Source organism: Sorex fumeus, unplaced genomic scaffold (assembly GCF_029834395.1).
Source record: "Sorex fumeus unplaced genomic scaffold, SorFum_2.1 ptg000131l, whole genome shotgun sequence".
Classification (NCBI taxonomy): domain Eukaryota; kingdom Metazoa; phylum Chordata; class Mammalia; order Eulipotyphla; family Soricidae; genus Sorex; species Sorex fumeus.
Window position 1 is genome coordinate 38,981,495 of NW_026606188.1, and position 496,780 is coordinate 39,478,274.

Here is a 496,780-nt window from a genome sequence, read left to right on the forward strand (position 1 = left end):
GAGGAAGAAGGAAGGAAGGAAGGAAGGAAGGAAGGAAGGAAGGAAGGAAGGAAGGAAGGAAGGAAGGAGGAGAGGGAGGAGAGGGAGGGAGAAGAGGGAGGGAGGGCAGGCCGGCAAGCGGGTAAAGTGAGAAGAATGAATAGTAACAGGGAAATGCAGGAATCTATAGCTGGAAGCTCTGAGCCAGCTGAGAACTGGGGAAGGAAGATTCCGGGACCAAAGGGAGCTTCTCAGCATCATTTTCCCTTCCTCCTAAATTACGGATTCTGAGGAGACATGAAATTGAATCTTCTTTTGATCTCTCTTCTTTTACAGGATACCACACACACACACACACACACACACACACGTAAATATTCAACATTTTAATTTATTTTATACCAACATACACTGTCTGTCCAAACAAACACTGTCCTCCCGTTGTTCATTGATCTTCTCGAGCGGGCCCAGTAACGTCTCCATTGGAGACTTTGTTGTTACTGTGTCTGGCATATCGAACACTCTCGGTAGCTTGCCGGGCTCTCCGAGAGGGGCGGAGGAATCGAACTCGGGTCGGCCATGTTGGCTGCGTGCAAGGCAAACGCCCTACCGCTGTGCTATCGCTCTAGCTCATACCAACATAAAAATATAAAAATTATACGTTTTAAGAAAATCACAGAAATTAAGAGAGATAGTATGGGGTAATGCACATGTCCGACCCTATTTCTATCCCCAATATGACGTATAGTTGCCTAGCATGTTTATATACATGTACACACCCATCACATTTGCTTATTTTTAGGCATAGGAGTGATCTCTGAGCACAGAACCACAGTCAGCCCTTGGCCCCACTGTCCTCGTAATTCATCACTGATAGAGCAATTATATGTTCACATGATTATATGCAAAAAAGAACCTTCAACAAAATCATCATCTTCTTAGCATGTAAACTTAGCAATTTAGGAAGAATTAATCTTCGATCTGAGACAAAGCAATAGCTAGTATCATAAAAATACTATTCAAGGGGCTGGAGCGATAGCACAGCGGGTAAGGCGTTTTGTTTGCCTTGCACACAGCCAACATGGCGGACACAGGTTCGATTCCCAGCATCCCATATGGTCCCCCGAGCACCGCCAGGAGCAATTCCTGAGTGCACAAGCCAGGAGTAACCCCTGAGCATCGCTGGGTGTGCCGCAAAAAATAATAAGTAATAATAATAATATTCAAGCAGTAATTTAAGAAAAAGGAATACCAAGGTAGAATTAAAATTTCCAAGCTCCATAAACGGCTCCGGCTAACATACTGGGCAAAGTAACCTGGCATTTTGAAGTGATTCAATTAAGACCTGGGATCCAAAGTTAATATAACAATTCCTTTCCTTCACAATACTGTTTGAAAATTTTGGAATACTCTTCCTATATATTCTAGTATTGTATATAATTTTGTTTATAAACCTATCATATTTGTTTACTTTTTTATTTGTTTGTATATGATTATTTGTTTGTATTTATTTTGTATTTATAGAATATACTATTTTTATATATAAAATATAATTATTTCTATATATAGAAAAGATTTCCTTTTGCTTACTAAGATAGAAATAGTTATCACTGCTTGGGCTGATCTCACAGCTAGTTATCACTATCATAACTAGATAGGTATCACTCAGGGCTGCTGTCATCCTGATGGTGAAATAGATGATGACCACCTCCATTACCGACAGTCTTATGGCACCCATTGCTTGAGTGATCACTGCTGTTTTCTCAAAATCAGAATACAGGGCATGAAGCTGCAACAACTCCTAAAACACAGACTTCCAGAGGACAGGAGTTCCCGTAGCGTAGTGGTTTTCACGTTCACTTCACACAGACTTCCAGAGGATAGCAATCTTTTTGCTACTATTGGATACTCTTGGCAGTACTTGAGTGCTGCTCTGGGAACAGAGTCCTGTCCTGAAGGTACTTGGGGCCCAGGCAGTACAGATATTGACTCATGTTCCAAATGCAAAGCCTGTGCATCAGAGTCTTCAGCTATCTATGGTCTGGCATTTTATAGGGGCACAGTCATTATTCCTCTCAGGAGCTGATTTTGATGCAACAAATATTTTCATTTCCTGGTTTCGTGAAAATTGTTTGTATCTCCATCCCGTGCCTTGGGAAATTTGTTGCTAATTATCATGCAAACAGAAGTTCTTCCTTTATCTCTTTTTTCCTCTTTTGGGTATCCTTGTGATTCCGAGATTGTTTCTCTTGCAATTATTTACTACTAAATATCTTGCAATTTTTCAGTTTGTTTTTTTTTTAAAAAATCACCTTTCTATTGCTTCTTCTTTTATTATTGACTCTCTGTGTACTGTCTCCAAGCCTGCTGATTTGGTATTCAGTTTCCTCGGTTTTGCTCCCAGTACCTCACTAGTAAGTTCTTAGTTTGACTGCTGTATTCACTATAATTCCTTAGTTCCTTCAGTTCTAACTGAATGAATTCCTCAATGTTTCACACCAATTTCCCTTCAAGCTGAGCAACTCTCTCATTCAATTATTTCATTTCAGTTACCACTGAGGAGACGACAGTCCTAGAGTCACCCTCAGGCAGTGTCCAGAATTTTGATAAACCTGAGGACTTAGCCAGTCTCTGTCCCCACCTGCTAAAGCCACTGAATTGCTTTGTTTTCTCATTATTTTTAGTGGTTTGTGGGCACTAGAGATGGAACTTCAAATTCCAGGTGGCCTGAGTAATGATGCAGTGTGCTGGTCACTAAATCAAACTATAATTATGTGCCTCTGTTGATTTCTGGCCTTGTGAGGTGTTTTTTTTTCCTCTTGCTGTTTTTTTTGGGGGGTGGGGAGGTGATTTGGGGTGGTTTTTATTTCATTGTATCTTTTTGGGGGGGAAGGGGGGAAGGTGGAAGTTAGTTGCAACATCTCCTGGTGTAGTTTTGTTGGTGGAAGATAAGTTTACATCTGATAGATTCATGACAGGAGATTGAGGTGTGTGAGGTAGATGGGAAAAAATGGTCTGGCTGCCACAGAAGGAGTGCGGGTCTGGGGTCTGGATGTGGGCAAGGAGGAAAGAGAAAGGGAAGGGCATCACTACCAGTGCTGAGAAGTCCCCGGGAGTGTCAGCAGGGAGACTCTTCTGGAGAATGAAGGAGCACTCAGAGGCTCTGGTGTCTGTGTGGGCCCACAGAGATGGCAGGGCTCAGACAGGGAAGCTCTTACAGGAATTTTTCATAAAAACGAAGAGTATCCCAGCTTGGAAGAGTATGAATCTTGAGAGCTTGTTTGGAGTTGATAGAATGGGGGGCGGGGAGCACAGCCACTCACATACCTCGAACAATAGTCCCATTGGGGAGGCCATCCTTGCAGCTCATGGGGTATTGAAGGAGGAAAGGGACCGCTGGCCTAGCCCTCTAGATCAGTCTAATCAATGTTAACAGTCGGTAGAGTGACAGATGTGACAACCAGATGATCCTCACATCAAGCTGTGTAAATCTTTCACTTAGTGGGGTTCCGCCTTTTCTCTTCTCTCTCTCTCTCTCTCTCTCTCTCTCTCTCTCTCTCTCTCTCTCTCTCTCTCTCTCTCTCTGTCTCTCTCTCTCTCTCTCTCTCTCTCCCCCCTTAAATTCAGCTGTTTTACTTCACTGGGGAAAAAAAGGAAGGAAGTAATCAGAGAGGAAGCAGGGGTGGCTAAAAAAGAAAATATTTGTTAATCAAAAGCCCAACAAGGGACACAAATAAGAAGAAAAACTGAAAATAGTCAGTACTCCTTCCATGAAATTTCACAATACACTGGGCTTGGTAATGGGAATGTGAGAAATATGTGCATTGCAGCCATGACAGTTCATGCAGATAACGAGTAGAAATGGTGGAGTTCTGTCAAATGATCTAGAGTGTTGTAGATCATTATTAGGAAAATATCAGGAAGTAGGAAAAATGGAAGGAGTTACAAATACGATCCCAAGTCGTGCAGCAGTAAAGAATAAATGATATTTTACAGGACACTAAAATTGAATAAAAATCAGCCTCAGAGGGTTTTTAAAAATTAAACATAAGGTTACCATATAACCTTTGTGGTCACTGTCCTATTCAATATATAATGAAGTATGTAAGAGTATACTTACACTGATCATATATTATTTACCAGTGTTAAGATGGCTATATGGCCACAAAACTATGCTATGTATTAGATACTTTGACTATAATTAGAAGCATTAAAGAAATACCTCCAAAATCAACACAAGAGAAATGAAAACATAAAACCAAAGATTTTTTTTTATGTAGGAGTACTGCCATTTATTCAGCCACTGATTAGCTGATTGAATTGGCCATGAACTCCATCTTTTTTTTTCAGTTTTATTTATTTTTCGTCTTATATTTATTTATTGAATCACTGTGGGAAAAGTTACTAAGTTTTCAGGTTTAAGTCTCGGTCATACTATGATCAAACACCTTTCCCTTCACCAGTACTCACTTTTCACCACTAAGAACCCCAATATACACCCCCTCCCACCCCACCCAATGCCCGTGAGGCAGATGATTTCTACTTAACTCTTCTTTACATTGATTACATTCATCATTTCGACAAAAGATGTACCATTATTGTTTAGAATTTTCCCCCCCCCCAACAATCAGAATTGCTGAAAAGGCATTGTGAAATACTTTGTTTTCTATAACTGGTTATGAGAATCATATAATGTTGCGCGGCCGCTGTTGTGGCCACACAATTTTGGATTTCTGCAAAGAGCCAGATAATTTAGAGATTGGTTTCTGTGTGGCTGGTGTTATGGTTGTGCCAGAGAGCTGCTCATTGGGGGTAACTCAGGACCTCGGTAGGGCATGAAGGACGAGCCGGTATCATCCCCTTCCCATGAGACTGCAGTTGCCCTGTCACTGCTGGCTAATACCTGGCTTTCCTATAAGCTCTGAGGCAGCGGCCACCTTGCTGCCAGGGGGTGGGGCGGGGGGGGGGGGGGAGAAAGGCAGAAGGGAGCAACATCTTTTCCCTCCCAGTGAGACATAGTGCCATAGTTTAAGGCATGGTCCATTCACTTTTCTGCTGCAAGCTTTCGGGCTCTAGATTAAGTCCTTTTGCCTCTGGAGCCATGGCCGTGTATGCGGTCCAGATACATTTCTGCCAAAAGCCGCTGGGTTTTGATATTTGTTTCTGAGTCTCTGGGATCATGGCCATCAGTCAGCTTGATCAGGAGCCAGAGAGGCCGTTTGTAGGCGGCATTGTTCGAGAATAGTCCCAAACTGTATATAATCCAAATATCTCTCTGTTAGCAAACATATAAAGAATTATTTTTTTAACAATAAAATAGGTGCTGACATGTACTCCAAGGTGGATGAATCTCAAAGGCTAAGTGAAAAAAAGTGAAATAGAAAAGATTTTTACATTACGCGGTTCTCTTTACATAACTTACCTAAAACAGGAAATCCGTTAAGCCAATTAGTGATCCCTGAGGCTGGGATGCCGAACAAGAACTGGGTGCAATTAGGAACGAGGACTCTTTTCTCAGGTTAGAGAAAGAGGATGTGAGAACCACAAGTTTGAAGAGACTAAAGAAGATGTGGAGTAGTTGTTGTGGAAAGAGATAATGCTACAAGAGATAATGATTTAAAATTTGAACCAATTATGAAGCTGCAGGAAATTGTGAATGTGGATGCACCAGATAACCCAGAACTGGCCACACCAATCTCAGATAGTTGTAATGGGCCCAACTCGTTACATCAGTGCCTTAGGTCAGCTTGTCTATTTTCCCTAATTTTTATAAATTTATTATTTCTCTATTCTTAAAAAATTTTATTGAATCACTATGAATTACAGAGTTACAAAGTTATTATGATTGAGTTTTAGAGGTACAGTGTTCCAACACCAATCCCTTCATGAGTCACCACTTCCCTCCAACAATGTCCTCAGTTTTACCCTCCCGCCCACCCCGGCCTGTTACTTTCCCTATAGCACAGAGGGAAGGGCATTTGCCTTGTATGCAGCCAACCTTGGTTTGATTCTTCCGCCCCTCTCGGACAGCCTGGCAAGCTACCGAAAGTATCCCGCCCGCACCGTAAAGCCTGGCAAGCTACCCATGACGTATTTGATATGCCAAAAACAGTAACAAGTCTCACAATTTGTTGTAAGATGTTACTGGTGCCCGCTCGAGCAAATCGATGAACAACGGAAGGACAGTGCTACAGGGCTATTTATTTTAGTATATGCAGCTTGTGCACAATGGAGCGATAAGATAGAAACAGCCAGGATTTTTTATGACAATGGAGAATTTATGTCAGTCCCTGAACTAATCCTGTTTTTGTGAAAAGTATATAAACTCAGACCTTTATAACTATTAATTTTGATCTTTCACCCCCCCCAGAGGATGCTAATTCCAACTAGTAAAATTACTAATTTCAACTAATAAAAAATTCTCAATTAATAACATGTAACTAATTGATCAAAAGAAAAAGTAATAAAAAAAATCGACAGGTTAAATTACAGTCAAAATGGCTATAGACATAGGGTTGAAACTGTTAAGCTGAATTGGAGTTAAAATAACTTTAGCATTTAATATAAAATCAACATGTTGGAAATATGTGTTTAAGCTTATAAAATCTATATAGTAATGGAATTTTAAAATCAAGGCATTTCTAAAATAATGAACTATTATGGAATAATCATGTAAGACCTTAAACATTTAATTTATATAATATTTTAAGTGTTTGTTTAGTGTGTTTAGTGTCTATATATGCATAATATAATAAATACACATATATATATATGTACTGCACTGCCAAGTAATAGCTGAGTACTAGGGATATGAACATAAAACAAGTCTTTAATTTCCTTTTATCAGCTCACAGATCAATGCGAAAGAAACAAACATAATTTTTCTATACTAATACTCATTATTTTTTAAAGTTATGAGCATATTTTGTAGATTTACTTAACATGATCAAAAATGTCTTGAGCAAAGAAATTCACTTTGGATAGAGAAAGGCTACATGTAATTTATCTGCTGATCAGCAGAGGGGGCTAGAACACCAGAATGACAACATAAGTGTGTCTTTTTAGACTATGTTGAGACTACCTTCAAGAAATAGAATTCCTGTGATTAAAACTTTCCCCAAACTCATTGTCCTGCATACCTATTAATATTAAAAGTATGTAAAAATACATTATGATCAAAACTATATTTGTTATTTTGGAAAAATACAGTGGAAAATAATACTTTTCACTTCATACTGTTTGAGTTTTCATCCTTTTTAATATCTTTTTTCCTCTGTCGTACAATATCATGAAAAATATATCAAGCCAGAAAATACTGTTGCATAGTGTTCTTGGCAAAAATATGCAAAGTATAATGTAAATACTTTTTTTCTAACCAGTATCTTTCCAATAATGGTCAGCTTGCATGACTTTATGTAGTGGGCACACCTGAGATAGTTGTGGGTGTTGGTAGAAGATAAAGGACAAAACCTTCATTTTATCAATGGATGGCGTTTATGCCACTTGGCCTATTCCAAGGTATTTAGATCTGGAGCAATAGCACAGCAGTAGGGCGTTTGCCTTGCATGCGGCCGACTGGCTGGCCGAGCCAGGTTCGATTCCTCCAACCCTCTCGGAGAGCCCGGCAAGCTACCGAGAGTATCTCGCCCATAGAGCAAAGTCTGGCAAGCTACCCGTGGCGTATTCTATATGCCAAACACAGTAACAACGAGTCTCGCAATGGATACGTTACTGGGCCCGCTCGAGCAAATTGATGAACAACGGGAGGACAGTGCTACAGTGCTACAGGTGAGAATCACATCAAGGGCGAGGCCATAGCACTGGACTAGGGGGCTAACGGGTAGGACAGGGAAACCCCAGGAAAGAAACAAGGTTGGAAAGGCGCCAAGGTCAGAAAACAGAAACACTATTTACAGTACTACAGAATTGTAAGGCCATAGGTTGACAGCTCTAGATATGTATAGACTACCACACCGAGTTTCAGTGACAGTGCCTCCAAGAAGACTCTTCAACCCATTCCTCCTACCCACTGTCCTTTTAGAGTCTCTCAGTTTTTTTTCTTTGTACCAGCTCATTCACTTTAGTTATTTATATTCCACATGAGTCAAGCCATTGTGTAATTGTCTTTCACTTTCTTATCTCTTCCACATGCATAATCACTTCGTTCCATCCAGTTTACCCAAAATGGCACTATTTCACCTTTTAAAACTTTTTAAAAATTCTGTTCAAGAACCGTTATCTAGAACCTTATTTATAGCTGAGTTTTAGACATATAGCGTTCTATCAGAGGGACCAGAGAGATAGTATAGTGGTTAGGGCACTTGTCTAGCACACATCTGACCTGGGTTCTATCCCCAGCAATGCATATGGTCCCATGGGCTCAATAGGAATGATCCTGGGGTGTAGAGTCAGGAGTAAGCCCTGAGCACAGACAAGTGTAACACCCTAACAACACAAAAAAAAAACAAAAATAATGTTCTAGGAGAGTGATACTTCTTTGAGTATAAATACCACAGCTTCTCAATCCAGTCATCTACTGACACGTAGGTGGAGTCAATGTTTTCACTGCAGTGCACAGTGCTGCTGTGAACACAGGGGTGCAGTTATCTTTTCTACTAGTGCTTATATATCCTTCAGTTAAATATCTTGGAGTGGTAATGCTGGATGATATGGAATTCCCAATTGTAGATTTTTAAGAAGCTCCAGACCAATTTTCATTTTAAAAAATTTACTTTTCCACAACAGTCTAATGGAGATGCTTTTACTAAACAACTTCACCAACATTTATTGTGTTCTATCTTTTTTATAAATGCCATTGTCCTGGTTGTGAGGGAATATCTCATTTTGGATTTTGGTTCTGATTTGAATTTTCTTAATATTCAGTCACGTTGAGCTTTTATTCATGTCTGTGAATCATCAGTATGTCTTGTTTGAAGACATATGTACTAAGATCTTTTTGCCCAATTTTTTCAACTGGGTTGTTTGTTTTTCCTGTTGTCATTGTTAAGCTGTGTGAATTATCCTCATAGTTAGGATACTATCTCTTAGAAAACTGTGATGTGCAACTAACTTCTCCTAGTTCCTGTGTTTCTTTTAACTTTTGTAGCTGTTTCTTGTGCACTGTAAAAGCTTTCTAATTTGATGTATTCCCGTTTTTTGACTCATGCTCTTTTGCCATTGACAACAGAATTGAGTCACAGTACAATTTTTTATGTTGAAGCCTGCAGTGTTCTGACTATATTTTCTTTCTTTGTATTTTGTAATTTAAGGTATAATTCAAAGTCTTTAATCCATTTGGAGAACATTTTGGAGTATGGTGTTAAATTGTGATCAAACTTTTCCCTTTATGTTTGTTTACCTCTTGATTCCAATTTTCCCAGCACCACTGTTTTAGTTTGTTTATTGGAGACAATTCCACAAAACAGTACTCAGAGGGTCTATGGGTTGCCCTTAGAGATAATTGGTCAAGCAGACCAGACAGTTCAATGAAAGGTCTGGGCCATGTGCCACTGCTCTTGTTGAGAAGTGTTGGGGACCACTAAGGCAAGTAGGGCCACCCTGGCAGTTTGGGGGCATGGTTTTCAATATTACTTTTAGCAGTACACCGGGGTGGGTCACCAGCATACTCGGTAGTACACAGAAGGCCATGAAGTACTAAAAATCATACTGGTTTCTGTTCATCAAGTTATGTTCCCTGGCCCCTGAAGGATCTCCCTAGCACCAGAGCATCACTGTTGAAGAGGTAGATCAGATGGTCACAGTTATGTGGGTATATTTCTGGGCTCTTACCTTAATCCACTGGACTCAGTGTTAATTTTTGTTCTAATACCATATGATTTTAACATTATTATTTTTGAAATTTAGTTTGAAGTCAGGGCATGTGATGTCACTGTCCTTTCAGAACTGGTTTGACTTTGGTATCTTTTGTGTTTCCATAGAAATTTTAGATTTGTTTTTTTCTATTTCCCTAAAGTATGCTTTTGTTATTTTGAAAGGGAATGTCTTGATTCTGTGGAATGGTTTAGGTAAGATGACCATTTTAATAATGTTTATTATTTAATCCATGAACAGAGAATATCTTTCTATTTTTTATCTTCTGTCTATTTTAATAATTTTTATACTTTGGTTTATATAGATATTTCTCATCCATTGTTTTGTTTACTCTCAAGTAAACTAAACTTTTATCTTTTTTAATTTTTATTTTCTTTTATCTTTTTGATGCAATTTTTTGTTACTTAAAAACTTCTTATTTTACTTTTATATATATATCCCCCCCTAAATTGGTTCCCTTCTACCTCAAACCCCGTCAAATGTAGTGTGGTACTCCTGGAATATGAGTGTTGTGAGATATGAGATGTCCAGGAATAGATTCACTCATGGGTGAGTCCCTTCTGAGTGTGTGGATATGGCCATGAGCATGACGGCGGTTGAGTTCTGGAGTTTTTCAGCAGCCGGTGCTGGGTCCTAGAGGTGGGGAGGGGCCTCATCCGCTCCCCCTCTGGGTTGCCCCAAATGAAACAGCCTGGCACAGGATTTGGAAGCATGGCTATGGCGTCTCATTTTGTGCTCTCTTTCAAGAATATTTATACTGAGTCTCTGGATCATGGTCGTTGATGAAATTATATGGTGCCAGAGGCAGCTTGTGGGTGTGACTGCCGAACTACTGGAAAAGAAGGGAGATGGGGGGAGGACACCCATTTCCAGTTCCATTGAGCCTGGAGTTTTTGTTTGTTTGTTTTATTGAATCACTGTGAGAACAGTTACAAAGCTTTCAGGTTTGTCTCGGTCATGCAATGATCAAACACTCATCCCTTCACCAGTGCACATTTTCCACAGCATGCCCCGCCAACCCTCCCCCTGCCTGTGTGGCAGATGATTTTCCCTATACTCTCTCTTTACTTTGATTACATTCAATTTTTCAACAGAAGACCCACTATTATTATTTGGAAGTTTCCCCCAACTATCAGACCTGTCGAAAAGGCATCATTAGACAATTTGCTTTCTGTTGCTGCTAATGAAGAGCATATGATGTGCGATTTTGGATTTTTGATATTTTAGTAACCAAGTCTGGAGCGATAGCACAGCGGGTAGGGCGTTCGCCTTACAAGCGGCCAACATGGCCGACCCGAGTTCGATTCCTCCGCCCCTCTCGGAGAGCCCGGCAAGCTACCGAGAGTATTCGATATGCCAGACACAGTAACAACAAAGTCTCCAATGGAGACGTTACTGGGCCCGCTCGAGCAAATCGACGATCAACGGGAGGGCCTTTACCTTTACCTTTTAGTAACCAAGTCCAGAGGGATCTCTGCCAGAAGCTGCTGGGTTCCGATATTGGCTTGTGTGCCTCTGGGATCATGGCCTATCAGAAGCGGAGGAGCCGTTCGTGGGCGGCAACTCAGGGTCTCGTCCAGGTGGGGGCAAGAGCCGGTTCCGCGCCCCCCATCCTGAGAGGCCCCTTGTGCCCTGTCACTGCAAGCCAGTACCTCTCTGTCCAATAGACCCTGAAAAAAGGTGGTACCATGCTGTCACTGAGGGGGAATAGGCGGAGCCTTGAGTTTTTTTTAAGCAATTTTAAATGGGGTTTTTTTCCTTAACTTTCCTCTTAAAATGCAACAGACTTCTGAGTGCTAATTTTTTTATTCTGCCAACATATTAAATTTATTCGTTATTATCTATTAACTTTTGAACACTGTCATTAAGGTTTTCTACATATATCATCATGTCATCTGCAAATGACAATAGTTTTACTTCTTTTCCAATCTGGATTGCTTTTTTCCCAGCTGCTCTGATTTAGACCTTCAAAATTATGTTTAAAAATGGTAGCAATGGAGGGGCAGGAGCAATAGTACAGCAGGAAGGGCGTTTGCCTTGCAAGCGGCTAACCTGGGTTCACTCCCCGGCGTCCCATATGGTCCCCCAAGCACTGCAAGGAGTAACTCCTGAGTGTAGAGCCAGGAGTAACCCCTGAGCATCGCTGGGTGTGACCCCAAAAAAGCAAAAAAAAAAGTGGTAGCAATGTTCTGGGTCAGAAGGGGAAAAATACTCAGTTTTTCAACATTTTTAATGTTAGTTGTGGGTTTGTAATCTAAAGCCTTTAGTATCTTGAGGTATATTCTTTTTATTTCCAATTTAAAGAACAATAGAGAGGCTGAAAGATATAACAGGAATTAAACCACTTGCCTTGTCTGTGGCTGACCTGGATTCTATTATGGGAACCGTGTTCCCCAGGCACTTTAGGAGTGATCCCTGGACACAGAGCCTGAAGGAAGGTCTGAGTACCACCAGTGGAGGCCCTCAAACAAAAAGAAATAAAATAAACTACGATTAAAGCAAAAATAAATTCTACTGAATGAGAGTATTTGCATACAATAAAGCTGACAAGTTATCTGCTAGTACCCAAGATATGAAAGGAACTCAGAAAATTCAGCCAGAAAACAAACCACATCAAAATGGGAAAACAGGCACTTCCTCAAAGAAGACGCACAGATGGCCAACAGGCACATGATAATGTTCCTATTTTGACTTATTGTCAAGGAAAGTTAAATCAAAATGATGGTGAGCTATTATGTCATGCCTGTGATACCTGAAATACCCATGTTAAAAAAAAAAAGGCTAAAACATGTGCTCCCACTCCCACTGTTAGTAAGGATATATATTGATCCAGCATTTGTGCAAAACTATTGGTATTTTTCAAAATACTAAAAACCAGAACTGTATGACATTTTCACTTCTTCCTATTTATCCAAAAAAGCACTTACTCAAAAAGAATATATGCACCTTTAAACTCAATTTTAGATGTTTATCACTATTTACAATAGCCAAGATATGGAAATAATCCAAGGTTCCAATGACAGATGAGCGGATAAAGGGAAAAAAAAACACCCAAGGGAGCAGACAAAGCCAAAAGAAAACAAACCCAGGGTCAGAGGTGGGGCGCTTGCCTGACATATAGCCAAGCGGGGTTCAATCCCAAGCCCCACCACATTCGGTAGGTACCCTGAGCCCTACCAGGTGTGAGCCCTGAGCACAGCTGGGTGACACCCCTTCTCTCCACACCACCCCCCAAAAGAGAGAAGAACACTTGGAAAGTGACCACAGAGCTCAAGCTACACAAGAATGAGGGTGGAGAAAGACTGAAAGAATAAAGGTGACACAATGGACCGTGATAAGTGACACTGGAATGTAGGTGGAGGGCTGGTGAGGTGATATGTATTTTGAAGGGGAGGATGGTGGGAGGCCTTTTCTCAGGAGTAAGCCCTGAGTGCTGCTGGGTATAGTCCAGAACACACACACACCAAAAAGCAAACAAACAAATAAACAACAACAAAAAAAACCCCAAAAAGTCTTTTCTATGCCTCCCTACTTTCTGGACCTAATGGTGATCTTTTAGCCCAATGTTACATGACTAAAAAAATCCTATAAAATACCTGATCTTGTTACTGTACTGTTAAAAAAAAACCTTTAAAAATTAGTCTTTCAGCTAGATTGTATTTTATTTTCTCTTTTTTACAAAGTCTACATGTCTTTTAAAATAAAACTTGGTTGATATATCATGATTTATAATGGTATTAATATGTATATATTACTGTTAATTTATAGATTACAGAATATCCTGTTAGTATTAATAGCTTCTACTGCACCACATCTACCACCAGAGTATAATCTAATTTGTCTTTGTTTAGAAGAGTGAAAAATAGACCAACTATTGCAAAACATCTGTCATACACCGAATGAGAAATGATAGCAAAAGAGTCTTTCTGTGGCACTTTCCCCTGCAGCAGATACTGTTCCCTGGAGTGAGTTGTAACTAGTACGGACCAGAAGCCTAGAGTCAGTTGAAATCTATCTGAATTCACATTCCCTTTATCTCAGTTTTAAAACAGAATAGGAACGGGTGGAGAGATAGTACAGTGGGTACTTGACTTGACCATCGCCAGCACCCCCTAGGGTTCCCCTAGCATCACGAGTTATCCCTGAGCTCAGAGCCAGGAGTATTCCCTGAGCACAGCCAAGTGTGGCCCCAAACCAAAAATCAAATCAAAACAAAAAAAAATAATAAAAAAGAATAGAAAGACCAGAGAGTGCTAAAATACAGAAGATAAAGGGAAATACAAAGGAGGAAATGCATCACTGGAGAACCCACAGGGGGGAGGGGGAGAGATTTCTTTGTAGCAATGTGTTGTTTTAAAAATGACTCACCAGTGATGAAGGGAGAAGATAAGGTTCTTTAAAAATTCCAAAAGCAATTGCAATAACAGGAAAGGCTGCTTCTTGTCAATCGCTTTGTCCAAGTGGAAGCCATAATACAAAACATAATTCACCTAAGTGAGTTTGGGAAGGACTAAGCACAATACCCATAATTGTCCCAGCTTCTATCGAAGCTAGGAGCAAAGTAACTGAAAGAGTAAAGAGACAAAATATTCTTCCCCAGTATGGCACCTTGCTTTTTAGTGCATACAGCATGGTGGTAGACTTTACCAGTTTATTTGCACTGATGATAAACCTGCGAACGAATAATCTGAGCTGCTAGATCTATGCATAATTTTAAAATAAGTGAGGAGACAGTAAAGTAACATTTATTAAAATACATGTAACCAAAAAAATTAATAAAATAAAATAAAAAATACATGTAACTCTGGACAAATAATTGAATGTTTTCTTCTAGAAAACTCCGGATTTTCCTCATAGAACAGTATACTGGGGATTTTTAAGTTCAGTATAATAAACCGTAAACACAAACAAAGGATGGGAGGTGGGCGGGGGATGGTGGGGGTGGTCTTTTCTCAGGAGTAAGCCTTGAGCACTGCTGGGTATAGTCCAAAACACACACACACACACACACACACACACACACACACACACACACAGAGTCTTTTCTATGCCTCCCTACTTTCTGAGACCTACTGGTAAACAGAACAAAATACAGACTGGTAAAAATAACAAACGAATTGCCAATGGATGAGATCAAAACATGTATACCAGAGATGAAAAAAAGACTGGAAACATAGAGTTAGGTGAGGCAGTACAAGCAGTGCAGAAAATGCAAAGATTTCCTTGTGGAAGAGAAGTCTCCATAGCCAAATGCTGAAAAAAACCTTCCAAAGGAGCAGACAGGGGCCGTGGGAGTGCAGAAAAACCAGGGGGATTCATGCAGAGGGTTGAACTGCAAGCTTATCTCACATCAGATGCTTTGACTGCATTTTCTCCCATTTCAAAATACATAGACTGCCAGCTCAGTATGACTCCTGACACCACCACCCCCACCCCAGAAGTTTCTTGTCCTGAAATTTGTAACAAATGGACAGAAGAGAATGAGGAATGCTTCTAAGGCTGGATGCCAGTGTCCCAAATACAACTCTTCATTTTTGCCTTTTGCAATGTCAAATATCCTCTCAGGAAAACACAAAGATGTAGAATTCTTAAACTAAAATGAAAGCAACCATGCTCATGGCTTGTTATTAAAGCACTACTTGACTGTGCAACAGAAAGTTGTGCCATTTGATCCTTAGTTGATGCTGTTCTGGGCAGTGGCTGTCCTGCCAAGGACTTCACGTTGCAGCCTCTCTAGTACCCAACGGCAGTTGTGTTGGAATCATGAAGGTGCAATTTCGCTGCTGCTCACTAGATAAGATACACAATGACTGGTTGAGAAAGAAACTTGTGGAAAACAAGCAGATAAGTTGAAAAATGGCAGACTTATATCCTCCAGGCTGAATGACCACAAGAAGGGACTTTTATAGGAGAAGAGAACGTGGAAGCACATTTCTAGGAAGGGTGGGTTACAGACTGGTGTGTTAAGGGGGATCCATAGAATCACTCAGAAACAGATACCGTAAGTGATTTCACTTTCAATGTAACTGCAAATAGGGATTTCTGACTGACATTTCTATCCTTCGCTCCCTCAGGAAAATTAAAGGTGGCACATTCGCCACATCTTCAGCCATGCTTAACCAGATGTTCTTTCTTTCTGATTTCTAATATTAAATTTGACGCCTAGCTTCTTTAGGTTGATTTCAATTCCCTCTGTCAGTTTTTGTTTTGTTTTGTTTTGGGGGCACACCTGGAGATGCTCAAGGGTTACTCCTGGCTCTGTGCTCAGGAATTACTACTGGTGGTAGTTGGGGGACCCTACAGGATGCTGGGGATCAAATCTAGGCTGGAGATTTGTGGTATAAATTTACTTTCATGGGATAGTATGGAAATGTGTGGAAGGCAAATGCCCTACCCACTGTATTATGGCGCTGGCCTCTTCCTGCCATTTCTATGGAAGCTGGAGTGTTGAATCAAATATGACTGATTTCCTGATAAACTAGTCTTTGCTCTCTTTTCCTGGATATTCTAGCATAAGAGGCGACTATTTAGCATGCCACTTTACTAGTTCCCACTGTTCATTTTAGAAATGGGGTGTCCACTTAGAGCTGGCCATTTCCTGCTGAGTGAAGTCATCATACAGTGTTAGGGATGGGATGATATAGAACAAACTGGCCTTGTGGGGGAAATATCCTCACAACAATAAACAACACTGTGCATTTAATATCTTTCCCATGAAAGTAAATTTATACCCAAACATATTTTAGGGTGACCGAATTTTATTTCTTTACTCTCCCACCTATAATCCCCCAAAACCTTCCCCCTTTAACCCTCCCCTTTATCCTCCCCTATAACCATCCCCTAGGGTTACAGGGGAGGGTTACAGGGAGGGTTACAGGGGAGGATTGCAGGGGAGGGTTATGGGGGGGTTGTCGGGGGTTATAGGGATTGGTTTGTGGGGGAGGGCTATAGGGGGAAAGTTTGGGGGGGAAGGTTACAGGGGAGGGTTATGGGGGAAGGCAAAAAGGAGGGTTACAGGGGAGGGACTGGAGCAATAGCAGAGCAGGTAGGGCGTTTGCCTTGCAGACGGCCAACCCGGGTTCAATTCCTCTGTTCCTCTTAGAGAGCCCGGCAAGCTACTGAGAGTATCCCGCCTACACGGAAGAGCCTGGCAAGCTCCCCGTGGTGTATTCGAATGCCCAAATAGTAACAAGTTTCACAATGGAGACGTTACTGGTGCCCGCTCAGACAAATCGATGAACAATGGGACAACAGTGCTACAGTGCTACTCTCCCACCTGTGGAATGTCTTACGTTTCATAATTCAGAAGTTATTCTGCTTCATTATTTCATAGAACCAGCCCCTTATTCCTAGAGATAGGTCAGTTCATTTAAATAATGGCGTCTAAATCCTTGACAAAAGAGGGAGAAAAAAAGTTGAAATGGAAGTAATCTAGAAATCAAGGCAGAGCACCAATAACTGCAGGTTCTACCTCTCAGTCAAAGCATCTTCCTGTTTAAGCTCATTAACTGACCATGATCCCCAGACTCGCAAATAAATCTTGAATGAGATCAACAAGCTGCAGAGATGCCTCCAGACTCCGTGCCAGGCTGAGTTTCATATCCAGGATGCCCTGGAAGGAGGGGAGTGAGTCCACCATCTGCCCAAACAGAGCACCAACAGCCAAAAACTTGCAGAACCCAATCACTGCCATGCTCATAGCTGATCTCCACAGGCTTGGTATGAGCCTTATCCATGAACACATCTGCTGAAAAACAAAGGTATGCGGGTTTTGTCAACAAAATCTCCAGGGTCTCAAGGAGTCAGGGGTGGACAACCTTCCCCCATCTCCCTGGTCTTCCGGGAGCCTGGCAGTCATGCCCACAAGCTGCCTCTGGCACCATATAAGCTCATTAACTGGACCTGATCTAGAGACTCACAAATAAATCTTGGAAGAGACCAACAAACTGCAAAGATGCATCTGGCCCCCAAAGTCACTATCCACTTAAAAACTTAACTCCAGCTATATCAACCCATCAAACTTTTAGAATTCCTGGAGCACATGGACAGCTCATATTCTACACCACTGATATACCAGAAGTAGCACACCACATTGGATGGGATGTAAAGAAGAAGGCAGCCAATCTCGATTAAAAAAATATTAGCACACAAGGCTCAATCAATAACAACATGTTAGTAAACTCTCGTACAAGGGCTTGGGGCTGGAGTGATAGCATAGCTGGTAAGGCGTTTGCCTTGCATGAGGCCGACCCGAGTTTGATTCCCAGCATCCCATATGGTCCCCTGAGAACCACCAGGAGTAATTCCTGAGAGCAAAGCCAGGAGTAACCCCTGTGCATGCCCAGGTGTGGCCTAAAAAGAAAAAAAAAGTGTTTAATGGCTCCAGAGTGAGATACAACAATCATCACACACTTTCTTCTAAGAAAACTTTTTTTGATCATTTTTAGCGGATTCACTGTCACTGTCACTGTCCTCCCATTGTTCATTGATTCTCTCGAGCAGGCCCAGTAATGTCTCCGTTGTGAGACTTTGTTGTTACTGTGTTTGGCATATCAAATACGTCACAGGTAGCTTGCCAGGCTCTGCCATGCGGGCGAGATACTCTCGGTAGCTTGCCGGGCTCTCCAAGAGGGGTGGGGGACTTGAACTCGGGTTGGCCATGTTGGCTGCGTGCAAGGCAAACGCCCTACGTGCTGTGCTATCACTCCAGCCCTTTTAGCAGATTATTCATAAAAATCAATACAAAACAAATTATTTAGGGCCTTCTATTGGGGTAGGCTTAGGTGGAGGTTGGAAAATTTAAAATAATGATGGTGGGAAGGTGTAATGGTGGTGGAATTGGTGTTGTTATATTGAATGTAGTTAGTTATTGTGAACAAGTTTATAAAAATAAAATATTTTTTGTTTGTTTTTTGGATCACACCCGGCTATACACAGGGGTTACTCCTGGCTCTGCACTCAGGAATTACTCCTGGCGGTGCTCAGGAGACCATATAGGATGCTGGGAATTGAACCCGGGTCAGCCGCGCGCAAGGCAATCACCCTACCCGCTGTGTTATCGTTCCAGCCCCAAAATAAAATAATTTTTTTATTAGTGAAACGCCATGAGGTACAGTTGTAGACTTACAAATTTTTGTGCTTGGGTTTCAGTTATACAATAATCAAGTACCCATCCCTCCACCAGTGCCCATTCTCCACCCCCACCAATCCCAGTGTCCCTCCCACCCCCACCCCATCTCTCCATCCCACCCTCCCTCTGTGGCAGGGCACTCCCTTTTGTTCTCTCTCTCCTTTTGGGTGCTGTGGTTTGCAAAAGAGACATTGGGTGGCAATTATGTCCGGCCTATAGTCTACTTTCAGCAAGCATCTCCCATCCTGGGCGGATCTTCCCAACACCCTTTATTTGGTGCTCCCTTCTCTATCTGAGCTGCCTTTGCCCCTAGAGTGTGCGGCTGGCCTCCAAGCCATGGAGTGAACCTCCTGGTATTTATCACCGCTATTCTTGGGTATTAGTCTCCTATTTTGTTCCTTTATGTTCTCCAGATGAACACAATCTTTCTAGGTCTGTCCCTCTCTTTCTGGCTCATTTCGCTTAGCATGATATTTTCCATGAAGTACCACTTGTATGTAAATTTCATGACTTCACAAAATAAAATAATTTTTAAAAATTCACATTCAGGGACTGGAGCAATAGCACACAGGTAGGGCATTTACCTTGCACAGCTGACCTGGGTTCAATTTCCAGCATCCCATATGGTCCCCTGAGCACCACTAGGAGTAATTCCTGAGTGCAGAACCAGGAGTAATCCCTAAGCATCGCCGGGTGTGACGCACAAAAAGAAAAAAAAAGAAAAAAAACTCATCTTCAGATGACAGGTGTTCCTGTTCTGCAGAATCTCTGATATCCCTGGGCCTTTGAAAAAGCAGCACAATCACTGTTGATCTCTGCTGACCATATCAAGTTATCCATCTCCAGCTTGGAGATGGTCTTTAGAAGATCGTCCAAATTGGATTTTTGGGTTTTTTTCTTTTTTTTTGTTTGATTTGGGGACCAGATACACAGTACTCATGGGTTACTTCTAGGTCTGTGCTTGGGGACCACACCTGGTGGTACTCAGAACTATGTGTTGCTGGAATTACACCTGAGCCTTCTGTATGCCAAGCATGCAGTCAGCCTGTTGAGCTATCTCTCTGACTCCGTGAATTGTTAATCAATGAAGTCAGTTGGAGAAAGAAATTGAAACTTGAAACACTTTTACAGAACATTTTAAAAAATCTGGATTCATTTAAATTTACAAGTGAAAATATTTTCATTTTTCTTTTTTTAATTTCCAATTTCCACAAAAGGGCATATTATTGAAATACATTTTTCTCTCTACCTTCACCACTAATCTATCAAATAATTTCAAGAACAGATAAAGTTTCCTTCTAATAAATGTGGCCAGTTCTCTCTCTGGAAGAATAGATTACTGAAATAGATTCTCTTTAACCTGCAACTTTAGGTTTGGTTTAAATGACCTTTCTGGAATCAGGAGAGATGTCACTTTCGTTTCTCAGCAGTCAATCTCCACTGCCAAGACAGGAGTCTAGAGTATTTATTATTAGCATGCAGCAAACAAATTAAACCAAGGTGGCATCTCTGAAGGAGACTGTCGTCTTTTTCAAACTATAGACATTAGACCATTTTTTTAGTTCATTTAGCCTTAGAGACTCCTTACAGGTTTTGGAGAAGAGAGGACTACCATTTCCTCTGTACTTCTTACTATCTTGGGGTCTCCCGTGTCATAGCAAGAGGGGCAGAGCAATCTGCCACAGATCCATACAGGCTCACAGTGAAATTCATATCTGAGTGTTGAGGAGTAAAGTAACATTCTAGGGCAACTGAGTGCCTGGATTAGGCTAACATGGCAGGTGTTCACGATGTTACAGGAAAATGTGATTTGCCAGCAGGCTCCACTGGCAACAATTATATTTAGGGCTTAATTACTGAAGCACTGATGTCCCAATGTGTCCAAGGGGCTATTTTTCACTCAGCTAGCAGAGTGTAACCACTTCCTCTTTGTTGATGTGAGTCTTAAATTAAAATTAAAGTAGGGGGGCTGGAGCAATAGTAGGGCAGGTAGTGTGTTTGCCTTACAAGTGAACAACCCAAGATTCTATCCTTTACATTCCATATGGTCCCCTGGGGTTTCTAGGAATAATCCCTTGGCAGAGAGCCAGGAGTAAGCCCTGAGGACCACCAGTTGTGACACCACCCAAGAAAAAACTCTAAAGTAGTACTGTCTCTGATATTCCTGGCAAAGCCTCATAATAGAACCAGTTCCAAAATTATCTATTACATGAGAAAGTATGTCCTTTTGTAGTTGTGTATAAATGTTGTCATCAAATATTTTTAAAATACTAAAGATGTCAAGGAGAGAGCAAAGTGGTTGTTTTAGTTATATTTACAATTTACCAACCAGGTTTCTGTATGTAAAATGATATTACTTTTCAATAACCCATTCATCCCCATGCAGAAAATCTCAATCTACTGAAATTTTTGTGCCCTGTTTTTCCATAAGCCCTGTAATTTTTTTCTTCAGTTCTACCAAGGTCTTTTTCCCCCACAGACTATTCTGAACAAGCTCTACAAAAGATGAAAGTGAAATATCAAAAGTAAAAATAAAAAATGCAATATTATAACACAGTTGTCTAGGAAGTTTGCTCATTGTGACAATTAAATTTCTGATAGTCTCAGAATTAACCAGAACATATCAGAGCCTTCAGAATTTCTAACTAATTAGAAATAAAAACATTTCCAATTCACAGGTAAATAGGATAAAAACATTATTATCCATATATATGTTAAGAAGGTTAAACGTTTCTTATTCTGTGGCAATGTTTCTCATGAACACTCAATAGAGCATTTACATTTAATCCATATGTATTTTTCTCTTTCCATAAGGTGAGAAAGTAATTATTATGTGACATTCTAGAGCACTTGTAAAACCTTCCATATTTACATATTACCCAAGATTTTTCTTAGAATTTTGATATCTAGAAAGTTTTGTCTCACGGGTATTAAAATGTTTAAAAACAAATAACTGTGACATAATATTCAATTACCTATTCAAACACAGTAGAAAAAATCTTAAAACAGTTTTCCTAAAAGTAAGACTACGTCTACGTAAAGACCTAATGAGAAAATTGATGTGAAATATAAAGTCCTGAGTGGTTCTACTGAGTGAAGTTTGTGTGAGAAGTGTGGAGAGAGGGAGAGGGCTGCGCTTTCTTCATCCACCTCAGGTCCCCAGGGAAGTGTCTGGAAGAGGACTGGGACTGGTGAAGTCTGTATGCCCTGTTGCTCCATCCTACCAGCTCCACAAGGCAGCCATTAGATTGCACCTGAGTTCACTTGGTCTGCAAAGCTCAAGACTAGATCCTCACCACTGAGTTCTCAGGGAGTCATGCCCTCAGGATGGAGGAGGAATTGATCTTTGTAAGAAAAGGAAAGTCGGTCCTGACCTCCACCCATGCTCCCCAGGTTCATTGTCTACCTGCAGAAAAGAATTTCAGGAGCAGATGAATAAGGGATATGGGGAGAAAGAGAGAGAGAGAGATTGAGAGAGAGAGAGAGAGAGAGAGAGAGAGAAAGAAGGAATTACACATCCCAAATTGAGATGTGGCTGGCCCCCAAAAGGGGGGAAGTGATCCCCTTCTATAAAATTGGTTGTATAGAGTTTCTCACAAAATCCCTACACTTGGGGCTTTCCATGTTAAGTCTATAGCTGAGGTGTGTCAAGGGAAAGAATTGAGTCTTGTCAGCTTATTTCATGTGCTTGTCAGCTTTTTGTTCCTACTGAAGCTTCTCTCTTGAGGGAGTCTAACCTCTGGGCCCGTACAGGCACCAGTAAGAATCTTATCAGCCTCAGTTCCTGTTGCCACAAAAACTTACATGCTTTTGGGGGCTTCTTCAAGACTGGTGACATAATAATTTCTTTAAGTGACATCTTGGTCTTTTTGGTTTCATTATTTCTTAAGAAACGGACACTCATAAACCTATTTCCAAGTGCTTCCTGTCAACCCTGACTGGCTAACTCCAAGGTTAAGGAAAGAGAAGTGTGTTTCTAACAGAGCAGTAACAGGTAAGAGTGCCAAACAAAATGATCATCTATAGACACATAACGTGGTAACATTTTAGAACATCAAATATTAAGAGAAGATTTTATTTCATTAATCTGGTTATGTGGTGAGATCACACAACATGAGCTCTACCTTCTCAACAAGATTTTTAATGCACAGTTCAATATTTTTTCTTTTATTTTCTAATTGAATCCTGGTGAGAGACACAGTTGCAAAGTTGCTAATAACCGAGTTCCAGTCATACAATGTTCCAACACCCTCCCTTCACCAGTGTACATTTCCCACACCACCAGTGTCCCCAGTTTCCCTCTGGCCTCCGCCTTCTCCCACCCCCCTCTATGGCAGGCACTTTTCTTGGACATTATGATTTGCAATACAGATACTAAAAAGTTATAATGTATATCCCTTTATCTACTTTCAACATTCAGTTATTATCCAGAGTGATCATTTCCAACTATTATTGTCATAGCACCATTCAATATTATTATTAAGTATAGGCATCATGTTGTATAGCAGAGCTCTAGAGCCTATTTATCTTTCGTGGTGCTGCCAGGAGGACAACCTGTACCTGTGGGCTGGGTGCATCAGCAGCCTGGTGGTGCCTTCAGACTTCCAGATACCCCCAAATTGTTGCTGTGCCTTTAGCCAGACCTCAACAACTTGGGACCAAATTTACCAAGAAATTAAATGGCCAAAAGTTAGGTATGTGGGAAACACACCCACAAATCATCTCCGGCTCAGCTATATAAGCTCATTTATTGACCTTATGTCAGAGGGCCTTTGTCCCTCTCAGAGAGCCTGGCAAGCTACCAAGAGTATCCTGCCCGCATGGCAGAGCCTGGCAAGCTACGTATGGCATATTCGATATGCCAAAAACAGTAACAATAATGGGTCTCATTCCCCTGACCCTGAAAGAGCCTCCAATACGGCAGCATTGGGAAGGGCAAGTAAGGAGAGGCTGCTAGAATCTCAGGGCTGAGATGAATGGAGATGTTACTGGCACCTGCTCAAGCCCAACATCTGCAGCTAGAACCCTGTCACTTTTATCTCACCTTGCTGGTGTTTGCTGCTCTGTAACCTGTCATTAGCATCTCTAGGATGGTACCCCCAGTCTTCTCGGTTTTCTTTAGTCTCCAACCACAGCCCACAGCCACGTGTGTGTGTGGTGGGGGGGGGGGGGGGGGGCGGGGTGGTGAAATTCCTGCTCTCCTGCCATCTACCTGGATATAGGTGAGTTTACAAAGAGAGAGTGTTGGCTGGGTGCAAACCCCCTTTCATCTCCTGCTATCTTCCATCACCAGCCACTCCATTACCTATTTTAACTAAAGATCTTTTCCGTGGGTGAGGTTTAAAATTATCAATTATATTAATTGGTTCACCTGGAGCTCCACCTTTCCACTGCATTGTATCACCTGATACTGTATATGGTCCCCCAAGGCTCATCAGAAGTGATCCCTGAGAACAGTCAGAAATAAGCCCTGAGCATAGCCGAGTGGAACCCAACGTCCACTCCTGCAATCTCTTTTAATTCAGTCCTTAGGGGCCAAAGTGATGGTACAGCAGATAGAGTATTCACCATGCACATGGCCGGCCTGAGTTCAATCCATGACATCCCTGCACCCGCCTGGAGTGATCCCCGAGCACAGAGGCAAGAGTAAGCCCTGAGTCCGTAAGCCCCCAAACCAAAATAATAATAATAATAAAATACAAATTAAGTCCTTAGAGAGGGAGACTGAGAATAAAAGTTATTTACCAGGAAACAGTGAACTAACACCAAGCTTCTTAATGTTAATTCTCTGTGCAAGAAGATAGTGGAACAATACTATCACAGTTTTAAGGCAGAATGTGTTTGTTTATTATAGTCAGTCTGTGGACTGTCAAACTGTATAATGATATGAAATCTTGGTGTGGGTGGGAGAATCACTCCACCAGAAAGAGTAGTTTCCCCAGATGGCATATGTGAAGGAAGGCGGTGGGGGTGGCTTAGAGAAGGGGAGTCTACTGCTCCCCTCTCTCCCCATCTCTCTCAGTGAAGTGTCTGAGAAATCCAGGACTAACGAGAGTCTGTGATGAGAACCTTCTCGGTATAGTCTCACCAGATGCCCAAGAAGTCCCCAAACCATACCTTGTTCTGCCCATCATGGGGCTGATCCCACCCCCCAATCTCTTGGAAAGCTGTTGGAAACCCCACGGGACTGAAGAATTTCTCTTTGCAGGAAAAGCATGTCAGTCCTAAATCTGACCCAGGGGCTTGCCAGGTCTGCAACTTTCTCTCACAGAAAAGAATTTCAGGAGGAGACAACTAGTGAAGTAAAAAGAGTCTATCTGGGAAATTAGGGGAAGGAAAAGGAGATAGATACATGCTCAAGAGAGACCATTGGGTTTTCCAAAGTGGGGGGCAGGGGGGGAACAAGTACACCAAAGAGGGATATAGGCCGTTAGCCCAGAGCAGGAAAATGTGGGCAGGAGGAAGAAAGGACACACCCCAGGGAGAGACATAGGCAAACATGCCGTAGGGTAAGAAAGAAAGTTCACACCACAGACAAGGATGCCAGCCATTTCCCCCAGATGGAGAAAGGTGCACCTTTTCCTCCTCCAAGTTTATGTCATTTTCCCAAACTTCCCCCCAGCCTGTTGTTAGAGTAGCAGCCATGGGGAAGAGCTTGGAGTTGTTGATGATCTTCTTCTGATATTTTTTTAATGGATCATCTTGAGGTACAGTTGTAGACTTACAAACTTTTGTGCTTACCTTTTAGTTATACAATGTTCAAGTACTCATCCCTCCACCAGTGCCCATTTTCCACCACCACTGATCCCAGTATCCCCCCGCCTCCCCCATCGCCCTCTGCCTCTCTGGCAGACACGGGAAAGGCAGCTCAGATAGAGAAGGGAGCACTAAGTAAAGGATGCTTGGAGGGCTCGCTTGGGATGGGAGGTGGGTGCTGAAAGTAGACTGTAGACTGAACATGATGCCCACTTAATACCTGTATTGCAAACCATAACACCCAAAGGGAAAGAGAGTAAAAGGATCTCCTTTTGATATCCTTAATATAGCCTTTATTTCTGCAGTGGACTCTTTCCTGCCAAAGGGGTCCAGTCAGGCTCTGGGCCTAGAATTCTGCATCTGGGTGTATTTCTAAACTCCTCAGATGAGTCCTGTGTCTCAAAAGTCTTCATGCCCTTGAGCTCTTTAGGCTCCTGTAATCCCCCCCCACCTCCCTCCCCAACATCCCCACCACCCCATCTCTGACTGCAACTCTCTAAAGACATTTTCAGATATACGACTGCTCAGAAATTTCATCCATCATCTGTTTTTCTGATGAAGATTTTTTGGATATATTCCAGAGAAATTAGGTCCAAGCCAACAAAAAGGAAGATTTGAAATATAAGTAAGAACAGAATTAACTCAGGAATCTAATGAAAAACAATTCCAGGGCAAGACTATGCAGAAGACTTACACCACAGTCTAAAGCAATAGGAAGTAAATGGGTCCCCAGTGCAAGGTCATTAGGAAGAAAATGAAATTTGGTCTTGGCAAAAGATAGGAATGACTGTGGAAAGGGTTGACATTAGAAAGATAACTGGATAAAGGAAATAAAACTGGAAATTCTAGAAGAGACAAACAAGAATTATATTTTTAAATTGTGATATAAATATAATTCGAGCTTAACTGTGCATAATTTAAAGCAATTTCTGAAAGTATGATATTAGATTAATTTAAGTTGGACATCAAAGGAATATCCTCAGAACAAAAGAGTCCAGAGGTCATGACTTTGAACTTATAAAATATAAAAATGCAATTTTTATTTCTCTATGCAATAAGATAGCTTAAATAATCTAAATTGGGGGAAGGCAGTTTGGTTGACATTTAAGTTTCAAATCAACCTACACAAAAGACACGGAAAGATGAGTTACAATGAAAAATAAAATTGACCTTAACCTTGAAAAAATCAAAAGTTTAGTTGAGAGCATATAGTAAACAGAACATAAGGCAGAATAAAAACAAAAACCAAGAGTCTCAAGAAAGTTTATGCAAAAAATAGATACTTCTCACCAACTCCATGAGTATTCCTGTTCACAACTACCGTCATCATTGTTGAAGCTACTGCGACAGCCTCACAAGTATCCACCTTGCTTCTACCAATATCTTCCCTCCACTTACTTACTCTTGACATGAACGTTATGCAAATCCTTCACAGTCAACTCAGATCTCATCACTTCTTGCAATGCTTTGCACCCAAGCCAGAGTAAAAACTAAGAGGTTCTTATGGTGGTCCGATGACTTATGTCTTCTCACCCTCTCATCTCTCTGCCCTCGCTGCCGACCGTACAGCCCTTGCTCACTCCCTTCCAGCCATGATCGCCAATCCTTTGAAGTATAGCACAACTGCTGTGTGAGCCCTTATTGGTCCCACAGTCTGAAATTCTCTTCTCTAAAATACCTACAGAGTCACTCATTCCCTGCCTTGATATCACTTCTCAATGAAGTCAAATATGATCATCTAGTTGAAAATTATTACTCCCATGAGGTCAGAGAGATAGTTCATGTGCATGTTCCATGTGGCCTGCCTTGTTTGATCCCCCCAAGGAATCCCCAGCACTGCAGGACCCAGCAGCACCACATAATCAGATCCTTACATTGAATTACTATTCACTAAATATCAAGAAATAACATATAAGTTGATGAGACAAAAATATAGAGACTCAAGTATATTATATAGAAATATATAAGCAACCTAGAATAAAACTTTTTTAAGTTATTCAAGAATCAAAAACTAAGAAAATATAGTAGTGGAATCCTTATTCTTATTTTAGGCTGTAATAGATAATAGATCATTTTATTTTTCTTTTTTTAATTGAATAGCTGTGATACAGTTACAGAGCTTTCATGATTGAGTTTCAGTCTTACAACAATCAAACATCCATCCCTTCACCAGTGTACAATTCCCGCCAGCAATGTTCCCAGTATGCTTCCTGCCACCACCCCCCACCCCATCCCCCCACTGCCTTTATGGCAGGCACTTTTCTTTTTACTCTCTCCATTTGGGGGCAATATAGTTTGCAATACAGATACTGAGAGGTCATCATGTTTTGTCCTTTTTCTACTTTCAGCACACATCTCCCCACAGAGTGATTCCCTCCAACTGTCATTGACTTTGTGGTCCCTTCTCCATCCCAGCCGCCTTCTCCCCCAGCACATGAGGTAGGCTTCCAAAATGCAGAGTGATCCTCCTGGCCCTTATCACTACTATCCTTGGGTATTAGTCTGATATTATGTTATTTTATATTCTACAAATGAGAGCAGTCATTCTATGTATATCCCTCCCTTTCCCATTCATTTCACTTAGCAAGATCATGTATTTTAAATTTTGAGATGAAGAAATGGAAACAGCAGCATGTAATTAAAAGTTTAGAAGTAATTACTGGAATAAAGAAGAGAAAAAATTATTTAAAAGAGGCCATTACCATTATATGCATGCATATTGTCATAAACACAGAAAAAGCATCTTGAAGTATAAATACCTAAGTCCTTTCTATTACAACTCTTCAGAAAAAGCTTAAAAGGGCTGGAACAATAGTACAGCAGGTAGGTCATTTGTTTTGCTTGTGGCCAACCTGGGTTTGATCCCCAGCATCCTATAGGGTCCCTGGAATATCACCAGGAGTAATTCCTGAATCCCAGAGTAATTCCTGAGTCCCATAGTAACTCCCAGGTGTAACAAAAAAAACACATGAAAAAAATAAAGAGAAATAAAAGACTTAAAGTAATAAAAGAATAAAATCAGTAATTATTCTAAAAATGAATGTAATCTATTTACCAAATAAAAACAGGTGTTTGCTTCTGGAAAATAAGACTTAGAAGTAGACCAGAGAGCAAAGTTTTTTTTGTATAAATTCTTCAGTGCTATTTTATTTTTACCACGCACATGTATTACTTTTGGTGAATGTTAAAAACAGAAAATACAACTGAGAAAAGGAAAAGAACAAACAGCTCTAGGTTCTAGCACATACCGATATTCAGTAGATCCCCTAAAGCATCCTGTCATCATGGCCAAAATGATCCTGACTGTGGAAATTTCCCGTGGGTGTTACCAGTTATCACCATGGCAACAATAAGCAAGATAAGGTGAAATAGCTAAACATTTGGTTCAAAACACTGTACCTTCCTGATGCATACTTGTATAGATTTCAAAATGTTCCTCTGTTATCTAAAATAGCCTCTGTGACAGCCATGGATTCCTCTCCAGTCCACCTGGCAGCTGTTAGAAAATCTGTCCAGTATTTTAGCTTTTGACCTTGTTTTCTCCTTTCTGGATCCTGTGGGCTGCCTTGGCCTTTTTATGAGTTAGCCAAATGCAGAAGGAACATGCCAAGCCAAACATCTGTTATTAAACAGTGTGAGATTTATGCTTTATCTTAAAAGAATGTTGGTTGCAGCATGAATACTCATCATTAAAGCCAGCTGAGGCCCCAGTTATTGTTGGGTGGTGCAACTACACACCCCCAAGGTCTCCCCAAGAGGGGAACAACCTACTTCTTCCACTTCACACAGTTCCCTGCAGGACTTACCCTTGCCTTGTGGATTGCTGTCAAGAAAGGGAAAAGGGAGGAAAGTTTTGGTAGAATGAAATAGGCTACATAAAGTTCTCTGAGGCTTTCTTATAGTTTGCACAAAAGTCAAGGATTGAAACTAAAAATGTTGCTTAGACTTGCTCATGGATCAGACCTAGCACCTTCCCAACCCTAGCAACCTGAAAAGGGTAATGCAGAGTGCTTTTGGAAAGACCTCCGGGAAAAGAGAAATTCTTATTGATTGTGTCAGAGGCCAGACAGAAAATAGAGTGAATACCAGAGCACAAAGGACTCATTTCTCTCCACAGTGGATCTCTAGGGTTGTGCTGTTACCTCAGTTACAAGGATCAACTCTCTACTCCAAAGGGAAATTGACCCATTCAGTGCATTTAAACCATTAAGTGATAAATTTTATCACTGGTTGTATATGCTTGTGTGCGTGCATGTGTGCGTGGGTGTGTTGGTGTAGCAGCCCTCAGTGGGTACATTTATTATGTACAGATTTTTAAGTTTATTAAATATCTGACAATGAAACATTAGAGGGCACCAATCAAAGATGACAATGCTAGTTTTAGAATCATTAATATTTTAATTTTTTAATTATTAACGGGTAGCTTGCCAGGCGTGCGGGCGAGATACTCTCGGTAGCTTGCCGGGCTCTAGCACAGCGGTAGGGCATTTGCCTTGCACGCAGCCAACATGGCCAACCCGAGTTCGATTCCCCCACCCCTCTCGGAGAGCCCGGCAAGCTACCGAGAGTATCTCGCCCATACGGCAAAGCCAGGCAAGCTACCCGTGACGTATTCGATATTCGATATGCCAAACACAGTAATAACAAAGTCTCCAATAGAGACGTTACTGGGCCCGCTCAAGCAAATCGATGAACAACGGGAGGGCCTTTACCTTTACCTTTTTTTAATTATTAACATTTTCTGAAAATGTTTGTTTTATAAGGTTGAATTATCCATTGAAACCATTCCTGGTTCTTGGATAGAAAAAAATTTTTTTTCTTACTCCCCATTTTCAAAAATAGTGGGACAATAGGTCATAGGGTAACTGTTCAGAGCACTTAAAAAAGCAAAATCCCAATAAATGCTAATGTTTTTAAAGGGCTAGTAACCAGAAAGCCAGGTCTTGTCCTCCTCAGTCTATATAATCTCAATTCCATCCAGATATCCAAGCCAGTAACCTGGAAGCAATTCTTGTTCTCTTCCTCTGTTTCACTCTCCACACCCAGTAATCCCTTACAAAACTCTGTTGACTAGAATTTATCATGAGCCTTTCTAGGCTCTCTGAGTTGCTACATTATTTTGAGCTGCTGCAATCATTTTTAAAGCAAAACTAATAAACACTTCATAATGCTTACTTTGGGTCACGCAGTTCTCAAAATACTAGACTTAAATCACTCCATCTTTCCCTTAAACAGCAGCATCACAGGCTGCTGGCTGGTAGCAGTGCAGTTCCAGGAATGAAATCGTCATGTTCTGTAATTACTATAGAAAATACACAAAGATATAAAACAGGAAAAAGCAACCATTAATCTTGATAGCTCAAAAGAGCACATGAATAACATGCTTCTGATGATTTAGCATCAATCCCATTCTACAAATCATACTGATCTCTGGATATTAAAGTAAGCCATTCTTTTTTCTTATTCTAGGGGCACCCCCAGAAGACAATCAAAGAGATGGAGACAAGCAGGCAAGATACATATTCAAGGCTGGAAGAGTCATCAGCAGTTCTTTCTATCTATTTCCAAATTTTTGTGGATAGATGGCAATTAGCCCTAATGGTTTTTAAAAACAGACACTTGATTATACACTTGATTATACACTTTTCCATCAGACAGCACATTGTTTATTCAATAGCTTCTTTCCAGTTAGGAGGTAGAGTGTACTAAAAGGTTTTCTTCCTTCTTTCCTTCCCTCCCTTCCTTCCTTCCTTCCTTCCTTCCTTCCTTCCTTCCTTCCTTCCGTCCATCTGTCCATCTTTCTTTCTTTCCTTCTTTCTTTCTATCGTTCTTTCTTCCTTTCTTTCTCTTTCGTTCTATTTTTCTTTTTTAGTTAAGCAAATGGAATAGTCTTTAGTGCTCTATGCTGCTTAAAATTAGAAGATCCTTATGCTCCCATTTGGTGCTCTTTTTCCTTGTCTTTTTTTATAGTAATGTTAGGGTAGAGCTGGGAATCATCACTTCCTTATTATTTCTATCAGGCAGGCAGACTGGATTTCTCTTTCCAAAACACTATGTAGTGTGTTCAATAAAAGACCTCTAATTTTATAAACATATGCATTATCAAAGTTGTGGAAAATAAGCTTTCTCTAATATTATTTTGAAGAATACTGATGCTCTCAAAAAGACTGAGAACCACTTTTAAGAATTCAAACCAGAACAACTTTAAATTCTTTCTCTGAGCAGATCTTAACTTGTTGATTTAGATCAATGGGCCCAGAGATATAAACAGTACAGTAGATAGGGCCGTTGCCTTGCATATGGCCAATTGCGTTTGATCCTCGGCACTCCATATGGTCCCCCACCCCCCCCAGGAGTGATCCCTGAGCGCAGTGTCTGGAGTGGGCCCTGAGCATCGCTTTCCCCCCTTTTGAATTGACTTTAATTGAGAGCAAGTGAAAAATGCAGGTTACATTTTTTTTTTCAGTGCATTGTAAGATCAACACCAAAACAGTGATGCCTCTAACCTTTATATATTTCCTAATTTTAGTTTGCTCAAGGAGAAAATCATTACCAGATATATATTTACATAACAATTTACATAACAATTACATAACAAAGCAACAGTAAATAATAATAAATAACACCCAAACAACCTTAGGTCTGCAAATCTATGTGGGGAAAAAAAAAAGATTAGTGGGAGGAAATCCATTGTTTAAAGGTGATTGGGTGTGTTTTTTTTTTCTTAAAAGGGGGAGTTTTTATTATTTAATAATCTTAACAGTGGAGATCCTGAACCAGTCCCTATTTTTTTTAAAGAGTCACTTTAATTTTTACAACTTGAAATCACATAAATAAGTAGTTCTGTATACCCGGGGATACCCCAGGTATAAATTCCTCTTTCTCTGTGTTAAGAGCCATGTACATTTCTGAACATGAAGAGGATCACAACTCAACAAAAACTCAATAAATAAATAAATAAATCCAAGTAATGTTTATATACTAGTAGACAGAAGAGGAATGCTTTAAAGAAACCAAAACAAACAAAAAAAAACAATGATTAAACAGAATATGGTCTATGAGGCCTAATTAAATTGGCACAAGTCCAGAATATTTTGTTCAGCTAGTTACCTGGAAATCATCTTTAAAATTAATATTATTTTCTTCTTTCATTCCAGAGGCAGAACTTCCACATACTTTTTTGTTTTACTGGTGATATGCTTTGTTCATAAAATTTAAAAATGGATCAATTATAATACAAAAATAAAATAGCTTCTATGGAAATCAATAGACAAAGACCAAGCTGCCCATAATATTACTGGCTCACAAACGACAGGAAAACTGAAATGAATGAGAGTTATGAGAACAAAAATGAACATTAATTTAGAAGTTTCAAGTTTCTAATTCTAGTTTTTCTTTTGATGGTTTGCTTTTAGATCAAGTGACAACCTCCCTTAGCTGATTTTGTTATGCGAAATGAGGGAAATTGGTGACCAGTATTATCATTACTAAATACTTAAGATGTGGCTTGTGTGACAGATGAATTCAACTACATTTTTAATTTAATTTTAATTGATTTATTTTGAGTCCTCAATTATATTTGGCTATACCAAATAGTGCTCAGGAATTGCTTCTAGCTCAGAGATGCTTGGGGACCATGGGGTGCTGGGGATCCAACCCACAGCTCCTTCCTGTGAAGCATGTCCTCGTGTCCTTGAGTCATCTCCTTGGCCACAAGTACTAACTAAACTAAGCAGTCATATGGGGCTACTGACTACCCTATTGGACAGCAAGCAGAAGCCTCTTACTCACATATATACAGGTGCTGAGTGCTTGTGCTGAACCAGGCATCAGACTAATTGAAGGAGGTGGGCTATCACAATCTTCTTTATTTTTTTCATTTTTTAAAAAAAATTTTATTAGTGAGACATCATGAGGTACAGTTGTAGATTTACAAATTTTTGTATCACAATCTTCTTAACACCATCAAGGAATTAACATGAAAAAAAGTTCAATAAATAATTGCTAATTTATGTGTTTCAATAAGCACAAGTAAAAATCACTGCACATAGGAGGGAGAAACTGCCAACTGAATGACTTCTGAGATTTTTCTGCAGCTTTGAATTTGTATAAATTCGCCAAATACTTAGAGCACCAATTTATTGTCCATCTCGTTTTCAGTTCTTAGTACATCATTATAATTCAGAGATAACATTTGATAAATATTATCAGTATTCTTATTCAGTAGGTTGATTCATTCCAGTTTCAAATTCAACTTTGCTAGCAATGTGATGTATGGAAAAAAAAATAAACTTGATGTCTTAAAGGTGATCGCAAAAATTGATGGTAAGTCTAAAATAGATTTTGATTTTGTCTTCAGGAAATAAATTTCCAGTTGATGGGCTTGGTCAGATAGGATTAACAGTATTTCAAATGTAATTTTGACTATCTAGATCCAAATCAGTAATTCTGACTAATATAAATAATTTAAAATGGCAACAGAAAAATTAGACTTATTTGTCTTTTAAAAATTACTCATGAAGGCTGGAGAGATAGTTCACATGTCTGGCCTCCCAAGTCTATCAGGAATGCAGAATCAGGAATAAGTCCTGAACACAGCTTGAGTAGCCCAAAAACAAATACAAAAAGAAAACAAAACAAACTAGCAAACAAAACTACTCATGCACGTACAATAGAATTTTTCAGTTAGAAAAAAAATACTTTGAAGAGATTTTCTTAGAAAATACCTTTCTATGTCTCTAGAAATAAATATTTTTCCTTCTCAATGTTTTTAATTGGTATTTATCTACATTATTTTTACACTATTGCAAGAATAGTATATTTCAGTACTGTGCACTATTTTTCTGTGTATTAGCTCATACCTTCTTTTACATTAAAGTCTTACTTGCCTTCATTATTTATTTGGATACATTCTTGTTTATTCTTCTGCTCTTATTTATTGAATTGCTTACAGTTAAATGAGGGAACAAGCAAACAAGTTGGATCTTGTCAAGAAGGTGAGGGCAGGAAAAATTAAAACATGTAAGAAAACCAAGATGTATTTATTGAACTGCTAAAGTTCTTCAAAGGAGAAAGAAATTGCTTCTGTGGAAATACTAAGGCACTGTGGAGAATCTGGCTTTGAGTTAAACCTTGATCCCTGAAGGAAATGAAGAATCTGTGAATGCAGTGAAGGAAGGAAAAGCTATTTCTGACTTGAGCCAAAGAAGAGAGGCCTGAAAGTATGAGTTAGGAAGGGGAAAAGATTTTCTGAGTTGAAACAAAGCCAAGCATTTCTGAGTTGAAACTTTGAAAAGTAGAGAAAACCATGTTGAAAATAGATTGTGGCCAGAGATGAGTCTTAAAATCTAGTTTGGCAATCTTAGAGGGAAATATTTTCTTTATAGACTTATAGAAGGGCTTAATGGCCCCTGGGTGAAATACAACAATCTTCACACTCTTTCCTCTAAGGATACTTTTTTGTAGGGTTTTTAGTGGTATTTTATAACAAACAATACGAAATATATTATTTCTTTTCTGCTATGGGGCAGGGATTGGGGTTCAGGAAGGGAACATTCAAAATATGGTGGTGGGATTGGTGTTTGAATATTAAATGTAATCGAATATTGTGAACTACTCTATAAAATATAAATAAAAAAAAGCTGGTTGGGTGTCTCAACTTTATTTTGTATACTATGAGACATCTGAGGAAGGTAATGAAAAGCCAGAGTTTTCCATTAAAAGCATTAATCTGACAAGGGCATTTGAGATATAGTAGCCTGGGGAGGGGATGTCTGCAGGGGCCAGTTAGAAGGCTGGTTATTACAGCTGTGTAGTCAACAGGACGTGAGGCTCTGAATTAGGAGACTGGCAGGTATCAAAGAGGAAATGACTCTGGAGAGGTCACTGTAAAAAAACAAATCAATAGGTCCTGGAAACCTTTTGCATATGGCAATGATATGGAGGAAGAATTTTTAAAAAATTATCCCAATATTATAAACCTCAATGACAACGAGCAAATTTCCCTTCAGTGGAGAATGCTGGAGGAGAAATAAATTGAGATTGATAGAGATTTGTGCTCATGTAAGAAAGACACACTATATCTATATATGAATATGTTAAGGTTATTTTAACTTATACCAGTGATAAAAGTGTGAAATATATTGGGGAATGTCTCAGATTCTGTAGTAAGAAAGTAATAAGATAATAATAAGTATCTAAGTTGCTTGTATTTAATATTTTTCCCTTTGTAACTTAAATATATTTATGAACTTAGATGGATGAGTTGGAGAAATGCCTCTTTTAACCTTAGCCTGACCTTCTTGGTTAGCCAAGTGTCTGTGGTATATAGATTTTTAAACTGCATTCAAAATTTTTAGCCAAGAAGTTTCTTAAAATAGCACAAAAAATCTTCAATAACAACACGCAAAAAAAGGGACTTATCCATAGATGGACTTCATTTAAGATTTTAGCTTACATAATTGAAAACTTAAACTCAAGGAATTTCTAGATAATATCTAACACATTTAATGTATTTTTAATAAATAGCCATTGACACTATCATTATTGGCATTAATATTATTAAATATAATCTAATAATTGGAAAGCATAATCTTTATTCAAACAATCTTAAGAAGGAATATTCAGGTTTCCGTAGAATATTTTAAGACAAAGAAATGTGGAGTTTACCAGGGAGGAAAGGGTGCTGTCCCTCCGCCTGCTCCCCCTTAGCAGCTCAGTGGCCATCATCCTCCAGAGGCCATTGGAGAGTCAGGTTTGGGCCCGCAGTGACGAGATACATGGGGACTCACGGATGGGGGTGGAGACGGCCCTTTCCTCCCTGCCCCAAAGAGACCCTGAGCCCTGTCCACGAATCAGCCTCTCTGACTCCTGATCAAGCTGCTTAACAGCCATGATATAAGAGATTCAGGAACAAATCTCGAAACCCAGTGGCTTTTGGCAGAAATCCCTCCAGATTTAATTGTTAAAATTTCAGAATTTCGAAATCACACGGCCACTACTGCAGCCGCGCAACATCATATGTTATTCATAACCAGCAATAGAAAACAAATTGTCTACTGTTGCCTTCTTGGCAGATCTAAGTGTTGGGGTAAAATCCCAAATAATAATGGTGGGTCTGGTGTCGAAATATTGAATGTAATCAAAATAGAGAGAGAGTAATGTGGAAATCATCTGCCCCACAGGTAGGGGGAGGGTGGGGGTTGGGGGTATACTGAGGATTTTGGTGGTGGAGAATGGGCACTGGTGAAGGGACGGGTGTTTCATTGTATGACCGAGACTTAAACCTGAAAGCTTTGTAACTGCTCTCACAGTGATTCAATAAATAAAATTATAAAAAAAGGAGGGAAAAGTGGGGTTTAACAATTATTCTATTAGTACTTTCTAATAGATGGAGAGAATATCGATTATTGAAAATTAGTCCATTTGTAACAGAAAAAGTTTTAAGCAGTACTCTATTTTATATCTTTCAATTCTAATTTTTTTCAATCTGAAAAAGAATTACAATAGTAATATTAGTTTATTTAGTAGACAATTTCGTCTGATTGATTTAGTGACATCTTCAACTTTATTCATGTGATTAATTTTTTTGTGGGGAGATACATCTGGCATGTCTAGGAACTATGTGGTAATAGTGAAAAATCTAAGAGAAGTGAGTGCAAAGCATTTGCTTCAGACCTTTGAGTCATCTCTCCAGACCTGGACTTGGTTTTCTTTGCAATCCTTTATTCTTGCCTCAGTCATAATAATACACAAACCAATTAAATGTATGTCAGTATTTAGATATCAGTAGTGTCACTGTGTAAAACCTCAGGACTAAAGAAGGAAGGTGTGCTTTTGTAGCAATATTTCCTTTAATGGGAAATTTTTTAAGTTCTGCTTTCCAGGGAATTTTAGTTTTCAAACTACTGTATCACTCTTTTATAACCATTCTTCAAGAACTGTCAACTCATTTGATTTCATGTAATACAAAATTAAGGTAATTATTTAATTTAAAATTTTTAGAATATGCCTTTCAAATACTAATTACTGTAATATTTTCTGAATGTATATTTAAACTTATTTAGATCCACTTTATATAGCTATAAAACAATTTATATCTACAAATCAAATTCAATGTGTCTTAAACAAATGTTTCAAATTAATGACAATGCTTGAGTATTATTTCATATGGCAAATATTTTTGAGAATCTACTCTGTTCCAGCTTTATAGTATAAAAACTCTTCTTTGGCACAACATATACATTTCAAGTTTCAGTGGCTTTAAAAATTTAATGCGTAAGAGAAATAAATTATACACAAAAAGGCCAAATCTCTGTCATTCATTTAAATGAGGTACCTAGAGTACTAATGGGAACAGAATTTTATTTTATTTTATTTTTTTATTTATTTGTTTATTTTTTTATTAGTGAGACACCATGAGGTACAGTTGTAGACTTACAAATTTTGTGCTTGGGTTTCAATTATACGATGATCAAATACCCATCCCTTCACCAGGGCCCATTTCCCACCACCACAGATCCCAGAATCCCTCTCACCCCCCATTCCCCACATCCCACCCTGCCTCTGTGGCAGGGCATTCCCCTCTGTTCTCTCTCTCCTTTTGGGTGTTGTGGTTTACGAACGAGGCATTGAGTGGCAATCATGTTTGGTCTATAGTTTGGTCTATGCTTCTCCCATCCTGGGAGGATCCTCCCAACACCCTTTATTTGGTGGTCCCTTCTCTATCTGAGCTGCCTTTTCCCCAAGCATGTGTGGTTGGCCTCAAAGCCATGGAGCAAAATTCCTGGTACTAATTTCGGCCATTCTTGGGTGTTAGTCTCCTATTTTGTTACTTTATGTTCCCCAGATGAATGCAATCTTTCTATGTCTATCCCTCTCTTTCTGGTTCATTTGCTTAACATGATACTTTCCATGTAGTACCACTTGTATGTAAATTTCATGACTTCATCTTTTCTAACAGCTACATAGTACTCCATTGTGTAGATGTACCAAAGTTTCTTTAACCAGTCATCTGTTCTTGGGCATTCAGGTTTCTTCCAGTTTCTGGCTATTGTAAAGAGTGCTGCAATGAACAAACAAGTGCAGATGTCACTTCGACTATACATTTTTGCCTCTCTGGGATATATTCGCAGGAGTGGTATTGCTGGGTCAAATGGGAGCTCAATTTCTAATTTTTTGAGAATCGTCCATACTGTTTTCCAAAAGGGCTGAATCAGTTGGGATTCCCACCAGCAGTGAAGGAGGGTCCCTTTCTCCCCACATCCGCGCCAGCACCAGTTGCTTTTGTTCTTGTGGATGTGGGCCAGTCTCTGTGATATGAAATGATATCTCATTGTGGTTTTGATCTGCATCTCCCTGGTGATTAATGATGTGAAGCATTTTCTCATGTGGGAAAGAGAATTTTAATTTGGGTTGATATACAAGTTCTGTACATGGATGGTGATGATTTTGCATAACAATGTATACTTAATGCCCAAAACCGTACACTTACAAAGAGTTAAGGTGGTAAATTTTACATTGTATATATTTTACTATATTTTTGTACAAATAAATTTTAGGGCTAGAAATGTATCTCAGAGATGAAGTAGATCCTTAGCATCACAAAGATAAAAATATTTGAGAAAAACAAACAAACAAACAAACACTAACACCTGATACTATTGCTTACTTACTTCACAGACCAGTCTCCCAGTCAAGGCTTGGCAAGCGAATGAGGAGCTTTTTGATAAGATGTCAATGGCAGACCCTCTTTTTTTTTTTTTTTTTTTTTTTTTTTTTTTGCTTTTTGGGTCACACCCGGTGATGCACAGGGGTTACTCCTGGCTCTGCACTCAGGAATTACTCCTGGCAGTGCTCAGGGGACATATGGGATGCTGGGAATCAAACCTGGATTGGTCGTGTACAAGGCAAACGCCCTACCCACTGTGCTATCCGTCCATCCCTCCCTCGAGTGGCAAACTCTCTTATCCAAAACATGCTTATCAAATTGTCTTGATAGCAACTAACTATCCATTAACAGAAGAGGGAAAAGTGAAAGGATCACTTGTCAGTGGTTTGTATGGGCCAGAACTGAAAGTCACACACATCACAGCCACTGAAATTCAGTCTTGCAGTAATTTCTATTCTCAAGGGAGGCTGGAAAGTAGAAATGGTAGACTCAGGAAGAGAAGAAACACAGTGTGTTGATGACCTAGTTCTCCATGCCAAGGTGCTTCCCCCGGGTCATCCCCCACCCATTTCACCCGTCCCCCAGCTGGTGAGGTGCTCACTCAGTCCCCAAGCCACAAAAACCTCACCCAGACACTTTATCACATACTGTGAACAGGTTCCCCAAGTAAATATTAGACTCTATCACGCATGAATATAGATCTACATGCTCCTCTGGCATGGCTATTCCAGAATGATTTTTTTCCCTCCAGGAAACATTAGGTAGTGTCTGGAGACGTTATTGATTTTCAGTGGCAATTGGAGAGAAGGGAATGCTTACTGGCATCTAGGGAGGTGAAGCCAGGGTTGCTGCTACACCATGTGCAATGCCCAGGACAGCGCTCCACAACTAAAAATGATTTGCTTCAAGTGCGCAGTGCCAAGAGAGAGAAGATCACCTATGAATTAATTAGGTATCTTTCCAGATCATACCCAGTGTACGATGAAGGAACAAATGCATTCCAGTTAAATATAAGCAGGAAGGGAGCAAAGGCATGTTTGGGGGGGAGACACTGCCTCTATGCCAGTGAAAAAAGTTTTTTGACTTGAGGCTTTTGATGGCCCCAGATTGTCAGAGAGGGAAATTCCTAGGCTGCTGCCTACTTCCATTCTCTGAAAGAAATCCACTGTGTTCTGTGGTCACTGACCCTGCCCTCTCAAACTGTACGTGAAGTAGGTGCTGGGAACTGTCTCTTGTGGACAGGACAGCTTTCATACAGGTTCTTTGGAACTACAGTTGCTCACAACTGAAAGACTCCAAAGTTCTTTCCTAAATGGAGAAATAGAGACAATTCTCTATTCTAATTTGTTTCTTTACCTTTTCACCTCTATGCCTCTCTTCCTTTTGATATAGGAACATTGGAATGATAGTGAAAGCCACACCTTAATTCTCATCTGTGCTAATGGATCTTCTTTGCTCAAAGCTATTTCAATCTTATTTCCTATTCTTCAGAATATACCACAGTTTGCCCAGGATCCCAGGGCTCCATGTTCCTGATTCTGTATTTTTAAATTTATGCTTGCTAACCTGCTTATTATCACATGAATTCAATTCATTTTTCTAGTATCTTGCAAGAGGCAGGCTGTAATGTTTAACTTCCTAGCATTCCATTTTCCAATCTCATTGGGGTCCATGGGCTTGTAGCTACATTATTTGCATTCCAAATTATCCCAGGCCATTCTATTATCAAGTGTTTTGCCATTGGTTTCCATTTTCCAGTCTCTAACAATCTTTCTCTGGGTACCAATTGCCTGATTATAGCATCCAGTGACAGTATTAGAGTTGTATGATAGCCCCCAGTGACAGGTTCTGTATTACCTGAGATAAAGTTAGTTATTGTGATGAGCATACCTCAAAAAATCACAGTAAAAGTTTACTTCTAACCTACATGTCAGTTCAATGTAGTATTTCTATTCAGGAGAGGAAGGGTGAGAGACCCTTTGTCACATAGTCACCTTTGGGAATCAGGCTTACAAAGGCTTCTGTGTCTTCCAACATTTTCCTTGTTATCAAAATCCAACCAGCAGATGTCAGAAGAGAGGCAAGATTGTGTAGGGGATGCTTCTCTTTTTTTGGGGGGGGGGTCACACCCAGTGATCACAGGGGTTACTCCTGGGGTTACTCCTGGCTCTGCACTCAGGAATTACTCCTGGCGGTGCTCGGGGGACCATATAAAATCTGGGACTCGAACCCGGGTTGGCTGCATGTTAGGCAAACACCCTATCTGCTATGGTATCACAAGTGCTGTGACTTTGAATTCAGCAGTTTGTTAACTACTACTCTTCCAGCATTTTGAAGAGCTTCAGAAATACTCAATTACCTGATTGATAGCTCTTCATGTGGGTAGCCGGGGAGGGGATAGCTAGAGTGATTTTATGTCCCCACAATGACTTTTACTATGAAGCTGAGTAAGATGAGAGCATTTGGAAGCTTTCTGTTCCCTCCATCCACTCTCCACGCTCTGTGGCCCGAAGAGGCCATCCTCTCTGAACTGCATATTCCAATCACCTTTGCCCCCTTGGCTTTGGTTTAGTTTGGGATCATGCAAGAGTTGAACTCAAATAAAAAGCAATCAGTTATTTCACCAACAGAACTGGCTTATCAGAAATAACCACAGAGTAAGTATATGCTTGGTCACCCCAAGTACCCAGCGAAGTATTTCATGTTTTCAATGACACTTCCTTTTCAGCTCCCACTTACCGAACCTTGAAGGAGACCATATTCCCACAAGTGCCCCACGAACTCGGAACCTGTAGCTTTGCGACAGGGGCTTTGAGCTGTCTCTAAAGTACCCAGTGGCATGTCCCTTAACAGAACACCACCAAGCTCAAGAATGCTATTTTGCTGCATGAAAAGAAAAAGAAGCATCATCAATTACCTTGTGTGTACAATGAAAGCCTCACCCATAGCTGATGTACTCTCCTAAGCCTCAGCTTCTACCCTTCAATCTCCCTGGACTGACTATTCGGGTAGGCGGTATTTTGAGAAATATCTCCTATCCCAAGTCAGGAAGCATTCACATTCAGTGAAAAAGCAGTTTGGTAGTGCAGTGTCATGCTGAAACTCAAATACACGTTCTCTGATTAAGGGCCCCCTTATGTATCCTGAAGGGAAACTCTTGGGTGCTGGAGCCTTCTTCCCTCTGCTGGGGCAAGGGTCCAACATCTCTTGCTTTGGGAGATGCAGGGCACTGTTGGGTCTTGGAGTCTGCTGATCACATACGCCCGGCCACTCTCTTCTGCTCTTCCAAACTCATTTAAATAGAGTTTCTGTATATTCATTTGCTCTGTAGGTGCCAGCAGAATATCAGAGTGCAGGGGATGAAAACTATGAAGATATCTATCTCCTCTCCTTTCAACTCTGTACCAGGTGGTGCCTAACTTTGCTCGTTTAAACACTCTCAGTACACCGTCTGCTTCATGCCTGGACCTTGACTCATGCAGGGGGTGGGGGTTAATAATTGAACTTGGGTCTAAAAGAGTCCTGGACTCTCTCCCTTTCTCTGGTTTTACTACAGCTTGAAATCCTTATGAACACACAAATCTGAATATATCATTGCTCTGCTTTCAAAATTTAGTGTCAGAGGAAGGACAGTGGTTAAGGCACTTGCCTGGCATGCAGTGGGCTTGGGACCAATCCCCAGCAGTGCCTGTGGTCCCCCAAAATCCACTAGGAGCACAGCAAGGTGGCAGTTCCTAAGGTGGACCCCTTACCTCAAAGAAAGAAATATAGGACTAGTGGGGGCCGGGGGGAAACTGGGGACACTGGGAAGTGTACACTGGTGGAGGGACGGGTGTTGGAACACCTTATGATTGAAATCTAATCATGAACAGTTTTGTAAGGGTCTATCTCACAACGATTCAATTAAAAAATTTTTTAAAAGAAAAGAAAAGAAATGCAGGCCTAGAGAGCTAGTACGGCAGGTAGGGCATATTATCTTGCACGTGCCTCACCCCGATTCATTCCTTGGCACCCCCTGAGCCTCACCAGGAGTAAGTTAGATAAAGCCCTCCAAAAAATAAATCAAAATAAAGCTTCAGTCGCCCCCTATCATACCCAGCGTCACTCCCCAGGCTAAGCTGCAGCCAGAGTGAACTGCTTTCACTTCCTCCTCTACATGCTCTCTTCCTCCAAGCCTCTGCACAGAGGGCGCCTTCTTCCTGGAAAGGCCTCCCCGCTCCCAGTCTCATTATCAGACATCATCTCGAGTGTCAGTCACCGCAGACAGTCTTCCAGAAACTGACTCCTATTGCTTAGAAACAATTGCGTGTGGCCAGCTGCTTTGAGTCATCATCGTAAGTAAATGGCACGCAACACTCCATCCTACTACTGCTGTGTGCTTTCTTAGCTCTGTCCTCAGCAGGGAGTAGATATCAGGTAGGTCCTTAATAAACTGGGCAGTTCCTAAATGTTATTGAAAAAGCTTCTGGAACCGGTCGGGATGGGAGATGTGTGCTGAAAGTAAAGGACCAGACATGATAACCTCTCAGTGTCTGTATTGCAAACCATAATGCCCAAAAGTAGAGAGAGAGAGAGAGAGTATGGGGAATATTGTCTGCTATGGAGGCAGGAGGAGGGTGGGAAAGGGGGGATATACTGGGGATATTGGTGGTGGGTAATGTGCACTGGTGGAAGGATGGGTGTTTGATCATTGTGTGATTGTAGCCCAAACATGGAAGCTTGTAATTATCTCACGATGATTCAATAAAATTTAAAAAAAAAAAGCTTGATTCCAACTCCTTCCTTAGCCTCTGTTCTTTCTCTTTTAATTAATGACAAAAATCGGGGACTTTTTTTATTTTTACTCACCCACTCTTATGACTCCCTTCGGATTTTTCTTCCCAGACCATTTGGATCTTATTTCATTCTTGGCCAAAGGTCTCTCTCTCTCTCTCTCTCTCTCTCTCTCTCTCTCTCTCTTTCTCTCTCTCCCCTTCTCCTCTTGTATGCCCATTAGATGTTCTTCAGATTAATTCATTTTCATCATTGTTTAAATTCAATCATAAGCTGTCACTGTTGTCACTGTCTCTGTCATCCCATTGTTTGTCGATTTACTAAAGCAGGCGCCAGTAAAGCCTCTATTCATCCCAGCTCTGAGATTTTAACAACTTCTTCTTACTCATCTTTCCCAACGATTGGAGGCTCTTTCAGGGTCAGGGAAATGAGACCTGTTAAAGTTACTGGTTTTGGCATATTGAATACGCCACGGGGAGCTTGCCAGGCTCTGCCCATGTGGGCAGGATACTCTCGATAGCTTGTCGGGCTCTCTGAGAGGCATATAGATATATAGATATATATATGAAAATATAAGCAATCATAAGCAAATCTCTAAATCCCAAACATTGTCCCTTGTAACATTTCACCCCTTCTTTCTTTGTTTGGCGGCCACACCCATCTACATTCAGGCTCTGTGGGCAGAGCTCATGTGTAGCAGAATCAAATGCAGGTATCAGGGGTTCAAACTGGGACCCATTGGGTGCAAGGCAAGTGTCTGACTCATTGTGCTATCTCTCTGGCCCTCTTTCCTCCTCTCCCTGGATGACTTGCAGACAATTCCTATAAAGATGGTTCATCTCTTTCCTTCCCTGCCCTCCTCCTCACTCCAAAGCTCATCTATCCATGTCATTGTCCATCTTATTAACCTCAAATTCCCCTGAACTCTTCCCACTGCTTTTCCCCTTTGTCCTATTGGGCAACAAGCTTATCTATTGCAAGTCCACCGACCCTATCCCAAACTCCTAAACTCAGACTTCGGGTCTTCATAGTCTTTCCACCTGGAAGACTCTTCCTTCTTCCCGCCCTACCCCCCAACAATCTTACTTATTCTTTAAAATTCAGATCACTGCGTAACTTCAATTAACTTCAATTTTCTCCTAATTAACTCCTTGCTTCGTTTTTGTTTATAAAGACAGACTGTCTCTATATGTCACTCCACGCAGTCATTAGAGTCTTAAAGGTAAGTGTGGCTTTTGTTTTATCAGTGGGTTTAGCCAAGCGACTAACATTTTAGGTAATTAAAAATATTTTAGGCCAGTTGGCCAAGAATCACCAGAAAGATAACCAGGTTTCCTGAGCACCAATTGGGAGTACCCTTCCCCCCCCAAAAAAAAACATATTTTAGGGACACGAGATGGGATAGAGGGCTGAGGCACTGCTTTGTAAACAGGAAACCCCCATTCTGTCCCTAGCATAGCGTGGTCTTTTAACATTTGTAGCCCAGGGGTGCATTGCAGAGTGAGGTCCAAGTTATAAAAAGAAAAGTTCTTCTATGAATATGTATATGAGCATGTGAAATGAGCGAACTGGAAAAAAGAATCTCTTCAACCAAACACCCATCAGTTAGTATTTTAACCTGTCCCGATCTCTTGGAACCTGGATGACGGGGATTAGATGAAGTGCATCAGAAGAGAAGGCGCCCGGCAGGGCAGTCCAGCCAGCCGGGCAGGCCCATGCACACTTCAGACTCTCTCCCGCGCCTACCCGCGCTCTCCTTTGCTAGTTGTAGGTGCGTAGATTTCGAGTACCTGGCAGAAGAAACGTGTTTTCAGGATTGCAACTCAGAAACAGCGTGGAGATTTGGAGGAACCCGATTCACCCAAGACTTTCAAGCCCAAGACTTTCAAACCCAAGGCTCCCAGGCGATCACGGAACGGGAGGAGGAGAAAGGAGGCGGAGAATAAAAAAATTTTAAAAAAATAATAAAAAAAAAAGGACTGCCAGAAAGGCCGGGAGGAAGGAAGCCAGCGCAGCGCCTTTGGGGTCGAAGCGTCTTATTTTAACCCGGGAGGCGTGACGGCCGCGCTGCTGCGCGGGTCGGTTTCTCCGCGCCGCGCCCGCCCTCCGGGTTCCGCCCCGCTGCAGTGCCGGTGGCGGCCGCTGGGGGCGCGCGGAGGCAGCGGCGGCTCGCGGCGGGGCTGCTGCTCCCGGCTCGAGCGGACGCGCGGCGGCGGCGGCAGCGGCGGCGGCTCGCGGGGCCGCGGCGGCGCTGGGCAGCGCGCGGACGCCCCCCGGCCCGGCGAGCTGCGGCGCGAGCGCTCCCCGCGGGCGGCCGGGGGCGGCGCGGCGGCGCCCGCGCGGCGGCGGGAGGCGGCGGCCCCGGCCCCGGGCGGCCCGCGGCGCCCCCCAGCCGCGCCCCCGCGCGCCGCTCGCGGCCCGGGCCATGGGGCTGGGCGGGCCCGGGGTCCGGCCGAGCTGAAGCGGCGGCGCCGGCCCGCGCCCCCGGCTCGCGGGCGTCTGGCCGTCGCGATGATGAAGAAGAAGAAGTTCAAGTTCAAGGTGGACTTCGAGCTCGAGGAGCTCTCCTCGGTGCCCTTCGTCAACGGGGTGCTCTTCTGCAAGATGCGGCTGCTGGACGGCGGCAGCTTCACGGCCGAGTCCCCCAGGTACCGCGCCCGCAGGGACCCGGGGCGACGTGGAGGCGACCCCCCTCCCCGGGGACCCCCATCCCCTGCACGCGATCAGCCCGGAGCTGATTGATTGATTGATCCGGCCCCCGCGCCTGGCAGATGGGTTCCAGCTGGGCCCCCGGGGCTCCCGCCCTCCCCGCGCGCGCGGACGCTTCTCCCGGCAGCATCTGGCGCTTCCCCCCGAAATTCTCCAAGAACGGCCGCCGGGGAGGGGGCTGCTTCTGGTTTCCCTCCGAGGCGTGTCCATGTCCGTCGCATGCAAAATGGAACTTGGGCTGCGGCTGGAAGCACGGACAGAGAGAAGCCCGAGGCGCCCGAGTGCCGAGCGCGGCCGGGGCGCAGGCGGACCCGCGCCTCCTCCCGGCTTGGGGGGCGTGGGGTGGGGGTGGGGGGTTCTGGCCTGCAGGGCCGTGGCCGGGGTCGCCCCTCCAGGCTGGACGTTGGCGAGCCTGCGCCGCGCTGCACGGGAGAGCTGAGCCCCCGGCGCGGCTCACGCCGAATTACTCATCTGGAAGTGGCCGCTGCTGGGTCTCTGTCGGCGGGACGCGGCACCTGGAGCAGAGCCCGGGCCCTGCCCTGGTATTTTTTTTTTTTTTTTTTGAAATGAGCCCCTGGGCTCTCCCAGGCGGGCCCTTGGCAGGCTGCAGAATGAAGTCAGGAGTGCTCGGACTCCTTGAGTAATTTCAGGGTTATTCTTAGGCTGACGGATTTATCTGGTGGTTGTTTTTTTTTTTTTCAATTTAAATTGTATTTTAATTTTATTTGGGGGCTTAGGGATGCCACAGCGGCTAGTGCTCCAGTGTCCCTTGGACCCTGCTGCTTACGGGGAACCGTGGGGTGATCCTAACCGGGTATGCAGCGTGCAAGGCGAACGCCTTCCCACACTGCACTCATACTCCAGCTCCCACTAAGTGCTCTTCAAGAAAATTGAACTATTTTTTGTCGGTTTTAGTTTGGGGTCCACACCCTGTTGTGCAGGCTCCGGGATCACTGCTGGCCGCACTCGGGGCTATATGGGGTGTCAGGATGAACCCTCATTGGGCACTGCAAGCTCCCTGCCCGCAGAATCGGACCAGTCCCCAACCTTTTCTTAAAAAAGGAGAGCTCTCCTAGAGAAATATTAATGATTTGGTGTGAGGTGGGGAGGGCACAGTGTGGTGGTGTTTCTTTTAGAAGGTTGTCTAATTGTACCCCTAAAACATATACCTCCTTGTAGAACAGCATTATGTCAATGTGGTGTATGCTTGCAACCCTAACAGCTTTTCCACGGTAAATAAAGTGGGCTTTAGAAAGCCCCTGAAATCCAGGAGGGAAGGGCTAACAGTTAATGGTGATTTTGCCAACATTTAGGGTTCCTTTTGGGGAGGCCACACCCAGCAGCGCTCAGGGATCTCTCCTGACAGGCCCTGGAGACCCATATGAGGTGTCGGGGATTCGACCCAGGTCACCCCATGGAAATCTAGTACCCTACCTACTGTACTATCTCTCTGCACCCAGTTTTTAACCTGAATTTTTTTCTTTTACCTACCATTCCTATTAATGTAAAGAAAGTCATGTTAAAAGAAGCTGTGGTATTGGGGCTAGAAGTCTGGCTTGGCAGTATTAAAGCAGGGAACCATATATACTTAGCTCAAGCACCATTGAATCTCAGGATTTTTTTTAAATGCACCTTCAAGAATAGTTTTAAAATGTAAATTGAGGGTAGTAGTGCACTCATGTGGATATTGAGCGGATTTGTTATGCAGATTTGTTTTATATTTATTATCCACAAATATAAAATTTGTTGTATTTTTCTTAACTCACCGGTCAGTGGATGATGGCACTGAAAACAGTGCAGCAAATACTGTAGTGGCAGCTGAAAGTAGGTGCTGAAAACTGAAAACCCTTGGATGTCCTGCAGGTTCAAGTGACAGGGTTGCATCGACCCCACTGCATGCAAACCTGCTCTCCTGGGCCAGTGGTGACACCTGCTGGTGGCTTCGCTGCCACCTACCTACTCCCTCTGGTTGTTGGTTTGGCATGCTTCACGCTAAATTACTCAGTGTTTACAGACCAGGTCTTGTAGTTTAGATCCTTTACGTATGTTGGTTAATTTTTCGAGGAAGTCTTGGAAGTCGGGAGTCCCATTTTGTGGGCGAGTAAACTGAGACCCAGAAAAGTATAACCAACTTTCCCAAGATCCCTACACCTGATGAGTGAAGTGCTGAGATTCTTAGATAAGTCTAACTTCAGATGTCAGGTAGAGGAGGAAGTTGTGAACCAAACTCAGTAAGGCACTTTCTAATGTTTTTAACAAGCAAAGGAGAATCATTTTATCTGCGCTCTGCAAGAGTTAGGCAGGAGAATGCAGAGTGATTTGACTTTAGTCAAGGTCACTAGGTTGAATAGTGCTCTTGGGGCCAGAGAGAGAATGCAGAGGTTAAAGTGCTTGCCTTGCACGTGGCTGACCCTGGTTTTATCCCTAGACGCCATGTGGTTCCCTGAGCATTGCTGGTAGTGATCCTTGAGCACAGAGTCAGGAGTAAGTCCACAGCACCGCTGGTTGTAGCCCTAGAATAAAACAGTTTTAAAAAGAAGAGTGCTCTTGAGTATGTACGTGTATGTGTGTATTTGCGCCTAAGGCCTAGCTTTTACCAGTAGTCTAACCTATAGGTCATTGAGTCTCTGAAAAGTTTCATCCACAAACTAGAAGCCATCATTAATATGAAGTTGTTGTTAGAATTTTATTGGTTTGGGGGGAGTTTGTTTTTGACTTGGGGGCTCACCCCGTAGTGCTGAGGAGTAAGTTGGTGGTACTGGGGGAACTCTTATGTGCTGTCAGGATTGAGGCAGTCTCTCCCACCTACAAAGGATGAGTTAGGCCCATTGAGCTCTCTCTGGCCCTGTTGTAATAATGGATTAATAGGATCTTCCCCAAGCACGAAACAAAGCTTTGGCACTCAGTTGCCATTTAAAGAGAAAGCAAGCAACTTATCCAGAGGGATTGTTTCCTTTAGATACTGTCCTTAATTCCTTTATCCAGCCAACTACAAAAGAAATATTTGTTGATTTAAGAAAGGTATCAGGAAAAAGAAAATCTGAGGTGCCTTAAGATGTGAATATGCCATTTTAAAATGACACAAAGTTTCACTTTAGGGTGCAGATATTGTGTCTCTAAATGTTAGGTTTTTGATTTTAGAGATAAACTTTGCGTTTCTTCTGTAGTTAATGTGCTGTAGTATTTCTCCCATTTAAAATACAAAGAGAACTCTACATACAGAAGAGGGTTAAGGTAGCAGGCCATGAGCCTACATAAAGTAGTATTTATTTTGATAGAATAAAGCCTAGAAGTACATAGAAATTATAAATATACATGTCTCTGTACCAAAAATTAAAGAGAGATCATTTTTTACCAAATATTAATTGAATGCTTGGCAGGTATATAAGGACTGCCCGCCAGCTTTGCCAACTCTGCCAAGAGCTATAAGAAGTTAAAAAAAAAAAAAAGGCCCAGAGGGAATGACCTCTGTTTAATGAAATTAGAGGTATAATTGCTTGACAATAAGAGACAGTATGATATAGTGTTTAATCAATGGGTCAGGCAGTATGTCAGTGTTGTTGAAATTCTGCAAGAAAAAAAAGGTTTATTGGGCTGGAGAGATAGCACAGGGGCTAAAGCACTTGTCTTGCACACAGCCAATCCCGTTTCGATCCCTGGCACTTCTTATGGTTCCCCAAGCACTGCCAGGAGTAATCCCTGAGCACAGAGCCAGGAGCAATTGTGAGCACCACCAGGTGTGGGGCACCCTGCCTCCAAAAAAAAAATTACTTACTAATGGTTACTGGAAGCCACATTAGCGTTTTCAGCTGAACTAGCTGGGAGAAGGAATTTGCATTGACAAGAAAGGGAGTGGGAGGAGAGCCTGAGCAAGTCATCCGGAGGACTCGGTGCTCCATCAGCCAGATTGGCTGCAGTTCACACTGAACAGAGCAGCAGATAAAGACTTGAAAGCTTTTGAAGAGAATTTGCTTTCCACTGCTCATAGGATAATAATGCAATCTGAGATTGTTGCACGGTTATTAGATGATTAGAGTGGCAATTAAACTGGCTGGCGGGGTGATGCTATTTGGATTCAAGATATGAGATAAGGAGACAAATTAGGAGGCTATTAAAAATAAGCTGAATGCAGAGGTTTCTCAGGTAAGTGACTGATGAAATGATAATGTCATCGATGGTCTCAGGGACATGACAGAGAGGTAAGTCAAGCTGGGAAGAAACTTTGTTCTGTTGAAGGGCGTGTAGTAGAATGTGGAGAAGAAGAGGTATGTTATGTTTACTATAAGGAGGAGATAGCCTGGTAAGCAGTTGGAAACATTATGGGTGTTGTTTGATGGAAGATTCTAGCCATTTCTAAGTAAACCTGCTTACTAAAAATATTTATCTAAAACGTCTTTACACTGTTCCACTTTGTAAAAATTGTTAGTGAAAATAAATGCTTCTCTTGTTTCTCCTGGAAAGATTTGTTCAGTGAAGGTGTTAGAAGAAAATAATCTAAAAATTAGAAGTAATTAAACTGTTGGAGTAGAAGGTTGGATTTGACATACGAGTCCAATAACCTGAAGTCAGGTTATTGCTGGTAAAATATTTTTGAAGACCTTTCAAAAATAGAAGACTAGAATTATCTAAATCTTTGCTGGGTACTCTTCTCTTTGTGAAAGCATTAAGATGGCTTTTGAGATTTCACATGAACTTGTAGCAAAATGCCATGTGAGTTCAGGGAGTGTCCAGGAAACTAATGAGCACATCTGTATATTGGATCAGTTACTTGGTAAACAAGCCAAAGGGATATTTTTTCTCTTTGGCCAAAGTACACCCTCATGTTTTCAGAATTTTAATTCCCTGCACATTGTGTATTTCTTTTCACTAATATTTTCCTTATTGCAAAAGTAATGTAGATTTCTGTGGAAAACTTAGAAAACAAAAGAAAAACAACTGCACAAAAACTGCATATAAATGAACTTCCTGAAGTTATTACCAATGTAAGTCTTTATTGATCTGTGAACATCTATGCACTCTCCCAGATACTTTCACTTAAATGCTTTTTTAACTAGAAATGAATACTGCACTTACTTTTTTCACTTAACGTATCTCCTCATATTAAATATTCAATAATCAAATTTTTTTAGTAAAAGGATACCATCTCATTGTTCAGTTTTCCATGATTTATTGAACCAAGCCCCTTTTGGGAGTCTTTTTCCTTTCTTTTTTATTAAATGTCCTTTATGGTTTGCTTAGATTTTTGTTTTGTTCTGAGCCACACCCAGTGGTGCTTAGGCTTCACTCCTGGCTCTGCGCTCAGGAATCACTCCTAGCATTGTTTGGAAATCGTATGCAGTGCCGGGGACTAACCCAAATCAATTGTATGAAGGCCAGCGCCCTCTCTACTCTACTTTCTCTCCAGCCCCTTATTAAAACTTTTATAAATAAACTACAGTAATATTCCTTATGGCAAATTTTTGTGCACATCCTGATTGCTTATTTAAAATTAATAGAAATGAAATTGAGTCAAGGAGCAAGTAGAGTTTTGTGGCTTTTGATATTATTATGCATTTGATCTTCAATGAATTAATGTTTTAAGATTTAAAAAATGACGAATGGGTCACAAATATTAAAAAATAACCACTATTAGAAAATGCTATTTTAACATATATCACTTGATTTTTTTGCACCCTGAACAGAAATGAGGCCATTCATTCCAGCGGTTCTTATAGTAATTATATGATAATAACGTAGGTAACTAACCTGTAGTGAGCACTTTCCTCATGTACCAGGAACTTTTCTAAGTCTTTATATTTAATTTTCAAATAATCAAAAGAGGAAGGTACAATTATTACTGCTGCTATTACTCTCATTTTTTTAACCTAAAGAAACGGAAGTACTTGGGGCTGGAGAGATAGCACAGCGGGTAGGGCGTTTACCTTGCATGCGGCCGACCCAGGTTCGATTCCCAGCATCCCATATGGTCCCCTGAGCACTGCCAGGAGTAACTCCTGAGTGCAGAGCCAGGAGTAACCCCTGTGCATTGCCAGGTGTGACCCAAAAAGCAAAAAAAAAAAAAAAAAGAAAAGAAAAGAAAAAGAAACAGAAGTACAAAGAGGTACAGAAAATCCACGGCTAGTAAAGGGCAGAGCTGGAAGGTGCTCTGTCTCCAGGGTATATTCTTTTTTTCTTCTTTAAAAAAAAATGGTTTTGGTGTTCAGGAGGTTCAGGAATGCTTTGGGGATCCCATCTGCAGTTCTTGGCCAACTGGGTCCGTGGGCCAGTGCAAAGGCCCAAGGAATGTGGTGCTTCTCAGCCCCCGTTGTTCTGGAGATGACTTGGGCCTCTGCAGCATTGCGGGGAGGCTGCAGGGCTGCATACTGAGTGCTCAGGAAAGCATGTCAGGGGACCCAGCATCAGACAGGAGTCAGCCTCATGCAAGACAGAGTGTCTCAACCTTTCAACCAGCCTGCCAGGATATGCTCTTACAGCCCTAAATTGCTACTTCTCAGAGCTTACCTTAGAGGTTTTCTCATTTTTATGTTTGAATAAAATAGTTACCATGTATATAGTAAGAACTCTTCTCAAAAAATTAGTTCTGGTAAATGATACCACCAAATAGGTCACTGGATCTGGCCCCGTTCAATTTGCCCCAAGGTTATTATTTTTTTTGAGAATCATTTAATACAGTTTAATAAGAAAAACAAAAAAATTGTTCAGAACAGAGAAGAAGGAAAGGAACAACTAATCCTGGTGGGATTGAGCTGTTGATGAAAGGCTGATTTGGGTCAAACTTTCCAGGTGCCCTCCAGACCATCAGTAGAATCTTCTGTGTCTTATCCTGGGCTGATGTTGACCTACCAGAGATCTCTTAATGCCAGCAGAGCCAGAAAAATGTCCAGTAAATGGAAATAGATTTTTTTCAAAAAAAATTCCTTAGTTAATCTTTTTTTTATTTAAAAAAAAATTTATATTTATTTATTTTTTAATAGTGAGGCACTATGAGGTACAGTTGTAGACTTACACATTTTTGTGCTTGGGTTTCGATTATACAATGATCAAACACCCATCCCTCCACCAGTGCGCATTTCCCACCACCACGGATCCCAGCATCCCCTCCCCCCCCCCCAGCCCTTATCCCACCCTGCCTCTGTGGCAGGGCATTTCCCTCTCTCTCCTTTTGAGTGCCATGGTCGGCAAAAGAGGCATTGAGTGGCAATCATGCTTGGTCGACAGTCTACCCTCAGCATGCTCTCCCATCATGGGCGGATCCTCCCAACACCCTTTATTTGGTGTTCCCTTCTCTTTCTGAGCTCCCCCTTCCCCTAACATGTGTGGTTGTCCTCCGGGTCATTGAGTAAGATTCCTGGTACTAATCTCTGCCATACTTGGGTGTTAGTTTCCTATTTTGTTACTTTATGTTCCCCAGATGAATGCAATCTTTCTATGTCTATCCCTTTCTTTCTGAGTCATTTCGCTTAACATGATACTTTCCGTGTAGTACCACTTGTATGTAAACTTCATGACTTCGTCTTTTCTAACAGCTACATAGTACTCCATTGTGTAAATGTGCCAGAGTTTCTTCAACCAGTCATCTGTTCTCAGGCACTCAGGTTTTTTTTCAGATTCTGGCTATTGTAAAGAGTGCTGCAATAAACAGACAATTGCAGATGTAACTTCGGCTATACTTTTTTGCCTCTCTGGGATATATTCCCAGGAGTGGTATTGCTGGGTCAAATGGGAGCTCAATTTCTAGTTTTTTGAGAATCATCCATACTGTTTTCCAAAATTTTTAAAAATTTTTTTTAAAAATTTTTATTAGTGAAACACCATGAGGTACAGTTGTAGATTTACAAATTTTTGTGCTTGGGTTTCAATTATACAATGATCAAACACCCATCCCTCCACCAGTGCCCATTTTCCACCACCACGGGTCCCAGTATCCCTCCCACCCCACCCTTCCTCAGTGGCAGGGCATTCCCTTTTGTTCTATTCCCAGTAATAACCCCAAAGTTATTACTTAGGTTATTACTGACTAAGGAAAGATGCATCTTTTCTCTTTCTGAAAGTGTAGGTTCCTCAGTCATAAATCTTCGACATGTATTCTGATGATTGGGTAATTGAGCCTTTTTTTTCCTATTTTTAAAACCTGCGCTTATAAAAATACTGCTAATGCCATTTTACACCACTAAGTTAATATTCAGCAAGCTGTTCACAGTAGCCAATTTACAGTTATTGAAGAAACACATATAATTAGAGAAAGGATGTGTTATGGCTTTACTAAGGATGACAATTGTACAGAGCTCTCCAGATTCAGTGTATGAGGAAGTTATGTAGGGAAGTGTATTCTGTTCTTTGTACAAACTGATGATAAAGAAATAATGTTCATTTTGGTGTGTCAGACTTGGAGGGCCATGGTCAAATAGAAATCTAGGCAAGCAAATTGAAATTTTGAGAAATCTTGACTAATAGAGAACCAGGATGACTGTCTAGGGCAAAGATTATTGTCTTTAAGTTAAAAAAAGAATTTGTATATGTATTTTTCTCCTAATTTTATTTAATTGCTACAAAATCCCTCTTTCAGGATATGTTGCCTCCTATTGGATTAGGATATATATCAGATGCCATACCACATAAAAAAAAAACAAGTGACAAACAAATATCTTTCCAGACGTATGGGAATTTCTCTTTGAAATTGTCAGGGACCCTGGCTCTTTTTTAAATTATCTTCTGCCTCTCCTGTGCCCAGGTTCTCAGCCACAAGAACTAATTGTCACTACATCCAGAGTCCAGCCATTAGGAAGGAGAAAAGGGCAAGGGTGTGTGTGTGTGTGGGGGGGGGGTGTCTCTTACATTCACAGCCTGTTGACTAGTACTTAAGCACAGAAGACATCCCTCAGGACAATGAAGAAATGGGATCTTTCTAAGTGTTCATGTGCCCCGAGAAAGACACATGTTAGAAAGAGAACAGTACGACAGAAATCAGAGGAGTGTTAGCCTCAGGGACACGGCTCTTTTAGAGATGAGATATGCAATGCCTTAGAAAAATAGCTTCATTTTATTCCAGATCACATGTCGTGAAATGACACTCTTAAAAGACTGCCCTGGAAAGAGAAAATCAACTTAGGTTCTGTGCATTGGAGTGTAGAATGAGGGCATGCGGGTTCTTTTTTTTAAAGAATCTTTTCTTTGCTTAAGATCCTGTGACTTACAGTGCTGTTCATGATGGTTTTCACACACTTAATTCCAACCTTACACTCATCACCTGTGTGCCCACCTGGTGGAAAGAGACTTTAATAGGTTTCTAGTCAGAATCTTCGAGATAATAATCTCCAAGATTTAGGGCGGTCTAGTTGTGAATAAGCTACCTCAGTGCCAAGTAGGCAGATAACCTGGGCCGTTGTCTTCAGCCACCAGCCACCAGCTGTGGCTGGTCACAGGTCTGCACCTTGGTTCTAGCTGTGGGTCAGCGAACCAGATGCGGAAGAGGTTTGAAAGTGTAAAAAGGTTGAAGAACATCAATGTACATGATTCTTCAGACTTTCTTTAACTCCAAGATTCTGTGATGAAGCTTTTTCATTTTATTCCCCAGTACCACTTTTCCTGAACTGTGTATTTTAGTTAAAATCAATTTGCTTAAATTAGCCAAACATGTCCATGTCTCCCTTTCCTACCCGTTTGTCACCTTTCCGCTAATTCAGATGCCAGCCATTCTTCCTGATCTAGATCAAATACCTCATCAGCTCTGTGTCACACACCTGCCCCGACCTACTATCTGACTGCCAGCTCCCCTTACTCAATCAACGTTGGCTATTTAGTAAATGAGTGAATTCCTGCCTCACTTGCCCTCTGTGATTTCACCTTTTAATAACTCCAGTTCACATTTCTTAAGTCATTTTGCCCATATGTGTTATTTTAATAGGCTTTATGCAAAATGTCCATGCTGTATAAAAATTACATCAGCCAAAATGCAAGCGGAGTAAAGAGGATTGGAGGAGGTGGACAAGGGAAATGTGACAGAAAGAGAATTCCTTGGCAGGATCTTGAATAAAGTTTCAACAGAGAGAAAGTGGGATATTTGGATGGTACACAGTGACAAGGGACAGAAGCAGGTGTGTGTGTTGTGTATGTGTGTGAGAGAGAGAGGGAGAGAGAGAGAGAGAGAGAGAGAGATTTGGATGGTACACAGTGATAGGGAACAGAAGCAGGGGTGTGTGTGTGTGTGTGTGTGTGTGTATGTATGCGGTGCTGGTGGTGCTCCTGGTACAGAGAAGAGAGGAGTTTTAGCTTGCTCTGATGCTGCAGGGTCCAAAGAGTACAGCTCAGGGCAGTAAATACTAAGGTCATCTGAGGGCAGGAGGATTCTGAGCTAGTAATCTTAGTTTTTCCAGGAACATCCAGGACAGTAGAGTGAGGGACACGAGAATCAGACAGAATGTTCGAATACTTTCTGTAAGGAATAGGAAAGGCCTAAAGGCCCAATTTACATTTCAAACATAAATGTGAGTGTGTCAAGGTACATATTTGTGTTTTTTCTCCAGCAGTGCTCATAGGCTGGAGACAGGAATAAATGAATCATGGGGGCTGAGGAGTTTTAGCGTGTTGGTGAGAACAGTAGTGAAGGAATCAGCTATGAGTTCCACAGTTAGAGAGACAGGGAATGCAAACCAGGAAAAGGAATGGTGAGAAGGTGAAGGCCTCTGGCAATTGTGAACTCAGGTACGTATTGAAGGAATGTGGTTGGGACAGATTTGGTGGCGCAGATGACTCAGAGCTGGATGTTAACCCTGAGATTCCCTCAGTGCAGCAGACTAGAACATGGGCCTGTGCTAGGATATGGGTGTCGCCAAAGTAGCATGCAGGGGCTGCAGCTCTTGCACAGCGGGGAGGGCACTTGGCCTGGCATGTATCCGGCCCAGGTTCAGTCCCCAGAATCCCTTATGGTTCCCCAGACACCACCAGGAGTAACTCCTGTGCATCACCGCATATAGCCCCCAAACCTAAATAAAGTCATGTGTAGTCGAGCAGAGGGCAGATAACGCAGGGTCTCAGGTCTCTGACTCGTGTGAAAATGAGCAGTGTTTGCCCGCAAGTGTTAGCGGGAGGAGAGAGATGTAAAACAGGCACTTCAGTTTGGCATGAACTAGGAAAGGAAACGCCTGATGTAGCCAGACACCGTGTGTCTTAGTCTTTTAAATCTCAAGCTTGAACGTAGGATTGCCCCCTGCCAGGGTGACTGGAATGTTGGGTCTGCGTTTTAGGAAGAAAAACCACCTTGCACTGTCCAGGGCTCCGGAAGAGTGTCCTCATGTGAGAGCTGGGCTTTTGTTGGGCAGTGAGTAGTGAGGTAGAGAATGGGAGCATTTGTTCCAACGCAGGACCAGGAGGTACAGGAGGAGGAGTTGGTGAGGATTACACCAGTAGGAAGTCCGAGCAGACTGGAAGTCCAGGGACTGAGGTCAGGTCACCAAGGATAGCATTTCAGCCTTCTGCTGTGGCTTACAGGCCTAAAGAGCCTTAAGATATCTAGTATGGATATAAAGAATTTTGCGTCCAGGATGGGACCTGGTAGCCGGAGCCTGTTTCTCCAGCTGTTCCTTGCTTGAGAATGAGCTCCGGCGAGGTGCTCTGCTCCCCACCTTTCTTTCCTGTTTCTGCGTCTCATACTCTCCTCCTTACATACTTCATCGTGACCCTCACCCGTCAGGTTTTCCTGTGGGGAGACTTTAGTGATTCTCAGGGGTCCTAAGGGGCACTCCCACTCAGCCAGCTGGACTAATAGCCCACTGACCCGGCCAGATCCAGTTCTAGGGTCCGAGGATATGTTGCTGCTCAGGCCCTGTGGTGCTTGGGACCCCCAGCAGTGCACAGGGATTCCTCCCCACCCGTGACACAGGGCCAAGGCGGGGGTGGAGGGGCTAGGATCAAATCCGGGTTGGGCCCTAAACGCTGTGCGATCTCCTTGGCTCCTGGAGAAAAGAATATATTTTTCAATAATAAGTTTCACCATGTCTTTTATTTTAGGGGGCATACTCGGTGGTGCTCAGGGCTGTGTCATTGATGTGGTCTTTAATCTCTGTTGGTCACCGTCTCTACAGCTCTCATTCAGACCTCACGACGGAATAGTCTTCAAGTGTCTCTGAAACAGCCCCCACTCTCTGCTCTAACCTGCACCCCCCCCCAGCCCAACAGAAGCTGCCCCTGTGAGGATCACCCCGCCCCCATCTCTGATTGCATTATGTGGTCTGGATCTTTACCCCTGTGCCTTTCTGCTCGATTGAGAATCACCTATTTCTTGAAACGTGACTCTCAGCTTCTGTGAGCCTTGTCTCCATTGTCCCTCCCACTTCTCTGGGGAAGTTGCACGCAGACTTCTGACTCCACTGAGTTCTCTTCTTGCTCACTCTATTCAATAGACTATTTTTAGAGTATATTTTCTCTCTAAAAATATTTTCTCCAGTTCAGTAGGCTGCCTTTTCTTTGTGTGCGTGGTTTTGTTTGCTGTGTGTGCTTAAGCCATGTAACTTGGTGTCATTTTGTTTGTTTTTGCTTTTGTTGCCTTTGCTTTTGGTGCCGAATCAAAAAAAAAAATTATTGCCACCATGAATGTATATCACAAAGCTTACCACCTATGTTTTCTTTCTTTTTCTGTTTTGGTTTAGGGGTTGTGTGCAGCAGTGTTCTGAGCTTACTTCTGGCTCTTCCCTCAGGGATCACTCCTAGATCTCAGGGGTCTGTATAGGGTGTTGGGGATTAAATTCCGGTCAGCCACATGCTAGGCAAGTACCCTACCTGTTGTACTATCTCTTCATCCCCTACCAGCTAAGTTTTCCTCTAGGAGTTTTATAATTTGGGGTCTTAACATTGCAGTTTTTATTATGTTGAGAGAGAGAAGTTTTTGGTTTTGTTTTTTGTTTTTGGTTTTTGGTTTTTTTTTTTTTTTTGCTTTTTGGGTTACACACGGTGATGCACAGGGGTTACTCCTGGCTCTGCACTCGGGAGTTACTCCTGGCAGTGCTCAGGGGACCATATGGGATGCTGGGAATTGAACCCGGGTCGGCCACGTGCAAGGCAAACGCCCTACCTGCTGTGCTATCTCTCCAGCCCCGAGAGTGAGTTTTAATGTATGATGTAAAATAATGGGCCAGTTTTGGTTTATTTTTTATTTTTTAAATATGGGGGAAGGGCATGTGACTACTCAGTGGTAAACTGAAGATAAAAAGTTTTGTTACAGGGATTGGAGCCAAGTACAGCAGGTAGAGCACTTGCCTTGCATGTGACTAAGCAGGTTCAATCCCCAGCACTTTCTATGGTCCCCCAAGCACTGCCAAGAGTAATTCCTGAGTGCAGAGCCAGGAACAACCCCTGCATCATTGGGTGTGACCCCCAAAACGAAAACAAAAGGTTTTACTAGAGTCTTAGCACAGAAACCAGAAGATTGTGGAATAAACAGGTAGGAAGTAACAAAGGCATGAAGTCTAACTGCTCTTCCCGGAAATTTGTCAATGAGGAAAAGGAGAAGTGAAAGAGGAGAAACAGAAACCAGCAACCATTTTATTTTATGCATTCACTTGTAGGATGGAGTACTTGATAGCGGTCATAAACCTGGGCATTGTCGCACCATAAGAGAAGAGGGATATAAGTATTAAAAACAACCGCTCCTCCCCGCCCTCCCCATTGAAAGTCCATCTTTCTGCCAAGACTCCATCTAAGACTCCATCTTCATGAAATGAAAAACTGCTTACTACTCATAGTCTTGATTTTGGACTTTCCGTGTTGTTTCAGTTCATTTGGGTGAGTCATCCCCCACATGCCACAAGAATAAACTCACTCGAGTGACAGGTTTTTTCCAGTTGAAACATTGTCGATTTCCTTGTTGCTGTCTGCAGCTGCACAGCTGGTTTTAATAGCAGTTTCTGGGAATTCTCTGGTGCTGATCATCTAAACACAAAGCCATTAAGATTTTTATTTCCATTTGTTCTTTTTTTTTTTTTTGAGGATAGCTTAGGGTCCCATAAGTTAATTTTGTTTTTTGTTGTTGTTGTTTTCAGGTCACACCTGGCAGTACTCAGGAGTTACTCCTGACTCTGCACTCAGAAATCACCTCCTGGCGGTGCTCAGGGGACCATATGGGATGCGGGGGATTGAACCTGGGTCAGCCACATGCAAGGCAAACATCCTACCAGCTATACTATTGCTCCAGCCCCCAATTAATTTTTTAAGTAAAACCTCTTCGTATCATACTGAATGTGAGTTCTCACCTATATCCACGTGGTAGAGGAGTGACTTCAGGAAAGCTCCAGGGAATCAGGAAAGCTCTAGGGAACGTCTTACTGTGAGCATCGCCATCTCAGCTGTGCCCAGACAGACACAGTAGGAGAAATAACAGTATCAGAAAAGTAGTTAGAAAAGATTGTTTTGGGGGCCAGGTGTGGCTCCAAAAAACCCCTCCTCCCCCCCCAAAAAGATTCTTCCTAGTCCTTGCAAAGGTAAAGGTAAAGGTAAAGGCCCTCCCGTTGATCGTCGATTTGCTCGAGCGGGCCCAGTAACGTCTCCATTGGAGACTTTGTTGTTACTGTGTCTGGCATATCGAATACTCTCGGTAGCTTGCCGGGCTCTCCAAGAGGGGCGGAGGAATCGAACTCGGGTCGGCCATGTTGGCCGCGTGTAAGGCGAACGCCCTACCCGCTGTGCTATCGCTCCAGCCCTAGTCCTTGCAAAAAAAGAAAATGATAGATTCCAAAATTTTGACTAGTAGGTCAAATTAGTAAAGAATACTTCATAAACAACTGTAAATTATCTATTGATTTATTTTAGTGATTTCTATTAATATAAGAAGACAGTTATTAAGTCAGTAATACAGGTCTTATGCACTTGCAGTCTATTGAGATCATTATTGAGAATTATAACCTTCTCGTACTAATAAAGTGTATGCAACCAGTAATAACTGAAATCTTGGCACCTGCCACTTCCTAACCTGAAAGACAGTAAATTAGTTTCAACTGATAGCAAGTCAAAATGAATCCGAGAGCCAGAAAGACAGCTGGTCTTTTGCCTTGCTTGCCACTAACCCCAGTGCACACATATGGTCCCTAGGTCCTACCAGGAGTAAGCCCTGAGCATAGCCAGGTGTGGGGACCCCCCCCCATGAAAAAAGACCAAAGGAGAAATGAATCGAAGCACTATCTTTGCTGTGGTAACCTATACAAGGCAGGCAATTATAAAATAATTGAGAAGCTGACCTAAAGACTCATTGCAGTTTCTCTAACTCACTTACGCTCACCTCTGGGGTTTCGATCCATGGAAGGAACAGGGGATCAGTCGTGGCAAGCCATTCGCTGTGGTGCATAAAGATGGGGCTTACACTGGCTCTGATGAATGGACCACTGGGCGCACTATCACAGGACTGTCAGCCCAGGCCCTTCCCCTGGGTGTGGGCACGGTTCTTCCACAGACAATCCTGGTGATCTCTGGGGGCTGCCTGTGTCTCTGCCCTAGAGCTCCCTTTGGGGTAGCGCGTGCTAGACTGTTGCAGTGCTTTTGGTTTTCATCAGCATCTTCCTCAGAATTTCTCGGCAGTTTAGCATTTTCGTTATTTTAAGAAGAACCAAGACAACACCCTCACAGTAAAGCTTTAGTATAATTTTTAAGATCTTTGTGCTATTTTGTTGCATTCCAACTGTGGCTTTGGCTCAATTAACCCTGTCTCAAGAATGTAAACATTCTGGAGCCTTCTCTGCAAATAGATCTGTCTGTGGAGGGCCCCCAGCTAGAGCTGAGGATTTCCTCCCCGCGGCATTAACCCCAGCCGTGTGCCTGGTGCGCTCAGGCCCTGCACCGCAGGCTGCTCTGGCTGGTTGGTACCTACCGAGGGCCATGGGGCCAGACCTAGCAATGCTCAGGGAGCCATGCAATGCAAGGCATCAAACTTAGGACCTTGTGTGTGCAAGGTATACGCTCCATCCTTTTGAGGTATCTCCTGGGTTCTTTGGCTTTAGCTGCTTAGTGTCTTCACTGGGGAACTTAACTTTGTTTCTATTGAGTTCGCAGAAGGAGGACTAACACTCAGCAAAACTTCATTAAATTCCTCTTCCCCTTGCTTCTCAGTATCTGTCATTTGTAAGGCAGCTCCAGCTGTACTTACGGATTTCTCACAGGAACATGAGAATAGTTTTACCCAGGGACTCGTGAAATTCATCATAGAAAAAAACTTCTGAGTTGGATTAATAGACCTTATAGTTTTACATAATGATGTATACACACGTACACATATTTAGATGTATAGATAAAAGTTTAATGTACCGAACTTTTTTTTGTTTGGGGGGCCATACCCAGCAATGCTCGGGGATTACTCCTGGCTCTGCACTCAGGAATCACTCCTGGTGGTGGTGCCCACGATAACCATATGGAATGTCCGGGATCAAATCTGGGTTGGCTGCATGCAAGACAAGTGCTCTACCCACTTAAAGTACCAAACTTTGAAGTGAATTTTTAATACATTTGTAGATTCAGGCAACATGTTTATCAGTTCACAACTGTGAAACATTTCATGAAAGAGGAAACACATGTAGAGGGGTTTAATTCAGGTTTAATTTAATTAAGCCTGAATGAAATGAGATTTGAGCCCAGGTCTTCTGGGTCTAATATTGGCTCCCCTCCTTTTTTATGCCACTCAGATGAGGTTGGATGGCAGGAAGGGGGTAAAAAGCATTTGGGGGGGTTTCCCCACAAAAGAGAACAGTGTGGGGGTGTCAGGGGATATGAGACTGGGGAGGGACCAGTGAATAAGGAAATGAAGAGTCAAGTCAGCAGTGGAAAAATATAAAATGGATCTGGGGTGGAGCAATAGGACAGCAGGGAGGGCATTTGTCTTATGCACTGCCAGCCCAGGTTCAGTCCCCAATATCCTATATGATCCCCCAAGCTTGTCAGGTGTGATTCCTCAGTGCAGAGCTAGGAGTAAGCCCTGAACACCACCGGGTATGACCCCAAAGCCAAACATATACGTGGGAACAAATATGGAAGGGTTAAAGGTTTATCATGGGCAGCTGAGTATATAGTTGATGAATTTGGCCTTCAGTCTACAGACCTAAAGGAGCCTATATTTCTTGAGTAAGTAAATTCCCTATTGGAATTCATGATTGAGGAAGCTTTTAATGCCTGTTATTTCGACATGTTTGGGGACTTTTCAGAAAGGATGAAAAATCCTATTCACAAGTAATATTTGAAAGAACATAAAATAGACTGACTTGGTTTCTTGACTTTTCTTGGTTTTTATGATCTAACTTGTTCATTTTTTTGTATTCTCACAAAGTGTTCAGAAATGGTGCCCAGATGATCCTTTTGCAATGCTAGCAGTCTTTCTTTTGCCTTTGTCCAGGGCAGTTTTCTTTGCTGGTGGGATCCCTGGCTCACATCAGCTTCCAAAGTCTGTGAAGTTAGACCCTCTGTTCTTTTGTCCCTTTGTTTCTAAGAAGTGTGAGGACATTTTTATTCCTATATACAAGGCCCAATTTTAATTTCCTTTATTCTTGAAGGACTTTTCTTTTTATATTATAGAAATTGTAAAGTTTATTTCTTTGGATTTTTTTTTTTGGTGGGGGGCATGCGAGTGGGTCACCTGGTCCACTGCTTCAGCTTTGGTTCACCACCAGGGCCTGAGGATGCGAAACTATTTGGGCCCTGCTGTGTCAGGGTCACTGGGCTAGGACGGCAGTGCCGGGACCTTCAGGTGACACTGGCGGTACTGGCAGCCTCTCACACACTGTCAGTGCCAGGGCAGGCTGGGAGGACACACCGAATCGCAGTACTCACACTCTTATCTGTGTTACCACAGAGAGTGAAGCATTTCCCTTGCACGCAACTAACTCTGGTTCTGTCCTTGCCCCCCCCCCCCATATGGTCCCCTGATTACCACCAGGTATGATCCCTGAGCACAAAGCCAGTAGTACACTCTGAGCATTGAGAGTGTGCTCCCTCCAAAAAATTGACCTGTGATCAGAGGAGGGTACTTAAAGAATAAATATCTCTTCGTGACCTGTTTTAAAAAGACCAGAAGGAATATATGTTGGTGAAGGCTTAAAGAAAAAGGAACCCTGGTCCACTGTTGTGGGGATGTGAGTTCTTTCATGATCTGTGTAGAAAATAGTAAGGACATTCCTCGAAATAGTCAAAATAGACCTTTAATATGATCCTGTAATTCCTCTCATAGGTGTTTATCTGGAAAAACATAAAAACATTAATTCCAAAAGAGAAGGGGCCAGCGGGTAGAACAACAGGTAGGGTGGGTGCTCGACATAGACTCAAGTTCAATTCCCGCACCACAGGGTCCCCTGAGCGTTGCTGGGTGCAGCATGGTGGTCCCTACAGCTACTCCCTGTGGTGCTTGACAGAAAAATCTTTGAATTCTGACTGAGAACTGTGGTTCCCAGAGGCAGGGAGCAGGAGGTAGAGGGATCCAGTAGACTGTGGTACTGTTGACACTTCGGTGGTTGAAATGTATGCTGTTTCAAAAGTGTAAACCTGTATTCTTAAAGCGCTCGTGGTGGTGTAAACCGTTTCCTCAAAACACATTCAATGATCAGACTGTTTAAAGGGCATAATTTAGCATACTTTTAGACATTTGAAGTTTCTCACGAGCACAAATGCCAAATCACCAAATGCCAATCTTTCTTATATGAGATGACAGAGATTTTTTAAATATACAACACATTGCTAATAAGCAAATATTTAGCAGACATTATTCAAGGACCTGCCCACACTGTGTTTTATATAAATGAAATTCCCTTCTAGAGCAGTTCTGGGCAATGATGACGTACTTGCCCGCTTTAAATGTACTAAGAGCCACCCTCCAGCCTGGGACCTGGATCCCCTGCCCTTCCCATTCTTAGGGATGGCACCTCCCCATACCTCATTGAAATCCTCTCTGATCTTGGGCTTTTCCTCTTTACTGGTTCTTGCCTCTCAGCACTCTAGCAAGCTCCTACACCTCTTGCATGTTAAGAGGAAATCCTCCTCCTATTCCATGTTCCCATCTGGCTGCTATCCATATTTTCTCCATTACTAAAATGTTTGAAAGCATCTGACTGTGTTTCCTGTCTCTGCTTCCCAGAGTGATCAGCCTCCACTCCCACCTTTTGCTGAAACGACATTTGACAATGTTATCAGTGACCTCATTGTTGCTTCCTTTTCATCTTTATCTGACGTGACCTCTCTGACATGTTTGACATTGTTGAGCAATTTCTTCCTAAAAACAGGTTCCCTTGGTTTTGCATGAGTTCTGCTTCTCTCTCAACCGACTCTAGATGCCTGTGCCTGCTCTCCCTGGTACAATTGATGACATTTCCTTGAGTTCCAGACTTCCGACCCCTCTTCTCTTCCTGTTCCGCACACTTTCCCTGAATGTCTTCCTCCATCTCCAAGGAGCCAGTCACCACTTTGTACATGTTACATTTGCTTTCAGCCCTGTCCTCTCCTTAGACTTCTAGATTTCTGTATTTGTTTGCCCACTGGCAGTTTCCAGAGGAGGGCTGAAGTAATAGACAGCAGGTAGGGCCTTTGCCTTGCATGCGGCCAACCTGGGTTTGATTCCCAGCATCCTATATGGTCCCCTGTGCACCGCCAGAAGTAATTCCTGAGTGCATGAGCCAGGAGTAACCCCTGTGCATCACTGGATGTGACCCAAAATAAGAACAAACAAAACTAGACTATTGTTTTTCCCACTGACCACGTATGGCCCTTGAGCACCTCCAGTATGTGGCCAACCCCTGGCCAGGATCAAACCTGGGCCAGCCACAAATTAGGCAGGTGCCCTACCCACTATACTGTCACTCTGGCCCTATAGATTTTCTTGACCTCTTTTGAAACATAATGTCCATTGCAATACTTTTTAGTCTTGTGCTTATGTATTTCACAATCCACAGCATTATCAATTTATATTAGAAATACTTGGCTTTCCACACTACCAGCACAAATCATATTCTTTTGCTTTGTTTCGTGTAAGTGATTAGGCAACTGTATAAAACTCATAGGAAATTAATGACTCATGTAACGGAAAGCATTTACTAATGTGACTTTTGTCTCAGTTGCCAAGTAGACTGTTTGTTTCTATGGTAACCAGTGAGCCTAACATACTGTCATGAACTAACTTCGCTGCTTTTGTTTGTATGATTTGTTCAGCCTTCGTACAGCTGTGTGCATGTGGATGTGTATAGATGTGTTTACGAACACATTGAAGATCATCAAAAAAATTAAAGATCATAATCAAAAAATGCTCTGAATGCCTTAGATGAACACATTTTTATAGAAAATATGGTGTTGTATTCTAGGGCTATTATTTTTATGTTGTATAATAAAAATATTTCAATTACCATATTTTTCCACCTAACTTTTTGTTTGTTTGATTTTTTTTGCTTTTTGGGTCATACCCAGCAATGCACAGGGGTTACTCCTGGCCCTGCACTCAGTAATTACTCCTGGTGGTACTCAGGGAACCATACGCGATGCTGGAAATTGAACCCGGGTCGGCCGTGTGCAAGGCAACCATCCTACCCACTGTACTATTGCTCCAGCTCCCCACCTAACTTTTTTATTAAGAAAGTTCATGGTGGTCAGTTTTCAATCGGGACCACTCCCAGTAGGGCCTGGAGGCAGGTACCCTGGGCCACCCCAGAGATGCTCAGTCTGGTGATGAGAGCCTGCTGGTTCAGTACTTGGGCCTGGCAGTTCTTATCCTTCAGGGCTACCCCATAGTAGGGTCCACTAGAGCTACATCCCGTGGTACTCAGGGAACCATGCAGTCCTGGGGATTGAACTTGGGACCTTACGCCTACTAGGTATGTACTCTCTACCACTTAAGCTCTCTCTCTCTCTCTCTCTCTCTCTCTCTCTCTCTCTCTCTCTCTCTCTCTCTCTCTCTCTCCAGTCCAGTCAGCAGCTTACTTATTTTAAGCTTACTATCCTTCTTTATCTGTTTTTGTTTGGGACTGTAACAGTGCTCTGTGCTCCTGACTGAACTCAGGGATGACTCTTCTGGTGCCAGCAATCAAATCTGGGTCTGGCAATGGCCCTTCCCCATTTTACTGTCTCTCTGGCCCTAAACTAACCGAATGTAAACAATCGTTTATAATACTGGTTCATTGGAAATACATCTGATCATTCAATCTTCTGGAAGCCAGGCGAGAAATAAATAAAATTATGACTTTTTCTGGGAAAGAGGCTGAGTGACGTGATGGAGAAAATCAACCCAGCCGGTCCTCGCCTTTCTCTGGTGGCATCCTCCTGGGTGTGGAATGGGAGATAGCCGAGGCCGACCGGGTCAGGGGGACAGCCGGCTCTCCACTGACAGCTGAATTGGGAAAAGGTTCCTTCTAGAAGAAGTAGTTAGTGGAAGTTGAAAGAGAAAGTAGATGATTCAAAGAAAAGAAAGTAGCATGATCAGAGGCGCAGCAAAGAGGAAAAGGGGGAAGCACATGGGAAGCTGCAAGCAGAGTGAGACAGCAGCGGGTGAGAGACGAGATTGAAGAGGCAAGGGCCCGCTGCTGGGAGTGCGACCTGCTCACCTACTCCTGCAAGATGCCAGGAAGCAGAGAAGAGTTCGAGCAGAGGAATGGCATCACACTTGTGTTTAAGGAACAGCTCTGGTAGCGAGGAAGAAGGTAGATTTTGAAGAAGGGCCTAAGGCAGCTGAGATATTTCAAGGAAGAACAATTAAGGGATTGAATTAAGATGCTGGTGCTGAACGCAGAGAGGGGGTTGATGTAAGAATAGTCTCAAGGTAACATAAGTCAGACTCTGTAGCTGAGACTATTCATCTGAGGCCCATGCCTCACGTTCAGTCAGCAAATACCCTTGCCATTGTTTGGTTGGCTGGTTTGGGGCCACACCCAGCAATGCTTCGTGGTTACTTGTGGCTCTGCACTCAGGAATTACTCCTGGCGTTGCTCAGGGACTGTGTGGGATGTTCCAACCCACTCTTGCTTTTTTTTATATCTGTACTCAAAATCTCTAGCAAATTTCAAGTATATGGTACAGGATCATTAACTGCAGTGACCAAGCTGTCTGTTAGATCTCCAGAACTTAGTCATCCTCCATAATAGAACGTTTTACCCATTGACCAACATCACCCCAGCTCTCCCCCTTTTTCCCAGCTTGTGGCAGAGCAGGGCCCCTGCTCTGTGCTGCCCTAAGACCGACTGCTGTGCAGGCCACCTGGCAGGGGGCCATGCCATCTCTTCCTGCCTGGTCTGCTTCACTTGGCATGATGCCTTTCAGGGACATCTCTATTGCCACATTCCCTCTCGTCATATGACTGAATGATATTCCACTGTACTTATACCCCACGTTCTTCATCTGTTCATCTGTTAACTTGGTTGTGTATCTTGGACATTGTAAAATTAAGCTACAGTAAACACGGGCATACGAGTATCTCTTCAAAATAGTGTCTTAAGCTTTTGGGGATATATATTCAAAAGTGTGCGTGTTGATTCATATGGTGATTTTGTTTTGTTCATTTTGTAAGAAACCTCCTACTGTTTTTTCTGTGATGGCCATGTCAATTTATATCCCTGCCAGTGGTGTACAGTGTTGCCTTTTCTCCACATTTTCACTAATATTTAATATATTGCATAGTAAGTCAGTCTAACAGGTATGGTATGCTTTGATTTATATTTCCCTAATGACTAGTGATATTGAACTCTTTCACATGTACTTCACTTAAAAAATGGTCCTTGCCTACATCCTAATTGAGTTGCTTAATGTTTGGGTATTTTTTTATGTTTTCTTATAATAATTCTGCTGCTTATTTTTTATATCAAAGTCTTTGGTATATTTTTAGTTGATTTGTCTATGGTGTAAGGTAAGGGTCCAATTTCTTCTTCTACATGGAGACACCAGTTTCTCAGCTCAACTATCCTTTGTCATTTGTGTGTTCTTGGCACCCTTGTCAACAATCTGTAAATGGGAGCATTTATTTCTATTACACTCATCTGTATTTGTTTTTATGCCAGTATCATAGTTTCAATTGCTGTAAGCCCGAGATAAAAGTAAAGGTAAAGGCCCTCCCGTTGATCACCGATTTGCTCAAGCGGGCCCAGTAACGTCTCCATTGGAGACTTTGTTGTTACTGTGTTTGGCATATCGAATACGTCACGGGGAGCTTGCCAGGCTCTGCCGTGCAGGCGAGATACACTCAGTAGCTTGCCGGGCTCTCCGAGAGGGGCAGAGGAATCGAACTCGGGTCGGCATATTGTCTGTGTGTGCAAGGCAAACGCCCTACCCACTGTGCTATTGCTCCAGCTGTAAGCCCTACAGGGTTAGAAATCCTGTTATTCTTGTATTCATATTTTAAATACCTGGTACATACCTAACACACCTAAAGCAATGTGTATTGTGTATTGAATGAATGAATAGTAAAACCTCAGTTCATATTGATTATATTGATAAGTCAATTCACTTTTTTCCAGTTTCCTATAGATAGTAAAAACCAAAGATTTTCATACCGCAATGGTAAGAATTTGTGGAGGCCAGAATGATAGTACAGTGGGTCATGTGTTTGCCTTGCACATGGCCTACCCAGGTTTCATCCTCGGCATCCCATAGGGTCCCCCAAGCATCACAGGAGTCATTCTGAGTGCAGAGCTAGGAGTAACCCTTGAGCATTCCCAGGTGTGACCCAAAAAGCCAAAAGAAAAAGAAAATTTGTGCCTCCTGGTTACCATTTCCATATATTAGTTTTTAGATATCACATTTGCGTTATGGACTCGAGTGAAAGAGCATGTTTTCTTAACATGTCATCAGTAATAGTTAATTAACTGAGTTTTTTAATTTTTCCTTACAGAGAGGTGGTGCAGGCAAACTGTGTTCATTGGAGGAAGAAGTTCTCATTTATGTGCAAAATGAGTGCAAGTGCCACCACAGGCATCCTGGACCCCTGTGTCTACAGAGTATCTGTGAGAAAGGTATAAAAATAGCTGGTGACATCTCTACCTTCGAAAACCAAAATTAGCCCAGTAGTCACTTTGTTTAGCTCTGCATGATCATTAGAGCTGTTACATATAATTCCACTTCTCACATGCACAGCAGTAATTTAACTTGCTATGATAAGTGTATTGAGGAATCTGAAGTTATAAATTAAAGCATTATTCAAGACCCTTCATCTCACTGTCACTGGTAAGTGTTACCCTAACTTGGATTTGTTTGGGGGCTTGTAGAGCTCACTATGCCCTCTTTCATATCATTCCTTTTCTTTGTGAGGTATTGTTTTAGGGATCTTGCATTATTATTATGTATAATAAACTATAAATTTTTCAACCATATTCTTCCAAGAGCTTTCAGGATGGAGTATACAGACATGAACTATAAGTATGGGCAACAAGTTTAATGATAAATATGATGTATATTATATCGGGGAAAAAAGTTATTTTTTCCATTTTCAAGAAAATCAAGGTTCGGAGAGGATTTTCCTTTCCTGTATTCACCTTCATCTAGCTATAGGTGGCAGAGTAGGGAATCAGTCAGATCTTTCTGAATCAGGTATGTTTTCTTTTTTGTTTGTTGGTCTTTGAGCCACACCTGCAGTGCCCAAGGTCTTATTCCTATCTCTGTACTCAGGGTTCACTACCGGTGGACTCGCATCCCGTATGGGATGTGGGGAATTGAACCCATGTTTGGTGCATACAAGGCAAGGGTCCTTTCTGCTATTCACTCTCCAGCCTATGTATTTTTTTTCCTTCTTAAATTTTTATTAGTGAAACACCATGAGGTACAGTTGTAGACTTACAAATTTTTGTGCTTGGGTTTCAGTTATACAATAATCAAGTACCCATCCCTCCACCAATGCCCATTCTCCACCACCACCAGTCCCAGTATCCCACCCTCCCCCCATCCCCCCATCCCACCCTACCTCTGTGGCAGGGCATTTCCTTTTGTTCTCTCTCTCCTTTTGAGTGCTGTGGTTTGCAAAAGAGACATTCAGTGGCAATCTTGTTCGGTCTATAGTCTACTCTCATCACACATTTCCCATCCTGAAAGGAACCTCCCAACACCCTTTATTTGGTGCTTCCTTCTCTATCTGAGATGCCTTTTCCCCTAGCATGTGTGGCTGTCCTCAAAGCCATGGAGTAATCCTCCTGGTACTTATCTCGGCTATTCTAGGGTGTTAGTCTCCTATTTTGTTACTTTATGTTCCCCAGATGAATGCAATCTTTCTATGTCTGTCTCTTTCTTTCTGACTCATTTCGCTTAGCATGATACTTTCTATGTAGTACCACTTGAATATGAATTCCATGACTTCATCTTTTCTAACAGCTGCATGGTACTCCATTGTGTAGATGTACCAAAGTTTCTTTAACCAGTTATCTGTTCTCGGGCATCCAGGTTTTTTCCAGATTCTAGCTATTGTAAAGAGTGCTGCAATGAACAAACAAGTGCAGATGTCACTTCGACTATACTTTTTTGCCTCTCTGGGATATATTCCCAGGAGTGGTATTGCTGGGTCAAATGGGAGCTCAATTTCTAATTTTTTGAGGATCGTCCATACTGTTTTCCAAAAGCAGCCCCTGTATCCCCTGTATTTTAATATATTTTCATATGTTACAGTGAGACATATTACTAAAAACTTAAAAAAGGTAGTTTCAGCTATTCACCTTAATATATATATGCACACATATATGTATATCATCCTACTTTTTTTCCAAATAGAGGAATCCATTAGTTATCACTATTGTGAATTTAAATACTGGCTTTAAAATGCAAACTTTATTCCTCAACTACAATAAAACAACAACAGCAAAAAGAAAAAAACAGGGGTTTGAGAATTGTAGCAGATGAAAATGTTCTGCTTTTTGTTTCGTGTTCTGGATTTTAAGTAAACCGATAGCACTATGAAATGTGTGTTTATGCTTTATATTCCCTTACATTGTTTAACTATCCTGGTAAAATATGACATATATTTTTGTATTTGGTTTGTGTAGGTTATTTTTGGGGGGATGGGGAGATGGAGAAGTGGTGGCCATAACCAGTGGTACTCAGGGCTTACTTTTTGGCTGTGCACTCACGCATCTCTTCTAGCGGGGGCTTGAGGGGATCATCTGTGGTATCAGTGATTGAACCAGGATCTGCTGCATGCAAGGCAGGTACTATGCCCACTTCACCATCTCTCTGGCCACTTTGCATTTTATAGGTTTTTAGTCTTTCAGAAATTTAGACCTATAAAATAGTGCTACTTGGAGTGGGGGAAAAAAATCAAAAAAGCTTCTCTAAAGGAAGTATACTGTAATCAGAGTATACATGGCATTGTGAGTATGTAATGTGTTGTTTACTTGCTGTGAAAAATTGAGCAATTCTGAGTTTTTAAAATATCAGTTTCCTTTTCCAGAGATGATTCTAGTAACTGCTTGCTTGTGGAATTATAAGTGTTAGCTGAGATATAAATGAAGCTTCCTACCTTTTCTTTCTAAATTGCCACTATAGCTCTTACATTGAAACCTTTTTTAAATGGAGTTCTAATCAAAATCTTTGGAAGATGATGTGTTAGCCTTTGAATTTGAAGATAAGGAAAATTTATACCTAGTGTAGAACATAACTAATAATTTAAAGGAATCCAGAGTCTGTTTTATAAAATACTCAAGTTGTTGTGGTACTGCGTTATGTAGCAGACCCCAAGAGCTGTTCTTCTGAGATGAATGGCCTGGCTCGAAACAGAGCACCTCTCTGTCTGAGAACAGAAAATCTAGACCAAATATTTAAAAAGCACTTCTTGAAAGCATCAGAAGCTGCCAACACAGTAAGGCCTTGGGAGACCTCAAACTCTAGGCGAAGGCAGTGTAAAGAGATAAGCTGCCTTTGGGCATGCCAGTACCCACACAGCATTGGCTAGTGTGCAAGCAGCCGTGCGTAAGAGGCTAACTTGAAAGCAGTGACTTAGAGACAAAAAAACTGATTTGATGTTCAACTAATTTTATAAGAGTGAGGAGACAAAAATAGGAATCTGGGGGCCTATCGGCAGACAGGTTTTTGTAAATGTACCAAGTGTTGGGACTGCTTAAATGTTTCAGCCTAGAAGGAAGATAAGATAGAAGAAAGATATAGACTGGCCCATAGACAGACAAAAATTCAACTTACAGTCAGCTCAGTCCTTGTTTGGAGGTAGGTTGTCTGCCTTACTAACTTGCCTGATACAAATGTAAATCTTCAACATTAGCCTGAACCTCAAGTTATTTCTTCAAGTTATCACGCACAACATGACCAAGTATAATAGACATGCTATGACCAGAATCAAATGGCAAATAGCATATAACAATAGAACCATGGACGATCCAAGAAGATCAAAGATAAACTTTTAGAATAATTAAAATAAGTGAACATGGCAATAGCCAAAATCTGGAAACAACTCAAGTGCCCTACAACAGATGACTGGTTAAAGAAACTTTGGTACATCTGCACAGTGGAATACTATGCAGCTGTCAGGAGAGATGAAGTTATGAACTTTGCTTATTAATGGATAGACATGAAGAGTATCATGCTAAGTGAAATGAGTCCAAAAGAGAGGGACAGAGATAGAAGGACTGCACTTATTTGTGGAGTATAAAACAAGATAACATGAGGCTGACACCTAAGGGTAGCAGATACACTGGACAGATAGACTGCCCAATAGCTGGAAGCCTGCCTCATGAGCAAAGGGGAGAAGGCAGATAGAATAGAGAAGGGATCACTAAGAAAATGATAGCTGGAGGAATCAGTCGGGATGGGAGATGTGTGCAGAAAGTAGATAAAGAACCAAACATAATGACCTCTCGGTGTCTGTATTGCAAACCATAATGCCCATAAGTAGGAAAAGATGATGGGGAATCATGTCTGCCATGGAGGCAGGGGGAAGGTGGGAAAGGGGGGGTATACCGGGGATATTGGTGGTGGGGAATGTGCACTGGTGGAGGGATGGGTATTTCATCATTGTGTGATTGTAACCCAAACATGAAAACTTGTTACTATCTCATGGTGATTCAATAAAAATTTTTTAAATTATGATAAAAATAAAAAAAAGAAATAAGTGAACATGCAAGGAATCTCATTAGAGAACTAGAATCTATTTTTCCAAAAGGAAGAAATTGAGTTCCAGAACTTTAAATTACAATAGCTGAAGTTTAAAAATTCAGTAGATAAGAATAGGTCTCAGCTGATGGATTTAGTAACAAGTTTACCACAACTGAAGAGAACTTCGGTAAATTGGGAAATACGATAAAAGAAAAGGAGCCAGGGAGATGGTACGGAGATTAAGGCACATGCCTTGCATACAGCTTGACTCCCATTTAACCCCCAGCACCCTGTGATCCCCAGAGCATCACTGGGCAGCCCTGGAGGCCCTTGAGCCCCACTAGGGTGGCACAGGTGATCCCCAGCACTGCAGAGATCGAGCAGCACTGCATCCTGGAGCTCTTGCTTCGGTTGGCCAAGAATCAACCTGAAGGGCCCAAGATACCCAGACTAAATCACAGGAAGGGAATGGAATATGCAGGAAAGATCACAGGAAGCAGGGAACAGTTTAAAAAGCTAGCATTGATGTAATTGAAACCTTGAAGAAGAGGAGAGAGAATGTGGCTGGGGATCTTCTAAAACTGATGAAAACAGATTTTCAAATATAGGAGCTCCTTTTAGGGAAAGCAGCAAGGTTTGCACATTTAAATGACAGTGGACCCTCTGGGTGGAACGTGGAAAGTTCTTGGTGATGAAGTTGGAGGCAATGAATCAGTTAGGGCCCATTAGGTTACGGTTTGGCGTTTAGGTTTCACTCAAATTATCATTGAAATCTTTTATTGAAATCTATCTGATGATTGTATTGGGGTGGGGCTGTTTGCAGGAGACCACTTCTGGTGATACCTTCATGGTGCTGACCTTACAGTGGTATGCCCCACAGTGTTAGGACCACCATAGACCAAGTCTGTCAAATACTCTTAAGAGATTACTGATAAAGATAGAGCCTTTAATTTCAGCTAAATTGGAGCTGAAATTTGGTAGCATATAAAGAAGTAAAGGAAGGGAATAAACAATAGCCCGTGATAATAGATCCTAAAAGGCTGCATGGGACTGAGTTTGCTACTCAGGGTGGGGGGGTGGGGGACCGAGAGAAAATGGTGAGGCAACGCTGGTGTCCTGGTGGTGGGTGTAGTATAGTGATAACCGTATTCCTGAAATTTTAGTATTAGTCCTATTCTTAATCATAGTCCCTATATTTAAAAAAAATTGAAATGGAGATCTCTGGTAATCATAAAAGCCATTGCAGAGTGAGTGAGGACAAAAGTCCATTACTAGTAGGTTGAGTAGAGAGGGGACTTTGGCAAGTTTAGCTACACACTTTGAGGACTGACTGGTAGGGGAGGAAAAAAATCTAGAAGAGAAGAGAAATTAGCTAGAAGAGAAATGACCAGCTGGAGAAGAGTTCCGTTTTGTTTGTTTGTTCAGTGAAGGTGTTGAACAACAATCAAATTAACAATTTTATATTCAGTCTTCATAAACCAATGACATAACAAAGAAGGAAAATTGTGAGTTCTCCAGGGGCTTCCAAGCCTTCCAGTGGGCAGCAAAGTTGGAAGAGTAATAGGATTTTCCACAGATTGTCTCTTAATTCACTGAAGTTCACTACTTTGAAGATGGGAATGGCAGGTTGTAATTTATATATCTGGTTTATGCACTGTTCAGCAAACACATTTTAAAAAAAGTGGGTGGAAAGAGAGGGATTTGGCCACCATTATAATGGCAAACACATAGAGTATATTGTCTTCTGGGCGTTTTCTGGTCTTGCTCACATAATTCTCCCATCTGTGAGATGTTCAGAATTCAAGGAAATTGTTGAATTAATGTACGGTTATGCATTTTTGTGGAAAATGTTAAGACATCTGAATTTTTTATTATTATTTTTCCACTTCTGCCAGTCTTCATCACATGAAATTAAAAGGGCTTCTGCTATACTAACATGGGATAATTCCTACTATATTGGGGGAAAGATAAAATTTAAAACATTTTGCATAGTATGGTATTGAGTAAAAAGGTAAAATTTATTTCTGTAGCACGGCAGCACTGTCCTGTTGTTCCTCGATTTGCTCGAGCGGGCACCAGTAATGTCTCCATTGTGAGACTTGTTACTGTTTTTTTGGCATATCGAATACACCACAGGGAGCTTGCCAGGCTCTGCCATGCAGGCGGGATACTCTCAGTAGCTTGCCGTGCTTTCTGAGAAGGACAGAGGAATAGAAACCGAGTCAGCCATGTACAAGGCAAGCACCCTACCTACTGTGCTATCGCTCCATAATTTATAAATACTAAGTACATATATATATATGGCCTCCTTAACAATGCCATAAAATTTTATAATAGTGGTGTCCTTGGGGTCAGAGTTTAAATTACTGAAATATTAAAATAGTGTAACAGTGTGCTTCACTTGAGAAGTGAAATAACCTTTCTTTTTTTGACAAGTTTTTTTTCTTAGAAAATAAATATTAGCTGGTCTCCTTACAATTCATTACTTTTAATTTCATTTTAAATAAAAGTTCTGTGGGACATTTGAGTAGTTAGATTCACACTCATTAGAATTTTACTGTCAGTGATGTTTGCCAGCAAGTGAGTATTTACTTCAGAATTATCTGACATTTTCATTTTCAATCCTCAGTCATATGATAGTCTTACAGTGTTTTCTGTCTTTGGCAGGAATTAAAAGGTGGAAAAACTTATGCCAAGGTAAGTAGATATTCTCTAACTGGTTTTGAAACTTGTAATATCACTCCTTACTCTGTATAAACTTAAAATTGGTTTGCATTTCTCACTGCTAAGTTTGGCTCTTGCTAAAGCACTTGAAAATTAAATAGTTGGATTCAGCAACAAAGCTGCTGGTTACTTTTCTAAATACTGATTATGATCTCATTTACCTTTTATTTTAAAATTATAAATTTTTAATTATATAATTATTTTATATATTTATATTATTTTGATATTTTATCATTGTTTTTATATATTAATATTTTATATATTATATATCTGTCACTGTCACTGACCTCCCATTGTTCATCGATTTGCTCGAGCAGGCCCAGTAACATTGTGAGACTTGTTACTGTGTTTGGAATAATGAATACATCACTGGTAGCTTGCCAGGCTTTGCCATGCGGGCGAGATACTCTCAGTAGCTTGCCAGGCTCTCCAAGAGGGGTGGAGAATCGAACTCAGGTCGGCCGTGTCAGCCACATGCAAGGCAAACGCCCTACCCACTGTGCTATCACTCCAGCCCTATATATTATTTCAAAATTATACCTTCCATGCTGTGTATCTGTTAATACAATCACAGGAGTCTCATCTTCTGTTGATGTATTATGAACCACATTAGTTGATTTGCAAATATTGAACCATCCCTGTGATTCCTGGAATAGATTCCATGTGGTTTTGATTCTTGTAATGGTAAATTTGGTTTACTTGGGGCAGAGAGCTAATACAATGGATAAAGGTGCTTGCTGTGATAGAGTTAGGTTCTATCCCCAGCATCAAATACCGTCCCCGACACCAGACAGAAGAGATCCCTGGGTGCAGGGCCCATAGGAAGCCCTGAGCTGAACACATGCAATATGACCCTAAAGTCAGCTTCCCCACCCACCGCCAAATAAAAACTGATTCACATAGATTTTGTGCAGGATCTTTGCATCAGTGTCCACCAGGGATATCAATTTGTAGTTTTTCTTCCTTTGGGGAGTGGAGGAGATGTAACATTGGCCTCATAACAAGTTCTTGGAAGATTTCCTTTTTTACCTTTTGGAAGGTCTTGAGAAGAAAATGTTAACGGGTTATCTTGGGAGGTTTAGTAAAACTCACTAGTAAAATCATCTGGACCAGGGCTTTCTTTTGCTTTTAGTGAGTTTCTTCCTCGTATTGGCCTGTTCAGGTTTTCTGTTTCCCCTTGATGCCATCTTATAGGGTGTGAACTTCTAAATGTGCCAGCTGCATCTGTTTGTGGCATGAAATTGTTCACAGTCATTTCTCATTAGCCTTTGTATTTCTGTGATGTCTGTAAGTTCTCCCCTTCTACTTTGATACTGTTTATTCACATTCTCTCTCTCTCTCCCTCTCTCCCTCTCTCCTTCCTCTTTTCCCCCCTTTCCCCTCTCCCCCTCTCCTTTCTCTCTCCCCCCCTCTCTCTTAACCTTCCTCGCACCCTATCTAAGGGTTTATCATTCTGGTTGACTCATTCTGTGAACCAGCTCTTGGTTCATTGATCTTTTGTATTGCCATATAGGACTTTTTTTGAATGAGAAAACTTTCTAGATGGCCCCTCTCCAGATGGCCCTCTGAGGGTTTCTTGTATCTTTTTTGGAATTCAGAAAGATAGTTTAGCAATAGGAATTGGAGCCCATGGTTAGATTGAGCACAGTTTAACAATGAATTACAGGTGGGGTTTCCTTTCTTAAATGAAAGAGTGGACCCTTGAAGGAAAGTTCTGCCAGCAGGGAATAGCAGGCATGGAATGGTGGATGTTCATGCAACAGGGTCTGCTCTGATGGACAGAGCCCCCTACCCCATCCCCTAGATTTCCTCCTTCTAAAAGGCTTTTGAGCCCCTCCCTTCTCTCTATTCCCATCAACTCCTTAGGTTTTGCCTTCATTTTTTCCTGTCTGAGACGTGTTTGGGCCTCTCATCTTTCGTTAACGCCTGCTTGTGCATCCATCTTACCGCCAGAGTGATAGTTCTAAAATTCAGACTTGACCGTAGAGTTGCCCCAGCGTTAGTGCTGTTACCTATAAAGTAAAAGTAAGTGTTTAAGTCTACCATAGCTAGGTTGTAAATTCTCTTCTATTTCATTTCCTCCGCCAGTTACGGTGTTCTCTCCCTCTACCCCCATCCCTCCCTCCCTTCTGTTCCATCCTTCTGCTTTCTTACACTGCCTGAAGGGGCTGTGCTATTTTAGCTTCTCTGCCTTGTGACTCGGTATTTTCCTTGCCATGCAAGTGCTTTTCCCTCCTCTTGTCCTGCCAACTCCTGTAAAGACTCAGCTTAGTCATCCGTCCCCACTGAAACCTTTCCTTCTTTCTTGCTCTCCTCTTGCTCTTCTCTACTCTACCATACTTTTCCTAATGGAATTTCTTTTCTGGTTTTTCATTGTAAACTAGGCACTTCTTGATAAGAGAAGATAACTTAGTGTCCCAGAGTAAAATTTCCAAGGTCTTAAGAAGGTGCTCAAAAATTTTTACCAAACTGATATATCATCCAACACAGGGTGGGGAAAAAAGCTAGTGTTCTATCTGAATGTCATTTTCAAGAACAGTTAGTGCAGCCAAAGAGAAAACCATAAGGACTTAGGGACTCTGGTAACTCACAAAAATGTAAGATAGTCTCATCTCTCCTGTTCATTACTGTTCTCCAGTGTTGAGAACAGAATCTAGTGCATTAAAAGGTACTCAAGAAATGTGGACCTGGGCTGGAGCAATAGCACAGCGGGTAGGGCATTTGCCTTGCACATGGCCGACCCGTGCTCGATTCCCAGCATCCCATAGAGTCCCCTGAGCACCTCCAGGAGTAATTCCTGAGTGCAGAGCCAGGAGTAACCCCTGTGCATTGCCGGGTGTGACCCAAAAAGAAAAAATAAAATAAATATGGACCTTGCTTATATAGTGACCTTTAGCCTAAAATACCACATTGTTATACCCTATCATTGGATATGCTTCCTTTCCATTTCTTTCATTTACCTTATTGTTTTTTAAAAATTTTGTTACTTTTTTTTTAATTAACTAAGGTGAGATACACAGTTACAAGGTTGTTCATGATTGGGTTTCAGTCATACAGGTTTCAATACCCATCCCTTCACCAGTGTACACTTCTCACCGCCAGTGTCCCCAGTTTTCCTCCTGTCACCCCACACTTGCCCCACCCCACTCCAACCTCTATGGCAGACACTTTTACTTTTCTTCTTTTTCTCGCTCACTCACATAGTAGGACAGTGTTAGTCGGAAATGATAACTCTGGACGAGAACTGAATGCTGCAAGTAGATATAGGGAGATACAGGAACCTCTCAGTACCTATATTGCAAACCATAATTCTCTTCTTTTATGAATTAGGTAAAAGAATTTATAATAATGTAGATGTCTATGCTTTAGGCATATAGTAATACTGCACTACACTCTCCACCAAAGTGCTAATATCCCTTGGTCCCTTGTCCCCTTCCTGCCACCCCTCTGAGATTGGTAACCAGAGTTCTGTTGTCAGAGTTGAGAGCTTGTTTTCGTGGGACATTATCTGTTCTCTTGCTTTGTTTCTTTCTGCCCTGCATGTTAATCAGACCATCCAGGCTTTGCCTTTCTCCCTTGGCCAGGACGCTTTCTGAACGGGGCCTGATCAGATGCTTACATGATGTTTAGTGACACTCCAGTATCAGCATTCCAACCATGCAAAGGCCAGTAGACTGTTTTTTTTAATTTATAACGGACATATACATACAGTTTTGGCACTTGTGGAAGCCATTCTTGGCCATGCTTGAGGTCACGCAAGCAAAAAATGAAGGTGCTCACGGGGTCATGTGGTGCCTGGGTTGAACCCTGGGCCACGCACATACCCACCTCGAGTTCCATCTTGGCTACGCAGCAAAAGTGTTATTAACTTCCTACATGTACCTGGCATTTTTCCTGGGATTTTTCCAAGTGCTGGATATACAACAGTGAATACAGCAAACAAAAACACTTGCATTCTGTGACTTTTATTAAAATGAAGTGTTTAGAAGAGACAGTCAGTAAAACAAATAAGAAATGTGTAGCAGGGGGAATGGACAGAGATGGTGCAGGAAGTAAGCCGCTTGCCTCCATGATTCCCAGAACTGCGTATGGTCCCCTAAGCCCACCAGGAGTAATCCCTGAGCACAAAACCAGGAGTAAACCCTAGACACAGTTGGGTGTGGCCCAAAAGCAAAATTAGAATTTAAAAATGTGTATGTATGTCATACAGTGATAACTGCTAAGGAGAAAAATCAAGCAGGTGAGGAAAGGGAGAGCTCCAGGGAGAAGAGTGAGGAGGAGGGGAGTGTTTTCGAATGCTCTAGAAAGGCACCTTTAGAGGAATGACGAGAGCAAGTCCCTCACCACTTACAAGTTTGCCTTGCATTTTACCTCGGAGCTGAATCTCGCCTTTTCAAACCTATTTCCACGTTTTCCCAGAGCTGTGCCCCACACCAGCTCTCTCTGCGGCTACCCAGAAATACAGCTCAAACTTGTTCCTCCCCCTCATTATTACCCAATTGGGTGCCCATTTTCTGCAGCTACCAAAAATTGCTTTTCTCTGATGTTGCCCGACCTTATTTCTCCTTTACAAGTGGTACAATTAATCCCATTATGTCATTATTTTTTAAAGAAAGTCTATGCAACAGAACTAAGTATATGTAGTCTTTAATTAACAATAAAGAAATGTCTTGAGGTTGTAATTAATTAGCCTCATCTCCCTGAAGACACAATAAGAAGTACTATATCTTTCAAACCTTGCTATTATTTTAAGTTGCCTGCTCTCAGGTTTTAAAAATGCACAGTGGTCACATATGAATGCGTTCAAAATGATTCTAATTGCTGTCTGGAACATTTTAACTTTGAGACTGACACAAAAAACACTGAATAATATATAGATATAGTCAACGTTAGAAAACCCCAATTCCCAAGTGCAATTAAGCCAAGAACATACCGAGCCTCAGGTAATGGCTCCATAATTTGCATTTGGTTACTCTGACCTCACTGCCTCTCTCCTAGGGGTCCAGCAGGCCAGTCAAAACCTGAATGGTCTGAGCATGTGGAAACCAGAATGGCTCTTTGATCATTAGCACACACCTCAGCTCCTGTGTTATCCTTTCTCTTTGAAACCACTCCCCTGCTTTCCTGCTGGCTGCCTCCTTGCTTCTCTGTTCACTCAGAAAACAAAAGCAACCAAAAGAGAACTTAACTCCCACAAGCTCTTAGTGCCAACCTCTTCCCCGTCATAACTGTTACCCGTGCCCTGCACTCACTGTCCCACCAGCTGCATTCGGACCTGATGCCAAACCGTTCTCTACCTTAGTCCACTTCTTCAGGACTTCCTCTCTCTCTCTCTCTGCATTCTGAAATTCCCCTTCTGTTGGCTGATTCCTATCAGTACACAAACAAGCTGGATTTTCCCCCATATTTCTTCCACATTGACACGTAGGAGCAGGTGGTCTCGTGGGTCAGCTGGTATTTCCCAGACGGTTTGAGTACCACCACTAGTACCAATGGTTTGGCCGCCTAATATGCATCATTTTTGCTAGAGCATATTCAAACATGTACAAAAGGAGTTTAGGATTTTCATTTTTGTTGGTTCTTTTTGGCCACATGCAGTGATGCTGAGGGTTGCATTTGCAGCTGTGTGCATGGGGTCACTCTTAGGGTCCCTGTGGTGTGGGGGGTGGAACTGGTATCAGCCATGTGCAAGGACAGGAGGCATTTCACTGTGTACAGAGTGATACATATTTAGCCTTAGAATTTCTGGTTTCAAAGATGGAATCATTGAACACAAGAGTAGAATTGGGGTCAGGGACCTAACTCAGTAGTAGGTAAAGAACATCCTTCACATATGTGAGGTCCTAGGCTCGATTCCTGGAAGGACCAAGAAAGGAGTAATAAATTTCCAAAATAAGTGATGCAATTTAAAAACCACATGTGAAGCAAATAATAGGACAGGTATGAAGGCTGAAAAATGAGAGATGACTGAAGTGTGAGAAGACTAAAGCAAGGGTTGGATGTTTATTTTAAGGAGAATGTGATAGAAGCCTAACAGATATTCTATTAATATAATTCTCTTTCTTTTCATAGCTGGGCTTTGCTGATCTAAACCTGGCCGAGTTTGCTGGATCAAGAAACACCACTCGTCGCTGTTTACTGGAAGGCTATGATACCAAAAATACAAGACAAGATAATTCCATTCTTAAAGTGAGCACATTTCAGGGTTCGCCTATCACCAGCTGAGTTTCTCAGCCTTGAAATAAATATAGGGGAATTCTGTCAAGGGCAAGATGGGATTCAACCCGGAATCATAGGCTGACTACACCACCGAACTGCTCACCTCCTGGAGAGCAAAAAAAGATCCAGATCACAGTAACCAGGATTTACCTTCCTGAGCCTTGGGCGTTTGTCTCTGCTAGTGTGAACATTCAGGGGAAAGGCGCAACCTCCAAGCAGAGTAGGACAGTGAACACCTGAAAATGTATCCAGCCCCCCTGGAGGTGGTTTCCAGAGCAGTTGTGAGGGACACCTAGAAGACAGTACTTTCCACTGGTGAATGGACGGATGTTGGAACTTGGTATGACTGAAACCCAGTCATGAAGAACTTTGTAACTCTGTTGCACCATGTTTCAGTTAAAAAAGGAAGAAAAGTTTCTCTCAGAACCAGAGAAGTGCCAGGTGTCTGTGTGCTTTCTGAATACCCCCCAAGAGTGTGTTGTAGTGCCCGCATAAAATATACATAGACTTCCCAGAGCTGGGGGGAGGCCAGGTGAGGAAATATTTTCAAAATGCCTCTCACCCAGCAAAAACTCACTGGATAAATGCTCCACTACATTTTAGTTAGGTTACTCCATAATGTTAAGTGAAAGAGGGGAAATATCTAGTGGAAAGAAAAAATAATTCTGATTAAAAAGTCAATGGTGAGAAGTTTAACAAAGAATTACCCTATATTTAGACAAGAACTGGGTGCTGAGAGGAGGGAAAGCGATATGCCTGGTAACCCTTCAGTATCAGTATGTCAAACCGCAGTGCCTGAAAGGAAAAAAGCAGGGGAAAAGAGAGAGAGAAGAAAAGTGACTGCCACAGAGGCAGGCTGGGGTGGGGGGTGAGGGGGAGATAAATGGGACATTAGTGGTGGGAAACATAGACTCAATCATGAACAACTTTGTAACTGAATCTCATCATGATTCACTTGAAGAAAAGAATTACTCTATATCTGCATTTCCACATTTTGTTTTCAGTGACATATTTCATTCTAAACAGAATGTGTGAAATGGTTATTATACTAGTTCATCCTTGCACAAATTTAGCATCTTTGAAATAAACAGTGTTGGGGTGAGGTGGAGATAGTACAGCGGGTAAAGCACCCGCCTTGCACACAGCTAACGTGGGTTCAATCCCTGGCACACCATACGGTCCCCTAACCCCTGACAGGAGTGATTCCCTGAGTGGAATCATAAATAAGCCCTGTACACTGTCCAGGTGTGGCCCCAAATCAAACAAAACGAACAGATCATGGAAATATAATGGATAGTAGTAAATATAGTTAAACTCTCTGTCCTCCTGTTGTTTATCGATTTGCTCGAGCGGGCCCAGTAACGTCTCCATTTCTGAGACTTGTTGTTACTGTGTTTGGCATATTGAACACGTCATGGGTAGCTTGCCAGGTTTTGCCGTGCGGGCGAGATACTCTTGGTAGCTTGCCAGGCTCTCCGAGAGGGACGGAGGAATCGAACCTGGCTTGGCTGGGCTGGCTGCATGCAAGGCAAATGCCCTACCGCTGTGCTATCGCTCCAGTCCCTGTATTAATAATACCACATTACATATTTGAAAGTTTTCATCACAAGGGAGAGAATTCAGTGTTTTCCAGAGTGGGTGATACCACCTCACCAAAGGTGCTGGAACAGTGTGGGGATCTTAGTAGCCTGGGACACAGTTACAGGGACACTTAAATAAATTCAGCCCCAGGGAAGCTGAGTGACTAGATTTTTGTTTTTTCGAAAAGGGAGTGATAGGCCAAATAAGTTTAGATATGCCTCACATAACTATGGTACAGGCAGGATTTAAACTAATCACGAAGTTGTTTTCCAGATCTATCTAAAAATTGGTTTCTTATTACATAGTAGAAACTAATCTAATGATACTTGTTCTAACTTTTTTTTTATAAAGTTGATGTAGCAGTTATTCTATATTCCCAAATATATTTATACATAAATTTATTTTTTAAAAATACCTTGATGGGCAAGAGCGATAGCACAGCGGGTAGAGCGTTTGCCTTGCATGTGGCTGACACGAGTTCGATTCCTCTGTCCCTCTTGGAGAGCCCAGCAAGTTACCGAGAGTATCCCACCCGCACAGCTAGCTCCCCGTGGCGTATTTGATATGCCAAAAACAGTAACAAATCTCACAGTGGACATGTTACTGGGGCCCACTCGAGCAAAACGATGAACAACAGGACAACAGTGCTACAGTGCTACCTTGATGTTTAAACTTCAGTTTACAAGTTGGTTTTATGGTTGTGAGGTAGAAAGAGTTCGAGAGAGGAGGCGGCTGCGACACTGAAGCTGAAGTTCAGCTGAGAAATTACGTGTGCCCCAGTCATGGCCCTTCGGGTTGAGTTCAGCCTGAGCATTAGACTCAGCAAAAACAGTCTGCACTCTTCATTTTTTTTTTGGGGGGGGGGGGGGGCAGGGCGGGGGTGTCACATCCGGCAATACTTGGGGCTTACTCCTGACTCTATACTCAGGGATCACCTCTGGCAATGTTCAGGGGACTATATGGAATGGGAGGGATCGAACCCAGGTTGGCCACATGCAAGGCAAGCGTATTAATCATTCCAGCCTCTACGTTCTTTGTTTTTATATCAATCCTAAGAAGCCCTGACCTTCTTGGTTTTCTGTTGTTGTGGTTCTTTTTTTTTTCTGGTGTTATATATAAAATGAAAAATCCTTCTCTGACAGTGTTTTCACTAACAGTAGAAATAACTTCAAATTTCTGACCCCTCCATTCCTCAGGTCATCTCAGGCTTCCCGCTTAGTCGCCCACACTCTCTCTCCCACTTTGACCTAGAAAGCTTCCCATCTTATAGGTCATGCCAATCATCTCTTACTTACACTCTTCCTTCCTTGTTTCTGTGAACACGTGACAGTTGCCTTTCCTCTCCAGCATCACAGCTTTCTCTCTTACTCATTTTGCCGGTGTTTTTTGTGGTGTCCTCACCATCTGCATACAGAGTCTGTTCTTTGTACTGTCTTCTCTGTATCCTTCCCCTCGGCTACTCTTTTGTAATGCTGTTGGAAGCCAGATTGTAGAGTTGTATGAAAGAAAGAAAAGGTGAAAAGGGAACCAGCCCAGTAGGTAGAAGCTGCTATTCATTTGATGAGTTTAGCATTAAAAAAAAAAAAAGAAAAGGAAAAGAGGCATTGTAAAAGGAGGTACAAATGAAAGGAGATTGCCTAAGAATTCCTGTCAGGCCTGGGGAGTAGTTCTAGTGGTAGAGCATGAACTTGGCATGTGCAGGACCCAAGTTTGATCCCCAGCATGGCATGTCCCCAGCTGGGTGTTGCCCCTAGAAGCCACCAAACTCTGCCAGGGTTGGACCTGTCCCCCATATACACTGCCAGATACGGCTTTGTAAGGAAAAATACATATCAGCTATTTGATGCAGGTATATAGGTAGATGGTCATGTTATGTGTGTTATGTGTATCTGTCGTGGTCTTCATTGAGACCATGAGTATTGGTATAGTTTTGCATCACTCACTGGTATTTCAATCAACAAGAGTGGTCTGCGTAGACTATCTCGATGGTTTTCAGGCTTTTTACACCTACAGACCATATCCAGAACTTTGGCCACTAATTGGAAACTACTGGCAGTTAAGCAGAAGTGACTTTTTCACAGACTGGCAGGAAATTTCTTCAGATGGGTGGCTGAAGCTACACATGTAACTGTCGTCACCCCACTTGCAGTTTCACCAGAGGCCCCCATGGAATATTCTGAGGGCCTGGGGTAGGAGCTGTGGCCCCCAGTTGAGAAATGCTGGTCTGTCCGCTTTTGTGTAATTGTGATCTGTTGCATTCGCATAACATAATTGACTTCTCAGAAATCATCTATATCTTTAAGCAACATACTGCTGGGTTTGGGTCTTCCCTCTCAGCCCTTTACTTGCTACCCGATTTTGAGAACACGAGTCTCCTGAGCTCGGAATGAAGTATGCACCACTCACAGAAGTTAATTTCAGTGAAATAGAATAATAAATTCTCAGCACATAGTTCTCAGATCATGATTACCATGAGCTGAGACTCAAACCTGGGTGAGCTGCTTGCCAAGCGTGCACCTGAGCACCTGTACTAGCTCTCTGCCCCTCAGCAGTCATGTTTAATATATTTTGTAAAGTCAAAAAACTGGACAAGATGCTGCCTTAAGAATGCAGGGATTTGCAAACTAGCTTCTCCACTGAGCTCTTCTGTAACCAAGGTGTTTCTTTTTCTTACATTTAGGTTCTGATCAGTATGCAGCTGATGTCTGGTGACCCATGTTTTAAAACGTAAGTTGATGTCCAATATATGAGTCATTTATCTAAAAGTACAAAAGTGATTTACTTAACTATTTGCATTCATATCTTGTGTGGCCTTAGAGGTGGTTTTATCTAAGAGGTTGACCTGACCCACCTAGAAATTACTAAATTCTTATCTGGTGGCCTCACCACACTCTAAATCCTGATCTGTGTACTGAGGCCGGTCCACAGAAATTTCTTGGCAGTTTGGGGAAAATTTATTGTAGCCATAACATGGTCCAAGTGCATAAGTTACCCACAGTTACTTTTCCTCACACCTGGCTTGGGCCTGTGGACCAGTAGTCAGAAACCACTGCCTTTAAATTACTTCAGTTGTTGGGTCTAGAGCCATAGAACTTTCTTTGCATGTCACTGAACCATGTTCAGTTCTCAGTATCACATACGGTCCCCCGAGCCCATCAGGAGTTATCCCTGAGCATAAAGCCAGGAGTAAGCCCTAACCACAGTCGGGTGTGGCCCAGAAAATAAACCAAATTACTGAAACTGTTGATCTTTTGTCATTACTAGGTTCTGGGTGAAACTATATATACTAAAAATAATTTGGGGGAGCCAGAATGATAATACAGCTGGTAGGCTACTTTCCTTACACACAGCTCTCCCAGGTTTGATCCCCAGCATCCCTTCTGGTCCCCAAGCACTGCCAGGCATGATCCCTGAGCACAGAAGTAAGTCCTGATCACCACCAGGTGTGGCCCAAAAAACATAACAATATTTTGTTATGGCAGGAACCAATCCCAGGGCCTCGTAATATTCAGATAGTGCACTCTTAACCCCTGAGCTACATTCCTGATCCTAAAATAAGAAATTGTTCTTTAACCTCAGTGGACTTTTTTTCATTTCACAAAGAAATACCTACTCAGTGTCTTCCTATGTGCTAGGCTGTATTCTAAAGACTAGAAAAACAGCACTGGGAAAATAAATAAATAGGGCCCCTGGTATCTGAGACCTGGAAATGAGAAACAAACCAACAGGCAGTTGTTTGCTTTGAAGATAGTGGTGCATGTCGGGATAAGAAGCAGGACAAATGGGCCACAGCAGGGAGAAGGGTTGATACTCAGCAGGCAGGAGGCAGGAACGTCTGTAAAGATGATATTTGAGCAGAGACCCAAAGAAGGTGGGACACCAGCCATGCGGATATTTGGGGAAAGAGCATTTGAGGTAGAGGAACCAGGACAAAGGGAAAGAGGAACATGCTTGGCATGCGCAAGCGACTGCCAGGAGATGGGCACATCTAGAACAGAGCAAATGAGAGAGGGTAGCAGGAGAGATCAGATGATACAGCGTCTTGTAAGGCACTTAATAATGGAGTGAGATGAAAAAGATGCTCACTATAAGTGGGCACCCTCCAGAAAGCTTTTCTCAAGAAGTGCACCACCACCCACATGTCATGCAACCATGATCCATGATGACAGCTACCATGGGGACGCTGCTGTGGGGTTTGAAGCAGATGAGTCCATTTATCCTACTTACATCCGCTGGGTAGAAAATCAATAGTCTGGGAGCAGTGCAGGAGGCAAGGGCAGAAATTGGGAAGTCCGTTTCAGTGGTCCACGACTTGGAGCTTGAGTAAATAGAACTGCGGTGTTCCTGTTACTTCAGTAACAGTCCATTTATTTACGTGAGCGGCTGTAAGAGGAACAGGTTGGGGGTTTGGGTGATGGACAGGTAATGGTTGAGATTTGATCACCCAAGCCAGGCATGTCAAGGCAGCAGATGGATCTGTCACTGTAGAATTTGGGGGAGGGAAGCACAGGCATGTAGCTTGGTGGAGGAGCACTTGCCTACCACAGACAAAGAGCGAGAATTGACCTTTAGGTCTTGCGGTTCAGATTGAAGCAGATGAGTGACTTCAGCAAGTGCTTCGGTAGAATGCCCCTAGCCTGAAAGTCTTATGAAAGAGAATCTGGGGTGAGGGGGGAACTGGAGGTAACGAGTATACACAATTCTCATGAACAAACTTGCCGCAAAAAGCAGAGTCATAAGAGGGTGTTTATTTTTTTAAGGTAGATCGTTATTATAGGGTATTCGTGTACAGATTCTAAATGTTGCAGAAGAGAGGGAGAAATGTGTCCGAGGAAAGGGACAGCCTCTACATCAGTGTCCTTCAAAGGCCAGGAGAGAGGAGGGCAGAGACTGAGGCTACAGGCGTAGATATGTGAACATCGAGTCTTAAGAAGTTACTTCCACTTGCCTCTGATTACTCGGTGAAATAGGAAATGATTATTGAAGTGAGAAAAGGCAAGTGGAGGTGAGGTTCTCAGGAAAGAAGAGAGCATGTAAACATGCCTCTCAGAGTAAGAGATTGTCTAGTAGCAATTCTAGAGAATATATAATGAAAAGGAAAGTTAATTTGGTATTTTTTAAAAGTCGGAGGGGAAAAATGTAGAGAAGAAAAAAAGGACTGGAAACAATAAGTGCCGTATACACCAATTCAGAGTTCAGATCCTTCTCACATGCTGGTTTGTACTAGTACCGCCAATCCTATGGGAAAACCATTTTTAAGGATATTGGTGTAATCCAAACAGGTGAGGAAACTTAAGAAACAGAGCAATGAAGTGCCATATCTGCTTGCACAGTATCAATTAAGTAACTACTGGAAAGATTAACTGTTTTCTTGCTTTTGTCTGCCTACATTTCTCATAACAATATTTTTTTAACTAACAAGAATATGGCAGTTTCTTAGCGTTCTCAGATTGAAGTTCTCATCTTGATATTTTACAAGCAGATCGATAGAGATTGCATGATTTTTCTGAAACAAATTTTATACTGTGTTGCCAGTGTTTTTGTGTGAGACAGCTGGTAAGTCAGCCGCCACCACCTGCTCTAAACTCCATTTTGTCATTCCCTACACATCAGCAAATATCCACCAACTTTTGTGACAGTCAAACTGACTCAAGGGAAAACTGTCACTGATGCTGACAAAGAAAACGGGTATTTTGAAAGAAAAATTATCTACCATACTAGCATTTGATAATTTGGTTGCAAAGCAGATTTGTGGATGATGCAACTGTCTTCTAAGGCTAGAACTCGGGAGTATTCATGTTCTAGAAGGAAGGAAATTGCCATTTGTCAGCTAGTAAGAAAAAATAGCTATTAATGTGGCCCAGTTTAATTCTTAAAATAGTTCTATGATGTATTATCTATATTTTTCAGAGGAGGCACAGCTGGCAGTGCTAGGGGGCCACCAAAGACCACCAGTGCCACACCTGGTGGTATGTAGGACTCATGTGGTACTGGGAATCCACCCCAGAGTCTGCCACACTCTGGCCATGTGCTCTCCTACTTGAACCACCCTGCCTGATTATCCACGGTTTTAAAATGAAGACATTGAGGCAAACAGCTGGTTTGTTCAACCTCTCTCCTAGGATTCACTCATTCATTTAGTAAATGTGTGTTCATTGCCTCACATGCGCCAGCATTTATCAAACTTACGCCAGCCTCTGCTTTGAAGGATTCACTTTTTATGTGGATGGTATACACACAGCAGTGATGTTATTGAGGCATAGAAAACAGGGACCAGAGCGATAGCACAATGGGTAAAGAGCTTGCCTTGCATGCTGTCGACCTGGGTTCAATCCCCGGCATCCTACATTGTCCTCCAAGTACTGCCAGGAGTAATTCTCAAGTTTGAGCCAGAGTGAGCCCTGAGCATCACCAGTATGGCCCAAAATACAAAGAGAAAAAAGAAGACAACAGGGACCCTAACTGCTTTCATTGAGAAACAGGAGAATCCCGCCCCCCCCCCCCCCCCCCGACAGTGTGACACTGAGCTGCATTTTGAAGGACAAATAGAAAGTTACTGAGCAGAGGAGACTGTATAGCGAGTTTCTAGGTGGAGAGGACAGCTTCCGTGAGTCTCGCATTGTTGTAGGACAGAGACTATTTACTAAATGTTAGTGTCACTTTAGGTCATTTTTCACATAGTTCTTACTTGACTGTGAAATCACAACCCCACCTCTTTTGTTCTATATTGAATTCTTTTAAAAGGTTTCTGATGAGGGATAAAAAAAACGTCTTCAGAGGCTGGAGAGATAGCACAGCGGGTAGGGTGTTTGCCTTGCACGCGGCCGACCCGGGTTCGATTCCCAGCATCCCATATGGTCCCCTGAGCACCGCCAGGAGTAACTCCTGAGTGCAGAGCCAGGCGTAACCCCTCTGCATTGCCAGGTGTGACCCAAAAAGCAAAAAAAAAAAAAGTCTTCAGAGCCAAAGAGGTAATCAAATAGACATGGGCACGCTGTAGGGACTCTGTGATCCTGCAAACAGTGGTGTGGAGTTGGAAGGACGAGGAGAGATGCCACGACCTGGGAGGATTTTAGATTCCACGTTTTTCTTGCTCTCAATCCCTGACAGTTGATCGTGTTTCTGCGTGATGCCCAATTTCCCCCACTTTTTCAGGGTGGAGGTTAGTGCCTGTAATTGAAATCATCACAGATTGAGGTTCTTTTTTTTTCCTGGGTCACACCTGGCAATTCACAGAGGTTACTCCTAGTACATGCACTCAGGAATTACTCTTAGCAGTGCTCAGCAGACCATGTGGGATGCTGGGAATCGAACCTGGGTCGGCCACATGCAAGGCAAATGCCTTGCCCACTGTGCTATCACTTCAGCCCCTGGGTTGAGGTTCTAAAATATTTTTTGAGACTACAATGTGGAAGCTATCTCTGAAGATGCTCTAGGAGGCTGTGAATCAGGCTGGGCAGCAGGGGTGGAGCGAGGAGGAGATGATGGAAGAGAGTGGGCGTCGGGGAAGGGGACCCTCATTCAGTGCTGGTGTAAATGTTGGCGGGCCCAGCCTTTTTGGAAAACAATATGAACATTCCTCAGAAACACCAGGAATTGAGCTTCCATATGACTCAGACATGCCATTTCTAGCAACTAACATGAGGGAAACCCAGAAAAGAATTTTTCACCCCTTCATTCACTGCAAAACTACTCACAGTGGCCAGAATTTAGAAATTGCACAAATGCCCAAAAATAGTTGACTGGATAAAGAAACGGGGATACATATACAGTGGAATATTACCTGGCTGTGAGAAAAGATAAAATTGTTCAGTTTGCCACTAAATGGGTAACTGAAGTTAGCCAGAGGGAGAGAGACAGATACTGAGTGATCTGCTTATATGCAAGATCTAAAACATGGGAAGGAAATAACGGGTACACAAAAGAAATAGGAACAGAGACTCGTTTCCTATAGGAAGCTCAGCACAGAGGAAATGGGACTGGGATAGCGGTGGAGGTTTTGGGGCTTGAATGTTTATGCATAAAACCATACCAGTAACAGGCTGGGTTTTTGGTTAACCATGGTGCTTAAAATGTACAAAAAAAAAAAAACACCAAAAGTCTTTGCTGGGTGTTCTGATAGGTTAGAAAACTGATCCTGGGAGTGAAGCGATTGCACAGCCAAGTAGAGTGCTGGTCTTGCACACAGTAACCGGGGTTCCATCCCCGGCATCCCATATGGCTCCTGAGTGTAGAGCCAGGAGTAAGCCCTGGGTACCTCCAGGTGTGACCCAAAACCAAAAGCAAGAAAACTAAAGAAAACAGGTCCAAAGGGTAGGAGACACTGTAATGAGGCCATCTGAGGGAAAAAAGAGCTGGCATGCAGAAGAACCCGTAGCGGGGATCAAGACTATTCTTCGTGTGTTCCTCTTACGCGTTCGCTTTTCTCAGAGATGGTTGAGTGCAGCTTTTTTCCAGCAGGTGTTTTTTATGTGATTTTAAAATGCAGCCTTTGGTAAGGAAGAGATGTATGTCTAAGCAGGAAGGCAGAGGGCCTTGTGTTGCCATCCTCATGAGTTTGAGCTTTATTCCAACAAGCTGTTGAATTGCTTCAAATCTTAAAGTAACACTTTCACATATATGTTTCAGAAAAACCACAGGGACAGTAACATGGGTAGAGGCGGGGCAGTTAAGCTCAAAGCCCTGCGATTTCCCAGGTAAAGGTCCAAAAGCCAAACTAATTAGTGGAGGCAGAGAAGAGATTGTGGATAGAGAGCACATCAGGAATGTGTGTGTGTGTGTGTGTGTGTGTGGTGGGGGTGGAGGGTTGAAGGGGGAGTGCATAGATAAAACAGCAGGTAGTGGATAGAGCTTTTTCCTTCCTCTGGGCCCAGTGCCCTCTCCCACCTCACCTTTTGTGTCAAAGGCGCCCCACTATGAATTTTACTTAGATCTCATTGGTTTATTTAAGGTGTTTGTGGGACGCCTCCCCTCTCTCTCACCTGTTTTAACTTCTGAAAACAAAAAAGATGTGTGTAGGTTTGTATTGCCTTTCGCCGTAGGCAAAAAAAAAAAGGGAGATGGCATACCCAGCTGCATACCAAATGACCAACCAGTCTGTTACCAGTGTTTCAGACATCCAGATTCACCCACAAATCAAGGTACCAAGTTCTGATTCTTAGAAATCTTCATCGACAGGCCTCCCTCAACGTCCATGTCTTTGCCAATCGCCGGGGAGTCGGAATCGCTGGAAGAAGATAGAAAAGGTGGAGAGACGCTCAAAATCCATCTTGGAATTGGAGGTATGGATGTGTAGCTTCTTATTCTTTTTCTTCTTACCGAAACATGATCTACTTGATATCCTGAAAGATTTCCCGAAAGCCCCTCACAGATAGATACCCTGTTCCGGGGGCATAAGGACTCAGGTGAGACAGTGTTGGCAGAGTCTTATTAGGCACAGTGGGTTGAGCCCAGGCTCACTGGCCCTAAAGGACATGCTCTCTCTGAGGTGAGCCACCAACAGTTATCACACCCTCCCTCACCTTTATAACCCCCACTCCTGGCATCTGGGAGACGCTGCTGCCACCGGGGCTCGCTCAGGCACTGCTTTCCCTTCCTGAATCCCCTCAGCCTTTCCCTGCCTGTCCAGCACAATCCCCACGTGCGCGTTCTTCCCGCCTTTTGGCATGGCAGGTGGTTTTTCGATTTGGTTCATCTGGGCTGGGCACCTGCCCGTGGTGGCATTGGGTTCCTGGCTGCTGCGCTGCTGTGCTCCAGGTCACACCTGAGGCTCGGGCATTTCTCCAGACAAAGTTCTGAAACAGGCAGGGATCTGCCCCAGGAGTTAAAGGGGGAATTGGTAATAAGTCAGTGGAGAACAAAAAGACTAGGGCTTTCTTCTAAGCCTCGTATTATTGAATAGGGCTGTTTCAAAGGACCAAAAAAAGGGGGGGCGGGACCAGGGAAATAATGCAAAGGGCTGAGACACATGCCTTGTGTGTGAGGCCCGGGTCTAACCTCAGCATCAGGGTGCGCAGCCCTTGGTGGCTCCCAGCTCCACTGGGCCTGGGCAGCAGCTAAGCCAGCCCTGAGCAGGAACTGTCAGGCCCGCACAGCAAGGAGTGGCCTCTGGGCCCCTGAGCACCACTGGGGAGCCCCCTCCCCTCTCAGAAACACACACACACACACACACACACACACACACACACGTGAAATGACACAGTGAACATTCTCAAATATAAAAGGCACAGCTTTTTCAAACCTTTAAGACTTGTTTTAGGTAATGAGAACCATAGAAGTTCCTACTTGGGGGGTCATTGACTTATTTGGTTCTATTAACCATTCTCCTTCTCTTCAGTATTTAATCTGAATTCTTTCTCATATGGGAATAAAAATAACTCTCTAGTGCTCCATCCTCCTCTGGACCTGTGGGCTTAAATGCTCTTCCCCAGTCCTCTGTCCCTCAGACTTTTAATTTTTGCCGGGGGGCAGGGGGGAGTGTGTGTGTGTGTGTGTGTGTGTGTCTTTGTGTGTCTGTGTCTGTCCAGGGACTCACATAAGCAAGGCAAAGGCTTTGCCACTGAACCATATCCCTAGCCCCAACTTCATAGCCGAACCTCTAGAAGGAATCTGCTGTCCCACTAATCCTAAACAGTCAGGCTGGCTTTCCTCCTTCTTGCAGGTGTCTCCAATAATACCCTTGTTACTGTAAACATGCTTGTGATCTCATTGCCTAAGCCAGTTGCTCTTCCTTAAGACTTTTTGGTTCCTGCTCTCCCATCTCTTTGCTGCTCCCATTTCCAGTTCCTTTGAATCATCTTCCTCTTTCATCTCCTTAAATCGCTGGGTTCCCTTTACTCATACTCCCTGTCACTTACAGGTGCATTCAAATGTCATACCTATGAAATTTATCTTTTTCTTGGGGCTGGAACAATAATATAGAGGGTAGGAAACATGCTTTGCACATGCCTGACCCAAGTTCGATCCCTGGCACCACATATGTTGCACTGAGCCTGCCAGGAGTGATCCTGGAGCACAGAGCCAGGAGGAAGCCCTGAGATCTGTCAGGTGCGGCTCCCCCAAAAAAACAATTAGTTAAGTAAATAAATAAACCCGATCTTGTGGATATGAGTTCCACACTTTGATTGTACCAACTGGCATTGAAGTCACAACTCCCTCCTGACTCACAGGTACCTCCTGAGTGCTTTCAGAAGGTGACCTTTCATGCCACCTGCTCCACTGACACCTGTGCCTGCCAGTCGCCATTTATGTTCTCATCACAGGCCTTATTTGTAACCGCACATAATGCCAGGCAGCGAGAAGAAATGCAGTGACTAGAAAATGGGTGTGTCCTCAGGTGTCTCAGGTCCCACGGATGCCGCACAGGTCTCCCTGCCTTTCCAGTTTCCTCAGTCTCCCTGAGTTCTGTTGTTTGTGCCTCGGACTCTGTGCTGATGGCAGTCTTCACTTCTGAACCCTGGTGATCTCCCCAAAGTGTCACATCCTTTGTGAAGGCCATTAAATGATTTTCTTCTTTAAACTCATCAAAGGGCTGAAGAGATAGTACAGGAGTTAAAGCACTTACCTCGTATATAGCTGATCCCAGTCTGAGCCCTGGCACCACACACAGCCCCCCCGATCACCCCCAGAAGTGGTCCCTGAGCCCAGAGCCAGAAGTCAGCCCTGAGCACCACGGAGTGTGACCCCCCCCCAAAAAAAGAGAAAACCCTTTGCAGAACAGCCAGGTCCCTGCAGTGGCTTACTTGTTGGCAGCTTTGTTGATGCATCTTCATTGAATATCATTTATAGAACTGCTGCTATAATTGCAGTGTTACTCAGTGGGTCTCCTTTTGCCACTGAGTGAAAAACAGTTCAGGTTTCTAAAATTTCACCCCTGCAAAGGTGGCCGCAGTTCTGCAGGCTGGGGAGGAAATCCTGGTTCATGAAATACTGGGTGGACATCTGGAATGTGCACTTTTATCAGGGAACTACTAGAAAAGGCTTTGGCACTGCCCTTGTTTGGTACATTTACTTTGAAACTGAATACTGTCATCAGTTTCTTAAGAGCTTTTTAATTCTGTGCTGCATCCGTGCTGTGTTGATCTAAATCATAGACATTTGCCCAAATTATAGCCTAGCACGAGCAACACAAGTGTTAAAGCAACAGCCTTTTAGTTTACTGTTGCAAGTTTGAAAGATTTCTTTCTAAATCTGAGTTTTTTGAGAATTCATTTTATTGGAGAAATGCCAACCATAAAAATGGAAGTATGGGGTGGCCGGAGAGATAGTATAGTGAATAAGGCATTAGCTGTGCATGCGGCCAACCTGGGTTCAATCCCTGGTATCCCATATGATCCCTGAGCACCGCCAAGAGTAATTCCTGAGGGCAGGAGTAACCCCTGAACATCGCCAGGTGTGACACCCCCCCCAAAAAAATTCCATAAAAACTGAAATACTTGTGTGGCCCAAAACACCTCCCCCGAGAAAAATTAAATCTTTAAGCTATTATTAAATGTTTTAAAAAATACTATGGTCCTTCATGACAGTTGTATTTCTTATGATATGGTTGGTGGCTGTACAATTGTTTAGATTTAAAGGGATTTATCCGCTTTGTGGCTTGCTTTTCTTGCTATTGAACTTGGCGTTTTATGAAATTCACAGGCTGGTATATAAATTGGCCATGGACTTGTTGGCAGTAATAGTAGCATCATGTTATGCCTCCCTGCAGATCTCTCAGCGAAGAGTGCCTCTGTTCCCGATGAACTCGGTGCCTGTGGACATTCTCGAACATCCAGCTATGCAAGCCAGCAATCCAAAGTATCAGGTAGCAACGCGAAATGAAAGTGAAATCCTGAGACTTGTTGTGTTGCTTTCCCCAGACTTGGCATTGCTGTGGCGTGGGGAAAGGGGGTCTGAGGGCAGCCTGCTCGGGGTCTGTCTCACATCCAGAGTGACTCTCTCCGGCAGGGTATAGCTCGTGCCACTCCCGGTCATCGAGTTTCTCTGAGCTCTGCCACAGGAGAAATACCTCCGTGGGTAGCACCTCAACAGGAGTTGAAAGTATTCTGGAGCCGTGTGATGAAACGGAGCAAAAAATAGCTGAACCAAGTTTGGATACAGCTGACAGAGAAGACGCAGCCTCAGAAACACTTGCCAGGTATCCTCTTGCTCTTCGTTCAAATGGGGGGAGGGGAAGGGGAACAATTTTGTCTCTTAACACAATAAAAAGGAGGTGGGGGGGGATTGCCTCTTATTTTTCAAAGATGCCCAGTGAAGCAAGACTCTGTAGAATCTCAGCTGAAGCGAGTCGATGATACCAGAGTAGATGCGGATGATATTGTGGAGAAAATACTACAAAGTCAGGACTTCAGCCTGGATTCCAGTGCGGAAGGTTGGTTGACAGCCTTTGAAGACCTAGAGATGAATTTAATCCAAGGGTGGGCGATCCATGCATGGGCAGTCCACGCAGTAAGGAAGCAGAACGGGATGATGCTGATTGTAGTCAAATTAGATTTCCTCACCGTAAAAATATGACATTGGGGCTAGAGAGATAGTGCTACAGATAAGGTGCTTGCCTTGCATGCAACCAACCCAGGTTCAATTCCCTTGAGCCTGCCAGGGGTGATTTCTGAGTGCAGAGCCAGGAATTACCCCTGTGCATTGCTGGGGACCCCCCCCCAAAAAATATATATATATACAACATTAACTTTGCAGCTGTTTTGTTCCTTTTATAAAGGGAAAATTCATCAGATCGTTATAAAAGACCTAAATGCTCTTTATTTTTGAAGTTTGTGCCAGTATCTGCTATGTGTATGTATCTAATGATGACCATACACATCTGCTTTGTCACGACTGGACATATGTCCTTCAAAACACTATTAATTTGGAAGGTTTAGCAGTAGTGTGGAAATGATAGAGAAGAGCAGAATTCTTCAGTCTCTCCTTTGCATTTTCACTGAAGCTGAAAATTTACATGCCTCCAATTTGAAAGGTATAATTACTCATGCTGGCATGAATAGAAAGCAGTTAACAATGGATTTAGTTTCATTATGTAGTTTGTTGTAAAGAGAAAAAATAAAAACCTTGTAGAAATTCATGGGGAAAGCTGCCTCCTTGACTCAGTTTTAAGGAAAATGGCTTTAGAAAAGTTGATGAAAAGAGTTTTTTTAATTGCCTGTTTAAAAACGTTTGTAGTTTTGGGTGTTTTTTTTTTAGTTTTTTAATTTTCTTTAAGAAAGCTAAAACGTCAGATGTGAAATGTATAATGTGAATATTATTTGACAATCTAATGGTTATTCCTATAACAAATATCTTAAACGTGTATTTCCAGAGGAAGGACTGAGGTTATTTGTGGGCCCTGGGGGAAGTACGACCTTTGGCAATCACCATCTTCCGAACAGGTATGTGGTTCAAGCCGTAGCTCATTGAAATAAAGAATATTCTGGATTTTTCTTTGTCTTTTTGGTTTGGGGGCCACAAACCCTGGCGGTGCTCAGGGCTTCCTCCTGGCTCCGTTCTCTGGGATCATCCTGATGGGGTTGAGGGGACCATATGGTGCCAGAGATCAAACCCAGGTCGACCCTGTGCGAGGTAAGCACCCTACTTGCTGTACTTTTGCTCTAGCCCTGGATTTCTCTTTTAAGGTTCGTGAGTTAAATATGATGGTTATAATTAAGCAGAGAATAGCAATATATATTGGTGGTTTTATATATATATATATATATATATATATATATATATATATTAGCTGGGCTGGAGCAATAGCACAGCGGTACGGCGTTTGCCTTGCATGTGGCCAGCCCAGCAGAGCTGGGTTCGGTTCCTCCACCCCTCTCGAAGAGCCTGGCAAGCTACCAAGAGTATCTCGCCCACATGGCAAAGCCTGGCAAGCTACCCTTGACGTATTCAATATGCCAAACACGGTAACAGCAGGTCTCACGATGCGAGATTACTGGACCTGCTTGAGCAAATCGATGAACAACAGGAGAACAGTAGTAGTAGTAGTAGTAGTAGTAGTAGTAGTAGCAGTAGTAGTAGTATATATATGTATATATATTAGCTATACTAATATATATACTAGTATAGCTAATATATATACTAACACTGTAGCACTGTCCTCCCATTGTTCGTCGATTTGCTCCAGCGGGCACCAGTAACATCTCCATTTGTGAGACTTGTTGCTACTGTTTTGGGCATATCGAATATGCCACAGGGAGCTTGCCAGGCTCTGCTGTGTGGGCGGGATACTCTCAGTAGCTTGCCAGGCTCTCCGAGAGAGACGGAGGAATCAAACCCAAGTCGGCTGCATGCAAGGCAAACGCCCTACCCACTGTGCTATCACTATATATATTACTGGTTCCATAAGGAGAACTGCAGCTCGTAGCCTAACACTTCATTTTCCTTGCTCGAGCGGGCCCAGTAACGTCTCCATTGGAGATTTTGTTGTTACTGTGTTTGGCATATCGAGTACCTCACGGGGAGCTTGCCAGGCTCTGCCGTGCGGGCGAGATACTCTCGGTAGCTTGCCGGGCTCTCCGAGAGGGGCGGAGGAATCAAACTCGGGCCGGCCATGTTGGCCGCGTGCAAGGCAAATGCCCTTCCGCTGTGCTATCGCTCCAGCCATCCTTCAGGGATGGCTTTCACCATCCTTTGTCCCTCACCATCCTTCTCGCTGTGCTATCAAAATTGCCTGATTACCAGGATAAGACAAGTTTTATTTATTTTCTATAAGCGAAGCGGGATTTGACCTAAATCCCTTCATATTTCCGAGGGGAACTTGCAGTTTGCAAGGAAGTTTAAGAGATGTCATCTCCAATGGGCTAGAGAGATAGTACAGCAAGTGGGTGCTGGCCTTGCACGCGGCCAACCTGGATTCAATCCCTGGCATCCTGGTCTACTGAATACCACCAGGAGTGATTCCTGAGCACCACCGGGTACGGCCCAAAAACCAAAAAAGAGTCATCTCCAAGGACAGCTGTGGAGAGTTTTAAGCACTTTGGCAGTGGTGAAAGTGCAATAAATTTGTACATCAGAAGCATAAACGTTAGCACTGTTGTAACCATACTACCTAAGCTACAATTTATTTTTTAAAATTTTTTAAAAGAAGTCAGTGTGGGGGTTGGAGTGATAGCACAGCAGGTAGGGCATTTGCCTTGCTTGTGGCCAACTGAGTTTGATTCCCAGCATCCCATGTGGTCCCCTGAGCACTGCCAGGAGTATTTCCTGAATTCAAAGCCAGGAATAATCCCTGTACATCACCAGGTGTGACCCAAAAAGAAAAAAAAAATCAATGTGATCTCAGGGCTGGCGACGGGGGTATTACTCAAAAGACTGAACCACATGTTTTACACATTCAATCACCCCTTAAATCCCTAGCCCTTGGCTCAAGCACCAAACCAAGAGTAGCCCCTTGTGGTCTTCTCCAAGTGGCCTCTCCCTGGCTGAAGAAGGGGAGAGTGCTTTAGGGGGATAGCGAACAATCCAAACCAAACTAGTGAAGAAATAAGCTCCTCTTCCAGATCATTTTCCTTTTAAATCTACATTATACAGATATAACTCACAAGACAGACTATGTCAAATGACATCTGGACATGTTCATACTCTGGTCTCATGAAGGGACTTCTCAAGATAGCACAGTTGTGATATGACTGGAAACTGTCCTCCGTTAAGCTCAGGGCAAGACCTGAGCTTCCAGAGTCAGTATTGATACTCTTTGATGAGACTGATCTTAGTATGTATGTATGTCTGGTTTTTGGTTTTGGTTTTTTGGTTGTTTTTTTTTTTTATGGGGGAGGGGAGAATTGTTTTTGTTTTTGCTTTTTGTTTAGTACGTGTGTATATGTGTATGTGGGATGGAAGGGGGTTGTTTGTGCGTTTTGGGGGAGGTTTGGTTGTTTTTGTTTTGGGGGTTTTGGGTTTTTTTTTTTTTTTTTTTTTTTTTTTTGCTTTTTGGACCACATGCAGAAGAGCTCAGATACTGCCTCCAACTCACTGTTGGAGATTGCTCTTGGTGATGGTCAGGAAACAATGTGATACTGGGAATTGAACCCTGACTTCCTTGTAAAGTATGCACTGCAGCCTATCAGTTCTCTCTCTGATCCCTGGTATGTATATGTATACACACTTAACAGATAACTAAGTTATCCAGATAACTTTCATAGCGATAAGCTATGTTGCTATCATATACCCCCTTCTTTGATGTAATGCGGTCCCTAATCTCGGTGATGCTCTTCCCAGAAAATGACAGGGCAGTTAATATGACAATATCAGATAAATCTGAATCGAGAAACATACTATAAGATAACATGCCAGTGCTCTACAAAAGATATCAAGGTTTAGGAAAACAGATTGAGAAACTGTTAACAGATCAAGGAGACATGTTGCCTAAATGTAGTGTCCCAGGAACAAAGAAGATCATTAGTAGAAAGACAGGTGAAATACAGACAAGGCCTTATTTGATTAATCACATTGTGCTAATGTTGATCTCTTAAATTTTGACAAACTTAAGTTTTGATAAACAGGTACCATTGTCTTATGTAAGGTGCTAATATCCAGGGAAGCTGAAACATCTGCAAGAGTTCTATATTGTCTGCAACTTTTCTATCCAAAATTGCAAAGCTTTTGTGGGGGCTAGGGAGTTGGGAGGAGGGGAGGTAAAGGACCCCACAAACAATGGTGCCAGGGACTTGCTTACTCATGGCTCTGTGCTCGGTTGCTTAGGGAACTATATGCTCTGTGGAGGAATCGAACAGGTCAGCTGTGTGTTTAAGGTTAAACACCTTAACCCTTATCCGGTCTGCCCCAACAACTCTTTTTGTTTTGTTTTTAAGTTTGTCTCTGTGTCTTGATAGGGTTTGAATTTTTAAGATTATTAGATTATTGTGAAAATGAGCATGAGAGTACCAGGGACAAATGAGATATATGAACTAGAGATATTTAACACGGAAAGTGTTTCCTGTCCTGTCATCAAGCCTGGTGGTAATCATCTCTATTAGAGATCGAGGGGCCGCAGCCATAGCACAGCGGGTAGGGCATTTGCCTTGCACGTAACCGACCCGAATTCAATCATTCAATCCCTGGCATCCTATATGGTCCCCCAAGCACCGCCAGGAGTAATTCCTGAGTGCAGAGCTTGGAGCATCACTGGGTGTCACCCAAAGAGAGAGAGAGAGAGAGAGAGAGAGAGAGAGAGAGATTAGAGATCATCGAGTGTCTCTGACATGGTTGAGGGGCACGGTCAACTAGAGCGACTTCAAGAGCAACAGCTCAGAATGTTTGTTTTTTCCCCTGCCCTTTCAGAGTGGGGTCTGGAGCTTATGAACAAGTTGTGATTAAACGCTAGGAATCAAGATCATGAGCCAAAGCTTCATTAAGCCATGACAGCTGAGTTCTGGAGGCACATGTTTCGAGCACTTGGGAGACCGTGAACCCTGCACGTCAGGGGGAGCTGACGCTGAGTGATCGGAAGTGCCCCACTCTTCACCTGCGCCCACGTGGAAGAGTGCTGCCATTCAGCCACGTGCTGTGTGCGTGGAAGCTTCCGGAGGCCCTGCATGTGATAAGGAAGACCCTGCTGTTTCTTGTAGAAAGAAAGCGGTGACCCACCCACTGGAGCTCTGATTGTTTACTTTTACATTCAAGAGACAATAAATGGATATCATTTAAACCCTCTAACTTCTGTTCAGATAGTTGTATGCTTCCTCCCAAGGAAACCTTCCATATAATGATACCTACAGTATTCTACTAAGTTTATTAACTCTCTTTGATGCCGTAATTGATATATGGGTAAAGTGTTAATGCTGCAGTTTTAAACACATAAAATGCTTAATAAGTCTACGTGTATCCATTGTAAATCAAGTGACAAGTGTGTTTTAAGTTCGAAATACGTGAGTGGGCACGATGCCAGTACTATACAGCATGTGTCGTGAAGTGTTAATAGTAGATGAGCAGCAGAACTCCCACTAGTGGTCTGTAAGACATTCGAGATACATTTGATATTTGGTGTGTTGGGCTACGTAAGGCGTCCTGGTATCAGAGCTGGTTTAACTACATGAATAACATCAGTCAGTTTCTGGAGTCAGATTTTAGAATAACAGAACTGCGATATGCTCAGAAACAAAGCCTGTTCCCTGGGAGCTAAGACTTACTTGGAACTAAAAATCATTCCAAGGAGTAGGAGGCAGGGACCTGCTACTTGATACGGCCAGTCAGGTGGGTGCTTTTCACTTTCGCTCCCTGTGATCAGATACGACGTTTTCTTAGAAGTTAGTAGTGTTGAGGCAAGAATAGACTATACCATGCATCAACTAGAGCTTTTTTAAGGCTCTCTGATCTGGATCCAGTTTCACAGCACAGCAGATAAACCTTAGAGATTTTCTAGTCTTTCATGACAGTTTGTGTGGAAGCTGTTTTCTTTAAATGAGTTGATAAAAATGTAAATTCTATTTTAAAAAATCAGTAATTCCTACTCCTTTCAAATCCATATCTGAGAAATGTAACGTTAAACTACAGTTGCTTTGGTCTACGTGTTCTCAGGTTGGCAAAATAAAGGAGGAAATATCTTTTTTAAGAAGACATTATTTTAATACCCAAATTTAGAGATTTGGAAAGAAATCTTACCAGTTCATGATTAGGGTTATTTTTTTAATCTTTCAAGAACTAAGCTTTCCAAATGAATTCAGTACTACTTTTCCAGATAGATGCTGAGATTTTTTAAAAGATGGCACTCGTTTAAAAAATACCTTGGTGAGAGGGTTTATGAGTCATTTAGCTATGCTTCTTAAAATTCGTTTTGAAGGAAAAAGTTGGCTTAAACATTTAGTCTCATCAGGGGACATATTAAATCTTAAAGACCTGCTGTCGAACTGGTCCACTCAGTATATATTATGGAAAAACAAAGATTTTAAAAGTGATATGAAGATACTGTTTAAGAGATATTTATTATGTCTTAAAACATATTTTTCTATTTTCCAAATATTATTTGAGGCTCTATTTTTTTGGTGCTTCTGCAAATGGTTTTGCAGCTTTTCAAGAGATAATAAAAATAAGGTTGTATGCAGGGTTTAGTGAGGACATTCTCAGTTACATCGAAGGTCCCTCAGTCAGGACACCACACCTATCTTACAGGTGTTTTTGACCTAATGCCTTTAAACTTTAGCAGCTGCCAGATATATCTTCATTTATGAAAATATAACATGCATTTAAATAAATAGGAACATTGCTTAGGGATCAAAAGGAAAAGATGGCATGTCCTTTGTAGTTCATGGGAGTTTGGATTAATTTTACTGTTTTTTTTTGTATTCCACCAACATACTGGACAATCAGAATTTCATTACAGTCCTTTGAAAATATTTGTGAACGGTTGCCTCAATGTCTACCCTAGTTTCTGCTTTTTATTTTCTTAAAACGTGAACTATTAATATCTTCACCATACTGCTGTTGAAAAAGATAATCTGAGTATTAAAGACCAAGTCTACTTTTGGTCCTCTTTTGAGTTGAGGGAAATAAATTGGAAAAAAGATTCGGTTAGCTGATTTTAAATATTAAAAGTCATATATCAAATTACCCAATCTTGGAAAATTTGCAGGTATATGTTATGTTGATTTCCCTTTTCTAATTCTAGCCTCAAGAAGATTAATGTATTTTCAGGTTATCTTCTTTTGCAAACAGGAATTAATAGGTTGCTTGGGGGAAATCCATAGACTAGTGGAGAGCCCACACTCTGTCCAGTGGAAAGCCCACTTCTGTGACTGAGCCAGTCACTGAGACCAGGAAGGATGTGAAGGATAGTAAGGCACAAAGCCCGAGGTTACCAACTCACACATAGGTGACTGACACCTTCAAAAACCTCTGAATTCAGACCACTGCTTATAACCTGAGAAAGTTCTGATCAGAAATCGAACATCTGCCCTTCCATCTCCCATTCTAGCAAAATACTCTATCCCAGTAACCAGATCCACATTTCTAGATTCTTATATTTGGGTGATTTTTTATTTTGATTTTGGTGGGAGGGTTTGCATGAAAAGTGGGGACCAGAAAGGTCATTTGTTGCTTTTAAAAAGAAGAAAATCCCAACTTGTACCAATCCAAACTTACTCAAATTTGAGTAGCCATAGGTTTCAGTAAATTAAAACATCCAGAAATACTTTAGATGATGTGATTTCCATACTAACTAGATCACTTTGCAAGCTCAAACTGGCTATGTGATTTAAAGTGAGAAAATCCAGTATAATACTCTGAGCAAAAACGGGGCTCTTGTGATGGGGTTTTATTTTATTTTAAACTGGGCAGTTCATAAATTAACCTTAGTCAATTCTCTTAAATGGTACATTATATGAACATAATCAAGTCCTATATATAGTTGAAACTGTGTTATGCCACTATTCATTGGTTGGCTTAGGTACTCTGCTTAATGTTAATAGATGGGATGTTAAAGATATGAAGTCTAAAAATTTAAAGGATGAAAAATATGTGCTTATTAACCATGTAAAGACTGCTCTGGAAATAAAGGCCTTATTAGTCCCTTATATATATGTGACTGTTTATAATATTATAACAGTGTAATTTAAATGTCTGAGTGGTCGCTAGCAATTCCCCATTGTTAAGAAGTTGAAATTTTAATTTACACAGTATACCCTGCACTTGCAGATTTTTGTATTCATCTTGTATATATGAAAGTTTTATGTGTATGTATCTCTTATGTATAACAAAGAAAATTCTCTGATATTTGTTGACCAAATCCTATCTAGAGAAACACATTCAGTTTTCTTTTTTTTAAATACAGTTTTGGGAGGATACCCTTCCTTTCTCATCCTCTGGAAGGTTCATACAATTGTGAGTAACCTTGCAAATGTTTATCAAAAAACTTATTGAAGTGATTCCATCAGTATTCTGTTCTAATGCTTGGGGAATGACCTTCATTTTTGTGTATGTTTTAACTGTAAAACTATAAATCCAAGAAACATTTCCTTTTTTATTTTAAAAAATTTTTATTGTAAAGCATTTGTAATAATGTAATGGTGAATCTTATACACATTCAATAAATCATATCTTAAAGTTTACAATGTTGTACATACCTTAAAATTTTAGTTAAGATTCTTGGCTAAAGGAGCCGAAGGCAATAATGCAGTAATAATGTGTGCTTTACATGTTTGAGACCCTGGTTTGACCCCGGAGACTGTGGGGCTCCTTGAATACCACTGAGAGTTCTGGAGGTTCCCCAGTGTCACTGGGTGAGGCCCCCGTGCCCCTAAGTACTTTTGGGGTGTTCCTGCTGGTCTTTACCACTGTAGGACCCTTAGTCTGGGTTACCACTGAGCTTTATGCATTGAACCCTTCACCTGGAGAGATCCCAGGGCCCCCTAAGACTGCTTGGGAGTTTTCCATCCCTCCCCCAAAAAAATACTGTAAAAATTAATGCCCAGCATAACCTTCTCTAAGGCTTTCATTTTCTTTCTCACTAAGTGGTTGAGCACAGACTCCAGTACCTCTGGTGAAAGACAGTTCTGTGAACTGAGGCAGTCCGTGCAGTGACCTGGTTGCACAGCACACCTAAATCTGAATTCAAACTCCCCTCTGGACGTATTCTAACACAAGATAAAGATGTTTCAGTAAGTGGGCCAGAGCAGTAACACCTTCCACCTAGCCAACCCAGGTTCCATCCCAGATGCCACATGAGTCCCCCCACCCAAGTCTTCTCACATGTGATCCCTGAGTACAGCCAAGGTATGGCCCAAAAACCAAATAATACAATAATAATGTCATCAAGTATTTCAGCTTGTGACAGTTCATGAGATAATACTAGGAAACATGCCATATAGGGGACACTTGGCATTGTTTTGTTTGGGGGTTAGAGTTTTTTTCCGTTATGTTTTTTATTGAGTTAAAACATTACATGACTGTGAATGTTTTATGGGTAGTTTTATGCCTTTTTTGTGATATCTTGAATTCATTTTCTCATCATTCTGGAGGCCAGAGTCTGAAAGAACATCAGTAGTCCATATTCCAGCTTGTAATAGATGCCAGATATTTTTAATACATAATACATTGGCTTATCCATTCACAACATCCTGAAATTTCAGGGTTTTAGCGTTGCACTTATTTTTTCGGTGTTTTTTTGGGGGGTCACACCCTGCAGTGCTAAGACTAACTCCTGGCACTGCACTCAGGGATCACTCCAGGTAGCAGTTGGGGGGGGGGTGCACATGGGATGCCGGGGATTGAACCCAGGTCAGCTTCGTACAAGACAAGTGCCTTAACCGCTGTACTATCTCTTCGGCCCCAAAGCTTTGCACTTTTAGGTGTAATGTCACCCCCAGCAACAAAGTTCCAGTGTCACCACCCCACCAGAAAGCCCCCTTTGCTATTTCTTGCTAGTCCTTTTCCATTTTCATAGTTTTCATCAAGTATAGAAGTAGTTTTTTTCTAACCAGTTAGGAATGTGTAGCTTTTTTTTTTTTTTTTGATTAGGGTTGGTTGGTTGGTTGGTTGGTTGGTTGGTTTTTTCGTTGGTTGGTTGGTTTGGGGCCAGCTCAGTGCTTACTCTTGCTTTTGCCCTCAGGGGTCACTCCTGGTGGGGCCTCAGGGACTATATATGGTGGGCCTGCTCAAGGCTCTGCTAGCCCTGTTTTGTTTTGGTTTTGCCCAGTATGTGTCTAAGGGAGTGCATTTACAAAGTGGGGAAGTCTGCCACCTTGTGGCACTGAGGTTCTGGGATTCTGTTCTGATCTCCCTCTTAAAATACTTGCAAAAAAAGCCTGAGACATTGCATATGCAATGCCATTAAGTAAGGAAAAATTGTTTTACTTGGCTGGGATTAATGTATGACCTATATATTCAGTTCTGTGAGCATTCCTAATGGGGAGTCTGGAAGTCAGAAGAGAAACCAAACAGTAGGGGGAAAAGACAGCCAATAAATGAATCTACTGCTGGTTCATGGATGAGATGTGGAAACGATATCTGGGAAAGATAATGAAAGACCCGATTTCTGCTGAGGTCACAGCAAACAGGATGAACTGGAGCAGATGGAAAGAACTGCCATTCAGGTCAAGAATGCAAACTGAAGAACTGGAGAGATAGCACAGTGGGCAGGGCACCGACCTTGCACACAGCCGACTGGAGTTCAATTCCCAGCATTCCATATGGTCCCCAGAACACTGCCAGGAGTAATTCTGAGTGAAGACCAGGAGTAACCTCAAACCAAAAGAGGCCCAAGTGATAGTACAGCAGGCAAGGTGTTTGCCTTGCACACGTCTGACCCAGGTTCATTCCTTGGCAGCATATACAGTCCCTCAAGTTCCATCAGGAGTAATCTATGAGCATTGCCAGGTGGGGCTCCAAAACTCGAAAAAGAAAAATCAAGTTGATGGGGATATTAAGAGCCCGACAGAGGGGCTGGGAGATAGTTCAGGTGGTAGAGCACACCCAGGATGCGCAAGGCCCTGGGTTTGGTCCCTAATGCCACACTCCCCACCCCAACCTCCAGCACAATTGTGCATCGTGCCCAGAGACCCCCAGCACTGCTGGGCCTGTGAGAGCACTGTTCTGCCAGACCAGGGAGCACAAGGAGTGACGAGCACTGCTGAGAGGCCAGGCTGTCGCCAGGAAGAAGTTAAAATTACACAGGCAGAGGCACTAACAGCTTATTTTGAAATGATGAAAGGTGTGGCGCTCCATGTCTCGAGGCTTCAAAAACTAATTGCAAAGAAATGACTTCAACACTTATTTGTGAGTCCTATCAGCTTGTTTTCTAGGTTCCAGCAATTCTTCCAAGTGCTCCCAATTTCCGGAAATCCTCAGAGATGTACATTAGCTAGGAGTTGGCGAGCCAGCAGCACCGGGCATGCTCTGTTCAAATGCTCGAGGCCCTGGCGACCTGTCAACAACAACAATCTCCTTGGGGTTCTGTCGGCACCTAAACTCAGCAAGATGATTTTGCTTGGGGTTCTTTGAGGATCACTGGCAGAGCTGAGAGCTTGTGTGGCAGTGAGCGAGTTAGGGGTAAGGGGCTAGACTCAGAGGTGTAACATTAGAGGCTACTCCCACCTCTGAACTCTGGGCTTGGTCCTATACTTACTGGGGCGGGGTGGGTGGGTGGGGAAGTCTTTGGGACCAGGGATTAAACCTGGGCTCCAGCATGCAAAGCTTTCTCTGGAGCTCTCTGTCCACTGTCTGAGAGTGAGACTGTCGCCAAGCTGCTTATGGGAAGGTCGGGAGTAAGAGGTAGGGAGAGAGAAGGGCTGCGAGGAGTGAGAACTCTCAGGGAGGAAGGAGGTGGGGCTGTCACTGAGAGATGTTTGTGAATCTTCTGGAAATGTTGCAGGGGCAGCATTTCACACTTTCAGTTGGACAGAAGCTAAGCATAGAGTGTTGGAAAAATGAAGCTTCTTGGAAAAATTCAGAAGGATTTTGAAATCATCCAGACCATGGGAATACAAATCTGGGGCAAATTTTTCTCAGTGGTCACAAGTCAGGGATGTTCCACTTGGTACTCCCAGGTACCTGCAACAGCGATTTCTCACCTACTCCGGTAATGAGAACTTTCTCTCCCCCCCAAAAATTGTGCATGTTGAAACTGACCTCCAACAGAACCCAATTTTTCCTTCCTTTCAGAGCAGTTTAATTTTGGAGAGAAAAAAATAATCTTACACTTTGGTTCTTTAGGACTCTATATTCACAAAACTGTGGCACATCCAGGTAATTATCCTAAAAACCAAAAGGCCACTACTTCTTGCAAAACTAGAATTTACTTATAGCTAACTGGGAAGCAACAGAAAAAAATCCTTAGATACATCTCTAGATAGTAAAATGTGGAGGTTGAGGGAAAGAAGGGACAGAGATGGAGTAAAAAGATAGAAAGAAATATTATTTTCATCCTTAGAATCATCTGAATTGTTCGCATGAACCTGTCCTTCTTTACCTTAACTTCTATTAGATTAAGTGGTAGAACTGGCAAGCATGAGATCCCGGTTTTGATCCCCAATGTCACAAACCCTCACCTCAACTATATTAAGACAAGTGTTCTGTGAAACACATGTGTAATTATAATAAAGTTCTGGGGAGAAAAAAAAAACATGGCAGGGCCAGAGAGACAGAAAGAGAGAGAATACAACAGTTAAGGCACTTGCTTTACCTGTGACCAACCCAGGTTCAGTCCCTGTGCCACATATAATTGTCCACGCATTGTCAGGAGAGATCCAGAACACCATGGCTGTGGCCCAGAAACAAAATAATAAATCATAGAAAATACCGTTTATATAAAATAATACTCAACAATGAACCTTCTAGAAATGGCAGGCAGAGCCACTGTCTCTTCAAGCGCAGCAAAGTAAGGGGAGGCTGAAGCATTCAGAGGGCTGGTCAGTATTTAAAAGTGTGTTTACTTTTAATTCTAGATAGTACTGAAATGTCTTAATTTTTACAACAACTTGCTTTTGTTATTTAAAATGCTTAGGTGGTTGTAGAAAAAGAAACTTGCCATTTGTAAATTGGGAAAGTTGTAGTTTAGGGGAAGATGTGTGAGGGTTGTTGGTTGCTGAAGGGATATATGGGAAGGAGCAAGATTTCAAATATACCTGTGGCCAGAAATACTTTTTTTAAAAAGGCAACGAAAGGACCTGCAAACTCAGGTCAAAATCTGACAGCCCTTTTGGCCAGATGTTTTATCCTATCCTGGTCACAGCTGCTTCTCCACACTGCAGCTCCTGTCACTCCCTAGCCCTAAAAGCAGAGTATTTGTTGGACTCTTGGTTTGCAGCACTAATGAACCGTATAGTACACAAAGAAAAGTCTGTATCAGGTAGACCGTGATGAGCTCACATGATTTGCATTTGGGGGGGAGAGGGGCAGGGCTTGAGGAAAAGCATGCTCCTTCATTGTGATGCAGGATGCTCATTTATGAGTTTCCAGAAGAGAAGTGAAGTGTGTTAGAGAAAGACAGGAGAAAGCACTAGCTAGCCTTGGCTGGAAATCTTGGTTCTACCATAGGAAAGCAACATAGAAGAGGCAGCCCTCGGATAAAAATTGTAAAGAGGCCTGGAAGGCCTGGAAAAATAATGACAGAGCAGGATTGGTTTTTTTTTTTTTTTGCTTTTGCTTTTTTGGGGTTTTTAAAATTTTTTTTTGGCTGGGGAGGTGGGGGTAGGAGATAAGGGAGAATGAAATATATCTTAATCATATGCATTCAGGAGGGGGAAAAGGTCAGTGTGAGACCCAGGCAGATCGGATGAAGCTATCCGATTTTGCGATGAACATTACATTCCTTCCCAGAATCCCTTCTTTTGCACACCACTCTCACGAAATCCACCATCACCCACCTAATTCTTGGCCCTGCAAAGTTTAATTTGATAGTGGGTCACTGGGAGACCTTTCCCAAGCACCTGCTCTGCACACAGCCCAGTCTGTGTGAGGACAATCCTTTTGCGGCACAGACATTCGAGGCAGGGGACCACCCAGAAGTGGGAGCACAACCTGATCCTTTCTAGTAAGGAGGGGCTAGGAGACCCCTGCTGGGCTTCACCAGGAGCTTCAGTGTTGCACAGCGTCTTGCCACCAACAACACCGAACAGCGGGCACACACCCTCCTGTCCCTGCTCTCTCGGCTCTGCTTTAGAACATGCAGGTGGAAATTACAACTCAGACATTTGGCCCCAGAGGTTCTTGCCAAGTACAGCACCACCACAAGATGGGTCTTGGTTCCTTTGTTGGTAGAGGTGCCACACTAGGTCAGCTCTGATTACATCCAGGTCCCACAGAGTTATGTCTCCTGGAGACCAGCTCTGCCACCCCAATTCCAATCAGAAGCTCCTGAGAAAAGGATGAAAAGAAAACAATGCTCAACAAACAGGGCCCTGTTTATGCAAACGGGGACATCTAACTCATTCACCACCTGTGGCCTGCTTTGCATGTCTTTTCAGGCTTAGTATCACAGGTTAGAATGTAACCAACAGAAACAGAAAATTCTAGAAAGAGTGGTGTTGTTTCAGTGTTAGACCCAAAGGCCTTACACAAGAGGCAAGTTCTCAGCCTATGAGCCCCAGCCCCCTAGGAAGACTTCAAAGTAACCCTTCCCCCCCCCTTTGTAAAAGGTTTTAAATTGCTATTTGTGATTCAATTTTCTTTAAAAAAAAAAAGGGGGGGGGATTGGGGTTTTTTTTTTTAGCTTTTTGGGTCACACCCGGCGATGCACAGGGGTGACTTCTGGCTTTGCACTCAGGAATCACTCCTGGCAGTGCTCAGGGGACCATATGGGATGCTGGGAATCGAACCCGGGTCGGCTAGCATGCAAGGCAAACACCCTATCCACTGTGCTATCAGTCCAGCCCCCCAAAAACAGTTGTTTAATGTCACATTCAACATAGTCACATTCAACACATGCTAAAACACAGGAAACACAGTAACCAAACACGTTATGAACAAGTTCTATCTACCATTTCCCCCGCCCCCACCAAAAGCATATTTTTCCAAAACAAAGTAATAACTAAGTTAGGTGAGCAGCTAACCTCAAAATCAAAAGTGACCTGAATGGTGCCTACACAGAAAGTGTCAATTCCTGAATTTCAGGAAGCCAGGGCTGTCAGTAACTCTCCTCCTCATCGAGCAGGTCCACCTTCACGGCAGAGCCGTCACTGTTCAACCCGACTGAGCCAGCCAGGAGCGCTTTCAGCACCTCGATGTTATCGCACAAGCGGTTCACCTTGGGATAAGCAAAGAGTCTTTCCAGAGGCACGTAGAATTTGTTTCCTACGCAGAAAGGTTCAGGGGACTTCTCTATGTTGTTCTTCTCCGCCTCTGTGAAGACCGGTCCCAAGAGCTTGAAGCAGGCACGTGAGAGGCCAGTGTCTTTGGACTTATCACCAAATTCCCCTTCATCCTGCGGTTTCAGGCTTTGGACAAACGTACGTTTCATGCTTTGGACTTCTCGGAACACTTCATTCGTCAACACAAGCTGGCGGAATCGTTTTTGCTGCAAACTTGGGTAGATGGCTGTAAAAACCTGATGGGAGGGCAAACCAAAGAGCTGAAATTATTTCAGATTGGGAGAAATTTCAAGATCATCAGGAGTTTTATCCACATTAAGAATTAACTGGGGGAGGGCCGGAGTGATAGCACAACGGTGAGGGTGTGCTATTGCCTTGCATGTGGCCGATTCCCAGCATCCCATATGGTTCCCCAAGCACCACCAGGAGTAATTCCTGAGTGCATGAGCCAGGAGTAGCCCCTGTGCATCGCCGGGTATGACCCCAAAAGCAAAAAAATAAAATAAAAATAAAAAAGAATTAACTGGGCCCAGGCAGTGGAGAGAGAACTCAACGGGCTAAGCGTACATTCTGGGGGCAGGAGGCAGGGTTCAGTCCTTGGCACCTTCAGGAGCATTGCCAGTTGCAGCCCCTTTCCTCACCACCACCAAAAAAGTCAATTTACTAGGGCAAGGGATGTGGGTCAGCACATGTTTTGCATGGATGAGACCTGGGTTCGATCCTCAGCATTGAAAAAATAATTTTTTAGCTTAAAAAAGAATTGGGGCTGGAGAGACAGAATAGTAGGTAGGGCATCTGCCTTGCATACAGCCAGCCCAGGTTCTATACCCAGCACCCCATCTGGTCTCCTGAGTCCACCAGCAGTGATTCTGAACACAGAGTCAGGTAAAAGTCCTGAAAACAGCCGAGTGTGGCCCCAAAACAGTAAAAACTGGTGAGGAAGGCAGCATAAGGGCCTCAATGGGGAAGGACTCAACCCCAACATGAGCACGCCAACATGAGCACCAGGTATGGTCCCCAACCACCTTCAGATAAAGCATTAACTGTCTGTACCTATGTCAAAACTCTCACCTACGTCAAAATGGCCCCATTTCCATGGGAGTCAAATCACTGCCCACAGACATTTACGATCTGATTTGCTTTCAAAAGTCTAATGATCCAAGTCTCCCAGCCATGCGCCTACCCACGTTATACACCCACATCCCTAAGTTGGCATGAGAGAGTAAATAAAAAAAACAAAGATCACTGAAAGGGAAAGGTTTTTTTTCCTTTCCCTTAAGCCCCCCCACCTCCACCCCACCCTAAGTCAAAAGTCTGAGAAGCTTGGAGGCTCACTTCTGCCAATTAGGGGTAATGGGCTGTGAAGGAACCATGAGTGGTTTTCCTTCCTACTCTCCTGCCCCCAGCTGACGCCAACAGATCACTCCCATGGCACAAGGAGTGCAGTGGCTCCAGCCTCCAGGCTCCCCTTCTTCCTCAGATGCTCTTAGATGCGCTGGCTGGGCCTCAAGAGCCGTGGGAGACCAACTCTGACCATGGTTGGGGGCAAGAAGGCTTCTCAAACCCTCAAATTAATCTCTCCAATGGGGGTTTCTCTCCCTCCCCCCCAATGCAGGCGCCCCTCCTCAGGGGCCACCTCACAAAGGATACTCACAGCTTTATAAGTAAGTTCACCATGCTGCTCAGATTGGCACAGAGTGGTTGACTTGGTGCAGTTTTTCCGGAAGATTCCTATCTGGGTACAGTACCCAACCTCCTCAGCTCCCGCGGGGGGCTCCCCCACACCAGTAAACTCCACCGAGTAATTGTAGAGGTTTGCCACGTCTAAAGCCCTGAAATCCAAAGGAAGAGAGAAATTCTTTTTCTTCCAAACTTAGAACTAATGCAGTGCTAACTAAAACACATCCAGCAACAGAGCAGAATGCACCTGCACGCAACACACACAACACAATGAACTAAACAACTTCTGTTGCAAATTCCCTGACTACCACATCATGCCATAGGATGGCATTTGCTTAGTTCTGTGAGAAGTTTGAAGGCAACAACACTGTTGGCATGAACAGGTAGACAGAGGGCAGAGGGAAGCTATAGAGCAGATGGAGGCAGCAACCCCAGTTCCTGGAGGCTGGAAATGTGTTCAAATCCCGGAGTGGAGAAACGGCAATTAGAATAAAATAATTTCATTAATAATTTTTATTGAATTTCGTTGGCATAAAATAATTTCAGCAATGCCTGGATACTAAAAAAAGTTCTTTGTAGGACTTTTTTTATTGAACATCCATGAGATATACCATTACAAAGCTTTCATGGTTAGGTTTCAGTCATACAGGGATCCAACATCCATCCCTCCACCAGTGCACATTTCTCACACCAATGTCCCCTGTTTCCCTTCCACCAAACCACAACACCAAGCCCCAGCCTGCCTTTATGGCAGGCACTTTTCTTTTTTTTTTATCTTTCCTTTTGTGCATTACAGGGACTAAGATGTCAATGCGTTTGTTCAGGGTGTTCAGTATTTTTATTAGGAATAGCTGAAGTAGCTGTTTTAACTTTGTGCCACATTTGGAGGTGTGGACACGATTGCCAAGGCTTCCAGAAGTAGAGGAAGGTGGGGAGAGGTAGCCCATCCTGACCCCAAAAATGCCTGACGATTTCAGTCACAAAACCCACATACCCAGATTATATCTTGGCGAGGCCCATCCTGAGATGGTGGAGTCTGGCTGGGGGCATGATGGCAATTTTGGACTGTGGGAGCAAGTGGCTGCCAGGGGTTCTTATGAGTGGGTACCAGGCTGACCTGCCCCACCCCTCTGATTTACCCTGGTCTGTTCAGCCTTGTGCAGGTCCGAGATTAACTGCAGCTTTTTTTTGTACATAATGCATGTATTCTGATGTATGCATGCATATACATAAAATGCATATACACGTATATAAATATCTTTTTTTTGCCTTTTTTAAAATTTTTATTAGTGAGAGATCATGTCTGTAGGTCTATAACTGCAGCTTTTGATCTCTTTCAAGATGTATTTATTTATCTCTGAAGCAAAGCCAACAAATGAGTTTGTATAGCTGAGCCAGGAGTGGTTTGTGTGTGTGGCTCCCACAAACCTAATTTTTGGCCGTTTAATTTCTTGGTCCTGAATTGCTGGGGTCTGGCCTGTTGGAGGGAGCCATGCCCTGTTGCAGGATTTTTAATTCCACTGGGTTCCCCTAGAACAAACAAATAAACAAACAAACAAAAAACACTTGTGAACGTACCAGGTCTGAAACTGCATTCTGCTCCACTCAAATTTGTGGTCAGAATCTCTTAGGGTCACTGTCGGAAACAGGGGGTTGAACTCAGAATTGGGTGTGCTGATGACAACCATCGCTGGAGACAGGTACCCAAATACAACTTTGGGAAACCTGGCCAGGTCTCCGGAATCCAAATGTTCTATTCTAAAATGGTTAAGGGAAAGATGTCAGAGGGGCTGACTTCACTTGCAACCTGAATTGATCTGGCAGAGTAATTCCTCTCTCTGCATTCATATGCCCCATCTTTGAATACATAAGAGACCTAAAAACACTTAGAAATTTCACCTACCCCACTAAGATCTTTTGAAGTGCTCTCCAAACCTTACGATCAGTACCGCTAACAAAGTGATAGAGCACATGCCTGCCTTATACAATGCACCCGTACACATGATGCACCAGGATATACGATCAGTGGCAGCATCCACAGTGAGGAAACAGACAAACCCAGAACGAGGGTTATCCTACAAGGCAATTAGCAAATATTCTTCAGAAATACTTAGGGCAAATAAGGGAGCAAAGAACTGAGCAGTCCTGGTCCGGATGAAAGGAAACCAGGCAGAGGGTCCAGGATTAAAGGTCTTTCTTGGATTCTATCTCCGAAACACCCCCTTCTCCCTAACCAACACGACCAGATATGGCCCTGATGGTCCCTAAGCACTGCCAGGTATGTCCCCACAACAGGAGCAAAAATAATAACAGAATAAAAAATTAAGGATATATTACAGCTCAAGGCACCATGTGATGTGGAATCATTTGAAAGGGCATTAAAATTTTTAAATTGCTACGAAAGGACTTAATTGACCAACAGTTGCAGACTGAGGAGAGCTAGGACTAGATGGCAGTATGGATCTGTGCTGTTTCCTGACAGGATTACATGGTGGTTATTATTTTTAATTCATAAATAACGAATTAATAAGTAATCAATGTGATGAATGGTATAGGGCAGAGAAAGATGCTCTGGCAGGAAATATTCCTGAATTTTTCTTTTTGGGGTTTATACTTGACAGTGCCCGGGGTCCATGTGGTGACTGGGGTAAAGGTTGGAGTGCACATGTCCAAAGCAAGTGCTCAAGTCCTGGGCTAAGCATCTCTAGGCAAAGGAAACCCATTGATCAAAATGCTACGATGACGATCTTGAAAGAGAGATAACATAGAATGGTGTAAAAGGCTGGAATGATAGTACAGCAGGTAAGGCACCTGCCTTCATGTTGCCAACCTGGGTTTGATCCTCAGGATCCCATATGGCCCCCTGAGCACCTCCAGAAATAATTCCTGAGTGCAGAGCCAGGAATAACCCCTGAGTATCATGGGGTTGGTTACCCCCCCAAAAAAATCCAGTTAATTCTAATTGACAAGAAATCATCTTTACAAATAAGAACTAAGATCATAGTTAAAATTTATACTCGAGATATAATCTACTATGACTAACTCATTCTGACGTTTCAAATAAATGTATATACTAAATACTTACAATTCAATACATGTTATTAAATCAAATCCAACCAAACGAGAATCTTTCTCTACTGCGGAACCGTGATACAAGGTAATCGTCAAATTCAGATCTCGAGGACTTAGAAAATCCCCCATGAAAGGAGACAACTTACTCCTGCAAAGGAATCATTGAAGAAGAAACACTTTTAACACGATGTTTGTGAGAACTCTCTATCTCCAGAATCCTGACCCTCCAATAATTATCTTCCATTTACTATAGTCAGCTGGACTCTGCCTGTCTTCCATGACTCAGTGCATCAGCTCATACGACCCTGTGTCAGATCAATGAGTAACAAGAAACAAACTTTATCTGATACTATTCTTATTTATAATACATTTGGTCCCCGAGCTCACTTTAGATCTGTGTTTTGCCAACTCTGGTTTGTTGGGGCAGGGGTGAGGGGGAGAGAGTTGTTTGTTTTTGTTTTGGAGGAACACACCAGCAGTGCTTTGGGGAAATCATGCAGTGCCAGGGATTGAACCTAGGGTCTCTACATGCAAAGCCTGAGGCTCAGTCCGTTGAGCCATTTCCCCCTCCCCTCCTATTTGTGTTAGAAGAAATCTTGAAATATACATATAATTGTGGAATTATAATATAACTAGAGACACACAGAAGGACAGACAGACATGAATAAAGAGCTGCTGTGGTTCAAACTGAGAGGCCTGAAGCCTCTACCCCAGTTCTCTGAGCCCCCTGTCAAAAATATAATGGTATCCAGCATTAATTGGGTTCTGCCACCTGAAGTTTAATTTTTTAAGGTGTAGCCATTACAGTTATTTAATTGAGGCCCTATATTTCTACAATGGAAGAAAAATAGGTTTACTGGGGCCAGAGTGATATCACAGTGGGTAATGCACTAGTCTTGTGCAGGACCCACCTGGGCTTGATCCCTGGCACTCCATATGGCAACCTGAGCACAGAGCCATGAATAAGCCCTGAGCACCATTGGGTGTGACTGCTAAACACCCTCCACAAAAAAAGAGGTATTTTATTTACCATGTACACAGACAATCAGGATTATGGCAAATATTTATTTCATGAGCTTGAAGCACTCAATCTTTCAAAAGCTACATAAAAGAATACTTCCAACTGGGATTACTAATGCCACAGGTTTGGGATTAATGCATAACTACTTCAGAAAATAGAAATTACCCTTTCCATTGCAATTTATCTTCATCGATATCTACTCCAACCAGCAGTTCAATGCAACTGTGGAATTTTAGCAGCCATATGAGTGAAGTGTCACCACAGCCCAAGTCAGCAACCTAGCAACGAGATAGAGGTTGGTTATTTCAAAGATATTTATAGCCAGAGAAAACAAGTATGATCAAAACATTTTTTTCTGCACTCAGGGATCACTCCTGGCCAATGTTCAGGGAATTACATGAGATGCCAAGGATGGAACTCAGGTTACCTGCATGCAAGGCAAAAGCCCTACCCTTGGTGCTATCACTGGCCCCCAAAGACAAGTTTCTGTGTTTACCTCCATAAGTTTATCACACAACAGTCATTTGACCAAATTCTAGACCAAATGAAATAAAATATAATACTAAATTCTCAGCTGCCCCCGACCCCCTGCAAAAAAAATCCAAAGCCTAAAACAAACCTCCCCAAAAACTCCATTCTAGATGTTTTCATTGATTGCTGGTGCTTCAAGCCACCAGAGATATAAATAAGTAACTGCAACACTGTAGAGACACAAGTAGCTCTGTGATTAAGAAAACCTTTAACCAAGGTTACCCAAGTCTTGAAAGTCAAGGAGAAAAATCAGCTTTTTGGAAACCCAACTTATCTGCATCCAGACCATCCAACTCACAGTTTTTAGTTGCCAAGCATCTACCACCAGATGTGTATGCATACTGTATGAATTCTATGAACTCACCACTGTCCTCTGAAGCCAGCGTGGTGGGCCACTAACTTCTCATCTAAAAGAAGCACTGTGGGAGGCCAGGGAATAGTACAGAGAGGAGAGCACTTGCCTTGCCAGCAGCTGCCCTGGTTTGATCCCTGGCATTCCATATGGTTTACTGAGCCCACCAGGAGTGATTCCTGAATGCAGAGCCAGAAGCAACCCCAGAGCACTGCCAGAAGTATCCCCCTCTACACACACTCACAAAATAACAAAAACAAAAAAGAACCACTGTAGCCCCAGGCTGGTTCATCTTAAATTCTGATTTACCTCTTTAAAACTGTGGAGAGGATCATCTCCAATGTGAAACACCAAGTTTATCTTCACATCTGAAATTGTTGGTTTGGAATTCTCCCTGAGTGCTACATTCTAGGTGGAGAGGTTAAAGGAACCCACCTACGCTTTGTGTCCCCTGGAAGTTCCTCCACCAGACCCACCATGCCGCCAGGGACTCCCAGACATTGCCTTGAATAACCATTCTAGTTACCAGTTCCAGTCACTGACTGGAACAAAATGCTGGTTAGCCTAACTCTGGGCAGTCTTCCTTCTTGCCCCTGGCCCCCTGTACTCTGGAGTCCTCCACAGGAGGAAAGGAAGCCGACCTTCTTCAAGCATTGGTCCCAGAAAATTGACCATTGACAAGGCAACATTTTCTACTACCTAATCCTACCAACCTCCTCTCTCACTTCCCCTGACCGAGTTCAGTCTAGCCTCAATTAGTCCTCTCTATCAAGAAAAACCCCTTTCTAGGGCCAGGAGAGAGAGAGGGAGAGTAGGTAAGGCACTTGCCTTGCACACAGCCAACCTGGGTTTGATTAGTAGCACTACATAGCCTCCCCAGAGCACCAAGCACCACCAGGAGTGATCCCTGAGGGCAGAGCCAGGTGAAAATCCTGAGTACCACTGGGTGTGGCCCAAAACCAAAGGAAAGGAACAAGAGAAAAACCATTTCTGTGCAACTCTTGGGACATATGTAGATCTTATGGGCAGCAAAATCTCTATTGGAATAATCCTTTTCCTGCTTTCAGAACTCTTTCTCAACAGTCTCTGCTCACCAGATTCTTATTGAGATTTTTTTTGTTTTATCTTTTAATCATTAAACGTTTGGGAAGATACATACCTTCTTGGGTTTATGTTGATTCACTAGATTTTTAACAAAATAGTACCGCTGTCTGTATAATGGAGGTTTAAACTCAATCACCTTCTTGCCAGCGGCTTCTTCTTCAAAATTACAATCGGTCACATTATTACACTGAAAGTTTACAAACAAGAAAAGGTTCTAAATCAAGTAGAGCTTCGGGAAATAAATCATGAAGAACAGCACTCTCTCCCCCTCCACTCTGAAGAACACGGTTGGCCCTTCAAGCCCCACTGCATCCAGTCACTGGGGGTAGGATGAGGATGAGGGAGGAGCACCACATTACCTTCACAGGGCACCTGAGCTTCCCTCACACTGTTTATTAACAGTTTAACAAGATGCCCCCTAAAGCTTAGAGTCAGCTGAGGAAGGATGATTTAGGGATGCATGCGTTTAAAAAAAAACAACGATAAATCGCCAAGCTACAAGAAACCAACCATTCATAGAAGGAACTGCCAAGGCCTGTGGTTTAGCAGGCTGGAAACAAACCATTGACCTTCCCCGCCTTTCAAATCGGTTACACACCTCTACCTGGATCCTGTCCATCTCTGGGCTGCCGCAATCAGTTTTAGCAAGAATTTTACTGTTTAGAAAGAATTCCCCTTTACTTCAAATCCAATTGCTCACTCCTTACCTTTGATATCTGGTTACTCTGACCCACTTTTATCAGGTACTCCCATACCTTGCAGTCTCCACTTTAATACCTTCTCCACTTTAATACCTTCTCATCCTGATTCTGCCCGTATAACACAGACTGCCCCCCAACCCCGAGCTGTTCCTGTTAATTCTAAAAGTAAATCCAATCTTTCCTAGCTGCAATATTCTTCTTTTCTTTTCTTTTTTTCTTTTTGGGTCACAACCAGCAATGCTCAGGGGTTAATCCTGGCTCTGCACTCAAGAATTACTCCTGGGGGCTGGAGTGATAGCACAGCAGGTAGGACGGTTTGCCTTGCACGCGGCCAACCCGGGTTTGATTCCCAGCACCCCATATGGTTCCCTGAGCACCGCCAGAAGTAATTCCTGAGCGCAGAGCCAGGAGTAACCCCTGTGCACCGTCAGGTGTGACCCAAAAACCCCCCAAAAAAATACTCCTGGTGGTGGTTGGGGGACCATATGGGATGCTAGGAATTGAACCCGGGTCAGCTGCATGCAAGGCAAATACCCTACCCACTATGCTGTCGCTCCAGCCCCAACTGCAATACTCTTATTGCAACAGGCCTAGATCTTCCTTTGTAAATTTTATTACCTGTTACCTGTCCTACCGTTGTTCATCGATTTGCTCTAGTGGGCCCAGTAACGTCTCCAATTTGAGACTTCTTGTTACTGTGTTTAGCATAGGGCTGGAGCAATAGCACAGCGGGAAGGGCATTCGCCTTGCAATAGTCAACATGACTGGCCCGAGTTCGATTCCTCCGCCCCTCTCGGAGAGCCCAACAAGTTACTGAGAGTATCTCTCTCGAAGGGCAAAGCCTGGCAAGCTACCCATGATGTAGTCGACATGCCAAACACAATAACAATTGTCACCACGGAGATGTTACTGGGCCCGCTCAAGCAAATCGATGAACAACGGGGAGGACAGTGTTTGGCATATTGAATATTTTATTAATAAAATATTTTTACAAATGTAAGAATTTTTATTTAGACCTCACAGGGGAAAAAAAGGAATATTAGTAATCTGCAATGGCTGTTACTGCTGTTCCTAAAAGCAGTGCTAAAGGTAGAGTCCAGCCCCAATATATTTTAGCCCAAAACAGTGCTATGCAATAGAAATAAAATATATGCCAAACATGCAACTTGTAATTATTGCCTAATTTTAGTGTTTAAGGTGCAATTATTTAATATTTATCCCCACATATCTCAATCTCATCTCCAGATGAAATCTGTATGTATTTGTATTCTTGATTTTCATATTACATGTCTTTTAAATTTCAGTGTATTTTACATTTAAGTCTCTCAATTCCAAATGTTTCATCACAAATACTGGACCTGGACTTAGGTTTCAAATCATTTACATTTGAAAAGTAGATTCACATATTCAAGCTATTCCAAACATAATCAAAACTTTGCTATTAAATTGGGTCTCTGCTTTTAAATGATAATAAAGTGCAAGTTCACTGTCTCTACAGCCCTAGCCCATTTCAAATGTACCGCAGTGACGTGTAATAAGTGGCAAGTGAAGGGTAGCTCAGTCCGAAACTACAACCTAGCTACCACAAATGGGATTTTTAAGCCCAGTCATCTTCCTTCATTAACTTCTGAGCAATGCAGACTCATTGGCCAGATCCCAGCCCTCCTCATACAAAACATTTAGACACAGAAAAATGTCCAGATGGAAAAAAAAAAAACTTTAAAATAGAAAAACAGGGCCAGAGCAATAGCACAACAGATACAGCTTTGCCTTATACGCAGCTGACTCTGGTGCAATATCTGGCACCACATATGGTCCCCTGGGCCCACCAGGAGTGAGTGCTGAGTGCTGAGTGCTGCCAGGTGTAGCCCCACAAACTTAAAAAATAAAACAAAGTTAGAACAACACATTTGAATGTTTTTTAGATTTTACCACTTAAAATATCAATTGGTGATTTAAATATTTTTACTTTATATGCACCAAATGTGGAATTTTATCTATTTATACACTAGCTCAACCAATAGGTGGGAAATGCTAGGGTCTAAATATATTTGACCTGACAGTAAATCTCACAAATTAGCTCTTCAGACGCAGATAGTTTAGAAGAGACTTACCTCTAAGTCGCTTTGTTCCATTTTGTTTCCAGGAGTCGCTGAAACAAAAATGCAGATGTATCCTACTGGCTCTATGAGTAGCACCCACTGGACTGTAAATACAACACATCAATTTTTTAGAAGAGGCGGCTGGACTAAAAACCTGCATGAAATCAGTAAGGACGAGGGCGTGTGAGCTTTCTCCCTTTTCTCTACACGCTCCTTTAACTCACAGAATGAATTCAGTTAAATATTGTTCCACGCGTGGCAAACAAGCTCAGAAGCCCCAAGTTGATTCGTGACCGCGCCAAATGCAATGCACCAATGCACGAATATCCATGAATACCCGTTGTTCTTTCCGTTCAGGGGTTCGTTTTGTTTGATACAAACTAACCAATTTGTACCCACCTAACCAATTCTCTCGGTTGTGACTAGTTCAGCAAAGTCTTTGACGTCACTCAATTTGTTTTCACTTGTCAAAACAAACCAAAAACAGTGGGGGTGGAGGTGAGTGGGCGGGAGGGGCGGAAGTGTCCTAAATAAGTAAGAGAAAGAGGCTTCAGCTCCTGGGCAAATTCCCCGACGGGCTGGGGTGGGAATCTGGGCTTTCTATTGCACACAAACTTGTGGTCAAAAGTACGCAGCGCGTGGCCCGCGCGTACGGCTGCGAGGTCTCGGGCCAGCACGCAGCATCCTTTACCTGCAAATGAGCAGCTCGCCAGAGGGGTACCAGGGGGTTGCGCGCAGCCTCCGCCGCATCTCCCTCGGGTCACCGGCCGCGGCGCCCGCGCCCGCGCAGGCCCGCAGCGTGACGTTACCCGCCCGCGGCCGCACCTGCGCCTCCCGCCGTCGCTCCGGCCCCCAGTCCCGCCCGGCGCCCGGCCCCAGCCCCGGACTCCTCCGGCTCCCAGGCGTCGGTTTTGCTTTGCTTAACGGCCACTGGAGCGCATGCCCCGAAGCCACTTTCCACGTCTCCCGAACCTTGAAGGGGACAGGGGGACCACCCCCAACCTCCGCATCCCCCAACCCGCGCGGCTCGGGTGGCTGTTGGGTTCGGGGCGCGCCCCAGCGAGCAGCAAGATGCTGGAAACGGTCCTGACCCTTGGAAGGCGGAGAGCCGAGCGCCAGGCAGAGGATCAGGGGACCGTCCGCTGGGGCCGTCAGGGCTGGGTAAAGTTGGTGCTGTGACATCTGGACTCTCAGGAAAAAAAAAAAAACGTTTTTAAGCCCCCAAGCTACCAACTGGTTATTTTTGTATGCCAGGGAGTCAACTGATGGCTCAACAAAGCGATTATAACTTATCATTCTTCCCCTGCAGAGTCATGCTGACAATATACATTGTGTGTGTAATGAAAGAGTGTAAGAGAAGAGATCCTGACTTCTTTGGTTAAAGTATTCTAAAGACTCCGAAACTAGTGTTTACTAATAAAAATGCCCCCCCCATAGGAAATAACAGTCCAATAGTATAAATAATACATTAGAACTGTATTTTCAGATAAACTGCCATACAAAAAACATATTGGAGTATCAGAAATGAATTACACAATTTTTGCTTTTGTGACTGAGTCTCAGTAAAACGTAGGTAACTCTGGCCAGAGAGATGGTGCAGGGGTTAAGCCTGGAACAGCCTACTTGGTTCAATCCCCATAACTTCATATGGTTCCCAGGCACGGGAAGGAGTGACCCCTGAGCACAGGGCTAGGAGTGAGCCCTGTGCACCCTTGAGTGTGACCCAGTGAAAGGGAGGGAGATGATGTAACTCAAGTGTGCTTCACAAAGACGGTCCTGTGTTTCTGACTTGTTGACAAAGTATAGTCTTTGAATACAGTCTACAGAATACAAATTTAAACAAAATCTTTTAAACGTCAATAGATGAATTCCACTCTGAATATTACTTAATAAGGAGGTCAATGGACCAGCCTGTATATAAGCAAACCTAAACCCAAACCTGCTGATGCCTCACAGTTAAGAAAGCTAAACCTGGGGCCAGATAGTACAGTGGGTAGGGCGCTTGCCTTGTACTGAGTCAACCAGGGTCAACCCTGGTCCCCCCAGCACAGCAGGAGTAAACCCTGGAGTAAACCCTGAGTACAGCTGGGTATGCCCTTAAACAGAAGAAGAAAACTCTAAAAACCTAGGACCATTATCCTAGATGGCAACCTAAGTTTTCCCAAATAAGACTACTTCAGCGATAGCCAGTCGAATCATTTTGCTCTGCTTGAATATCTTCCCTATAAAACATTTTTTTCTCTAATTCTGGTCAGGGTTAATAGATAATGATAGTCCAGCAAAATGGTACAGTAGGTAGGACAATTGCCTTGGTGCAGCTGACCCAGATTTGATCCCCAGCACCCCATATGGTCCCCCTGAGCACTGCTGGGAGTGATTCCTGAGCACTGCTGGGTGTGCCCCCCACCCCACAGAAAAAAGCTGACAGGTTCAACCCCCGGCACCACATATGGTCCCCAGTCCTACTAGGAATGATGTGACCTAAGCGCCTCTCCCTCAAACCTCCCTCCCAATAACCCTATAAAATTGGTGTTTGCTTAAATTCTTAAAATATCTGATCTAGTTTAGTAACTGTATAATCAAAAGAATTGAAAGCAGAAAACTAGATCGATGGACATCAATGTTCACAACATTATTCAACACAGCTGAAGGTAGATGTAACCCAAATGGCCTTCAATGGACCAAGACCTAAGCTAAAACAACAACAAAAAACCTGCGTATACATATACAGTTGTTACTTGGCCTGTAAGAGGAATGAGCTTGGCGTGCAACTGCATGGAGGACACCAAGTGAAATAAAGAAGCTACAACAGGGCAAATACTACATTGTAAGAAGGGGAAATTTAGTAGCACATTCTCATGAGCTCACACAGACCTCTGCTCGCTATCTGAGGCACACAGGATTCCTGGGTTGAGGTTTCTGTCGCCCCTGCTGTTGGCTTGTTCAAGCTTCATGTCCAGTTAACATCTCCGAATTGGCCCATTTTGCCATTCTCCTGGTCGGCTTTCCTCTCGGAGCCTGAACTTCAGTGGAGGTGCAGTTATTTCCTCCCTCCCCCACTTGGACCCTCCCCAAATCATCCACTCTTCCACCTGTCATTCCCATCTGTTCCTTTACCACTACTTAATTTCCAACCTTCATCGTTTCATTGTCTCATCGTAGCTAATCCTACCTTCCACTGAGATTTAAATCTTTTTTCAGAATTAAAAAAAAATTTTTTTGCAGTGAGGAAGCAAATAATTTTAATGTTTTTTTTTTCTTTACAAATAAGCTGAAGAATTGTGCAGAATGCCAGAATCCGGGGCCCTAAGCCTGCCTCTCCTGGCTGCTGGCCTGTGATAGCACATGATAGCACAACCTCTCATCTCACCTTTTTTTCTTTCTATAACACCTCGTATCACCTTGAAAATAAACAAATATGCCATCTTTTCTCTTTTGACTTTCATTGCCACATAAACCCTGCTGGATACACCTTCTATCCGATCTTTGCTTTATCTATTTTTAACTATTGCTGTGCAACCCCTCCCCACCACTACAACTCAACCAAACAGCAGGAAGTATTTGTCATTGGTCCTTGATCCCCTTTTCAGATATGAGGTACCGATCTAGGATGTCTCTGTTCCCAGATCCTTCCAGGAGACCCAAGAAAATTCTCAGTTTTTCCCTGAAGGTCTCACACCCACCACAGCCTGGCTTCAGTGTCTTAAAAGCCAGGAGACTCAGAAAACCAAAATAAGTTTTAAACCAAAAAAATCTTAGATTATAGTTTGACTACTATTTTCTTTTGCTTTTTTTAATTTTTTAATGAATCACCGTGAGGTACAGTTACAGACCTACAAACTTTTGTGCTTACATTTCAGTCATACAATGATCGAGTATCCATCCCTCCACCAGTACCCATTCTCCACATCCCTTCCACCATACCGATGCCATCTCCCCTCCATCCCCCGCCTCTGTGACTGGCACAGTCCCTTTTACTCTCTCTTCCTTTTGGGTGTTATGGTTTGCAATACAGGTATTAAGTGGCCGTCGTGTTCGGTCTATAGTCTACTTTCAGCACGCATCTCCCATCCTGAGCAAGCCCTCCTAGCATCATTTGGTGGTCCTTTCTCTATCTCAGCTGCCATTCCCTTCCCCCTGCTCCCCCACAGTATCTGAGGCTGGCTTCCAAGCCATGGAGCAATCCTCCTGGTATTTACCTCTACTATCCTTGGGTGTTTACTACTACTTTCTAATCTTTGAAATTTTCCTTTAACACCCTCACTCTGAGTGTCACGTTTGGGCAGTTAAAAATGAGTGAAAGGCGAGGGAAGAGACTCAGTGGTTAAACATATGCCTCACAAGTATGAAACACTTGGTTTGATCCCTGGCTCTACAACAGAAAGAAGGGAAACAACGGAATTAAATGAAATGATCCAGTGCACTTATTATGGATGGACCAAGTACTAGGTTGAATATAAAGGAGAAATAAAGGTCCTTCTCAATGGCTCCAAGTCCTGCTAATATAGGGACTTGCTGTGCAATCAGTAACCAACTTATTATCCTGGACACTATTTTAAACCCAATACTCAAAATAGGAGAAAATATTTGGGGATCTTGAAAGAAAGTAATTATAATTTTCATGTAAAAGGAACATAAGCTATTTGTGGTCAGGAAAAAAATTTAGATTAAGATGTGCAAATTGTCAAAAAATAAGTAAATAACCAAAGATATGCAAATTCTATTATATCCCCATGAAGAAAGAAGGAATATTTTCATCTTTTGAATCTGGCTGGATTTTGTGATTTCACCAAAGAATAGAATACTACAATAGCATTTGGGGGCTTGTGTGCTAAAAAAAATTTGCCAACTTCTACCTTCTATTTCTCAGCACACCTACTCATGGAACCCAGATGCCTGATTTAGGAAAATCAAGGAGTCTCATGGGAAGGCCCCATCTGGAGAGAAATAAATCGACCCCCCACCCCTGCTTCCTGCTTGACACGATTCACTCCTCCATGTGTGCGAACCATCCTGAAAGTGAATACTCCAGGCCCAATTAAGCTGGTGAAGACTAGAGCAAATTTGCTCACTTCCCTTCCCCCAGTAACTGATCCTGGGAGCTTATTTTGGTTACACAGGCTGGTGGTATTGAGGGGACCCAACTTCAACATCAACTGACACCCTGCAAATTCAGAAAACTGGATAGAGGGGCTGGACCAACAGTACAGCGGGTAGGGTGTTTGCCTTGCACAGGACCAACCCGGGTTCGATTCACAGCATCCCATATGGTCCCCCGAGCACTGCCAGAAGTAATTCCTGAGTGCACAGTCAGGAGTAATAACTCCTGTGCATTGCTGTATGTGACACAAAAAGGGAAAAAAAGAAAAGAAAGCTGGATAGAAAGGCATTATTTTTGTTGTTGACTAAAGGTGAATTAGAGGTGTTAAAAATGATCAAGCAGGGACCAGAATGACAGTACAGCAGGTAGGGCATTTGCCTTGCATGCAGCTGTCCGAGGTTCAATCCCTGGCATCCCATATGGTCCCCCAAGCACCGCCAGGAGTTCTGAGTGGAACCGTGAACATCACTGGGTGTGACTCAAAAAAAATCAGGCTGGGGTGACAGCTCAGAAGACTGAGTATATGTTTTGCATGCTGGGACTTCAAGTTTGATCCCCAACACTGCATGACACATCAAACCCTGTGGGAATGGTCTCCAAGCACCCTGGGGGAGAGACCTTCAAGCACCACACTAGGAATTAGGAATGGACCCCCAACCATTGCTAGGTAGAACCTGACCCCCCCAAAAATTACCAAATTAAACAAACACCTGGATTATATGAGCAAAGTAGCAAATACCAGAGGGCAAGAGCTGGAGTGAAGGAAAATCGAATAAAGGAAATCAATAATATAGTGGATGGAAATTAGACATGGTGGAAATTATACTATATAATATACAATGCCTTATAATGCCATACATACAGGTCGCTGTACATCTAAACTCAATATAATATTATAAACCAATGTTACTCCAGTTTGGCTGGAGTGAGAGCACAGCGGTAGGGCATTTGCTTTGCATGCAGCCAGCCCGGCCGAGTCGGATTTGAATCCTCCGCTCTTCTCTGAGAGCTCAGCAAGCTACAGAGAGTATCTCGCCCGCGCGGCAAAGCCTGGCAGGCTACTCGTGATGTATTCAATATGCCAAACACAGTAACAACAAGTCTCAAAATGGAGACGTTACTGGGCCCGCTCGAGCGAATCGATGAACAATTGGAGGATAGTGTTTGTTTGTTTGTGTTACTCCAGTAAAATATTTTGTTCTGGGGTCACACCTAGCAGTGCTCAGAGCTACTCCTAGCTCCGTGCTCAAGGGAAGCTCTGTGATGTTTGGGGGACTGTGCAAAGACAGAGGTCACTTCTGGGGCTCCCACAGGCAAAGCAAGTGCTCGAGCCCTTTGACCCATCTCTCTAGGGTCCAATAAAATGTTGTTAAAAGAAAAAATGTCAAACCTTGGAAATGATACAGGAGGACACTGCGTGTCCTTTCAATGTCATTGCTGACCAGGATCTCTGGACAATTTTACAGTAGACAAACCCATGTTTGGCTTTACTTTTTACTGTTTAATTAGAGCCCAAACACTGATGTTATATGTTTACACAAAGATTTATGTCAGTAGAAAAGAGAATCACAAAAATATTTTCCAGATTCTATGGCATGCGACCACTTTGCATCTTTTAGCAAAACTTGTTTAACATCTTAAGCTCAAGTCTCCATTTCTCAACTTCCCCCCTTTAGCCTTGTCACTTTACTAGTTCCTTCACTAATTAATGAATAGACTAAAGTTTTGATGGGTTTATTCCAAACTTATATAGGTGTCATGTTTTTCAAATTCAATTTGTTTAATTTACGGAGTGGGGGGGAGATGAGGGGCCTCATCTGCAATGCTGAGATACCAAAGATCGAATTTGAAGCTTCTACATGCAAAGCATGTGCTCCAGCCTTTCTTTAAAAAAAATTTATTAAGTCATTAATTATAGACATTCAATATTCCAACAGCAATCCCACCACCATTGCACCTTTTCACCACCATAATTTCCAATTTCCCAACCACTCGAGTCTGTCCCCATAGTAGGCCCTCAATAATTTATTTTACATTGCTTGCTATAAATAATTTGCTAAAAGGATGATCCAAAAATGTTTCTTTAGAAGCAAGTTAGTGAAGATTGTTGTATTTCACCACAGAGTCCTTTAGCCCTGGTATAAGAGATTATTAAGACATTGTTACAGGTTAAGTCTTCTGTGTTTACATTTTGTTAATCGAGATTGGTTGCTTCTACATTCCATTCCATCCAATCTGGTGTGCTTCTGCTGGATTATCAGTGTTACAGAGTTTGAGATATCACAAACTCTATATTGTGGCCCTGCACTCCAGGGCATCCAAAATTTCTAATGGTTGATACAGAGGAGTTCATTGTATCATCCCGTTATTCATTGACTTGCTCGCGCGAGCACCAGTAACGCCTGCATTTGTCCTACCTAGCCCTGAGATTTTAGCAGCCTCTCCTTACTCGTGCTTCCCAACAGTGCCACACTGGAGACCCTTTCAGGGTCATGGGAATGTGATGACACATCATTGTTATTGTTTTTGGCATATCGAATACACCATGGGAGCTTGACAGGCTCTGCCTTGTGGGAAGGATACTCTCGGTAGCTTGCCGGGTTCTCCAAGAAGGAGAACTAGACAATAAAAGGAACCTGGTGCTCGGGCAGGAGACTCTATGGGGCTCTTGTCCGGGAGCTTTGTTTTATAGTCTCTGGATCTTGGCCGTTGAAGGGATTTCATGGCACTGGGAGCTGTTTGTGGGTATAACTGCCTAGCTACTGGAAAATGGGGGATCTGGGTGGAAGAGGCCCAGTCCCGATAGGAGCAGGCTTGGAGATCTCAGCTCGCGTGCCAGGCTGTCTTCACTTGGGCCCCTCGGAAGGGGGTGGGCTGAGTTTCCCTCCCTGCCCCAAGCAGAGCCCTGGCAGCTGAAGACCACTGGAACCCAGCCACAGCCATGCTTAAGACCGCTCTCCACATGCTCGGACGAGCCTCATGCATGAAGGAACCAGCAGAGGAACCCAGGTGTGCAGGTCCTGGTGCTGAGATCTCCAAGCCTGCTCGGATCGGGACTGGGTCTCCTCCATCCAGATCCCCAATTTTCCAGTAGCTAGGCAGTTACACCCACAAACTGAGTCTCCTGCCCACAGAGGAGTTAAAGTTCTTTCTTTCTTTCTTTCTTTCTTTCTTTCTTTCTTTCTTTCTTTCTCTTTCTTTTTCTCTTTCTTTCTTTCTTTCTTTCTTTCATTGAATCACTGTGAGATAGTTACAAGCTTCATGTCTGAGTTACAATCACACAATGATCAAAAACCTATCCCTCCACCAGTGCACATTCCCTGCCACCAATATCCTCAGTCTACCCCCCCTTTCTTCTTCTCCCCCTGCCTCCATGGCAGACAATATTCCCCATATTCTCTCTCTACTTTTGGGCAAACCACCATAATGATGGCTTGCAATACAGATACTGAGAGGTTATCATGTTCGGTTCACTATCTACTTTCAGCACATATCTCCCACCCCGACCAATTCCTCCAACCACCATTTTCTTAGTGATCCCTTCACTATTCCAGCTGCCTTCTCCCCTCCGCTCATGAGGCAGGCTTCCAACTATGGAGCAATCTTCCTGGCCCTTGTATCTACTGTCCTTGGGTGTCAGTCTCATGTTATGTTATTTTATACTCCACAAATGAGTGCAGTCCTTCTATGTCTGTCCCTCTCTTTCTAACTCATTTCATTTAGCATGATGTTCTTCATGTCTTGGCAGGCTACCGAATGTAACCTGCCCACACAGCAGAGTCTGGCAAACTCCCCATGGCATACCCAATATGCCAAATACCAGTAACAATGATGGGTCTCATTCTCCTAAGCCTGAAAGAGCCTTGAATATGGCACTTTTTAAAAAATCTCAGGGCTAGGACGAAGGAGACATCACTGGGGCCTGCTCGAGGCAATTGCCGAACAACAGGATGGTCGTGATCGTGATCTTCATGTCTATCCATTTATAATCAAATTTCAATGACTTCATCTCTCCTAACAGCTGCATAGTATTCCACTGTGTAGATGTACCAAAGTTTCTTTAACCAGTCATCTGTTCTAGGGCATCTGGGTTGTTTCCAGATTTTGGCTATTGTGAACAGTGCTGCAATGAACATATAGGTACAGATGTCATTTCTACTGTGCTGGAGTTAAAATTCTTAATTGACTGGCATCCCTGGGGCATGTGCATGACTGCCAAGTATGGTAGTACAGGGAGATGAGGGAAGGTATTCCAGTCCTTTGAACTTCATCCCTGGCCCCTTAAATTATTTTCAAATGTTTACTTAGGAAGCAGGTGGTGTGGCTGCCCTTCGTAGTGGACTTGCTAATGCTGATGCACAGGTATGGATGGATGAATAGCCCAGCAACACCTTGTCCTGAAGCCCCATGGGCCTCGGCATAGAAGACCTGATTCGGCCACCATGCAAGCAGGCGACTATATTGTTCTTTCGTGACAGCCGGTTTCCAGGCAACATGGGCAGCAGGCGTCTATGGGCATTTATTCAGGAAAAAACTCTTCATGTGATAATGAAGCAGTAAATATTCGATCGATCGGGACCATGGTCCTCAAGTCCCGACATGGGTGCCCAGATTGTCCTGAACAAAAGAGAATTCAAGCACAAGTCAGAGAAATAAAAGTATAGCAAAAATCTATTTTCAAAATATTTAAACTTGGTTTTCCTAAGTCAGAGTGAAATATATTCTACAGAGATTACCTTTTCTATGCCAATTTCAAATTCATAATTGTATAGGAAGGGATAAGAGGAGCAATATATAGGAAGGGGAGCAATAGCACAGTGGATAGGGCATTTGCCTTGCACCTGGCCAACCTGGGTTTGATTCCTCCATCCCTCTTGGAGAGCCTGGCAAGCTACCAAGAGTATCCCACCTGCACAGCAGAGCCTGGCAAACTCCCTGTGGTGTATTCAATATGCCAAAAACAGTAACAACAAGTCTCACAATGGAGATGTTACTGGTGCCCGCTCAAGCCAACTGATGAACAACGGGAGGACAGTGCTACAGTGCTACATAGGAAGGGGAAATTAATTAGGGGAGGAATCATTCATGACTTTTTTAGATAAGGTCTCTGGGGAGATGTCTCAGAGTCAAAGTACCAGCCAGATTCTGAATGTACTTGGTCACCCCCAGGGGTTGCCATGGCAATTGTGATGCAGGTGGGTGATTTGTATTATGCAAATGTATTATAATAAGTTGGACATTGTCCAGCAGTGGAGCCTCCCCGCAAAGGTCCAACCTGCTCTGGGCCTGGAATTCTGCACTCCAATGTTTTTCTGGGCTCCTTAGATGGGTTCTGTGTCAAAGGCCTTCCTGCCTTTGGACTGGTTTCAGTTCCAGGCCATGTTTTTTCCCAACATACATCACCAGGGCCCTCCTAGCTCTCTGCTGGCAACAGGGCTAAGCCTCCTGGTTTCAGTAATCCAACAACCACAATATCATTAATTAAAGTTATTTGGTATTTACCAGAAGACATTGTCTTTCATATTGTACAGATCTTTGTGCTAAGAACGCTATTGCATTCTCCTCGAGCGGAGCTATAAAGCTACTCTCTCCCCTATGTTCCTTAGACAAGCGTTTCTCAACCTTTTTCCTACCATGGTCCCCTTCCCACTTTGTTTTCTTTCTGTGCCCTTCATGCTGTCTTACTGATTGGTTCCCCAAGTCTGGTGTTGGGGCTCCCTTGTTTATGCGATTTTCATATGTGACCACCCACTGGAATATCCTGGGGACCCATAAGAGGTCATGTGAATTCCCACTTAGAAGCATTGATCTATCCCAGGATTTATTTCCCACAACCCTGAATATTGTTGTAGGCTTGGGGAGAGCACCCTACTCTCCCCAAGAAGCTGGATTGTTCCTGTCACCACCCAGTCTTCTTCTATACCTGTTAGGGGTGCCTGTGGGCCATAGATACCCTGCCACAAACAAACAGAACTATGGCTATCTGAAGGATACCCAGAACAATTCTGAGAGTGGTGAGTAGATAAGGCTTCTTGGCACTTATAACCTAGACTCCTTTCTCTTGAAAAGAAACACTAGCATTTTCTTCCCTCTTGTTTTAGAAACTGTCAACAGACCCCATAGTAAAGGGTGTTTATGGGGAGGGTGGGTCACACCCAGCTATACCAAGGGGCTATTCCTGGCTCTGTTCCCAGCAGTGCTTGGGGGAGGCACTCTCTAAAGAACTTGCCTCCTAATGAGCACTTCATTTACTTCATTTTTTGGTTGAGGAGAAGGGGGTGGGCCACACCCGGGGAATGATTCCTGGCTCTGTGCTCAGGGATCACACCTGGTCATGGGACTGTATGTGATGCTGGGGATAAAACCCAGGTGGACTGAAAATTCTTGCTTTGGGTAGCAAGTTAGCTGACTTACCCTAGGAAGATTCACGAGATTGGAGACTCAGCAGACTGGTTCTCACAGCAAAGGAAAAGACCTTGGCGCAAGGCCTGGAATAAACCAGGCACAAGTGGGCAAGGACTCTCCCCAACAATCATGAAGGCTGACTCAGATCCTCTAAGAATGAGTTCTAACAACATACTGAAATCATTGCCAAGTAGGTATACTCCTGGAGACTCAGTAATCAGATTTTTCACTGGGGACTGATCATGTGGACATCTGTGTTTTTCATGAACTCAAATGTCAGACTCCCAGAAGAAAAATATCTTCATCATAAATTCTACTGCACAGATAGCTGAGCCTAGTGTGTATTGTAGAATAAAGGACATATCTGGTCTTTGTCCCAGGTTTCTAGGAGGGAACCTCTGAATCTTTGGAATTTCCTGAGGGGTAGGAATGTCTTTGTTATTCCTGGTGTGCCTTGGTAGTTTATGTTAATGTGGTGACTCACAGTTGCACTTAATTTATTTGAGGAGGAGATTATTCAAGAGGGCAGCAGATACCCAGAGAGATCAACCATGCGATTGGAGGACTGGCTTTGAGTCATGTATTATCAACCTGACCTCTGAGAAGAAGAGAGGGACTGGAGATGGAGTTCAATAATGATTCCATTAGTCACAGCGTAGTTTAAACCCCACTGAAAATCCCAGCCATCCAAAACTGGGGTGACCTTTCCTGGTTGGAAATAAGCATAAACATGCTGGGAGGTGACACAAACTAAAAACCTGAAAACTATGTAGTTACAACTCTCTGAGGCCTTCGCCTCCCTTACTTCTCTACATTTGGCTGGCCCTACTTTATGCCCCTTAAAATAAAATGGTGGGGCTGGAGAGATTGTATCAGGGAAACTGCTCGCCTTGCAAAGGGCCAAACCTAGCACCACTTATGGTCCCTTAAGCACTGTCAGGACTGATCCTAGTGCACAGGGGTAGCCCTTGAGCATCACTGAGCTCCCAAGGGCCCCGCAAAAGACTAAATAAAACTGTGAGTATAGGTATGAACTAGATTTGATCTCGGCTCCACTTGGTCCCAAGCACAGAGCTAAGAATAGCACTTGAGAACTACCTGATGTGGCTCCCACTTAAGCAACACCCTCCCCCCCCAACACACACAAGAAAGACCTGGAAGTATTATGCTTTCCTGAGCACTGTGAGTCATATTAGCAAGCTGTGAAACCCGAAAGGATGATGGGAATCCCCTGTTTATAGCCAGTAGGTCAGAAGATCTGGTAGTTGCATAATCTGGGAATTCAGAGCTTGCAGTTGATGTTTGAGTCCAGCCTTGTGGAGAATTTTGCCTTTAACCTGAGAAGTCAGAGATGCCAGAGACCCATTTGGCCTAAAGAGGCCTTTTTTTTTCTAAAGGGTAAGGTTAACCTGTTAATGTCTTTTCTCAGAGTGAGTGCTATCAAACCCAAGTTTGGTGCTCTCCTCTTAGAGGCAAATATTCAAGAGTTGGTGGGAGGGGTCAGAGAAACAGTACAGGGGTTCACGGGTGTGGCCCCGAAACAAAAAAAAATTCAAAATAAGAAGAAAATAAAAGATTAGGTTTTGTCCTCTTACCCCCAGGTCTTCAAGGGGAGGAATCTCAATATTTTCAACTATTCCTAATCCAGATAGATTTTCTGGTTTCTAATACTGAAACTCTAATGTTTCAGCTCTTATGTACTTTGGGTCAATTTCAATTGTTTCTTTGCCTCACCAGCAGCACTAGGGTAAAGGTGTTTGGAGGACTCATATCACAGAGACCTGGGCTCTAGGAGACTGTGGTCTTCATTCTGAGTCAGTTCCTCACCATCTGCTGCCTCTGTTCTTGTCCCTGGTGTTCGACTGTGCCTTAAGTGTACTTAACTCACACCATCCACCTGCAATGAGTGTGGAAGCAGGGTAAGAGCAATTCGAACCATCTGAGCAGTGTTGCTGCACTAGCTGCCACTCCATGAGGCAAGCAGAGGATGGGGTGACCCGGAAGTAATCAAGGTCAACCAAAAACTCTTGGGAAAGAATGTCTATGGGGATTTACTCTCTCCTGCCCCTCCTCGGCCATTGCCAAAGCAAAATATCTTACTCAGATGAACAGAAGGGGATTGAAGCTTATAATCCCCCCTCACATGAAAATACATATTTCGGGGGGCCACATCCAGGGTGCTCAGGGATTACTCCTGGTTCCCTGGTTCTGTGCTCAGGGGTTACTCATGGCAGAACTTCTCTGGTGCTTTATATTGAACAGGGTAACACACTCTATTTTCTAGCCCAAGGATAGTTTCTATTTTATGCTTTTTCCCCACAGAAAAGTTTTCCTCAGTCCTTGAGGACTTTGAACCTGATATCGGCTCTGTGGAGGTCATGGAGCCTCACCAGAAGGTTATGCTGGATCCTCTTGGGTGTCATAAGAACAATCCCTGGCCTCCATACCAGAGGGGACATGATCATTCTGTCATGTCATTTCACTTACAGCTTGGGAAGCATGTGGATGTGGATATTTTATCTGTGGCTTTGACCTCTACTGTATGTTAGTATGTGCATGTGTGTGTGCGTATGTTTATGGGATCAGGGATCAAAACCTCCACCTTTTATACATACAAAACGTATTTCACATTAAGCTGCATCCTTGCCACTATTGTGTCTTGAAGAACAAACTTCTTAATGGGTGGTTCTGGTGCAGGCATCAATCACTGCTGACTGAAGAATATTAGCAACTCTTAATATTGAGTAGCATGGCATCAGAACTATTCCTGTGTTTCATTATGAGTACATGAGTACTGATAAACCTGATTCGAGGAAATGAGTACATGGATCTAGAGGGGTTTCATCAGGGTCCTGTGACTTGACTTATTTTTTTAACTACTTCCCAAGTCAGATGTCAAATTGACAGCGAGTGTTCAACAAAATTTTTTAAATTTTATTTTCAATTGAAATATGTAATTGACATATAACAGGATACCAGAATCAGCATTTTTTTGCGATTTTTATTCATTTTATTTTCATAAAGTAGTTCACAATAGTTCATTACAGATAATATTCAAACACCCACCCCACCAGCGAGCATCTTCCCACCACAAAAAAAGGGAAGTGTATGAAGGTTGTTGTATTTTATTCTGGAGCAAATTAAGCCCATATACAGGAGAATACAAGCAAGTATGTCAAAACCAAACTTCAGGTACATCAGTGGGCTAGAGTATGTCACGAGGCCACGAATGTAACCACGCACTCCAGGAAATACTGCACTGTGCTCTTCTGGGAGTTTTTATAGTCTCTGGATCTTGACCATTGATGAGATTACATGGCTCTGGGGACAGTTTGTGGGTGTGACTGCCAAGCTACTGGAAAACTGGGGATCTGGGTGGAGGCCCAGGTTTGGAGATCTCAGCCATGGGTCCTGCACACCTGGGTTCCTCTGCCGATTCCTTCATGTGTGAGGCTCATCTGAACATGTGGAGAGTGGCCTTCAGCATGGCTGCGGCTGGGTTCTCGAGGTTTTTGGCTGCTAGGGTTCCGCTTGGGGCAGGGAGGGAGACTCAACCTGGGCCCCTCCAAGGGGCCTCACTGAAGACAGCCTGGTGTGGGGGCAGGAGATTCTGCCTGGAATAAGCCCTTTTAAGGATCTCTTAGACAGTTTTTGTATAATTTAGGGACTACAATAGGAAGTGTTTGGGGACAACTCCCCAATCCAGTACCTGGGATGGCGAGCGGGGGAGTCTCTGAGAGGTACTTGGGTGTCCTTAGCACCTAGGATCAAACCCACGTCTCTCACAGCAAAACATACACTCTGGGTCATCTCCCCGGTCCCTAGCCTATTCCCTTATTCCAACTTCACAACCCAAGTACGAACCTGGGTCATCCCACACCGGCTCCTTCCTTATCTCATTCTGTTCTTTTTGCTTTGGTGTCAAAGCAAACTGCTAAGTACTTAAGGCTTCTCTCTGTTCTCCACTCAAATTCCTGTGAAAATTGGAAGACCTATCTCATCTCTGTACTGGCTGGCATTCAAATCAGTACTATTTTCCATCCAACAGGCTGTGGTTATGAAGCCAAATCCTGGGCTCAGTCTTGATATACCTTATTTGTGGAAATGAGTAGATGGATCTGGAGGGGTTTCATCAGAGTACTGTTACCTGATTTTTTCGATGACACGTTGGTTTCACTGTGAGACCATAATCCCGAAAAACCGCATTGGATATACAAACCCAGAGAAAAGGAACTGATTGTGACATAATTTTCCCTTGTGTGTTCCTTTCCCTTCCCTGTACCTCTGATTTTTCAAAGCTTTGCAATAAAACCTCTGGATATTTCTTGTTTCTTATTTACAACTTAAAACAAATCTGGTATCAAGTGTATGACCCATCTGCTGAGTAAATTGATCCCATCTGTAACCCTGGCCAGGATGCATGCTACATTTTAATTGTTGGCAGACATACAAAAATGTCTGGCAAAACATTGTGTCAGAATTTAGATTCCTAATAGGAAAAAGTCAAGTTAGAGATCTGGAGAGAAAATAAGATGTAGTACATTTACAACTTGAAGCAATAGCACAGTGGGTAGGGTGTTTGCCTTGAATGCGGCCGACCTGGGTTTGATTCCTCTGTCCCTCTCGAGAGCCCAGCAAGCTATTGAGAGTACCCCGCCCGCATGGCAAAGCCTGGCAAGCTACTCGTGACATATTCGATATGCCAAAAACAACTCTCACAATGGAGACGTTATTGGTGCCCGCTTGAGCAAATCGATGAACAACGGGAGGACAGTGCTACAGTGCATTTTTCAAGGTGAATTTAGAGCTTAAGAAAAATGCAATTCTGAAAGTAGACTACAGACCAAACATGATTGCCACCCATTGCCTTTTCTGCAAACCACAACACCCAATAAGAGAGAGAGAACAAAAGGGAATGCTCTGCCACAGAGGCAGGGTGGGATGGGCGGGATGGGGGGTGGGAGGGATACTGGGATCCGTGGTGGTGGGAAATGGGCACTGGTGGAGGGATGGGTATTTGATCATTGTATAAATGAAACCCAAGCACAAAAATTTGTAAGTCTACAACTGTACCTCATGATGTCTCACTAATAAAAATTTAAAAAAAAATGCTAAATGCTCATTAGAAAATAGTAACAGTGGGGGCTGGAGTGACGATAGCATAGCAGGTAGGGTGTTTGCCTTGCACATGGCCAACCCAGGTTCAATTCCCAGCATCCCATATGGTCCTCCAAGCACCACCAGGAGTCTTGAGTGCAGAGCCAGGAGTAACCCCTGTGCATCACTGGATATGACCCAAAAAGCAAAAAAAAAAAAAAAAAAAAAAAAAGAAAGAAAGAAAACAGTAACAGCAAATGTAATACAATCATCTGCATTGTCTTTATTTTATTATTTACTTTTTTTACAATTCTGCAACCCAGCTACACTGGGAGAGGGGTCAGGAAAATACCAAACCCAAAGAAATGCAGGAAGAACGGAAGGATTGTAGGCCATTTGGAGCACACGAATGCCCTCCCCAGAGCAACAAAAGTGTTCTGGGGTAAAAGACAAACCATAATGATTAGAGCTGTTCATAGTTGGAAACTGTTATCTTCTTGCTGATCTTGTCATCCCTGACTTCCACAATATTCATGCCATCTTGTACCCTGCCAAAAAAACACACACTTGCCATCAACTGCCGGGAGCCAAAATGTCAGTACAGCCTGACCTACAATTTATGAACTAATCCCTTCTTGGAAAAAATGTTAAAATACATTGTGTAAGTTTCTGAGCTCTGCCCGGGGATACCTGCCATGAGCACACCATTAGGGGTCACACCATGATTTATTGAAAATCTGCATGCTTTGTTAATTCCGCATTTTGCCCACTTCCTCATGTAATCAATTATAAAAGGCTAGCTTGGGAAAAATAAATCTGGAGCTTGATCAGAGTCTTGACTTGCTCCCATTCTTCTGTCCCTCTCTTTTTCCCACTCGCGCACCCTCTCCCGGTTATCCACGTTGACTAGTACCGCGGGTTGGGGCAGTCAAATACTCTGTCTTGGCAGTGCAGAGGAAAATCTGGAACGCTGTGTTTTTGCCATGAACAAGATGCCAGGACCCGTATGCTTCAGGATGAAATTCTCATCATTAAATCCCCCCTTAGAAGGACTTGCCCCTGGTGCTGTTGTGGCGCGTGAACTCTCAACCCTGGGATGATTCTATGCAAGCAGAAGCCTTTATAACCAAACCCATTCTCCCCGGTGCTCAGAGCTGGAGAACTGTCGGCTGTCTTTGGAACTCTGAAAATAGCTCGAAGGGGACATGGCCCAAAGGCTGGAGGCTGCCAGCAATGTGGAACAGGGTTGGCAGTGGCTGTCCTGTGCAGCATTTGCGGGGGGCAGGTGCAGCGTCTGTAGGCCACCAACCCTATTTATATAGCTAGGAAGATTGTGACAGGGGGAAAAAAAAAGTAACCTGCCCAAATTAAAATAGTAGAACCAAAATTTAAACCCTTGCATTTTGGCTCAGGAGTCTGCACTGTCAGGGGGTGTGAGAGAGACGGGAAGGCATACAGAGGAACTCAAGCGACATGCAAACCCATCGTACAGCCCTGAAGTTTCAGTACTCAGACCTAACCGTGTGGGGATTCTTTGATGGAGCACGGAGGGTGAGGAGAATAACACTCCATTGCCCAGCGCAAGTTTCAGCTTATCACCCGATCTAGAATCTGTCCTTCTGAATGGCTATTATACTGCCTACATTCCTACTTTAATAGCAGCCTCCCAATTATGTAAAATGATGGCTTTTTCAGGTAATCCTTTCACGTACATTTCCCTCAAATACATACTCCTGTGCGTAACAACCATGACCTAAACAACGGAGGCTGTTCTTGTGACTATATTATTTTACATTATGATTACTGCCCTCCTACAATGGTGGTGTTTAGACGTATTGTCCTTCATGTTATTTTCAATCTTCCTCTGAAATGGAATCAACTGACTTCCTGAACTGTCCTCTCGTTCATCGGAGACTCTGAATTTGATATACTCTCCAATCAGGTAGAACCAATAATTCATTCATTTACTCGATAAATAGAGCAATGTAACAAGTCACAGCTTTGTCTCCACCAAAATCCCTGTTAATTCCTTCAGTGGTGAGTGATGGAGCATCTTTTATTATAATGTTTGGTCTTACTCCCCAGTTCCAGAAATAAAAGTTTATAAATTTCTTCCAATTTCTGGAGTGGCATGCCACTTTTACACTACCTAGGTGACTCCAGGTGATGCCCTAATAGCTTCAGTTGGGAGGTGATTGCCAGATAAATCAAATCATAATCAGAGGGTCAGAGCTTTTAGGCTCATTCCTGGCTGATATTGGTCAAAGACTTAATGAGTCATCTAATAGACCTGCCATAAAGCCCCTAAGCAATAGGGTACCAAGAGCTCTAGGCTGAAGAACACTTCCATGTAAAGAGAGCACCATGTACCTCACACCCCAAAGAGATAGAAGTTCTTGCACTCTGGATTCTTCAGAACTTGATCTATATACCTATTCATCTGGTTGTTTCTTCATATCTGTTTTTTTTCAAAAAGGATGGTGTCTTTTAAAATAGGGTTTGTTAATGTTATGAGTAGAGTTTTCCTTAAATATTTACCTTAAGGGGCTAGAGCAATAGCACAGCGGGTAGGGCATTTGCCTTGCATGCGGCCGACCTGGGTTCGATTCCCAGCATCCCATATGGTCCCCTGAGCACCACCACGGGTAGTTCCTGATTGCAGAGCCAGGAGTGACCCCTGTGCATTGCTGGCTGTGACCCAAAAAGCAAAAATAAATAAATAAATAAATAAAGGCAGGCTCCACATGGGCTAGAATGCCCAACCAGAATGCTTTTTGTTCTTATTTACGTACATAACTTCCATTAATTCTTAAATCTCTATTAAAATGTCATCAGATTTAGTGCTTTGAAATAATAACTAAGGAAACAGAGGTAGCTTTTCTCCTATACCCTTGATCATCTGTACAAATTTCTTCTTCAACACCCACCCACACAAATATTTTATAAAATTATTATTTCTTGTCTAGCATTTCTTAGCTATGGGCCATATGCCCCCCCATGGGCCTTTAGAATATTCCAGGGAAGCCACAAGTGGAAATCATGTACATAGGGGGTCATGGCACCAGACTAGAGGGTCAGCCTAGCAGGATGGTAGAACTACAGAATGAAACAGAGATGGGAAAAGGATAAAGAACACTGCATGGGACCAGAGAGAGATAATATAGGTTATACAAGCAAGGTACTTGCGTTGCATGCTGATGATTCTGGTTTGATCCCTGGCACCACAGAGGCTCTTCCAAGCACTGCTAGGAGTAATCCCTCAGTACCCAGACAAGAGTAAACTCTGAAAGCTGCTGGATAAGGCCAAAAAATAAAAGTACAAAACATATATCATACAAAAGCTTATTTAAGATCATAGAATATATTCAACTCCATAACAAGACAAACAACCGCATAAATGAACAAAAGTTACTTGACAATAGGAGATACACCTGAAAGGTGTATCTCTAAAACCAATAGGCACCTGAAAAGACATTCAACATTAGTCTAAGGGAATTGTAAATTAAAATCACAATTAGTGCTACACATCCTTATAATGGTTAATATTCAAGCATCAGTCACTGTCACTGTCGCTGTCCTGGTTCATCGATTTGCTCGAGCAGGCCCAGTAACGTCTCCATCTCATGATGACTTGTTGTTACTGTGTTTGGCATATCGAATACGTCACGGGGAGCTTGCCAGGCTCTGCCGTGCAGGCGAGATACTCTCGGTAGCTTGCCGGGCTCTCCGAAGAGGCGGAGGAATCGAACTTGGGTCGGCCATGTTGGCTGCATGCAAGGCAAACGCCCTACCGCTGTGCTATCACTCCAGCCCAATAAAAGCAAACACTCTATTCAGTAGAATTCTCATACATTTTTGTAAGTAAAATGGTGAAACCACTGAAAAACAAAGTAAAACCTCCCCCAAGAACAAAAGCCCAGGTCTAGACAGTTTTATTATTGAGCTCTTCCGAACTTAAAAAGAGGACTTACTATCAATTCTTCTCAAGTTCTCCCAGAAAATGAAAGAAACAGAAATCCTCCAGAATAGTTCATATGAGACCAGTATTACCTTGATATAAAAAGTAGAGGCATCACTAAAAACAACACAACAAAACACAAGAGACTAATATCCAAGATGGGCATAGATGCAAAGGTCCTTAAAAAAAAATTTTACATCCTAGTAAGTCAAACACAATGATACATGAAATGGACGCTACTCCATGACCAAGTGGAATTTATCCTAGGGATTCAAAGATGGTTTGAAAAATGCAAATACTTAGTATGATGCACCACATTAATAAAAAGGAAATATAAAAGTCACAAGAATATGGAATTTGGCTAGTTCAATTAGAGTGGGCTGTCCCTCAGAAACAAACAGCCCCAAAAGAACCCTCTTTTATATAGCTGGGGGAAGAGTCCACAAGAAGGAGGCTACAAAATCAACACACAGAAATCTGTTGTGTTGTCAAAATTAATCAACACTATAAGTGAAAAAAAGGTAAAGGTAAAGGTAAAGGCCCTCCCGTTGATCGTCGATTTGCTCGAGCGGGCCCAGTAACGTCTCCATTGGAGACTTTGTTGTTACTGTGTCTGGCATATCCAATACTCTCGGTAGCTTGCCGGGCTCTCCGAGAGGGGCGGAGGAATCGAACTCGGGTCGGCCATGTTGGCCGCGTGTAAGGCGAACGCCCTACCCGCTGTGCTATCGCTCCAGCCCATAAGTGAAAAAAAAAATAGACACTAATTCACTGTGAATTTGGTCTGGTTTGGACTTCATGAAAAACAATGTAGCACTGTAGCACCGTCTTTCCTGTTGTTCAGTGATTTGGTCCAGTGGGCACCAGGGCACCAGTAACGTAGGTCTCACAATTGTTGTTTTTGGCATATTAAATACTTCACGGGGAGCTTGCCAGGCTTTGCCAGGTGGGCGAGATACTTTTGGTAGCTTGCCAGGCTCTCTGAGAGGGGTGAAAGAATCGAACCCGGGTTGGCCACATGCAAGGCAAAAGCCCTACCTGCTGTGCTATCACTCCAGCCCAGAAAACAATGTAATCTCTAAAATATAAAAAAAAATTTTTTTAAATTAAGAGTCAAACTTCCACGTGATCCACCAATTCTCCTTTGTAGCATCAACCCCAAGAACACCAAAACATGAATCTGTAAGAATGGACACACACTGGTCCATGTTCATCAGAGCAAGGGATTAGACAATGCCCAACGGTGCAGCTTAGCAACAGCGTACTTTAGCTGCATGTGTGATGCCCTGGGTTGCAGTCCCCAGCACGGCAAAAACAAAACCAAGAAGAGCTACACATTATTTGGTTTTTCCTTTACTTTTTCCCCAACTGTTTTTTACTGATGTAACGGTTTACAAATTTCCATATTACTGTTTAATATTTGCAATACTACTTCACTACTCCCACCACTAGTGTCAGTAACCCTCCCAAGGTCCTTTCTTCCACCACTCCCTCTTTGCACCCTCAGTTCAACATTCTGTTGGCAAATCTCAGGGGTTTGTTTTCATTGTTTGGGGAGCCATAACCGGCCAGTGCTTAACGACTACTCTTGGCGCTGGACTCCAGGGTAAGGCCCGGCACTACTGGGGGACCATGTCGTGTTGGGGAAAGAACCCAGGACTTCCACACAGAAAGCAAGTGCTCCAACCCTTTGAAACTATCTCCCAGAAATATAATTTTTAAATAATATAAATTCTCATGCTGCCGTTGAGTCTCTAAATATATGAGACACTATCATAATCTGTCTCTTTTTTGATGAAGACTGATATTAAGCTTCAAACTCTACTGAGATCTTCACTCAGAATCAGAATAAATGTCTATGTAAGAATATATAGATCATATATGCTGTTTACTTCATTGGGTTTTTTTTTTCAGTTGTTTTTGACTTTGAGGCCACAATAGGCGTTGCTCAGGGGTGCCTCAGAATTCTGTGCTGGGGGAGAGGGTCACTCCCCAGAGATGACCAGGGGACCATATAGGACCAGCCATAGAACCCAGGACTCCTACATTAAAGAACATGCTCAGATGTTGAGCTCTCTCTCCAGCACCATAAAGACTTTTTAAGCGTCTTAGGAGAGAGTAGGATTTAGCAATTGTCACTAGGGAGGCCCAGAGATAGTAGAAAGGACAAGGCACTTAACCCTCCTCCCCCCACACACACACACCCCAACACCTATGGTTACTTGAGCACAGAGCTAGGAGTAAACCCTGAGCACTGCAGGTTATGGTCCCAAAAACCAAAGGGAAAAAAAGGGGGGGGGGGAGTGTCATTGGGTGAGCTCAATGAAAGATTAAAAACTGTAATATACGTAAAGACCTGGCTCAACAGTAAGAAGATATGCATGAAAATCCCTCAGTAACAGTATTGCAAGCCACAGCACCTAAAAGAGAAAAAGGGGGTGAGAGCTAGGGGAAAAGTGTCTGCCATAGAGGTAGGCAGAGGGGTGAGGTGGGGTGCGGGGTGGGAGGGAAACTAGGGGACATTGGTGGTGGGAAATGTACACTGGTGAAGGGATGGATGTTGGACTATTGTATGACTGAATTTAATCATGGACAACTTTGTAACTGTGTATTTCATAGTTATTCAACAATAATTTAAATTATTAAAAATAATTTATTTGATGAGCCAGAGCCATAGTACAGCAGGTAAGGCTGTCCTATCATGCCTTGCATAATCACTAACATCCCATATGGTCCATGGAGCCCTGACAGGATTAACTGTAGAGCTGGGATTAAGCCCTGAGCAACAACCCCGCCCCCCCCCCCCAAAAAAATGGCTCGCTTTTTCCCTTTGTACTTTGAATAATTAAAAAATGCACTTATATTAATAGTGATTTAATTTGAGGCAGTGATGTGCAATATTGTTGCAGAAATTCCCACCAAATGTTTGCGAAAAACCAAGCAACACGTGTTAAAAAAAAATGTGGAGAAACACTTCCATGAACCTAACAAGGTTTTGAGTAGCCAAGAGTTGCATTTTTGGAACATTTGGCAGTTCTCCCTGCCAGGGAATATCAGGAATATTAGCATCTTAAAGCAGTCTTTGGGGCCCTGGATGCAATTATCTAACCCTTGGATTCAAATGATTTCGCCATCTTGGCACTGCAGGTACTTCACAGTGACACTTCCTCTCCGGCCTTACTCCCTTCTCAAGGAAGTCCTGGCTCCTGTGAATCGTACTTTTGACCCTCGAAGAACCTCTTCTGATTCCCGTACAGAACGGGTCTGTTCCAGGCCCGCTAACACCTACTTACTGGCACCTTCAGCTGCCCTCTCTTAACAAACAATCTTTTGTCTCCGCCCCACCCCCAAAATACTCTTGGGATAAAACAGTGGCTCGAGAGGTTGGCCAAGTTTTACCCCTTTGCACTCCGCACACCCGCAACGCCTAGCGACGTTGAAGGCTAGAAATCATAGAAATTCTAACGCTAGAAATTATAGAAAAAGTAGAAAAGAAGAACTCGAGCGTGCATCTAAGAAAAGGCAAGGGCCTGCGCGTTCCACGGGGCGCTTCCGGGTGTTGTGCCATTTATCAGCCGGCAAAACACCCCCGGGCTCACCCTGCAGCTAAACACATTAAGGTCCAAACTCTTAAGACCTCGGGTGACAGTAACAGTCCGACGAGAGCGGGCAAAAATCATCCCTAAGTGTAACACAGGAATGCCACGGAGCCGATGGGAGGCCCGGCTACTGGCCATTCTTTGCAGAGAATCTCAAAACTGCGAGGTCAGAGGCCTCGGGCACAACGTGGGCGTCTGAATCCCGCATCTGCCAAAGCACACAGTCCTGCGAGCTTTTCCTCCCTCGCAGCCCGTTTTCCAAGAGCCCGGCACATCGACAACGAAAAGCCGCGAAGAGGGTCTACGACCCCCGCCTCCCCGAGCCCAAAAGCCCGGGGGCAGTCCGGCCGGCGCGGGTTTCCAGCCGGCCACCGCAGCTGCCGCAGCGTGCCCGCGACGCCGCCACCGAGGAAGCGGAAGCGCCCGCCCACCCGGGCGCCTCCGATTGGCCGCCGCCTCCGCTTGGAACTCTGGGGCGTGCGGCGTCACATCCGCCGGGGCCGCCATCTTATTCCCAGAGGCAGTTGGCGGAAGCGAGCGCGTAGCCCCGGCCGCTGGCGCCTCTGCTGCCGGAGTCGTCGCCGCGCGGCTCTCGCCGTCGTCTCCCAGCCCGGGGTCCGTCCGGTTGGCACCCCGGTGCCCTCCCGACGCGGCGGGGGCTCAGCGAGGCGGCCCCCCGCTCCCCGACGGCGTCCCATGGAGTAGGGTCCCGGACCGTTGTCCCGAAGAGCGAGAGCGCGCCGGGCCCCCTCCCCCTCCCCTCCCCTCCCTCCCTCCCTCCCGCCCGCCGCAACATGGCTAACAACAGCCCCGCGCTGACAGGCAACTCGCAGCCGCAGCACCAGGCGGCGGCGGCCGCGGCGCAGCAGCAGCAGCAGCAGCAGCAGCAGCAGTGCGGCGGCGGCGGCGGCCCGAAGCCAGCGGTGTCGGGCAAGCAGGGCAACGTGCTGCCGCTGTGGGGCAACGAGAAGACCATGAACCTCAACCCCATGATCCTCACCAACATCCTGTCGTCGCCTTACTTCAAAGTGCAGCTCTACGAGCTCAAGACCTACCACGAGGTGGTGGACGAGATCTACTTCAAGGTGCGGGAGCGCCGGGGGCGTTGGGGTGGGGGGAGGGGTCGCGGCGGGGCTCCCGCAGGAAGCGAGCGGGCGGGCGGGAGCCGCTCGGCGGGGGTGGGGGGCGTCCTCGGGGGGTCCTTTGCAGCGCCCCGGCTCGCGCCCCTCCCGCCGAGCCGCCCCCTTTGCAGGTTTCAGCCCGGTTGCGTGGGTCGCCGGGGCCCGGGGCTGCTCCGGCCCGCGCCGACCGGCCGGCGTGGGGGGGTTTTCTTGCGGCCGGCGCCGGCCCCGGGTCCTGCGGCTCCGACCCCCGCGGGGGAACCGCCCCTCTCGAGGCGAGTCGGGCGGGAGCGAGGGCGGGGAGGTCGCGGCGGCGCCGGAGGGGACACCGCGGTAGGCCCGCAGGACAGTCAGGATGAGTAAGTGGCGGCGGCGGCGACCCGTGCGTCGGGCGCCTGGTGCGAGGACCCGGGCCCTGGGCTCCTGCGGCAGGGTCGGTGCTGGCTTGGCGGTGCTGGGGAGCTCGCCTGGCGCCGCCTCTCTGCGCTCTTGTCTCAGTTCTTGTTTCGTTAGCAGGATTGACTCAGTCTTGCAGCGAGGCTCGGAGCAGCCCAGGGTCGCAGGTAGAGGTATGCACTATTCATCATGCTCGATCGCCATACATGCATTTCCCCGGGTTAAATGAACGGCTGATTGCTTTTTTTTTTTTGGTCCCCCCCTTTTTTTTTTTTTTGGCCGTAGGTTTCCCCCAACAGCTTTCCAAATGCTGTAGTTTTACCGAACGTCTTTTTTTTTTTAAATTGTAGTTATAAAAAACACCCTTTCCAGATCCCTAAATTTCGCTATTCAAGGAATCTTGATGACCTTAACGATCTAAGTATGTCAAATAGAGCTTCTCATGCAGATTTTGGGGTATTGGGTGGGGCTTTTTGTGAGGATGCGGGAGTTTATGTTAGACTGCTGGTAAACCACAAAAAGTATCTTCTGTAGGTCGGATGGTGTGGAGGTGTTAACAGAAAAGAATCTTTTTCAGTTTGTTGTCTCATGCACTTTAATTCCAAGTTTAGTTATTGGGTTTTTTGGAGGAATTTTAGGTACTAATCGCTGTAATAGAAAATAGAGTAGCAATTTCAACGTTGGTTGTATGAAGTACACTGAAATTTTAGATCTTCTTACCAACGATATTTGTAAGAAATTCTAAGAATAATAACTAGTGGTGCTGGTGGTGGTGGTGGTTTTAACTTTTAAAAGGTAAGACCTTTTACAGCATGAATAACAGTATGGCATATTTCACCAATAGCTCTGTAAACTTTGAAAAGTTGCAAATTGGGTTTCTGCTTTTTAGAAGACAGCCTCTGTTTAATAAAAGGTGATAACTGTTGATGCTATGAGAAAAGCTTATTTTCAGATTGCACACACTTCAAACAACTAAGAGTCTCAAATTATTTTCAATTTAGTCATGAACGACTTACGACTCCGGTTTTGTTATCAAGTGGTCCAGATCGATCATGGAAATAGGCTCCTAATTTTTGTCTAAATTTTGTGTTGCATCCATTCTTTTGGCCAGCTTTTCTGTTACAGCTCGTAACATCTTTTATGCAGCATGCTTGGAAAAGAAAAGTAATAAAGCATTAAAGGGTCTCCTAAGCAAATAGCTTAGTGCTTAAGCTTTTCTCTCTGAAGCTACTGAAAAACTATGAAGTACAAACAAGGATACAGAGAATGGAATTTTAGAAATAATGTGATGATGAAACAGCATTTTAATTTTTTTGTTTTTAATAAGGATCTTCCCTTGAACTTTATTGTAGGGATAATCTTCAAGTATGTGGTTGTATAGAGTACCCATGTAAACAAAAATAATGCATCTTTGATTAGATATTAAAATGCCTTGTCATACTCACTTTTTGATAGTTAAATTCTGGTTAAAAACTGATTACATAATTGGGTTGAAAATTACACACTGACTAACAAGATATCTGCGTAGGTGTGGCCTTTGCAATTTCATCTTTAATCAGGAATGAACACAATGCCCGATAATGGTGTTTAAAAGTATGAATAATCTACCATAATTTTGCGTTAGAAGCAATTTGACTGTTTCAGAATAAATTTTTCAAATGAATTTTCTTTATAAAGCAGAATTTTTTAAATTCTCACCAACTTGAAACTATTAGGATACTTAAAAGATTTTGAAATACATACCAAGTTGGGAGTCTTACGTCCTTGGAGAATTAATTTTTAAGCAACTCAAGATAAGTTAATGTACTATCAGATACTTATGTGAGCATCCAAGACTTTGTTTCCAGAATCTTCACGAATTGACTCTCCATGTTTTGACTCTCCACAAAGCTACTTTAATAGTCTCCGTAAAGTTGTTGAGGTCGCCCTGATAGCTTCAGGGGGGTCCTAACGAAGTTTTTTAGAGATGGTTTATACACTTGTATAGTCAAAATACCCGGCTTCTAAAATTTGGGGTTAGATACTCTGTTAAGGGTTTGAGTTTACTTTAGTCATACTTCAAAACAATTTTGAAGTATGAATGTTTGTCGTGTTCCTCTTTTCTGTTTCAGGTCACTCATGTGGAGCCCTGGGAGAAAGGGAGCAGGAAGACAGCGGGCCAGACCGGGATGTGCGGAGGGGTAAGTAGAAGTACGTGCATCTTTTGAGTTTTTCTGTAGCTCGTGGCTTTCTATTTCGAAGACTTAAATCCTAGATGTCCATTACCTGCTCAAATGACTAGTCGGCAAACTGAAATAGTTTCAAATATCTTAAAATACTTTTAAGATAACGTATTTAAATATTTTATGAGTGGTGAATAGGGTTAGAAGGGAGTCAGTGATGTTCTGTGCTTTGTTCTTAGTTCTGGATTATATCCTGTTCAATTAATACCTACCAGCTGATACGTTAAGGACCGCTTGGTTATTTTACTACTACTTAATTCCTCTCGTCCTAAAGGTTCGAGGTGTTGGAACAGGAGGCATTGTTTCTACAGCATTTTGCCTGTTATACAAATTATTTACTCTGAAGTTAACTCGCAAGCAAGTGATGGGTCTCATAACACACACCGATTCTCCATATATTCGAGCCCTTGGATTTATGTATATAAGGTAAATCAAACATACATTTACCTATGTTTCTAATAAATAAGCTAATTCACATAAACTTAATAATACCGTTTTCTGATCTAGGTATACACAACCCCCTACCGACCTATGGGATTGGTTTGAATCCTTCCTTGATGATGAAGAGGTATGTCAGCAAGGGTAATAATTAGCTTTCTTCTGTTTAATCTGATATTTTAATTGGGAGATTAATATTTTTCAGGATTTTCTATAGTTAAGGTCTGCTTCAGATACGTTTAGTGTCCTTTTACTAAGTAAGACTTGGTGTGTTTTCTATAGCTTAGATTAAGTTTCATACATTTTATTTTCTTGTGTTCAGAGTGTTTACATGTATTTTGATAACAACTGAAATTTTTTCTATTCTAACTAATTCTGTGCATTGTATGATGAGTAACATTTTAAGCTGGACCTTGCGTAAAGATCGAGGTGATAAAAGACATGCACTGCCTTTATGTGTGTAACTTTAGAAAGTTTATATTGTTTAGAAACTTACTTGTGAGGCCTTGAGTCTCTGCCCCCAAGCCCCAACACAGCTGGCGTGGCCTCAGAATAAATATGCGTATAGAAGAGTAATACAGCTTTTTTTCCCCTTTTTGGAACTTTACAGTTCTTATCCTGTAACTTCTTCCAAATACCATTTGCATAGATACACTGAATTTAAAAATTGGGTGGGATTTTAAGCAGGCTGAGTTTAAACGATTGGTTGAAGATGACAACGCATGTGCTTAACTTCTGGCTTTCTGTTACATTGTCTGTAAATAGAAACATACCAGAAAAACCTTTAGAATTAAAAAATTACAAATCTAGTTTGCTGTCACCAGGTTGGGCTTGTTATCCCTTCACAAAAGGAAACATTGCTGTGTTCAAGTCTTAGGTGTTTTAATTTGCGTGTGTAGTGAAGACCAAGATCTCAGAAGATCAGTGGTATGGTCTGTATTACCTATATATAGCCCCTGCCAGTCCTTTTACGTCAGCTCCTTAAAGTCAACTGTGACAGCCTGTTTCAAAAGTTTTTATCCAAATCATTTGTTGAATTAAAGGACAGTTGCAATGGAAAATCTTTCCATTTTTGTTTCTGTTACTACATGCACACCTATACGTCCTTGTTAGACAAGGAGACTTGATCTCCGCCTTTTTGGGAGCCCTTTACTGAGCTGTTTGATGTCTCAGTAAAGTATGCTAAAAAGGTGTGGAGGACAAGAAATCTTCGGATTGTTTTTAGATGAGTTGTTTTGTTTTCCAGACTGGATCGCTTCTCCCTTCTATATTTAAATACCATGTCTCTCTTCACGATTGGTATTGTATTAGGTTTCTTTTTTTTTTTAATTCTGAATGCTTCTATTTAATCTGTTACTTGTTTTCAAATCTGAGGATCTCTATTTAAGCTAACTTATTGTTTTCTTCCTTAGATATCTGCAGCGATTATATTTGGAATTACTGTTTATCTGAACACTTAAATGTGTGTGAGTGCAAGCAGTTTTACCTTTAGCTCTTGTTTTCCTGTTTAGATAACAAATCTCACTTTCCTTGTGTGCTTGCACTATAGGTTTGGGACTGACAATAGCTGACTAACATGTCCTGAGCTGTGAGAGGGCATAGCAAGAAGGCCTTCATGCGGTAATGACCCTTTTCAGAGACAATGGTCATCATGGATTATGCGTTTCCAATTATTTGTTCATTTATTTATTTTCTACATAACTCTAAATTAGAAACCTCACTGCTTCATGGCAGTTGGTTTGCTATTGCTTCCAGTTTTATTAGGGCTCCATTTTATATTAGAGTTGTTAAAAGATATCCTGTAGACAGGAGGAATTGTCTGAAGTAGTTCATAATGTAGTTAGGTTACAGGGCTAGGAATGATGTGTGCAAATATGTCCACAGAATGTATACTTGGTGGGCATGTGGAATTGAGTTTAAGTCCATTGTTCCACATAGTTTAGTAATGAATGTAAGGGGCTGTTCGTATCCATGTTACCTTGAGTTGAGAGCAGTTCTCTTTATGCCCATGAGGCTGCAGGGTTTGTCTCACCTGCATGCACACACTATGCCCAAATATTTCTTCGTATCATTCATTACCAGATTAGAAGGATACACAAATTGAGATTCTTCTGTTAGAATTTTTTTTGTATTTGATATTACAAAGATGGTTTTTTTTTATATATAGTATTCAAATATGTATTGAAGTAACTTTTTGACGGCTAGGGTATTCTTCTGTGTTTCTGTAGGACCTAGATGTGAAGGCTGGCGGAGGCTGTGTAATGACCATTGGAGAAATGCTGCGATCTTTTCTCACAAAACTCGAGTGGTTTTCTACCTTGTTTCCAAGAATTCCTGTTCCAGTTCAGAAGAATATCGATCAACAGATTAAAACCCGGCCCAGAAAAATCAAAAAAGATGGGAAGGAAGGCACAGAGGAAATTGACAGACATGTTGAACGCAGACGTTCGAGGTAGTGTAATAATTGAATTATATTATAAAATATTTGTTTAGAGGTGGTCACAAGTATCATAAGTATTCCTCAAACCTTTTGCCAACTCGGGTCCCATACCAACCTCGTTTCCTTTTTGTGCCTTCCCTCCTTTCCTGGTTGACCCCGTGGTCTTATGCTCTGCCCCTTCCCTTCGCTTATATGGTATTTGCCTGCGATCCCTTGGGGTATTCTGGGTGCCTCTAGGGACTAGAAGGCTCATTTGAGAAACATTGTTCTAAACCAACACAGGTGCTGAGTGTCCAGTTTCTCTCACGTGTTACTCAGTGCTGCTTTCTTTCCCCCTTTAACATTAGATCTCCTAGAAGATCACTGAGTCCACGGAGGTCCCCAAGAAGATCCAGAAGTAGAAGCCATCATCGGGAGGGCCATGGATCTTCTAGCTTTGACAGAGAGTTGGAAAGAGAGAAAGAACGCCAGCGACTAGAGCGGGAAGCCAAAGAAAGGGAGAAAGAAAGGCGAAGGTCCCGAAGTATTGATCGAGGGTTGGACCGCAGGCGCAGCAGGAGTAGAGAAAGGCACAGAACCCGTAGTCGAAGTCGTGATAGAAAAGGAGATAGAAGGGACAGGGATCGAGAAAGAGAGAAAGAAAATGAGAGGGGCAGGAGGAGAGATCGGGACTATGATAAGGAAAGAGGTAATGACCGAGAGAAAGAGAGAGAGCGATCAAGAGAACGGTCCAAGGAACGAAGAAGTCGGGGTGAGGTAGAAGAGAAGAAACACAAAGAAGACAAGGATGACAGGCGGCATAGAGATGAAAAAAAGGATTCCAAGAAAGAGAAAAAACACAGTCGAAGTAGAAGCAGAGAACGAAAACATAGAAGTAGGAGTAGAAGTAGAAATGCAGGAAAACGAAGTAGGAGCAGGAGCAAAGAGAAATCAAGTAAACATAAAAACGAAAGTAAAGAAAAATCAAATAAACGAAGTAGGAGTGGAAGTCAAGGAAGAACTGACAGTGTTGAAAAATCAAGAAAACGGGAACATAGCCCCAGCAAAGAAAAATCTAGAAAGCGTAGCAAAAGCAAAGATCGTTCTCACAAACGAGATCACAGTGATAGTAAGGACCAGTCTGACAAACATGATCGTCGAAGGAGCCAAAGCGTAGAACCAGAGAGCCAAGAAAAACAACATAAAAACAAAGATGAGACTGTGTGAAAATTTTTTTGTAAAAGTGGATCACATTGAATCCTATAAATGTTTGATTAAATCTGCTTTCCCCCCTCCCGAGTTGAGATTGTGCAGTAGTTCCGCACTCTTCAAGCTCCTTGTAGGCTGCATTTTCATTTCCTCTTTTGTGTAGGGAAGTGCCTTTGTAATCCCGTTTACCGCATTGATGTTTTCACCCAATTGTTGAGTTTGATACATGATGCACAGATTGTTCTTGCATTTTTATTTGTTTTTGAAATGTACAGTCTGTACATATGTCCTAAAAATGTTTTAATTCCTTTGGCGTAGTTGCCATGTTGGTTAAATTTGTATAAGGCAATAAACTGCCACTAATTCTATTTTTGTTTTGTAGGTGTGGGATTATGGTTTGTGTACTAAAGTTAGCATGGCTGTGCTTTTCATAATAGAATGCTAAAGACTTTGAGAATGGGTTTTGAATATCTATTATAGGAGAATTATGTGCTTTCTATGTACATGAAGGCAGCAATTGTAGGATTAACATTCTTGTCCACTGTATATTATCTTGGAAGGCTCTTGTTAATATGTTCCACTTAATACTCTCCACAGTTAACTTTAGAGAGAATTTATGAGATGTTAGTTTCTGGTGCAGAGGTGTAAATTAGGCTGTGATTTGATCAAAAGTCCTTTTAGCATTCTACCTCAAAGGGACACTGATAGTATGCCTAAAATTTATTCACTTAGTTTTTCTTTTTTATTTGAAACAAAAAAAATACATGACATGTAATCTTTTTTTTCTTGAATTCTTTTTCAGACTTTAAAGTACTATATTAAAAGAATAATTAATGTCTAAAGTCTAGCATTCTTGCAGCAACTCTATACTAACGTGAAATTGGGAGAGGGTGGGGCAGATGAGTAGATAGATTCAAGCTTCCAAAGCATTTTTATAAATGGAAAAATACTTAAATTATGAAACAGCTTGATATAGTGTCCTTTTTTTAAAATTCAGAACTTTTTTATTGATAATGGAGATTGCTGTTTGAGTTTTTAAAACAATCTAGAACAGAAGTATTAAAAGTAATGCTGTGCTGCATTATTTAAGATTATCAGCAAATTATTTGGTAGATTGTTCTTATGACTTGTATTCTGATTACAGAGAAACATCATGAGTGTGGAATAAATACTGGATTAAATCCGTTTTCCTGGGTGTTGGCTTCCCCCCATTTGTTAACATTTTTGGAGTTACGTTTATTGTGGAATTGATAAAAATGTTAGCAGAAGCACACACTGTGTAGATTGATATTCTACTACTAAGATGACAAGTTTGACATTTAAAGAGATGTGTAGACTAATTGGGTATCTGTAATAGTCTTCACTTCCCTTTTGTCAGTGGGTATCGTGTGTGACTGAGATGTTCTTCGAGTGATTATTTTTATGTTAAAGGTGCTTGTTGAGGTACTTTTCACTTGAAATTCATATTGGAATTATTTAAAATTTCTGCTTGAAGGAACTCCTTAGAACTTATAGCTTACCTTGTTCACTCTAGACAAGTGTTCCTGATAGCACACTCCATGATAACATGACTTGTCACACTGTTCATAATTGACTCATGGATTCTCAAGTTACCCTGCAAGTATTGGAATAAATAAGGACGCCTGGAATAGTCCATTCATAAATTTCACCTACCTATCATCAAAAAGTTATTAAATGAAATTGCTCTGAAAATCCTTTGCTTTTTTTTTTAAGGATAGAAGATTTCCAGTCATTTTACATGAGCATCAAGTGAATCAACCGTAGACAAAATGAGCTATGTTCTTAAGTAATGAAAGGTGTACATCAATATTTTTTATCACACCTCAATGATGTATTATTACTTTGGATATACATGAAATGGCAATTCAAGGGAGTATTTTATAGTAAAAGTTTATTTCAAATACAGGTAAATCAGGAACAATTACCTATGACTTTTTGATGTAAAACATTTTGGTAATGCCTAATGATATGCATGCTTTAACTTAGCTTTATCAGAGAATAGGAAAACAAGTCACTGAAAATATCTCAGGATTATTGCAAAAAAAAAAACTTGAAAAGCTTTTGATAGTGCTTGATGTAACTCGCAGCTTCCATCCAGCTTTGTTCTTGATGACACTGCCTTTCAATGTACTATTGCATCTGTTTTCTAATTTCATTTTGTAATTTCTATACACGAGCTAGTATATTTCCAACTTTTGAGATTTTAATATAAAATACCCATTTTTATGTTGCCCAAATGAGTGTCTTAGCTGGCTTTAGGTCCTTGCTTTTTCTAAAGCCGTGATTCTAAACCTAAATTCTGGGTTCCTGGGTTAAGAATGAAAATCCAGGAGAATAAAAGTGCTGAAATTGCATGCAAATTCCAAAGAGCTAAATTGCCCTGCTGTGTTTCTCTTTTTCTTTTTTTTTTAAAGGGTTTTGATAGGTGTACAGTGGTTGAAAATGAATAGCTACCTTCCTGAAGTTGTCCCAAGGTAATAACTAATATATTAGTACTGTGTGTATAGCAATGGGGACAGAACCTAGTACCACACAGAAGTGTATGTCTGCTACCAGTGAGCCACGTCCCGTAGCCCCAAGAACGCTCCTGATTGAACCCACAGCTTTACAAGTGCAGTTCAGCTTCTCTACTGCCAAGCTACGCTCCTGGCCTGGCCTCGGGTGTGGGGAGTGGCCTCTGTAGGAGGTGCCTGGGATTTCCAAATGCACAGCGTCCAGCCCTTTGAGCTGTGGGATGGTAGGAGGGGTGGGAGGCCAGAGGTGTGGCGTGATGGTGCACACCTGGTGGTGCGGAGGCTGCTCAGACCGTTTGGTGCTGGGATTGAATGAAACCAAAGCTCCTGCGTTCAAAGCATGTGTTTGGCACTTTGGCTCTCCAGTCTTCTTAAAACTGAAATACGAGGATTGGGGCAGAGTCTGTACTATTGACTTAAGTCCTTAAAGGAATTGAGTGTATTTGGACATTGAAGGTGAGGTCCAGATTTCAGTAACTAAACCGTCAACTCTCTTCAATGGCAGCTTCACTTAAACTGCTTGACCACTTCTTTGGTTATATTAACCTAGGAAAGCTTTTAAGTTGGTTCTGGTACTTTGATGTTTTTGTTTTATGGTGCTTGGAAGTGGCCCTTCCCAGGGATTCTTGACCAACTAGGCCTTCAGGTAAGTGTGAGGGTCCAAGGATGTACTGCAAAAAGTACTGTTTCCAGAGACCACTCGGGCCACATTTTATTTTGTTTAGCAGCCAGAGTTGATGGAGTTCAGAGGACTGTTTGGGAGGCTGAGGTTTGAACCCAGGTCAGCCGTGTGCAAGGCAAGCACCCCACCCACTGTGTTATCTCCAGTCCTATTTTGAAAATCTGCTGAGAATTATGTAAGTGAATCAGATTGGGTTGTCCTAGAATTTTTCTTGACAGCTAAGAGTTATTTCTCAGTTTAGTGACTGAACATCCTCATTTTCTCTGTTCTTAAGATGGCCACTTTCTCGTCTTTGGAACCCAACAGCCAATCTTTTTCTCCTGTGACCAGCAGAGATTCCTAAGCAGTGAAGGTCTGTTGACATTTCCCTGGCATTCACTTGTTGCCTATGCACAGCAAAGGGAAGAAAATTACATCCACTAGATTAGATTTGACTTGCATAGCCCAATCCGGGTTCGATCCCCAGCATCCCATATGGTCCCCCGAGCACTGCCAGGAGTAATTCCTGAGTAACCCCTGTGCATCTTTGGTGTGACCCAAAAAGCAAAAAAAAACGGGGAGCCCTTATAGATAAAATAGTTTTTCTGGTAGAAGAGGATGGGTGTAATGAAAGAATTGGGTGATGGAGTGATAGCACAGCGGGTAGGGCGTTTGCCTTGCACGCAGCCAACATGACCGACCCAAGTTCAATTCCTCCGCCCCTCTCAGAGAGCCCGGCAAGCTACCGAGAGTATCGAGCCCGCACGGCAGAGCCTGGCAAGCCACCCGTGGTGTATTCGATATGCCAGACACAGTAACAACAAGTCTCATGATGGAGATGTTACTGGGCCCGCTCGAGCAAATCGATGAATAACGGGAGGACCGTGACCGTGGGTGATGGGATGACCTGGGGCCCCTGAGCTTAATAGTGTCCCAATGTCTTACTGCATGCTCCTCATTATTCCTAAACTCTGTGTATGTCCCAACCACTTAACCCCACTCTTTCAGTTCTGTGCTCCTGTAATGCTTCAGTCAATATGCTTCCAGTCCTGACCCACAACAATAAATCAGTGGTGTCTAGCCAGTTTTCCTCTTTTGTAAAACCTTTGGTTACATGCCACAAATTCTGTTGGTGGCGAATACTTCCCTTTATGCACTGAATCACATTCACTTGTGTGATAGACTTCCAACTGTCCCCCAATATCCGAGTACCCAATCTTCCTTTCTCCTATAGTGTTAGAAATTTTCAACAACCTATGCAGTAATTCCCACTCCCCCTCCCCCAGCCCCCATTTAGATATAACACATAACAGTGGGAGCTTAGAGTGTTAGGTAATTTTTTTCCTAAAAAAAAAAAAGCTTTGCTGAAATTTAAACTTTGAGACAAAATAAGAAATATATTCTGACAGGCACAGACATAAAAATCATCACCTCAATTCAATAAATAAATGTAAGCTTCACCCCCTAAAGTTTTGCTACTATAATCCTTCCTTTTCCTATCTATACTCAGGCCAAAAAAAAAGGATTTTCTTTAATTTTGGGTTCTTTTTCATTTTCTAGAATTTTACGTATTTAGATCAAACAGTTTGTCTTCACTTTTGCTCTTTTTTAGTTTGCTTTCTTTTGAAGGCACACCCCAGCATTGTCTGGGGTTACTCTGGGAATCTATCTGGTGATGCTCCAGGGAACATCTGGAGTCTGAGATCAAACCCAGGGCTCCCATAGGCAAAGCAAGAGCTCCTGCCCTTTGAGCATCATCCTGGCCCTGGTCTCACTCTTTTCTTTTCTTTTAATGTGAAGCACAATCATTTCAAGATTCAGGTTGTGTGTGTATCAATAGTTTGCTCCTCCCCCCCCCTTTTTTTTTTGGTGGGGGCTGGAGCCACACCTGATGGTGCTCAGGGCTGCTTCTGGCTCTGTGCTCAGGGATCATTTTTTTATATGTATATTTTATTTTTATTAGTGAGACATCATGAGGTACAGTTGTAGACTTACAAATTTTTGTGCTTGGGTTTCAGTTATACAATGATCCAGTACCCATCCCTCCACCAGTGCCCATCCTCCACCACCACGGATCCCAGTATCCCTCCCACCCTCCATCCCCCCCATCCCACCCTGCCTCTGTGGCAAGGCATTCTCAGGGATCACTCTTGGTGGGGCTCTGGGGATGATATGGGATGTCAATGATTGAACCTGGTTTGGCTGTGTCAAGGCAAATGCCCTGCTCACTGGACTATCTCTCTGGCCCCAGATTGTTCCCCCACCCCCTTTTTTTTTCTTTTTGAGTCACACCAAGCGATGCTCAGGGCTTATTCCTGGTTCTGCACTCAGGACTTAATCCTGGTGGTGCTTGGAGGACCATATGGGATTATGGGGATTGAACCTGAGACAGCTGCTTGCAAGACAAATACCCTACCACTGTACTATCACTCCGGACCCCGGTTTGTTAACTGGATAAATTCCACTGATTATCTTTCATTTTGGCTGATGGATATTTTGGTTTGTTTGTAGTTTAGAGGCTGGAAGCAGCCTTTGTGACCTGCCTTGCAAGCCTCTAGTCATGAATTCAAATACCTGGAGTCCCACATGTGCCAACCAGAATCCTGTCAGATCTCCTATTTGAGCCTGGTGGTTCCTCTGAGATCCCTGGCGTCATAAGTAATTTCCAGCTACACAAGGTCCAGGTGTGTGTAAGCATCACACAAACAGGGCTTCCACCCTGGCAAGCAAAGTGTGGGGGGCTAGGGAGGTGAAATAGTGAGTAGGATGCTTGCTTGCAAATGGCCGACCTGGGTTCTATCTCCAGCACCAGATATGATCTAAACCCCACCAGGAGTGATTCCCTGAGTGCAGAGCCAGGAGTAAGCTCTGAGCACCTCTGAGGTATGGCCCACACAACCACAACAATAAAAAGTGAAACCCAAGCACAAAAATGTGTAAGTCTGCAACTGTACCTCATGATGTCTCACTATTAAAAAAATTTTTAATATTAAAAAGATAAAAAAAGTGTGAGCACTATAGTCTAGAAGTGTGACCTTGGTCAAGGATGTGTGAACACTGCAGAGACCCCTGGTGAGCACCAGAAAAACAACTGGTGCACCTCAACTCAAGTGCGACCTCCAGAACATGCGTGAGAGCACCACAACTGAGGAAGTGTAAACCTTGGGGATTATTGCAGCCAGGTGTGCAAGAGCCTGGCGCAACACACACACACACACACACACACACACACACACACACGTAAGCACCATCAGCTAAAAAATGAAAATGTTTCAGCATCACAACAAGGAACTTTCATAACCTCTGATCACTGGAATGATGCTGGCAGGAGGGAGCCGGGTGGAGCCATAAATGACACTTCTGGTCTGGGGAGACATCTATCACAGGACCCTGAGTTAGATCCTGCGTGCCACATGATCCAAGCAGCATCAAGGGTAGTCCGAGTGGCCCCCAGAGCACCACAGATCAGGGGATCCTTGACTGTGACAGTCAAACTCTGCTAGGAGTGATTATAAAACGCTAAAAAAAAATGAATAAATGAATGAAAATGTTTTGGACTGGGAATGTGGCTCGGGGGTAGAGCACATTCCTTACATATGTGAGGCCCTGGGTTTGATTCCCAACACCAGGAGAAAAGAAAAGAAGAAAGGTTTTTATGAAAACATGTATATTGTTTAATGAAAATAGGGTTTCATTTCTCCTGGGTAAGTACCTAGGAGTGAAATGATTAGGTCAGACTCTAAATTGGACATTCAATTTTTAAAGAAGCCATCACATTCATTGGTAGTTGTATCATTTTATAATCCTAGCTGTGTAAGATTTCCAAGTGCTCTACGTATTTGCAAACGTTTGGTATAATCTGTTTTCCTTCTTTTCTGTCTAGTAAGTATATCTATTTTATTGTGGTTTTAATTAGCATATTCAATGATGAATAGGGTTGGAGACTTTTTAATGGGCTTATTCTACATGAGCATGTGGGTTTTGTTTGTTTATTTGGTTTTTGAGGGGGGCACACCCATCAGAGCCTGGGGGCTACTCCTGCTAGATGCTTAGGGGAAGATCCTGGCAGTGTTCCAGGGAGCGAAAGGTGTTAGGGTTTGAACCCAGCAGTCCCACATGCACCGCATGCCCTCCTGCATTGTGAGTTATCAAATGAACCCTGTGTATTTCTTCTTTCGTAAAATGTTTGCGCAATTTTTTGTTTTTGCCTTTTCTTTAATTGGGGGGGGGAGGGGTGGGCCAATCCCTATGATATTCAGGGGCTACTCCTGGCTCTGTACTCAGGAGTAACTCCTGGAGATTCTCAAGGGAACATATGAGGTGGCAGGGATCAACCAGGATCTCCACATACAAGGAAGTACCTTAGCCCCTGGAGTATCTCTCCAGCTCTCTCAGCCTTTTCTTTCTTGAGTCTTTGTTCCCTTATTGGGTTTTGAGAACATAAACATCTAAGGATACATACATGTGTCTCTAAAAAGTTTTAAACTTTGTTTTATATAAATCTTATGTCAGATATATGATTTTCAAATATTTACCCTAGATTTGGATTTGTCCCTTAATTCAGAAGTTTTTAAATTTTTTTGTTTATTTTTTGGATTTGCTCGAGCGGGCCCAGTAACGTCTCCATTGGAGACTTTGTTGTTACTGTGTCTGGCATATCGAATACTCTCGGTAGCTTGCCGGGCTCTCTGAGAGGGGCGGAGGAATCGAACTCGGGTCGGCCATGTTGGCCGCTTGTAAGGCGAACGCCCTACCCGCTGTGCTATCATTCACCTGTGCTCAGGGATTATCCCTGCTCTATCTCCCAGCCCCTCTATTTTTTTTAGAAGTTTTATAGTTCTAGGCATTATATTTGGGTCTAAAATTTTGAGTTAATTTGTAGTGTGAGATATAGATCAAAATAGATGTTTTTTGTTGTGGTTATACAATAGTTTCAGATCATTTGTTGAAAAGTTTTTCTTCTCCCCATTGGATTTCAAATGAAGCTATGTTGAAAATCAATTGTCCCTGTAAGGGTGGTTCTATTTTTGAACTCCCAATGCTATTCCATTGATCCACTCATCTATCTTAATGCCAATCATTGTAACTAATATTGTCTTTATTATTGTAGATTTATATATCTTGAAGTTAAAGACAGTATATCCATTTTCTTTAACTTTAATCTTGGATGGATATAGAAGTCACACTAATGAGGTTTTTTTTTTTATGTAGGAGTACTGCTATTTATTCAGCCACTGATTAGCTGATTGAATTGTGCATGATCTCCACCACACTAATGAGTTTTTATCCCACTACCACCATTTAATACTTGTGTGACTTTTTAGTGGCAGTTAATAATGTATATTACTTACTTCCATACTTGCTACTGTCACTGTCACTGTCACTATCCTCCCGTTGTACATCGATTTGCTCGAGCAGGCCCAGTAAGGTCTCCATTAATGTCTGGATTAAATGCTAAATATTAGAGTCTGAACAAGGAAGATAGTTCTAGAAATAAAAAGTTCTAGAACTGCAAGGTGATTCTGGGGTGGGTGAGTTTATTTTTATTATTTATTTTTTGACTTGGGGAGAGCACACTTAATGGTGCTCCCAGCTCAGTGTTCAGGGGTCACTCCCAAGATTGAACAGGCTCCTTTAAAATATTTTCTCCAGTCTTTGTTTATCTTTCTGTCCCACTGGGATGGATGAACTGAATGTACTTAGCAAGGACCCCACACTCTCTTTCTCACTCCAGGAAGATGCCCTTGCCTTCTCCCCACCCTGGCAGATCTCAAGACTTACTCCTGACTCTATACTCAGGGAGCACTTTGGGGGACAATATGGGTGTGGGGGAACCAACACATATTGTCAACCCAGTTTGCCACAGGCAAGGCAAGTGTCTTAACCTCTGTTCTAACCCCTGTACTATCTCTCTGGCCCTTTTCCTGCCTTCTAAAGATCTAGCTACTCAGTTGGAGAGACAGATCAGTGGTTAGGGTGCATGCCCAGCATTATCCGCCAGGGTGACCCAGCATCCCTGGAACCGTGGTCCCCAGCAGCACTCCATCCTTGGGCCCTTACATCAAATCACTGACCTGTCCAGCAAAGAATTGCCAGTGGGGCCCCCAAACCTCCTGAACACAGCTTGAAAGCTTCCCCACAAAAAAAAAAAGATTGACAGATTGCACATTGTAGATTTGAGGTATATGTGTTAATTTAATGCATTTATTTACTGCAATATGATTATTACAGAAGTTCTGCTAACACCTTTATTGTCTGATATTATCATTTCTTTTTTGTTGTTTCTGAGCAAGTAAAGATAAACTCTCTCACTTCAAAATTGCACCTACTATTGTTGAATATAATCATATGAGATTATATGAGATCTGGGGGGATTCTTTTCTCTCTCCTTTATGTGTATTATTAAATAACACCTCCCCCAATACCCTCAGTACCCCAGACACTATTCCTGGACCCTAGATATTGGAAATTTTGCCCCAAAGTGCTCCCGCCAGCAAGAATCACTGTACTGAACTGAAACAACAACAAGAAGGACAAAAACAAAGGTGAAAGGAAAAATACAACTTTTTCGGATCCCTAAGTTGAAAAAGGTCATGTTGCGTGCGATTGATTTTCAACTCTACCAATAATTTGCTATTCAACTTTATAAAAATTGTATTTAAAAGTTCGTAAGTAAAGAAAAGCATTCATCTATTTTGGCAACACCCTGTTACAGGAGCTTTTTGGTCTGCTTGGCATGGTTTCTCAATCACTCGTCTTTGTTTCTTTGGTCTTTGGAACCTGCCCATCTCCAACAGCCTTAGTGACAGATCAGCTCCACACTCGAGGGGTGGGACTTCTTCCCAGGACTGGTCCCAGTGGCCAGTCCCAGCGCCTCAGCCAACAGCACAGCCCACTGGGCAACCTGACAACTTCGCTGTGTACCATGTGAGCGCCATGTCCAACAGGATGGCTGGTGGGCCAGGGACAGGTTTGTCTTTGATTGGATTCAGTCTTCTCTATCTAAAAATGGTGAGTAATAACGAAATTCGTCTTCCTTCCTTCCTTCCTTCCTTCCTTCCTTCCTTCCTTCCTTCCTTCCCTCCCTCCCTCCCTCTCTCCCTCCCTTCCTTCCTTTCTTATTTTCCTCCCTCCTTCCCTCCCTCCCTTCCATCCCTCCTTCCTTCCTTCCTTCCTTCCTTCCTTCCTTCCTTCCTTCCTTCCTTCTTCCTTCCTTCTTCCATTCCTCTCTCCCTCCCTCCCTCTCTCCCTTCCTTCCTCCCTCCCATTCACATAACTCTTATTACAATATATTGTTATAAATTTTTTATTGTCTTTTATTGTTGCTGATCTCCTCCCTTCCTCCGTCCCTCCCTTCCTTCCTTCCTCCCTCCCTCCCTCCCTCCCTCCCTCCCTCCCTCCCTTCCTTCCTTCCTTCCTTCCTTCCTTCCTTCCTTCCTATGGGTGAGAAAATAGAAATTAAAATACTTTGGAAAGGGGGATTATATTAAGATTGTATACATTGGTGTGCTTGAAATTTAATGCAATTTACTAAAGAAAGAAAGCAAGATTGTCATTATATTTTAAGAACAAAGATCTCTGAAAAACCTGTCAGCAGCTGACTGAGTTCAATGGGCAGTTCAGGGAGGAAAATGGAATAGCAATCTGATCTGTCTGCAGACCAGATTCTGTTTAGGAGACTTTGTGGCAGGTTTGAGCTGGGAAACCAGGCATGCAATAAGTGTACTCTGGATTGAATGATGACTCACGATATATAAAAATGTGATACAGTTATGACTAATCTGATTTATGTTTGTGTTTTTCTCTGTAGTTCTGATTTTCTTAACTTTCCCTTTCAGGTTGCTTCAGCAAAAACAGGTAAAATTCTTTTGAAATGCAATTTTTCCCTCTTCATATTGAATTTGAATTTCCATTGTTAATTTTTGTTTGGCTTGAAATATAGTGGCTTTATCAGAAAAAAATATTCAATATCCTCCAAACACTTAGACTGTAATTATAACTGGTAAGAAAAACCCATGAATCAAACTTTAAAGATAATTCCTTTGTAAGATATTCTGAATACTGAAATATTTAGAGTCAAGTAGTTATGAATTTTATCCATACCCACAGATACAAATATAATGATCATCATTTTCATCAGGGAAATAAAGTATTAGTCATAAACAATGAATAACAGTGCTTATTTGTCTCCTGGGAAATTAGAGGGGGAGACCAGAAACATTTTAAATTATGATTTCAAGACACTTATTTTATAATTCTGATTTTGCATCCCTAAAACATGGACAGTGATGACTTAGAACCAAAAAATGCTTTATTTAAAAAATATTTGCCAAGGATAATTTTAGAGGCATCTCCTTACACAACCATTTTAGAAATAAAAGTTGCCAGCATAAAAATTTATATTTGGTAGACCTTAAATGATCTGGAAGAACCGTAACATTCATTATATCACCAATAGACTTAAACTGATTCAAGATAAATAAGAAAAAAGCACTGCACTGCACTGTCCTCCCGTTGTTCATCAATTTGCTCTAGTGGATCCAGTAACGTCTTCATTGTGAGACTTGTTGTTACTGTGTTTGGCATAAAATAAGAAAAAAATTATTTATTATTTTGTCTCTACTAGAGAAAAGCAAGTGTAAAAATAAAATCTTCAGATTTGATATACAGTACTCAGTTTTTTTTTAAAGGACATTGCTTTTTCTAAATTTTATTTATTTATTTATTTCCTTTTCGGGTCACACCCGGCTATACTCAGGGGTTACCCCTGGCTCCGCACTCAGGAATCACTCCTGGCGGTGCTCAGGGTACCATATGGGATGCTGGAAATCGAACCTGGGTCGGCCGCGTGCAAGGCAAACATCCTACCCACTGTACTATTGCTCCAGCCCCACACTGTTTTGTTTTTTGCAATTTTAAATTACCCATGGGTCAAATGTACCCTGAAAATACTACATTCAGTAAGACATTTTTGAGAGAGACCACATTCACATAATTCTTATTATAATATATTGGTACAAATGTTTTATTGTCTTTTATTGTTGATACTCTCCTACTGTCTATTTATAAATTAAACTTTATCACAAATATATAGGAATATAAATATATATATATAAAATTATGTGAACATACGTATATTTGAAAATACATAGTCCACTAGGGTTTTCTATGTGGATATTATGCCATAAAATCTATACATAACTAAAAATTTATTGGAGGGGCTGGAGAGATAGTATTGTGGGTAGGTAGTTTGTCTTAAATGCAGCCAACCTGGGTTCAACTCCTGGCATCTCATATGGTCCTTCAAGCACTGCCAGGAATAATTCCTGAGCACAGAGTCAGGTGTAACCCCAAAGCATTGCCAGGTGTGGCCCCAAAACAACAAAAAATATATTTTTATTTAAAAAATATATAATATACATATTATAGTATATTTATTTTATACTTATAGAGAGTATATTCTCTATTTATATTTTTATATATAAAATATATTCTAGTATACACACATATATACATATGTATGTCTATCTATCTATCTCCACACACACACACACACACACACACACACACACACACACTTAGAGCAATAGTGTAGCCAGTAGGGTGCTTGCCTTCCATGCATCTGACCTGGGTTCAATCTCCAGTACTCCATATGGTCTCCAGAACCTACCACAAGTAATCCCTGAGTACAGACCCAAGAGTCTGCCCTGAGCACTTCCAGAGTAGTTCCCAAAAAAACAAAATCAAAAAATTATTATTGGGAAGTGCTTTGGCCCACGCCCAGCTGTGCTTGAGGACTACTCCCAGCTCTGTGCTCAGGAGACCATTTGCAATGGCAGGGTTCCAACTGGAGTCTGTTGCCAGCAGAGAAAGTGCCTTAGCCCTCTGCTCTTCCTCTGATCCTTAAAAACTATTATTTCCATATTTATTTTATTTCATTTTTGGTTCCTAAAATCCGGGAGTGGGGGGAGTGGTGTATTAACATCTTTTTGTTGTTGCTGTTGCTGTTTTTGTTTCATGGTGCTAGGAATCAAACTCAGGGCCTCATGAATTTGAGGCCTGTGCTTTCTCACAGGTTCATTCAGTTTTTTTTTTTAATAACTGTGAGATATCGCAGGTTCCTTCTTATTCACATATCCTATTGAGAAACTTTGCTAACAAACTGACCTTCTATGAAGACTGGCCATACACAAAGATATATATATATATATATATATATATATAATATATATATATAGGTAAAGGTAAAGGCCCTCTCGTTGATCGTCGATTTTGCTCGAGCGGGCCCAGTAACGTCTCCATTGGAGATTTTGTTGTTACTGTGTCTGGCATATCGGATACTCTCGATAGCTTGCCGGGCTGTCCGAGAGGGGCGGAGGAATCGAACTCGGGTCGGCCATGTTGGCCGCTTGTAAGGCGAACGCCCTACCAGCTGTGCTATCGCTCCAGCCCCTATTATTTGCTTTTTGGGTCACACCCAGCGATGCACAGGGGTTACTCCTGTCTCTGCACTCTGGAATTGCTCCTGGCATTGCTCAGGGGACCATATGAGATGCTGGGAATCAAACCCGGGTTGGCCACATGCAAGACAAACGCTCTACCCGCTGTGCTATCACTTCAGCCCCGAGATATATTTTTTAATTTCCTCCCTCCTGTATGATGTTGTTGCAGTGACGGGATGTCACACACTCCAGGCTGTGGGACTCAAATACTGCGAGCTGTGGCCTCCACTGGGACTTGCAATTCCAGTTTTGAGTCTGCACACTCAGCCTCGGTGCTCACTGAGTTTTGTGCTCTTCGCTGCAGTGCTCTTAGTGGATGTCACGCTCTTGCGGGTTTGGGTAGTGGTGCTCACCAGGGGGCACTGTAGGGCTCACACATGTGCTCCCCAGAGAGTGCACATCTGGCCTGTGGCACTTGCACATCTTTTTAGTTACAGTGCTTCCTGGGATCACGCTCATCTTAGGGGACTTGCTTACGAACACCTGGCTATGGGATGGTTTGGGCCCTTGTGGATCAAGGACAGCAGAGCTGCTAGACTCAACCTGCTATCGGGATTGTGCTGGGCACATGTGGGACACTAGGGATTTCAACTCATAACAAATCGGCACAAGGCAGATCAAAAGGCATTGAGTTATTTCCCCGGGCTCTCTGGGTGGATACAGTCCAGTTCTGCTGTCTCTTAGGAGGAGCCAGGACACATTAAGACCTCAGAAGGGGCCTTTATACAACCTCCTACACTCTTTCACACTATTCAAGAGGTAAAAAGGCTGAGATACTTCTGGTGTTAACTCAGTCTGGCTTTTGGATAGCTGAGGTATTTGATCGATGCTGTGTTGGAGGTCTCTTTGGGGGTATGTGTGTGCTCACGCGCGCGCTTATGTGTGTGTGTGTGTGTGTGTGTGTGTGCGTGTGTGTTTGTGTGTGTGTGTGTGTTTGGGGTTTAGTTTCCTTTGGACTCTGACTTGGGCTGTTTATCTGTGTTTGAGCCTCCAGGGCAGGCTTGGGAATGTCTGGCCATGCATGGACTGTATAAGGCCCATGGAATCCTGTGGGATGGCCCAGGTCCATGATGAGCCAGACAAGTGTTTCTAAACGGGGGCCCACATCCCATATGCTGGTTTTATATGTTTCTTGAGCAATGTTATAAATATCCAAATAGCCCTTAGCAAAGGTTCCCCACCCTGCTCTAGGGCCCCCTGGGCTGATTTTGATCACTGTGAGTTAGTGGAATGCTCAGATGCTGAGAATCAAAGGGTTCTGATTTGACTGAAGTGGCTGATTGCCCATCTAGGGAATAAAGTTTACTCTTTCATCAGTGTAATAAGTGGGTCAAACATAGAACTAAGGAAGAGGAAAGAATTGCTGCTGGGCTGAAGAAATGGCTCAAGGGGCTGGAGTTCAGGTTTTGCATGCAAGGAGGCCAAGTTTGATCCTCAACACCACATGGTCCTCTGAGTCAGGAGCAACCCCTGAGCACCTAGTTGGGAGTAACTCCTGAGCATTGCAGGGTGTTGTCTAAAAACCAAAAATAAAATAAACAACTGCTGCTAATGTATGACAGCGTGTACATTCCAGTCACACCTCTCATCTCTTTAAAGGGAACATTAGAACAGAGGTGCTGATCTTTCCTGCCCTAGAACCAAGTATAAAATAAGAAATCTGGGGACTGGAGCAATAGTACAGTATGTGGAGCGCTTATCTTTTTTTTTTTTTTGGCTTTTTGGGTCACACCTGGCGATGCACAGGGTTTACTCCTGGCTCTGCACTCAGGAATTACCCCTGGTGGTGCTCAGGGGACCCTATGGGATGCTGGGAATCGAACCCGGGTCGGCCGCGTGCAAGGCAAATGCCCTACCCGCTGTGCTATTGCTCCAGCTCCTGGAGCACTTATCTTGCACATGACTGACTCAGGTTTATTTCCTGGCACCCATATGGTCTCCTGAGTCCCACCAGGAGTAAAACACCCTGAGCATCATGCCAGATGTGGCCCCCAAATCAAATCCAAAACTGGTAACCAAAAGAAAAAAAAAACAAGTAATTTATCTTTGAAGTTGTTTTTACTACAGTTGCCTTAGAATCTCAGCGTCTCCTACTACTCTCTTGGCATCATCAGCCAGTCTGGCTTTTTCCAAACTCAAACTTGTTTGTCCTGATAAACATTCTTTGTCTGTCTCTGTCTCTTTCTGTCTCTCTCTGTCTCTGTCTCACAGCTTTCAAAACGCACTCACAGGGCCAGGGTAGTAGTACAGTGGGTAGAGCACTTGCCTTGCACATGGCCAACCAGGGTTTGATCCCCGGCATTCCATATGGTCTTCTGAGCACTGCCAGGAATAGTTCCTGAGTGCATTCCTGAGCATCGCCAAGTGTGGCCCAAAAACAAGATGCACAATCTTAAGATATCGATACTTTTTACATTTCAAAGTAAGGTAAAGGTAAAGGCCCTCCCGTTGATCGTCGATTTGCTCGAGCGGGCCCAGTAACGTCTCCATTGGAGACTTTGTTGTTACTGTGTCTGGCATATCGAATACGTCACGGGGAGCTTGCCAGGCTCTGCCGTGCGGGCGAGATACTCTCGGTAGCTTGCTGGGCTCTCCGAGAGGGGCGGAGGAATCGAACTCGGGTCGGCCATGTTGGCTGCGTGTAAGGTGAACGCCCTACCCGCTGTGCTATCGCTCCAGCCCTTTAAATCTAAGGTTGGTCATATTTCACATTCACACAAAAAGAAAACAGAGACAGGAAGAGGTGAAATAAATGACTGGACATTCATACGCAAAAGACCATGACAGAGCCAGGGCTGGAAACCAGAGTTTGAGATCCAAGTCCTTTGCAATGCTTCACCTTGCAATTGAGTGTTTCATCCCATGGAGATTGGGTTAGTGTAATTCTGTGGGATGAAAGTGCCTCTCCCAGCTCCCCCCATTCAATGAGGCAGGTTTGCAGAGACGCCAGCCCCTGTACCAATAGTCTGTCTGCTAGCTTCTTAGGTGTCTTGCATGCCTCTCTGCAAAGGCACCCTCAGACCTCCCCTGTCAATATGTTTTTCCCCCATTACCTTCTCCCCCTCCACCCCCCAGAAATTAGTCTATTCCAATCAATGGGCTTGGCTAGTTTAGGAGATAAGATCAACTTGGGAGTGGAGAGACAGAGAGAAAAATCCAAAAAAGTAAAAGAAAAAAAAGAAAGTGTTGAGAGACGACCCCCCCCCCCAAAGAGAAAAGAAAGAAAGCATACAATAAAGGAAAGTAGAAGAGACATGGCTTTGTTGTGGTGGGTTGAAGTGAGAGAACCTGCTGAAACTTTCTAGAACTTTCCATTGTGCTGTAGGTACAGGGGGCATAAGATTTCCTGCAGATTGTTCATTGCAGCACTGTTCACAATAGCCAGAATCTGGAAACAACCCGAGTGCCCAAGAACAGACGACTGGTTAAAGAAACTGGTACATCGACCCGATGGAATACTATGCAGTTGTTATGAAAGATGAAGTCATGAAATTTGCTTATAAGTGGGTGGTCATGGAGAGTATTATGCTAAGTGAAATGAGTCAGAAAGAGAGGGGCAGACATAGAATGTCTGCACTCATTTGTGGAATATAAAATATCATATGAGACTAACATCCAAGGACAGTACAGACTAGGGCCAGGAAGATTGCTCCACAGGTGGAAGCCTGCCTTCTGAGCTGGGGAAGAAGGCAGCTAGGATAGAGAAGGGATCACTAAGTCAATGATGGTTGGAGGGATTGCTCAGAATGGGAGATGTGTGCTGAAAGTAGACTAAGGACCAAACATGATAGCCTCTCAGTATCTGTATTGCAAACCATAATGCCCAAAAGTAGAGAGAGAGAGTAAGAGGGAAGGAAATAGTCTGCCACAGAGGCAGGGGGGGTTGGGAGGGGGTGAGGGATACTGGGGATATTGGTGGCGGAAAATGTACATTGGCGGAGGGATGGTTGTTCGATCATTGTATGACTGAAACTCAAACATGAAAGTTTTGTAACTGTAGTTCACGGTGATTCAATTAAAAAAAATTGAAAGAAAAAAAAAGACTTCCTGCAGAACCAGTTTCTGCAGAATCATAACCAAGATAAGTGGACCTTCAGCTCCCCACCCCACCCCCAGCCTATATAACCATCATCATTTTCTGTCAATGGCAAAGGAGGCCACTGTGAGTGATGTTCAAGGAATGCCTGGTCAGTGCACAGTGCAGACTTTGTTCTTTCTTGCAGGATGATCATTTTAGAGATGCTGTCAGGGCCAACTCTGGGCTCTTGGACAGAAAGAGAAAACTGCAGTGTTGTACCCACAGGGTCGTGTGTGTGTGTGTGTGTGTGTGTGTGTGTGTGTGTGTGTGTGGTAGAGGAAGAGGAAAGTGGGGCTCTGTTGCACAGAAGGAGTTGAGTCTGGCAAATCACACATCGCTCTCACATTTTACTCATTTTTCCTCTCTGCTCAGTAGCTTTGTTTGACCCTTAGTTTCAACATGCTCTAGAGGGATTTTACCCAGCAAATGCAGGCTGTTAAACATGAAGGCCAGCGGCCAGTTTTCAGTTGACTGAAACTCAGCTATTTTTGTTTGATCTCTTCTCTCACTTGGATCCACTACAATCAGAACAATTTTGAGTCTGTGGATGTTTGCAAAGTGTCCAATCTCCTTTCTAGACTGTATCTACTACCCTGTACCCAAAGAGTAAAACTGTCTTATGCAAACGCACAACCTGAGCACTTTCAGTTCCCTAGCCCACCCACACCGGATGTGAGGAGCTCTTTCTCAGGCAGACATTTTGCTCCGGAGAGGAAGGAAACTTTGTTTCGATTTTCTATAGAATGAATCTGAAAATGGTCATAATATGTGAGAAAGTGTGAAAGGGTGATTATAAAACAAATGACTCCCTTTTCCTTCTTCCGACATTAAAAGCCACTGGGGGAAAAATGCGAAGTGCAGGAGACACTAACTAAGGTGAGGGTGGGCATGGCAGGGGGCCCTGGCTGCAAATAGAGGAAGGTGGTCGTGGGCTTAACGGGGAGATCGGCAATAAAGCAGGCTGGGAAAGTCACAGAATTTCAAGCTAGGCTAGAATCTTCTAGATATATCTCTCCAATTGTACTTCACCTCCCCCAAGACCTTTCCACAATCAACCACTGCCCCATAGACTGGTTGGGTTCTCATGTGGCAGAAGTTTGAAGACCTTAGCTCTAATATAACTCTTCTTAAAATCAATAAGGTTTGGAGCTGGAATGATAATACAGTGGGTAGGAGGTTTGCCTTGCATGCAAATTACCTAGGTTCAATTCCCAGCATTCCATATGGTCCCCCCGAGCCTACCTGGAGTAATCTCTGAACTCAGAGCCAGGAGTAAGCCCTGAGCACACCACTGGAAGTGGCCCAAACACCTTCCTTCCCACACTCACCCCCGGTTGCACTCAAAAGTACAATAAGGGCAAATTCTTCCCAAAGCAGTTAGGAAAACTCTTTGTGAATCTCAAACAAGAGGTGTGAGCTTTCCACCTCTCCCTTCTGAAAAGTACCTTTCTCTGTCTCAGTTTTTGTTGTTGTTTTGTTTGGGAGTCACACATGGCTCTGTGCTCAGGGGTCACACCTGGCAGGGCGCTAGGAATCCTAAGTGGTGATAGAAATTGAACCAAGGTCAGCTAAATTGAACCAGGTAAGGCAAGTAAAGGTAAAGGTAAAGGCCCTCCCGTTGATCGTCGATTTTGCTCGAGCGGGCCCAGTAACGTCTCCATTGGAGACTTTGTTGTTACCGTGTCTGGCATATCGAATACTCACTCTCGGTAGCTTGCTGGGCTCTCCGAGAGGGGCGGAGGAATCGAACTCGGGTCGGCCATGTTGGCCGCTTGTAAGGCAAACGCCCTACCGCTGTGCTATCACTCCAGCCTGACTCCAGGCAAGTATCACTCCAGGCAAGTACTGACTGAATTAGCTAGTCCTCTTGCCAAACTCTTCTCTGGTCCCAAGAGAATGATTGAGTTTGAAAAGTAAAATGATGGAAGAAATCATCCTTGTAGGTATTCTAGCTAATAAACAATCTCAAAATCTCTTTCAGCTCCTGAAATACCCACTATCGATCAGGCATATTCAAAAATCAGCAACAGCATCACGGTGGAATGGGCTACAGTGCCTGGGGCTACCAGTTATCTCCTCACAGCAGAGGATGGGGACACTGTCATTGAAACCATCGTGGCCAGTTCCCCAGGGACTGTGATGGGCCTGAAAGCTGCGACCTTGTACCAAATCACTGTCAGATCCATCAGTGCCACGGGGAGAAGCGAAGCATCACCTCCAAAGCAGGCAAAGACAGGTAGCAGAATTCTCATTGTTTGTTGAATGATCTGGACCAAATATGCCGAAACCACCGATGTTTAGTATAGATGGTTTCACACAAGTATCTATGAAATGAAAGCCCACAAGTGATAACTTGGGGGAAATCTAGACATCTGTAGTATTTAAATCCCAGATGCCTTGCTTTGGAAAATGAAACCTACTTCTGGGCATCTTTTAAAAATACCTCTGCTTTTAAACATCTCTAATAAATAAAATAAATAAAAAGGCCCTCCCGTTGATCGTCAATTTGCTCGAGCGGGCCCAGTAACGTCTCCATTGGAGACTTTGTTGTTACTGTGTCTGGCATATAAACATCTCTAAAGAAAAGATTTTTGTTTCTATCCTCATTTATAAAGACCATGCTGAGCAAAAAACACCTGGGAGGGATTTTGTGACACTTTACCTTATTTTGTGATTTTGTGACACTTTATTTGAAATTTTAAAAAAAAATAGAGGGGCCAGAGAGAAAGTCTATCTGGCAGGGTGTGTGCCTAGCAAGGAGCCAACCTGGGTTTGATTCCCAGCATCCCAGATGCTCCTTCCAGGCCTTCCAGGAGTGATCCCTGAGTGCAGTCAGGAGTAAGCCCTATCACTGCTGGGTGAGGCCCCAAAACAAAAATTAGAATTGACATCAGCATTATTTAAAATAATTTAATCAAGTTGTACCCAGTCATGTTTTTGAAGAGTTGTGTGCACTTTAGTTAAAACAGTTAAAAACCATCATTTCCCCACCGATTTCTATTATGATGACATAAATGCTTTCTCTAATTTCTTATCAACCTCCTTTTGAAAGTATACCAATATTAGAGTCTCGGTCCCCTTTCCTTTCACCGAGTCATTTATGATTAGACATTTCCATAGCAACTATTGAGGGGAGCTCTGCCACAAATCCTTTTGCAAAACAAATACTTATCTCCTATTATGGATAATCAGCATCAAAGTGCCCATTTCTAAATTTGATTTCTCCTGGTAATGCAGTGCCCACGCGTTTGTTTCTGCAGTGTTGGCAGCACCAGTTCTCGAAGTGAGTTCTCCCAGCCCAGACTCCATTCTTGTGCACTGGAAAGCTGTCTACATGGCCACTGGGTTTTCTGTGTCCATTATGCGAGCCAATGGTCTGGGGAGAATCTGGAAAGAGAATACCACAGGCACCTCCTTGACATTCACCAGTTTAGACCCTGGGACTCTCTACACCATCAAGGCGTATGCGTGGAATGCCAACGGGACCCCTGGGGATGACTCCACTTGTAATCAGAGAACAAGTAAGGATTTCTCATTGCCACCCTACGCAGTATCCTTTTTGTGTGGGAGGTGGCTCTCTGTGGAGATGGAAATTGAATTCCTATTTCCTAAGCAGTTCTCTAAGGCCTGCTATGAGGGCCTTACAATACTACAGAGTTTAGAAAACCAAACATAACTTCTCAGCCTTTTATTTTATTTTATTTTATTTATTTTTTCTTTTTGAATCACACTTGGTAATGCACCGGGGTTACTCCTGGCTCTGCACTCAGGAATTACTCCTGGCGGTGCTCGGGGGACCATATGGGACGCTGGGAATTGAACCTGGGTCGGCCGCATGCAAGGTAAACACCCTACCTGCTGTGCTATTGCACTAGCCCCAACTTCTCAATCTTTTAGACCACCTTATCTAATTTTTTTTTCAAGAAGATAACTCTAAGGAAAGGAAAGCATATGTTTAAGAATGTAGAGTGAAGTAGACCTGAAGAAATAGTACAGCTGCTAATGTGCTGGCCTTGTATGTGGCCAACCTAGGATTTGTTCCTCGGCAGCACCTCTGATCCCTGGAACTGCTCCGGGAGTGATCACTGAGCAAAGAGCCAGGAGGAAGGCCTGAATATCACTGGGTGTGTCTCTCCCCAAAAAGAATGTAGAGAAAAGAATTTGGGAGGCACTTTAAAAAACTTCCTTAATATGTGGTCATCATATTTGATACTTCCCTTTCTTTGCATTGATTTATAATACGAAGAAAGTTTGCCCTGCTAGGAAAAATTGACTTAAACCCATCATAGGAAAGTCATAGCAGGTGTTGAAAGGGACAAGGGTTACTGTTGAAGCTAATTAACAATGTAAAGAATATTTAACCTATACCTCAATATACTGGTGTGTTATATTATTACTATAGATGTTAACCTATTGTAAACACCTTACCTAAAATACAACCAAAGCATTTTTAAAGGATAAAAGTTATGCTTGAATATTATGTATCTACATGACCCTTTAGCTCTTCACATTTATACTTTCATTTAACTACTGCAACCATTTGTCCAAGTGTGCATACACTCATTATTTCAGAATTTGCTCATTGAGTATCCGTAGGTACTGAGTTTATTAGATCCATTTACAGGGAGAAAAAATCCAGTAATAAAAGATTAAATTACATGGTCAGAGCAATTTTATAGAGCTAACAATGAGTCTGTATAATTATTGGCAGATATGTTGCCATTTCCTAGGTACCCTACACACCAATTTTATATTATGAATATTTAGAATTATCTTCCTTCTGGGTGCCTCATATTCCAAATTTTGCAATATTGTCAGGACAGATCTTGGTAGGGTTGTTGAGACCACAGCTAAGTCTTGTTCCTCAAAATGTAGGTCCCCGTGCGCCTGCCAACATTCAAGCATTTTTTGATAGTGGGGCACTGAGAGCATCTGTCTCCTGGGCCCTGACAGAAGGTGCGTTCAACTATACTGCGATGGCTCTGAGTGACTCTTCAGAGCTGAGCTGCAACACGACTCTCAGTTCCTGCACCATCTCCTCTCTGCAGTGTGGAACTGAGTACTTGATTTCGGTTCTAGCAAGCAATGAAGCTGGCTCCAGCAGATCAACTTCAGCCCTGCCCCTGAAAACAGGTAAGCGAGCAAAGATGACATCATGGTGAGCGTCACTGAGACGAAGGACTGCTCTAGGGGAACAGTCAACGATGTTCCAAACACTCTGGAAGTTTTCAGCCTGATCCAAACGAAATCATCAAGTTGGACATTCTGATGAGTTTGAATAATGCTGAGAGTGAAATCAAATATTGTCTGTGAGTTGGGAAACCCACTTCTTTGAAAAATCAGGTCTTAGGGGCTGGGGCGATAGTCCAGCGGGTAGGGTGCTTGCATTGCATGCATCTGACCTGGGTTTAATCCCTGACATCCCATATGCTCCCGCCAACACTGCCAGAAGTAATTCCTGAGTGCAAAGCCAGGAATGACCCCTGAGATCACCAGGCGCGGCCCCCAAACAAACAAACAAACAAACAAAAATAAAACAGCAACAACAAAAAAGAAAATCAGGTCTTATTCCATATCTTTAAACTTTTTATTTGTTGGGGGATGGGCCACATCCAGCAGTGTTTGGGGCTTATTTTTGCCTCTGTACTCAGGGATCACTCTTGATGGTGCCCAGGAGGGTCATCTGTGGTGTCTGGCATCAAACCAAGGTCAGCTGAGTGCAAGAGAAGCTACTTAATTCTGGTACTGTCTCTCAGTATTCCAGATCATTTAAAAATTAGTTTATTTTGTCTTTTATCTGTAAAGTTGTAAAAGTTCTAAGATCCATTTTGAATGATATACAACTCTAACAGTACAGTGCAGATAGCAACCTCTTCTTTACATCCTATTTTATTGACCTAGACTTGGTGGAAGCTATTTTTGAAGGTAAAGATGATGTATCTATACTTTTGAATAAGTGATTAGTTGTTTTCCCATTGTTCACTCTTGTCATAGAAATAAAGACAAATTTCTGTAAGGGTTTATGCCTCCATTTAGAAATATCTGTGTGTTAGGCTAAGCATCACCAGGTGTGACCCAATAATAAAAACAAAAACAAAAAATGGGAGTAAGAGAGGGAGAGAGAGAAAAGAAAGCCTTTATATCTCACAATAACTATAAGATTCTGATGAATCATTATTTTATTTATGGGGATGGTGGTAGTACTGGGGGCTACTTCCAACTCTGTGCTTGGGGATTTCTCAAGTGGTGTTCAGGGAACAATTTAGTACAGGGATTTTTAACTGGGGTCAGCTGCAAGGCAAGTACCTTAATATCTGTAGTATGTCTTCATCTGTTATTTTTTTTTTAATTTATTTATTGAATCACTGTGGGAAAGGTTACAAAGCTTTCAGGTTTATGTCTCAGTAATGCAAATATCAAACACATTTCCCTTTACCAATACTTATTTTTTACCATGAAGAACCCCAATAAAACCCCACCCCCCACCCCTCCCCGTCCCTGTGAGGCAGATGAATTCTAGTTAACACTCTATCTGCTTTGATTAGATTCATTGTTTCAATAAAAGATTCACCACTATTATTTAGAGTTTACCCCCCCCCCCCCCAAATCAGACATGCTGAAAAAGCATTGTGAAGTGATTTGCTTTCTACAGCTGGGTTAAAGATTTAAATGTTGGTTTTGGATTTCTGCTATTTTACCTATTGACCCTGGAAGTATTTCTACTGAAAGTCAGATAGTTAAGAAACTGGTTTCTGTGTTCTGGAGTCGTGGCCATGCTGGAGAGCCGCTCGCGGGGGGCAACCGGTGGCCTCGGTAGGGCGTGAAGGGCGGAGCGAAACGCCCCCCTTCCCATGAGGCTCCAGCCGCCCCCATACTCCCGGCTCATACCTGCCGTCCACAAGGCTCCCATGTGGCCGCCATCTTTCTTTCCAGAGAGGAGAGGGCGAATGGGGCAACACCCTTTCCCCTCCGGCAGACTTGATGGGCTGGATCAACGCATAGTCCGTTCACCTCTCTGCTCCAAGCTGCCGGGCTCTGCATTAAGTCCTTGCGCTTCTGGGGCCATGGCCGTGCTGGAGAGCCGCTCGTGGGGGGCGACTTGTGACCTCGGTAGGGCGTGAAGGACGGACCGGAACGCCCCCCGACCCATGAGATTTTAGTCACCCCCACTCCCCCGGCTCATACCTGCTGTCCACAAGGCTCCCATGTGGCCGCCATCTTTCTTTCCCAAGAGGAGAGGGCGAATGGGGCAACACCCTTTCCCCTCCGGCAGACTTGATGGCCCGGATCAATGCATAGTCCGTTCACTTTTCTGCTCCAAGCTGCTGGGTTCTGCATTAAGTCCTTGTGCTTCTGGGGCCGTGGCTGTGCTGGAGAGCCGCTCGTGTGGGGTGACTGGTGACCTCGGCAGGGCGTGAAGGACGGACCGGAACGCCCCCCTTCCCACGAGGCTTCAGTCGCCCCCACACTCCCGGCTCACACCTGCCGTCCACAAGGCTCCCATGTGGCCGCCATCCCTCCCTCCAGAGAGGAGGGGGCGCTTCATCTGTTATTTTAAGCTTTCATATAATAAGAGAATTTGGACAGGTCATAGGAGTTTGTTGTGGTGGTCTGTGTCCTAAATCATTTTCTTTAATTCTGTAAAGAAAATATTCAAATGACTTTAGTAAATAGTTTTTCATGTCCCATATCAAATTCAACTGTTACAAAAGTCAGATGTTCTGGATCAGAGAAATACTCCATTAGTGAAGATTTTTGCCTTGCATGCATCTGATTCCAGTTCAATCCACAATATTGCATGTGGTTCCAGAACACTGAAGAGTGATATCTGAGCACAGAATCAAGAGTAATTTCTGAGCACTGCACATATGGCCCCAAAATTAAAAAACAACAACAAAATACAAAGAACTTCAGAGTTACTATTTAGGTTGTCTTAAAATACTGGACAATTGGGACTGGAACGATTGTACATAGGGTTAGGCACTTGCCTCGACCTGGGTTCAATTCCTGGCCCCTCATCTGGTTCCCAAGTCCCACTAAAAGTGATCCCTGAGAGCAGAGCCAGGAGTAAACCCTGAGCACCACTGTCAGGGCTCCCTTAAATCAAAACAAAACAAAAAGACTGGATAATTGCAAAGATGCAAGAAAAATATATTGAAGAACTCTCACAGCTGTTTATTATTTATCATGTCCTAGTTGCCTGTGCCCCTGGAAGAGTGAACATCCAAGAAGATCCCCCTGGCCATCTTTCAGTGACTTGGTCCAATGTGGATCTGGCTGATTACTATGTGGCCTTTGTGAAGAGTGATGATGGCTTGGAAGTACATTGCAACACATCCCTTACACTGTGTAATTTCTTATCTGAGTGTGGCTTCACTTATTTTATTAGTGTCTTTGCCTATAACAAGGCAGGACAGAGCCCTTTGGGTGATGTGTTCAATTATACTACAGGTAAGTCACACTTGAATGCTAGAAATGATGTTCTGTGTTCACTAGACTCAGTAGCAGAACAGATGGATCACCTATGTACTTAATAACTTTATATAGATCACTGGGGAGTCATTCTAGGTCAGCAATGAAAATAGCATTTTTTTCTCTCCCATTCTTCCTAGACTAGGAAGTTTATTTTCATGTGCCTAAGCTTAAGAAGCAATATACAATGTTCATGATGTAAAAAGGGGAAAAATAAATGTAAGTTTTCAATCCAGCGATGAAAAACTGAATCCTCAACTGAGAATATATCAGCACTCCATCCTGTTCTAGATGTCAAAGGGGTTTGTAGGGGCTGGAGTGATGGTATAGCAGGTAAGGTGTTTGCCATGTACACAGACAACCCAGGTTCAATCCCTGGAACTCCCTTTAGTTCCCTGAGCCCACCAGGAGTGACCCCTGAGCACATAACCAGGAGCAAGCCCCGAGTACCACTAGGTGTGACCCAACACCCCCCCTAAAAAAGGGGAGGGGGTCCTTGTAATCCGTAAGCCTCCATGGTTCACTTTTTCCCCGAGACAAGAAAAGAGATGCAATGGCAAAGATGTTCTATGGCACAAGGCACTCTTCTGGCACAAGGCACTGTGTCCTAAGTACCAATAGCTCACTGTCAAGTGGACAGAATGATGTTCACCTTGCCAATTCTTTTTCTCCTCCACTGCAAAGTAGGGCGAATAATAAGCAAAGATGAATCCTATGCAAAGGACTTTGTGATAAGTCACAATTCAATTCATATTCTTATAGGGCTTGGATCGTCTATGAGGCAGAGAATTATGTTGTTTGTACATATCTCCTTCTCCTCAGTCTTTATCGTAGTGAGACCAGCAGATGGAACAGGCTAGATTGTTTTTAAGTGGAATAACTTAAAAATAATTGTATTTACAGGCAAAAATACTATAATTATACAAGTAACAATCTAGCTGGATTATTGTAAGCTGTACCATGATGAAGTCATCAAAAATAAGTGCTTTTGGAATTTGGAGTAAAAGGCTATCGATGAAGTGTCAAGACCGCTGGAAAGCCTTCAGGCAGAGTGGCTTAGAACTGGTCTTGAAGGGTGGAAGGAATGTAGGTAGGGTATGAGCATTTCAAAAAACTTCAAGCTGAGTTCAACATTTGTCAGAATGTGTCTTGGATAGGGCTGGAGCAACAGCACAGTGAGTAGGGGGCTTGCCTTGCACGCAGCCGACCTGGTCGACCCGAGTTTGATTCCTCCGCCCCTCTCGGAGAGCCCGGCAAGCTACTGAGAGCATCTCGCCCACATGGCAAAGCCTGGCAAGCTACCCGTGACATATTTGATATGCTGAACACAGTAACAACAAGTCTCACAGTGTTCCTGGGCCCGCTCAAGCAAATCAATGAACAACGGAGGACAGTGACAGTGACAGTGTCTCAGATGTAATCTAGGGTCTCACCTAAGAGCTGCTGCTAACTCCCGGTTCTATCTGGGTTAATATCTGAAAGACTGATAGGATCTAGATCCTCGGCTACAAGCTATGATCCAGTCAGGAGTCAGAAATGGTCAGAAATAGCTGAGTGGCAGGGAAGAGCATTCACCTTGCATGTGTGAGGCTGTGGGTTTGCTCACCGGCATCATCAAACAACAACAAAACCTGCTGTCTGACTTTGTCCTGCAGGAGAGGGACTGACATGCAGTTAGAGGCCTGGAGAAATTAGAGCATAGGTGGGCCGAGGAGTTGAGGCTGCTGATGGCAGGTATAGAAGGACATGCAGCTCTAGAGTTGACGGGATACAGCTTCTCATGTCCGCAGAGAGCACTTCTCCTGGAGCAGTGCTTATGCCGATATCAGAGCTGGCTGGGTAAACCCACAGAAGGAACTTGTAGGTGGTAAAGTTTCTGGACACAGGGAGATCAAGACTTGCCTCGCTGGCCGCCCTGCTCCCTGCTGACCCCTCTTGCATCATGTTCTGCCTCCAGCTCCCTGTTGTCCGAGTGACATTAACCCAGTGGTGGTATCCAGTGATAGGGTAGAAATCGTCTGGTCTCCTGTTCGTGGCGCCGAACTTTATGAAACCCGGGCAATGGACGGGTTCAGTGTGGTAGCGTGCAACGACACGGCTCCTGCGTGCACACTTTCAGCCCTCGAGTGTGACACTAAGTACAATATCACCGTGTATTCCTTCAGCGAGGCCCGGGGCAGCAACACATCCTGCAGTTCCCGAGGTGTCACCACAGGTATGAGCCACCTGGGACTTCCCTCACTGAAGTCTTTGTGATTTGCCTCCTAGGGGCTTTCAGCAAGACTTTTTTGGGGGGGTTGGGGGGTGGGGATCACACTCAGCAATGCACAGGGATTACTCCTGGCTCATGCACTAAGGAATTACTCCTGGCGGTGCTTGGGGTACCATATGGGATGCTGGGGATTGAACCCAGGTGGGCTGCATGCAAGGCAAAAGCCCTACCCACTGTGCTATCACGCCAGCCCCTTCAGCAAGACTCAAATAGGCTCCTATGCTCAGTGTGAATGCAGTTAAACTCTCCTCTTAATAAGTGGAGACCAAACAGAAAGGTTGAAGAGAGAAAAGGGGATGTGGAACAATAGTACAGCATTTAGGCTCTTGCTTTGCACATGGTTGACCTAAGTTTGATCCCCAGCACCCCATATGGTCCCTTGAGCTCAGCAGGAGTGATCCCTGGGCACAGAGCCAGTAGTAAGGCCTGAGCACTATTAGGTGTGACCCCCTCAAAAAAGTAAAAATAAAAAGAGGGAAAGGGGATAAAAAGGACCCTGAGAGGAGTGGAAAATCTCCCCAGTGATAAACTATAGCCATTTGCTTTCTCTGACCTCTGGGGGTGGGTCCTGTTTTTATTGTCTCCCCCCACCCCACCCAAACCCTTGGCTTTTGCTCACAGTGTCCTTGACCTCTTCCAGTTAATCTGATGCTCTAGAAACCAGAGCCACACAGGCAGAGGCTCTGTGAACTTTTCCCCAGAGGTGCCGGATGGTTGAACAGAAGGAAGGTCTCATGCTTTAGATCAAATGGCACTTGTGATTGTCTTGACTTTCGCTGTCAAGTAATCATTGAAAATCTTATAGCTCCTTGCAGTCCAGAAATAAAAAATGTTTCGAAGGACGAGTTCTCCATGGTGAACGTGTTCTGGCGACCCACGAATGCAGAAGCGACGTACACGGTGACGGCCCAGGGGGAGAAAGGGCTGTACCGGTGCAGCAGCGCGGGCGAGTCGTGTGCCCTGCATGGCCTGCCCTGTGGCTCCGTGTTCTCTGTCACGGCTGTAGCGGAGACTCAGGCCGGACAGAGCCTCCCCAGCTACAGCGTGCCCTTAGAGACGGGTAAGTGCAGCCCCAGCCTCGATGTGGGCCCAGAGGAATTGTTGGATCCAGGGGAATTGTGGTCTGGGGGCTTGGAGTGTTGGGCCACACCTGCCAGTGCTCAGGGCTTCCTTGGCACTGTGTGCTCAGGAGTGATTGGAGGCCCATATGCAGGGGATGGAACCAGAGTTGGAAGCCTTGACCAGGTGCAAGGCCTTAACATCTGCACTCTCTCTCCAGGCTTTAGGATTGTTATAAAGTATGAACATTCTTTTTTCCTTATTGGCTTATTTATTTTTGGGTTTGGGGTCATACCCGGTGGTGCTCAGGACTTACTCCTGTCTCTGTGCTCAGGGATCATTACTGGTGGATCTCGGTGAACCAGACAGAATGCTGGGGATAGAACCCAGGTTACTGTGTGCCTTGCAAGCACTCTCACTGCTATGCTATCTCTCCAGTCTCTAAAGGTGATCTAAGAAAGATCGCATTTAGATTTGGTCACCTAAATGTGAAAGAAATGCCTTAAACTCTGGGGCTTTTCAAAGAACCTCAGTCTTGCTAAACAAACCTTTGAACGTTTGGACAGAGGTTCTGTAAAAATATTCATCAGAAAAGTGTAGTCTTCTACTCATAAACTGGGGTATCTGGAGAAATGAGTTGAATCTGCAATACATTTTATTTGAATTCAACTTCCCCTGTCTCAGTCCAACAAAACAACTAACAATTTACCAAATAGGCTGGTTTTTAAATTTTGACGCTGATCCTTTCAAATCTTCCTCTTTAAAATGCTTCTTGAGTTTCAGTTTCCTAATTGGTAAAAAGGGGAATAATGGTCTCATGGGTGGTTGTGATTATTAAGTACATTAGTGCTACAAAGCACCTAATGTACTGCCAGATGCATAGAAAAGGCGGATAAAAAAAAAAAAAGCAAAGAACTGCAACCACTTTATAGTTTTGTATGTGAATAAATTTAGTAAATTACTTAGTCTTTGAGTAAATGGCATTTTGGGTTTATTATTCAAGTTGAAACATAAAAAGAAGCAAAATTTCAAACAGAGGAAGATTCTAAATATCCTAAATCGTGTATAACTGGCCCCAGACAAACTGGGATTAGCTGAGGTATTCTAAGATGATTATGAATATTTTAAGCTTTTATATCAGTTATGCACTGTAAATTGCACAAGAAAGGCAAAATACATTCGATTGCAAGTAATTGTAAGTGCAATCTGATGTTAGGTTAGGAGAAGCAGTGAATGTGACCATTGCTTTGAAATTTGCAGTGAATGTGACCATTGCTTTGAAATTTGCAACTAGACTTTTTAAAAAGTTTTATTTAAAAAATTATAATTATTATTTTAATTGGGAGGGGGATTTGGGGCTATACCAGCAGTAATAAGGGACCATTCCTGGCTCTGTGCTGAGGAGCTCTCCTGGCAGTGCTCAGGGGACAATATACAATGTTGGGGATTGGGCCAGAGTGATAGTATTACAGCAGGAAAGGATCTTGCCTTGTACATGGCTGACCTGGGTTCAAGCCTCAACTGGTAGTGACCGACTTGGATTCAGTCCTCAGTACCACATAGGGTCGCTGAGTCCTGCCAAAAGTGATCCCTGAGTGCAGTCAGGAATAAGTCCTGAGCTCTGCCAATAAAACAGACAACACACAAACAAGCAAATAGAAAAATAGAAAACAAAAATAATCCTAGGGTTTGAATTGGAGTCAGCAACATGCAAGATGAACATAGTAAACCCTGTACTAGCTTGCTGCTCCACTAAAATTCTACTTTTCTATTTTGTCCCTCCCCTTCTCTTTATTGGGTTGATGTGATTGCAATGATGCTAGGCGTTGCACACTATGACCCGGTATGCTCATGAGGGACCACACACTCAGCATTGGTGCTCACTGACGTTGGTGCTTCTTTGATTTCTGTGTTACTGTGTTTGCACACGTGCCCTCCTGAGGTCTCAGTCTGTGCTGTGACACGTAGTGATGGCCGAGGTGCTTATCCAAGTGCTTGCCAGAGGCCAACCCGCTCCCCAGCTCCACAGTCCTGGCCATGGTGCTCGCCATCTCTTAAACTGTGGTGCTCTCTGGAGGCCATATCCCACCCCTACTTTATTTTTTTTAAATATTTTAATTTTATAAGTTAGTTCACAATATTTGATTACATTTAATATTCAAACACCATTCCCATGGGGTATGTTGCCACCAGCAGGTCAATGTGTACCTGTGAGGCGAGTGCATCAGCAGCCTCATGGTGCCTTCAGACTTCTAGATACCTCAAAATTGCTGCTGTGCCTTTGGCCAGACCCCAGCAACTTGGGGCCAAGTTTACCAAGAAAGTAAACGGCCAAAAGTTAGGTGTGTGGGAGACATACCCACAAACCACCTTCAGCTCAGCTATATAATTGGAGGCAAGACCTCTCTGGTTCCTGATCAAACTGCTTAATGGTCATGATTCCAGAGACTCAGAAACAAATCTTAGAACCCAGTGGCTTTTGAAAGAAATAAATCCGGTCCCTACAGTAGGTTACCGGCGCCGGGTCACCCCAGGTGTGAATAGGTTTCGTGCCTTGACCTATTCCACCTGGCAGCTCAGTGGCCGCCATCATCCAGAGGTCATTGGACAGTCAGGTTTGGGGCCACAGTGATGAGACACAAGGGACCTCATAGGATGGGGGTGGAGCCGGCCCTTTCCTTCCCAGCCCAATGAGACCCTGAGCCACCACCCACTAACGGCCCCTCTGGCTCCTGATCAGGTTGCTTAACGGCCATGATCCTAGAGACTCAGGAACAAATCTCGGAACCCAACAGGTTTTGGCAGAAGTCCCTCCGGATGTAATTGTAAAATTTTCAAGTTCCAGAATAACGTGACCACTACTGCAGCTGTGCAACATCATATGTTATTCATAGCCAGCAATAGAAAACAAATTGTTTATGGTTGCCTTTTCATCAGATCTGAGTGTTGGAGTAAAATCCCAAATAATAATGGTGGGCCTGCTGTCGAAATATTGAATGTAATCAAAGTAGAGAGAGAGAGTAATGTGGAAATCATCTGCCCCACAGGTAGGGGGAGGGCGTGGGATGGGGGTGTATACTGGGGTTTTTGGTGGTGGAAATGGGCACTGGTGAAGGGATGGGTGTTTCATCATTGTATGACTGAGACTTAAACCCGAAAGCTTTGTAACTGCTCTCATGGTGATTCAATAAATACATTTATAAAAAATTAAAAAAAAGAAAAAGTAAGGTGGAGTTCATGCCCAATTCAATCAGCCGAATCAATGGCTGAATAAATAGCAATACTCCTACATTAAAAAAAAAAAAGCAAAACACCAATCCCACCACCATTACACCTTCCCACCACCAAATTTGAGATGTTTCCATGCCAAGCCCAAGTCCCTGTCTCAAAACACAACCGAAATAATATATTTTGTATTGTCTGTTATGAAGTACTGCTGAACATGTTTATGAAAGACTGTTCATATAGAAAACAGTGTCAAGATTGTTCTATTTCGGCAGGATCCATTAGACATTAGGATCCATTTGGCAGGATCCTAAATCCATATAGGATATAGGCCCACAGTGATGAGACACAAAGATTATATATATTTCCCTTTATTATTTGTTGCCTACTGTCTGAACCCCATCAGATATCATATGGTAATTATGGAAAATGGGTAGGGAGTGTCTTATGATGTTTCGTGGCCGCGCGGCCCAGGAATATGTTCACTCATGCGTGAGACTCGGCCCAAGCGTGTGAGGAGCGGTCTTGAGCATGGCGGCGGTTGGGTTGTGGAGGTTTTTGGCTGCTGGGGCTGGGTCCCTTGGAGTGGAGAGGGCTCTCACCCGCCCCCCTCTAGAGTGCCGTGAGTGAAACAGCCTGGCGCGGAGTCTGGTGGCATGTGGCATGGCTATGGGGGTCTCATGTTATGTTCCCTTCCAGGAGAAGTAGCCATGTGCTCTCCCTACTTTATTTTTAATAATTATTATCTTTTCTATTTTCTTTTGTTGTTGTTGTTGTTGTTGCTTTTTTGGGTCATACCCAGTGACTCTCAGAGGCTTCTCCCCAGTGGTGCTCAGGCATTCCTTCCAGGGCCCCATTCTCAGGAGAATGTCCAGTGCCAAGGATGACCTCGAGGTGCCCATGTGTAATATGTTCACTCTGTCCTTTGACGTTCTTTCCTTGAACTCACATCTCTTTCTGTGGTACACACACACACACACACACACACACACACACACACACACACACACACCCCACTAGGGTGTACCTGGAAACTGTTAGCATTGCCTGAGACCACCGGAAACAGCTGTCAGGATCACTCTTGGCATCTGTTGGACATGAACTGACTGCCATATTTTTGCAAGGCAGGTTGCTCTAATAATTGTTCTCTAGGCCCCAGATGTAATTTAAAGTTGGGGGAAAACAAGGGATTTTTTAAAAAATAGCAAATTCTTTGTTTATTCTGGTTTGGGGATCATATGGGGGAGCTACTCCTGCTCTGTGCTGGGGCCAGAAGTCACTCCCAGTCGAGTGACTGTTCCGGAGGACAATATAGTGTTGGGGATTGAACTCGGCTTGTTGAGTTCTCTCCAGCCCGAAGAATTTCTTTTAATATGGTGAAAGATAATGAGGCGAAATGCCTGTTGTCAGCAGCAAGAGCCTCACATTCCTGGGGAAAGTGACTCTATATACATTTGATGTTCAATAAAGTTGCTGAGAGAATGAGATTTTGCTTTAAAAAAAAGTACAGTTTGTTTAACAAGGAAGGGTTTGGGAAATTTGGGAAATTTGGGACATTGAATAGCACCAGCAAAATACTATGCTTGGCCATTTTTTGATAAATAGCCCTCAGTGAAAATAACTCCCCCAATTCTCTCTCTTCTCTTTTTTTTTTCCTGTGGAAGGGCCATGCTGTCCCGCAGGGCTGGCAGTAACTCAGGTCACCCAATCCGTCATCAACGTGAGCTGGACTGTTGGTACTGGAGCCCAAACCTATGTGGCAGTGGTGGCATCAAACACCGGCCCGTCTAAGTGCCACACTCACCAAAACCACTGCCACCTGGGCTGCATCACATGTGGTGTCAACTACACCGTGACCCTGAAAGCGGTCAGTGCCACCGGCTTAACTGCAGACTGCGCTTCCCAAAACTATTCCTCCAGTAAGTGGATTCGCGGTGAGGCTAGCTGCAGAGAGCCTGAGGGCTCTGCTGGGAACTCAGGCTTAGGTTTTTTCTTCGGACTGAAAAGGATGCTACAGCACCACCTAGCTGGCGTTCTAGATTCAAATCGCGCTCCCAGAGTGCTCCCAGTTTGCCCTCACACAGAAGGCAAGAGCTCAGCCACAGAGCCGCAGCTCCACCCCATTTGTTTCCTTTTAGAACCTCAGATATTACACAACAAGGTAGTGCCAAAGATGCAAAGGCAGCATCATGGAAGAATTGATCCACACAGCTGAGTTGGTATGGGGGGGGGGGTGCAGGACGGGGGAAGGTTCAGAGGGAGGGGTTGGGGCTTCTCAGGAGGGAGAGGTGGATACACTGGTGATGGGTGTGGTGTTGGAATTATGTAGAGAAGAAACTATTATTAATAGTATAGTGGAGTCGAAGAGATGATATAGTGGGTAGGGTGCTAGCCTTCCACGGTCAACCCAGGTTCAATCCCATAGGGTCCCCCAAGCACCACCAGGAGTAGTTTCTAATTGCAGAGCCAGAAATAACACGTGAGCATTACCAGGTGTGCCCCCCCCCCACATGTATTGTGAACCACAGAATCTCAATCAATTTTAAAAATTCTAAAAACCACAAAACTCAGGTGTTCAGAGGCTGTTCTTGGTAGCTGGTGAACTAACTCCACTAGTGCAAGATTTGGGCACTAGTGCAATATTTTTTGAAGGGAAGATGGTTTTAAAAACACCTGCAAAGTAAAGTAACTTAGTCTGGAAGAGTTTTCAAAAAGCATTTCTATCACACCTTCTATGTGGCTTGGATTTTTTTCTTCCTTCTGGTTGGCTTGACTTTTTCTTCCCACAGCGATCCTTGTAGGCTGCCTTCTTTCTTCTAAACACTCCAGCTCCTACTGTGGTTTCTTTTTCCAACAGGCAAAAACAGCACTACTCCTGTTATCTTGTAGTTTCCAAGTCCTGGCGCTTGGGAATTACCGCCATTATTCTAATCCTCTGAGGGGGACAGCTTGAAGCACTGTTTTCATTTATTTGGGGGGAGATAGGATGCCTCCTGAGATGCCTCTTAAGATTAACCTGGAGGAGTTCAGCTGCCTATGTTTGCTGCAAGGAATACGACGGGAGAATTGAAATGCAATTTTGCCATCTCAGGGATGGCATGGCAGATTCTTCAATGAGGTTCCCCGAGGCATGCTTTCTTAGGTAAAGGTAAAGGTAAAGGCCCTCCCGTTGATTGTCGATTTGCTCGAGCGGGCCCAGTAACGTCTCCATTGGAGACTTTGTTGTTACTGTGTCTGGCATATCGAATACTCTCGGTAGCTTGCCTAGAAGAGAGAGAAATGCGTGTTTAGCATGAAGGAGGCCTGAATTCTATCCCTAGCCCCACATGGTCTCATGAACACTACTAGGAATGATCCCTGAGCACTGATCAGGTAGTATGCCCTGAGCACTGCTGAGTGTAGCTTCAAAATAAAAATATACACAAAAAAGTGACTTCTTAAGCAGCAGTATTCTGTTTCATTGTTGATTTAAAAAAAATAGGCACAGGGGCTGGAGAGATACTATCATGGGTAGGGCATTTGCCTTGCCCGTGGCTGACCTGGACTTGTTCATGAGCACCTCATAAGCTCCCTTAAGTCTTTCAGGAGTGATCCCTGAACACAGAGTGAGGAGTGAGCCCTGAGCACCACTGAGTGTGGGCCAAAAACGAAAATAGGAAAAGTGAAAGAAAATAGGCATAATCACAGTGAGAGTGTATACAACACACTACACACATGTAAGCTGGTTTCTACTTGTCTTTTGACCCATTATCTATTCCTGCCTAGATTTGCTGTCTAAATTGTCATTCTGGTTGGTTTTTTTTTTTTTTTTTTGCTACACTCGGTGATGCACAGGGGCTACTCTGGCTTTGCACTCAGGAATTACTCCTATTTCAGGAATTTTATATATATATATTTATATATATAATTATATATCAATGATATAGATAATATATAGATATAGGGCTGGAGAGATAGCACAGCGGGTAGGGCGTTCGCCTTACAAGTGGCCAACATGACCGACCCGAGTTCGATTCCTCCACCCCTCTCGGAGAGCCCGGCAAGCTACCGAGAGTATTCGATATGCCAGACACAGTAACAACAAAGTCTCCAATGGAGATGTTACTGGGCCCGCTCGAGCAAATCGACGATCAACGGGAGGGCCTATCAATAATATATATAATTATATATATCAGAAATTACACTATGGTTTCCATAGTGACCATATGGGATGCTGGGAATCGAACCCAGGTCAGCTGCATACAAGGCAAATGCCCTACCCACTGTGCTATCGCTCCAGCTCCTAAATTGTCATTCTGAAATCCAGTTCTGGCCTATTACTTATTTTCACACCTAAAACAAAACAAAATCCTTTCTTGGAAAAAGAAAAAAGAATAACGCAAATGAATTCTATTATGTATAATTGAAACTTTTTAAATAAAATAATGTAATAAAATGCATTTATTTTAGGCAGAGTGATCCACATTTGACCATCCGTTTGACACCTGAGTGAGGCCAGTTTATTTAGAAAAATTAGTAATTAACCAGTACTGAAAATTGCCCCAAGGGGCCTGAGTGATAGTACAGTGGGTAGATCACTTGCCTCACACGTGGCTAAACTTGGTTTGATCCCTGGCATCCCATATGGTCCCCCAAACACTGCCAGGAGTAATTCCTGAGTGCAGAGTCAGGAGAAAGCCCTGAGAACCACCAGGTGTGGCGTCCAACAAAAAACCAACAAAATAAAGTAATTAAAATGATAAAATTAATAAATAAAAGTAGTCCCTGAGCACCTAGCAGGGTTGGCGTGGGATCCACCTTCCGGTTAGGTGAGTGGCCACTTCCCACAGGTCATGTAGCTTGGCCTTGCAAAACTGGCCTTTTCAACTAGCACCAATATGATAAACTTTCTTTACAGTTCAGCCCATGAAAATTTTTTGAGCCTAGGATATTATGAAGAAGGATTATGTGCCCTTGACTCACATGGTTTGAGTCATACAGTATGAGTCTGAAATGTGTGGCATTTTTGTTTCACCTCATGACACCCTCACCCTCTCATGTGGAGTTCTGATCATAGGGCCAACCACCAAAAGAACTTGAGTAGCCTTTAGTATCTTTTCCTTTATTGGGGGCTGGGGTGGAGCACCCAGCAGTGCTCAGGGAATTCCTGACTGTGCCAGGGATCATCCTGGCAGTGTTCGGGGACCATGTGTGGTCCCGGGGAATCAAACTATGACCTCTTGTAAGGCAAACTGCCCTACCCACTGTACTATCTCCCTGGCCCCAAGGCAAGCACCTTAATAATCCCTGTACTGTCTCCCCAACTCCCACACTTTAAATATTATCATAATCATATGTTATTTAGAATAGATGACAGATTATTTTCCCCTAGTAATAAGGACCATGTTTGTAATGACAGTGGAATAAGTGGCTTATGTTTGTTTGTTTTTGCTTTTTTTTTGGGTCATACCTGGTGATGCATAGGGGTTACTCCTGGCTCTGCACTCAGGAATTACTGCTGGCGGTGTTCAGGGGACCATATGGGATGCTGGGAATCATACCTGGGTTGGCCGTATGCAAGGCAAACGCCTACCCGCTGTGCTATCACTCCAGCCAGTTTCTTTGTTTTTATCCTTCAGATGCCTGCTGCCCCTTGGGGGTGAAGTTATATAGACTGGGCCCTAATGGCATCAGGATCTACTGGCAGGCCTCCCGGGGCTCTGCCAATTACAGCACCGATCTCTCTGGTTCCAAGGGCATTTTCACATGTGTCCCGAGTGCGGGTCACAGTTTCTGTGATGTCACCGAGATCCCCTGTGGGGATGTGTATACCGTGATGGTGTCACCTGTTGCTGAGTCAGGACTGAAACTTACCTTCTGCCCCAAAAAGATATATTCAGGTATCACAAGTTCTTCCCTTTCCTTAGAATGAACCCAGCAGCCAATGAAGGGAACCCTCCAGTCACGCTGACTTGCTCTGTGGGAAACTCAAAATGAGGATGATATTGGCTCACTCTGCAGGCAGGTGCTGTGTACCGGAGACCTCAAGCTGCTTTGGAGCGAAGATGTTTTATAATGATTTGATTTGGGGAAGTCCTCACCTTCCCTCTCCTCTCCCTCTGAGGAGCAGAACCAGATGCTTGCTGCTTAAGTAGGAAAGCCAACTAAAAGGGGGCTTCTGATTTGGAATTGGGGACTTTTGACATCATCTTAGAGTAAATGACAGACACCCTGAAATGAAATGACAGTCTTGAGATCCTTGAGTTCTTTTTTGCACAGATTTAGACTTGGACTGAGGAAGAGTTGCAGGAGCAGGACAATAGAAATTTAAAAATCAGAAGCTAGCTTTGGAAAGATGACCCGTGATCGCAAAACATGACGGTCAGCCACGGCCATCTCACCAGAATGGACAGGGAAGGCATTAGAATTCCCCCTGTGCTTTATGCCAGTGCCTTTTGCTACCTTGTCCAGGGAAGAGTCATATATATTTAATATATCCCTAAAAAGGGTTTTTTGATAAATAGAGATAACGGGGGCCGAAGCGATAATACACCAGGTAAGGTGTTTGTCTTGTATGCGGTTGACCCTGGCTTGATCCCCTGCACCACATACAGTCCCCCAAGCCTGCCAGAGGTGACCCCTGAGCAAAGCGCCAGGAGTAAGCCTTTCATTGAAAGCCCTTTGTGGTTAGCCTTTCCTTTCTTACCCCTTTGTGACCTACACTACAGAAGAATAAAACAACTCACCCAAGATCACACTGCCCAGAGGCATCTCCTGTTACCAGCCCTTAGAGGAGGAGGGAGCCCAGTGATATTCAACCAAAGCCTCCATGCACCCAGCTCTGTGCTTGTGGCTCTGTGATGATGGGGATCAGCCAAGTCATCCAAGGTGCCCTGAGCCCTGTCCTATCTTCCAGCCCCTCCAACAGGCTTTTATTCCTTCTTGGGTTTTTGTTTGTTTGTTTGTTTGTTTGTGGGCTACATCTGGCTGTATTCAGGGCATATTCCTGGCTCTGTGCTCAGGGATCACTCCTGACAGGCTCAGGGGACCATGTGGGGTACTGCGGATGAACCCTCATATTCTTTCTTTGGTTCACTTTCTGGTAATCCTAATTTTGGTTTTAGCTCAAATATATCAATAGTATTTTATTTTATTTTATTTTTTATCAATAGTATTTTAAATGCTTATGTTTTTATTTATTTCAGTAACCTGTTCAGGAAGTACACTCGGAATGGGTAAGTCCCTTCTCTCATGGATAAAGTGGGAAGGAATAAAATAGAAGGCAGCTTAATGAAGTTAGGATCAAGTTGACTTTTCTTTTTTTTCCTCTTTTTTTCTGTGCTTATATTTTTAAAAAAATATTAACTTGTTTTTTATTTTGGTTCTATGATTTACTTTGCTTTTTAAATGAAAGAACATTGATTTACAAAGTTATTGATGGATGAGTTTTAAGCATAGAATATTTCAATCAAGTTGGCTTTTCAATTAGCAGGAATGGCAAGTACCCTATGAGGAAGCCCGCTGCAGCCAACTTTCCCTGGCCATCTGTGTCTAAGTTTTCTAACTCCTGCACACTCCAGGATGGTTTCTAAGTCCATCTCCTTTCTTCATCTCTAGTGTTCTTTCCATATTCCTGGATCTCCTCCTTTCCCCCCTAGGTGCCTTCCTGTCCTCACACCAGCCTCCCTTCTATTGCCAGAACTATTGTTCCAGGGCAGATACTGGTATACTGGCATACTGGTATCTGTATACTGTATCTCTGTATACTGTATTAACCAGTAATACTGATCTCATGTATTACTTTTTTTTTTTTGGCTTTTTGGGTCACACCCTGCGATGCACAGGGGTTACTCCTGGCTCTGCACTCAGGGATTACTCCTGGTGGTACTTGGGGGACCATATGGGATGCTGGGGATAGAACCCGGGTTGGCCGCCTGCAAGACAAACACCCTCCCCGCTGTGCTATAGCTCCAGCCCTCATGTATTACTTTTATGCATCAAATTCTCACATATTTTCCTTTGACTCAGAGGTTCGAATTCCAAACACTTTCTTTCTGTGATACAAAAGTTTTGCGTTCCCCTCGCCCAACTCTCCCCCCCCCCCCCCCACGACACATCTGCCCTTGGGTCCCACTCCTTGAGATCCTTTTCTTTTGACTACTCTGCAGACTTTCCCATCTTCCAAGGTCCCACAGGAAAGCATGCTCATGCTCAGAGATGCAACTGTTTCATTTCCCGTATTAGAGCTATTTTTTTCAGCTGTAGGTCATATGGACACCCTATGGATCTCCAGGATATTTTCAGGGAGCTGGAGGTGAAAAATGCAAAAATGAGGAGCCACAGCATAAGACTTGGGGGGTCGATCAGTAGCAGAAAGGACCACAGGATGGAAATAAGTCCTGCAAAGGACACATTGAGGAAAGGCTGAGAAATGCTATTCTAAAGTTATTCCTTCTCTTGCTGTGCATTGTGTCCCCTTGAGAGTTTGAAAGTGGGACTAAGAATGGTCTCATTTATCTGTGGAACAGAGAGAGACAAATCAAGGAAATGGCCACTATCAAACGGTGACAAACCCTTAATTTTCAATTACCACTAGGCATGACCCTTATTTAAAAGATGAATAAGTAAATATATATGCATGTATAGATACATTATATTACACACACACACACACACACACACATATCACTGATGCTCATCTCCCAAAAGTCTGATCATTAAAAACAGACTTTAATTAAATAGAGATCTATGGTAAAGCCTGAATTTTAAAAAAATTATTCTATTTTGGGAGGTTTTAGGACACACCTGACTGTTCTCAGGTATCACTCCTTGGGAACTTGGGAGACCATATGTGACACCAGGGACTGAACTGGGATTGGCTTCATGTAAGGCAAGTGCCTTAACCCTTGTACTATATCTCTAGACCTAGTCTGGATTTTTAAAATATTCTTAGATGATTCTAAAGAGTAAGACTAGGGTTGGAGAGATAGCTCAGAGTCAGAGCTTATGCTCTGTGTTTGTCAAAGTCCCAGGTTTGCTTCCTGGCTTTTCATGATCTCCCAAGCACCACATAAAGGAACTTCTGTACACTATATCCAGAATAGCTCCTGAGAAACCCCAGATTCCAGAGTTAAAGAAAAAGAACCAGGCAAGACCCAGAGCTGCGGCTCTAAAGTGGTTTGATATAACTTTATTGTCTATATGAATCAGCTGGGAGCCTTATTGAAACAGATTTGGTCAGTGAGACATCACGGTTCTAAAAAGGTCCGGGTGGTGATTTTGAGGCGAATGCTGCTGGTTTTGGTAACCAGGCATTAGAGCATGGGTTCCCAGTTTTATTTGGCCTACCACCCTCTTTTTAAAAATAAAGCTGCTCAGGGGCCAGAGAGATAGTACAGTGTTAGAGAGTGCTGGGCTTGATCCTCAGCATCCCGTATGGTCCTCCTAGCCTTGCGAGGAGTGTTTCCTGAGTGCAGAACCAGAGGAGGAACCCTTGAGCATTGCTGGCTATATGGTCCCCAAACAAACATAGATAAAGCTATTTTAGAGCCCTAAATGGAAATCTACCTTCTTTAAGGAACAAAAAGAAAGTGTCCATAATTGTACCCAAGGCTTCTGCCCAGACTCTTTCTCTTTAGCCAGCATTGCCCAGGGAGGAACCTGTTCGTTCCTGAAGGGAGCTAGAATTCAGCTTCGGTTTGCATGGCTGAGGAAGCACAGGAGAGGAAGAGATGTTCCACGGGAGTGGGAGTGCTGTCACTCCGGGGCGGGGGGGGGGGGGGGAGGGGGGGACACATTTTATCTTCACATGCAGCCTGTCTCAGTGTCACTGGCACATTCCAGGAAGCCATGAGGTTGTTGCCTTGATGAGCAGATCAGGGTCTCCCCACGCAGCATCCTGAACCCATACAATTTTGAAGTTCCCCGCAAACACAGCCAATGGGGATGGGTACAGGGAGGAAAGGTCTCTGTCCTGAGTTAGTAGTCTGAGCTCTAAGGGATTTTTGGGAAATGCTCATTTCTGGAGCCAGGAGAGCGATCACCTGGGCTAGAGAGAACCCACAGAACACAGGATTGTCTTAAGTTGGGCTGCCTGGCTGTGGATTGTTGTTAATAGCATTTCAAGTAGAAAAGAAAATGTCTGTCTCTTAGATATTTCCTGTGACCTCTCCCTTTCTTCACCCTTTTCAGTGATTTACAGAGGGAAGACAAAGGCAGAATAACATAGCCCACCGCAATGGAAACAGAGACTTGAACTAGTGAGTAATTTCAGTTGAAATGGTATGATTCAGAGGCAGAGGATTTTGCCTTCATTTTAAAAAGTCTTGTCATATCTTTTGCAGGGTTGTCACCATTGTTAGTGTGATTAGAGCCAGAACGGATCTATTAGAAGACAAAAAAGCATCTAGGATAGGACAAGCTAGTGGTCTCTAGAATAAGTCTGCCTCCACTTCCAGGCAAGGCCAGGTGTCTCCCCGCCTGCACAGGAGCCCAAGATTGGCAGCAGACAGAACTTAGCAGAGAAATGGACCCAGAGACTCCTCCAGAAGGCTACCAGAGTAAATGGCACAGTAGGAGAGTCCTGAAAATCTGAAAGTTCTACTAGGCAGAAGTTCTCAGCGATTTCACATCCAGGCACACCACGGGCTTCGACAATCCACTTTGTAAGTGTTTCAGCAGCAGCAGAATTTGCCAGATGACCCTCAAGTCCTTCCAGGTCTGGAAATTTGGGGCCAGAGAAGTTAAAATCAAGTCACCCACTTAGGGACACAGAATAACCCAACGTGGCCTCTGCTTGGCGTGTGGCTCTAGGTTATATGGTCCCAGCTGCAACACAACTGTAGTGACAGTCTTATCTCAAGAGCCAAGGAAGCTGTGCTGCTGGTAAGATTCTCAGCTCCGAAGCATCATGAAATGCCACCTTCCACTGAGCATCTGGAGGAACAGCCACTGGCCTATTGTTAGAAGAACTGTGGTCCTGGGGTGCAGAACCTTGCTCAGTGGCAGACTAATAATAGATTTGTGTCATCTTTTGGGGGGCAGGGGAGGCAACAGGAGGACCATCAGTCTTGTCTGCGTTCACCACTGGCTCTGTAGCTGCATTTTACATTTTGGAGAGAAAAGAATGATATATAAAAACAAAGCAATTGTATGTAGAAAAATATTTGTGTTTTTAATGCTCTATTAAAATTTTTTTTGGGGGGAACACCCAGCTGTGCTCAGTGCTGACTCCTGGCTCTGCACTCAGGGACGACTCCTGGCTGAGCTCAGGATACCATATGGGGTGTCGGGAATTGAACCCAGATCGGCCACATGCAAGGAAAGTGCCCTACCCACTGAGATATCTCTCTGCCCCTCACCCCACCAGTTACCTTATTTATTCATTTATTTTAAAGTGTAAGGGCTTGTGATATGACTCACTGGGGAAGCACCAGACTTACAAGTGGGAGGGTTCAAGTTCGATCCATGGCACTATGCCACATGCCAAGTACAAGCCTGGTGGCATTGCAATCAGGGAGTGCCACAACAAAGTACAAGATCTTCAGTACTGAACCTGAGTACATGACCCCCAATCATCATATCAACAACATAACAAAGGGAAGGCAAGAGGAAAAGACTGTGAGTAGGATTTTATGTAGCACACACACATACTTCACATATATTCAACTACAGTGTTTACTCCCCCGAAACATAGCTGTGAGTCCAAGAACATCTGTAGCTTAGAACAACCGTGAAATCTGTCCAAGGGGGAATTGGAGCCTTGGGTCAGATGGAGAACTCATATTGGGCCACATGGGTTCAACTTCTGCACCTAAGCTGGGACCGAGTTGGGACTGGCTGAGTTGGAACTGGCTCCTGAGAACTGCTGGCATGACACCCAAACAAACAAAAAAAGAAACGGGTGCCTGGAGTAAGGGTTGAAATAAACTGGCAGAGATAAGCAACTTCTCTTTCTCTGCCTTCTTTTCCTTTCTGTGTAAGGCTGATCAGAGAGAGACAAAGTGATAGTAGAGTGGGAAGGTTTTTGCCTTGCATGTGGCCCACCCAAGTTTAATTGCGGACATCCCATGTGGTCCCCTGAGCACCGCCAGGAGTGTTTACTGTGTACAAAAGTATAGAATCAGAAGTAATCCCTGAGCACTGCTGGGTGTGGCTAAAAACAACAGATTGGGGGGGGAGGGGAGAGAGAGAGAGAGAGAGAGAGAGAGAGAGAGAGAGAGAGAGAGAGAGAGAGAGAGAATGTGTCCTTGCCTGAAAGGAGATACTGCCTAGAGCATCAGCCCTTGGAAAGGAGACAAGCAAGATACATGCAGAAATCTCTGGAAATGGAATTCTGGGCTTCAGAGCACATACTGACAGGGAAGCCTGATATAACTCACTTTGGTTTCTCAACAGCAGTGAATGGAGACAGATGTTGGGACAGCTGCATCCAAATCTAAAATGTTTCTTGGGTAAAGTCTAATTTTGTAGGTTGGGACAAGGCCTGAGAATCTATGTTTTAAACACATTTTATCATATGATTCTGATCTGTGGCCCATTTTGAAACCTTATGAGGAGTCCCCTGATGAGCTCTTTCTTGAAGCAAAATCTCTGTGACGGGAAACAAAGAAAGGTTAACAGGCACACGGGCATCATTAAAAGAAAAATATGTTGAGTCTATTTGAGCAGAAATCCAATTGAATACAGCATTGGTGAGCCACAGTAGTTAGCAGTGTGCCACTGTAGGACGAAGATGGGAAAAGGTTTTTCTAGAGAAAACCCAGAACGACTGGAGTGACAGTGAAGTGGGTAAGGCACTTGCTTTGCACCCGGCCAACCCGGATTCAATCTCTGGCACCTGGCACTGTGGTACCTCTCTCACATCTCCCCACCCAACTAGAAGTGATTCCTGAGCACACCCCCTCAAAAACAAAAACAAAAACAAAACAAAACAACCCAGAACAAAATCAAACACGAAATTTCAGGAGGCCAATAAACACGTTGTACTGGTTAGAACTCTAGTCTGTGACATTTTCATGAAAGATATAGCTCTGTAATCTCATATTTAAGTCATCGGTAACGAATAAAGAATTCCTGGGAATGGGATGTGGAGTGAGTGATCTCCCCTAGCACAAGAACTTTAACATTTTAAGCCTTAGGTTATCTTGACTGTTTATCTGCTTGATGACGATCACTTCTCTGCCTTTTGACTAAGATCAAGAGCAATATTTGCAGATTTTTTGTCTTTTACCAAGTGTTAGTGGATTTCACTCTGCATTCTGCTATTATGTCATTTTCAGGGAATTTGAATTTATTGTTCAATTTGTTTAGGCAAACAAACTCGAGGAGGTTAGAGAGACTAGTCAAAGAAGTTATACAAAACTAAGGAAGCAAGGGAGAATAAGCAGTACGAGAGGATGGAAATGGAATGGGCTAGAAGCAATTTTTTTTTAAATTTTTGGGTCGCATTCCAGTGATGCTCAGGGGTTACTCCTGGCTCTGTGCTCAGGAATTACTCCTGGTGGTGCTTGGGGGACTACATGGGATGCTGGGGATTGAACCCCGGTCAGCTGCATGCAAGGCAAATGGCCTACCTGCTGTGCTATCGCTCCGGCCCCTGGAAGCAATCTTGAAGTCTCATATGATTTAGTCTTCCTGAATCTGTTTCCACAACTGTATAATGACGATCATGACCATCCTGTTATTCATCGATTACCTCGAGCAGGCCCCAGTAACGTCTCCTTCGTCCTAGCCCTGAGATTTTTTTTAAAAGTGCCATATTCAAGGCTCTTTCAGAGTTAGGAGAATGAGACCCATCATTGTTACTGGTATTTGGCATATTGGGTACACCACGGGTAGTTGCCAGACTCTGCCATGTGGGCAGGTTACTTTCGGTAGGCTCTTTATTATAAATATCCCCAAGTGATGACCAGATAATTTAAAGTTTATGTCGTATATACAGATGACCTGATACAATACCTGATATAACTTATCACTATTATTGGTCATGATTATAGGTTAAAATTTTGATTTCCTCAGGATATCTTTTCTTCTTCCATTTTTTTCCCGCTTTTTGGGTCACACCCAGCATTGCACAGGGGTTACTCCTGGCTCTGCACTCAAGAATCACTCCTAGCAGTGCTCAGGGGACTCTATGGAATGCTGGGAATTGAACCCGGGTCGGCCGCGTGCAAGGCAAACGCCCTATCCGCTGTGCTATCACTCCAGCCCATCTCAGGATACCTTTTTTTTTTTCCTATTTGTTTCTTTATTATTTTTTTTCCAACACCACACCCATTACAGTGTACCCTCTCTCTCTCCCAAGGTTTCCAGCACCCCTCCCTCCCAGTGTCCCAAACTCAAATGTGAGGATCAGTTCTCCCATTATGTTTCCTTTAGCCCTTTGTTCTTTCTTTCTTTTTTTTTTTAATTTTTATTAGTGAGACACCATGAGGTACAGTTGTAGACTTACAAATTTTGTGCTTGGGTTTCAATTATACAATGATCAAATACCCATCCCTCCACCAGTGCCCATTTCCCACCACCACGGATCCCAGTATCCCTCCCACCCCCCATCCCCCCATCCCACCCTGCCTCTGTGGCAGGGCATTCCCTTTTGTTCTCTCTCTCTCTCCTTTGGGTGTTGTGGTTTGCAAAAGAGGCATTGCCACCTCAGGATATCTTAATACTCATATTCTAAGGCTACAGTATACTCAAAATCATTTTACCTCTAAGAGGTAGTTGGTTAATTTATACCTTAGAAGTCCAAAAAAATTTAAATTCCTTAAACCAAGTCATTGAAGATCCAAATTACCAAAATAGCTTAAGTTCTTTTGGAAAACTGGATATACACTTCTCAAAACACTAGAAATTGAGCTTCCATAGGACCCAGCAACTTCAATTCTTATCATGTACCGCAAGGGACCAAAACCTTTATCCAAAACGACATTTACACTCTTATGTTCACTGTGGCAGTATTCACAGTAGCCATGATCTGGAAACAACACAACTCTGCAAGAACAGATGACTAGAGAAACCATGGTACGTATACACTATGTATGAATACTGTACGGCTGTGAGAAAAGATAAATTATGCCATCTGCTGTTAGTAACTGAATTTGGAGTGTCATGGTAATGAAGTTAGTCAGAAGATAAGGAACAGACACAGAATGATCTCTCTCACATGTGGGATATGAAGACACAGAGTAGGGGTATAACAAATGCCCAGAGGCAAAAGGAACTGAGAACAGGTCTTTAGTAGGAAGCTTGCCACAGATACAAACAAGGAAGAATGGGGTGGGGATGGGGTGTGGGGAGGAAGGACAGGACACTGGGACAAAGATGGGAACTAACATACTGGTGGAAGGTGTGGTCCTAGAATGTGTTATACATGAAACCTATTGTTTACAGTATTGCAAATCAGTAGAGAAAATTATTATTCTGTTGGATTGTTGCGAGATTTGCAATACTCAACACAATGTTTAAATTTCAGCACAAATCACCTACTGTGTTAATCAGCTCTCAACAATTCCCTTCTTTCGGATTCTAAAGTGTTGATGAACCCCTTCCATACACTTTCCACTTAAATCTGTTGGGTAATTATTGCCTTATTATTTCATTATGAATATACACACATATGTATTTAAGGTATCCGTTGTGTGTGTGTGTGTGTGTGTGTGTGTGTGTGGTGGGGGGGAGTGTTGGGGATCAAACCCAGACCTCATCATGCAACCAGTGCCACAACCTAGGACCAAGATACTCACTTATGGGTGCTCGAGGTGGAGGGTGGGCACAGGCCCCAGACAAGACGGTGGTGCTAGGAAATACTCCTACAAGTCAGGAGTATAGGGGTCTTCCAAGGCTGCCCCAACAACAATGGGAGACAGTGTGGTGACTTGTGAAGGTGTGTGGAATCTAATCAGGGTCTGTATGCAGAGCGTATGCCTTAACCCTGGGCTCTCTTTCTAGCCCCCAAGGCATTTATTGCTTTTTGGGGGGGGCCTCGCTTATCATTACTCAGTCTCTACTCCTAGCCTGGTGCTCCGGGGTCACTCCCGGCTCTGCTGGAGGAGAGAGGGACAGGCAAGGGTCTGGTATCACACTCAGTGCTCCCACCTCTGGAGCTCCCACAGCTCCACCCTTTGTGCTAACTCCCCACCCGGGCAATCACTGCTGACACGAACTTTGGCCGCTTTTCCGCGTGTCAGGATGTGTGCCCTAACTCGATTCTTCAGCAGAGAGTTTCTCATTTCCTGGAGTTTCCTGAAACTCCCTCCTCTTGGCTCCAGGCGCACTGGAGGGAACTTCAGAGCTCTCGCGCGCTTGGAAAATGAATAAAATCAACTCGGGGGACGTAACTGTTCCATTCGGTTGTTAATCTGCTTGTGACCTGCTTCCTACAGTGAAGAGTTCCTGTCGTAGGGCAGAGGAGTCCCGCCGGGGTCGAGCCGGTGACGGGGACGGGGCGAGGGGAGGGGCGTGGCTTTCTAACCCAGCCGGTGCGAGCTCCGCAGCGTGGGCGGTGGCTCCTGCTCTGACGTCACTGCCCCCGCTCGCAGCGCGCAGGCGCCATCCTGGCGTGGGCGGGGCCCGCCCGCCTGCGCGTGACGTCACCAGGCCGGGCCGGGGCCGGGGGGCGGGGCCGGGGCCGGGGGGCGGGGCCGTCGGGGCGTCCCTGTGGCGGCCCGAAGAGAAGGCGGCGGCGGCGGCGGCGACCCGGGCCGGGAAGATGGCGCCGCCGGTGATGGAACGGGGGCTGAAGAGCGTCGTGTGGCAGAGTGAGTGCAGCGCGGCCGCGGGCGCGAGCGGAAGGGCCGGAAGGGCGGCCCGGGCTGCTGCGGTGCGGCTCCGCCGGGGCGGGGCGGGGGTCGCGCGGGCGCGGCCTTCCCGGGCTCCCTCCCTCCCTGCCGCCCGCCCCGGCCCCGGCCCCGGCCCCGGCCCGCCGCGGGGACTCGGGACCCCCGCACCCCGGCGCTTTCCCCACGCGGCTGCTGTGTCCCTCGCAGAAGCAGAGCCGGACCCCCGCGCCCTCCTGCACGCCCATCCCGGCCCCGCCAGCCCTCCCGGGGCTGGGGGGGTCCCGAGCGCCGTGACAGACTGCGCGGTGACAGCCCCGCGCCGCGCCGCTCCCTGCCCCGTTGCTCCTCGCTGAGCGCCTGGCAGGATCCGCCGCTCGCGTCCCGTCCCGTCCCGTCCCGACCGGGGGGGAGGGGGCAGGAGGGCCGAGCAGACCCCCACGGGGTGGGACACCGGCGCGCGGGGGTGGTGGCGAGCGGGCCGGTCTCAGGAGCGGTTCCGACGGGGTCGGGGGGTCGGGGGGCACCGAGCGCGCGGCGTTCCGGGAGATGCCGCAGCGTCCCGGGTCGGACCCAGACTCCAGATCCTGCCGAGCAGGCCCGGGCGGGGTGGAACAGGTGGCCGCAGGCGTGTCGGGAGGGAAACAGTGGCGAAAACATCTTTTGAATGTTTTGGGATGGCTTAGAATATATTGGCACGTGTGCATGAAAGTGGGGCATGGATTGTGTGCCGGGAAGAATTTCCAAGATCAAAATGTTCTTTAATAATAATTAAAAGAAATCCGCCTTTCTAGGGAAAAAGGGAAGAAAAGGGGAGGGGCTGAGGATAGTAATATTCGCCTTGATTGGGAGGAAACCGAGAAAAGGGAGGGTTTAGAAATAACAGAATGTCCATTCTGTCATGCTGTTAAAACTTGAGGTTGTCCCGAGGGTAAGATAAAGAAGTTGAATGAGAGACTGAATGGAAGGAAAAGAACTAGAAGGGTTAAAAAAAAATAGTTGAATCTTTGTGTAAACAGAAACTTAAGGGAAAGACCTGATGGTAATCAAGCCTTAATGAAAGGAGCTTCTGCGTTTTGTTAGTTCTAGATGACAGCATCTGATGGAAACAGCTGATGGAATCTCCTAAGGAGAATCATGCATTTGACTTTTAATTCTGTTTGAAAGTTTTAATAGATGTGAAGAGCAGTGCCTGGCACCGCATGGACTCTTTCAGTCTGTTTTTCCCTTTCCTTGCATCATAGCTGTCATTCCGATGATGGTGGTAACAAGCATGCTTGACCATCTGTTATTAACCTGGGGTTACACTCCTCTAATTGTGGTTCTCTCACATGTTCTGGTTGTAGCTCTCTTTATAATGCTCATCCACCTGGCTGCGGTGGTCTGGATATCACCCACTTTGTTGCAGATCTGGAAATCCCAAACAGCGCAGTTGCTATGACCACACTCTGCAAGCTCTGAGCACTGAAATTGAACTCAGGGCCTCACACCTGCAAGAAAGGTGTTTGTGCCACAGAGGCATCCCCTGGCCTCTCTCCATGCCATTCTCTTGCTGGGAGATCTGTAGAAATTGCTGGTTGCTTACAAATTATTTCAAATTCTTAGTTTGTTTTTGAAGATACACAACCTGGCCCCAAACTTACACAGCTGTCTGCTCTCTCCTTGTATAATCTCAATGTTCAACCATTTCATCCTTTTTGCCCTTCGTTGTTTATTTTTTGGTGGGGGTGGGGCCGTGCAAATGTTAAATCCATTTTTATAATTTCCTCCCTTTTTTCTACTAAGTACCCATTTGATACAGTAAATATTATCAAATTACTGTTGGAACACAGCGTGAGGAAACAAGTTCCACTCTTCTCTCTCTAAGCTTCTATTCAGGTGGGGGCAAAGTAAAAAATATATGAACAAAGCATAAACATGCTCATTTCAGTTTGTGATACACAGAGAAGGCTCTTGTAGGTCAGTGAAGCGGGAAAGTGTTCTCAAGTGTCCTCAACTGTGGGTGACACTTGACCTGAAACCTAAAACCTAAAAAGGAATCAGTCTGTAATCAGTTCTGAAGACTACCTTCAGTCTTCAGAAGACTATAATTTAAGTAGTACAGGAGGTAAGGCACTTGCCATGCATGCATCTGATCCCTGTTTGAATCTACCACGTATGGTCCCCTGAGCACAGAGCTAGGAGTAATGCCTGAGCACCACCAGGTATGTCCCCCCCTCCACAAAAAAAAAAAAAAAGGAAGATTAACATTTTGAGCACCAAAGGTTATTCCTAATTCACATCATTAAAGTCTGTGAGTTTATAGTACTTGGTGATGCTTATTTGTAACCTTTTGTTGCAAGGTCGTAGCAACAAAAATCACTGATAAAGACTTTCCTTTATCAGTGTTTTTGGATGACGCTCAGCAGAGCTCCTGTGCTCCTACATACCAGGTATTGGGGAAAGGGTTGATTGGCGTAATGCCCGGGCTAAACCCAGGGTTCTCGTGTGCAAAACATGTGCTCATACCCTTTGAGCCATCTCCATCTCCAAAAAATCAGGTTTTTTAAAATTTATTTTAAATTCGGTTTTGGGGCCTCATGCTCAGGATCACTCTTGGCTCTTCACTAGAAAATTACTCATAGCAGTGCTCTGGGGACTGTATGGGATGCTGGGGATCAAATCTGGATTAGCCAACTGTAAGGCAAGCACCCTATTTGTGCCACTACTACTCTGGTCTGTCTGATAGACATTTTAAAGAAAAAATACTGATGCTTGTTTTTTACAAAATAACAATAATAGTAATACTATACTGCAGTACAACAGTAAATAAAAGCCATAAAGCAAGTTCTAACCATCTTTACCTTTTTTCTTATTCTTGTCTCTAATTACTTTCGTAGCATGTCTGTCATTCAAAGAGAATTTTTAGAGGAACCAACAGAGAAAAAAGGGCCTAGAAAATTTATCATGCTTTTAAATAAAAGTAATAAAATGGTATTGATTTGTGCTAGTTCTTTATATGTTGTCATAAACTATCACCTTTAAATTTTATGATTATTACTAGAATTTGGGGACCACACCTGGCAGTGTGCTCAGGGCTTGCGTCTGACTGTGCTCAGGGGTTACTCCTGGCAGTGCCCAGGGAACCACGTGTGGAGCTGGGGATTGAACCTTGGGTCAGATGCATGTAGGACAAAGCACCTTACTTGCTGTTCGATCTCTTTGGCATCATTTACCCCCTTTTAGCACTTGCTTCTGATCCTCACATAGATCCAGGTTTTTTTTAACTTGTCATTCTGTAACTTCCTTTTTTGGTGCTTTTTTTTTTTAAAGGAAAAAAAAAACACATCCAGCATTGTTTGAGGGCTACTCCTAGCTTGTGCTTGGGGGACCTGCTAGGGATGTCACATCCTGCTGTGCTTTGTTGGGGATCACAGTATCAGGGATCAAACCCAAGCTTCCTACAGGCAGAGTATGCGCTCAGTCACTTGAGCTAGCTATGCAGCTCTGTGACTCCCTTTTTTGGGCCACACCCAGAGGTGCTCAGGGCTTACTCCTGACTGTGCTCAGATATCAATTTTGGTGGGACCCTTTGTGGTGCTGGGGACTGAACCCAAAACAGCCACGTGGAAGGCAAGTACCCTCCCTGCTTTTCTGTCTGGCCTCTGTAACTTCCTTTTTTTTTTGGTAACACCCACCACTGATCGGCAATAATTGCTAGCAGAAAAGATTAAAAATAAAATGTCCGTGGAACCAGAGAGAGAGAGAGAGAGATAATACACTGGATAAGACTCTTGCCTTGCATGTTACTTACCCGGGTTCAATCCCTACCCCTATGAGCCCAGACAGGAGTTTCCTTGAGCACAGGTTGCTGTGGTCCAAAAACAAAACAATGCATTTTCTTCCTTACATAGCTTCTAGCCTCCTCTTGAAAGATATTCAGAGTTTTTAAAATAAATTATTTTAGAACTTTTTATGGAACAGTATAAGCTTGTATAAAATGTTCTTTTGTTTTTATCAGTTTTGTTTCCTATCTTTTTCTTTTTATATGAGGTTTATTTTATTGAGCCAAATATTCTGTTAATTTGGAGATATTTGAGTAATAATTTAATTTTTAAGTATCCTGTGCTACCAGTAGTATTCTAAGTGCATACTCCTTGATCCTCCTGTAATTCACACTCACTGAGAGAAGAAAGATACAGATACCCAGGTGCTAAGTGCTGTTTTAGCAGTTGGAAAGTATTCCAGGGGAGAAGAGACAAAAAGAATGATTTCATTCCTTCCAGAAGAGGAGAAGGTGACCTTGAAAAGTAGTAGAATTTTATCCAGCCCCAGATGATTTTGAGTCACTGCCCAAAGGTAACCAAGTAAGTGATAGTTCATGGCAGAAAAAAACTGTTTGATTTGTCACAAGGAACAGGGGGACAAAGACTGATAGGTCGGAGCTAAACAGTTAGATATTTCTGGACAGTGTGAGTATTTTTCCTCTCCTCAAATAACAGTCACTAGCATTTGAGGTTCCATTAAACAATGCTGAAAGGAAGTAATTTTCTTGTTCCTATTTTGAAGGGAAATGACTAAGATTTCATTAAATCAGGGTGTAACTTGTAATGCTAAGTGTACAGAAGACTTAAAAAAATTTAATTTTTATTGAATCCGACTTTTCAAAAAATTTAAATTTATTTTTATTGAATCACTGTGAGATAGAGCATTACAAAGCTCTTCATGCTTGGGTTTCAGTCAACAGTGTTCCAGCACCCATCCCTCCACCAGTGTAATTTCTCAGCACCAGTGTCTCCAGTTTTCCTGCTGCCTCCCCACGCTAGCCTGCCTCTGTGGTTGGCATCTCTCTCCTCCCTTTTCTCTCTCTTTCTCTCTCATTTTAGGCATTACGCTTTGCAATACGGATGCTGAAAGGTTATAATGTATATTCCTTTACCTACTTTCAACATCCAGTTCTTATAAGGATGGACTTTTTTTGGTTATGTAACATCTGAAATACGATACAGAACCTAACCATGCACCCCATAACTCCTGATCTCTAATTACTTAATATCACCACTAATTTTTTTTAATGGGGGGAGGGCACACCTGTCTGTGCTCAGGGCTTATTCCTGGCTCGATGCTCAGGGATCATCCCTGGCAGGCTCAGGGACCATCTGGGGTGCCAAGGATTGTACCTGGGTTGGCTCAGTACCCTATTCACTTTAATTTCTCATTAGCCCTCTGCCTTTTTACATTTATGTTCTATACATGAAAAAATTACAAACTTTTTATTTTAAAGTTTTTAATTTACAGGTTAGTATTAAGATAAGCTAAATCTCTATGTCAAAATAATTACTTTATTACTTTGTATGTAGTCTCTTTGTTTTGGGGCTACATCCAGAAGTGCTCAGGGATCACTTTTGGTAGTGCTCAGGGGACCATATGGTGCCAGAGATTGGTTTGTTGTGTGCCAGGCCCTTAGCCCTTGTACTGTCTCCCTCCCCTTTTAGTTATCTAGAGCAGTCTTCAGTTTTCATGTATTCCCCTTTCTTGGCTCTTTAAAACACTGTACTTTGAGACCCCTGTGTGGTCTTTCCCATAAACAGTTCGATCAGTTTTAATTCAAATACTAATTCTGAGTGTTGCTTTTTCTTCTGCCTTAAGACCCTGAGTTTTTCTTAAAATTCGTGCCTTTTCACAAATAATATGGAACAGAGGTAAGCACAATCTGTGGAATCATACTTACGGTTTAATAACATGTTTCAGTTTTCTATGAATATAAATTCCTTTTTGGCCAGAGTCTGCTTTTTGTTCTTTGTTTTCAAACACTTTCTCGTGATGCATTAGTGATAAAAGCTTGTTTGTTTATTTTTCTCATTGAAATAATACTTGGAAAACTTGGTTTCCAGTCCAAATTATACTTCAGTTTCCTAAAATAAATAATGAATTAGGACTACAGTTTGTTTTTCTTCAACTTGATTTCTCCATGTTTTATTGTCCAGCTCTTCAATTACTATATTTTCTTAATTTCTGCTTGTATTCCTAATACCTTTTTCTTATTCCATAGTTGTTTTTAATGTTCTTTTGTTTAGGTCATAAATGTACACTATTTGCTCTTAATTGCTTAATAACATTTGACAAGTTATTTCTTCTTAAAGTATTTTTGCTCATGATGTCTCACTAATAAAAATGTTTAAAAAAAGGTTTTTTGCTTTAATATCTACTAATCATGATCCTTTGTTTTTTATTGCTTAAAAATGCTCCTATGGGGATGGAGAAATAGTACAGAGTACAGTGGGTAGGGTGCTTTCCTTGCACACGGCCAACTCAGGCTCAATCCCCGGCATCTGATATCATTTTTGAGCAACCCCAGGAGTAACTCCTGAGCACACACAGCCAGGAGTAAGCCTGAGCACAGCCAGGTATGCGAGTGTGCCCCCCCCATCCTAGTCTCTCTTTAGCAAATTAAAAATCATTTCCTAATATATTAAAAATTAAAAATTGATAATTGATGCCAGTTTCTCATTTGTGGGATTTCTGCTTCAGAATTGAAAGTAGTGGCAAGTAAAGATATGTGTACAAGAATCTTTTTGGCAGTATTATGGGAGCAAAATTTGAAACAGAGTGACTACCCTTTAAGGAACTAATTTGATCAACCATGCTTTTCCTTTAGTAAGAAATACTTTACAGTATTTCTTGATATATGTTTAGTAGAGAAAAGCTAGTAACAGTAATGTGAATATGTTAATCCCATTTTTATAGTATGATTATTTAAAACAGTGGTTTTAGAGTAGAGAGTGTGTACTCAGGATAAATTGGCATGGGAGGCAGTGAGACCTGTTCTGCTATACCATCTTGGTCCTAGCAAGAAGACTGAACTGTGGCAAGGACTACAGAGAAGATGAATGGTGTTATGAGAGTTTTCGGAGATGAAATCAATAAGACTTAAAATGGGGGAAAGTAATTTAGATTTGGATTCAGATTAAGATATTAGGTAGTAGGGGGGTTGCTAGTTACAGAATAGGGGGAAAAGAAAACCAAATTTAGAGGCAGAAACAGCCGCCACCCTCAGATTAGAGCATGCTGTATTACTAAAATTGTGTTTTATTTGAGGCAATATGGTTTACAAGTTTCCATTTTATACTTGCCCTGCTCCTTTCCCATGGTACCATCAGAGGGTCAGTAACCATGCCCTCAAGGACCATGAGGTCCCTTCCCTCCATCCCTTTTCAGCATCAGTGCAACATTCTTCAACATTGGTATCTCAAGATTGCCATTTGAAACTTTACCTTGTTTTGTTTCCTTGTATTTCATGTATGAGTTAAATCATCTGATACTTTTTTTCCCCTTCTGACTCATTGCATTAAGCGTGATACCATCCACCTTGCTGAAAAGGGCGATTTTATCTTTTCAGACCAGAGCAATAGTACAGCAGGTAGGATGTTTGCCTTGCACATGGCTGACTGAGGCTGGCCCAGGTTTGATCCCCAGCATCCCATCTGGTCTCCTAAGCACCACCAGGAGTAGTTCCTGAGCACAGAGCCAAGAGTAACCCCAGAGCATTGCCAGGTGTGGTCCAAAGATTTTATCTTTTTCATACCTTTACCTTTACCTATCTTTTTCATAGCTGGTAATATTCCATTGTAGAAATATACTGTAATTTATCCACTCATTTGTTGTTGGGTACGTGGGTTGTTTCCAGACCTTGGCTATTGTGAAAAAGTCTGTGATGAGTGCAGGTGTACATGTATCTTTGCAGATTAACATTTTAGAAGAACCTGGTGAATCTTTTTTTTGGGGGGGGGCGGGGCAGTCACACCCAGCAATGCACAGGGGTTACTCCTGGCGCATTCACTCAGGAATTACTCCTGACTGTGCTCGGGGGACCATATGGGATGCTGGGAATCGAGCCCGGGTCAGCTGCGTGCAAGGCAAACGCCCTACCCACTGTGCTATCACTCCAGCCCCAACCTGGGGGATCTTAAGTGTAGCTCGAAGTATCTGCTAAGTAGTTGGAGATGAAAATATAGGTATAAGTCTCAGAAAAAGGGAACTAAGTTATCTAGATTTAAGGTAGAGAGTATAAGGCATCATGGAAGGCTGAGATTTAGATGAGACAGTAGACAGAAGAGGTGATCTTGGTTCCTCATAGAGATTATTTTTCAGTGTTGGTGTTTTTTCCTCCTTTTAATATGATTTTCACATTGTCAGGATGTTCCTTAACAACTTTGCTGCTCATAGCTTATTTTCTATTTTACAGATATTTTCTGTTTTCTCCTTATTTTTAGGTTTATTAATAGTTTCTCTGATCTAGCATAATTGTGCAAATACAATTTTTCAGTATTGCTTGTGCTGCACACTATTTAATTTTTCCATTCCAAGTTTCTACTTCCTCTTTAGCATTAGTTTTAAGTACTTTTTTTTTTGCATTTAGAACAAAATGAACACAGATTGAATAGTTGTTAAAGGTCATTTTTCAGATAGCATTTGGACCAGTGAAGGGTTAATTTAGAGATTCTAGAGAGGCCGCTTTTTGACAAAGGATGTCAAATAGTATACTTTTAATTTTATTCCATAGTCAAGGGCTAGAGCAATAGCACAGCGGGTAAGTGCGTTTGCCTTGCATGCAGCCAACATGAGTTCAATTGCTCCACTCCTCTCTGAGAGCCCGGCAAACTACCGAGAGTATCTCACCCGCATGGCAAAGCCTGGCAAGTTACCCATGACTTATTCGATATGCCAAACACAGTAACAAATCTTACAATGTTACTGGGCCCGCTCCAGCAAATCGATGAACAACGGGAGGACAGTGACAGTGACAGTCAAGATTTAGCATTATGGAGTCAGGGAGCTAGATCAGTAAGCTGAGCACATGCTTTGCATGAAGGGGCCCGGGTTCAATCCTTTGCACTCTGTAGTGCACCAAGCACTTCCAGGAATGACCAGCGGCATCGCTGGGTATGACCCCAAAAGAAGCAAACAAAAATGTTTGTGGGAATTTTTAAATGGATATTGATATAAACAAAGGGTTGTGCTTCCAGAAGATGATTTTGACAGCAGTGTGGAAGTGGTTGGAAAAGACAAAGGAGTTTGAGGTAGAAAGCAGGAAATCCAGGTGAGAGATTATTACGGTAATTTAGTGAGAGGATGAGAATCAAGGCAGTGTTAGTGATTGCAGTAATCACCAGAAAAAGTAAAAGTGATGCTACCGGCCAATTGGGCTGGGCCAATTGGGCTGGAGCGATAGCACAGCGGTAGGGCGTTTGCCTTGCACACATAGACAATACGGCCGATCCGAGTTCGATTCCTCCGCCCCTCTCGGAGAGCCCGGCAAGCTACCGAGAGTATCTCGCCCGCACGGCAGAGCCTGGCAAGCTCCCCGTGACGTATTCGATATGCCAAACACAGTAACAACAAAGTCTCCAATGGAGACGTTACTGGGCCCACTTGAGCAAATCGATGATCAACGGGAGGGCCTTTACCTTTACCTTTACCGGCCAATTGGGTATGGGGTTTGAAAGGGGAAATATAAATAGCCTCAGACTATGACTAAGAAACTGACAAAACTCATAGACATGGAGAAGCATAGAACAATTTTTAGGGAACTGTAATCTCCTTTTATTGGTGTTTAAACATGAATTATGTAACAGAGTGAAGTCCAAGAACACATGAGATGTAAGATACGTATATATGTATATGTATAAATATATATATACATACACACAAACACATATATATGACTATTTTAAATTTGTTGTTGGTGTTGTGGGGGATTGAGCCCAGGGCCTCCCACCTGCGTGGCTTGTGCTCTACCAACCACACCCTCAGCCTGAGATGTAAGATTTATAGAAAATGGAAGGACTGGTGGGTCTGGGGAGAAATGAGATATTAGGCCACAATGCTCCACCTTCCAGTTAGAAGATGAATTAAGTTTAGAGAGTGTGATTGCAATTATAGATTGCGGTAATGTACATGGAAATTTCTAAGCGCGAACATCTTAAATCCTCCTAGCAAATACATATATGCACTTCAACTAAAACTTATTTTGCTTTTGGTCCACACCCAGCAATGCTCTGGGGTTACTTTTGGCTCTGCATCAGGAATCACTCCAGGGTCCACCGCATACAGTGTCCTACTTGCTGTAGGCTTGCTCCGGTTGCCTGAAACTTTTTAACATTTCAGATCTTCCCAGTCACAGTAAAACTTTCCAGATCACCTTTTTTTTAAACATGATGCCAGAAATTTATGGTGAATGCCCCTGAACACTTATTTTAATACAAATACAAATTAAGTGAAAATGCGAGAGAAGATGGCATTGGTGGGGTGACAAGCGCCAGAGCGGGCGGAGTGATGGCAGCTCCCAGCGCTCTTAACAGCGGGGCTGATGGGGTCATGCAGTTTCTTCTGTATGAATGAGTCTAAGTGCCCTTTCTATTCTATCTCGGAAAGAATGCCTTTAAGCGAGGCCAACCTGGTGCCTGCCGTGGAGCACTGGCAGGAGTGAGACCTGTGAGGATGGTGGCCATGGTGGGACGGCAGGCCCTGTAGCGGGCGGAGCTACTGCAGCTCTTGGGACTATGGGCAGCGGTCTGCTCGGGTGGCAGAAACTTGATGTGTATGAATCGTTCTCTTTGGGTCCAGCCTGCCACCACTGCAGAGCGCAGGCCCTGGAGGTGAGGAGGTGTCCCAGGTTCCCACCAGAGTCCGGCTCAGACAGACCAGGAAACCTGCCATCAGTAGGACATCCTGGTCACTGGTTACTGCTCCCCCGGATCAGCCCTCGCTGCTGCCAATGCTTCACGCAGCAAATTGAGGAAAACCTCCCTAAGCATCAACTGGTTGGAGACTGGAGCCACACACAGCAGCCCCCTGGCCCAGTCCTGGTCTCTCACGGATCACTGCTGCCATTACTACTGAGACCCAGAGGGTACAGCACCCCATGGTCAACCTGGACCTACTGGATGAGAGCAGCAGCAGCTGGATGGTGCTTCTGGACTTTCAGACACCCCCAAAATTACCACTTTGCCTCTAACCAAACTCTAACAGCTCGAGACCAAGTTTTCTGAGAAATTAAATTGCCAAAATTTAGGTACATGGGAGCCATGCTCACAAACTACCATCCAAGGCACCAAAGTCTCACAAATATTGAAAGAGATCAAAAAGACAGAGTTAATCTTCTTGGCCCTGCACAGGGCACATCAGAGAGGGCAGATTAGACCAGTGCCCACTCGGGCAGAGCCCTTGGCAGCTGCTTGCTCCCACAATCCCAAATCACCACCATGTCTCCTGCTGGACCCCACCATCTCAGGCCGGACATCACTAAGAAAACCTGCTGAAAATTTGAGTATGTGGGTTTTGTGACTAAAATCTCTGGGTATTCTCGGAGTTGGAATGGGCTGCCTCCCCCAACTTCTCTGTATTCCCAGAAGCCTCTCACAAACCGACTCTGGTGCTGCCATGTAAGCTCTTCTACACGCTTTGCTCTGGAGACCCAAGAATAAATCTCAAGAGATTAAAAAAAATGCTGCAGTAAATCTCAGACCCACATATGGCTGAATAATCTGGGGCACATCTGATTGGGGGCAGATTAGCCCATTGCCTGCCCAAACAGAGCCCACAGCAGGACTCCGCTGTCTCGGACAGCCCTCACTGAGATATTAATCTGAAAATTTAGGTATGTGGGTTTTGTGACTGAAATCTCCAGAATTATTTTGAGTCTTGATAGGCTACCTTTCCCCACCTCCCCGTACTTCTGGAAGCCCCAGCGGTCACATTGACATCCCAAAGCTGCCACCCAGTTAAAAAGGCTACTGCAACTGTCCTTTCCGATAAAAATACTGAATTCCCTTAACAAACACAAGGACCTCCTAGTACCTGTATTGCAAACCACAATGGAGAGAGAGAGAGAGAGAGAGAGAGAGAGAGAGAGAGAGAGAGAGAGAGAGAAGAAAGGTGCCATAGAGGCAGGTAGGTGGAGGGTGGGGAGAAACTGGAGACATTGGTGATGGGAAATATGCACTGGTGGAGGGATGGGTGTTGGAACATTGTGTGATTGAAACCCAATCATGAACAGCTTTGTAATGATCTCACAGTGACTCAATCAAAAAAAAAATGCTAAATGAGCTTCTTGTTACTGGAATTAATGAAATATGAATATCACTTTAATTTGCATTTTAATTATATCTTATGGAGATACACACTAGCTATTACCATAGTTTTCAAAATTAAAAAGTAAAATGGGAAATTTCTTATAAAGTAGAACAGATATTTGTGAATTGGCGGAGGGACAGCACCTTTTCCCGCCTAGGGTGGCCCGGCGCCAGTAACCTACTACAGGGACTGGATGCTGTTCTGCCAGAAGCCACTGGGTTTGAGATTTGTTTGAGTCTCTTGCATCATGGCCGCTAAGCAGCTTGATCAGGAGCCAGAGAGGCCATTTGTGGGAGACGACTTGGGTCTTGTTGGGGTGGGAAGGAAAGGCTACACCCCCATCCTGTGAGGCTCCATGTGTCTTGTCACTGCAGGCCCAAACCTGGCTGTCCAGTGGCCTCTGGAGGATGGCAGCCACCAAGCTGCTAAGAGGGAGCAGGCAGAGGGACAGCACCCTTTCCCCTCTGGGGTGACCCGGTGCTGGTAACCTGCTGTGGGGACCAGGCGCATTTCTGCCAAAAGCCACAGGATTCCAAGATTTGTTTCTGAGTCTCTGGTATCATGGCTGTTAAGCAGTTTGATCAGGAACAGGAGGCCTTGCCTCCAATTATATAGCTGAGCTGGAGGTGGTTTGTGGGTGTGTCTCCCACATACCTAACTTTTAGCCATTTACTTTCTTGGTGAACTTGGCCCCAAGTTGTTGGGGTCTGGCCAAAGGCACAGCAGCAGTATTGGGGTATCTGGAAGTCTGAAGGCACCATCAGGTTGCTAATGCATTTGCCTCACAGGTACGGATTGACCTGCTAGTGGCACCATACCTCCCAAAATTTTTTTTTATTTTTCTCCCTGCCAGTCATTTTTGTTGAGATTTCTGGGATCACACACTTTGTTGGCATCAGGAATCCTAACAGCAGGGTATCCGTCTGGAGTTCACTAGTGATGCTGGTTGGTGCCGGGGTTGGAACCACACCTACATGTGGTTTGGTCTCATTTGCTCATAGGCGCCAGACCACCGTGTCACCTGCAGGCCTTTTATCATTTTATTTCTGCTCATATAGTACTTATTTTATTTTACAGAGATAAAATCAGCAGTGTTTGATGACTGCAGGAAAGAAGGCGAGTGGAAGGTAGGATTGCATGTTCCTCCCTTATAATAAGGACCCAAGTATATTGTTTTATGATACCTATAGAGCCTGGAACTAGTTGGTATTCATCTCCTAGCTTTACCAATAACTATCTAGGGCTTCTTGGGCAAATTACTCTTCGTGCTTTCTGTTTCATTGTAAGCTAGCCTATGAAAAGTGCTCATAACAGTGTCTGCAATAATTATTTTACAAAAGACAAGTTTTGTAATTTTAAGAAAGTGTGGTCATCAGTGTAGAACACATTCATTTATTTTTTTGGGTTTGGGGCCGCACTTGGCAGTGCTCAGGGGTTACTCCTGGCTTTGCACTCAGGAATTCCTCCTAGCGGTGCTCAAGGAACCATATGGGATGCTGGGGATCCAGCCCAGGTTGGCAGCATGCAAGGCAAGCACCTTACCCACTGTACTATCTTCTCTCTAGCCCCAATGTAGAACAAATTTAAAATTAAAAAGTTCTCTGCTTCAAAATAGAAACATTTGTTTGCTTTATTATGTATAGACAAACATATTAAGAGAATTAATTTCCATGTTATGCAAGTTAAAAGATAAGTTGAGATAATTTTGCCAGGGTATAAGAGATAAGTAGGTTTTATGAATAAAATTCTGTATTTTTTTGAATTCCTGGCAATCAGATGCTTATACATTTCTTACTGTTCATTCATTTTAAGATAATGATTTTAGATGAATTTACCACTAAGCTTTTGTCATCATGCTGCAAAATGACAGATCTTCTAACTGAAGGCATAACTGGTAAGTGTTATCAGTGCTCGTCCTGAAAACTCATTGTTACTGGGAAGATTTAGCTACTAAGGAATTTTATTTCTGATGATTTTTTTTTTTTTTTTTTTGCTTTTTGGGTCACACCCAGCTGATGCTCAGGGCTTATTCCTAGTTCTGCACTCAGGAATCACTCCTGGCGGTGCTCGGGGGACCATATGGGATGCTGGGAATTGAACCCGGGTTGGCTGCATGCAAGGCAAACGCCCTACCCGCTGTGCTATTGCTCCAGCCCCGATTTCTGATGATTTTTAAAAAAGAAACATAGCCGTAATAATTAGAATGAACATTCCCTTTTCTCTTTTTTTCTCTCTCTACTAAAACACATCATTGTTTTTGATCAAGATTACTAAGTAAATTCCTTTGTTGAGTTCTTTACATTTTTTACTTTCACATATTTGTTGTGGTTATATAAATTGATATTCTAGAATTGTCTCAGTTCTGTTACCTTTTAAAGGTAAAATTACTTTTATCGAAGAGAATTTACTCCACCAAATGTTGATCTCTGTAAATGATCAGTGACACCTATGTCCTTACTTCAGCCCTCCTTCAGATGTTCTGTAAGCATGCTAGCAGATCTGCAGTAAACGGACCATTTTCACCATCAGGCTGTGGTCCCCTGTCTCCCTGTCTCCCTGTGTCTGTGTCTCTCTTTCCCGGAGGTCTGGGGAGGTGGGAGGCAGCTCTGGGCGACCGAATGCACTCCTGTTGCAGCAGCAGCAGCCCCCAAGTTTTACTTGGTGAACTCACACTTCTATTACCTTTTAAGGTTAAATTACATTTGTAGGGAATGAAGATAAAAGTTAAAATACTCTTAGAAATTTTACTTGCTATTAATAGCACCTATGGTAAACCTGTGTTTCTCTAATTTAAATCTAAGAGTGAGAAATGATCACTATATTTAAAAACAAAGTCTTTTTTTCCTGAGGACTCCTTTTTTTCCCCTGTGGTTGGAAGCTTGCTACAAGTAACGGAAGTGGGAGGTTAGGATAGAGAAGTCCATTATGACAGTGATAGCTGAAAGTAATCATTCTGAACAAGAACTGAGTGCAGAAAGTAGGTAAAGGGATAAGCATCTTAACCTTTCAATACCTCTATTGCAAACCTCAATGCCCAAAAGGAAAGAAAGTGAGAGAGAGCGCAGGAGAGCAAATCTGCCAGGGGAGCAGCTGGTGGGGTGGAGTGTGGAGTGTGGTGGGAAATGTACATTGGTGAAGGGATTGGTGTTACAACATTGTATAACCCAACCATAAATAACTTTGTAACTGTATCTCCAGGTGATTCAATTTTTTTTTAAAGAAAACAATGGAGGAACTGTGTACACAAGTGCAGAATTTTTTTTTAAATAAATAAAAATAAAAAGCAAAGTCTAGGGGCTGGAATTATAGTACGGCAGGTTGGACACTTGCCTTGCATTTGGCTGATCTGGATTTCATCACCCAGCACCACATTGGACACCACATATGGTCCCCTGAGCCTCGCCAGGAGTGATCCATGACTACAGGAGTAAACCCTGAGCACTGCTAGGTGTGTCCCCAAACCAAAAAAAACTTACCCATAAATAAAGTCATTATGAATATTAGCAAGAAATTTTTTAAAATATAATTATAAACAAAGTCTAACAATTGTTTCCCTTGATATTAGAATAATTTTCATTCTTCCTGGGCACTCTGCCAACTTGAAACAATTTCTTTTGATTTACAAAATGATATTTTTTAATACATATTATTTTTAATATATGGCTTTGGTAGTTAATTTAGCTATAATAGCTAATTTTGTAAACTTAATTTCAGTAACTAAACAAATTAAGTAAATTATGGTGATATTTCATGATTGAAAAATTACTTTTTTTGGTTGGAGAAAGACTATTGGTGGTTAAACACTTAGGATTGTAGAATTTGACAGATCAAGGTTATAATCCTGCCTGTTCTACTTTCTAAATTGTGTAACTTGGACAAGTTACTTAATACTTCCTCTTTGTTGGAGGGCCACACCCTGGCGGTTCTTAGGGACTATTCCAGGCTTAGTACTGGAGTTCACTCCAGTGGTGGGGGTGGCGGGGGCAGTGCTTAGGGGACCAAGTAGTGCAGGGGACTGGACCTGGGACTCCTGCGTACAAAGCATTCCTTCAGCTGTTAAGTTGTCTGTCTTCCAGGCCTTGTTCTTTTTAAGCTTAAGTTTCACTTGTGAAATATTGACATTATAGAGTTACTGTGAGACTTCACAGCTAATTCATATAAAGTACATAGCTGATGTCTGGTGTCACTTATATTCTTATAAGTGATTTTTCCAAAGGAAAAAATGCATATTTTATACCAGAGATATAACTTGCTTCACATAATGAGGCACTAAATTTAATCCCTTGTATACACACACACACACACACACACACACACACACACTTTAATTTCTAATATATTTTCCTCATTTTTTCATGGCATATGATTATTTATGCTGGCAGGCTTTATTATGAAGTAACTGCTTTATCTTTTTTTTTCTCATGGTGAGGAGAGATCTCAGCCCAGAATTAAAACTTAGGGAAGATGTGTTTTCAGAATTGTTGTTTATCAAATGAGGACAAAGGACATGTAAATATACTTAAACCTAGGATATGTAAATATTTTTACTACTAGTATAAATATGAAGTATAACAAAGTTCATTTAAAATTAGTTTTAGATGTATAAATGCTTGGCTATATAAAATGACTTTTCTTTTAGTTGTGGAGAATATTTATAAGAATCGAGAACCTGTCAGACAAATGAAAGCTCTTTATTTTATCTCTCCAACATCAAAGGTAAGTATTTTGAGTCTTTTTAAAAGTACATTCCTAAATACTTTTACTAGTACATAATTTTTCATAAAGTAATAGTCTTTATTAGAAAAATATTGCCAGAAACCAGTTTGTTTAGGAAAATACTTCAGTTTTAAAAGATTGTTTCATTTGTAGTCTTTGCAATGAGACTGTATAGGTTAAAGATTTACTTCCTCTTTGTATTTAAAAAAGGACTGGAGACACAGTACAATAGGCAGGGTGCTTTTCTGCAGGCAATTGACCTGGGTTTTGTTTTGTTCTGACTTTTTGCATTTTTAAAAAAATTTAATTACCATGAATTACAAAGTTAGATATTCATGATTGAGTTTCAGGCGTTTCAACACCAATCCCTTCACCAGTTTCTGGTAACCTCTACCAGTGTCCCCAGTTTCCCTCCCGCACCCCAAGCCTATCTCTGAGGCAGACACTTTTCTCCTCCCCTTTTGTCCGAGTGATCCCTTCCCTAATTTATTCCCCCAAACCCCGCCCCGGTTTGATCTCCAGTACCCATATGGTTCCCTGGGCACTGCCTTTGTTATCCCTGAGTGCAGAGCCAGAGCCTTGAGCACTGCTGAATATGGCCCAAAAAAACAAAACCAAGGGCTGGAGCGATGGTCCAGCTGGTAGGGCACTTGTCTTGCACACAACTGAACCAGGTTTGATCTCTGGCATACCATATGGTCCCTTGAGCCCCACCAGAAGCAATTACAAGTTCAGAGTCAGGAGTAAGCCCTGAACAACACTGGGTGTGGCCCAAAAGCAAAATTTTAAAAAAAAGAAATTAAAAAGGGGCAGTATGCCAAATGCATCTGGGAACCTCTGACCTAGAATGTTAATTTATCCCTTTTTAATTTTCTTGCAGTGCCAGGGGGGACTGGAGCGATAGCACAGCTGGTAGGGCATTTGCCTTGCACACAGCCAACATGGCCGACCCGAGTTCGATTCCTCTGCCCCTCTTGGAGAGCCTGGAAAGCTACCGAGAGTATCTCGCCTGTATGGCAAAGCCTGGCAAGCTACCCGTGACGTATTCGATATGCCAAACACAGTAACAAGTCTCACAATGGAGACATTACTGGGCCCGCTCGAGAAAATCGATGAACAACGGGAGGACCGTGACCGCGGTGCCAGGGATTGAACTAGGACCTTCCACATACAAGGGCTGTGCTTCTCCACTGAGCCACATTCCTGGCCCTCTCAAATGTGAAAGTGACAATACCACTTTATTTTCTCTTCTAACTCTAGCAAACAGGGAAAAAATGACATTTGCTCTTTGATTTCTACGTATTGACCACTGGTAGATTTTTGTTTTCTTTTGTTAGGGTAGGGGGTTCTAGGCACATTTCATGGCACTCCAGGGTTGTTTCTACTCATTGCTTGGGGTTATTCCCAGCAATATTTGGGAAATCATGTGGCCCCAGGACAAACCAGGGTTAGCCATATGCAAGACAAATGCCAAAACCCATGTACCCTCTCTCTGACCCCTGCTGGGGTTTTTAATGATACCTTAGTTTTATCCAGGGTATAATCCCGTAAGATACAATTTAAGACTGGGGGAATTGCCAAGTTAAACACACTATTTTTCATCAAGTAAATTGGCACAGGGATTTAAATTTTTTAAATTTCTATTTTGATTTTTTTTTGTTTTGGGGCCATATCCAACTGGGCTCTGAGATTACTTCTGGCTCTGCCCTTAAATATCACACCTAGCAGGGCTCAAGGGACCATATGGGGTGCTGGTGATCCAATCTGGGTCAGCCATGTGCAAAGCAAATGCCCTACCAGCTGTGCTATCACTCTGGCTAGGGATTTTTTTTTTTAATGTAGTATAAGTATCATGACTACAATAGTTCCCTTTCCCCCCTCCCCAGTTTGGTTACTCCCCATCCCTGACTAGATAAGTTACCATCAGCTTAGTAATTCAAAGTCTAAGGAGTTGTTATTAAATCGTTGTCCATTTATTTGCTTTGCTTTATTTATTTATTTATTTATTTATTTATCTTTTGCTTTTTGGGTCACACCCGGCAATGCACAGGGGTTATTCCTGGCTCTGCACTCAGGAATTACTCCTGGCAGTGCTCAGGGGACCATATGGGATGCTGGGAATCGAACCTGGGTTGACCGCGTGCAAGGCAAACGCCCTACCCACTGTACTATTGCTCTAGCCCCTGCTTTGCTTTTTTTAAATACCACATAAATGAGGTTATCTGGAATTTCTCCTTCTCTCTCTAATTTTGTGTAACATGACCCCTTTTGGTTTCATCCTTGTCGTAGCAAAAGGCAAGATTTTACTTGTAGCTGACAAGATTTTACTAGTATCTTATAGTAGAATAACTGTATTCTCTCGTCTATTGTTGGACACTTAGGTTGTTTCTTGACTTTTTTTTTTCTTTCTGCTTTTTGGGTCACACCCAGTGATGCTCAGGGGTTACTCTGGCTTTGCATTCAGGAATTACTCCTGGCGGTGCTCGGGGGACCATAAGGGATTCTGGGAATCAAACGTGGGTTGGCTGTGTGCAAGGCAAAAGCCCTACCTGCTGTACTGTCACTCCAGCCCTTGGCTTTTGTAAATAGTGTTGCAATTTAGGTGTGTGTTTATCTTTTTTAATTCATATTTTGTTTGTTTTGGGGATTGAAATCGGATTGAAATGCTAGGTGGCAAAGGAAATTTTTTAAGAAAAGTATGTATATATTCATACACTAGCAATTAATATGTAATTGAATAGAAACGACCTATGCAGCTAGTGGAAATACAGATTAATATAGCATTTTTGGAAAATAATTTGTTATTTTTTAATCAGGAGCCTTAAAATGAATTCTGTCTGAGAGTTTTAGTTATTTTTCAGTACCTGGGATTGAACCTAGGCAAGTACTTAACTGTTGAGCCACTTCCCCAGCCCATCTTGGAGTTTACTATAAAGAAATAATCAAGTGGTCAAATTGAGTTCCCAACAGTAAATAAACCCAATTAAATTCTTAGCATTAATTTGTAATGGTATAAAGGACCATGTGGTCTTTGAAAATGAGACTTCTGGGAAATTTCAGTGAGCCAGGTGTGTGTGTGTGTGTGTGTGTGTGTGTGTGTGTGTGTTTTAAAGCAGGATAGCATGATTGGAAAATTGCATATTTAATAATGAGCAGAAGTTCAGAGAAGATGGTATGTGAACATGATTCCTGTGTTTATGGCAATGGACTCCAGTTTCTCTGTCTTTGTTTCTTGTGTTTGTTTTGTTTTGGGGCCATACCCAGTGATGCTCAGGGGCTATTCCTGGCTGCACTTGGAAGTTATAGCCCCACCCGCTGTATTACCGCTTCAACAGCTCTCTTTCTGTCCTGAGTCAGTTATTCCCCCAAGATCTATAGGTTTCTGTTGTAAATAGAGGTCTTGGACTCTGAAGGAGCACTAATGAAGAGATGCTTGAGACTTTCTTCCCCAGGATCTGAGCAAGTACTTTAGACCAGCCACAGAGAGTTCCTAGTCAGGCATCATAAAGTGACAGATCTCAGGAAGGGTTTGACTCTTAAGAGATCTGTGACAACTCCCCCTCCGCCCCCCCAAGAGAGATCAGTTGGGTATTTCAGAAACTCTGATGGTTTGCTTGCCTTTGTACCTACACACCTCTCAGGAGGAGCTTCTTTGCCTTTCTCCTGTTGTAGAACTATCTATTTGGAATGCTCCTAACAACTAAACCTTAAGAGAGCTGACAAAGTAGCCACACGAGCGCCCAAAGAGAAGTACAGTTCAAATGAAGCAAACATAGGTCTAGTCAAGTTGCTTGAAGAGGATGACAGCCTGAGCAGAAAAATAGTACAGATAAGTGACCATTTAGAACAATAAAAGATGCTTTCTGGAACTCACGAGTTTGAGTTCTCAGTCAACTAGTTAACTGATAAAGAGAATCATTCTTGAAATAGGAGTTAATAGAAGATCAAAATGGACTGTCAAAACCAAAAAAGGTGATGGAAATTATGGGAGTAAAAGATGAGATACTTGAGGGATAGAGCTGTGAAATCTGGTAGAGACTTAGATTCCTAGATCAAGTATAGACTTAGGAATTCCAGAATGAGGAAAAAGAGCAGATAAGTGGAATGATCTTCTTTGTCCATTTTTGCTTCCATTCGATTGTATCTTTTAATACCACCTGCATAGGATCATATACTGCAAGAATGTATTACCTTCCACTTCTCCTCCTTGTAGTCATCTGCCAGTTTCTGGGTCTTTAATCATAACCTTGAAAGTTTTATCTCCTAGTGCACTCAAACTTGTTTCAGCCCTCCCGTCTTATTCTTGGTGTTTACATTATTTGTGTAGGAAGCACTTCCTGTATGTTGATGTTTTAGTTTCTGCTTTCAGTAGTCTTGTCTTCTGTCTTGCTCTGGCATCCCAGTTACTTGATCTTTTCTAAATTCCTTCATAGTAAGAATAGTGCTTTGTCTTTTTTTCCTCTTTAAAAGTAGTACTTTCTTACACATATGACTTTCTTAAATTTTTTTTTTGTGTGTGTGGTATTTTGGGCCACCCCTGGCAGTGCTCAGGGCTTCCTCCTGGCTCTGCACTTAAGGATCACTCCTGGTGGGCTCAGGGGACTGTGTGTAGTCCCAGTGTCCCAGGGATCAAACCTGGTTCAATACCATACAAGACAAGTGCTCTACCCACTGTGCTATTGCTCTGACCCCTGACTTCTTCTTCTGTCACTATCTGTGTTTAGATAACCTAGCATAAAAATACTCATTTAAAGATTAAACATTTAGGCAGTTAAGGTTTTATCATTGACAAAAGATAATTTTAGTTATAAGGTAGCATATTTGGGTTAATGTTTTATTATATTGATTTCTAACCTTTTTTTAAGTCTGTAGACTGTTTTTTACGTGATTTTGCAAGTAAATCGGACAACAAATATAAAGCAGCATATATATACTTCACTGACTGTAAGTATCTTTAAGTTATCACTTAATATTAAATCCATTTTGAAGTATTTAATAGTCCAGTACTGGTCACTTTCCATTGTTTTAATTAGTCTAGAAATAATCTCAAAATTAGATGTATCTATCCTAATTTTTGTTAAGGTGATAGGAGTAATCCCAAACTAGTTTCAAAAGAGCTTTTTGGTTTATTTTAGAGAGAGAGAGTTTGTTGGAAAGGGCTAACCCTCAGGTTCTTTGTTGATGACAAGAACTTTTTTGTTTTTGGGTTAGATCCAGTGATGGTCAGGGATTGCTCCTAGCTCTGCACTCAGGAATTATTCCTGGAGGTGCTTGGGGTACCATATGAGATGCCAAGGATCGAACTTGGATTGGCTGTGTGCGAGGCAGATACCATACTCACTGTACTATCTCTCCAGTCCAGATAACTTTTTTTTTATTTTAAAGAGCCTCATCCATTGGTTCTGTGTGGGCATTGGGACACTTCCCTGCCATGTTCTCTTGCAATTTTAGGTTCTCTATGGCTACACCCTGTGGCTCAGCAGTGCCAGGGGTAGCACTTAGGGCCTTGCACATACTGGGCATGTGTTCTGCTATTTGAGCCATTGCCCTGGCCTTAAGAATAATGGTTTCAAGTGTATAATTAGAAAATTATAATTAAAAATAAGATTTTTAGAAGGGCACAGGAGGAACTGCCGTTTGGCAAATATAAGAGGAAAAAGTCTGTCACATTTATCTTGCTGCACTATGTTTGAAAAGAAAGCATCTGAAGAATCACAGAGAACTGAGGGGCATAAAATATCAGTGGGAGTGTCCCCTTGGCACCTTAGCACTGCTAAGGAGACCCTGCCACCAAGAAAGAATAAAAAAGAATTGAGTGCTCGCTTTGGCAGCACGTATACTAAAAATTGGAACAATACAGAGTAAATTAGCATGGCCCCTGCGCATGGATGACACGCAAATTCATGAAGCGTTCCATATTTTTGTATAAAACTTGTTTTACAAAATTGGGAATATATGTTTCAAAACTTCTTTTATCATGTACTGTATCATATAAATATTTTTCATAATAAAAAAGGAGAATTCCAGAGGCACAGATAGTAGATTATGTAGACACATATAATAAGTGCATTACTACAGGATAAAAGTGCTGTTTTACAGAGTTGGTCTCCGTTATTACAGATTCCTCACTTTAGTGGAATATATGTGTGTACATATATATAGGCTTTCTTTGTTTGTGGGGTCTGGGGTCGTTCCTGGAGATGCTCAGGGGTTACTCCTGTTCCTGCACTCAGGAATTGTTCCTGGCAGTGCTCAGGCAGCCATATGGGATGCTGGAGATTGAACCCAGGCAGGCTGCATTCAAGATAAATGCCCTACCCACTGTACTATCACTCAGGCCCGTAGATATTTTTTTCCCTACAAAGGATTATTATCTCATACCTTCTAATTGTTTGCAATTTAAAATTTGTCATACTGTCAGCTTTTGCCTTGCATGTGTGAGGGCCTCAGTTTGATTCCTGGCACCACCAAAAAGTCAAACTGTGTTTGTCATTTAAATAATCTTATTATAGGACTTCATGCTTATTGAATTGATAAAATTTAATGACTGTGAAGCCTTTTTTTTTTAGCAAGTATTTGTTTTGTTACTTTTGGGGGAGGGGGGTCACACCCAGCAATACTCGGGTTACTCCTGGTTTTGCACTCAGGAATTACTCCTGGCAGTGCTCAGGGGACCATATGGGATGCCAGGGATCGAACCCAAGTTGGCCGCATACAAGGCAAACGCCCTACCTGCTGTGCTACCACTCCGGCCCTGTGAAGCCTTTTTTAACTTAAGGAATCAAGGCTAACAGACATGTTTAAAAGACCGTAGAGGGTAAAAATTGATTTTTCAACCTAAATTTAGTAGAGCAATGAAGTGAAAACAAACGGTCTCTGAGGTCTTAAGCTTCCTGGCTTAGTTGTAGAATTTCCTGACATTAGAGAAAGTCTTATAATACAAGAAAAATTAACAAGTTTGTGTGATAGCAATGTAGATCATTTAGTTGCAGATTTAGAAAACTGCTGTAAGTTCCTAAGAAGTTTTGAAAGTCCTACAAAAGTTCAGTAAGTCATGTACTTGGACATGATTTCTCTTCTTAACAGTTTTAGTTTGAGGTATTAGTGTCTCTCTAATAAAAAATACACCTTAGATCCTGTTTATGTGAATGAGGAGAATGAATTTTCCATTACAATGAGAAAACTGGTTTTTAACCTTTTTATACCTGTGGACCACTGAAAATAGAATAAAGGCGGGAGACGTAGCTCAGAGGTAGAGCATTTTTCTTGAATGTGTGAGATCCTGGGTCAATATCTAGCACAAACAAAAATAAATTTTTTTTGAAAAGAATTAAGGCAGAAGTAAAATTCATTATTTATAAAATTATTTCATGATTGCTATGATCCTCCAGTCTGCTACATTGTCCAGATATTCTGATTGTTAGGCATTAGTAACTTTTTCATTGCCTATCACTGGTTCACGTACCATGAGTTGAAGACCAATGGACTAGAGTACATGAGAAGTGAATAATAATATTTACATATTATCTCATCATGATTATATGCAAAAAAGAATATTCTTGGATTTTAAAATTATTATTCAGAAGAATAAACGTTTAGGTGGAGTTACATTTGTTTCTCTTTCAGTTTGCCCTGATAGTCTCTTTAACAAAATTAAGGCTTCTTGCTCCAAGTCTGTAAGAAGATGTAAAGAAATAAATATATCCTTCATTCCACTTGAATCTCAGGTACTTTTTGTTTTCATTCATAATGGTTTTAAAATTTAGTTTTATCAGTTCATTTTTTAATAAAGAATATTCTTGTGTGTTATACGTTAGGTGAATTTTGAACAGTTCACAAATGAGTATTTCCTGTGATGAAAGGAACATAAATACTAAATTAGAATTTAACTTTAAAAAGAAAAGTTGTGCCTAAATTTCATATGCTGTGTCAAGTTTTATAGCACTAATAGATACTGAAGTCTGTTAGATGACTTAATTCAGTAGCCATTTGAGATTTTAAATGTTCTTTAGAAACTTTTAATGTAAGATGGTGTAATTCATCTTTTTTTTTTTTAAGAAGAAAAGGATTTTAATTCAGCTTGCCTTTGGAATAATGTGTCTTCCATTAGTAACAGTAATGATAATAGCAAACACACTTTATATCAGTTTCTAAATGCTTTGCATGAATTTATTCAATTAATCCTTACAAGGTTCAGTGAAAAAATGGTAATTCTGTCTCTATTTTAAACATAGGGAAAACAAAGACGTTTTATTTTCAAACAAAACATATTGTATTGTTCAAACACTAATGTGTTGTTCAGCTTTGTTGTCCTGTATTCTCTGTTTAAATTGTAGACTTTAGGGGATTTGAATACTGCTATTTGGAACTATAAGGATGATAGTTTAAGAAACAGAAAGGTCTTAGAAAACAATTTTCTTTTTTGCAAGGGGGGGGTGGTTTCCACACCAGCGATACTCAGGGGTTACTCCTGGCTCTGCACTCAGGTATTACTCCTGGAAGTGCTTGAGAGACCATATGGGATGCTGGGGATTGAACCCAAGTTTGCTGTGTGCCCGCTGTACTATTGCTTGGGCCCCTAGTAAGAATTTTCTTAAGGGACTTTCTATCTTGCTTTGTTTTTGGACCATACCCAGTGATGCACAGAGGCTGTTCATGGGATTGCTCCTGGTAAGTGTGAGGAACTAGGAGTACCAGGGATCAACCCAGCATGCAGACCGCACTCAGCCTATTGAGGCTATCTCTCTGGCTTGATAATGGGTTCTTTTTAAAGTTATGTTGTTGACAAGTATATGTTATCACATAGATTGTAAAATTTTAAATTATCTGATTAACTTGAACTGTTCTCTAAAGTCGCTTTTACACTTGTTCTTTTTAATGTGATTTATTATTACAGTATAGGGTTTAATGCTGGGGGATATAAGCAATCGTGTGATAAATGTCAGAGATTTCCAGAGCCCCTTGAAACACAAAAGATACAGTTGTAGAGCCTTAAATTTTACTAAAATTCTGTAACAGGGTATTTGAGGGAGAGGAATAAATGGATTTCTGACGTATTTGATGGCTGATTGTGTATAAAATAATTTCATGAAAAAGTCTATTACCAGTGTTTGCAGAATGTTGGGACTATTTTAAGTTCCTGTCTGCTTCTGGTTTTCCCTTGAGCGTTTTGCTTTTGTTTTTGTTTTCAATACCTTGATAACTGTCTGGAATTTAAGATTTTCACTGTTGGCTGAGTGATAGGACAAAGGGTGCTTGCCTTGCACACAGCCTACTCGGGCTTGATCCCTGGTACCTCATATGGTCCTCTGAGCACCTCCAGGAACGTTCTTTAAACTCAGAGCCAGAAGTAAGCCCTTCACACCATGGGGTCCCCAAAACAAAACAAACCTTGTTATGGAAAAAATCAGTGGAAATATTTTTATTTCGTTTGCAAGTAAAGATCTGAAAGAAAAAAATCACTAAGTTCTTTGAGCTGTCACAGCAGATTATCACGATAATGAATTTTTATAAAACTCTTGTTCAGTGGACATTGTCTGCTAGATACAATATATGCTATAAAAGATGAACAAGATATATGTCCTGCTTATAAAAGAGATGCAAGTATTTTACATCTTAAACTCCCAGGTTAGATTAGGTTTTCACAGGGCATTTCTTGCTACACTCCCAAAATAACGAAACAACAAAGAAGGACATGGAATTCCGCAGCTCCAGGTGAGACACAGGCACCTCCTGAATGTCAGAGACCAAGACAGACTGCAGTAGAGGACATGGAGGAGACTGTCTCTCTTTCCCTGTCGTAGGACAGAAAGTGGGTGGAGAGAGACACATGGAGGTTGTTGCTCAGAGCAGAGGATGTGCACAGCAGGGTCGCCTACCCTGCGGAGGGCCCTGGGGTGGGAGGGTGGAAGCAGTGTGGAGGCTGATACTCTTGTCCCGAATGAAACGCGGGTATAGGTGCTGTAGTTTTCCACTCAGTTGAATTCCTAGGAGGAGACGAAGAATCTAGACTGTACCTCTCCTTCCCATGCATTGGGACTGCTGCCACTTCATGACATGCACTAACTGTGGTGTCAGATCTGAGGCCCCAGAAAGAAGGGTATCTCTGTTGCCACAATGCCTTTGCCCTCCTTACTGACACAGCAGCTGCAGAGATAGGCCTCATGTGCCTACAGAAGCCAGCAGAGAGAACGGGATTGGATAGATCCTACAGCAGGGAGGGCACTTGCCTTGCATGAGGCTGAACTGGGTTTGATCCCTGGCACTCTACGTGGTCTGCACAGCACTATGAGTGATCCCTGAGTGCAGAGCCAGGAATAAACCCTGAGCACAACTGGGTGTGCCCCGCCTCCCAACAATAATGACAATGACAAAATCAGGTCACAGGGCCTGGAGAGCAGAGGTTGAGTTGCCTTGTACATGGCTGCTTCGGGGCCCATCCCTGCACACATATTGTCCCTTGGGTAGTGTCGGAAGTGATTCTGAGCTCAGAGCCAGTAGCCCTGAACACAGCAGGATGTGACCCCAAACCCCTCCCAAATAAACCGGAAACTACCTCTCTTTGTGGTGCGTACGATATTTAGTGCTATCATAAATTATGTTAAAGAAAATTTATGGGACACATTCAGGAATGTAGAGGAGTTTGTTCACATTGAACCTTAGAGAATGGAATCTGATTGAATGGAGGGTGCTAGATAATGTCTGAGAAGAAATTAACTATAGATTAGCAAGAAAAGTAGATGAAATACTGGGGAGGTTATATTTAAGGGGCTGTTCATGGGCCATAAAGATAAGGAAGCTGGTGGTAGTGTAAAGGTAGTGTACTGGTGGAGATAGAAAGTGGGGAGGAGAAAGTGAGAAAATGCAAGAGAAGACTTGTGAGTGCAGACTCGTATACATCTCCCAAGTTCTGCTTGACTCTTTGGAGTGTTAGTAGCTTAGATTGATTACACTGTGGTAGCCGCAGCCTAGATCTTAACACATTTTGCCAACAAAGGCTTGTTTCTCCTTCCTCTTGTTGTCTGGGGTTTTGCTCCAGATCTTCACTCTGAAATTCTGAGTGTAGGAGCAGCCTAAACAGGACATAGCAGAGGGAAGAGAGACGTGAGGGCACCGTGGGGGGGAGGGGAAGGATGCAGAGAGGGAGAGAGGAAAGAGAGAATAGTTTTTAATGAAACTCATTTAGAAATATGTGAGGGGAGAGAGAGAAGTATGTGTTGAAGAGGGAACATAGGCATCTCCAGAGTGGAAATAAGCAAGCAAAGAAACATAGAGACAAGCAGCTGTATTTAAGAGCAAGCCTTGAGGAGCAAGCAGGCTTTCAAAAAATTGTTAATTTTGCTTTTGGGTCCTACCCAATGAGTGGTGCTTAGGGTTTACTCTTCTCTGCAATCAGGGATCACTCCAGGTAGGCTTGGGGGACCATATGTGATGCCAGAGATCTAACCCGGGTCAGCTGTGTACAAGGCAATCACCCTACCCACCGTATAATTGCTCTGACCCGGGAACCACCTGGCTTTTAAATAGCACCTGTGGGGCCCCGGAGATAACCCAAAGGGACTCCTGGGTTCAATTTCTGGCACTGTAAAGTATGAATCATTGCCAAGTGTGATCCACCCAAAATTTTGAAGGGAAAAAAAAGAGATCCTGGAGAGATGTGGCACATGAACACTTCATCACTTTCCAGTGACCATAGCTGGGCTGTCAGTTGCCATTCTCTCTCTGTCCAGGCTGAGACAGCCACTTTTGGTGATGGATTATAGTCACAGAAATGAGTGATTTTGTGTGACAGGAAGTGTAAGAAGTTTGTTAATGATTCTTCACTTAACCTTTAACTTTTATTACATACCTACTTTACTCAGTTCTCCATACAGAGTTATGGGTAGATTGCTATCTCAGATAAATAGTTAATAGGAGAGCTCTCAATCAGAGTGCTGATTCTTTTTTATTGTTCAATTAACGTAGTAATAGCAAAACTATATAATTCAATTCTTTGAACAGAAGTTAATGCTTTTGTTGAATAAATATGCCCTTGAGCTTTGTATTTATAGTAAAACCAATACTGTACTTATCACAGTGATGTGTCTTTTGGAGCAGTATATCTCTATTTTAAGAACATGAATAATACAAACTTTAAAGGTGATGATTTTGGGGGGTGGTGGGCTGGAGTGATAGTACAGCAGGTAGGACACTTGCCTTGCATGTAGCTAATCTGGATTTGATCCCCCGTACCCCATATGGTCCCCGGAGCCCCACCAGGAGTAATCCCTGAGCAGTGCTCTGAACACAGCCAGGAGTAAGGAATAAGCCCTGAGCACTGCTGGGCCAAAACAAAAAAACAATAAAAATTATGATTTTCATCTATGGGAATTTTCTAAGTTATATTCTAATGGGTTGGGGGTCTTAATGTATGTCCAGTATGCAGTTTGGCTTTGTTGTATTTTTGTGTGTCAGGAATTAGATTTCTGTTTCAGTTTGACTAGCACAGATTCCTCATCCACTGTGCAGATACTGAAAAACAGACAGTACAATGTATGCGAACCAAGCATTGAAGGAAGGAGGTAGCTTAAAGCAGGAAAGGAAGGTGAGAAAAGAAACATTTAATGAAATCATGATGACAGATTTTAGATAGTGTTTAAGGAAATAGCATCATCAGTAATTGTTTTAAATATCTTAAATAATAGCTGCATTTTTCTTTATATGTGTGTATACAAACTTTTTAATCAAGTTTTCAGACTGTGTGACTTATTTTTTTCCCTGACCCAGGTATATACTCTTGATGTACCAGATGCATTCTATTACTGTTATAGTCCAGACCCTAGTAATGCAAACGGAAAAGATGCCGTTATGGAAGCAATGGCTGAACAGATAGTTACAGTATGTGCTGCCCTGGATGAAAATCCTGGAGTAAGATATAAAAGGTAATATAGGCATTGGTGTCTGTATACGTTATGCTTCCTGTTTGCTCTTCTGTGTAGAGGTAATGTGTATTGGTTTGCAGAATTTATTTTCCTTGTAGAATTCTACGTACAGTTCAAGTGCCAGGTTTAAGGGCCAGAGAGATAGTACAGAGGGTCAGATGCCTCCCTTACATACAGCCGACCCTGATTCCATTCCAGTCACTGTGTATATGGTCTTCCACAAGCTCAGAGGGATTCCTGGGCCCAGAGCCAGGACTAAACCCTGAGAACAGTGACAGTGAGGCCCCCCCCAGACAGAAACACCCTAAGAGTAAGGTTTAAATGTCAGATGAACATAATACCCTCTGTTACTGAATTTTAGAGCTTAAATTAGTATGGTTTACTGAATTTTATGAATTTAAGGAATATTTAGAGGAAATGTTTTTATTGTCATATAAGGAATACGCTCTTTAATAGTTTAAATTTTCACCAAATTTTAATCCTCATTCTCTTCATTGCTATTACAACGTCTACGAATCTAATCCTGTGGCCATTGATTTTTAAAGATTATTATTATAGTTTAAGTAACATGGTTATAATAGTGTTAAAATGTACAGTATTAATGTCCAAAGTTACTGCATTTACCTGTCACCAAAGTACATAGAACTCTACAGCAGTCCTGTGGCACCTTTAGTCTAATCAATTCCTCTTCATTCCTCCACCCACTGCTTGGGAATGAGTTTTGTAATCAAGACCAAGGATTTGTTATTGTTTGATACTGTCTGTGCTCTTATTTTTTCCTCTATATATTCCGCAGTTGAATGAGATTATCCAGTGTTTGTTCTTTCTCTGATTCATTTTACATAACATGACACCCTTCATTTCCATTTGCTTTGCTGCAAACTGCATGATTTCATCTTTTCTTATAGCTGCATAGTGTTATTTTGTGTTTTTTTTATTTTTAAATTTTATTTTCATAAGGTTCACATTGTTTACAATCAATATTTCAACTCCAATTCCATCACCATTACATCTTCCCACTACTATTATTTCGAATTTTCCCACTACCATTCAAGCCTGCCTGCCACAGGCGATTCTAGATAATTTATTTTCTATTGCTTAGTATGAATATTGGAGCAATATCACCGCAGTTAGTGCATTTGCCTTGCATGCGGGTGACCCGGGTTCAATTCCTCCACCCCTCTCGGAAAGCCCAACAAGCTACCAAGAGTATCCCACCTGCATGGCAGAGCCTGGTAAGCTCCCCGTGGCGTATTCAGTATGCCAAAAACAGTAACAACAAGTCTCACAATGGAGACTCTACTGCTGCCCGCTCGAGCAAATCAATGAATGGGAGGACAGTGCTACAGTGCATTATGAGTATCATGAGAGGTTGCATGGCCACAAAGGTGGCCGTGTGCTCCTGGAATTCTAAAATTGTAAATGATTGGGGTCTGGAGACATCTCTGTAGGGAGCTAATCCATTCTGAGATTCATTTGGGAGTATCTGCATCAAGGCCATTGACTCAATTAAATAGCACCCAGAGGTAGTTCATGGGTGTGACAGCCAGGACCCTAAAGGGGAGACAGAAGGGACAACCAGTCACTGCAGTCGCCATGTGTCCTGGAGTCCTCATTCCCTGGTCCTGCATATCTGGGTTTTTCTTCTGGAAGTTTGTGGCCACTGGGAGTTCATTTGGAGTGGGTGAAGAGAGGACACCCGCTCCATCTGAGGAGACCTGATGAAATCAGCTCTGCACAGGGTCTGGATCTCCAGCAAGTTGCTGTCTTTCAGATTCAATGCTGAGTCCTCTTTTGTGTTTATGCACAGCTTTTTTGTTTGTTTTCATTTTTGGACTGCACCTGGATTTTACTTGGAGCTTACTCATGGCTCTGTGCTCAGGTATCACTCCTGGTGGAGCTCAGGGTCCTGGGGATTAAAATTAATAATAATAAAATTAAAAATAAGTTGCAAGCAAGGCAACTTCCTCCTGTACTATCTTTCTGACCCTTAACCTCAACTTCTTTATTCATCAATCATTGAACGTTTGTTTTTATATCTTGACTCTTATGCAGGCTGTTTTGTTAAGCACTGCAGTGAGCACAGGAGTGTTCTTTTTGAATTAATATTTTGTGTTTTGAGGTAGATGCTAAGAACTAGAATTTCTGGGTCAGATGGCAGTTTTCTTTTTTTTTTTTTTTTTAAGGAATCTCCATAATGCTTCTCCATGGAGGCTAAACCTGATGACTTTCCCAGAACAGTGAATGAGGGTTCCTATTTCACCACATCCCCATCAACACTGTTTGATTCTGGTCTTTCTGATTTATGCCAGTCTCAGGGGTTTGAGATGGTATCACACTGTTGTTTTGATTTGCATTTCTCTGATAATAATTGGTGATGAGCACTTTTTCATACGCCTACTGGATATCCTTTTGTCTTCTTTGGGGAAGAGTCTTTTCATCTCCTCACACAATTTTTTTATGTTGTGACTTTTTTTGGATTCATTTTTGGGTAGGTTGTTTTTTTGTTTGTTTATTTTCCTGGAGAGTAAAGTGACCCACATCTAGCAGTGCTCAGGGCTTACTGCTGTCTCTGCTTTCAGATCACTCCTGGTGGGGCTCGAGGTGCTGGGAACCGAACCCCAGTTGACTGCATGCAGGGCAAGCACCCTGCCCACTAAACTGTCTCTTTGCCGTGTGTTTTTCTGTTGTTGTTGGGCTTTGTGAGTGCTTTGTATATCTTGAAAATTAGCACTTTAAATGATACGTTGCATGTCAGTATGGTATCTTTATTTTAAGCAGTTTGTTTAATACGCAGATTTTTAAAAAAAATTTGATGTCTTGTTTGCTTATTTTTATTTTGTTTTCTTTTAAAGTCATGTGTGGCCCCCCATAATTTTTTTCTTCAATTAGAACACCAGCATTTGTCAAGTTAATTGATTTTAAATTAATTTCGCACTTTATATTATGCTTAACCTCTTAAACTTTTTTAATTGCCTAGAAAGAATTTAGCATATTTCTTTAATTAGCAAACAAGCTCTTTACTCATAACTCAGGTAGTAGAAGATTCTTCATGTATATGATATATTATTATATTATAGGCTCAGTCAGTCTCTGAGAGCCCGGCAAGCTACCGAGAGTATCTCGCCCGCACGGCAGAGCCTGGCAAGCTCCCCGGGACGTAATCAATATGCCAAACACAGTAACAACAAAGTCTCCTGATGGAGACGTTACTGGGCCCGCTCGAGCAAATCGATGAACAACGGGAGGACAGTGACAGTGGACTCAATCAGTAAGGCTGAGCTAAGTGATTTATATTATGCTGGAGTTCAGTATTAAGATTATACTCATTGATTAGTTATGTTCTAGGAAGTTAGTAAATATTACTAATTTATAATTAAATAACTTACCTTTAGACCTGTTTTGAGTTACTGTAATGAGTTTAAATAATAGTCCAGGCTTCCTGAAATCTAACTGTTCAAAGTATTCTTTATACTTTAGTGAATTTTTGTTTTGTTTTTGGGCCACACCAGTGTTCACCCCCGGGATCTCACTCCTGACTCAGGGATCACCTCTGGTAGGGTTTGGGGAACCATGTGAGGTACCAAGATTTAAACCCAGGTTTGCTGCAGGCAAGTGATGCTCCCTACCCGCCATACTATTGCTCCAGCCCTAAACTTCAGTAATTTTTAGAGTATAATTCTAGCAAGTAATCACTTATTTTTAAAACTCTTAAACGAAAATTGTAATTATTGTTTATAGTAGCTGCTTTATTTATTTCTAAGATACAAGACCTAAAGTTTCTTTACACTCTGAAATCCTCACAGTGAGATTCCACTTTTGAGGGCACGCTAAGCTGAAGAACCTTTTTCAGAATTTTTATTGTAGACCCAGAGAAATTACACTAAATTCTTCTGGTTGTTAAGTTACAATTTAGAGTATTGATTTTAATCTTTTAGAAGACAGGTGATCTAAGATTTAATGTAAAAATATATATTGGAAAGGTGACTAAATGCTATATTTCATGAAGAGAATTCTCACACTCGAGGAAGGATTGTCAACTAACTAGGAGACTTCTGGTAATATCTTAAAAAGTTGGAAAATGTTCCTACTCCACTTACCCATCAGTTACACCTCCATTTGAGGATGGCTGCCCCAAGCTGTGCTCAAGGATTACTCTGTGCTCAGGGATCACCCTTAGCAGTGCTCAGGAACTAGAGGCAGTGGTGGAGATTTGATCTGGGCCAGCTGTGCTTGCTCTCTTGTGCTCTCTCTCTCGCTCGCTCTCTCTCTCTCCCCCCATCTCCCTCTCTCCTCCTCTCCCCCTTTCTCCCCTTCTTCCCTCTTTCCCTCCCTTCCTCCCTTCAATGGGCTTAAAGAAATATGTATATGGGACTGTATGTACTAAAACATGTTTTAGCATTATAACATTTAAATGACTTAAATTTATATCTTTAGGAGAATGAATATGTAGAATCCAATAATGTTATGGAAAATTGTATTTAGCTAAAATAAATTTTCTGTGTGTCAACATAGATTTCAGGCATATATTATATATATATATGTATGGTTGTATGTGTAAATAATACCACATATATGTGAATAGCAGGCATTGTTAACCAAATACATGCCAATTTAAATTATTGTTAGTGGTTACTTAGATGTGTGACAATGTGACATAGGGATAGGAAATAAGACCAGGAATTGGAAGTATAATAAATGAAATTCCTATTTTTAAAAATAATTTTTATCACAAAAATTTTATGAAGTATGTTTTATATTTCTAAAGTTCAAATATTGAATGTTATCAAAACATTCATATTTATAAAAATCTTTCAAATTAATAAATTGCATGGTCTGATTTAGAATTCCATTTATGATCCTGTAGTGTCTTGAAGGAAAACAATGGAACATTTTTTTCTTTCTAGTAAACCTCTAGATAATGCCAGCAAACTTGCCCAGCTTGTTGACAAAAAACTTGAAAACTACTACAAGATTGATGAAAGAAGTCAAATAAAGGTAATAACTATTTACAGTGCAAATAGTTATTATGTAACAAGTTTTCTTGTAAATTTATAAATAAGGAACTGTTTATTTGTTTTCAGTATTAATTTGGGGACATTTAAAAGTATATGGTAGTAGAAACTTTAATAATCTGTTGTAGTGGTGAGTGTATGGATTTTGAAATAAGCAATAAATCCAAATCCTTGGTTTGCCATTTAATTTATAGTTATTGTCAATTGGGCAATTAGTGACTTATCTATGCCTGACTTTTCTTTTTTCTTTTTGGTTTGTTTATACCTGACTGTGCTGAGGGTTTACTCCTGGCTCTGTTCTCAGGAGACGACCCATGTCACCTGGGACTGAACCCGGGTTAGCAGCATGCATGCATGCATGACTTTTCTTATTTATTAAAGGGAGAATAGGAACACTCATTTTGGAGCTGGAGAGATAATAGGCTGGAGTGCATGCCTTGTATGTAGGAGGTCCAGGTTTGTTCCCCAACATTGCAGGAGTACCATCTGAGTACCATCAGGAGCAACCTCAAGTACTGAACCAGGAGTAACGCTTGAGCACTTCCAGGTGTGGCCTGAAAGCCAGGGGAGGGGAAGGAATGTGATCCTAACATACCTCCCACCAAAAAAAAACAAAGAAGGAATTGCATGGAATGAGACCCTTCTGAAAAAGAAATGTATCATGATCAAAGCGGGAGTTATTGCTTAGACAATATGATTTGGGGGAGCGGAAACAACTGGAATGCAAAATTCACAGTTAAATAACTTGGCGAAGAATGAAGGATGTAAGTTTAAATATAATGGGATATAAAAGTTACTCAGTTTTGATTTGATAGTTCACTGAAAGCTATTGTTCTGGTTATACTTAGGAAGACATGGCCTAGTGCACAACATAGCAGGCAGTAATTGTTAATAAGGGAGAGCTAGGGGCCAACCTCAAGGATATGTTAGTGAATATCCTTTTAGTCCTTCATGATTTTAATTAAAAGACAAAATTCATAAAATCAAACATGTCTTTCTCATTTTTCCTGAGAAATTATATATTCTTCAGATACTTGAATACCTTTCATTCATTCCAGGACCTAGTAAAGTGTCAATTTCATAGTGGAGCTTTTCCTTCTCCAGGTCATGTGATTCTTCTCCCACATAATCCCAGTACCTGATATAGCACTTAACTTAGCACTGTTTATATTATTAATGTTCTAAAGAACATATGTAACTGATATGTATTGAGGTACTGTGCTAAATATCTCATGGTGTAAATTAGTTTGATCTTTGTAATAATCTTACAGATTTTTGGATTATATTTTACTTGACAAATGAGAATATACAGTATTAACAGGTTAGGCTGTCTGTCCAAAGTCAAACAGCAAGAAAATAGTCAAGACTAGATCTCATTTCTGTCTGCACTTAACTATTTTTTCAAAGTTTATTTAAATGAGTAAATGGTTAAAGTACTTTAAATTTTTACCGTATCTAGTTTATTGCTCTCCTCTATGTCCCCTAACTGCTTTTATAACAATTCCCCCAAATTACTGCTTTTTTAAATAATTTGTAAAGATTCTAATATTAACACTATTTTCAGTATTCACTGCTTAATAATTAGTGCTGCGAGTTTGCATTTTATCTTATTGGCTAATTCTCTGTGTGTTTTTAATATACCATTGTGATTAAGAGTAAATATCTCAGAGTAAAGCTATTTGAGAGTAAAATCTTCGAGCAAAACTCTCTTAGGTCTGAATTTTTTTCAGAACTTACTTACTTTACTTACTTACTATGTAATTTGAACAAGTCAGTCCCCTCTTAGATAACAATACATTTCACAGGATTGCGATAAAAAATAATACATACATTTCTGCCTTAACACAGTGTGTAATGCAAGTAACTCAGAGAATAAACCATTCGTAATTTGTACCATTTTCGTTATTTTTGGAACTTTATTCCAAAGAAAATAGATTTACTATAAACCAAATGCTAGTTTTTTAAAGGAATTTTCCAGAAAATTGTGTTGAATGTCTCAATCAAATTATGAAGAATTTAGGTTTTCTAGTCTTATTAGTCCCCTACTAACTTTTATATTTTAATGTATCATCACTTCATAGTCCTAAGGTAATTTTCTTTGAGTGTGTTTTTGGGGAGAATGGGTAGAACTTAGGAAAAGTCTGCTTTTCTAAGAGATTATTAAAATTTAAGATGATTTTATCTTGTTCTTCCAGGGTAAAACTCATTCCCAGCTCATAATCATTGATCGTGGCTTTGATCCTGTGTCCACTGTCCTGCATGAACTGACTTTTCAGGCAATGGCATATGATCTGCTACCAATTGAGAATGACACATACAAGCAAGTATAACTTAAAGGACATATGCTAACAGTGTAGGATATGAGCATTTAATGATTCATACAGGCACCAGAAACTATTGTCCTGCTAGCCCTTTTCATTCAGACTTTCACCTTCTTTTATAACTATAATCATCCTGTTATCTTAACCTTCTAAGTTAATGGATACTTTTATTTCACTGGTGGTGTGTGTGTTTGTGTGTCTGTGCGTCTGTGTGTGTGCGCATTTGCTTTCATAACTATGTCTACAACAAAACTACAGTTAAGCAGGTGGATTTGGACTTTTCACTTAAGAGTATATATACCAAGCCCGTTATTACATTTATTGAAGTGGAAACCATTTTTAAATTGTCCAGGCTTTAATAATGCTGAGTCACCAACACAAAAGTATCTGTGTGTGTGTTTTGTCCATATAATCTATTAAGGGATAGGGAGAGAGACATAAGAGTTGGAGTGAATGCTTTACATGTGCAGGATCCCAGGTTCGATCCCTTGCACTGTATGGCCCCCTGAGCATCACCAAGTGTGACCCTAGTGGCTCCAAGTGCCTGTCATATCCAACACTGCCAGCTGCATATTGCTGCCAGTAAGGCCCCTGGACTTCTGAGCACTGCTAGTAAAGGAAGTAAGGTAATTCTTGGGAATAGACTGTCTTAGCCACTTTAGAACCTATTAATGACCCTCTTAATAGTCTGTTTTACTTTAAATGTAATGATACAGGACTGGGGAGATAGTTCGAAGGGCTGTTTTATATGCAGAAGGATTTGGTTCTTTCCCTGACACTTCTGGATGTGCTACCAAACCAAAAGTAATCACACATCTCAAATTTACGCAATAATGTAAGTCATTTAAAGCTCAGTAAAACTGGAGGTAAAGAAAGCAATGTCAAATAAAAAACTAAATGAAAATGACAGTTGGGGCTGGAGCTATAGTACAGCAGGTAGGGTGTTTGCCTTGCACGTGGCCAACCTGGGTTCGATTCCCAGCATCCCATATGGTCCCCTGAGCACCGCCAGGAGTAATTCCTGAGTGCAGAGCCAGGAGTAACCCCTGTGCATCACCGGGTGTGACCTGAAAAGCAAAAAAAAAAAAAAGAAAGAAAAAGAAAATGACACAATTTATCAAAGGACTGTTTACTCTCATCCAAGTACTAACCAAGCCCAACACTGACTCAAAGGACTGTTTACTGTTATACTTTTGTATTTGAGTATACCTATGTAATATATAAAGGTAAAGGCCCTCCCGTTGATCGTCGATTTGCTCGAGCGGGCCCAGTAACGTCTCCATTGGAGACTTTGTTGTTACTGTGTCTGGCATATGTAATATATTTAATATATTCTTTGCTACCATAATCTCCAAATCCATATTGGCATTTTCAGCGAAGCCTTGCTATTCTCCTACAGACTTCTATTGCAGTCTTAAAATTAAGTGGCATCTTTCTACCTTTGGTCTTCTATAATTTGGGCCATTCAGATAGATGGTTTTATATGTAGACTTTAAATGCAGGATTTGGGGGATGTCTGTGAAAATAATTATATTCAGACAGCAGAAATTTGTTCATTGCCTACAGTCCAGAACTAGAAAAACTTAGTGTTGTCCTTCCTAATCTTGGTATAGGAAGTTGACAATCCTAAAGAAGAATGAATTTCCCAAGCTCCACAAATGGAGGTTCTCTGCTGAAATAAGAAAGCATTATATTCAGAGAAATAATCATGAAACCTACTTTGAGTAATTTTAAGTAGAACTCATTTAATTAAAAAAAAATTTTGTGAGGGTCACACCTGTTCAGGGCTCACTCCTGGCTTTGCACTCAGAAATCACTTCTGTCAGGCTCAGGGGACCATTTGGGATGCCAGAAATCAAACCTAGGTCTAACCACAATTTTTTTTTCCCTTTTTGGGTCAAACCTGGCAGTGCTCAGGGATTACTCCTGGCTCATGCACTCAGGAATTACTCCTGGCAGTGCTCAAGGGACCATATGGGATGCTGGGAATTGAACCTGGGTCAGCTGCGTGCAAGGCAAATGTCCTACCCACTGTGCTGTTGCTCCAGCCCCTAACCACGATTTTTGTGTGTCTCCATTAGCTTCTCTCATTTCCTTTCCCATTCTTTAAAGGAGATGTGGTTAAAGGGAAGAAGTGTATAGAAATATGTGGTAAATATTTGTGAATTTTATATGAATTCTGAAATACCTTTAATATTCAATAGGCTACTTTAGAATTGACATTGCTATTTAAATGATATTTGATAGTTTTATTGATGGTTATTAATCATCAAAATAGATTTAAAGCAATTACATATGATAAGTTATTATTAGTATATTCAATTTTCTTATTCAAGTTGACCGGAGAATCAAATTTTTATTTCATGAAATACCATTTGGCTCAGCTAAGACTGTATAATGAAAACAGATATAAACCTTACACCAGAAACTAAAAACGTCTTGGCTTAGTTTTATACTGGTATTGATTATTCTCCTAAAATAGTAGATTGATTATGTATGCTCTTCAGTTTTCAAACTGATGTTTTGGGATTGTTGTTTGTAATTCACCTACTTCATGGGGGTAGAAGGTGCACTCCAAGGAATTTCATACGTCTCTCTGCTCTAGATACAAAACAGATGGGAAGGAGAAAGAGGCCGTCCTTGAGGAAGACGATGACCTCTGGGTCAGGATTCGCCATCGGCACATTGCTGTCGTGTTAGAGTATGTGGATCTATTTTAAATCAAGTTTTGTAATCTTTAAAGATTTCTTAAAAAGAATGACACCTTTGAAATTCAAAATGATTCTCTTAAAATTTGACAGGGAAATCCCTAAGCTTATGAAGGAAATTTCATCAACAAAGAAAGCGACAGAAGGAAAGGTGAGTCAAAATAATGATAGTTAATTTTAAAGGTTATTTTAAGCTTTTTTTAGCTTTCATTTTAACATACATAAAAGTAGACAAAATTAATACCTATGGATTTTTTATCTAGCTTGAAAGTTAGCAACATTTGTTTGCTTCATTGAAGTTTATTTTCAAAAGACTAGCCAGTTCACCTTGTTATATTTTTTTATGTTACAGTATATGTACAAATATAAAATATATAATAGCTAAAGTTTTACTTAGAAATAAATCTAAATCACAACCTACTTCAAAATATCCCCATCATTCTAAAAGAGAACCCAGTAATTTTATTTGTAAATAAAGAAAATGTAACTTGATCCTTTCCAATCTTTTTACATTTTAAACTACGTTTCCTGGTGATTAATACTTTCTTAGCGCTGTAAAAGACTCTGGTATAATGGAAAATAAAACTGTTGATAGGTGATATCCTTGTGTCATTGCCAACCTTAGGGAAACTTGTTCAGTATTTTATCATTGAGTATTATGTTAAGTTTAGGTTATTTCAGATATGTCCTTATCAAATTAAGGAAGTTCTCTACTATTCTTAATTTGTCAACAAGGATTTTTTAAATCGGGAAAGGATTTCAACTAATACTTTTTCATCATCTTTTGAAATTTCTTCTTTATTGTGTCACTGTTAATTACAGTAGTTGAGTCTTTAAATCAACCATGCATTCCCGGAATAAGAGCCACTGGTCATATTACATTATCCTTTTCCTGTGTCACTGGGTTCTATTTGCTAATACTTTGCTTTAGAATGTTTTCTTTCAAATGGGCAAGAAATGTTTTCTTATAATATTTCTTTTTTACAAGGGGGGTAATCTTGTCAGGTTTTGTTAATGAGATTATATTGGTCTTTGAATGAGTTGTAATGCTTTCCTTGTTTTATTCTCAAAACTGTTCTACTATTTGATTCACTAATGTCTGAAAGAACAAAAACATTAAAGAAGTCTAGGCAGGAAATTTTCTTTATGGGAAAGTCTATAAGTTAATTGAATTAGAACTATTCAGACTTTCAGTTATTTCTATTATTAGTTTTAAGACACTGAATTGTTTAAGCTGTTTTCTGATATATCTACAATTTCAAATACTACCTTTCTGTCAACTTGTAAAGGTGTATCATCTAATAAAGCCATATCAGAACTATTATAAATTTTGGATCATCTTTCTGGTTCCTGTCCTTCGACTATCATAAAATACCTTTTTTTGTCTTGGAGTATTTTCTTTTTTTTTTTTTTTATGTAGGAGTACTGCTATTTATTCAGCCACTGATTAGCTGATTGAATTGTGCATGAACTCCACCTTACTTTTTTTTTCTTTTTTTTATAATTTTATTTATTGAATCACCGTGAGAGCAGTTACAAAGCTTCCGGATCTAAGTCTCAGTCATACAATGAAACACTCGTACCTTCACCAGTGCCCATTCTCCACCACCAAAAACCCCAGTATATCCCCATCCCACACCCTTCCCCTACCTGTGAGGAAGATGATTTCCACGTTACTCTCTCTCTACTTTGATCACATTCAATATTTCGACACTAGACCCACCATAATTATTTGAGATTTTACCCCAATACTCAGATCTGCTGAAAGGCAACAGTAGACAATTTGTGTTCTATTGCTGGTTATGAATAACATATGATGTCGTGTGGCTGCAGTAGGGCCATGTGATTTTGAAATTCCGAAATACTAATACTTACATCTGGAGGGATTTCTGCCAAAAACCTGCTGGGTTTCAAGATTTGCTCCTGAGTCTCTCGGATCATGGCCGTTGAGCAGCTTGATCAGGGCCAGAGAGGCCGTTCGTGGGCGATGACTTGGGGTCTCATTGGGAAGGGGAGACCAGGACCAGCTCCACCCCCATCCTGTGAGGCCCAACAAGTTTCGTTACTGCGGGCCCAGACCTGACCAATGGCCTCTGAAGGATGACGGCCACTGAGCCTCCAAGGGGGAGCAGGCGGAGGGACAACACCCATTCCCCCCTGGGGTGGCCCGGCGATAATAACCTACTGCAGGGTCTGGATGCATTTCTGCCAAAAGCTGCTGGGTTTCAAGATTTGTTTCTTAGTCTCTGGAATCATGACTGTTAAGCAGCTTGATCAGGAGCCAGAGAGGCCGTTCATGGGCAATGACTTGGGGTCTCGGGGTGGGGAGGACAGGCCTAGTCCCCCCCACCCCCATCCCATGAGGCCCAAAATGTCTTGTCACTGCCGGCCCAGACCTGACTTTCCAATGGCCTCTGGAGGATGATGCCACTGAGCCGCCAAGGGGGAGCAGGCAGAGTGACAACACCCTTTCCCCCCTGGGGTGGCTCGGCGACAGTAACGTAGTGTGGGGTCCGGACGGACGCATTTCTGCCAAAAGCCACTGGGTTTCGAGATTTGTTTCTGATTCTCTGGGATCATGGCCATTAAGCAGCTTGATCAGAAGCAAGAGAGGCCATTCATGGGCAATGACTTGGGGTCTCGTTGGGGTGGGGAATACAGGACCGGCTCCACCCCCATCTTGTGAGGCCCTGCGTGTCTTATCACTGGGGGCCCAAACCTGACTTTCCGGTGGCCTCTGAAGGATGGCAGCCACTGGGCCGCCCAGGGGAACAGGCCAAGGCACTAAACCTATTCCCACCTGGGTTGGCCCAGCACCAGTAACCTACTGCAGGGACTGGATGCATCTCTGCCAAAAGCCACTGGGTTTCAAAATTTGCTTCTTAGTCTCTGAGATCATGGCCATTAAGCAGTTCAATCAGGAACCAGAGAGGCCATGCCTCCAATTATATAGCTGAGCCAGAGGTGGTTTGTGGGTGTGTTTCCCACATACCTAACTTTTGGCCGTTTATTTTCTTGGTAAACTTTGCCCCAAGTTTTTGGGATCTGGCCAAAGGCACAGCAGCAATTTTGGGGTACCTGGAAGTCTGAAGGCGCCATCAGGCTGCTGATGCACTCGCCTCACAGCTACAGATTGACCTGTTGGCGGCACCATACCCCCGATCTTGGAGTATTTTCAACTTGGAATATTTCTTGCTTTAAAGCCTTGCTTTGTCTTGTGTCATTATAACTGTGCCTGCTTGATTTTGTTTAGTGATCACATAATGTATCTTTCCCATTCCATACTTTGAACTATCTGACTTTTTGTTTTAGGGCATCTTGAAAAGTACTAGTAGTTGAGTTTTGTTTATTTATTCAACATAATCATCTTTGTTCTCTAATACTTAGCCCATATAGATTTCAGGTAATTATTGATATAGTTTTATGTCTACCATCTCATTTCATTTTATTGGTTTTCCCTTTTCTGCCTTGTATCTATTGCAGTGTGGTTTTTAAGAAAAGTATTTCCTCTTCAGTGTAAATTTTAAATATATCTTTTAGTATCCTATGATACTAAACATTATGATAGATATATTTAGAATGTGTCATTACCTTATCACAATTTACATTAAAGTATACTTTGGCTATGTCTTGGGCTGGAGCGCAGTGGATGGGGCGTTTGCCTTGCAAGTGGCCAACATGGCTGACCCGAGTTCGATTCCTCCGCCCCTCTTGGAGAGCCTGGCAAGCTACCGAGAGTATCTTGCCCGCGTGGCAAAGCCTGGCAAGCTACCCTGTGACATATTCGGTATGCCAAACACAGTAACAAGAAGTCTCAAAATGGAGACGTTACTGGGCCTGCTCGGGCAAATCGATGGACAACGGGAGGACAGTGACAGTGACAGTGGCTAATATCTTGAATCATTCAAGAATCTTTTAATGGTTTAACTATTTACTTTCTCTGTCTTACTATTGCCAGATATTGTACTTCTTAATATATTGTAAACTAAACATTTTAAAGGGCTGGAGCAATAGCACAGCGGTAGGGCGTTCGCCTTGCACGCGGCCAACATGGCCGACCCAAGTTGGATTCCTCCGCCCCTCTCGGAGAGCCCGGCAAGCTACCGAGAGTATCTCGCCCGCACGGCAGAGCCTGGCAAGCTCCCCGTGATGTATTCGATATGCCAGACACAGTAACAACAAAGTCCCCAATGGAGACGTTACTGGCCCGCTCGAGCAAATCGATGAACAACGGGAGGACAGTGACAGTGACAAACATTTTAAAAAATACTCCATTGACTTTCTTATTATCCATGTATTATTCCAGTCTTCTGTTACTTATTCCCTTACTATTCTTCAGTTTTCCATCAGGGGTAAATGAAGTCCTTCAACTTTCATTTTTTTCTGAAGTTATCTTTGTTTTGTAAGCTTTCAAAGACACTTTTGCTATATTCAGAATTCAGTGTTAGCAGTTTTTCTTTTTCCTTTCAGCAATCTAAAGATTTTACGTGGGTTTGCTCCATAGCAACACACACACACACACACACACACACACACACACACACACACACTCTTAAACATTTAACTAAAAAAATAAAGATTTTGATAGATTTGAGTCAGAGAAATACATGGGTAGGGAACTTGCCTTACCTGTGACTGACCCAGGTTTGTTTCCCAGCCTCCCGTGTGTTCCCCCAAGTCCACCAGGAGTGATTCCTGAGTGCAGAGCAAAAATTACTGAGCACTAGACCACAACACTCAAAAGGAGAGAGAGAACAAAAGGGAATGCCCTGCCACAGAGGCAGGGTGGGATGGGGGGGATGGGGGGTGGGAGGGATACTGGGATCATTGGTGGTGGAGAATGGGCACTGGTGGAGGGATGGGTATTTGATCATTATATAATCAAAAACCGAGCACAAAAATTTGTAAATCTATAACTGTACCTCATAGTGTTTCACTAATAAAATTTTTTTAAAAAGTACTGAGCACTGCTGGCTGTGACCCAAAACAAACAAAAATACATATTTCAGTAATTATCTTTTGGTTACCACAATTTCTGTTAAGTTAGCAGTCATGTTACTGTTTTTTTCCTAAAGATAACATGCCTTTTAAAAGATCTGTCTTTGATTTTTTTTTTTAGCAATTTAACCAAGATATATCTTCCTGTGATATATTTTTATTGATATTTGGAATTTTCTCAGCTTCTTATATTACCAAGCTGATAACTCTTCGCATTATTTCCTCATATCTTGATTTACTTCCTTTTCTTTCTCCTCTACTTCTGGTATTCCAATCACCATTTTAGATCTAAGCTGAGATAAAATAGAGCACATGCTTTGCATACGTGAGGCCCTGGGTTTAATCCCTGGCACCAAACACATAAAGAAATCCTTTGACCTTATACTACCTTTCTTATATATCTGTACCTGTACCGCTCCCTAAGTTTCCCTCTCTACTTTGAGTATTTTCGATTTACCTGACTTTGAGTTCTCTATTTCTAATTCTGTTTTGTGCAGTCTGTTGTTAAATGCTATTAAATGTAGTCTTTTTATTTTATTTTTATTTCTGGGTCACACCCAGTGGTGCTCAGGGTCTACTCTTGGTACAGTGCCCTGGGGACCATGTAGTTCCAGGGATCAAACACATGTCAGCTAGCCTTTTAAGCTTTTCCCTGGCTCCTAAATGTATTCTTTTAAAAATGGAGTCACAAATTACTTACCCTATGGTATGCAGTCCTGTGTTTTCACAAGTGCATATTGTCAGAAAAAAATCTAGATATAGAAAACTTCGACACCACGCCTGCAAATTTTGTACCCCAGTGTTGACAATCTACCCTTATTTTTTGTTGTCATTTGTTTTGGGGGCCACATCCAGTTCTCAGGGCTCACTCCTGGCTCTGTGCTCAGGGATCAATCCTGATGGTGTTCAGAGGATCATACGCAATGCTAGGAACCAAACCTTGCCTGGCCACATGTAAGACATTTGCCCTACCTGCTGTACTATATCTCCAGCCTTCTACCCAATTCTTACCATTTTGATATTATTTTATCATGGCTAAAACAAAAAAGAGCTTTTAGATTTGTTTTCATTAAAAACCTCTAAATGGGGGTAAAGTGATAGTATAGCAGGTAGAGTGTTTGCCTTGCATGCAGCCAACGTGGGTTTGATCCCCAACATCCAATATGTTCCCCTCAACACTGGCCAGAAGTGACTCCTGAGTGCAGAGCCAGGAGTAACCCTGAGCATCACTGGGTGTGGCCACCCCCCCAAAAGAAAAAAAAAACACTGCTAAATACATAGTTAATTAAAAACCTAAGATTGCAAGATTTAAAGGTTGTTATTATAGAATAACTAAGTTTGCTTTTTAAATATTTGGGTTTTTTTTTTTTAGACATCACTTAGTGCTCTTACCCAATTGATGAAAAAGATGCCCCATTTCCGAAAACAGATAACCAAGGTAAGCAATATTACATATGAACTGTTTTCCATTTTCAGTTTATTAGTTCATGCAGTTCTGTAGCCAGGCATAGCAGTGAGTGTCATGGAACATTTGGTGGTAGTCTTCTCCCTTTCTCTAAGTCTGAAAGTAACCCAAGTATCTAAACTTCTCAGTGCCCTTCTATCTCTGTTATCTCAATTTGTCCAAATCACTTGGCACTTTTTTGTCTTCACTTCATTAGCATACCAAAAAAATTCAACATTGGATTGCTTGAATCCAGTGGTTTATTGGAGAATCCGTTGGTTGGTTTCTCTACTTGGTTCTTTAACTTTAACATTTTTTTTTTTTTTTTGCATTTCAATTTCAAAATTTGTTCTCTGTTTCTTCCTCACCTCTTTTTGTTGCCATTGTTGTAATAGCTGGGGGTTGTAGATGCTTGGTCGTGGGGCTTGTGATACTCCTGTGGGGTTGAACCTCTGGCGATGGTGCTTACAAACTTGGCTGTGGTGCTTCCACACTTGGCTGTGGTGCTCACACACTTGGCTGTGGTGCTCACACACTTGGCTGTGGTGCTCACATACTTGGCCATGGTTAATTAGTAGTAGATTGCAGAGCAGTTGTGTGGGCAGATAAACTTTTTTTTTAATTTGCTATTCCATTTGTTCTTATAAGTCATTATTAGAATAATCTTTATGTGCTTTTTAATCATACTAAATGCTAGTGAAGAGCAAAATAGTATAAATTTGAACTTTTTTTCTGCTGAATTTGTAAGGGCTTTATTTTTTTTCTGACCTCTTGTTGCTTGCAAAGTTAACAGATTCAGCTGATTCTGATTTCCCTCTCTATTAGATTGTGTCCTGTTGATGTAGATTAATCTTAACCTTTTTTTTTTCTTGAGCTGTATCCCTTACTACATGTATTACCTCTTTTCCACCTAAACTCATATATTACTTCAGGCCTATCTCAATTGTTGAATATTACCATTTACACACAAAAAATAAATTTAAATGTATATATATAATTCATTTCTTCTGTTTTCCAGCAAGTTGTCCATCTTAACTTAGCAGAAGACTGCATGAGTAAGTTCAAGTCTAATATAGAAAAACTCTGCAAAACCGAACAGGTATGTGTAGAATCAGAAATACCCCTATGTTTATAACACATGTCCTGAATGAACTTTGTAAGGTAAAACCTAACTCTTCTCACTACAGTGCACTGAAGGACAGAATCTCTCTTCGAGGGAAATTCACTCCCCTAGCAGGTTTAATGCATCATTCCTCACCAACATTAATAACTTGGTGTCACAATGTACCCCCTCCTAATCTGTTATTCTTTTGTTGAATGGAATGATTTAAGAGTTTGGAGTATTTCAGGGTGGCATTGTTTGAACAACTTTATCAGTGGATGCAGTATTTAATTTAGCTTCCTACAGAGCACTGCAGAGGTGCATTTAATTTATTTTCATAGTTAAAAATGTTTAATTTATGAAATTAAAAAATTGTATTTATTAAATGTATTTGTTTCTACCGAATGTAACCTGCCCACACAGCAGAGTCTGGCAGACTCCCCGTGGCGTACCCAATATGCCCAATACCAGTAACAATAATGGGTCTCATTCTCCTAACTCTGAAAGAGCCTTGAATATGGCACTTTTTAAAAAAATCTTAGGGCTAGGACGAAGGAGACGTTAATGGGGCCTGCTCGAGGCAATTGACGAATAACAGGATGGTCGTGATCGTGATTTGTTTCATTGTTAAATAAAATACTTAGTAAGTTTAAAAGAAGAGATAATTTTAAATATATTAATGCTCATATAGTCACAACATATTAACAGTGAAATATTTTACACCTTTTCACACCAACTTTAGAATCTGGTGATAAAATATACTGCACATATCTACTCATGATCGCCCCATTTCAAAAGCTTAGTAATCAGCTGTGATTTGTGCTTACCATATTAGATATGATCACAGATTTAGATCAGTGATTTTTTTCTCTGAATTATTTATTTTAATATTTTATGTACTCAGTAGTTTACAAGTGGTGCTTTTTTAAAAAGTGAAATATTGTTCCATTGAAATTGGGTAAGCTTTAATAGTAGATATTCTTAAAAAGAAAAGAATTTGGGCTGTAGCCCCCCTGACAATGTTTTGTCTTCATTAAGGACTTGGCACTTGGAACTGATGCGGAAGGACAGAAGGTGAAAGATTCTATGCGAGTTCTCCTTCCAGTCCTACTCAACAAAAATCACGATAATTATGATAAAATAAGAGCAATCCTACTTTACATCTTCAGTATTAATGGTAATGAGGGTTTTGTTTATTTTATAGATGATATTAAAATTCCTAGCTCTCTAGGGCTTAGTATGTGCTCCATCATCTAATAGAGCACGTGTTCCCATTACCACACGCAGCCTCCTTGCCTCCTGCCAGCACTGCTGGATGTTGCCCTCTGGCAATAGCCAGGGGAAAAAACACAGCAGCCAGAGTGATAGTACAGGGATTATTACGGCGCTTGCCTTGCATGCCGCCGACCCATTGTGTCCTCAACACCATATATGGTTCCATAAGCTTGCCAAGAATGATTCCTGAGCACAGCCAGAAGTAAGCTATCTACACAGCTGAATATAACCCTGAAACCAACCAAACAAAAAGACCTCTAAAATCACTTTACAGTAATTCGCTTACTATTGATCATAAAAGAATCGCAGAATATTAGTGAGATTGATTAAATACCAAGAAAAGGGGAGAATACTAAAGCCTACATAGTTGAAATGTTTTCTTCTTAGTTTAAAAATTTATATATGTATGGATATTACCTGAAACCTAGAAATGATTATCAGAATAATTATCTGACCACTCATGTTTTTACCTCTCCCAGGAACTACAGAAGAAAATTTGGAGAAGTTAATCCAGAATGTAAAGATAGAAAATGAAAGTGATATGATTCGTAACTGGAGTTATCTTGGTGTTCCCATTGTCCCCCCAGTAAGAAATACATTCTGTATATAATTTTAGAATGCTTGTGTAGTTGTTTACATTAAGTATATTTTCTAATTTTTTTAACTTATGTGGACAGTTTTATATTTACTGTATAGATTGATAAGTTACTACATAATTTTTTGTTTCAAAAACTTTTACTGTACTTATTTTAAAGGGTTGTTTTTGTTTTACTTATTTTTGGTTTGGGCCACAACTGCCAGTGCTCAGGGTTACCCCTGGCTCTGAGCTCAGGAATCACTCTTAGCATGCTCAATTGCCCATATGGGATGCTGGGATTGAATCTGGGTCGGCCATGTGCAAGGCAAGCTCCCTGCCACTGTACTGTCACTCTGGCCCTAAAAAGTTTTGTCTAATTGATTGAGATGCTGAGATTTAAAGACCATTAATGGTTTCTCATGCACATAATTCCAACATGACATACTTATGTAATTTAGACAAATATTTTTTATTGAATTTATATTTTATGACTTCTATTTTATTTCCTGTTTGTGCTTTTCACTTTATAATCGTTTATATCAAATTTTGAAAGAACTTTACAATCTCCTTCGATCAAGTTTTTTTTATTGAATCAAGTTTTTTTTTATTGAATTTTTTTTTTATTGAACCCTATAGTATAGGGTCTGTGAGATAGACCCTTACAAAGCTGTTCATTATTAGGTTTTAGTTATACAGTGTTTCAACACCCATCCATCCGCCAGTGTGCATTTCCCAGCACCAGTGTTCCCAGCTTCCCTCTCACCATCCCCCACCCCCAGCCTACCTTATCCAAGGCAGGCACTTCTCTCTCTCTCTCTCTCTCTCTCTCTCTCTCTCTCTCTCTCACACACACACACACACACACACACCCGTCCCCCCTCCCCCTCTCTCTCTTTCCCTCTTCCCCTCCCTTCTTGCCTCCCCCTCCTTTTCTCCCTCTCCCCTTTTGGGCATTATGATTTGCAATTCAAATACTAAAAGGTTATTGTGTATATCCCTTTACCTACTTTACCTACTTTTAACACTCAGTTCTTGTCCAGCATGATCCTTTCCAAGATTTTTTTTGTTAATGGCAATTTGGGCCATGCCCAGTGATGCTCAGGGGTTACTCCTGGCTCTACACCCAGGAATTATTCCTGGCAGTGCTTGGGGGAACATACGGGATGCCAGGATTAGAACCAGGGTTCGCCATGTGCAAGGCAAATGCCCTATCCTCCAGCCCCCATCAAATTTTTATAGCACTTTTGAACATTTTCTGATTCTACCCTTAAGTTTTTCATTCAAGCACAAAATACTGTTCAGTGAAATCATCTGACCGTACCTATTCCAACTTTTGAGTAGTTATTTCAGATCACTTTTAATTTTAAGTCAAATACAAATAGTATTTGCTGTAATTAAACATATTTGTTAGAAAACTTTATAAGAGAATCTCATAAAATAAAAGTAACTTGTTTTGTATTTTTTCTCGTAATTAGTCTCAACAAGGCAAACCATCAAGAAAGGATCGGTCTGCAGAAGAAACTTTTCAGCTCTCTCGCTGGACCCCCTTTATGAAAGATATTTTGGAGGTAATATTCATTAAATTTTACTTATCCCCTAAGTGCCTTTCATATCTGAGTATTGTTCATTCTTTATATGTCTAAGCAGTTCCTGATCTAAGGGTGAGGAATTTTTTGTAGTTCAGAAAGAAGACTGGATCTTCCTAGAGTCAGGAGAGGAAACTTGTGAAAATTCACAACATGACTGCCTTAAAATAAATAAGTAAAAATACACAGGCAAGCTTTATGAAATATTTGCTATTGTAAATAAATACATGTGCCTGAAATATAATTTATTTGCATGAAATTTAACAAAGTAAAATTTAAGGTGGCACTTAGATTAGAAAGTGTTAGACTATTATCTTGGGAATGTATTTGTGAGGAAAGTGTAAACTTTAGGGAATGGAGAAATAGTATAGGAGTTAAGACTCTTGCCTTGCCTGCAGCTGACCCAGGTTCAATCCCTGGCACCACATGTGATCCCCTGAGCACTGCCCAGGAGTGCTCCCTGAGCACAGAGCTAGAAATAGAGCCTAAGCAGAGCCGGGTGTGGCTCACATGAAAAATGATTAAAACGTAAACTCTATAGGCCTGCTTTTAGAGGCAATAGGCAGTTAATGCCTTCAGTAGTGTGTTTTTGTTGTTGTTGTTGTTAGAAAATAGTATCTATAGCGCTGTCATCCCATTGTTGATTGATTTGCTCAAGTGGGCACCAGTAACATCTCCATTGTGAGACTTGTTATTACTTTTTTGGCATATCGAATATGCCACAGGGAGCTTGCCAGGCTTTGCTGTGCGGGTGGGATACTCTCGGTAGCTTGCCAGACTCTCCAAGAGGGAGAGAGGAATTGAACCTGGGTTGGCCACATGCAAGGCAAACTCCCTACCTGCTGTGCTATCGCTCCAGCCCAGAAAATAGTATGTAGCTATAGGAAATTTAAAAATTAGCTACTAAAAATTGTAACTCAATAAAACAATGGCCTTAATTCTTTAGTCATAGTATTCAAATTTTCTTTGCATTTGAACCCTAATTTCTGCTTTCCTGAGGAAACTAATTGAATATGATTTTTTCTGTTTTACTTATCTAATTTTATATCTTACATACATGCTTAGTAAAAACTAGGGAATTTGGACTTTGGGACAAGGAATGTCACTCAGTGGTCAAATGCATACCTCACAGGCACAAGTGTATCACAAAGCAAGGGTAAAGAGAGGGAAAGTGGTTTTTTTTTTTTTAATTAGTGAAACACCAAGAGGTACAGTTGTAGACTTACAAACTTTTGTGCTGGGTTTCAGTTATACAGTGATCAATTACCCTCCACCAGTGCCCATTCTCCACCACCAATGATCCCAGTAGCCCTCCCACACCCAACCCCATCTTCCCCCCACCCCACCTCACCTCTGTGGCAGGGCATTCCCTTTTGCTCTCTCTTTCCTTTAGGGTGTTGTAGTTTGCCGTAGAGGTACTGAGTAGCCATCATGTTCAGTCTGTAGTCTACTTTCAGCACGCATCTCAAGTCCTGAGCAAGGCCTCCAAACATCCTTTACTTGGTGTTCCCTTCTCTGTCTGAGCTCCCTTTTCCCCCAACATGTGCTTCCGGCTTCCAAGCCCTGGAGCAGACCTCCTGGTACTTATCTCAACTATTCTTGGGTGTGAATGTGGCAAGAAAGGGACCCTCGTTCACTGCTGGTGGGAATGCCGACTGGTTCAGCCCTTTTGGAAAACAGTATGGACAATTCTCAAAAAATTAGAAATTGAGCTCCCATTTGACCTAGCAATACCACTCCTGGGAATATATCCCAGAGAGGCAAAAAAGTACAGTTGAAATGACATCTGCACTTCTGTGTTCATTGCTGCACTGTTCACAGTAGCCAAAATTTGGAAAAAAACCTGAGTGACCGAGAACAGATGACTGGTTAAAGAAACTTTGGTACATCTACACAGTGGAATACTATACAGCTGTTAGAAGTCATGAAATTTACCTACAAGTGGTTCTACATGGAAAGTATCATGCTAAGCGAAATGAGCAAGAAAGAAAGGGACAGACATAGAAAGACTGAACTCATCTGGAGAATATAAAGTAACAGAATGGGAGAAGGAAAGTTTTTTAATGGAATAAAAACTTGTCTCATCCTCGCAGTTATCATAGTATCCCTAGATCAGCGGTGATCTTCTTACTTGAGAGCCTCTAGAGAGAGTGCGGCAAGGCCTCTCCAGGCAGGTAAAGAGATACGTTCGGACTCAGCTGGTTTGTAGAGAACAGCAGCACTCTGATGTAAAGGGCCTGATAAGGTGCTTGGGGTCCCTACACAGTGTGGGACTGACCCACGAAATGAACAAGTGAAAACAAATTTTGTCTTCATAAGGAAACAGTTGCGTGGCTTTTTGGAGCACATAGGATTTGTAAGTTTCCGTGAGAGGAATATTTATTAAATACATCCTTATGTTTCTTCATTGTAAACGTGAATACAAGTTTTGAGTTTTGTGCAGAACAGAAACAGTCTTCACTCTCTCCTTCCCTAGGACGCCATCGATAATAGACTAGACTCGAAAGAATGGCCATATTGCTCTCCATGTCCGGCAGTGTGGAATGGCTCGGGCGCTGTAAGGTAAACCTAGACTTACAATCTCAGAATCCGAGCTTGACACCACGGGGTCATCATTGAACTGGCTCCTGGGTACTCTTTTGTTAGTGATTCTTGAAGCAGATAACCTCTGCAGAGGCAGTTTTTTTTTCTAACCCATATTTAATGAGCCAGGTTAGCATAATGAAATGTAACTATTATAAAACGATTTTCATGAAACTGTAATGAGTTTTCCCTAAAACCCATTTCTTCATGTAGCAGAGTATATGATCCTTTTTGAGTATTTTTCATGGTGAAGTATTTGAAACATTCAGAAAATCATAGAGACTATTTTAATCCATATTCTTATAACCTCTGTTCAGCTTAATCTTAAATACAATTAAAATTTCTGATTCACTCTGATTTTTTTACTTCCTCTCTTTTCTATCATGAATTTGGTTTTTACCATTCATCTATGTGTTTTTATGTATTTCTATTCTAAACATTGCATAATATTTTGATTTACGGGATTTTCTCTTAGTCCTCTAGCAGTTTTGATACATCTAGGTATAATTCTCTTTTATTGTACTTAGGATTTTCTGAGTTTCATGAATTTACAAGTTAATACTTTTACCAAATACTTAGTTTTTACCCCTGCCTGCTCTTTAAAACACTCATATATTGGAAGCTTTGACAGTCTCATGAACCTCTAAACTGTTTACTTTTTCTTCATCTTTTTCTTTCTGTTCTTCAGATGGGATAGTGTCCTTTGATCCATCCTTCTTTTTTTTTTTTATCATTTTTTTTTATTAGTGAAACACCATGAAGTACACTTATAGACTTATAAATTTTTGTGCTTGGGTTTCAGTTATACAATGATCAAGTACCCATCCCTCCACCAGTGCCCATCCTCCCCCGCCACGGGTCCTAGCATCCCTCCCACCCCCCATCCCTCCCCCCACCCCCGTCCCACCCTGCCGCTGTGACAGGGCATTCCCCCTTGTTCTCTCTCTCTTCTTTTGGGTACTGTGTTTTATCTCATCCTTCTGACATTTTAAGCTGCTTTTGAGCCCATCTAGTAAATGTTTCATTTCATTTATTAAACGTTACCATTAAAAAAATTTTAATGCTATAGAACAGGGCTAACTAAACTTTTTCCACTTGCAACCCCTGTGTTGCCCAAGAAATTCATATGTGACCCCAGGTTTATAGGGCATATGAAATCAGTATACAAATCAAATATTTTCTGATAATGATAAAGAACAGTAAAATAACGGGTCTCATTCCCCTGACCTTGAAAGAGCCACCAATATGGCAGCACTGGGAAAGACGAGTAAGGAGAGGCTGAGAAAATCTCAGGGCTGGGATAAATGGAGACGTTACTGGTGCCCATTCAAGTAAACAGATGAGCAACAGGATGACAGTGATACAGTGATAAAGAAATTTAAAGCATATGTTTAAAAAGTTACATGACCCCATATGGGGCAATGACCCACAAATTTAAGAAACTAAGCTAAAGAATACCACTTTTATTTTAGCTTTTATTTCTCTCTGAGGTTTCTTAATGTTAATTTTACTGTTTGCTTGGTTTTCTTTAATTCTTCATTAATATTTGTAATAGGTGTTTTGATGTCTACTAAATCAAACATCTCTGTCCACTCAGAATCTATGTCTATTGTGGGTTTTGCACATCTGATTTTTTTCATTGAAAATTAAACCTTTAAAATAGCTTGAGGTGCTTACCCATTACAAACCCCACCACCATATATGACCCCCTGAGCACTTCCAAGAGTGATCCAAGGGTGAGCACAGCTGGATGTGGTCCAAGGGTGCCACCTCCCACCCCTCTGCCATCACCAAAAATTAAACCTTGAGTATTGGATCAATTCTGATTTTTTTCTTTTGATGACTTGCATTAAACTGTTGGGTCATTTCCTTTATAGGAGTAGCCACTGATGCCAGGTTTGTGTTTGTTGTTGTTGTTGTTTTTTAATGGTGCTAGGGATCGAACTCAGAGCCCCATACATGCAAGGTAGTGTTCTACGCTGTCCTGCTCTCCAATGTCATTGTTGAGGTTTGTTATTTTACCATTCTTTTAACTCCTAGTGATTGCCTCTGTGTCTCTCTGTTTAGTTTATACATCAGCTAATTATCTGGATATCTACAGCCTATAAAGGTTCCATCCTCTACTCATCAAACTGATTATGGGTTAAGAAATGCATGTCTGGGGCCAGAGTAATAGTACAGCAGGTTGAGTGTTTGCCAACCCAGGTTCAATCCCTGGCATCCCATATGGTTCCCCGAGGAACAGCTAGAAGTAATTTTGAGTGCAGAGCCAAGAGTAACCCCTGAGCATCACTGGGTGAGACCCCCCCCCAAAAAAAAAAATAGAAATGCATCCCAGGACCAAAGAGAGAACTCAGTGGGATGAGGCATATGGTCAACTGCATTTTGATCCCTGGCACTGAACAGTAGGTCCAGTTGACTCCTAGTACCCCCAGGGTGGCCTTCATTGTCCCCAGCATGATAGGCCTGAATGCCACAGTTTCCTCAGCCTTACCATTGAATTTCTGTCCCAGTTGACTTAAGAATTACCAGGAGTGGCAATTTCTGAGTGCAGAGCCAGGAGTAACCCTGAGCATTGCTGGGTGTAACCCAAAAAGCAAAAAAAAAAAAAAAAAAAAAAAAAAAACACCAGGAGTGGCCCCTAGGCCCCTGAGCACTGCTTGAGCTTCTGTTGTTTCAGTATGCTGTGGGCACTGAAATAAAAAAAAAAGTATTTGGAAGAATAAGTTGCCATTTGTGAACCAGCAAAGTTGCAGGATTTTACACTCCCTGTGACAACACCTTTAATCAGTCTCTCACCTCTGGCAGTAACAGCCAACTTCAAGTCAGTATAGCTGTAGTTTTTACCAGATGAGTTGGGATAAAGGTGGGGCTTGGCTGCAGGCCCAGCCAAGGTCACGTAGTCCCTGCCACCATTCTTGTTCTACATGGTGGCTTATATCTAGGAGTAAGTGCTTCTCAATTTGTTGTCTGCCTGTAGTCAGTTTCCAGTCAGTAATATTATGCTTGTTTTTCTGATCTCCCATGAAGTCTTTGAACAGCATCCACCATGCCCAGAAGTCTCCTTCACAGCTGTTTTTAAACTTGGCAGAGGGGGTCCGGTATTAAATGATGAAATGTGTGCTCCTATCACTTGCTTTGTGTGTGTGTGTCCTTCAACATTACAATTATGAAATCAATCTCAGATTGATGTATATATGAGGAAGTTTCACTGCTTGTTGACGTGTTACTTATATGAGTATCATTGTTTATTCATCTGTTTTCTACGTGATGGAATTTTAGACTTTCAAAATGAGCTCCATTTTAAACATTCTTGTGAATATTCTTGTATCTTTATGTATATATGAATGTTTCTCTTAATTAGGCTTCCCTTTATCTAAGGACTTTGCATTAGTTTTAGTTTATCCCATTCCTTTTCACCTGTTTTGGATACTGTATATCCTGTTTGTGGTTTTTTGGCACTATTTGAGTACGCTTCTTTGACACCAAGTCTGAATTAATGAGTTTAGTATCTGCTTCACTCTTGAACACTACAAGAACCCTTGAATAACTTAATTCAGACAAGATGCTTAGATGCTTTCTTAGTAATTTCATGTTGGCCTTTTATTACTTTCAAATTAATTATCATCTTTACTTTCTTTTTTTTAGTTGAATATGTATGTTAACCAATTATATTATTCAGCACTTCTTGCATTCTTTTTTGAGGGGCTTCATTCCCTTCTTGTGTGAAATACATTCGTCAGAAGCTTCTTTAATGTGGCCTTTGGTGGTAGTTTTTGTGGGTTTTGGCTGTCTGAAAATATCTTCATTTTGTCCTTGATCTTGCATGATAACATTGACTTTCTAGGCCCACTCAGCTGCTTGTGGTCTTAGTCTACATGGTTTGTATTTTCATTTCTTGGTTTCAGTTTTAATTACTGAGAAAGTATGTGTTGTGGGGGGCAGTGTGTTTCTGTCAGTTTTTGTAATACCTCTGTAATTTGCCTGTCCTCTTTGAAATTCTGTATATGCTGTATCTATTTTTATTTCTTTCCTTGGTTTTTACTATGTTTCCTGAATCTGAGGTTTCATATTTTTCAGATATTGCCAGTTTTACAGTCTTGGTTTTGTTGAAATATCTTATTAAATTTTCATGTCTGTAATCCCTCAAGTTTAACATGTCTTTTATTTTTGTGATGCATTCTGGAAATTCTCCTTTACATTTAGTTTTCAATTCTTTAGTTTTGAAACTTGTGTTCGGTCTGCTGAATAAGCAAGCTGTCTTGGATTTCTATGTTCTGACTTTATTTTTCCATTTTAAAAACATTTCTTTTTCACATATGCTTGGATTTATTTTTTGTTATTTCTATTTTATTGTACTTTCTGACCTACTGTATTGTCACTTATCATTTCAAACTTTAATTTTATTAATTAAATTGTGGTCTTAGTCTAACAATTTTATTATCTGCTTTCTTTGGAATCTAATCCAAATCAAATCCTTTGTGTTGAGTCTGCTCCCCGCACAGTGCTCAAGCATTATTCCATTTTTTTGTTTTGTTTTTGGACCACAGCTGATGGTGCTCAGAGGTTAGTCCTGGCTCTGCACTCAGGAATGACTCCTGGTGGTGCTCAGGGAACTATATGGGATGCTGGGGATCGAACGCAGGTTGATAGCATGCTAAACAAGCCCTGCCTGCTATACTATCACTCCTATTCCCTCAAGCATTATTCCTGTCACTGCTTAGGGCTTGATCCTGGCTCTGTGCATAGGGATCACTCCTGACAGGCTTGGGAAATCATATGTGGTGCTCAGGATTGAACCTGGATTGGCCATGTGTGAGGCAAGAGCTCTATCATCTGTACTATTCACCTAGCCCCAAACAAAGTAATTATTAAAATGTACCAAGTATGGAATCTGTACCAAAAAAGTACTCAGTACACAATAGTTCTTACTTAATTCACTTCACCACTCATATTTCTAGATCTAGATCTATACTTTGTACAAGCCACATAAGGTCGTTTCTAAACACTTAGTTTCTTGGACACACTCACCACTACAAATCATGTAGCTATGTAGCGTTTGGCGGCTCTCATGTGCAGATGCAGACCATTTCCATCTATGCAAGAAAGTTCTCGGGCTGGAGCAATAGCACAGCGGGTAGGGCGTTTGCCTTACATGCAGCTGACCCGGATTCGATTCCCAGCATCCCATGTGGTCCCCCGAGCACTGCTAGGAGTAATTCCTGAGTGCAGAGCCAGGAATAACCCCTGTGCATTGCTGGGTGTAACCCAAAAAGCAAAAAAAAAAAAAAAAAAGTTCTCTAGAGTACTGCTTTAGCTCTGTACTAGCTAACCTCCAGCAATCGTGCCCTTCCTTCCTATGGTCCCCTCACCGTCCTAATGTTTGGCCCCCTATTATTGTGCAGTGCTCGCCTCCATTTATGGGATTGTCACCTGTGCTCCTTGGAATGTTCTGAGAGCCCAGGGGGTGGAAGTGAAGAGTCAGTGCCCCAGTCAGAGTGTGGCTCTCTATCATAGGGAATCACTTTGGTTTGTTTCCATTTGTAACCATTCGTAAAAATACATGTTTTTATTTGAAAAGTTTCTTTAAATTATGTACTAAAATACGTGAATCTATAAATCACATGTATACTATACAAAAGTTACAATTGAATTAAAAGAAAAATCAATGGAAAACTAAATTTAACTTATTTAAACAGTTTATTGAAATACAATTTAGTTATGGAGAACAGTGTATATATTTTTTAATTACTTAATTAAAATCACCATGAGATAGTTACAGAGCTGCTTGTGGTCAGGTTTCAGTCATACAGTGTTCCAGCACCGGCTGGTTCGAAAGTAGTGAGTGGCCATACAGTCAACCTAAAGTCAACCTGAAGCAAATATAAACAGTGTTCCAACACCCATTCCTCCACCAGTGTATATGTTCCACTACGGTGTCCCCAATTTCCCTCCTGCCACCCTCCGCATAGCCTGTTTCTATGTCAGGCACTTTCCTTCTCTCTTTTTCTCTTTTTGTCCTCTCTTTCTCTCTCTCCTCCCCCCCTCCTCTCCTCTCTCTCTCCTCGCCTCTCTCTATCCTCTCCTCTCCTTTCTCTCCTCTCCTCTCCTTTCTCTTCCCTCCCCCTCCCTCTCCCTCCCCCCCCCCCCCACCTCTTTGGGGCATTGTGGTTTACAATATTGGTAGCACTGTAGCACTGTCATTCCCCGTTGTTCATCAATTTGCTAGAGCGCACTGGTAACATCTCCATTGTGAGACTTGTTACTGTTTTTGGCATATTGAATACGCCACAGGGAGGTTTCCAGGCTCTGCCTTGTGGGCGGGATACTCTCAGTAGCTTGCCAGGCTCTCTGAGAGGGATGGAGGGGCAATATAGGTACTGAGAGGTCATCATGTTTGTTCCTTTATCTGTTTCAGCCCACAGTTCTTGTCCAGAGTGATCATTTCCAACTCTTTGTCATGCTAATCCTTTCTCTCTCCCAATTGCCTTCTCCCCCAGCATTTGAGGTAGGTTTCTAACCTCAGGCCAGTCCGCATTGCCCTGGTTTCTACTGTCCTTGAGTCCAGTCATTCTATGTCTGTCCCTCTTCTGACTCATTTCACTCATGATACTCTCCATTCCCATCCATTTATAAGCAAATTTAAAAGTGTATATTTAAAATCTAGTACTTGACTCCTATACCCTGTGAAATGATCATCACAAGCTAGTATTAATACATCTGTCATCTCCAGTCTGCCATTTTTTCTGTTTTGTGTGTATGGTTAAAACTTAAGCTTAACCCCCTAGCAGATTTCAGGTTTATAAACCACTTTTATCATCACAGTCACTATACCGTATTAGCCCTCTGAAGTCATTGATCGTGAATAACTGAATCTTTGTGCCATTGGCACCCACATCCCTTTTCTCCTCCCTGTGATCCCTGGCATCCAGCATTGTATTTTCTGTTTGCTTGAAGCTATTTTACATTCCACATTCATAAGATCATGCAGTATTTGTCTTTTAGCATTCATATTATTTTCCTTAGCTTAATGTCTTCCAGGTTTATCCATGTTATTCCAAATGGCAGAATTTCCTTCCATTCTAAATTAATTAACACTCCATGATATAAACAAGCCACGCTTTCTCAGTCTGTTTCCCCATTGATGATGGATTAGCTTGTTTCCTGCCTTGACTGCAGTGAGCATGGGAATGCAGATGTGTTTTACACATCTGCCTCCTCTGCACCTCACTGAGTCTCATCCAGGGGACGCCCACACCAGAGCAAATCTGGGTGTCCCTCTGCACCTCATTGAGTCTCATCCAGGGGCACGCCCATACCAGATCCAAGTCCTCGACCCTGTTTGAGTGCCACTTGCCCCATCCTTTTTTTCATTTCAAGAAGTCACATGTCTTTCGGGTATATTATTTCTTTATGTAAAGTACATAAGAGGGTATTAACTCTAGTTTATAGGCTAAATACTGAATAAGTATTAAGTGATTTGTCCAGACTTGTAGTTCAAAATTAAAGAAATGGGACTGCCTGTCTCTAATGCTCAAGTCTTGCTACAGTTGTCATTTCCTTAAAATTGGTGTAATTGGTTCCAGATTTGAATTTGCTTGAATTAAGCTTTTTTAAAGGCCTGTAGGAAAAATGACTTTGGACATTTGAACATGTTTGTGATTTTTTGTTTGTTTGTTTATTTGTTTTAGTGCTCGCCAGAAACCCAGAGCTAATTATTTAGAGGATCGAAAAAATGGGTCAAAGCTGATTATTTTTGTAATTGGAGGAATTACATACTCTGAAATGCGTTGTGCATATGAAGTTTCTCAGGCACATAAATCCTGTGAAGTTATTATTGGTAAGGTGTTTTTCTCTGTTTTTTTCTTTAAAATACCCTCAATGCAAATTTATGGAAAGCTTTGTTATGACTTCTAGTTGTAGTTTTGGGGCCACACCTGGGCTGGGCTCAGGTTTTACTCCTCGCTCAGTGTTAGGGGATCACTCCTGGAGGTGCTCAAGGGACCATATGTGGAGCCAGGGATTGAACCTGATCAGCTGCATATATGTTAAACATAATCTTGTATTTTTCACTTAGGACTACATTTTTTTATACAAAAAGCTTTTTTAAATAGTGTTATTTAAATATGTTGTAACTGATGTTCTAGTTTATCTCTGGTTGGCTTTTTGATAACTTTATTTCTAAATATTCAGGAAATCAACTACAAAATACTATGTTGTAATGCAATTATTAAAATAATGTCCTATAATTTAGTGTTTCATATGCTTTCTTCACTTTCATTTTCAAGTAACTTTTTGAAGTATAAACATATTTCTACTACAGAAATAAGGATTTTTTTGCTAGATGTAGATCTGACATTGGCAATATCTGTATGGAAGACTTGAGAGACGATAGAGCTTAAAACCTCACCTAGAATCCCTGGCACCACATAAGGCCCTCTGAACATAGGGGTCACTCCTGAGCACAGAGCCAGGAATAGCCCCAGCGTGCCCCTGAGTGTGGGGCAAAAAAAAAGAAAAAATTCTGCACTCCCCCAACCCCCTGCCAAAAAAAAAAAGGGGGAAAATAAGGTTTATGTGAAATTTAGTTTTAAGAATTTTCATTACTATAGCACAGCAGGTAAAGTGTTTGCCTTGCAAGCAGCCAAGATGGCCGACCCGAGTTCGATTCCTCTACCCCTCTCGGAGAGCCTGGCAAGCTACCGAGAGTATCTCGCCCGCACGAGCCTGGCAAGCTCCCCGTGACTTATTCGATATACCACTTGTTACTTGACACAGTAACAAGTGTCACAATGGAGACGTTATTGGGCCCACTCAAGCAAATCGATGAATAATGGGAGGACCGTGACCGTGACTGTGGAGAGCCAGTCTAGTGACTAGGACACTTGCCTTGCAATGAACTGACCCAGGTTTAATCCCCAACACCGCATATGGTCCCCTGAACTCCACCAGGAGTGATCCTTGTGTACAGAGCCAGGAGTCCTGAGCACAGGGTATGTGAAAATTTTCATTAAAGCCAACATTTTATATTCTCTGGCTCATGGAAGTGCAACATTTGTACACAAAGCTTCAGTCTACAGCACTGCTTAATAATAGTTTTCTGTGGTTCAACCACTGTTGATGTTCATTTGTGAAGATAGAATAGCCCCAGTTTTGTCTCTAATGCATCTGTAGTACAAAATAAAGCGCTAGAAATGCTCAGTGTCTCTGGCAGTAAAGGGAAAGTTTGAGGGGCTGGAGGTATGGTATGGCATTTGCCTTGCATACAGCTGATCCTAGGCTTGATTCCAGCACCCTATGTGGTACCCCCTCTAACCCCTCCTGGCACATCATGAGTGATCCTTGAGCTCACAGACAGATGTAAAACCTGAGGACAGCCAGGTATGGCCCAAAAGTACAAAAATAGAAAAGAAAGGGAAAGTTTGAAATACTAGTATAGGCAGATTTCAGAAAAAACTTGTTAAAGACAATTTAACAAGTATCCTGGTGCACCCAGGATACTACACTTAACATATTTGAAGGACTGGGTAATATAATTAACTTAAAGAAGTTTAACTGATACTGTCTGAAATTTTATTTTTCCCCTACCAGGTTCTACGCACATTTTAACACCCAGAAAGCTGTTGGATGATATTAAGATGCTGAATAAGCCCAAGGATAAAGTCTCCTTTATTAAGGATGAATAACATACTCTTTTGGTTTGAGATTCTTATTAATATGGCTTACTAAAAGATGAAGTCAATATGGCTGTCTTGTAATTTAAACAATGTAAATATTTTATGGAATAATTCAGATATATTTCTTATGGGCTGTTTATGACTACATATCACTAGATTTTTCAGTTTAATAATTTAAATGTTATTGCTGCTTTGTAGATGATGTAAGATGTTAAAACACTTTCTTAAAGGAAATTTTTTCACCTTTGGAACAAAATACAGAGTTGTAGGTAATTTTTTACAGTCACCTGTGTACATACTAATTACTTGGAAACTTACCTGCCCTTTGATGAAATAGTTTTTGGATTGGAGGAGGCGGGAAAGGAATGACTTTTAATGAAAAGTTATTAAAGTAAAAGCTATAAATGTGAGTGAATCATAGAATGATTTTCTATGTGAAGTTTTTCTTTCATCTGAAACACCTTTATGTGTAGAATAATTCAAACATTCATAGAAATAAAATTATTTCACAGAGCCAGATCAAAGTATCTTGTTTAGGACCAAAGAGATAGTATAGGAGTTAAGGTGTATGTCTTGCTTGTGGCAGATCCCTGTTTTGTCCCTGGCACTGCATGGTTTCCTGAGCATTGCCAGGAGTGACCCCTAAGCACCAAGTTGGTAATAACCCCCCAGCACTGCTGAGTATGCCTCTAACGCCTCCCCCCCGAAGTATCTTTCCTAGATACTTATATTATATCATTTTAAGCCATGTGTGGGCCGGAGTGATAATACAGCAGGTAGGATGTTTACCTTGTACATGGCCGACCCGGGTTCAATCCCCGGCATCCCATGTGGTCCCCCAAGCATCACCAGGAGTAATTCCTGAATGCAGAGCCAGGAGTAACCCCTGAGCATCGCTGGGTATGACCCAAAAAGCAAAAATGAAATAAAAACCATGTGTGTTTATTAGAAAACAAAATCATGAACATTCTAACAAAATAAATACTAGAAAATTACTTGAAGAGGGGAGCGAAAGTGATGTTGGGAAATTTAAAGGTTCTAAGCAGAATTTCGAAGGTAAATAATACACCTGCATTCAGAGAGATAGTACACAGGTTAAGGTATTTGCCTTGTATACAGCCAACTTCAATTCAATCCCAACACCTGCCAGGAGTGATCCCTGATGCTCAGTCAGGACTGAAACCTGAACACCACCGGGTGAGACTCCCAACCTCCTTCCACAGAAAAAGTGCCATTAAACTTCACATTGATGCCTTTAATCTTCACACTGTTGATTTTTTAAAAAATGTAATATTTGGGGACTGGGGTATGTAACTCATCAGTAGAGCACTATTGCATGTGTGAGGCTCTAGGTTTGATCCCTGGTGCTGTAAAAACAAATGAAACAATTAAGAAATACGATGTACTAATGTTTGCCCACGGTGGATAGTATGAGGATATGTTTACATATATATGTGTGTGCGTAACCATAATTTTCTTGTTTCGCTTTTTTTATTTCTAGTGCTGTATTACTTGGATGCCTTTGAAAACTTACAATATGAATTTCTAGCAATGATATAACTCAACAGTATTGATACATTTAAAATACTATTTAGAATGTGTATGTTGATTCAGTACCTTCTATAGCCAAGTTCTAAATTCACCCATTGTGGGTCTGGAAAGATAGCCAGGAGTAACCCCTGGGCATTGCAGTTGTGACCACAAAACAAAAAGAAAAGGAATTTACCCATTTTTTTATTCTAGAACACTATGATAGGTTGGTTTTGTTTTTAATGTTTCACTTTGTTTTATCCATGTGTGTTTGATTTTAGTGTGAAAAGATGTGGCAGGAATTTTCCCTTAGCATTTGGATCCCCCTGCCCCCATCTCGTAACACAGGGCAATTTTTGGAAGCTCAAAGTAGAGTTTTTTTTTGAGCAATTCAGTTTCTGCCGATAGTTTGCATTTGGTCAAGTCACCTGTGGTGGCTGTGTCACTGGACAGGTTAGCTCCAGCAGACAGTAGTTGTAGCAACCAGACTCCCTTTGTCTGCCGCCTCCTCTTCCGTTCCTGTCCCTCCCTCAGAGAGCAGCTTTCTTCGACCTTTCACACCTGAGGGTCGGCACCTGTCCTGCATGCAGGTGTGGGCCAGGCACTAAGCCAGGGTGCCAGGCCTGTGGTCTGCCGTCTTTGCACCCCTGTAGGCCCACACCAATTTCTGAACAGGAGGCCAAAGCTCACTGCCTTGATCATGTAAGCCAGTTCGTCCCCTTCAGATTTTTCTGTAATTGTAAAGGCTTAGTTCTCTGTATTAAATCACTTTCTGCTAAACTATCTAGAGGATTTTGTGTTCTCATACAGTATTTAATAGGATCAGTTTAATTTTTTTCTAGACAACCATGTACTGTATCAGAATTTAGTGGGTAATCCCTATTCCCCAAGTAATCTGAAGTGCTCCCTTTAGACTTAATTCATTTTAGTGTTTTGGTATTTCTGGGTTCTGTTTTATTGACCTGTAATCATGGGATTTTTTTTTCTCCCTATCTAATTTGTAGTATGTTTTAGAATGCGATGTACATAAATTCTACCCACGCCTTACTTAATGTTTTCTGACAGTTCTATTTTTCTAGATGAACCTCACTGTTATTTTTGTTGGTTATTTCTGGGGGGAGAAGAAGGAGGTGCACCCAACAATGTTCAGAGGTTACTCCTGGCTCTGCACTCAGGAATTACTCCTGGAGGTGTTCGGGAACCATGTGGAATGCGGAGGATCAAACCCGGGTCTGCCACATACAAGGCGAACACCCTACCTGCTGTACTGTCTTTCCAGCCCCATTTGTTGACTTTTTGAAAAATGTTATTTTGGTGTTTTTATTTGGTTAGCAGTAAAATTTATAGATTTACATTAGGAAAACTTGATATATTTATAATATTGAAACAATATTCAACAATTTAGAGAATGTTTTTATTACCTAATTCTTTATGATGCTGCATATTATCATAATATATATATCTCATGGTTCTATCTGGATTCAATATTTTCTTCTATTTAGATTCCTCTGTATACAAAAACTGATATATTAATTTCATAACTTTTTTACTTAATAATAAAATAATATGCAAATGTTTACTCATTACTTCATGTGGACCGAGCTAATCTCCTTTGCTCCACTAAGGACCGGTTCATTATCATTTCCAATTTATTTGTTTTTTAATCTTATTTTCCCCCTTTCCTTCTCTTTGGGTGTTGGTGCAACGACGTGGGGTCACCCAGATGCTTGATGGTGGTGCTCACCCACTTGGTTGAGGTGCTCACCAGGTGTCCTGCGTCAGCCTTCAGTGTTCACAGCCTCAGCTTCACCAGAGGGCACATACTTTTTCCACTGCAGTGCTTGTACACTGGTTTGCCCGGGGGTCACACTCCTTGATTTTTGGATGCGCACATTCTGATCGTAGTGCTTGCCAACGGTTGCTGGGTTGCTCACACAGGTGTTTGGCTGCAGTATTAGGGTCACACACCAGGTGTTGGGGGGGGGGGCACTTCACTGACAAGTCACCTATCCAGCGACCTGTTGGAATAGCACCAAGGCCCAAACAAAACGTATGAGAATCTGTCACATACAGCACAGAACATCATTTCTTCTTCATGATGGGGTTGTTCACCTACAAGTTTTACGTTCCATGCATTGCCACGGGCAGGTCTTAATGATAGAAACAATCTTCATAGTCATATCCAGGCACGTGCACTGGGGGATGCTCACTGTTGCAATGCCAGTAGTCAAACAGCAGGTGTTTGGGCTGAACTTCATGCTTTCGAACAGCACCAGAGGTCAAACAGCCTGGTTCCAGGTAAATGCTTTCACCCTGGGCCCCTGAACTTTAGTACCCCCTGGACATTGCTGGACGTGGCTCTTATGTCTTTTTCTTTCAATCTTACCCCTCCCCACCCTCTCCGTCTTAAAGCTGAGGGAACTAAGGCGCAAAGAGAAGATATAATGTAGTCTGGATATGTATGTGGCGATGAAAGGCTTTGCATTGATAATTGTTTCTCTCTTTAATCACCATGAGCTACATTGACAAAGTTGCTCATGATTGGGTTCTAGTCGGACAGTGTTCCATGGTTCCTTCACCAATGTACATTTCCCAACACCAATACCCCCAGTTTCCCTCCTGCCAATTCACCCCCATCCCCTGCCTGCCTCTATGGCAGACGGTTTTCTTCTCTCAATATGTTTCTTATATCCAGAATGAGAAAAGTTATCACCAGTGAGAGGTAAGAGGGTCAATTCTAATATTTTTATTTTATCTGTGCTCCTTTTATCCGGTATCTGTTTAGGTTCCGGATGTGTGGAACATAGATTTAGGACTAATCCGTGCCTTGTGGCAAATGAAATGGAGTACAGTGATTGCAAAGATCATCCCATTCATTCACTCTTAACACCTCAGTTGATCATTTTGCCTTACCACACAGGGAATTTTTTGAGACTCACATTTCACACATATTTTAGACTTAGAGTTGGACAGACCCTTTGTTTCCCAAGTCTGTTGTTCAAATTGAACTATTAGCAATGACATAAATGCCTCGTATATGCAGATTCCCCGCCATGGGAAAAAGACTAGTTGTCGCAGCTAACTGAAGCCACTCGTTCCCTATTGAAGCTGCTTAGCTTCCTGTTGAAATGAGTTATGTTTTGATACAGTAGGTTCACTGTGTGCAGGCATGAAATGTAACTAAACTGTCTTTTACAGTAAAATTTCTTTATTCTATTCCAAGGCCCCTGACCACTGTTAGCCGAGAACCAAAACAGCAGTTCATAAAGACAAAAATTTTAGGTTTTGGGCAAAAGGGCCCAATGATCCTGGCAATTTATTTCATAAGGTGAAATGCTTCCATAAGTCAGTTCTGCCCTAGGTATTTTATAACCTTTATGAGTCCAGTCAGGATGCAGGCAGACTTCTCTGTAAAAGTCAAAGGAGCAGGCAGGCTCCGGAGATAGCTTAGTAGGTTGCAGTTCATGCTTTGCACCTGGGGCAGGTTTAACCCCAGCACCACAGGCAGCAACGCGCCCACCCCCAAGCCTCAGTACAGAAGTAGCCGCTGAGTACACACAGCTGTGACTAACCTCAAAACAACCCCAAAACGTAACCCAAAAAAGTCTTCCTTCCACAGCAAAATTTCTATTGCCAAAATTATGAGTATTAACAATAAATACTCATATTTTAGTAAGACGTCTTAAAAAAATATTAGAAGGATTACAACCAAGACAAATAGCAAAAGATGCGTCTTCCAGGGAGGTTGGTTTCTTTCACAGTGGCAGGGATCAGACTCAGGACCTTAGCATGTGCAAAGCAAGTTCTCTCTCTCTGAGCTACATGCCTGACAAAGATGAGCTTTCTTATGTCCAACAGTGACCTGAAGTGAATGGCGAGAGCTTTTTCTTCAGAGGAAGTGGAGCGTCCCTCCTGCTGTCCCCGTCCTGGCTGCCTCGGGCAACTGGAGCACAGGGCAAGGGAGGAGGCCTCTGCTTGGGCTTTGTCTGCAGCCCCGGTCTCTGGGCCATCCTGACTCAGCAGCAGGCATGCAATGACTTTTACTTACCAAGCTTGTTTTTCTGGTTTGTCACTTGGAATCAAACTAAAAGAGGTTTATCTGGGTGACTCAAAGGAATTGTGACTACAGAATCAGAAAATATAAAGATTTCCTTGTAAAATTTAGAGTCTAGCCTGCTCAACTCTTTGAAGACCTGGTTTGTTTGTTTGTTTTTGAATTAGGCTTGCTGCATCATGGTTGTTTATTAGGGTCTCCAGACACCACGGGAATGTAGCTTAATAAAGCAGAGATGGCCAAATGGCGGGGAGAGAGGGGTCCACCCTGTTAGTGCTGAGGCAACTCCTGATACTGCTTGGGGGGACTGGATCAGAGTTTCCAAATGCAACAACATGTACACCAGCCCAACTGCCCTGGGTCACACATCTAAGAACAAGGATGATTACAGTTATTAGTTTCTATAAAGGTTGATTTGGGGCATTAGGAACATTCATTTGTGTTCCTTTCAAACTTGGGTTATATGTTTTTGCTTGAGTTACCCAGGGGCTTTTCAAAATTTATGTGCAAAAATTGTGCATGTTTCCTTCTATACTCAGCAGCTTCTAAAAGAGGGTTGACCCTCCTAACAAGGTTAAGCATTAATGAATCTTAGAAGAACACTTCATAGCCTAATGGTAGCGATGCAAGCCAGGAAAAAAGGAGGCTATAAAGTTGTGATAAAATTTAACTATGTGATAGTTCTAGAAGTCTCTCTGCATCCACAGTTCAAGTTGCTTTTTCTGCCTCTTAAAAATAATACTATCGGGCTCGGGAGAAAACTCAAGGGCTTTGCATGCCAGAACCCGTGTTCAACCCCTGGCCCCATATGGTCCCCTAAACACCAAGATCCAAACCAGAAGTAGCTTCTGAACACTGCCAGATAGGATCTGAATGCAAACAAAAAATACTACTACTAGTTATTCCTAAATTTTTTATATTGCTGCAGATAATAGTAAATTTAGCCACAAGTCAGTTATCTCCTGGCTGGTCTCTTTTTTCCTTTTTTTTTTTTTTCCTTTTTGTGTCTCACTTGGTGATGCTCAGGGGTTACTCCTGGCCCTGCACTCAGGAATCACTCTTGGCGGTGCTCAGGGGACCGTATAGGATGCTGGGAATTGAACCCAGGTTGGCCGTGTGCAAGGCAAACACCCTACCCGCTGTGCTATCACTCTGGGCCTCGGCTGGTCTCTTCTTTATCTCTTCTACAGTACCCTAAACCAGTTTCCAAATCCCAAAGTCAAAACTAGTCCTTTCTCCAGTCAGCTAGACAAATAGCGGCTGCCTCGGTCACCACAACAACTTGCAAAATGGGAATGGACTCTTGGTCCCCTTCCCTAACCGCCACGCTGCTGCTGTGGGGTGGGAGTCATCTGTTGACTGGAGAAGATGGCATTAGGAAGCTGCAGGAAAGAACCAGTATTTGCTGTTTTAGTAAGGGGGTTATAAATTGGTCTTTAAAATCTTGCTTTGATAATTCGGGGCTGGAATAAGATTACAAGGGGTAGGGTGCTTGCCGGGCCTGTGGTCAGCCCAGGTTCCAGCCCCGGCATCCCATATGGTCTCCAGAGGACAGAGCCAGGAGTAACCCCTGAGCATTGCCAGGTGTGGTCCAAAATCCAAAAGATATAATAATAAATCCTATTTTGATAACTTTATATAAAATACTGAAAAATTGACTTGATCTCTGCCACATAGTTGTAATGAGTTGTTTTCACTTTCCCCCAGAGCTCATTAATCTAGAACTATATTTTTTGCATATTTCTAATGTTAAGAGGTCTTTAAAGATATAATTTGGAAGAAAAGCATAAAAATGTCATAAGTAGGGCAGGAAAGATAGTACAGTGGGTGAGTATTTGTCTTACACGTAGCCCACCCAGGTTCCATCCCAGGTACTTCATATGGTCTCCAGAGCCCCACCAGGAGTGATCCCTGAGCTCAGAGCCAGGAGTAAGCCTGAGCACTGCCTGATGTGACCCCCAAAACAGTTTTGGTTTATGAGTTAGGAATAAGTTGTTTTTAAATAAAAACCTGTTTTGCTTTTCATTTTAAGAATTGGGTCCTTTAAACATGATTGCCACTCAGTGCCTCTTTTGCAAACCACAACACCCAAAAGGAGAGAGAACAAAAGGGAATGCCCTGCCACAGAGGCAGGGTGGGATGGGGGGAATGGTGGGGTGGGAGGGATACTGGGACCCGTGGTGGTGGAAAATGGGCACTGGTGGAGGGATGGGTATTTGATCATTGTACAGTTGAAACCCAAGCACAAAAATTTGTAAGTCTACAACTGTACCTCATGGTGTCTCACTAATAAAAATTAAAAAAAAGAATTGGGTCCTTTTCCTGCCCCCTCCCCCCAATCTAAACAAGTTATGTTCCTAATTGGTTAAGGTTTTTGTGTTTTTTCTCTAGAAAATTTTCTTCCTAAGTCATCAAATAAAATATATTGGGAGAAATATTAAGTTTTTGCTGCATTTTTTTTAAATACTTGAATGCCTGGGGTTGAATTAGTATTTCAGTTGATTCCTCCATCTCTGTACTTTGGCCAGATCTTCTGCTATAGTCCTAATCATCTTATCCGTGGTTTCTTTCAAAATGGTTGCTGTCCTTATGGCATGCCCCAAAGACGTGTTTAAAACCTACAGAGGAAAAAGTCCACATATTGAGTTACATAACTTCACTACTGTTTGTATTTCATTCTTCTCTCATTATTAGACATCGCCGGGTGCAAGGTTCAGAGTATTCTGTTTTCCCGCCCAGTCTATTTCTGTTTTTGAGAGTTGATCTCCTTGGAAACTAGTCTGAAATGCAATCTATTTTTCAAGGAAAGAGGAAAAAAAGACAACTGTGACTGACCCGCAGGAATCATTCAGGTCAGAAAGTCACAGGGCCGTTTCCCTGCTGTGGAGGGCGAGCTGTGAGGAAGAAGGGAGGTTCCTGGGGACCCTCAGGGGCCCTAACCATTGGGAGGAGCCATGGGTCTACAGCACATTGGAGAGAATTCCGAGTTGCTGATCTGAAAATAGGAAACAGCTGGAAACTCGAACCCCAGTACTGGAAAAGACCTGGAAGCAGCTGGCAGCAGTCCCCAGGGCCGTCCAGCCTGCGCCAGGGAAACCCCGTAACAAGCACCACCCTCGAACACTGCATCCAGGAAATCTGCCTTGGAGACAACGGGAATAATACAAACCTCGTGACTCTCTGACTGAGTCGTGGCATCTGGCTGAGCGCATTGTATTTTCTGATGCTCTCATATTACAATCACGTAGAAGCATCCATTTGGTAATCAAGGCCAAACTTAAAAGCAAGGATTTAATTTTTTTTTTTCTAAGTCCTCACCTCAGGTTCTGTTTCTTTGATGCTGCTAACGTTGTGTAAGCATTTGTTTCCAGAAAATCTGCAGGAGTGGAAATGGGGTGAGGGTGTAGCAGGGTCTGAACTGTAGTTCAGAAAAGCTGCAGGGTATTTTCTGGAAGGCAGAAGCAAATGGATACTCTGTTAAGTGTCACCCTCATCTCTGTGGGCTCAGGAAGGGGCAGAGGGTGGAGGACTGTCTGCCTTTCGGAGTGCTCAGAGTCCTGTAGTTACTATGACCAGGAAGGGTGTTTCTCCCTGGAATTTCTCTCCTTTTCCATGAGCACAAAAAGAAACAAGACTTTTATTTTTATTCCATTTTTATCCTTTGGAGGTCAGCCTTCTACCCTGCATATTTTAAAAAAAAATCTCCCATTTGCAGGCTCCCTTTAGATGAATTCATTTTAATTCAGGTGAGCTCACACAACAGGGAGGCAGCTGTAGCAAAAACTGAAGAGCACGGGGCCTGGGCAATAGCACAGAGAGATGGGGGGGGGTGTATGCCCACTTCAGGCAACACCTGGGCCCCCTAACCGCTCAGCGGCACTGCAGCTCAGAATCCAAGCTTGGGGCAGTGGGCTGAGCATTGCCCCTAAACCAAAGCAAAGCACCCTTCGCTCCCCCCCCCCCCACACACACACACACTGGAACCATGATTCTGTCTTGGTATGACCCATAGCCTAAAGGGCATTGGGTGCCAGGAGCAGTATATGCAGTTGTTCTCATTGAACACTGCACAATTGTAGGGAGTTCCGTTCCTTAAGTCCATGTGAAGGGCACTGTCTGTTGTGCATAATTATTGTGAGCCTCAGTGCTGCCCTGCGACTCCTGCCGGTGCCAGGTCTGCCATGGCACCTTCCTCACATCTTCCCTCTTGCTTGAGTCAAGTTCCCTTTCTGAAGTATTAACGTCTGTAATACCATAAACTTGTGAGCCAAATCTCCAGAAAGTGACTTCAGGTACTTGGTGAATTCAGACCCTCCCCCTACCACATTAGCCACAGGTGCCCCTGCAGATGAGGCTGTCGTGTTGGATTTATCCTGCAGTTGAGAGAAGTGATTCAGCAGTGGGTCCCTGACCCACAGAGAACTGCCCGGCAGTGTACGTGCATGCAGTGCAGGGGGAAACCGTCAGCCCCAGGCCCCAGTCAGTCACTCCTTGGGCAGTTCCCACTGTTGGCGTGCTTGTTGGGAGCCAGGTACCATCCTAAGTGTTTTATTTGGGGGCTGAAGAGTTTAGACAGTAGGTGGGTTGCTTTCCTTGCATAGTGCTGACCCAGTTGGATCCCTGGTGCCCCATATGGTTCCAGAAGCCCTGCCAAGAGTGATCCTGGAGCTCAGAGCCAGGAGTAAGCCCTGAACCCCGGAGGTGTGGACCTTCCACCCAAATTTCCCTATAACCTGCCACTGCTTTATTTGTACTCATCCATCAGTGAGGTGAACCCTAGTATTCCTTTTGGAGTATAATAGAGGAACATAATAGGGGAAAAAAGAGGCATGGAGAGATCAAGCAAGCTGTTGGAGGTCAAAGAATGAAATAACCCCCCAAAGTCCCCAGAAGCCACTTTCTTAAGTGCTGCACTGCACTATGGGAAGAGTAAAGGTTTAAACAGAGTGCAGCTGCAGTGCCTGAGCTTCCCACCTATTGATTATTAATTCCACCTCGTAGTTTAGCTCAATACTGGGACTTCCTGTCTTGGCCTGGCTGTCTCGGTCATTTCAACTAGACTATTGTTATCAGCCTCTTAGGTGGTCTTTATTCTCTGCTCTTGATGACATAGTAGCTAGAGTGATCTTTCCAGGTTTTAAAAAGAAAACTTTTTTACGACTCTGGTTTAAAAACTCCAGTGGCGGGGCCGGAGCAATAGTACGATGGGTTTTGCCTTGCATGCAGCTGACCCAGGTTTGATCCCCGGCATCCCATATGGTCCCCCTCAGCACCGCCAGGAGTAATTCCTGAGTGCAGAGCCAGGAGTAACCCCTGTGCATCACTGGGTATGACCCAAAAAGAAAACAAAAACAAAAACTCCACTGGCTTCCCATTGTTCCTAGGACGCTGAGCATCTTACAGCAGGCAGGCCCCTACCCATCCTCCCTCCCAGCCTCCCTTCAGACTCCTGATCCTGTTCCACCACCACTCTAGACTCTACACACACTATTGTGAACGTGCCGCTCCAGAATGTTGAGACTGGAATGTTCTCCACTCTTACTCCACGTACTCTTGCTAGCTCGTCCAAACTTGCCCTCCTTCAGCAATCTGCACACGCCCTTCTTAACTTTTACAATGACTGCTAACTCCTTTGCAGAAAAGATAAGCTCCACGTGGGGCAGGATCAGGCATTGATGACATTCCAGTGTTCCTCGGCACCTCACAGGGTACCCTGCAGGTGACACTCCCGTACTGACTGAATTAACCAGCGCTACTCCTTGGCACCTAGCTGACCTCATGCAGTAACTTGATGTACAACAAGGGGTTGCTGTATTTTGTTATGAATAACAGTAGTAAAATACTTACTTTCCTGGTATGAGCACATACTCATCTTCATAGGATTTTGAATTTGCCGTCCAGGAACAGATCGATTCTGATTTTGAACAGGCTGAAAAATGTTAGTTATTATTAAATTCAGGTCATTAAAAAAATGATGCCCAAGTAGTGACTATGTGGGTACCATTTTCTGAACTTTTCCATGTAAATGAAGCCTTTCATAAGCTGTTGTAGAGGGGGCTAGAGCAATTGTATACAGTTGGTAGGGCACTGGTCTTGCATGTGACCGACCAAGGTTCGGTCCCTGGCACCTTATATGGCCCCCCAAGCCCTGCCAGAAGTGACCCCTAAGCACTACTGGGTGTGGCCCAGAAACAAGCAAGATGTTATTAAATAGGAAATTAGGTGAATAGAAGTCAGAAAAACTTTATCAAGTATTCTGAATTCAGAAAAAGAAATTAGCTCTTGAAAGAAGCGTCAGTGGGAGTCAAGATCCAAGTCTGGTTCCTCTGGGTGCCAGCATGTTGTTGAACCCCATTCTCCACTGTCTGCAGAATGGAGGGGCCTGACCTTTTCAGAAGACAGACAAATGGGTTTTTGGAAGTTCTTTCCAACTCTAGGAGGAAGGACTCTAGAACGCAGACTGTGATTTCAATAAATTCCAAAAGGTAGAGACCTAAGTGTAGCAAAGTCACATTGGAAGATAGAAGGAAGAGAGAAAAAAGTTCTTGTGCCTTTTACAGCCTTCTCTGGCAGCTTCTTCACCTTCCCTTACTCTCCCCTTTTCTATCTTCCCCTCATCCTCCCTGAAGATCTCCTGTCTTATTTGCTGGTTTCAGTGGCTAGGAGCATCCCAAAGAAGAAGGACTAGGGGAGAGATAGTGCCCCACACAGGAAAGGCGGGTCAGTAGCCAGAAAGTCCAAATGGAGTTCTGCTGGTCACTCAGACTTGCGCTGTGAAAAAAAACACTAACAAGCTCAGAGTGTGTCCTTTGGTAAGTCTCCAGATACAATTTTTGATTGAATCTAAACTGCAGAAACTCAAGAGTAAAAAAGCACCGAGGTGCCCCTGGCCCAGTTCTAATCCAACATCCAAATCTCCAACCTCCTGGCAAAGTCCATTACTTCTCAGTCTATAGACAGAGACCACAACAGCCCAGTCTGTTTTCTGCTCTAGTTGTTGAGAGGTTTTTGATGGTTTGAATGTTGAGTAAGAGAGGTCTCCCTGTGATTCGGCTAATGGATTTCAAGATCAGATTTCAGATGACACCCTTGCTTTTCTCATTGACATGTTGGAACAATAGGATTCATGGATTATAAATCCAGAGACCAGAGATAGTGAGAAAATTCAGGGAGATGGCTCAAAGGACTAAAACATAGACACTGCAGACAGGAGTCCTGGGTTCAATATCCAGCACCATATGATTCCCTGAGCACTAGCTCCCCTCCAAAAATAGAAGATATGGGTCAAGAAAGACTCAGTGGGCATAAGCACATATTTGTATGCAGAAAGCCCTTATTTGACCCACAGCACTCTGTGGTTTCCTGAGCACCACCAGAAGCAATCCCAAACACTGAGCTGGGAGTAACCCCTGAGCACTGTTGGCTGTTGCACAAGAAGAAGAAAAAGGAAGCAGGGAAGGGAAAGAAAGAGAAGTATCCCTCTCTGCAGTAACAGTCCCTGCTTATTTATCTGCATAAAATAACCCTTTGCTTTGGGCATGTAACCACATTTTGCCTTTCCTTTTCCTTATTTAGTTATGTGTTTGTATTCTATAGGCTATTAGTCTCTTGGGGAGGAAGGAGTCATATTGTTTTCATCCTTGTAAGCAAATGCTCATGAAATTTTAATTCCAAAGTTCTAACTTTTACATTGAAATTTCAAAAATTCCTTCATTGCTAATTTCTGTATATGCTAACTTTTATTAAGAATCCATTGCCTTTGACACTCTTTAATAATACTAATTTCAACTATTCCTTAATTTGCTCAGAAAATATTATTTAATGCCAAATCGCACTGCTAGTGTAATTTTTGAAGTCTGTTATTGCTAGGATTCCCTACCTCCCAGCCCTGGTCTCACCTGTTGCCCTAAGCTGCTGTGGAATCATGAGTAAGGTAGGTGCTAAAGACCTGGAGGCACACTGGAGAGGGCAGGACCCCCCAAATGGAGGCAGTGACCTTGGGATATGGGTGTCCCATGCCTGAAAAGCTAAACTGCTTATAAAGATAAGATTATAAAGGAAATGTACTTACTAGATGAAGAATTCGTATTTTCATTTAAAAAGCAGAGCGGGACACTTTTTTCAGTGTGATTGAAGTAATTCTCTCCTGGGATATTGTATTTGTAATGAAATGCTGAAAAGAAATCATTAGGAATATAGCTCATTGCCTGGGAACACGGTTGTCCCCTTTCCCTTCTTACTGAAATCTGGTCACCCCCACCTTTAGATGCTTCCTGGGGGCAGGCTCCTGGGGGGCGATGAAGCTTAGAGGCACAGTCCTCGCATTCATTGTTCTGCAGATCAGTGCCAGACAGAAAGCAGCAGTTGTGTCCCATATCAGAACCTGTAAGAACCCAAGTTGACAGGATAGATGAATGAGTTTCTGTATTTTTCTTAATTTTTAATTTTTTTAATTTATTTTTTAATTGATTCACCATGAGGTACAGTAACAAAACTTTCATGTTTGTGTTTCAATCATATAGTCATCAAACACCATCCCTTCACCAGTGCACCAAAATCCCCAGTATCTCCTCCCCCCACTTCCACCCCTCCCTGTGCCTGTGTGGCAGACAATTTGCACAATACTCTCTTTCTCTATTTTAGTTACCTTCAATATTTCGAGACCAGTCCCACCATTACTCATACCTGCCTTAAAGGCAATGCTAGACAATTTGTTTTGTGTTGTTTGTTATGGATATGATATAATGTTGCGTAGCCGCAAGAGTGGCCATGCGCCCTAGAAATTCTAAAATTTTAATAATTAGAATCTGAAGAGATCACTGCAGCAAGTTGCTCGGGTCCAAGATTCATTTGTGTGTCTCTGGATCATGGCTGTGTGGGAGCTTGAATAGATAGTGGCCAGATGTGGCATCATCTCAGAGTCTCATCAGGACAGGTGGTGGGGGGAGAAGGGTCCACTCCCCCCTGTCCCATGAGGCTTGGCATTTGCCACCACTGCCACTCGTACCTGGAGCTTGTCACTGACTTCTAGAAAATGGCAGCTGCTGGGGGAGTTTCTGTATTAGTAGCACAAATAGTGGCAAGCTGAACTCTACATCTACAGATAATCTCAACACCTAAATGCTCACCTTTTCCAGATGTATTACAAGGGCAATTATCACTCCGAGGTGACATTTGGAACCCTTATAACAACTGAGATACATGGTATGAGCATCTGAAGATTTACCTATCACATGCTTAGCAAAGACCTGCTGAAATCATTCAAGAGAAAATAGTCTACTGAATTATCCGACACTCTTGAATTTGTAGTTATTTCTTCCGATTTGCCTTGATATATCCTCATTCTCTTCTCAGACACTGCTGTGACAAGAACTTGGTTTTTTTACCTGGGCCATCAGAAAGATGGTTTTCCTTACATCAGATCTGTAATTCCGGATGGAAGCCTGAATTATATCTTTGGTATCTAATCGGTACCAAAGGGAAATCAGTTGTAGAAAGCATCATGTCTGATGCAAATCTGGAACTTGTTCGGCAGGCTGTGGTCAGTGGTGCTGTCCAGGTAGGCCAGAGTTGGGACTGGAATCAGGCAGGCAGACAGGTCGGGCTTGGAGTCCAGGCAGCAGGTCAGCTCTGGGAGATGGGGCCCAAACCTCTGCCACTGATGCGTGCCTCGCTACACTCATCATTGCACTCATTTGTAATATCTTTCAAAGGGTAAATCTTAAAATGCAACAAGCACTAGAAAGGTTTTTGTTTTTTCCTTTTCCAAGTCTCAATAATTATAGAATGGCTTCTGAGTCCTGAACCCAGGGCCGTTCCAAAGAGGACGGAAATGCTGTCATCCTGTGGGAAGAGCCGGAAGCCTGGCTCTGCACATACAGCTGGAGTGGTCGGAAACAAACACAGATTCTTTAATCTGTGCTTCTAAAGGCTAAACCTAATTCCTCCCTCCATGGATTTAGTAACTTGTTTCCAACAAATAGAAAAAAACTGTTGTGATGGTATATAATTTCCAAAACTAGGTCAAAAGAAGTCCATGGAAGCTTCTGTCTCAGGCTCCTCCTGAGTCGATCACTCGTGCTGTGGAAACTCAGTGCCAGTCAGTGGTCACAGGCCCAGCAGCCTGGTGGAGAGGCCAGATAAGGTTGGTGAGGAGCTGAAACCTGCCTGTGGTCATGTGAATGCAAGTTCCCACACCCAGTCATGCCTTCAGTGACCACCACTTACCAGTTCTGACAGCAACTTCTTCAGAGACTGGAGACTAGCACAGATTTTCCCAGAAACTGTGAGATAGTCAATGTTTGTTGTTTTGAACCATTAAGTTTTGTGGAGGCTTCATTGCACAGCAGGAGATAACTAATACACCAGTTCTTTGACCCTGCAAAGCCATTTAATTTCTGTCAGTCCCCGTTTCCTTACTATGAATTAAAGGCAATCCTCTCTTATAGAGGCAGTTCACTGTGTCAGCAGTTAGCAAACATTTTACTTCAGGGACCATTTGACACTTGACGCTTGATATCACGTTACTCATCAATTTGCTCAAGCGGGTGCCAGTAATGTCTCCATTCATCCCTGTCACGTGCTAATGTAGCCCAATGGCGTCTGCTTGTTCTAGGAACACGAACAGCCTCAAACCGATTGTTCAGGTTCTTGACGAAGAAGTCTGACCATCTTGTAGGTGGGCGACCATGCAGTCTTTTGACATCCCTTGGAATCCAGTCGCTAACGGCTCTAGTCCAGCAGTCATCTCCAAATCTCACTATGTGTCCAGCCCATCTGATTTTTGAAGCCTTTGCAAATGAGACAGCGTCCCTGATTCTTGACCGTCGACGAAGGAACTCCGGATTCTTTCTCTCATTTGAATGAAGCGTGATACTCCAAGCATAGCTCTTTGGATTCCTCTTTGGGAGACCTGAATAGTGTTCTCATCCTGTTTTCAAAGGACCCAGGTCTCTGAGGCGTATGTTAATGCAGGAAGAACAGTGGAATTGAAGAGATATGCCCAGAACCGGAGGATCTTCGTTCTCTTAGCTATTTCTTTGACGCTCTTGAAGGCGTTCCAAGCCGCTCTCTTCCTCCTGCACAACTCAGGTGCTAGGTCATTCGTCATGTTGACTTCTCAACCTAGGTACACATAACTGTTGCATTCGGAGATGTTCGTTCTGTTGGAAGCAAATGGAATGTCAGGAACGAGACTGTTTCTCATAAACATTGTCTTCATGAGATTCAGCTGTAGTTCGACATTTCCACACTCATGGTCAAAGTCAGCCAGCATTTGTGCTGCTTGGCTAATGTTTGATGTTATTAGAACGATGTGACCAGTGAAGCAGAGGTGGTGTAGTTGCCGACCATCTATCTTCATTCCCATTCCTTCCCATTCCAGTCGTTGCATGATGTTCTTGAGGGTGGTACTGCAGAGTTTCGGTGAAATGGTATCACCCTGCCGAACCCCTCTTTTGACATGGACAATTACTTCTTTGTAGAATGGTGAGATCCTGGTAGTGAATCCGTAATAGAGCTCACGGAGGATCCTGATGTATTGAGTTTGAACACCCTGATTGGCTAGGGCTTCAACGACCACTTCCATCTCAACAGAATCAAAGGCTTTCTTTAAATCAATGAACATTAGACAGAGTGGCATCTTGAACTCCTGAAAAACCTCAATAAGGCTGGTTATCGTATGGACATGGTCGATCATGCTGAATCCTTTTCAGACCCCGGCTTGCTTGCATGGTTGTCCTTCATCTAGTGTTCTTCCAATCCTGTTCAGGATGACTCGAGTGAACAGCTTGTAGATGACAGACAATAGGCAGATCAGGTGATAGTTGCCAATGTCGTGGATGTCTCCCTTCTTGTACAGTAGTACAGACCTGCTGGTTTTCCATTGAGGTGGAACCTTGCATTCAGACATCTGTGTGTGAAGAGTCGAGCCAATGTATTGATGAGTACCAACAGCAGATTCTTCAGTTATTCGGGTCTGACCTTGTCTGGGCCAGGTGCTGTTTGTTTCTTTAACAACAAAATAGCGTGTCGGATTTCGGAAGGGAGAACGTTGGGAACAACATATCCATCCTGTGGAATTTGGTACGTGGGCAGGTGGACGTGGCTGTAGAAGAGATCCGAGTAGAAGTCATGGATAATCTTCTCCATTGCCCTTCTGGAAGATGTGATAGATCCATCAGGACATCGGAGGGCAGTCATCTTGGTCTTGTAGTTGGTGAAGGACAGGTGGGCATTGCAAATGCTTTTCCCAACTTCTGCCACATCTGCCAGCACTGCTGCTCTTCTGTATTTGAGGTCTTCCTTAATCGCTTCTCTGCACTGCTTTGCGAGCTCGAACGTTCGCTTGCAGTTGCCTGAGGCTTGCGCCAAGCCATGTTGGCGAATAAGCTCAAGAGTTTTCGAAGACAGGTGTCTTTTTGTGGCTATCTCTCTCTTGGAGTTCCTCGCACAATCATGGAGGTACTGAACCAGTTGATTGTATTCCTCATCAATGTTGTCAACAATGGCATCCTCCCATGTTGCCACAATAGTGCCAAAGAGCTCCCAGTTGGTAGTCATTCTGGGAGTTCTCTTCTTAAACATTGCAGCCCTTTCTCCCTGCTCCTTGAAGTAGAATTTTTCATGAAGGAGATGGTGGTCCATTCCCACTTGGAATTTGGGACAACAGTGACATCGGTCAGGCAAAATCGTCAATTGAATATGATGTGGTCAATTTTGTTGTGGAACTGTCCACTGGGAGGCTCCCATGTCCAACCATTTAGATTATTAAAATTGAGAGCTCCAAAGGACTTTGATTTATGTATTTTTTAATTATCGTGGATAGATCATGAATGTCGGTATACTTGCATTAGTGAACAGCTATTGTAAAACATTCAGTTAGCTGAAGGTGAAGTATATAAAAGCATATACTTCATGTATTTTCATATGAATATAAGTATTATATATCTACATATACACACAAATATAAATATAACTTTCTAGTCATTTTCCCATATATGGAAGTATTCCTAAGACATTCCCAAGACTTGAGTGGGAAATCCTGAGACTTGGATTACAGAATTTTAAATTGATGCATTGAAATTTCTTTATGATATAATTTTTTTATCCTTTTAGGAGAGCTCGAGCGGGCCCAGTAACGTCTCCATTGGAGACTTTGTTGTTACTGTGTCTGGCATATCGAATACTCTCGGTAGCTTGCCAGGAGAGAATTTTATTTTAAAAGTGTCACCCTAAATTACAAGGATGTCCATTAAACATCACAATTAAACATGCCAAAAGAGAAGCCATGTCATCAAAATGCCCACTTAGCCACCCAAACATCTCCAACCCACCCTTTTGTTGACTTCTATTACCCTATTTTAAAAAATATTTTTTCTTTTTTTTTTTAAAAAAGAGAAAGTAGACAGATACATGTTGGTAAATGCTAACTGTCCATATTCACATAGAGAAACTGTCATATGATATCATTTTAAAGCAACTATAAATTTCATGTTCACAAAATGGCAAGTTTTGTGACATAAGGATCAGAAAGGGAAGAGAGGGTGGTGGTCTGTGTCTTGGCAAATATCTTGACTCTGGCTCAGCAGGCAAATGGAGGGATCACAGGGCCGCACCTCCATTCATCTGTCACAATACTAGAAAGAGAGGGACCTCACCATGCCGCTGAAGGAGTCTTAGGGTCCCCCACTTTAAACATTTTCACCCTTCTACCATCTTGTTTAGTAAGTGCTCAGTCAGTGAGACCTAATCATTTGGAGAAAGAAGAATCCTTCTAAGAGGGGCTCCAAGGGCCCGGGACCTACACCCAGTGATTCTCAGCCATTAGGGCAACACAGTTGAACCCAGGATATGGGGCTGCTTGTGCCTTGTGACCTCACAGACCAATAGACCATCCTGGCCCACGTTCCAGGGGCCAGGGTTGTGCCAGGGATTGAGCCGGGATGCATAGTATCTCCCCAGCCCCAGGGAGGCCTGTTCTTCCTCTCTGAAAGCATATCGGCACCAGAGAAGAAACTGAACTAGACGTGACATAGAACAAATATGAAATGAAAAGCGAAGCTCTCAACTGACAAGTCTGTATGCTGTAAGCAAGTCTCGAAAGCTCTCTGGCTTAGTGTCCCCAGGAAGAAAGCAGAAAGGTTAGGTTTGGACAGTGACTTTCTTTCAGGAGTTGCCTGAGTAGGGGACCTCAGCCCTGCCTCTCCCCCATCCTGGACAGTTCTGCCTCAGGATGTTTCTCTGCTTAAGCTCTCTCTGGAGGAAGATTCCTCTGACTAAAAGCCATCATCCCAAGCACCCAGGCTCTCTGAATCTCTTCCCAGCAGCTCTAAACTTTCTTCTGTGAAATGCATGTGGACAAGCTAGAGCAAATCTCTCGTGACTGGCAAGCTTACAGGGGCAGTCGGAGGGATGATGACACAGAATCGAGGCCACTTATGGACCAAGTGCTTGGCAACCCCGGTTCCAGTTTGAAATAGGTGTTGGCACTCACTCCCCACTGCACTGCATCTTTTTAAATGTTTGCAGTTGGTATAGTGCCTTTTTCTGGGGTCAGGGCGGGGAGGCCACACCCAGAGGTGCTCAGGGGCTATTTCCGGCTCTGTGCTCAGGAGTGAGCCCTAGCCATGCTCCTGAGACTCTAGGTGGGGCTGGAGACTAACCAGGGGTCATAAGCCGGCATCCCTGCAATGTATCTCCAGCCCCACATTGCTCTTTCACTCTGCAGAAAAGCGTGCAGCACCCTAACTTAAGTGCTTTTTGGGATGCCAGGTGCCAGGTTGAGCCCTGTCACAAGGAGCCCTGAAGACCAGGAGCATTCAGGGTGCACTCCCACTTCCCCAAGGCCCCTCGACTTACTGAGAATTGCGTCTGGGTGCAGGGCCTTCTCCGGGATGGCATCAGGAAGCCTGTCACATGGGATCTTTCTGTGGTCTTTCTTCTCCATTTTGTGTTGCCTGAGAAAGGGCCGTGAGAAAGCATAAACCTGTAGTACGTTTCTAATAGGATCCGTGAAAACTCAAATGCAGCCCAGCTTCCACCAGAACAGGAACAGTGCAGGAACGATACAGCCTCCCCGGAGACAGATTCCATTGCCAGCTTAGAGCTTCTCTAGGAAATCGCACCTGCATACTTGGCCTAGTTAGCATCCGTTTGCTCAGCATCAAAAGCAGTCCTGACTGGTTAACCGGAGCACATATGCATGCAGAGCACATACAGAATACAGATGTTTGAAGACTGGAATGATTGCATGGGAATTAACTTCGTATTCGTGGTTCAGAGTCAGTTCTCAGGGTCTGCAGCTGAGCTAAGCGACAGTAAGGTAACAGTGACCAGTGTTCTAGGCATTATTAAGGACAAGCTGAGCATGGCAAACCACTAAGCTCAAAAGGAGAGAGGTAGGGAAGACGGACAGACAGAGAGAGGTGCCTGTCATAGAAGCAGGCTGTGGGTGGGGTGGGGGTTGGTGAGAGGGAAACTGGGGACACTGGTGCTGGGAAATGTATACACTGGTGGAGGGATGGGTGCTGGAACACTGTATGACTGAAAGCTTATCATGAACAACTCTCTAAGGATCTATCTCACAGTTATTTAATTGGGGGGAGGAGAGGAAAAAAAACTGAAATGTCCCAGAAAGTCCAGCATAGAGCAGGTTTTGCCCCAAGTCCGTGGAGCCGTTGACGGTCCACTCTATGGTCCCTGGCCAGCAGGGGGCATCAGAAAGAAGCCAGTCTCCCTTGCCTCGGACCTGCTTTGCAGCTTCAAGCTTTGCTCCTTCACTGAAATCCTAACTCCTCCGAAAGGCGTTCATTAGAATTCCTCTGGAGGAATCCTCACTGCTAGTGTGCATCAGCAAAGCTCGTGCTCCGCCTGAGATGCAGTCATAAGCCTCGAAGGAAAGCTGCCTGTTTTCTCTGTGCCGGGCACTGTGCCCAAGTCCGCCTGGGTGGAGCCAGGCTAAGAGGCCGACCGAGTTCCCCCAGGAGGGGCTGCCTGGCCGGGGAGCCCCACGCAGGGAGTCTCAGGCTGAGGCCCAGGAGCCCTTTTCCTCCTCTGGAAAAACATGCTCTGCTCCTGACTCACATATGTTCCCACACCTCATTTTCTGTCTCCACCCTCCTCCTCGGGGCATTTAAACATCTGTTCTCTAAAGTGAAAAACTGGGATCGCACTCAAGTGAGTTCAGGCCAACACATGGCTTTCTTTTTTCTTCCTCTTTCATATTCTTTGTGCACTCGGATCTTGTAGCCTCACAGCTGTCTGTTCGGAAAGGCGGTCCTTCTCACCAAGACTAAGTGGTCAGAAGTGTACCGCAGAATTCAAAGTCTTGTATCAGAAATGATACAAAGGAATGAAGCGACAGCACAGATAGTAGATAGCTGCATAAAATAATCCTTTGCAGATTCCTAAAAATACCTTGTCAGCTGTCTCCTCTATGCATACTTTTTTGTAGCATTTTCAGCGGTTTTCCATAACAGAAAATACAAAACATATTATTTCTGTTGTGCTTTGGGACAGGGCTTGGCACTTGGGATGGAAACATCCCAAATTTGGTGGTGAGAAGGTTTAATGGTGGTGGGATTGGTGTTTGAATATTAACTGTAATCAAATATTATGAACCACCTTATAAAATAAAAAAAAATTTAAAAAAAGAAAATATCCTGTCAATAAGCATGCTTCCTGTGAATATGTCCTCTCTGGGAGAGCCATAAATTTCTTTTTTTAATTTGGATATTTTTATTTGGGGCATCATGGTTTACAATATTGTTCGTGATAGGGTTTCATACATTTAAGTTCCAACAGCAGAGTGTCCTCTCCACTTCATGAATCTTTGTTGCTGTTGCTGTTGTTGTTTTAATATACATATATATAGAGGGTGCTACACTCAAAAAACTCAGGGATTAGGGAGTTCACCAAGATTTCAGTTCAACACTCATGGTGTCTGCAGCTCATTATTCCTCGGCATCAGTTCGCTACTAGATTGAATTTCATACTCGGCCATTTTTCTTTCCCTCTTGTCCATCAGAAGAGAACAGAGTCAGGCACACGGTTTTCTGTCTCAGTGCTTAAGTTCTGTGGAGAGCCAGACTAGGAATTTGGAAAAAGCAACATTCTGTGCTCTCAGGGCCTCGTCAAAATGTTGTTTGAAATGTCAAACTATTTTTATTATACTTAACGAAAGCTGCAAAAGCCTAAAGCCTAGATTTTTTTCATTCACCTTATTAAAAATATCAGGCTGGGCAGGGTGACTCAGAAAGTAAGCATCCCCAGTGCCCCTTGTACTTAAAGGAGGGGCTCGCTGATGATGGACGTGCTATTAAGTGATCCCCAGACAGATGACACGCGGTCATTTTTAGCACACACACCATGCCGTTCCTTTTTTTAGAGGGTGGCAGCTCAATAGAAGCCTTATGACAAGTGCCCTTTCCTGCGGTGGAATGCTTTCTAACAGGAAACTTCGGTCTTTCCGCTCCGGTCAGCTGTGTCTATTAGCGTCCATTATCCTCTATAATAGTGGGTGCCAAGCCGCTCCTCCTGTTTGACTCTGGACCTCCCGAAATAACTTGGCCAAGCTCTGTTCCTCCCATACTGGGAGATGGCACCCACCCTTCACTCACAGACATGAAGCAGTGATTCGGAGTTCAGATTGGGCTAACAGATGATCCAGAGTTATTCAACATTAAGGATTTCTCCTTGGGATTTTGTATGGGTGCGGTACACTGAGAATCAAATCCAAGGCCTCCTATCCCCGGCCCCCACACCCATGGGTTTTGTGTTGGTTTTGTTTTTTTTTTTCTTTCCACATGATTTATATGTTATGTCCGTCCAAACCCTTTCCTGCCGAGGATTAAGGAGTAAACCCTCAGACTGATTTTCAGTGGATCTGAGGAGTGAGAGGAAAGGTAGAACCCAGCAGCAAGAGTTTCACTCACCACAGGAGGAAATGCTTTTAAGTGGGGCTGGTAGACAGTGGTGCATAATAGTCTCCCATGGGGCTAGAGGGATAAAACAGCACATAGGGCATTTGTCTTGTTCCATCTCCTTCATATGGTCCCCTGAGCACTGCCAGGAGTGATTCCTGAGTGCAGAGCCAGGAGTAACCCCCGAGCATCACCCGGTGTGGCCCAGATAAGAAAAAAAAAATAGTCTCCCTTCTGGGTCATGCTCAAAAGAAGCAGGCCAGGCCCATCCTCTGGTGCTGTAGTGCTGACTCCTGAGCATGAATCCTTAGAATCCCCCTGGGAAACTGAAGAACCATGACCTGAGTCTTTGATTTAGACTCAGTTCCAGGGGTCTGATTTAAAACTCAGGATCTGGAGAGATTGGACAGCGGGTAGTGTACTTTGCCTCACCTGCTGCCAACTTCAGTTCTATCCTCTCAGTTCTATCCCATTTGGTCCCCCAAGCCTGTAGGAGTAATCCTTGAGCACAGAGCCAGGAGTAAGGCTTGAGCACTGCTGTGTGTGCCCCCCCAAACAACAACAAATCTCCCCAGTGACTCTGATGCTCCCTGGGGAGAGCCAGAGTGGGAGGGAGGGGTATTTTGGGTGCCAGGGAAGCCGGGCCAAGGCCAAGCCCTCTACTCTGTCTTCTACAACTCACCCCCTGTTCTCAGACACCCAATCTCTGGAATCATCTTCCCAGAACCATATCTTGCCCACCCCAGGAACTTCACCCCAAGACCTCACCAGTCAAGGGCCCGGTGGCAGAAGTAACAGCGTGGCTTGTTTCTCTCTGCAGCGTTCCACGTTGCTGAGGTGTTGGGGTTCTCCTGCAGCAGAGAACACACAGATGTGGATGTGATGGAGGAAGTGACTCACCCCTCTGTGGTTCACACCACAGCCCTGCACACAGCCAAGTGTCCACTGCACGCCACCTTCCTCTGAGCTCGCTCTCAGCAGGGGCCAAGCCTGTCATGGCTCAGGGCTTGGAGAAAGAGAATGTCAGCGCTGGCTTGGCTTATTCCTCTGCCAGACTTTAAAATGTAGGTTACAATGAGAGAATGCTTGAGTTTCAAATTACTAACTTCTCCATCAAACGATGAACAGATTGGAGACGATTTTTGAATCTCTCGACCTGAGCTCTAAAACTTTTTCTGCAGAATTGTATATTAAAACAAGATTTATGGATTGTCTCAATGCCTAAATTATTGTTCATGCATCTGCCCTTTTGTGTTTGAGCCTCACTCTGCAGTGCTCACAGGCTGCTCTCAGCTTAGTGCTCTCGGCCTGGATAGGAGGCAGGCAGTGCTGGGATTTGAACCTCCATCAAGCAAAACATGTACTGCAGTTCTTGAGTTCTCTCTGATCCTTTATGTCTTTTCTTAATAGTTTACCTGACTGAACGGTAAGGTCTGTCACATTTGCTCAACAAATACTTGTTGCTAAATTCTCGGCACTTTTCTAGGCATTAGGGATTACAACGTAAACATGGAAGTATTTTTTGTTTTACTACACTTTTACCCTTTATGGAAACAGAAAATCAGTCCACATTTCCCACATTATAAACAATGCTGGCATTGGCAGCACTGTGCCGAGAGCCTTTTCCTCTTTTGAATTACTTCCTTAGGAAACGTATAGGTCAGAGGTGGCCAGCATGTTTGTGTGCTGATGTGTATCAAAGCGCTTTCCACAAAACTCATCAGACCTACACAGCCACGGCTGTGATGCTGGCAGCAACTCAGCTCCATTCCCTCTTCCTTGGGAACGTTCCCTTTTAAATGTTTTTATTAATTTAAAAGCAGGGGGCGGGGGGGGGCGGTGAGGTGGCACCTTGCATTAATTAGCATTTCATCTGTTATGAAAGAAGATGAGACAATTTCCCACAGGACCATTTATTGCTTGAATTTCTGGTTTCCAGCCTTTGTTCATACTTTTTGGAGGAATTTCATGCCTTTTTTTTTAATCGCCACACACCCAGCTGTGATCAGGGATTCCTCCTGGTCCTGTTCTCAGGGATTAATCCTACAGGGGCTGGGGAACTCCAAGCAGTGGCAGGGATTTAAGTCAAATTGGACACTTGCTATGCAAGCCCCTTACCTGCTGTACTAGCTCTAGTTCCTTATGCGTTCTCTCTTTATTATTTTGTTTTGGAGTCACATTCACTGGTGCTCAGGGCTTACACCTGGCTCTTCATTTAGAAATTAAGCCTGTCAGGGCTGAAAGGACCGTATGTGGTGCAAGGTTCCAACCTGGGTCACTTACATGCAAGGCAAGTGTCTTACCTTGTGTACCATCTCTCCAGTCCCCTTTATGCTTTCTTAAAAGTGAAAATTACCATTTGTTGATAGTTCATAGTGCCAGGTGCTTCTCATATTCTGTCCCACTATCCTGGCCTGCTCATTAAAAATTTTTTTTAATTAAATCACTGTGAGATAAACAGTTGCAAAGTTGTCTCTGATTTAGGTTTCAGTAATACCACCCTTTTACTAGCGTACATTTTCCACCACCAATGTCCCAAATTTCCCTCCTTCCACCTCCCCCACCCCAAGTCTGCCCCTATGACCGATACTTTTATTCTCTCTCTCTCCTTCCCTCTCTCCTCTCTCTCTTTCTCTCTCTCTCTACCTCTATCTATCTCTATCTCTATCTCTATCTCTCCCTCTCCCTCTCCCTCTCTCTCCCTTCTCTTGGTCATTACAGTTTCTGGTACAAATACTGTAAGTTTATTATGTATATGCCTTTACCTACTCTTAGGACTCAATTCTTGTCCAGAGTGATCATTTCCAACTGGCATGCTCTCTTATACTGATGTGTTAATTACACATCAGTAGCCAAAGAATGTAAATAAGTTGCTAAGGTCACTGGAGTAAGTGGTACTTGAACTTGACCTGAATATTGTGGGGTTTTTTTTGTTTGTTTGTTTGATTTGGGTTTGGGTTCCATACCCAGCTCTGTGCACAGGGGTAGCTCCTGGTGATATTGGGGGACCTTTATGGTCTCAGAGAACAAACTCAGGCCCCCCCTGCATGCAAAGCTCGTGCTCAACCCATTGAACTGTCCTCCCAGTATGTACTTATGTCCTTAACCACAGTTTTGCTCCTTTGTGTACCAGACAGAGCACGTAGAATAATAAAAATCTCAATACTGGGCTGGAGTGATAGCACAATGAGTAGGGCGTTTGCCTTGCACTCGTCCGACCCGGGTTCAATTCCCAGCATCCCATATGGTCCCCTGAGCACTGCCAGGAGTAATTCCTGAGTACAAAGCCAGGAGTAACCCCTGAGCATTGCCGGGTGTGACCCAAAAAGAAAAAAAAAATCTCAATACTGAATTTTATTTTTTCTCATTTCATTTTGTTTTAGGATCACACCCAGTTCAGGGCTTACTCCTGGCTCTGAATTCATGGATCACTCCTGACAGTGCTTAGGGGACCTAGATGGGGTTCCATGAGTTGAACTCAGGTTAGTTCTGTGCAAGGCAAGTGTTTTAACCCCTGTACTGTTCATCTGGCCATGAACTTTATTTTCTCTTAATATTTTACGAATTGTCTGCCTTTTTTAAAAAAAAAATCGGTTTCCATTTTGCAAACATACTAAGATGTTAATGTTGTCAAAGAGAAGATGCAAATGGCCTAGACACAGGAAAACAGGTTTAAATTTCCCAAGGAGGCAGAGTAATGCATAATGAAACAATGAGATGCCAGTTTTCCTGGTCACTTTAGCTGAGGCCTGAAAGATAAAGAGCCAACAAAGACCAAGATGAGCTCAGGCTGGAAAACCTTTATCTCCCCACACGATTGTGGGCTTATGTGAAAGGTGTGAAAGGGCCCTGGGAAGGGCAATCCATCAGAATTTCCAGTGTGTAACTTCTAAACCATTAACTGCTCTCTTGGGTTTTATTCTAGGGGGGTTGGGGAAGGAATCAACTAGAGCTAACATTTGCATGTAAAATGATGTTACTGAAGCAGTGTTTATGATATCAAAGCACTAGATAAAATTAAATGTCCATTCATAAGGGCTTGGTGAATAGGGACAGAAAGGTGAGAGTTCAGAGGGTTTGGTATGCAGGAGGCCTGGGTTTGATTCCCTGGCACCCCATGGTATCCTGAGCTCCAGCACAGAGCCAGGAGTAGCCTTTAGAGCCTTTAAGCACCACCAGGTGTGGCCCCCAAAGCAAGCAAAAAGGAAATTAAGGGGGACGTCAAGATCACCTTTGAAGATGTGCTTGTTGGTTGGCTGGATTTTAAGTTAGTGTTGGTCACATCCCTTTACTTAATAGTTGACACCCAGGTAATGTGTCTTATTATGAACCAAGCCCTATTTTAAGTACTTTGTCTCCATTAATTCATGTAAATGTCATCACAACCCTAAGAAGCAGGTTTATTGTCTCCCATTGACAGAGGGGGGAAATGGAAGCCCAAAGGTACGTAACTTTCTGATGGTCGCAGAGCTGAGAATTGACAAAGTCAGTGTTTGACCCTAGGCAGTACAGCGTCAGCGTCATAAGGAAAGTATTATGTCTTACATAGCATGTTTTCATGTTCACAATTATATGTCAGTTTTTGTCTGTCCCTCAGAGAAATGTATGCATCTTGAGATATTATTCTCTATGCCATGTTTATGTTGTACCGCCAATATCTAGAAAGTACCTAATGGGTCCAGAAGTCTAGCCCAGCTGGTAAGGTTTTTGCACACCACATTCCATCTCTGACACCAGATCTGAACTCCCAGGCCCTTCCAGGAGTGATCCCTGAGCACAGTGCCAGGAGCAAGCCAGGCTTGGGACCCAAACAAAAACAAAGTGTATAAAGAAAGACAGTAGTGATTGATTTAAGTTCCAAATTGTCCTGTGTATATAATTCAAAAGAATTTAACTTGATACTGGAGCCATAGTGATAGCTCAGTGGATAGGGTGCTTGTGTTACGTGCTGCTGACACAGGTTCTATTCCCTGCATCCTGTATGATCCCCCAAGCACTCACAAGGAATAATTCCTGAGTCTCGAGCCAAGAGCAATCCCGGAGCTTCAGCGGGTGTGTCCCCAAAACAAACAAACAAGCAAAAGAATTTGAGACAAAGAAAATGCAGATGTGTGCTCTGAAAATAGTTATTTCACTAAGTGTATTATTCTTTATTTAGAAGAAAGAATATAAGACTATTAAGAAGAAAACTATTTCTGCCAGGGACAGTCCACAAAAATAGAATACCATTCATCCAAAAGAAATAGCTCTTCAGCAGTTCATCAGCTTAAACTGCATGGTTACATCCTAAACTGGAAAGATATGTCAAAATCCAACACTTCAAACAGCTTCTAACTTTTTAAAAGTGGGTACAATTTTCAATAATATGTATGGTCTTTGCAAAGTTACATTTTCATCAAAATATAAAAATACAATTCTGGGAGTGGAGAGACAATATACCAGGTAACTTTTCTTCCACACAGCAGACCCAGATTTGATTCCTGGCATCCCGTATCTTCCTCTGAGCACCTTCCGGGAGTTACTCCTGAGTGCAGAAATCAGGAGTAAGCCCTGAGCACCCTGGGTGTGTTCCAAATACCAAAAGTAAAATAAAAATTAGTGATTCTGCAAATTGGGAGTCAATAGATGGATACACACTGTTTTCCTAGCTTGCAGTCCGGCTATCGGTTCTGTCTTACCTCATTTAAGGGTGGAGAGAATGTGGATGCCAAGTCATTGGAGATGAATGGATAACACAGGGGAGGAAAGGGGGCTGAACTGTATTTCCTTCTGTTAGCCTTCTCTCTCGCAGTTTCAAGTAACATCTCCAACTTGAAGGCTTCACCCTCCATTTTTCTAAGTAAACACAAACAGTCATGTCATTAGCCAGCACAATATTCTAATAAGTAAAGTAAAGTAAAGGCCCTCCCGTTGTTCGTCGATTTGCTCGAGCGGGCCCAGTAACATCTCCATTGTGACACTTGTTACTGTGTTTGGCATATCGAATATGTCACGGGGAGCTTGCCAGGCTCTGCCGTGCGGGCAAGATACTCTCGGTAGCTTGCCAGGCTCTCCGAGAGGGGCGGAGGAATCGAACTCGGGTCGGCCATGTTGGCTGCATGCAAGGCAAACGCCCTACCACTGTGCTATCGCTCTAGCCTGGAGCGATAACATTCTAATAAGTAACAATGATTTCTGAATGGAGCATTCATTCATATTATTAATGTGGTGGGTCTTCAGAGAGGGATATTGGATTCCAGCTGGGACTGGAATCTCCTTTATCGTTTCATTCCAAAGACCTGGGCTTTAATCCTCCTCTTGTTATTCATTGTCTGTGTATCCTGAGATAAATTCCTTGATTTTTTTTGCAGTCAAAAACGATAACATGGCAAAACAATACTTTGCTTTGAGGTATGTTACCATCCTAAGAGTTATAAATCTACAGAAATAATAATTTATATCAATTGAATAAAGGAAGGACCTGTAGTGTCTGCTTAGTTAGACAAATGTGAGCTGTAGGTATATATACATATATGTATGTGGACATACATATGTGTGTACATGTAAATAGAAAGATGTATATTTTATTTGTTTAGGGGCCACACCCAGCTATATTCAGTGTTTACTCGTGGCTTTGTGCTCAGAGATTACTCCTAGCAGTGCATATGTGGTGTAGGGATTGAAATTGGGTTGACTGCATAGGGCAAGTGTTTTATAAATAAAGGTATATTTTACCCAATGAATTTTCTTCATTATATTAAAAAATTACCTTGTGTTTATTCACAAACCCAAGTATTAAATTCTAAGTCATTAAAATTATGCCAATGCTTTCCCAGTAAAATCAGAAACAAGGTAAGGATGCTCAGCATTGTGCTGGAAATCAAAGTAAGACCAGAAAAGGAAATAAAGGATATGCAGATTGGGAAGAAAGAGAAAAAGAAAATTGTCTTTGATTATTATTTGAATAGTCTGAAAGAGTCAACATCAACAATACTCCTGGAACTAATAGTCAATTATGTTTCATTTTCAAGATCAAGATACACAGTCAGTGTATCCTGTCACTTTCCTCCATACCAGCAATGAACACTTGGACTTTGAAATTTAAAACACAATATCATTTAATTACATTATGATTCAAAAGTAAAATACTTAGGTATAAATCCAATGAAATATATATGCTATCTCCAAGAGGGAAAAACTGATGAATGAGGTTTAAAAAGAGTTAATGGAGAAATATTTAATGTTTATCGATAAAAGAACTCAACTTCTCAAGATGTCAGTTCTTCTCAACTTGATTATAAAGTCAATGAAATCCCAGAAAATTAGTAAAGAATTCTAAAGATCATGTGAAAAGAAGATGCAGAACAATATTGAGGAGCAAGCACAAAGTTGGAGAGCTAAAAATACCCACACTTGAGACAATATATGGGGGGTATGGTGCTGCCAGCAGGTCAACTTGTACCTGTAGGGAAAGTGCATCAGCAGCCTGATGGTGCCTTCGGGCTTCCTGATAGCCTCGAATCGCCATGCCTCTGGCCAGAGCCTAACAACTTGGGACCAAGTTTACCAAGAAATTAAACAGCCAAAAGTTAGAGGTGTGGCAGCCACACCCACAAACCACCCCTGACCCAGCTATACAAGCTCATTTATGGGCCCTGCTTCAGAAGACCCATAAAAATCTCGAAAGAGATCAAAAGTCACAGTTAATCTCGGACCCAAGCAAGGCTGAACAAGCCATGGTAAATTGGAGTGGGGCAGGTAAACCTTGTGCCCACCCAAGCAGAGCTCCTGGCAGCTGCTTCCTCCCACAATCCAAAATATCCACCATGCCCCCAGCTGGACTCCAGTCTCAGGATGGACCTCACTGAGATACAATCTGCTTGATATTCAGGTATGTAGTGTTTGTGACTGAAATCTCCAGGCTTTCTCAGGGTGGGGATGGGCTACCTCTCCCCACCTTCCTGTACTTATAGAAGCCTTGGCAATCACATCCACACCCAGTTAAAAAACTGCTCCAGCCTTACCTTCCCAATAAAAATACTGAATTTCCTAAACAAACATGATGACCTCTTAGTACCTACATTGCAAACCATAGTGCACAAAAGTAGAGAGACACAGAAGTGCCTGTCATAGAGGCAGACTTGGAGGGTGGGGTTGTTGGAGGATGGTGGGAGGGAAACAAGGGACATTGGTGGTGGGAAATATGTACATTTGTTAGGATGGGTGTTGGATCAATATGACTAAAACCCAACCATGAACAACTTTGTAAGGGTCTATCTCATGGATATTCCATTTTTAAAATTAATTTAAAAAATAAGACAATATAAGTAGTAATCAAGGTAGTGTAGTATTGGTGAAAGACTAGATAAGTAGATGCATGCAACAGAATAAAGAGCCCAGGAGTGGGTTCACAGAAGAATTGACAACTTTGATTTTCAGTAAAAGAGTAAGAGCAACCCAATGGACAAAATTTGTCTTTTTGGTAAATAGTGCTAGGGCAATCAGATATTTATTACAAAAATGGACTCAATATAAAACTTAAATCCTTCACAAAAATCAATTCAAAATGGATCATAAACCTAAAACTAAAATTAAAAGAAGTCCAAGAAGGTTACATAGGAAAATGACCTTGAATATGGCTACAACTTTCTAGGTACATCAAAAGCATGAATCCCTGAAGGAAATAATAATCTAGTCTTCATTAAAATTTAGACACATCTGTCACTGTCCTCCCGTTGTTCATCGATTTTCTCGAGCAGGCCCAGTAACATCTCCATTGGAGACTTTGTTGTTACTGTGTCTGGCATATCGAATACGTCACGGGGAGCTTGCCAGGCCCTGCCGTGTGGGCAAGATCCTCTCGGTAGCTTGCCGGGCTCTCCGCTTGCAAGGCAAATGCCCTACCCACTGTGCTATCGCTCCAGCCCTTAGACACATCTGGATTGCATAAAACAAATATCAGGAGAATGAGAAGGAAAATCACCAATTGGGAGAAAATAATGGCAAAAAACACATCTGAGGGCTGGAGATATAGTACAGTGGGTAGGGCATTTGTCTTTCATGTGGCTGACCTGGGTTCAATCCCCAACATTTCATATGGTTCCCTGAGCACCACCAGAAATTCCTGAGTACAGATCCAGGAGTAATCCCAGAGCATTGCCAGGTGTGACCCCAAAAGAAAAAAAGTAAAAACCAACCCATTCGATAGGACTACAGATATAGAACTAGAGAGAGTACAGGGGTACAGGGGTTTAGGTGTTTGCCTTTCACATGACAAGCCCAGATGGTCCCCTGGCACCACTGGGGGTGATCCCTGAGCACAGGACCAGGTGTAAGCCCTGAGCACTGCCAGGAGTGTCCAAAAGTAAGTAAAAATCTTTGCATTTCTATACGCAAACAATGAAACAAAAGAGAAAAAACTCAATGAAATTATACAATTTACAATTGAATTGAAAAGAATTAAGGGACTGGGGAGATGGCTGAAGTACATCCCTGACCTGTGCTACACCTGAGTTCAGTCCTTGGCTCTGCATGCCCTTCCCTCAGCACTGCCATCTATACCCTGGTGACTCCCACAAAAAGCCAGTGTCCAGAGCAATGAACCCTCAAGGCCTATTAGATCACGCATTGCTGGGATTAGCACCCGGGCACCCTAAGCAACACACTATGTACTCCAAAAACGGAGACTGGAGCAATAGTATAGTGAGTAAGGCACTTACCTTGCACATGGCTGGCCTGGGTTGGATCCCAGGTACCCCATATGGTCCCACCCCACAACCTTCCAAGAGTGATCCCTACATGCAGAGCCAGGAATAAGCCCTGGGCAGCACTGGATGTGGCTCAAAATCCAAAAATCAACCAAATAATCAATAGAAAGTCTGAGAAACATAAGTAACATTCAAAATGAGAAAGTTAAAACACCTGGTGAAAAAATTCTTACCAAATGGAACTGAGCAACTTAATATCAATACGGTTTAAAATTCAGATTAGGGGGCCAGAGACAATACAGCAGATAGGGCACTTGCTTTGCATGCAGCTGACCTGGGTTTGGTCTCCAACACGCCGTGGGGTTCCCTGAGCACTGCCAGGAGTGGGCTCTGAGTACAGAGCCAGGAGTATGCTTTGAGTACTGCTGGGTGTAGCCCAAAAGCCAAATAAAATACAATAAGATTCAGATGAAGGTCAGAGAGAGAGAAAGTATGGGAGTAAAGTAAGGTCCTTGGCCTTGCATGCCTCTGACCCAGGGGTTACCCCTGAATACAAAGCCAGAAATAGCACCCGATGCTGGGTGTGGCCTCAAAACCTAAATTGATTAATTAAATGCTTAGTTAAAATCCAGATGAAATGGATGAATCCCATAGGATCTTCATACATGTGAGCATGTGCTGTGTACTACTGAGTCACATCCCCAAACAAGTACAAATATTTAGGAGGAAAAAAATGCAAGGGGTAGAGGAGAACCTATCATTACTTGCAGGTGATTTGGCTCTATACCTAAAAACTAAGGTAATCAACAAAAGGCTAACACCAGAACTGCATAAGATTGCTTGGTACTAATTAAACATACAATTTCTTTAGTTCCTGTAGAGAATAATTATATAGTAAAAACAACTTGTGTTGTTAATATTCAACAAAAAAAAACTTGAACAGCTTAAAATCATTTTACAAAAATATATTTAAAAATGAAAAAATCATGCTCCTGTTTGAGAATACTCATTGCAATTTTTTTTTAGGAGGCCAATCTGGACAGTGCTCAGGCAGTGCTCCAGCTCTGTGCTTAGAGGTCACTCCTGGTGGCTGTTCAGGAGACCATGCACATAAGATCTGGGCCTCCTGTATGAAACGTCCATGCTCCAATCCCTTAAGCTATTCCTTTTGCCTCTCTTTGCAAATATTTTAACTTTTCCTGAACTATTCTCGCCCGCATGGGAGAGCCTGGCAAGCTCCCCGTGACATACTCGATATGCCAAACACAGTAACAAGAAGTCTCATGATGGAGACGTTACCGGGCCCGCTCGAGCAAATCGATGAACAACGGGAGGACTGTGACTGTGACTGTGACTGTGAATCTGTAAGTTGAATGAATAATTCAAATGGAATTTTTCTCAAATGGAGTAAAGTGAATTTGGTGAATAAATCGGGTGAGTGTGCAAGAATAGTTGAACAAAGTATGTGGTAATTTAAAATGGTAAGGGAATTTAAAAAGAAAATTGGTGGGGTGGAACCAGAATCATATTCATAGGGAGGTGATGTCTATGACTCCTGTGGGGACAATGCACACAATGAGGACAGGTTGCCCTTCAGTGAATGGTGGGACAAAGATCTGGGCATGGGAAAGCATACTAATACCCAAATAAAATAGAGGCATACATGTTATAGTAGGTGTGAGAGAACTAACGAAGGGAAACTGAAAGTTTAAAGGAAGTGGAACAATGGAGGAGCAAGACCTCAGGAAGATTCAGGGGGGCTGGACCTACCACAGCGGGTAGGGCATTTGCCTTGCCTGAGGCTGACCCAGGTTCAATCCCCAGCATCCCATATGTCCCATATGGTCCCCCCAAGCACCTCCAGGAGTAATTCCTGAGTGCAGAGCCAAGAGTAACCCCTGAGCATCACTGGGTATGACCCAAAAAGTCAAAAAAAAAGAAAAACTCCAGGACTGTGGGTGAGGGACTGGAATGTGTATCAAGGAGAAGGTGGTAAAAACAGGCAGTTCTGCGGTTGGCCAACAGGCTTTTTCGGGGAAATTTGTGATCGGTTCCATAAAGCAGAAGGCAGGATTCTATGTTGCTCTCAAGAGAGGAGGAATTTTTAAATTTTATTTATTTTTTAAATTATATTTAAAGAACTGGTATCAACTTCCCTCCACACCAGTGTTCCCGTATTCCCTCCCCTCCCCAACTTCTATCCTGTCACCTCCTGTCAACTTGACGGCACATTACAAAGTTTCCGTGGCTGCAGCTTATGTTTTTGTTGAGTCTGTGTTTTAGATATCTGGCTCTCCCATTACCCATATCACCAGTATAACTGAAGCCCTGAAGCCTGTTCACCCATTACTTCCTGTTCTCTTCTTCCCGCTTTATTTCTTTCCTTTTTTGTCCTCTCCTCTCTAAACACTTGGGGCAAGAGAGAAGAGGATTTTTAAATGGGGTGAGGGGTGGCTACTCCCAGTTCTGGGCTGAGGGGTTAGTGCCAGCAGTGCTCTGGAGCCCGTGCTGGAAAATGCACCAGGTTCAGGGCAAGTCTCACCCCACCTCCAGCCCCCATGATCCCTCCTGCCCAAGAGAAGGAATCAATAGAGGTAGAACCCCATTCTTTTTGCAGCTTGGCTTGTAGTTTGTGAAAGAAGCAAATGGCTGTCAGGAACCACAATCTGACAAAGGAGGTACATAAAATGCCACCAAATATGTTTACATGTTAGGAAAATAATATGGAAAGGTAACAAGGTTTCAGTAAGTGCACAAGAGTCGACTGAAGAGATTAGATTATTTGTGAAATTCTTTTTTCTATAAAAAGTTATTAGCAGTGGCCTTTGGACTTAACACTGAAAACTCTTAACATACTGAGACCTCAAGGAGTGTGTGCAATTCTAACTTATCCCATGAAGCCCTGGGGAAAGTGACAGCAACTATCTCTAGTGGATCCACTCTGGCTGCCTCTGGGCATGCATTGGCAGATTGTGGTCAGAGGCCACACTTCCTCCTTGGCCCCACAGTTGACAGTTTCTCCTGTGTGGGGGCTATAATTGCTGTTGAAACACTCCTGACTTACACTGGTATTCAGCAGTGTGGGTGTAACTAAGCTATCCCTAAGACACAGAGTAACTTGCATTTAATGTGCAGAGGCCTCTCTAGTTTTATTTTTAAAAATTATTCTTGGATTTGGGGCCACACCAGCAGTGTTCGGGGCTTACTCCTGGCTCTACCATCAGGAATCACCCTGGTGGTCTCAGGGGACATTTGGGTGCCAGGGATAAAACCAGGGCCAGCTGGGTACAAGGCTAATGCCCTACCCATTGTACTAACCCTCAAGCCCCAGAACCTTCTTTTTAAAAACAAGTGGGATTCACTGGAAAAATAAGATTCTTGCTTTACTCATTTTTAAATAAATAGTGAAATTCTCTGGGGATCTTCCCCCACCCCTGCTGGAAAAATAAAAGTCCTGGGGATGGTGGCGGGGGTGGCGTGGGGGGATCAATGTTAAAGCCTCATCTTTGCTATTGAATCACTCAGTGTTGAAACCAAAGTTTCACTCATTTTGGAAAAAGTGAAATTGTACTTTAGGAAAAAAATGTCTCACATCTCTAGTGCCAATATATAAACCATCGAAATATCTTGGCATCAAGATTGATTCCGTGTTTAAAATGCTATGAATAGAAAGAAGCTGAACACGCAAAATATTAAAACTACTGAATGGATTCTTTTCAGGAAATTCTATGGGAACAGTCTGAGCCCTGAGTCTTGGAATATATCTTAAAGCTATTCGGATTAAATATAGAGGATCCTGGTGCCATAAAAGTGGCCAATTGGAAGCGTAAATATAATCAGGCATCCAGATCTGTTGAAGATGCAGTGACTCCAGAATCCCATGACTTTATTTTTTATTTTATTGGTGGGTCAGGGGGGCTAGGATACACCCAATGGTACTCAGGAGGCTCTCCTGGCTATGGACTCAGGGCTCAATCCCTGCCATGCTTGAGGGACCATGGAGTCAGCTGCATGCAGGGCCAGGTGCTTACTCCCTGCCCTATCTCTCTGGCCTGGAGAATCCCTGGACTTTTAAACTTAAACTCTTCCCTTGGTCAGGATCTGTGGGCCCACAACACTACCCAGTCAATAGTGATCCTCCACTGCACCTTTGGATTTGTGTGGATGGTAAAGAAATAGAAGGACAGAGAAGAGGAGAACCAGGCCAGAAGGCAGGAGTATACACAAGGGGCAGAATTTCTCCTGGACCCAGTGAAAGGCTGAGGGCACCCTGGAGGGGGCACAGGTGAGCCCAGCACCTGCCCAGAGCCCAGGCAGCCGAAAACCTCCACACTCCATAGTCGCCACCACGATTCCTGCCAGACTCCACTGCTCAGATGAGCTTCATGCAGAAATTAACCTGTAGAAAATCTCAGGTATGTGGATTTTGTGACTGAAATCTTCAGGGTTTCGTGGAGTTGGGGATGGGCTACTTCCTGCCATCTCCCTGTACTTTTGAAGCTCTGCCAGTCACACACATACCCCAAGCCACTACCTTGCTGTTAAAAAGTTAAAAAGTTTAACTCCAGTTCTATCACCCAGTTAAAAACATTGGACTTCCTGGAGCGCACAGCAACATCTCAATAAACCAGGAGTAGCACACCAGATTGAATGGGATGTAATGTGGAAGACAACCAATATGGATTGACAAAGTATAAACACAGAAGGCTTAACCTGTAGCAACATCTTAGTAACCTCTTCTTTTTTTTCCGTTTTGGATCACACCCAGCAATGCTCAGAGGTTACTCCTGACTCTGTACCGAGGAATTACTCCTGGCAGAGCTTGGGGAGACCATATGGGATACCAGGGATCAAACCTGGGTTGGCACGTGCAAGGCAAACACTGTATCCACTGTACTATCGCTCCAGCCCCCCTTAGTGACCACTTATACAAGGGCTTATGGCTTCCATGGTGAGAAACAATATCCATTAACTTTCTTCTAGGAAAACAGTTTGATCATCTTTTTAGCAAATCATTTACAACAAGCAATATAAAATAAATTATTGAAGGCCTGCTCTGGGGGCAGGCTCAAGGGATGGATGGAAAAATTGAAAATAATGGTGATGAGAAGGTGAAATGGTGGTGGAATTGGTGTTGGAATATTGAGTGCCTGTGACTAAACTGATGGCTTAATAAAGTTATTTTTTAAAATCTGGGGGAAAAAAGAAGGCAGGAGTAGGAAGAGGACAGGAGGGATGTGGGGAGGTGCCAATCCTTTCAGAGGTAGCACGTGACACTTTCTAGGGTTTGTTTGTGCTCCAAAGTCTCAGAACCAATCATAAGACTATCCAACAAAATGCAAGATGATAGCCCTTGATTTTTCCTCCTGGAGACAGCAGTTCTGTGGAGGCATACCACGGGGGCAGTACCCAGCAGGAGACTACCCAGTGACAGAACTCCAGACTTGTTGCGTGGGGCAGTGGTGCTCACAGCAATGGCTTCTCCTGCCCCTTGAGCTGTTGCTTTGAAAGCACTAAGGTGGCAGCCCATCAGGACCCTGCCTGAAGGAAGTTGTCTCTGCCCCCTCTCCTCACACAGTCTAAGCCTGACCTTTCCGGGTCATCGTCGCTGACAGCTGGGGACTCATGCTTGTAGACCAGTGGCTGTGATGTCACTTGTTCCTTCTCTGACACGGGAAACTCCTGCTCTGGAAGGTGGGATTCCTGCAGAGTCTCCAGAGCCTATGGAAATGGGGGAATGGGGTGGAGAATTACTGGAATCATTCCCACATTAGCGTGTGTGGAGAGCTGTATTTCCCAAAACACAACTACCAAAGTGTCAAAATGAAGCAACCATCCTTTGGGCTATCATTTTTGTTCCCAAGTGACATGTAATATCTAGACAGCCCGAGTCATATCAACTTACCCATTTTAGTACCCCAGTTTCAGCAAGAAGGAAATTGGAGCTCGGGGAATATCTGATGCCACATAGATCATAGAAATAACTCAAAGCTGGAGGTCTTGGGTTTGGGTCTGCAGCCATTGGTGGGCACCACGGGAAGCAGCTACAGGTCTAGCCAGATGGATCACCACACACACCTGAGCAGATCAGCACTCTGATTGCAGGTCAGGGTTTTGTCCTGATGTTGAGAAGCTTCACCCCTGCAGCCCAGTCACTCAGCACTTTCTGAATCTGACTCTTGGCCAGAAACGTGAGACAAAATTTGTGCCAGAGGCTATCCCTGATCTTGGGGGTTCATTGTTGTTGTTTGGGGGCCACAACTGGCAGTGCTTGGAGGCTATTCCTGGCAATGCTCCTCTTGGTTCTTGGGGGTGGGGGCCACGGGCAGGATGCATCAGGGCCCAACTGCATGCAGACCAAGTGTTCCAGGCATTTGGGCTCTCTCCCTTGCCAATCCCAGGGATTTTATTCCAATTGAGAAAAGAAACTTGTTTGCAATAGTTAGCTATAGCTTAGTGGAAGAAGTGAGACTGAAGTCAGACTTGCAGAATGCTCAGAGTCAGAGAGATGTGTAGCAGGGATGGAAGTTGCCTTGAACACAGCTGTCTTGGATTTACCACATATGATGCCCTAAGCCCTTCCAGGAGTGATGCCTTAGTAATAGAATGAAGGGTAAGCTCTGAGCGCAGACAGGTGTGGACCCTCAAAGGGAACAAAAAGTGTCCTCCTACTACCGAGGAAACCAAATCTGGTTCTTGTCAGAACCCCAAATGGCATGCACATCTCCCAGTCAGTGTTTGTGTTTCTAGCTTCAGATGCGATGTAAGTGTGAAATCGTGAACTGACATGGGGAATTTGGAAAAGCAAAAATCACGAATAAAGATGTTGATATTGGGCAAGGTGTCAGTGTTGGACCAGGTAAAGTTTTCAATGAGAGGGATGTCCAAATGAAAATACACATAAACATCTGGAACTAAGGCTGAGGACTGAACAATAATAATTTTGGAATTGGTAGCATAAAAATGACAACAAAAGTCATGAGAAGGAATCAGCTGATTATGAATTAGGATTTTGGTAAGTTGGGTTTTTGGTAAGTTGGGTAAGTTGGCTTGGGGTGTTGGGAATTGAACCTAGGGCCTCACACAAGATATGGGCTATACTGATGAGCCACAACCCTGACCCCTAGGATTTGAAATTTAAATTGCATGTTTGGTTAGATTTGATTTGGGGATCACACCTAATGGTGCTCAGGAGGACCAAATATGATGCTAGGATCTCAGTGGTGCTGACCACAAACAAGACAAGTTGCCTCAACCCTCTATCTCTACAGTCTTTTAAGTTATAATATATATATAATATATAAAATATATATATAATATATAAATATATATAAAATATATATAATAGAGCACAGGTTTCTTCTTTTCTGGGGGAAGTGGGGAGGGTGGGTTGGTTTTTGTGTCCACAACTGGCAGTGCTCAGAGGTTACTTCTGATTCTACACTCAGGAATCACCCCTGGCAGTCTCAGGGAACCATATGGGATGGTGGGGATGGAGCCTGGGTCAGCTGTGATCAAGGAAAGCACTCTCCCCGATGTGCTATTGCTCAGGCCCCAGGACACAGTTTTCTGACCCACAACTGCACCTCACTAAATTCTCCTAGCACCCGAGATGGGGAGCCATGCTTTGTGTTTAAGGTCTCATAACTAATAAGTAGAACCAGATGTCTGCTCCAGCATCCAATGCTGGGTTTGCGCAGCTCACGTGGAGAAGATGAGTCTAAATTCTGTCTATCTTAGAGGCAGGGTGGGATGGGGGGGATGGGGGGTGGGAGGGATGCTGGGACCCGTGGTGGGGGAGGATGGGCACTGGTGGAGGGATGGGTACTTGATCATTGTATAATTGAAACCCAAGCACAAAAATTTATAAGTCTATAACTGTACCTCATGGTGTTTCACTAATTAAAAAAAATGATTTATAAAAAAAAAATTCTGTCTGTCTTCCTCTGCTTAGGCTAGAGTGATAGCACAGCGGTAGGGCGTTTGCCTTGCATGCAGCCAACATGGCCAACCCGAGTTCGATTCCTCCGCCCCTCTCGGTGAGCCCGGCAAGCCACCGAGAGTATCTCGCCCGCACGGCAGAGCCTGGCAAGCTCCCCGTGATGTATTCGATATGCCAAACACAGTAACAAGTCTCACGATGGAGATGTTACTGGGCCCGCTTGAGCAAATCGATGAACAACGGGAGGACAGTGATTCCTCTGCTTGATGCACCAAAGGTGCCTGGAACTCACACGGAGACCTACTGTGTCAGGAGCTGCCCCACTCTCCCTCAGCATGAACCCGAGTCCCTTTGACATCAAGAAGCTTCTTGCTAAGTGAAGGCCTCAGGATCCTCAGGCCTGGGGTTATTTCTCTCTCCTTCGCTCAGCCCTTCCGAAGTCTCTGCTCTCCCCCAAAGCCTGCTCTGAACTCCTTTCCCCACGTGCTCTGACTCGATATTTCCAGGTGCCCTCATACTATTGGCTCTCAAATCCAGTGCACCTCTTACTTTCCTTCCTAATCAGAACACTTTTAAAAATATTTTTAACTATTTTATTAAAGGATCATCACTGACAGGAATGCCCTGCCACAGAGGCAGGGTGAGATGGGGGGGATGGGGGGGGCGGGAGGGATACTGGGATCCATGGTGGTGGGAAATGGGCACTGGTGGAGGGATGGGTATTTGATCATTGTATAATTGAAACCCAAGCACAAAAATGTGTAAGTCTGCAACTGTACCTCATGAGTCTCACTACTAAAAATTTTTTAATAAAAAAAAAAGGATCATCACTGACAAAGTTACAGTTTTAAGCATGTAATATTTCAACACCAATCCCACCCCCATTGCCAACTTCCCTCTACCAGTGTTTCCATATTTCATCCCCAGCCCCAACCCCCCATCCCTGCCTGCCACCTCGAGAGGCACATTACAGAGTTCAGTGGTTGCAACTTTTCTTAGTAGAATGCTTATTGATAATTTTCACTTATTATTTTACTAAACTACTGTAAGTATATTATTCCTTTCAATTCTTACAACATAGAATTGTTGTAAGAACTGTTGCTACATAGTTGTTTCAGCCTTATGGAAAATGTGGCAGGTTTCCAGAGAGCAAGTATCTTGATCAACGTAATAAACTTGTGTGTGTGTGTGGGTGGGGGGGGGGTGGAATCCCTTCTTAATGCATTGGAAACTCAGCTCCATTTATAAGGAAAACAAATACAAGAATAAACAAATGGGACTACATAAAAATCAAAGTGCTTCTATATAACAACAACAACAAAAAAAAGCCTACCAGAAAAAGAAGTCAATCAAGAAACTGGGGGAAGATATTTGTACATCTTAGGTTTCACAAGGGGTAAGTATTTGAAATCTATAAAGAATTCACATAACTTTTTGTTTTATATGTTTTTCAGTGGTTACAACTTTGATCTCATGTTTTCAGCATTGTTGAGTCTATGCTTTGGATCTACTCTCACACATCACCAGTATAACTGACACCCCGACCTCAGTTCCTCCCTTACTTCCCTTTCTCATCTTTCTTCCTCCCTTGATTTCTTTCCTCTGGAACATTCATTTGATGGTCTTAAAAGCTTTTTGTCTTAAAACCTTCTGCTTCGTAAAACCCTCTTTGTTCTTAGTTCCTGCAACTCTGCCCCTTCCAGGGCTGCCATGATCTTCTGGGTCCCTCCTTGCTTCTCTTCTTGTGGATATCCTGTCCCTGGTTGTCAATGGCTGTGATTCTGTCTGTGGACGTCTTCCCTGCTGCTACTGCATGTTCCCTTTGGTCTATCTCAAACCACAACCACATCCAAATCTCCCTTTCCAGCCCCGACAGTCCCAGTTCCATTGTGCTGATTCCCTGCTGAACCCCTGCAGTTGGATGTCCTGTAGGCACCTCAAAAACATCCCAAACTGAACTTGACCTTTGCCTCCACACCCATTCTGAACCGGATCTTCCACTTTGATTCCTTGCCTTGTTTGCCTAAGCTAGAGATCTGGAACTCACCCAGCCTCCTCCCTTCCCTCACTCGCCATTTCAGCCTGCCATCTTTAAACCACTTCCTCAACCCCTAGTGTTTCCATGTTCCCTCTTCACTTTTGCCAGCCTTGGCTCAGATCTTTAAAACTTGTTCCCTGTAGTCTCTGTCCGTACAGTCGTACATGACATCACTGTTCGTTGGTTTTAAATCCTTCAGTGTTGCCCCATCATTCACCCACAGGATGCAACTTAAGCTCCTTAGCATGACTTCAAGTGTTGAAGCAGACCACAGGGAACTTCCACTTGGATGTGGTTTAATTAACACAAATGGTACCAACATGTTATGGCTTTTCATCGAGGAATCCTCTCCTCTAGCTTCCCCCTTCCTCTTCACCTCCTGAACTTTCAGCTCTTGGCATTAATCACCATACCATACAGTTTATCAACTCTTGGCACTTCCTTGTCCCTGGACCTTAGTGCCTATTGATTTCTGTTCTTGAAACAGCCCTCTAGCCCTGCTCTGCCAAGTTCACCTATATTCCTCCTACAGTGCCCACATCAGAGTCACCTCCAGGAAGCCATCCAGAGAGCCTTACTCTGAGGCTGGAGCGACAGCACAGTGGGTAGGACATTTTTCTTGCATGCGGCCCACCCGGATTTGATTCCCAGCATCCAATATGGTCCCCTGAGCATCACCAGGGGTCATTCCTGAGTGCAGAGCCAGGAGTGACCCCTGTGCATTGCTGGGTTGACTCAAAAAGCAAAATAAAACAAAACAAAAAAAAACAGTGCCTTATTCTAATTGCCTGGGATAGCAGCTTCTAGGCTACCATTAGCAACCTCTGTACTATTTCACCAATTTTGTTTCCTTGTCTTTTTTTCCAGTCTGTTGTTTCAAGGATATGGTACCACAAGTCATTTAAAAAAATTTTTTTTTACTTCATCTCCAGTGCTGCTTTCCTTTAGGGCAGTATGAATCATATAGCACTCTGTTTTCATGTGAATTTTTAAAAATGTAAGTATAAGATGAAGATGATAGTATCTTACTTATTGGGTTTAGGATGATTAAATGGAGTAACATATTTAAGAACTCTGGCATATACCACATACTAGTTCCAGATCCTCCTCCTATATCTTCCTCCTTCATTTTAGGTCCTGATGATTACTGTAGAATAATGCTTTTAGCTATTTAATGATTCTGGATTCTCTGGGCAAAATATATTTCCTATTAGGTTATTATATTGCCTCTATCATACCAGATGAGCTGGGATCGATTCTTCCACCCCTCTCGGAGAGCCTGGCAAGCTACCAAGAGTATCTTGCCCACACGGCAAAGCCTCGCAAGTTATCCATGACATATTCGATATGACAAACACAGTAACAACAAGTCTCACAATGGAGACATTACTGGGCCCGCTCGAGCAAATCGATGAACAACAGGAGTACAGTGCTACAGTGCTCCAAATTCCTAATGTGTGGTAGAGTTTAGGATCTGAGAAGTAGCTGATAAGTATTTGTGGACTGGATAAACTAGTTATTTAGCTAAATTCATATGATGGATGATTAATGGATACCCTTTCTTGGAAGCGGATCCTCCTGCTTTGGTTGTTGCTGTCTGGTTTCTGAAGTAGAGTCTGCATTTGGGCTTGGCTGCGTCCTTGTGATCTGGGGTTCTGAGTCTGCCTTGTTGCTGACCCAGTGGCCTAAACTCCTTAAGCATCACCTATTGCTGCTGCTGACTTCAACCTTTTGTCTCCATTGGCGTGGTGCCACATCCCACATCCCACAACCCTGGATGAGCATGGCAGTCATGCTTACAATATAAAACAGCAATTTAATTAAAGGCATCAACAAGCAAGGAGGTCAAAGATTTTGTTATGGTGGGGTTTTTTGGTTTGTTTTTGCGACACACTATCAATTCTCATGGGTTGCTCCTGACTCTGTACTCAGGAATTACTCATGGTGGTGCTTGGTGGACCATATGTGAGCTGGGGATGGAATTTGAGTCAGTTGCATGCAAGGCAAACACCCTACCTGCTATACTATCTGCTCTGATCCCAAGAGTTCTCAAATTTATTTACTGACTTGCCAGATACTGGCAGATTTTGTGTATGAGGTGTGTGTGCGTGTGTGTGCGTGTGTGTGTGTGTGTGGTGTTTCAATTTTTATTGCCTCCTGGTTTTATTTATTTTTAATTTTTTTGGTTTTTATTGAGATCCTGTTGTATATATTAATAACTAATCATTATCATGCACATAATTCCAACACTATACCCATCACCAGTGTACCCACCTCCCTTCCCCAAGGACCCCAACACCCCTCCTTCCCTACCCCCCCAATTCAATTTTGTGGATAAGTTCTCCCGTTATGTTGTCTTTGACTCTTGCTGTGTATCTAAGTCCCACACATGAGAGAGATCATTCTGTATCTGCACATTTCCTTCTAGCTCACATCTCTCAACAGATGACGCTATCTTTTATAACTGGTATCTCCCCTCTCCCTTCAAAGGGGGTTGACACGTGCTTCTCTTGGGTCTCCCATGAACGCAGATTATTATGAGGAACTGGTGGGGAGCAACAGCATGACTGATAGATGTTTGAGGAAGAAAGGCCAATGAATTCTAAGCTATTTTCCCCCCTGGTAATGCGAAGATAATTTATGCTTCAGGAAAGCATTTCTGAATACAGTATGTCCACCACCACAACACAGAAAGAATGTGCTGTGAAACCATATGTCTTTTGGGTTTTTCATTATTGTCGGGGCCTTAGGGGGGTTTTGGGGTTTTTTGTTGTTGTTATTGTTGTTGTTGCTGCTGCTGCTGCTGCTTTGTTTTTCTTCTTTTACCCGTTTGAAGGCCACACCTGGCAGTGTTCAGGGCTTACTCCTGGCTCAAGGATCACTCCATGATGGTGCTTGGAGGGGATCAAATGGGGTACTGGGAATCAAACCCAGGCCAGTTACATGCTATGCAAGTGCCCTACCTGCTGCACTATCTCTCTGACTCTGAAACCATGTCAAAAGTCTCCCAAAAGCTTATTTTTGTTTTGTTTTGGGGATCCCAAGTAGCACTCAGACTGTGGGGTCACTCCTGACAGTAGTTGGCCCAGTGCTGCTTGATTCCTGCAGTGCTGGGGAACAGGACGCACCCTGGCAGTGTGGAGGGGACAATTGGTATCAGGAAGGAAGCCCAGGGGCCTCCAGGTGCCAGGCATGTACCTCAGTCTTTTGAGCTATCTATTGTCCCCTAATAAAGATTTTTAAAACAGCACAAAAATTATTACCTGCTTTCTGGCTTTCAAATGATGGGAAGGGTCCTGTGCTATGCTTTTTGAAAATGCTTCAACCTGCAGTGAAAGAAATACAATATTTTCATTAATGACTTGATGCCTTATATTTGAATTTGGTTCCTTCTGGTCTTTATAATGAACTCTAAAAGCGTTACTTTAGTCTTCAGTTGATTTGTCTGTTCTTTCAACTCCTGACACATCTGACTTCCTTGGGATATCTTTTGAAATATGTAAGAAGAACTCGAGGAAACGTTTTTGTGACCAGTTGATGACAATCTAACGGGGCTGGTATCTGATTCCATTCCTGTAGAAGAAAGAAGTCATTTTGGCTACTATTCATCTCAATTTCAGGGCAGAGTCTCTTGTAATCACTATTTTTTAAGCTTCAAAATGAATATCTAAATGCTAGTACCTGGGAGATGTTCCTGGTGGAAATGTATCGTAGAGTTCATCTGCACAATTAAAGGAGAAGAATATATTATCGTTGATGCTGACAAGGGCACCACCAAACAGAAGGACCAGCAGAAACTTGGAGGAAAGTGGCCTCTACTACCAAGGCTGGACTTCAGGCTGACCCAGGGCAGCCTCATTACCATAAACCTCACATTCCTTAGCAGTGCTGAGTGGATAGCAATAGATCCCATCTATTGTTGGAAGAATTAAATGTATGGTGTAGGGGCCAAAAAGATAATACAGGAGTTAAGATACTTGTCTTGCTTGCAGCTATCCTGGTTTAATCCCTGGTACTGCATATGGTCTTCCAGGCACCACCAGGAATGAGCATTGAGCACAGAGGCAGGAGAAAGCTTTGGATACTGCCAGGTGTGGCCCAGCCCCAGCTCAATGTACAGTATAGCTGTAAAATATGTCACATGGCAACATTCGCTATGTCGTAGCTACTACTGACATGTTTGATATTAGTATATGAAGTATTCAAAATATCTCGCAAGTAGATCCTAAGAGGTCCAATGTAGCTCAGTGGCAGAGAACTTGCTTTCATATGTGAAGCCCTGTGTTTATTCAATCCCTAGTATCTAAAAAAAATAGATAAAATCATATGATCAATAAAGTATACCATTAGCTCCACAAGGACAGGGACCATTGTTGATCTTTTTGTTAACTTGTGTATGTGTGAGCATGTGTGCGTGTGTGCATGCTGTGTGTGTGTGTGTGTGTGTGTGTGTGTGTGTGTGTGTGTGGTGCCAGGGATGAACCAGGGTCTCGGGGGACAGACACTGTATCACTGAGCCCATCCCAGAAATTTTTTCCAGGTCTGTCACTGTTGCTGTTACCATCTCCCATCTCCCATCACATGTAGCTCAATATTATGCAATGGTATACATTACGTTCCAAAATCCACATCAAGCTAGTGATTATTTACCCCAAATCTGCCCTTTTCTGCTTCACAGCAGGCAATTTGGAGAATTTTAAATCTAGATTCCTCTCAAAGCTCTTCTTCCCATTGTTCCCAGTAACATTAGCTCAGAAATATTAGCAGAGCACAGTGGTGGCCAAATTAGTTGTGATTATTATAACTATCTCAATTATGTGTTGAACACGGAATGTACGGCGTCCAGTTCCCCAAAGCTGTGATGACAAAGCTAGAGACCAGCTTCAGACTCCCCACTGCCAGGAGAGCTGAGCCTGATGACTGTTTGACTCCTTAACCCCGTGGCCTGAAAGCACCCAGGGTTCTGCAGTGAGCAGAACAAGCGCTTCCGAGACTTCCCACGTCCCAGATCTACCAACTTCTCCAAGATGACAGAAGCATCTGATCAACATGCCTAGGCTGCTGGCTAGGGAGACATATGGATGTGGGGGTGAATCAGGGGTGGTTTCCTTCACCTTTTGGGGGTTCCCAAACTCAGCTGGAAAAGGGAGTTGAAGCAAGAAGGGGGATTATGGAAAGACAAAGTGTTGTTAGGTCCTGGCAACTTGCTAAAGAAATAAAAGAAAGGTTGATGTGAATTTACCTAATCACTGGGTTTCAAATAATCAGCCTGTGTTGAGGAACCAAGATGCTGACCCTCAGCACGTTCAGATGTTGTTGGGGGTGGGAAGGAAGACAGAGACATTGTTAAGGGGAAATAGCATCTACTAAGTAATTATTAATATAGCAGGCTGTGCTATGTTATTAGAGGACCTAATAGAGGACCTAATTCAGTTCAATTTAGAATAGTTAAGGGGTGTGTGTGTGTGTGTGTATGTGTGTGTGTGTGTGTGTGTGTGTGTGTGTGTGTGTGTAAAACAAGCCAGTCCTCTGGGGAAAATCAGAAGATGAAGATGAAGGCCAATTTGTGTACTCCTAGTACACAAACTGAGTGAATGAAAAATATTTACAAATTATAATCCAATGCAGGATCAGATAATCACTCTGAAAAAATAAGCAAATAAGAATGCGTGATGAGGGCCCAGGAGCTCTGCAGAGCCCTGTGTCTGTGGGGTAGCTGAAGGAGGCTCTGAGAAAGGGCAGGTCTCAGGAAAGAAGCAAGGAGAGAATGGATACTCCTTGTGAGGTGGGAACTAAGAGTTCAGAGGCTTAGGAGAGGTTAGGGACCAGTCAAGTAACAGTGGATGGTTTCTGAGAGGGGGAAGCTAAGTGGAGAAAAAGAATATGAAATAAAGAAGAATTAAAAAAAAAAAAGATGAAGGCTTGGGCTGGACTGGTAGAACAGTGGGTAGGGCGTTTGCCTTGCACGCGGCCAACCCAGGTTTGATTCACAGCATCCCATATGGTCCCCCGAGCACTCCCAGGAGTAATTTCTGAGTGTATGAGCCAGGAATAACCCCTGTGTATCACTGGGTATGACCCAAAAAGAAAAAAAAAGATAAAGGCTCAAATTCAAGGGTGAAAGTTTTGGATTTTATTTTAATACATGCAGGACCCGGGAGATGGCTCAAAGCCCTGATTCCACCTACAATACTACACAGTTCCCCTGGGGCACTGCCAGGAGTGACCTCTGAGCACCACTAGGTGTGGCCCCAAAGCAGACACACACAAAAAAAAAAAAAACTCCTTAAATTTTTACCTGTTATCCTGTGTCATGTGACCACCACGAAGATTCTGAGAGATCAAGGTGTTCGGTCAGATCTGGGAACCTCAGAACCGGACCTCAGCTCAATACGTAGCCCCATCCTACCCTCCAACGCCCAGACTGATGAAGATGAGCAGAGTCCTAATACCTGTTTCCTACACGTAGTTTCACTCACCTGTGGCAGGCACGAACGTACCATGGTTTTCCTTCGCTGTTCGTGTTTTTCAGTGCAATTCAACCTAGCCATGCTTTCTAAAATGTCTTGCACAATAGCCAATTTATCTCTCAATGTAGGTATAAATCTGGTTTGTTTATCTACTATAAGTAATCTATCAATGTGGCTATTTTGAGGGTTTTTCTCTTTCGGAGCAACATTAAGGAAATTAGAGCAAAGGTCATGAGCTTGATCTTGTCCATATTTGACCCAACAGCCTGAACTGGCATTTTCAGTCTTCTGCTTCTGGAGTGCCTGCCCATGACCGCTTTTTTGTTTGTCATTTTGGCTCTTGATTTTAGTTAGGAAATTTGGATTCCCTTGATGACCTCTATCTCCGGTACCCACTGCCCTTCTGAAGTCAGTAGGGTTTTCTTCTGTCTTGCTTGGAGTCTCATTACTGTTTTCACCTTCCCTCTTTCTGGGAGATTGGTTAGTGAGTTCTGGGGGTTGCTCTTCTAGTTGATATTTCTTAGAGTAACGCAAAAAGAGACTTTTAATATTAGCTTCATCGCAACTGTCACTATCGGTATCAGAGGTCTCCAGGAGAGTTTCATAAGTAATGCCTTGACCATTTAATAATTCCTCTTTGGAAATATGATGGAGTAAAGTACTAGAAATATTGGTCTTTGGAGGGTTTCTCTTACTAGCTGGAGGATGAGGATGAAGGGTACCCAGTTTCTCTTGAATAGATACATCATTGATGGCATTATTTGTCATTTTATTGGGCACCAAGGCCAGGTCTACATTTCTGTAGGTCTCTTTAGGGGGATTCTTTTCTTGATGGTTTTCTGCTGTGGATATCATGTGGCTTGGGACATCATAGATGTCATTATTACTAGAGTGATTGTAAGTCTTGATTTGGGTGAAATCCCCATCATAAGGCAAGTCTTCCAGTTGCTGAGAAGTTCTATCTTCAGAGAAATCAGCTTCATCCATGTAGGAGGCACCTCACTTCCTTTGTCCTTTGCAGCCAGGTCTTGAGGTCCTCAGCTGTGATAACAGATCTGGCTTTCATTGGTTGTCTTCATCATATGCCTTATCCCATGCAAAACAACAAGAGCCACAAGGTTAATAGGTCGGAATGATGTACACACTGCTTGTCCTGGTGTCTGTGCCAGAACAAAAAGGGGGTGGGTGGGGGACTCAAACATTTGGAAACTGCCCCCTTCCCACCAACAAAAAAGTATTTTCGGGGCTGGAGCGATAATACAGCAGGTACGGCACTTGCCTTGCTTGCGGCTGATCCAGGTTCCATCCCCAGCACCCCATATGGTCCCCAAAGACTGCCAGGAGTGACCCCTGAGCACAGTGCCAGGAGTAAACACTGAGCCCTGGCTCAAAAAAAAAAAGGATTTCCTGAATTAAAAAAAAAAATTAAAAAGAGAATCTCTGAAAATAAAATAAAACCAAAATAAAGGTACATAACAGGAAGCAACATATTGCCCAGGACAGTGGAATTAGAGAGCTGGTCTACAAGACTTGAGCTTAGGAGCAATGGAGTGGAGGAGCTTGGGGAGATATTGGTGGAGGCAAGCAGGCACTCTTGCAGTGGGTACATGCAGGACCAGGGAGAGGGCTCAAAGGGCTGGAATTTCAGAACCCTGGTTTTGGAACTATATTTGCATGAATCTATCATTAATGGTATTGTAAATCAAAGTACCTCCATAAAAAACGGAGGATAAGAAGCAAAAGAAAAAAAATGGAGCTTGGTTTTTTGTTTGTTTGTTTGTTTGTTTGCTTTTTGGGTCACACCCAGCCGATGCTCAGGGGTTACTTCTGGATCTGCACTGAGGAATCACTCCTGGCGGTGCTTAGGGGACCATATGGGATGCTGGGAATCAAACCCGGGTTGGCCGCATGCAAGGCAAACGCCCTGCCCGCTGTGCTATTGCTCCAGCCCCAAAAAACAAAGCTTGGGATGCAAGTCAAGGGTTGATTTTTCAAGTGGCTGTGCACAGATCTCTCCATTGTGGCCTTGATGCAAACATGATCTCCAGCCTTCTTGTTCTGGGCTTTTTCCATACTGATTTTCTTTTATGTATTAGAGAATAGCAGACCTTTTTGAGAAACAAAAATGCCTCATGCCTTTGGAACATCTGGCTGCCAGCCTGCCATTCAGCTCCCCCTGTCCTGAGTCCTGCAAGAACCCCAGAAAAGGCGTAGCTTCCCCAGAGCGACCCTAAGAAGCTGTCACATAGCAGGCTGGTGGCAGCTGTGCTGCTTTTTGTTTTGTTTTGCTTTCAGGGAGGGGAGCTCCAGGAAATGGTCAAAGTCAAATCAGTCGCCTTTTGAGTCTTTTTTCCCCCCTCTTTCTTGGAAACACTCACTTATATTTCTCTTCTTGTTTTGTTTACTTTTCACACAACTCTACCAGATAGGAAACTGTCTTCCAGTTTTAAGTGAAGTAATGAGGCTTAGACTTATGCAGGGACTCCCTGCCATGCAGTGACGGGGAGACCTTTTCCATAGATATATGTATATACATATCTATTATTTTCTTGTCTTTTGGGGACCACACGCAGCAGTGCACAGGGCTTATTCTTGGCTCTGTGTTCAGCTATCACTCCTGGCAGTGCTCAGGGGACCATATGTGGTGCCAGGAATCTAACGTGGGTCTCTGTGTGCAAGGCAAACACCCTGCCTGCTATGCCATCTCTCTGGCCCTCCTATTGTATTTTTTAAATGAGTATATGAACTTGAGATTTCTTTGGTAATCTAAACAGCTAAAGTAATACATGTGGTCCTCCCTAAAGTAGAGCAGAATTCTTCGTAAAAAGTGAATACAAACTACACAAGCACACCTGTAGGGGCAGGGAGCTGGCCCCAAGTGCTAGAGCACACACGTGGCATGCACAGGGTTTTAGCTTCACTCTCTAGCACTAGACAGCCTTGTGGGTGGCCCCGAGCACTGTTCAGAGGCTCAAGAGCAAAACAGAAAACAAAAGTGAAAGATACCTCAGTGACTTAAAGTCATTCTGTGTGTATATAATTGGCTGGAGTGTGGGCTCTGTCTTCATGAAGAGAACCCCCAGGCTGCTCCTATCCAGGCTGAGCAACACAGGAAAATGCTTTTCAGTAAAGTCTAGACCATAATAGGCAGCACTCTTTGGAACCCAGAACTTGAGTTCCACCGTGTCTGCTCATTAGCTATATGCTATGGACCATATTTAACTTTTCTGAGTCTGTTTCCTCTTCTGAAAAAATAAGTTTAGTAATACCCAGGTCACAGGATTGCTAGAAGAACAAGAGATAATGCAGTCAAAGTTTCACTGTAACTTGACACAGGGCATCTTCAAAATATAATTGCTCTGGGCTGGAGCAACACAGTAAGGCACCTGCCTAGCATGTGGCAGACCCAGGTTCAATCCCCAGCATCCCATATGGTCCCCTGAACAATGTCAAGAGTGATTCCTGAGTACAGAGAAAGGAGTAACTCCTGAGTATCGCCAGGTGTGCCCCAACCTCCCGCCCCCCCAAAAAAACCCCAAACATAGTCATTTTAAGGAGCCAGAGCAATAGTACAATGGATAGGGTGTGTTCCTACACACAGCCAACTCTGGTTCAGTCCCCAGCATTCCGTATGGTTCCCCCAAGCACTGCCACAAGTACCACCAGGTCTGGCCCAAAAACAAAAACAAAAACAACAAAAATAGTCATTTTAAAACATACAAACAATAAAACTAGTAACTAGTAAACTAAAACTTGCACGCAGGCAACCCTGATTCAATCCCTGGCACTATATATCATGATCCCCTAAGCCCCACCAAGTGTGATCCCTGAGTGCAGACCCAGGAATAAGCCTGAGCACTGTTGGGTTAACCAAAACAAACAAAAAAGAAAAGAAAATAGAAAAAAAATTCACGAATATGAATCCCTGGGTTTGGTCTCTGGCACTAATAATAGTGAAGAGAAAAACACCAAAGCACTTCATTGTTGGGATAGTAAAGTATCCCTAGGCACATAAGACGAGATTCCATATCTGTGGGACTATCTAAAGGATCAGAGAAGAAATGGGATGTGTGACACGTGGTCTGTTTTTAAAAATCGCGCTTTAAATGAATGTGTTATTCAGTGTTAGAAAGTATCACCAAATAATTTTAAGTAAAGTATCTTTTTTGAGAACAAGAGAGTACAATGACCTACAGGCAAAAAAGAGAAATAAAAGATGAATTCTAGTTTGCTAGACTTTTTTTCATTTCTGCTTTTTGAGTCACACCTGGCGATGCACAGGATTTACTCCTAGCTTTGCACTCAGGAATTACTCCTGGCGATGCTTGGGGGACCATATGGGATGCTGGGAATCGAATCAGGGTTGACCGCATGCAAGGCAAAAGCCCTACCCGCTGTGCTATCGCTCCAGCCCCCCTAGTTTGCTAGACTCTTAAAGAACCAAGCAACAAGTCTCGGGAGATGGCCACCTCAGTCCATCCTCAGCATCTTTTTTGGCGAGGTGGGGTTGGGCAGGTGGCCCAAACCTGACAGTGCTCAACAATTACTCCTTGCAGTGCTTAGGGACCATATGGAATGCCCGGGATCGAACCTGGGTCGGCCATGGAAGACAAGTGCCTTACCCACTGTACTCTCCAGCCCCGACCCTCCACTTCTTAGAGCCCCACCCCTCATCTCCAGGCACCACCAGGTGTGGCCCAAGCACTACTTGCATGGCCTATTGAGCACCACACCCTCAGGCTCACAAGAAATAGTCCCTGTGGCCCCTGGGCACTGCTCCAGAGACCCTCCAAAAGAACCAAGGTACAGCCCCAAATTTGCATTCTTGCCTTCTTTGCATCTTGGGGAGCTCTCAGCTAAACTCTAAGTCCTGCTAAGGAAGAAGCGACCCTTCGGTAGCCAGGTTTTAATTTCTAAAATATCATTTCACTTAAACTGATAGAAGCAAGCTTTGGAACAACTCAAGAAAATGTGAAAAAAAGAGAGAGATCACCAGGATGAGCCAGAAGCTGAGTAACTCCCTGAGCACGACAAAGCAGCTCTTATTATTGCTGCTGTTATTGTAGGCAGGAAAGAGTGGGGCAGGGATGCAGGGGAGGAAGCATGAAAAATAGCCAAGGGACAAGCTAAGCATGACTTTTGGCATCGTAACGGTCTCTTACAGGTAGCTGGAAGAAACTGGAACCTCCTCCTAGGCCAATGCGTGGCTCAGTCTTGGAATCCAAAGGCGTATCCGGAGATCCCTGCTGTCCCTTCTACAAAAGCCAGTTGAATCAGCTGCGTTCCCCTGAACACAGGGGGGTCTTTTCGCTGCAGTTATGTGGACCATTGTGTGCTCAGCAATAGCTCACAAATCCCTCTGCAGTGTCGGCACTGGGAGCCACTGAGGTCAGCGCAGCCCAAGACACAGGGCCCAAAACACTCATCAGGATGGGCCTGAGCAGGGATGAAGCCCAAGATGCTCCCCACACTCAAGAGCTTCACTGGGTCTGAGTCTTGTGCTGTGGCACACACTGACCCCCACTCACTTGCGTAGTGCAAGAGAAGAAGGTAACAGCAACTGGCATGACCGTGAACCTGTTGGAATCAATTAGAAATATCTGTAAAAGGGAAGCCTTGGTGGTCAGAGGACAGAGAACCGTTGCTCCCGGCTGACAGGTGACGTCCATTATGTTCTCTCAGCACACTGACAAATGTTACATATCTTGGAAGATGGCTTTCCTCATCAAAGGAAAACAGTGACACCCTGTGACTCCTCCTCCTTCATCTCACCCCCAAAGCTCTGTGGATAGATCTCTGCTGGCTTCCACATGGTGTGGGACTCAGGGCCAGCCCACAGGTCCAGAACCTTCTCTTCTAAGAGCAAAGTAATAAAAAATTAATGTCGACTGTTGGTGGCCGTGAATCGGAATTCTTATTCCTTTGTATGTGTGCCATTTAGAATGTAAGTAGGCTATAGCTAGGAGTCTAACGGCATGGTCTGCAAATTTGGATTTGGATCTGCAAAACGTCATCAGCAGCTGTTTTCCACAGACACGAGCTACAGTTGATAACAGCAGTAGCGAGTCAAATCCACCTCCTGTCAGGTCTCTGGGTATCACAGAGGAAATCTGTGAAAGGCCGTGAAGTACACAGCAGCAATTTTTCAATCTAAATCTGCTTTCACTCTCTTTTATGCAATAGCTCGAAGTTATCTGCAATTGAAAAATAAAACGAAAGCTGAACTTCAAACCTCTGCTGTGGTTGCTCTTCTGAGTTCCTTTGAATTCTGATGTGATCTAAACTCTCTCTCTCTCTCTCTCTCTCTCTCTCTCTCTCTCTCTCTCTCTCTCTCTCTCTCTCTCTCTCTCATTCTTTGGGAGGCTTCAAAGATATGTCTGATTTTACTTGTCAAATTCTCTTCCTCTGTTCTTAGCTCAAGATTTCTATTTACCCGTGAAAGCTTTAAATAAGAGATCATCAGCATTCTGTGTCCTAGACAAGTCACACCCTAGGGCTGGGGAGTCACTGAGGATGTACCCGGTTCAGTCCATGGTGCTTATAGACTTAATTAGGGGGAAAGTGGGGGTGGAGAGATACACTCTGCTTTGCTCAGGGCTTACTCCTGCCTCTGCTCAGGGATCACTACTGGTGGGGAGTAGGAGGGGGGGGTGTCTCAGGGGACCACGTGGGGTGCCAGGACTCAAACCCAGGTCAGCCAGGCATGTAAAGTAGGCAGCTGCGAGCTTCTTGCCCCCTGTACTATCCCTTCAGGCCCCTAATTTTTTTTTTTACTTTTCACTTTATTTTATTTTGCTTTTTGGCCCCCTAAATTTTTTTAAGTAACGTGATACTTGCAGACCCTCTCTACACTTCTGCTTTTGAGGATACTTTGTTAATCCTATGACCTAGCCTCACCTCAGCAGCACAGGTGCCCACCAATGCAGTCTCTATAGCTGTAACCATATACCATTCAGCATGGCCAGCTGACTTCAGGCTCTTATTGTTGGCTGGCAGAAGAAAGATGCTGTAGGGGAGCCCAGGTCCCCCAACACTTCCTCCAGAGACAGGCAAATGTATTCTTCATTGTTCGCCTCCAAGGTGCAGCCTTTCATGTACTGATTTCATGTGTAAATTCGAGGAGCAGCTGTTACAAACTATTTCTCCTGAAATGCTTTGAAAAAGTCAGAACAAAAAGCTCTTTTGTTACTGTGAGCCAGCCATTCTGTTGGAGCTGGTTTCTTCTGGTGTTTTTTCCTTAACTGTGGGGATCAGCTCTGTCTTTTTATCCAATTTTCCCCTTAACATAGCCATGAAATTATCACATATTATCTGACTTGTACTGTGAAACATGGACCTTTGCTGGCTTTAAGAGCATTTAGAAAAAAAAAATATTTTCTAGAAATAACTGTAGTTGATACATTTATAAGGTACTGACTTAAAGATGTGTAATCTAAAAAGAAAACACACAGCCTGTCCCTCCCCCAGTCTTTCTCCGTTAAGTCTGATGATCTCAGTCTAGAGAGAAAAGGGAGCAGAATATTTTAGAAAAAGTTTTTATCTTTTATGCAAAGACATCATTTTTTTCTCATGCTCTACTCCCTGCCTCAATAAAGACTTTAACTTGAAATTACAAACTGATTTGAAAGTTTTTTTGCTAGCATGAGGAAAATAACTACAAGATGAATTCTCAAATTCTTTTGCCTAGGATTCAGGGTAGTTTATTTTTTCTTATTAGAGCTGATCTTCCATTTGTTAAACAAATATTTATGGAACAGACCTATTAGGTGCCAGGCATCATACCAAGCCCTGGAATGGAAAGGAAATGGAGAACAATGAAGCACGGACTTTGGTACCAGGCTGCATAGCTGGGTGAGTTGCTTTATTTCTCTGTTCTTCAGGGTCACCATCTGTAAAATTGGGATATTAATGGCGCTGTGACAAAGGGCTGTGAGAAGCTGATATTTTGTGATAAGGAACAATAGTTAACTTTTTTTTTTCTTTTTGGGTCATACCTGGCGATGCTCAGGGGTTACTCCTGGTTTTGCACTCAGGAATTACTCCTGGTGGTGCTCAGGGAACCATATGGGATGCTGGGAATCGAACCTGGGTTGGCCGCGTGCAAGGCAAATGCCCTACCCGCTGTGCTATCACTCCAGCCCCACAATAGTTAACTTTAAGAACCATCCATTTGGTCTGGAGAGATAATATAAGGTAAAGGCTTTTGGATTGCATCCCAGTCACTAGACCATTCCCCATTAATGCATATGGTACCCTGTGCACCATCAAGAGACAGCCCTGAGTGCAGAGCCAGGAAAAAGCCCTGATCACCACTGGGTGCTCAGCAGCAGTGGCCCCAAACACCAAAAAACAAATATGTAAATAGACAAAATTAAGATCAATACTTAGATAGCACTTATGTGCCTTAAGTTGTCTAAGCACTTGTCAAATATGAAATAGTAATCTTTGTAATCACAAAAGATTTAGAATTTTTATATTAATAATGGTGGGAAAAAGGTCAAAAAGAGGGCTGGGAGTAAGAATAAATGCTGAAAATAGACTATGGACCAAACATGATGGCTTCTTAGTGCCTATATTGCAAACCATAACACCTAAAAGGAGAGAGAGAGAGTAAGAGGGAATGCCTGTGTCTGCCACAGAGGCAGGGGGTGGGAAGAGGTGGGGGTGGCAGGAGGGACCCTAGGAACATTGGTGATAGAGAATGAGCATTGGTGGAGGGATGGATACTTGAACATTATTTGATTGAAACGTAGTCATAAAAATGTGAAAGTCTGTAACTATATCTCACAGTGATTCGTTAAAATTTAAAAAAAAAACACCTTTCTGGGACTGGAGGGCTGGACCAATAGCACAGCAGGTAGGGCATTTGCCTTGCATGCGGCCGACCCGGTTCGATTCCTCCGTCCTCCTCGGAGAGCCTGGCAAGCTACCGAGAGTATCCCACCCAAATGGCAGAGCCTGGCAAGCTCCCTGTGGCATATTTGATATGCCAAAAACAGTAACAACAAGCCTCACAATGGAGACGTTACTGGTGCCCACTTGAGCAAATCAATGAATGACGGGAGGACAGTGCTACAGTGCTACGGTGCTGGGACTGGAGATAAAACTCACTGATAAAGCACATGACTTGCATGTATCAAACCCTAGGTTTAATTCCCAGCATAAAAATAGATACCTAGATATAGTTATTGACATTATATTATTTATATTATGATGGAATATTTATATTATATTACAGATAAACAGATAAATACACAAATTAAAAATTTAAAAAGCAGGGGGTATGGTGCCACCAGCAGGTCAATCTCTACCTATGAGGTGAGTGCACCAGCAGCCTCATGGCGCCTTCAGACTTCCAAATACCCCAAAATTGCTGCTGTGCCTTTGACCAGACCCCAAAAACTTGGGGCAAAGTTTACCAAGAAACTAAAAGGCTAAAAGTTACGTATGTGGGAAACACACCCACAAACCACCTCCGGCTCAGCTATATAATTAGCGGCATGGCCTCTCTTGTTCCTGATTGAACTGGCTATGATCTCAGGGACTCAGGAACAAATCTCGAAACCCAGTGGCTTTTGGCAAAAATGTGTCCGGACCCTGCAGTAGGTTACTGTCTCCAGGCCACCCCAGGGGGAAAGGGTGTTGTCACTCTGCCTGCTCCCTCTTGGTGGCTCGGTGGCCGTCATCCTCCAGAGGCCATTGGACAGTCATGTCTGGGCCTGCAGTGACAAAACTTGTTGGGCCTCACGGGATGGGAGTGGAGCCAGTCCTGATCTCCCCGTCCCAATGAGACCCCAAGTCATCGCCCATGAACGGCCTCTCTGGCTCCTGATCAAGCTGCTCAACGGCCTTGATCTCAGGTACTCAGGAACAAATCTCGAAACCCAGTGGCTTTTGGCAGAAATCCCTCCAGATTTAAGTGTTAAAATTTCAGAATTTCAAAATCACATGGGCCTACTGCAGCCACGCGACATCCTGTGTTATTCATAACCAGCAATAGAACACAAAGTGTCTACTGTTGTCTTTTCAGCAGATCTGAGTGTTGGGGTAAAATCTCAAATAATAATGGTGAGTCTGGTGATGAAATATTGAATGTGATCAAAAGTAGAGTGAGAGTAATGTGGAAATCATCTGCCCCACAGGTAGGCGGAGGGTGTGGGATGGGGGTATACTGGGTTTTTTGGTGGTGGAGAAGGGGCACTGGTGAAGGTACGGGTGTTTCATTGTATGACCAAGACTTAGACCTGAAGGCTTTGTAACTGCTCTCACGGTGATTCAATAAATCTGTCACTGTCATTGTCCTCCCATTGTTCATCGATTTGCTTGAGCGGGCCCAGTAACGTCTCCATTGGAAACTTTGTTGTTACTGTGTTTGGCATATCAAATACATCACAAGTAGCTTGCCAGGCTCTGCCGTGCGGGTGAGATACTCTCGGTAGCTTGCCGGGCTCTCCGAGAGGGGCAGAGGAATAGAACTCGGGTCAGCCATGTTGGCTGCGTGCAAGGCAAACGCCCTACGGCTGTGCTATCGCTCCAGCCCCGATTCAATAAATACAATTATAAAAAGGTAAAGGTAAAGGTAAAGGCCCTCCCGTTGATCGTCGATTTGCTCGAGCGGGCCCAGTAACGTCTCCATTGGAGACTTTGTTGTTACTGTGTTTGGCATATCAAATACATCACAAGTAGCTTGCCAGGCTCTGCCGTGCGGGTGAGATACTCTCGGTAGCTTGCCGGGCTCTCCGAGAGGGGCGGAGGAATCGAACTCGGGTCAGCCATGTTGGCTGCATGCAAGGCAAACGCCCTACCGCTGTGCTATCGCTCCAGCCCCGATTCAATAAATAAAATTATAAAAAAATGAAAAAAAATTCAAAAGCAGTTCTTGACCTAGGATGGTCATGTGCCTTTCAAACTGAAGCCTGCTAGTGAAAAGTGGGTCAGGCCAAGTCTGGCCACGGCGTCCGGGCCTGAGGGGTGGAAGCCTGAGAAGGAGGAGCTTTGTATCCAGAGGAAGCTGAAAGCAGTAAGCCAAGGGTGGCGTCTGTGAGAATTAGAGAAACGCATGTCTTGGAAAAGAAATCATATTTTGGAGAAACTTGATCACTTGATCACTTGACATCCCGTTACTCATCAATTTGCTCGAGCAGGTGCCAGTAATGTCTCCATTTGTCTCTGTTGCATGCTTGTGTAGCCCAGTGGCATCTGCTCATTCCAGAAACACAAAGAGCCTCAAACCGTTCATTCAGGGTCTTGATGAAGAAGTCTGACCAACTCAGAGGTGGGCAGCCACGCGATCTTTTGACATCCTGTGGAATCCAGTCGGTAATGGCTCCAGTCCAGCGGTCGTCTCCAAATCACATTATGTGTCCAGCCCATCTGTTTTCAACAGCTTGGCAAACAAGACAGCATCCCTGATACTTGATTGTCAATGGAGGTCAGAACTCCGAATTCTTTCTCTCATTTGAGTGAAGAGTGATACTCCAAGGATAGCTCTTTCGATTCCTCTTTGGGAGACCCAAATAGCGTTCTCATCCTGTTTTCATAGGGCCCAGATCTCTGAGGCATATGTTAATGCAGGAAGAACAATGGAATTGAAGAGATGTGCCCGGAGCCTGAGGTTCTTTGTCCTCTTAGCTATTTCTTAGATGCTCTTGAAGGCGTTCCAAGCCACTCTCTTCCTCCTGCGCAACTCAGGTGCCAGGTCACTCTTCATGTTGACTTCTCAACCTAGGTACACATAACTGTTGCATTCAGAGATATTTGTTCCGTTGAGAATGAATGGAACGTCAGGAACTAGACGGTTTCTCATAAGCATTGTCTTCATGAGATTCAGCTGTAGTTCAACCTTTCCACACTCATGTTGAAGTCGGCCAGCATTTGTGCCACTTGGCTAATGTTTGGTGGTATTAAAACGATGTCATCAGCGAAGTGGAGGTGGTGGAGTTGCTGGCTGTCTATCTTCACTCCCATTCCTTCCCATTCCAGTCATCGCATGACGTTCTCGAGGGTGGCACTGAAGAGTTTCGGTGAAATGTTATCACCCTGCCGAACCCCTCTCTTGACATGGATGATCACTTATTTGTACAATGGTGAGATCCTGGTAGTGAATCCGTAATACAGCTCACGGAGAATCCTGATATATTGAGTTTAAACACCCTGTTTGACTAGGGCTTTGATGACTGCTTCTGTCTCAACAGAATCAAAGGCCTTCTTTAAATCAATGAATGTTAGACAAAGTGGCATCTTGAACTCCCGAGAAACCTCAATGAGCTTGATTATCGTGTGGATGTGGTCGATCATGCTGAATTCTTTTCAGAACCTGGCTTGCTTGCATGGTTGTCCTTCATCTAGTGTTCTGCTAATCCTATTCAGGATGACTCGAGTGAATAGCTTGTAGACAACAGACAATAGGCAGATCGTGCAGTAGTTGCCAATGTTGTGGATGTCTCCCTTCTTGTAAAGGTAAAGGTAAAGGTAAAGGCCCTCCCGTTGATCGTCGATTTGCTCGAGCGGGCCCAGTAATGTCTCCATTGGAGACTTTGTTGTTACTGTGTCTGGCATATCGAATACTCTCGGTAGCTTGCCGGGCTCTCCGAGAGGGGCGGAGGAATCGAACTCGGGTCGGCCATGTTGGCCGCGTGTAAGGCGAACGCCCTACCCGCTGTGCTATCGCTCCAGCCATTGTACAGTAGTACAATCCTGCTGGTTTTCCATTGGACAGAACCTTGCATTCAGACAGGTAGTGTGTGAAGAGCCAAGCGAGTTGATGAGAACTGACAGCAGGTTCTTCGGGTGTTCAGGAGTGACCTTGTCTTGTCTGGGTGCTGTTTGCCTCCTTATCAACAAAGTGGCATGTCAGATTTCAGAAGGGAGAACGTTGGGAACAACATATCCATCCTGCGTAATTTGGTATGTGGGCAGGTGGACGTGGCTATCGAAGAGATCTGAGTAGAAGTCGTGGATAATCTTCTCCATTGCCCTTCTGGAAGATGTGATAGATCCATCAGGACATCGGAGGGCAGTCATCTTGATCTTGTAGTTGGCAAAGGATAGGCAGACATTGCAAATGCTTTCCTGGCTTCTGCTGCATCTGCTAGCACTGCTGCTCTTCTCTCTTTGAGGTCTTCCTTGATCACTTCTTTGCACTGCTTTGTGAGCTCAGACATTTTCTTGCGGTTGCCTGAGGCTTGCGCCAAGCCACGTTGGTGAATAAGCTCAAGAGTTTTCGAAGACAGTCCCTTCCACCTTCTTCCCTCTGGAAAGAAAGATGGCAGCCACTTCAGAGATTTATGGAAACCCAGGTATGAGCCAGTCGTGATGGGGCAACTGAAACCTCATGGGAAGGGGGGCGTTCCTGGCTCGTCCTTCACGCCCTACCGAGGTTAGGAGTTGCCCCCCACAAGCGGCTCTCCGGCACGGCCATGGCTCCAGAACACAGAAACCAATCTCATAGTTATCTGACTCTCAGCAGAATTACTTCAAGGCTTAATAAGTAAAATACCCTCCCGTTGATCATCGATTTGCTCGAGCGGGCCCAGTAACGTCTCCATTGGAGACTTTGTTGTTACTGTGTCTGGCATATCGAATACTCTCGGTAGCTTGCCGGGCTCTCCGAGAGGGGCGGAGGAATCGAACTCGGGTCAGCCATGTTGGCTGCGTGCAAGGCAAACGCCCTACCCGCTGTGCTATCGCTCCAGCCCAGAAATCCAAAATCGCACGGCTACTATTGCGGCCACACGACATCATTTGATTCTTGTGACCAGCTGTAGAAGACAAATTATTTCACAATGCCTTTTCAGCATGTCTGATTTGGGGGTGTAAACTCTAAATAATAAGGGTGCATCTTTTGTCTAAACAGTGAATCTTATCAAAGTAGATAGAGTGTTAACTAGAATTCATCTGCCTCACAGGCATTGGAAGGGTTGGGAGGGGGTGTTTATTGGGGTTCTTCGTGGTGAAAAATAAGTATTGTTAAAGGGAAACTGTGTTTAATATTTACATGACTGAGACTTAAACCTGAAAGCTTTGTAACTTTTCCCACAATGATTCAATAAATAAATAAATTAGTTTAAAAAAAAAGAAACTGAAAAGAGTTTTCGAAGACAGGCGTCTTTTTGTGGCTAACTCTCTCTCTTGGAGTTCCTCGCACAATCATGAAGGTGCTGAACCAGTCAATCGTATTTCTCATCAATGTTGTCAAAAATGGCATCTTCCCATGTTGCCACAATAGTACCAAAGAGCTCCCAGTTGGTGGTTGTCCTGGGAGTTCTCTTCTTAAACTTTGCAGCCCTTTCTCCCCACTCCATGAAGTAGAATTTTGCATGAAGGAGATGGTGGTCCATTCCTGTTTGGAATTTTGGGACAACAGCGACATCGGTCAGGCAAAACCATTGATTGAATATGATGTGGTCAATTTCGTTGTGGAACCATCCACTGGGAGACTCTCATGTCCATTGTTTAGATTCAGCTTTCTGGAACTGTGAGTTACCATGGATGGTCTTTGTCAACATGATGACCTCAGGTAGTCTCTCACCCTGTTTGTTCCATTCTAGGCCATGTGTCCCGATGTGGAGTTCTTCAGCTGATCTTCTCAGTCCTATCTTGGCATTAAAATCATCGACAATGATCTTGTAGAAGGTGTGGTCTTCTTTATAGAACTTCTCCAGCTCCATGTAGAACTTCTCAATCTCTCTTTCATCATAATTGGATGTTGGTGCATAGACAATGAAGATAGAAACTGCCAGCAGTGAGCCACATCTATTCAAGTGTAATTGTCTGATTTGGGTTGTTAGGTATTCGAATGAATCAATGCTCATGGCCAAGTTTGTGAGCAAGGACACCGACACCACCAATGCCTCTTTTGTCACATGTTCCAAGGAACAGTTGTTCTCCAGTGTCGAAAACGGCATGATGTGATTGATGCATTCTCATCTCAATCAGACCAATGATGTTGTACTTGATCTTTCGCGCTTACACCATCAGGTCCTTGATGGATGTATCCAATGCCAGCGTACGTGCTTTGAAAGTACAGTCATTTTTGTCCTTCTTCGTTTGGGCAACCTAGTTCGGCCTTGAGATTTTATCAGCCTCTCCTTTCTCATCCTTCTTAGTGCTGCCATATTGGTGGCTCTTTCAGGTTCAGGGGAATGAGACCTATTATATTTACTGGTTTTGGCATATCAAATATGCCACGGATAGCTTGCCAGGCTCTGCCGTGGAGGTGGGATATTCTCGGTAGCTTGTCAGACTCTCTGAAAAGGATAGAGGCTTTTAGGGCAGCCTCTAATCGCCCTTGAAAGTGTTCCCATGGTTCAAACCATATTTGAACCCCATCAAATAATGTGCGGTAATCTTGGAAGATGGGTATTAAGTGTCTTATGATGTGTCATGTGGCCGCTTTGCAGCCACGTGGTCTGAAAAGCAGCCTGGAGTGTGGCGGCGGCTGGGTAGTGGAGGTAGTGGAGGTCTGCCGATGATGTATTTATCTGGTACCAGTAGGGTGGGTCTTCCGGGTGTAATCCCTGGTCACCGCAGATTGGTGGAAGCAGGCAGGGAAGGGTAGGTGAGGCGTCTTGGTTCAATCCCTGGGTCGCTGGAGATTGGTGGTACCAGGCAAAGGATCTCTGTTCCTGGGTCCCGTTAAGCCTGGAGTCCAAGGACACAGAGTTCTGCTTACCTGGTTCTGTGGGACTTCATTTGTGCGTGAGTCTCTGCCCGAGCATCGGGAAAGTGGCCTAGAGCATGGTGGCGGCTGGGTAGTGGAGATAGTGGAGGAGAAACAAATCAACAGAATCTGAGCAATGTGCTTGTGAAGGTAGGGGAGGGAGGAATTCATCAGGATTTCTCAGTATTTTCCAAGCATTTTTGGAAAAGATATTTTGCAGAGCCAGGGAGATAGCACAAAGAGATAGCATGCAGGCTTTGCACCACGGGACCCAGGTTTGATCCTCAGCACTGCATGGTCCCCTGAGCACCTAAAGGAGCAACCCCAAGCACAGAGCTAGGATTAGCCCCCAAGCACCACTGGCTGTGGCTCAAAAAATTAAAAAGTTAACAATTGCATAAAGTCTCTCAGCACTTAAATTTTCTCTGCCACTTTTAATCTGCATGATTTTATATCACTGTCACTCTCACTGTCTCTGTCCTCCCATTATTCATCGATTTGCTCGAGCAGGCCCAGTAATGTCTCCATTGTGACAATAGTTACTGTGTTTGACATATTGAATACGTCACGGGTAGCTTGCCAGGCTTTGCCGTGCGGGCGAGATACTCTCAGTAGCTTGCTGGGCTCTCCGAGAAGGGCAGAGGAATCGAACTCGGGTCAGCCATGTTGGCTGTGTGCAAGGAAAACGCCCTACCCGCTGTGCTATCGCTCCAGCTCATGATTTTATATAAGGATAAGAATTTAAAATGTGGGGGTTGGAGTGATAGTACAGCATGTAGGGTGTTTGTCTTACATGCGGCCAACCTTGGGTTCAATCCCTGGCATGCCACATGATTTCCTAAGCCTGCCAGGTGTAAGCCCTGAGCACCTCCAAATGTGGCCCCAAAACAAAACCAAAAAAAATTGAAATGTAAATCTGTCTTAAATTATGCCTTTGAAGGAAAATAATAGCTCTCACTATTGCTCTAGCTCCTTTCCTGTAAACAGCAACAACAACAACAACAACAACAACAAAACATGACCCTTTAAACAGTAATTTCCCCCAGCAACATAGTTATCAAGGAAAATCACCCAATCCAATGCTTAAATGTCTACTTTTATTGGACAATTTTAGCTGTTTTATTAAAACACCGGAAGTTACAACTATTTGTAAGGTAAATAACACTCAACACATCCCGCCTTTTATGACAGGCTTAGGTCGCCTTAATAAACACTAATTAATTGAGACTCAAACATGCTGGTGAGGCGTTTCTTCCCTCTCTCCAGCACCTCAGTAGAAATCTAAACACTTTGGGGCTGGAAGCAATTATCTACTCAAAAGATAACAGCACTTTGCATCTAAGTAACACTTTTTTAACCAAGAGTAACCAGCCACATGATAAACTCTAATTAAATACTCTCAGCAACTTCATAAGTCTCCTTTAACCTCATGGGACAGATTGAAGGAGAGGAAGCAATTTTGCCAAAATTACAGAGCAGGCAGCTGGACAATGAGGATTTGGTCCCGTGGTTCATGTTTTAGGTGGGATTAAGGGTTCACTCTGATGCCTCTGCATATATCATCTCAGCAGTCTTCCTCACAGATCCCCTAGGTAAATAAGCATCGTGTCTCATTTCAGAGGAAGGAAGGAGCTCAGGGAAACAGAGCTAGCACAGCTCAATCCAACTCCAGCACCAACTTGCTTGCACTTCAATAGACCACAGATTGGGAGAACAGAAGTGGTCAGGTTCAACTTCCCTCCTCCCACCCCAAAGGTTGGTTATATTAAATTATATTCATTTCCTAGTGTCGCTTATAGCAAATTATGGCAAACTTAGTGGCAACAAGGTGGACAAATGCATTCTCTTCAATTCTGAAGGGCAGAAGTCTGAAAACACAAGGTATCCCAGGTGAGTTCCTTCTGGAAGCATCCATTCTCTAGCTGTTTTCAGCTTCTAAAGGTGCCTGTGTCTTGGCCCATGGCTCCTTTGTCCATCTTCGAAGCCAACTTTCACAGGATCTTCAAATTTGTCATTTTCTTTTTGTGGGAAGGATGGGACTCCAAGAAGTGCTCAGGGGCTGCTCCCGGTGGTACTTGGATAATAGCTGCGGAGGTAAGACATAATGCTGGGTGCCCCTACACCCAGCTATGCTTGAAGGGACTATGCAGTGCCAGAGATTGAACAGGGATCTCTGCATGTCAACCCTTTGGTCATCTCTCCAGTCCTCAAATCTACATTTTTTGTTGGCGGGGGGGGGGGCACACCCGGTGATGCACAGGGGTTACTCCTGGTTCTGCACTCAGGAACCACTCCTGGTGGTGCTCAGGAGACCATATGGGATTCTGGGAATGAAACCCAGGTCGGCCATGTGCAAGGCAAACACCCTACCTGCTGTGCTATCTCTCCAGCCCTCTCAAATCTACTTTTTGACTGGTCCTACTGCCTCCTTCGCTCACAAACTAAGGATTCCTATGATTATAAGATTGAGCCCAGGATAGTCTTCCCATTTCAAGACCCCCAACTTGATCACATCAACAAAGACAAGATTGACGTGGAGAGTAACCTGAGGAAAAACCAGGAGGCATGCCTTAGCATTCTTTCCCTAGCAGAATCTCTTTCTTGCACCCCATGGAGGGATTAGTATTTCCAAAGCCCCTCAGAACGGGGAATGTTGGCTTCCATGAAGCAAATTTGTTGAGACCTTGTGGAGGACATACCTCAGATATGGAAAGTTTCAAGAAAAGAAAAAAAATGTTTTGCATGCAGGAGGCACAGGTTCGATACCCAGTGCCACATGATCAGAGCACCTCTAGAACTAATCCCTGAGTACCAAGCTGGAAATAGCCTCCAAATCAAAAAGGGGGATATGATGAATAATAGCTATTGGTACATGCAACTACATCTTTTAAAAAGATATATGATTTCATTTGCTCGAGCAGGCCCAGTAACGTCTCCATTGGAGACTTTGTTGTTACTGTTCTGGCATATCGAATACTCTCGGTAGCTTGCCGGGCTCTCCGAGAGGGGCGGAGGAATCGAACTCGGGTCGGCCATGTTGGCCGCTTGTAAGGCAAACGCCCTACCCGCTTGGGCTGGAGCGATAGCACAGCGGGTAGGGCGTCTGCCTTGCACGCAGCCAACATGGCCGACCCGAGTTCGATTCCTCCGCCCCTCTCGGAGAGCCCGGCAAGCTACCGAGAGTATTCGATATGCCAGACACAGTAACAACAAAGTCTCCAATGGAGACGTTACTGGGCCCGCTCGAGCAAATCGACGATCAACGGGAGGGCCTTTACTTTACTTTTACTATGATTTCATGGGGCTGGAGAGAGAGTACAGCAATTAAGTCACTTGCTTTGTACGTGCCTGACCTGGGTTTGATCCCTGGCATGCTTTAGGGTCCCCAGAACTCTGCTTGGATTGATGTCGAGTTCAGAAAACCAGAAAAAAAGCCCTGAGCATATCCAGGTATGGTCAAAAAACAAAACCAAAAATATATACTATTTGAAAGGCAAAAGAAATACATATTATATGATTCTGTTTACATAAAATTCTAAAGTAGTCAAACTAATATATAGAAACCTGACTCTGATAAATGGTTGCCTAGAATTGGTATGTGGAGGTTAGGAAGAGCTATCAGAAAAATTTGAGGGGTGCTAGATATGTTGGTGGATGATGGATATGGGGTATATGTATATGTCATACAAATGTCAATTGTGAATTTCAAGCATATATGTGCTGTTTATTATATGTCAACCACTGTCACTCTCACTGTCACTGTCCTCCCACTGTTCATTGATTCGCTTGAGTGGGCCCAGTAACGTCTCGATTATGACATTTGTTACTGTGTTTGGCATATCAAATATGTCACAGGTAGCTTGCCAGGCTTTGCTGTGCGGGCAAGATACTCTCGGTAGCTTGCTGGGCTCTCAGAAAGGGGCGGAGGAATCGAACCTGGGTTGGCAGCCCCATGCAAGGCAAATGCCGTACCCGCTGTGCTATCGCTCCAGCCCATGTCAACCACAACTCAGTAAAACTGCTGAAAATAACAACGTACAAAAGGAAGCTGTAAATTCCTCCAAGGCACACAGGGTCTTCATAAATGAGGTCAAGGAGCCAGAGAGAAACTCTTGTCACGCTGTTGTGACCTCTGTGTTCTTCAGAAAAATACAAACACATATGATCTTCTCAGTAGATTTGCAAGTCTAACAGATGGGGGAGAGGGGCATGTGGGGATTATTTCACATCTTTCAAGTTACCCCAGGGGTTGGCATGTGAGGCACCCCATGAACTTACTGCCTGCCTCTCTAGCCTGTCTTCCTCCTGCATTGAAATTTGAGCCTCACTACTATCAAGCTATAAATAGCTCCCCAAGCTCAGCTGTTGTTTTATGACTCCATGCCTTTGAAGGTGCTGCTGCCCTTAACACCTGCAATGCCCTCTCTCTCTCTCTGGCCTCCTTGGCTGAGGGAATCACTCCCTTCCCTGCACAATCTCTACTCTACACAACCTTCATTTCCTGCACAAGCTGCCGCTACTACACATTCCCCACTTGATTCCATTGTCCTCCTGGCCTTGTCACACCACAAAGTCTCCAAGGTCATCACATGAGGCTAGAAATGCTCCAAGAAGGTGACAAACATCTGAGCCATTCAGTTGTCTTGTAGGGAAGGAAATCCACCCAAAGAGGAATTTGGATAATGGGATAAAGCATGGCCACGAGTGGCTGCCAGTGATGTTTCTGTAGTCCCAACTTGAGCAATGAATTCTGGGGGGATAGGAGGAAGGGAACCACTGGGGCTCAGGGGTCAGAAATGTGTTGATGGTTGTTACAACTCCTGGGCTGTGGGGACAGAGAAGGATGCTGGCATTTAGTGTCTGAAGGCCAGGGTGGAAGCTAAGAACAGAGTCGTCCTGTGCAAATCATAAAGGTTACATCCAAAGTACCAATAGGGGGGTCAGAAGGATAGGACAGTGGGCAGGGATCTTCTCTTGCATGTGGCTAACCTGGGTTCAACTCCCAGCATTCCCATCAGGTCCCCTGAACCCCACCAGGATCTCTGAGCACAGCCAGGAGTAAGCCCTGAGCACAGATGGGTGTGGCCCCAAAATAAAAAGAAAACAAAATAGTAGGTATCACAATAAAAAATTGTTAATGGAAGAAAAGAGAGGAAAGGAGATGGAAGGAAGAAAAGATCCATTTGACTGGGGAGAGAAGAAAAAGGAGAAAGTGCTCTTTGTTGTTGTTGTTACTGTTGTTGTTGTTGTTGTTGTTGTTTTGTTAAGGGGCCACACCAGAGCACCACCAGGAGTGACCCCTGAGCACAAAGCCAGGAGTAAACTCTGAGAAGCCCTGTATGCTCAAAACTCAAAGCCAAAAAACTAAGCTAGACTCTTGACTCTTCTCCTGTGGCCTAGAGAGAAGGTCACCAAGGAGAAGTGAGGAAGTCAAGAAGGGAGAAGTGGAAACCTGTTTCCTCACCCACAACATGGGGACACAGGGTGCTTATGAAGATTAGACAGGATGCTTCACTCAGGCCATGATGCATGGGAGGTGCTCCAAAGTGTCAGACCTTCTCTGACAAGAGCAGAAGTTTCTAGGCAGGAGCTGGCTGGGGCCTCTGGACACTGGCAGAAGGATATTGGCACTCTAGTGATGGGTGTTCATGAGAAACCCCTACAACTTAAAATATTCACACTGCTGTAAATCATTTTACCTCAATTTTTAAAAATATTTTTTAAAAAAATCTTGCAGTTTGGGGCTGGAGGAGTAATTCCTGAGTGCAGAGCCAGGAGTAACCCCTGAACATCACCGGGTGTGACCCAAAAAACAAACAAAACAGAAAAAGTCTTGCTGTTTGCTGCAATTTGGATGGAACTAGAGGGTATCATGCTAAGATAATAAGCCAGAGAGAGAAAGACAAACAGTGGATAATCACAAATGGAATATTGGGAGACAACACAAGGCAGTAGACAGTATTGGACAGTGATACACCCTGGCCTTAGCTCACACTGCTGAGTAATGAACAGTGGGGGAAATGGAAGGGAACAAGAAAGCCAGAGTAGAGGTGACAGAGAGAGTGGAAGAGACTCATGGGCGTTTGGTGGTGGTGGGATGCAGAAAGTTGCGCAGCAATACCACGCACTTTGGCACTGTTGCTGTTGTAACCATCTTAAGTAAGATATATATATATATATATATATATATATATATATATATATTTTTTTTTTTTTTTTTTAAAAGTCAGAGAACAGAGCAACAGTACAGCAGGTTGGGCATTTGCCTTGCTTGTGGCTGACCCAGGTTTGATCCTGTTTGATCCTAGTACCCCATAAGGTTTCCTGAGCCCCTCCAAGAGTGATCTCTGAGTGAAGAACCAGGAGTAAGCCCTGAGCACTACTGAGTGTGACGCAAAAGCAAAAAGGGAAAAAAAAAGTTAGTGGACCAAAACAAGGCTTACGGCTCTTACCTTGTATGCCAGGAATGACCCCTCAGCATAAAGCCAAGAAAAGACCCTGAGCACTACTGGGTATGGCTCAAAACTCCCCACTTGCGCTCTCAAAAAAAAAAAGTTATACTGGGATCCGTGGTGGTGGGAAATGGGCACTGGTGGAGGGATGAGTATTTGATCATCGTATAATTGAAACCCAAGCACAAAATTTGTGAGTTTACAACTGTACCTCATAGTGTCTCACTAATAAAAAAATAATAAAAAATAAATAAATTAAAAAAAAATTAATAAAAGTTAAATCTTTTCCCCCTCTCTCTTTCCTACTCTTCTCAAATAGAAGGGCATGTAAATGGAAAAATTATTTGAGAAAGCTATATGGGAAAAGTATTTGCCCCTCAGTAGAGAAAGAAATATCTCTACACCTTCTACATGGATGTAAGGACCTCTAAGGACTCCCCCCATGTTCAGGGTGCTCATTTGTAATGGACTTTGAGCAGGAGCAATGTGTCAATGATACTCAATCTACTTGTTTATTTTGGGGGCCACATCTGGTGATGCTCAGCAGTCGCTCCTGATTCTGCACTCCGGAATTACTCCTGGCAGTGCTTGGGGAACCATTTGGGATGCTGGGAACAGAACCCAGGAGGGCTGCGTGCCAGGCAAATGCACTACTCACTGTACTATCTCTCTAGCTCCAATGCTCAATAATTTTAAAGGTTTAACTCTTTCTGCACAGTCCTCCATTTCTAGCAAGTCTCTATAGGAAGACTTTCTTTGGTTTCTTAGAGGGAGCAAAGTAGGAAAATGAAATACTCTAAGTAATTAAAACTTTGTGTGTTCGATGTCATGGTCCTACTGACAAAATAAAAATCCAAAATGGTAGCTGGAGAAGTGACGTTTGTCTGAAGTCCGACAGAGTCATTAAGACTGAAGGAGTTGCAGACAACTACAATTTAGATTCATATGTTGGCCTGACCAGGAAACATCTGGGCGTTTTTGCAATCACACAAAAAAAGGCTGATAATAGTGTTGTAAAACAGTGGGCACTGTCTTCAGAGAACACCTGTGTGTGCATCCTATCCCAGAGGCAAAGAGACTTCTTTCTGCTGGACAGGCAGAAAGAAGACAGACAACTCTACAGTCTGGACGGAAGAGATGCCAGGAGGCTGATTCCTCCCAAGCTTCCTCCCCTGTTTAGGTGATCTGGGACATGACAAGGCAGTGAGATGCACCGTGCAACTTCTCTCTAGCATGATATCATGTGAATGAGGAGTGCTTGATGACTGTGTTACCCAGCAGCCTCCGCATCTTCTATTGAGCTGTGAAAACCGTCCACCTCAAGTTTAGAGAACCCTGAAATCCAACTCTATAAAAGAACATAGAATGTTTACTGGTTAAAGACTGACAGGGACCCTGAAAGACAATACAGGGGAAGGCCTTATATATAGCCAACCCAGATTCAATTCCAGATACCTTATAGGGCTCCTGGAGGATTACAAGGTGTGGTGTACAGAGCCAGAAATAGCCCCAGAGCAATGCCAGGTGTGGCCCAACAGCCCCTTCCCCAATAAATTAATTTAAAAAAAACAAAGCCAGGACAGGCCTTCTCTTTCTCAGGTTTCATATATCTGCCTTCTTTGTTCCATGATCCCTGAGGCTACCAAGCTCATCTGCCTTGACCAAACCCTGTCCTGCACTTGAAACAGAAAAGTCTGCATTCAGGGACCGCTCACGGGTGCTCTGACCTGATTCCCAAGTCAATATAGACCCAATTCCATTTACCCCTGCTGAAGCCTGACCTCCCCTCACCCTTAGCGCTGAATCTGTCTCAGAACTAAGTATTCTTCACAGAAATATTGGTAAAAGAGAGAAGAAAGTGACATCAGGAAAAAGTGTCAGAGAGCAGAGAGACGAGACAGCCTCTTATGGGCAATATGCAAGTCTACAGGTAATCTTTTTAGCTTGTAATCTATTTTATTGCTACATTTTCCTTTTATTTTTGTAAAAAGCAGAGCAAAGTGTAAAGTCAAAATGCTTCGGTATAAGTCATTCTAGTTTTTACATAGTTGTTTTATATAGTTGAGGGCCATCACATGTAAACAATTTTGCAATATGCTTTGTGCATTTAACATTAAATAAATCTTCCCCATTTTATTTTTTTAATTATAAAATGCCTGGTTTTAATAAACAATTATTTTCCAAATGACATTTAGGTTGCATCTAGTTTCAATATTTTAAAGTAACATAACAATAACCATTCTTACCTGTATTTTAAATTGTCTCTCTTGTTTTCCTGGTTTTTTGAGCCCCCAAAACCAGGAAAAAAACAGCAGGTGCCCTAGCCACTGTACTTAGATGGGAAAGTACATCTCCTGGGTTTAACTCCCAGCACCTCATAGGGTTCTCTGAGAGTCGTCAGAAGTGATCCCTGAGTACAGAGCCAGGAGTAAGATCCGAGCACAGCTGGGTTTTTCCTGGTTTTGCAAGTTCTACAATAAAAGGACCACTTAGGAGGCCCCCTCCTTCCAAAATGACAAAGTGGTGAATGTGATCGTGTTACATTTGTTTTTGCACCTTTATGACTATTTGTGAAGATAAAGTTTTTTTCGAATGTTTGTATATACAGAGAGAAAGATATATATTTACTCAGAAAGTAGAGAGAGGTTTCTAAAAATGTCTATACTACAAAAGCTCCCTTCAAAACTATTACACTGGGGCTGGAGAGATAGCACAGCAGTTAAGGTGCTTATCTTGCACCCTGCCAACCCTGGTTCAAATCCCAGTCATAATGTATAGACAGTCCCCCAAGCACGGCCAGAGATCAGTCCTAAGCACAGAAGCAAGAAATAACCCCTGAGTATTTCTGGCTGAGCCAAAAAAAAAATCCTTATAAAAAATTCCATAATTGTTATGCCAAGTTTCAGTTCCAATTGTAAGGAAAGATTTCATATTATCATAGTTAGTGTTATTATTTTCTCATAGGAAGCAAGATTTATTGAGGGAGCAAGTAGAATTCAGGAGGGGCAGCTGCAAGGTTCTCAGGAAGGGAGGGTCCAGCCATTTGTCCAGGGTCCATATATATATATATATATATATATATATATATATATATTCGGGTCACACCCGGCAATGCACAGGGGTTACTCCTGGTTCTGCACTCAGGAATTACTTCTGGCGGTGCTTGGGGGACCATATGGGATGCTGGGAATCGAACCTGGGTCGGACGAGTGCAAGGGAAATGCCCTACTCACTGTGCTATTGCTCCAGCCCCCACATTTAGAGATATTTTTAACCACATCACCTGGAATGAGCCACTTTCCAGCCACAAATCTTTAAACTCATCCAAATTCAATGTGGTCAGACCCCATTTCCTGTCGATGTGGATGTCCTGGGGAAGCTTCATGCAGAACCCCAGACTGCCGCGTGCCAGGGAACTTGAACTTGACCCTGCATAAAGCCTCCTTGCTCTGCAGCTTGGGTACAGTGGACATGGCCACTTGACCAATGTGGAACCTGGCCAATTGTGCCCTGGCGTCTTCCAAAGGCAACCCAGGTAGAGCCTCAGGATTAGGGGCAGCATGAGGGCAGATAGGAATGTTCACTGCAAAGGGCTGTCCCAAGTTCCTTAGGATTAACTGTCACACAAGTTACAGGCTACAGACATTGCCACAAGGCTGCAGTTTGTTGCAAACGGCACACAGGCCTCACATTACTATTCCTTGGTAATATGCACTCCTATAGGGTTCTTTCTTTTAATTTGCATTTCTTTTAATTTGCAACTTGTATCTCAGCTTATTGTGGCCCCTTGAAGTTTCATTGTAAAGTATCAGTCCTTGTCTTGTAGTGTTCTGTTGTCTGGTTTCTCATAAGAGCTATTCATTTGTTCTTTGGGGATTTGTATTTCTTTTGGTTTTGGTTTGGGGGCCACACCCAGCAGTGCTCAGGGGGTGCTGCCAGCTTGGTACTCAGGAGCCACCAGTGTTGGCATTCAAGGGACCACACAGTACAAGGAATTAAACTCCAGTCTCCTGCATGCAAAGCATGTCCTCGGTCCGTTGAGCTCTCTCTCGACCTCCTTTCCTTAGGTATTCCTTCAGAAAGCTCCTTCCCCTTTTCTTTCCCTCCTTTCATTCCAAAAGGTGGAGCGGCCAAATTCACATTTGGTGAGGAAGGTGGTTGGCGCCAATCTGGGCAACTGTGTGTGACGGCTCAGCACTAGGACTGCCCACACAGAGAACACGGATCCTGCAGAGCTGTCACCACCAGGGCCACACCCAGCAGTGCAGATGCAGTGCAAAGAATTCAGATAAGATCAGCAGCAGCGAAGTTTTAACTCCTCTATTAGCTCTCCAGTCCCAATTTCTTTGCAACTTTCCTGTGGGGAAAAAAAAGCTGAAAACTGAGTGAAGTTGGCATCATACCCGAGAAAATAGCTTAAAGTGGATTGCTTAGCACAGTGACAATAACACAGGACCACCTGTGACTCGCACTTGAATGTGGTTTAATTAACACAAACCACAGCATCAGCAACCACGTGTTAAGCAGTGCACGTGCTTCTCGGGTTCTGAAAGCTGGGAAGTTCAAGATCAAGGTACCAGCAAATTTAGTGTCTGGTGAGATCCTGTTTCTGGGTACACGTGGGGCCATTGCTGCCTTTTGTTTGAGGGTCACACATATCACAGTACTGGAATTGCTCCCAGCGGTGCTGGGAAACCATGAGTACCAGGGATTGAGCCTGGGGCTACTGAATGCTATCCAGCCCTATGCATCTCTCCATGTCTCCTGTGCTCCTGTGATCTTTTTATCAGGACACCAATCAGGTCGGGGGGGGGGGGGGGGGGCTCTAGTTTCATGTCTCACTTACCTCTCAAAGACCCAAAATGAATTTGGGGAACACAGCCATTCAGTTGAGTTTCCCTAGAGGGGTCTGTTGGCCTACCTCAGCTGCTTGGGGCCACAACTAACCCGAAACCACTTTAAAGTAAATCATGAATTCAGGTCTTTTTTCAAATGACCCAGGTTGAGCAGATTAGGTTGAGAGAGAGAGAAGAGAGGAGAGAGAGAGAGAGAGAGAGAGAGAGAGAGAGAGAGAGAGAGAGAGAGAGAGAGATTCCCCTATATTTTGCATTAAGAATAGTTAAGGAAATCTTCATTTATATTCTGGGAATAGGTTGGAGAGATACTTGGGGGATCCTTTCTTCATGTGTGGAGTTCCTTATTGATTTCATGTTGGCAGAACCTGGTCTTTTGCCCCTTTCCAAGCCTCTTGAGACCATAACAATGAAAGTTCAAGTTTGTCTGATTTATATTGAGATTAACTTCAATGTTCTACTCTCTGTCTCTGTCTCTGTCTCTCTCGCTCACTCATTCTTGAGTAATCCTTACATCATGCTAAGTCATTGATGCAGTTTCTATTACATATACATATGCACAATATTTATGTAGATACAAAGCACTTTAAGTCTCAGTAAGTGAATTGAACATTACTTTCAGAAATGGAAATGTACAGTTACTTTCTTCCCTTTTCTTCTTTTGTTTTCTATTTAAAGAAAAATTATTTATTTTCTGGGCCAGAGCGATAGTACAGCGGTAGGGCGTTTGCCTTGCATGTGGCAGACCCGGGTTCAATTCCCGGCATCCCATATGGTACCCCCAGCACCACCAGGAGTAATTCCTGAGTGCAGAGTCAAGAGTAACCCAAAAAGCAAAAAAAAAAAAATTATTTATTTTCTTAATTGAATCATAGTGAGATATAATTACAAAACTGTTCATGATTGGGTTTCACTCATATAATGTTCTAACAGCTGTTCCTTCACCAGTGTACTTTCCCCACCATCAATGTCCCCAGTTTCCCTCCCAGCTTCCCCACCTCTTTTGTTTTCACTCTGGAAAAAAATTCTTAACTTTCAGAAGTGGTAAAAGAGTAACACAGTGTAGGATGGAGCAATAGTACAGCCAGTAGGACACTTGTTTTGCATGCAGCCAACCCGGGTTCCTAGTTTGTCAGGAATGATCTCTGAGCATGGACCAAGAGTAAGCCCTGAGCAGCACTGGGTATGCCCCCCACCCCCCAAAAAAGCAGAAAATAATAGCACAGTGTATATACAGATATACAGGTGTAAGTGTATTTCTTCACATATCCTCACCTAGATACAACTGCCTTTTTTTTTTTTTTTTTTTTTTGCCATACCCAGCGATGCTCAGGGCTTACTTCTGGCTCTGGACTCAAGGATTACTCCTGGTGATGCTCAGAGGATCACAGGGAGTGCCAGGGATCAAATGAAGGTCAGTTCCAAGTTACAAGACAAGCACCTTACCCTTGCACTGTGTCTCCAATCTTATTAACAGCTGTTGTTTAATATACATTTCTCTTTTGCTGAACCATTTGAATAGGTTGCAAATCTCCCATTTCTTTACCTTAAATATTTCAACTTGCATCTCCTAAAAAATCTTGCAGTCAACAATTTCCCGCCATACCTAAGAAAATGAACAAATCTGTAATTCCAAATATAGTATGTATTCAAATGTTCCCATTTGTTTTTTTTTTTTTTTTGCCTTCCCCTTTGCTGCTGCTGCAGTGATGATGGGGCTTTTATATTTTCAATTGTGGGGCTCACACACTTCTCTACGGTGCTTGCTGGGATCACACATCTGGTGGTGGTGCTCACGAGGTGGGGGTGGAGGGTTGAGGGTTTGCTTTCCTTTCATTATGGCACTTCATTCAGGCTGGAGAGCTTGCCAGGAGTCAGGATGGTTCTGGTGCTAATGTGTGCTCATAGGATTTGCACTTCCCACCTCGGTGCTCAGGAGCACACCCACCCTTCAGCTACTACGCTTGCACACACCTGTCTAGAGTGGGTCAGAGACCACACATTGCTGCAGGATGAGAGTCCCAAACAGCACAGCTGCCAGGGTTGCACTGGGGGCATGTGGGCTGTACTAGGGATGAATCTTGCCACATGATTGCTTTCACCCCAAACTCACTGACAAGGAGATGTATGAGGACTCCAAGCTCGCCATCTTGCATTATGTCTCACATTTGTGCATTTGAGTGTTCCTTACGTAGAAATACTATGGTTATTCTGATGTTTAAAATTTCCTGGGGGCAGGGCCCAGATAGATGGTACAAGGGTTAAGGTGTTTACCTTGCATGGCCAAGCTGGGTTTGATTTCCAACACTGCTTATGGTTCCCTGAGCACCTCTGGGAGTGATCCCTGAGTGCAGAGCCAGGAGTTAGCCCTGAGCACCATTGGGTGTGACTATATTTAAAAAAAAATTCCACTGGTATCTGTAACATTAGGAAATAAAGCCCAAATTCATCACCCTGGCTGACAAAGGTCTAAGTAATCTGGAGTGACTTCATCTGGTATGTTCTCCGCTCCCTCACTGCCCTCCCTCACTCTCTAGCCGCAGTGGCCTTCTTCCAAGTTCTCAAACCCCCGAAGCATGTCCTCACAGGACTTGGCTCTTCCCTTTGCCTTCTGTGTTTTCAGAGCTTCGTTTGAAGGCTGGTCTCATAATTCAAATCATTTGACTACCACCTTCTTAAAGAGGATGTGCTTCCTTTGATCTTCAATCTCATCCCCCCTTCTCACAGCACCAGGCAGACTTGGAATTCTCTGCCTGGACCCACCAAGCCTGATTTTTTTTTTATTTTTTTCTGGTTTGTATGGTACTGAGTGAGAGCGGGGGCTGGGCTGTGTGCTGTCTTGCTCTGCACTGCATTCCCCCATCACCTGGAACAGTTCCTGACACAGAGCAGAAACTTAATACTTGCTGAATACTGTAATGAACAAACTGGAAGCAGAGGGATGGTAAGGAGCCAGCTATTTAAAGAGCCTTGGAGGCCACCAGGGTGGAGAACCAAAGCTGGAAAAATTGCCAAGCAGAAGGCTTGGAGACAACCCTGAAGCTGACTCCCACATTGTCCTGCAAGAGGAGAGGCATATGCAGGCCGACAGAGGGCCATAGGAGGGAATTTTAAATACTTTTTAATGGTTTTAAATCAAATGAGAAAAGTCTTAAAGACCTTCGAGGAGGCGAATGACAGAATCAGAGACCCTTTCAAAGATGTTTGAGTAAATGGGGAGACAGAGATCTTGGCGATAGAGGGAAGAGATTTGCGGGGGGGGGGGGGGGGGAAGGAGGAGAGGGGGAGATGATTCATTTGAATGTGTTCGATTTGTTACACTGAACTTCCTTTGTGGTTTTTCTGTCAACACCCAAAACAGAGTTCATGAGCATGAAGGAATTAAAACTACCTGCCTCTGAGCTGTAGAGCTGTCTCAGTTATTGGTCTAGAAGACCTTGTTATTAAAGGTGATGTTCGTGATAGGTATTATTTATTGAGCAGCAGGTACAATGCTAACCACTTAACAAAATTTATCCCCGCCCCCACCCAGCACCACAACCACCCTAATTAGAAGAGGATTTATGTTTCACCGTTGAGGAATCTAAAGCCAACGCGGATAAAACACTCCTCCAAGGTCAATCACCAGGAAGTGGCGCGGATTCTAAATCTCGTTGATGTTACAAGTTGTTACTTTGGCCAATTAGCCAGGCTCTGTTCCCATGAAGGCAAAGCCTGGGGCTTCAACCCAGCCTTGAGCCTCTAAAAACATTTCAGTTCTGCTTCAGCGGAGAAATGACTAAAGGAGAAAATAATCCAACTCCTCGAAGAGTCAGTCGGTGTAGACCTGCGTCGCCGAAATTTGGGGGAAGAGACGGATTGATTTGATTGAGCTGGAGAAGGACAGCGCTGGGATGAAGCTGCCCCGCGGTGCCCCCTCTCCGTTTCCCTGGGAACGGGCGTTCTCCAGTGCACACAAGTCGGCTTAAAAAAAAAAAAAAAAAACAGCTGGAAATGCTGGCGCTGAGGCCCAGCCTTAAGGACTGAGGCCGCCTTGTCCACGCGTTCACACGGGTCCCTCTGTTCCCTTCACAGAACCCTCTTTCTTCTCCAACATCCCGCACTGGCCGCGCCAGATACTCGGGGCAGAGCCTAGCGGGCGGGGACAGCCCTGGCTTCGGAACCCCAGTCTTTCAAAGCGGGGCTGAGTCAAACCCTCTTTGGGAAGGGAGAAAAAAAAAAAAAGCCCTCTGAACACTGTCCGCTCCACCCTTCAGCGTCCCAAGCAAAGAAGCTCTCATTTCGGGAACGCCACTTCAGCGCGGAGGCGGAGGGCGCGCATCAGGGCGGCGCGGCGGCCGGGGACCAAGTCCAAGAAGTCTCCGCCCTCTCCTCCGCTCCGCCAGTCCCGGAGCGCGAGAGCGGCAGGCCCCGCCTCCCGAGCCCGCCCATTGGTGGGTCCGAAAGACGCGGGGCGGTGCCGGTTTGAATGGGAGCGGCGGCGGCGGCGGCGGCGCGCGCGCAGGCGCAGAGAGCCGCGGCGGAGAGCGGGCGGTGCCGCGAGACCCCTGGGAGGCTGGGGGCCGGGCGCCGGGGGCAGCTTTGGCCCACGTGACCGCCGGGGGCGGAGGGGGGCGCGCGCGCCGGCCTCCCGCGGTGCTCTTGCCTGCAGCGGCGCCCGCGGCGCGCCGACCCGCCAGTAGCCCGAGGCAGCTGCACCGCCCGCTCTGCTCTGCGACCGCCGCTCGCCGGCCCGCGGGAGGTGAGTAGTGCCCCGGCGTTGGGAGGCGCCGGGCGGAGGGGGCGTGTGCGGGGCCGGGGCTGGGGCTGGGGTCGTCGGGTTCTGAGTCCCCGCTCGGTCTTTGTTAGCGGGGCGCGGAGAGGGGGGTGGTCGGCGGGCACCGGCGGGGAGTTTCCCCTGGCTGCAGCGAGGCGCGCGGGGCGCGGTCTGGCCCGGGCTGTACTTCTTGTCCCCCACCGGAGAGCGAAACTCTGCAAAGCTTCGTTTCTTCATCTTTTCTCCCCCAATATAGTGCGTTGGCTCTAGAGGTTTCTCGTGCGCTCCGACCCGCAGGTTCGAGCCCGACCCCCGGCGGGGTCCCGTCCCGGGGAGAGCCCTGCTGGCCCCCGCGCGGTGCGACGTCCCGAGCGGCACCTGCGGGGCGCACGGGGTCTGCTGCAGCTCGGGAACTGCAGCGGGTAGAACAACTCCGGAGGCGCCGCGGGAAGTTTTGGTGACCGTAGCGTATTCAGAAGAGCCCTTTGCTGGAAAAGAGAGAGAGGAGAGAGGGGAAAAAGGCCGTTGCCTATCTTGAGATCAAGGAAAGAGCCAGCGAGCCCGAGAACCTGTCGGTTGCCTCGTTTGAATGATGCCCGGGCGGGTCTCTCGTAACTGGCAGCCCCTGAGCGCCCGGGAAGCGAGTCGGGACGGCGCCGCGTTTGCCTGGACGCGTCCTGCAGCCCTGCCCCTAGTCCTGAGCGAGGTGTCGGGTCTCGGCGTTTCTCTCGGGCCGGGTGGGGAGTCCACACTGCCTCGCGAGGTCGGGGCCGATCGCCAGTCGCCAGGGTGATCGTCTCCCACCCCGGCCGCGCTTGCACGGTTTGCTGCGCTGCAGGGTGTTGAGGTCGCAGTTGGCCGGTGGTGGGCGCGGGTGCGTGCGGGAGCTGCGGGACTGGCTCGTGCGCTCTTCACCTTGGATCGCTTCTGGCAGGCTCCCCGGCTGTTGCCTTGTAAGGAGCCGGTGCTAGGTGGAAAGTTGCTGCCCGCAAGCCCTCTTCGACTAGGTAAGCCGCCTAGTCGTGTTTCCTTCTATGTTCAAGTCAGACGGATTCCAGTGTAGACCTGCGGCGTGGTCCAGGGCTCGTTGCAGCACAGATAGGATCTAGTGATTTTTAAAACAGCCTCTTTCTTAAGCCTGTCTCGTTCTTGAGCGTTTCTTAAGATTTACCTAGACAATAAAATTCTCCGGAATTTTAAAATGAAAGCTTACCGTAGATTTAGGTTTCCTAAATTTATTCTAGTATACAGATTCTTTATTATGATGACAGCTATTACCTTTAGCGCTGCTATACTTTTGAATACTTTAAAGTATTAGAGCTGGTGCTGGATTTGGTGCCTTATAAATGATAACCTCTGTAATCATATCGCATGTTGGATAGATATCGTTTTGCTCAGACCTGGAGAGTTTAGCTTCAGATTATACCTGGTTACTGTGTTGGGATTCAGACACATTGTATTGCTCTAGTGTATTTGTTTGAATTTCCTCCATGATTCCATTCATAGGAAATTATTATACTTTTAAGATGGATCTATATAGTTAACTCTTTTGTTGTGAACTGTCTAGAATATTTATATCCTTTTAGGACTACTCTTACCATTCACACTTCATGAATCACATAACATTTTCAGTATCTACCTTTATTAAAGCAGTTAGGAGCTACTTATGCAAATAATATGCTCTTGGCTGGGAGCAGATTGTATTACAAGTCCACTTTCTTGCTATGCTAGGATTCTTTGTGCCTCACACTTCTTCTCAAGTAGTAATAAGAAATGCTTGTTTGACGTTGATAATGTGCAAAGCGAGTTGGTGCAGCAGCTGACAGAGGCAGTCTTCTCTGTCAATAGTTTCCTCTGGACTTTTGCAGTATCTTCTTTCTCCTGACCTGCCATATATTTTACTGGAAATGTACCCTTTAAACACAAACACAACTTTGCTGAGAAACTGCGAGTTTCCCCACTAGGTAAATACAAGGCTGGGCATGGCTTCATCCATATACATTTTCACAGATTCTCACAATCTAGTATCTAATTAGGCTTCTTAGGTTACAAAATAGAAATTTTAATGATTTGTATGGTCACTGGCATTATCAGATTGACTCCATATATGATGTAGTTTATTAGCTCCCAGAAAATCACACTGGTTAACAACAAGGCTAAAATGAAAACATTCAAATCTCTTTTTATTATCTTGCATTTTGTTTTAGTGTTTATCTAACTGGAAATTTCATGTATGGTTTTTATTAGAATTTTGTTTTTTCAGGAATTGTAATTCATTGTGATCCATTTGATCATAAAAGACTAAATTTAGCATATAGGTTATATTTCTATACATATATAGTATATTGTTTAGAACTTTAAGCCTTGAGTTTTAAGTATTTGAAAAATATGGAAAGGTATTCTTTTATGAATAGTTTTATTTTTGGATTACACTCTTAAATATTTAAATATTCATTGCTTTACCTTTGAGGAATAATTTAACACATCATATATTAGTTTCAAGGGTATAACATAGTGATTAAATATTCATGTGATACAGTGATCCCGGTAAGTGGTGAACATTTGTTACATACATAATTATGAAATATTTTTCTTCTATTGAGATCTTTGAGATCTACTGTCAGCAACTTGTAACACAGTGTTATTAACTGCACTATAATGTTATAACTTGAAATGTGTACTTTTAGCTCCATTCACTCATTTTCTCACTTGCACTTGTTTTATGTTTTTAAATGCCCATATCTTTGGACCTGAATTATTTTTTAGTCTCCCTAGAATTAAAATGAGAGTTTAAAATTAATGTTTCCTTTAGTTTTAATATATAGGATCGCTTTCATAATGTCCCAGAAGATTTAATTTCAAACTTGGGAACCTTCCAACTGGTAGTATGCCTTTAACTTCGATTATTTTTAGAATCTATACATATCTAGTTTTAAAAATTATTTAAATGCCACTATTTATAAAGTTGAGCATAATACAGTTGTTTCAGACATTCATTCAACACCAATCCCACCACCCGTGTGACCTTCCCTCCACCACTTACTCTCTCAAGCCTGCCCCCTAGCAGGCATAAATTTACTTCATACTGCTTATTACAACAAAAATGGTAAATGGAAATATCAAAAAATAGACTAAATATCACAAATCAGTAAAAGCCAACTTGTGATCATTGTTCTGACAGTGCTGCTGTCACTAAAGTCATCGGAGGTTGACTGCGCTGGTGAGTGCTGGTTGACCTTCTGAATCTTCTGGGTTCCTGTTTTCATTCATTGAGTTTGGTGGGCTTCATGCAACTTTCCCCTCCAATGGGAAATCCTCCTACCGGCTTTCAGGACTATGGAATTTGGAGGTGTTGTGGCCAAGCCCCAGGAGCTGGGATGTTTGGTGGCATGGCTGTTTGATGAAGCTCAGTAGTGGAGCTGAGCCATTTATACCTTCCCAGTTCTGGTTTATCCTTTGAACTTCATTTAGCTCGATAGTCATAGTTTATTAGATATTTTTATAATATGTGCTTCCCTGTGATAATGGCATGTAGAAAAAAGAGCAGGACCATGTCTTGGCAAGGTTGTAGAGGAAAAGGCACCCGTGGACATTGTTAGTGGGAATGTCCAGCCCCTTTTGAAGTCAAGTCTGGAGATTTCTCAAGATGTTAAAAATCACCATTTGTGGGGCTGGAGTGTTAGCACAGCAGGTAGGGCATTTGTCTTGCATCCGGCCGACCCGAGTTCGATTCCCAGCACCCCATATGGTCCCCTGAGCACCGCCAGGAGTAATTCCTGAGTGCAGAGCCAGGAGTAACCCCTGTGCATTGTCGGGTGTGACCCAGAAAGAAAAAAAAATAAATAAAATTCACCATTTGATCCACCAGCTCCACTCCTGGGCCTCTATCTGAAAAAAAAAAAAAACCACTAATTTAAAAGATATATAGGAGGGGCTAGAACGAAAGCAGTGAGTAGGACACTTACCTTGCATGTGACTGACCCAGGTATCCCATATGGTCTCTTGAGTAAGCCTGAGCACTGCCAGATGAGGCCCCAAAACAACAACAAAAAAGATACCTGCACACTTTTGTTTAATGCAAGGATATTTACAGTAGTCAAGATTTGGAAACACTGCATGTGCCCACTGTAGGATGAATGGATCTAGGTATGGTACACATAATGGAGAGTGCTATAAAAAATTTTTTTTAAAAAAAAGGTGAAATCCTGGTATTTGTGACAACATATATAATGTGGAAGGATGTCAGACTAAGAGAAGAAAGACAAATACCATATAATCTCATACATGTGATAAAAAGAAATAAGGCAAACAGACAAAACCAGTCCTTTGACAGGACCGCCGGACTGAGGTGGCCAGGGACACCTCATGGGGAGGGTCCAGCTGACAGAGGGTGTCTGCACTTCAGCGGTGTACAGGGGTGTGACGACTTGAATTTTGAAGAGGTGGAAAAAGCAGTCCCAGCAAGTGCACTGTAATGTGAACCACTGTGACCCCCATATTTAAGATGAAAGGGTGGCCAGGCAGCAGTGAACTGTTAACACTTGTTTTCTGAGTTTCCTGCTATCCAACAGGTTGGTACATTGCTGGAAACTGACAGACTGACAGGAAATTAGGACTCACCCTAACTGGAGTATATACTTTGTTAATATATGCTTAAGGAAAACTTTACTGATCCAGTTTTCTGTTCTTTGGGGTCCTACCTGGCTTACTTCTGGCTTACTTCTGTGCTTATGATCACTCCTGGCGGTGCTGGGGTACCATTCTGGGGATGCCCGGGTTAGCTGCATGCAAAGCAAGGGTCCTACCAGCTATACTATTGCTCTGGCTCCTTGATCCAGTTTTATAATGATATGTTGTGAATTCCCATTTCTCGAGAATTAGAGAATAGAATGATCTGCTTAATTAACTACTATGATTGGGTTTCTGAAGATCTTCTTTTATTAAATGATCATGAATTGAGCAGCATCCTGTTTAGCAAGTAGAAAGGCACTGCAAGCATAGTGATTTTTCATTTATTTGGGATTGTCTAATCTGCATGTGATATAGATAACGATTAGCAGTTAACACTGAAATCATATTCAAACTGTAGATACAGATAAATATATTTACATACATATATAATCTTGAGTTATCTATCCTTCACAGCATTATATAGAGTTTTGATTATGTTGGTAGATTGAGTAAAGAATTGTAACCTTGGGGCTCTGGGAGGTGGCATCATGGTAAGGTATGTGTGTTGCATGTAGGAGCCTTGGGTTCAATCCTTGACACTGAAAGAAAAAGAAAGAATCAGAACACCAGCGCATTGCTTTGATTTATTTTTCTTGCTTGGAATTTTCCTTTAATTTTGCCACTTACTTGCAGTGTTTGCATTTAGATCTCATTCATACTTATGTTTTTAAATTTTTTAACGTGCAAAACTTTAGAAATACCACTCGGTTCTATTTTTCCCTCCAAGACACGCCCCCATTTATCAAATTTCCCCTGATTGCAAATCACCTCAAACTCACTATCTTTATTTTTCCTTCATTTGTTTTGTGAGCTTAGCACTTTACCAACTACAGGTTTGGTATAAGTGTTCTACTTTTTCGTCTCTCGGTATCAGACTTGAGATGAAATCTATCCATCACTGTGGTTATTACCATTCTTCTTTCTGTCCTCCAATTGAAAGTCTTGGGCGCTCTCTTTCTGCTCTGTCTTTGCCTTTCTGTCTTGTCAGTGGGTGTTTCCTTTCTCCGGGTACTCTTGGTTGGGCTCCCAGCCTTTCCTAAGTCCCTCTTCCCTGCATTAAGATCCTGGTTTACCACCTCTGTCACATATGCTGGGGTCAAAGTAACTTTTCTTGCTTTAACTGTCTCCTCAACACCTGTCACACTGGATTTTCTGTTAGACTTTATTCCTATCACGATCACGATCATCCTGTTGTTCATCGATTGCCTCGAGCAGGCACCAGCAACGTCTCCTTCTTCCTAGCCCTGAGATTTTAAAAGAATCATATGCAGTGCTCTTTCAGGGCTAGGAGAATGAGACCTATCTTTGTCACTGGTATTTGGCATATTGAGTACGACACGGGAAGTTTGCCAGACTTTGCCGTGCGGGCAGGATACTTTCAGTAGTATTTATTCCTATGCTTGTTGCTTTTTGAAATACATTCTTGGTGGTATGTGGGGTTTGGGGGAGCTACGCCAGGTGGTGTTTTGGGGATTCCTTCTGGCTCTGTGCTCAGGATCACCCCTGGCAGCTGGGTTTAATCCCAGACTCAGTGCTGAATTGAATTGGGGTTGACTGCATGCAAGTGCTCTAACCTCTGTACTATCTCTCTGGCTCCTAAAGTAGAACTTTTTTTTTTTTTTAAGGATACCTTTCTCTTTTGGGGTAGAGAGGAACCATATTCAGCTGTGTTCAGGGCTAACTCCTGACTGTGAGGATCTCTCCTGGCAGGTTTTGGGGGACCATATGCGGTGCTGGGAATGTAGCCGGTCTGCTGTGTGTTTTTAAAAAAAGAAAAGAAAAAAGAAATAAAAAGTGAATTCCCTTGTATTTCTCCAGGTCCTCTTGAAATATATTCTTATATCTAGTGGAAACTTCCTGCTTTTACCTTCCTGCTCCTGATTTTGCATGTATTGTTTCCTATACTAGGTATCAGATAAAATGTAATTGGAGGGGCTGGAGCGATAGCACAGCGGGTAGGGCATTTGCCTTGCATGAGGCCAACCTGGGTTAGATTCCTAGGATCCCATATGGTCCCCTGAGTGTCGCCAAGACTAATTCCTGAGTGCATGAGCCAGGAGTAACCCCTGTGCATCGGGTGTGACCCAAAAAGAAAAAAAAATGTAATTGGACATGGAAATTTGGGTCAGATCACAAGCCTCTTTAGTTCATTCGAAAATAAATTAGTGTCTACTCACAAATAAAGTTGGCAAAAATAATATCCAGTTTAGGGTGTAGCTTGGCACTTGATTCCATGCCTGGCAAGGGGGAGGGTCCCAGTAGATAAACCACACTTATTCTTTGGTCAGAGAGATAGAATGGGAGGTTGCTCTATGTGTGGCCAACCCAGTTCAACTCCTGGTACAACATATGATCCCCCGAGCATCACTACGAGTGACTCCTGAGCTCAGAAGCCAAGAACAGCTCCTGAGCACAACATGGTGTGGCCCTCCCCCAAATAACCAGCTGACAGAAGTAGTTACTTACGTTTATTTTAGAAGTGGATGTTTATCTTATTGTTATAATGTCACTATAACGTATACCCTGAATATCAGTTTAAATCAACTCTTTCAAATGTGGGGTTTTTGGTGGTGGTTTTTGGGGTCTACACTTGGCAGTGCTCAGAGGTCACTCCTGGCAGTGCTCCGGGGACCATATGGGATGCCAAGGATTGAGTCCAGGTCAGGCACATACAAGGCAAGTGCCCTTCCGATTGTACTATTTGGCCCCGTAAATGTGTTCTTGATTCTTCTTCTCTTTGATCCAGCTCAAAACAACAAAGGGCTTCTATACGATTTAAAATATTTTAATTGGAAGGGATTTGAGTCATTTAAGTGCTATATTTTGAAAGAAATTACTGAGGTAAGAGGAATTTAGATTGGGGCTGGAGAGATAGCACAGCAGGTAGGGCATTTGCCTTGCACGCGGCCTACCCGGGTTCGATTCCCAGCATCCCATATGGTCCCCTGAGCACCGCCAGGAGTAACTCCTGAGTGCAGAGCCAGGAGTAACCCCTGTGCATTGCCGGCTGTGACCCAAAAAGCAAAAAAAAAGTAAAAGGTAAGGTAAAGGCCCTCCCGTTGATCGTCGATTTGCTCGAGCGGGCCCAGTAACGTCTCCATTGGAGACTTTGTTGTTACTGTGTCTAGCATATCGAATACTCTCGGTAGCTTGCCGGGCTCCCCGGGAGGGGCGGAGGAATCGAACTCGGGTCGGCCATGTTGGCCGCTTGTAAGGCAAACGCCCTACCCGCTGTGCTATGAGTTTAGATTAAACTAAAGGGGCAAAAAAGTGGATTATATTTATAGTCTGATGGGTGTTACCAGTTTAAGAGATCCTTGAGTGTTAGAAACAGACCAGAAGTGATAGAAACAGATCAGAAGTTCTTGGCATTTAAATTGCAGTTAAGACTAAGTAGTTTAGATAAATAAAAAGTAGGAGAAAAGAAACAAATGTAACTATTTCTTAGTTTTGTCTGTCACCTACTTAGGAACTATTTTATAACAGGAAGTAGAGACCAGGATTTCTTGTTTACTCTGCATACTTTGTAGAGCCTAGGAGTTTTCCTCTATATAATACGGTAACTGCTTAATCAAGTCATTAAGCATAAAACAATCAGGGTTTTGTAACTCTCAATCTTTCTTATAAACTTTGTTATCTTTAGGCTCTGGAGACACTATTGCTTTCTCTTTATAGTCTTCAAGATACTGAAAGCTAACAGTATTGTAGGGTTTGGAGAACATTGTTAAAACCAGGAAGATACTATTACATATGTTTCTTGTGAATTGTGCCAATGCAGAGTGGAGTTGTTAGACCTGACTGAATATTCTTTCAAACCTGTAGCTTCCATTTCATTTCCAGGGTGTGTGTGTATGTGTGTGTGTTTTGTTTGGGAGTCATACCCCTTTGATGATCAAGGGTTATTCCTGGCTCTGCACTCAAGATTTACTCCTGGTGGTGCTCAAGGTACCATATGGGATGCTGTGTATCTAATTATAGTGGGCCATGTACAAGGCCAGTGCCGTACCCACGCTGTATTATCGCTCCAGCCCCTTCATTTCCTTATCTTATTATTAATTTTTATTATCTTAATGAAAATACATAAATATTTTGTACTATGTTTGATTAATGTTAATCTTGGTTACATATAAACAAATATGAATAGGGTTTGTTAACTACATGTAATGCAAAGCAGGAATTATCACACTTGCTAAATTGAGTAGGGGTTTCTATAAGTTATACCCTTGAATCAAATGCTTCTAACTTCAATGGGGTATATAATTTTTTTGGGGGGGGTATTTATTTCTTTTATTGAATCACCGTGAGAAAGTTACAAGCTTTCATGTTTGGGTTATACGGTGTATACAATTTAAGAGTGGCTTGGGGGAGACAGTCTGTTTTTGAGACTACTAAAACCATATTATAGATTATCCATCGAAAAATGACAAATAGTATACTCTCGTTTTCGTTCATTTTAAAAAAGGATTTTTGTGCGATCTGTAGTCACTTAGGTTTGTTAATTTGACTTTAGACATGCATTTTAATAAGTATGAAGTTTGCATTTTTAAATAATCAATAAAACTTGGAATTTTGGTGTCATCTGGATGATCTGGGCCATGGGAAGGGATAAAGGGTTAATGTATTGTTTTTCTTTAGGGGGCAGAGAGCGCACCCAGAATGTATCGTGCCCGGGTTTGAGCCTGAGCTCCTGCCCTGGGAGCCATCTCAGAGTGTCCTGTTTGTCTTACATGAACAGCCAGTTATTAATACGAAGACCTCATTTCCTCTAGGAAGTGCTGCCACTTTTACCAAGACTGATCCTTACCACCTTACTGCTCTGTTCCAGACTAACAGGTCTCCAAGTGTCCTTAACTAACAGAGCAGGAGTTGTGTATTACTTGAAATCTAGTTTATGTTAAAAGTTGAAATGCTTAAGAGGATTTTATATAAAGGGAAATTGATTATTTGGGGTGATAGCAAAAACAAGAACCAGAACAGTTAGGCAGCAATGGGGAGGATGCTCCGAAGAGGGAGCAGCTTTCTCCTGGAACTGTGTGACATTCGGACTAGAGATGCTTCCCGAACTTTCTGTGAATGCTGTGAGGTGTTGGACTGGCTGACCTCTAGGGCTGTTTAGAACACAGAGATTTCAGGATTTTTTTAAATCTATTTATTGCATATATACACACATTAAGCTAAAATGAGGTTCTCAGCTAAATCTCAGCTCACATGCCTTTCTGTGGACACCTGGGTGACAGTCAGGCCTGCTCCTGTTTTCCCCCATGTGGCAACGTCAGTGCACTCAACCGTGTGATGAGCTTAATTTAGGTTATTCTTTGAAAATAGGACATCATGCAAAGCATCTTGTATTCCTTTTGCAGAGATGTTGCTGAAGTGCTGCTGAAAGGATTTGGGACACACTTTGACCCTCTAAGCTCTCTGACATTGACCCTCTTTCATTATTAACAAAGAAGAAGCAGGAGCTTAGGACCCATTAACAACAGCTCATTAATACACTAACTGGACAGTGTTCTGCAGACAATTCTACACTGTAAAGAACTGGATTGGCACAAAATAAAATCATTTCAAATTTCACTCAGCTTATAATATGACTCAATGGAGGAAAATTTGATAAGCATGAGGGAAGACCATTCTTTTCATGTCCGTTACAGGTAAGAGCATTGCTTTCTTAGTGGGTGATCTTTAGTCCTGTTTAAACATGTATGTGGTTCTGATCATTTCAAATTTAAGCTTGAGCGTGTTAAAAATATCAGTTACAGTTAGCTTCTCTTACAAACAGTGTTTTCTATTTTGGTGGTTGCTAGTTTTTGTATCTCTTTTGTAGGAAAATAGTAGATGGAGGCCAATGAGGTACTGGTTTGTTTTAGTGTTCTATGGAAGAATTTATAGTTACTTTATATTTTATAACTATTGCAAATCTAAAAAGGAATGCATTTGTAAATCTTTGGAAGTTTTAAAAAAGTGGACTTTTTTTAACATGGTGAACTAAATCTATTACAATTTTTAAATGGTGACCTTTAAAAAATGAATCTAATGTTGGAATAAGTGGATACGAAATACATTATTTAACGTGCACTCTGGAAGTTCTGGGTAAACCTATAAGAATAAGCATGAATATTAGAAGAATAAAATTGTTGGTACTAATAGACTGTCAATATTCCTACACAGTTGTAATAGTAAATAAACTTAGAACAATGAGTGGTATTCAAAATCATGGATGAGTTAGATATTTGCTACCTAAACTTAGATAATTAATACATGTTCAGGAACTCACAGGATATTTAGAGTAAAAGGTTCATGTTTTGTCATGGTGCTTGAGAAGTTTCTGTAGGTAAGTGGAGAGCATTTCCTTTCAGAATAAGATGGGCTGGGAGATGGCCCAGAGGCTAGTGTACATACTCTGCCCGATGAGGCCAGCCCCCAGGCACTCCAGGAGTCGCCCTCAGGTGCCACTGGGTATAGTCTGAAGCCGAAGAACGAATAGAAATGCTGGAGCAGTAGTAGAACTGTGGGGAAGGTGTTTGCCTTGCACCTGGCCGACTTGGTTCAATCCCCAGCATCCCCGAGCCTGCCAGAAGTGATCCTCAAGCACTGAGCCAGGAGTAATCCCTGAGCATTGCCGGGTGTGGCCCAAAAACACCTAAAAACATTAAGATGCAAGAAAAAGAAAACGAAAGATTCCATGTAGCTTATTATGCATGATATTAAGACATTCGGTGTATTTAAAGCAGCCATTTACTATATGAAATCCCTCTGCTTTGCCATTCGAGGAACCATATGTTGAGAAACCTAAATATTTTCTCACTTTCTTTCCACCTCAGTAGCCAGTGTGAAGGCTCGCCCAGTTTTACTGCCTAAATGTTGTTCGACTTTAACTCCCCCTGGAGCCCTCCCCTGCCCCCGCTTTAGGTTAGCAGTTCCCCCACACTCCTGCTGTTCCGTTTTCCTCTTAGAATCCACCTTTTGAATTTCCCACTAGAGGGTGCAGTCTGTAACCACAGCTAATCACGCAGCCACTGCTGAATTTCAGTGCGGACTCCTGCTGACCTGGAGGACAGGCCCAGTTCACCCCTGACGCTCGGCTTCTCCCTCACCTGATTGCTCTCTGGTCCTCTGCCTCCCCCCAGCCCACACCGTGCATTTAGAGCAGTGGTTCTCTGCGTATGTCATATTTTCTTGTCTCAGTACCTTTGCTCATGCTACACCCTGGGACTTGACTGTTCCTCACTTTCAGTATCTAAACTTCAGGTAAACATCATCTCCTCTAAATTCTGTATTCCATAATCCTGTGCATATCTCCCTCCTAGCACCAATTCTATTCCATGTATCTGTTTACCTATCTATGTCTCATCCTCTTATTTTTTTGTGGGGAGGGGGGCACACCTGGCAGTGCTCAGGGGTCACTCGTAGCAGTACAGTGGCTCAAACCAGGGCAGTCACATGCAGAGCAAGTGCTTTAACCCCTGTACTGTCTCTCCAGTCCTGTATACCCACCTTTTACTATTTAGACAGCTGTGGTACCTAGCAAATTGCCTGGCTTATGTTTTGTTTTTTTGTTTTTGTTTTTGTTTTGTTTTGTTTTGTTTGTGGGGAGGGGGATGGCATACCCAGTGATACTCAGGGGTTGCTCCTGGCTCTGCACTCAGGAATTACTCCTTGTGGTGCTCAGGGAACCATATGGGATGCCAGGAGCCAAACTCGGGTTGGCCACATTCAAGGCAAACGCTCTCCCTTCTGCACTATCTCTCCAGCCCGGTTTATAGTTCACTTTTGATGGAAAGTCCATTGAGCTTTATTGGACCAACCCATTGTATGAAACTAGGAAGATGTTTATCTGCCTTGTTAACCATTTTCCAGAATAATCCAGTTTTTTATTTTTCTTGCCTTTACAAGCTGTGCTTTGGAGCCTGGGAGCCACTCCCTTGCACACTGTTGAGCCTAAAGATTCCGTGCTTGGTGCTGATGCGGGTGCTGGGGCACCTTGCAGTGCCCAGGGAGCCGTGCAGTGGCAGGAATCGAACCTGGCGCCTAGGTTCATGGCTTACTCCAACTCTTGAGCTCCCTCACTAATCCCGAGTGTGGTAAACTTATTAATACTTGAAGAGCAACAGGCAGGGAGTACCCGATCTGTTCCTTAGAAGCCCTTAGATTTGTCCCTTTTCCATGATTAAACATAGCTGGAACATGGTTATATATTGCTATACAATTTCCCCAAAAAAGAAACTTTAAAAGCTTTATAAAAACCATTCTTAGTAAATACATGCCATGAGAATCTCTGGCTTCATCTCTGCCCCTAAGATCAACATTTTGCATATTGGTAGGATTGCTGTATAAATCCTGTATGGTCACTGGGTGATCCTTTATGCTCCTGCAGGACTCTCAGCCTGTCCTAGTGACACTGCTAATTTTGGTAAACATTTGACTTGTAGTGTTTTATCCATCTGGTTCTTTCATTATGGAGGCCCTCAGACAGCCCAGGAGGAGTTTCTGTGCCACAGTATGTTTATAGCTTTGAAGTAGAATATTCTGGTCACTGGAGACCCAAGAGAGATCAGAATGCTTGTCAAGCTTTATGTACTTATCTGTGAAAATAGAAATGGTCCAAAGTAGAATTTCTAAACTTCAAATCATTAATTTTAAGAAATACCCTTATTTTTTTTTTTGCACAATACTAGATTTTGAAAAAACTTTATATATGGAATAGTTTCTCCAGGTGCTAGGGTTCACACCCGGGCCTCTTCCCATGAGGCAGGCATGGTGCCGCTGAGTGACACCCCCAGCCTATCTCTGCTGCGGGTTTTAGTGGATTTCATGGTTTCTGAGTTTTTCTGGTTTGCCTTCTACTCTGGGTATGTTCTTTGTTCTCACCCCAACTGGTAAACAGATGAAGTAATTCTATTCCCTCATAGTGACAGAGAGGATATGAAATTACTTTCTCTGTTACTATTTAATGATCTTTTGAAAAATTTATAAGCCAACCTTCTTTGACAATTCTGCCTTCAGGTATATTTGAGGAGGCATTGGAGATTTTTGCCTCACTTCTTCAATAATAAAGTATGCCAGGGCTATAATTTCTCACATAATTCACCATAAATGAGAGTTCACATTGTACGTTAATGACTAAGGCTAGTTTTCTAAACTGAGAGCCACCTCTCGCCGGGAGCTCTGCAGCCTGGAGCCTGCGGGGGTTCACTTTGCTGTCACAGTTTGCAGTGAGAATTACATGAAGGTTTTTTGTTTGTTTGAGGGCCACACCTGGCTGTGTTCAGGGCTTATTCCTGTCTCTGAGCTCAGGGATCGCTCCTGGTAGGGGCTTGGGGAACCATATAGGAATCAACCCAGAGTCAGCCTTAGGCAAGGCAAGCACCCTACCTGTTGTCCTATCTCTCCAGCCCCAGTAAAGAACTTTTTTTAAAAGAGTATAGCTCTGAGTTCAGAGCTTGCCAGACATATTCGGCCTGGTCTACCACCCCTTTTCAGAAACAGAACACCACACATATATTCTGCGCTTCTGGAAACTCACCTGCTTTTAAGGACACACATAGAAAACACCCCCAGTTGGCAGCCAGGACTATTACCCAACCTGCCATCCTTCCAGCATCCCCCAGGGGGCGCTTGGCCCACTTTGAGAGACTCCCATCTGGTCCTTACCTAACCGTGGCAGCAGCATCATGCGGGTCATCAGTTCAACTCAGAAAGCCGAATATATGATGGAGACCTTGCTCTGTGCAGATAGAAGCAAACGTGTGGGAAAAGGCCCACACTTTATGGTGAGCGGAGAGTCCTCCCATCCTCCTGTGGCACCGCTGGGCATGGCTGTTCTCTCCTGCAGAGACGGTCTGGGAGCTCCCTAGGATCCCTTTGCATGGTGGCCGGCGTTTTCCTAACCAGTGTAAGACACTTGAATTGTTAATTTCAATACACAAATATTCCACAATGAAATATTAACTGTAATTCATGCAAAGCCGCGCACCAGCCCTTGCAGCCTCCTCCCCAGCCCTGTCTATCAGCTTCACCACATTTCATTTCTACTCCAGTTCTACTCCACTCCATTTCTACTCTTTAATTCCATTTCACTGTATGGCTCTCCAGATCCTTGAGATCTCAGACTGTAAAAGACAGCTCTTGAAGGGAGATGCTAGTTAAACTTGCTCCTGGAAATGCAAAAGTCCATGATCATATTTGAGTGAATTTTGGGTGAGTGATGGTTTAATTAGCATTTCCTGTGAAAGCCCCTGATTCTCCAGCTTGGCTTACCCACTGGAGTGACCTGGAAGGCTGTCAGAAAGACCAGTGCTGGCTCTGCGCACTGGAGAGCAGGTCCCGGCCTCGAAGGTTTTGGGTATTTTAGAACCTCTCCAAGGGTGCTGAGGTCCTCCGGATGTCTTCCCAAGGAAACTGCCAGGGTGCTGCTGGCCCTGGGCATGCTTGGTTACACCCAGCACTGCTCGGGAGCTCGGGCCTTGCCGGGGCCCCACTTTGACCACGCTCTCTCCTTTGAGTGTTGTCCCTCAGTGCGGTCAACTGTAGTGCAGGCAGAGTTAACAACCACTGTTTAGAGTGGCTAGTTGCTCAGAACTCGAGTAAGGGATAGTTTGGTGCTGCTCCCAAAAACAAGATGCTCAGGGGCCAGGCAGATAGTATGATGGGGAGGCACTTGTAGTTTCTCAAGACATTGTTCTTTGGTGGAAGTGCCCTGGAGAGTTTCTATGCCACAGGGTCAGAGTGTGGTGGCAATAGGAGCAGCTGTGTGCTCTGTGTATGTGTGTGTGTGTATGTGTGTCTGTGTGTGTGTGTGCCCGCGCACTCGCTCACTCATGCAGCTGGTGTGAACCAGAAAGAAGATGGTAGGGACCGGAGAGAGTAGAGTAGGTAGGGCACTTGCGTTGCATGCAGCCAACCCACGTTCGATCCCTGGCATCCCATGCAGTCCCTCAAATCCCGCCAGGGGTGATCCCTGAGTTCAGAGCCAGGAAGAAGTCCCGAGCACAGCCAAGAACAAAAAGATAGTAGGAGGGGTTATTGGACTTTAGACGAATATAGATGGCCTGGATACACAGCATTAATTTTTGGACCTCAGCTTCCCCAGGTGCCCTTATTCTTCCCAGACTCCTTGGTATTATCTAAGCCTGCCACAACTCTGAGCTGTGTGGAAAGTCCTGCTTAGGCTCTCCTGGGTATCATGGCTTGCTTTTGGTGCATCAGCTTAAAAGAGCTCTGTAGCAGATATTTTGCAAGTGTATATAAAATCTAATATCTGAGGCTGATACACTGGGATAGGTGAGCTCACTGTAATTGTTTGCTACATATCACCGTGCAAGTATACTTTGTACACTGAGCAAGGGAATCCCAGTTATATTTCAATTGCAGCATGGCTGCGATTAGAGTACACATGACTCTCCTCTGTGATTTCACAGAATGGAAGCGTCCTGCCTAGAGTTGGCCTTGGAAGGGGAGCGTCTGTGCAAGTCCGGGGACTGCCGAGCAGGTGTGTCCTTCTTTGAAGCTGCAGTTCAAGTTGGAACCGAAGACCTGAAAACACTTAGTGCTATTTACAGCCAGTTGGGCAATGCTTATTTCTATTTGCATGATTATGCCAAAGCATTAGAATACCATCATCATGATTTAACTCTTGCAAGGTAATTAAGCTTTTTAATATTCTTCCTCCATAAATTACCTGTCACTTTAAAAATAGTGTCAGGGGCCAGAACGATAGTACAGCGGGTTGGGCACTTGCCTTGAATGCACCCCTGGTTCCATCCAGAGCACCACTGGTGTGTTCACACAACTTTTTATTTTAGTCAGTAAACAATATTATTACATGGTGCTGGAGAGTTAGAGCAGCAGGTAGGATGCTTGCCTAGAATGCAGCCCACCTGGGTTCAATCCCAGCATCCCTTATGATGCCCTGAGCACCACAGTAGTGATTCCTGAACGCAGAGCTAAGCAGTTACCCCAGAGTATTGCTAGTGTGGCCCAAGAGCCAAAAATTACATCAGCGTTATATTTTAAAACTAATTTTCAAGCTGAACACACTTTAATTAAATGAAGAGCACTGAAATGACCCTATAGTTAAATGAAAGCTAATTAGTTTAAATACAGAAAGTAAGCTTATTTTTATTTAAAATAGGTTTATAGTTAATGTGTCTTTCTTTCCTAAAACATGTCACCTGTCCTCTAAGGAAAACTCTTCTCTGTTTCCTATTTTGACATAATTTTCTGTTTTTTTCTCCAGGACTATTGGAGACCAGGTGGGGGAAGCCAAAGCTAGTGGTAATCTGGGAAACACCCTAAAAGTTCTTGGAAATTTTGATGAAGCTGTAGTCTGTTGTCAGCGACACCTAGATATTTCCAGAGAGCTTAATGACAAGGTAAGATGGAAACTTTAGAGGGGTAAATTACCCAAATGTTTTCACTGAGATCTGCTTTGTGTTTTAATTCCACTTAATTTTTCTGGAGTTTATTTCAAAGGGTTTTTTTTAATTGAATCACCTTAAGATACACAGTTACAAAGTTGTTCATGATCGGGTTTCAGTCATACAATGTTCCAACACCGTCTCTTCACCAGTGCACATTTCCCACCACCAATGTCCCCAGTTTCCCTCCCTCTTTTCCTCCCTTCCTCACTTCCTCCATTCCTCCCACGCCACCCCCCACGCGTGCGCGCGCGCGCACACACACACACACACACACAACACACACACACAATCTTTCTTTCTCTCTCTTCTGTGCATTATAGTTTGCAATAAAGGTACTGAAAGGATACCCACAGGAAAGAAAATTTTTTTAATGGAGAAAAAAATATAGGCTCTTCCTTTCATATATAATAATAATTTATTAATAATCTACATGGATGGTCAAGAGAAACATTTTTCTCTTGACCATAATATCACAGATACAATAAATGCATGTGATGAGCATTATATAAATGTTTTTTTTTTTCCTTTTTGGGTCACACCCGGCGATGCACAGGGGTTACTCCTGGCTCTGCACTCAGGACTTACTCCTGGCGGTGCTCAGGGGACCATGTGGGATGCTGGAAATCGAACCCGGGTCGGCCGCGTGCAAGGCAAACGCCCTACCCGCTGTGCTATCTCTCCAGTCCCTATATAATATCTTTTTACATAAAATGTAAGCTTGCCAATATCTTCTTCTAGGTGGGAGAAGCGAGAGCACTGTACAACCTTGGAAATGTGTATCATGCCAAAGGGAAAAGTTTCGGCTGTCCCGGGCCTCAGGATGTGGGGGAGTTTCCTGAAGAAGTGAGGAGCGCTCTGCAGGCGGCTGTGGACTATTACGAGTGAGTAGCGCAGAGGCAGAGACTCGCCTAAATTCCAAGATTTTTGGTGGTGGTGGTGCCAGGCATCAAACAGATACCCGGAGCACATGCACTACCACTCAGCCATTTCCCAGGAAGTCTTTAAATTCGGCAACAGTTGAATAAAGGACTAGCCGGCCGAAATAAACCACCAACTTATTGCTAAAATATTACTGAGATTAAAAAATTAAAAATTAAAAAAAAAAATACTGAGTTGTGTTTGGTATTAACCCTCCCAACCTCCATCCCCACTCCTTTCATTTAAGCTGCAGGCTAGTGCCATCTAGTGGCAAAAGCAAGAATATCAATGGCTCGTCAAAAAAATGTTTGGAATTTTTTTTCCAGTGAAATTTTATAGAACTTCTTAGCTAGAGGTAGTGAACGTGTCCTTGAACCTGGGAAGACACTTAATCTAAATGATTCATGAAACTGATCCCAGGTATTTATGTAATGACCATCCATTGTGTTTTATTTTTAAAGTGTAGCTCGTTATGGTTGGAAGCTTTTGGAGGGAGGAATGGTGAGTAGGGGTCAGTCTCCGAGCTGGTGACGCACTGGAGTCTGGGGGACCCTGTGGAGCTGGGCCTCTGCATGCCAGGAACACAGTCCAGACATTTGAGCTGTCTTCCTGGCCCAGCTATAAACTGCAACATAATTTTCTGATAAAAAGAATTTGACTTGAGGCTGAAGTGGTAATACCCGGATAAGGTACTTGCTTTGCACACGACAACCCGGGCTTGATCCCCATCACCCCTTATGGTCCCCCAAGCCTGACAGGGAGTGATTCCTGAGTGCAGAGCCAGGTGTAATCCCTGAGCCCACCAGGTGTGGCCTCAAAACCAAGGGAAAAAAGCAAGAAGGAAAATTAGATTTGTAAATAAAGTCATTTAAAAAAATTTCCCCAAGGTATTTGACAGCCTGTTCTTATCACTTAGGGAAAACCTATCCCTAGTGACTGCACTGGGGGACCGAGCAGCCCAAGGACGTGCCTTTGGGAACCTGGGGAACACACATTACCTCCTGGGCAACTTCAGGGACGCCGTCATAGCTCACGAGCAGGTACGTGTGCGGCCGGGGGCACAGGCTGTTTCTCTGTTAGTGTTGCGTCAGCTTTATTATGACTCTCATGAAAATATTCTGTTCCAGCGCCTCCTTATTGCAAAAGAATTTGGAGATAAAGCAGCTGAAAGAAGAGCATATAGCAACCTTGGAAATGCGTATATATTTCTTGGTGAATTTGAAACTGCCTCCGAATACTACAAGTTAGTGTAACATTCTGTCGATCAATGTGAAGTCCGTTCTTATGTTGTTGCCCCCTTTGGAATTGTTCTTGTGGCCACACACAAAGGCTCTCTTGATGTTACAGATCCATATTCCATTCTTCAGGATAGGAAGTCACAGTTTGGTGATGTATGTTAGTAGTTGAATTTGATTCCAGAAGGAACTCTGATCACTTACAAATTAGTCGTACTTGAAAAAGTGGTTGGCGGAAAGGATTGTGTCACAGGATATGAAGACAGTTCATTTTTTTTTTTTAAAAGAAACCAACCTTCAGGGGCCAGAGTGATAGCAAAGTGGTTAGTGCGCTTGCTGACCTGAGTTCAGTCTAACTAGGGGTAGAGGGTAAGTGACGTGGCCCACTGGCTGAGTTGGGGTGTGAAGTCAGTCTGACTCTGGTGTCTGTGCGCTAACTTCTCATTAACTACAACCATAATGAAGTTGGATTTGGTGGATACTTAGCCAGATACTAGGTAGAATTAATATTTAAATGTAGTGGTTAAAAAGGAGAGATAGAGAACAAAAGGGAATTCCCTGCCACAGAGGCAGGGTGGGATGGGGGGGTGGGGGGTCGGAGGGATACTGGAACCCATGGTGGTGGAAAATGGGCACTGGTGGAGGGATGGGTACTTGATCATTGTATAATTGAAATCCAAGCACAAAAATTTGTAAGTCTATAACTGTACCTCATGGTGTTTCACTAATTAAAAAGAAAAAAAGAAAAAGAAAATAAATAATGAATGAAACATATAAAAAAATAAATGTAGTGGTTAACGTTTAGCTCAAGTATGGTTAATACTCAAATGTAGTACTTAATGTTTTTAATGAATTAGTGATTAATAACCTGTACATAGCAATTTCAATGTGATTTTTTAAATCTTGACTAAACGTAAAGGCAGCATGGGGCTGAAGTGGTAGTACAGCAGGTGCGGTGCTTGCCTTGCATGCAGCTGACTCAGGTGTGATCCCCGGCATCCCATATGGTCCCCCAAACACCGCCAGGAGTAATTCCTGGACAAAGAGCCAGGAGTAAGTCCTGAGCATCTCCAGGTGTGGACCAGAAAGCAAAACAAAACCAAATAAACATAAAGGCAGCAGTGTGAGTAAAAGAGACGCTCTGCGGGAAAAGTCTCTGTTTTTGCCAGTCGGATAGGAGACTTTCCCTTTAGTGCTGGAGCCGTGTGTGAACCACTAGAGGCTCTTGCTCTTTGGTGTCGGGGCTTCTGTTCTGGGGAGAACTGGCAGGATTTTCACATTTATTCTAAAAGTCTGAATTTGGGTTTTTTTGGGGGGCTTTGAAAGTTCTTTCCTTTTCCTGAAAGTATGGGAAAACATCAGAGCTATTAGGCACTAAAACAGGTTTATGTAGAAGGCAAGAGAGAACAGGAGAGAAGTAAAGTGGATGTAAGATGATTAGAGTCCAGAATCTAGTAGCTGTTCCATTCTGTAAGGGCGACTTTGTTCTTCCAGGAAGACGCTGCTGTTGGCACGACAGCTCAAAGACCGGGCCGTGGAAGCTCAGTCTTGCTACAGCCTTGGGAACACATACACGTTACTGCAAGATTATGACAAGGCCATCGATTATCATCTGAAGCACTTAGCAATTGCTCAGGAGTTAAATGATCGGTAAGTTATATCCTTTTTTTTTTCACTTTTGCTAAGATGCAGATTTTTTTTTTCCTGATTCACCAGAATATTTCCTTTGTGTGAAATTTCTTATTTTTGAAGAATGTTTTTAGGAAACTGTATACGTGTGTGTGTGTGTGTGTGTGTGTGTGTGTGTGTGTGTGTATAGAGAGAGAGAGAGAGAGAGTGTTTTGAGGGCTTGCCTGTTACTGGTCCCTTATAGCCCTGAGACTGGTCCCTTATAGCCTCCAACCAAGATCATAAAATCTCACAAGCGCAGTCGCCTGCAAAGGTTCTCCCGAGCTAGGTCAGTCTGGGAATTAGAGTGAAGCTAGAGATGAGGCCCTTTGTAAAGACGACAGCTGCTCTCCAGCTCCATCTCCTGGTTGCCGTGCAGGAAGAGGGAACAATATGGACAAATCCTTTTCTTTCGAAGAGGAGCTACAAGTCCTGTGTTTGTATGAGACCTTCTGGCTTCCAAATGCTAATTATGGTATCCTGCTGTCCATTTTCCCTTTTTCCCTCCCTCTCTTCTTTCTTCCCTTCCTTCCCCATCCTTCTCTCTTCCCCTTCTTTTCTTCCTTTCATCCATCTCTTCGTGCTATTGGCTTTTTTTTTCCAACCTAAGTACGAAGAAGAACTTTTCTGTGTAACTGCTAAAAATTAAGCGTGCTCCCTCCAGCAGTAGTGAGTCCTCCCTCGGTGCTCCAACATAGACTGGATGATTCTGATAGAAGAGTCGCAGAAAGAAATAGAGGGGCGGGGGCGATAGCACAGCAGATAGGGCATTTCCCTTGCTCAAGGCCAACCTGGGTTTGATTCCCAGCATCCCATATGGTCCCCTGAGCACCGCCAGGAGTAATTCCTGAGTGCATGAACCAGAAATAACACCTGTGCACCACGTGGTATGACCCAAAAAGCCAAAAAAAAAGAAAGAAAGAAAGAAAGAAATAGAATACATTCTACAAAACATACAACTGAAATTTTGTTTTCTAATATGTTTTATGTTTTCTGAAATATGTTTTCTGGAGCTGGGGATTGGAGAGCCTGTGCCTTTCATGCCTGAGGCTCTGGGTTTGATCCCCAGTACTCCTCCAACCCAAGGAGTAGATAGGATGTTTTCCATTTTGATACTCGTTTCACATTTTAGTATTATCGGGGCATGTGAATATTCTAGTATTCTGATTGTGTGTTCTTCATATGAAAGACTTGTCGGTACCGCTCGATAGCTTTTGTCCCAATATACACATCCTTTCAGATACCTGCATAATATCTTTGTGTGTTGCATTTTAGAATTGGTGAAGGCCGAGCATGCTGGAGCTTAGGAAATGCATACACAGCTCTGGGAAATCATGATCGAGCAATGCATTTTGCAGAAAAGCACTTGGAAATTTCGAGAGAGGTATGCAACTAAAAACCTACTGTCTGTGCTATTGTAATTCACAAATCAGTTTGGAGAGGGGAAGTCCTTTTCTCGAGGTTGTTACGTATTGTAGTAATAAATCTGTGTTTTGCAATGATGTAGGGAAAAACAGGAGCCTGGGGCGGCAGGGAGGAAAGGGTCAGGGGGTCTTGGGCCCCATCGGGAGGTGCTAGGGCTTACTCCTAACTCTGCCCAAAGGTCACTGCTGGGGGACTATGTGGTGCCTGATATTACACCAGGATCAGTCATGTGCAGACACACTCCTTACCCACTGGACTGTCTCTCTGGTCCCTCAAAAAGTGATCTGGAACAGAGGCAGTGTTTGTACTGGTCTTTGATAAAGAGATGCAGGAAGGTAGGTGCAGCGGGGGAGAAAAGTCACTAAGGTGTCTTCCCACTTACCCCAATTGACACATGGAAAAGTAGCATGGTGTACAAGGAAAAACATGATTTTTATTGTAATTTGCTGGCTTTTGAAGCATGGAAACATTAAGCCTCATTTCTCTGATCTGTAGAATGGGAATAATAACAGTATTCACCTTACTAATTGTTGTAAGAATTAAAGGTAGTGTCTGTAAAAGTGGCTAGTGTAATAGTACTGACTTAATACCTAAATGATAATGATTACTATGGTATAAAAATAAAATATGTTCTGGAAGTTTTTACCAAGTGATGCAAAGCTAATGTGCCATAGAATAACCTACTCTGTTTAATTGATTCTAGAGAGTGAGTGCAATCAAATTTAAATATTAAAGAATCTGTAGAGTTGTGCATTTCCGAACTATCCCTCTGTTTGTTTTGTTTGATTTTGATTTGTTTTGGGGCCACATCCAGCCGTGCTTGGGCTGCTCCCATCGGTGCTCAGAGGACCAAGTGGTGCCAGGGATTGAACCTGAGACTACCCCGTGCAGGGCATGTGCCCTCATGCTCGCTCTCTCACTCACTCGCTCTCTTGCTTGCTCGCTCGCTCTCTCCCCACTCCCTCTCTCACTCTCTCTCTCATACTTGCTTTATTCTTTTAAAAAAATTAAGAAAAAGAACAATCTAATCATAGTCTCCTAGTTGTGATAGAACTCTGTTAACTTCTGTTTTTTTCCACCTTCCGGTTCGCAGCATTTTCAGTTAATCTTCGCCAATTCCTGGTCTCTACCGTGGCTGTAAAATACAAATGCTTGTGTCTGCAGGTGGGGGACAGGAGTGGGGAGCTGACCGCACGCCTCAACCTCTCAGATCTGCAGATGGTCCTCGGTCTGAGCTACAGCACCAATAACTCCATCATGTCTGAGAACATCGAAGCCGAGAGCAGTTTAAATGGTAAGTAATGGATATTTTCTGTAACTGCTTTATCTTCAGACTTGAAATTATCCATGTTCAGCCACGTAATTTTACCAAATCCAAAGAAATATGTAACTTGAGACATAGGAGGCTCGCCTTTTTTATGCCTTTTGCTTTACCACAGCCCTGAAATTTTACCGATGTACAATAGAGTATTTAGGCGTCTTCCCCTCTGGAGAAGTCTCTCCCCCTCCCTCTCCCTCCCTTCATCCCTCCCTTTCTCTCCTCACATTTCTCTGACAGAATTTCTCTAAACAAAAAAGAAAAAAAAACAGTATTTTTCAGCTTGTCTCACGAGTTTAGGAATAGTGAAGGTGTAATCTTTTGTAATAATCTAATGACAGAGGGACTGGAGAGATGTACAGTGGGTAATCCACTTGCCTACCACTTGACCAATCCAAGTTTCATCCCCTTCATCCCGTATAGTCTTCCCAAGCATCTCCAGGAATACTTCCCGAGTGCAGAGCCAAGAATGACCCCTGAGGGGCCGGAGCAATAGTACAGCAGGTAGGGCATTTACCTTGCACACAGCTGGCCCAAGTTCAATTCCCGGTATCCCATATGGTCCTCTAAGCACTGCCAGGAGTAATTCCTGAGAGCAGAGCCAGGAGTAACCCATGAGCATTTCTGGGTGTGACCCCGCCCCCCCAAAAAAAAGAACAAAAAAAACCCCTAGTATCGCTAGGTATGACCAAAAACTTTTTAAAAAAAACAGAATGTAACATGAGTGACATCCCTACTTCCTAATTCCATGAGAATTTTGATCTAAACCCTTCCCATTAAGAAAATAACAAACAAGATTTTGTAAGTGAGAGTCACTGAATACTCAAGAAAATTAATTCCAATCTAGTCTTGTTGAAAATAGGTTAGCCCCCCCAAAATTTAAAGTAGACACAATACAAGAAATATAAGTTATAAGACAGTTTATTCATGAACAAAGTACGAAACTTCCTGAACAGAGTATGAGCAAACCAAATCCAGCAATATATTTAAAGAAAGACAGGAATACAAGTAAATTGAATATTAAAAATTCATTTATGGAGCCAGAGAGATGGTACAGCAGGCAGGCCGCCTTCCTTGCACACAGCTGACCCAGGTTCAAGTCCCAGCATCACCTATGGTTTCCCGAGTCTGCCAGGGCTGACCCCTGAGCACAGAGCCAGGAACCAGCCATGAGCACAGCCAGGTGTATCCCCGTCCCAATAAGTAAAAAATTAAAAGCCAACAATGTGGTAAAGGAGTATAAAATAACCCCACTATCCAAATACAAAAGTCGTCCTATTACATGTCAGTGTTCCAGGAAGAGACTGTGGTGGAGCACGTGGTGGATGAGCCCTTGGATTTGATGCCCAGCATGGCATGATCCCCTGGGTACCAAGTTGGGAGCAGCCCCAAAGCACTTCAGGTTGTGGCCCCAAAATAAAACTAGAGTCAGACTGGAAAGAATAAAATCTGACTAAACACCGTTAGTACCAGGAAGGTCTGATGGAGCCAAAGAGAGAACAGTGGGTGTGGCACTGGCCTTGCATGCGGCCTACCTGGGTTGACCCCCTCCCCCGCTTTCCACATGGCCCCCTGAACCCCTTCCACGGTGACCCCTGAATGCAGAGTCAAGAATAAGCCGAGAGCTGCTGGTGTCACCCAGATCCCCCATCCCTACACCTCAATTAAAAAATGTCTGATATTGTAAACTTGGAAGAATAGAAAGCAGCTGACTAGAAGAAGCTAATATTGTATCTCTGTTAATATCAGGTGTCCTTAAAAGTAAAAGGTCTTGGGGCTGGAGCCATAGCACAGTGGGTAGGGTGTTTGCCTTGCACGTGGCTGACCTGGGTTCAGTCACATATGGTTCCCTGAGCACCGCCAGGGGTAATTCCTGAGTGCAGAGCCAGGAGTGACCCCTGTGCATCACTGGGTGTGAGCCCCCCCCAAAAAAAAAAGCAAAAAAAAAAAGAAAAGTTCTTGTTAGAAATGAAAGCGAGACAGTAGTTCTCCACAGTGATTAAGACTTTAAATCAGAGGCCCCGAAATAGTGCAGGGGGTCAGGTGCGTCCCTTGCGATGTGGCCAGCCCTGTGATCCCCAGAACTGCATGGCCCTCTCCCGGCACCACCAGGGATCACTCCTGACCACAGAGCATAGTCACTAAGCATCTCTAGGTGGGGCCCAAGCCCTTTCCCCCCCCCCCACACACAAAAAAAAATCACCAGGAATAATCTGTGCTGAAATTTGTATATGAGCAGGAACTCTAGTGATACATCATCAGGGCACTTTATAACACCCAAAAAGGAAAAATACCCAATGATAAGGGGACATTTAAACACATCCCTAATTCCTCTTAATAGCGGACCAGATATTGTAAAAGATCTCAAATTTTAAAAAATTGATATAAATTCAGTGCATTGTCAAGTAAATCCCAACAGTGCTTTTGTGAAACATTTTGAGGTTATCACTATATATATGAAATACCTGAGAAAACTCAAAGCACTCTTGATAAAAGATGAGAAGTCCTGTCTCTACAAATTGGAAGGTCAAAAATATGCAGTAGTTGAGGTGGTGTGCTGGTGGCAGAGACAAGCAGACCAGAGCTTAATGAAATGAAATAGCCCCTGTTTAGTCTATACTTCTGTTATTTACATGGGGGGGGGGACTAATACTTCACAGAACAATTTATTCTTGATATATTAAGAATTAAACGTGGTGGCTAGATCGTATGGGGTTAATTTGCTTGCCTCGAGTGCAGTCAACCCCAGATCTAACCAAAAAAAGAAAATCAGGCAATTACCCTAAGTTGCATCCCAAAGAAATGACTGGGTTGGCCTTTGAATCCGGGCTTAGGCAGTCTGCAGACACCAGCTGCATTCGTGACAGCAGAAGGTAAGATTTTCTCAAGACACAAAAACAAATCATTAAGGAAGGTGGGCCTTGAAATTCAGTACTTCATTTCACCTGTAGGAAATACATAGAGATAAAACACAAGTTGGGAGGATGTAGTTGCCCCAAATGTGATTCTAAAAGGAGATCGAACCTGTATGAGAACTGAATTCGAAGCAAGACATCCCGGATAGAAAATAAACAGAATATGAACAATTCAATAGACAAAAGCAATTAACAGAAGGAACCCCATTGGTCATAAATACCTGAAAAACATATTTAACCTCATTTTCATTTTGCTCTTGTTGTTTTGGGGCCACTCCTGGTGGTTATCAGGACTTACTCCTGGCCCTGCACTCAGGGGTCACTCCTAGTGAGCTCAGAGGACTGACTCTGTGGGGTGCCAGCGATTGAACCTGGGTCAGCCTCGTGCAAGGCAAGTGTCCAACCTGCTACCCTATTCTCCAGCCCCTATTTTCAGAATTATTAGCTTATCAAATGAGAACATGTAAATATGTAAATATATAGATATAAAAATGTGTTTCCTATTATTTTAACTATGAAGTATACAAAGTTTATTTGAAATTAGTTTTAGATGTACAAATAAATATACACTAAGAGACATTTCCAGCAACTCCTATACTACATAATAACAATAGCAATCAGCCAAAATCAATCACTTCCTAGATTTAAAATGGTAACAAAAATGTTTTAGACTACACATATCAGTTTGAATCTCATAGACATAAGTTGCTCAAAGGAAACAAGAGAATATAGTACAGTGGGAGACTACATAATGTTAGATAGTCTGTATTGCCTAGGTATATGTCGTACTGTAGCACTATCCTCCCATTGATCATCGATTTGCTCGAGCGGGCCCAGTAACGTCTCCATCGTGAGACTAGTTGTTACTGTGTTTGGCATATCAGATATGTCACGGGGAGCTTGCCAGGCTTTGCCGTGCGGGCGAGATACTCTCAGTAGCTTGCTGGGCTCTCCGAGAGGGGTGGACAAATCAAACCCGGGTCGGCCGGGTAGTTCGCATGCAAGGCAAACGCCCTACTCACTGTGCTATCACTCCAGCCCAGATATATGTAAATAGTGAAATTATATATATTTTTTTATTTTTATATATATATTTTTTGCTTTTTGTTTGGTTTTTGTTTGTTTGTTTGTTTTTGGTTTTTGGGTCACACCCGGTGATGCTCAGGGGTTACTCCTGGCTCTGCACTCAGGAATTACTCCTGGCAGTGCTTAGGGAACCCTATGGGATGCTGGGAACCAAACCCGGATCAGCCGCGTGCAAGGCAAACACACTGCCTCCTGTGCTATTGCTCCAGCCCCTATTTTTTGCTCTTTGGATCACACCCGGTGATGCACAGGGGTTACTCCTGGCTCATGCACTCAGGAGTTACTCCTGGCGGTGCTCGGGGAACCATATGGGATGCTGGGACTCGAACCCAGGTCAGCTGTGTGCAAGGCAAATGCCCTAACTGCTGTGCTGTTGCTCCAGCCCCCTTATATATTTTTTAAAAGTGTTCAGGGAACTGACTCAAGGCTAGAGTGGCAGGTCTGACCCCAGCATGGCCAAAAGAGGCCCAGGAAAACAAAACAAAAACTCGGCAGGGACAAGGAAAGCTTAGGTTCTACAAGGAGGACTGAAGATGTTCATAAAGTTTCTTGGGTGTTTTTATTCTTTTTTTTTTTTTTTTTTTTTTTTTTTGTCAGAGGGCCTCCTACGTGCTTTGGATGCCTGGGTCCACTCCCAGTAATACTCAGTAACTCAGTGGCCAAAGAGTGATGCTTGGGAACGAGCCGTGGCAGGGGCCGCTGAACCTTGGGGCCACACCCACAGTGCCGGGAGAAAGGGTGGTGCTGGGAACTGAATGTAGGGCTTCCACATGCCAAGCATAGACCCCCGTCTGCCAGGCCTGCCCCCCCCCGTCAGAGTTCTCTCCCTGGCACATGGCTGCTTTCTCCCTGCCCCCCCCCGTGGTTACTCTCAGAAAAAGTGTTGGGGGGCCACATAGTACCGGGAGCAAATGGGGTTCACTCAGTGTGCACCCAAACTCGTGACCCTCGATCTCTCTGCCTCCCCATGGCTTGTTTCATAAGCTAGGTACAAGGCATCACGTAATTCCATAGAACTTTCCCTTTAAGGGGGCTAGAGAGATAATACAGCAGGTAGGGCACTAGGCTGGCATATGGCCAATGCAGGTTCGGTCCCCAGATGATCCCCTGAGCCCCTTTAGGAGTAATCCCTGAGCATTACTGGCTGTGACTCCCAAAACCAAAACACACCCCCAAAATACCCTTGAAAAATTGTGGTCATTAAAAGGATGACTTGAAGTGAAATTATATTTGTTGTTTAAAAAATTTGAGGATTTTTACTTTCTGTTTGGTATTATCTATAAGATCTGAACATGGAAAAGGATAGCTTAAAAAGGAGTAACAGTGTAGTAGAGGGGATGTTATTTTTATTCTTATTGCAAAATTAAAGACCAAAGGCCTTGTCCTTAGGTTCTTACTTAAGCCACTTTCCGGTTTGGATTTCTTAAGAGATGTGTGGATAAAGTAGAACCCATTATTATAAAGCGCCTTGTCTAAATTAAGGGGCAGTGTTCGTAACCAAAGTTAGTTTCCAACCAAAATTCAACTTCCTCACATCAAAGCATCCTAAGGGAGTGTACCTTCTATTTTTATGTAGTTGGTAAGTGAAATTATTATTCTTAATATGTGTTTGTACATTTCTCCTCTGCCGTGAGTCTGTATAACTGACTTGAAAGCTGCGCCACATAGAGATGCTGGGTTTTCAGTCTTAGGCTTTTGCTTTAATAAATTGACTTTTTCACAAAGGTGCCCGTCCCAAGTTTGGACGCCGACACAGCATGGAAAACATGGAACTTATGAAGCTGACACCGGAAAAGGTTGGCAGTTTTTATGTCTTAAAACTTTTTCATTTGCTAACAAAATATTTTTCTAACTTTCAGTGTAAATGAAATATTAAGCTTGGACTTTGTTCTGAGTACTGCTTTAAAAGTTTTCCATAGAGAAGCATCAGGGGAAAAAAAAAAAACAAACTATAGTACCAAAGAAGTGTGTGCAGTTTGCTGCTGTCGAAGACCCTTGTCTTCCTTGTAGCTGTGTAACACATTCCTGGAAGTATCTGTAAGAAACTTGGCAATACCAGCCTCTGGGAAGAGGATTGAGTAGGTGTCTGGGTTAAAGGGAATAATTTTTATAGCTTGAAACATCTGAATATTTTACCATGTATATGTATGGATTTGACTTTAATAATTAGGTAAATCAAAACAGCAAAGAACCACCCCCCCCCACCCCCCAGTAACAGAGCAGCATTGGTAAGATTAAGGATCAAGAAGAAGCTTTTATTAACCATATGTTTGAAAAACTTATTTTTAACTGCACTAGGATGCATCTTCTCTGGGGTCGTCTTTCTTTCTTTCTTTCTTTCTTTCTTTCTTTCTTTCTTTCTTTCTTTTTCTTTCTTAACAGAATAGAAATTTTATATCTAAGGAGTTTATTAGAGGATAAATCTAGTCTGCTTTGCTTTCCCTTTTCTTTTTTACCAGTGCCAAGGATCAAAACCAGGGCCTTCCCCACATGCAAGACAAGGTGCTCAGCCACTGACCTGCACCCTGTTTTAGGCTGTTTTCCTCCACCTGTTTAATTTCATCTTGTTGGTTTTGTTTTGTGGTTTTGGGCCATACCTGGCAATGGTCAGAGGTTAGTCCTGGCTCTACACTCAGGCTTTACTCTGGGAGGTACTCAGGGGAGGGACCATATAGGATGCTGGGAATCAAACCCAGGTTGGTTTCGTGCAAGGCAAACTCCCTACCTACTGTATTATCACTCCTGCCTCTAATTTTATCTTGTTAAATTAGACTCTTGTTCCTTAAGAAAAAAATATAGTGCATGTTTTTAATACCTTCTATCAGATGTTCAGTTCAGGGGTCAGGGAGATGGTTCAGTGAGTTGAGCACAGGCTTGGCCAAGCACAGGAGACCCAGGTTTGGTCCCGGCTCATGGTCTTCCCAGCAGTCGGAAGTTGCCCCACAAGCAGCAAAGAAGTCCCTGAGCACTACCAGGTGTATCCCCACCTCCAGTGTGTGTTTAATATGATAACCTTAGAACATCATTTCAAAAAGAAAATCAGAATTATTGGGACTGGGGTCAAAGAGATAGTGTGGGGATTAAGGTGCAAGCCTTACATGCGGCCAACTTCCTTGATCCCTGGTACCTCAGCGGTTCCCTGAGAGCCTCCCCACCCCCTACCCCCGCAGTGCTGCATCCTCAGCACCTCACAGCGAATCACCAAAACGGTTGGCCCCCAAATTTAAAACCAAAAAAATTAGTAACTTTGTTCATTATTTATTTTGAACATTTATTAAATTGCTTGAGCAAATTGATGAACAACGGGAGGACAGTGCTACAGTACATTTATTTAAATAAATCTATTTAAAAAATTTATTTAATAAATCTTTAATAAATATTCATATTTATTCGTTTTATATTTTTATGTGAGTATTAATATAATCATATAAAGAACATCTTTTCATGTTCTTAAATATTCTTTTGTCTAATTGTTATAGTTAAGGGAATAATTTCTATTTTTTTAAATTTTGTGGGTCACACCCAGCAATGCTCAGGAGTTACTCCTGGCTCTGTGCTCAGAAACTACTCCCAGGGGTACTTAAGGGACTATATGAGGTGCCGGGGATCAAAGAGAGGCCAGCTGCATGAGAGTCAAACACCTTACCCACTGTACTCTGTCTCCAGCCCTGATTCCTAATATTTTTAATGTTGACTTATGTGTGAGTACTCATATGACCAACATCTAGTGGACTTTCTCTTATGCTCAGTTTTTCAGCAATTTTGAAACTATCAGAGTTGTTTAAACATCTTAATTTCTAAAGATTTTATGTTTGCCTCCTTTGAGTAGTTTAAGTTTTCAAATTATCACTTTTGGGGGGGCTCTATCCTGCTGGGTTCCAAGGCCCATGAACGTCTTGAGTTACCTCTTCCATCCCCTCATTATTTCCTAAACAAGAAAAGTTTGTCAATTTTGGTATCTTTTCCTCCTCCTAGAAGGAACTTTCTAACTTGCAACTAACTTAGCTTGTGGCAGCTGGTGCTAAATGGTAAATCTGTAAAAAATATTACCAAATTCACCTCTGATTTTCCAGGTGTCAAATGGTGATCGATTTTTTGGTATAAATTAAGTGTCTTAGTAGAATTGGTTCTTGGCATTGGTTTCTTTTCCTTAAAGCTGTCAAAAAATTATTTTGCTACTCTCAGCAAAGTAGTGTTTATAAGGAAAAGGGCTATTTTGAGTTTTAAGATTTCTCTTGGGAAAGAGAGCAGCTGGAGAAACTTTTTTTTGTTTGTTTTTTGCTTTTCGGGTCACACCCAGTGATGCTCAGGGGTCACTCCTGGCTCTGCACTCAGGAATCACTCCTGGCGGTGCTCGGAGGACCATATGGGATGCCGGGGATCAAACCCGGGTCGGCCAAGTGCAAGGCAAAAACCCTACCCGCTGTACTATATCTCTGGCCCACAGCTGGAGGAACTTTTGCAGGGGACCATGGGTCTTTTTTCCATTGAAAAAGAAAAGTGTCTCTTTTTTTTTCTTTTTTCTTTTTTTTTGGGGGGGAGGGGGTCACACCCGGCGATGCACAGGGGTTACTCCTGGCTCTTCACTCAGGAATCACTCCTGGCAGTGCTCAGAGGACCATATGGGATGCTGGGAATCAAACCTGGGTCACTGCGTGCAAGGCAAATGCCCTACCCACTGTGCTATCATGCCAGCCCCGAAAAGTGTCTTTTTCTTCATTACTGTTTGATTTATATTATTTAGATGGTCTAAGGGGGTCAGTTAGGGGTGTTTCGGCAGCACTCAGAGGACCACATGTGGTGCTGGGAATGGAACTACTGTCAGCTTCATGGCAAGGCAAATCCCCCACCCCTCATACTATCTCACTAGTCTCTTGTGATGTCGTTTATAAGAAAAAAATTGTTTGATTATTCAAATGACTAAAATACATTTCTCCTATGTATCTGGCTTTCATGTCCGGTACTTGGAACTCCCTCCGTGTAGAGAGAGGTAAAGGCCTTATTTATGTTAAACAGGTGACTTTGAGGGAGCTCTTATGGGGGTGTGCTTACTGCAAAATGGGCAGTACTGCCCCCTGGGTTGGACTGGTAGGACTGAAGAACAAAAACTGGCAGTACTTCCTGGTACAGGTAGGGGGCACTGTTTGCTTAACACCGGGAGGCCAGTACTGCCATCTGTGCTCATTGAACCACATTCAGCTGTGAGCCACCGGTGGTACACATCAGTATCAGCGTGTTAAAGGCAGGACAGCTCCCAGTGGGGCGCTGAGATTATCTGCAAGGGGGCGGGAACCATTTGGGGGCCTCTGGAATGTTTAGTCAGAAGGATCTGAGCTTCTCAGCCCCTCCTGAGGGACACGCGTGGGTTCAGTCATCAGTGCTGGTTATGTGACCGGCCCTGTGTGTAGCCGCCTTCGTGACTGCGCCCACGTCGGCACCATTGGGGGTGTCTCTACCCACCCACCACCTCCAGCCAGTTGTTCTGAACTTCACTCCTTGTAACAAACGGGTGCTCTGGTGAGCTCCTGGGTTTCCCAAATGCAGACAGATGCCTTAGCCAAGTCATTGAACCTGAAGAAAGGCTTTGCGGCCCCTGGCTTACGGGTGTTTGGTCCAAAGCCAGGGCTGGCTCCTGGGGCACGGGACAGTGCTGGGTACTGGCTCCGGGTGAGCTCGGGACTGCGCTGAGTCCTCGCGGGCTTTGCTGGCGCATGAGAGCTGCTGGCTGGGGTGGGGACACCCTCACCCCCACCCACAGACCTGGTCTCAGGACACAGGCGCACTTGTCCTAACTGTGCGAAGTCTAGAACTCTTGGTTGAACCTTTTTCTTCCTAATTTTGAAGACGGTTTCATTATTGTTTCTGTTGAGAAGTCCAGAAGGCATAGAAACGTTTCGATGTTCTGTTTGGGGTCCACCCCCAGTGCTGGCTGGGTTGAGGGGCTTCCCTGGCCTGGTTTCCAGAGGTTCCTTCTGGTGATGCATGGAGCAGCGTACCAGGACCCCACCCAGGTGCCAGTGACAAAGCTCTAGGCAGCCAAAATTTTGTGGTAGGCTCTTTCCCCGTCCCGTTGTTCTTGGTTGCGGTTCTTGCAAGTCTCAGGCCCAGTCTGGTTCTGTAGCTGCAGGGGCCGCACACCTACAGGAGGACCTCACTCTGCACCAACGCAGGCCCTGGAATGAGCCATCATGTGGCTCCCAAGCAGTGCTCAGAGCCACTCTCACTGATCATTGACCACAGGGACAGTTTGGTGGCAGGGATGAGCCCCAGGCCTGCTGCACTCCGAGCCCTTGGAACTCTCTCCCCAGGCCAGTCAGATTTCAAAGCAATTTGTACCTAAAGTAATATTTTACTCTGTTCCTAACCAAATTTTATTTCTTTTATGGGATTTTTGCAACGTTGGTTTTATTTTTGGTTTGGGGGCCATGTGCTTGGACAACCGCGTGCAGTGCCAGGATTCAGTCTGGTGCTTGGGCCAAAGCCACATGCTAGGCAAGCCTTTATCTTTGTACAATCTGTCTAATCCCCAGACATGGTTTTCTTCTCTTGTTTTGGTTTGGTTTGGTTTGGTTTTTTGTTGTTGATAGCTTTTTGGGTCATACTTGGCGATGCTCAGGGGTCACTCCTGGCTCAGAAATTACTTTCTTTTCTTTCTCTTGGTTCTTTCTTTTTGGAGGAGGGACACATCCAACTGTGCTCAGGGACCACTCCTTAGGGGACCATATGGGGTGCCTGGGATTGAAACTGGGTCAGCTATGTGCAGAGTGGGAGCCCTCTCCTCTTGTACTATCCCTCTGGCCCTCTTATTTTTAAGTTCTTAAAGGTCATTTTTGGGGCCAGAGTGATAGATAGTGCAGTGGGCAGGGCTCTTGCCTTACATGCCACTGACCCGGGTTCCGTCCCTCGCATCCCATATGCTCCCACAAGCCTGCCAAGAATAACTCCTGAGCACCACCGGCTGTGGCCCCAAACAAAGCCATCATTTTAATGGTTTTCTGAGGAGCCCATAGTATATACAATTGGCATTAGTACTGAAAATAGTGATATGTGGCAGTAAGAAAATTATTATAATCTAACTTCTATGAATGAGTGGAAAGAACAAGTTAATATTATAGAACACTGCAGGTGATCTGTTCATTTTTGTCATTGTTCATGTCCTCATTTCCATTTATAATTTTGCAGGTACAGAACTGGAATAGTGAAATTCTTGCTAAGCAAAAGCCTCTCATTGCCAAGCCTTCTGCAAAGCTGCTGTTTGTTAACAGATTAAAGGGGAAAAAATACAAAAGTAATTCCTCAGCTAAAGTTCTCCAAGATGCCAGTAATTCCATCGACCACCGAAATACAAATCCTCAAAGGGTATGTTTAAAGTCAGTCTTTAAGTCCGAAGTCACTGTCACTGTCCTCCCGTTGTTCATCGATTTGCTCGAGCGGGCCCAGTAACATCTCCAGTATGAGACTTGTTGTTACTGTGTTTGGCTTATCAGGTAACTTATCAGGCTTTGCTGTGCAGGTGAGATACTCTTGGTAGCTTGCCGGGCTCTCTGAGAGGGGTGGAGGAACCAAACCTGGGTCGGCCAGGTTGGCCACGTGCAAGGCAAACACCATACCCACTGTGCTATCACTCCAGCCGAAGTACCCTTTTTATTTTCTTGCATTCATCCTGAGTCCTTTGTATCCCTCTTAGACCTTGTTTCTCAGAGGTCTCCCTAACTCTCTGTCTGACCCCATTCGTAGGGATGTTGCCCCACCTCGACTCTGAGCTCCTAGACTGGGTCCATTCTGGATATGAGGAGATAACGTTCCAGAAACAACTGGTTCCAGTTGTCACTAAGAGACTTCCTATACTGTTAGGAAGCCCGTCTCGTTGGACAGTTTCTAGGAGGGCTGCACTCAGCGGGTGGCGGACGAGGGCTGGGCAGAGCCAGGAGAGGCCTCTGCATAGTCACAGGTTTCTCCCCTCGCTGTCAGTGCAGGAGAAGGTGGCTTTCAGGAAACTGATCTCAGCCCAGATTTTATTCCACAAGAGACAATCTGTAGTACAGCTATCCCATCCCCTCATAAATAATGCAAGCCTCTGAGAAAGGGATTTTTTTTTTAAAGAACAGATCACCGTTGTCCCTCTTGTCAGCATTCCATGCCTATCTATCTGCTTTTTATCAGTTTTTTCTCATGTTATTCACAAAAGGGAATGTTAATATATAAGAATGGCTCAAAGCAGAATTGCAATTCAAGAAAGACCCATTTGGACTGGAGCTAGATCTCAGCTGTAGGTTCATATGGGATGCCAGGGATGGAACCTGGATTGGCCACATGTAAGGCAAGCGCCCTATCTGCTGTCTTATCACTGCAGCCCCTAAGTGATGACTTTAAGAATCTAACAAGAGGGACCAGAGTGTAGTATAAGAGTGGGGGGCTTTTGCCTTGTGTATGAGGTTTAGGTTTAATTCCCAGCAGAGGAGAAGAAAATACAGAAACTTGATTCTTTTGTCCCAGGATGCTTTTAAAGAGTGTGTTGCTCCTAAGTAGTGTGCTCAAAGAGCGATCCCAGTGGTGCCCACAGGTGACGCAGTGCAAAAGTCTGTGCCTGCCGGGACTGACGGCCTCATATCTTCCCAGGAGTATTTCCCTGGCCCCAGATTGACATATTAACGAAGTTAATAACTGAAAATGTGCAGTTTTAATTAGAGCCTAATTCAGAAGGTCTTTTTGGATTGTGTCTGGTTATGGCTTATACATGTACTTCTTATTCCCAAGGCTTTTTAAACTTTTTCTTCTTATAACAGCTTTCTGCATGCAAGGGGTGGGGGGTGGGGGGATTGGGATGGGGCTGGAATGGAAGTACAGCAGGTAGGCATTTGCCTTGCACACAGCAGCCCTCCCCCTAAAAAAATTGGGGAGAGGATGGAGCTATGGTCAGCCTCACGCCAGACAAGTGCCTTCACCCCTGTGTTTTTGCTCCTCAGCCTGAAAAATTTTTACAAGACTGTAGCTATCTAGAAGTATATAAAATAGGCAGGTAACTTAAGGGTTTACTGATAAGCCATAAAGAAATCTGAAATAAAATGTGACCCCATATGGGATTGCAACCCAGTTTTAAAAGCAAGTCTGCCCTCTCAGCTTATTTCATTCCAGTTAAAGGGGCACTGTCACCTAAGCTAGAAGTTTGAAAGTCTTGCTTAAACTCCCTCTCCTTTGAATCAGCAGCTGTCTTCTTTTCTATACAGAATTGACCATGACCAGGTTGGAGAGATAGTTTCAGAGGGACTGTGCTTGCCTTGCATGCATCAGTTGGGCCCGGTTCAATCCCTGAGCCTTGTGGCCCCAAAATTTTTTTTAAAAAATTATTTTTGTCTTATTTCACACATGTAAATGTTCTATAATCAGTATGAAACTCTACACTGCAAATACCTATTCACTGACCAACCCAGAGTTTCTTGTGGATCCCTCCCCGGCCTGTAACACTGTGAGCCTCACATTCCAGGGCCAGCAAGATAGAACCAGGCTTAAGGCATGTGCCTGCGTGACACTAGCACTGTTGAGTGTGGCCCCCAGATGACACTTAGGCTTTCCAGTACAGAGCCCTGGAAGTCACACTTTACCAGTTCTTAAAGTCTGCTGAATTTCAGATGGGAACTCAAGGCTGGACTACAGATTTTGAATAATTCAATGTCTGTAGAATTTTCCATTACACAGGGCTGGAGCGATAGCATAGCAGGTAGGGTGTTTGCCTTGCACATGACCAAGCCGGGTTCAATTCCTAGCATCCCATATGGTCCCCCAAGCACCGCCAGGAGTAATTCCTGAGTGCAGTGTCAGGAGTACCTGTGCATCGCCGGGTGTGACCGAAAAAGCAAAAAATAAAAAGAATTTCCCATTACATTTCTTTAGCAGTAGGAACACAAGGATTAAAGACTGAAAGGATTCAAGACTGAAGTATTGCAGTTGTATTACTAATGTTGCTGTCTCCTTTTTACAAAGATGTCAGTTTTTCACATTTTCTCTCAATATTTTAGAAAATCAGTGCAGATACCATTGGAGATGAAGGATTCTTTGACCTGTTGAGCCGATTTCAAAGCAATCGGATGGATGATCAGAGGTGCTGCTTACAGGAAAAGAACCAAAGAACAGCATCAACCACAGCTGCCTCCACTCCCCACAAAGTGATGCGGAAAAGTATGTTCTGCCATTCCACCTTAGTAATTGTTTCCTTTGTTCAAGTCCAGACAACAGGGTTTTATTTCACTTCTAAGTTTTTCTAGTCTACTTTTTATTATAAATATTTTTTCATGAGTAAAAAAATCTATATGTACCTTTAAAATTACACACACACACACACACACACACACACACACACACACACACACACACTCCACATGTGGATTAAAAAAGGAAAATATTGAAGGAATCTATGACAAGGCCTAGGCCTGTGCCTTAGAAAGTTCCAAGTTGGAGTTTCCTAAAGATTTTCTTTGCCATCCCAATAGCACTGAACTCAAAAATAGTTCTTTTCCTCCTGATCTGAGGAATCATGGAATTTTTGGTGAAATTGGGTCTGACCAAGGCTGAAAGGGGATTATGCACGTAACAGATGTCTGAATATTTTTTAATGACTGGGATTTCCCTCTTCATCATAGCACCATCTGTTTCCATGGCATCCCCCAACACAGATGAGTTCTTAGATCTTCTTGCGAGTTCCCAGAGCCGCCGCCTCGATGACCAGAGGGCCAGTGTCAGTGACCTGCCGGGCCTGCGTCTGACACAGGCCAACAGTCAATCAGTCCTGGGCCACTTGATGACAAATGACAACAAAGAACCTGACGAAGACTTCTTTGACATCCTTGTAAAATGCCAAGTACGTCTGCGTATTTTTGTTTGTTCTGTGCCCAGATACTGCTGAGAGTTTTGGTAATGTTGGCCTTCTAATTTGAGAAAGATGTTTTTGTATTAGACAGCAAAGCTTTATTCTGCAAAGAGCCAGTGTTCCCTCTTTAGGGGAGACCTGATAAGCTCCTCTACAGCACATTTTAGCTAAGAAATACCTCAAATGGCTTAGACAGGACCATGATGAAAACTGTGTGTTTTCAGTAGAGGGGTAGTTCCTCTATTTGACACTAGTTCTGGATCTGTTCTCATTCATTAACATAATAGCTATTACCTACCTCCGAATCAACAGAAAAAATTACCGAACACTTGATTTGCTGTAGACACTCACCGGGAATTCGCGTACATTTTAGTAGGTTGCAAGCTGGCCACTGTGGTTTAAGGTGAGAAAAGATAGGATTCCTGAGAACTGTTAGAAAGAGGGTGTTTCAGGGAAGTTATGTATTCTCAGGCAAATTGGGACTGGGAACTGGGTGGTAACGATTGGTTGACGGAACGTAAGCTTAGAGGAGAAATGGGTTTAAGGAAGAAAATGTTGAGTAGGGAACTGGATATAAACCTCTGGAGCCCAAGAGAGAAGTAGCTTTGACAGCCATCTACATAGGACTGAAGCCCACCGAAGAACATGAGCCAGCAGTTCACTCGAGTGCAAGCAAGAATGAGAGATACTGAGTATTAGTCATTTTGAAAGCACATGTCTGGAGCAGGTACGAGTGGGTAGGACTCTTTTTGCCTTGCACATGGCTGACCCGATCCCCGGCATCACACATGGTCCCCCGAGTATCGCCTGTCTGCTGATAAAAATGATTAGAGAGGGAATGCTTGGAGCTTATCCAGGCCAATTCAAGCTCAGACTCCCACCTCAAAGTCTTGGCGCATACACAATGCAAAGTAGTAGAGAGGCAGCGGCTCAGGCTCAAAGGGTGGGAGCCCAGGACACCCCCCCCCCCAAGCTGAAAGTGATTGGCTGAGGAGGCATGCTCTGACTGATCACCTTTGGAGAGGGTGGGCCACAGCCAGCAGTGATCAAGAAAATACCCCAGGTCAGCTGCATGCAAGCAGGGGAGAGAGATAGGACCGAGGGGAAGGTATAGAAGATAAAATGCTTTCATAACCCACTATAAAAATAGGATTTTAACACAAAATATCTTCTGACTGTAAGAGAGTGAAATTAATAATAGAAAGCAAGCTGGGAAACTCACAAATTTGTGGAATTTAAATCACCAATGGGTCAAATAAGAAATCTCAGGGAGGAGTTGGGGAAATTACTCTCCCCTCAGGCAGCGCCCCATTCCTGGTTCTACAGATAAAAAGAAAAAATTATACCAACAGGTTGGGTGACCTTGGTGAAATGGAGACAAGAGGCTGATTGTACCAGTCAACATTATTTTTGGGGGGCGGGCGTTTTGGATCACACCTGGCAATGCTCAGGGATTGCTCCTGGTGGTGCTCAGGGACTATATGGGGACCCTATGGGATGCCAGGGACCGAACCCAGGTCAGCCATGTGCACAGCAAACGCCCTCCCCACTGTACTACCACTCCGGCCCCAAGTCAGCATCTTAGTGATACCCTTTTCTACCAGAGAAATAAAGTGGAGGTGGCCCCTAACAGGACACTGGGTTCGGGACATAGTGGCCACCCCAGCAGTGTCACTAGAGTCTTCACGATTGTAGTCAGTAACATTTCTTTCTAACAACAGTCTTAAATTTGAACGTGAAGGAAAGAGTTTGGTCTGGACTATCAACAGATAAAGGCCCAGGGCGGCAAAGTTTTCTGGACTGAGTTCCAAGAGAGGCATTCTGGGCTCCATGGGCATTAACTGCTGTGACGCCAGGCAGGAGAGCAGCCACACTGTCCCTAAGCAGCCGAGCACAGCGGGAGGCCCCAGTAGAGCGGGGGAGGGGGTGCTGCTGACCCCCTCCTCTGTAGTTTGTGTGTTGTAACTTATTTCCTGCAAACTTTCAGGGTTCCAGATTAGATGATCAAAGATGTGCTCCACCGCCTGCTACCACAAAAGGACAAACAGTGCCGGATGAGGACTTTTTTAGCCTTATTCTACGGTCTCAGGCGAAAAGAATGGATGAACAGAGAGTTCTGTTACAAAGAGATCAAAAGAGAGACACTGAATTCGGAGTAAAGGACCTTCTGCAACGAAATAATGCTTTGTTGGAATTTAAAACTTCTGAAAAAAAATAATCAAACCACTCGTTACTTTTTTTTTTTAAGCATCTTCCTTCCTGAACACTACAGGGAAATTCAATCGATGAGGAGAAATAATAGCACTGTAACACAGCAGCCTGAAATGCTTTCAGAATGACGTGAAATACTTAGCTTTGCCTGGTACAGGATTCTGTGACACTCACTCCAGTGGGGGAGGTGTCCTGGGCGGTGTGTCAGCCACTGTGGTCACTGCTTGGGATCATGTGCTCTGGCCATTTGTCAGGACTCTAGTAGTACCTTAAACGAATCCTGAAATTTATTGTCTTGCTGAGAATTTTGTTTTTTAAATCTTCATCCACAATGGCAATTTTTATACTTTTTATGTAGTAGGAAATGATGTTGCTTAGTAAAATAATGTACTTGACAGTATGTAAAAAAGTTACACGAGAGTAGCTTATAAAACTTAATTATTTTCCCCTTGAGGAAAAAAATTTTTAGTATTATCTTTAGGCCAAAGGCATTCTAAAAAAAAAAAAAGCTCTTAAATTTCTTTTGGCATGTGTCTTCTGTTGTAAAATACTGATAAAACTTTCCTGAAACTAATATAGACTAAAAAAAACTTACGGTTGTGACAAAAACTTAAGTCTATGGAGATGAACATTCATATAAAGACCTTGCACTCTTCTTCCTAGAAACCTAAAGTAGTTTCCAAGAGTACATGATAGGACAGAACAGGGCCTGAAACATGAGGCAGGAATGCAGGCACCCATACCTGTAGCAAGTTCACAGACTCATGCCCCTCCAATTGCTCCAACACAGCTGGGATAGATTCTTGCTTCTTATTTCTTAAGACTTGTTCAGGTGATTGATGTGGTTCCCTAAATTTTTTGGGGGGGGGGGAATATTCAACTTCAAATTGCATTAAAAGGTTTGGGAAAAAATTTTGGTCCTGAGGTCAGACAAAATTTAACACCTAGCCTGCTAGCCTGTAGAGAATGTTAAATATACCAGCTATCATAACCTTTTTTTAAAAAAAAAAAAAACACATTTCCTAGAGCTTTTTCTTACCAGAATATTCAATAAGCATTAACAGCATATCAAACCACAATATAAAAAATAAGTTTATTTGTGTTTATGGCATTTTTTTAACCCTGTAAACATTATCCCATTTAAAGATTGCTTGAAAATGCGTTCTCTTCCCGTTCTGATTTTTCTTGAAAGCCACAATCCTAGATTTTAACAAATACTGGCTAGACAGTAGGCAAGCCTGTGTCTCCAGCTTACACACTGGCTTTTGTATATTCCGTTTGCTTTAACAAATTCTCCCTGATCGCGGCCTGTAAAGATTTTACAGCGGCCGTCCTTAAACAGCAGCAGAATGTCGCCTGCTATCAAGGTGGTTTCCATCCCCAAACGGTCATCTGAAATGAAAGAATACAAAGAAGAAATTCGCTTCCTTCCTTCCTTTCTGGAAGATCGGGTTTTGTATGGGGCAGGAGCGCAGACGCCTGATCGTCACTCTAGCCGCCAGCCTGTCCCTTGAGGCATCTCTCTCCCGGTCACATCCCTCACAGCTCAGAGGGAACCTAGGGGTTCCTTGGATTATTCACCCTGGTGGATTAGCACAGATCTTTACAACATTAAACAGGAAAGTTTAACATAAAACAGTGATGCTTTGGGGGCTGAAAGGGGCCACTCTGCCTTTAATGTAAAAATTATCAAAAAGCAAATGCTTTGAATATATTTTCTAAAATGAATGCCCACTTGAAAATTATTTCTGATTATTCTTTTTAGTGGCTAAACACCTTCTGAAGACTAAAATGAAATTTTAAATAATGTGAAATTTGCGTCCTGACTAAGCACAGGAGCAGAATTTGAAGTGGTTCTTTTGAGAGGCTTGGGGGCCACGACTTTGGGGGCAGGGGGGAGTACCGGGGAATCCCATGGTGCCAACCCAGGCCTCCTGTGTGAACTCAGCCCAGTGAGCCACCTCTCTGGCCCAAAACTGCCTTAAAAAACAAACGAAAATGTTGATTATATCATCTGCCTTTAAAAAAAAAAAAAACCTGTTCCTATCATGATTTTAACTACCTATAGGTCTCTAAAAATCAGATCTTATGATACAATATGGTTTGTTACGAATAAGAAACAGTCCACTAACAACTAAGTCTCAACTGCTGATAATGAGAAAACAGGTCTCACAAACCCTTTGGTGGACAAGAACAAAGCCATTCTCTAAGACTACATAACCCTAAGAGTATGGGTTTCCCCTGACAGTCTTCATTGCCAGCTAAGAGAAGCAGGATGCCCACTGCTCTGCGGCAGCCTTGGGGACCCTCCAAAGAAAGATATCAAGAGTCTCCGCTTAAAGGTATTAAGGGCTTGCCTGAGAAATTCTTTATCAGGGCCAAATAGTACAGCAGTTAAGGCACTTGCCTAGCATCCTGCCAAGCCCAGTTCAAACCCGGGCACCATATACAGTACCCCTAGCCCCAGCACTCTGGGGCTCACTCCTGAGCACAGAGCCAGGAAGAGCCCCTGAGCACTGCTAAGTGTGGCTCAAAACAAGACATCGTTTTTGAGAACACTCTGGGAAACACTTGGAATTCAATGCAAAGCTGACATTCTGGACTGCAGTACTCCATTAGGTAAAAATATATTCTGGCATTAGTTCCTTTGTATGTGCCCATAAAACTTTTTCAGTGTCCATTAATACACTGAAACAGGCATGGCACATACCAGCTACGGTGGTTCACGTGTATATACAGATTAACAAACACATTAAACAATGTGTTAATTCAGATTGACCTTAATTATTCAAAATCAGTGATGCTTGCCATCCTGTTCCAAAATTAACACTTAAAAAATTATGGGGCTGTATGTTAGTATCAAAGAAACTGTATACATATGTGACATCCATGTGTTTCTCACTCTGTCGGTAAAATAAAGTGTAAGTTGGCCCCTGGGTAGTTGGTAGTTGGTATGAAGATGCTCACGGCATGGAGCTATGAGGGTATGCACATCACAAAACCCAACAACGCCCTCGCCTGGGTCCGTGCCTGAGCCTCTAGCCACTGGGGCTGCTGTCCAACTGCTGTCCACATGCTTGTGCAACTGCGCCGTGTTCCTCTGGGCTGCCGCAAGCATCAGTCCTGAGCTGGGCCTTGCCTGGCATGGGGGGCACGGGGGGCGGGGCCTTGCCCAGCACAGGGGCTGTAGCAGGCAGCTCAATCTCAGCAGGCTCTGGGCCGGACGCAGGCTTAGCCGGCTGGGTATTCTTGGTCACATGCTCTTCCGGGAATCCACCGCTCACTTTGGCTTTGGTATCCGAAACAGGTGCATTATGCTGGAAAGCAGAGGTACATTTTCAGTGGCATAATACGGTCTGATGGTTTAGTAATCCAATGTTTGGCCAAGTTCATGTGCAAAGCCGTTGTGGCAAACTCAACTCTCACGTCTCAGTTGGGGCTGGACTGTAACGGTATCACTGTCTCAGTCAGGGCTGTCTGGAAGGTCCCAGGATCCCTACGAGTTCATAGACTGGGGAGAAAGACTCTCACAGGGTGACCATCGAGAACAGTGTTGAGGGCTGCGGCTATACAACAGTGGGGAGGGCATTTGCCTTGTACGTAGCCGACCCGGGTTCGATTCCCAGCATCCCATATGTTCTCCTGAATACCGCCAGGAGTAATTCCTGAGTATAGAGCTAGGAATAACCCCTGAGCATCACCGGGTGTGACCCAAAAATCCAAGGGGGAAAAAAAGTGTTTAAGGATTCCCAGAGACCCCTGTGGCTGAAGCAGGATGAACAACTGGGTGGTGAGGTGGAGATTTCCGTAACAGGCTAGAGCGGTAACGCCGTGGGATCTCCCGCTGTTCTGTCAAGTGAGGGGGAAGTCACGGAAGGTTTCTGAGTGAGTGACATCCCCATTTACCATCAAAGTGGAGAGGAACATCTGAGAGGACCCAGCTGCATGAAGCAGTGCTTATTTTTGACTTCGACACACTTGACGGGAAAGAATTTTGCAGTTTCCTGGGCTGACCATGCTTATCATTTCTCAAAGGTCTAGAGTGGCAACTTAAACAGTTCCAAGTGTTGGGGCTGGAGCGATAGCACAGCGGGAAGGGAGTTTGCCTTGCATGCAAATCGACCCGGGTTCAATTCCCAGCATCCCATATGGCCCCCCGAGCACGGCCAGGAGTAATTCCTGAATGCATGAGCCAGGAGTAACCCCCTGTGCATCGCCGAGTGTGACCCAAAAAGCAAAAAAAAAAAAAAAAAAAAAGTTCCAAGTGTTAATTACACTCACAAATGGGAATGGAGATGTCCCTCTGAATGGTCAACGGTGGTAGAAAAGACACTCCACCCATTCTGTAGTAAAAAGGTCTGGCCAGCCAGTGATAAGGACTCAAGAAAATGAGGCTGTGATCCCTTCCCACTCCAGGGAAGACCAATCTCTGATCTCTTCAGATCAAGCCCCCTGCTGACCTCCTGGGAAATTTATTACAAATCACCCGGTATTCTAACAAACTACTGTTAAACAGCTGTCACTGTCAATGTCCTCCCGTTCATCGATTTGCTCAAACGGGCCCAGTAACATCTCCATTATGAGACTTGTTACTGTATTTGGCATATCGAATATGTCACAGGTAGCTTGCCAGGCTTTGCCATGTGGGCGAGATACTCTCAGTAGCTTGCTGGGCTGTCCGAGAGGGGCGGAGGAACCGAACCTGGGTCGGCCGTGTGCAAGGCGAACACCCTACACACTGTGCTGTTGCTCCAGCCCACTGTTAAACAGCAGAGAATAAATATCAAGATGCACTGCCATTACACCAGAGGCGGCTGGACTACCTTTTGACCAGAGAGGAGAGGGACAAACGTCACTGAAGGCTCTGTGGGAAGTTGTAGGCCTGCGAGGAGGGGAGAGTGTGACAGCACAAGGAACAGTGGCCGACTTACGCTGGGCGCCACCCGGGGAAGCTCTCTCGCCTCAGCGTCTGGAAAATCAAAGGGCCGCAGCACTTCGGGGCTCCTGGTGCCAGGCTGAACTCTCAGGTCACCATCTCTCTCTCTCAAAACATTTCTTCTACCCTCATGCGTCATTTCATAGGGGCCTCGCTCCCGGGGCTCGATGTGGCCCCTGTGGGCTGCATCACCTGCTCCCCCCGGGCTCCTATAGTCGAGCTCCTCCAAGCGGCGGTCTCGGCCCCGACCAGACTCCAGGGCTGGAGGCGGCTCACTCCCGGGGCCTCGCATGAGTCTCAGCATAGGGACGACAGACGTCCCAACAGCATACCAGAAGCCCTAGGAGGAAGAGAAATACTCGTGACTGAGTACTTAATGAGGTGGCTTAATCAGAGTGCACAGTTTTGTACTTTTTTTTTTTTGTAGTGCTAAGTATCAAACTCAAGGTCTCACACCAGCAAGGTAAGAGCTCTACCTTGGAGGCTCAATTCCACTTCTTTTTTAAAAAGATATGTATTCCTCGGGCTGGAGTGAAAGCACAGCAGGTAGGGCGTTTGCCTTGCATGCAGCCAACATGGCCAACATAGGTTCGATTCCCAGCACCCCATGTGGTCCCCTGAGCACCGCCAGGAGCAATTCCTGAGTGCATGAGCCAGGAGTAACCCCTGAGCATCGCCAGGTGTGACCCAAAAAGCAAAAAAAAAAAAAAAAAAATGTATTCCTTGACAATTTTTTTCTAGTGGCTGCATAGTATTGCATTGTGTATGCGTACCAGAACTGTATTCATTAATTTGTTATTGGATATTTGGATTGTTTCTACATACTGCTATTGGACTAAGAGTTGGAATGAACATAGGCATGAGTGTATATCTTCAAATTAATGTTTTTGTGTTTTAGAGGAAGATGACTAGAAGTAGGATATCTGGGTCAAATAGAAGCTCCATTCCTAATTTCTGAAAAATCTACCTATTGTTTACCTTAGAGGCTGGACCAAGTGACATTCCCAACAGTAGTTAATAAGGCTTCCTTTGTCACCACATTCCCACCAATATTTTGTGTTTTCAGGGTATTTTTTTTTCAATATATGCTATTCTCGTTGGTGTAAGGTGATACCTCATCATTATTTTAATTTGTGCTTTTTGGTACTGTGATTTTCAAAGTGATTATGATCAGGTTTTTTTTTTTTAAATAAAGTCTTGGTTATCTGTAAACAAGAAATAAATAAATAAATAAAAAGATATGTATTCTTGGGGCCAGAGCAATAATACAGTGGGTAAGGCATTTGTCCTGCATATGACCAGCCCAAGTTTGATCCCTGGCATCCCATGTGGCACGCCCCCCCCAAGCACAGTAAGGAGTAACCCTTGAACATTGCCAGGTGTGGCCCAAAAAACAACAAAAATCTGTTAAGTACAAGTCCATAGTCATCAATGAAATGGAAAGTCATTAGCCATTTCAGTCAGTTGAATACAGTCTGACTTTTATATATACTATTATATATATTAATTATATAATATATATTAATTATACAATAGTATATATAATAGCAGTTTTGCAAAAATCCAGGAAGATTAGTAATCTGAAAAATGTAAAGTTGTTTATTAAATAGTCTCCTGTGTATTTACAATTCCATGGAAAGTCACACTTCATGGGAAAGACCAGGGCCATGTGACCACCTGTGAGCAATCAAGGTATTTCAAGGCGGCCACAATAAAAAAAAAAAAAATCTCATAAATGAGAGAGACCAGTGCATGAGACTGGGATCAACCAGAAGATGGTTGGAAAAGGCTGAGAAGCACAGTTCCAGATCACTGCTAAGACAGCAACAGTCAAACTGGAGAGCCACATAACAGAAATACAAAATCTGTAATAAAAAAAATAAAAAAAAAAAAAACCCAAACCACCTTTTTTATCCCAGTCAAGACTGATCCTGACGTTACTGGGGCAGCCGGGTGATTTCAGAAGGGCCTTCTCTAACCCTGTCCGTGCTCCATGCTGCTCTTACTAACCAGTGCTGACAGCCCCAAGATTATCAGCACGGGGATGTGCAGAATGCCCGGGATCTCCTTCATGAACGCCGTGATGAACTCCCCCAAGCCTTTGCCGACGTACTTCAGTGGGTCCATGACAAAGGTGGTGAGGGTAACCGCGAATGCCTACAACGAGATGGAAGCAATGTCAAGTTTCCCTAGAAGAACTGAGGCCCACAACTAAGTCAAATTCATTGCACTGGAACTTTTTGATTCAATTAAAATGCTGCCATGTGCCAATTTATTTTTCATTATTATTTCTGGGCTGGAGCGATAGCATAGCGTGTAGGGCGTTTGCCTTGCACGTGGTCAACCTGGGTTTGATTCCTCCGCCCCTCTCAGAGAGCCCGACAAGATACCAAGAGTATTTTGCCTGCACGGCAGAGCCTGGCAAGCTCCCCATGACGTAGTCGATATGCCAAACACAGTAACAACAAGTCTCACAGTGGAGACATTACTGGTGCCCACTCGAGAAAATCAATGAACAACAGGAGGACAGTGCTGCAGTGCTATTATTCCTGAGCCACCCACACCCACAGTGCTCAGGGCAGCGGCATGCTAGGGATGGAGGCTGGGGCTGCACCCGCTCTCGGGGCCAGCCCCCTGGCCACCACAGGACATTGTTCGCACAGTGTAATGGAACTGCATTTTTCTGGGAAAATTATTAGCAAAATAGCCCTCAGTATCAGACCTCCGTAGAAGCAAACGTTCCAGAACATGTACCTTTGTTGGTGAGACCAACCAGACAGGGTTGACAACCAGGAGCTCATAGTACTTCTGGCATGGGTCATCCTTATAGGTCCATGATATTCTGAACCATTCTATTCAAAGAACAGAAAACACTGAGTCGTTTTGTAAAAGTCACACTGCGTTCACAAAAATAAGACAGTATTTTAGTTTTTGACTTCACTCCTACCACCATCCGATTTTATCGAGGTACCATGATTTAATAACTGCTTCAATACTGAAGGCGAAGGCTAGCATGTGACAGCGCCATGCCCCTTGCCAGCTCGCCCATCTTTCTCATCTACGCATAGAAGATTTCAAAAGTCGAAATAAAGAAATCAAACAACAGGTTGCAATTCCTCTCCATTGTCGCACCTGAGGACTGGTGCTGAGGACTCTGTGAGCCCCGGTGAACAGAGGATTCACCTGTTATTAGTTGACGGGTAATGCGAGAGTCAGCACAAAGAATTTCCCCATGAAAACTGGTACAAGAACACAGTGGCTTATGAAAAATGCAAAAATCACTGCTCCTAAACCTGAGACTCTCGCAGAGTCTACTGATGTTAAAGATTCAGTCAAGAAAAACCTCCTGGAGTGACACACAGGAATGGCTGAGATTAGTACCAGGAATTTTGCTCCATGAATGGAAGGCCAGCCACAGGCTCTAGGTGAAAAGGAAGCTCAGATAGAGAAGAGAGTACCAAATGAAGGGTGTTGTGAGGGCCCTCCCAGGGTGGGAGAAGCATGCTAAAAGTAGTCGATAGACCAAACATGATTGCCACTCAAAGCCTCTCTTGCAAAACACAGTACCCAAAAGAAGAGAGAGAGAACAAGGGGGAATACCCTGCCACAGAGGCAGGATGGGACGGGGGGGGGGGGGGGGGGGATGAGGGTGGGGGGGATGCTGGGACCCATGGGGATGGATGACGGGCACTGGTGGAGGGATGGGGACTTGATCATTGTATAACTGAAACCCAAGCACAAAATTTGTAAGCCTATAACTGTACCTCATGGTTTTTCACTAATAAAAAAAAAAAAAACCTCCTGGAATCTAATAAATTCTTTATGGATCTCTGGTATGCGGTCACTCTAATGTGCAGGGATCTGGTCAGCACCTTACCCCAGAGGCTGCCAGCCCAGCCCATCTTCTCGGCACATACGTTGTTTAGTGGCTCCATCTTGGCAACTTCCGCCTGATGCTGTGCAAAGGCGAGCTGGCCACACCGACAGAGAGAGGGAAAGCTGGAGTGAAGGTCAAGCCGCACCCCAAACCCGGCAAGCCCTCACCACCCCACCACGCCAGATCCTTGAAAAGTTAAATAGCAAAGAATGTGCAGAATGTCTCTCTCGCTGTTGTTCTGAGGCCACACCTGGCCGTGCTCAGGAGTAACTTCTGGCCAGGCTCGGAGGATCCTATGGGATGCCAGGGATGGAACCGGGCATGGCCCTACCTGCTAGGCAAATACCCTACCCGCTGTACTAGCTCTCCGAACCTGTTTAGTATTTTTATAGCTCATGGAAAATCAGTCTTAACACAAAAACAACAATGATTGCTAATTATAAAGAAAGAAAATTGTGTGTGTGTGTGTGTGTGTGTGTGTGTGTGTGTGTGTGTGTGATCAGCGCCAGGTCTCTGAACATCCAAAGTATGTGTTCTACCACTGAGTTACATCCTGGGCCCATGGAAAACCTTTTTACTAAAACAACTGACATTTTAAAAAAATTCTGAAAAGGATAAAAATTCATAACATTCCCCTCCAACATAGCTGCATATAATAAATAACTTCCTTTTTTTTTTTTTTTTGGCTTTTTGGGTCACATCCGGCAATGCTCAGGGGTTACTCCTGGCTCTGTACTCAGGAATTATTCCTGGTGGTGCTCAGGGGACCATATGGGATGCTGGGAATCGAACCTGGGTCGGCTGTGTGCAAGGCAAACACCTTACCCACTGTGCTATCACTCCAGCCCCACTTCCCATTTTCTAACTCATGACAAAGCTGTGTCTTCCTTGGGTGATTTCAACATCAATGAAAAATAGTTTGTTCTTCATAGTGCCTGGAACCAATGCAGGGTCACAGCTGAGCATTCGCTCTACCTGTGAACTACATTCAGGTCCCTAAGATAATGTACCTTTAATAATCAAAGCTTCCCAAAGGAAATCATTAAAATAATAATATTCAATAAGTCTCCCTTCCTTTACTTTGTAAATAGTTAAGATTCCAAAAGCTCTGGAACTTAGACCAAACCAAAATGTTAAGGAAATAACCCTAATTATTCAGTGAGATGAATGCACTGAGATTCTCTGGCTGCTTAGCTTACCTTGCTAGGAAGATCAGAAATTTCCCTTTATGCCTGTGCTATTCTGACAGCAATGCTAGTGCTTCTTTTGAATTTCTAATATGTATGTGATACCAATTTTAAAAGAATTAAAATGCAGAACTTAGTACTATATTAAGTTTCTCCCCACAGGGGGCATTCTTTTTCCTTTCTTTTCTACATTCCAATAAACTTTTCAACTTTCTAAAAAATAAAAAATATGTGCAGATAAAAGACTGTAAACACCGTAAGACATTGAAAGTGATTATCTCCAGGTGGTAAGTTTAATTTTTAAAACATATCTCTCCCCCCCCCATAACTGGTCAAGTCCCCCACCTCACAACCCCCAAACAAAACAGAAAGGATAAAGAAAAATACAAATATAGCTGAGTTGTTAATCATACCCCTCACCCACTACACACACACACACCCCCCCACACACACACAATTAAAGCTCTAAATGGATCACAGTTCTTTTATTATAAAACATTAAAAATGTTAAGACCCCCAACCTATTAAATACCTTATATAAATATATCCAGTTCCACACCACACTGAAGAGGAAACTGATGAAGAAGACACGTTTCAACTGGGTGTACCAATGAATGTAGGTCCACAGCTCAGTAGCTACTAAGACCACGATGCACAACAGGCACAGCAGCACCTCAAAGACAAGCAGAGCAGGGTCAGTGGCCAACACCCCCACCTGGGGGAAGAGGAGCAGCAGAAACACGAGGACTGCACTCAATATGCAATGTCATTTGCACAATCTTGCTGCAAGTCATGAGTGACTTGGTACAGAGAAACATGATCACAGCAGAACTGTGTAAGAGTGTATAAGCACCGGAGGAATAGTACAGGGGGTAGGGCGCTTGCCGTGCATGCCGCTGGTCTGAGTTCAATCCCCAGCATCCCAGATCATCCCCCCGAGCACTGCCAGGAGTAAGCCCTGAGCACTGTCAAGTGTGGTCCAAACACAACAAAAGAAAGAAGAGTATATAAAAATACTGCTCAGCTGTAAGACAAAATCCTGAAATGTGCTGCTATGTGGATGGGTCTGGAGAGGATCATGTGGAGGGAAGTTGGGAGGGGGCAGACACAGAAAGACTGCACTCATAGGTACAACAAATACCGAACCACTGTCCCCGAACTTCCTCATTATTAAGGCATGCATTGATGACGGTTCCAACTTTTTGTTTGTTTTGGGGGTCACACCCAGCAATATTCAGGAGTCATTCCTGGCTTTGCATCCAAGAATTACTCCTGGCAGTGCTCATGGGACCATATGGGCTGCCATGGACTGAACCCAGAAACTGTTCATTCACCCCTGAATGCTATTTAGCAAATATTGAAACACTGTCCCAGACCTTCCTCACCTTAAGGCAAGGCACGCGCCCTACCCGCTGTACTGTCTAAGGAAACAAATACTCAAAGGCAACAGGAACTTAGAACTGATCTTTAGTAGGAAGCAGAGCAGTGCAGGGGGCTTGGGGGATAGCACGTGGGAAGGGGACATGGGAGAGGGAAGCAGGTACTCTGGTGGATGGTACTGGAATGTTTTGTGCGTGAAACCCTGCCATTATCAATACCGTAAATCATGGTGCCTAAAATAAAATTTGGGAAAAAATACATCAAAGTGTATAAGAAGGACAAACCCTGCTACTAAAATGTCTCCCTCCTCTCCCATCTTACCATAAACAAATCATATGGATCCACTCCAAAAGTATCTTCAAATCGCCACTTCCATTTTTCAAAATCATGAAACTTAAAATTAATTAAAATATCACTTAGCGCATCATCCAGAGCTCCGGGCTGCCATTCTTCTCCATTGAGAAACTTCCGTATTTCTAACAATGTTTGTCTTGTAAGGATAATCTCCGCATCATAATGCATATCATTTTTCTCATCATCAGACTGGATTGTATTTGCCCCGAAAACAGAAAAGAATTTTATATTGTTCATGAAATATTTTAAGACCAACCAAAATATTTAACTAGTTCAATATAGCTCAATATAATATTCAATTTATAATATCTTATACCTACAGGTAATGATAACCACAGGTTATTTCATAGTCAACATGAAAATCAAACACATACATATGGAAGACACTCCAAGACCTCTACAACTGCACAAGATACTTTACAACTTACTAAAATGCAATTCATTCTTGCTATTGCAATAGTTACCGTCTATAAAAGTCACCCCTGAACGCTATGTAGCACATACTGAACCACTGTGCCAGATCTTCCTTATTATTAAGGCATGTGTTTACAAAGTTTCCAACTTTTTGTTTACGAAGTGTCCAACCCAGCAATATTCAAGGGTTATTACTGGCTTTGCATTCAGGAATTAGTCCTGGCGGTGCTCATGGGACCATATGGGATGCCACGGATTGAACACAGGTTGACCACGTGCAAGACAAGCACCCTACCTACTGTACTGTCTCTGTTTATTAAAAGTGGCAAATGGCATAAATGAATTTTATACATTTTGTATACAATTGTATGTCATGTATATAATTTTATAAAGTTCTCTGCCCACCAAACTCAAATTAAGTGGTTCAGTAGTGCAGAGTTGATCCCCAGGAACCAGGAGGTAAAAAGAGGTTTGGTGGACATCATTTGCCTTCCACCAAATCCTGCAAAGCAAGCTGGACCTTTATTTCTGCATGGGAAAATGTTTTGGTTAAAGAGTGAACTGGATATTCCCTGTTTAAGCATAATCATTCTTCATCGCGGTTTTATGTCATTTTGAATTAAGAAACAGTGAACATGGTTAGTATCACACCCCCAAATACTCACAAGTCCAAGCTTTCTGGCCTCAATTAAAATCTTATTTAGGTATCTCCTAAACACAGGATTACTTTGGCTTTCATAGTCCTTCCTCTTTTTCTTTTCACACTCCTCAATCTGTAATCACAATATAAAATCAACATTAGTCTGCATCATAAGGCTCAAGTTTCCAGCCCAGAAGCCCCGTCGATATTATGTTAAGGAGCTGATTTTTTTTTTTAGCTCTCATTTGTCAGTTACATTAAAAAGTAAGAGCCTGGGGCTGGAGCGATAGCACAGCGGGTAGGGCATTTGCCTTGCACGCAGCCGACCGGGGTTCAATTCCCAGCATCCCATAAGGTCCACGAGCACCGCCAGGAGTAATTCCTGAGTGAAGAGCCCCTTTAGGAGTAATCCCTGTGCATCGCCAGGTATGACCCAAAAAGAAAAAAAAAGAAAAGTAAGAGCCTGTCTGGGCCAGAGCAACAGTACAGTGGGTAAGGCATTTGCCTTGAACATGGCAGACCTGGGTTCGACCCCCCAACACCCAATACGGTTCCCTGAGTCCCACCAGGAATGATCCCAGAGTGCAGAGGCAGGAGTAAACCCTGAGCACAGGTGGGAGTGGCCTAATAACAAACAAACAATAAATAAAGCCTGTCTTCTTTCTTTCTGTGGGTTCTTTGTGCCAAAAGAAAGAATGTCCAGCATTTTGTCCTGTGTGGCCGGGTATTTTTGTTGTTGTTTGGTTTTAGCTGATTGAAGCATTTTTTAAAATTGTCAGATCACAAAGAAGAAAAAATGAAGAGGCAGCAAGAATTTCTTGACTGTGCACATTACTTTTACCTTCTAATTTTTCCTGCCACTACAACTCCGCCCTGCTGTTCTTGGCAGAACTTTTGAGGCATGACCGCACCCTTCAGTAGGGCAGACCTCCTGCACACCGGTGGCCAGCTGCCGGGGCTCAGGCCTGTCACCCAGTACTTCCTGGAAGCAACCTTCAGTTTCCTGGGTAAGTCCCATGAGCTGAGAACTGAAATGTGCTTCAGATGGCAATCTGAATGCCACAGGATGACAAGGACACGTTAAAAAAGTCAGTGCTGGTCTCCTGGGCTCTCAGGCATGGTTTACAATCCTTTCCACAAATGTCAAGAGAGAAACTAAGTTTGTTCTCTCTCAGGTCCTTTTACAAAACAAGGACTTATAAAACATTTGACCAACTGTGTTTTACAATGTTTGAACCAGTCATGAAAAAACAGCATGAAAAGTTTCTGTTAAAAAGAATTTCCTACTATTCAGCAAACTTGTTCACTACTTCCACAAAACCCACAAAAAAAGGGAAGGCAACTTTACCCACGGACTCTTGGCATTTAGTAATCTTGGCAAGATGGCATTTAGTAGGGCCAGACCTCCTGCAGAAACCCTGGCATTCCAGGTTCTCGGGTAAATAAATCTCACCTTTGGGGGCTGGAGCGATAGCACAGCAAGTAGGGTGTTTGCCTCGCACGTGGCCGACCCAGGTACAATTCCCAGCATCCCAAATGGTCCCCGAGCACTGCCAGGAGTAATTCCTGAGTGCATGAGCCAGGAGTAACCCCTGTGCACAGCTAGGTGTGACCCAAAAAGAAAAAAAAAAACTCACACTTTCACTCCAGCTCTTCCTAATTCCCTGCTCCTCGGTCCTTCAGCTACCAAACTTGCCAATTTTTTTTTTTTTTTCTTTTTGGGTCACACCCAGTGATGCACAGGAGTTACTCCTGGTTCATGCACTCAGGAATTACTCCTGGCGGTTCTCAGGGGACCATATGGGATGCTGGGAATTGAACCTAGGTCAGCTGCGTGCAAGGCAAACGCCCTACCCGCTGTGCTATTGCTCCAGCCCCCCAAACTTGCCAATTCTAACAGGGAAAAGTCAAGCACTTTCTCTGTGACCAACCCTGCCTCAGCCAGAGCCTCCAGCACTGCTGAGCCTCTGCCCTTCCCTCAAGGGACCCTCAATGACCCCTCCCCGCCCCCCCACAACCCACAGCAAATAGGCGAACCCCAGACAATCCTGACCCACTTCCTTTCTCACAGCTGTATTTCAACTGCACATGCATGGAGTAAGTGGAGGAACAGCCACCACACACCACACACCAGGTAAGAATCCCTCCCACTGCAAAAGGGACTCCTAGGCTTTCAAGCTGATGGTTATTGACTACATCTGCTCAGATTACTAAACCCAGAACCTGTGCCAGGTGATAAGAGAATTGAGAAGGAATAAAACTTGTTCCTTGTTCTAAGAAAACTTCAATTTGCTAGAGAAATAATTACAATACAATGAGATATTACAGAAACATTAAAATAGTACTTAAAAAGTCCAGAGGAAAGAAAAAATATACATCTACAGTACACAAAAACAAATTATATTAGCAAAGCTATTCAAGTGCTCTAAATAACAAAATCCATCCATGGAAACCTCCTAACCTTGTAAGTTAAAGAATCCAGGCTCTTGTAACATTCTGACAACTCATCAGCATAAGGTAAATCAGGGTTCAACTCCTTTCTCTCTGGCATCCCATACTTCACCTAAAACAAAGGAAAGTAAGAGTCTCCTTATAGTTCAGTTACAAAAATAACCTAAAATAGATTCTTAAACTGTACTGAGCCACATCATTTTAGTTCATCCACTTTTAGGTTGTTTTGGTCTGGCGCCAGTCCCAGCGGTGACCACGGAGCATCCCCCTGCCCCCCACATGCAGTTCTCCATACTTGAGACTTTCTCATGGTTCCAGAAGCAGCATCATAGTTGAGCATGTCTGTGGGGTCAATCCAGTCATCATCGTGAGCATGAGCAGTCACCAGCAGGAGACACTCACAAAGGAACAGGAAGCACAGCATCCTGCGGAAGGCAAGAAGCAGCCTTAACAGCTAAAAAGATGCACAATTACTAGAGAAGAAGCTGTAATTAAAAATTACTTCCTTCAGGGCTGGAGGATAGGACAGCAGGGAGGGTGCTTGCCTCACCTGAGGCCCACTCAGGCTCCATCCCTGGCATCCCATCCAGTCCCCCTGGGCGCTGCCAGCAGTGATTCCTGAGTGCAGAGTCAGGAGTAACCCTTCAGCATCATCAGGTTGTCCCCCCCCCCGCCCCCCCATCAGAAAAAAAAAATCACTTCCATCTTGGACTAAGAGAATCCTTAATAACTGAAATAAAAATACTCAATAACATGGCATGTATGGTCAAACATAGTCCTCACTGAGACAAAAAATTAGGCATTTTCCATATGCCTCAGCAATTCCACTCCCATGCATAAGCACAAAATGAAAATATATTTATTTAAAAAAGAAATTTATAATCGCATTAGTCACAGAATCCCAAAGCAGAAACAACCCCAATATCAACTGAAGAACAAACAAAATGTGGTCTATCCATAAAATGGAAATGATTAAATCATTTTTTAAAAAAAGCTAATAAATAAATAAATAAATTTTAAAAAAGCTATTGGGGGCTGAAGAGATAGTACAACAGGTATTTATATTTGCACACAGGATTGACCCAGATTCAATCCCAGACATCCCAGAAAGCCCCAGAGCTTCCCAGGAGAAAGTACTAAGCACTGCTAGGGGTGACCCAAAAAATAAAAACAAAACAAGTATTGATCCAACAGAACTGGAGTGATAGCACAGTGGGTAGGGCGTTTGCCTTGCATGTGACCAACCCGGTCGACCTGAGTTCGACCTGAGTTCGATTCCTCCGCCCCTCTCGGAGAGCCCGGCAAGCTACCGAGAGGATCTCGCCCGCACAGCAGAGCCTGGCAAGCTCCCCGTGACGTATTCGATATGCCAAACACAGTAACAACAAAGTCTCCAATGGAGACGTTACTGGGCCCACTCGAGCAAATCGATGAACAACGGGAGGACAGTGCTACAGACAGTGATCCAACAGAACAACATAAGCAAACTGAAGACATCAGCCTATGTGGAAGACAATCACAAGAGAGCAAACAGTAGTTCAGGGGTTCAGAGGACTGGAGCTAAAAGGTAGGAACTAAAGGGTAACTGGGCTTCTTTTCGAGATGAAGAACCTAAACTTGATTAGTGAAGGCCCGTATCTGCACATTCTGAACAGTCAATTACCTAGTAAGTGAATCATGTCTAAGTAAAACAGTTGCAGTTTGGGAGGGAGAGGGTAAGGAGGCTACAAGGCCACTCCTGGCAACACTCTGCCCAGCTTTCATGGTCCTGATAACTTGGCAGCCAGTGCCCCGTGGGGGTGGGGAAGCAGTGGTACACCTGGTGGTGTTGGGGAACATACAGAACTTGGGGCGTCCAGGTCTCTGGGCAATCTTCCCAGCCCCCAAACCTTTTACAGGTATTTTAAGTAAATCCTCCTCCACTTTTTAAAAAAATGAATTAGAAAGATTCAATGAGATGACTTAATTTCCAAACAATTTTTTCAATGTAGGAGTACTGTTTTTATTCAGCCACTGATTAAGCTAATTGAACTGTGCGTGAACTCCACATTACTTTTTAATTCAGAATGTTAAATTTTATTATTATTATTAATCATCGTGAGATAGTTACAAAGCTTTCCTGTTTGAGTTTCAGTCATACAATGATCCATCACCCAACCATCCACCTGTGCACATCTTCTACCACCAAGGCCCCCAGTATCCCCCCCATCCCAACCCTCCCCCTGCCTCTATGGCAGACAATCTGCCCCATACTCTCTTTTGTATTGCTTGTTATGAATAGCATAAGATGTCACGCGGCCACAAGAGTAGCTGCACACTCCTGGAACTCTGAAATTCCAGATAATTAGGGTCTGGAGAAATCTCTGCAGTGAGCTGCTCCATTCGGAGATTTTTGTATGTGTGTTTCTGGGCCATGGCCGCCAAGGAGCTTAAGTAGCAACCAGAGGCAGTTTGTGGGCATGACCTCCAGGGTCCCATGGAGACCAGGGAAGAGAGGGACTGGCCCATCCCCTATTCCTTGAGGCCTGGAGTTTGTCATCACTGAACCCGTGTACCTGCACTTCTCACTGGGTTCTGGAAGTTGGTGCCGCTAGGGTTTTTAGGGAGCAGGTGGAGGGATGATGCCTGTCCCTGTCTGAGGCACCCTGGTGAAGTTGGCCTGACTTAAAGTCTGGAAGCATCTCTGGTTAGGAGATTCTTCTGTGTGTCTCTGAATCATGGCCCTTGTTTCCATCTTTTCCAGAGAAATAAGCGTGCTGTGCTGCCAGCCCTAACTGCAGCTTTTGATCTCTTTCAAGATTTATGTGTCTCTGAAATAAGGTCAATATATGAGTTTGTATAGCTGAGCTAGAGGTGGCTTGTGGGTATGGCTCCCACATACCTAACTTTTGGCCATTTCATTTCTTGGTAAACTTGGCCCCAAGTTGTTGGGGTCCGGCCAAAGGCACAGCAGCAATTTTGGGGTACCAGGAAGTCTGAAGGCACCATAAGGTTGCTGATGCACTTGCCCCACAAATACAGGCTGACCTGTTGGCGGCACCATATCCCCTTCCAAACAATTCTAAGAAAACAACCTGCAAAACTTATGTAGACCCAGCATAAATAACATCAAAATACTTAACGTGTCAATTAAACACTGTCCAACACGTTACTAGTCACACGTGGCTATTTAAAGTCCAAAGTTCAGTTCATCACCGACACCAGCTGTATTTCAAGTGCTTAAAAGCCAAGGAAGTGCCTGGTGGCCCCAAAATGCGGAGCACAGATGAGGACGTGGCCTGAGCACAGTCATCCTGGCATGCAGTCCATCACACTACACCAGCACCAGGTGAGAATTGCTGGGTTTCAGAGGTCAAAGTTACTCCAGGCAACATCAGCAACTCCCCTGGGCTTCCAAGGTACCCAGCTCACTCTCTAGCCTCATGAAATGCGCCATTTACTGGTCTGTTCCTTCCATTAGCACAATGGCGGTCAAGCTTGGCAGAGCATTAGAATCACCCAGGGAGCTCCTAACAGGGCCGGTCTCATCCCACACCAATTAAATCAGACTCTCCTGGGAAGACCCAGGCACTGGGCACCCTTGCGTGTTTCCAATAGCAGTAAAGGTAGAAAACCGAACACCATAAAGTGAAATTCTCAGTGCAAGGGAACATCTTACCCAAATGTGAATCCCCCTTCCAAGACTCTCTATGGTGCCCCCTCCACCTCTTCCCACCCAACATCTATCCCAGAGGGGTTGCAAGACATCCAAGAAGTGTTTGCTATGCCACAACTCTAAACAGTGAAAGCCACAGCAGACAAAGGGTTTCAGACAAAGGAGAAAGCACACCACATTGGGAGAACAGGGCAAGATTTCGTTAGAAATGGATTTCTGAGCAGAGGTGACTTGCTGAGAGTGAGCTGAGGGAGGGTGTGGGGCACAGGCTGTGGTGACACTGTCAAAGGAATAAGCGAATGAGCAACTTCAGGTGCCTAAAAAAGCTTTTAAGAGTGATGGGAGCTGCGTCCGAACGAAACTCACAGCGTACAGAATGAGTAAACAACTAAATTCAGAGACCAGAGAACACTGAAGTAGAAAGAGAATATTGGTCTGAAGGAACAAAATACACACATTTTGAAGATTTTTCAATAGCCCTCAACAACTAAATGCTCACAACAACATGAGTCTAAGTTTACAAGCTCTACCAACAACCAATGGGACTACATCATTGGCCATCTCCCCTGAGGAGGTGGGGCTGGCAGTTCTAGGCCTCTTTTGGTTTTGTATCGGGGGGATCACTCCTGGCAATGCTCAGGGCATCACATGTGGATCAAATCCAGGTCAGCCACATGCATGGCAAGCACACCTGTGCCAACCCTCTTGCCCAGAAAAAGCTTTATTGGCAACCAGGTGGTGAACTCATGACCTCAAAGACACGATGTTACCTGCACTGTCACAAGAAGGGTTTTGACAGGAAAATAAAGGGGAGCACAGCATGGGCAGCACACCAGTAGGCAATAAAGTCTGCTGGCGGGAAGATGCCCACGGCACACTCCATCCTATCTGCATGGGTCTCTGGGCAACACAGAGATAGTCCTGGTGGCCCCAGCATCGATGAGCCAGAGCAGTCAACTGTGAGGCCCACAGTGCCGGGTGGAGCATCACCAAGAATGACCCCCAGGACCCCTGAGCACTGGCAGAGAGGGCCCTAGCCAAGAAAAAAGGAGAGAGATAAGGAGGGATAAAAATGCAGGCTCAGAATCTGGAAAAAACCTGAGTGTCTGAGAACAGATGACTGGTTAAAGAAACTTTGGTACATTTACACAATGGAGTACTATGTAGCTGTTAGAAGAGAGGAAGTCATGAAATTTACATACAAGTGGTACTACATGGAAAGTATCATGTTAAGCGAAATGACTCAGAAAGAGAGGGATAGACATAGAAAGATTGCATTCATCTGGGGAACATAAAATAACAAAATAGGAGACTAACACCCAAGAATGGCCTAGATTAGTACCAGGAATTTTGCTCAGTGGCTTGGAGGCCAGCCACACATACTAGGGGGAAAGGGAGCTCAGATAGAGAAGGGAGCACCAAATAAAGGGTGTTGGGAGAATCCTCCCAGGATGGGAGAAGCATGCTGAAAGTAGATTATAGACCAAACATGATTGCCACCCATTGCCTCTTTTGCAAACCACAACACCCAAAAGGAGAGAGAGAACAAAAAGGAATGCCCTGCCACAGAGACAGGGTGGGATGTGGAGGATGGGGGGTGGGAGGGATACTGGGATTCGTGGTGGTGGGAAATGGGCACTGGTGGAGGGATGGGTATTTGATCACTGTATAAATGAAACCCAAGCACAAAAATTTGTAAGTCTACAACTGTACCTCATGGTGTCTCACTAATAAAAATTAAAAAAAAAAAAAGAAAAGAAAAGAAAATACAGGCTCTAAGTTATAAAGAGGATAAGCTGAAGGAGTTCACAACATTCTGTGACATCAAAGGGATAGTGCAATAGTCCCCTGAAAAATCAGGAGTGTCACTTGGGGCAGGGGAGAATGAAGGTTTGGAGAAACAGCACCACAGGGAACAACATAATGGAGATGAACAAAAGGTCCCTGAGAACCCACAAAGCCACGACTGGCAGCTTTTTCCAGTCATGATCAGTACTGATCCAGAAATTCAGCCAGGGCTAAAGCTCACTGGCAAAACTGCTCAAGCCCAGGAGGCAAGGGAGGAGAGTAGGATCAAGACAGAAAGAAAGCGAATCTCACTAAATTCCCGGTTAAAGGTCAGCCATTTCCAGGTGATCTCACAAGGCCTCCAAACAAAATTGCAGCCAGCCACATCTACTGAGGATCTTAAAGGTCAATTGCGGAGGTGGGGGGGGAGCCTAGCACAGGGTCCCTGAGCATGAGCATGGAGGCAGGAGTAGCCGCCCAGCACAACCTGGCCACAGCCCAAAGGACAATGACAACTGAGGTAGCCTGAGATCCAGCATTCCCAGCAAGCTGTCAGCAGAGTGCTGGCCCACACACCAACCCAACAGGGTTAATGGAAAGCGACCAGGATAAACTGGTTTAACAGTAGCACTGTGGAATCCCACAGATAGTACAGGGCTAAGGCCTTGTGTGCAGTCAACCAGGGTTTGATCCCAAACACTGAATTATGGTAGCCCAAGCACCTCCTTACTCCTCCTAGAGTAATCCCAAGCACAGAACACCTCTGGAGTGTTGCCCCCCCCCCCAAACCAAAAAGAAAACAACATCCGGTCTGGAGTGATAGTACAGCGGGTAGGGTGTTTGCCTTGCACTCGGCCAACCAGGTTCGATTCCCAGCATACCATATGGTCCAGGCACCACCAGGAGTAATTTCTGAGTGCAAAGCCAGGAGGGAGGAAGGGAGGGAGGGAGGGAGGGAGGGAGGAAGGAAGGAAGGAAGGAAGGAAGGAAGGAAGGAAGGAAACAACACCAAAAATAAAGGTGGTAACAGTGATTCTGTTTGTCAGTAAGTTTCTGTACCCCGCAGACCCAATAATTAAAATTTTTTTCACCTGCTTCTTACTTTGCCACCATTATTAAAATTATAATATACATCACAATAGCAAGGATTTGGTTGCCAGGTGGCAAAACTCTTACATGAGTCACTTTTAACTCACAGAAACTCTTGGAAGCAGTCATGCTGTTATCTTCGTTGTGTAAATAAGGGAAATAAAGAGATGGAGAGATAACACAGGTTTTATGCTCGCTTGCCTTGAACTTGGCCGCCAGGGCTTGATTCCCCCGCTCCACGATTAGGTTCCCAGCCCACCAGGAGTGATCCTTGAATGCACAGCCAGGAGTGAGCCCTGAGAACAGCCGGCGTGTCCCAAAAACAAAAATCACGGAAATGAATCGTTTTCTGTGTCATATGAGGTTAAGATCCAGCTGGCTTTACCTAACTGCCTCGCCAAACGGAGGTGCTAGAGGCCTCATGAAGCTATCCAGAGAGGACAGTGTCAGAGGGGACACCGGCGTGGGGGGGAGGGGCTGTGCATTCAACTTCCCCAGCTCTGCACAGTGCAAAGAACCAAGACTGTGTAACGCGGCGCAAGCAGGTTAGAGACTAGTTTCCAGGAAAGACGGACCTCCAGGTCAGCTACCCAGTGCAAATCGACACAAAGTATCTGCTGGGTGACTTGACTCCCTGAAGGAAAACCACAACCACTGCAAAACCAAATCCAAGCGCATTCATGGGTGCACTCGCCTAGAATGTGCCGTGGGCCATCACAGTCAACGGGCCGCAGCCTTAGCTCGCTGGAGTCTGCGCAGCCTCCTGGGACCTGAGAATGTGCATCTCAACCCCGGGCCCAGGTGATGGGGCTGAAGTTAGTCTGGGAGGTAAGTTTCCGGGTTCCGGAGAAAAGCTGTTATCCCCACCCACATTCCGAGCTAAGGCCACTCAAACTCAATCTTACTGCCACGTCCGAGCGATCTGGCCGAAGACGTTGGCCCAGCCGAGTCCTAAACACCCGGGGGAGCCGCCGAAGCCAACAGAAACCCACCGGTCGCTCGTGTCTGGCTCCGCCCGCCCGGAGGCCGCTCTTTGACCCGGCCCGCGACGTAGCATCCGCGCAGCACCCAGAGCGGCCGACGACAGGCCGCCCAGGAAAGGGACAGCTCGGCCACCGGGCAGACAGAGCGCGAGCGGGCGGCCCCGGGCCCCGGCGGCCGGAGCGCAACCAGCAACACACACACACACACACACACACACACACACACACACACACACACACACACACTCCGACTCACGCTGGTGGTCGCCAGATGGTCTCTACCCGGAGCCAGACACCTGCCAGTCGGGCCAGGAAAACACAGCAAGCAGCTCGGCCAGCGCAGGACCGGGATCCGAGCCGCTCCCGCCTTCTCATCGACCTGCTCGGCCAGCGGCTGTGCGTCCCGCCGGGCACGCCGCTGATTGGTCCTACCAGGCTCGCCGCTGATTGGCTACCGGGCGCGCGCGGCTGATCGGCGACCGGGCACGCAGCTGATTGGCTACCGGGCGCGCGGCTGATCGGCTACCGGGCGCGCGGCTCATTGGTCCATTGAAAGGGGCGGGGCGTGCCTTTGTCGGCTGTTTTCCGTTGTTGTTTTCGTGATCCTCCGCTGAACTCCAGGCGGTGCTCGGGAAACCTTTTAGGACCTGAGAATGTGCATTTGAACCCGGTTGGCCGCGTGCGAGGCAAGCGCCCCACCCGCTGTACTATCTCTCCAGCCCTGGTGGCTGAACTCTTTATTGGAAGCCAAATATGTAAAATCTGTAGGAAGCATATAGTTTTAGTATTTTTTTAAAGCTTTTTCCTTTTTCAGCCATACCTGGCGGGTCTGAAGGGCTACTCCCAGTTTGGTATTTAGGGGTCGCACCTGACGGTGTCGCGGGCATTCAGGCAGGTGAGGGCATCTTTGATGCCCCCAACTCCTGCATGAAAAGCATGTGCTCCCCGCTTTGAGTCTGTCCTTAGAGTCGACTTTGAGTGTATAGCATTTGCAGTCAAAGCCTAAAATCTGGGCCAGAAAGAGCAGAGCGGATAGGGCTATAGCCTCGCACGCGGCAGATGCAGATTCGATACCGAGCACCACGTAAGGTCTGCCAGGAACGAAGAGCTGAACACAGTGGGGTGTAGCCCAAAACAACAACAAAAAGATCTGTTTAGAGTATCCATGGTGCTGGGAATCTAAGATCAAACCTAGTTGGCAGCATGCAAATCAAGTGCCTTATCCCCTGTGAGCTCTCTCCAGCCCATCGAGCATAATTTTTCAGTTTAGGATAATGGATATTGCTGTAAATCTGCATTGTTTTTGTATAGTATTGTCATCTTAATAATGAAATCCATCCAATCTTAAATCCATGAATACAAAGTGTCTTTCCACTTATTTTTGTCTTAATTTCTTCCTGGAATGTCTTGCAGTTTTCAGTGTACACATTTTAAGTTCGTTATGCTTCTGGATATCACTGTAAATTAAACTGTTCTTTATTTAAAAGAAAAAGATAAATGAGAATTAATGAGTGACAGCTCTAGTCCTAGAATGAGGGATATGTTGGAGTTTCCTCCCTATGAAGAAAGCACTTAGAAACTTTTGAAGTGGCTTTGCACTTAGGAATTACTCCTGCAGTGCTTGGGGGACCATATGGGATGCTGGGAATTGAACCCAGGTCAGCCGCATGCAATTCAAATGCCCTACCTGCTGTACTATCGCTCCAGCCCCTTGAAGTTTTGTTTCTATCTTTAGCTGTTGACTTTGCAAACTCAGGAAACTGCAAAGAAGAAATGACAGGGTTAAACACACTGGGAGGTTATAAAAATAAATTATCAGCAACGAGCAGAATAGTGCTCAAGTTTGGGGTCTGAGGCATAGCTCAAGAGGATGGAACCCTGTTAGATCTCAGCACCATGTGGTCTTTCTCACCCCTACAATAGCATTCCATGATCCAAAAACAAAAGACTTCTTTGAACCTAGAAGCTAGCTAAAAGGACTGAAACGAGTGGTATGTAAGAGCCCCAGGTTTGACTCATGGCACTGCATGATTCCCTCTTAGCACCCCAAATGTGGCCCAGAAACTACAAAACTTGTGGGAACTGGAGAGATAGTACAAGAGTTAAGGGTTAAGGTGCTTGCCTTGCAGATAGCTGGCGAGGTTTGATCTACACCACATGTAATCTAGACCCACCAGGAGTGAACCCTGAGCACCTAGCCACAGTAAACCCTGAGCAATGCTGGAGTGTAGCAAAAAAAAAAAAAAAAAAAAAAAAAAAAAAAAAAAAAACAACAAAAAAACCTACAAGAGACAGCTCAACACTCTTATAATCAGGAACTACTTAAAACTCCAGAGTGCTAAGACTAGGTTTAAATGTAGGCTTCTGAATGTACGGATTATTACAAATTTTTCTATCTTTTAGTACATTCCTGGAGCAATAGCACAGCAGGTAGGGCATTTGCCTTGTATGCGGCTGACCTGGGTTCGATTCTTCCACTCCTCTCGGAGAGTCCCGCAAGGTACCGAGAGTATCCTTCCTGCACGGCAGAGCCTGGCAAGCTCCCCATGGCATATTCAATGTGCCAAAAACAGTAACAAGTCTTCCAATGGAGACGTTACTGGTGCCCCCTTGAGCAAATCGATGAACAACGAGAGGACAGTGCTACAGTGCTAGTACACTCCAGCCTATGTGCTCAGGGCTTACTTCTAGACTCTGCTCTGGGACCATAAGGGAGAGTGGGTAACACACCCAGATTCGATAACTGCAAGGTAAGCTTAGTACCCACTAGACTATCCTCTCAATCTCACCAACACTTAAAAAGTCAAGGCGAAAGAGGTAACAGTGAGCTAGAGTACACACTTTGCATGTAGGAAACGTGGGTCTGATGCCTAACACTGCATACTGTTCCCCAAGCCACCATAAGTGACTACTGAACATTAAGCTGAGAACAGTACTTGAGTACCACCACTGGATATGGACCAAAACACACACTCAAAACAATGTTTAGGGGCCAGAGTGATTGTACAGCAGTAGGGTGATTGCCTTGCATGTGGCTGACCTGGGCTCAATCTCTAGTACCCTATGTGGTACCCTGAGCTGACCAGGTGTTATCATTGAATACAGAACCAGTAGTGACACCTGAGCACAGCTGGGTGTGCCCTCCTCAAAAAAAAACAAAAAGTTTATAAAGGATAGTATGGAAACATGGGAGGAACGACATGTGTAATAGAGTATTAGAGTAAGAATGTGTATGCTAATTATTATAAAATTAATTCACTCGATATTTAGAAGGATTTTGGTAAGAGACATACATGCCTTGGAATTTTGAGGGGCACACCTGGCAGTGCTCAAGGCTTACTCTGGGCTCTGTGCTCACTCCAAGCAGTAATGGGGGATCATATGCAGTGCCAGAGAAAGAATGCAAGTGAGGGGTACACAAAGAAAGTGTCATCTCTCCAGAAACCTGGAAAATTCTTTAACCCCTAATGTTAAGCTAATTGCCCTTTTTCCTAATCTGAAAATTAGTCCTAAACACCTATAATAACTGAGATGTGCGAAGTTAATTAAGCATGAGGGTAAACTGAGGAAAGATTATGACCTAGATTAGCAGAATTTTCTTGTGCATAAATATTCACAATTTCATTTCTATGGCTTTCAAGTTACATAATCTAAATTAGAATTTATAGATTTGTGGGGCTTTATTAATTTTGACAGTATATTCAGAATAGAAAGTTCTTCCCTTGAGATAACATGCAAAAGTATGCAGTTACCTAGGGTTAAAAATCAAATTAACAGGGGTATGGTGCCACCAGCAGCTCAACTTGTACCTGTGGGGTGAGTGCATCAGAAGCCTGAATGGTGGTGCCTTCAGGTTTCATGATTCCCCAAAATTGCCAGTGTGTCTTTGGCCAGACTCCGACAACTTAGGATGAAGTTTACCAAGAAATTAAATGGCCAAAAGTTAGATATGTGGGAGCCATGCCCACAAACCACCTCTGGCTCAGCTATACAAGCTCATTAATTGGCCTTATTTCAGAGACTCATAAATAAATCTTGAAAGAGATCAAAAGCCGCAATTAATCTCAGATCTGTGCATGGCTAACAGACTTGGGTAAATCAGAGGGGAGTAGGTTGGCCTGGTGCCCGCCTAAGCAGAGCCCCCAGCAGCCACTGGCTTCCACAATCCAAAATCGCTGCAATACCCCTGGCCTGACCACCATCTAAGATGGACCTCACCAAGATATATAATCTGCTGAAAATTTGGGTATGTGGGTTTTCTGACTGAAATCTCCAGGCTTTCTTAGAGTTGGGATGGGCTATCTCCCCACACTTCCTAATACTCCTGGAAGCACTGGCAGTCACTCCCACGAACCAACTCCAGCGTTATCATGTAAACTCTTCTATCAGCCTTGTTCCAGAGACCCATAAATCTCAAAAAGAGATCAAAAGCAGGCAGGGTGATAACACAGAGGAAGAGTGTTTGCCTTGCATGTGGCCGACCTGGGTTTAATCTCCGGCATCCCATATGGTTCCTCCAGCACTGCCAGGAGTTAATTCTTGAGTGCAGAGCCAGGAAACCCCTGAGCATCACTGGGTATGACCCAAAAAGCAATAAATAATAAATGAGATCAAAAGCTGCTGTTAATCTCGAACCCATGCATGGCTGAATAGACTGGGGTAAATCAGAAGGGGGCGGGTCAGCCTGGTGCCTGCCCAAGCAGAGCCCCCTGTAGCTCCTTGCTCCCACAATTCAAAATTGCCACTGTACCCCCAGCCGGACTCCACTGTCTCAGGACGGACCTCACAGACACAACCTGCTGAAAATTCTGGTATGCGGGTTTTGTGCTTGAAATCTCCAGGCTTTCTCAGGGTCAGGATAGGCAACCTCTCCCCACCTCCCTTTTCTTCTGGAAGCTTCAGCAGTCACATCCACACCCCAAAGCTGCCACCCAACTGAAAAGCTACTCCAGCCTTACCATCCTGATAAAAATACCGAATGCCCTGAACAAACATGACCTCTTAGCACCTGTATTACAAACTATAATGCACAAAAGGAAAAGGAGAGAGAGAGAGAGAGAGAGAGAGAGAGAGAGAGAGAGAGAGAGAGAGCGAGCGAGAAGGAAAGTGCATCCCATAGAAGGAGGCTGAGGGGTTGGGGGAAGGTGGTTGGGAGACAGGGACATTGGTGGTGGGAAATGTACACTGTTGGAGGGATGGGTGCTGGATCATTGTGACTGAAACCCTATTATGATCACCTTTGTAATGATCTATCTCGCGGATATTCAATCAAAAAAAATTTTTTAAAAAGTAATGTGGATCAAGGGGTTGATATCAAGGATGTACAAAGTACTGGTTGAACTCCACAAGAAGAAAACATCCAACCCCATCAAAAAATGGGGCGACGAAATGAACAGAAACTTTCTCAAAGAAGAAATCCAAATGGCAAAAAGGCACATGAGAAAATGCTCTACATCATTAATCCTCAGGGAGATGCAGATCAAAACCACAATGAGATACCATCTCACACCTCAGAGACTGGCCCACATTCAAAAGAACAAAAGCAACCAAAGCTGGCGCAGATGTGGCGAGAAAGGGACACTCCTTCACTACTGGTGGGAATGCCGACTGGTTCAGCCCTTTTGGAAAACAGTATGGACGATTCTCAAAAAATTAGAAATTGAGCTCCCATTTGACCCAGCAATACCACTCCTGGGAATATATCCCAGAGAGGCAAAAAAGTATAGTCGAAGTGACATCTGCACTTGTTTGTTCATTGCAGCACTCTTTACAATAGCCAGAATCTGGAAAAAACCTGAGTGTCTGAGAACAGATGACTGGTTAAAGAAACTTTGGAACATTTATACAATGGAGTACTATGTAGCTGTTAGAAAAGATGAAGTTATGAAATTTACATACAAGTGGTACTACATGGAAAGTATCATGCTAAGCAAAATGAGTCAGAAAGAGATGGATAGACATAGAAAGATTGCATTCGTCTGGGGAACATAAAGTAACAAAATAGGAGACTAACACCCAAGAATGGCCGAGAATAGTACCAGGAATTTTGCTCCATGGCTTGGAGGCCAGCCACACATGCTAGGGGAAAAGGCAGCTCAGATAGAGAAAGGAGCACCAAATAAAGGGTGTTGGGAGAATCCTCCCAGGATGGGAGAAGCATGCTGAAAATAGATTATAGACCAAACATGATTGCTACTCAATGCCTCTTTTGCAAACCACAACACCCAAAAGGAGAGAAAGAACAAAGGGGAATGCCCTGCCACAGAGGCAGGGTGGGATGGGGGGATGGGGGATGGAAGGGATACTGGGATCCGTGGTGGTGGGAAATGGGCATGGTGGAGGGATGGGTATTTGATCATTGTATAATTTAAGCCCAAGCTCAAAATTTGTAAGTCTACAACTGTACCTTATGGTGTCTCACTAATAAAAATTTTTTAAAAAAAAGTAATGTGGAGTTCATGCCTAATTCAATCAGCTTAACTAATGGCTGAGTAAGTAGCAGTGGAGCATAGCACAGTGGTAGGGCATTTGCCTTGCATGTGGCCGGCCCAGCCAACCTGGGTTCAATTCCTCCACCCCTCTCAGACAGCCCAGCAAGCTACCAAGAGTATCTTGCCCACATGGCAGAGCCTGGCAAGCTCCCCATGACTATTCGATATGCCAAACACAGCAACAAGAAGTCTCATAATGGAGACGTTACTGGGCCCGCTCGAGCAAATCGATGAACAACAGGAGTACAGTGCTACAGTGCAGTGCTACCCCTACATATAAACAATAAATAAAATTAGGGCCAGAAAGAGCAGTGGAGAATGGCACTTGACTTGGATGCAGCAGACTTCAATTCAATACCTGGCACCATATATGATACCCTGAGCACCACAGGAGTCTCTCCAGAATAGAGAATCAGGAACAGTCCCTAAGCATCACAGGGTGTGGCCCAAACCAGCCCTCCCACCAAAAAAAAAAAAATCAAGTTGGTGGAAAAAGGATTGTATACAGCAAAATAACTCAGAAAGAGAAAGATGTATTATATGATCTCACTGATAGGTACAATATTAAGAAACAAAACATGAATGGATAAGAGTGTGATGGGCATGGAGAACAGAAATAAGATTACTTGGAAGGAGACTGGAGGTGGGTAGGAGAAAGGGTGGAAGAGGAATGAAGAAGAGTAGTAGACTGTTGTTCTAGAAAAAAATTAAAGTTATTAGAAGAACATTGAAAGGACACAAAATTATGTTTTATCCACTGATCCACAAGTATGCTGGGGGTAAAAATATAACATTAAATTGAAAGTCACAGATACAGGGTAAAATTTTTAGGTGTCAAGAGGTCTTTATTGAAATAATTGCACAGCTACACTTGTAATTACCCTTTCCACTTCTATACAATAGATTTAAAATGCTTGCTACATACAGTGCACAGACAGTTCAATAATTAGATCCAACTCAACTGCATTTGAAATAAATAAAATAGCCTATTTAATAATTTAAAGTAAAATTACTATACAATATGAAAATAAAGATACATAAATGTTAAGATCTACAGTGCTGTAGAAATAAATCCTTATTCTGCATTACATAAAACAGTGCAAGAAAAAAATGCATGTAAGCTTTTGGAGTGCAAACTTTAAATTTTCCATTTTTAATTATCATGCAGACATAGCATCTCAAGCCATGCTATAGTCTATGGCAAAGTTTTTCATTTTTAAGAGGAACAATGCTCGCCAGTACAGGTACTGTACCATCAAGTGTTGCATCGCATGAGGAAGCTGGTGGTCGAGCTCCACAGTACAGTTTAGAAGGGAGGTATCGTGTTGCATTCAAAAATTTGAAATTAACAAGTTTCTGAAGCAAACTTACCTTTTAAGCCTAAAACAAAAACATGGACAAAATACTAAATATATCCCTGTATTTTTTTTAAAAAGGCCTTACCACATACAGAACTAAGAAGCAGTTTTCCAACTTTCTTTAAACTCAATAATGATCCTTAGTGAAAATAACCGTGTAACTTCTGAGACTAATTTCTGACCTCTAGCTGACAAGTGGATACTTTATCATGGGACTGTAAGAAAAACGAAAGTAATTTCTGAACACCTAAATTTAACCTGTGTAGAACTTAATTGTAGTACACTGGAATAATATGCTTAAAGTATAGTTCAGCTTCAACGTATATATAAAACTGTTATTTAGGCAAAGACCAAGGAATGCATTTAATACTAAACCGTAAACACATTGTCCACCTTGACTTGGAGCACACACTGACGAAAAAGAGCTCTCCCGCAGACTTTGGCAACAAGACTACATATAGCAGGACACAGCAGCACGAGCTCACTGGAGGACTGAAAGCACTGCAGAGTAACACCACCCAACACCTCTTAGCAAGGGATACATGGGGATACACGGCTTCCTCCTGCTAAGTCACTTTCTTGGTCAGACCTTGTTCTTCCAACTTAGAATTTTCACAACTCAGTAGTCTTAAGTCTGTGTTTTCACAGCCTAGAGTGAGGTCAGATGTACTCTAGCCACTGTAAGTCCAGAGGGTTACAGTTCTGTCTGCGGAAGATGACAGGAAGGAAAGATCCTGGGTGTGCCACCGGCACTGAATCACTTTGTCCTTGTGCTCCCCTACCACCATGATCGGGAGCTGCTTGGTGAGGTCTCCTACATAAAATAAGAAAAGAGATTTATATTATAAAGTAAAATATATGTGCAGATTTCTCATTTCCTGTTACTTTTAGAAGAAATATCCTAAACTTTAAAAAAGAATTACTTTAGGCGCTGTGATTTTCTCAACTTTCCTAACAGACAAAACGTTTAAGCAGAGATAACGTACCAAAGAGCTCATTAGTCTCTGGAAACACAGTCACGTTTGACACAGCTGTCTTCTCTACCAAATGCTCTCAGCTTGATTTCTCCCAACTTCAGAGCCAGTCACTACGTTCTCAGATCTCATCAGCTAGTTTTTTTCCTCTCCTGATTTAAATTTTGGGGAATCCCAAGAGACAGCATTCACATTTTTTCTCCCCTCATTTCCTATACCTTATTTCCTATTTCATATACCTCATTTCCTCTGACAGTCATGTCGTAACCCTGGAATGGCCATTTATATGTAGCAGCTTCTCAAATAACCTCACTTCATTATAAGTTGAAGAGAAAAAAAATTAAAATCCCACCTGCCAATGAAAGAAATGATGGAGAGAGGAGCAGAGGGATAGTACAGTACCACCACCACACCCCAGTTTGATCCCCAGCAACACACATGGTCCCCTAAGCACTGCCAGCAGTCATTCCTGAGCAGAGTCAAGTGTAGCCCCTAAACACAGCTGAGTGTGGTGCAACCTCCTGAAATTAGTGAATATACAATGTTGTGAACCAATGTTGCCTAATAAAATACAAACAAAAAGCCTCCACCTTGGGGAGAAATCTCTCTTTATCCCCTCCTTCTACACGTTCTCTCCAGAACACTGCCAGATGTGGCCCTCCTCTGACCCCCTCCCCTGCTTCAAACACACACACTTGCAAAAACAAGAAAAATTTTATTTGGTCTTAGTCCTGTTCCTGGCACAGAGCTCCAAGTAAACCATGCCAAAACTAAGTTGAATTGTAAGCACCCAACTAGTGTTCAGAGAATTTCTGGCTATATGTGTGGGGACCATACACACACACACACACACACACACACACACACATTAATTCACATCCTACCACCCCACAGTTTTATATCTTCCAAAGGAATACCACTGTGTGTTTTTGGTTTTGTTTTTGGGCCTGACCTGGCAATGCTCAGAGACTATTCCTGGCAGTGCTTAGGGAATCATATGGGACGCCAGGGATGCAACCTGGGTTGGCCATGCATCCTACCAGTTGTAATATGGCTCCCATTGTGTGTTTTTAAACATCTATAAGATCCTTTTTCTGATTTTTTTCCTCTCTCTCCCCTTAATTCACTAAGTTCCACTGACAGTGGCCAGCCTCCTGCAGTGTCATGAACACCCCAAATCCATTCCTGTTCAGCACCTTTCCACTTGCTAGAGTCTTCTTGAGTCCTGGAAAGATGCTCTTTTCATCATTCAAATCTGCAAATAACACTTCCCTAGAGACACCTACTCTATCCTGCCAAATTTAGCCTTTCCCTATCTACAAGTTACTCTCCTACTTTTTTCTCTTTGGAGGGAGACGTGGTAGGGTTTGGGTCATAACCTAGCAGTACTCAGTCAGGGCTTTCTCCTGGCTCTCTGCTCTGAGATTGCTCCTGATGGTTATAAAGGGTGCCAGGAATTGAACACAGGTCAGGAGTAACCCCTGAGCATCGCCAGGTATGACCCAAAAAGCAAAAAAAAAAAAAAAAAAAAAAACCCTAAAACTAGACACAGAAGATATAATTATACCAATTATAAACAAAGCTTTTTTATGCTTTTTTTTTGTTTTGGGGCGACACCTGGCTATACTCAGGGGTTACTCCTGGCTCTGCAGTAAGGGACCATTCCCTGCAGTGCTCCGGGGCCATATGGGATATCAGGGATCAAACTTAGGTTGGCCATGTGCAAGGCAAGCGACTTACCCGCTGTACTATCGCTCTGATCCTATATACAAAAAGCTTTGTAAGTAAAGGCTAAAAGGAGTACACAAATACATATTTTAATACCTACCATCTTTGAACTCTAGTGACTCCATTGTACTAACTGTTGATTTTCTAAAACTCATACATGTTTCTCCATAAGTGTCAGGGACACACCCCGGGACATGTGTTCTAACTCTGAGCCATATCCAGTGTCTATGAAATATTTTCTGTACTATTTAAAAATAAAAATAAGACTATTCATTAAAGAATTTAATAATTTGCTACAATTTATCTCATAGTTGTGCCAGTAACTGATTTACTAAATAGAAAACTAAAGTATGAAACTATCATAGTCAGTCACACCACAGTAACAATAACAACAAAGATTCCCAAATAAAATAGCAGAGAGAATAAACAAGGAAAGGCTAAAAACAAAATCATAATTACCCTGTAGGTCTGTGACCTTTATTTTCATATCATACGATCCTGTTAACAAGTAGTGAGCTCCAGGAGAAAATCGAACAGAGCGAACATCACTGGAATGAGGGTGGTAACTTTGTACCATTCTTCCTCCTCTAATATCATATAACATGCAGCTAGAATCTTCTTGTCCTGTGGCTAAGAGACGGCCGCTGGGATCTACAGCTACAGACGCCACTGCACTACCTGCAAAAAGAGGAATGGAAACTTCAATCTGGAAAAATCAATAACGCTAACTGCAACAGCTCTTTATGGTCACTGAACCGTCCGATGCAAATTAGCAATCAATACGTACTGTGTTATTTCTGGGGCAAGGTATGAGGCAAGATTTTATGAGAAACAATTCTTTCTTGGGACAACCTGCTGTAATTGCATTATCTATATTGCATTTCCTAATCCGATATTTTCACTAATGCTTAAATGTCCAGAAATACTACCTATAATGTAAAGTCTAGTTTGGGGGAAAAGAAATTAAAAAACAAAGTATGTTTTAGTATATAGTAAGAAATATCTCAAAGCAACAGATGATATATTGCCAACAAAAATTCAAACAAAAATAACCTGAGTCCATAAGACCATGTATCCATTTTTTGTTCTGTTTCATTTTGATTTGTTTTGGGCCACACCCAGTGGTGCTCAGGGATTAGTCCTGGCTCTGCACTCAGGAATTACTCCTGGCGGTGCTCAAGGACCATATGGGATGCCAGGGATCGAACCCAGGTCAGCAGTGTGCAAGGCAAATGCCCTGCCCAAGGTGCTATCACTCTGGTCCCAAGACCATATATATATCTTTTTTTGGCTTTTTGGGTCACACCTGGCAATGCACAGTTACTCCTGGCTTGGCACTCAGGAATTACTCCTGGCGGTACCAGGGGACCATATGAGATGCTGGGAATCGAACCTGGGCCGGCCGTGTGCAAGGCAAATGTTCTACCCGCTGTGCTATCACTCCAGCCCCGACCATGTATCCTTAAAGGGTGTCTTCAAGGGGATGCTGAATGCTTCTATAGAGATATAAAACTTCTAAACATGAACAACAATTTTAATTGTCAATACTAATTAAAACAATAACAATACATATCATTAACACTCTCTCTTGAGTCTTGGTTTCCTAAACTAAAAAGAAAAAAAAAAATTTTTTTTTTTGAGGTATTCATACCCTGCTGCACTCAGGGCTTACTCCTGGCTCTGTGCTCAGGATCAATCTTGGTAGTTCTCAGGAGACCCTATGTGGTGCTGGGGATCAGCAGCAGGCAAGGCAAAAGTTCTACCTACTGTACTCTCTCCAGACTCAACAAAACCTTAATTTTACTAATAAAAGGATAAAAACATTCTGAAAGCCTTGAAAGTCATCAATGAAAGTCATGGTCACGGTCCTCCCGTTGTTCATCGATTTGCTCAAGCGGGCCCAGTAACGTCTCCATCGTGACCCTTGTTACTGTGTTTGGCATATCGAATACGTCACAGGGAGCTTGTCAGGCTTTGCAGTGCAGGCAAGATACTCTCGGTAGCTTGCCGGGCTTTCCGAGAGGGGCGGAGGAATCGAACTCGGGTTGGCCATGTTGGCTGAGTGCAAGGCAAACGCCCTACCGCCGTGCTATCGCTCCAGCCCATCAATGAAAGTAATTGTTTCAATTCTTCTCGAAGTGTATGTTAGAGTGGAGAGGGAGAATATAATTTATAAAGCTTCTTCTCTTAAAAATTTATTTAAATTCCAGAAAAAAACCTACCAGTGCCATGGAACGTTGTGCCAACAACTCGAACACAACTTGGTACTCGAAGATCCCAGAATCTAACAGTTTTATCTTGAGAACCAGATGCAATCATCCAGCCACTCCAAGTGTAAAGTGCTAAAATGTGCCCTGTAACAGATCAAACACTCAGTAATTGCTGTGGAACAGTGCTTTTAACTCTAACACATTCTAAACTTATCATTGGACACAAAATAATCTGGTTAATCAAATATAGTATATGAGAAAGATTTTTCACTTGTGCTAGATTGGTCATTCCAAGAAATTAAAATTGAGTAGAACATACAACATCAAACCATTCTCAATAACCTATTTTTGATGATTCAGTATTTTAGAACATCATAATCAATACTGGAAAAGTACTGTCATTTGAAATCGAGGTTAATTTCCCACAGGAGCACAGAACTATAGGGCTTGAGTGAAGAGGAGACCTACTTGGGTCTATATTTCAGCTGTGCCATGTTAAGCTGTGAGATTGGACAAGTCATTCTGCCTTTTCAAGTTTCACTTTTTTCACTCATAAGATGGAGATAAAATTTCCTGCCTCATGAGGTTGTTGTGAGGATTAAGAAATTACATGTGTAAATAAAAGTTTTAGTAAGAAGTGCTATAATTATTGTGTTAGTTACCAAAATTCACAGATTAAAATTTTGAAATAAACATTTCCTGTATTTAAGAAATCCCTTTTAGCTGAAATATAACTCAATGAAAATGCAGAAAGGAAGAAAGCACAAGTTGATGAAAAAGAAAAGTAGTATCGAAGACTGACATTACAGAACTGCTGTCTGTCAATCCAACCTTCCCAGTGAGGGTAATCTCCTGGCTTCCTGGCTAACATCCCCAGGCATCTCTGTAATTAAACATGGATTTCCTTCCTTCCAGCCGGGTCCCAGCACTCCCACCTCCACAGCTCCTGAATCAACAGCTCTAATCATCACACCTTACACTGATCACACTTACAACTTACTGTCAGTGGATGAAAACAGGCAGGCAAAGAAGAGAGCATCACCCACTCTGATCCCAGAGACTCCCAAAGACAAGGGAGCTAAGGATTTGCCCTCAGCACCAGGAGCACAGCAAACCCAATGGGAAAGACGTGTAGAAGCCCAAGTTCAATGAGTGAAAATAATAACATGAAAAAGACTCTACCAGTACCAACCAGATCCACAACTTTGAGAAAATGGCGCTAGTGACACCATGGTAAGGATGTTTCATGAAAGAAACAAGGCCCAGGTAATTCAGCAAAGCACGTGAGAGATGACATGAGAAAACTACAATCAGAAATGAGAGAAATGAGTACGATAGGTGATATAAAAAAACAAACACTCAAGGCCAGAGCCATAGTAAAGCAGGTAGGGCAGTTGTCTTGCATGCAGCTTGGGTTTGATCCTTGGCACCATATAGTTCCCCAAGACCTACCAAGAGTGATCCCTGAGCACAGATCCAGAAGTAATACCTGAACACCACCAGGTATGGCCCAAAGGAGGAAAAAAAAAAAACCTAAAAAACAAAGCAAAAACAAAACCTCGGGGCTCTCTCTATTATGGAGAAACCCATGTACTCTCCTGAGCACGTATCTTTAACCATCTCTCTGCTTCCTTCCCTTTATTGCCCCAATAAGCTTGATTTACTTCAAATAAAAGCAAGAATCTAGGGGCTGGAGCAATAGCAGAGTGGATAGGGTGTTTGCCTTGCACGCGGCCAATCCAGGTTCAATTTCCAGCATCCCAGATGGTCCCCTGAGCACCACCAGGAGTGATTCCTGAGTGCCAAACCAGGAGTAACCTCTGAGCATCGCCGGGTGTGACCCAAAAAGCAAAATCATCATCATCACCATCATCACCATCATCACCATCATCATCATCATGATCACGATCACGACCATCCTGTTGTTCGTCGATAGCCTCAAGCAGGCCCCAGTAACGTCTCCTTCGTCCTAGCCCTGAGATTTTTTAAAAAGTGTCATATTAAAAGCTCTTCCAGGGTTAGGAGAATGAGACCCATCATTGTTACTGGTATTTGGCATTTTGGGTACACCACGGGGAGTTTGCCAGACTCTGCCGTGTGGGCAGGCTACTACATTCAGTAGCCTGCCATTTTGTCCAAAGTAAGAATGAGATGATAAGATGTCGCGCGGCTGCGAATGCTGGGTTTTATAGTCTCTGAGTCTTGGCCGTTGATGGGATTACACGGCGCCAGGGGGCCAGTTGGTGGGTGTGACCCCTGCCTACTGGAATTTGGAGGATCTGGGTGGAGGATGCTCAGCCCCGATCTGAGCAGCCTTGAAGATCTCAGACCCGGGACCCGCATGCCTTTGTTCCTCTGCCGGTACATTCATCATCAACATCATCATCATCATCATCTAAAAACTCAAGAGAAGGTCTGAGCAGAAGAATAGCAACTGAGAAGAAAACTCTAAGAAACAACAGAAAATGGAAGAGAAAAAAAAGTGGGGGAAAAAATGAACAGTACACCAGAAAACAATGTGAAGAGAAACAATAAGAGACTGACTAGAGTCTCTGAAGAAGAAAGCAAATCCAACAAAAGAAATCATGGGTAAGAATTTCCCAGATATCAAAATCCAAGAGATCTGAAGGGTTCCAGCAAAAAATCAACCTAAAGAGCTCAGACAGAGAAGGGAGCACCAAATAAAGGGTGTTGGGAGGATCCTCCCAGGATGAGAGAAGCATGCTGAAAGTAGACTATAGACCAAACATGATTGACACTCAGTGCCTCTTTTGCAAACCACAACTCCCAAAAGGAGAGAGAGAAAACAAAAGGGAATGCCCTGCCACAGTGGCAGGGTGAGATGGGGCAAATGGGGGGTGAGAGGGATACTGGAATTCGTGGTAGTGGAGAATGGGCACTGGTGGAGGGATGGGTACTTGTTCATTGTACAACTGAAACCCAAGCACAAAAATTTGTAAGTCTACAACTGTACCTCATGGTGTTTCACTAATAAAATTTTTTTTAAAAAATCGATCCAAAGAGAAAAACTCCAGACACATAATAACCAGAATTACAAAAGACGAAGACCAAATATTGAAAGCAGCAAGTTCAAAAAACAATTTACATACAAAGCAAAGTCTGTAAGATTCATGGTTATCTATCAAATGAGACTCTATGAGACAACAGAGAATTGTGGGACACAGAATAAAACCCAACGAATGAGCACATCACCAAGAATACTCTACCCAGTTAGATTATCATTCCGATTTGAAGGAATAATACAGAGCTTCATGGACAACAACAGCATAGGGAATTCATAGCTTTGAAACCAATTTTGCAAGAAGCATTTAAGGAACTTCTTTAAAACAAATCAATACCCCCTTTTAAAATAAAAATACACTTTTACACTTTTATAGACTTACTCCAGTTTTCCCTGACATTTTTCTTAATACTGCTCTCCTTATTCTTCTATACTTGTAGGATTTATCTATTTCATGTAAATTTTAAAATGTATTAATATAGAATTATCCATACTGTTAAAATTTTGGGGGGGCAGGAGGGAAGGGGCTGAGGGTGCCACACTCAGTGGTGTTCAGGGCTTACTCCTTGCTGTGCTCAGGCATCACTCCTGGCAGTACTCAAGGGGATCATAAGTGGTGCCAAGGATTGAACCTCAGTCAGTCACATGCAAGACAATCACCTACCCATCATACTATCTCTTTGGTCCATACTCGTTTTTCAGGGGGAAGGTAGAGGGCCCACACCCAGCGATGCTCAGGGCTACTCCTGGCTTTCCTCAGGGGTAATTCCTGGTAGTGCTCAAGGGACCATATGGGATGTTGGGGATCAAACTTGGGTCTGGCCAAGTGTAAGGCAAGTGCCCTAGCCTCTGTACTATCACTCTGGCCCATCTGGCCCCATATTCTTAATTTTTTTTTAACCTGTATTTTGTATACCTGTAAAGAAAATAAATACAGTCTTGGGGGAAAAAATATCAGTTTATCATTGATCTACAATTTTGTGGCATTTCAGGAGTTTAGCTTTATTCATCTAGACATGAGTAGGTATCACCACTTCCACAAAAATAAAAGATGTCTCTCAAATATGAGATAAAAAGAAACATAGTAAGGGAACAGCAAATGGCCAAAGTGAGAGGAACTGGAGATTTTTGTCTATAAAGCTGAGCTCACATGGGAATGGGGTGGCTAGGAGAGGCCCTTGGGACACTAGTGGAAAGAAGAGGGCTCTCTGGTGACAGGTTCGGTGTTGGAATGATGTATGAACAAAGAACATAATCAACAGTACTGTAAATCCTGGTACCGCAACGAAGATGTTAAGAAGAATTTGACATTACATACCAGTGTGTCCACTCAGAGCATGGAGACCCTGTCCTCTTTGACAATCAGTTGTATATATGTTACAATCCCCTGCTCCAGCACTTATTAAAATCGCTCCACCACTTTCTGGGCCTTCCATAAATGCCAAATCTCTTATTGTCCCATCATGCATACTAAATTCCAGATCTGGTCCTGAAACAGCAATAAGAATTAAAAAGAAAAAAAGATGCTGCTCAATTTACTGTGATAATGTGAGAATGTTAAACTATCTCAAAACTGGCTAAGAATAACAGTAGAATTGCATGGTTTATATTTTCTAATTAAGAATTTATTTTATAATCAATTAACTTCATTGACTTTACTGAGCAAAGAATTTCAGAAAATCAATATCCTGCCTCAAGTACCATCATCCCTAAAAAAAAGCTGTGTGTGAGTTTGTCTTTTTCTCTTATAAGAACGAAACAGAAGAGAGCCTGTCTAGAAATACGCATTAATACAATCCTATTGTTTTTAAACACAACTGATCTCCCATAAGAAGTTAATTTAAGAAGAACAATATTTCATGAATGTAAGCTATTGAATGTAAAAATATTCTCAAAGCCATATTCTTAGATTTTATTAAAGACAAACAAGAGATATATAAAACTACCATTTAGGGAACTCTAAAGACTACATTAACAAGCTACCCCACATACTCGTACCCTACCTGTTGCATTACAAGTCTCTGCGTTGAAGGGCAGCACTTTGACATATTTGTCATTTGACCCTGTTGCTAATAACTGCCCACAAGGACTCCAGGCCACGCAGTAAATGGATCCTTTGTGATGTTTATTCCTTTTAAAACGGACCACTGGCTGCTTAGGTGTTTCATGTGCACTAAAAAGAAAAATTACAGAGAGAGGTTTCAACCTCTTGCTAAAGTTAATGAATATGCCATCGCCATTCTAGATTATGTAGGAAGTAAAAAAGAATATGACTATCATCCCGTTGTTCATCAATTTGCTCGAGCAGGTGCCAGTAAAGTCTCCATTCATCCCTGTCACGTGCTAGTGTAGCCCGATGGCATATTGGAGGCTCTTTCAGGGTCAGGGGAATAAGGACCACAATTGTTACTGTTTTTGGCATATCGAGTACGCCATGGGTAGCTTGCCAGGCTCTTCGAGAGGAATGGAGATTTTTGGGGCAGCCTCTAATCACCCAGTCAGTGTTTCCAGTCAGGCAAATATGCAGGCAGGATACTCTCGGTAGCCTGCCGGGTTCTCTGAGAGCAAGAACTAGACAATAAGAGGTTAATAATATTAACGTATTAATAACATAATAATGATGTTAAAGTATGAATTTATAGTGTATTAAAAAATCAAAAAGTAAAACTATAAATCATATTTACAATAAGCTCTAACCTCAGACCACACAGGGAATAGGATATTTTTTTTATTTGATCTAACATTTATTTACTGAATTATTGATTGAGCAATTGCTTATTTTTTATCCTGGTGAAGTTAACACATCTGCTGGGTTGGGAAAAGAGACCAGCTCAGCTTGGGGGATGAAAAAAGGGGAATAGGATATTTTTAAAGGCTCTATTTCACATTTTAAAAAAATAAACTTTAACTCAACACATAAAAGTAAAGGGTCAAGAATACAGCTCAGAGTACAGCACTGCCCTGCATGGCTATGTATGGCCCTAAGTTTAATCTCTGGCCCCCCCCAAAAAAAAGCAAAATTATTTTTTAAAGGGCAATAATGCTCCCAAATTCAAAAAGTTTAGTAACTATTAAATATATAATACCTGGGGCTGGAGTGATAGTACAGTGGGTAGGGCATTTGCCTTGCACGCAGCCAACCCAGGTTCAATTCCCAGCATCCCATATGGTCCCCTGAGCACCGCCAGGAGTAATTCCTGAGTGCAGAGCCAGGAGTAACCCCTGAGCACCGCCAGATGTGACCCAAAAAGCAAAATAATAAATAAATAATACAAGTGGGCTGGTGTTCAAGGGCTAAGTACAGAGGTAAGGTGCCATACCTGCATAATATATGCATAATATATGATCCTCTAGTACTGCCAGGAGTGACCCTGAGCAGAGCCAGGATAGCCACTGAGAAGTGCCATACCAGCACGTCCCCAAAAATGTGATGGAAACAAGACTAGCTAAAAGAATAGCTTTTTTTTTTTTTTTTGCTGGCCCAGTTGTGTTCAAGTGATGCTCTTAGCTCCGTAGTCCAGGGTTGTTCCCAGCAATGCATGGGGGACCATGTGATACTGAGGAACAAACCTGGGCCTCCCACATATGAAGAGTATGCAAAAGCTAAACTAAAGATTCTATTCTGGTTGGGGATTTTTGGCTTTATTTTTGCAGGGGAAGGGCGGTTGTTTTTATTTTGGCTTTGGGGCCATACTCTGCAGTGCTCAGGGCTTACTCCTATCCCTATGCTCAGGAATCACTCCTGGCAGTGCTTGGGGACCATATGTGGTGCCAGCATTGAATTGGGTTTGGCCATGTACAAGGCAAACATTTTACCCACTCTTACCCACTTGGGGGTTGGGAGAAAGAGGAGGAGGAGGAGAACTGAACAACTGCCCAAAAGAAATAAGTATCTTAGGCACCCCACTCGACTTATTCCTGGCTCTGTATGCAGTGATCACTTCTGATGAGGCCTAAAAAACCAGGTTAGGGACATGCAAGCATGAGCCTTACTTGGTTTCCCCAAAGAAATATTAAAAAAAAAAAATCAGGACTGGAGCGACGGTACAATGGGTAGGGTATTTGCCTTGCACGTGGCCGACCCGTGTTCAATTCCCAGCATCCCATATGGTCCCCCCAAGCACTACCAGGAGTAATTCCTGAGTGCAGAGCCAGGAGTAACCCCTGAGCATCGCCAGGTAAGACCCCAAAACCAAAAAAAAAAATCGTTAAATATATTTTCATGTATATTTCCTAAGCATTAGTAAAAATATTTGAAGGAGCCAGAGTGACAGTACAGCAGGGTGAGGATTTGCCTTGCACTCAGCCAGGCAAGGTTTGATCCCTGGCATCCCATATGATCCCCCAAGCACTGACAGGAGTAATTTCTGAGTGCAGAACCAAGAGTAACCCTCGAGCATTGCCAAGTGTGACCCAAAAAGCAAATAATACAAGTTGAAAAGCCTAATCAAAGAAGGGCTGAAGATGTGGCTCAAGAACAGAACACGAGTCTTACATGATTCAGGCTCTGGCTGCCATCCCTAACTTTACCAAAAAAATAATAATAGTAATTGTTAAAACCTTAAAAAGGAAAGACAACAAAAATTCAAACAACTCAATGGAATTCTGAAATGGAGTCCAGAATAGCTACATTAAAAATTAAAGTAGGATTGGCAGTACAAACCATCTATCCTTACCTTCGATCAATTGCTTCTGGATAGGCACATACTCTTAGAGTTTTTGAATTTGATCCAACAGCATATAAACCACCACCAGGATGAAAAGCCACTGCTCTAACAGCTTGTGTGTCTTCTAGAGTATTAATGCAAACAAACTGCTTTTTTGATTTGTCATCCTAGAAAAACAACAATATGAAAGTTATTCCTTGAAAAAGAATAAATTTGAAAGAACTCATCTTTATCCCATATCAGATTCACGTGAACAGTTGGCACTTGATGTTTTCTACCTATACTTTTAATGACAATTCCAAATCAATCCAAATCTTATTTAGATTTTACTACTCACTGCTAAATTTAAAGCTCAAGTTGCTCATTCACATTTTTTTTGCTTACTATAACAAAATAAAAGATTACATTCTTAGGATAGTAAGTTTTCTTTCACTGCCAAGATAAAAACTTAGCCCGCATATATAAACGCCCTTACAAAAACAACACAGCCTTAATTGTGTTTGTAACAATAGAAAGTATAGAGTACTATAACCTAATCCATTCAGAATAAAAGAGAAATGTTTGTGGTTCACTCAGTGGCAAGTATTCCAAGGCCAGGGAGATAAGTCAAAGGGCTGGATGCAAGCCCTGGACACTTGAGTCCCGAGTCTGTTTTCTCTCACCACCGCTAGGGGACCCCTCCACATCAGGCTCACACCTCTGAGCTCAGAATCACCAGGAAAGACCCACACAATTGACTCAGCATCACTGAACACCACTTGATCAGTCCAACCAACTCCCACCACCCAAAAAACCCCCAATATTTCTAGGTGAAATTGTAAATTGTGGAATTCAAGATGAAAAGCAAGGATATTTTTATCCTTTTAGAATTAAATATTATTTTAATTAGAACTTTAAGCTTTTTTGGGGGGACGGGATATCTCCCACACAGTGCTCATCAGGAGACCCATGTCCACTCCCAGCAATATCTGGCCCAGCTCTGTGGGCCTGAAGATGCTGTGCTCTGAGCCAATGTCACTGGGGGGCCACCTAACCACACCCGGAGGTGCAGGATCAAGTTTGAGAGCGTCTCATGCAAGACACACGTTTCAGTCCTTGGCCATCTCCCAGTCATTCATTTTTATTTTAAACTGACAAGCTATCTGTTCACAGGAAACCAAGTTGAAATAGTTCTCTATAAAAGCTTTGGTGACTCCTGCTACTGGCACTTGAAACCTTCCTGCTCTCCTGCTCCCACGTCTGGACCTGGAACAAAACCACAAGACCCGGTGTAGTCAGACACAAGCAAATCCTGTCCTTGGGAAGTACGATGCCAAGCACGCATGTAAAGGCAAGCCTCTCCCATCCAAGCTTCTTTGTATATATGCAATATATCCTTGGGGGAGGGTGGGGAATGTAAATCTCATGCATCACTGTGTTTGGTCTATAGAACTGAATTCTGACACTATTTGTATGAATTTATTTGACTAGGAATATCATATTGTTTCATTAATCCAAATATTGAAATCTACAACTGCCAAATGAAAAGCACAAATAGATAAAGAACAGGAAGAGTAATAAATAATTAAACCACAACACACTAATAAAAGTTAATAATAGTTGCTTTATAGAAAAAGAAGGGGCTGGAATGATAGCACAGCAGGTAGGACTTTTGCCTTGCACACGGCTCACCCTGGGTTCGATCCCCAGCATCCCATATGGTCCCCTGAGCACGCCAGGAGTAATTCCTGAGTGCATCATCCAGGAGCAACCCCTGTTCATAGCTGGGTGTGACCCAAAAAGCAAAAAAGAAAAAGGAATAAAGATACAAATTAACTTTATTTGTTCTTCTCTAACCTGTTAAAAATTTAAACTTAAAAAAAAATGTGTTGTCATTTAAAAAGATTTCAGGGGGTCAGAGAGATAGTACAGGAGGTAACACATTTGTGTTGCAACCAACCAGCCCCAGTTTAACCCCCAGGACCACTGCCAGTGCCCTGGGCACTGCTAGGGAGAAACTACTGAACCAGGAATAACCCCGAGCATCTCTGGATGTGGCTCAAACCACCCACCCAAAACACTAAAAATAGATTTGACATAAAACTGCATTTCTATACTTCCAGGGTCAATAGGTAAAATAGCAGAAATCCAAAACCAACATTTAATTCTTGAACCCAGCTGTAGAAAGCAAATCACTTCACAATGCTTTTTCAGCATGTCTGATTTGGGGGGGGGGGGGTAAACTCTAAATAATAGTGGCGAATCTTTTATTGAAACAATCTAATCAAAAAAAAAAAAAACTGCATTTCTAGTATTTCTTGAAAACCTAAAAAAAATGGAAACATAAAGCCAGTGTATTTCATTGGGCAAGGGACAAATAATCCTGTTTATTCAACCACAAAAAAGGTTAATTTGATACTTTCTGATTTTTTTAAGTATCTGAAATACTGCCTTTGTCTGTGGGGTTAAAATCTGAATAGAGTGATGCTGCATATACACTAGTTAAGGCAGAATGCTTGTCTTAAAGCAAAAACTAGACACAGTGATGAGAATACCAACAGTCAGACAATTAACCAGAGTTCTGAGAATAGTACACAGCATCAACAGCTTTGCCAAAGTCACTAGTGATATACCAGCATTAACAAAAATCACAAGTATACAAAAACACAGTGAAACTTCCTTCCCTGAAATATTACCTCTTCCCCTCTTGACCTTGATAGAGTTCCCGAAGAATCTCCAAGAGCTGGCTTAATGACCGAATGTTCTGATGAGCTATTTAAATATAAATTAAGAAAAGTTTGATTTTAACATCAAAACAAACACCAAATTAATTTATCCTTTCAATCTCATAGTAGTTGAGAAAAGGGGCAAATGGCCCTCACTCTCTGACCGGACTCAGTGCTCTCTCTGACTGCGGACTGGGAATACTGGGTCAGGGATACCAAGCATGGCTGCAAGGAGACCGCAAGCAGTCAATGTAAGAAGGAGGTTAAGACCAAGTCCATTTACATTTAGACGGCAAGTAACCCATTTAGTTCCAGACCCAGGCTGCTAAGAATAAATCCTATCCCACCCAGACACTTAAGACTGGTCCTTAGGAGACAGATCTGGCACAGCAGGGAAGGCGCTATATTGCACAAGGCTGACCAGTTCACTCTCCAGCACTACACTAGGCCTCCCAAGCCCCACCAAGGGTGATCCCTGAGCACAATAAACCCTCAGCACCAGGTATAGTCCAAACTCCCCACCAAAAGAAGATCTTTTCTTTTTTCTTTTTGGCTTTTTGAGTCACACCCAGCGATGCTTAGGGGTTACTCTTTGCTCTGCACTCAGGAATTATTCTGGCGGTGTTCAGGATACCATATATGATGCCAGGGATTGAACCCAGGTTGGCCCCGTGCAAGGCAAAAACACCCTACCTGCTGTACTATCACTCTGGCCCCTATTCATTTTTTTTTCCAAAATCACTCTTTAGGAAACTATCTGTCCCAAGAAAAACAAAGGGTCACACAATGTTTCTACCTAATAACTTCTTTTATAAGGACAATAATCAGCTTTTCTTTTTCTTTTTGGGCCATATCTGGTGTTCCAGGCTTACTCCTGGCCTTGTGCTCAGGGATTACTTCTGGCAATAATCACTTACTTTGCAAGCAATTGAGCCCAGTTGAATCCCCCGCACCTCGTTATGATTCCCCAAGAATTACTAGGAGTGACACCTGAGCACAGAGCCAGGAGTAAGTACTGTGTATCGTTGGGCATGGGCCAAAAAACAAAAGGTAGGGAGGGGGAGAGAGAGAAAGAGACAGACAGAGACAGAGAGACAGATACAGAGAGAGAAGAGAGATTCAACTTTTATGATGCTTCTATTCTTTAGCTAGAGAAGCTAATATTTGCAGTTTTTAAAAATCACTTACATTTGGTTGCTACAAGGAGGTGATTCCTCAAGAAAAGGTATATGATTTGTTGACCCAGAACTTCGAGGGGTGCTTGTGTAGATATTTGAGGCATCGTGTGTTAATCTCTGACTCGAGTCTTGGGGTGGTGTAGTAAAACTTGTCATAGAAGAATTATTAGAACCATTGCCTTTATTTCCATTGCATTGCTGGTTTAGTGCTGGTACCTCATTACCAAGGCCATCCATTCCAATATTTAATTCACCAAGCTTTTGAATGGACCTGTAAAACAAAACAATGCAATTATTTTTAAATAAAAACTTAAGGTATTAGGACATGGCTCAGTGGCAGAGCACATGCCACACATGTTAAAACCCTGGGTTCAAGACCCAGCATCACAAAAAGAAAAAACCAAACTAAAAGAATCACATTAATCACACTAAAAGACTGATACAGATGACCAAACATTTTATAAAGTTACTGTCACTGTCCTCCCGTTGTTCATCGATGTGCTCGAGCGAGCCCAGTAACGCCTCTATTGTGACAATTGTTACTGTGTTTGGCATATCAAATACGTCACGGGTAGCTTGCCAGGCTTTGCAATCCTTAGCATAGTACTTACTACGAGTCAGGTAATGCTGTAAGCATTTTATACTGACTACCACGCTTAATCTTCAGGGTAACTCAGTGAAAGAGATAAAACAACAGGCAAAATGAAGCTAAGTAACCTTCCCTAGGTGCTCAGTTACTCTGAGACAGAACTCCATCCCTGGCTGGCTGCTACCAGCACAGACTTTCTCTGAACCACCCCATTCTTCTGCCCTCAGTACTGGGATGTCAGAGGATGCTTAAAAGGAAGGATAAAACCAGTTGAGCCATCAGAAAGTTTTAACTGGAAAACAGTAACTCCATGTAACTTGAAATGTGTAAAAAGTCCTAAAATTTCAAACCATATTACTGCATGCTGTTAGTAACTTATAAAACTTCTCTGTCTCTTAAAAAGTGATCAAACAGTACACCAACCTATTAAGGAATTGTTCGGTAAGATTCTGTTGCTGATCAGGACCATCCTCCTGATTGACCCCTCCCTCAAGCAGCATCTGTTGGTATATCTGTCGCTGTTGCTCCTTCTGTTCCAAGTGTTGCTGATAGCGCAATCTTTGCCTATAATATTCTTGAAACTGCTCTGTTGAATCTCGAAGCTTAAAAATATTAGAAAAAATTATATATTTTAGCAGACCATAACTGAGGATACAGCCTGAGTGCAGAGCCAGAAGTAACCCCTGAGTATAGCCGGGTGTGACCCAAAAAAGCAAAAAAAAAAAAAAAAAAAAAAAAAAGAGTTATGTAGATCAGTTAATTTGCTTTATCCTTCAACAAGAAACTAACATGAATGGTTATTCTGGGATACTTGACTAATGCGAATAAAAAATGAAAATCATAGCTGCCATAAGGATAGGATTAGATAATATGAAATATGTAGATAAGAACCACATATATTATTTCAATAAATACTTATTAAGAGGCCAGAGAGATAATACAACAGATAAGGTGCTTGCTGACTCAGATTCAATCCCTGGCACATATTGTCTCCAGAATGAATCCCTGAGCACAAAATCAAGAGTAAGCCCTGAACACAGCTGATGTGGCCCCCAAATCAACACAAAAGACTTAACAAACTGCATTAATACTTAATAAACACTATTAAACTTGTCCAAAAATTTCATGTAAGCATGTAAATGGTTTAACAGGTGATTCTATAAATAAACAGACAATTTCCCTCAAAAACAGTATTTTAATTCAGGTTTCATATTGCTTTTCAAAAGTAAGCAGAATAGATGAGTGTTAAACCTAACAGTTTCAACATCCTTAACTCTTGTAAAAGAATTAGTGCTCAAATGCTCAGGACTTAGAAAATTAATACCACTGTTGGCAAAGAAAGACTTCCCTGTCTGGACCCTGGTGGTATTCCATGGTTCACATGCACTGGGGTTACCCTGGATCAAATTAACTGTCTCAAAAATTGGCGAACACTGAGTATAATCAAGAGGTGGCAGAGCTAACTAAAACTGTCCCCCTTTTCTAGAGTAATAAGCCCGCTCTATTCTATAACTCACACCAATAAATTGAGACAAATTAGTCTATATGTCTGTTAAAAAGTCTCTCAGGGACAGAGAGCTATGTAGTACAGGAGGACGTAGCTTGCTTTGCATGCAGTTGACCTCTGTTAGAATCCACAGCACCCCATATGGTCCCCCAAGCAGTGAGCCAGAAGTAAGCCCTGAGCACCCCAGGGTGTGGCCCACTCCCTCCCCCCAGCAAATATAAAATTTGTCATTATAACCACTTGAAGAATATAACCAGTGGCAATAATTACAACTATATCCACAATACTGTACAATCATTACTGTCTACTTGTAAAGCTTCATTACCCCAGACAGAAACTACAACCATTAAACAGAAACTCCTCATTTCTCCCTCCCCTAAGCTTCTGGTAACCTCTATTCTACTTTCCACTGTTATAAATTTGCCTAGTCTAGATATCTCATAAGCAGAATCATACAATACCTGTCCTACTATATCAGGTTTATCTCACTCAGGCTATCTTAAGGTCCATCCAATAGTAGTGAAGGTCAGAATGCTATTCTTAAGATTCAGTAATATTCCACTGTATAGATATAGTACTGTTGCTAATCCATTTATCAGTGAGTAGACTTGTTTCTACCTTCTGGCTACAAAAAGTAATGCTGCTATTAATCTGTAGTTACAGGTAACTATTCAGACTTCTTGCTTTCAGTGTTTATGGCTATCTAGGAGTGGAATTTATGGGTCATATGACATGTTGAGCTTTTTTATTTCATTTTTTGTTTTGTTTTTTTGGGGAGGCCACACCCAGCAGTGCTCAAGGCTTACTCCTACCTCCACAATCAAGGGTTACTCAATCCTGTCAGTCTAGGGAACATAAGATATGAAATGACAGAGACAGATCTATTTCTCTAGTCCCTATGTTTGGCTTAAACCAAGTGACCACCCTACATTCTAAGTCAGCAATGTCTGAGGGATGGAGAGGCAGTACAACGGGGTCAGGTGCCTGCCTTGCAAGTAGTCAACCCAGGTTGATCCCGGGTACCCTATCTGGTCCCCTAGGCCTGCCAAGAGTAATCCTGGAGTGCAGGAGTAAGCCCCAAGCAGCTCTGAGTGTGGCCCAACACCCCCCCCAAAATAAAATAAATCAGCCAAGTATGAGTCCAACTTTCTGTAATTCTCAGCAATACTTATTTTCCAATGCTTTTATTTCATTTTATTTTTTCAAATGGACTACCAAAGTCATTGTGTTTTTTTAAATTTTCATTGACTGATTTACAATACTATCAACAACGATTTCCCATGTGTAATTCCAACACCATACCCAGTGCCAGTGAACCTTCTGCCTTCCAACAAGGTTCCCAAAGCCCCTTCCTTCAACAGCCCCCAGCTGACTTGTGTAGATCAGCTTTCTGGTTGTGTTGCCTTTGGCCCTTTGTTGCTACTTTGCTGTGTATCTTTTTTTTTGTTTTTGTTCTTGTTTTTTGCTTTTTGGGTCACACCTGATGATAATCAGGGGCTGCTCTTGACTCTGCACTCAGAAATTACTCCTTGTGGGATGATAAGGGATGCTGGGGATCAAACCCAGGTCAGCCCTGTGCAAGGCAAATACCCTACCCACTGTACTATCTCTCTGTTCCCTACTGCTGTTTCTCTTTAAGTTCCACATATGAGAGAGATCAATCTCCCTTTCCTTCTGACTTCACTCAGCATGATATCCTCCAGTTCTATCCATGTTGAGGTAAACTGCATGATTTTGTCTTTTCTTAGAGCAGCATAGTATTCCATTGTGTATATACCACAATTTCTTGATCCATTCATCCCCAGTTGGGCATTAGAATATTTTCCACATCTTGGATATTGTACTAAGTGATGCAATGAACCTAGGCACACATATATCCTTTCGATCTGATGTTTTGTGTTTAGGAGACATATGCCAAGATGTGGTATCAATGAGTTGTATGAGAGTTCTATTCCCATATCTTGGAGAGACCACCATATGGCTTTCTTTAGTGGCTGTACCAAACAACACTCCTACCCACAGTGCATAAAAGTTCCTTTCTCACCACGGGTTTTATTTGTTAATTTGGGGTTTCGGGGAGGAGGGGTTTGGCTTTTCTGGGTGACACCCAGCGATGGTCATGACTTACTCCTGGCTTCATACTCAGAAATTACTTCTAGTGGTGCTCAGGGAACCATAAAGGATGCTAGGCATCAAACCCAGGTTGGCACATGCAAGGAAAATTCCCTCCCGGCTGGACTAAGGCTCTGGCCCAGTTTCCAGACTTTTTGATATGGCATGTGGTCATATCACAATGTTGTTTTGATTTGTATTTGTAATCATGAGTGATGAGAATTTTTTTATATGCCTCCTGGCTTTCGTATGTCTTCTTTGGGAAAGTGTCCATTTCCTCTCCCCATCTTTAGATGAGGTCAGTGGATATTTTTGTTGTTGAACTCTGTAACTGCTTTATAGACAGATCTTGAATATTATCCCTTTACTGGTATACTGTGTGCAAATAATTTTCTCCCATTCAGTAGGGTGTCGTTTTAATATAGACTTACTTTACTTTCTTTTGTTGTGCAAAAGATTCTAATTTTATGTGGTCACATTCGTTTCTGTTTTGTTGTCTTTGCTTCTATGGTCACTGTGTTGAAGACACTGTTGAGGTCAATTTCCTAGAGAGTTCTGCTGATACTTTCTTCAATATATTTTATATATTCTGGTCTAACCTCAAGGTCGTTAGTCCACTGGCTCTGTGCTTAGGAGTGACATTTGGAGGTGCTCAGGGTATATACGCAGTCTCAAGGATTTAAACTGAGATCCTGAACTAGGTTGGTGAGATGCAAGGCAAGCACTTTAATTTTGTACCATCTCTTTAGCATGACTGATTTTTAGTTTTTGGTTTTCTTTTTTTTTGACCACTCTTGCATCTTTGGAATTTGGCTTACCAATATTTTGTTGAAGATTGACTTCTAAAGTATGGCACTTGCCCTGCACACAGTAGACCCAGGATCAAAACCCGGCACCCCATATGGTCCCCTGGGCCCCACCAGGAAGATCCCTGATCACAGAGCCACTAAGCCCCAAGCACAGCTAGGTGTGGTTCCAAACCCAGCACCCCCCCCAAAAAAAAAAAAAGAAAAAGGAAGGAAGGGAGGAAGGGAGAGAGAGAGGGAAGGAAAGAAAAGGGAGGGAAGGAAAGAAAAGGGAGGAGGGGAGGGGAGAGAAGGGGAGGGGAAGAGGGAGGGGAGGGGAGAGAGAGAGAGAGAGAGAGAGAGAGAGAGAGAGAGAGAGAGAGAGAGAGAGAATAGAATTGTACCCCATATGGTTCCCTGATCACCACCAGGAGTTATCCCTGAGCACAGGGCCAGAAGCCCTCAACACTGTCAGGTGTACCACCCAGCCCATCCACAAAAAAGAAATTCTTTATACATGGAACTCTATATAAGAAAAAAATTATACCCTCTAATAAAATTTTTTTCAAAACACCAACGGGAAAAGTATCTGGAAATCAAATGCTTAGATTATTCTGTAAGTATCATAGCACTGTTTTCCTATTGTTCATCGATTTGCTCGAGCGGGCCCGGTAACATCTCCACTGTGAGACTTGTTGCTACTGTGTTTTGGCATATGAATACGTCATGGGTAGCTTGCCAGGCTTTGCCATGCGGGCGAGATACTCTCGGAAGTTTGCCAGGCACTCCAAGAGGGGTGGAGAAACCAAACTTGGGTCAGCCAGGTCGGCTGCGTGCAAGGCAAATGCCCTACCTGCTGTGCTATCACTCCAGCCCAAGTATCATAACTTTCTGGTTATTAAATCAATTAGTAGTAGACAAAATACGAAACTCAAAAATAAAAACTATTCACATTTAATGTGAGTTGAATTACTTGAACCCTAAAACATGTAAGATTAATATCAGTTGTGGTATTTTATATTGTTAATAAATTTATCTGTTTAAAATTTACACATTACACAATTACATATAAAACATCTGTACTATTTAGGAAGAGGGGAGAAAAAGCTACTAATAAATTTTACTTTCCCCTACTTACAAATTTCAAAACTCTTTAAATTCTATCAAGCAATGCTATTTATTCCTTACAAAACTAACTCTAAAAGACACTAGATACAGCAATTATACCTCATTTTTTTCTTGCTTAGCTGGTCCTGGATCTTGTGCTCCATTTGCAGGTTCTTTTTCTGCAGCTGAACTCTGGCCCAGGGTTTCACTGTTAATAGGCCGCTGTGTCTCAACAGGTGTATCACTCCTTCCAAAAGACACACACACAAAAAAAAAAAAAAATGAAGAGGTGAGGAAGAGGAAGTGTTTTTCAGTTGAAAGTAATTTAAAATAATAAATATTTTCTCTAGGTGTTTATACATGCTAAAATAAATCTTCTTAAGCATGCCACAGGTTATAATGTATTTATAACAGAAAAGCACTAGATTATTAACAAGAAGGTAGTCCTATATAGAAGATAGTAAGATACACATTTCTGCCAGGAAGGCAGGCTGGGAGGTGGAGGTGAGGGGGAAATGAGGACATTGGTGGAGGGAAGTGAACACTGATGGAAGGGCTTGGTGTCCCAGGAACCTATTATACCTGAAACTCAATTATGAGTAACTCTGTAATTCACAGTGATTCAATTTTTTTTAAAGCTATAGATTTCCATCTATAATAAGATATATGTCCTTGGGAAAATCATTTATATTCTCTTGGCTCAATTTTATCTGTAAACTGAGTTATAAGTATGATAACACAATATCTAAATTCTCTTAATGAATCTTATTTTGCTCTTTGGACCACACCTGGCAGTGTTCAGGGAATAATTCTGTCTGCTTTCAAGGATCACTCCTTAGCAAGGCTGGGGGTTCATATGTGGCAGTGCCAGGGTACATGCAAGGCAAGCATCTTAACCACCTCTCTCTCTCTCTCTCTCTCTCTCTCTCGCCCTTAATGGATTCTTAACCAGTGATTTTGTTATTGAAACATTAATTTTTCCTTTAAATAACTTAAGAAAAATTTGAGGGCTGCAGAGATAAGGTACCCACCTTGCACCAAGTCAACCCAGGTTCAATACCAAGCACACCATAAGGTCCCCTGCAAGCTTGCCAAGAGTGTTTCATAAGTGCAGAGCCAGGAGTAAGCCCTGAGCACAACCAGATATGGCCCAAAATAAAACAAACCAAAACCATTTGAGCAAAAAAAAAAAAAAATTTTTTTTTTTGCTTTTTTTGGGTCACACCCCACGATGCACAGGGGTTCCTCCTGGCTTTGCACTCAGGAATTACTCCTGGCGGTGCTCAGGGGACCATATGGGATGCTGGGAATCGAACCCGGGTCGGCCGCATGCAAGCAAATGCCCTACCCGCTCTGCTATCGCTCCAGCCTCTGAGCAAAATTTTTAAATTACTGACATTTTATTAAAAGGCTTCCTTGTCTATTCTGTTTGTGCTTCGTTTTGAACACCAGTGGTGCTCGGGGCCTACTCTCAACTTTGTGCTCCCGGCCCACACTGTGTCAGTGATCAAACTGAGGTCAACTGCATGCCAGGCAAGTGCCTTAACCCCTATACAGTCTCTCCAGCACCTCCTTTTGTCTATTTGCATTTAACATAAAAACTCAAGAAATGCTTACTTTTTAATTTAAGCTAGTTAGTAAATTTGACATCATATTTTATGTTTCTTGTGATATTTTTCTAAAATAGCAGCAATTTCTAGATGTTATGGTACGCCATAGGAGTAAGTACAAAAGTAAAGCAATCACTGCTTCGGTGGAATTTAATTACACCAAGGACTTATAATGGCCTCTCCAGGCAGAAGAACATTAACGCTCAAATCTAGAGCCTCAGTGGCTAGGGAGATAGTACAGTGGCTAAGGTGTTTGCTTGGACAGCAGCCAAGTGAAAGGGTACCCATGACTGACCCAGGTTTGATCCAGAAACCCTACATGGTCCCCTGAGTACCACCAGGAGTGATCCCTGAGCACAGTGTGAAGACCTAGCTCTGAGCACAGCTGGGTATAGCCCCAAAACACAAAAGGAGAGAGAGCACAAGTGAGAGAGATAGCAATAAAATATCAATCTAAAATCTAGGGTTCAGAAAAGCAGAACTAAATAGCTGTTTTTGAGGTACACAAGAAAAAGGCTCAAGGAAGTTTTTAATATGCTGTGCAAATATTTTAAGAGTTATTAATATAGCTAATAAAATTACTTTCATTTAAAACTAAATTTAATTTTGCAATTTAAAAAGCACTCGTACACACTATTTCCTTTATCTTGCACAATAATCTGTGAAATACGCTATAACTCCCATTTCATAGACAGAAAACATTAAAAGAAAATGCCTGTTCTACAACAGCATAGCTACTAAAATCAAACTAAGCTTGGTTAGATAATTTTTGTTTTGGCAGCCACAACCAGGGGTGGTGCTCAGGACTTACTCCTGGCTCTCTGCTCAGGGATCATTCCTTGCAGGACCCAGAGGACTGTATGGGATGCCAAAGATAAAACTTGGGTCAGCCGTGCACAAGGCAAATGCCCTATCAGCTGCACTATCACTCCGGCCCAAATTAAACTGAACTTGAATCCATGTTTTCAGACTCCAATCCAATGTTTGTCCAAGTCGGAGAATACTTTCGTTTTATTTTGGTTTTTTTTTTTTTTGCCATTTAATTTTGTTGTTACTGTTACTGTGTTTGGCATATCGAATACGTCACGGGGAGCTTGCCAGGCTCTACCGTGCGGGCGAGATACTCTCGGTAGCTTGCCGGGCTCTCCGAGAGGGGCGGAGGAATCGAACTCGGGTCGGCCATGTTGGCTGTGTGCAAGGCAAACGCCCTACCGCTGTGCTATCGCTCCAGCCCAGCACAGCGGGTAAGGCGTCCGCCTTACAAGTGGCCAACATGGCCGACCCGAGTTCGATTCCTCTGCCCCTCTTGGAGAGCCCGGCAAGCTACCGAGAGTATTCGATATGCCAGACACAGTAACAACAAAGTCTCCAATGGAGACGTTACTGGGCCCGCTCGAGCAAATCGACGATCAACGGGAGGGCCTTTACCTTTTTTTACCTTTATTTAATTTTGAGACTACTACACGAAATAGTCAAAGATTACATAGAATTTCAGTGGATTTTGCTTTTGCGTCTATTTGAATGAAAAGGTAGTCCTCAAAATATCACACCTTCCTTTCTAGGTTTCTTTCTGAACTTCTCGTTTACTATAGCTATGAAATTTATATTAAGCACTGATCACATATTTGTCACTCTAAGAGAAACACCATTTTATCTCCAACTTGCAGTTAGATACAAATACTTTTCAACTCTAGCTTCAAAAATGTACTACCTACAAGTAGGAGTCTCTTTATGTAGCATCTTCAATATCGAGTTTCCCAATATTATAAATGCTTTTAAAACAAAACAAATTTTACAGACTTCAGCAATAGCTCAAGGGACTGGGCACATGCTTTACATGCAGGAAGCCTGGGTTCAAACTCTGATACCATCAGGCCTCCCAAGTATCCCAGAAGCAAGTTCCAAGCCCCACAGGCTGTGTATCTCCCCCTCAAAAAATGGGTAAACTTTTCTCCAAACAAAATGTTTTCCCCCTTCCTTCCATTCTGCTGCTGCTGCTAGAATGACCAAGAGTTTCACACGCCTGGTTTCAACCCTTGCACACATGCTCACGGGACCATCACATTGAGTTGTGGTGCTTGCACACTTCAGCTGAAGCTCACTGGGTGACACACACTTCACTGCAATGCCTGTACACACTGGCATGTGGGGCTCTACAACTGCCACACTCTGCTGTGATGTCAGGAACTCCAAATGAAAGTGTGCCGAGATGCACCGTGGCACACGGGGAGGATCAAACTATCAGCCTCATGCTTAGAGAGGAGGTGCTCAAAGCCCCTCCAAGTAAAATTTTAGTACTTTATCCAAAGCACTGCAAAGCAGCTCTGCCGAAACATGTTATTAGCAGCCATTCTGACACATTATCCTTACTGAAAGTAGGAAGAAATTTATATTAAGCTCTGATCACATATTTGTCACTCTAAGGAACTTTATCCCACTTAGCAAGTCAGCACCCTTGACTTGCTAAGTGAGAGGGAGTAATGGGAACTCAGAGAGATTAAGTAACTCCCTAGGTTACACAGCTGTGCAGGTGACACAGTAATTGGCAAAACTATTGTTAAAAACCAAATCTAATTCCATCAATCACATTCTGTTCATCATTCCTCACTGCTCTGCCTTTGATTCTGCCAATATCAGAAACATGACAAATGCTCACTACAGTTCAGCTAATAATACAGGTCTTAACAACTTTATCACATGTCACATTTTACCTTTTTGCTTATTTCATGTCTAATAATAGCTTACACTCTACTTCCCATCTTTATCTAGGCATTCCTCAGTGTCTATGACATGAACAGTCAGATTTGGTTGAATATTTTAGCATTTCCCCCACCCACCCTGGGTCATAAATACGGCTGCAGTGTTCGCACTCACTTGGCCCTGGTACTGGCCAGGGATCACACAACGAGTTGCAGTGTTCATACACCTGGTCTCCAGGGGCTACACTCTTTTAGTTGTGGCGCTCATGCAAGTCTTAGGTACTTACTGGGATTAGAGTACTTACTGGGTACTTACTGGGTACTTACTGGGATTAGAGACCAGAGATCCAAGACATACTGGGACTACACCCAGCACATATGAGTAGCGCTAGGCCTGACACTTGCAAGGCAGGCTCTTTTACCCACCAAGACATCCACAAAGTCCAATCTTTTTTCATTAATAGCAAAAGTTCATGGGCCAGAGAGACAGCACAGAAGGTAAGGTACTTGTCTTGCACGTAGCTGACTCTAGTTTGTCCTTGGCACTGCATAGGATCCCTCAAGCAGGCTAGAGACCACAGCTGAGCACAGAGCCAGGGCAAACCCCTGAGCACCACCAGGTATGGCCCAATCCCTGCTAAAGTCAATAGTGTGCAAGTCTGAACATGCCATTCATCATACTACAAAAAAACTACTGTCATCTTATGTGCTATGAAAACATCAGAACTTGCTTCAAAGGGATTAAAAAGTCCAATAAAAGCTTAAGATAGCTTCTAATACTCAGGATTCTATTCATCTGTGATTTAGCTAAGAGGATGTTACTAAACTATGCTTATTCTTTCTCATCACTGCCTATGATCCCTACCCGTCAAGCATGAAAGACAGCAGCAGTATGATGTTTGTAAGTCTACAACTGTACTTCATGGTGTTTCACTAATTAAAAAAAAAAAGAAATCACCCAAGGGGCTGGAGCGATAGCAGAGCTGGTAGGGCGTTTGCCTTGCACACAGCCAACTTCAATTCCCAGCATCCCAGGTGGTTCCCTGAATACCACCAGGAGTAATTCCTGAGTACAGAGCCAGGAGTAACCCCTGTGCATTGCTGGGTGTGACCCAAAAAGAAAAAAATAAAAGAAATCACCCAAAGGCTTCTTGCTTAACTGACCCTAGAATTCCCCTTTCCTCTTTCTTTCTTTTTGTGTGTGTGTATGTGTGTGTGTGTGTGTTTGGCCATATCCAACAGTTCTCAGGGTTTACTCCTGACTTCACTCAGAGATCATTCCTCATGGGGTTCAAGATACCACAAGGTCAATAGTAATACTTCAGGGGGCTGGAGCGATAGCACAGCGTATAGGGTGTCTGCCTTGCACGCAGCCAAAAGGCCGACCCGGGTTCGATTCCCAGCATCCCATATGGTCCACCGAGCACCGCCAGGAGTAATTCCTGAGTGCATGAGCCAGGAGTAACTCCTGAGCATCGCCAGGTGTGACCCAAAAAGCAAAAAAAAAAAAAAAAAAAAAAAAAAGTAATACTTCACAGTGTTAATTCTACATATAGAAAATCAGCCATACAATATTCTTAGAAAATGAGACAGAAGTTTAACCCTTGAAGTAAGGAATTGCTAAATAGGAAATTACTATTTTAGGCCAGATTTAAAGGAAACATTGAGTGGTGGCCTTAACATCCTACTTTATCATTTATAGAAGAATTACTAAAACAGATACAAGGAAATAGTAATAAATTTTAATATGTACGTGTATAATATGATTTACAGGTATAATTTCTAAAATTACAAATTAGGTAAAAATTTAAATGATGATAAGGTCATACAATTCAATATGGTTCACATCATTAATCACTGGCCTCAACAGATGTTTAAGAACATAGGAAAATATTTATAATTCTTTAAGTAAATATTATAAAATATATACTGTGTATTTCCAATTTAAAAAAATTCATAAAAAAGTACTGGTGATGCACAGGAGAAATAGTACAGCAAGTAGGGTATATGACTGACTCACGTTCAATTCCCATCACCCTATATGGTCCCCCAAGCCCCACCAGTAGTGATTCCTGAGCACAGAGCTAGTCACAGTCCTAGGCACCATTGGGTGCGACCCCAAAAAAGAAAAGAAAAAAATACTGGTTATCTAAATGTGGTGTTCTCTAGCAGTTTAATTCTCATACTCTTCTAAAAATGAGAAAACTTCTTCAATGCACAGGTATTGAATTTACAACTAATAAAATGACACTGATATAAAAATATGTATTTTCCCTAGAGAGTGAAATCAGCATCATGTAAGTGTAATTTTTTTCTCTTCCTTTCAATTTCTAACTAACTGGATACCTGAAAGTGAACAAAGCACCTTTGTACAACACATTGGGGCACTTGAGAAATCAATGCACCTGTGTACCCATTAGTGGGTTAATTGGGTCAAAAAGGAGAGGAGAATTCAATAAATACAGTATACAGAAGACAGCACTAAAGCAGAACAGTTAGATATCTGGAAAAGAGAAATACAGCAAGGTTGGGCACAAAAATTTGGAAAGTTATTCAAACAAAGGAAGAAAAAGGACTAAGATCTTAAAGAAGTAAAAAAAAAAAATCCTATGAGAATTGTTGGACTTTGTTAAATGTGCCACCAGAGGATTAATATATATACTAGAAAGAGGAGAGAAGGGAAGCAGAGATATTATTCAAATAAATAATTGCTGAGAGGCCAGAGAGATAGTACAGTGGGTAAGGTGCTTGCCTTGCATGTAGCCAACCAGGTTCATTCCCCAGAATTCCATATGGCCCCTGAGCACCACTTGGTGTGGTGAATAAATAAACTAATAAATAAATGTTGGAAACTTCCCAAACCTGGAAAATTTAATATACAAGCCCACAAACTCAATAGAATACCTTAACTTTTCAAAGTAAAATTAAGTCTCTAAGACACATTATATAACTGCCAAAAGTTCATGATAGGGCCAGGGAGAGAGCCTAACAGGCTAACAGGCTGGAGTGGCTGCATTTCATGCAGTAGTCCTGGGTTCGAACCCTGCAGTACAGAGTCACACAAGCACCACTAGGCGTGGCAGGAAAAAAAAAGTATGTGGGGGCAGGGGGCAGGGTTATCAAGTATCTCACTCTCAAAAAAATTTTTTTAAGGATATGGTGAGTCCAGAGAGATGGCTCAGGAGTTCAAAGTGTGTGTTTTTCATGTGCAAAGTCTTGAGTTCAATCTCTGGAACCATGTGTCCCACCCCAGTGCTGCCACTAGCAGGCTTGAAAGCCCTGACCATCATCGGGTGCTGCCCTGATGGCCCTTGAGCACTGCTGGGTGGCCCCCACCATCACGAGGTTAAGCAGTACTACATCGCTGCAGAGAGCAGGGCATTTGTCTTACACGCAGCCAATCTGTGTTTAATCCTAGCATCATATATGATGCCCTGAGCCCTACCAGGAGTGAGCCCTGAGCACAGAACCAAATAAGCACAGAACCAAATAAGCCGAATAAGCCCTAAGCAGAGTCAGGTGTGCTTCCCCCCCCCCCCCCCCCACACACACACTACCTTTGTCAGAAAAAAAAAAAGACATAATAGTTTAGGGACATAGCTCAGCCAGGAGACCACTTACTTGCCTTGCATGTGTGATATGTGTGATGCCCTGGGTTTGATCCCTGGCAATACACAAAAATAGCAAACACTGACCCAAAGATTGATGTATGCCACTCATGTTCACTGCGGCATCCTCCCCTCTTCCCTTTGCCCTACTACTGGGGTGACAACTGGGAGCAGTGCCTGCATGCTGGGTCTAGGTTTGCACGCTTTAGCTGCAGTGCTTACACATGTCTTCTGAGGATCAAGCTCATTTAGTTGTCTACTGATGCACGTTCTAGTTGTAGTGCTCACACACCCCCTGTACATCTTTGCTGTAGCATTGCCAGGGTTGGAAACCTTAACTGTGGTGCTATCACACACTAGTAACAGCGTGTCAGAGACTACATGCTCTATTTTGGAATCAGGGATCCCAAACAGCAGAGCTGCCAGGACACACAGTTCATGTGGACAGCACCAAGGACTGAACTCGCAGCTTCACACTTGCAAGATAGGTGCCTTCTGCCACTGAGTCATTCCTAGACCCCCATCACACTATTACTCGAAGCAGATGAGTCAGAAGCCTTAGGTAACCTAAACATCCAACAATGGATGACTGGATAAAGATGGGGGATAAAGACACAGTAGAACAGTAATCAGCTCTTTATTTTACTTCACTGTTTGCCTCCTGAAATTTTTTCCCTGAGTTAAGGTAACAAAATAAAATAAAATAAATATAAAATACTGACACTTGGAACAACACTGTTGAATTTTGAGAATATTATGCTAAACGAGTTAGTCAAAAACAAAAAAGGATATATGATTTCATTCCTATGTGGGAAAAAAACAAAAAAAATTACACATACAAAAATAAACTCAGACTCTTAGAATATAATGATATAAAAGGAATGGAAAAGATGGATAGATAAATCAAGTAAAGGAGGGTGCTGGAGCAACAGTACAGGCAGGCACCTGCCTTTATGTAGCTGACCCCATTAGAATCTCAGTACCACATGCGGTCTTACACGCACGGCCAAGAGTAAGCCCTGAGCACAGCTGAATATGGCCCCAGAGAAAACAAATATAAAATAACAATAATAATAACGGGGATCAATTTCAAGGTGAAGGATGGAAACTATACTTTGGTAGTGCATATAATGTGGTAAGTACAGATGCTGGTTTATAATGCTGAAAACTATATACTATAAACCTATGTTACTTATTTTTCAAAGATTTAAAAGCCTCTGTAAAGCTTAAAGGATTAACTTTTCCAACTACAGAGTCTAAAACATTAAGAAAAAATTATCTAAATAAATAGCTTAAGATTATGGCAATCTCTTTTGGTAAGTATTTGCGAGCAAATACTTACCGTTCAGGGGATTCTTCATAAATACTGTGGCATTCTGTATTTTCAAGCATGAGACTCCTACTGAGGTTCTGTACACCAGGATAATGGAAATTTGCAAATGAATGTGACATTGGAGAGGTTTTGTTCCCAAGGTCTGAGATTCTCTTATCATGACTGGTGAGTCCACAGGTGAGACCATCCAAAGCAGGATTCAGAGAGCGGGTCATATAGGCGTCAGCTGACTGCGGCCTTCTCATTGGAGAGGACGGATAGGGAGAAAGTTTGCTGATAAGAGGAGTCAACAGATCAGCATATGCAGCTTTTGTGGGTTTCAGAAGTTTGTCAACATGAATATTTAGCATTTTTTGTTCAAAAGCACAAGAGAAAACGGAAGATGGCAGATTCTGAAGCCACGACAATAAGCTCAGATCCAAATCATCACAACCATTCCCACATAAGAGGTCAATGCCGAGAAGCACTTCACTTTCTGTAATTTCTTCTCCAGTCGCTTTACTCTGACAGAACTCTACACAACATTCATAGAGCAGGCCCTTCATTACAAGCTGAAATAAACGATTATTACTTGCTTTAAAACCAGCCTCACTTAGCTTTCTATCAGCAGGAATGAATTCTGCAACCATAACACAAGCCTCTTCAAAACAGTGGACTCGTGCCGTGCTGGGATTCCAGTCCTTAAACTCAGCATGATTGGTGAGACGAGGCAAAGTCAAAAGCAAACAGAGCTTGCTATAATCATCTTTCGAAGGACAGTACTCTTCCAGGGCATGTAAACACTGCACAGCCTCCTGCATGGTAAATTCCAGCTGTAAGAAAAACATGCAATCAAGATAGAGAAATGCTGTGATAAATGAAAACTATGAATATTTTACTTAAAGAATACTTTACAAACTATTACAAACTAATTGTGAAAAAATTAAACTCTAGAACCAAGAAAATGTATTGGTCATGTGACAACTTTCAAATTAGAAACCAAAATGGTCTCATTAAAACAAAAAGAGTAAATAACTTAATTAGCACATTCATTAACTTTTTATATATAAACATTCTCGAGACCAGAGAGATAGTACAGAGGGTAAGACACTTGCTTTGCATGACTTTGACCCAGGTTCAATCCAAGGAACCCCTTATGGTCCCCTAATCCCATCAGGAGTGACACCTGAGCACAGAGCCGAGAGTAAGCCCTAAACACTGACAAAACAAAAACCAACAAAAATATTTAGGGCCAGGGAAAGATTTCAAAGAAGTAGAGTATATAATTGGCATGTAAGAGCTCTAGATTCAATCCTAGGCATGATTTGGTCCCTGGAGCACTACTGGGAGTGGCTCAAAAACACTTCTCCTCCTAAAAAACTGTTCTTGGGGATGAAAAAACAGTACAGAGAGTAGGGTTCCTGCCTTAAATACAGCTGACCTAGGTCGATCCCCGGCAGCACATATGATCCCCTGAGCACCCCCAGAAGTAATCCTTGAACACAGAACAGGAATAAAGCCCTGAACACTTCCAGGTGTGACCCAAAAACAAACAAATACTTAAGTGTTCGAGAATACTGTTCTAGAATTAAGTATGGCTCAAAGGCAGAGCACACACCTGCTGTGTGTGAAATTTTGGATTGGTCCCTGACACTACAAACATACCACAAAAGTTAAAGGCCCAAGAGACTGCTCAAAAGGCTGAGCATATTCTTTACTAAACACAGGAGGCCCAAATTCAATCCCTGACACTACATGGTTCTCCCAAGCTAGGCCAGGAGCCATCCCAAGCAGAACCAAGAGTAGCCCCAGAATTGCTAGCCTTGAATCCAAACAAACAAAAATAATTAGATGGCTGGGAAGATGGTTCAAAGAGCATGTACAGATGCACTGCATGCAGGCCCAGATTCCATTCCCAGATTTGATCCCCTGGCACCAGATTTACTCAGCACCACCACGAACAACCTGGAAGCTCTGCTTTTGTAGGAGTCCCTGAGCAGATGGGATATAGCACCAAACAACTAGCACTGCACTGTAGCACTGTGTTCATCGATTTGCTCAAGCAGGCCCAGTAACATCTCCATTGTGAGACTTGTTACCGTGTTTGGCATATCGGATACGTCACAGGCAGCTTGCCATGCTTTGCCGTGTGGGCGAGATACTCTCAGTGGCCTGCCGGGCTCTCCAAGAGGGGCAGAGGAAACGAACCCGGTCAGCCGGGTCACCCACGTGCAAGGCAAATGCCCTACCCGCTGGGCTATCGCTCCAGCCCATTATTAATAGATGCTTAAAATTTCCTCAATTTTAATATTTAACAAGATACAATAACAGAATTGATCCACATGATTAGTAAATAAAAGAAAAATATGTGTTCCAGTCACATCCCAGAAATGCTACTATAAGAATTCATCAGTAATTCTACCAATAATTTCTGGGAAAAATAATACAAATTTAGTACAACTATTTTCAGAAAAGAGAACCAGAGAAAATAGTTGTTAACTTGTCTTATGACACTAGCATAATCTTCATCCCAAAAATGGAAGTACAGTTGATTGTACCTCTATGTCAAAACTCTCATGATCAGAATAAAAAAATCCATAAAAAAACCCCAGCAGGGGCTGGAGGAATAGCATAGCAGGTAGGGCGTTTGCCTTAGCCTCGGCCAACCCAGGTTCGATTTCCAGCATCCCATATGGTCCCCTGAGCACCGCCAGGGGTAATTCCTGAGCGCAGAGCCAGGAGTAACCCCTGTGCATCACTGGGTGTGAGCCAAAAAGCAAAAAAAAAAAAAAAAAAAAAAAGCAAATCAATTTCAGTAACATAAATTTGATTTTCCACTGAAAATTAAAGGTACCAAACAACTAGAACAAAATAAATGGCTGACTCAGGCTAAGACTATCATTTTCAAATGCATGATGATAATAACTGATCTTTTTTTGGGGGGTGGGGGGGGAGTTAGGACACATCCAGCAACACTCGGGGATTACTTCAGGTATTCTGCACTTAGCATTATTACACCTGGTGGTGCTCAGGGGCCCATATACGATACAAGGCAAGTGTTCTACTTGCTGCACCATCACTCTGGGGCCATTAATTATTTTTTGACCTTTGAACCACATCTGGTAGTGCTCAGGGGTTACTCCTGGCTCAGTGCTGAGGAAATCATACTCACAGCTGGGAGATCAAACCAGTGTCAAATGAATGCAAGGCAAGTACCTAAACCTCTGTACTATCTCTCCACGTCCTCTTTCCACGACTGAAAATTATTCTCTAGCAAATGTTTCTCCTCACACATGAAGGTCATCAAGAAAATATTCTTTTCTTTACTAAACATTTACTGACAATAATCATTTCCTTGGTTTTGAATGTGACAAAACTAGTATTAAAAACTAATACTAATACGTGAGTAGAGGGCCAGAGAGATAGCTCTCGCCTGTCACACAGTGAGACCAGGTTCAATCCCTGGTCCCCTGAGCCTGCCAGAAGTGATCCTTGAGCACAGAACCAGAAGTAAGCACTGAGTACCAGTGGGTGTGATCCAAAGATCCCCCGCAAAAAAAAAAAAAAAAAAAAATCTGGTTTCAGGTCACACTCAGCAATGCTCAGGGCTGACTCCTGACTCCGTGCGCAGGATCACTCCTGGTTTGCTACCTGGCACATATGGGGTGTCATACTATTGCTCCAGCCCCAAAACTAAAAACTTCAAAGTAGAAACTATGGAGCACTGCTTTGAAATCAGGAGCCCAGAGTTCTATTCCTAATACTACAGGGTCTCCCAAGTACAGAGCAGAAGCAGCTCCGAAGCACCACCGGATGTGACCCAAAAACTTAAAAAACAAAAACTGTAAAACTTTTAAAGTAACTTTCTAGTGGGTTGGAATGTAACTCAGGAGAGTACATGGTTTACACAGATGAACAATGAGTTTAACTGATTCCAAGCACAAAAGAGATAGAGAGACAGAACCCCCTCTCCTCCCCCCAACACACACACACACACACACACACACACACACACACACACACACACCAATACAGCTTTTTTCATACTTGCCAATGTTTGGGAGTTACTCCTGGCTCTGCTCTCAGAATTACTCCTGGAGGTGCTTGAGGGACTAACTATATGGGATGCCAGTGATCATACCCAGGTCAGCAATGTGCAAGGCAAGGACCCTGCCCACTATACAATCTCTCTAGGCCCCATCCCCAAAATAATTTAATACCATTAACTTTTTTATTTTTGGGGGGCACACGTGGTGGTGCTCAGGTGCAAGACTAGCGACCTACATGATATACTATCTCTCCAGTCCAATGCCATTAAATTGCCATACAAACTGAAACTTCTTTTGGGGCGGGGGGGAGTGGGGGTTTTGAGCCACACCTGCAGTGCTTATCCCTGGCTCTGTGTCAGGAGCCATTCTTGGTGGTGCTCTCTGGCCCCTAAGCCACCTGAAGGAGAGAGGAGTGTATTCTCCCAAGCTGACCAGTTGTACATCATCTGTAAATCATTTCTAAATCATATCTTCTAAAATAACTTTAGAAGCACTAGACTAAAATTATGACACCCCAGCTCATAAAATCTTTGAAAACTCATGATATTCATCTATTCCTTTAACGAATAAAACATGACAGAAACAATACTATGGCGCAAACCTTCAGGAATAAAAACCTTACATGCTGGGGCTCATCTTCTGCTGACATTGCATTGTTAACACATAAAGCTTCCAAAAATTTCTGCTTCAAGATGATATAGCGAAACCTGAAAAATATAAATAATGAAACATTAAAATGATTATAAAACCAAGTGACTATAAATGAAATTCAAATTCCAGAAGGAAAACACGCTGCAATTTCTTAGGTTACTTTTTTGAAAAATTATTTTTTCAGGCCCCAGGGATGGCTCAATGACTAAATCATCTTAAAAGCCAGGGAGATGGTTCAAAGAGATGAAACCCATATTTTGCATGTGGAGCCCCAATTTAATACCCTGCACTGAATGGTCCCCTGAGCATAACAGGGGATGGATGCAGTGAGATGGGAGTAACTCAGAACACTGCTGTGTCCAAAAAAACAAAATAATCCCTGCCTTGCAAAACCAAGACCATGAGTTAAATCTCCAGCACAGCCTACTTGCACAAAACATGGTTTGAGCAATTCTAGTATCTAACCTCTGACAATAGAACAAAGTATGTGATGTCTGTGCACAGCCAGTCCTGTCCAAGCACCACAACTCAAGTGACTGATCCCCTGCAAGCAACATAACCTAAATTGTGCGAGTACTCTGATCAAAAGCATGGCCCCAGAAGTATGTATGTGACCCCCAGTGAGCACTATGAGAATGTGCACATGAATGTGTGCACTAAATGAATGTGAGCCCCAGAAAGCACATGATCAAGCACCACAGGAATGTGTAACTCCTAGGGAGCACCAAAGCCAAGTCTCTGAACGCTGCAACCAGATGTGAAGCCCATCAAGGACACAACCAAGACATGTTTGGATTTGGGGCCACACTTGGTGGTGCTCATGTGCAAGGCTAGCACAAGCCCCTGAAATCACAGCCAGAAAGGAGGAAAAGGGGAAACTTAAAATGCACATATAAATGAATACATTTTTTAAGAAATAACTTTTTAGAGGCCATAACTGTGACTCAAGAGGTGGAAGAAGACCACAGCACTCAAAAGGAGAGAGAGAACAAAAGGGAATGCCCTGCCACAGAGGCAGGGTGGGATGGGAGGGATGGGAGTGGGAGGGATACTGGGATCCATGGTGCTGGAAAATGGGCACTGGTGGAGGGATGGGTATTTGATCACTGTATAATTGAAACCCAAGCACAAAAATTTGTAAGTCTACAACTGTACCTCATGGTGTTTCACTAATAAAAAATTATTTAAAAAAAAAGAGGTGGAAGAGCACTCATTTTGCATGTGTTGAGGGCCAACACTCAATACCTGCCCCAAAAGAACCACCGAGAAGCCTGGTATCTGGCTCCCCTCAGCACACAGGGTCCAGGAGCCCCCACCCAAGCACTACAAGAAACTTTTGTAGGCCCCACAAAAAAACTTTTTCAGAAGATTAACTTTTCAGCATCTCATTTATCAACTATATCTGTAAGTTACTATAAAGAATTTTGCTGTCAGAAAAGATTTTTTTAAATTTCTTTGGCCCCATCCAGCAATGCTCAGTGGTTACTTCTGGCTCTGCATTCAGGGATCATTCCTGGTAGTGCTCGAGGGACCAAATAGGATCCTGGGAATTGAACCTGGGTAGGCTGCATGCAAGGCAAGTGCTTTACCTGCTGTACTATCACTCCACCCCTACTTCTTTTCAGTTAGGAGAAAAACATAGCAACACAACTGGAAGGTAAAAGTAGTAAATAGTATTTTGGGAGGCAGCATTTGGGGCCATACCCAAAGGTGCTCAGAGGCTACTCCTGGCTCTGTAGGCTCTGACAATGCTCAGTGTACATGCAGTTTCACAGATCAAACAGGCAGAGGTCACAGGAAAAGCAAGTGTCTTACACACTTGTACCATCTCCCTAAGCCCATGAATAGATTTTTTAAAAGTAATAGAATAATAGGCTGGAAAGACAGCTTGATGGTGAATACATACAAAGTACACTTTGCATTCTGCCCCAGGTTTGACCCCTCATATTCCATGATGCCCCAGGTCCTACTGGAAAGAACCCCAGAGAACAAAGTTAAGAGCAGCACCTGAGCACAATTGGGTATGGCTTTAACAAGATTTGGGAAAAGGGAGGTAGGGGAGGATAATGTAAGCAATAATGTACCTATCTAAGAGTCAAGAAAGGGAGTACAGTGCCACCCAGCAGATCAACCTGTACCTGCAGGGCAAGTGCATCAGCGGCCTGCTGGTGCCTTCCAGGCTTCCCGATACCCCAAAATCACCATGGTGCTGCTGGCCGGACCTCAACAACTGGGAACCAAGTTTCCAGAGAAATTAAATGGCCAAAAGTTAATTATGTAGCAGTCACACCTACGATCCACCTCCGGCTCAGCTATACAAGCTCATGTTTTGACCTTACTTCAGAGACCCATAAATGTGTCTTGAAAGAGATCAAAAGCAGGCCATTTAAGTACATTAATCATCATGATTCAGAAACTCACAAGTGAATCTCAGAGGAGGGCAGCAGAGGCCGCTGAGATGTCTCCCCACCCTGCACCAGGTTGATTTCACCAGGGCACCTCAGAGGGGGGGCAGGTATGTCCTTCCACCTGCCCCAGATTAACCCAGAAGCCGCAAACCTCCAGAACCCAATCAATGCCAAGTTTCACCACTGACCTACACAGGCTCATCCTGAACCCCCCACACATGAGAATGAATCTGCTGAAAACCCCAGATATGCGGGACCAGTGACTGAAAACTCCAGACTAGACAAAGTCGAGGACGGGTGACTCCCCCTATCTTCCTGCCCTTCCGGTTCCCTGGCAGTCATGCCCAAGAACTGCCTCTGGGCACCATTTAAGCGCTTTAATGGCCATGATTCAGAGACTCACATATGAACCTCGGAAGAGATCAGCACACCACAGAGATGCCTCCAGACTCAAATATTTAAGAATTTTAGAATTCCAGGAGTGCATGGCCACTTTCACGGCCATGTGACACCTCATACTATTCATGGCAAGCATACAAAATAAATTATTTAGCTTCTGCTTAAGGGGCAGGCTGGGGTGGTGGTGGGAAGGTGCAATGGTGGTGGGACTGGTGTTGAAATACTGAGTATAAACTATTTTTTTTTGCTTTTTGGGTCACACCCAGATATGCATAGAGGTTACTCCTGGCTTTGCACTCAGGAATCACTCCTGACAGACTCAGGAGACCATGTGGGATGCTGGGGATGGAACCCGGGTCGGTGGCATGCAAGGCAAATGCCCCACCTGCTGTATACAATCACTCCAGTCCCAAATGTAAACAATTATTGTGAACAACTTTATGAAAATAAAATTTAAAAATTTTTTTTAATTTAAACAAAAATAAGTAATGTGGAGTTCATATCTGCTTCAATCAGCTTAATCAGTGGCTGAATAAGCAGTAGTGCTCCTACATTAAAAAAAAACTAATGCCTTAAGCACTTTGAAAAAGAAATGAGTGATGAAGCTTCAATCATCCTTTAAACTACTGCTGTAGTAGAAAAGATATGTTCAAAATAGCAGCATGTCTGCCTCCATAAAGAGAGTCAATACATGAAATAAAATTAAGCTGATTCACTCACCTACATCATCTACAGAGATCTCTTTGGGGACTCGGCAAAGAAAAACAAAAGCAAAAATAAATGGACGTCAAATAAATAAACATCAAACTAAAAAGCTTTGAATAGGGAAATAAACCACCTCAAAAACAAAAATGCAACTTACTGAGAAAAGATACTTTAGATTATATTATCAGTCAAGGGATTACTATTCATACGACAATTTATGCACACGCATATATATAAGGGCTGGAGCGATAGCACAGCAGTAGGGCGTTTGCCTTGCACGCAGCCAACATGACCCACCCGAGTTCAATTCCTCCGCCCCTCTTGGAGAGTCCGGCAAGCTACAGAGAGTATCTCGCCCGCATGGCAGAGCCTGGCAAGCTACCCGTGGTGTATTCAATATGCCAAACACAGTAGCAAGTCTCACGATGGAGACGTTACTGGGCCCGCTTGAGCAAATCAATGAACAACGGGAGGACCGTGACCGTGCCATATATATAAATTCATACAACTCAAACAAAACCACACTGTCCTCCCGTTGTTCATCGATTTGCTCGAGTAGGCCCAGTAACATCTCCATTTTTTTGAGACTTGTTACTGTGTTTGGCATTTGGAATACGTCACGGGTAGCTTGCCAGGCTTTGCCATGCGGGAGAGATACTCTTAGTAGCTTGCTAGGCTCTCTGAGAGGGGTGGAGGAATCGAACCCGACTCGGCCGGGCTGGCTGTCCGCAAGGCAAATGCCCTACCACTGTGCTATGGCTCCAGCCCTCATACAACTCAAGTTCAAGAAAACAACAAACTCTATTTTTATTTATTTTAGTTTGTTTTGGTTTTGGTTTTTTGGGTGACACGCAACGTGCTCCAGGTTGACTCCTGGCTCTGGGTTCAGGGACCATGCCAGTGGTGCTCCAGCAGCCATATGCAGTGTCAGGATAACCAGAATTGCCTGTTTGCAAGGCAAGTGCCTTGCCTGCTTTATGATTATATGCTGTATGGGACCCTCTAGCCCCAAATAACTATATATACTTTTAAAGGGAAGATATGAACAGATTATTCTCCAATGGCATATAGAGAGAGAGTTAGAGATCAGGGATGTAGGCCTGGTATGTTTTGGCACCACATACCACCAGGTTTAGTAAGGTAAGGAAGGAAGAATAATTCCAAACACCACTGGGTATATCCTGGTGGCCCCCAGGAACTCGGAGCTCTGATCCTACCCAGCCCAACTATACACCTACTTCCAAGAGAGGGTCCCAAGATCCCCTGAGCAGTGCATGGGAGGCTAAAAAGTAAATTAATAAGTAAATTAAAAGACACACAGATTGCTAACAGTTGCATGGAAAAGTGCCCAATTTCACTTATTATTAAGGACATGCAAGTCAAAACCAAACAAGCAACCTAGGCACTGGAATACAAAATCAATAAACTAAAGTTGGGGGAGTGAAGGGAAGAACAAGACAAAAAGAGACATTGAGGCAGTGGGGAGTGTTGTGGGTACTTTGGGGACATGGAGGGTGTAGTACTAAGTTCTCACGCTGATGCCACATCTAAACTACAGAACTGAGCTTACCTGGCAGGGAAAAGAGTGGCTGGGAGAAGCCCTTGGGACATTGGTGGGTAAAAACAGGCACTCCAGGGGTGGGTTTGATACTAGAGCAATGTATGCGTGAAACTATCGTGAACAGTGTTGTAAATCATGGCAACTCAGGGGTGGGTTTGATACTAGAGCAATGTATGCGTGAAACTATCGTGAACAGTGTTGTAAATCATGGCAACTCAATAAAAATGGGGGAAGAAAAAAAGTAAAGAAAAAAATAAACCACAATAAAGAAGCACCTCAGACCTGAGGAAATGGCCTATTATCGAAAAGGATGAAAATACGTACTGACAGGGTGCTGAGAAAAGGCCACTCATATACTGTCATCATAAGTTTTTATTTTCCTTTTTTACCAGTCCAATACAATTCAAGCCAAAGAGCTGGAGAAGGAATATTGGGTTTTTCCTAGCAAAGTGTTAATAGAAATCTAAATTGGTCAAATCAATATGGAAAACTATATGGAGTTCCTTAAAAATCTGAAAATTAACAGCAAATGTGCAAGGTAACTCAAAGGGCTGAATATACGCCTTGATAAGGAAGCCAGGAACTGCCTGGTATGCCCCTGAAAACCACACAAAAAAACAGAAATATAGCCCATCAATATCACTCCTAAATATCTGTCACTGTCACTGTCACTGTCTTCCCATTGCTTATCGATTTGCTCGAGCGGGCCCAGTAACATTGTGAGATATTTGTCAAAAATATGAAATAAAATTCAAAAAAATATATGTTCCTATGTCTCTTCAAAACAATATGAAGAAACAACACTCCAAACAATACACTTTTATGATATTTTGTGGTGGTGGTACTGGCAGTGGTACTAGGGATTATGATGGAGTAAGGGGGTCCACCCAGGATGTGAGCAGTGCCAGGGACCTAACCTAGGGCCTCACACATGCAAGATATGTGTGCCACCCCTTGAGATACATCCTGAGCCCCCTTGTGATTTTTAGTGTAGACATCGTTGATGACTAAGCTGATCTGCATACAACATTTTCAACTTCATGCAACCACCTTTAGAAGTGCTCCCGTCTGATGAGAGTAAGTTTATGATTTTTTTTTTGGCGAGGAAATCTATCTAATTTTTTATTCATTGTTTTGCTAAGCTTCTACCAATGAGAAATACTTCAACTTTAGATTATGCAAATCTTACCTTTTTTTGTCAAATTTTTCCATACATTCTAGAGGCTGAATGAACTGAAGAACTTCATCCCACTGACCATCAAGTATTAGTTGCCTAAATAAAAGAAAACCCATACTTGTCATCAGATTGGAGTTACACCAATTAATAGCAGCAAATGTGCAAGGTACCTCAAAGGGCTGAATATACGCCTTGATAACCACCACGTTAATAAAGTCTAGGCTGAGAGATCTTGCTCCAGATGACTAGAAAGCATTAAAAGTTCACCAAGCAGATGAGACTGAAATTCCAACCACTATAACAGGGCAAATTTTCCTCAACAAATGTGCAATAACATATACTATTTGAGGATTTATAAATCTACAACTAATTATATATATATATATAATATACTATATATTAACATATATAGTAGAGCAAGATCTATAATGTTTCACCTAGGCAAAAATATTTGACTATGTAAAAAAGCTCCTTAACTTCCCTCTTAATCTTACAGTTTTATAGCCACTCTGTACTAAGTAGGAATAGTACAAATGTGCTCCAGCTTCAATATCAGCGCTACTCAACTCGGGCATATTTAACAATGTCGGTTGTTTTGGTTGTTTTGGTTGTTATAACTGGAGGTGGCCCTAGCATCCACTCAGTATAGATCAGAAAAGCTAACTACTAAAGTTCCCACAATGCATCCACACACAATGATCTGGCCCACCACGTTAATAAAGTCTAGGCTGAGAGATCTTGCTCTAGATTGTAAATTCTGGAGCCAGAGAGATAAAACAGGAGATAGCGCACTTGCCTTGCATGTAGCACACCCAGGTTCTATCCCCAGCACCCCATATTGTCCCCCAAGCTAGTCAGTAGTCATTCCTGAGCTCAGAACAGGAGAAAGCCCTGAGCATAACAGGGTGTGGTCCAAAAACAATAAATACATTGTGAATTCTACATCCTTGACACATCTGACACTGAAGTTTATGCCCCAAAATTAAAAATGCAAGGAACAGATAAGCTGTTTTGTTCTTGTATTGTTTTGGCTTTTTATTTTGGCCACACCCCGCAGGGAAGAAGGATACTCCTGGCTCTGTGTTCAGGGTTCATTCCTGGTGGTGCTCAAGGGAATATATGTGATACAAGGATGGAACCCAGGGCAGTCACATGCAAGGCAAGCACTGGACCCAGTGTACTATCTTTCCTATACCAGGACTAAGCTCAGGCCTTTATCCTACATTAGTGTAGGTTAAATCCATGGGAATTTCTAAGTTACAAGACATTCTGATTTTTGTTATCTTTTATAATAGTAATTTCACTATTTTCTTAGAATCGTAATATTTATAAAGGAATGGATAGAAGGATCATCATAGAATTACCAAGTTTTGATTCTATAAAGAAGGAATAATAATAAAAGCATCATAATACATAAATTATTTTACAAGGGAACATTATAACATTTGAAATGACAGAATAGGGAAAATATCAAAGTCCAGCCTTTTATGATGACTAACTTTACGTTACTATTTCATAATGCTTTTATTTCACCTCACCCCATAAAATATCACACACCTTCACAGGTTCTTGGAGGAGGTATTTGAGAGCCACTGCTAAATTCCAGGGGTAATAATAGAAAAGCAAAACAAACAAAAAAAAACATACCATTCCAGCATATCATGACTACCTTGTGGTCTAAGCTCTCTGGGGGCTGGCTGGACAATACTCATAACACACAGGAAAGTACAATGGGCTTAAATGAACACCACTAATATAATAAAAAAAATTTTAAACTCCTTTTTCACAAATTAGGAAGATTCGTGAAGTTAGGCTTTCCAAGTCACAAAAAAGCTATATACACAAGAATCTACGCCTTGTCAAGGATCCTTGGTATCTACCACATAGGCACTGAATATATTTCTGCCTGAAATTTTGGATTTTTCTTCTTCTGTCCAATTCAAATTAGGATATATTTAGCTTTCCATACTGACAAATACTTTTTTTTCAAACTTGCAAATTCCATTTTACCCTGTAACTCTACCTCCAAGTTTCTCATTCTAGAGAATACTCCAAGAAGTAAAAAAGGCTTATGTATAAAACATGCTGAGCAGAGAATTTATTTAAGAACTGGTAACAATTTAACTGTCGAGAGGCCACAGCAATAGTACAGCGAGTAGAGCATTTGCCTTGCATGTAGCCAACCTGAGTTCAATCCCAGGCATTCCGTAAATTCCACCAAGCACTGCCAGGTGTGATCTCTGAGCAGAGCCAGAAGTAACCCCTGAGTACATCCAGGTATGGCCCAAAAGCGAACAAAAAATTTATCTATAACCAGGAGAACGTTAAGAGTAAGTAAATTTTTAAAAGTGAAATAAAAACCTGTAATTATAATCCTTATGAAATTAATGAATAAAATACTAAATTATAAATGCAACATTACTGGTACATAGCTTTTTTTTTCAACGTAAGAACATTCTCTGCTACCTGTATCACAACCTATAATGTGTACTACTTTTTCTCTGACTCTCCTTTACATTTTTCTAAATAAAACTTTAAAAATAAAATTTAGTGGAGTTCATAGCTAACTCAAACAGCTTAATCAACAAACAAATAGCAGTACTCCTACATTATTTTAAAAAATTGGCTGGAGCGATAGCACAGCAGGTAGGGCATTTGCCTTGCACGTGGCCGACACGGCCGACCCGAGTTCAAGTCCTCCGCCCCTCTCAGAGAGCCTGGCAAGCTACAGAGACTATCTGCCTGCACAGCAAAGCCTGGCAAGCTACCCGTGATGTATTCAATATGCCAAACACAGTAGCAAGTCTCACAATGTTACTGGGCCCGCTTGAGCAAATGGATGAATAATGGGAGGACAGTGACAGTGACCATTTTTTTTTTTTGCTTTTTGGGTCACACCCAGCAATGCACAGGGGTTCCTCCTGGCTCTGCGCTCAGGAATTACCCCCGGCGGTGCTCAGGGGACCATATGGGATGCTGGGAATCGAACCTGGGTTGGCCGCATGCAAGGCAAACGCCCTATCCGCTGTGCTATTGCTCCAGCCCCAGTGACAATTTTTTTTTAATTTTTTAATTGAATTTAAAAAAATCTAAGATTTTAGGGGACTGGAACAATAGTACAGCAAATAGGGCACGAACCAGACCGGGTCGCTGGCATCAGTGAAATCCCTTATGGTCCCCCAAACTGGCCAGAAGTGATCCCTGAGAGCTAAGCAAGAAGTAAGCCCTGAGCACCACCAGGTGTGGCCTAAAATCAAACACTCTCTCTGTGCCTCCCCCCCACACACACACAAAAAATCAGAAGATGCTCACTAAGAATCTGGGTGGTAAAGTTGACTTTTCTTGCTTTTTATATATTTCTCTAATGAGTGTTTCTACAACCGGTGTTTTATTTCTAGAAGCAAAAACTGATATTTCAAATACATTTTCTTTTATCTTTCTGAACTCTTTTTTTCCAGTCTTATTTCTCAAATATCTCTTACAAAATTACAACCACAATATAGTTGTGAGTCTCACTTTGGGGAAAGTCTCTATTTTGTTTTGTTTTGTTTTGTTGGGACCAGAGAGCAAACTCAGGGCTTCAGACATGCCTGGCTTACTCCTGACAATGCTCAAAGACCAGATGTAGTGCTGGGGACTGAACCCGAGTCAGCTACGTGCAAGGAAAGAATATACTCACTGTCAATGGCTCTGGTCCCATATTCATGGCATCTGTACATTACTGAGCCACATTTCTGGCCCAAGAGGCTTCTCTTGTTTTCTTTTCTTTTAGTACTGTTGGGAATCAAAACTAAATCTCCACGTGCATACTAGAGAGCTACAATCCCAGCCCTTGACTCTTAATTTTGCATGCTTTGTTTGCCTGTTGGGGGCCGTATGTACTCAGGGCTTACTCCTGGCTCTGTGCTCAGGGATCACTTCAGGCGGTGTTCAGAGGACCACATGTAGTTCTGGAATTTTAACCAGGTGAGCTGTATATAAGGCAAGCACATTTACCCCTGCATTATCTTCCTTGCCCATGAACTTCTAAATCTTACTAAAGAAAACACTATATAAAAACACATTTTAAAGTTATGTTACATAGCTTTCTCATTAATTAAAAAGTTATATCTCTATTTTACATACCACTTTATTAACACCAACATTTTTCTCTAAGTGTTAGCATTGCAAGACTAAATGAAATCATACCTCAGGAAAAGCATATCATCTGAAAATAGGCCATTGATAACTCCACTCTCCTTCTCAAGAGCCAACATACTAATGTGAAGCTTCTTTGAATTCAAGAAGTCTAAAATTAGTTTAATGATTTCAACCTCTTTTACATTCACTGTTTCTTCAGCCGTCATGTTGGTAGCCTAAATATTAAACAGAAAAACAAAACCCAAATTAGTTCCATTGTAATTTTTCAGAAAGGTGTTTCTTTTTATTATTTTTATTGAATCACCATGAGCTAGTTACAGAGCTTTCATGTTTGAGCTTCAGTCATACAATTATTGAACACCCATCCCTACACCAGAGTACATTTTCCACCACCAATGTCCCCAGTATGCCTCCCTGACCCATCCCACCCCTCCCCCTGACTCTATGGCAGATAATTTCCCTCTTACTTTCTCTCTACTTATGGGTATTATGATTTGCAATACAGATACTAAGGGACCATCATGTTTGGTCCTTTATCGACTTTCAGCACACATCTCCCATCCCAAGTGATCCCTCCAACCATCATTGACTTAGTGATCCTTGCTCTATCCCAGCTGATAGATAGAAATTGAACTCCCATTTGACCCGGCAATACCACTCCTGGGAATATGCCCTGGGTTCAAAAAAAAAAAAACTCCACGTGCACTCCTATGTTCACTGCAGAATTTATTCACCTATAGCTAAAAATCTGGAAACAACCTGAGTGCCCAAGAACAGTTGAACGGATAAAAAACACTATGACATATCTACACAATGGAATACTATGCAGCTGTCAGGTAAAATAAAGTCATGAAATTTGCCTATAAATGAATGGACATGGACAGTATCATGCTGAATGAAATGAATTAAAGGGAGAGGGACAGATATAAAATGACTGCATTTATTTGTGGTATATAAAAATAATATACAGTAGAAGACTAATACCCATTGCCAGGAAAAACAGGGGCTCGGAGAACTGGTCAATGGTTGGAACTAACCACAAGTGTGTGTGGAGCTGAGGGTAGATAAGACAGAGAAGAGACCAGTATGACAATAATAACAGAGAATGATCACACTGGATAAGATCTGAATGTTAAAAGTAGGTAAAGGGATATTCTTGATTATCTTTCAGTTATCAATAATGCAAACCACAATGCCCGAGAGAAAGAGAGAGAGAGAGAGAGAGAGAGAGAGAGAGATACTGCCATAGAGGCAGGCAAGGGGGTGGCGGTGGGGGTGAAGGGAGGGAACCTGGGGACTCTGGTGCTAGGAAATGTACACTGGTGGAGGGATGGATGTTGGAATACTGTATAACTGAAATCTAATCATGACAGCCTTGTAAGGGTATATCTTTTTACAGTGATTCAATTCAAAAAGTAAAAAAAAAAAAATACCCTTCAAGTAAATAAGTAAATGCTAAAAAAGTATGACTGCTGCATCTTATACTTCTTAACTCGGAGATACATAATAGAATAATTACAGCCTAAATAAAATAGTCTATGGCTTACTTCAAAATAATATTTGAAAATGGGAGAGAAAAGAGGTTAAGTTGAAAAAAGTAGGACTTTGATGGATAAATAAAAATTCCTTTGATGGTAGGAAATGATGGATAAATGGAGACTATCTTTGTCATGGTCTAAGCCTGTGCTTCTCAACCAGGGGCCAAGTGGCTTGTTGGCGCCCAGGATATTCCATGGGGCCTCATGAGCAGTGTATGGGGTGATCCCTGAGTGCAAAGCCAAAAGTTAAGACTTCAGGTACTACCAGGTGTGGCCCAAAGTCCTCTCCCAAAAGGTTTTTTTTTTTTTTTGGTTTTTTTTCTCCAGCATCTATTTAGTTGTGGGAGAAGTTTCCTGCTCAGCGCACATGTCTGTTTTGATAGGAGGAAGTTCTCAACTGATATTTCTTCCAGAAACTATTCTTCCTTTTTCTGTCTCTCCTTTCTCCTAGTATTCTTTTTTTTTTAAATTTTATTGAATCACCATGAGATAGTTACTCTCCTAGTATTCTTATTATATGTAATTTGTTCCACTTAACATAATACTATAAAAATTCTTTGGAGCAATAGCACAGCGGTAGGGCATTCGCCTTGCACGCAGCCAACATGGCCGACCCGAGTTCGATTCCTCCGCCCCTCTCGGAGAGCCCGGCAAGCTACCGAGAGTATCTCGCCCGCACGGCAGAGCCTGGCAAGCTCCCCATGACGTATTCGATATGCCAGACACAGTAACAACAAAGTCTCCAATGGAGACGTTACTGGGCCCGCTCGAGCAAATCGATGAACAAGGAAGGGCAGGACAGTGACAGTTTTTTATTACTTCAGACAGCTCTTTTTATCCTCAGTAACAACTGAGTCGAGAATGATCGCAAATGATATTGTTTGCTTTTTTTTTCTTCGTCCCTCCCTCCCTCCCTTCCTTCCTTATTTTTTCCCCTGTGGTAAGAATTCTTAATATGAGAGCTACTCTATATATTCTAAGTACATGTTATAATCTTTAGGCATTGTGCTTTACAGCAGATCTTTAGAATTTACCATGTTGTTTAACTGAAATATTATTTTTCTTTCTTTTTTTTAATGAATCACCATGAGATACAAGGCTTTCTTGATGGAGTTTCAGTCATACAATGTTTCAACATCCATCATCCCTCCACCAGTGTACATTTCCTGGCACCAATATCCCCCCAACCCCCACCGGTCTGCCTCTGTGGCAGGCGCTTTTGCGTTCTCTCTCTCTCTCTCTGTCTCTCTCTCTCTCTCCCCCCCCCCCCGCTCCCTCTCTCCCCCTCTCCCCACTCTCCCCTCCCCTTCCCTCTCTCTCTCCTCTTCCTCTCTCTCTCCTCTCCCTCTCTCTTTCTCCCTCCCTCCTTCCTTTGGGGAACTATGGTTTGTAACATAGATACTGAGAGGCCATCCTGTTTGGTCCTTTACCCCCACTTTCAGCACACATCTCCCATCCAGAGCGATCCCTTCCAACCATCATTGTCATAATGGTCCCTTCTCTATCCCAACTGCCCTCTCCCCTAGCCCTTGATGCAGGCTTCCAACCTTGGACCATTCGTCCTGACCTGTGTTTCTACTGTCCTTGGGTATTAAGTCTCATACTGCATTGGGTTGATATCCACAAATGAGTGCAGTCATTCTATGTCTGTCCTCCTTCTGACTTACTTCATTTAGCATGATACTCTCCATGAAAACTACAAATACTGCCTCAGGCAATAAAAGACAACATGAGGAAATGGAGACGCATCCCCTGCTCATGTATTGGAAGAATTAACATCATCAAAATTGCAATACTCGGGGCCAGAGCAATAGCGTAGTGGGTAGGGCATTTGCCTTGCACGCAGCTGACCTAGGTTCGATCCTCAGCATCCCATATGGTCCCCCAAGCACCGCCAGGAGTAATTCCTGAGTGCAGAGCCAGGAATAATCCATGAGCATCGCTGGGTGTGACCCAAAAAAGAAAAAAAAATTACAATACTCCCTAAAGCATTGTACAGATTCAAGATTCAATGTGGTCCCTATAAGGATACTCATGACATGTTTCAAAGAAATAGACAAAACACTACTGAAATTCATATGGAAAAATAAATCCCCACAAATAGCTAAAATTCTTTATTTTAAAAAATTCTTTTCTTCTCTCCTATTGGTGTCAGTTATCTTGTCTTTGAGGTCAGTTTCAGCTGTTTTTTTATTCTTCTGTATAGTATTTCTTTCCTGGCTCTGTGCTCTGGAGTCAGTCTTAGTGGTTCCTGGGGAACCTTTTGTGGTGCCCAGAATCAAACCAGGGTTGGCCACATGCAAGGCAAACACCTTATCCCTCCAGCCCCTTTACCGGATGACGGCTTAGAATTTCTGAATACTCGTGCCCTATAGCTGCAATAACACCAGCTCGAAGGTCTAACAAACTGGGCTGACGGAGGGTTCACAGTAGATTTGGGCAGCTGATGTGGACTCAGAGTCTGGCTAGCTGAAACAGGTACTAGGAACTGTGGTCTCATAACAACTGTCGGACAAACTAATCTTTGTAGACACCATGAGTTTTTTGTATTTGCCTGTGCCAGCTGGGTGTGGCCATTGCCAGACCTGGCCTGATGGGCCAGGCTCACTCTGGGATATTCGCTCTGAGCTACAGCTTCAGAAAGCAGCTCCTGGGGGCATCTCTATGTACCCAGAGACACAAAACTGAAACTCTTTAGAACCACTGCATCCAATACCTCCAGCCTTAGGCTGGAGACTGCTGCTGACCACACTGTCACTCAACTTTAATTCTGAGTCAGCCTCAGCTGCACCCCCACTGGGTGGTGGTCTCACATCTTTTTTAACTAAGAGCCACACCTAACGAGCTCTATGGGGGAGGGAGGGGTGGTGGAAGGGTTGTCCACAGTGATGGGCATCATACTTGGAGACTTGCACACGATCAGCAGGTGCTCTACCACTTGAGTTACCTCTCTGGTCCCCAAGCAGAGCTTTCTTATAGGGACATTAACTTTAACCAAGCTCATGGAAACAATCTCATACATGTAAGCATTAGGGTTAACTTTTTCCAATCTGTTTACTATTTTGTCAACACATTTTCCTCATCATCACTGCTGAACACAGCTAGTAGAATAGAATGCTCACATCGAAGGAGAACATTTTTCCCTTAGGTTCAGAAGGTGGTCAGAGGATGGAAACAGTATTGAAGAAAATGTAATAGATCAACTATCTAATCTCATACATCTATCTCTGTAACAAGGACAGTCTTACCTCAGGAAACAGAAACAAATCTTTCTTCCAACAGGTTCACCAGCCAATTCCTCATGTTTTGAATTTCCCTTTGCTTCTGAGCCAAACACCATCCTCCCATCCTTCTGTTCACTGATTTTTGTCCTCCTCCCCCACCAGAAGAAAACCAAAACCCATGAATAATCATGATTCCACTCATAATTTTTTTTTTCTTGGACCACATACTCATCCATGCTCAGGGCTTACTCTTAGCCCTGCACTCAAGCAATCACTCCTGTCCAGCTCAGGAGACCATATGAGGTGCCAAGGAATCAAACCCAGGTCAGCCACATACAAGCAAAGCAAAAGCCTTACCCACTGTAGTATTGCTCCAGCTCTACCACTCATAAAATTCTCATCACATTTCATCGGGCCAGAGCCATATACAGTGGGTAGGGTGCTTGCCTTGCATGAAGCCAACCCTGGTTCAATCCCTAGCATCCCCTCTGATCCCCAGATCCACAGCCAGGAGTGAACACAGATAGGAGTAAGGCCTAGCTGAGCACTGCTGGTATGGCAAAAACTTAAATATATACACATATGTATTTATATACATCTAATCACATTGCAGAACTGTCTCCCTGTGATTACTCCTCTAGCACACTGATTACAGAAATTTTAACACTCCATAAATCTACAAATAGTTCTTACTAGCAAAAGAATGTTTTTCAGTAATTTAACTTTCTGAAAGAACTGTATTCCCCTTCAAAAGCGAAGGTTCTAGAGGGCACTTCCCTTATTGTTTCTCTAAATAATCAAACAACTTGATGCAATTTTACTGTTGCTCAATGCACCCAACGATATTTAACATTTCATAAGCTTTATGGACTGGAGTTTTAGTATATGTGCTGCCGAAGCGAGCACAGGGCTGGAGCGATAGCACAGCGGGTAGGGCGTTCGCCTTACAAGCGGCCAACATGGCCGACCCGAGTTCGATTCCTCCGCCCCTCTCGGAGAGCCCGGCAAGCTACCGAGAGTATTCGATATGCCAGACACAGTAACAACAAAGTCTCCAATGGAGATGTTACTGGGCCCGCTCGAGCAAATGGACTGGAGTGATAGCACAGCAGTTAGGAGATTTGCCTTGCACGTGGCCGACCCGGGTTTGATTCCTCCGCCCCTCTTGGAGAGACCGGCAAGCTACCAAGAGTATCTCACCCACATAGCAAAGCCTGGCAAGCTCCCCATGATGTATTCGATATGCTAAAAACAGTAACAACAAGTCTCACAGTTTGTTGTGAGACGTTACTGGTGCTCACTCGAGCAAATTGATGAACAATGGGAGGACAGAACAGTGCTATAAGTTTTATATTATTCAACAGTCAAATTATTAAGGGAACAGAGCGATAGTATAATGGAGAGGGCACTTGCCTTACACAGAGCCAACCTGGGCTGGATCCCAGGCACTCCGTATGGTCCCCCAGAGAAGTGCCAGGAGTGATTCCTGAGTGCAAAACCAAGAGTCAGCCCTTGAGAAATGATGGATGTAGCCAAAAACAAACTACACACACACACACACACACACACACACACAGCAGCTCAAGTTAAACACAAATCTGTGGCAACAGTTTCTCTTTGTAAGCTCTGGGCTCGAGAGATAGTACAGCAGGTAGGGTGCTTACCTTGTACATAGCCAACCAGGTTCGATCCCCAATACCCCATACAGTTCCTGAGCAACATGCAGTAAACCCTGAGCACTGTTGGGTGCGGCCCAAAAAAATGAACCAAAATAAATTATAACTTCCATACTGTCATTTTTTTGGTCAATAACGCCTAAAAGAGGGGTCAGAGAAATAGTATAGTCAGTAGGGAGTTTACCTTGCACACAGTAAAGCTGGGCTTGATCCCCAGCAGCCTCCAAGCCCATCAGGAGAGATCCCAAAGCTCAGAGCCAGGAGTAGCCCCTGACCACTGCTGGGTGTGGCCCAAAAATAAAAGACAAGAGAAAGAAAGAAAAGAAAAATATTTTTTTCTTTTGGGGCCACACTGAGCAGTGATCAGGGCTTCGGGGCTTGCTCCTGGCTCTCTACTCATTGGCAGATTGAGAGGACCTAATAAGGTACCAGGGATTAAACCTGGGTCAGCTGCATGCAATATAATTAACCTACCTGCTGTACTATCTTTCCAGCTCCAGAAATACGTTCTTATAAATACATGGTTTATACTAAGTTTGCATTTAAAAATTAAAGTATCTACATTTTGAGGCTATTTAAAACATTTTGTTTTTGTTTTTTTTTGCTTTTTGGGTCACACCTGGGGATGCACAGGGGCTACTCTTGGCTCTGCACTCAGGAATTAATCCTGGCGGTGCTCAGGGGACCAGATGGGATACTGGGAATTGAACCTGGGTTGGCCGCTTGCAAGGCAAACGTCCTACCCACTTTGCTATTGCTCCAGCCCCTACTTAGGACATTTTAAATATATCCTAACTAACCTAAAACTGTTTCTGGTTTCTTTTGGGAGGCTAGACTTTGTTTAAATCCCGTGATTTACAAAGTTGATCATAATGATATTGTTTCAGGCAATCAGTCAATCAATATTCCAACACCAATTACACTAGTGTGACTTTCCCCCATCAAAGTTCCCAGTTTCTCACACCCTTGCCCCCACAAGACTGTCCCCTTAAGCTGCACAAACGTTTATTTGATATTGCTCATATAACACACTAAAACCCAAATTTTTTTTGCATTTATAATATACTTTGTACTGGGGGCTGTTGCTGGGGTGGTCAGGTTGGCACACCTGCACTGGCTGTGTGAGGCTGCACATTCGTGCTGGTGCTCTGAGGCTGCACACTCACACTGGGTCTGAGGCTGCACACTCCTGCTGGTTCTCTGAGGCTGCAGACTCGTGTTGACTCTCCGAGGTTACACACTCGTCCTGGCTCTCTGAGGTTGTGTGTGTGTGCTGGCTCTCTGAGGTTGCACATGTCAGCTGTTGTGTGAGCACACTTGGCTCTATCGCTCATTATTTTGGTTGCACACACTGGCATTCCACCCACTCCCAAGCTTGCCTATAGCAGGCACAAAACAGCTTACTTTGGATTGCTTTTACAACTATGAATTATCAGAAAATGGGTCAATAAAAGCCAACTTGTGAAAACTATAGTATCTGAGAATAGTATTACTAAAGATATTGTCTGAAGACATACTGAGCTCATTGATGCCACTTGAATCTTTTGTATTATTATCTTTTTCTGTGTTATTTTCCTGTGCTATTGTCATTTGTTTGCACTAAGATTGGTGGTCTTCTATGCAACTTTTCCACCAAATTTCTATGTTACTACTGGTAAATTTGCTGTCAGTAGTATAAAATTTGGAGGTGTCACTCCAGGAGAACACAGCTTGGCAGCCTCATGAGGTTCAGTTGTGGGTCTTTCTATGCTGGAAAATGTCAGGTGTGGGCAGGACTGCTGGGCCTTCCAGCATTGGGATGGGAAGGAAACTGCTTGTCCTATTCTGAGAAGACCCCAGAGTTCTGGGCCCAGACTAGTCTATCAGGGAGATTCTGCAGCTTCATGTTTTGTTTCTTGTTTGTTTGTTTTTGAGATTAGTTGGGGAGCTAGCCCAGTTTCTATGCAGGGGTTTGGATGGGATTTAACTCTTGCTGTTAACATAATCAATATGCTGAGTATTACTGTTAGACACATGATTGTAAGTAAAACCAAGAGTGAATTCAGGGTATCTTTACAAAAAGCCTTTTTGAAGTCATATGACCTAAATTTGCAGGAAGTAATATTGGTAAAAAGTTTTTCTCTACATAATTGATATTTTCCATTTGATGGTCAGTTTTAGGGAATGAGCTTATTTTTTTTTTGGAGTCCTGATCTGAAAGAAAACCAGTCCTTGTGTCAAGTTCTGTTACCAGAGACTACAGTTTGAAAGTTCCAGGTGTTTTTTTAATTACTTTTTTAAAACACAGATTTTAATTCCACACTGAAATTCCCAGCAGAAAAGTATGGTATTTTAATCACACAACCCAGAACTTTAATTCCTATAAGCTCTACAGCTGTTTGATATAAAACAGATAAATGCTAAGTGACCATCACTTGATCACCTGACATCCCGTTACTCATCGATTTGTTTGAGCGGATGCCAGTAACATCTCCATTCGTCCCTGTCGCGTGCTAGAATAGCCCAATGGCGTCTGCTCACTCCAGGAACACGAAGAGCCTCAAACCGATCATTCAGGGTCTTGACAAAGAAGTCTGACCACCACGTAGGTGGGTGGTCCCGTGGAATTCAGTCAGTAACAGCTCTAGTCCAGCGGTCGTCTCCAAATCTCATTACGTGTCCAGCCCATCTGATTTTCGACACCTTGGCAAATGAGACTTCGTCCCTGATTCTCGATCATTGACGGAAGTCAGAACTCCGGATTCTTTCTTTCATTTGAGTGAAACGTGATACTCCAAGCATAGCTCTTTGGATTCCTCTTTGGGAGACCCAAATAGTATTCTCATCCTGTTTGCATAGGGCCTAGGTCTCTGAGGCGTATGTTAATGCAAGAAGAACTGTGGAATCAAAGAGATGTGCCCGAAGCCGGAGGTTCTTCGTCCTCTTAGCTATTTCTTGGATGCTCTTGAAGGCATTCCAAGCCGCTCTCTTCCTCCTGTGCAACTCAGGTGCCAGGTCATTCGTCGTGTTGAGTTCTCGACCTAGGTACACATAACTGCTGCATTCGGAGATGTTCGTTCTGTTGAGAGCCAATGGAACATCAGGAACAAGTCCGTTTCTCATAAACATTGTCTTCGTGAGATTCAGCTGCAGTCCAACCTTTCCACACTCACGGTTGAAGTCGGCCAGCATCTGTGCCACGTGGCTAATATTTGGTGTTATTAGAATGATGTCATCAGCAATGTGGACGTGGTGTAGTTCCGACCATCTATCTTCACTCCCATTCTTTCCCATTCCAGTCATCACATGACATTCTCAAGGGTGGCACTGAAGAGTTTCGGTGAAATGGTATCACCATTTTTTGGATGGTGATACATGTTTCGGAGTAATACCCAGTTATGGCAAGGGATTACTCCTAACTCTGTACTCAGGAATCCTAGAGGCCCCAGGGGAACATATGCAGTGCTAGGTGTTGAATCAGAGTCAGCTGCATGCAAGGCAAGTGCTTAAAATCCTGTACTATTTGTTCAGCCCTTAGAATTACTCTTAACTACCCTGTGTTAATGAAATATTTGTAAAAACTTCTCAAATCCTATCTAAACATAAATTAGATGCACTGTACACATATTTTAAAGATAACATATTAGAGCATATACAGAAGTCCCATCTTGGGACATGATTTCACTTTTAAGTTCCAGTGTCACTGTCAACCACGATCCAAAAATATTAGACAAAACAGATATTTTGAGACAGAGACAACATTCACATAACTTTTATTGGAGTATATTGTCATAATGATTAAATCATATTATTAATAATTTGTATTAACTCCTTACTATGCCTGACCTATAAATTAAACTCAATCTTACATATATGGCTAACAGAGAAGAAAACATAAGTCATTATATGCCCTCGCAGATATCAACTGGAGGTAACAAAACACATCTATCTTGAAATAAGGGGACACTACTGTAAGTCATAAATACTTAAAATTTCCTTAAAATCAGTAATCATTACTAAGCCAGAAATTTCCCTAATTCAGAATAACAGAATTCAATAAGTGCTTCCCTATCCTCTTTAGAAGTCTCTTAATTAGTAAGAATTAACTAGTTTACAAACTACTAAAATTTTCTTTAAAATGTGGTATCAGGGGTGTACATCACATTTAAAAAGATCGTTTGGGGAGACCGCACCCAGCTGTGCTCAGGACTTACTCCTGGCTCTGCATTCAGAGATCACTCCTAGCAGGGTTTGGGGGACCATGTGGGATATCAGGGAATGAACTCCGGTCAGCCACATGCAAGGCCAACACCCTACCCACTGTACTATCTCTCCAGCCCCTAAAGATAATTTTAGTTGTTCCTAAGTTAGACTTGAGGAACCAGGGGGGCTTAGAACACCTGCCTAGCCAGTGTATGGTCATGAGTTCAAATTCCCTGTGTCCCACATGGTCCAAGCATAATCCTGGCAGCTTTACTGTGTGTGCCTGGCAGCTCTGTTGTCTGTAATTCCCAGCACCAAAAGCAATTTCCAGTTACACTACAGGCAGATGTGCAAAAGCACAACAAAAAAGATTGCAACCCCTGGCAAGCATCACAACTAAAAAAAGATGAGCTAATGTCAAAGCTAAGAAGTATAACTATTTCTGGCAAATAGGTGAGCATGTAGCGACCCTCAGTAAGCATCCTAATGATAACTTGTCTCAACTAAGAGTATGAGCCCCAGCAAGTCTGTGGGCAACCCCAACAACTAAAGGAGCACAAACCTAAGTGAACAATGCAGCTAGGGGAGCTAACACATAAGAACAGCAACCTCTGTGCGACCCCCGCAAACACCATAGTTAAAAATGTGCAACCAGGGCCAGAGCGATAGTACAGCAGGTAAGCTATCTGCCTTGCACACGGCTGACCCAGGTTTGATCCCTGGCTTTCCATATAGTCCCCTGAGCACTGCCAGGGGTAATTCCTGAGTGCAAAGCCAGGAGTAGGCCCTGAGCATTTCCAGGTATGACCCAAAAAAGCAAAATATAATAACAATAATTTTTTAAATATGCAACCACCAGAGCCAACTGCATGTGCAACACTACCCACAGTTACTTCAATAGTATCAACAATGAAAGAAGAGAGAGAAGAAAATAATAAACGAAGAAGTCATTTTAATTACTATGTAAATGGTTCCATTCCCGTTGTTCATTGATTTGCTCGAGCGGACACCAGTAATGTCTCTATGGTGAGACTTGTTACTGTTTTTGGCATATTGAATACACCATCGGTAGCTTGCCAGGCTCTGCCGTGCGGGCAGGATACTCTCAGTACGTTGCCCTGCTCTCCGAGAGGGACAAAGGAATCAAACCCAGGTCAGCCGCATGCATTAGCAAATTAACTTAAGAGGCAAAATCATTGAGCAAAAAAATGTCTCCAAACCCCAGGGGGGAAAGGGTGCTGTCCCTCCACCTGCTCCCCCTTGGTGGCTCAGTGGCCGCCATCCTCCAGAGGCCATTGGACAGTCAGGTTTGGGCCCACAGTGACGGAACTTGTTGGGCCTCACGGGATGGGGGTGGAGCCGGTCCTATCCTCCCCATCCCAACAAGACCCCAAGTTATTGCCCACAAACGGCCTCTCTGGCTCCTGATCAAGCTGCTTAACAGCCATGATCCCAGAGTCTCGGAAACAAATCTCGAAACCCAGTGGCTTTTGGCAGAAATGCGTCCAGACCACACAGTAGGTTACTGTCGCCAGGCCACACAGTAGGTTACTATCACCGGGTCACCCCAGGGGGGAAAAGGTGTTGTCCCTCCGCCTGCTTCCCCCTGGTGGCTCGGTGGCCGTCATCCTCCAAAGGCCATTGGACAGTCAGGTTTGGGCCCTCAGTGATGAGACATTTTGGGCCTCACGGGATGCGGGTGAAGCCGGTCCTGTCCTCCCCACCCCAAAGAGACCCCAAGACATCGCCCACGAATGGCCTTTCTAGCTCCTGATCAAGCTGCTTAACGGACATAATCCCAGAGACTCAGGAGCAAATTTCAGAACCCAGGAGGTTTTGGCAGAAATACCTCCAGATTTAAGTGTTAAAAATCTTGGAATTTCAAAATCGTGCGGCCACTACTGCAGCCACACGACATCATATGTTATTCATAACCAGCAATAGAAAACAAATTGTCTACTGTTGCTTTTTCAGCAGATCTGAGTGTTGGGGTAAAATCTCAAATAATAATGGTGGGTCTGGTGTCAAAATATTGAATGTAATCAAGCAGAGAAAGAGTAATGTGGAAATCATGTCCCCCACAGGTAGGGGGAGGGTGTGGGATGAGGGGTATACCGGGGTTGTTGGGGGTGGAGAACGAACACTGGTGAAAGTACGGGTGTTTCATTGTATGACCGAGACTTAGACCCGAAAGCTTTGTAACTGCTCTCACGGTGATTCAATAAATAAAATTATAAAAAATGAAAAAAAAAGTAAGATGGAATTCATGCACAATTCAATCAGCTAATCAGTGGCTGAATAAATAGAAGTACTCCTACATAAAAAAAAAAAAGCCTTCAAAATAGAGTAAGAGGGGCTGGAGAATAGCACAACAGGTAGGGCATTTGCCTTGCACGTGGCCAACCTGAGTTCAATTCCTAGCATCCCATATGGTCCCCTGAGCACCATGTCAGGAGTAATTCCTGAGTGCAGAGCCAGGAGTAACCCCTGTACATCACCAGGTGTGACCCAAAAAGAAAAAAAAAAGTAGAGTAAGAGCTGGAGCTGGGGGATGTGGTTCAAGTGGTAGAGCACATGCTCTGCATGCATTAAGCTCCTGCATTTGACCCCCACTGCAGAATCCATATATGACCCACCCCACACACAGTCACCACTTAGATAAACTCTCACAACAAAAGCCAAAGTACAGAATAGGTGATTTTTTTATTCCAGTGGTTCTAATTCAAAGGGAAAGAGTTTAGGTTTTCCAACCTAAACTATTTGGTCAAAGTCAGTTTTGACAATATCTTAGGGAGAACTGCCAGCCTGGGGTACAAGTAAACAATAAATTACTCAAGCAGAATATATGTAGGATCAACAATAAAGTGTAAATACGACTGAAAACAGAAAATATAATGGAAAATATAAATTCAATATAAATTCAACATAAATTCAATATATATCTTAAATAATAGGAGTAACCAAACATAAACATGTTTGAAATGTTCCTTTACAGCGAGTTACTTATACCATACAGATCTGGAAGGAAGACAAATGATTTAGAAGTATCAAGTTAAGGGAATTAGGACACTGCTATTATAAATTTTATAGTTAAGAATAAAGTGTTTAAGAAAAGTTCTATTTAATCACCAACTCCATCCTAGCAATAAAAACCACTCTCTTTAATCTTTCAAATATTACATACTGCCTAACAATGAAGAGTGTCTTAATCATCATTCCAGTTTACAAGAGAAGTACAGACAAGAAAATGAAGGATCAGGAAAGTGGTTGAGAGGTAGGTTTGAATCCCAGCACACACACACCACACACACACACACACACACACACACACACACACACACATTTTATTTAAAAAATAAGATCAACTACAACATAAAACAAATGCATCTTTTCCTTTAAAAAAAAAAGTACTATAGCAGGTAGGGTGTTTGCTTTGCACGCATGATCCCCCGTACCCCATTTGGTCCCCTGAGCATCTCCAGGAATGACGCCTAAGTGCACATCCAGGAGTAAGTCCTAAATACTGCCAGGGTAGACCAAAAAAAACAAAATCGAAAAGCTAGTCTCTCTACTTTCCCACAGGTGTATCATGGAGGAACAACCTCATTTCACTTCTCTCTCCAGCTTCTCAGTGTGCTCCATTCCCTTGCACAATTAAAGGCATGGAGTGTGACAGATGCAAGCCTGTTTCGTCTTCCCATCTCTGTGATCTTGATTCAAGACGCATATATTCTTTTTCTCTCTCTCTTTTTTTTTTTTTTTTTTTTTGCTTTTTGAGTCACACCCGGCAATGCAGTCTCTACACTCAGGAGTTACCCCTGGTGGTGCTCAGGGGACCATATGGGATGCTGGGTATCGAACCCGGGTCGGCTGCATGCAAGGCAAATACCCTACCCGCCATGCTATTGCTCCAGCCCCAAGAAGCATATATTCTTTAGGAGTATTGTTAAGTTTTAGATAAGAAGTCTAAGTTTAATAAGAGAAATATACTTGTTTTAGATCATTTAAGCAAAGAAAGGTCCTCTAAATGCAACAAAAAATTATTTTTCAATAAATATGGGCTTCAGAGACAGTACAGAGGTTAAAGTCTTACATGCTACCAACTCTATTCAATCCCCAGCACCGCACAGTTCTCCCGAGCACATAGCCAGAGTCCCCTCTGAGCACAGAGCCAGAGGTGGCCTTTGAAAATCACTGGGAAAGGCACAAAAAACACACCAAAAAGAGACTTATTTTAATTAAACGCAAAGTTCTGTCATGACTACTAACATTTGTAATATGGATACAGCATGTCCCTTCTAACTATTGACAGCTGTTCTCTATTCAATTATTTTAATTTACTTTCTGGAACTGTTAAGTTTTGGGGTTTAAAAAATACGTATTAGGGCCCAAGGGATACTACAGTGGATAAGGCATTTGCCTTGCATGCAGTTAACCCAAGTTTGATCCCCAGTTTCCCCTATGGTCATTCGAGCACTGCCAGAAGTAATTTCTGCCTGCAGAGCCAGGAGTAACCTCTGAGCATCAGTGGGCCTGATCCAAAAAAGATAAAAAAAAAAAAAAGAAGAAAAAAAGTAAGTATTGTGTTTTGGGGTTTTTTGTTTCACTTATTTAATGGGGGGGGGGAAGAGACACACCTGGCAGTGCTCAGGGATTACTCCTGGCTTTGTGCTCAAGGATCATATCTACGGGCCTTGAAGGATCATACAGGATGCCAGGGATCAAACCCAGGCCGGCACGTGCAAGGCAAACTCCCTATTCACTGTACTATCGCTCTGGCCCCAGGAATAAGTATCATTTAAGGCAGGTACAGCTATTAAAAAAAAAAAAATCTGACACAAATTGCATTTGTGTATATTTATAAAATATCTCTGGAAAAAGATATAAATGATAAAAAATGTTCTGTCTCCAAAAAATTAGAGACTAAAATAATTATAGAGTAAGAACAGGGCTAAGAATAGGAAGAAGATTTTACCGTATACCTTCTGTATAATTTTACAACCTGGCAATATTACCTATCCAAAAAAATTGTTTATAGATATAAATAATGCATTTCTAACTGAAAATTACTTGCAATTTCAAACTACAATTTCCAATTACAAATTGGAAAGAATTCCTAATGTAATTAATAACTTAATCATTATGCATTTAATAAATTAATGTCAGCATAATTTTCACTTTTTCATAATCCAAGATCTATTTTAATGTCTGATTCAAATCTAATCAATATTTCTTTATGATATTAAAGCATTTATGTCCTTTCATATTCAAACCCCAAAATATAATTTAAAATTTACTGATAGCTAAAAATATACACTAAAGCAAAAACTAATTTTGTCTCAGACTTCATAAGTAAGTCACTTAATCCAAAAAGATTTTTAAAGGGGAAAAAATTGGTGATGCTACAAATGTAAAATGAAAATCACCCAGTAATATAAGTTGCCATAAACAAAGATAAAATACAAAGAACTAGTAATAAATACAAGTTAAATACATAACCATTTAGTACACAAAAGTCTTCAAATTATTATCTCCCTATCAAGAAATTCCAACCGAGTAATAAGCAAGGCAACTCACAAAACAACAAATGGTCAATACTTTACTAGTAGTTTTTTACTGTTTGTAAATGTATCACCACCAGGACCATCCTGTTGTTCGTCGATTGCCTCGAGCAGGCCCCAGTAACATCTCCTTCGTCCTAGCCCTGAGATTTTTTAAAAAGTGCCATATTCAAGACTCTTTCAGGGTTAGGAGAATGAGACCCATCATTGTTACTGGTATTTGGCATATTGGGTAAATGTATATGTGTGTGTATATATATATATATATATATATTTTTTTTTTTTTTACAAAAAGATACGTGGGCTGAAGCGATAGCACAGTGGGTAGGGTGTCTGCCTTGCACGCAACCAACATGGCCGACCCGAGTTCGATTCCTCCGCCCCTCTCGGAGAGCCCGGCAAGCTACCGAGAGTATTCAATATGCCAGACACAGTTAACAACAAAGTCTCCAATGGAGACGTTACTGGGCCCGCTTGAGCAAATCAATGAACAACGGGAGGACAGTGACAGTGACAGTGACAAAAAGATACTTAATTTTACTAAAGGTAAAGGTAAAGGCCCTCCCATTGATCGTCGATTTGCTCGAGCGGGCCCAGTAACGTCTCCATTGGAGACTTTGTTGTTACTGTGTCTGGCATATCGAATACTCTCGGTAGCTTGCCGGGCTCTCCGAGAGGGGCGGAGGAATCGAACTCGGGTCGGCCATGTTGGCCGCTTGTAAGGCGGACGCCCTAGCCGCTGTGCTATCACTCCAGCCCACTTAATTTTACTAGAGATTTTAAATTAAGATAAAATCTATGTCTTACTTACCTGAAGACCAGATAATATCTACAACTGGTAAAATGATAGGTTAATACCCTGCTTCTCAACCAGGAACCATACAGCCCACATTGGGTCCCCAGGACTTAAGGAACCCACAGGTGAAAACCACATCATTGAGTGGTTACTGAACAAGACTTAAGAGACCAACTCGTGAGATGGGAGGAAGGGAGCAGAAAGAATAAGTACAGGAAGGAAACAAGGTAGAAAGCAGCCATGGTCATACAGACTTCACGTATCACCTTTAAAAAGTATACTGGGAGCTGGAGCGATAGCACAGTGGGTAGGGCGTTTGCCTTGCATGCAGCCAATCCACTGCGTGCAAGTTTCAATTCCCAGCATCCCGGTACTCCTGAGCACCACCAGGAGTAATTCCTGAGTGCACGAGCCAGTGTATGACCGGGTGTAACCCAAAAAGCAAAAAAAAAAAAAAAAAGTAAGAGTTGGAGTCATGCTTTACATGAAAGAGTCTTGGCCTTGATCCTTGGGGACCACATGGTCCCCTGAGCACTTCTACAAGATACCCTAGACAGTCAGATTATGACCAAATAATAAACCCAAAAAGAGTACACTGAGACAGACATTTTGAGATATTCTGAAACTTTTTTATCTATCAAATATATGTTCTTTTTTTGTGGGTGTGTGTGTGTAGTTTTGGAACCAGAGCAACAGTGCTCAGGGGACCATATGGGTATCAGGGGTCAAATCCAGATCTACCGCATGCAAGACAAATGCTATACACTACTGCTCCAGCATCCTCAAATATATATGTGTGTGTGTGTGTGTGTGTGTGTGTGTGTCTGTGTGTGTTCTTGACATATCAATTCCAAGTCTACTGTCAACACCTGCACTGCACTGCACTGTCTTTTCATTGTTCATTGATTTGCCCGAGCGAGCCCAGTAACGTCTCCATTGTGAGACCTTGTTGTTACTGTGTTTGGTGTATTGAATAAGTCACGGGTAGCTTGCCAGGCTTTGCCCTGCAGGCGAGATACTCTCAGTAGCTTGCCGGGCTCTCCGAGAGGGGCGGAGGAATCGAACTTAGGTCGGCCAGGTCGGCCGCATGCAAGGCAAATGCCCTACCCGCAGTGCTATTGCTCCAGCCCTGTCAACACCTATCCTTCAAAAATACTTACAAACATACATGAAGCTATATATACATGTATATATCTATACACGGCAGAGTCTGGCAAACTCCCTATGGTGTACCCAATGTGCCAAATACCAGTAACAATGATGGGTCTCATTCTCCTAACCCTGAAAGAGCCTTGAATATGGCACTTTTTAAAAAATCTCAGGGCTAGGACGAAGGAGACGTTACTGGGGCCTGCTCAAGGCAATCGACGAACAATAGGATGGTCATGATCGTGATCTATATATATGTCACCTGCTATCTGGAAGTAGACCATTTCGTCCATTTTATGATTTGGTAGGTTCATTTTTGAGTACAGTAAACTCAAAAAAGTTTCTATATACATATATGGTAATAGCATTTTTGGAACCAAGAAAAGCACCTACCAAGCTATATAAATAGGCACATTCTATTTTTGTATAGTGGAAAAAACCTATACAAAGATACTCCTTGAGCATGAAACAACTGTATTATGAACAACTTTGTAAGTCACAATGTTTAAATTTAAAAATATATATATTGATTAAAAACAAAAGATGTTCTTTGAAGATATGCCTATAACAGAAGAAAAACTAGGCATAAACTGCACTCCTGTCAACAGCAGAACTGTTAAATTATAGTAAACCTATACTTATAGAAAACTAAAGCAGCGATATAGATTTATAATACATGTAGATGAATTGAAGCCTAACAATAGAAAGACACATCATAGAACAACACAGCTAATCAATAAATATATGCTGACTGAATGCATATAGGTCATTTAACTTTTTTAAGGGAGGGCATAATTTCTGTGTCTAAATAAATATCTCAGAATGATCTGGAAGAGCCAGAATGATCCGGAAGAGCCAGAGACATAGTACAGCAGTAAAGTGCTTGCCTTGCAAACAGCTGACCCATGTTTGATCCTCAGCACCACATATGGTCCCTGAGCAAGAGTGATCCCCAAGAATAGAGCTAAGAAAGAAAGATCTGGAGAGCTATCAAACCGTTTAGGTGGCTACCCTTGAGGAGAAGAATGAGACTATATTAAAACAGCATTCATATTAAAGGGCTGGAGAGGGAATTCAGCAGGTAAAGTGCTTGCCCTGCACATCACTGACCCAGGTTCAATCGCCAGCTCCCATATAGTTCCCTGAGCACTGCCTGAAGTGATCTGTGAGCACAGAGCCAGGAAAGCCCTGAGCACAGCCATGTGTGACTTGCTCTGCAAGAAACAAAAAGTAAGAGAAATAATTATAAAATGAAAAAGTATTGGATTAGATAGGAAGCTTTTCTATACTGTTACTGACATCTAAAGAATCTCTAGATAGGGCTAACATTAACATTGCGAAAACTCGGGCACAATTCTAAGATCTTACACTATTTAGCTGGGCTTCATAATAATCTGGAGATAGGCAATTTTATTCCTATTTTACATATGAAAACACTCAGCTTTATAAGGTTAAGAAACAAGTGGGCCAGAATGATAGTACAGCCAGTAGGGCGATTGCCTTGCCCACAGCTGATCCCCAGCACCCCACATGGTCCCCAAGCTCCACCAAGCGTGATCTCTGTGCCCAGAAAAAATAAAAAGAAAGAAAGAAACTAGGCTAGTACTTACATTATGGCAAAATATCTATCCCATTAACAGCTGAACATTTAGGGATAGACAGAAATCCTGTCGCCAGCACCCATGTCAACACCATCAAAGAATTTATTTTAAATTTCAGATTTTTTTTTTTATTTCTCAGAAGTGACAAAAATTTTAATTAAGGCACCCATCACCATCAGAGAAATGGCTTTTAGAAAAAAAACTGGTTAGATAAGCATTGTTGCTTCCCATTTTCAACCAGTAAGTAGTTTCCACTGACCAATAGCAATCTATCAAGACCTTCTGTTACATAATTGAACATGCCTATTTAGAAAGGGGAGAGCAAGGACTTCCTGACTTCATCAAACAGACAAGCACAAACACACTTATGCCTCTGAAAACACTGAACCAGATGCCTTTGAGAAAAGCCTTCACAGCTGTATCATGAGAAATCTTCCTCCAGCAGTCACTGGTGCCTGTGTACATTTCAGTTACTCTGCACCCTGACTGTCTTATCACAGGGCAGCAGTGTCAAACCAGTAAGAACTCAACCCATCCACACTGTGACAGGCTGTGCGATCATCCAGTGAGGCAGATGTGAGCATTCCTGGGATCTGGAAGCATTCCCTTTGCAGTGTCATAGATACTGAAGTAGGCCGTTCGGTAGACAATAATACTCTGCTCAGACACATAAAAGCCTTGGTTCAGGCCCGTAATCCATCAGACTTAAGAGATTTTTAACCAGGCCATCGTCAACGCCTTTGAATTCTCTTTCAGTCCGTTTTATTAACATCATCTGCTGGACAGGCAAAAAAACAAAAAGGGCACATAGACACAAGGGCACGGACCCAGTGGCGCTGCCACATTCCCTGCAAAGCAACATCAAAATTGGCTTTTAACGTCCACACTACCCAGGAAAATCTGCTTGTACTTATCTTGAAGGCCAAGTTGAAGGCCCTATCAAAGCTGAATCCAAGGAGCAATGCATCCCTGGGCCCTCTCACTGGATTGTCCAGGCAGCCCAGCAGGCCAAGTATTGCTGGAAGTGCCCTTCCAACCCTGCCTGCCGCCCCCAGAAGGACTGCCTAGAAATCCCAAAACAAGGAACATAATCATTGCAGGGAACATCTGGGAGCATAACAAAACAAAGGAGCAAAGGAGGCAAAAACCACATACTTTCAGAGTCAGACGACATACAGCTTGGAGGGGACAATGTGGAACCAGGGATCAAACTAGAATCAGACACACGCAAGGCAAGGGCCTTAAGTCCTGTGCCCTGGCCCTGGGATCACCTTCAGAACAATTTTCATCATTTCCCTTGTATCTGGCAAGTAGGACTTGTCAATTCTTCATTACTTCCTTAAACATCTGGGTGCCTTATCTAATTAAACAAGAAATTGTATAGTTTATGGAAAGGAAAAGGTGTTACAGGGTATTTTGTATGACTACTTTTATTCTGTCTCCCTTCAGTCTTTTACAAATTTTCAGTGAAGATATAACTCACAGTAACTGCATTACAGCAGAACTGCCTGCACTGCATTTGGTTCATGTAGGTGGTATGCTCTCACAGGCCCGCATTGTTGCCACTAAATCAATCACAGGTCCTTCAAAATGGGGTTTAAGTCAGCATGCAGAATCATCTAAGGAAATGTACTGAACCAGGAGTCACGAAAGTTTCAAAATACTGAAAAAAAAAAAATTATACAAGCATTAAAGACACAGAAAAGAGTGGGGCATAGTACAGCAGGTAGGGAACCTTGCATGCAGCCAACCAGATTCAATTCCCAGCACCATATACGGTCCTCTAAACATCACCAAAAATGATCCTGGAGCATTCAGTAGGAAGCCCTGAGCACTGCAGGTGTGGCAAAAAAAAAAAAAAAAAAAGACAGAATAGAATCTTTACTCCATAAACACCCATTAATATTTCCTATCCTTAGTTTTTCTAACTTCCTTATCTTTTATAATTCTAGCAGATAATTGAGTTAGCAGACACATTAGTCCACCTTCCAATTTATGACAGAATATTCAAATGCTTACCCTAGCTTATGATCTGTTAACCTCCACAAAAATACTTTCAGGGGCCATAATGGTAATACAAAGGTTGAGCACTTGCCTTGCATGTGGCTGACCCAGATTCAATCCCTGACACCCCATAGGGTCCTCTGAGTACTTCAAGGAGTGATCCCTGAGTGCAGAGCCAGGACTAAGCCCTCAGCAACGCTGGGTGTGGCCCAGAAAGTAACAACCACAACAAAATGCTTCCAATTACTGAATTTTTTATATCCCACCCCCCACCCCCCATGGAAAGCAATCCCCAAGTCCCCAAGACTGACCTGCCAATCACCCATTTGTACTTTCATCCTTTTGTAGTTTCCAGTCCTCAACTGCGGACTGGATTTGGCAACTCACTTCTGCTCAGGATACAGAAGGACCGGGAAGTCACTTTCAAGAACTGCGGTATCCGCACTGAGTAGACATGTGCCCTCTCCCAGTCTGCTCACTGAGGGAGCCCAGCTGCCAAGTCATGAGGCAACCTTATGGAAAGAATCAGTGGCAAAGAACTGGGGGAGCCTCCAAACAACAGTCCGTAAGGAATGGAAACCCTCAGTCTGCCAGCCCACAGGAGCAGAGGCCCATGTGACTGAATACAGAGGAGTGTCACAAAGCCAGTCTTCAGGTGAGATCAGAAGCAGTATCACTCAACAGACTCCTGTGCCCAGATTCCCAGAACCAGTGCGATAAATATTTGTTGTTTTAAGCTACTAAGTTTTGAGGTAATTTGCTAAACAGAAATAGCTAATACATAACTCCTTCAGTTTTTCACAAGTATAAAAAAAAAGTTTGTTTCTATATAAAAAAAAAAGGCTATTTCTGGTTTTACTTTGATTTGAGGGGGTGGTGTTTGGGCCACAACCAGCGATGCTCAGGGGTGACTCCTGGCTCTGCATTCAGGAATCACTCTTGGCAGTGCTCAAGGGACCACATGGGATGCCAGAGATCAAATTCAGGTCAGCAAGGCAAACATCCCACCCCCTGTACTATTGCTCAGGCCTCATGATTCTGTTTTGTTTTGTTTTTTTATCTAATAGTAAGCTGAGATGTATTTTCTTCTGACTTTTATCTAGTTATGACTTGAGTTATGTACTTACAGGGACTTTCAGACAATGATAAAATCACCTGATGATGCACTGCTTAGACTACAACCCCTTCACAGAGCCACACAAACTATGGTCCAAAGCCAACACATGGAGCACTCAGAGAATGGTGCAGTGGTTGGTAACAAGTTCAAATCCCCGTTGTCTCACATATACCTGACAATATCCTGGCAGCCTGGCAAGCTACCCGTGATGTATTCCATATGCCAAACACAGTAACAACAAGTCTCATGATGGAGACGTTACTGGGCCCACTCGAGCAAATCTGCTTTTTTGAACCTGGCAGCTATACTGTCTGAGATTCCCAGTACTGCTAGCAATTGCCAGCTGCCCAGCAAGCAGGTATGTGTGTATGCACCACTAAAAGGGACGTGACCCTCAGTGAGCACTGCAACTAAAAAGATATATGGAGCATCTTTATATATATATATATATATATATATATATATAGTGCATGGCTAGGAAGTGCAAGCCTGGTGAGCAAAAAAACCGTAACTTGTGTACTTCAACAAGTGTGAGCTCTGGCAAGCACTAAAACAAGTGCAAACCACAGTGAGCACCACAATCAACTATGTAAGTACCACAACTTGATGGGAGAATCCCAGTGAGCTTTTAAAAAAAAAAATGTGCACACACCATAGCCAGGCTTGTATGCAATCCCAATTATTCTTGGCACTATCAGCACTGAAAAGAAAGGAAGGGGCAAACATAACACATGTAGGGGCTCTTGTAGTAATTTAGGTTTTAAGCCAGTATTCATTTCAAAAATTAAATGTCTTGGGGTCAGAGAGATAGCACAGCAGCTAAGGCACTTGCCTTGCACACAGCTGACCTGAGTTCAATTCCCAGCACCCCGTCTGGTCCCCTAAGTCATATCAGGAGTGATCCCATGCACAAAGCCTAGAATAAGCCCTGAGTACCATTGTATTCCAAATAGAGAAAGATACAGTCCCAAATAACCACACCCGAAAACAAAAACTAAACACATAATATATAGGCCAGGGGTGTAGCTTAGCAGCAGAGCACTTGCCTGGCATGTTTCAGGTCCTATGTTCAATCCCCAGCACTACAATATATTAATGTTAATAATATACATAAAATATGGAGTATACTATAAAATAATCTCAAATAAGGTGCCATGGAAGTTCAGAGAGTAACGAAGTTTCCAGCTATGAATGGGTTTGGAAGATTGTTAAAATTCTAGTTTAACTGAGGCTGGAATGATAACACAGAGAATAAGGCACTTGGTTTAATATATGATGGAGCCAAGTTCAATCCCCCAAACCACTTACTGTTCCCCCCGCACCCCCAGCCCATGAAGATTGATCCCTGAGCATCAAAGAGAGTGACCCAAAAACAAAAAAAATTAAAAATACTCGTATGTGGAGATGGGAAGGGAAAAGATACCAAGATTTACCGTGCATCTACTATGTCAAACCTACAGTGCCAAACACTCCCATACTTCACCTATGTGATTTTTACAAGTCTCTAATTTCATTTTATGGCTGATTGCACTAATGCTGAAAGACACTGGCTACGTGCTTAACGTCAAAGAGCAAAAGTGCTGAAGCAACAGTGGATAGCATCTCACTAAAATCCTATGACCTTCGACTGCTACATTCCAAGTTTTACAAGGCAAACACAAGAGGAGATAATAAGGATTCAAGTAACCTTAAAGGGCAGAATGTGGCTCAGTAACGGGGCACATGCCTCAAATAATCTTGAGACCAATTCATTCTTTCTCTCTGGTAGAGAGGGATTTGTCATTCATTAGCTAAGTGTAAGGCAATATCTGTTATACTTTTTTCTATAAGGTGTGCATCCTTTTGTGTTTTATTATAAAAACAGTATTTTTGTTGAAATTTTCAAGCAAAATTAATGACAATTCCTTGATTGTGGGATTGACTGATTCCATGACCACAGATTTTTCTTGGAACACTTATCTTCAAACAGTACAAATATCCCTATTTGAAAAGCAAAGATCAAAGAAGCTAAAGTATTTCCTGATTAGTGAAGAACAGTGATCCACATAAAGGATTATTAAACACCAAATAAGGACTGGAGAGATTGTAGTGAGTAGGATGCTTGTCTTGCACCTAACCAACCAAGCACACCCCATATGGTCCCCTGAACAATGTCAGGAGTGCAGAGCCAGGAGTAACCCAAAGCTAGGTGTGGTCCAAAAACAGAAAACAAAATCCAAAAAACACACAAAAAACATTTCAGAGCAGATACTACACCAATTTTCCAGATCTAGAATTTAAAGACGTAATAGTAGGGTAAAGTATTTCTTCCGAGATTGTAATCTACAGCAAAGGAAAACAAATCCAGACAAATATGACTTCCACCTTTATGATCTACTAAAGAAAAGTGTTTAACTGAAGCATCATCAAGCATATCACAGACTGCTTGTCCACTCAGTAACCAAGAAAGAAGAATGCATAAACGACAAAAAAAAGGCAGAACACAATTATATAAATAGGAACATAAGACATCACCACCCCTGTTCTAATGAATTCCTGGTGCTTTTTTTTTTTTTTAGAAAAGAATTAGGAAGTGAAGGATGGAAGAGAAACAGATTAAAATCCCTTCTCTCTCTCTCTCTCTCTCTCTCTCTCTCTCTCACACACACACACATACATACATATACATACATGCACGCGCACACACACACACACACACACACACAAAGAGCCACATATCTGAGACTTAAAATCTTAAAATCAAACATTTTGGTTTACTTATCAAAGAATCTATACTACACCTTAATTGTCTGTCTTTCCTGTCACTGTGTGACTTTCTTTCTTATCTGTGTGGAAGCAAGCTACGTCCTAAAACCCAATGTAAAATTATTCATCGTCGCATCTTTCCCCTACATGAGACCTCAAAAACATGCCATATAAAGGAAAATGGTCTCTTCGGCATTTCTCCCTTCTAGTAAAAATCCTAATGCAACACATGCCAACCCCAGAGACCAAAAAATAGACACACACACACACACACACACACACACACACACACACAGTGGCAATGGGAAAATATATAGCCTATTTAAAAAAAAAAAAAAGCCCAAGACGTTCATTTCTGTGCCATTAACTTTTGAAGCATTCCGTGAAGTCTTCATAACAAAGGGAGGGGAATAAGTGCGAGGATACAACCCAGGGATCGGGGTGGAACAAAGACTCCTCCGATTATGCCGGGAGAATCAAGTCGCCCAAAAAACGCTCCGCCCTAGGACCCTGCCAGAAGGGAGCTCGCACGCCGGGGTCTGGGGACCGGGGGCGGGATCCGCGGCTCGTCGACCCCGTCCCCACCCTCCCCGCCCGGCCGGGCCCCTCACGTCTCCCCCAAACCCGCGCGGCGCCCCGCCCCGCGCCCAGCCCCGCCGGGGCTCCGGGTGCCACGGGCGACCCCTGGGGCCCGGCCGGCTCCCGAGCGTCCCCGCGGCCGTGGGGGAGAGAGAGGGGCCCCCAGTCCCGCAGCCCGGGGCTCGGCGCGCCGGCCGGCCGGGGCGGGCCCCTCCAGGGCGCGCGGCGGCTCCGCAGAGCGGCCGGCGGGGAGGCGGGGGCTCTCGGGGCGGCCCGGCCGGGATCCCCGAGCCACGAGCGGGCGGCGCGATCCCGGCGCCGGGGGCCCCGGGGGCCCCGGGTCGCGCGGCCGGCGGCCCCCGGGGTGCGCGTCCGGCCTCCGCCGCGACCCGTCCCCTCGCCCGGCCGCGCCGCGGACCCCGCCCCGGGGGGGCGCGCAGCCCGGTCCGGCGGTGACAGGTGGCGACCGGTGACCATGGCAACCCGAGGCGAGCGGCCCCCGCCGCCCGCGTCGCTCACCTGAGGACTCCGGGGCGAGCCCGGAGGCGGCGGCGGCGGCGGCGGCGGCGGCGGCGGCGGGAGTCCGGCCGGCCCGGCCCGGGCTCGGCGCGGGAGCTTGCAGGCGGCGGGCTGGGGCTGGGCGTCGGTCCTGGGTGTGCAGCCGCCCGCGCGTCAGTCCAGCGGCCCGTCGGTCCGTCCTTCGGCGCGTCCGCCCCGCCCCGGCCCGCGACGCGCAGCCCCGCCTCCCGCACACTGCGGCGGTCGAGCGGGGCGGGCGCGCGGCGCGCCGCAGCCAATCACGGCGCGGCCCCGAGGCGCCCGAGGACCCCGCCGCGAAGGGCGGCCAGGCAGGTGCCTGCGCCGAAGGACGCGCCGCGCCGCCCCGGACTGCGGGAGCCGCGGGCGCGGGCGGGGTCGGGCGGCGGCCGGCGGTCCGGGGGCCGGCTCGGGTGGGCGCGCCGCTGGTGTGAGTCCGGCGGCCGGGGACGCTGGCCCTTAGCCGGCCGGCGACCCTGCGTCCCGAAATAGCGCGGAAGGGCTCGTCGCCTCGGCGGGGACCAGCCCCCTGCTCATTGGAATACGCTCCTGAGATTCCGCTCCCCGATTCTTTATCAATCGGGATAGACACTGCGTCCCACCCCCACCCCCCACCCTCTCTTTCTACGCGTTTCCATACGCCCCCGATCCACCCAGAAAATTCCAGCGGCTTGTTTCCCACATCTTGCTTTCTCGTTTTTGATGCTCATGTGCCTTGATGAGGTTTGGGCGATGACTGATTTAAGAAGTTCAGTTCTTCCAATGCCCTTTTGGGGTGTAAGCCCCTGGGCAATAAGATACTTGACAGGTTATCGCATGCTGCAGTGTTCCCCCAAATAGAAGAGCTTCTCAGTTGAGCTAAAGGGCGCTGACCCGGGTTCAATTCCCAGCATCTCATGTGGTACCCCCCACACACACACCACAAGCACTGCCAGGAGTAATTCCTGAGTGCATGAGCCAGGAGTAACCCCTGTGCATCGTGGGGTGTGACCCAAAAAGCAAGGTCGGAGGCTCTTAACTCCTTAGAGCCAAGGTGGAAGGGAGAGAGCAGCCAACCTCAGCCTCACAGCCCCTGAAAGGCCAGAGTGAACCAAGGTAGGCGAAATGAGTTCAGAATCTGGCAAGAATAAACATGAAAGCAGAGCTCCAAAGTAAGAATTTGACCCCAGCAAAGCT

At 43.1% G+C, this 496,780-nt stretch overlaps 9 protein-coding genes and 1 non-coding gene across 15 annotated transcripts; 6 read left to right on the forward strand and 4 right to left on the reverse strand.

Moving 5' to 3' along the window:
* The first annotated feature begins 46,538 nt into the window (after positions 1–46,538).
* EEIG2 (EEIG family member 2) lies at positions 46,539–106,411 on the forward strand. Of its 3 annotated transcripts, none has more exons than XM_056139163.1 (11): positions 46,539–46,786; positions 70,666–70,786; positions 77,499–77,555; positions 83,655–83,771; positions 88,063–88,109; positions 94,560–94,663; positions 98,089–98,184; positions 98,328–98,517; positions 98,624–98,751; positions 99,691–99,760; positions 103,659–106,411. In XM_056139163.1, exons 1-11 carry the CDS (start codon positions 46,650–46,652, stop codon positions 103,699–103,701), a joined length of 1,110 nt encoding a protein of 369 aa, XP_055995138.1. In that variant the 5' UTR covers positions 46,539–46,649; the 3' UTR covers positions 103,702–106,411. The 3 variants fall into 3 exon arrangements, with proteins under 3 accessions (XP_055995138.1, XP_055995139.1, XP_055995140.1); XM_056139164.1 differs by having other exon boundaries at positions 46,540–46,786; positions 77,526–77,555; XM_056139165.1 differs by lacking the exon at positions 77,499–77,555 and having other exon boundaries at positions 46,540–46,786.
* Positions 106,412–113,863: 7,452 nt separating this feature from the next.
* Positions 113,864–124,848, reverse strand: HENMT1 (HEN methyltransferase 1). The gene is made up of 7 exons (XM_056106550.1): positions 124,691–124,848; positions 121,931–122,062; positions 120,054–120,166; positions 118,881–119,015; positions 117,374–117,553; positions 115,770–115,947; positions 113,864–114,351 (listed from the first exon to the last, which is right to left on the reverse strand). The coding sequence occupies exons 1-7, from the start codon at positions 124,709–124,711 to the stop codon at positions 113,932–113,934; spliced, it is 1,179 nt and encodes a 392-aa protein (XP_055962525.1). The 5' UTR covers positions 124,712–124,848; the 3' UTR covers positions 113,864–113,931.
* A 24,518-nt stretch (positions 124,849–149,366) lies between these two features.
* Positions 149,367–159,026, forward strand: PRPF38B (pre-mRNA processing factor 38B). The gene is made up of 6 exons (XM_056139024.1): positions 149,367–149,923; positions 152,467–152,535; positions 152,852–153,003; positions 153,085–153,145; positions 155,244–155,467; positions 155,803–159,026. The coding sequence occupies exons 1-6, from the start codon at positions 149,633–149,635 to the stop codon at positions 156,659–156,661; spliced, it is 1,656 nt and encodes a 551-aa protein (XP_055994999.1). The 5' UTR covers positions 149,367–149,632; the 3' UTR covers positions 156,662–159,026.
* Positions 159,027–166,786: 7,760 nt separating this feature from the next.
* On the forward strand, positions 166,787–199,648 carry FNDC7 (fibronectin type III domain containing 7). The gene is made up of 12 exons (XM_056106560.1): positions 166,787–166,849; positions 167,677–167,695; positions 176,400–176,654; positions 177,679–177,939; positions 179,294–179,551; positions 182,615–182,869; positions 184,848–185,105; positions 185,968–186,222; positions 191,111–191,365; positions 195,065–195,325; positions 196,631–196,660; positions 199,617–199,648. Exons 1-12 carry the CDS (start codon positions 166,787–166,789, stop codon positions 199,646–199,648), a joined length of 2,202 nt encoding a protein of 733 aa, XP_055962535.1.
* Positions 199,649–206,094: 6,446 nt separating this feature from the next.
* STXBP3 (syntaxin binding protein 3) lies at positions 206,095–272,283 on the forward strand. The gene is made up of 19 exons (XM_056139032.1): positions 206,095–206,182; positions 219,392–219,441; positions 220,127–220,208; positions 222,954–223,030; positions 227,896–227,974; positions 230,657–230,757; positions 235,796–235,950; positions 240,858–240,948; positions 243,161–243,285; positions 245,892–245,987; positions 246,088–246,145; positions 252,365–252,430; positions 253,455–253,535; positions 254,577–254,715; positions 255,293–255,399; positions 256,866–256,958; positions 259,453–259,538; positions 267,251–267,399; positions 269,151–272,283. The coding sequence occupies exons 1-19, from the start codon at positions 206,134–206,136 to the stop codon at positions 269,243–269,245; spliced, it is 1,779 nt and encodes a 592-aa protein (XP_055995007.1). The 5' UTR covers positions 206,095–206,133; the 3' UTR covers positions 269,246–272,283.
* On the reverse strand, positions 214,056–414,140 carry CLCC1 (chloride channel CLIC like 1). Its single transcript, XM_056139033.1, has 12 exons — positions 414,066–414,140; positions 406,924–407,053; positions 406,639–406,740; positions 404,203–404,310; positions 403,091–403,312; positions 401,922–402,062; positions 400,203–400,296; positions 399,080–399,177; positions 398,336–398,482; positions 396,321–396,665; positions 392,407–394,706; positions 214,056–214,135 (listed from the first exon to the last, which is right to left on the reverse strand). Exons 2-11 carry the CDS (start codon positions 407,050–407,052, stop codon positions 394,428–394,430), a joined length of 1,665 nt encoding a protein of 554 aa, XP_055995008.1. The 5' UTR covers position 407,053; positions 414,066–414,140; the 3' UTR covers positions 214,056–214,135; positions 392,407–394,427.
* Positions 228,846–228,953, forward strand: LOC130015851 (U6 spliceosomal RNA). The gene has a single exon (XR_008791172.1). It is a non-coding gene; the product is annotated as a U6 spliceosomal RNA (small nuclear RNA).
* Positions 277,307–319,864, reverse strand: AKNAD1 (AKNA domain containing 1). The gene is made up of 13 exons (XM_056139010.1): positions 318,887–319,864; positions 316,089–316,128; positions 315,832–315,980; positions 315,671–315,733; positions 308,018–308,148; positions 298,420–298,576; positions 293,510–293,592; positions 289,680–289,777; positions 283,081–283,203; positions 282,892–282,993; positions 280,668–280,749; positions 278,139–278,268; positions 277,307–277,438 (listed from the first exon to the last, which is right to left on the reverse strand). Exons 1-13 carry the CDS (start codon positions 319,862–319,864, stop codon positions 277,307–277,309), a joined length of 2,268 nt encoding a protein of 755 aa, XP_055994985.1.
* Positions 350,554–391,420, forward strand: GPSM2 (G protein signaling modulator 2). Of its 3 annotated transcripts, none has more exons than XM_056139029.1 (14): positions 350,554–350,584; positions 366,748–366,969; positions 367,566–367,701; positions 368,488–368,630; positions 369,584–369,707; positions 369,795–369,910; positions 371,397–371,552; positions 372,846–372,954; positions 374,160–374,289; positions 380,040–380,110; positions 385,497–385,673; positions 388,331–388,490; positions 388,952–389,169; positions 391,166–391,420. In XM_056139029.1, exons 2-14 carry the CDS (start codon positions 366,749–366,751, stop codon positions 391,394–391,396), a joined length of 1,992 nt encoding a protein of 663 aa, XP_055995004.1. In that variant the 5' UTR covers positions 350,554–350,584; position 366,748; the 3' UTR covers positions 391,397–391,420. The 3 variants fall into 3 exon arrangements, with proteins under 3 accessions (XP_055995004.1, XP_055995003.1, XP_055995005.1); XM_056139028.1 differs by lacking the exon at positions 350,554–350,584 and adding an exon at positions 360,717–360,981; XM_056139030.1 differs by lacking the exons at positions 350,554–350,584; positions 385,497–385,673 and adding an exon at positions 360,717–360,981.
* A 7,324-nt stretch (positions 414,141–421,464) lies between the features above and the next one.
* On the reverse strand, positions 421,465–469,110 carry WDR47 (WD repeat domain 47). 2 transcript variants are annotated; one of them, XM_056139089.1, is made up of 14 exons: positions 468,944–469,110; positions 464,768–464,851; positions 458,477–458,561; positions 453,836–454,638; positions 444,697–444,823; positions 439,489–439,667; positions 438,487–438,747; positions 437,269–437,344; positions 434,603–434,760; positions 431,930–432,099; positions 431,245–431,415; positions 426,913–427,048; positions 425,154–425,368; positions 421,465–422,806 (listed from the first exon to the last, which is right to left on the reverse strand). In XM_056139089.1, exons 1-14 carry the CDS (start codon positions 469,099–469,101, stop codon positions 422,664–422,666), a joined length of 2,766 nt encoding a protein of 921 aa, XP_055995064.1. In that variant the 5' UTR covers positions 469,102–469,110; the 3' UTR covers positions 421,465–422,663. The 2 variants fall into 2 exon arrangements, with proteins under 2 accessions (XP_055995064.1, XP_055995063.1); XM_056139088.1 differs by having other exon boundaries at positions 458,456–458,561.
* Positions 469,111–496,780: the final 27,670 nt, after the last annotated feature.

Coding starts and splice junctions, on each gene's coding strand:
- EEIG2 (XM_056139163.1), top strand. CDS start 46,650: ATGATGAAGAAGAAGAAGTTCAAGTTCAAGGTGGACTTCGAGCTCGAG. Junction 70,787..77,498: donor ACAGAGTATCTGTGAGAAAG/GTATAAAAATAG, acceptor GTCATATGATAG/TCTTACAGTGTTTTCTGTCT. Junction 98,518..98,623: donor GCCTCAGAAACACTTGCCAG/GTATCCTCTTGC, acceptor TATTTTTCAAAG/ATGCCCAGTGAAGCAAGACT.
- HENMT1 (XM_056106550.1), bottom strand. CDS start 124,711: ATGGAACAAAGCGACTTAGAG. Junction 119,016..120,053: donor GATAAATTGCAATGGAAAGG/GTAATTTCTATT, acceptor ATTCCTTTGCAG/GAGTAAGTTGTCTCCTTTCA. Junction 117,554..118,880: donor TTAATAACATGTATTGAATT/GTAAGTATTTAG, acceptor TAACCATTTTAG/AATAGAACATTTGGATTCCG.
- PRPF38B (XM_056139024.1), top strand. CDS start 149,633: ATGGCTAACAACAGCCCCGCGCTGACAGGCAACTCGCAGCCGCAGCAC. Junction 152,536..152,851: donor AGACCGGGATGTGCGGAGGG/GTAAGTAGAAGT, acceptor CTCGTCCTAAAG/GTTCGAGGTGTTGGAACAGG. Junction 153,004..153,084: donor CTTGGATTTATGTATATAAG/GTAAATCAAACA, acceptor TTTCTGATCTAG/GTATACACAACCCCCTACCG.
- FNDC7 (XM_056106560.1), top strand. CDS start 166,787: ATGGCTGGTGGGCCAGGGACAGGTTTGTCTTTGATTGGATTCAGTCTT. Junction 182,870..184,847: donor TGTGTTCAATTATACTACAG/GTAAGTCACACT, acceptor TTCTGCCTCCAG/CTCCCTGTTGTCCGAGTGAC. Junction 195,326..196,630: donor CCCCAAAAAGATATATTCAG/GTATCACAAGTT, acceptor TATTTATTTCAG/TAACCTGTTCAGGAAGTACA.
- STXBP3 (XM_056139032.1), top strand. CDS start 206,134: ATGGCGCCGCCGGTGATGGAACGGGGGCTGAAGAGCGTCGTGTGGCAG. Junction 253,536..254,576: donor AACTCTGCAAAACCGAACAG/GTATGTGTAGAA, acceptor GTCTTCATTAAG/GACTTGGCACTTGGAACTGA. Junction 256,959..259,452: donor TTATGAAAGATATTTTGGAG/GTAATATTCATT, acceptor CTCCTTCCCTAG/GACGCCATCGATAATAGACT.
- AKNAD1 (XM_056139010.1), bottom strand. CDS start 319,864: ATGGATGAAGCTGATTTCTCTGAAGATAGAACTTCTCAGCAACTGGAA. Junction 315,981..316,088: donor CCACCAGGAACATCTCCCAG/GTACTAGCATTT, acceptor TTTCTTCTACAG/GAATGGAATCAGATACCAGC. Junction 289,778..293,509: donor TGCCACCGGGCCCTTGACTG/GTGAGGTCTTGG, acceptor GCCCTTTCTCAG/GCAACACAAAATGGAGAAGA.
- GPSM2 (XM_056139028.1), top strand. CDS start 360,926: ATGGAGGAAAATTTGATAAGCATGAGGGAAGACCATTCTTTTCATGTC. Junction 388,491..388,951: donor CCACAAAGTGATGCGGAAAA/GTATGTTCTGCC, acceptor TCTTCATCATAG/CACCATCTGTTTCCATGGCA. Junction 389,170..391,165: donor ACATCCTTGTAAAATGCCAA/GTACGTCTGCGT, acceptor GCAAACTTTCAG/GGTTCCAGATTAGATGATCA.
- CLCC1 (XM_056139033.1), bottom strand. CDS start 407,052: ATGCTGTGCTTCCTGTTCCTTTGTGAGTGTCTCCTGCTGGTGACTGCT. Junction 404,311..406,638: donor TGGATTCTTTAACTTACAAG/GTTAGGAGGTTT, acceptor TTGTGATTACAG/ATTGAGGAGTGTGAAAAGAA. Junction 399,178..400,202: donor CTGGGCTGGCAGCCTCTGGG/GTAAGGTGCTGA, acceptor TTCTTTGAATAG/AATGGTTCAGAATATCATGG.
- WDR47 (XM_056139088.1), bottom strand. CDS start 469,101: ATGACGGCTGAAGAAACAGTGAATGTAAAAGAGGTTGAAATCATTAAA. Junction 444,824..453,835: donor TATGAAGAATCCCCTGAACG/GTAAGTATTTGC, acceptor GTCTTTTGGAAG/GAGTGATACACCTGTTGAGA. Junction 439,668..444,696: donor CTAAGCAAGAAAAAAATGAG/GTATAATTGCTG, acceptor AATATTTTTAAG/CTTCGAGATTCAACAGAGCA.